The sequence below is a fragment of the Abramis brama genome (genome assembly GCF_963993115.1).
Source record: "Abramis brama genome assembly, chromosome: 22".
Lineage (NCBI taxonomy): Eukaryota > Metazoa > Chordata > Actinopteri > Cypriniformes > Leuciscidae > Abramis > Abramis brama.
Genome location: NC_139984.1, coordinates 27,932,595 through 28,462,768, shown reverse-complemented (window position 1 = coordinate 28,462,768; position 530,174 = coordinate 27,932,595). Strand labels below are relative to the sequence as shown.

Below are 530,174 nucleotides of genomic sequence, written 5' to 3'. Positions count from 1 at the left end.
TGGTCTCTTCTGTTTTCTAGGTCACTGTTAATTCTTTCTCTCTTTTTTCTCTGGTACTCTGTTTCTTTTTCTTTGCTCCTCCACTGACAGGTTTTGTCTAGCCATGTCTGCCTACAGTACAGATAAAAACAATACTTTTTATTTAAGTTATTATTTGTCATTTGGGTATATATTTTAAGTCAATCAACATGTATACTTAGATCATATTTTCATGTTATGTAGTTGTTATACATTATTTAATGAGTATTTGGGAGCACTTTTACACTCAGAGTTGACGTCTGACGGAGTTGACAAAACAATGTTTTTTCAACTTAATCATGTCTTTTAAATGGTAGCCATTTTGATTTTCCTCAGTTGCCAGCTGCCACTAAACTAAACCAAACCAAACCGCCCTCTTACCGGTAGGCGTGGCTTGGGAGTGGCCTCGTAGGGCAGCGAAGCAAGTGCATTCTGGGAATTGTTGTCTTTCATCCACATGAGCCAAAAATACATTTTCTGGCTTTTCTCAGTCTAGAAGGCACCAACTTCTAAAATAATTTCACATTTCTACTACATAAAAAAAAAAACATTTTAAATACACATTCATCTTTCTAGAGGTGAAGTATCCATTTAAGTACATACACAAATTACACGAATCTAGGAATTCATTCACGTGAAGAGTCTCTGCACTAACAATACATAATAGTAGATCTCGTTAAACGACCAGTTAAACCCAATGCAATGTACTATTGAAATTTATTTTTGGACATCATAATGTTATTTTTTCTGAAAATTGTTATTGTAGGCTACTATATTGTAAATACATCTGATTTAGCAATCCCCACTCCCCTCCCCACACACACACACACCTGTCCAACCCACTTTTTAAAACAAAGTTACGCCACTGGAATTACATACAGCAGATAATACTGTCTGGAAGGTATAGTCGCTTTAAACTTTAATAACATGTTATCGCCCTGTGGCGGTTTGTGGTTTTGCTGAATAATTTAGCGTCAGGAGCAACAGCGGGCTAGACTGGGTAAACACCGGCGATTTGATTCCGCCCTACAGCTCAGGCTGGAAACCTGTACATTCTTCTATCCTGCTTCCATTACAAATCTGCGTGGACCAATCACAAACTGGCTTATCCACCTGGCGCTCTATTGGCGGGTTTAATCCAATCCAATTCCTTTTAACCTCTCGACAATGCTCAATGGCTTCTTTAGTTTAGCAAACAAATCGCTGCACAACTTGCAAAAATCGCTCAATGCCATTGCTGCTTCTGCAAACCGCTGATCAACGCTCCAAACCAACACGTTTGTTGACACATTTCCTGCCTGGAGTTTTCCCTGCAAAGTACATTACCCAGATTGTTGGTCTGATTGGTTGAAGGACTATCCAATTACATACAGAGTCATTTGAACTCTGCCCGTTGATCTCTTGTGCAGTAGAAAATACAGAGCAGACTCCCCAGACTAATGTTCAAAAGATTGAATCTTAAAAGATTTAGCTTGGCCTGGTGATAGCCAGGCTAACAGCAGGCCACATCGCTAAAGGTCTAAAAGCCCGCTGGCCTCCTTTTCCTCTAATTTAACAGTATTCCGGCTCCCGGTATATTAATGGCGGTGTGCCTTTGCCTCTCTTCTGAATAAGTGATTCTGTGTCTCGCTGACAACCTGTTTAGATAAAAGCAGAAAGTGCTGCACATCATACACTTGAAGAGACAGACGGAAAGATGCACTTGATCTGGATTTCTCATCCTGAGGTCTGAAGCCTAAAGCGTGCTTCTTCCTCTTTCTTCTCCTCCGTCTCGTGTAGAAAGCAAAGTGACAGTGCAATAAATGTGATGTGAGCTTTAGCATTCTCCGATGAACATCACAGCGGCTCCATGTCAGATGAAGACAGTAGCGTTTTCTGTAGTTTGGAAGTCTGTCGTGTGATGCTTAATCTTAAAATGATTTTAATAATTCACGCCGTCTGAAAAATGTATGCAGTGGATTATAATTACGGACTGCAGACAATATATATTTAAAGGTTTCAATGAACCGCTAAATGAAATCCTTTGTGTATGATAAATGTTTAAAAACGTGTTTGAGTCGAGTCATATTAATGGCTTCTGAAAGAAAACGTTCGTTTTAATAAATGTTTCTATTCTCAATGCATTAAAGATACACAAGCTGGCAACCTAGGAAATATTCTGATTTATCAAAATTTTATGATTTCATATCCAATATATGCAGGGACCTTTTAACATTCATCATTAAAACACCAAGTCTCGTTATTGTAATGCACACCGCCCAATGCTACCTCCATTATAAGCACTTAAAATACAAAAATAAGCATTATGTGACTATGACGGAGCCCCGGCCTAAAGGGACATGATGATGGGATTTTTTGATTTATTATAATTTTTATTTTATTCCCTCGCAAAATGTTTCCATTCGCCCAAGAAACTTTGTGTTCACTTGAATTTGTGCCAATTTTGCATATGAATAAGCCTCAATTATATTTCAGACTTCACAAGACATGACACATTATTACACAAATTAAAAATATCTAGTTCAGTCATGAAACTCTACAGGACACAGGCTGATAGGTCCTTTACATGCAATCTGCAAGCGATTACATCATTACAGCATGGCACAAGCTGATTGGCCTCTGCTGATCCTGCAGCCAATGAGAATGCTTGCTAAACATTTAAATAGTCTGGTTCATTGTTCCTCTGAACCCCTCCAACTCCCCCAGCTCCACCTGTCTAGATCTGCTACAGGATTCATGTATGTCTTAACATGTTTACAGCAGCGAGTGTATATATAAGTCCATATTGCTCTGCAGCAGCATCAGTGTATCAGATCTAGTCCACCGAGACCAAATACATTGCCATATTCAATAACATGCTAAAACTATTCAGAGAGTTGTCACATGATAGACTACTTTTATGATGCTTGTGTGGTGCATTTTGTCCTTCTGAGAGCCTGATCACTGCAAACTCTCACTGCATGGAAAAGAGCAGCGTGAACATCTCTTTAAGTGCTTTACTGAAGAAATGAAGTCATACTTCTGTGCATCCACATTTACCAAAGCTCACTGTACACCATTTATTAAACAGCAGATGACAGTTCATTATCAGTTTGACAAGAGACCATACAACACGTTGGGAAATTCTCAGGATCAATCCTGCTGTGTTTTTAGGATTGAATTCAACATTTACATGAACAGGTTCAGATTTACATAAACTCTCAGGTCCAAAAAAGCTTGTCAGTTCTCCAACGATATTTACATCTGTACATGAGAATGCAAACAGCGTACAGGCCAAAAAAAACCCCACATGAAACATGATCACATTCAGTTCAGAAGTTCATTGACTCAGAGTTTCAGTTGCATAGGTCTTCCTTTAAAACCAAAGAGGGTAAAAGAAGAAGCAGTTCAGCTAAACCAGACAAAGCATCCTGACTAGCGAACAGAGGAAAACTGATCTAAAAACGGATAGAAGTAAGCCATGCGCAAATCGTCTTTAAGCACTGACGTGTGTGTGTTTGCGGTGACCTAGTAAAAACAGCCTTTTATCGAACCATTTTAAACAGCTTAGCTTTCTCGCTACCGAAATCCGTGCGAGAGAGCTGCCTTATTAATACACAAGCGTCAATATGAATTTATCAGCGATTGTACATATTTCATGAGACCTATTTTTCAAACAATGCAGGGCTGAAATCAATATTTCAAAAATGAGATGTTCCATAACTTTTACTTGTCAAGTAAATTATTGTCAGGTGTAAATTATTAACTAAAGTGTAACACGAGAGCGCTGAGAGAGCCGACTAAGACGTGTGTCTGCTGAACGAGACGGGCCCTATTTTAGTGGATCTCCAGCTCATATTTATGCTATGACCTGTACATGTTTAAAGAAAAATCAAGGCAAATCACCACTTACATAAAGAGTGCATTAGTGGCCACACACTTTTTTAGAGGCGTTGGTTCCAGAAGTTTTTTTTCCATTCATTTCTCCAATAGGGATTTAAAAAAAGTCTTTGTTAAAGCGTTATAAGCCATGAACCAATCCAACCAGCTATGAGGTGAATCACAACATTACAAACCTTGATTTGAAGCAAAAAAAGTATTTGAAAATCAGACAAAAATACAAAGGTACAAGACTGTGTTTAGTGAGGGAAAGAACTACAATCCCATGAAACACTGCAAACAGCATAATCGAATTAAGAAATTGGAGAAATATAAAACTACTCATTTACAAATGTTGTCTTTATATTTATATATATATATATATATATATATATATATATATATATATTTTAATTTAATGCAATAAAATATGCACATATACACAAATATTTAAGTATTCTGAGAGATAAAACGGATTCTCGATTACGCCACTCGCAGTGCTTCATGGGAGTGGGCGGAGCTAAAGAGCTCTTTTGGCAAAATTTGATTGTGCGACTCTGATTGGTGTAATTTTCTGTACAGCATCTAATGTAGTTTTCACCACAAATTCCACTGTTAAACACGATTATTTTAAGAATAAGTTAAAATAATGCAGGCTGACGGCTTCAACAGAAGCAAATACTATCGATTAGCAACCTCGTCGTTCACAGTAGGGCTGTCTTGAATAAGTTATTTTTTTAAATTTCCCTATAGGGAAAATGAATGGAGTTTTTACTTCTGGTGCCTGACTGTTGCAATTTATTACACACAAAAAAAGGGTTTAGGGTTAAAGGTGGGGTATGTGATTCTCTTTTTTGTCAATTTTTTCAAAATCACTTGAAATCCTATTCCTAACCCACTTACAGCCACTGAGTTAGAAGCACTGAAATGAAAATTAAGCAATTTAATCATCTGTGGAACGGGCAGGACTCGAAAAACTCCAGCCAATCATTTCCAAGACCACCTAGAATCATTGGACAGTAAGTTCGTCAATCAAACGGTCGTACCATACCCCCCTCCCCCCATCCCCCTCCCTCCACATGAATGGGTGGAGTCAGGGCCAGCGTTGGAGGAGTTGTGTATTTTCAAAATCTGCCGGCCGTTTTGCAAATCCCATACCCTACCTTTAAAAAACTTTAGGGTTCTTTGCTCAATTTTAAAGGACCATTTACTGTATGCCAAAAAGGAGAAATGTCTTAAATGATTGCACAATTGTGTGATGCAGGGATGACGCCAAAACCCGGAAGATCAATTCGCCATGGTTCCCTCGAGATTTGCCAGTGGGGTTTTATAATGTTTTTTTTTTTTTAATTCATGAGTCAAATAAAGCCTGTGGTAAACATACAGTAACTTGACAATACTTTGACCTTTTGTTCTATAACGTAAACTGCACACACTTACACCCCAAGCTGCCTAATCTAGTTACTTATTAGAAACATATTCAAAATGAAACATAACTGCTTCAAAATTCATGTTTTTGGTATGGGTGTGTGTAATATACATTGTAGAACAAAATGTCAAAATATCATTAAGTTTTGTTTACCACAGGCTTTATTTTACTCATAAATAATAAAAAAGCTCATTAAAGGTTCTATACAGTATATGACGGAACCCTTAAACGTTCTATATAGAACCTTTTCTTCTAAGAGTGCAGGTTGTAATCGAAACATTTCTGTAATTTATGGAATTTTTAAAACATTGACAAATGTTTTTCAGCATTTCTTTTCTTCACTTACCACTCAGCAAGGATTTATATAGTTATCAGAAGTGAAGAAAAGGTGAGACTTTAAACTTTAAAGTGCTCTCATTGGGGAGAGAAACAAGATTACAGGCGTAATTCAGTGTAGTTAACTTAAACATAAAAGTCATTTTCGGTAATTAAATTTTTTTTTAAAACTAAACTTAGAAAGGTTACTTATTCAGGCATATAACTGATATATATTTAAGTTGATTTAAGCTCAAGTAATTACAAACTAAATCTGAAATAAAATAAAATTAAACCCATATAGAAATATAAAAAAATGACAAGTTCAAACTAGTTCAAGTTCAAACTTGTAAAAATACAAGCTAATTCAAAATATTTATAAATAATACAACAATCTATAAATAATATACTAAAATAACCGTGAAATAATTTGATAAGATATTGTTTTAAATCAAGTGAGCAGATTGTGTCTTTTTCACAATGCGAGAGCAGAAAAACACTGGTTAATGCTGGGTATAAAAGTCTGAGACCACATTAAAAATCTGAGATTTAAGCCTGAAATAAATAATAGATTTATTAAGATGAAGATGAGCTTGTATCTTACGACGTAAGCACTGTGTGTGTGGCTGGACGAGTGTAAAAACTGAGCGAGTGACTTACATAAGACCGCCTGCTCCTCTAAAACACTGACATACTAGTATTTGGCAGGTCCATATAAAATTCTCTTTGTCCGGATTGTGCTCATTGGCTCCTTTCAGCACTTATTGCTTTTGAACGCTCACTCTCTCTTTGTTCCCATTTAGTGTCTCTTTCTGTTTTGCATTCGTTCCATTTCCTCAATGTTTTCCTCCTCGACCCGCCGTGTCTCGTTCGATTCAGCCGTTTCGTCCTCTTTTCTCGTTTCTGTCTCACTCTCTGTCTTGTTCATTTCCTCTTCCTGGTGATCACCGTTTAACAAATCACCCTCGTGCTTTCTGTTGTCCTCTTTTTCCTTCGCTCGTTCCCTGAAAATATCAAACAGCTTGTCAAACTTGGGTCCCCATTCCTCAAATCTGTCTTTCTGTCCCTCTGCATCTTTTTCGGCGTCGCTTTCGAGCGAGCTGAGAGACGTCGCCTGAGAGCCGCCCCCCTCCAATCCGTACGTCTGCAGCGAGTCGTATGGCGGCTGCATGGGGTCAAAGGTCACCAGGGCAAGCCGATGTTGCAGGAAGTCGCCCATTCTGTTAGTCAACGAATCGCCGCTTGTCTTTTCCGAGTTCGCTTGTCCAACCTTCCCATTCCCCAAGCCCCACCCCCTTTCATACAGCCCCGCCCCTCCTGGGAGGGGCATCACTAGGTGTGGCACATAGTTCTGCCCGCCCACCCCGTACAAGCCCATTAGTCCAACAGCTTCTGGGTAGAGAAGCGTGGTCCCGCCCCTCAGAAGAGTACCTTCCATCGTTCTGAAGGGCATCTCCGTCGTGACGAGGCTGGCGGTGCTCTGGCTGGTGCTGATGGGAGTGACGTCTCCGTTCTTGTCCAGAGCCGAGGCGGGGGCGGAGTCGTCCGTGGTGATGGTGGAAATGGAGGCTCGCGTGGTCAAGCAGTGAGGGGACGACTCCGGTTTATGGCCCACTGAAGAGCTGGAAGCCTCCGAGTAGGAACTGGAGCCCTTCACGAACAGAACCTGGTCTGAATGAACAGACTGAGGAAAAAAACAATAGAAAATGGTGAGGAACATTAAGCCATTTTAATAGCTTCATATTTATATATGCTCTATCATTGAACAGTTTGTGGTTTGTAAGATTTTTTATGTTTTTGATTTCTTCTGCTCACCAAGGATGCATTTATTTGATCAAAAATACAGTTAAGACAGTAATATTGTAATAATATTATAATAATATTATAATTTTCAGCATCATTACTCCAGTCTTCAGTGTCACATGATCCTTCAGAAATCATTCTAATATCTGCTCAAGAAGATCATTTTTATTATCAATGTTGGACACAGTTGTGTTGCTTCATATTTTTGTGAAAACATTTTTTTTCAGGATTCTTTGATGAACAGAACATTCAAAAGAACAGCATTTATATGAAATATAAATCTTTTGTAACATTGTAAATGTCTTTGCTGTCACTTTTGAACAATTTAATATGTTCTTGCTGAAGAATTAATTTATGAAGTATTAATTTCTTACTAACCCTCAACTTTTAACTTTAACTTTTTTTTGGTGGATGTCTCTTCAGGATTATGGGTAGTTTAATTCTTCAAAGAAAATGTGTCAATTTGATCTTAAATCACACTGATTTGTGGCTTTAAAAGAAGCACATCTCATAGCTAACCAACTCCAGAGCTCATCATAGGTCTGTTTAGGTAAGTTTATAAATCTAAATTAAAATCTAAAAATTCTATTAGTTGTGCTCTATAGGATTGCAATGTGATAATATCAGTTTACCTGATCCTGGCTGAGTGTGTGGCTCTCAGAGATGACCTCACTTCCTGTCTCGCTCTCCTTCGGAATGCTGTCGGTGGATCCGTCTGCTCCTTTACATTCTGATCCATCCCTGATTTTGTCAATGAACACAGAACCGGATTCTAAAGGGCCGCGGGACTGGCCTTGGCTGGCGGGGAGAACGTATGGCAGTTTGGCGAGGTCGAGGCCGAGTCTGTTTCTCGGGGCTGGAAGGGTCTGGATGGTGTAACAGTACCGTCCGTAGAGGGGTGCAGAGACGGGACGCCGTGGGTCCAAACCCAAACTCTGACTCAAGCTGAAGGTTCTGATGCTGTCCAGGTTATCCTGAGAATACCTGTTGTAATAAAATAGACATTAAAAATCTAAAATGGTTTAATTATTATAGCAGTTAAGTATGGAAGCCCATTTCTGCCACGTACGGAAAAAAAATCATGCTTTGTTAAACCATAATTATGAAGTCGACAGTATGACCTTAAAAGAAATTATAATTATGACATAAATTTTTTTGACTCATACTTATGACTTAGTATGTCATAATTTCAAAGTTTTCATCAGAATTATTACTTGGCCTGTCCATTTCAACTTTCTCATCATTTTATCTAATTGTGACAGTTTGACTTCTCATAATTATAACTCTTTGTCAATTTCAACTTTATATCAAAATTATGACGGCATCTTACAACTTTGGCTTTTTATCTCATAATTATGGCATGGTATCTCATAATTTCGACTTTTAATGTCAAAAATATGACATAAAATAAATAAGATACATCATAACTGAGATAAAATGCCAACTTTTTAACTCCTAATTATGACTTTGTATGTCATAATTTTCATAATTTCGACTTGTACCTAATATTTTGACTTATCATAATTATAACTGTCAGTTTCAACTTATATCTCATAATTTCGAATTTTTATATAATTTTTATAAAATTACAACATGCTATCTTATATTTTGACTTGTCATAATTATAACTGTCAATTTCAACTTTATCTCAAAATTATGACTTACAATTTTGCCTTTTTATCTCAAAATTATGACATAGTATCTCATATTTTAGACTTTTTATGTCGAAAATAGACAAAAATAAGAACTCATAACAGATAAAGTTTCAACTTTTTAACTCTTAATTGTGACTTAGTCTAATATTTTGACTTGTCATAATTATAACTTTTTGTCAATTTCAACTTTATCTCAACATTATAACAGTATCTTACAGTTTTGACTTTTTATCTCATAATTTCAATTTTTTTTCTCTTATGTGGCAGAAATGGGCTTCCATAGTTAAGCCATTGGGCTAGTTATGCAAATATTGCATAACCCCTATGTTTAATTGGGTAATACATCACCAAATTCAAGAAAACTGTACATCTCTAAGCTTTTAATGGGGCTTTTAAAGGAAAACTGCATTCCAACTATTTCACCAAAACCAGATGCTTCTGAGTTACCAGTAAGTTTTGTGTTAATCAAAAGATCTGTTTGTAGTCCCAGTTGTGACTCCTGATGCAACGATTCAAAAACTGTCAGTTGTATCTTTAAAAATATTTGCATGTGAAGTACTTTCGTCAACCTGCCCAGGAGTATTACAATGACATCTAACAGGAATATGATGGATAGAGGACACCGTGTGGGTTTCAAGCATAAATATTAACTAGATGAACTTTGCACTGAAACAGCTGTCAATTTGCATGCGAAGGCTCATTAAATCACACACACACACACACACACACACACACACCCCTGAGTACAGAGCCGTCATTAATCAGATAAGCAGTTAACATCATTTAGGGCGACTGAACGTATTTCGAGTAACCAGAGATTCCAGAGAAAGATACATAAATTTGTGTTTGTTGTGAATGTCAGCTGAATGATTCACATGGGCTAATAATATAATATGGCATTTCTAGACCAAATGTCAAGAAATGACATGTGATTTGAAAGATCAGATAGTGGCAGCATTAAATCAAGGCGATTCGAACAATGAAATGAGACGCAAACACACTCACATATTGTTGTTGTCTCGAAGGCGTTGTGCCCTGCGCATGCTCTGGGGGGCGCTCTTCAGGGTCGCGATATCGAACGCGGCCGTGTCCGCCTCCCCGCCTCCCTCGTCATCATACGTGATGATGTTCTCCCTGATCTCATCGTCTTCCACAGGGGACTGAGTGTCCCGTTTCTGCCTTCGCAACGATAGCGAAAGCGCAGCCACCACTATCGGACAAAAGACAGCGAGAAAAAAACGAGAGGAAGTTACAGCCACTTTCCTCAGATACATGTACAATCAATACACAGATACATTCCATTTAAGCTTTTGACTGACACTTTTGATCCAAAGCGACTTGCACTGAATTCATGCCATACATTTATTTTTCCAATTAATGCATTCCCTGCGAATTGAACCCATGACCCTGATGTTGCTAGGCACCATTCTCCACTGTTTGTATGGTGCAAAATAGACAATTTCTCGTTTCCTTTGTAAATAATCTATAACAAAAGCTGTGTAACCTTCATAAATTGTTCAGTCAACTTAAGTAAGTTAAACATCTTATTATAGATAGCTAATTAGTTTTCACTATAAGTAATGTGTGCAAGTGTGCATTGTGTTCTAACAGTGGCATATTTTTCCCTTTAATTTTCAGACATAAAATAGCTTTAATAACAGATACAATAAGGAAACATTGCCATATGGCAACTCCGTAGCACAATGTTTCTTCAAAATGATTAATATAAATGATTCAACCTTTAAAAGGGAAACCTGCATCTAGTGCACCAACCACTGCCTTCAGTCAGAACAAATATACAACATCAGGTACTTCAAAGTTACCATGATTTATTTTAGTTTCAGTGCTAACTTCTGATGCAATGATTCATAACTGTCAGTTTAAAAATAGCTCTAATAACAAAAATGTATTCAAAGATATTTAAGGGAAAAAATGGGGGAAACATTGGCATAAGGCAAGGGAAAATGGTTTAAAAACTATTCTTAAACCTTTCTTAAACGTATTCTTATTCTTAAAAATAGTTTTATCTTAAAAATGATTTATAATGTACTAAATTGAAATTTCTTTTAAACTAAAATTGAGTGAATCATTCTCAAGGTTTCTTCCATGTTGTTCCTAAAAAATTTTCACTGTTCATTTTTCATTTTTGGCACAAAAAAACCCCCCAACTAAATACAAATGAAAATTGTTATTTCTGCAGAAATGCAATTATATCATGGTAAACACTTCCAAGAAAATGTAATAACAATATCTATAAAATTCCCAATGAGAAAATACATTAGAGCGGTTCCAATTTCAAGCAATTTTTCCATTATGTACATATTATATTACATATATAATATGTTAATATATATATATTATAGTACATATTTTCCAAATTTTCTGTAAAATTGTTAACAACTGTTAACTGTTGTTAACAACAGCAACTAAATAACTTGATGAAAGTAGTGATTTACTACAAGCAACATATCAAAATGTGTTTAATAAAGCAATTTGTGGAGGATTTCAGCAAAAAGAGTTTGAAGGAGTAATGGGGTTTAAAAACAGTATATTATTGGTTACTTAAAAGACTGCCACTTTTTTTTGCACAGTGAAGGAAAATTATATGTTGTCATATGGCTACACTGTAAGACATCAAAGTGTATTTGTAGAAAATGCCTATTCCACCTCTCACTTACTTACTTAGTGAGTGTTCAATGTCATTTGGGGAACCTTGAGGGAGGGAAAGTGTTGTTCCGCAATCTCAAAATGCCATATGATGCCGTCAGCACTCATCAAATGCTATTTATTATGACTGACTTAGAGCAGAAATCAAACCCAAACATGTTCATTAGCAAGCCTAACTGACAAACAGAGCAGAAAAAATGAGGCAGCTTGGCGGAAAGTTCGAACGACCCACAAAAACATACATATATGGAAGAAAAGCAGCAGTTTAAAAGACACACCAGGAGGCAATGGTGGATGAAGACAGGGAGTGATGGACAGATGTAGCAACAACACATCATTATACCAGCCGGTTATAGAGGCGGAGCGAAGGGCGAGTAGCAAACAATAATCTGATGAAATGGACTGAAAATCAAAACTGACCCAGAAAAGTTGACGCACAGGCCAGGATCGCCAACATGGCGGCCGAGCTGATTCCCAGCAGCGAGGAGTTTGACGGTACAGGCAAACACGCCGCTTGCCTCTCCCAGTCCGGCAAAGATGGTTTATCCTTCTCATCCGTTTCTGGTTTTTGTTCCTCTACCCACATGCCTCCGTTTTGGCACGGACACACCGTAACGGTAATCGTTCCTGTGCTCCTGAGGTCTGAAGCACCGTCATGGAGCATTATGGGTATTTTTAGAGTTGGTAAAGGGGAAGAATGAGGAAAAGCCTTCAGGGATGACAAAAGCACCAGACTCGCTGTGTGGTCTGGAAGCAAAAGAACATAAACAATCATCAGTCATGTGACTCATTATGAAAAATTAAATGAAAAGGATTAAAAAAAAGAATAATATATATATAGTATATATATATATGTATATATGTATATTTATATATACACTAATTATATTTGTTATTTATGTTAATTATTATATTATTATCATATTATACCATTTTATATAATATATAATACAGATATTTTCCTTACACCAGATTTCTCACATTTCTCCCTTTGTGTTCCACAGCAAAAAATAACAGCATACAGGTTTAGAGAGAAATGAATGATGAATAATTTTTTATTCTGGGGTGCAAATTAGAAACCAGCAGATTGAAGCGGAGAGCAGGATAATGAAAAAAAGGATTGCTGGAGCACAGAGAAGGGAGTTTGCTGTGTTCATCTGAGCAGAATGTGACAAAAAAGATAAATGGATGAGCGTAATGAAGGAGGATATATGTCTGGACAGAGACCGGGAGGGAGATGAGGAAAACTGATGGGGAAGAGAAGACGGATGGATGACAGAAGATGTCTGGAGAGCGCACCTCCTCGCTCTCTGACGGAGAAGTTGAGCGCACTGCTGGATTCTGCGGGAATACTGAAGTGGATGGGAGAGTTGGAGCTGCTTTGGTCTTTATCTATGGCTCGAATCACCTGCACCACCTGAAACGCAAATGGAGAAAGACTGAGAAGTCAGGGTTTTTTTTTTTGCCACTGAACAGCAAGGATTTGCAGTCTAATGTAATCCCTCTGGTTCTATTCTCCCAGCTCGGAGTGGGATTCAAACCAGCATTAACAAGGACACTTAAGACCACAGCCTCTAGTGTCAGTCGCTAATTCGTCATCCTAAAAATTCGTCACGCATAGAAACCTTGTACACTGAGTCCGATGAGTATTAATTAATCTGTTTTGAAAATATTCGCAAAGTCTTCAAGCATTGAGGATGATTTTGTTGTCCTCTCTCTTCTTAACAAGATAAAAAGAATGAGGAAATATTGGGTCTATCCAACAATCCTGAGGCTACGTTTACACGTGGCCGGCTATTTTCATAAACGGACATTTCACCCTCTCCGTTTTCAAAAATAACATTGTGCACACCTGTCAGTTTTCAGAAAAGTGTTCGTCTACACGAAACCGTGTATATATGCCGTCAAGAGCATGCCAGACCTGTAGGTGGCAGTGTAACGAGAAGCTCAAGCCCACGTTAGCCAATCAGAATCCCGAAAATAGCAACAACAGCAACGAATCACTTCCTCTTTCTCTTTTGAACAAGGTCGCACTTTTGACACGGGTGCAAGTTCTGTCGCATACTGTGACGTCGGCTGCCTAAAACTCAGTTTACATGTTTTTCTCAGTTTACATGCAAACGAAGTTTTCCAAAATCTCCACTCTGGCCGGAGTTTTTAGAAAGAATCGTTTTCAGAGGAGAATTCTCCGTTTGCGTGTAAACGAAGGGAAATGTCTCCGTTTTTCAAAATAACCATGTACGTGTAAACGGGGCCTGAGATTGCGTAGAGAGAAAGTTCCACCTCCCTATCAAAGAGCTGCGGGATTATCCCGAGCAATTCAAAGTTTACTTTAGGATGTCAGTGGCTCAGTTTGATGCTTTGCTAGCGATACTGAAGCCTCATATTATAATGAAGACCATCAATTTCTGTGAACCAATTGATCCTGAACAGTTCTGGATTTTGGCGTTCGCTTGTACGGTGGCTCTGAAGTGTCAAAACCCCACTCAAAATGCTTGCTACGGATGTGACTTTTTTTTTTATGATGGACGGACGTTTCGGAGGCAGTGTGTGATTGACACAACTTGAGGTCGTATTTGATTTTTAACGTGCAAAAATTTCAAACAAGAATTTCGGACTCAGTGTGCAAGGACCTTAACACTAATAGACCCCCTGAACCTCTCTCCCATCCAGGTCACGGCACCAATGTGACCCATTCGGTTCTACTTGCATCGAGCGAGCAAGGGATGGGGCGAGCTAACAAGGACGCTAAAGGCCGCAGCCCTTGTTACACTAACACTCCACGTATAACAGACCTGTTTGGTCGAAACTGTCACAGTTTGTTTTCATTAGTCACATGTTTTCCTTTGTTCAGTTTTCCCGCCACACCTTTGTTACCATGGTCATTTCATTTGGTTCAGCTGTGTTTGATTAATCATCCTCATTTGCTGTATAAATTGGTCCCTCACACCCATTCTCTGTCCGATCACTGTTATGTTAAGTGTGTGTGGATCAACCTGTTTGCCTATCTTCTAGATTGTAATTAAAACTTTGTATTTGAAATGATCGTCTTCTTCGTCTGCCTTCCTGCAACCCACCATGACAGAAATGTTGCACTGTTTATATTGGAGCTGCAATTAAAATTTTCCAGTGTTCATGATTTGCACAAATAAGTCCGTTTTTTTTGCCACTGAACAGCAAGGCTTAGCAGTTTAACAGCACGTCATGATTAGGCTGACTCACTGTGCACTGGCATCATTAATAACATCAGTCGGTTAAATCAAAATGCTGCTGTTCTGAAATGCCTTTGTTAATCGAATCTCTTTGCAAGAATGCATAGGGTTAGTTTTACCATACTAGTTTGGTCAGATATAGAAAGTATTATAAATAAAAGACAATGTGCAGTCAGCTGATCATTATTGCTAAATAAACCCTGACAGGGTGATCAGAAATAGGTCTCACCCTAAAGGGATTTATTTTGTGTTCATTATTTCAATATGCGAGAAGGAACAGACACAACAAACATAAAGCTGGCACAGCTATTGTAGGAAATCTGTTGCCTGGGGCAGCGAATAATTACCCAATAATAGGTTAATGCAGAATGCTGCTACTGACCAATCAGAATCAAGCATCTCAGATATTCAGTTATGTTACTTGGCAGAATAACTGTTTATTCCAATTTATTGAACACTGGTGTATATTAAGTTAAGTTAAGCACTTTTTTAATCCCACAAGGGGCGATTACATTGGGGCAGTGGCATCACATCACAAACTAAAAACATTAAAAACAATCATAATCCACATACACATATCTATTTTATCATATTGCTTTGCCACCATTTTCTAAAGCCAATATGACAAGAGACGACATGCATTAGTAATTTTAACATTGTTAACAGGTGTTGTGAGGCAACAATTTATATTATTTATTTCATTTTGTTTTAGATCTTTATGTTTCTGGTTGTTTTACAAGTCGTTCCTTATAAGTGGGTGCTTCTTGACAAGAATAATCTTCTCATAGCAGGCTTCATCGGGTCACTGACCTGTCCGGCAGCGCTGGAGTCGCACACGGCAGTGTTGTACTGTCGGTCCAGCTCAGGGGCGTTGTCATTGATGTCCAGTGTCTCTATGGAAACCGCTACCCTGGTAACTTGGTTGGGGCTGTCTAAGAAAGAGAAAAGAACAGCATGATGGGAAATTCTCAGAAGTGCACTATATAAAAAAGCAAGGAAGTCAGAAATCAAAAGCTTTTAAGCCCCAAGTAGGTCAGCTAAATCTTACTGACCATGAAAACAGAAGCTAACTCCAATCTGTCTGGTTTACTGTTCTCCATACGCTCCATGCTCTTTTGGGACATAACGTTACATCACGACCAGAAGTGGCCCGAACGTCATCGTTCGCTCATCTGATGTTCAGAACATGACATTATATAAAGACATAACAGAGCCACACTTATCGCACTCTAATATGAAAGTAATGACTGAATATAGGCTGAACAAAACCACTCCATTCTCCGAGTTACTTCTGAGGATGCAAGATAGTGTTTTATGAGGGCCAACGGGGAGCGCAAAAGGGCGACCTTGAGCTTGTGTGGACCAGACTCAAAAGCAATTTGAGTTTTCGTTCTATTATTCTTTTCTCTTCCTTTTCTGTTTGCGTGTGTCTCTACCATGAGCTTTCATGTTCACAGCCGCTGCAGAAGTAATAGCTTTCCTGTGGACCGATTTCAAGCTGCTACCTGTGTGAAATTAAGAGTGAAGGCGAGGAGTTCTGGTACCTCTCTGTGTGGCGATGACAGTAATGTTATGCCATTGCTCCTGTTCCCGATCCAATTCCACAGCCGTGGTGATGAGTCCATTGTCAGAGGCGATACGGAACAGCGCCTCGGGGTCTGACTCGGGATCAATTGAGTACCTGAGAAGAAATGGACAGGAATAAAAGAAGGAGGGCAGACAGATTAGAAGATATAAAGGAGCCAGTGCATAAATAACCGGGTTTAGCAAGTGAAAAGGAGCAGGTTGAAAACAGCCCACATAGTTCCTGTGGAAGACAGAAACATGATGCAATATTTATATCTGTGTGCTGGATGGGCAAAACCCACAAGAACCTGTCAAGAACATGTCCGGGTGATATTTCAACTCAAAATCTACAGGAAGAAAACTCTACAATCTCATTCTCATTACTGTAATGCAAAACAAAAACCCACATCATGCATCTGTGGGCACTTTGTCCTTGTGGACTTGTAGAAAATAAACACTTTTACACTCCCACTTACTTTTTCCTTTCTCTGTGGACAGTGCATATACAAGCATCACAGGAGAATTGTCACATTTTATCTTAGACATCATTTTTCAGAGCCAAGAAATGTCATTTCCATCACATCTCAATATTTAGCATTCTATGGTGGGAATACATTTTTGGCGGGGGGGAATAATATACTCCTTTATTTTGATTAGGCTAATAACATTGTATCCTGAAATAAACACAAATAAATAATACAATTGTGTCCAGACCATATTTAACATAAATGGTTCATACAGCATTATTTCCTGTTTTTTTTTATTGGTTTTCTCAAAGTGATAGCATGCACGTATATGATGAGAAGAAACTTAAAACGCTTTATAACCTCCATATATTCACCTCTGACACATCGGTTTAATACTGTAAATGTGGTTTGATGTGGGACGATCACCAAACAGCAAAGTATAGTCTGAGTGAAGAGACTCGCTTAGTTGCTTTGGTAAAGACAAACTGTTTTGTGTTTAGTGAAAACCTGCACCTTGAATTCATTCAGTCGTGTTCGACAATCACTAAATCACTAAACTTTTGCCATGAAAACATTCTGCTTGATTGATAAATTAATTTGTGGAAATTCTTAATCTAAGAAATCTGAAACAAAAACACAAATCTCAAACACAACCTGGAAATGACTCGAATCAAATTCAATACTTTTCCAAATGGCGTTGGAACCCTGTAAATAATATTTTTTTTTACACTTTTTGCATAATTTGATAATTACAGCTTAATTGAAAATAATACACAATACAATTATTCTGTTTAAAAGATTTTATCTTTGTCACAACCTTTTTTCACAAACCCTTTTTGTGGCAATAGTGGAAATGCGAAAATAATGCATAGCAATTTTTACGCATAGTAGTCATGATTTATAATGAAATGGCTCTTATTTTAGAACTAGTTTTAAAAAATACAAATTCATTTTTGTATAATTAATTTTCATATTTGGGTAAAAAAAAAAAAAAAAAAAAAAAAAAAACCATACATGCAATTAATTTGAAAACTAGCACAAATAAATGGTGAAAATATTCCAAAATAGCTTTAATGTGGCCTTCATATAAAAATAAGAAAACATTTTAATCTGCTAATTTTAATATAAATACAATGTCCATGGGACATAAAAGTATAATTGAAGAAACTCAGTCATAAATACAAATACTTGTGTATGCTGATGAATTTTAAGAAAAAATGTAATTATTATTATTTTATTTTTTTAAATAAAAGTCATTAAAATCATAAAAAAGCACACACTCAAAAACTCAAAAAGTTACATTTATGGACACATTAGGTAATGAGAATCTAGGGAAAATGTGCTTAATTGTCATGAAAATAATGTCTATGTATACAAAACGTAATATTCCTAAATGTCCTAATTTTCTTTATGCAAAATATTTGCATTTTGCATTGATTTTGAGGTGAAACGTGACCTACATGTGTTCTTGTGAGATTCACCTATTTACAGTACATGTATGACTACAGTAGATAAAAGCAAACCATACTGAGGTAAAAAGAGTGTGTTTACTTTATGTTGTTACTGAGGCCTGTGTCCGGGTCCACGGCGGCCACTCTCCCCACCACACATGCCGGAGGACAGTTTTCCGACACATCGAGCCGGTAGCGAGAGCGGGAGAACCTCGGCGGCTCGTCTGCATTCAGAACCGTGATGCGCACCATAGCACGGTCCTTAAACGGACCTCGCCTGAGGAACCGCGAGTCCACGTTTGGGTTTTGCACCTCCACTGTGAAAGAGTAGGTGCTCCGCCTCTCATAGTCCACGGCCTGGTGTTGAAGATAAAAACACATCCTCATAAAACACAATTTATTGATACTCACATATGCCATCATTCTTTATACTGTGTTTTGGCACCAGAAGGCGCTACAAAATATCTTTTCATTTCAGTGAGATGTTGAAACTCCCACATACACTTCTTTTTCATTTCTGCACCCCTGTAGAAAAAAAAAAAAAACTATATAGATAGTAAAAAAAAAAAAAAAAAAAGCTATGTGTTTGGGTTTCAGCATTTCATAACTTAAACGACTGCAGGGCTTGTTCTGCTGGTATTAGGATGGAAGGAAGTCATGGATGTGGTTATATTAACATCCATGACTGCTTCAGAACTGTATTAGGGGTTATGGATGCACTTGTGACGCTGGACACGATGAGATTGGAGAACCGTAGGAGTCCACCTTCTAAGTCTCAGAAGATGCAAGCAATGTAAATTAATAAGACACATATTAAAAGCCTGTCAAGAAAGTAAACGGGGTCTATTTTGATGTCATGTTGACTTTAAAGGAGGCGTCAAGTAAAACGGGAGTGACATGAGCACACATGACCAACCATATTTACATAACATAAAGAGAATTTAAAGGTGCAGTGGGGAACGCTTCTGGCTACCGAAGCTCAATTTCATGCATTGTTGCATTCTGAAACGTAAGCATGAAAAGCACTGGCTAAGAGTTTACATCTGCATTTGCATATTTAGCGTAGTTTCTGACCAAAAGAATCAAAGAGAAAGTGGAAAATAGTCATGAAAAACTAAATAGACAAATAGATAGATAGATAGATAGATAGATAGATAGATAGATAGATAGATAGATAGATAGATAGATAGATAGATAGATAGATAGATAGATAGATAGATAGATAGATAGATGGATAGATAGATGGAGAGATAGATGGACAGACAGACAGATAGACGGACGGACGGACGGACGGACGGACAGACAGACAGATAGATAGATAGATAGATAGATAGATAGATAGATAGACAGACAGACAGACAGATAGATAGATAGATAGATAGATAGATAGATAGACAGACAGACAGACATAGATGGACGGACGGACGGACAGACAGACAGACAAACAGATGGACAGATAGATAGATAGATAGATAGATAGATAGATAGATAGATAGATAGATAGATAGATAGATAGATAGATAGATAGATAGATAGATAGACAGACAGACAGACGGAGACAAAATAACTTTATCATATACTGTCGTGATACAAGATTTGGGTCACAACACCCACTCATAACTAAGAGTATAAGTGGACTTCATGGGAAAAATAAAACATTGCAAATGTGTAGAATGTAGCGTGTGGTGACACACTGAAAGACTGTATCTAATGTGTAGTGGTGTCGCTGTACTGGAGCAGTGGGCATGAGGAGTGCTGGGAGCCACTAACACACACACACACACACACACACACACAAAACAAGCTCTGTCACTTGAACTACAGCCGTCTGTTAATCAACATCTCCACTCGCTTCCTCTCCCTTGTTACTCAGCAGCATTAGTCTCCCTTCACTCTCCCTCTATCTAATTTGCTTTTCGTATGCACTCTTTTTTCCTCATCCCCCCATGTCTCTGATTCATCTTGTTCCTCACAACCTGCTCTTTCCTGTTTTTCTTTTTATCTGCTCCTCTCCTCGTTCTGTTTGTTCTGGCTGTGTCTTTAACTAGCACACATACCTGTCATTGAAGTATTGAGTTGAGGATCAGATGGGTAAGGATCACTCACTCACTCACTCTCACACACACACAATCACACTTTTTCTCTCTCACACACACACGCGCACACGTACACGTCTTTATAAGCACTTACCAGGGCAGAAAATAGCTTGCTTTTCATTATCCAGCTTGCTTATTTTGATTCGGCAAAAAAGGTGGAATCTCTTCACTTTTCAATTAGTTACGCGTGACTTGGCACCACACAAAGTCCTTTTATGTGAAATGCACATTTTCAATCCTTGCAAAGTTTGTATTTAAATAAATGGCTCCCTGTGTGTGCTGTGATGAGGTCTCTCACTCTCACGCCGCAGGTTACATTCTCTTTCCACCAGCACTAATATGCATGTTCGCTGGCAGACGTTTGTGGTGCAGATTATCCTCATTTACATTTGAACTCAGAGTCAATTTAACTAATTTGTGATTCATTCTTCTGTACCTTCTTTCTTTGTTAAATGCTTTGCTTTTCCCTCTGCCCTCTCACTATTTAAAATAAATACAACAAAAATACAATTAAAGTTTTTAATTTTCTGAAGAAACTACAAAGCCAGTGCCAAAAGTCATTACCACAATGCTGAGGTGTTGTGGGTGGTTGCCTGGGTGTTGCTATGCAGTTGCTTAGGTGATCTGAGTGTTTTTTCATTTGTTGCTATGTGGTTGCTAGGGTGTTGCTATGCAGTTGCTAATATATTCTTAGGATTTTCAGCACACTTCTAGTGCACTAAATGGTTGCTAGAATGTTCCTATGTGGTAGTTAGGGTGTTCTGGGCGGTTGCCAGGGTGTTGCTGTGCAGTTGCTAAGATGTTGTTGCTAAGTCGTTGAAAGTGTTTTCAAGTGTTGCTTTGAGGTGGTTAAGGTTTTCAGCACATTTTTAGTGCACTAAATGGTTGCTAGAATGTTGCTATGTGGTTTCTAGGGTGTTCTGAGTGTTTTTGTTTAATGTACTGCTATGTGGTTGCTAGGGTGCTCTGGGTAGATACCAGGGTGTTGCTTTGCAGTTGCTAAGATGATTTGAGTGTTTTCAGCATGCTTCTTTGAGGTTGTTAGGGTTTTCAGCACATTGTTAGTGGACTAAATTGTTGATAGAATGTTGCTATGTGGTAGCTAGGGTGTTATGGGCAGTTGCCAGGGTGTTGCTATCTGGCTGCAAAGTTGTTCTGCATGGATTTAGAACATTGCTATGCTAGGGTGTTTTGAGCATTTTTAGCACATTGCTGTGTGGTTGCTAGTGTTTTCTGGGTGGTTTAGACTAAAGCTTTGCTAAGCAGTTGCTAGGGTGTTCTGAGTGTTTTTTTTTTGTTGTTGTTTTTTTTTAATGTTTTGCTATTTGGCGCTAGGGTGTTTTGGGTGGATGCCAGGGTGTTGCTATGCAGCTGCTAAGGTGTTCTGCATGGGTTTAGAACATTGCTATGCAAGGGTGTTTGGGTTCCCTTTCATTCGGTCACTCCAACATATGTCTCCGTTCCCTCCTTCAGAGAACAAGGGTTACCATGTATAACCGAGACGTTTTCAGCACATTTTTAGTGCACTAAATGGCTGCTAGAATGTTCCTATGTGGTAGCTAGGGTGTTCTGGGCGGTTGCCAGGGTGTTGCTATAGGGCTGCTAAGTTGTTCTGCATGGATTTAGAACATTGCCATGCTAGAGTGTTTTGATCATTTTAGCGCGTTGCTGTGTGTTTGCTAGGATTTTCCGCATTTTTACATTGTTATGTGGTTGCTTGGTGTTCTGAGTGTTTTTAATGTGTTGCTATGCAGTTGCATAGGTGTTCTGGTTGGATTAACATATTGCTAATAAAAGCTAATTCAAAATATTAATAAATACTACAGTATATAAAATATAAATAATACTAAAATAACACCGGTTGCTATGCAGTTGCTAGGGAGTGTTAAGTAGTTGCTCACTAGCCACACTCAAAAGAGCCCACCCCAATATGGCTTTTCTAACACTGTATATTTACCACACTCAACCGTTGGGATTGACTATTTGCACTGTCATTTTGCAAGTAATGAAATCGAATCCATTTGTCCAGACAGTTAATGTAATCCATATCTGGTGCAGCAACATTGGTTGCCATACTAATGTAAGCATTATGATGCCAAAAGACGTAAGAGAATGTCTGTGGAGAAAAAGAGGACAAAAAAATGGGAACGTTTGCAATCATCTTTGCTCATATGCATATTTATACATATGGTGTGTCTGAACCCACTCACTCATTCACTATTCATGCAGTTTTCACTGTTAAGACTACAAACTACTAACAGTTTTGAGTCAGATAAACCATAAAATTGGATTTAGTTCTGATTTGGGAAGCATGGAAGAAAACAGCATTACTGTAGGTATTTCTGTTTCACCACTCCCACCTTGTTTAACAAAATCACTGCCTCTTGGTTCAATCCAGTTATGTTGAAAGTGTCCCCTGCCTCTCCGTCCACGATCGTAAAGTCCATCCGTGCGTTTTCACCCAGGTCTGCATCTGTTGCTGAGAGCCGACCGATCTCCACCCCGGGGACGGCCAACTCAGACACCGAAAACGACCACATACCTAAAGGAGACAGAGATCGAGAGGGTGAAGTAAATAATCAGGCAAAACATGCCGATAACATAAAATTAGAACATCATCATTAATCTCATCAGATACGCAAGGCAAGCCCCCTACAGCCATCCAACAGCTTTTCAAATCCATTTGACCTCTACCCAAAATTAGACTTCCATAAAAAGACACTGCAAAAAAAACTTGCCTTTTGTTCACATAGAGATTTTTTCTGCAGTTTAATAACTGGCTCTACAGTCTTTGTATGCAGCGGCTATATCATGGGCCAAAAATGAAAGAAGAAAAAACCTGCCTGAGTCTGTTTAAACCTAATTAGAGACAGCAAATAACACAGGCAATCTACTGCATTCCATAACAGAATGAAAAGTGTTTCTCATCTCACACTAGAGACACACATCATATCTTATACCATGATCAATCACAGTAATAAAAACAAATGTGTTGCCAAAGGGTTCTGAGTTAACTTTTATTTGGATATTAGGGGGTTTTGGGTGGTTGCTTACCGGATCAAGTCAAAGAAGTGATATTCTGGACCCAAAATATGGTTTGGGTGCCGCTACAATGCATGTCTGAATTTTTCCATCCGTTTTATCATCCACAAGGCAAAAGTCATACTGTATGTCTGACTGCTGACAAAAGTAACAGTGCACCTCTCCTCAACAAGACATACGGGGTCATTTGCCCATAGCACAAACATATGAGTTATGCTCCTTAAATTTATTTTACTTAGTTCTTTAATTTAGATTGGTTTCTTAGTTTAGTTATTTTAATTGAATCAATCTCTAATTTTCAAATATGAGTAACAATAACTGTGATGTAAGCGCCACTATGGATGGATGGATGGATGGATGGATGGATGGATGGATGGATGGATGGATGGATGGATAGATAGATAAATAGATAGATCACTCCAGTACTGCTACACAAACACTAAAATGATGAATTCCACAAATTCCAAACATGCTTTTGGAAAGAGAATTTCAAAGAGACAGGATTGAAAAGGTCCAAGAAGAGAGTGTGATAGAAATATAAAGCAGGACACTGATGATTCCTTGCTTCTTTTAAGAGCCAAATTTGCTCCAGAACAGAAAATGAATCATGCAAACAACAAAGGCTGAGACAGTGTGATTCACCAGAGGCAGTTTGTGCCAGCTAATAACTCCTAACATTCATTAAAGCTGAGTGCAGCCAAGAGAAGATGATCACAGAAACACACTGTGGGAATACAATATGGCTTCTTTGCACAGTGTATTATCACTGTGTATTATTCTGAGGAGGAGAAAGGGATGAGGAGAGATTAGGGGAGAGATAGAAAGAAACAAAAGAGGGAACAGCAGCAGGAGAGCCGGCAAACGAACGGAAAAGGAGGCAGAAAGAGTGTATTCATGTAGGAGGGAGAGGGAGGAAGATGTATTGTTGGTCTCCAAGCTGTATCTTTTAGCTGTGATTTTGCTGCGTACTGATGCAGAAAGCTCTGAACTTTAAATGAAATATTAATCGCGTGGATTTTGAAGAGAGAATCCATCGGGAAGGCGGATAGTCCCTGCACTCCACAGACAGACCGAAGCCCTCTGAAAGAAACGTAACACAGATTAACATTATCTCTGGAACGCTGATAATAGTCAAGAGCATCATCAGCACCGTAATCCACTTTATAATTATGATAAGCACTATATACCGTAATCGTTTCTCAGAGGGCCAACAACAGGCAATCGTCGTAGCGTTCGCCATCAAAGATCATTGTTGTGTTTGGAATAAATATCACTAATCATTGGCTATTATACTGTTTGAGTATACTTTAGGGCACATCACTAGCCCCAAGGATGAGTCGCATTATTTAATATTACACAACATTACTGTCTTTACGGTATTTTTGATCAAATAAATGCTGCCTTGGTGAGCAGAAGAGACATTAAAAACTCTTGAACGGTGTGGTTTACAGTGTTTAAATAAAACTGTGTTATCTGGTTAAGCCTAATGTCATAGATAATGTATATGTTAAAAAGTTTAAGGTCTGTAAGATTTCTGTAATGTTTTTGAAAGTCTCTTCTGTTCACCAAGTCTGCCACAAATCAAAATACAGTAAAAACAGTAACATTGTAAAGTATTATTACAATTTAAAACAACTGTTTTCTGTGTGAATGTATTGCAAAATGTATTTACTGTATTCCTGTGAATTTTCAGCATCATTACTCCAGTCTTCAGTGTCACATGATCCTCCAGGAATCATTCTACTATAATGATTTGCTGCTCAAGACACATTTATTATTATTATCAATGTTGAAAACTGAAACTGATACATTTTTTCAGGATTCTTTAATGAATAGAAAGTTCAAAAGAACAACATTTATTTAAAATAGAAATATTTTCCAACATTATAAATGTCACTTTTGATTTAGATTATTGTAAACACTTTATATAATGGATTTTATACTTTAAGATTAAAAGTCTAGGCCTGGGACCAGGGTAATACAATAAAATCAACATATAAAAGTCATTTGAAAGGCAGCAAAAATAAATTATGAAGGTATGGTCAAGTTTCCAAGACAATATTTTTGAAATCATTTTTTTTTTTTTTTAATCAATCCCTGCGACATTAAAGTGCCTGAAACTGAAGAAACACCCACATATGACAAGTTTAAAGATTAAAGGTCACTCTACAATTTGCTTCTTGCTAGTCAGCAGTGGTATTAGAGGTCTATTTTTCCAGAAGAGACAGAAACAGAGCATTTTAAACACAAACATCTGCTAAATGTGTATTTCGTGTAGCTACACTAGTCTAAAAGCTAACAAGCACACATTAAAAGACACAAAACTCTAATTCTGAGTTCACGGGGTCAACATCTTTGTTGTTGTAAACAATGCTGCTTGCTTCCTTGTTTCAGACTAACGAGGTGGAAAACGAGCAAGCGAGCAGCGATCCGGAACCAAACCCGGCAAATGCAACAAACACAAGCATTTTAATCTTTTCTGTAAACTTCAGAAAGTTTAGACAAACCCGAAAAAGTATGCTGGGAATCACTCAAAAACTAGAAGGGAAAAACAGTTTGTTGGCGTCTGTATTTTTTAACAGGGAAGAAGAAAAAAAAAATTTCTTTACACTTTTAGAAGCATAACAGTTCTTTATTGGCATCTATGATTCCATTAAGAACCTTCAATATCCCTGGAATATTTCCATTCCAAAAAAGGTTCTTTATAATGGAAAAAGAAGGGGTGGGCAATATGACCAAAATCTTATTTCACGATAACGATATATATCACGATATACTGTACTTACTTTTTTGCTTTAAATAAGGTTTTTATGATATAAAAATATTTGATTCCATTCATATTTCATCATTCTTGTCACCATTTTCAATATCACAAAAAACTAATACTAGGCTAAGAAAAAAAACCTCTCAAGCTTACTGAAGACAAGTAAACAGTGATAAAGAAAGAGCAAAGAAAACAAAGACACAAATTAAATAGACTTACCTGAACAACTTCAAGCACTAGAAATAAGAAATACTACATAAATTGTTTTAAATTGTACTCCATAAATAAGTTTTTATATATCAAATATATAAAGAAGCATAGCATAGTCTTCACTGTGTAAATTAAATATACATGTATTCTTATTAAAGTTATAAAGTGATTCCAGTCAAGAAAAGAGAGATTTTCAAATTTTTTGTTGTTTGATTAACATTAATTACGACAGCAGGTATATTAGGCTGCTGTCACTTTAAGACCGACTGCAAGGATCCAATATACTTATACATTTTCTTTCTCAACTGTTTACATTCACTTAAGACATTAATGACTGTGTTTACTTGCAAAGACATGGTCACTTCGACACATAAGTATGTGTATTTAACCGTTCAAGCCCAATAATTTGGCAAAAAGCTCTCACGCTCTATGACAGTGCTGAGAAACAGTCTCTCAGAGAACGCGTACATATAGCGAAATAAGTTGTCTGACGCTGCTAACTGAGCTTCAATGGTTTAAATTCACTTGTATTTAAACCGCAATACTTAAAACACATGCAAACGATAAGCTTTTGTGACTGCGTATCAATGCATTAGATTATTAAAAATGTTCTTCACACTAAGAAAAATAATGGTTCTTTTAAGAAATGTTCACTGAAAGGTTCCTCAATAGCCGCGTTTCCATTACCCTTCAAATTTTGCAAATTGAAATTGAAAATACACCCAATGGAAACACGTCACTTTCGCAAAAACTCCCATATATCGCAAAAAAGGTTTTATGCCCGCATGCGGTGGTTTTTCAGGCAATTCGAAAAAGGATTAGGCCACTTAACACAGATGGCGCGGTATGTTTAGACAGAAGATGAGACAGAGTTCTTTATTAAAGGTGCTCTAAGCAATGTTGGGTGGCGTCGCTTCTTGTTGACGTTCGAAGTATTGTCAAACAAAACGGAGGCTAGCTCGACCCTCCCTCCTCCTCCTCCTCATCCCGTCCCCTCCCCCTCCCTTCTGTGCTTCCTGAAACAGGCTTTTCCGGTGTAAATTCTGGTTTTTGCTTTTTCCTTCTCCTTTTCCCTCTTCTTTGCTATTTGTTCATTGGAACGTCGTCTCTTTGGTCGTGTGTCGGCCATATGAAAATTCAAGAGAATATAATTCTAACGTTAGTCTAGACCCCCCAACCCCCACCCCCAAATCATTCTTGTCGGTTATTGGCCGGAACACTGTTTGTTATGTTTCGTGGTCCAGGCTGGGCCAGCTTGTTTTTGTTGCCATTTGTAGAGCCTGGGCTGTCTACAGAGACCGCGTTTCTTTACAGTGTGTTCAGGGGACAGGCAGCTAGCGGATAGTGAGGAGATGTTTGCTGTCTGTGACAAAAAATGTTTCAGCCTAAATAGACCTTTAAACAAAAGTATTACAGGAATACTGGATTCTAACAAATAAATGCCACAATTACAGTATGAGGGAGAAACACCTCGTATGTGCCGCTCCAAGTATAAGGGCCTTTCCTTGCCATTAATGCTTGAATAACATGCATACGTCTTCTTTGATTAAAAATAATGGCTAGTGCGGTGGCTGGGATATACATAAACCTACCAACATCCGTCGCCATGATTTTTGGAATGACTTATCGCAAGAGGAAAAAATTACGTTTTAGTCGCATAACATCGGTTAATGGAAACACCGTCATTTCACAATCGTTTTTTATCAACATTTCGAAAATATCGCTAGTTTTGCTAAGTTTTACGCAAATCTGTAATGGAAACGCGGCTAATGGCACAGAAATGGTTCTTCTAAGGCATCGCTGCAAAAGACCCTATTTGGAACCTTTATTATCAAGAGTTTTTGCGGGTGTTTTACAGAAGCTTTGAGCTGTTCTGGATGGTGATTTATATCGCCAAAATGAGCAGAACTGTTGAACTTGGAGGGCCGCTTTGAGTTACGAGTCTCAGACTCGCGCCAACTCGCCGGACCTCTCTTGCTCAGAGGTGACTCAGATGCTGTGAATGGCTTCAGGCTTTGTTTACTCACTCGCACACGCATTTATTAAAGTCGACAGATATGGACTGACAGAAACCCATAAGCCTTATCAAATCCACAGTCACTCAAACTCACCTCTCAAATTTTGATATCTCACACACACAGCACATACCGCAAGCGTCCTATTTACAGACAACATCAAATACTTCATCCACATGTACACACAGATGCTTCCCACCCCCACGACACCTAACCACACTTTCATATCTCTCCTTCAAACACCCAGCGCTGAGGTTTTTAGCACTTCGAGAAAGCTGCACGGAGAATGAAAGCAGTCATCACGGGTCAGTGGGCACAAGGCTTGTTTGAGAGATTCAGCAACACTTTTCACAATACTGTGAATCAGTTCCTGCTGAGAGACGGGATTCAATCCACACACCAGAAAACAACGTCCGTAACACACAGGCCAGACCTGGAAATAAAGCACAGCTTCCCGAGAGACGTGCAGGATAAGGTTAAGATGCTCAGTGACTTCACTCTGTGATCATTGTCAGATCCTGTAGGATCATCACACACAATCACTGGCGCAAAAATACACAGTTCAGATGGCTTCCTAATCTCATGCACCTGATTTAACTCACTGGAAAAGCCTAAAAGATCAGATTTTTTTCCTTTAAAGCAAATTTAATCAGGGATCATACTCATAAGGCTATTTTCAATCATGCAAGTACAGCTATCTATTTCAATGGAGAAACACCAACATTTGCATACTTATTTAATTATTTAAAATCTGGAATGAAATCTGACAACGATGGCATCTTTTTTAGCTTAAATCACACACAAAAATCAGTATTTTTCATGCTGGTCTATGGGCATGCACATTCTAGAGTAAACAAACAGGCGACTGTCTCTTTTAATCGTAAAACTTAATACTCAATATAAATTCAGTTTACACTACACCATTCAAAAGTTTGGAATCTGTTTTTGTAAGAAGTATCTTGTGCTCACTACGGCTGCATTTGTGACCCGTGCTGGCAAAATGAGTCGGAATGAGCACATTTTCAAAAATGAGTTTTTGTTATTTTCACATTCTCTATTAAAAAACCTTCAAAATGATGTATGGTTTGTTGGAATCAAAAAAATATTACTGAGCTACACCTGTTTGAAGTCGATACAGTCAGCAAACTCAATTTTGAGAAAAATCGAGTTAAAGGTTCCAAAACAAAATCACCAAGCAACCATATCTTAAATCCCTGGTAATATCACCAAATTTGGCACACACCAAGTCAAAACCAAATATCTATAGGAAAAATATATATTCAACTTCCTTTCCATGAGACCAACAGACAGTCCGACCTACTGTACAGCACGGATCATGTAATATAATGTTTTACATCAGATGTTTTTCCCCAACAGTTAACCCAACGTTCACTTAAGACATAACAGATAATGTTTGCGTAAATACTCACTAGACAGATATTTTGAAATACTGTAATTCTGTGTATATGTGTAAATCGGGATCGCTTTGAAAGATCGTTTTGTTTAAATAAGAAAATTAGTTCTCATTAGACTCATGCCATTGAGAAATTACTATGAATATTCACAAAGTTGAAATGCTGCGCTTTACAACAATACCAAACTTGTGCTGAGAGGAAAATTTGATTTACCACTTTTTAAACATTTTTTAACGTGTGTCCCCACATCTTATTTATAGCCCTTTTTGTCATTTATTATATTGGACAGTGGAGGAATAGAGAGAAAGAAGAGGAACAGGATCAGAAATAAATCATGCAGGCCGTATTTGAACCAGTATTTCTGTGATCATGCAGTTCAGTTCTCATATGTGCAAATGAGCACATCAGCTGAACTCAGAATATCATACTCTTATGATCTATCCCGTATCTGTATATGCCAGAAATAGTAACCGCAGTAGTATGCTCTCTATCCATTGTATATCACTGTGTGACATTATAACTGATTAATTCTCTTCTGTGCAACGAAAGAGTGGGTGTCTCTTTAAAGCCGACAGATGATTACAAATTTAATTGACTTAATTACATGATATGCTACTTTAAATGATTTGATGTATTCATTAAACAAATTAATTTCATTAAATGCATATCCCTTATTTTACGGGTGCATAAACGCATCCTTATTTTGTTTATGTCGCCAAGTTTCGGTAAAGCAGTGTACTAAAAGCAAATAACAAATAGCGCAAAACAAAATGGTCAGTTTAGTCTGGAAAATCCACCGTCACACTCATTTAGAAGAATCAAGTTGTCATGAAACTGCTCAGAGACACGAAGGGAGAGATCCAAGTGCAGCTTTTATTGAAGGGGTAATCCAAAGGCGTAATCAAAAGTACTGGCAAAGGGTCAAAACACAGGTAGGCAGTCCAAACAAACAAATAAAGAAACAAACTAACAAAACAGGCAGGGACCAGAGGCAAGAGAGTAATCCAGGGACCAGGGCGAGAAATTCAAAAACCAGACAAGAAACCAGGGAAAATGCTCGGAAATGCAGACTAACAGTACAACAAGACTTCGCAGTGAGTGAATGAATGAACATGGTATAAATAGACAGACTAACAGGATGAGACAGGTGAATGCAATCAGGGAATGAGGTACAGGTGAATGTGATCAGTGATGAGTCCAGGCAGTGAGTTATGGGAACTGTAGTTTGTGAGTGAATAGGAGAGTCTTATGTGGAGTGCCCTCTGGTGGCTCTCAAGGGCACTCCAGCTGGTGATCGTTACACAAGTCAGTCAAGTTAAATGCTAACACAAAATATTAAACAAAGCTCATTTGTACAATATTTCTACAATGTGACCAGTTTAGTTCGATTAGAGAACAAATGGCTGATATATACCGGTTTGTTTTTTTGTAAATCAAATACATAGTAATTCTAATCAATCACAGTATTCTGATTCCTGAACGAATATGACACAGTTCTTTGTAGCAAATCAAATACATACAGCGGCAGCACAACCATGCTACTCCGATTGCCAAATGAATGACTCTAATGAGTTGGTTCTTTTAGGTGAAACAAAACTATAGAGTGCGATCAATGTGTTACCCAAAACGAATGACTCTTACGAGACGGTTCTTTTAATGAATAGTTCAAAAAGACAATTAACTGGTTTGTTATCAGTGCTAAGAGACCCCCAAGAATTAACAAAAAAATTTAACACTTTTTTTTTTTTTTACTTGGAGGGTCCAGTACTGCTTCTTTTAATTATAAATCCAGGAAAGGGGGGGGGGGAAATATCTCAATTTAATGCTCTGGCATGTTTTTTTTAATTATCTAATTTTTTAATTGGCCTTATAGGCTGTAATTTTTAAGCATGGACTAGTGGGTCATGCACAGTTTTAATATTTTAATATTTAATATTAGTTGAGCAGTATTGGGTGTTAATGAAGTTTTTATTTTATGATTTTTACTTGATATGCTACATTAAAGCAAACTTTATTTTTCATATTACAAACTTTATAAACTTTTTTTTTTTTTAACTGGGTAACCAGCGGCAGTGAATTATGCATAATTTAATGTTTTTAAAATGTGCAAAATCCATCAACAACCACAACCAATCTTAGACCAGCCTCCTTTTTGTGTCACCTCATTAATCAAAACAGCCATAAGTGCTGATTAGTCTATGGAAGACCCTTTTTACTTCCCATAACATGAAGTCAGTGTGAATTGTATTACAAACACGATAACATAAATGCATTACCATTTCATCTTCAGATGCAAATATCTTCTTCATATTCATGACAGCAAATTCCCTATAAATTTGAGAGATGGTGCTCTCTCATAGTAATTGGATGCAGTGGTTGCAGATTCAGGATTACACTCAGATGGTAAGATGAGACAAATTCATCACTCCATTAGGTTTTAAACTGCTGTTGGCTTTAAATCACAAACCTATGGGGCTAATATAGAGTTTAAAGTATGAATAGCTAGCACAGTAAAAAAATAAATTATTTAATGCATTTTGAAATTTCTGTATTGCCGTTATTGATGCTCAAGAAGGCAACATGCCATATTAAACAACCAAGTGTATGTAAAACTTATAAACAAGATATTTATGTGAATATTTATGTCTTCTATATACATCTTTTCAGGGCAGAACAGGACATTTTTGTGAAAGAAACAAACAACAGTTGGTTTAAACGCTTGTGATTAGAGAGATTGATTCAGGGAGCCGATGAACACGAGTAAATCTATAATTGAAGCACATCAAATATGATACGCCGCAAAATTCAACTAATAGTATTACACATTTCAAGGGAAATAATCTATTTCGCAAAATTCTGACTGGGGATACGATTTATGCGGCTAAGTAATTGTGTACGTCATGACTCTCTAGTGTACGACTGATAAGATCGCATCCCAATCAGACAGAATATAATACAGCAGACGCAAGTCAGTCCCTCATGTCTTGACATCACACCCACAGTCTCCAAACCACCACTCACGTCTTTGAGCTGTCAATCAATTACAGCAATAAGACCACATCCGCAGCATGAATAGTATGCGTGTAATAAGCTTGCTGCGGCTAACAAGTGGACAGAAGTGCAGTCAGGAAAATAGGACAGAGAGACTTAAAGCAGAAGAGAAATAATGCATGAATCCATTTCAAAAGGTTACATCATGTCACACACAAATCTGAACGCCCACATGTCTTCTCTTCCTGCTGGTTAGTCTAACCGCGGACGTGGAAACAGCGCTTGTGATGTTAGCAAACAGTGCACTGTGTGTCATTACCAGCTAATGGACAGCGTACAGCGTACATGCTGATAGGGATATGAAAAGCCCACACCACAACTCCTTGATCTTTAACAAAATATCTACTGAATTCTGAGTTCATATTCTCAGAAACTAAATTAGACTAGAACAGACCAAAACAGACTGGAACAGAACAGAGAACACTAGGTGAGACTGAGAGCAGAATATGATAGACTAGACTAGAACATAATATATATATATAAAAATATAAAAAATAACGACTTTATTCAACTATTGATTTTCTTCTGTGTGGGCCTCTGACTGAGTTCACGAGAGCGCTACGACACATGCGCGAGGACTGAGAAGATGACGCTCACGATCATTTGATGGGAAAGTGTGAGGATATTTTGTGGCATTGGTAAGGCACTTTTACGTTTTCTCGTTGGTTTCTCACGATTCGGACATCCAGGAAATGCACACTTTAGAACCATTTTAAACACTACATCGAGACCCATCTATGTCATCTTCTTCTTTTCTTTTGTTTTTGCGCACAAAAAGTATTCTCTTCGCTTGATAAACTTAAGGTTTATCACTTAAGGTAGTCACTTGGACTATTTTAACGATGTTTTTACTAACTTTTCTGGACCGGCAGAATGAAACTGCCTAGAAGCTTATGAAGTAGTGAGACAGCTCTCAGATTTCATCAAAAATATCTTAATTTGTGTTCCGAAGATGAACGAAAGTCTTACGGGGCTGGAACAACATGAGGGTGAGTAATTACTGACAGAATTTTCATTTTTGGGTGAACTAACCCTTTAAATTTACTAGTCTAGATAGACCAGACATGCTAGACTAGAACATAATACAATAAAATTAAATAGAGTAACCAAGTATAGCAGATTAGATTATCAGAATAGAATAGAATAGAATAGAATAGAATAGAATAGAATAGAATAGAATAGAATAGAATAGAATAGAATAGAGCAGTGTAGTGGAGTAGAGCATATATGATCCTTCATAGAATGGAATAGAACAGTAAAGTGAAGTAGATTAAAGCAGATAGACTAGACTAGAATATAACAGAGTACACTAGACTGGACTAGAATAGACCAGACCAAAGTAGACTAAAACTAGAATAAAACAAAGCTTAGTCAATTACACTTGACTAGACTATGACAGATGACAATAAACTTAAATAGCGTAATAAAGTACAGCAGATTAGATTACAACAGAATAGAATATCTTAAATAGAACATAATGGAATAGAACAGTAAAGTGGAATTGATTTACAAGTCTACAACATAGACTACAACAGAGTAAACCAGACTAGACTAGACCAGATTAGACAACTAGACAGATTACTACAAATTAAATAGAGTAATAAAAGTACAGCAGATTAAATTACAACAGAACAAAACAGAATAGAATAGAATAGAATAGAATAGAATAGAACATAATTTAATAGAATAGAATAGAATAGAATAGAATAGAATAGAATAGAATAGAAAGGTGGAGTTGAGCATATATGATCCTTCATAGAATGGAATAGAACAGTAAAGTGAAGTAGATTAAAGCAGATAGACTAGACTAGAACAGAGTACACTAGACTGGACTAGAATAGACCAGACCAAAGTAGAATAAAACTAGAATAAAACAAAGCTTAGTCAATTACACTAGACTAGACTTTGACTAGACTATGAATAGAACAGAACAGAACAGAACAGAATAGAACAGAATATAATAGAATAGAATAGAACAGAATAGAACAGAAGAGTGAAGTGGATTACAGTAGACAGACGTGTTTGGAGGTTCTGGAGCAGAGCTGGTTGTGTGACTCACTTTGAGTGAAGCGCGGTGGGTTGTCATTGACGTCACTGAGGTGCACAGTGATAGTGGTGGTCCCTGTCAGACCCCCCTGATGGCCGCCCATGTCTCTTGCCTGGAGCACCACATGGTACTGCGCCTGAGCTTCTCTGTCCATATCTGGGACCGCCGTGCGAACTATACCTGCAGAGACACAGAGAGAGAGACAGGAGCAGATCACACACAGTCACAGCATACCTCACTTTGGCAATACTGAGCAATTTTCATGCCAGTGAGTTAATTAGGTTAAACTGAAGTGAATTAAAAGGAATCACATTGAACATCCTACACCATCACACTGCTGGGAAGGATACAGATCTGACTACTTGACTAATGGGTCAAACTAATCTTACAGTGGATGGAACAGTCACTGCGTTTTGAATTTGGGGTCGGTATGATTTTGTTTAATGTTTTTAAAAGAAGTGTCTTTTGCTCACCAAAGCTGCATTAATTTGATCAAAATAACAGTAAAAACAGTGACACTGTAAAATATTATTTATGCCATGACAACTCTCTGAGTGTTTGGCAGGGTAAAGAATGTGACAATGTTGATATGTTTGGTTGTGACAATGTTGATATATTTTGCACTTCCTGCTCAGCTACTGTTCGGACGCTCTTGCTTACTGCTCCGCGCGTTGCTCTATCGCTTTTACATTTTATCTCCTATTTTTTTATATTTTATTTCCTTTATTTTATTTCCTTTTATCACCTAATTTTAACTTCAGCAAATCAGCACAGTGCTTATCTGCAGACTCTGTTGATTTTCTCCTTGATTCCTTTAACTCAAAAGTTAAAACTGTAATTGATGATATTGCTCCTGTTAAAGTCAGGAAGAAGAGTGGCAGACAAAAAGCACCTTGGAGAAACTCAACAGCAGTGCAAAATATGAAAAGACAATGCAGAAAAGTAGAGCGCATGTGGCGGAAGACAAAACTTGTAGTCCATTATAACATCTACAAAGACTGCATCCATGCTTTTAATATGGAACTAGGCAAAGCTAGACAGACTTTCTTCTCAAATATTATAAACAGTAATTTAAACAACACACGCACTCTTTTTGCTACTGTAGAGAGACTGACAAACCCCCCAAGCCAGATTCCCAGTGAAATGCTCTCAGACAACAAGTGCAGTGAGTTTGCTTCTTTCTTCTCTGAGAAAATCAATAATATCAGAAAGGTGATCAGCACATCCTTGAGTTGCCCTGGGGTTAGACAGATCAGACCACCTGAGAAAGTAGTTACTATGTCTGACTTCAAAGAAATTGATGGCAAAATTTTGGAAGAAACCGTACAGCACCTTAAAACATCAACCTGCGCCCTTGACACACTTCCCACATCTTTTTTCAAAAGTGTGTTAAACAGTTTAGAAGCAGATCTTCTAGAAGTGGTAAATGCCTCACTTCTCTCTGGGAGTTTTCCAAACTCCCTGAAAACTGCAGTTGTCAAGCCCCTCCTGAAAAAGAACAATCTGGATAAGACCATATTAAGCAACTATAGACCGATCTCAAATCTTCCTTTCATAGGCAAGATCATTGAAAAAGTTGTCTTCAATCAGCTGAACAAATTCTTATGCTCGAATGGATACTTTGACAATTTTCAATCTGGTTTCCGACCGCACCGCACCACAGCACAGAGACAGTGCTCATAAAGATAATAAACGATATTCGCTTAAATACTGATTCAGGCAAATTATCAGTGCTCGTACTACTCGACCTCAGTGCTGCATTTGACACTGTCGATCATAACATACTTCTTGACAGGCTGGAAAACTGGGTGGGGCTTTCTGGGATAGTCCTAAAATGGTTCAGGTCATACTTAGATGGGAGAGGTTATTATGTGAGTATAGGAGACCATAAGTCTGAGTGGACATCCATGACATGCGGAGTCCCTCAAGGCTCAATTCTTGCGCCACTCCTGTTCAACCTGTATATGCTCCCAATGAGCCAAATAATGAGAAAGAACCAAATTGCATACCACAGCTATGCAGACGATACACAGATCTACTTAGCCCTATCGCCTAACGATTACAGCCCCATTGACTCCCTGTGCCAATGCATTGACGAAGTCAACAGTTGGATGTGTCAAAACTTTCTTCAGTTAAACAAAGACAAAACTGAAGTTATTGCATTTGGAAACAAAGATGAAGTTCTCAAGGTGAACGCATACCTTCACTCTAGGGGTCAAACAACTAAACATCAAGTCAGGAATCTTGGTGTGACACTAGAGTCAGACCTTAGTTTTAGTAGTCATGTCAAAGCAATAACTAAATCAGCATACTATCATCTAAAAAATATTGCAAGAATTAGATGCTTTGTTTCCAGACAAGACTTAGGCAAGGCAAGGCAAGGCAAGGCAAGTTTATTTATATAGCACATTTCATACACAGTGGCAATTCAAAGTGCTTTACATAGAAGAAATTAAAATAATAAAAAGAAATAAGAATAATTACAACAGTTTATAAAAATAAAAATAAAATACAGTACAGTACAAACAGTCGGACGAACATTGGCACAGTGCTCATTCTTTAAATGCATAGCTACCCAGCTGGCATTTTAACGTAGAGTCAGCGTTGAATCAACGTCAGGTGTCAGTGTTGGATAACCGTTGGATTTTGTTTAGATTTTGCAAATCTAATCAACGTTGAAATAGCAACGTCATTCCAACGTCAATCTAATCAACGTTGAAATAGAAACGTCATTCCAACGTCAATCTAATCAACGTTGAAATAGCAACGTCATTCCAACGTCAATCTAATCAACGTTGAAATAGAAACGTCATTCCAACGTCAATCTAATCAACGTTGAAATAGCAACGTCATTCCAACGTCAATCTAATCAACGTTGAAATAGCAACGTCATTCCAACGTCAATCTAATCAACGTTGAAATAGCAACGTCATTCCAACGTCAATCTAATCAATGTTGAAATAGCAACGTCATTCCAACGTCAATCTAATCAACGTTGAAATAGAAACGTCATTCCAACGTCAATCTAATCAACGTTGAAATAGCAACGTCATTCCAACGTCAATCTAATCAACGTTGAAATAGCAATGTCATTCCAACGTCACGTTTCTCAACATAGGTGAATTCGCCAACGTTGAATCAATATTGATTTTAGTTTAGATTTTGCAAATCTAATCAACGTTGAAATAGCAACGTCATTACAACGTCACGTTTCTCAACATAGGTGAATTTGCCAACGTTGAATCAATATTGATTTTAGTTTAGATTTTGCAAATCTAATCAACGTTGAAATAGCAATGTCATTACAACGTCAATCTAATCAACGTTGAACAGTCAGCTAGGAAGAAGCCAATTGGTCAAAGCAAGACCAGGAAGAAGATTAATAAAGACATTTCACTGACGTAAGAAACATGCTTTATTGCATGGCTGCAAGTGTGCCAACATTTCACACAACATCATTTTACACGTGTCCAACTTTAACCTTTAGAAAAACGGCCCAAACATTGGGCAACATTGAACACGGCTGGTTAAATCTTCCCTTCTTGTTACTTCTTTCTGCCACCGCCACCTATCCTCTCTGGTGCATATTTCAAGTATTTGGCCATGTATTCATCTGCTTTTGTTGTAGTTGTATCAAATGAGCTCAAGACAGCGTCTGATGAGGGGGGGAAAAACAGATCAGTATTAGCAAACGTTAACCTCTCAAATTAAAATATTTTGCAAATATCAACTTTTGTGGAATTACCAATGTTTCAAGTATATAAATTAGTATTGATCAATGTGCAAGGTCATTGATAATCATGTGCTTGGGCAAGCAACAAAAGGCAGTTGGTAGTAACCAGTGCTGCCGGTAGAGAAGTTAGTCTAGAGCCCAGAATGGAGTACTGTATATAATATTTGAGCATGCTCTGTAGAGTCCTCCAACTAAAATGATTTCTTCATTTCTTATGAATTATTATTCTGCTTACTATATTCAATTATTTAAAACACTGTTACAAAACTACTATGTTAAAGCAAACTCACCACAGATTATCTTGTAGAGACGGGTCTTCATGAAGGCAACCTTCCCACTTCTTCCTCTGAGGCTCATTATGGCCATCATTTTGTTTGTCATAGTTCTGCCATGGTTAAACAGATTTATATTAGAATATTATATTGCAATCAAGTTCATTATGAAAATGTAGCAGAGAGTGAGTAAGTGGGTGTGTGGGGGGAGTGCATGACAGTATATGACAGGGAACATCACTGTAAACTAATGCAAAAAAGGAACATAAAGTTACTTACACAGCCATTGACTTCTTCACATGGTCTGCAGCATCAACGCCTCCCAACATCTTCAGATGTTTACTCGGAAAAGAACAAGAAACAAGAAATTAAAATTATAACCAGAAAATGTGGTCAGAGTCAGACCTCCACAAAGCAGGCACATGATGAGGACGAGGAGTTTGTAGTGGTCACCAAAGTGAACAAGCCAATTGTCATAATGAAACTTTGCCAGCACTTTACAAGATTAATTATTTAAAACTTAGCCTACCAGTTCTACTCCCTCATTCTTGTCCTCCAAGCGATTCTCTAAAGCTTCAAGCTCTTCTTCAGTGTTTGCCGGCTTCACTTCATAACTTGTTCCAGCAGAGCTCTTTTCCCGCTGTCTTCCCGTATAGTATTTTCCTATAAAATATCCCGAAAAATGAAAATTTCAACATTCATCTTTCTGTTGCTATCCCTCTGCTGACAGCAAAAATTCGTACTACAAAACTGCAGCATTAACTATGCGAGTTGTGAAGCTAGGTCTAACGTGACTTTGCTTACAGATTGGCATGAAATCGTGCTCTCACAACAACCACGCTGTTATCTTAAAAAGGCCAATATCACGCTAAGGTTGACTTCAAGTAAGCAAAACGATGCTTTGAAAACATCTGTTTCGCTGGAAGGGCAAGGGGGTAGAAACAGGACAACAGTGCAGAGACTGACAGGTCCGATGGAAGGGCTAACATTAATGTTATGAGAGTAAGGTATTAAAATACGGGATATTTTACAGGAAAATTTGTCCACATACTGGTCCCTGGTTTCCCCATTTAACGTATCCCGGTAAATTCCACATCCTTTTCGGGATTCTAGCATCTTTTTTCTTTCTTTTCTTCTCCCTACTCTGTTTCTCCTCGTTCGACTTGCTGTATGTTTACATTCGCGAGGCCATCAACATGGCCGCCACGCCAAGTATGACGCCACGACGCCCATATTAATATATGTGACAGAGTCAGGCACACACAACATTTATTTAGGAATTTTCTAGTTATAAAATGTGACTTCAAAAACTTTGCTTACCGTTTGAGATGTTACCACCAAATTCATTCCGAACCCGTCCAGGTCAGAATCTGCCTGACGATGACGACACAGACCCACTTCGCGCATGCGCAATCGGGTGTTGTCTGGAACCGTCAGAGCCAATAGAATCACAGTTGTGGGATGGACAACCGCCGTCCTCCAATCAAGCTCTTGTATTGAACGATATTCCAAAATGATCAATCAGACTGGAGTTGCTCTCAAAGTATGCCAGGAGATGTAGAAATCGTCTCAATTCTCTTTTGGCTGATGTGTATTTATTTTTATTTTTTATTCCTTATGAAAACATGAATTGTATCTAAATGATGTATTACAAGATCAATTTCTTTTTTCGGCAAATTGTAACAAATGTGTTATGCAATAAAAAAAATAAAAATAAAAGATGTAACGTTAGAAAGCGCTTTTATCACGACTCAACAAACGTTTAATTCAGAGTTGATCTTTCAACGTTGTATCATTATTCATGTATCAACACTTTTTCAACAGTTAATTGATCAGCATTGTTTGGATGTTGGAACGTTATTTTTCTATTGATATATTTCAACAAAATGTTTAAAAGTCATGGTTGTAAAAAAATAATGTTGATTTGACGTACAACTAAAAAATTTATTTTTATTTCTATGTTGAATCCGTAGAGAGTTAACAACACCACTTCAACCATTTAGTGTTCAACGTTGTTTTGACGTTGAATTAATGTTACTTAACAAACGTTTAATTCAGAGTTGATCTTTCAACGTTGTATCATTATTCATGTATCAACACTTTTTCAACAGTTAATTGATCAGCATTGTTTGGATGTTGGAACAACGTTATTTTTCTACTGATATATTTCAACAAAATGTTTAAAAGTCATGGTTGTAAAAATAATGTTGATTTGACGTACAACTCAAATTTTATTTATATTTCTATGTTGAATCCACAGTGAGTTAACAACACCATTTCAACCATTTGGTGTTCAACATTGTTTTGACGTTGAATTAATGTTTTTCCATAAACTGACATTATTTCAACCACATTTAAACGTTTAAGGTCAGTTGAATGCCAGCTGGGTAAACAGATGTGTTTTGAGTCTGGATTTGAATGTGACTACTGTAGGAGCACGTCTGATCTCCTCTGGAAGCTGGTTCCAGCTGCGGCTGGCATAATAGCTAAAAGCGGACTCACCATGCTTAGAGTGAACCCTTGGTATTTCTAGCTGATATGATCCTAGTGATCTGAGTGATCTGTTGGGTTTATATTCAGTGAGCATATCTGCAATGTATTGAGGTCCTAGGCCATTGAATGATTTATATACCAGTAATAATACTTTAAAAACAATCCTAAATTTAACTGGGAGCCAGTGTAAAGACCTGAGGACTGGTGTAATATGTTCATATTTTCTGGTTCTGCTCAGAATCCTGGCGGCAGCGTTCTGTATGAGCTGCATCTGTCTTATGGTCTTTTTGGGAAGGCCAGTGAGGAGTCCTTTACAATAATCCACCCTGCTGGTGATGAAAGCATGAACAAGTTTCTCTAAGTCTTGTCTGGAAACAAAGTATCTAATTCTTGCAATATTTTTTAGATGATAGTATGCTGATTTAGTTATTGCTTTGATATGACTACTGAAACTAAGGTCTGACTCTAGTGTCACACCAAGATTCCTGACTTGATGTTTAGTTGTTTGACCCCTAGAGTGAAGGTATGCGTTCACCTTGAGAACTTCATCTTTGTTTCCAAATGCAATAACTTCAGTTTTGTCTTTGTTTAACTGAAGAAAGTTTTTACACATCCAACTGTTGACTTCGTCAATGCATTGGCACAGGGAGTCAATGGGGCTGTAATCGTTAGGCGATAGGGCTAAGTAGATCTGTGTGTCGTCTGCATAGCTGTGGTAAGCAATTTGGTTCTTTCTCATTATTTGGCTCATTGGGAGCATATACAGGTTGAACAGGAGTGGCGCAAGAATTGAGCCTTGAGGAACTCCGCATGTCATGGATGTCCACTCAGACTTATGGTCTCCTATACTCACATAATAACCTCTCCCATCTAAGTATGACCTGAACCATTTTAGGACTATCCCAGAAAGCCCCACCCAGTTTTCCAGCCTGTCAAGAAGTATGTTATGATCGACAGTGTCAAATGCAGCACTGAGGTCGAGTAGTACGAGCACTGATAATTTGCCTGAATCAGTATTTAAGCGAATATCGTTTATTATCTTTATGAGCGCTGTCTCTGTGCTGTGATGTGGTCGGAAACCAGATTGAAGACTTAGAGAAACTTGTTCATGCTTTCATCACCAGCAGGGTGGATTATTGTAATGGACTCCTCACTGGCCTTCCCAAAAAGACCATAAGACAGTTGCAGCTCATACAGAACGCTGCCGCCAGGATTCTGAGCAGAACCAGAAAATATGAACATATCACACCAGTCCTCAGGTCTTTACACTGGCTCCCAGTTAGATTTAGGATTGATTTTAAAGTATTATTACTGGTATATAAATCATTTAATGGCCTAGGACCTCAATACATTGCAGATATGCTCACAGAATATAAACCCAACAGATCACTCAGATCACTAGGATCATATCAGCTAGAAATACCAAGGGTTCACTCTAAGCATGGCGAGTCTGCTTTTAGCTATTATGCCAGCCGCAGCTGGAACCAGCTTCCAGAGGAGATCAGACGTGCTCCTACAGTAGTCACATTCAAATCCAGACTCAAAACACATCTGTTTAGCTATGCATTTAATGAATGAGCACTGTGCCAATGTTCGTCCGACTGTTTGTACTGTACTGTATTTTATTTTTTATTTTTTTTCTAAACTGTTTTAATTATTCTTATTTCTTTTTATTTTAATTTCTTCTATGTAAAGCACTTTGAATTGCCACTGTGTATGAAATGTGCTATATAAATAAACTTGCCTTGCCTTGCCTTGCCTTGGTCTTGGCGTAATAGATCTGCTACACTACTGCTGCTGTTAATACATACAAGACACGCTGCTGCTGTACAATACACATGAATTACCCGAATCAGATCTGTACAGGTGGAGCTGGGGAAGGTGGAGGGTTTCTGAAAGTGCACTGCAACTGCTACAGCAAATGCTGACCAGTATTTGAAGGTTGAGCTGCTCATTGGCTACTGATACAGCAGGAACCAATCAGCTGGGACCTATAGAATGATGTGATTGTACACAGATTGAGTTAAGGACCTATCAGCCTGCACTAGTGTTGTCAAAAGTACAGACTCTGGTACCAAGAAATGTAAAAAATGTGAGCGGAATCTTAAACACCTCTGATTGGCCATTGTGTTCATGCGCTCATCAAACATGTCTGTGATTGACTAAAATGATCAGTGCTTCAAAAACATGTTGTAAATAAACATCAATGATGCTTTTCACTGAGGCGTTACACAGATACACACAGGAGCGTTTGAAAGCAGTCATCTATCAGCGGACTGGTCAGCATCATTACTCCAGTCTTCAGTGTCACATGGTCCTTCAGAAATCATTCTGATATGCTGATTTGCTGCTTTATATTTTTAGAAAGTTCAAAAGAACAACATTTATAGAAAGATATTATAATTCTCTTTACAGTCACTTTAGATCAAATGAATGCATCCTAATAACAGGGTTCCCACACTTTGGTTAACTTCAAATTCAAGAACCTTTCAAGGACTTTCCAGGTCCAATACCCTCAAATTTAAGGACTTAATATGGGGACACATTTGTTGTGTTCAACAACAAACGTTGAGGTTCCATCGTAGTAGTATCGTGCGCGCGTGAACGTCATGGCAACGTACAACACAAAGTACCTCACGTGGGAAACACTTAACGTAACGCGTAAATGCGCATAACTAAAGTAAATCAAGCAAGCTAGTGCGCATAGGCCACGAAGTGTTGGTGAAATAACACTTTCATCCGACCGGAGGGAATAATATGGAATTTTTTCTAGAAAACTTCTTGCACAAAATAAATTAAAGCACTTTCAAGGACCTGTATCTATGTATGTTAATTTTCCAAAACTTTCCAGGGCTTTGATTTTTTTTTTTCAGTTTAACAAACTTTCAAGGATTTCAAGGACCCGTGGGAACCCTGTAATAAATTTATTTCTATTAAATACCAAAACCGGAGTCAGACAAAGATGTAGAGACTCAAAGCAGAAGTGACAACATGTAGGCAACATTTCTGAATGGTTAGTTGATGAATTTATGTAGCTTATGTGTAGTTATCTTTAAGTCATTGATTAGCATATTCTGTCATGATAATCTATAAATCGTGTTCAGGGGGCGGGGTTTATGTAAATTCTAGGGTTAGTGATGTCACTAACCCGGGAGGAATGTCGTGTAGTCTCTACCAGCCGTTTGTTGTAGTCCTTAAAAAGTGATTTCTTTAAAAGCAAATATCTCCCTTTGCTTTAAACTTTGAGCGTCGTCGACTTTGCAAATGTTGTTTACACACTACACACTACTTAAAGTTAAAAAAGTGCAATTGTAATCAACCACCCCTTTAATTTCTGGTCTTTTTATGATAATTTTTGACTATTCAAAATCATGATGACTTTTCAGGATTACATTACTTCCTACTGCCTGAGTCTTTTCATTCAGAGGTGTGAAGAGCACCTGAAAACCACACTCAAGTAAAAGTAAAAATAGCAAAAATTACTCCATTACAAGTTCACCAATTCCAATACCACATGAGTAAAAGTATCTGATTTTATCAGTGCTTAAGTATTTTACTTGTATTGAACGTAGGCTCAAAGATGCACTAGTTCTCCACACCTAAGAGACATGCCAGTGAAAATAAGAAACTGATTTGTGAGGAAAGCAATCACATATTTATTTTCTAAAGTCAAAATAAAACTGAACGCCTCAATATTGCACTAAATCAAGGTCGACATCACATCCCCTTAAGCGTCTACAAACACTCAAGTTGTAAATAAGCTCAAGCGCTCAAAAAGGGCATAAGTAAACCAATATCACTCAAAAAGGTTTCTTCAATATAACGATAAATAAAATAGTGTTACGTGAAATTAAATAGTCAACGTCAACTTGCACCGGACGTGTTGGTTTCGATCTCATCACCGACTGCAGTCATGTCCTCATCTCATATATAAAACACTTGCGATTCACAACTACCTGCTAATGCACTCACATACTTAAAGTAGCCATGCTGACAAGTTTGGGAGAGTGAGAGCGAAACACACAATATATAGTACCTTCAATGCCCTGTAGATGGCGATATCGCTTCTTTTGTAGCAGAAATAAACTGCTGCAGAAAAAGTTAGGTGCCATGCAAAACGTAATGATTTAATAAATTACTCTTTATAAAAAAAGGGAAAAAAGTCGGCTCACCATGGCTCCAAAATGTTTTTTTTTTATAAATTACTCTTTACAAATGTATTGGAGTAAAGTGTACATATACTTCAAAAATGTAGTCAAGTAGAGAATGCAAGACAAAAGTAGCCAAAAAGATACTTGAGTACAGTAACTAATTACATGTACTCAAATACTACAAAGTTCTGTACACTTGTATAATGGGAGGTGTTCACTTGCTCACTGCAATGGCCATGCCCGACTGAGCTGTGGTGATTTTGAACATCACTCAGCTTTATTCTTGCACTACAAATGAGTACGCTTACATGCACAATCATAATGCGATTATAATGGGATTTTGGCAATGTTGCGATTAAACTTTACCTCATGTAAACATAATATCAGGCACGTGCACAGGTAGGGCTCAACCTGTGCAGAGCACATGCCCTTTTTGCCCTTACACTCAGAAGTGCCCTTTTTTTGGTGGTGTTTTTTTTTTTTTTTGGTCACCCTTTACGTCTGTCTGTCTGTCTGTTTTACAAATATTTAGCCAATGAAAGTTCTTAAAACGAGCTTGTGTATCTTATTCGATCCTCAAGCTGTCAGTAAGCTGATAACTCCGCCCCCTCTATATTCACTGAATAAACTGAAGTTCCACAGCAGCCACACAGTATCAGCAGCTGAACGAAGTTTTGCAAAGGGTAAATAAATATCTTGTTGTTAGAATAAGTACTACTAAACACTATGTCTATAAAGGCTCATATTTTATTTATTTGATGTCTGACTCACTGACTGAGAGGACGTCGCCTGAGAGAGAGAGATCTAGGCTAGCATTTGCCATCTAACGTTAGACATCATAGTCAATACATAGCATACACTTAAATAGCCTGTGCATGCATACAGTAGCATTTCATCTTTTATAAAATGCGATTTTGGCCAAATGTATTTTACAACAGGAAAAACTGAGCCTATATAGCTACAACACACTAGTTTGTAACCTGTTGATGAAAATGTAATGTGATGCCGGCAGGCACCGGCGAGTTTTAATGATGGACAAAAAAAAAATGCACATTTGCACACATTCGCTGGTCAAAAACTATATATTGATAAGTAATACAACAACATAATTTATTTTTACCATCGGAAAATCATAACAGGTGCGCCCCCGCGCTGTTTCGTACTGGAACTTACACAAAGCGACGAGTGATCCTCGTCAACTACATATATTTCTAAGAAATTTCTTTGATTTATGATTGCTGATACACTTAATTTATTAACATTTAGGCTAATCATGTTATAGTAATAATATAAAATTATGGTTAATTCAAGGCTGTTAATATGCACGTATTCGCTGATCTAGCTAATTTTTTTAATCTATTCTATACTCTCCGCTCGTCCTCACATGTATGAAATGTAGTAAAACATGGTTTTACTACAGTAATGTTGTAGTAGTAACTATTTTTATTTATTTTTTTTACAGAAGATCACTGTGAAATCTTTATATTTTATCATGCAGAATGTAATTTATGATTTAATTCATTCCAAAGCTTCATTTATTTGATCCAAAATACAGCGAAAACAGTAATATTGTGAAATATTTTTACAATTTAAAATAACTGTTTTCTATTTGAATATATTTTAAAATGTAATTTATTTCTGTGATCAAAGCTGAATTTTCAGCATCATTACTCCAGTTCAGTACTCTTCAGTGTCACGTGATCCTTCAGAAATGATTTTCACTGCAACTGTACTTTTCACACAATTTTTTTATTTTATTTTTTATTGCTGGCTTATTTTAGGGAAAGTGTAGTGAATAAGAGACCCTCAAGAGACCAACATCCCTGGTCCTCCACAGTATCAAATTTTTGCCAGGTAGGCAGATACATGTTGGATATGCTATAGTAACGCTATGGCTATAGTTTCTTATAATCTGGAATTGAGTTGGACATAATTACTTAAATTATATTTCAAAATAGTTTGTCAAAAATACTTGACTCATTGCTCTACCTTCCCCTCTTCTAAATGTCATACATAATCATGTTAACCAAATAATACAAATTAGCTTATAAAACCAAACAGAATAGTTAAAAAAGAGAGAAATCTGTCTCTGCTCCTTATCTTACAATTACAATGTTTACAGTGGCATCACGGCGCAGATAATATCCAATATGTCCATATGTAACTGGTCCTACTCGACCCGCTCCGAGCGGGATTCAAATCGGGGTTGTCTGCATGAGAACCGGGCATGCTAACAAGGATGCTAAAGACCGCAGCCCATGCCGGCGACCCTGGTTCGAATAGGACCGGTTACATTTGGTGCCGTGACCCAGATGGGAGTGAGGTTTAGGGGGTGAGTGTAAAGTAGACCAGTAAGAGCTTTGTGTGTAAACCACACTTATTCAAATCTCAAGAGGCACACTAGCAACTGCAGTTGTTAACGTCCTTGTTAGAGCACCCGCCTCCCTCGCCGGAGACGTAGGTTCGAATCCCGCTCAGGTGCATTTCCCGTACAACGACAAAACTCGCTGCTTAACTACCATAGTACGATGCATCGTTGAAGATATCAACTAGCTAGTCCCGAAACCGTATTGTCGTAAAGTGGTCGTTCAATCACGTTGGTTAATGATGTCAAGCAGGTTTTGGAGTAATAACTTCTTTTAATGAATCTGTTTGAGATCGAATTAATGATAGATGTTTTGCTATAAATTTTGCTTTATTTCCAGATTCAATCACAGGCTCGTTCTCACGTACTAGAGCACGTTAGCACATGTGCACTCTTCAAAATCGGTGCTTTAAATCTCTTGACAAACTAAAAGACATAAATGACATTTGTATGTACTCTAAATAAAAGACACAGATCGTACTGAATGTCAGCTTGCTTATTTTGCAAAACAAGAAGCTATGGTTCTAAGCACAGGTCGAGAGCTGTCGTTCCAACCACACAACTTTGCAATGCTGCTTGCGAATGTTCGTTGAACTATGCTAACGACGTAACTTGTGAACATAGTTGGCTAACGATGCTTTTGGGAAACGCACCCCAGAGCATGTCGAGTAGGACCGGTTCCACATAGAAATGTGTTTTGCACTTGATGAAAGTGGATTACAACAGTGGCCAGTATGTGAGTTCATCATTTGTGCTGTGCATATGTGAATAATGGTGTTAAAAATAACCACACTTCTTAGCATATTCAGAATAATGAAAATAGCATGTTAACAGGAGTGAAGAGGGTTGCTCGTGTCATGTTAACATCTCTCTGCGATTAAGTCCTTACTCTGATTATTAGAAAACATTGTTGGTGCACATTTAACCATAGTCATTTGTTAAGAGCTGAGTGCATGTGTTTAATGAGGTTTTTGGACCACAGCCCAAAAGTCAATAATCCTTCACTTAAAAATAAGAAACATTACATCTTACAGAATCTAACAGAACACACACCTGACTGCGGGTCCACAGTGAAGTACTGCTGGCCTTGAATCACTGAATACACCAGTTTGGCACTGCTCCCATACGTTGGGTCATCAGCATCTGTGGCTGTCACTTGAATAACCGATGTGCCTAGGGAAAGAGAGAGACGAAATAAGAGATATTTTGACAAAGTCAAGGTTCATTAAGCATGTGACCCTCCATCTTTTCTTCCAAACACAGCTCAATGACAGCAGTCAGAGGACATCCGAGCGCAGTACCGATGTTGGCCATCTCAGGCACGGTGGCGCTGTACAGATCGCCCTGGAACACAGGTGAGTTATCGTTGATGTCTTGCACGCGGATGATGAACTGGGAGGACGGCTCCAGGGCTCGGCCGGTCTGTCGGTCTGTTGCCGTGGCGATAAGGCGGTACTGGTCCTTCTCCTCGCGGTCTAGGGGTTTGGTGACGTGGATATTCCCCGTCCTGCTGTCAATGACGAACACCGAGCCGGCCCCTTCACCTTTTAAAATGTATTTTGTGCGTCCATCACCCCTGTCCACACTCGAATGAAGCTGAAGGAATGAATAAAAGGTAGAAAAACACAAAATATGTTAAGAAAAATCACAAAATAATTCCCAAATTCCATTTCTATGAAGCCTGTATATACAGTATGAAAGGGAATTGTAATATGATCTGTATTGTAATACAATATATATTTTGTATATTTTTGTTTGCAAATAATTTGTTTGAAGACTTCAGCTAATCAAAATATTTTAGCTCAAATGATTTATGTAAAACACAAAGATGAAAAGAGGAAAATTATTCAATAATATAATTATGTATTAAAGGAAGGCTTTATAAGGCTTTTATGTGTGGTCTCATTTGCTATTAAGGGTGATTGTTTCATTCTGTAAATGCAATATTATGCTCAAGTCTTTCTAAATCTAAGAAATTTTTGTTCTTGCTGTTGAAATAAATTAATACTTTTCAGCAAGGACGCATTAAATTGATCAAAAGTGACATTAAAGACTCAATAAATTAGAACTTTCTATTCATCAAATAATCCTGAAAAAATGAATCACAATATCCAAAAACGTATGACAGTACAAACTGCACAACATTGATAATAATCAGAAATGTTTTTTTGAGCATCAAATCATCATATTAGAATGATTTCTGAAGGATCATGTGACACTGAAGACTGGAGTAATGATGATGAAATATTCAGCTTTGATCACAGGAATAAAGTATATTGCATACCAGAAAAGCAGCATGTAGATCTGAAGTAGAAGAACTACTTCCCCTAAATTTATAATGCATTTTATACAGTACACAGGCACAACAGAAGGTGTTACCTAAATCTAATGCTATTTTCTCACTTGGATAATACTCTTTTCTAAAAAACATCCCGTGAAAATAATGACTTCAGAGACCGTCTGGTTCCTTGTGAATAAATAACTCCATGAGGTAATGAGATGTGTTTGTTGTTTTCAGTAACTGAGATCCTCAACGGCTAAAACCACACAAATGTAATATCCGGGTATAAAAAAATGACTTAAGGGAAAAACGGTCCGTAATAAACATACAGCTTTATTAATAAAAAGGCATTTCCCTTTTTAATACTTTCTGACAAAGTCATAATTGCTATGTTTGAGCTCTGGGCAGGCAGACTAATCCAGGATCACTGTGAAAGGGCACCTTTCACCAGGGGCTAAAAAAGACCTCTGTGTCCAGATATCCAGTGTGTGTGATACGAGGAGCACCAGGTGTTTTTGGACTGATACGGGGCTGATGATTGGCTGGGCAGAAAATTCATTAGCTCAGTCGACCAATAAGGTCACAGGGGATCTGTGAGAAACGGAACATAAATGTGCCAAATAAGCCTGTGAAGCCAAACATGCTTTGGCTATGAAGAAGCAATAGAATAGTGTTCACTGCGTATTGCCTTTCTATTTTTAAAAAAAATGTAAACAACACAGCCTGTCATTATTGCGAAAAAATAAAACCTTTTTAATCCAGTATGTGTGAAAATGTTTAAAAACTCATAGCAAATAATGATTAAAAAAAAAAAAATCACATGTTGATAATATTTTGTGTCTGAAATTGTTTTGAATTCCATAAATGCTGCACTATCAAGTGTCAAACATTTTGTAGTATTGTCTGAATTCTGAGCAAAATTTCATTCACATTTCACTTCAATAACACAATTACACATTTCAAATCCACAAAAAAAAAAAAAAAAATCTGAATTGAACTGTCCCATAAATGTTGTTTCTTATGCTCAAACAGCGTTAAAAAGTATATTTTTCAGGCTAGACCAGCCAATGCGCATGTGCAGTCCTGAGCACGAGTCTCAGGAACCAGGGGCCTCATTTATAACAAAACATGCCCTTAAAGAGGCGTACGCCACTTCCGACGCATCCGTTGTGATTTATAAAAACAAACTTGACGGGAAAAATTTGCGCACCTGCACGCAAACTTGGACCCATGCGTACGAACATTCTGTAGACGGAGCGGTTTGGCGACACCGCTGGTGAGCTGAGGGACTGACGGCAGATTAAGGAAAACCACTTTAAATCTTCATTATGAGTCCTAATCATAAATGCAGTGCATGCTCACAACAAGAACAGTTTAAATAAATAAAATAATTTAAAAATACTATTTGGCCAGTGGAAAAGATTGAGAAAACATTCTCTGAATTGTGTTTTATACTATTTGATTAATTTATTCAAAAACAAGGCGAGGATTGGCTACTAAATGATTTTTAGCAATGTAATGTGACGGCATATCCGTATCTCATATTCTCCTAATGTCTTGTACCGTTGAACATGGTATCACGTGGATGAATATGCATATGCAAATGATATGCAGATGAGGATATGCATAGTAAAACTAGGCGTTGTCAGAGCCATATATGGTTATTTCGGGGAGGAGACGCATGTGCGCACAATCTTCCGCTGACTGGGATTTATTAAGGGAATTTTGCGCAGGTTCTGGCGGTTTTATAAATCTGAATATTTTTTGGCGTACACCATTTTTGGCTTTCGGGCGCACGTACACTTTTAGTAAGGATCCTACGCACAGTTTTATAAATGAGACCCCTGAGTTTCAAACAGCGGCTGTAGTGATGCAATGACTTTACAAATCAGTGATTGGCTCTTTTATTTAGAAGGCGGGACATTTCTATAACCATTCATAGTAATATGAGTGCACCGTCTCTGCAATAAAGCACTCTACTAAAAAATGCTGGGTTGTTTCAACCCATGTTTGGGTGTTGGTTTACATATTTTTAATTCAATTTTAAACCCAACAGTTGGGTTTGCCCATATTTGACCCAAACATGGTTTGAAACATCCCAGCATTTTTTAGAGTGTACAATCAATATGTACGGTCACCGTGATTTTGCCAAGTAAGACATGTTCCTGGATCAACATATTTTGTTGATCCTGGAATAACATTCCTGTCCCAAAATTTAGTCCTTACCCTATCCCCACCCCTAAACCTAACCCTACCCATAACTTTTCCCTAAAATCAGAGGGAAATGATAGGTGAATAACACTGTTGTTGAAGCACCTCACCCTGGGTCTAAGCCTAAACTTGACATAAACTGTAAACTTGTCCCTCAAATCTGATTGGTTGATTGGAAAGCTGTTCCAAAGATGTTGATCCAGGAACATGTGGTACTTGGTAAAATCACGTTCACCCAATAGGTCCACTGACTGATACTATTTTGCCCATAATCCATTGTGAAAAGGAAAAGGAAGACCTAAAATGCTCCTCAGGGACTCAAATTGGTTAATCAAGCTAACTATGAAACTGTAGCAGAAGTGTTTTACAAAATATTGCACTACAAATAAGAAGATCTAAACTCAATAAGGAGTCCACTCACACAACATGGACGTGAATCAGTGAATTATTTAGCGAATAGGTTCATTTGCATTAACTGTACAAACGAACCAATTCCCTAAAGTGAATCAGACTTTTCGAAGCTACAGTTCGCAATCAATAGGACTTTAAAAGCAGTATAGCATTAAAATAAATAAACTATAAATCACCCACTTAAAACTATCATTGTAATTTTAGGTTATGATGACTGAATGGTTAATGGAAAATGTCCTTGTATGTGGTTTCTAGCTGGACCTTATTGCATGGTTCGAGCTGGAGCTGGCTTCCAAACATTTAAATTAAATAAATAAATGATTTAATCTATGAATAACCCACTTATTTTCTAATTTTTTTATTTTACTTTATTATTTTTCAGTGATGACTGAATGGTCAATTAGAAAAAAAATATTGATTTAAAATGTAATTACCATTTATGCTTCTAGCTGGACCATTTATGGTAATTACCTAGTTCAAGCTGGCTTCCGATAAAGTCAAAAATAAATAAATGCTATATTACACAGCTGAATTACTGTCACACAACTGAACAAATAAAATCGTGCTGCTACTTCCCAGACACTGCAGGCTACTAACAAAAAGTAGTAAACTGTTGTACATTGAAGCTACTTATACAGTGGCAACATCTCTTTATCCACACACTGCAGATGTAGAATGAGCAGTGTGTTATTATGACATAACAATTCTCTGGATTTTCCCCTCTCACCTACACACACACACACACACGCATGCACAATAGTGGTCTACACGTCCATCTGTGTTGTCCTCATCTCTCAGCTGTTTGCCTCTCACCCTCTTAGTCCATCTGTTTCACTCTCTCCCTTTCTCTCTCTCTTTCTGTTTGTCCATCTGTTTAACCCTCATCTAACACCTCTCTGTCATGTTTATCCATCCTTCACGTTTCCGACAGCTAATATTCTGCCTTTGTCTGCCTCTGTAAGTGTGTGTGTGTGAGGGAGGAGAGGAGAGTTTAATGGGAATTAAGTTATTATTTCTATAAGCTGGGTCAGGGTGAGAGAGAGAGTGAGCTGACGGCCAGCTAGAGGGAGCTGAAGGGATTATTCATCCTTCACTCGGGTCTCTTTCTCCGTCTTATCTTTGTCTTGTTCTCACAGCTTTTTGGAGTAGTGCTTTAGTACAGAAGGAGTGTGTGTGTGTGGTCAGAAGAAGGCTTTACAGTGGTTTTCCCATCCTGTGATCACACTAAAGCTTGGCATGCTGGGAAACTGAAGTGGGTTGAGGGAGCTTGTGATTAAAGGAGCTCTTAGCTTCTTCCTCCTCTCTTCTCTCGCATCTCTTCCCCCTGCTTTTAGTCTTAAAACAGTGACAACTTTCCATCTTTTTCATTTGTTTGAGTCTCTCCCAACCAATTTTTCAGTACTTTTTAGACTTTCAGACTATTTTTAGACTCAATTACCAAGATGTCAAACACACACCCACATCCCCAGCACAAATATCCAGTGAGTGCACACACACAACCTGTGCTCTAGATATACATATATATATAGATATACATACTTCAGATTATTCTGGTTCAGAACTGCTCAGAATCAATCACAGATCATATTGTTTAAGGGCAGGATTATCTAAACTATTATGCATCCTAACATAGAAATAACGTGGTAATAATTGCACGGCAGTCTCAAACTAAACTCTAAATATATTTTCATATTGATGATATTAACCTTGCAAACCTTGGCAAATACAGTGATTGTTTTGCGCAACAATTTTGCATATTTTTAAATGTCAGTACTTTTTATGTAAAAAAAAAAAATGTTAAAAAGCAAAAATGTAAAAAAAAAACTTTTTAAAAATAAAATAAAAACAGATAATAATGATAATGATAATTATTAATAAAACAGTGCACATTGCACACACCAATGCTTTGTTTTTTTTAAACAATGTATATTGCTTTTTAGCTAAAATATTACAATATAAAATAAATAGAAAGTTTAAATAATATAATAAAAACAATAATGAAGTGCAAAAATGTTTTGGCTTATTCAAAATATACCACAAGATAGTCTAGATCAGCTGGATGAACAACATGTAAAAGCATGTTAAAAAGCAAAAATGCTAAAATGAAAACAATAATTAAAATAATATAAAATAATAAAACAAATAATTGAATAATCATAAACGTGTATAGTTGGACTAGCAGCTCGCGAACTGGTTTTTGATCAACTTACATTAGCAAAAAACATCTTAAATTACTTACATTTCGATCCGTTCATCACACAGAGCTTCAAAAGACTTGGAATATAGCGCTCAAGTTTTATGAACTCTTATGGTGCTTTTTGTCACTTTTAGCTGAATTCTTAAAATATATTCTATTCGATTATTATTTATTCAATAAGCTGTGTGTTTCTACATACATATAAATAAATACATAGATGGACCGGAGCTCTGCAGTTCTGTCAAGACGTTCTGGATTAATGGATCTGCGCATTGATCATCCCTCATTACCATGTCTCCTCTCCACACAAACCCCAGCACTGCACCGCTGTGCATCTGACAGCATGGGATATTTAAATCTACAAATTAGCACGGAAAGTACCTTACAAACACACACACACAAATGCATTTGCATACGTCAGACCGGAGATGTAAATTCAGACATGGCAGCGCTCAGCCGTAGCAAAACTCGAGTGCACAAGCTGTCAGAGTGTTTTAAATAAGTGAGGTAAGAACATGGATTCATAATCTTATATTAACACTCATCCTTCTATGGAGAAAAGCCCTGCATTTGCTACACAGACAGATGCTTAGAATGATGTTTGGAATGGAATACTAATACTAATTATTGCATACTATTAAAAAAACAAAAAAAAAAACAATGAGAACATTAAGATAAGTCAGCTCAGAATGGGGAAAGACCAAAATTAGTCAAGTTTGGTTTCATATATTGTGCTTGTTTAGCTCAAATTACAGAATTAAACATCTATTTTAACTGTAAGGAAGGACTGTCAGTAGGAAATGGTAACTCTGCATTTTTAAATGATTATGATTATTTAAATGGTCATTTTGTTCAAAAGATTACTTAAAGGAAATGTTAAAAATTTATGTTTGAAACTGTTTCCAGTTCAAGCTACAATCTATTGTATGCAAAGCAATTAAATTGCGTGATCAAGTTTTTTCCAGGTTCCAGCATAGAAAGTTCGAAAGAAAAGTACAGTGCAAGAACATTCACTTGAAACAGAAATCTTTTGTAACATTGCAGTGTCTGTACTAGGGGTAGACCGATATGTGATTTTCAGGGCCGATGCCGATACCGATTATTACAGATCAAGTAGACCGATAGCTGATATTTTGAACCGATATATAGCCTATGTCAAGTGTAAAAATGTAAATTAATGTCAAAATTAAGAATAACAAAGGGTTTTGACAAATACTTTCTTTAAATGCTTTTAAACATATCTTTAAATCTGAGAACTGTTAATAATAACATTAATAATAATAATAATAATAATAACTTAAAAAGTGCAGGGAGCACTCTGTAAACATTTTGTAAAACTTAAAGACTCTATTTTAATGGTTAATAGTAATCAAAAAGCATTTCTAATTAATTGAAATCATCAAACTTATTTACTTTATTTACAGTTTAACAAAAATTACATTTCAGGGCCCTATGAAAAACCGAACTTTTTATTTTGACGGGTTGCCGTGGAGATCTTTGCGTTTCAGTGTGTTTATGATAACGATAGCTTTTCTCAGTTGAAGCGTTAAAAAGCTCATGAAGTGACTCAAAGCGGCTCTGGAGATGATGTTTATGCAATCATGTCCTCATATAATGATGCGGCTGAGGCTGAAAACAGCGCAAGCGTCACCTTAAGCCTTAACTTTGAGAGACGACTGAAGCTTGATCAGTGAAGCAGCTCCAGTCAGCAAGTGCTTTCGGTGTGAGAGTGCAAAACTTTCAGTACCTTCAGCTTTCCGCGCTGATTGGCCGGACTCGTGACTCCCAAAAAATCAGATTGGCGGGGACATTGGTCTAGTCTACAGAGTGGTGAGTTTGACAGAGGTGGCTGCGTCATAGCCAAATATAGCGCATTTCAAAATTAAATTATTTTATCGGCAAATCGGTTTTGAAAATGTCCGATACCGTTAACCATAAAATTTTTTAATATTGGCGCCGATAATCGGTCGACCCCTACTCTGTACTGTCATTTTTAATCAATAAATGCTAAATAAAAGTATTAACTTATTTAAAAATCTTATTAAAGGTCCCGTTCTTCGTGATCTCATGTTTCAAACTTTAGTTAGTGTGTAATGTTGTTGTTAGAGTATAAATAATATCTGTAAAATTATAAAGCTCAAAGTTCAATGCCAAGCGAGATATTTTATTTAACAGAAGTCGCCTACATCGAACGGCCCGTTTGGACTACATCCCTCTACTTCCTTCTTTAATGACGTCACTAGAACCGTTTTTTGACTAACCTCCGCCCACAGGAATGCTCCTTCAACTCTACCGAAATTCGCTTATGTACTTGCGCACTTCTTATAACTTACTGTGTTTACTCAGCTCTTACGGTGATTTTCTGAAGTAAAACTGACGCTTCATCTTTTGTGTGATGTACAATAAACTTTATTAAACTCATCAGTATATGTTTGATCATCATTCAGACAGCAGATGTGTAGGCTATTAATAAATAATGGATACATACAAGCAGATGACAAATACGTTATAATAACCGTAATTAAACTACTAAACTATACCTGTTCCATCTCTATACAGCACTCTGACTCTGTAGGCATTATTGTCCGACTCGAAATGAACACCGTTACTGAGAGTTTCTGATATTATCATCATTCCGTGAGATGAAATTGTCCTGAGAGACTGAGCGCGAGCTCATGAAGCTCCGCCCCCTGGGCCGCCCAGCAGCAGCTTATTTGCATTTAAAGGGCACACACTAAAACAGCGCGTTTTTCTGAGCCCCAAAAAATGACAATTTAAACATGCTGTAAAAAATGATCTGTTGGGTATTTTGAGCTGAAACTTCACATACACACTCTGGGGACATCAGAGACTTATTTTACATCTTGTGAAAAGGGGCATAATACGGGACCTTTAACGCCAGACTTTTAAAAAGCTATTATTTTTCCAGCACAAAAACAATTGCATGCACGAACAGTTCCTAATTAGGGCGACAGCATCAAAATTCAACAGTTCAATTTACACTAAAAACAACCAAAAAGTCCCCAAAACAACCAGATATACAGTAATTATAACAGTCAAAAAATGGATGATTTAAGGGATTTCAGCACCAACTCATTGCATTGTTTTTAACTTAATTTACATTAACTAAGCAATTTGCTAAACTAAATTTCCTAAAGTCACTTGAGAGGGAGATTTGAAGGAGAGTGTGTTTCATTAACTCGCTCATCTGTAAAGCTGCATGCACAATACAATACAATACACAATACAATAAAAACAGCTATGCAGCATTTTGACATGCTAAACTACTAGATTAGAAAAGTAGCTTGTTATTGGCTAGTATTTACATTTTTAAAACCGCTGAAGCTCAAACAGTAGAGCGTTGGTGCTTGCAACGTCAAGGTCATGGGTTCGATTCCCAGGAAAAGCAAGAACTGATAAGAGTGTAAATGTGTACCTTGAAATGCAATGTAAGTCACTTTGGATAAAAGCATCTGCCAAATGCATAAATGTAAATTATACTGAACAAATGTGTTTAAGCTTATGTAGCGTCACTACTTTTAGAGTTAGCTGCTCCACAACACTGCATGGTAGTGTGCTTTTACAAGCACAGCCCGAGAAACTTGTACAATATGGTTGGTTCAAATTTTGAGAGGCATGAAGGCTTTTGATCATAATAAGAGCTCTGATGTACTTTTCTTTAGTGCACTCTGAAGCCATTTGTAGTCGGAGAGACAGGATGTATGTGTGACAGTAAGAGACAGAGGAGGAGTTGCTCTTCTGAAAGAAAGAAACAAAGAAAGAAAGACACAGAACAAAGCGTCAAGTAGATCTCAGAATAAGCTCTAATAGATATTAGCACCAGAGCAGCCAGACCCGACAGATCTGAGGGCCGTGACAGACAAACACGTTTATTCTGAAATCAGAGAGAGGATGGACATGATCAGCAGGTCTGCAATTACTCAGAGATAATCACATAGAGATACTGAAGAAGAATACACTACTGATTTTGAATGGCCGGAAAAGGAGAAAGAGTGTAGGTCGTGTGGCATCCAGAATTGATCATTCCTCTTGAATTCTTTGAGTCTGTGCTTGAATTGGGGAAAACAAGTCGCGGTCAGAGTACCAGCAACAAGCTAGAAGTGCCGGTACTCAAGAAAAAGTGAGGGTATGCTACAGATTAAAATATAGAAGTGCCAGTATTGCGTACCGGTGCGTACCGGCCCGCTTCGAGCACCGATCTCAGTTCTTGCGTTTGAACTGAATCTGAATTGAGGAAGCAAGCAGGATGCAGAATTGCAAAAAAGGAAGTAGAGTTACGATCAACTGGGATGGATGGATGGATGGATGGATGGATGGATGGATGGATAGATAGATAGATAGATAGATAGACAGACACACAGATAGATAGATAGATAGATGCATTTTCTAATTCGTTTCTTTTTGTATGCAGACGAAATGTTGCCAAAATTAGTCAAAATCTTCCTTGAGTTTTTGTTGTACAATTTCACATTTCAACGAGGATGTCAGAGCATGACATGATTGAAGACACTGTGTAAACACTGTCAAACGTGACCAGTCGTAAAACATTAATCATCAAGACCATCATAAAAGACGTACAGTGACGTTGCACAGCCTACCTTGGCTTATAACCAAAATCTCATCATATAACACAATCTGACAAGTAACAGCCGCAACGGACAGAAAACAACCACACACTCCTCCGTGTTTCATTCCAGCATCCCTCTGTAATATATTTACAAACCCGCTGACAGCGGTCCCGAACCCGACAAACTGACAAATGTTCTCTGAAATACAGGAAATTCATCCTTGAATTCCTAAGAGCCCAAAGACAAAGTCAAATTCAGCCCCGAGTGATGAGAAGTGGGAGAGATTTACACTTCCTGCAGTCAGAGAGACTTCCTGTCCTGAGGGGGTCACAGAGCACGCTTGCTTGGTTTTGGGGAGTAATAAAGCAAACATTGCTGTGTGTCAGACAAGGAAAGAAGCAAGGCATCAAAGTGCAGCTTAGAGGAGTCTCTCTCTCTCTCTCTCCCTCTCTCTCTCTGCCCCTCTCCCTCTCTCTCTCTCTCTCTCTCTCTCTCTCTCTCTCTCTCTCTCTCCCCCACTCTCTCTCTCTCGTGAGCTACATGAAGCCCCGGGCTGAGCAGTCTGCGTTCACGCATGTGTGAGTTCCAGAAAACAGCATGACCATGATGTCAAAGCACATTCACTGCCTATTACTCTAACCAGTCAAAACACACACACACACTAACACAGATGTACACGTATTTAAAGCAAACATGCACACCTACTTACTTCTGTGATTCACATTACCGGTTCGGTGTTGTTGTGTTGTGCACAACTTGTCAAAAATCTCCACCCTACATTTTTCCACCCTGCTGAATATCCCATATTCCATTCCAGAATAATATCACATTACACAAGTAAAAAGGGGATGCAAATTAAGCGTATGGTTTTCCAAATGAAATGCAAAAATAATGACCGTTTTCAAACAGGTAATCTCATCCCAAAGTCACGTGATTGGTTGAATCATCTCGGATTACAGATTTCACATTTAATGCAACACACTCTTTCAATTACAATGTGAAATTTCAAAGTGTCAACACAAATAACAGAAACAACAACAGAAAAAAAGATGGCAGTGATGGTGGTAAAAATAAAATTATATAATATTAACAATAAATTATAGCTAATATTTACAAATAAACTAAAAATACAATATACTTTAATTATTTTAATTATTGAATAATCACTCAGTAATTGAAATATTTATAGCATTTTATAGTATTTAATTTTTTCGAAAGTTAATTAACCAATTACTTTTTAAATAGTTAAAATCAAGTGATTTATTAATTCATTTTTTTTTTATTTAAATGTATTTCTCTATTCTCTAGTATTGCTAAATCATCAACACAAATAACAGAAACAACTGAAAATAAAACGATTTGACTTTTTATTTTATTTTATTATTAAACAAATTTTATTATTAAACAAACAGCAAAAAAAGTTCCCATGATATGAATTAAAAATTAATAAAATAAACGATTAATGCAAAAATGCACACACATGAATTTTCACAGTAAACATCAACACAAACACACTAAGAGCCCACATTGTGCAGGGACTGTCTCACGCTGCTCACAGAGTGTGTCGAATCTGACCAGATGCTAAGAGGGGCTTCAGCCGCGCTCATGGTCCAGTGATGGGCAGGTTTACCGCCTACATTTAAACTAAGACCCTGAGCTTAACAGACACACACAGCACAGAGCTGCCAAAAGCTTCCAAAAGTGCCAACCCTAAAAAAACAGGCCGAGATAAACCCACCACTGCTAGCTCAGGAACGCCAGAACCATCTTTAGCGTTCTCTCCTCAATAAACGGTGACAATTGGACGCCCTTAAACCTGCCAATTAACAGCAGGCTGACAGAACACACACTGCCTCCTTTAGCTCTAGCATTCAGTGTTTTAACCGGTTCGGAATTGCTCTTACTATTTTCTGAATTCATAGAACGATGACCTATTTCCACATCCAAAAAGGTCATAAGGTACGTCCCAATTCACATACTTATGCACTATTCTATGCCATTTTGTTGTATACTGTAGTGATGTGTTCACACTGAAAATACCAAAGTGCACTTTAAATAGTCAGATGATGCACTTACTTAACCGAAAAAATGACTTGTGCATATTCATGCAATCAATCATGCGACTCTGATGTTGAATGACAAAACAACCATATAAAATTCCCACATTACACGATTGAGTAGACGTGTAGATCTAGTGCGTCATTTGGGATACAAATATAGCCACCTCGCGGAGAATGCACACACTGCGACTAGTCAGACTGAATAACTGCAATGACCACCAACCAATGAAACTGCGAGAAAACGAAAGAGCGCAAGAGAAGGCCAAGACAGTGGGAAGTGTGAGAGAAATGAAACATCACACACTTTTGCACACGTCTCCTCAACCACTGTCTCGTCCATATTTAGCCATTCTGTGCAATTCAGTGCAAAAACGACAACAAGCTCTTATTCTTTGTTGCTCATTGACATGTTGTCAGCGGTGAGACTTTACCACGGCTACAGGGTGTTATTAGGCACAACGTGAAGCAGTGGCAACAGCAATTTGATGAAAGATGCCAAAGTGCACTAGAAGTGAAATTTAATGGAATAAACAACTCTACACCAAATAATATACTGCATCTAATCGTGGGCTGTTCGCGACTGCCATTAATACAGAATGTGTATCACAAGTAGAGCATGAATTTAGTCATTACACATTTTAAAATGTGTCAGAATTTATAATACATATCACATATATTAATTGAGATAAAATACATATCTTGCTTAAAATGGCCATCTTGACAGGGTAAAATTGGTGTGTCAAAACATGTTGTTGCAAATGCAATGAAATCCTCGTGCCATGTTATGTGGTTAGTAATTATCAAACACTATTGATGACAAGAAGAAAAAAACTGGAAAAAACTGGAATAGCTATCTATCTAGCTGGAATATTTAGTAGCATTAATAAACAACCATATATGAGTTAGGCCTAATGTAAAAACAAACTAAATGTAGTATTTTGTACAATATGCAACTAAAAACTAAACTTACATTGAATAACATATAAATAAAAATATTAGATGCAAAAACTTGAATAAAAACTACTGAAGTAAAATAAGTTGAAGCACTAAAATTACAAAAATTTAATAAAAATAAAATGAAAGCTGAACAAAAATTAATAACTAATTAAACTAATAAAAATGACTAAAACAAACTAAATTTAAAAAGAGCTCTTTTAAAATATGAATAAATACTATAATAGTATATAAATTAGCACGTGTAGCAAATCACTGAACAGACAAAAACATTTGTTTTTGCTCTTCGTAAAAAATGAACAGTGATGACGAGTTTAAAAGGATAAAAAGATGCAACTGTGCAAAAGATGAGAAAGTATGTTTATTATGCAAATTCTACAAAATAGCCTAGTCTTTACATCCTTAACCACATCCTTAATTTTAATGTACTGTATCTATATGTCATCCGCCTACCATATCTGGTGTGCGACTGCCTTACAAATACAGGAACTTAATAAATTGTTAACAAGGTAATGCTGCATAATCAAATAAAGCCATTTTTCCTCAGTTTGTAGGGCAGAATAGAGAATCTCTAGAACAGCAGAAGCATGTGATTTGAGACACCATCTTTATCCTCAATATGTATTTCCGCATCCCATTTTTCTGTTTTTTTTCCACCTCCTCTCAAATCTGTTATATAAATCTCCTAATCATCTGCACTCGGATTTGTGCTTTAATTGCTCTACTGCAGTCATCTGTACACCAAGATGTTTCACTGTGGGAATTAAATGAATCCAATCCGTAAAAAACAAAACAAATTTAGAGACAGGAAAAAAAAGAATGAAATTTGGGAAATGATCTCTGATGAGTTTCCCAGCAAGAAAAGCCCCTCCCCGCTTCTCGTTTTCTTTCATTGTACACTCTTCTCCTTGATCTATCCGATTTTTCCTCTTTTTGATTTTGTGTCCAAATTTGCTCTTTCAGATACACCACACGCACTTCTCTCGAGTCCTATGCGTGATTCCTCCACTAATGGGTTCAAAGGAGGCAAAATGCACACATCACATAAATACCTAAACACATGCTTGCACAAATGTGCACACTCAACTTCTCAATAATAAATACAGACCTAGAGGTCCTTGGGAAAATAAAATACTGAATAGATGCTTCTAATATGCATCTCTGACTACTCTTGAAGAATACTGTAAATGGACCTAAGTGGCCTCTTTGTGTTTGTAGAGCAAAGGCAGTGATGGGTATGATGAATCTCTCAGAGGTGAAGTGTGTTATTCTCTGCACAGCTTGTATAGATTGGACAAAACAGATAGCGGCAAACTCACACAACTGATGATATGTACAATACCATTAATAAAAATTGTAGATAATAATAATAATGCTTAATATGTTTGTGGAAATTTTCCCCTCAGAAATCTCTTGTGAACAGAAACAGCCTTCGTTTGAAATAGAAATCTTTTGTAACATTATAAATGCCTTTACTGTCACTTGCTGAATAAGAGTCTTAATTTACAAAACTTTTACAGATCCAATTGGAAAAATCCTAGTTCATCCAACAAAGTCAGTGCTTGTGTCTCGACTCTTAGCAGTGGAATGGTCAACTTCAGTTTGTTCTCTGAGACAGCTGCCCTCCGTTCAGCTAGAACTGATCCACAATGCAGTTCTCTGGATCGTACACAGGTGAACGGTTGCACCGTGATGAACAACAACAGTGACAACAGCGTGTCCTGGCCCATCGGATAAACATTTACTAGGATACAGTGTCAGGCAGAGAAGCGGATGCAACATTTATGAGGTGCGCTCTCTTGATCTCGTGTTGGTTTAGCGCCAGGCTCTTTAAAGCCTTGTGTTCTGTATAAGCAACTGGCAAACTTACTCAGAGTGAATCGCAGCTAATGCGACCTATACAGCGAAGCTCATTACCGCAGAGCGTGTGCGAGCATCTGTGTTTTTCAGTGCATGTGTGTCTGTGCATGTGTTACTAAATGTGACCACTGAGCATGTAATTGCGTTTTGCAGTTTTTTTTTCTGGTGACATCTAATAATTACTGTCAAAATCCTGCGTTTAACAAACTCTGCAATTGCCTTGATTTATTTATAAAAGAACCTCCCAAATCGACCTGCTTAGCAACAAGGATGGTGTTATCATGTTTGCAAAATTAAAACGTCTTGAAAAATATCGACAGAACCTTAAAGGGATGAGAATTGTGTCATCATTTACCAACCGTCGAGTCGTTCCCAAAACCTACATGCACTGGCCACAATTTTCTTTGAAAACACGTTTGGACAATAAAATAAATTTTTCAAAATATCTTCTTAGGCTTGGAACAACATAAGGATGTCCAGAAATTAAAATTTTGAGTGAACTATGCATTTGTAATACTTCCTATCACAATTTCTACCTAAACCTCTTATGAAAAGACTTTTCTCTTTGGCTTATGCCACCAAGCGCTTTTATTTTTCACATTGAATACCATGTTTCACTCAATATGTTGCATTGAAGAAGTAAAATTAGTTGCAAACACCGTTTCATCAAAAATTAAGTTCATGCAAGCATAACAATCAAATGTTCACCTTACCCGTCCAATCAGCACCGGTTCTGGTCCACTATATTCCTCTATCACAAAAAACTGGTTCCATATCCAGCTTCTCCGGCTCCGGGATTGTGGGGGCATCGCATCCAGATTTGGTCCAGTAAAGGTCCTGTGGAAATCACCACTGCTCTCTGCTTCTTGGCTGCCAATCATTATAGTTTGCACTTCCTGTCTGCTGTTTTTTAACCCAGAAGGAGGCTTCAGCCGGATCACGCTGGCGTCTGATAGAGTAGATCTGTCAGGTCCTTTTCCCCCAGGTTCAGTTTCAGTTTCCTCTACTGCAGGAGTTAGATCAGCGGGAACAAAGCGATCTGGAGATATTTTGGAGTTCTGGTCAAGATATTTTTTTGGGATATCTTTGGAACTGGGATCAAATTTATTCAGAATATGTGGAGTAGAATCTGTGTTCACACTTGCATCAGACAACAAAACTGGAGTCAATGTGATTTCAAATCCAGTTTTTGCAATTTCTTCAATCTGTGTGTGATTCAATCCTGATACAGAGTCGATAGCGTCTTTGTTGCTTTTTGGCAAATTATCCTCATTTTTATTTGCTAATGTCAAGCTTGGTGTTTCTGCTTTGCTGGCAAACGACATCTCACTTTGCCCTTCCTCCACGTCTAGACTCTCTACCCGACTGTCTTTCCTTGCAGTTTGCAAATGCTCCTCACTTTTCCATTTTCTCAGACGGGCACTACTTTCCCCGAGCTCCAAGCACATGCACAGAAAGAGCAACGCAGCCCAGATTCTGCCACTCATCTTGCCTCACTTCGTTATTAGTCACAATGTTTGCCACGGGGGGAAGAACAATAAGATCGACCTTCACTCACGCTCTGTCTCGCTGAGTGGGCGGCAGCTTCATTCATCTCCTCTTCCCAATTCCCTTATTCTTCATGAGGCTCAGTGGTCATTTAGCATCTTATCCGTTTTTGTGGATTACATTTCTCTCTTTGGGTCGGGTTAAACACAGAGGGCAATTCCCATGGTTTGGGTTTGATTGGGCAAACCTGTTCAAAGAGATAAGAGGATGAGAATCAGTGCTGATCACGAGTAAAGTTAATTGGGATTTGCTGTTGGGATTACTGTAAAACTAGCACAGTTTCAATTAGGTGACAGTTTTAGTTCTCTGCAGGATCATCATGGGTACAGAAATGTGCATGACTAGCCAAGGTTCATAAAACTTTCAATCTCTTAAAATCTGGGACTGCTCCAAAGAAGCCTTTCAAAGCACACAATAAATACAGAAGCTGAGCGGTTAGTTTCCATTACTTCCCCAAAATGAGGTTGAGTTGAGGATTTTTTAAAGTCTTTTAGAGCATTCAAATTGAGAAAATATGTGATTGACAAATGTGATTCATTATTTGTTATAATTTTTTATAATATCCAATACTTGATATCCAATACTTGATTTAAGGATATGCCATGCTATTAAAAGGAAAAAGGAAAAAAGCAGACAGCTTCTCTAGTCTAAACATGTCCAAACTAAATTACAATCATGCATCTTTTATGCAGCAGTTTTTATAAGCAAAAACCAATATTGCAACATTCCTTAAACTGCCCTTGGCCATCTCACAAACTTTATGCTTGTGAAATGTAATTACTGGCTTGCTTTTTAGGTGGCTAAGCACTTTGAAACAGTCAATCACTTGGTTCATGAAAACGTGTTGAATTGCATGATTGTGCATTTTACAGGGCTGTTTCTAACTGTCCGGACGAGGTTATTTCCATCCACATTAACACTCAACCATTTCAAATTCTGGCACCAAACCATGTCCTCATTCACTTTTATGCGGCACATTTTTAGAGGCACATGGAGGCTCTAAACTGCACTACAGCTCGACTATTTCAACAAGCAATACCGACTATCTTTATACAAGGCTATTTGTCACTAACTGTCCTTTTAAAATATCAAAGCGTAAAACTGACTCAAGTATTTTATAATAATCAAGCTGTACAGCAGCTGTCTTTGACTACAACTGAATATTCTAGCTTTACCACCCTTGTGAATAAGAAGTGCACTTTAGCATACTTTTAAAAAGAACACTTACTACAGAAAAAAATTCTCTAAAAGAATACTCTTAAGTGCAAATGTAATGTCATTTTTTCACACACTTATGGGAACGTTTACAAGATAACGATATGCTTAAAACGGACAAGATTTTCCTTTGAGTTCTTTGTCAAAACGATCCCCATTCACACGGATCCGCGAAAACGATTAAAAACGCTGTATTCTGCCGCCAGGCCATTAGATGGCGATGAAACACTAAGACTGAACACGTAATACGCATGTGCATGATGTCATCGTCTTCACTAGGGCTGCACAATATATTCTTTTTTTACTCTAAATCAAATATATTCGAAATTATCGAAATATCGCAAATGTATATATCGCAATATGCATATCGCAACAGCTTGCAATAACTGGGATCATGAACAAAAGACAAGAGAAAATCACTCACTGCTCTTGGCTGAATAACTTTTGTAGCTTTAATAAGAATCAGTATAGCCTTTATTTAATTCATACAGTGATAACTAAGCAGTGCTTATTTTTACATTTGATTATTCAGTTTCTATTGTTAAATAAACCTGATGTAGGCCTACCTGAAACCCTAAACCCCGTTGTTTACACTGATGTTAAAATAACACTTCTTATGCTACAGTAAAACACTGCTGTTCACTTTCAGAAGCTGTAGGGATGTTTTCTTGTCACAAAAAGAATGTGAAACACATATGTAGGTTATATAATAGATAATTTAAGTTTACTTTACACACTTTTTAAGCATTATCGTATTGCATATCGCATTATTTAATGAGTTATCGCATATCGCATTTTTCTTCAATATCGTGCAGCCCTAGTCTTCAGAGATTTGAGTTTTTGTTGATTACACAAAGACCGTTTTCAAAAACTTGCACTTTGAAACCTGTTTTCAAAAGTTAGCGTTTTCAGGCACTCAAAACGCCGGTGTTGTGTAAACGCACGGCAAAAACGCATACAAAGTGTTACGTTTTTAGTTGAAAACGTTGTTGTGTAAACAGGCTCTTAATTGCACGTAAATTTAAATGAAATGAAAATGTATTATAATGCAATTTCATATTTATTTCTATTATCTTTGAAATATAGTTAGCATTTATGGTAAACTCTAATACATATTTTAAATGTCATTTCTACTGAAACGTGCATGTCATGTATTTAAAAATACCAGACATTTCTAATGAAGAAGCAGCAATTTAGTACATTTACAATATATTAACTTTCAATGTAATATCAAATAACACACTAGCTAAAATACTTTACATGTGCTTTCGTCATCAACACATCAAAATAATTGCACAACAGAAGGTTTATACAACAGTGATTTAAAATGTACTTTAAAGTAAAAAAACACATTGACATTATTACAAAGTTAACGTCTTAAAAGTGTGTAAAGAAACATCATAGTCATGAAATTGAACTCTCTTTAAGTAGGCCTACTCTCAACTGGCCTTTGATTTCATTAATATCATATTATCTGCAATTTTATTAATATATAAATTTAAGATTTGAAATACACTACAGGTACACATTAAGGGCACTTTTTAACATATACATCTATTCTAGCTTTACTGCATCTAATGTATTTTACCCGTGTTGGCAATTGTAATTTTTTTCTCTTTCTCTCAAATCCTGCTGCTGTCTTAACATTCAGACAGCTTTCCATAAACAGATTAAAAGCAGGAGAGAAATGGCCATGTCCTGAACCAGTCAACCCTGTAGCTCTTCCTCACACATTTACACATCCAACAACTCGGGTTTCCTGCGAGACAGAAGATAAGAGCACACTTTCAGCAAATGTAATCATATGGCCATGGCACTGGATCAAAATTTAAGAGCCGTTATTTTTCCCTTTTCTCTGATTGTCTAATGAGTCTCATTACAAAACCAAAAAAAAGGAAAGAAAAGAAAAGAGGCTAAATCCATCTTCAAATGCCTTGCTTTAGCGTGTCTCAGAAAAACAATACGGTCATGTTGAACTCGGCACGTCTCTCAGGAGACCACGGCGGTGGAAGTAATCTCTGATCAATGATTCAGACGGAAACCACAAATGTCAGCTTTCACAATCTGGACTGTCTCTGAGCTCAGGCTATGGTTTGAAAGCTGAGACTCAGGCTACATCCAAACTTTCAATTATCAGAGTTGTGTGACTTGTGAACCTCGATGTTAGCACAGAAGTGACATTTTGTAATTGTGTTTCTTTACAACCGGGAGCTACCCATAGAAAAGTCAAGAGAGGAAACTTTGAAAAAACTAGATTTGAACATTTACTGAATAAAATGTGTGGTGCTTGTCTGTGCAAAATATTTATATATATATTGCTGATTTGGTGCTCATTAAACATTTATTACTATTATCAATGTTGAACAGTTGTGCTGCTTCAGTTTTTTGTGGAACCAGTGATTTTTTTTCAAAATTCTTTGATGAATAGAAAAAAAAGCATTTATTTAAAAATAGAAATATTCTGCAACATTATAAATGCTTTTACTGTCACTTTTGATCAATTTAATGTGCCCTTGCTGAATGAAAGTATTTTTTCAATCCATAAAGTTTTGAATGGTAGTGTTTCACAGTTTCCAGAAAAATATTAAGCAGCAAAAACTGTGGACTACAGAGCCCTACACATGACATGCAGGAAAAAAATATCGTGGCCACAAATTAACAATTTGTTCCCACAACTTACCAAAACATCAGCACATTTTACTAATTCGTTTTCATGTTTCAGGTAAATTGTGCACATGATATAATTAATTCATTACCTCATTTTACTAAATCGTGCGCACGATTTAATAATTTGTTCCCTTTTAGTTAAATCGAGGGAACAAATTATTATATTGTGCACATGATTTACTAAAACATGAGAAGAAATTTTAAATTTGTGGAACGATATATATATTTGTCCATGTGCAGGGCTCCGTAACATTGTTCAAAATAATAAATGTTTCTTGAGCATCAAATCATCATTAGAATGATTTCTGAAGGATCATGTGACACTGAAGACTGGAGTAATGATGCTGAAAATTCAGCTTTGATCAAAGAAATAATATATATTTTAAAATATACTAAATTAGAAAACAGTTCTTTTAAAACTGTAATAATATTTCACAATATTACTGTTTTTAATGAATTTTTTATTTTTTCAACAAAAAAAAAAATGTACCCCAATATTGGACCAGTAGTGCACGGTTAGGGGTTTGTTCAAGTGACTAACCCTAAGTATAAGCAATAATAATAATAATGATTCTTACATTATAGATTTTCTGATTTAGGACAGTCATGTCTCGAGCTCAACTCAAAACCTTTTTACAGATTCTTCTCAGGAAGAATATAAAGACAGAACCTGGTGCAGGACAAGCGCATTAGACCTTGACTAAGATTGGTTTTCGATCGCAGTGAATTGCCATTTAGCAGAAACTCTGCAATGTCCGAGACGAGAAAACCTTTTGCACCGAGCCGCAGCATTCACACTAGAGTCCATGACACCCCATAGTACATTAACTTTAATTTATTCTGAAGAACTCCCATGCCCAGACTGAATAAAACATGTGCGATATGTACAGTACAAATCCCCGTGACAGTCTTCTTGCCCTGGGTCTTTGTTCACCTCGTAAGAGCTTGTACCATCGGCCATGAAACGCATCATTAATAGAAAGCAATAAAGTGTCTGTTCAGGCCGCCGCCTCCCCGGCTGTGGATCAATATTGTTTCCACACATCAGCGACGGTGACAGCAACTGTATCGCGGGGGAAAGTGATAGAGACAGGTGGAAGTGGGTGGGCTGAACATGGCTGTAATGGAGCGCCAAGGCCAAACTTATGCAACAGAATCCAATTAATCAGCAGACTTTGATGGACGTGATGGCAAACAAACAAATAAAGATCAGAACAAACTCATCCGTGTGTTTTTCCTTGTCACTGTGTGTTGAGTTGATGCTGAGAAATAAGGGGTTGTGTGTTAGGCCTGCAATATTTTTGCTTCATTACATCTGATGCATTTTAGCATATTAGCATATTCCAGCTCTACTAAATCCAGCATTTTACATCAATTTAGCTCTAACACATCAAGCATTTTACCATATTTCTGCTTTAATACACTGTATGTCAAGAATATTTCCAATCATGTTGCATCTTACATCTTGAGCATCTTAGCATATGTTAGCTTTGCTATCCTACCATAATATTTTACCATTTATAGCTTCACCACATCTCCATGTATCTCTGTATTACAATATTTCTGCTTTGCTACATCTCAAGTATTTTACCATCTTCCAGCTTTACAAGTATTTTACTGTTTCAGATTTATTACATTTACCATAATCCAGTTTTGCATGTTACGTAACAATCACATTTGAAATATATTTTACCATATTCAAGCTTTACATGTTAAGTATTTTACTATATTTCAGATTTATTATTTCAAACATTTTACCATATTCCAGTTTTACTACATCAAGTACATCTTAAGTATTTTACCATAATCCAGATATACCACATCATATTTTATATTAAGCTTTACCCCATCGTAAGTATTTTCCATATTTCTTTTTCACTATCGCATTCAAGTTTTACTACTATAAGCATTTTTACAATATTTTAGCTTTTCTATATTTTAAGTACTTTACCATATTCAAGATTTACCACATATCAAGGCTGCGTTTCCCGATTACGTTGTCTCTTAGCGTGCTACGAAGACTCTAAAGGTATAACTTAACTAAATGAATACCATTTCTAGGCGTGTTCCCTGAACCATACCTTAGGAAGTTCACTTCAGAAATAGTGGAAATGGCATTTATTAGGATTAATGGGATATTATAAAAAATATAGCCTAGCCTACATATTTTAAAACTGTATCATATATTGCTGCCACAATAACGGCCCATTACACATGTTTACGTGCTTTCTTCTTTCTCCTTTTTGTTGGCTGAGGTGGAGCTGTGATGAAATATTGTTCTTGTAAATACTTTCCAGCACTTCAGTAGCCTAATAAAAGTGTATACACTTAGATACTTAGACACATCTTATGTACGGTGCTCGGCAGTGATCAAGGATTTAAACAGTGAAGTTTGAAGTGATCTCTTCTTGTAAACTTAAGAGATGTGGATTCGGACAGCAGTTAAATCACCCCACGACCTTGGCGTTCGTCAAAAAACAGTAGCCTAGGTAATTTGGCCATAGATTTATACACGGGTTGGGTGAGAAAAACATTGACATTCTGGATTCGGACGGCACTAAAATCACCGACTAACCCCTGTAAATGTTGAAAATACTGTACGACCCCATGAGAAACAATTAGTGTCTGAATAGGGCTTAACTGCGTATGCTTTCACTGGCCTTTGAAAGCGCACCGCGGACGGCGCCGTCTTTCATTTAGCACAACTATTCGCTGTATCGCTGCCATAGATTGAGCAATCATTCACAATCATTCCCTTTAAATAGACTCCTACGCCTTTACTGCCTAATGGTTTGCCAGCTGATGCAATATAATTAAAAAGCTAACAACAATCAGTATAATTACAATTTTATTCTGAGCATGAAAACACTTGAAATAGCCTAATTGAATACTGTGTGTATTCACTTCAGAATTATATACGTATACTGAAATGTGAAGACGTTTGTTTTTTTTTTTTGCAGTGTTGGCCACCTGTTAACAGTGATAAGGTAAAGCTAAGAGTGGTCCAGACCAACCTTCCCGAACGTATGACTTACAGAAGGTATACTTAACGTTTAGGGAAACACATATATTAACAATAAGGTACAGCTTAAGGTGTAACTTAAGAACGACGTAGCGTTAAGAAGATTTCGGGAAACGCAGCCCAAGTATTTTACCACATCAAGCACTTTACCACATACCAGCAATACATCTTAAATATTTAACAATAACTGCAGTATTTTACCGTATTTCCACTTTACTCATCTATTTTATCACATTCTGGCTTTATTATTTGACCACATTCTTGCTTTACGTCATTTTAAGTAGCCTATTTAACCGTATTCAAGCTTTCCAACATCAAATATTTCGCCATATTCAATCCTTACTGCATTTCAAAAATTTCAAAATATTCAAGCTTTACTATAACAAAAGTATTTAGCCATGTTGAAGTCGAACTATAGCTACAGTACTTTCTTTTACAAAGCCTTACTTGCGTAACTAAGAGGAATTAATCAACAGCCTCAGATGGAAGTGCCAGAACAAATGAATAAAGCTTGTGACAAACTATGTTTTTCCTTGTCAGTGTTTCCAGTTAATGCTCGCTGAGCAATAGGGAATTGTGTCAGTCCCTCTGAGCTGATAATATTGTTTCTGACTGTCAGAGGTTGCTTTGTATTCATGAGCGCTACACCGGCTATAAGGCCTTTTTACGTGCCATCGAATTCTTTATATGAGCTAGCATTTTCTATGATTAACATGAGACCTGATTTTGAATCACATTTCCCCCCGTGAAGCCCAAAACACAGCAGAATCCGCAGTAACTTCAAGATTCTTCCTCTAAATTGTTGCTCTACTGGGCCGAGAATTCAATGCGGTTCTTGTCATGGGTCCAAATTGGATCTACTGACTTAGGACCCCTCGAGCTAAGCATCTCTAGGAGTGCGAACTATCAGAAATATCTCCCTGAGCTGATAAATTGAAGCCATAAATGGCATAATTAATTCCTGTGTTCTGCACCCATACATTTAACGATCTGGCGTTCGTTAGCATTAGAGTCAGGTCCCAGCCATTGATCTTAAGAGCCCCAAAGCATGATGGAGCCTGTCACCAACATAACGAGACTTAAGAACTATAATTACCAGACATTTCTCTTCCTCAATCCTCCTTCCCATCTCCCTCATCCATCCATCATTCTCCCACAATTACGCTCTTAAAGGTGATATTCAGAAAATACACGGCCATTTCAAAGTTTGGGGTCAGTAAGAATGTTTTTTAAGAAATTTATAATTTTACTCAGCAAGGATGCATTAAATTGAGCAAAATCAAATCAAATCAAGTATATTTGTATAGCGCTTTTCACAATACAGATTGTATCAAAGCAGCTTCACAGTATTAAATTAAAAAAAAATAATACAACAAGGTTTGTTTCTAGTGGAATTTATTGATTGATAAAATAAAATTAAATATCCCCAAAATATCCCCAACTGAGCAAGCCAAAGGCAACAGTGGCAAGGAACCGGAAAAACTCCATCAAGTGACCTAATGGTGTCCTAAAACTCCATCAGGTGACCTAATGGAGAAAAAAAAACCTTGGGAGAACCCAGGCTCAGTCGGGGGCCAGTTCTCCTCTGGCATTTATGAACTAGAGGCCGGATTGTAGTTTGAACTGTAAGATTAAAAATATTATTTGAATGCCTGGCCGAAAAGATGCGTCTTTAATCTAGTTTTAAACTGGGAGAGCGAGTCCGAGCAACGAACAGTATCAGGAAGGCTATTCCAGAGTTTCGGAGCCAAATGTGAAAATGCTCTCCCTCCTTTGGTTGATCTGGATATCCTAGGAATGACCAAAAGCCTCGAATTTATTGATCTTAAAGAGCACGATGGATTACAGGGCGATAGAAGATCCGTTAAATAGACTGGAGCTAAGCCGTTTAGGGCTTTATAAGTCAGTAGCAATACCTTGTAATTAATACGGAACTTTATAGGTAATCAATGCAGTGATGATAAAATCGGTGTTATATGATCATATTTTCTTGATCTAGTAAGAACTCTAGCGGCTGCATTTTGGACTAACTGTAGCTTGTTTATTGAGGATGCAGGACAACCGGCTAATAAAGCATTACAGTAATCTAGTCTCGAGGTCATGAATGCATGAACTAACTTTTCTGCATCAGAAACTGATAGCATATTACGTAGCTTAGCAATGTTTCTAAGGTTTTTCAAAAGACAGGTTACAATCTAGTATAACACCCAGGTCTTTTACTGTAGAGGATAAAGTGACAGTAAAGACTTTTATAATTTTACAAAAGATTTCTATTTCAAATAAATGCCGTTCTCTTTCTATTCACCAAAGAATCCTGAAAAAATGTAACACGGTTTCACATAGGATATACACAGCTTCCCTGCTGAGTAAGACCTTCAAAAGCATCTTTTGATTATGACTTCAAGATGATGTGAATTTTTTTTATGCTAAAATTCTTCTTAACATGCAAAGTGCACTTATTCTTAAGTTGATTTCCCTGAAAAGTTCAACACACACACACACAAAAAATGTATCTCACTTATTGAGCATCCCGAATTCTGGCGGGCGGGACTCTCTGTCCAATGGCAGACGGGAGTGACATTTTTAATTTTTTCTCCATTGACAGCCACTCATAATCAGCTGTGTATTCTGATACATTTTTACAAGAAACATTGGAAAATATATAAAATATGCCCACAACTAAGGCAAGCCATCTGATTATCCAGATTTAAATCACTGTAATATGATAATATGATGCTAACAGTGCCATGTAGAAATACTATAAATATATAGGATAAATATATGAAAGTCATGTTTGCATGCAGTTTTTGCTTTGGTGCCTCTACTTTCTAATATAAAACCTCCACACACTGGTTTAGATGTCACATATTTTAAAGTATTTGTATTTATACCTACACTAAAGAAAATCCCACCATTGAACCTCTGAAATACAGATGCACACCGCACTTTTACAAATCCTTTTTAGCATCCGACACTTTCGCAGGTCTCTATACACCACAACACAATTATAACTTGCTCACTAAGCCTCATTCATTAAAATGGAAATGAGGAACGGGCCGGCCCTCTGAGTGTGTACAGCTGCTTTTTATTGATCCAAACTGGAGTGTTTACCTAAGAGATAAAAAAGACAACAACAGAATTATTCTATAATTCACAGCGTTGCTCTGTGTCATATGGGAGCGCAGTAAGTGTTTTGAGCTTCTGATCATAAAACTTTGACTTGCTATGGCTCAATCTGTGTTTTTTATTCTTTTCCTCTTTCTCGTCCCATTTTTCAAGCCCCTCTCAAATGTAAAAAATGGGGGATAATGTCATCTCTGCTAGAGCTGCTTTTAGGATCACATTAACACTTGCTCATCAATATTAACATCAAACTTGCTTCTCCAAATGCATCTTTCCTTTTCATCTCATCGCATGCCCCTTTCTGATACACTTCAGTTTCGCTGAGGCCTAAACCCCTTTCCCCAACCCATTAAACGTACTTTGGCTCTTGCTATCTTTGGAAGAGAAAACTACCATGCTAATCGTACTATTCCTGTGGTATATAATTTTGTAGTGTGCAAAGCAAACTGCCTGAATGCACTGCATTCCCAGATGACCTACTACATTTGCCAACATGTGCATTAAAACTAGAATACACTTAAAATGCAATGCATCTTCTTTCTTTACATTAAATTATACAGTTTGCACAATAACTGGGACCCAGAGACCAGAATATCATAGAGACTTGAGACTCGAGATGGCTCTTTTGACTTCAACCAGCAATCACATAGCAACCACCCAGAACACCCTAGTAACCGCATAGCAACAAGTGAAAAAATCAACACTCACAACATGCTTTGAAATTATAATGGTCACTTTTGCATAGGCAAGATCACTCTTAAAGGGGTCCTATTATGCTTTTCCACTTTTTCAACTTTAGTTAGTGTGTAATGTTGCTGTTTGAGAGCATTAAAAAAATCAGCAAAGTCACAAAGCTCAAAGTCCCCTCCAAAGGGAGATATTTTCTTAAACAGAATCCACTTTCCAAGAACTACAACAAACGGCTCATTTGGATTATAACGTGTTTTTTCCGGGCTTTGTGAAGTCATAAGGTAAATCATTAATAAACCTCGCCCACAGAATCTGCAAAAAAGGGGACGAGGCCTGGTTGAGCTGCTGATACGTCAAAGAGATGCTGTTTTTTCCAAAACTCATTTGTTTGACCTTCCTAAGACTGATGAACTTAGAGTGGTAAAAGTGTATTTTAAACACGGTTCCTGAACATTAAAACTCAAACGTTTATCTGTGTGCTGCACATTTTATGGAGAACAGATTGTTTTCTATTGCTTTTGTAAGCTCTCGTTTTTTGTAAGACTGTTCACCGCTCCTTAGGAAAATTAACAATGGTTTTGTGATCGATTAATGTTTGTATTACCTTAGTTTTCCAACAAATATCACGATTAAATGATGGATAACATCATTTTGAGTTTATGGCAGTCTTAATTTATGCCGTTTCACGATTGGCTGGATTCACCGCATGACAACGATCACGTGTGTTTCGGGTTCATTCGAACACCTTCAGTTCCACTAATGCTCACAGATCAGCATTTTTATTACAGTAAAATCTCTTTTCATGTAGTCACAATATTATATTGTGTCATGTTTATCAAAATAAAACTGATAAAAAACCGTAGACCCCCACTACATTGATATTTAAATAGTATAGGCTTATGTTGAACAAACAAATATTCAATAAATAAATATTCAATATTGTACAAACAGACGCTGTATTAAGCATGGAAATGTATCTGAAACGTCTGTGCATTTGACAAATATTGCATTTATTTCACTTCAGCTGTGGTAAAGTATGCAAACACCACGTGCGGTCACTACGGGAAGCAGAAAGTGTCCGACTTCACATCTCAGTTTTCAGCTCCTCCCGCCTGCCGATCGGTTACATCCAGCCGCAGCCGATGCCGATTTTCCTTAGGCTTAGTCCCTGGGTTGCTTCCATAGCTGTGTTCGAGGCGCCTCTCAAACAAGCCTAATAGTGCCCTATTTAAGGGTATGGAGGCAATTTTCAGACACAGCACATATTTATCTCCATAGCTACTAATCACTTACACCTGTTCCTTGTTACATCCCTTGTTAGCTTGTGTATTTAAACCCCAGTGTTCTGCTATGTTATTTGTCTGTTGTTTTCCTTGATGAATGTTACATGTGCATTTGTTTTAGTTCTGGTTCTGGTTTTACTTTTGCTGTTTTTCTTTAAATAACTGTTTCTGCCGCACTTGGGTCCAAATAGCTGTCGTTTCTGAAATAGCCACATTATAAATGCACAATTTTAAACTTTAAACGGTGAAAGAGAGAGGCTTGCTTTGGAATTGCTTAGCTTACAAAGTGTGAAGTAAATCATTTAGCACTACCTCAAAACATAAATTTTAACTGACTGTCAGTATGAATACTATGCCGTCTTCAGGCCAAACGATCAAAAACAAACTCTGCATTATGGAGAGCAGATATTAGAGCTCTGTTCATTAGGGAGACACACAGCTTCTCCGGCGCATAAGAACTTCTAAAAAAGTCTTTTGATTTAGATTTAATCTGTAATAGGAAAAATGTGTTTAAAGCAAGTGAAAACAGCTGCTGCAAGTAAAGGTTAAAAAGAAACTTAACAGAACAAAATAAGCATAATTTTGAATAATTAAAATTTGTAGGTTGATTCCCTGTAAAAACCTATTTAAATAATGGCAGAAAAGAAAGATATTGGGGCATAAAATATTTTATTCATTTATTTTGTGATTTGAAAATGAATGCATCAGCTTGTTGGATTTAAAAATAAAATAATAAATAATAAAAAATCATAATATAATATTAAATAAGAGTATTAAATATTAAAAAAGAGAGCTATGGAAGTGGCCAAAAAATAAAACCGAATAAATGTTAGAGTGCATGTGAGAGGTAGGTTTATAAATATTTTTGATTCATGCAGGCTCGAAAGGGTAACGATGAATGGTCACTGCATCTCAAATGGCAAATCGCTGTTCCAGTCTCACTTCACTGGACTCAAACACAGCCGCCAGTAAAAATAACCCACGAGCTTGTCAGATTCGCACAGGATTATGACAGGAGACGCACACATATTGCATGTGTGAGATTCAGAGAATGTTAAAGTCTTAAATGGCTGACCCCACAAAGGCACTGGATATGAAACTCACTTGAGTATCTCATGCAGATCTGAGCTGAATGTCAGATTCCATCCTTAACAGGCAGTCCGGGACTGATAATTCGCAGAACATTTGTTGAACAAATTTGTTCTTAATGAACAAGCTGGAGCAAACGCACACACGTATAGGCCTACACACCCTGACCGCGTGAGAATTTAATTACAGTGAGTTGTTGCAGTAATCTTGCTCACACTGATGCATAGAATCCATTAAGAGAGACAAACTAGAAATCAGGGAGAAGGCAAAACACCTCCCTATTAATGCCAGTTTGCCAGTGTCACGAATTTGCTGTTCAGGAGATCCATGACGCAGGAAATCAATAGAGATACTTTTATTAAACGGAGAATACAAGGGAACAAACACGCTTACATCACACGAGAACTGAAGGGATTGAACAGAACAGGGAGTATTTACACACCGAGTTAACTAAATGAACAACAGGTGAACATAATCAGTAACTAAGGAAACTAAATAGGGCACAATGAAGACTAAACTGAAAGGGTAAACATGGAACCATATGAACAAAAGCACAACTACTGTACATAACCCTGACAGCCAGCTTTGAGCTGTCATAAAGATCATTATTTTCTTGCAACATGTACTGAAACCAAGTTAGATTCTACTCACACACAATATCACAAAGTTCCTTCTTATAATAACATGGTATGAATACAGTAATTTTACAGTACTGTGGAAATTATTTGATGGTTTAACGTTTGAAATGAAGAAATTAAGACTCCATTATTAATATAATTTTACAGTTGTAATGTAAAATAAAATAATTATTATTATAAAATACTCATTTTTTATTTTAGAGTGAAATATTAAAAGAGTAATATTTCTTGTTTTGTTTGTATTTATTTTTAATTATAGTAAATACTAATATAAAAATGTGTATCATTATTATTTTATAGCCATATTGATATATAATCATAAAGTTTTCAACAAACTGTGCAGCCCTACAAAAAAGCACACCAAACCTGGAATTCATTTTTTTAAATCATTCAATTGCGATAACAGTTGTTGTTTTTTTGTTTTTTTTGTAAGAAAAATTGCAATTTGATTTTCTCCCACAAATCATGCAGCTCTAACTTTACTATACTGCCACATTTTATAAGGGTTTAAACAAAGGCTCTGTTTTAAAACATAGTGAGCTACCTTGCTGTCTGCTGCCTGTAGATGAAATGAAATGGAGCCTCATAAGTGACCATTTAGGCAGCATTTAAAGTATATCAAATCTTTTTTTATCAATACTTTTCAGTACTGAATCAATTTGAATGAAATTCAATTTCACTTGAGGCTGAATGAAACTTAGTATATTGCTTACATATATGTATATATAAATGCAGAAATGTTAAACTACTCACTCTTTCTTCCATCTTGGAATTTACTCACAATGCATTGAATACCTTCTTTGCAAATGAGATGCAATGCTTGCTTCAAAAAATTCTCAAAAGAAGGTATTTTTGGGAAAAGACTTCACGTCTGGAACATTCTTATGATGCGACCCACGTATGCAGCTTGCCAGGGACGTGCAGAGAGATTCTCAGGGGCCCCGGGGCTCAAATGTAAAAACGGGAATATATATGTATATATATATACATATATATATATATATATACATATATATATATATATATATATATATATATATATATATATATATATATATATATATATGCATCACACACACACACACACACACACACACACACACACACATATATATATATATATATATATATATATATATACAGCTTTGCATCACAGAAATAAATTATATTTTTTAAAGTATATTAACATAGAAAACCATTATTTTAAATTGTAATCTTTTTTTTTCGGTATTTTTGATCAAATAAATGCAGGCTTGATGCGCATAAGGGACTAAAATAATAAAGTCACCATTTCGCGTGTTGTTGACAGCCTACACTTCACATAATAGGCCTGTAGGCCTGGGCTTCATTTCACAAACTATGATAGTTTCATCAAATGGTAAACGGTGTATCAATATAGACTAATTACAAGTGACTTGAATACTATGCTTACCATTAATGCTACTTTTGGTGCTGGTCTTGAGCAGTGCGTTGTAGTCAATTAATATCTATTAGTTAAACGACGCAGATTCAGATAGCTTCATAAATGTAAATTCGTCTGTCCATGAAATGACCGGAAAATTACCGCTCCACTTCACATTGTCCAATGAAATTTGAACTTGTTGTGCCAGATGACGATTGGTCGGTGTATTATACATGACAAACAGGCTTCAGTGAATTATGTAATATTTTAAAATATGTTATATGTGGATTTTTAATTGAATCGACACACAATCTTTTATTATTGGAAAAAAAAAATAGTTTAAAAATTGTTTGGTTTATTTTTTCCCTGCCGTCGAACATATAGCCTACTCACCGAAAGAACCATATTTGGCTCGAGAGCATCGGTTCCCGAGCAAACTGTGGGATACCTACGTTTACACTAGTGCATTTTCATTTTAAAACGTATAACTTTTGCTACGGTTATGCCTGCCGTCCACACACCCTACTCCGGAGTTTTAGACCCTCGAAAACGGAGACTGACCCCGTCAGTCAAGACCAAAGCAAGAAGACACACGCAACTTGACGCAAGTGACGCAACCCAGACGGACAGAAACGTAAAAATAAACGTGGAATTTGGCTATTTTACTTTTGTACACATTGTCATGTTAATTATAATCAAATGCATTCTGTTTTATTGACCACAATATTATCATTGATATTTGTTTGAGAAGGGCACTTTTGATGAATTAATTAATTAAATAGGGCAGGGGCTCGAGCACCCAAAGCACGTGCCTGCAGCTTGCTAGGTTTTTGGAACAGAGCCCTAGACTTCTGATTGGCCTCCCATAAACTTAAATTGTTCTCACATGATCAGGCAATTTATAATCACTACAAACATATCTTTAAACTTTACAGACATTTTTGGATTCCTCACAAGTAGGAGAGAACAGGTCTATATAGTTGCATGAGGAAGTTGTCACAAGGTCTATATTTAAATAACATAAGATTTTGAGTCAAAAGTCCAATTACACAAATGCTTGCTTTCCCTGTAGTGATTTTATCTATCTATCTGTCTATCTGTCTATCTAGGTGTGACAACTTGCCCCGGTGTCTCCTATAGCGAACGCGCACACAGCTGTTAACTACAATAACTGAGCCAGTTTGAGCAGATGCTGAGGTTGTAGGTTCAAACCCCAGAAGGCTTGATGAACTATCCACTGTATTGTTCATGAACCGGTTCATGAATCACAAACTACAACGTGCCTTCGATCAAGACAGCTGACCTCAGGTTATTAAAACAGGACTGAACCCGTAATAACTGACCCAAAGACACTACGATTGGAGCACTAATTAGTAAACGAGCAGCCTATAGTGCGCTGCGATTCCGTGCGCTCCGGTAACCGGTCACCAGCGCGCGCTGCGCGTCTCCATCTGTCAGAAATTCAGCATGAGCGAAAGCAAAAGGTGTATTTTCCCCCCCAAATGTATCCACATGAGACACATCCAGCCAGCCAGAACACATCAGCAAGGATCTGTCGTTTTCCACAGTCACAGCACGTCTATGGACTCAGCATGTGCCTGTAGATATCCAGACATTCAGCGCATGTTTCCGCTTTTAATAAGTTTGAAATGCTGATGACACGAAACGCATGTTATACATACAACTTGCCGCTTATAAAAGGTATCAGGTCTTACCTACAAGAGGCTGATTTTACATGACAGCTGGAGAGTCTTGACTTGAGTCTTGTGTTGGTGAAGGTCTGACAGACAGACACGCGCACAAAGAGGAGCGCGTACTCGTACTCTCTCTCTCTCTCTCTCTCTCTCTCTCTCAGCATCATCCCTATACAGCGCTCAAATCTGCGCGCGCACTCAAAATAAAAATACGCAATTTTTTCCAAAATTTACGAGATGTCACAAACATAAGGCTACTTGAGGCATTTTGTGCATTATGTTTTTTAACAATTCATGTAGCCTATATGCTCGAGTACGTCGGTCATAATCAGAAATAGATAAGTTTGGCCGGCTGACAGTACATATTCTGCTTATTGCACGGCTATTAGTTAATAAATGTATGTATACGAATATATTGATTCGCTGAAACTAAAGCCTACAATATAAATCAATAGGCATATTAATATGCGATTTTTTTATCCAGTTCTTTTGTGCCTCTTACCGGTTCGTTTTTTGTTTTCTCAATCGTTTAATTTTTTTACACAAAATATTTTGCCACAAGTCAGACAACTGTTAGAACCGTTAGATGGCGCCAATTAGCTATTCAAACTTCTGACGTATTCCACGTTCTTCCTTTTATAAAGAGAGCGCGCGGAATGATATGAGGGATGAGCGGTGATTGTTCAGAAATATTTGACCGATGAATGCGCCAATGAAAAAAATAAAAATAAAAAATTAAGCATGCCAGGAAATCTTTTAATAAAATTACACATTGCTGATTATGTCAAATATTTGAACTATTAGATTATGTTGTAAGTAACCGTAAAATGTCCTGATAACAACACAAATAGATCCTGGCCTTCCAGCAACCGAGGTAAGAACACACAGCACGAAAATATTGTGCTGAATATTACTAATAATTAATAATATTAAGATGCAACATAAATCCAGTGTAAAATGTAAAAATGTGACGATCATTTTAACAATATTTTATTGGTCACACAGCACCAGAATTAATTTGTTAAATATAACAGGCTGCACATTTTCTTTGTAAATTTTAAGGTAATTAATGATGTCATCCAAATGACTTTGACCTGTTTGATGATAAAACCAAACAATTCCACATATTACAGTAGCAACCTGAATATAGGTTGGACATTTTTGACTTGGCCCACTATAAGCATCACCCAAAACACCTTAGCAACCGCATAACAATTCCCCGGCAACCACCCACAGTTGGGATGGGTTTTTTGTAAAGCACCACTCACATTTTCTTGAGAAGAACACATGACGTCTACTTATTAATGATCCTCAAATTACCTGCATGCAACAGTATTTTACACACACAAACTCGTTTTATTCCAATAGGAGAACAGAAATGGATATAATAATTCATCTTAATGTTGCTCTTTTTCTATTTTGCCAAATTGAGTTTCATTGCCTTGAAATTTAAAGTCTACTGAACACACACACACAAGGATATTTTATATACCACTGCATCGTAAAATCATATTCTTGTTATCATAACTGTTCCATGTATCACCTGCCTGTAATGTTCACTGAATTATTCTCAACTGTAACTTAAACACAAGAAAGAAATCTTTCTTCTAACTCAAAAACTATTTGCAGATGTAATGCAGCCATGCATGTTTAATATGCTTGCATAATCTTGAGATTAATGCTGCTCTGTTTTGTCGAGGATTCATTGCTTTGAAGTTTAAATTCTGCTATTAATGCTCAGATTTATACACATACACAGAGTTTTATATACCACCTTAACATAAAGCCTCATCCTAATTATCATTATTGTTCCACAAATAATGCTTATTGAATGATTCTCAATTTAAACAGAAAGTTTGTTCTATTTGGGGAGCCATAAATGTTTAATATTGTGCACGCATACTCTTGATGTTGCTCTTTTTCTGTTCAAAATCCAAAATCGAAGCGTAATTGTCTTTTAATTGCCCTGTAGTTTATAGTCTGTCACTGAGGATATTGCTTGGGAGTTTTGGTGCAGTACATCTAGAACTTTACGCTGAAAAGTTGCGAGTATAAGTATCTATCGCCTAATAATCTACATGCAATCCCCTTGACGATGAATGATGAATGTGTGCCATGCAAACTGTGACCTAGGTTTGCAAATGGGGTCTCACATGACATTGTCAGCTCATTTCCCTGCGAGTGTAATTTCAGCAGGAATCCAGCTCCAATATGTTTATTTCTAATTTTACCATATACATATAACAATGACTGGGAGAATATTTGCCTTGCATGTAGCCCCAATAACTGGAGAAGATGAATGTGTTGCATAGTACTTTCATTCTGCGAGTCTGTGTGTGCGTTCATTACAACGCCCCAGTTTAGCTGCCTCCTCTCCTCCGCCGTTGATGGTATCTTATTGTTACCAGGTGGCTGCCAGTGACAGGAGCCTTGAAAAACTGCTGACAATAAGCCACGGCTCAAAGGAAAACGTGAAAAAGGAGGACAAGCGAGCAGTGCGGTTCTTCCTCGTGCCGGCGTAGGGGATGAGGAAACCATGTTAGGAACGAGATCCCTGGGGAAACGTTCCAGCGAGTTCCTGTGCTTCAGATGATGGTTCATAAACTACCATCATCCTCGAGGGCCTGGGAGCCAACACTGAAGTAGTTCAGAAGTGCCAATGAATGAAAAAGTGGGAATTAGAGGGAAGTTTGCTGAGCAGAAGGGTGAAATGGAGACCGATGGTGCATGGGAAAGAAACCCTCCTGTGGAAGGAGAGAGGTCTCGTGTGAAAGATGTCTGTCATTCACACTGAGAGGGTTTATGTGCCGTCGTACTAACAGCTGTGGAAAATGAGCACTCATTGATTTCATGCATATGGTTCTCAGACATGTAAACACACACACTGAAACACAGCCATCCTAGCGTAACAAAGCCACAGGGAATAACGCATTCTTTTCCGTTCTAATTTAAGAACTTCTCTCATTTAATGCCGTGCATTTGCACGCATCAACTGATTATCTCTGCATCACAACAAAAAGACACTGAGAAGAGTTATTTGATCCTCTATGAAACAGCATTCCTTTGAGCACAGATGTGACAAAGAACATCCAGCGACGTGAGATTGTACAGTGTAATACGGGAAGAACAAGGCCTGCAGATGGGCTGTAGTGAACACGCTGTTACTTAAGCAAAATCCTGCAGGCGTGCAGTGTGAATATCATGTTTTAGGATAGGCACGGATCTGTTTATTACTGTACTGCCTGCTATAATTGAGATTAATGCATGTCCGGTGAGCATAACAGGAAAGATGCCAACTTTATACTCTGATCCTCTGTGCCAGGTCCTGAGTATTTAATCACAGTTTTAAGAGAAAAATGTTTGATTGTAAGCAGAACTACAATCGGAAGTGGTCTTAACCCACTTGCAACAAATAAAAATAGATTCCTTTTCTAGTTTAATTAGTTGGTTATGTAGACAGATTTACTGCTAATCCCTAAGGGACAAGCTTCTGTTTCAACTCTTCTTCTTTTTTAACACAATTGTGCCATCTAGTGACAACGTCTTGAAAATAAAGCATAACACAAAATGGATGCATATGATTAATAAGTCTCAGCAGCAAGATAACTCCAGACATGTGAAATCAAATGCTTTTACAAATCATCCTTTCACAACTAAATGTTTTATCTTAACCGATAAAAAAATATTTTACAAAAAGTCTTGTGGTACAATGGTACTGAATTACAGGGCTGCCAACTCTCACGCATTGAGCGTGAGACTCACGCAATTGACACTTTTCACACGCTCTCACGCCACACATCCATTTTCTCACGCACAGAAAAATTGTGGAGCAAAGAGGTACTTTTAATATTAAACTAATTCTCAGCTCTTAGATTCCGTCAATTTTATTACGAAATTCAGACAAAAATACGTTTGGCGCTTGTAAATGTGACGTGACAGATCGCTGAGCGCCTCAGTTCAAGTGCACGTGAACCGATCACCTGTTACTTTTTTATTTAAAGATGCAGTACAACTTACCGAAAGTATACATAATATCGACCAATTAGTGTTTTTCAACCACGGAAAGAGGTCAATATAACAGCAGGAGAACAATTATGTCACATAACGTTACATTTACCTCAGGAAAGCCATTTAACGACCAAAGCATGTTAATTGAATAGAAAAAAATAGCTAGAGAGGAGATTTTGCTGAGCACTATATTACATATTTATTATATTTTTACTTATGTCATTAAATAATTGTTATTATAACAAAAACTGCATTATATTTAATTTAATGTTATTTTTAACCTTTAATAATACCAGCAGATTGGGCCCTCTATGTTTACAGCTTTAGGTGAGATTATTTTTTTAAATAAAATTTAAAATAAACTTGTATCCAAATTAGTCAATATTGAATCAAAATCGGAATCAAATCACAAGAATGGAATTGAAATCTTGAAATTTGTGTCAAGCAATAATAAAAACTGTATCCTACCAGTCATTGTACAATGTAAACATTGTAACATGTTGTCACTAAACTTCATAAAATTCTATTTAGTTACCAAATGTTTTGACAATCACAATTACACTTATTGTGATGCAATATTTGTTTTTACATCCCCCCCCCTCCCCCCCCCCTCCCCCTCCCCCCCCCTACCCCCCCCCCCTCCCCCTCCCCCCCCCTCCCCCCCCCCCCTCGACAAAAAAAAAAAAATCTCACTCCAAGCTAAACTCAAAAGTTGGCAGCCCTGTGAATTAGATGGTAATCTACTATATGGTTACCCTATTAATGTAGCTGCCATAGTATTAAAATGGTGCTCCAAAGTATGCCATGGTATATGTTGTGCATGTCCAAAATGCATGCAGTATCATATATTAAAATAACTCGATGACAGGCCCCAATTCCGTCTGTCAACAATCTAGCCTACTAACCTGCAAAACTAATAAAACTATATTGTTAGATAAGGTAAACTATTATACAAATGGCCGATTTGTAACTCTTAAGTTGATGAATGATGGAAGTACTATAATACTTTCTGGTAGGCCAACAATAGTATTTTTTTAATGCTTTGTCGAGATATTGTTATGTACCAAATACTATAATTATGTAAAAATGCTTAAGTGGCAAAACCTTCTATGCTGGGTCTCATGATGATACGGATCCGTTCACGTTCATGTAATGTTTCTCAGCGATTTAAAACACTACTAAAACTGAAGTTCATGGTATATGAGAGTCGTATTTTTGATGGTTCTGCGCACGTTATGCGCAGAGCGGATGCGCACGAACACGCATCAGCCGCTCTTGTTATCACAGAGCAGCCGTGAAAACATTATTGTGTTCATCTGCGTCGAACAAATTCTAGCGTTACCGATCAATTTACGTCAATAAACGAACAATGATCGGTCATCCGGTGACTAGCAGATGAGCCAAATCTGATCATCGCTGAAAGAAACAGGCGAAATTTCGGATATTTTGTCAGGTGAGTAATCTGAAAGACATTAACGTTAGACAACACGCAGCAAAATCAGCAGAAATCGAAACGCATATTCAAGCAACCCAACCGATGATGAAGATTTGTCACTTTACATGTTTGTAGCTTATAATTTGATCATTGTGAAGGGTTCAGGTGTTGTGGTTTGATGTGAAATAAGGCTGTTCTTGCTGTGTTTTGGTCAGGGGTGTTGTCTTGTGTACAGGCCTCAATCTGATCCATCAATGATCTCTCCTCAACATCAGCACAATCAAAGCCTCAGAAATCTTTCATTAAGTATGTGGAGTAAGATCATTTGCTAATATAATAGCTAAATGTATTAATGGATCGATTTCTGTTTCGTGTTTGAGTTGGTGAGGGATTTGGGCCTGTGATGCTATTTAAAAACACAATGATCAGTCAAACGCAGTTGATTTTTTATTAGAATATACACATTTGTACATTTATATTGTTTTATAAATAATATTTTTTCAATCTATCTTACTTTTTTAGCTTATGTTAATATACCGCATTTTACTGTTTAAATGCTATTTATTTTTTAAAGTTTTGTGTTCTTTTAAATCAGACAGCCTTGCTGACATTTTATTTCAACTTTTGTTAATAAGCATATGTTACATGTAACTAATTCTTTATGGCTGACATTTATTTAAATGTTTGCTTATAAATAATTAACTAATTATTTTACTAATATTATTACCAATTTTCCCTCATTTTAGCTTTTGTTAGTAAATGTAACATTTTACTGATTTATAATTTATAAATTATAAATTGATTATTTAAATTAAATTTTTAAACACTTATTTTTATTATTACCATTATTAATAATAGTTTTAAACATCTAGTCAGCCTAGTTGACATGTTATTGTAACTTTTGTTAACAAATATAGCCTACACATGCAAATGATTATTTATAGCTGATATTTATTGTAAATGTTTGCATAGAAATATTATATTTTGCTACTTATAATTTATTTGATCAGTTTGTGCCTTTTGCATTCTAGCTGTTTCCTGCTTATAAACCTAACCTAAAATGAATGTCTGATATTCTAGTATATTCCGCTAGTTAGCATCATAAAATGTCCCGTAAATGGTTTGCCTGTAAGGATTTGGGTCATGATATATTTAGATCATTTCTGCATCAGATTTGGGCCGGCTGCTATTATGAGCATGTTACACGGGTTGTCTTATCAAGATTCAAGCCTAACGGTTTATGTTAGAGTCAGTAGAAATGTTTTCAAGAAAGCATTAAAGTGTAGGCTAGTCGTTACATGTGCTTCCAGATATTAACAGTTCTTTTCACTTGATGTGTTTTTTTTTAATGTACAGATACTACATGAATGGCGCTCTTTTTCTTATATAAGTGGAGTAATACTTATCAGATGAGAGAGTAGAATTGCAAAAGCTTTAATTATACAGAGCCACAATGAACAAAGAACTCAGGCAAGCCTCTGTTTACTCGTGACTTTTGTCGACTTGGGCAACATAGTTTGGTAAACAGTGCCTTGTTTGTAACATCTACGTACGTACCGCTGACATTATCTTGCGTAGGCAGCCCATTTCTCCCTGATCTGCGTGTGAATTGATTGTATTTTTGTTTTCTTCACAGTATGGCTAGTTGCGGCGAGGTTAACCTTTCCATGGACTCCCTGACTTCGGGGAAGAAGGTGAGTGGGGAGTCTGTGACTGAGGGAAGTCCGTCACCGTCGTCTCCTTCCCTGCCCGTCCCAGAGTGCGCGATCTGCCTCCAGAGCTGCGTCCACCCCGTACGCCTGCCCTGCCGCCATGTTTTCTGCTTCCTCTGCGTGAAAGGAGCTTCGTGGCACAGCAAACGCTGTGCACTTTGCAGACAAGAAGTGCCTGAGGATTTCCTTGAGCGTCCCACTTTGCTCTCGCCCGATGAGCTGAAGGCTTCGGCGACGGGTGGACGCGGCGCGGGGACCGGTGGGCACGCGTGGTACTACGAGGGGCGTAACGGATGGTGGCAGTATGACGAGAGGACTAGCCGAGAGCTAGAGGATGCTTTCAACAAGGGCAAAAAGAGCGCCGAGATGCTAATCGCCGGATTCCTCTACGTGGCCGATCTGGAGAACATGGTGCAGTACAGGAGGAACGAACACGGGCGTAGGCGGAGGATGAAGAGGGATGTGATGGACATCCCTAAAAAAGGCGTAGCCGGGCTAAGACTCGATCCGGATCCTAATGTAACGGCGGGAACGGTTCCCGTTGCAGCGCCCGCCGTCGCGGATTTAAACGTGAGTGTGGATGGAGCCACGGCGGAGCGAGAGAGCTCTGCGGATGGAGCGGACACTGGGATCAGCGGAGGACGTCCTCAAGGAGTCTTTGCTCCGGCTCCCGTAAGGCCACCGACTGTCTTAGGAGGTCACCTGACCAGCCCTGCTTCCTCAAGCGACATTCAGCTCGTACACGCTCTCGGCCAACTCAATATGAACCCCGCCGAGCCTGAAGAGGAAGACGCCGAGAACGAAGAGGATTCGGCCGCTCCGGACGCCTCGGGGTACGAGTCCGAGTCTGGCACGAGTGAGGAGGAGGATGATGAGCAGGTTGCTGAGGAAAGCGACGACGAGCAAACGGAGGGCTCTCAGGGTAGCAGGCATAGACTGCAGCACTTGGACAGACCGCCCCCTGGTGGCGGGCCAGCGAGTAGCGGCGATCGGTCTGGGTGTCCCGACGGTCAGTGCACTGTTACGAAGGTCTGACCTCAGCACAACTACAGAACTCCTACCCAACTACCACAACCGCTGGGTATTTCTAACCAATCTCTGAAACGCAAAAAAATTTACGAATTATTCAAATCGCAGAGACTCGGTCTTGGATGAGGGTGGAGGCTGGGAATGGTTTTGGTGTAAGAATAGTGCTTGTCTTTCTCTATCAGTCTTTTAGAGGACTGTACCAGGGCTGTACTCTTTAATGGAAATTACAGGCAAAACTACAATAAAACTTGCTTTTTACCATGCCTAGAATTCTTATGATTCGGTCCAACCATTTCTTTTTCTTTTTCATTCATTTAACAAAACAAAAACGACCTTTCACAATAAAACTGTGTGATGGAAAAACCACTTTTCACCCTAAAATGAAAAGGAAAAAAAGTGCAGAATTATATTTTGCACAAGGCAAAATATTTTAAATGCATAAAAAATAAATTTAAAAAAATTAAGATTTTTGCATTTTCAGAACAGTTAAGTACATTTGAACCTAAATTCTCATTATGCATTAATGAGATGTACAGTAATGAGAATTTCAGATGAAAATGTGCTTTGATTATGCATAATTTCACAGTGCAAAAATACGTTCGTGATCCTAAACACAGCATTCATTTCATCTTTATGTATAAAACTAATCTTTTATTTATTTTTTCTTTTGATTTTGGGGTGAAATATGACCTGAACATGTTCTTGACAAGTTTTGTGAGATTCACCCATTTTCTAATCACGAGATTTCATTACATCTAGCATGGCTCAACACCATTATCCAGTGTTTATAGAGTAGTACAATAATAAATTAATGTTCTGTGTTGTAATGCGTCATATCAGTTTTTACCCTTAGCATTCTGCCATCAGAAAATAACTGGAACGTCTTGCACTGTTTTAGGAATGAAAAATGTAATTGCATCTTTTGGTTGGAAACCTGTACAGGTTGGATCTTTATTGTTTTGAATATGACAGTTATGCTGTATATCAAATTATTTATTTTGCTATTATCATTTTCATGGAAACCACCTGGTACAGATCCTTCTAAATCTGCAACAAGTGTTAAGAATGTTGTATTTTTTTTTTGGTGAAATGACAAGCATTAGATGCAATACCAGCATAATTTCAAATGCAGAAACTAATGAGAATTTATTGTAGTTTTGCCAAGGATTCCTCTTTAAGCTCTAATCATTAGAAAACCATCAGTCACCTTACATTTACTACTTCTAGTGTTTCATAATGTGAGGTTTAAAAATCTTTAACTGTGTGTGTGTGTGTGTGCATTTGCTTTTATTTTTACGCAACTTGTCTTTATTCTCGTCTCATCTTGTGTGCTTTATCTGTTTCATGGATTTGCATGTGTTGCTGTGAGTGATGATGGAGCCCTGGACTAGGGCGCTTTGAACTCTGGGAAAGGCGAGTTTTATCAGATGTCATAAGTTGTAGTTGTAAAGTAGTCCTCAGACTGAGTGAGCGAGTGGTTTTCCAGCATTGGTGTCCGATTTGAAGTTTTTTGAAAATTTGAATCCGTTATTTTTCCACCCTGCTAATTCTCATCTCCATTTGTTCAGGTTCTTTGTTGTCGGCAAAACGAAATGAAAACTAAAATTGAGAATAACTTCTTTTTGATGTATTTCTGTTTTAAATGTGTTTTGTTACAAGATTTATCTGAGAAATAAAGTGTTGTCTGTTAACTGTCCTGAAACTGTCCTTATGTATTTCTCAATATAAGAAGGTTTACTTTACTCTAAAGAATTTTCGTTATTCTGTGTTTTTAATCCAAACATGTTGAAACCAGAATTAGCCACCAATACAAAATTTCAAAAATCAGCAGCAAGACTTTCTACTCTTCAAGACTTCAAAAATCATTATAACGGACAGTTGAAAGAACAGATTTATCTTCTGAATCTCATCTTCTGAGCCTGTTTTTGCTAATAAGGTTTAAACTAGAGGCCTTAAAATTGTTTCACAGGCAAAGTTTAAGATAATCCCAGACTAAAATGCAAGTTTGAGCTGGTTTACCTGAAAGGAACTTGCACTTATATATCTTAAAATATGTCAGTGCCATTGTTTTGTCTCGAGATGCACACCAGTAATGTTTTATTTTTCGAAGGCACTTAAAAACCCTGATTAAACTAAGGCCTAATCCTGGCTTAATCTAAGCCCTGTCTGTGAAACCAGGCCTTAAAGTTCTTAGTAGATCTTCCTGAAAAGTGCTCACTGTCGTCTTAATGACTTTTTTTTTGCAGCTGAACCGATTTAAATCTTGTGCACACGGACTTCTAGAAATTGCTCCTCTTCCCATTTTTCTGTGCAATATGCAGATGATACTGAAACTAGCTTGAGGCAATCAACAATCTGGGTAAGATGGATACAAAAACTTTAAACTCAAGTTTTATTATTATTCCAATACTGTATCTTAAGATGTAAGACTTGCACCTTAAGATACAGTATTGGAATAATAATAAATGGCCATAAACTTCCATGTACTCTTATGTATGTGTAAAATAAGTTTCCAGCAAAAAAAAAAGTCATCTGGCTTGAATTTAATATGTTTGCAATTATTGTTATTAATATTAACCTTCAGTTATGCTGATGTCTACGCACTTTGGCTGCGTCTGAAAACGCACACTCTTAATTATACTTATTTTGAATAAGCAATTATGTAAGACAGCTAAAAAAAGATGTTTTATTTAGCATGAATGTAATCTGGACGTACTACATGTTGTCATTATCATGTGACCTATCAGCGTCAGTTACATCCCGTGGCCTCATGGGACAGTAAAGTGTCCATCGTATGCACACAGAATCTCACCAGAAGTAGTAGGTCATCCTGGTACATTTTGCCTAGACTTTTATGAGTACTGTGAATTCAGACATACTACTTTTGTCACATACTGTTTTTCGCCACCTATATAGTAGGAAATTATGTGATTTCGGATGCAGCCTTTGACTTTTATCATACATGGGTTTCTGTGTACAGCAGATCACAAGTTTTAGGCTGAATTCCCCAACTCAGCAAAGTTTAGATAACCCTGATTGCAACATAAGTTGCAATTTCTTTGTTATATACTATTATCCTAAACATTATTGCTCGGTTTCACAGACAAAGCTTGAGCCTAGTCCTAGACTAAAATGCATGTTTGAGTTGTTTTAACTGAAAGCAACTTTTTTTTTTCTTCTTCTTCAAAATGAATACAAGTAATGACTTTTTTTTTCCTAAGGCACGTTTATAAAAGCTACTTAAATGTCCTGATTGAACTAAGGCCTAATCCTGGCTTAATTCCCTGTCTGTGAAACCAGGCCTAAGTGTGCATCTAGTAAAATCTTATTGTGTACTTTTAAAGTGATGTGATTTTTGGTACTTTTAGACCACATTTGTTTGCTTCGGCCTCCTCTTATATTTTATTTTATTTATTTATTTATCCTTTATTTTACCAGGATAGTCCCATTGAGATATAAAATCTCTTCTTCCAGGGAGTCCTGGCCAAAATGGCAACACATAAAGTTTCACATAAACAACATACAAACATAAAACTTAGAGTCTTTCATAAAATGTTGTCCAGCACTCAAAATAACAACACAAGCTACTTAACCAAACATACACACGTTTCCCTTAAGTTGGTCAATAAGAGATTTTTAAAAACTTTTAAAGAGGGGAGTGCTTCTATCATTATTATACTCTGCAGCTCATTCCATAACCAGGGAGCATATGAAGAGAAGGCAGTTTTACCAAGCTCTGAACGTACTCTTGGAACCTTTAAAAGCAATTTAGCACTAGATCTAGTGCTATAAGTACAGGTGTAATACGATAAAAGACGACAGATATAAATTGGTAGTTTTCCTAACAATGCCTTAGCAATAAACATCAACATGTGTATTTTTCTCCTTTGAAACAAAGAAGTCCAACCCACCAATTCATACAAGGTACAATGATGAGTGCGTGAAGAGGCACTCGTCACAAAGCGCAGGGCAGCATGGTATACACAATCTAGCTTTTTTAGAGAAGATGACCTTGCATGCATATAAATCACATCACCGTAATCTAATACGGAGAGGAAACAACTTTGAATAATTCTCTTTCTTGCTTCAAAAGGAAAACATTTGCATTTAAAATAGAAATTCGTCAGTCTTGTTTTCAGTGTCAAGCGATTTCATATGTTCTTTAAATGCACACTACCATATACAATAGATTATCCTCAAAGCTAACAGACATGGACTAAAAACCACCAACAAAGTCTTTAAACAAACCAGTTAAAATTTGCGTAACTGATGCAATAGGACATCATGCTATTTGTGTGTGCATGACTGTCTGTACAGTATAAGGATGAGTGTGATTGTGACAGATATAGTGACAGATATAGTGATCAGTGTCATGGTGAGGGTTATATGCTCGTCTTCAGACAGAGTGGAGTCCGGGGTTCATGAAACTGAGCATCTCCCAGGACAGACCCCTGTGGCACTCCAGTAAACTCGTTAAACTCAGTCTGCGATGACCCTAATGGCACACCCTTCCTCTTGTCCGCCAGACAGACATCCGTCATTGTATCTCTATCCCTCCACTACAGGGGGGATGGATTGACTGATCTGCAGTAGCATCTCGCTCCTGGAATAGCAATGGGAATGTTTGTATAGTCTCTGTTCACCTTCCTAGCTTCAACCAAACTTGGCAACTTGATATTCCAGGACATGCTTAGGCGTACATGTTCTTTCTCTGGGAATCGAAAATGTTTTTATTGTGCATGTGAGTGTGTATTTAAGGACAATGTCGTGTCTCTGGCTGACGCTATGTGCCCAATATGTTGGCACTGCATCTGAGATGATCTCATTCTGTAATGTCTGTAATCATTAATAACTTTCATATGACACCTCACTGATGACATCTCAGCTCATTTTCTGCTGTGCTCTAGTCACGGCGCCGGCAAGTATGCATGGGTCATTCCCTGGGATCAGATCACAGTCGGCTTTTTAACCAGTCAACGATTTTAAAGGCACGATATACTGGGAATAAGGCCGCCTGTATGCTAGAGTTTGAATATGTTGGTTTGAATGGCTGTATCCCTACTGTAAACCACATCTTTACTCAGTGGTGTTTAGGTGCCTGAAGTTCTTTCACTGGGTGAAATAATTACCTTAAAAGAGTGCAATTTATGTGCCAGTAGCGTCACTAAATAGAATAATAATCATTGTATTCAAACAGGTTTCCCCAACAGTTCTCCTGACTGCTATTGTTTGGACAAACAGGTAATTTCTTCCTAAACTCACGCATTCAGTTGAGTCAATGTTGTTGTGTCGGGCTGGTTTAGAAAAACAGTCATGTGATTTCTTGTGTTTTATAGCGAGCTGATTTTTAATAGTTATCAGCTTTTATTGCACATGTAAGCGTGAGTAATTTTACATGATTATGCTTAAACCGCCAATGTGTTTTTTGTCAGGGAAAGGGCATAAATAGTTCAAGCAAAAACTGATTTATGCTTTTTAGAGGGATTATAGGCTTTTGGGACCCCTTCTTCTACAATTTGTCAGCTTATCGAATCTGTTAATTTGACAGCCACACAAGTCCATGTTGATTTGACACAAAAATGACCCATTATTTGTGTTGATTGTGATGTTTGTTTTGGATCATTGTCCTGATGGAAGATCCAACCACGGCCCATTATAAGATTTCTAGCAGAGGGTGTTTTGATTATTATTTTTTTTAATCTGTTGTTTTTTTGATAGAATCCATGATGCCATGTATCTGAACAAGATACATGTTCAGTTCCTCCGGCAGAAAAATAGGCCCACAACAATAAGATCCAGCAGTATATTGGGTGATTTTAAAGGGGAACTATGCAGTTTTTTTTGCATAATTTACCTTACCTGAACAGCTTCGGAGTCATTGGAATGGTTATATGAATTTTTTCGGGTTGAATGGTGGCCGTCTCGCTTCCCCCTAGCACCTGTGAGCAGAAAAACACCCTTGCAACTTTGGGCCGGCGGGCCTCAGCGTCAGGAAGTATTGCATGATATCAGGTCTCGTGATGTAACAAATTGCTTTATGGCACTGCACACATACCCGTTTATATGCTAGCCTTCTGTGTATCATACATGCCTCAGTGGACATTGCTCCGTGCGTTCGCCGGCTTCTTTGAAAACAAATGCACATGACCAGAGGGAGAAGATGGGAGGGGGGAGAGTCGCCAATGAGTTTTTACGACAGTGTTGTCAAATATCTATTCCGAAGCTGTAGGGGGAACTCTATAGAGAAACCTGCGAAGAAATTGCCAGAACTGCATAGCGCCACTTTAACATTCACGTGGATACTGCCAGTAACCCACTCACAAGGGATTTCAATTCTTGCTTAGACAGTTTTGGTCTTCAGCAATATGTGGACTTTCCAACTCACTCAAAAGGCCACACTTTGGACTTGTCTGCTGTTCAGGTGTTACACCTCTGGACTGTACTGCAGATGTTATACCCATATCTGATCATAAATTGCTTTCTTTTAATGCTAATGTTACACTCTCTAAATCCAAACAACAAAGAATATAAAAAAGATTGACCCCTCAGTTTTGACTGCTGCGATTACTGATCTTCCACTCAGTGACCATCTCACTTCTCCTGACAGTTTGGTCTCCTTTTATAACTTTGAACTACAGCAGCTCCTTGACACTCTTAAAACTCGGACTGTATCATTCACTCACTCTGCTCCCTGGTTTACTCCTGAACTTCGCCAGCTCAAAACCAGAGGCCGGCGATTGGAACGCCTTTATAAACTGGACTTATGATATAGAGAGCTGTATAGTGAACATGTTCATCTTTATAAAGATGTTCTTTATGCTGCCAAAAATGTTTTTTATTCACATTTAATTGAGTCTGGAGATGGTAATACTAAAGCACTGTTCTCAGCTGTAAATCGTATTCTGAAACCTCCTGACACACTCCCCCGCACGCCTGTACTGCACTGCTCAATGTGATAAATGTATGTCTTTCTTCAATGACAAAATAACTACCATCCACCAACAATTGGGCTCTTTGGCTACCCCTTACTGTAGTTCGCCACACAGCGTCTCAATTAATTTTCCCCTCTCCTTCCTTTCTTCTTTCAACTTGCCATCCGAAAAAGAAATTTCTCAGTTAATTTACAAATCTAATTCTTCCACATGTTTACTTGATCCTGTACCAACTCATCTGGTAAAGGCCTGTTTTTTTCCTTCTCTTTCTTCTGTTATAACTCATATTATTCACACTTCTTTTAGCTGTAACACACACACACACACACACACACATATACAGGCCTAATAAATATCTAAATATATTTTTCCATCATCTTTTAAAATAGCTGCCATAACCCCAGTTCTTAAGAAACTTGGTGCAGACCCTAACTATCTAGATAATTTCCGTCCCATCTCAAATCTTCCATTTATTAAAAAAATTCTTGAAAAAGCACAGGTTCATGCTCACCTTAGTAATAATAACTTGTATGAGTGTTTTCAGTCAGGGTTTCGTTCTAAGCATAGCACGGAAACTGCCCTAGTGAGAGTAACTAATGATCTGTTAATGGCTGCTGATGGCGGGTTCTTATCTATTCTTGTTTTACTTGACTTGAGTGCAGCTTTCGACACAATTTCACACAATATTCTCTTGAGACGTTTATCCGATATTGCTATCACTGGTATTGCTTATGCCTGGTTCACTTCATACCTTTCAAACCGTACACAGTTTGTACAACTAAAAAAATTTCAATTCATGAATAAATTACTGTATTTTAGTTTGTTTTTTTAATTTTATGGTACTTAATTATCAAATTTGAGCTTGATATCTAAAAAAAATTGCTTTCAGTTAGATTTTTGACTGCGAGGAGCTCAAGTGTGACTATTTTTTTCAGGACCATTTAATCTTTTCGAATCATGTCCATGATTTTTATATATATATATATATAGACATTTCTTTTCATTAAGGTACACTCACCGCTAAAGCTTTGGAAACTATCTAAAAGTATAACCCCTTTTTTTAAGCAAAAATGTGAATGAGACATTCAGTCAGTTTGCTGCTGTAAGGAGGTTGTGGTTGCTGTTGCTGGTCTGAGGGACAGTATAGAGATCAGGTGATAATCTTCTCTCTGACAGCAGCTGTTGGTGGAGTTCACATTCCCACATGTCAGACTGACTGAGAGTGTGATTTTCTCACCCTCTTGAGCTGCTCTATTCTTCACTGTCTCAGGCGCCGAGCAAACGAGTCAGGACTGCTTTTACACTCAATAGAACTTTAGTCTTCTGTCTATACTTCAATCCATGTGATGTTTAGTGCTTATAAGTAAAAGACTTTTGTAACTATCACTTTTTGTTGCAAGGCCTTTATATGTGTATTAATATATATGTATTTGCTGTCAAATCAGTTAATCACATCTAACATCAAATTTTGTGTTTATATAATATATGTGACCCTGGATCACAAAACAAGTCGCACGGGTATATTTGTGGCAAAAGCCGACTATACATTGTATGGGTCAAAATTATAGATTTTTCTTTTATGCCAAAAATCATTAGGATATTAAGTAAAGAACATATTCCATGAAGATATTTTGTAAATTTCCTACCGTAAATATATAAAACATTTATTTTTGTGAGTGATTGCAGCACAATCGCGAACATAACTGAACAACTTTAAAGGCGATTTTCTCAATGTTTCGATTTTTTTGCACCCTCAGATTCCAGATTTTCAAATAGTTGTTTCTCTGCCAAATATTGTCCTATCCTAGCAAACCATACATCAATGGAAAGCTCATTTATTCAGCTTTCAGATGATGTATAAATCTCAATTTAAAATAAGTGACCCATGTGACTAGTTTTGTGGTCCAGGGTCACATATGTGTGTGTGTACATAATATTGTATTTAGAGATATATTAAGCCTATTAATGTATATGTGCGTGTGTGTGTGTATACATGCATTCATACACACACATAGACATACACATATGTGTGTCTGTGTATGTATAAATACACACACACACACACACACACACACATATACATATATAGGCCTAATATATATCTAAATATAATATAATCCCATATTTAGTATTACAAAAGGACCTAATTTTATGCAATTATTTAACAGTTGTTTAAGATTTGGCCCTTTTGTGATGCATTGTATGACAAACACATCATATTGAGTTTTTATCGGGGTTGGAGCTAAACTCTGCAGGACAGTGACCCTCCAGGACCAAAGTTGCCCATCTCTGGTCTAAACCTATCAGAGCATGTCTTTCCAATAATCCAGTTGTCAGCACAGACCATCAGGACTGACTGTCAGGTCTGTATTTTACACAGGACTGAGCTATATCTGATGTGAAGACAGTTCTCTGGATATAACCGAGCCATTAGCAGCAACCTCTTTTAACCTGTCTGCAGTATATAGCGCTAAATGGAAGTGTCTAGCTCTAGAACATCTGTCATTGGAGTTGGAGAGGGTTTTTTTAACTGACAGCTGTCTCTCTTAACAGTCAAGGTCAAGCTGTGTTTTTTATGTGCAATGCCATGCTGCCCTTGTTTACCTTCTAAAGCTGAGTTCACATGACTCTAGACAGCATGAGCTCGATACACAGCATGTCATTTACCACAGAAACTCATTTCAGACCAGGTTATGTAAACAAGCACAATTGTGTGCACTACTGTACACTACCGTTCAAAAGTTTGAGGTCGATAAGATTTTCTTTGTTTTTGAAAGAAGTCTCTCCTGCTCACCAAGGCTGCATTTATTTGATTGAAAATACAATCATATTGTGAAATGTAACTACAATTATTACAATTTTAAGATGATAAAAATATTTTTTATTTGAATATATAGTCAAATGTAATGTATTCCTGTGATCAAAGCTGAATTTTCAGCATCATTGCTCCAGTCTTCAGTGTCACATGATCCTTCAGAAATCATTCTAATTTGCTGCTCAGGAAACATTTCCTATCCATGTTGAAAACGTTGTGCCGCTTCATATTTTTGTGGAAACTATGATTTCTTTTCCAGCATTCTTAGAAAATTTGTAACATTATGATTGTCTTTGCATTTCTTGAACGCGCGTTTGAGATTAATATTTTGTAAATAAAGTGGTTAATAATGTTTTGGGTTTTTTTTGCACAAAGAAAGCACTCACATCGTAACATGGATTACTTTTATGATGTCTTTACTACTTTTCTGAGGCTTACGGGTTTAGAACGACATGAGGGTGTGAAATTAATGAGAGAATTTTCATTTTTGGGTAAACTAACCCTTTAATCTACAATTGTTTAACTAATTGTAATTATACGACTGCTTTCTCTCATGCAGGTATTTATTTCCCTCAGTTATCTCAAGTGTTTCCTACTGGCATTACTGCAGTACAAGTGTCAGGTCAGTAATCTGAGGAATGAATGTGGAAAATGATTGGCTCAGGGAGTTTTTGGTTCTCTACTGTGCACATGCTGTCGTCACTGAGAGACATTCAGTCTAGGGGTTTTGTTATGTAATAGTTTATTTCACAATATTTAACACTGGACTAAATTATTGATTTTGGGGAAATGAAAATGCTTTTCATTTCAGGGTAATATTCTTGTTTTTAACTGTTGTAAGTGGTGAAATACATTAAGGTACAGTACTAGAATCAAGATACAAAGGTCTTAAAGGGTTAGTTCACCCAAAAATGAAAATTCTGTCAGTAATTACTCACCCTCATGTTGTTCCAACCCCGTAAGACTTTCGTTCATCTTCAGAACACAAATTAAGATATTTTTGATGAAATCTGAGAGCTGTCTGACTCCTTCATAGGCTTCTATGGGATCAAAACTTGACGGTCCAGAAAAGTTAGTAAAGACATCGTTAAAATAGTCCAAGTGACTACAGTGGCTCAACCTTAAGTTTATCAAGTGACGAGAATACTTTTTGTGCGCAAAAAAACAAACAAAAATAACGACTTTATTCAACTATTCATTTTCTTCTGTGTGGGCCTCTGAGTGAGTTCACGTAGTGTAACAGCGCAGTGCTTCTGGGTTGTATGTCCGAACGACGCTGGTCATGTGTGTGATGCTGGCCAATAGTGAGCCTACGTTCTGACATACAACCCAGAAGCGCTGCACTATTACACTACATGAACTCACTCAGAGAAACACAGAAGAAAATTAATAGTTGAATAAAGTCGTTATTTTGAGCCACTTGTAGTCACTTGGACTATTTTAACAATGTTTTTACTAACTTTTCTGGGCCGTCAAGTTTCGATCTAGTTAGATCAGATAGTTAGATCACTATGGAGTGATCCAGCTCTCAGATTTAATAAAAAACATCTTAACTTGTGTTCTGAAGATGAACGAAAGTCTTACGGGGTTGGAACAACATGAGGGAGAGTAATTACTAACAGAATTTTCATTTTTGGGTGAACTAACCCTTTAATTCTAATGCTAATAACATTTTAAAAATGTGAGAGAAATAAGGGGTGTTTATTCATTAAAAATAAGTTTGATATGAAACATAAATTTGAATTCTCACTGTTGCCACAAGGAGTGCTATAGCGTACATTAGCATAAACTGTCGTCTTATATGGTCATGTTATTAACATACCCTTATTTACCACCAGACTAATGCAAGAACAGCAAGTGTGCTTCTGCAGGAAGGCTGCGTCCAGTAAGGCTGCATATGTCGGCTGCCACGTCATCATGCGCCACCGTCTCAATAAAGGATCCTTATTTCAAGACAACAAATATTCTCTATGCAAGCATGTAAATGAAGAAACTCACTGCGCCTTAAAATTGTCCAAATGAGGTGCGTAGAACAAAAACACCAATTAGGCAAACACTTCAAAAAGCAGCACACTCTAACAATGAAGGGGAACCACCAATTGCAAAAAAAACCCCATTGCTTTAATGAAAAAGTGGCAAACGTTTTGGTCCCCTCATGTGACCTTTCTCAATGCCTATTCAATTCACATTTATTTGTATTGCACTTTTCACAATACAGCTTTACAGAAAATGCATGTCTGCATTACATTTTAGAGTGATCTGTAATCAGAGGTGACTGTGTCCAAGTAATGGATTTCAGAAATGTAAATCACGTTGTTAGCTAATATCATGTATTAATTTAAGGCAGAAACAATGAGCTCACTGAAGTAATTATTCCAAGTTGTGAACATAATGATTACAGTATAAAGAAAATTTAGCATTGGTGCATGTTGATTCAGAGCCTGTGTCATCTGAAGTCATAGTTGAAATCATCTCTTCACATGTGTTGGGCATCTGAAGTCTTCGTAAGAGGCTGGATCCAAACTGGAGCTGAAGTAATCTCTAGTTACCTCAGGATGGGCATCCCGAGATAAAACAGAAAAGCAAATGGAAAATAATGAGTGTAGCTGCTGTTCATAACATTTCAAGCTTATATAACTGGAGTACAAGGTTATGAGATGCATTATGTGAATGCTTGTCTAAAGAGATGTGTCATTAATCTAGATTTAAACTGGGAGTGAGTCTGAGCCCAGAACATTATCAGGAAGGCTATTCCAGAGTTTAGGAGCCAAATGTGAAAACGCTCTCTCTCCTTTTAGTGGACTTAGATAGGTACAACAAAAAGCCCAGAGTTTTGTGATCTTAAAGAGCGTGATGGATAGTAGGGCGATAGAATATTGGTTAAATACACAGGAGCTAAACCATTTAGGGACTTATAGGTCAGTAGCAATACTTATACTTCAATATAATTGATACAAACCTAATAGGTAACCAGTGTAAAGATGTTAAGAGTGTGCAGGCTTTTTTTTAAGTGTTTCTCAACATGTAAATGAAGACACAAATGTTTGGCCAAGGCACGGCATGTGCATGTTTTCTGTGGTACATACTTAGTATGCATTCTTGTGTTACTGTGTTGGTTACAAATCTCTGTACACTCAAGGGGATCATAGAGCTACCATGTAATGTCTGATTTGACTCGAATTGAGTGGAGGTGAGGAGCCGTAAAGGAGTTTGTAAAATTCTCTTCAAACTGTTGCTCCATCATAACAATAGAGAAAGCGGTTTGGAGAATGTGCCCTCTATAACGCCCCTTTTGATAAAAAGTGAGAATGCACAAAGTAGTACTTGACTACTTGCATTATGATTTGTGCTTCATGATGCATCAAAAATCAAACTTGCATAGTTAGAAGCATTTGATTTTAGAAGCCACTATTGTATCTAATCATTTGCTTGCATAATCATACATCTCTCTTTCTCTTTTTATGTAGTGTACTGCAGCAGGAGACACATGGCAAGACATCTGAAGGGCTCCTTACTGGTTGTCTTTCCTCGCTGACATCACAGATGTGTTACTGGGCAACTCTTACACATTCAATCGGTTCCCCATACACTTCTACAACAGCAGGTGACACTGGCCGAGATGATCTGAGATCAGCGTTCACTTACAGAGCTTTATATAGCCAAGTTGTCTGTGTTCTGCTGTCCAGGATTAGACATTGGTAATTCACCAATTGCACAGAGACGTCTTTGCCACGTCATATCATTCCTTTAGTCATTTGCTAAGGCATCGCCTTTGCTATTACTTCAGTTTACAGCTTACCTCGGAATATATAAAAGATTTAGCTATTTGGTCTGCAAGTAACTACTCAGCAATGCCCTAGCTGAAGAAACACCTTTGCAACCACTTGACAAACATCCTGGCAAAGAGTTTTGTATGGGTAAGCAAAGCACCACTCACACAAACATCAGGTTTTCAAGGATGAAAAGGTGGTGGTTAAGGGGTTAAGGCTCAGGGCTGGTAACCAGAACGATGCTGGTTTGAACTCAGCAAGAAATGTGCAATGCATTTAATCCCAGGTTACTCCTGAGTCCTGTCCTATAATCACAAGTTCATGTGGCGTGCTATGAAGACCTCACATGTAAGTTGTGAACATCTATCTATATCTAAAGACCTCATTAAGATACTGCTCTGTGCTTCCAGGGTGGTGTTATGATGAAGGGAAGCCTTTATTGCTCATTTACAGATTCAGAGTGAGACGAGCGAGAGATGCCCCCTGAACATCACACGTCCCCGTTAGCACTGACACGTCTAAGATTTCTGGCACCAAAACAACGTCACGCTTCATATTTCAGGCACAGGTGCAACATTTCAGCAGCGGGTCGAGTAACCGGGAGAGCAGGGCTCAAAGAGAGAGAGCAAAGCTCTGTAAGAGTAGGCTACATTAGGACCCTGAATGAGGAACAGGACACTTCCTAATAGCTTTTAGTAATGTAGGATAAGAGCAATGTTAATACTGTTTAACAAGGAGATAATTAAAGAGGGTTCAATGTTGGCATGAAGCGTCTTTTGCTTTTTAGGAAAATGAGTGATGTAAGAAGAAAATTGTACTCTGTTGCCATATTCTCAGGAAACTATACTAGATTTTTACATTTCTGAACAAGCCCTTGGACAAGTTGCTGAGATGCTACTAGGATATTATTGGTGGTTGCAAGTTTGTTGCTATGTAATTATTAGGGTGCTCAGGGTGGTTGTTAACACATTGCTATGTGGTTGCTTACTGGCTAAAAGTCAAAAGAACCCACTCCTAAGTCCCTAGATGATTTGGGTTGACCCATAAGTTGCCTGTTTTAATGTCTTCCAGGTGAAAATCAGCTAGCCAGATCACAAGGGAATGTAATAGCACGCTGATCAGAAAAGGAATATTAGTGCTAATATTAGCAATCGCCACTAAAAACAAAAACAATGAAGTGTACAGAGTCTTAAGTTCAAGCGTTTCACTGACTCGTCAAAGCACTTGCGTTTATTATACAGAGAAAGAAAAAAAAGACAAAAAGCATCCCGTTTTTGTAAGGATCATATCACAACATTAAATAAACATTCCGAAGCATTTCTTCATTATAATATGGTCAAAAGACATAATATACTTTTCACAGATGTTGAACTTAAAGGATTTTTTTTACAAGGTTGGAGAATGCAGACATGTTCCCACAGAAAGGTGCCATGCACCGCGTGGTTACAGCCCACGTCAGGCGCAGTCAAATAAGGCTTAAAAACGATTATGAGCCCATTACGACCTCTGTATGTCAATATTATGAAGCACTAATGCAGCACTGAAATGGACTTTGACAGAACATCAAAACATTTGCACACGCCTTTACAGATAATGCATAATAGATAAGGCTCAATAACTCCATGTTGTCATGTATGCTTAAATATGTTATGCGTGTTGCATACATGCTTATATGGTTACAAAAAATGCCCTACATGGCACCCAAAGAACTGAACCATACACAAAGCACTCAGGAAAATAGAAAAAAATTGTGAAATAATACAAAATGTAATGAGAATGACAGAAAGAAATGAAGAGAAAAAGGCAATGAAAGGTTCATAGGCACAGAAGTTCACCAGGTCAGAGAATTTCCACTCGAGTTTCTTTCCAAAGCACTTCAAACAGCATAGAGTTGAATGAAAACAGTATCCTTTTGAAGTTATTTAATGAAAATATCATAGGCCATCCTAGCAGGCTGCAGTAATGTACTTTGAAGTTGTGGTGGTTATATACAAAAAAGTAGATCATGTTCTACAAAAGGTCAAAGGTTCGTCTATTCCCTTGGTGAAAATGTCCTTTTACGTGTCCATTCAATGTTGTTCTACCCTGGTCACATGATCACCGTTTCTGTGTGCCGGGAATATGAATTCAAGAACTGTTTGGCTTTAAGGCCAGGGCTTGATGGGCAGGATGTGTGGGCGATTTTGCTTGAGGGGGTATGCTTTGCCCACCTGGATGGACGGCGTTGATTGGCTGGTCTAGCAGGACGGGAAAAATTGCTACTGTTGGGGGCAGCAGATGACTCGTGGTTGACCTGGAGGGGAAACATTTTTAATGTAAATATATTTGTGCATAAATGATCAATACTTGGGTGTATATTCTTGCATTTTATGTACCAATATGTTGTCTTTAATTGGCAGGTTAGAGGAAACAGAAAAGGTTAGTGTAGAAAGTAGTGTAAGGGAGAGAGGGGAGCATGGGATCGGGAGCACTACAGCTCAGAGCAGGGTTCCTCATTCCTTGTCCTGGAGAACCACTTTCCTGCAGAGTTTAGTTTCAACTTTATTTAAACATGACTGAAGTAACTAATCGAGGTGTTTGGGTTTACCTGAATTTAATTTCATTTAAAAATAACCGGAATTACCCAATCGTGTTGGAGCAGAGTTGGAACTAAACTCTTCAAGAAAGTGGCTCTCCAGACCCAGGAATGAGGAACACTGGCCGAGAGCATGAGCACTACCATTGCACCATTAGTCAGACAAGGATGAATACTGCATTGTAATTTAGTGTGTGTGCAGATCACATTTGAATACCCTCTTCACCTGAATGGTGTCCAGTTGCTGGGTGAATGTGGCCTTCTGACTTCTGTTGTTCTCTATTTCCATCATTTCTAGAAGTTGCTCCAAGTTGTCATTTCCCTGTCTCATCTTATCAACACCAAGACCTCTGTGTATCTTACTGAAGTTTTGAGTTCCTGCTGCCAGAATCCTCTCCACCATCTGGTAGTCAGACAATAGGTCCTCACCCTGGAAGCCTGCTTTGTGGGCTTTTGGCCCTGGAGGCGCCTTGTGATTCTTCGATTTAAGGTGAGACTGTGATGGGCTTAAGTTATATGCCAAACCATACTGTTCAAGAGTACTACCACCCCTCCCACTGTCTCTGTCTCCATTCAGGAGGTGTCTAGAAGGACCAGCTGCCCAAGGCTCCTGGCTGGACTCCAGTTCTGTTACCAGTATGTCACAGTTTGCAAGGCATTTCTGGACGGGCGCACGTGTGGATGCCCGCTTGGCGTCAAACTTGCTCTGGCAAATAGGAGTGCTGGTGTGCCTCGGAGGTTCAGTGGAGACAACGGTGGTCACAAGACCATCCTCTATCAGGGTTTTCCCCTCGTTCTCCTGCAACATGGCACCAAACTTACGTAACACTGATGGGCTGCCAGATTTCCTGTCAAGCAAGAGGCACTTTCTGTCAGGTTGTTGTGATGAATCATGGTAAGTGGAACGAGGGGTTACAGGAGAAGCATCTCTCTGTCTGACTGCCAGTTTGGAAGCTGCATTTTTAGGGGGAAGCTCGTTTGATGAAACTGGTTCTTTCCAGCTAACATGGCGGGCTTGGGAGTCATCCCAACTTGATTTCTTATTCTTGTTATTCTCAGCCTCCTCAAACTCATCCAGAACTACACATGAGGCAGTCCTGGAGTAAAAAAACATATCAACCAAAATCAATCAAAAGTAGTCACAAAAGGGAATTGGGCAAACACTTATAATTGGTCAATCATCCAACAAGAAACATGCATGATGATAAGACAAACAATAGGATTCATTCTGATGAATTGAGATAGGAAAGGCTTTACCTGTTTGTCACCAGGCTAGTCTTCATGCTATCTTGATAACTGTGTGTAACTGGATATACCTTGGGGTTCTGATAGCAAAAAGAGGGAGATATTGGATTTAAGAGGGATATCAAAGGTACCAAAACCTTGGGGTTTAAGAGTCTAGATGAAGGATAGATTGATAAATAGTGTGAGATACTCACGGCATTTGGATTTCCAAGATTCCCTACGTTCTTTCCAAAATGCGGGCCCTGTTGGAGATATCCATTGAGGATATCTAGGGTGGCATCTTGCCTTTCAAGATCATGACAACTGGCAGGATAATGGCTGCCGTTGCTCAGGGAATTAAGTGTGTAATTGTTGGAGCCATTATAGTAATCACTGGGGTGATGAAACCCAAGGCTTTGCATAACTGAACGATCTGCTCGTACTTCATTGCACTGACGAATTGGGAGGTTGTTGTTGGGGTGACCATGGGGTTCATGATAACCATTGGCCTGGTGTCTATACTGAGAGTTGACAGGAAGCAAAGTAATGTCCAGGCTTTTGTTGTTTGTGACATTGCTTGTGCTGCTTTCGCTGGCTTCTCTTCGTGCTTTGACCTCGTTGTACAACTGAAAAACATATAATGATATTAGAGACAAACTAAGCAGCTGCAAAGCATGATTTTTGTTTTTTTTTGCCTACATGAAAGCAAATGTTTCAAATGCACAAGTCAGCAAATACTACTGGTATAATGTCTAGCCATGCAATCTTTGCTTAAAAAAACAGCATGAGGTTTCTTCAGAAAGGGGTCAGTGAGAAAGGTTATTTGCTTAAAGGTTAATCAATCTACCAATAACAACATACTCACTTGAGAGAGAGAGAGAGAGAGAGAGAGAGAGAGAGAGAGAGAGAGAGAGAGAGAGAGAGAGAGAGAGAGAGAGAGAGAGAGAGAAAATGTTTTTGGGTTGTCTGTTACTCCTATCCCTTTGGGTTTAATAAACTTGTTTACATCTGTCAAAGTCATGGACCAGATGGAGGGCGAAACACCTATTATTATATCCAAGAGATGCAGCCAACTTTGGCAACAGGAGGTCAAGGCCCTTCCAGCCAATCACAATCCTAGTTAGTGGCCACTATCAAAACATAAACAACTTCATGGACTCTAGTAAATGCAGGATTGCAGTGCTACTGGATCTTTTGGCATTGTTTATAGTCAAATCAGAGTATCATATTTTTAATGTTTATTTACATCTTTAAATAAGGATCGGGATGAGTTTCTCTCTCTCTCTCTAGATATGGAGATGGATTCTGTCACACTGACTGGCGTCGCTGCAGTTGAAAGTTTTTATCACCTCTTCAATCTTCCTCTGCATGTCCTGTAGCTGATCTTCCCATTCCTGCATCTCGGAGTCAAAACTATCAGGCAGGTCAGCTCTCTCTCCACCCCACACACAACTCCTGGGCTCCGGCCCACAGTGCAATTCCAATGCGGCCATTCTTTTGCGCTTGCTTGTCTGTGCTCAGAATATTATGCTGCAATTCCTGAAAGGTCACTGGAGTGACCACATTGGCAAGTCCACCAATACCTCTATGAAGACAAAAAAGATATTCATCATTGAGAAACAGCCTATTGATTAGTTAGAGTACTCTTAAGTTAGTAGAGTAGTTAAATATCTAAAGTAAATAAATGAATTCTACTGTGTCAACTGTGGATTGCTTTTCAGTTCAAAGGTGTTATGAGTCTAAACATTAGTGAAGTCTTCCTGATTGTTTTGCATTCAAGTAGACTTATAAAAGGAAACAAAATCCCAGCTATTTGCTCTGGACACCTGCTTTAAAACTTTGACTCATTTCTATATGCATTCCCTGTCCTTCAAACCAGCCCTTAACTGTCAAAATTGTCAGCACGTTCTTTACACACCAACTTCATTAGACATGCTCAAGTTACCTAAAGGGACTTCAGGGATTCTGAAGTCAGTTTTATAACATGGACAGTCTCCCTAGGATAACCTGATCACTCTTGATCAAGGGCACAATAGTAAAGGGTAATTGGTTGCCCCTTACAAAATAGGAACCTACACCTTACAGCCAGCTTAAATCTTACACCACTTCTTTCGGGATAGGGATGAGGTCAAAGTTCCAAGCAAGTGAAGAACCCTTTACCCGCTTGGATGAGCTCAGAATAGTTGCATCCTTTCCGTGGTAACGTCACTGAGTTATTCTGTAACACAGCTTTGATTTACGGCAGTGATTTAAGGATGGACTTTTCTGCCATCAAGGAACATGACACCCAGTTTAACTCATGAAATTGCCAGAATGTACCGCCATATGACGTAGGCATTGAGGGATATTTATACCCTTTGCAATTATGCGTCATAAAACTAAAAAGACATAGAGAGTAAGTGTGTACCGGTTTATATTACAACATGCATGTACACTTACTATACGTAAATCTAACTGATCACAATAGTCATACTACTAATACTGTATTTACAGACAGTTCCAAAAAATATTTACATATTAGCAAGTACATGCACTTACGTATGTAAATACAGTAATGTAAATACTTTTAGTGTAAAGAGTGACCAGTGTGGCTGCAAGGTTCTTAATGTTGTATAACATTGTCAGTCCAAGGGAAAGATCACAGAAAAGTTAAAAAGCTTCTAAGGAGTTAAAAGTAGTAGTAATAATTTCATACTTTAAATGCTTTAAAAAACTGTTCCGTTCTTGTCTACAAGCTTTCTTAATCCTTACCAGTTAAAATTATTGGTTCCTCTGGTAATTCCCTCTCATGAGCTTGTGATGAACTGATGCTCCAGAATATGAGTATGTTGCTCAAGTAAAGGTTTGTCTCTTAAATCAAGATCACTCGTTTCAGTGCCACCTCTTCTTTGAAAGCTCCTGCACTCGAACAGCATGTAACAGCGCAAAAGACCCCGGAGTCAGATGCCCCACGGCGTGACGTAAAAGTCCTGCGTATAGGATCTTAAATGTTTCCTCTGTCCGGAGCTCAGGGGTAAACAACTGTAGTCCTGAGGGGGCCCCGGGGCTTTATAGTGACTCTAAGTATTTACCCCTGCGACGTCAGACCCACTAGGTATCCGGTGTCATAATGTCAGATTTATTCCAGCATTTGTGGTCTCCATGCAAGAGACTGTCGTCACCGACATTCTAGGTTAAAATTACAAAGGCAGAGGGAGAGTGTTTACATGGCTATTTTAAAATGCCCAGTTCTACCCCACCTCTGTGAAACTGTTGCTAGTCTGCTTTTAGGACTTGGCAGATTGCAGTCTTATGACTCCTATTCCAGTTGTTTCGATTTCTACTAATCCTAACAGGCAACTGGGCTATTTGTGACTCTCAAAACACTCTGTCCATTTTATTTTTAAGATACCACCGTACAGAATTAGCGGATACTAAGTGTGCTGTCCGCGGTTCTTAATGGGCGCCTCACGCTTGTATTTATTTGACACATGTAGCTGTTGTGCAATAAACAGTCAGCCGACAGTTCAGCCCTAATATTGGCCGCTGACTCAAATAGTTTCCAGGCACAATAATGCAGAAAGGAAAACAACAAAGCAAAAACCTCGGAGAATGAAGACACCGTAAAACTGTCAAAACCGGAGATGTATGTTTGACTGTTTTTCACTAATGTTACTTTCAGCTGGCAGGAAAATGAGAAGCAATTTCCAAATTCCAAAAAGAGACTCATTCTAGAAAACAGATGAGTTGCTGTTCTCTAAGTTTAATTGTCTTGTAGACCCATCTAAACCAAAACAAAACAAATTTGTTTTTTTTTGTGATCCAAATAAATTGTGAACCCAATGCTTCCATAGTTTTTGTTTTTAGCAAGGGATATTTCACCCCAAAATGAAAATTCTGTCATTAATTACACACCCTCATGTAATTTCAAATCCGTAAGACTTTCGTTCATCTTTGGAACACAAATGAAGATCTTTTTGATGAAATCTGAGAGCTTTCTGTCCCTCCATTGACAGCTGCGCAACTACCACTTTGATGCTTCAAAAACTTAAAAAAGAGATCGTAAAACAAATCCATATGAATTGAGCGGTTTAGTCCTAATTTTCTGAAGAGGCTAAATCGCTTTATATGATGAACAGGTTTAATTTAGGCTTCTATACACAAACATTGATCAGCAAACATAAACAGAAGCTCAACCGAACCTGCTTGACGTGCGAGAACAAACCTCATTGGTTCTTGCAGAAGCTCAAACGTGCTGCGTAACACGACAATGAACCTCATTGGTTCTCGCACGTCAAGCAAACATGCTTGAGCTTACGTTTACCACAACTGATGTGCGAGTTGATCAATGTTTAAATGTGAATAAAAGCCTAAATTCAATGAATAAAGGCCTGTTCATCATATAAAGCGATCATGTCTCTCTGAAAATTTTGGACTAAACCGCTTAATTCATATGGATTACTTTTACGATCTCTTTATGAACTTTTTGAAGCTTCAAAGTGGTAGTTGCTTAGCTGTCAACGGAGGGACAGAAATAGCTCATATTTAATAAAAAAAGATCTTCATTTGTGCTCAGAAGATGAACATGCTCAGAAAGTCTTACGTGCTTGGAAAGACATGAGGGAGAGTAATTAATGACAGAATTTTCATTTTTGGGAGAAATATCCCTTTAAATACTAAGGAACTTACTAAGGAACTACTGCCGAAGACTTGAGAAGATTCGGGTCCGTCAACAGAGATTAAAACTGGAGATGCCAACAAGCTAAATAAACTCATAAAGAAAGCAAGCTCTGATGTTCAAACTGCTGATGAGTAACGCCTCCATAATAGACTTGCTGGAATGAGGAGCACGTTCAGCAAGAGACTGATCCTGCTCTGGTGCAACAGAAGGGGCTTTTTGCATACTGCTATCATATACATAAGCACTTTCCCACAGCCAAGCCACAGCTGTTATTTAGCATATCACATGAAACGTGTTATGCAACATTTGTGCTACAATTTCCTCAGGTTCTTATTAAAAAAAACCTTCTTTTTTTCTATCCATCTAAACTGTTGTTCTTGTCACGCAAATTACACGTGCAAACAGATGATTCCTAGTTCCAACTTGTCATTTATTGTCTATCCTTCCATGTGTATGCATGTCCTCTCTGACCGTACAATTGAATACCATGTTCTTACTCACCTTTGCATGCTTCTAACAGGTAATCATTCCAGCTGATGTATCTTAAGAGTGCAGTGGCTGGCATTCTGGCCAATGTGGTCATGTGCTCCTCAATGGTAAATGCAGTTGCATATTTCATTGCAAGTCTTTGGTGGCAAAGCAAGTGTCAATGTGCCAGATAGCCTCAATGAAAGAAATGTCTTCTGGTTAATGTAGTTTCCAGTGCCTCAATAATATTTATGTCTTCAATTTGACAAATGCATGTAATGTTTTTCATGATGTATAAAAGTCTTTATTTGCAAAAAAATTCATCTCGATGATGTGCCTTCCAATGGCAGCCGTATGTCTGTAATTTGGGTAAAACAGCCTCCAGCGTTTTGGAAATTAAGGTTTTGCAGACTTCTGTGCTTAAGCGTGCTGTCTGTGCTTGGAAAGTGACTGTCCTGTGATTCTCCAACCATGGTGACATACACAACATTGACAAACAAACGAAACAAAGGGCGAGACTATGCTAATGAGTGGACGGATGGAGATCACAGGACAAAAAAGAGGGTAAAAAGAAATACAAGTTTAAAAATGGTGGCATAGGAGAGTGAGGAGAACAACACTAGAATGAGGATGAATAAAATGATGGGCTGAAACATCTGGATGAATAACCGACAGGATTGACGAACATGCATTAAAAAACAGGGGTGTGTGGGAAGACAGGATCAGAGAAAGAGAGAAAGGTTAAGATATTATAGCCATTAACATTTTCTATTTGCATAGTTTACAAAAATCTTGGCAAATCACAAAACTATGCTTTGATATTTTGCTAAATGTTAAAAGCAGTCAGGCAATGGACTCTCTTTTAGCCAATAGTTCACGCCAAAAAAAAAAAATTGTCATAATTTACTCACCCTGCGATTCTCTCTAGTTGAAGAGATTTTAGTACTACAACTTAAACTTTCATCATGAGTTTTTCATCTAATATTTATGCTTTATTTAATTTAAACCTTAATTCAACTAACAAAAATGCTCTGCTGTAAATCATATCTCATTTGTGTTTGCGTACATTTCAGTTAAGTTTTACATCAGTAACATAAAATGTCATTGGTTCTGGCAAGCCGCTTTTCCACTGTCGGCCCAGTAGCTCCGCAAGCGCTACCCTAAAACCAGCCCTTAACACGCCTCCATAGAACGACGTTACACAACCCCACCATTTCATCAAAATGGTATTTACCATTTCACATAAAAAGAGAACACACACCTATTCAGTTGCACCTGCTTCCATTTATTTGCGATCACAGGAATGCACAAAACAACTCCATTAAGGCTTGTAAGTCCAAAGGCTTACACATTTAGGAAAATATTTATAAAACGTCACATTTCTTTAGAGAGAGTGAGCATTTCTATTAATTTTCCATGAAATGATGCGCTCTGAGGAGGTTTGAGCGATCTCTCTCTCTCTCTCTCTCTCTCTCTCACTATCCTGTTATCCTTTCAGCCAGAGCAACAGAGGGAGCTCACGAGAAGAAAGCAGGAGTTATTAGTTATGCGAGTTAACCGGAGTGCATGTTTTTAATGACATATGCGGATGTATTAGTGCGGTCTCAACAAAGGCACAGGGAAGAGAAAGATAAAACATTAAACCAAATAAACACACGGTTATATATGATTTGTCTGCATTCTTCAAGCAGTCTCTGGTATTTTCCATAAACGTATTTATTATCGAATGGTTAGCATAAGTAGACTTTAGCATCGCATATAAATATATTTCTGCCTCATACGGTGATCAGAATCCCCATCAGATCACAAGAAAGTTATTTCAAACACTCTGAAAGTGAGTTTTAAGCTGGAAATAGTTTAAAATGTCTTAAAGGGGTCATATAATGGTACATGCACTTTTACAAGTTGATTGTACTGAAATGTGTGTTGGCAGTGCCTGTACACAACCATCATAAAATGATAAAAATCCATCCAGTGTTTTTTTTTAATCTCCTTATATGTTTTCCCCCATCTCAAATCAAGCCGTTCGACCTAGTGACGTCACACGGTCGGACGCCCCCCCCACGATTGTTGATTGACAGCAGCGTTTCAACACAGACCCGCCCTCGCTCGTGAGCAAGCTGTCTGTCATCATAGTCCGCGCGTCATTGTTGATACACTGGAGCACTGTCTATGAGCAGAATGGCGTCTAAGCGATTGTGGTGTTCTGTTCTTGGGTGTAATAAGGAACACAGCAGTCATTTTGATGTCTCCTAAACTCCGCCTTTGTCATGACCACTCCTCAAGCCCCAGTTGGCCAGCTTTGGACCAAAAAACCCTGGCCGTTGGCCCCAAGGAAGCCCGATCAAGCCTTGGAAGTGACCGTGGAAACGTGACTATTTATATGCCACGCACTAGCACACCCGCTTTTGGCCCGACAGTGGAAATATGGCCATTGATGTCAAACTTAGTGTCATGCATCTTGACGCAAATGATTTTCAGTGAATAAAGTCCTTAACTTTTTATCTATTCCTCAACTCAAAGGTATTACTGTATATGGCTTTAGAATACTTAGAGCAAGATTTACACAGACTACTTTTATTATGCTTTTTTGTCCTTTTAGGAGCTTGACAGCCCCTAGTAACTGTTCCACCGAAAAAAGAGAATCATGAGGGTGAGTAAATGACAGAATTGAACTGAACTATACCGTTACAATGTGGTAAACATTCTTATTGTGCTTCACATAGACACACAGACTCTTGCCAGACTCACAGATAATGGTTCTTCTGAATCTCTTTCCTCTGGTTTTGGGACTTCAAGTCGGTCTATAAACCCCTGTAGCTCCTTCCTGAAGGCCTTCATTTGAGCGTTGATGCGGTAGAGAAGCTCGTGCTCCCTGATCCGGCCACCGTCCTCATCATCTTCCATACGGCTGAAAAGATCCCCGTTAGATACGAACACCCGTGCCTCTGCAATGATGGTACTGGTGTCGGCTATGAGCCGATCAATGGTTCGTCCCAATCGCTCTGCTTCGGCACGGATGTCAATCATCTGTTGTCTGTCCCGAATGGAGCGCGAGAGGAGGCGGGCGGATTCAGGAGAATAGAGAGAGCGAGTTGGCGTGAGGCACCGAGCGTTGCGGACTTCGTCAGAGTCGCTTTCTCCTCCAACAGGACCCTCGCGTTTGCGATGGGGAGGAAGACGAGAGGAAGACGAGTCTTCATCGCTACCTCTACGCCCTCCGACTCCAAGACCAGTGTCGCTCTCTGCGTCACTGTCCCGTGGCGTGACGGCTAGGTGAGCTGATAGATCATACCTTTGCATGTTGGAAAGCAGCACACGGTTCTCGTACTGCAGCTGCATCACTTTCCCACTCAGTTCATTGATCTGCTTCCTCGCTGCCTTCAGCTCCTCCTGCAAGGCCTCGGCTTTGGAGCTGTCTCCTGCTAAATTGGCGGCACTCATTGCATTACCAGCCGAGGCATGCCTCGTACCCTCTTTAAAGCGCAGTTTGTTCAGCTCACATGTCACTCTCTTATTCTGTTCCTCTACATCCGCCAGGTTCCTCCGCAGAAGCTCCGCCTCATCCTCCACCAACTGCAGTTGTTGCCTCAGCTCTGACAGCTCCGACCCCTGCTCGCGCCCCATTCCTCCCTCCGCTCCGGACAAGCCCCCATTGGACGAATCTTCCCCTCGAAGATCATCCAACTCCGCCCTCAGGCCACGGTTCTCAACCTCCAATTCGACAATTTTACGTCCCAGGATGTTGGCCTCCTCTTCCACCAATCGCAAGCGGAGTTTCAGCTCTGATTCCCTTGTTGTGGGTGGGCCACCAGCTTCACCCTTTGGATGAGGGCTGTCCAGATCTCCATAGAAGGAACGATACTTATGTAGTTCTTGTTCCAAACGGTCCTTTTCCTTGTCAATCTTGGCCATTTTCTTTCTCATTAAAGTAGCCTCCTCTTTAATGAAGGCCAGCTGGCATTTCAGGTCCTCATTGTCCTCCTGTGGACAGAAGTGTTGCGTTAAGGTGTGGGACCATTAGTGAAATTTCGACAAGATTTTGCGGACAAAAAAAGGTCTGTTGTCAATAGTGTAGCGATGTATGAATCATTTCAAAAGGAAATTTGTGTGGATAATTTTTGGACTCTCACGTAAAACTCCTGATTGCACTGAAATGTTTCTACTGTACATTCTACTGAAATGTCTGAATTTCGCCCATGACATTTTGAAGAGTAATGGTAAATGTGACCATACCTCTTTACATGTTATGGTTTAAAAAATGTTTTCTGTGTATGCCATCTTTTCATTCTCTCTATACTGTACAGTGCACTTCATTTCTTTGCAAAAGAACAGTCTTATTTGACCCAATACTTGTTGACAGCGGTGTTTTGTCCTCACCTCTGTAGGAGTCTGAGTCTTCCTCTCAGGCTTTTGTGCATCTTTGCTTCCTCTTCGTTTCTGAGACTGGACACAACAAATTTATACGAATGCGATGAAATTAATATGTATTTAAACCTATTTAGATGTGCTGTGTTAACTTGTGTTTGTATTCCTACTTCTTTGGCTTTGTCCAGCTCATTTTGCAGGGCCTGTTTGGTGACTTCCACCTCAATAAGTTTCTGTCTCAATCGCTCGTTTTCTTCTTCTGTCTTTGTTCGTTTCTCCTCCACATTCTCCAGCTCGTGGTGGAGTCTCACAGACACATCCTTGGCAACCTGTCAGAATGGTGGTGGTGTGGCTTAGTGGTTGCTTTGGATAGAAGCATCAACTAAATGACAAGTTAATAATCAGATAGAAATTGTGCAAACAAGTCATTGGGGATGGGTAATTTATCATAGACCTTCTCTGCATGCCCTTAAAGATATCAACATAGGTACTTGCCTTTAAATCTTGCTCTAAGCTCCTTAGGAGGTCCTCGTCAATTTCTCCAGTTTGTGCATAGCGAAGTCGTTTGCGTTCAGCCTTGCGGAGTCTGTATTGAAGGATGCGGCAGTTCTTATTCGCTCGCTCGAGCTCACGCCGCATGTCTTGTAACTGACAGGTGTCCTCCTCATAAAAGGTGTCGCGCATCTCCTCCATCTCTGTCCGCATCTCCTCAATCTCATTCTGTGAAAACCAGTGTGCTCATTAGAGCTTTCTGCTCTCCAATTACTGCAGTTGCATTATTTTAATAAGCTGTACATTATTTCCACAAATTACATGTTTAATGAGTCTCTTGGTTGAACATGCAAATTATTGGGGGCATATTTTGAATAAAACCAAGGCTGTTTTCATAACTGTATTTAGCTTTGTTCTAACACAGGCTAAATTGGAACATTGTTGCATTTCTCTCATTGTTCTGTTCATTTTTAGAAGGCAACATTTTTTAAATAGACCAAAATTCGATGATAATAAGACACATAAGCAAACTGGGTCATCGGTCATAATGTTTATGTCCTGTTTATGTAGAGCTACAGTATTTCCGATTTCAAGATGGATGGACAACATCTCTGCAGGCTTATCATTGCTTTCTTTCTGTTAATCACCAGAATTCCTATTTATCAGGTTGAGCAGGAATCAAGATTGTGTTTGGAAAACAATATTGCCATGAACCTGCTGAGCAGAGGAGTCATTAAAAAGCAATCAGTCATCAAAAAATGTACATGCAAACCCAATGATTTCAGGTATGCTCAGTTACCAACATCAACAACATGTATCATTTATCAACTTTGCTAATGGTTATCAACATATGTATTGTTTATCAAATGAATGTGTAAATCTACATTTATGCAGGTATATATTCATATCTATCTATCTATCTATCTATCTATCTATCTAAGAACTCCCTCCATCAATCTTCCTCTGACCATCCATCTATCTATCTATCTATCTATCTATCTATCTATCTATCTATCTATCTCTATTTAATAACTCTGTATGTCTATCCATCTTCCTCTATCTATCTATCTATCTATCTATCTATCTATCTATCTATCTATCTAATAAATCTGTATGACCATCCATCTTCCTCTATCTATCTATCTATCTATCTATCTATCTATCTATCTATCTATCTATCTGTCTGTCTGTCTGTCTGTCTGTCTGTCTGTCTATCTATCTATCTATCTATCTATCTATCTATCATGTTTTCATTCATCCATATATATGCATGATTAGTGTATCATACATTTTCTCATGTATAACAAACAAACCTTAAGGTCTTCGTTTTCATCCTCCAACCTCTCGATCTCGTCCTGCAGGGCTTCATTCTGCTGTGTCACGGGCTCGTCTGCGGCGCTCGTGGCCTGTGCGGCGGGTCCCGGTCCCGGTTGCGTCTCGACCGACGCTGTGCGCTGCATCCTGCCGCTTTTCTTCAAGCGCTTGTTAATGTGAAACTGGATGAGCTCTGACTGCAGACAGCCTCCGCCCCAGAAGGCCGGTCCGCAGCCCACGTACTCTCCTCCCGCAGCGGCCTCTCTTTCCCTCTCTTCCCCCCTCACAACACCACCGTACGAGCCGTCAGGCTGCGTAGCGGACGAGTCTCTGTTGACGCACGGTAAACGCAGCGCGCGGCGCGTGTCCGGTGGTGGAGGGCGATCAATCCGCTCCTCGGTTTCCCAAACCGCCTCAGTTTCAGCACCACGAACAGCTGCCGCACCTCGCACCCTCACTTCACGCGCCTCTTCTTGAGCCGCCTGCTCTCCCTCGCGTCCTTTAACGCCTGTAACGCCTTTTCCTCCGAGCTTCGACGCAGCGGGTGATGAGGAACGGCTGGCGCTGGGTTTTGAGGCCGGTTTGACGGGGTTTTGTCCGGGAGACGGTCTCCTCCTCCCTTCGGTACTGTCCGCTGATGGTGGAAAATCCGCAGCGCCACTTGCGGCAGAGCTCATCATTTCATATCGCAGACCTCCAACAACACTTTTATCAATTTTATGACATTTAAGAGGGAAACAACGAAATATTACACTTTGTTAGTGCAGAATACAACTAGATTCATCATTACAGTAGGCCTATACATATTTATGGTTATAAGTGTGTGTGTGTGCATATCATTTAATTAATAAATAAAATCCATAATATAAACCAATATGCAATATAATCGAATTAGAACAGCAATTTTCTACACAAACAAATGCTGAGTTGTGTTTCAACTGATATTTGGGTAAAATAAAACACAATAATAATAATAAAAAAACAATAGTTGGTTGGGTTTAAAATTGTAAATAAATTTAACCAACAGTTGGGTTTAAAAATGTAAACAATGTTAAACAACCGTTGGGTTTGTCCATATGTGACCCAAACATGGGATGAAACAACCCAGTATTTTTAGAGGAAAGGAGGACAAAAAATATGAATTAATGTCATATACAGATCGACCTAGGTGAGTTCTATGTACATACATATTCATTTCAAACACATATATGTAGCTACATGTATTTGACAGTAAAGTTTTTTTACATCCGTCGCAGTAGACTTCCTTTCCTATAGCCTAAAATGTTTTCTCTACTTTGCAAGTGTATAACTTGTCCAAATAAGCATACAGGCTACTATAATGGTTACATATTTGGTGCAGTCCTAATTTGCGTTATTCTTCAAGAACATTAAATATCGCGATGTTTTCTTACCTGTTTATGAACTGTGCTCATTTGTTTCCTGAGTGAGCGGGACAGTTCCCTTCAGCTCGAGGGTACCAGGCACTGCTTAGGCTCGCGAGACACTGACGTTTAATATTCATGAGGTGACGTAACATAAGGAAGTGTGAGAACCTTTTCTCAAAATACTTTGTTTTATGTAAATATAAACATTGGCCTATTTATAAACACACGGTAAAACCTTAGTTTAGGGCTCAATTCCCACTTTATTTATTAGCATGCATTAGGATATTGATTATTAATAGGCTTATAAAGGCCAACATATGCATGACCATATTCTTCATCTAGGTCTATGTACACAGTTGTGCTGTCCCTTTAAAACCTAAGGATGAGGAAGACTGGATGCTGCTGGAGTTTGCTGCTTTACAGATAAGCTGAAAGTGCAGCGTCATCCCACCGACCTATTCTACAAGAATAGATTCAAAAGGTCAGTCTGCAGTTTGTGCCACAGTCAGTCCAGTAGTCGAACTACAACAGAAAATATCCTCAGCAGCGAAGGCACAACAAATATTTAGAGCATGTGCTGTTTAAAATGTTTTTTTTGTTGTTGTTGTAGTTTTTTTTTTTTCTGTTTTCACACTTTCTCAGGGCCCTTAGTCTTGGTTAATCACTAGACTTGGTCTGAGATTTAAATAAATCTCTCTCTCATATACAGTTAGCACTTTAACTATCACTTTAAATGAAATGCTCTTAATTGCACTGTTTAAATATCAGTGAGTCACAAGTGAGTCTCTGGTCATTTGCATTGTGATATCAGTTTGTAATACTACCTGTGAACACTAGAGAGCGCCTTCTGTCTATCTGTATTTAACTGAAATAAGTTGTGAATGCTGTTTTAAATTCAGTGGTGAATTACAATATCTATCCATCCCTATGCTCACCAATTGCATTGTACGTATGTCTCACAGACAGTATCCTACAATGATCTCAAAAGAATAGTACATGGAGATGTGTACCATTTAGAAATGTTAGAGTGTTGCACTTGCGTTATTGTGTATAGTCCATGATAGGTGGCTTTTTGTGTAGACAGACACAAAGAGGAGCCAATTATCTAGTGGAACAGGTTGAGAGAAAGGTGAAACCACTTTCTGTTAATAGGGCCAGTGGAAATCTCTGGCCTATTTGCAATCCGCTTACTGACAAACATCCTTGTTTAGATGAGAGAGAGAGAGAGAGAGAGAGAGAGAGAGAGAGAGAGAGAGAGAGAGAGAGAAATTGTACAATGGGTTTGGATAATAAAAATTTAAAGATGCTAGTATGAGTTAAACAAATGCATTTTCTCTAAACTAATAGATTATCCAGCACAGTTAACTTGTAGAGCAAAATGTGCAAAAAGTACAAATTATGTTTTATGTACTTGGGTTAGAGTATGCCTGTTCTGTATCAAAATAATACAGTATCTGGAGTAAAAATCTAAATGTTTCAATGTATTTTGCACTCAACTATTAAAGCTTCTGAAACAGGCAGAGGAGATTTTCCCATGGAAGCCTGTCCATAATTAACAATGATTATAATTAAAATACACAATTTAAAGAAATTTGCTTAAAATCAAAGATTTTTATTTTTACATTTACATTTTTACATTTTTCATTGACATGGATTCTGTTGGTTGTTTTAAATAAATGTTAAATCGCATAATTTAAAATATGCAATAATTTGAAATGCTTGTTCCCTTAGTAAGATTTTTTTTTAAATTAAATTAATAATAAGATCACTTGTGAAATACAAATTAGAAATTTTAAGGAATAAAAAGTTGCTTTTCCTTGAAAAAGTAATTAAGAGAACAAGTTTTCTCAGATTAAAAAGCATTTGCTTCTTTTTTTCCTGCATAATGGACATTTATTTTATTTTCTGGCTCACTCACAACATATCTAGCTTTCAGGTGGATATATGCCAGTGAAATATTGCTTTTGTCATGTCTAAATGTCATATTTATTGCATCCATCCGGTCTGTTTAATAGTTTTAGTTTGATACCAGTGTATGTTTCTCCTGCAGTGACCCGAATAACGCTACAAGCTCTGACGTGGATATAAGCTCTTTTATAGCGAAAGCCAATTTACGGCCTGATTAGACCAGATCTGTCTGCCCAACCCCTCAAAGCTCTGGCCTGGGAGCTCCAGCAGCCGAAAGGACACTTAATTAGAAGTCCAGGAAGGAGAGAGACAGAGGCAGAGTATCTGTGAACAACTAAGATGAATGTGACTGGGGCCAGACCTGTCATCCTGTCCTCCAATTAAAAGTTATTAGGATTTTCTTTCTAATCACTTGGAAAAGGGAACATCACATCTCTCCTAACATACTGCAAGATTTGATGTGTCATTTAAGTTTATAGCAAAATTGTTACATTCCCGTTCCTATGAAGAACTATTGCGATATTAAAGGGATAGTTCACCCAAAAATGACAATTCTGTCTTTAATTACTCACCCTCGTGTCATTCCAAACCCCTTTTGTTCATCTTCGTAACACATGGGGCCCTATCTTACACCCAGCGCAATGCAGTGCCAAGCGCGACGCAAGTGTTTTTTGCTAGTTTCAGCCCGACGCAATTGTCATTTTCATGTCCTGGCCACGTTGTTTAAATAGCAAATGCATTTGCACCCATGGGCGTGCTGGTCTGAAAGGCGCATTATTGGCGCGTTTCTATTTTGAGGCAACAGAAATAGACTGCGCCATTGACCAACTGAAACCTGGTCTAAGTCAATGGCACAATATTTATTGTTTTTGTTATTTAAAGAGTGCGTTAGTAATGTGCGCCTATAGGCGAGTCCACAACGCGCGTACATTCTGCTTATTAGATGCACAGCAGCACACAAACATGCTAAATATAAAAATTAAAAGGATTACAATGTAAAAGATTATTATCATGTACATAAAGATATGGTGGAATCCGGCTTGTCCCGTAGATGTTCTGCTTGCGCACGAGCAGATCCGTTTGCGCTCTGGTGATGCGTTCGGTCTTTCCACTGTCAAATTCCGTCATGTAAATAGTGAATCTGCCATGGCGCGAGCGCAATTGGCATTTAAAGGAAATGGGAGATGAGACTCTGATTGGTTTAATGCACGTAAATCCCAAAGCACACCCATTACTCATTAAGAGAATAGGGACAACCCTTTTAGACCATGCGCCTGGCGCGTTAAACTAGCAAAAGTTGATTCGGACACGCCCTAAGTGAACTTGCGTCTTGCACTTTAGACCATGAGCTTAAATCATTAAAATATAGGGCCCATGGAGATCTTTTTAATAAAATCTGAGAGCTTTCTGTCCCACCATTGACAGCTACGCAACTACCACTTTGATGCTTCGAAAAGTTCATAAAGAGGTCGTAAAATTAATCCATTTTGAGCGGTTTAGTCAAAATTTTCTAAAGAGACACAATCAGTTTGGTTCTTGCTGAAGTTCAAACGTGCTGCGTAACACAAGAATGAACCTCATTGATTCTTGCTGAAGCTCAAACGTGCTGCGTAACACGAGAATGAACCTCATTGGTTCTTGCTGAACTTCAAACGTGTTTCGTAACATGAGAATGAACCTCATTGGTTCTTGCTGAAGCTCAAACGTGTTTCGTAACATGAGAATGAACCTCATTGGTTCTTGCTGAAGCTCAAACGTGCTGCGTAACACGAGAATGAACCTCATTGGTTCTTGCTGAAGCTCAAACGTGCTGCGTAACACGAGAATGAACCTCATTGGTTCTTGCTGAAGCTCAAACGTGCTGCGTAACACGAGAATGAACCTCATTGGTTCTTGCTGAACTTCAAACGTGTTTTGTAACACGAGAATGAACCTCATTGGTTCTTGCTGAAGCTCAAACGTGCTGCGTAACACGAGAATGAACCTCATTGGTTCTTGCTGAAGCTCAAACGTGCTCCGTAACACGAGAATGAACCTCATTGGTTCTTGCTGAAGCTCAAACGTGCTGCGTAACACGAGAATGAACCTCATTGGTTCTTGCTGAAGCTCAAACGTGCTGCGTAACACGAGAATGAACCTCATTGGTTCTTGCTGAAGCTCAAACGTGATGCGTAACACGAGAATGAACCTCATTGGTTCTTGCTGAACTTCAAACGTGTTTCGTAACATGAGAATGAACCTCATTGGTTCTTGCTGAAGCTCAAACGTGCTGCGTAACACGAGAATGAACCTCATTGGTTCTTGCTGAAGCTCAAACGTGCTGCGTAACACGAGAATGAACCTCATTGGTTCTTGCTGAACTTCAAACGTGTTTCGTATCAGGAGAATGAACCTCATTGGTTCTTGCTGAAGCTCAAACGTGCTGCGTAACACGAGAATGAACCTCATTGGTTCTTGCTGAAGCTCAAACGTGCTGCGTAACACGAGAATGAACCTCATTGGTTCTTGCTGAAGCTCAAACGTGCTGCGTAACACGAGAATGAACCTCATTGGTTCTTGCTGAAGCTCAAACATGCTGCGTAACACGAGAATGAACCTCATTGGTTCTTGCTGAAGCTCAAACGTGCTCCGTAACACGAGAATGAACCTCATTGGTTCTTGCTGAAGCTCAAACGTGCTGCGTAACACGAGAATGAACCTCATTGGTTCTTGCTGAAGCTCAAACGTGCTGCGTAACACGAGAATGAACCTCATTGGTTCTTGCTGAAGCTCAAACGTGCTGCGTAACACGAGAATGAACCTCATTGGTTCTTGCTGAAGCTCAAACGTGATGCGTAACACCAGAATGAACCTCATTGGTTCTTGCTGAAGCTCAAACGTGATGCGTAACACCAGAATGAACCTCATTGGTTCTTCCTGAAGCTCAAACGCGATGCGTAACACAAGAATGAACCTCAATGGTTCTTGCTGAAGCTCAAACGTGCTGCGTAACACGAGAATGAACCTCATTGGTTCTTGCTGAAGCTCAAACGTGCTGCGTAACACGAGAATGAACCTCATTGGTTCTTGCTGAAGCTCAAACGTGATGCGTAACACCAGAATGAACCTCATTGGTTCTTGCTGAAGCTCAAACGTGATGCGTAACACCAGAATGAACCTCATTGGTTCTTCCTGAAGCTCAAACGCGATGCGTAACACAAGAATGAACCTCATTGGTTCTTGCTGAAGCTCAAACGTGCTGCGTAACACGAGAATGAACCTCATTGGTTCTTGCTGAAGCTCAAACGTGCTGCGTAACACGAGAATGAACCTCATTGGTTCTTGCTGAAGCTCAAACGTGATGCGTAACACCAGAATGAACCTCATTGGTTCTTGCTGAAGCTCAAACGTGATGCGTAACACCAGAATGAACCTCATTGGTTCTTCCTGAAGCTCAAACGCGATGCGTAACACAAGAATGAACCTCAATGGTTCTCGCACATCAAGCGAACATGCTTGAGCTTCCGTTCACCACAACTGATGTGCAAGTTGATGAATGTTTATATGTGAATAAAAGCCTAAATTCAATCTGTTCATCATATAAAGCTATTCATTCATATGGATTAGTTTTACAATCTCTTAATGACATTTTCTTCAAACTTCAAAGTGGTAGTTGCGTAGCTGTCAATTGAGGGACAGAAATCTCTCAGATTTCATAAAAAAAGATCTTCATTTGTGTTGCGAAAATGAACGAACGTCTTACGGGTTTGGAACGACATGAGGGTGAGTCTAATATCCCTTTAGTGTCCACAACACCAACGTACGATAATGTTCTGTTTATTATAATCGTGTGCTGCTGTAATGTTGTCTGTCATTTGCTCTAGCTCGTTAAATAGGGTTGATTCTGATTGGCTGTCAATGTTTTATCGTTTTCAAAGTGACTCCAACGTTCCTTTTGTGTCATTAATAGTTATAGCTCGTTATCTTTATAGTAGCTATCCAAACTTTATCGTTATAGTTATCATCCTTAGTGTAATTTGCACTTAATGCTTAAAATTGAGGCGTGAACTAATAATAGAGCTCCTTTTAAGAGGAGTAATTTGTAAGTAATTGAGTAGTAGGCCAACATATATACATGAGAGAGAGAGAGTGAGACAAGACTGAAAATGAGGTTGATATCCTGTTTATTTCATTCACTTTTGTATCAATTGGTATAATCGTTTATTATAAGAGGAACATTGAAGCTGTACACGATGAACATTCACCAAGTACAACATTATCCTGGATCAACTGTCTTTGCTGATCTCGGAACAACATTTCAATCAACCAATCAGATTTGAAGGAAAAGTTTAGGCTTACAACCAGGGTTAGGTGCTTCTACATCAGTGTTATCCACCTATAATTTCCCTCTGATTTTAGGGAGAGGTTATGGGTAGAGTTAGGACTACATTTTCGGAGAGGAATGTCTTAAAATCACAATATGCAGATCACAAACAGCCTGAGTACTTCTCGTGTGAACTTAAGAGTATTCATTCATACAGAAAATCTACCGCATAAATAGCACGTTTCGAGAGTTGTCTACCTGTTCTTTTTAATTGTGGGATTTTATTAATAGGGAATTTTGTTTATAAAAGGGAACAAAAAGTAGAATTAGTGTAATTGTAATGCAATATGACTTTTGCAAAAACTTAATACAAAGCTACATGCACAAAGCAATAGATATTAAGGACACGTGTGTGTGTGTGTGTGTGTGTGTGTGTGTGTGTGTGTGTGTGTGTGTGTGTGTGTGCGCGTGCATGCAGTATATGCGTCTAAATTTACATGTGAACAAAAACATGTAAAACTACCTGAGTATAAAGCCATGATACCATCATTACTGCATGCATCCTCAGGAACTGCAAGAGTATAAACCCACCAAATATAAAGTGATTTTCTTTGGTAGAATTGTGTTGGCCCTTTAAAAATCGGCTATTTGTAATAACGGTCACCAGAGTCCTTAAACACCACTGTTTCACTACAAATAAAGATTCAAAAAGACAATTATTATAGCTATTAAAAAATAAAAAAAAAATAAAAAATAATAGATTGTGGAATTTGCGTGATTATTCGCATGTGTTATGATTCAGTCTTGCCTCTTGAATGACTCCATATCACTTGTTTCAGCATTCAAGAGTGTGAAGAAAACTGGCTGCCACTGAGACCAGATGAAGGACATGTGAAGCATCCAGATGAGCCATTTATGTGAGAATCTTTCATCAGCTGCTTATATATGAGATCAAAACTAAGAGAATCAGCTGAGTTTGTTTCAGTGGAAAAGCATATGTATCTGTCATTCTGTGATGAGAAATGAACATCTCAAAGTAGTTTGCCGTTCAGATTCAGCATGCCACAATGGACATTTTAGATTATAACATTTTCACAAGTAGCCTAAACATCAGGAGATGAAAGTGAAAAGAAAGTGACATCACACAGAATTGGTTGCGTTGTCCCTAGTTTGAAAGACAATGAGCAAGTTAACCAAAACAAAGACCAATTTCATTTTTACAATTACTAAACAGTCTGTAATGGTTGAGATTACATGGGCATTTTTGAACCCCATGAGACCCAGTGTTTCCGTGTTTCTTTTCAGTCATGTTTTCCTTTTCCTTTCTTTTGTTTCTTTCCGTTTTCCGTGACCTCCGGTGCCTTACTGATGCCATTGGTTGCCGTGGAGACGCCGTTGACGGCAGATTTGGCGGGCTTGAGCCGTGGCTGGCGGCGGTAGGTCTGGTAGTAGAAGTTGGCGAACAGAATGATGAACGTGACGGCGTAGCCAATCAGAGCCCACTGCATCCAGGCCGGGAACGGGCAGTCCGTGTAGAGCGAGTGTGTGGCATGGCCAATGGTGACGTGGAACTGGATCTAAACACACAACAAACAGGTGTGTAACAGAAATCTGCAACTGTGAAGACTTTGATTGCTTCAAGTAGCCTAGAAGAGCTTTGAGGTGTCAAATGACAATTTGTACTCACCAAGAGATGTTCTGTTTGGTTAATGGTATTTTACCACTTTAGTTTGAACACAATCACTATATTCACCTTATTTTGCAACGTGGAAATAAGCTATTATCTGAGAATGTGCGATAGGCTACTTTTGATTTATTAGCAGCTATAAGTAAATTAATAACTAGAAGAAAAACATGTGCAGTAATCGGTAAAACTATTTGCACGTCAAATCAGTGTGCTTATGATTGCGATGATTAATTAAAAAATGTATAGTCCCCCTGTGGTGAAAATCAAGCTTTTAAGTTGTTTATATGTGTATGTGGTGTTTTTAATATGCTTTTAGACAAACCAAAATATGTAAGTCAATTAAAAACAGTCTCAAAAACACAGTTTGAAATCGCTGGTGTTTCTGACGTCACAAACTACCTTGTAACCAATCAGATCAACGTGTGATCGTCAACGAGTGGATCTCTGAGCTGAGTGAGTGAGTGGAGGCGGGGCTCATTTGCATATTCATAGAACCGCGTATACTAAATGAGGCAATGGTGTAGAGTTACAATCAAGCTATTTTAAGGCATGGCGATTTTTTTTTTTTTCAAGGAAAAAACTTTTAAATATGTAATTTTGGTGATCAAAGATGAGTTTTAAGGGATAAAATTATTGACTACAGGGGGACTTTAAAATCCAGCTTATTTACCAAAATAGATCTGAAATTTAAACATTTGAATTGTGTATCTTGAGCTGTGAAAACTAATAGCAGGACAAATCAGTTGAGTCCATGCACAGTTGTATTTCAGCCAATCAAATTATTGTCCTTTAATATTGCAATTTGAGGAGCTAAGAGGGATGTGGAGTGTGTATTTACCATCTGAATAATAGTGAGGTATTTCTTCCACCACAGGTACTTCTGGATCTTTGGTCCGAACGCTGCCAAGCCGTAGTAGCCGTACATCAGCACATGAATGCCTGCGTTAATTGTAGCTCCAAAGAAAGCTGTGAAGAAGAAAGGAGATTTATAACATCAAAATATATGTTGGTCCAACAAAATATACGTTTCAGGATTATGATACAGTAAGATGGTATATTTTTTGGGACATTGAGGCTCTTTCATGGATCATGAACAAAATTAATTTTTAATTTTTAATTCAATTTTTGATCCACAGAAATCCATTCTGATCGAGTTTCATGAATGAGGTAAATTGCTTCAAGATGCATGAGGAGCCACATACTTTTATATTGCTTAAGTTAACATCAAGCGCTGATTATCAAATATTCTGGAAATGTCACCAGCATTTGTTGAGACACAAGATTACAACATGCAATCATCTAAACGCAATCCTCAGATCATTAACCTTTGTTCACCCTTTCCTCCGTATTACCCTCTGACCATCTGTACTCCCTTCCACACCTCCTAAGCTCTCTTAACCTTTCCTCCCATTTTCTCAAATCTCCTCTTCCTTCCTCTTGATCAAGCCCCAAAAAGCACATAAAAAGCCAAGAATTTTCTGTAAATGGTTCTCATGCAAATCAACCGTTATCATTTCAGATGATCCACCTTTCTGATCTACAACTTACTTTTATATTAAGTTAATCTATTAAGTTAATTTATTAAGTTAGAGTATAATCAAATAAATGTTCACAAACATATAGGTATCTTTGTGAGGACCAGTTTGAGTTTTAGACCAGCGGAGTGAGGACAAAGTGACTAAAGTAAGGTCATTTGGGCCAATCCTCAATTTCTGAGATAATTTTAAAGGCCTGTTTGAGGGCTAAGCCTTGGTTTTTAGGGATAAGGTTATTATCATTAGGTTAAAGGTAGGTTTAGGGTAAGTGTTCGGGTTTGACTCTTAGTTGTGATGGATGTGAATGTGATTAGTTGAATGTCTTCACAAAGAGAGCTGTACAAGATAGAGAGCGAGAGAGAGAGATAGAGTGTGTGTGTGTGTGTGTGTGTGTGCGTGCATGCATGCATGTGTGTGTATCACCATATTTAGCCATAAAATGTTTGTGTCCTCAAAAGTTAGAAAAACAGAAAAACAACTGTCCAAAATTGCAAGTGACAAAAGCTTTATAAAGAGACTATCATATCTTTGTTAAATTATACAACGTATTTTGGCTTCATTTTAGGTTTAGGCTTAATATAGGCTCAGCTAAGTCTATAATAATCACAATTGGCTTAATTTAACAACAATAGAAGCAATTTAGTTATTTAGGTACATTCAGGTCTGCTTAGTGAATAATGTAACTCACACTGTCCGCCGGGGACCCACTTGATGCCGATCCACCACAGGATGAACATGGTGCAGTGGTGATAGACGTGCAGGAAGCTGACCTGGTTAAACTTCTTCCTCATGATGAAGAACACTGTGTCCAGAAACTCCACTCCCTTAGAGATGTAGTACCACCACAGAGCCGACGCTATCTGCAGGAACACCACTAGTCTCAGTGACACTAAACATCTGTCATCCAGCAATGAACATTAAAAACACATCAACATCCATTCAGACAAAGTTAACAATATAACGAAGGCAGATTGTAACTGAAGCTTGAACCGTGTTCATCTATCCATCTATCTATCTATCTATCTATCTATCTATCTATCTATCTATCTATCTATCTATCTGGTAAACAAATGTTTGTATGAGTAAACACAAGGGGTGATCCATAATTACCATAACCATTTTGATCAAGTCACATGACCTAAGCTTATTCCAGTGTGACTGTTCGCCTAATGAGTGTCTTAAAGTCACTTTAGATCAGTGGTTCTCAATTCCAGTCCTCGGGACCCGCTGCTCTGCACATTTTGTATGTCTCCCTTATTTAACACACCTGAACCAGATCATCAGCTCATTAGGAGAGACTCCATGAACTGAACTGAGTGTGTCAGATAAGAGAGACATAGAAAATGTGCAGAGCAAGGGGTCCCGAGGACTGGAATTGAGAACCACTGCTTTAGATAAAGGTATAAAATGACTCATTTGAATGAATTTGCTCTTTAGTTACACTGTTAGCAAGAGCCCTGAAGATGGAGGAGTGGCCTACAGGTGGAGGAACTCCTGACCTCATCTCTGTCCTCACGTCACCAGGGAAACCAAGCTTGCCAATGAGTGTGATGATGAATGCCAAGATAACAGCATGAGGAAACTCTAACCGACGTCAGTGACAGTGGTATCCTGGGATTCTGCATTCCTCCTCAACTTTCTCCCTTTTCCTTACAGCTGTAAAATACCCTCTAGTGCTAAAGGTCTACAAGATCTTAGCTTCAATCTGGAAATTTTTTTTTTTTTTTTGATTGGGTTAGTCATAGCTTTCTATATAAACAATAGCAGTATATGGTATGTGGGCATTTAGTAAGGCATGCCAGAGTATGTCTTACCCTGACTTCATTAACATCATTGGAGTAGTTGACGGGCTGGCAGAGGTAGCTGTATCCGGCCGCTCTGGAGCCCAAGAGCAGCTAGACAGAAAAACATCAACATTATTCATTATTTTTAATATGTGCTCAAGGAAAGGTTAAAGGTGAAGTCTGTATGTGATGGACTGGTTGATTTGCCACAGTTTTTTCCTTTTGCTTTTAATGCAGATAAGTGCATGTCTGTGTCCTTTCATTGCTTATTTTTTGTTTGTTGCAGAAAACTTACGAAACAAGCAACTCTGTGTGAGAAGTCAAATATGTCACAATTTATTTTTGATCTAGTGCCAAAACGCCTGACCTGTCTGTGGTCTGTCTGTACACTATTGCACTATTGTTGGGCTGAAATCACTGCAGTACTATTTATTTTTTCACTTTTCAACACTTTATGTGTGAATATAAAATCCTAATGAACACCCCCAGGATTGTTGCATATACTGTAGGTGGGAAGTTGACATTTCTTATATTATATTATATTATATTATATTATATTATATTATATTATATTATATTATATTATATTATATTATATTATATTACATTATGAATAGCATTTTTTTTTCATAATTTTTTTACAAATAAACATTTGTATTTATTTTCTTATATTTTTATATATTTTTTATATACAGTAGTGGACAAAAGTGATGTCTGGCCTTTGGAGATTGACATCTTCACCCTTTATTCAAATATTATTTAAAATTTGTTAAAGATTTTGTCAGCATATTGGCTAGTTGTTCTTGGAGTCAGTTGTTTTACATTTACATTTAATCATTTAGCAGACGCCTTTATCCAAATGAGGAGAGCAAACGAAGCAATCAAACCAACAATAGGGCGACAATATGCAAGTTTATTTGTGATAATAATGCAATGAAACATTACAAATTGTGCAGACATAATTTCTGGCCAGGCTGACATACAGAGAAATTATGAACTAATGCAAAAACGTGAGAGAACCAAGAAAATTTGAACAACTGATTATGTTGTTTCTATGCATTTTTAAATGCATTTTTCACTTATTTTCCTTTCATTTTCAGCTGTAGTTTGCCTTTTTTGCCAAATAATTTTGTCAGATAAATACCTTAACCAAGTTTAGTGTTTTGTTCTTCCCTCATATTTAAAACAATATAAAATATGTTCCTCAACTTTTTATGGTTTAATCAAACTTGTAGGGTAATAATTAACAAATATCACTTTAGGCCACGACTGTAAATCTATTTTATATCAGTATACATTATATATGTGTGCAATTCTTCACTTTTCATGCAAAATCAATTTCATTAGCAATTTTTTTAAGCATAAATGTATGAGGTGTATCCTTAAAACAATTATTGGCCAAAAAACTTCAAATATTCAATTCAATAATATATTATCTGAAAACACTATATTTATCTTGTTTTAAGGATGTTTAAGTATCTTTTGATGAAGAAAATCATTTTTTGTCACAGTATAGATGTAAAGTTGCCTTCCACCCAGAATGCATGCATGACAAGAAGGAGCTGAACAGACCTCTTTGCAGATGTAGAAGTTTAGCAGCACCATGCTGAAGTTGTACACGATGAGGGTTTTTCGGAGCTGGAAAGGCTCGCGGTTCTGCATGTAAAGGGGTCCGGCCCACAGGAACAGCAGGTAGAGAACGCTGATCCCCAGGGTGGGGAGCGGCGATGACATCATCGGCCATTTCTCCACGCGCTTGTCTGAGAATTAAACACATAAAACAACCTTCAGTTCAGGAATTCATATTCCGTTTGCCGGTTTTTAATATTCTCATATATTGCTATCTCAGAATATTCTCACCTGCTATGGTAAGGCTCCATTTATAAAACTCTACAGAGTCATTCATGAAGTGAACGACTGTCTCCATGGCTCTAGTTCTAAGACGATTATCCTGTGAAGGAACAAACAGAACAGAGGCAGTTTAAAAGTGATTTTCCTTGCACAATATGACATGAATTCCTTCAGGACAGCGAGTCATACAAAGATCATTTCACAAGACTAAATATTGGATTTTGATTGCTGATCACATTGTGCCACATAAATGTGCTGTAATAAGATTCTGATCTAAAATGTATAATGGGTAATAGTCAGTGTTATTTTAGTATCTTGAGATACTATTATAGTTTTTATTCATATTTTGAATTGGTTTTTAGTTTTAGTTTTTACGTTTTTAGTTTTAAAACAAATTCAGTTTTAAAGTTTTTTTTCTTTTAAATATGTCTAGTTTTTATTAATTTAGTTTTAGTTTTAGTTATTTCAGTGCTTCAAGTTAAAGTAAATGAAAACGTTTTTATAGATTATTTTATTTCAAGCAACAAAAAATATTTTGGTAACACTTTATTTAAAGCCTGTTGTGTATAATGCATAATGTACGCATTATATCTTTTCATAAATAATTTTAACCAAAGTTAAAAGGCATTATAATATTTGCAGATTTCGTGTTACATCTGAATGCATTATACTTTCTAATGGCGTAACATACTGTAATAATGTATTTTACTTATAAATGTGGTTACAATTATTCATGCATTATATATAAAGGTTTTAGGAAAAGTGTTACGATGATTTTAACTTTAACAACCGTGGTAATAGCATGCTAAAATATAAATAATTATGTGTTTGTGTTTTTTATGGATTTTTTTCCAGATTGAAAGACATAAAGATATACAGAGAAGTGGGTGTCACTGTTTTTTCAAGGCTGTATTTAAATCAAGTCAAAACTAAATCATATTCCACACCTGAGTGCCAGGTAAGCAGAATAAATGTGGGTCACAGTTCACCAGTGTCGTTACATAATCAGCCCGTCTCCCATGCTTTATTTAGCAGCCCTATCGTTTTACACCGAGACAAACCGAAGGAAAACAGGACAGCTGTATACGGTAGGCCTACTGCTCCCAAATTTAATATAACACAAAAGAAAACTATGCCAGCAAAACAGTGTAATAAGCTGAATAGGCTGTGGTAAAAATACTTGTGGTTACAGAATATCAATTTAAACTTGTTTGTTTTCATTTTGTTTTGTTTTTTCCATAAGAGAATAGTTACACAAATTAAAGAAACAATACCTATTCCTGCACATATATATGATATACAAAACATGAGACTCAAGTCATGCCTAAAATGTCTGAATGTCAATGCATTTGATGGAAAATATTCAAATCAAGTGTTGCTGAAATGCTGCAGGATCTTTTCTCTTCACTTTTTTTTCATCATTTTTGCTCAATGTCTTCGAATCAGCCAGTGTTTTGACTATTTTTAGTGGATGTATGAAGTCTGTTCTCCTCGGATTCACACAGGTGTGCTAGCAGAGTCACATTAATTATGAACATGTTTCACAAACAAACTCAGTCACACAATACTTAACTCTTCATTTTCAGGGAAGACCATGCAGGGATAGTTGTCACACACAAGGCCTTTATCTCAGTAACTGACAGACAAAAGTCTAGTTACACAAATGTGTGTTTTGTCTGTGGTTTTACATCATGGTTAATACTGTAGTTTAACTCTTGAATTAGGATATTGTTTGTGATTCTATCCTCCAAACTAAAGTTGAGTAAACATAACATAAAAACACATCAGCATGCATTCAGACAAGAGTTAACTATGAAGGCAGATTTTAACTGAAGGTTGAACCGTGTTTTCAGAACAAATGTAGTTCAGGTCGTATGTGTGTTTTATGTTGTCTTCTTATACAATTTATTGTCATTTCTGTTTCCCAAAAAGTTGGTTTGATATTTTATACAATTTTGCTGTTTTAAGAATTGTTTTGTGTTTTCTACAGTTGAAAAGTAAAATAAAAATGGAAATGTTCAATATCCCCCCAATATTTGTGTTTGATATAATTTGTGCATTTGTGTTATGTACTGTTTTGCATGTGAAAAGACGGATGCGGCAGGGGTTTATGTAAATTTTAGGGTTAGTGATGTCACTAACCAGGGAGGAATGTTGTGTAGTCCCTACCAGCATTTGTTATAGCCTAGTCCTTAAAAAACGATTTCTTTAAAAGCAAATATCTTCATTTGCTTTGAACTTTGTGCGTTGTAACTTTGCAGATGTTATTTATGCTCAAACAGCAACATTACACACTAACTAATGTTAGAAAAGTGAAATCATAATCAACCACCCCTTTAGGGCCCATTTACGCCAAAAACGATAAGCGGATGCGTGCTTGACTGTCACTTTAAATGCTCGAGCTCTGAAAACCGGATTGATTCTGATTGGCTGTCAATGTTTTTATCGTTCATCAGCCTGGAAAAAAGTTCTGAAAGTGATTCCAACTATATCGTTTCTCTATGCCGTTATCGTTATAGCTATTCTTTAATACTGAGAACGGTTTTTAGAACTATATCTTTATCGTTATCTTTAGTTATCGTCCTTGGTGTGAACGGGCCTTAACGGGATAGTTCACCCAAAAATGGTGCTCATGTCATGTTGTAAAATATGTTTGAGGCCACTTGGCAATGATGATTTTGCAACTATGATTCCACACAACGCGATTTTTGCATTCCACTGTGCTACTTTTCAATTATTTTTCTATGCGTTTGACCATTGGGCTCGCGTCTTGCGTCTTTTGCGGCGTCTCGCGCACAATAAAATAGCCTAGGTTAAGACGCGTATCGAGAACTTGCGGTTTAACCCATTCCGCTGCCCGCGTCTCACGTTTTTTAACCCAAAAACGCGATCTGTGTGAACCAGCCCTGAAACGGAAGAGACGGTGCTCTGTTAAAATAAACATGTCACCGGACAGTGCAAAGTTCCCGTCAGTCCCTAGTGAAGACAAAAGCCTCCGTGCGCGTGTGTCAGCAGGTTTCACGAGCATTTGTCAGTCAGGCTTTAATTCCTTTTGATCTACGAGCTTAATTGCCCAGCGACCCACATCTGAGGCCGCAGCTCTCAAAGGGATGATCACTATGAAGGTTATTATCACCAGCAGATGCTTCAAATACAAGCTATACTGAGAGGTCTACAACTTTAACAGAAACGAAGAAACCATAAGTTGCAGCAGTCAGCTGTAGCCAACAGTCTGGTCATTATAACTGATATGAGCAAACGAAGTGAGCATATGAAATGATCCGAACGTGCGCAGAAATAAAGAAATATCCACAGAATAAAATAAAGGTTCTTCAATGTGTTTTTTTTTTTTTTTTTTGCAGTTAGATTCACCATGTACACATGTATTGTCAAATAACCTAAACATGTGGAAAATTAACTGGTCAAAGTCAGATTTATTAGTTATTTGTCAATAACTAACAATTAACTTAATCAATCTGAGTGCATTAGGTCAATGAAAGTCGGTTTATGAGTTCAGATCAGGCAGAAATGGCTATAGGTAACACTGATTACTATACATGGTTCTTTTGAGATAGAAAAAGAAGTGGTTACACTTTATTTTAAGGTGTCAGTATTACGTTGTAATTACACATTACACACACCGAGTAGACTAATACTAATTAACTAGGCTACATGTAGCTTACTTACTAGGTTAGGATGAGGGTTTGGTTTAGGGTTAGTTGCATGTAATTATGCATAATTTATAGTTATTACATGTAACACCTGTAACAATAACACTGTAAAATAAAGTGTACCCTTTATTTTAAGGTGTCAATATTACAGTGTAATTATACATTTAAGTACTGAGTAATAATAATTAACTACATGTACTTACTATAGGATTAGGGTTTGGTTTAGGGTTAATTGCATGTAATTATGCATAATATAGTTATTAGCCTACTACTGTAACTACATGTACCGTGTAGGCTAATAATGACACTGAGTAAAGTGTTCCCAAAGAAGTTATTCGCGTTCATTATAGGTTCCTCGGTGATTCTGGGTTCTTTAAAGCATTAGTGCAAGATGGTATTCTCAAGAACTAGAAAATGAAAAGCTGTTTGTGGAACTTTTAAATATTCGTCTGTGATATCAAGCTTAAAGGCCCCTTAAACGAGCCACTGAATGACTCCAGGGAACTAATCTCCATTAAAGCGATTTAACTGGATTTGACATTTTGCAGTGAACGCATTTGCATTTAACTGCATGCAAATGTACAATACAAGTAGCCTACGTAGATCTAGATTGAAATCAGGAGCTGATGCAGAAAATGCACTTGCCACACACAGTCTTACCTTGCGAGCGCGTGCCTATGCCGACATCAGGTGCAGTGCAGCCCAGGTGGAATATGAGAGTGAATAAATGTCTGGATTTAAATCTACAGTGTGCGTTTAAACACATCAACCCCGCAGATTTGGCAATAATAACGCGAAGGCAAACGGAATGTAACTAACGGGACCGGAGCATATGAGGCAAACGCATCTGATCAGTGTAAGCAGACACTGACTGGACACCGGTCTGTCCGGCACTGAGCATGCGCAGTCGCGCCATGTGGGGCTCATGCCGGTGCGCTCGGATAACTCCTTTGTTTAGGCGTTAAGCTTTGTCTCATCTGGGGGAGGTTAATCAATGCATCAGCAGCGCTTGTCTTAACTTAAATCTTATATATTTGCGTTAAGCAAAAATATTTCGAATATATGGCTATAGTTTTTTTTATTTTTATAAACGTAATTGTAGTTTTAATAAAATAGCCTACATCCAGGTTTGATCATTACTTTGTACTCAATTTGTTTAAATATAATTGTTTTCATATTTAATGATTTCATCTAATAATTATAAGTTCTACATCATATTGGCATGCAGTGATGTTTAGGCTACTTATTGTTATACCTACTGTATAATGTGTTTTAACAATAATGTTCCACTGACAGGCGTAATTTGTATTCAATAAAAGTTTTTTATTATTATTTCATTGATTTAATAATTTAATTTATATATTATATTATATTATATTATATTAAATTATATTAAATTATAGTGTTATCATTTAGTTCTACATGGTATTGTATACATTATACATTGGCATGCTGTGAAGTTTATTATATGTTATGTGAGAGGTTCAACCAGGCGCTCAGGTAGAGTCAGAGGAGTTTAAGATAGTTGCTCTTGGGGTAGGGAAAAAAATCCAAAGGAAAACAAAAGCAGGTCCCAGGCACTCAGTCAAAATAACAGGAGAAGGATCAGGTTAAAAAACCTTTAATGAATGTGGCTTAAGTCATTTTAGAAATATATATATGCACCAACGTGTTTCGACCAACAAAATGGTCTGGACTGCCCTGATGAAGACCATTTTGTTGGTCGAAACATGTTGGTGCATATATATATTTCTAAAATGACTTAAGCCACATTCATTAAAGGCTTTTTAACCTGATCCTTCTCCTGTTATTTTGACTGAGTGCCTGGGACCTGCTTTTGTTTTCCTTTATTATATGTTATATTGTATAAGGTAATGGTAATTTTTACACTGACAGACCCTCTGAATGCAATTCCTAAATCCATACATGTTGAGGAGTAACCTGTTGCTGAAAATATTTTGTCCCAATGTGAAGACACAATCTAGACACAAGGTGGCAGCAAACCCTAGAAAAAACTTTTTTCCCCTTATTCTTGTAAGTTCAATGAGTTCAATGAATTTAGAAAAAAGAATTTGCAGAAAAAATGCATACACTTTGCCTGATCCCATAATATGGAAGGCATTTTCTGCCAAATTTAAATAAATAAATTAAATGATTAAAATGAAAATTAAAACCAGATTAACGATTTCATTACAGAAAACTGTATGCAAAAAATGTGACAAAATTGAGAATGAAATTAAATGATTTAATTTTCACAGCATTATCCCTGTCAAATTGAAAAATAAAATGCAATTGGTGATTTCACATTTCATTTTCACTACAGTCTCGAGGCAAGACTGCCAATATTAAAATGAAAAGCCAAACGTGAAAAAGAAACTACAAATACAGTTTTTACAATGCTCTTTAGTAATGCTCACGCAATAATAGTGACACAATTCAAATACAAATGTAAATTTTCGTTTTCATTTTAATTCCTCTTTTATTTCAGTTTTCATTTTCGTTTTCATTTTCAAAGACAACCTGCATGCAAATTCTATGTTAATGAGTGGGTGTGGCTTATTCTAGTAACGGCGCTGAGACACGCCTTCTGTAAAGCTAGAATTCATAACCTAGTTATGATGTTAGACTCAGGCTAGACCATAATCGACGATGAGGTTCATTCATGTATTAGGCTGTTTTGGAAATTCAACAATTTGGGTGTACAGAAGTCTTAGTAACACAATTTCTACAACAATTATAGCCAGACATTAATACCCACTGGCTTTAACCGAGAACCTCGGCCAATGTTTCATATTCGCGTCGTGCCTAACAACGCCCTTCAGCCGTGACTTATTCAGATACAGCACTAGCCTAGATACCTTATTGCTTTTATAAAACGGTTACCACGCAATACAAATATTAATCCCGAAACATATGTATCTATGCAACTTTCATGAAGTAAAATGAATCACTAAAAGCCAATTCCTTCCACTGGAGAAAAAAAAATAGTCCCTGACCATGAAGCAACAGAAGATGTTACATTATTTCTCCATTAGATGGAGACAAAGACTGTCTTAATGAGTCAGTCAGTCAGTCAGTAGAGAAGACTTTTGAAATGACTCAAACTTGTGATCACGGAGAAGAAAGAGCAACTGACATGACTATAGGCACGGACAACCCCTATTAACTGTTAAAAGTACAAGATATCACACCGGACATTCAAACGGATTTTTTATTATGAATATAGCACTGACCTGAAGGAAAATGCTATTTCTAGCCTACTGTAAATGCAGGTACACTCGCTTTCTCGATCTCATCCAGAAGTTGTTACTGGAAATGAAAATCAGCATTGTGATTCTTTTTGTACACAAACTTAAAATAACCAAAAGACACGTAACAGTTAAACAGCGACAGATACAGGCTAGTGCTGTATCTGAATAAGTCACGGCTGAAGGGCGTTGTTAGGTAGCCTGGCTCCGCCCTCCTACGTACTTCCGCTCAATTTCATTTTCCTTCAGTAACTCCGTCTGGGATTGTGGTGTATTCTTTGGTTTTCTCCGATCAATTTTTAACCGGTCCAATCAGCGAACAGGGGGAGTGGCTGAGAACGATGACGTTGAGATCGTGCGCTAGTTTGAGTTGACATAACAGGCTTGTTCGACTTCATGCAGCTCTGCGCAGACCGATCGGCGGCTGACTTAAAGCAGTGCATGCCGGTTAAAAATTTTGTCCGACTTGATACAGCGCCGGCGCCACGTGACTGTGACATATGCCATCAAAGTACCGCGAGAGCGATTCGAGAGTAGCCGGAGAACTCAGCCAGCGCAGCTTCTCAAGAGCGGCTGCACTGGGCTGCAGGAGGGCTGATGACGACACAGCTGTTCCACGATTGGCCGGATTCACCGCATGACAACGATCACGTGTGTTTCGTGTTTATTCGAACACCTTTAGTTCCTCTAAAGCTCTCAAATCAGTTTATTATAACAGTGAACACTCTTTTCATGTCGTTGCAATGTTATATTGTGTCATGTTTATCCAATTAAAACTGATTAAAAAACGTAGACTCCACTGCATTGATAGTATCTTATGTTGAACTTTATTCTTGTTCAAACAGACTCCGTATGAAGCAATACATAAAGTATTGAATGAAAATGTCTCTGAAACATCTGTGTATTATTTGGCAAATATTGCATTGATTTATTTCACTTAAGCTGTGGTAAAGTATGCAAACACCACGTGAGCGGTCACTACGGGAACCAGAAAGTGTCCGACTTCACGTCTCCGTTTGCAGCTCCTCCCCGCCTGCACGCGGCTACTCTCGCCGATCGGTTGCATCCAGCCGCAGCCGATGTCGAACACACCTAACGTCACGACCAAACGTTAGCAATTGGTTATGGCAGATCCAGAGTGACTCTGGTCAGATCCAATAGTTTTAAACTTCAACAGAGTACCCGCCTACAAGGAAGTTAACGCTTGTCAATGGAGAGAGGCCAGACTCTCTGTACAAATGAAATGTACGAGAGTCTGGTAGAACCAGGCTAGTTGTTAGGCACGACGCGAATATGAAACATTGGCCGAGGTTCTCAGTTAAAGCTAGCGGGTATTAATGTCTGGCTATAATTGTTGTAGAAACTGTGTCACTAAGACTTCTGTACACCCAAATAGTTGAATTTCCAAAACAGCCTAATACATGAATGAACCTCATCGTCGATTATGGTCTAGTCTGAGTCTAACATCATAACTAACATGGTCAGGCTGGTTGTTTCCATGTTCTAATGCTGCAGCAGCTTCCCGCAAAAGCTCACTAACAGATTTCGCCATATCTCGTCGTCTCGATTACAATATAATCACATTTAAATAATTTCGTTTCACACATTCAACTCATGCACACGGGACGTCGACGACTTCACTTTACAGAAGGCGTGTCTCAGCGCCGTTACTAGAATAAGCCACACCCACTCATTAACATAGAATTTGCATGCAGGTTGTCTTTGAAAATGAAAACGAAAATGAAAACTGTGAAATAAAAGAGGAATTAAAATGAAAACGAAAATGAATTGTGTCACTATTATTGCGTGAGCTTTACTAAAGAGCATTGTAAAAACTGTATTTGTAGTTTCTTTTTCACGTTTGGCTTTTCATTTTAATATTGGCAGTCTTGCCTCGAGACTGTAGTGAAAATGAAATGTGAAATCACCAATTGCATTTTATTTTTCAATTTGACGGGGATAATGCTGTGAAAATTAAATCATTTAATTTCATTCTCAATTTTGTCACATATTTTGCGTACTGTTTTCTGTAATGAAATCGTTAATCTGGTTTTAATTTTAATTTTAATCATTTAATTTATTTATTTCAATTTGGCAGAAAATGCTTTCCATACTATATGAGACAGAGCTGAAGTAATAATGTATTTTTATAAATATATGTGAATTGGTGTGGTCTTAGCTGGTCTTTCAGCCTGGTCTGGTTTCAAAGGCTGGTTTTAGACTGGGAGACGAGCTGAACACCAGCTTGATCAGGCTGAGATCAGCTAAAACCAGCTAAGACCAGCTGGTTTTAGCAGGGGTTTTTTTTTTTTTTTTTTTTAGCAGGATCATGTTTGTTGTCAGCATGTCGCATGTTTAATTCAGCTAGCGAAGTCCAGAAAGTTATTTTGCATTTATAATCCTTTTTTTTATTTATTTATTTTTTTTCTAATAATGGGTCAAGAAAGAGATGTTGACTAAAGTTAGTTCAGGGCTAATCGCATGACTGATTCTCTGTGTGTTTCTGTGTCTCACAGGTGTTCTGTTAACAGCGTGATCACTCACAGCAGGAGCAGATGTGCAGTGTGTGAGAGTTCAAATCAGTCTAACACATCATCTCACCTGTGTGTCACACTGACAGCTGACAACTATACAGGACAACACAACACACTACAGGTTTGCTTTTTTTCCTGCGTAGAAGATTTGTCCTTCCTTTCTTCCACAACACAATTCTTCCTCACTTATTTATGTTTATCTGTTTGCACATTACAGTTACAATAGTTCATAAGTAAAAAGTTACTTTTAAAAGTAATGTGTTACAATATTGCGCTAGGCTATTCCCTAAAAAAACAACTAAAAGTAACTAATGGAAAGTAAAATTCTTCTTTCTCACCTGGGCTGGACTCGGGCTTGCTTGTTCTATATTAACTAAATAAGAAATTCTATATTTGGCCAATGTAAAGGCCATTTTACACCATAAGTGAAATGAATAAGCCTCAGGCTGACAGAAATGCAAATTTACGGCTGTACAGTAGAGGGGGCGCAGCTCAAACAAACCTTACAGCTGTGCTGCCATTCTGGACACTATAAACAAACAAAAAAATAAAATAAATGAAACACAAATGTGATGTTTAATGTTAAAAGTCATTTTAGATTATTAGTATGGTTGAATTGGATCATCTAAAGACATTGGTTAATAAAGTGAGATTAAATACATAAAGTATATTTGTGTTATTTAACATATTTAATCATTGCAGGTTTGCATATTATTCTGACTTTGCATTTGACTGTTTTACTGAATCTGTTTTTGTGCAAGTGAGATGAGTAAATGCATGTTCACATTAGTCTAGAACTACAATAACCATCATGTTCACACACAAAGCCTCTGAACTTACGAGACAAGAGAGCTGTCAGTCAATACAGGGGAAAACTAAGTCATTTGTTTAACTTATTTGAAAATGTAAGTCAGATATTTTGTGTAAATTTAAAAGCAATGTGTTTCTTTACTAGTTACTTGAAAAAAGTAATCTGATTACGTAACTCTCATTACTTGTAATGTATTACCCTCAACACTGGTTACAAAAGATTTCTATTTCAAATAAACGCTGTTCCTCTTAAACTTTCTATTCATCGAATAATCCTGACAGCCAAAGGGTTTCCACAAAAATATGAAGCAGCACAACTGTTTTCAACATTGATAATAATAAATGTTTCTTGAGCAGCAAATCATCATGATTTCTGAAGGATCATGTGACACTGAAGACTGGAGTAATGATGCTGAAAATTCAGATTTGCATCACAAGAATAAATTAAAATAAAAAAGGGTTATTTTAAAATGTAATAATATTTCACCGTATTACTGTTTTTACTGTATTTTTGAGCATATAAATGCAGCCTTGGTGAGAATAAGAGCAAATACAAAGCAAAATTTCTTTCTTTCTTTCTTTCTTTCTTTCTTTCTTTCTTTCTTTCTTTCTTTCTTTCTTTCTTTCTTTCTTTCTCAGATTCATTTGTTGTAGTAAAAGTCAATAGCTGTTTCTCACTTTATGTGTCTGTTGAGATTCGCTTGAGCATTTCCAGGAGACGTTCAGCATCTGTGCTTTCTGAGTCATGTACAACTCTAACTTGTTCACTTACATTGGGACAGAAATGCATTCCGAATCATAAACTCATGAATTAAGGCTGCACATGTGTTTATGGAAGGAATGCAGGAAAAGCGATGTTTTGTTCCAATCCTGTTACATGCAAAGTTACATTTCAATTAAAGCAGCACAACTGTTTTCAATCAAATTGTTTCTTGTTCACCAAATCAGCATATTGGAATGATTTCTGAAGGATCATGTGACACTGAAGATTGATGCTGAAAAATCAGCTTTGATCACAGGAATAAATTATATTTTATAATACATTCAAATAGAAAACAGATATTTTAAATTGTAATAATATAACTGTTTTTACTGTATTTTGATCAATTAAATAAGTCAAGCAAATAAAGTAATGAAGTTCAGTATCCTGATAATTATCTCAATAAGTCATAAAGCAAGTTTCCTCCGAATGACCTGAATTTACCTGCGGGTTATTTTGAAGACACTATTACATGTGAAAAGTTTATATTTTGTAAGTTAATCCAGACACATATCCAGATGGATAGTCTCTCCTGAATGTGAGTTGAGGTCCGTTTGTCTGCTGTCTAGTTTTCATTCACAAACTGATCTAATTTAGTGTCGCTTAGGGCTTTTCACTCTCCATTTTATAAAGCTTAGCCGAGATCATCCAAACAAACCGAAGGAGTCTCACGTTTCGGCTCATGGGAGTGTGTGTTGTTTTGAAGTGAGATGAAAAAGATAGAAGGGCTGTTTTGATTATACAGTGCAGACGTGATTATGAGTCTGTATGTTGATTTGTTTAGTATGTGCGCTCCATTAAATAGAAGCTGGTCTGTTTGTGTCCTCCTCCGGCTTTTACTCCGACGCTCAAGGGCTGATGGTCGGACACGTGGAAACGGAAAGAACCCCTGGATGGCACGAGGGAAGGAAAGAAGCACAGACAGAGCGATAATGAGTTTCATTGTGAGAGTGAACAGTCTGGTGATGACACTGGATCCATTTCTAGCCACTCAAAAAACAGTTTATCTAGATTATTATATGTTTATATATGCATGTGTAGATAAAAAATCTAATTTAGTGATGCAAAGCTGAATCTTCAGCATCATTACTCCAGTCTTCAGTGTCACATGATCCTTCAGAAATATGATGATTTGCTGGTCAAGAAACATTTATGATTATTATCAATGTTGAGAACAGCTGTTTCATATTTTTGTGGAAAGAATGATGCATTTTATTTTTCAGGATTCTTTGATGAATAGAAAGTTCAATAACCAGACATGATTAATCATAATAAATGTTTATTGAGCAGCAAATCATCATGATTTCTGAAGGATCATGTGACACTGAAAATTCAGATTTGATCACAAAAATAAATTACATAAAAACAATATTCAAATAGAAAACAGTTCGCTTAAATTGTAATAATATTTCACAATATTACTGTATTTTTGATGTAATAAATGCAGCCTTGGTGAGGATATTAAGTTAAACATCACAAAACATTGAAAAACTTTACTGACCCCAAACGTTTAAATGGTAGTGATGGATACAAGAAAATTTACAGCATAACAGTAATATCCCAGCTGTGTGTTTGTGTAAATCACAGTGAAGTTTGGACTGAGTGTGTGTTGTGCCTATACAGAAGTGAAGAAGCCATGTGTGCATGTGATGTTTAACTCAGTCAAGATGTGAATCCTTCTCACTCACACACTGTTGGGAAAGCACAGCATGCTGGGAGACGCTCACACGGGACAACGTGTTTCACTTGTGTCTCACATGCTTTGTTTTACCTGTGTGAGTGTGTGTCTGTGAGAAAGAAGGAGAAACATTTGCTTTTATTCGTTAGTAGAGCTTTTATAAAAATCTATTTGCCCAATATCACAGTTTGTACTGTCTGCGTTAGACGAAAAGTTTGTAAGTGAATGTTAGTGAATGCATGCATCCCGATCTGATTGGACAAAGACGTTGTGGCTTTCAGCTCATTGTTATTTCAGCTGGAACTAGGGCTCTTTTTTCCAGAGGTTTTTAGCGGTTGTAAAAGCACATTAGTGTGTGTAAGGGAGTGAATGCACTGAATAAGGGTGCAACTGGTGTTGAACACATGCAGAAAACCGCTCGAGTCCTTAAATGAACTCAGAAAAGGACACACCCTCAGACACAGACTGCCATTGTGGACGAGAGACACTCTCTCTCTCTCTCTCTCTCTCTCTCTCTTTTTCTTTCTCTCTGTAATCTCAGTTTCAATTGCTGTTGCTTTATTAGCATGACAAAAAACATAAAAATTTGTATTGCCAAAGTCTTTACAATGAGATAAAATGCAGCATACAATGAGAAATGAAATACAAGCACTATAGTCAGAATGCAGCAAACAACTACAGTAATATTAAAAAGTAAATATATTGAAAAATAAATGAGAAATTTTAAAAAGGCAAAGGTCTATGGTATAAAAATGGAGTAAACTAAAATGAGAAAATAAAGTCAAATGCAAAATAACATCAGTAAAAATGCAATGTAGGATACACGTAATATTAGCAAACAAACAAAATAACACAAAGTGAAGTAACCATTAAGTCATTGAAAGTAATGTATTAAAATGAGTTATATTCCAAATGGAACAGAATAAGTGAAATAAAGTAAACACATGCAGTGCAGTAAACAAATAATTCTAACAAATAAACAAAATAATGTAAATAAAATAACTTAATAAGAAAGTAATCATTAATTTAATGAATGTTAATACAATCCTTCCTAGGCTTATTAAGAGTCTCTCTTTCTTTCTATGATCTGAATATGTTGTGCGTCTGTGGTGGTCACATGTTGTCTGGCAGACAGCGCAACTTCGCCCTCGCCTTCGTAACACATTCTCAGAAACGAATTATTGTATTCATGAAAGTAAGACCTGGCTGTAAAGGTCGTTGCCGTGTGGACGGGCGAGACGGCATAATCTAGAGGAGGCGTGTTGACCTTTTTGTTTCGTGTAAAGTGATCCAGCATGGAATAAGCATGGAGTTATCGTTCGATCACGGCCCAGTTTATCAGACGTCGGGCTAATCAGCCTAATGCGTCCTGAGGCTGAGGGAGAGTGGAACAAACTGATGCGACCCCTCCGGCTCCACACCGTATGAACCAGTAAATCATACCTGAGCCTTCTCTGATCCTCCCGTGAATACGCTTCTGTCAAAATAAGCTGTCAAGAGTGGTTTTGCCGCGAAAGCGTAATGCATAATACACCTGGTCAGTTGTTTCACTTGGATTTTTAGGTGTGTTTCAGTAATGAGAAAAATGTTTGTCACATGCATATGAAAGTGTTAGTGTAATGCACTTAAAGGGATGGTTCGGAGTAAAATCAACCTAGGGTCCTTTGCACCATGACCTCGAGCCAAACACCCCCCCAGAAGCTTTTTTTCCCTTGGTCGAACATTATTAAAGTTAGAGCTTATTTAGAGATATCAGCCGGATGGCTTAGTGCAGCCACTAATGGATCCAAGGCTGTATCTCGTAAATTACCGCACTAATAATGCCCAGAATGGTACCAAACTTCTACAGTAGTACAAATAGGTTCTGTACTCATAAAACGAGGCATTGGAAAGTTTGTAAGTACATCAGGAGTTTATTTAAATAACACTTGTCTGATGGCTCATGCTACTGCTAACCCGCACGTCGACGTCACTTCCGTTATTTGGGAAAAGCCCGTAAAAGTCCTGGCAGAAAGCGAAATAAGAAATAAGAAATTATTAGTTAACACTAAGTTGTCAACACTTCGGAAAACTAATAATTCGTCGTTACACTACATCCTCATGCATCGCTTTCTGCCAGGACTTTTACGGGCTTTTCCCAAACGAGCCCAACTGACAATGGAAGGCAACGAGTCTTACACAGTTGATGAGTTGATTTGTCGATATTATAATATGCCTCTGCTCATGAGCTTTTTAAATGGATGGATGGATGACAAGGCTTTTTATGTCGGGGAATCTGCAATCTCTGACCCAGTTTGTTTGATGGCTTCCATTGATGCAATAGGTTGTGTTTTCCGCCAACTGGCAACCTGGGGTGTCGAAATACTATTGGGTAAATTGGCAGTGGGCGGGATCACACAGATCAAAACCAAAACATTCTGACACAGAATGCAGATTCCACATTAAGAATAACAAGCTGTAGCAGTGTTTTTGAGAGAAACAAGTATGTGAACTTTGCATGTTTCCTAAATATCTGCAAACATATTATAGTGTTTTTATGCTTTAGTACAGTCTAAATAATTACATACAGCACCTTTAAAGACCAGATGACTTTGAACGAACATTCTATTGACATTAGTCAATGTGGCGAGCAGGACGAGGCCGAAGGCCGTGAGAGAGCGGCACGAGGCCGGTGGCGTGATTACTGATGAGCAACACCTGCGCGACGCACCGGTCTCGTAGCTCTCACGGAGGAGCGGAAGCATAAAGGGGGAACGACGACAGTGAAGAGCGAGAGAGGACAGGCCTGAACTTGTGTTGTGTTTTACCCATAATTTCCACCAACTGCGGAATGGCTGCGGATCCGCTCCGGAACGGCGGCGGAGTCAGTAGGTTTCCATTAAAGTCAATGTGTGTATTTTCACTGACTGCGGAACGGCTGCGTTCCGACTCCGGCGTTCCGCAGCCCTCCGGAGCAGATTCGCAGAGCTTCTATTTTTGCCGGATGCCGGAGAGCTCCGCAGCAATTCAGCACTTATATTGCGCGATCATACGTGAATTCGCGAGATCTCGTGGGTCCTTGTGACTTCAGCCGTCAGTCACGGCCGCAGCCGTTCCGCAACAAATCCGGACCTGGTGGGTATTGAAGGACGACGGAGCACGAAGCCGTTCCGCAGCCGTTCCGCAGTTGGTGGAAATCCGGGGTTATTGTGACAGCAGTCGTCCGTGAGGGGCTGCTGTCTTTTACTTTCGTTTTGTATTTGTTTTATTTTTATCATTAAAATGTGTCATGAATGTTCGCCAGTTCCCGCCTCCTTCTTCCCATAACATCTGAACTTCGTTACAGTCAAGTCAAGTCACCTTCATTTATTAAGTTATTGTCCAGCTAAACTTAGTTTTGATTGATTCACTTCAGTCACAACGATCATTAGTTATTAACTTAGGGGCTGCTAACACGACACCGTTCCAACAGAAAAACCCTTAAGTTCTCTCTGCGCAAACTTTAAAAACGCGAACCTGTGAGAACGCTGATGGCGTGCACATGCGTATAACGTGTTTAGTATTGGTATCAAATAAAGAGCACACCCAGGTTCCTAACCGTCGATGAGGACTTGACAGAGCTGCCATCAAGTGTTAGACAGTATTCTAGGTTATTACCAAGCGGCAACATTCTAATCTGAAAAATGAAGCCTACCCGGAAGTGCGAAAAACTGCAATACATCAAAAATCCGCTAGAGGGAGGTCCCAAAAGGGAGCAAATGTCCATAGACCCCATGTTAAAATGTCCATTTTCACAGCATAAATTCATGTTTTTACAGGTTGGTCCCATGGACTTTTATTGTATTTTTCGATAGCTTCCGAGTGCCTGACAACTGTGAGGGGGGTGAATTTTTTTCTAATTCGTTAGTTTAGATCGTATTTAGATATAAAATGTATGACAAATAAGGGCGTGGTTAACTTTGATTGACAGCTTGATTGACAGCTTAGGCTGCGTCAAGGAGAATGACAACATAAGAAGCGCCATTTTTTAACACAGTTGAAAGATAATACTACTGTTTCTGTATCATGAAATGTAGTTTTAAGAGTTTTTCAGGCGAGAATGTAGTTGTTTAAAGCTCAAATCTGTGGTTTATTTAAAGATTTATGAAAATTTTATCCAGTTGTGAGATCCAGCGATGACCGGGCGCTCAGCGTTCATGTACCCCGCCTGGAACAGCCTTTCCTCGGCTAGTCGTTCGGACGTTTGCCGCTGACTCTGGCGTCTCTGTAGTGGTAAACTACATGAGATATAATTCGTCTTGTGTATATCTAATGGCGATTTTTGGTCTCGTGAATTTATAATTTGTTCCCTGGGCAATCGTTTTGGCTGAGGGGAAGTTTCACAACTTTATAAGCTATTTAACTTTACCTTTGTATGGTTAGACTAGAGCGCTGACTTTGTATGTTTGACTGAATTGTTTGCTTTATTTGTATAGCTTCTTATACCTTTTACTTATACTTTTATAATGGCTAATATTGATAAAACTGAAAATTAACAAAAAGAGACTGGGTTGAGTTTTGTCATTTTAAATTTTAATACAACGAAGATGATCTGTAATGTTGTTTACTGCAAAATCTGTTGTTTAGTACAAATGCACATATTGCCTGGACCATATTAAAATGTTCCGAAAAGAGGCAGGTTTGTGTTTTATATTTTGTTTTTTTTATAAATAGGCAAACGTTATGTGCAGTGAATATAATCAATACGGATGTTTGTTCATAACTTTGAGAGAACGTTAGCCAAAGTTCTGAGAACGTTCCCTGTTAACTGGGCATTCACTGATAATCTTGCCCTCTCTAAAGCAGATTTAAAAAATGTTGCAGTGCAATTTTTAACTACACATACTGAAGCAGTGCCTTTTTGGCATCAGTCTACTGTAATGGCCATGCTTGGTAAAAACAGAGCCGAAAAGAACTTTATGTAAAGGACACCTCATAAAAGTAGTTTATGGTTGCTTGTAATATATTTATTGTTGTGTTCTGGACATGATGTTGTGTGTATGTGGGTAGACGCTCTCAAACTGAGTTTTGTCAAGCCAGATCGAACAGTACAATTAATTCTGCATTGTGTGTATAAAAGTATAAAAGCTCTGGAAGAAACAGGGTTCTGGCGTTTTTCCCAAACGCTGAGATGGCGTGTCCTTTTTCCCATAATGGACTCCAACGGCAAGCGGACTTCCAGGGTAAAACTGGAGCCAAGCAGACCTGCCAGCATCCTTCGCCCAGAGAGTGATGTTTTGTTGGGAAATTTTCCTGCTACTTGAGCCTTGAGGACTGTCATGGCTGGAGGGTCTTTTTCGGGAAAGTCTGTGAGTTTTTCTTCTGTGTATGGTTACAGTTAAGACAAAAACAATGGTGCATTGAGGTCAGATTGTTGTACCATGAGAGAATGAATTATGCAACAATCACGCACAGGCAGAAAAGACCAGATTAAACCAGCCTGATGTGGTCTGCAGGTCTTAGGTGTTCAGCAGGTTTGGCAAGCTAGCAACTGACCAAACCATCAAAAACCCAAGTTTCAACAGCCTGAAGTCCAGAAAAATGCCCTATAGGTTCATTGAAGCTTTTGTTGTTTTGCAGGGTTTACACAAACAAACTGGCTGCCAAGTAATTTTGATGTATCTTTTCTTTTTATAGATTTTGCCGCATGGAGACACAGGCCGAGGTGCACAGTGACGGACTAGCAGAAACTGGTATGGTGCCCTTTCTTACTTCCACACCACACACCCCCAAAACTCCCACAATCCTCCTCTGATCTTTAGAGTCTTCAGGGATCAAGTCTGTATCCTCAAAGGCTTACTGAGAAATTGAAAAATTGTAAATAATTGAAAAATCCACCAGCAAGCTGCAAGGCTTTGTGCCGTGACTCAGTATTTCCAACCTTTTTTCTGTATGTGTGTGTGTGTGTGTGTGTGTTACCAGTTTAGATGTTCAAACTGTTCCTGAATTTAAAAGAGATTCAATTAAATTGTACAAACTTATAAAGTCTAAAAGTTGTATTGCAAAATATCTTTTTTTATTAATAATATTATTATTAATAATATATTATTATTATACTCATTTTTACAGTGAAAAGTACAATAATAATATTTCTGAATAATTATAATAAAATATTAGCATTATTAATAAATCATACATTTTTTGTCCAAATTGTTTTTCAGTGGTTTAACATAAAGAAATTAAGTACTGTATTAGAAAATATAAAATATAAAATAATTCAAATATTAGATTTGTATTTTTACAGTTGTTATGTAAAATAAAATAATAATAATAATAATAATATTTATTATTATTATTGTAATACTCATTTTTATTTTACAGTGAAATAGTACAATAGTAATATTTGGTTTAGGTTCTGTTTGGAATTTGCAAACAACTTTTATATATTTTAACTTATTACTAAAATTGGTGTTAAAACACAAACCAACCAATTATTATTATTGATATATGATTTAATGGCCAAATTGGGTTTAATGAAAATTAAGAAATTAAGACAGCCACAAATTAAAATATAACATTTCTTTTCTTAAATACTATTTTTGCAGCAAAATATTACAATTTGTGGCCAAATTGTGCAGCCCTACAAACAAGCACAGCAAACCCGGGCATTTTTTTTAATAATCACAATGGCAATTTTCATTCGATTTTTCCCCCCAAATTGTGCAGCCCACAGTAAGGTTACGTTAGGTTAGACTCTAGGTTTCATCAGCATGGGATGGGTATGGTGTCTCAGGGGGCGGAGTCGTGTATTCTGACATCTTGGCTGACGGGCGGCTCAGGTAATCAGCTCTGCTGGGATTCTAGAGTTCTAATCGGCTGAACTCCGTCATTCTGTGTTAGAGCTAAACCTTCAGAGAGCCCTGCACCAGTAACCCTGTGCACTCGCCCATACCTCCCCTCACATCCAGGGCCAGCGTCCACGTCAGTGTGGGTCACATTAGCGCCAAGCCAACAGGTGCTTCTGATGACGGGGCAGCGCAGGAAGGCAAAGAAAGGAAAGTATTTGTCAAATGACGTGAGAAATTGTGGGTGCGTCTCAATCAGCTCCCGAGCTAGTGAATCAGTTACTTACTTATCAGTTATCAGTTGATTACTCAATTTCCGGTGACATGACTACATATAATGTCAAAATACAACATTAACACTGCACTCAAAAAAGTGCTCAAGGCAATTCATTGGATGACCATAAATCACTCTTTTTAGATCAATTAAAATAATATACATTTATAAGCAGATGTATTTTTGTTTTTTTGAAGAAATGTAAATTGCCTAGGTTGTACATGTAATGAGAGTGAATTTACTTGGATTAATGACTGAAATTGAATGGTATTAATCAACAAAAGGCAGGGCCTATGTCTTTTTGATATTATTATTTAAACACATTGTTCTGTTACATATCCTTACAACATTTCAGCCAAATATAATTATAAATGTAAACAAGGTGTGTTCACTGTCTAGCCATGTGATAAAATAAAGAAAAACTGTTTGTCTTTTTAAATCTATCACGTGCCATATTTACTGAGTTGGCTCGTGCGTTTTGTGTTTCTTTCTTCAGAAATGTGACGTAATTTCTGGTAAGTGAGCAGAGTGAGCATTGATGCTTCCTGGTTTTTGCAGTGCATTGTGGGATTTTTCAGGGAGCGAACGTTCCAGTGCACTGGAAGAATTTTGCGATTGAGACAGATCTTATAATAGCCGACCCCCGCAGTGTCCTGACTACTGAACTAGGGAGCTGGTTGAGACGCACCCATAGCGAGCATTGATGCTTCCTGGATTTTGCAGGATTGAGACGCACCCTGTGTCTGTGCATTGCAAAGATAAAGCGTCCTGAGAAGATTATTCATCCGTACGACACAAGCCAACAAATCCATCACAGGGGCCGTTTTTATGTCAAATTAGATCACTCAGAAATGTGTTTATGAACTCGCTTAAATTATTCCAGATAAATGAACCGAGCAACGTTTCCGAAAATGAATTAGAAGCTGTTAGTTGCTCAATACTTTTATGCTGTCACACAACTAAAGGAACTTATAACCATAAAGACGACTTACATTTTCATTAAAATGCATCATAATTACTCCATTTCTTATGCTGATTATAGTTATTAAGGATATATAGAAGCTACAGGAATTAAAGGATTCGGCCCTTTTTGTGATTTGTGGCACATTTTCCACCAAGTCAGAGCCTGTGCAAGCAGCGTTTCAGCCAAAACAGCCGGAAAAATACATATTTCTTACAGCCACAGAGTCAAAAGCCATGCTAAACAATATCTATGGCCTCAATATTCCCATGCTGAACTGGAAATAAAACAGAAAAACTCATTTTGTGAGGAGTGTTTGGTCTGTCATATGAGCTGAATTATAAACACACTTAAAGAGGGAGATTCTTCTCATAATGTGATACGGAGATCTGATGCAGAGATGTGGAGCAGCACACAAAGCACATAACATAAATATCACTGCAAATAAAATGTGTATATGACAAAAAGTAAATTAAGATTGTAGGCCTGTCACAAAGTCACCGCAATTAAGACTTGTCATGCAGGAGAAATATTTTCACAGAATATTGACAGAAAGACGAAAGGCTTAATATGCATTGTAAGTGCAAAGTGCCCTGGTTTAGCTGGTTATTTTGGTGTGTTTGTGTGTGTGTGTTACTTTTTGTTTTCATGCAAGCATGCAAGTATAGTGAGTCATAATTTATGAGAGAAACATCTTAGAGGTTTTGGATTTTTCTGTTCAATGTGGAGTGCCACTAAACTGACTGTGAACTAAATTACAAACACACACACACAAGGTTTCTGCATGATTTGTTTCTGGGTACACTTACTGTAAATGCAAATATAGGGAACAAACACTTCCTGTTAGATTGAATGGCAATTGAATTACAAGCTGAATAAAATGATATGGTGAGACATGAAAACACAAATAAAGTGATGCCAGACAGGATTTCGGGTCTGTTTGTGCATGCATATATATGAAACACAGATATCATTTTAGCCTTTCTTCTAGAAATATCTCTTTCTGACCTTGTTTTAGAGAAAATCCTTGATTCTGTTCAGATATTATCACATAGATAAATGAATAATATGGTTAGATGGTTTTATGGAAGTATGAATTACCTTAGTTTAATTGTTGTTTTTAGTTCTGTTCAAAAGATTGGGGTCGGTAAGATTTTTTATGTTTTTGAAAGAAGCCTCTTATGCTCACAGAGGCTGCATTTATTTGATCAAAAATACAGAAATATTATTATAATTTAACATGAATGTATTTTAAAATGTATTCTATTCCTGTGATCAAAGCTGAATTTTCAGCATCATTACTCCAGTCTTCAGTGTCACATGATCCTTCAGAAATCATTCTAATATGATGATTTGATGCTCAAGAAACATTTATGATTATTATCAATGTTGTGCTGCTTCATTTTTGTGGAAACAGTGATACATTTTTCAGGATTCTTTAATGAATAGAAAGTTAAAAACAGAAAAAAACAAATATGAATCCTTTGTAACATTATATAAATGTCTTTACTGTCACTTTTGATCAGCTTAATGCATCCTTGCTGAATAGAAGAATTAATTTCTATTAAAACAATCGTACTGACTGACCCCAAATTAATGATACACACACACACACACACGCACGCACACACACACACACACACACACGCAGGCTGGATTTGTGTTGTCAGGTCTCACCATATCATTTTATTCATCTGGTCAGTCTAACAGGAAGTGCTCTTGAGTTCATTCTCTGTATTTGCAGTTACAGTTTGTATTTTATGTGATATTTTGTTAAATATGACATTCAGGTGTTTTTTTTTTGGACTTCATGTTGAACAGACAAATCCAGAACCAGGTTCCTCTCATAAATTATGACTCACTAGCTCACATGACTATAAAACTATTCTTTCAAACACAAACACACTCTACCGTCATGGACAGATGGACGGTAAATCAAATGTTTTTGTCTCATCCTTCTTCATTTTCATGTTTTCTTTTTTTGGAAACACAATCCACTTTAAAAAAAAGTCAACTTTATAAAATAAACATGCTTTGAGAGTAATACTAATTGGCCAAATACTTATTCATATCTTTTTGGGCTTTTTGCCTGTTTTTATAGGACAGTAGAGTGTAGACAGAAAGTAGGGGTGAGAGAGAGGGAGTGGGGTTGGGATATGACCCGGGACATGTGCACAGTCTGAGATCATCTGTGAGTTTAAACCCCAGGCATGGGTCAAAATACTTCACTTGTCATCCAACAACCAATCTGGAAAAACCAATCAACCAATCTTTTTGCGACATTCCTTTATCTATCTTCACTATCTTACAGTATGTTATGCTATAGCTTTTAGATCATTTGCACAGTAAAAACTTATCCGAAAAGTTGCATCTGCTGTGAGCTGCTATACGGGAAAAGTGCATGACCCAAGTTGTCAGAGACATGAGAATGCTTTATATTCAGCGCTTCAACAAAAGCATAAGCGGTTCTTGCGGCTGGCTTTGACAGATGCTTTTGAGATGTGTTTTCCTCAGTGCATAATTAGCATTTTACTTTTATATCCTTACCTCTAAATGTTATAAAGTCTTGTGAGTATTTCCATTTTGCATCAAGCGAGTCTCCGTTAAACTTAACAGACTTCGATGAACGAGCGCCGGTGCGCATGTGTCAAACAGATGAAGTGCAGTAGAACAGGAGCACAAGAAGTCTTGTCTGACTAAAATATACAGTACATTTTACACCATATACACTTACCGGCCACTTTATTAGGTACACCTTGCTAGTATCGGGTTGGACCCCATTTTGCCTTCAGAACTGCCTTAATTCTTCACAGCACAGATTCAACAAGGTGCTGGGAACATTCCTCAGAGATTTTGATTCATACTGACAGATTTATCAGCTGCACATCTATAATGCGATTCTCCCGCTCCTCCACATCCCAAATCTGCTCTATTGGATTGAGATCTGGAGACTGTGGAGGTTTGAGTTTAGTGAAATCACTGTCATGATCAAGAAACCAGTTTGAGATGATTTGAGATGATCATCAGAAGATGACACTGTCGTCATAAAGGGATGGACATGATCAGCAACAATAGGCTCAGGCTGTGGAGTTTAATCAATGATCAATTGGCACAAAGAGACCAAAAGTGTGCAAGAAAATATCCCACCATCATTACACCACCAGCAGCCTGAAGCGCTGATACAAGGCAGGATGGATTCATGCTTTCATGTTGTTTACGCCGAATTCTGACCGACCATCTGAACGCTGAAGCAGAAATGGAGACTCATCAGACCAGACAACGTTCTTCCAATCTTCTATTGTCCAGTTTTGTTGAGCCGTGTGAATTATAGCCTCAGTTTCTGCTCTCATCTGACAGGAGTTTCACCGGTGTGTGTCTTCTGCTGCTGGAGCTCGTCTTCTTCAAGGTTTGATGTGTTGTGTGTTCAGAGATGCTCTTCTACTTCAAGGTTTGATGTGTTGAGTGTTCAGAGATGCTCTTCTGCTTCAAGGTTTGATGTGTTGAGTGTTCAGAGATGCTCTTCTGCTTCAAGGTTTGATGTGTTGAGTGTTCAGAGATGCTCTTCTGCTTCAAGGTTTGATGTGTTGTGTGTTCAGAGATGCTCTTCTGGAGACCTCGGTTGTAATGAGTGTACATCTGAGTTACTGTTGTCTTTCTATCAGCTGAACCAGTCTGGTCATTCTCCTCTGACATCAACAAGGCATTTTCTCCCACAGATCTGACGCTCTGGATATTTTCTCTTTTTCAGATAATTCTCTGTAAACCCTAGAGATGGTTGTGCGTGAAAATCCCAGTAGATCAGCAGTTTCTGAAATATTCAGACCAGCCCGTCTGGCACCAACAACCATGACACATTCAAAGTCACTAAAATCAACTTTCTTCCTTGTTCTGATGCTCAGCTTGAACTTCAGCAGATCGTCTTGATCATGTCTACATTCCTAAATGCTTTCACTGCCATGTGATTGGCTGATTAGAAATGTGTGTTAACGAGCAGTTGAACTGGTGTACCTAATAAAGTGACCGGTTAGTGTATATGTATATATGTTTTGCTTTTGTACTGTATGGCTGTCAAAGGACAAACATTGTCCTGGAGTCATCAAAAATAAAATGAGGCACTGCTGAAATGCTATAATTTTCTGTGATTTAATGACCCTTTTTTGATTTAATATGGAATAGTGATCAAAGGAGAAACATATTTTTGTTGGTTACTTAGTTTTTACCCACTTACTGTTGTATTTACAGCATCGCCCAGCAGAGGCTAACTTCTACAGCGAACCAGCCAAACCTTGACCCCCCTCATTAGAACATAAGCCTTTTTCTCCTGGTCTTTTCCAGTTCAGAGCCAATGATTCTCACAGCGCTGTCCTGCCCTTCTTCTCTTTGTAATCTGCACCGTCTGCCCGTCCTGTTTGTGAGGATACGCCTTTGGTCTGCAGAGCAGTTGTGTCCCCCTTAGCAAACACACAAATAAGATCCAGTCTACTTTTCTTTAATCCCGTCCTTCAGAGCAGGAATGCCTTTGATGTGAGTAAGTCATTCCTTGTGGTTCTTCCGGACTGGGCTGGGGTCATCGGGACTGAGCGCTGGTGTCCGTTTGCACTCAGCAGTGTTGATTATGGCTTGTGATTTACAGCTGTTGTGAGGGCTCATTGTGTGCTTTAGCCTTCCTGATTTCAGGTTTGCAGCAGTCAGTTATACTTACAATCAAATACAGGGAGTTGGGCAGGAAACACCCAGTGCAGACTGATAGATGACTCAAATGCATGTGTTTGCTTTTATACTGTAAGTATATCTGTGAGTTTGCTGTGGGAGGTATGGCCAAACACTTTTATCACAGTCATTTATTATATCGTGACATTGCATTTTTTTTTTTTTTTTTTTGCTGGGAATTCAATTTAAATAAGTAACACAATTTTAATAAAAATGTTTTTTTATTTTGTATTTTATGGCAGCAAACCACAAGAGAATATATTCAATAGCTCAAAATTAAAGACTTAAAACAATAAATAAATATTTAAGTATATATATATATATATATATATATATATATATATATATATATATATATATATATATATATAGATTGTTTTAAGTATTTTATTTGTATGTGTGGTATATATATATATATATATATATATATATAATACCTACAGAATTAAGAATAAAATATAAAATGAAAAGAATAAAAAAAAATATTAAATACAGTATAAATATAAAAAATGCATACAGTACTTATTCAAAAGCTAAAAATAAAAGACTCAAAAAAAAAATATATGAAGTCTGTATGCTATATTTGTATAATGTACATAATGATGTACAAATGATAAAAATTGCTTTCATGCTTTGCGTGATTATGTTGGTAGCAAGATTAGTAACAGTCTAACTAGCCATGACCAGCATAGACTTTCAGCAGGGTTTGTATCTTTTGGCCTGTATTCTTTGTATTTTCTCTCATGAAAATAATATTATATTTTGGCTGTACTGTAAATCCAGTTAATGAAATATAAAGAAGATTCATTTTCACAAATAGCCTGAAGATTAAAGCAGCAAATCATTCTTCTGGCTATACCTTGACAGCAGTTTATGTGCATGTAAGTATTTTCATCATTTTTACCTGTCTACATCTCTGAATAATTTAGTCACACAGTGTCTACAGTACAAATATGTTTGCGAATATAACAGGGAGAATTAAAGCACAGGAGAGGGAATGTTTATCCGTGTGATGGTGCAGGTTTCAGTCTCTATCCCTGCAGACGCTGTCAGTATGGCATTGGAGCCAGTCTGATCACTGCTTTGAGACTGCTTTGCGTGTCTTGGTAGAATTTTACTTTGCTTTTCTACAGATTTCAGGAGCGTATTGTGTGTTTGAGTCCTCAGAATACCAATTGAAGCCAGTTAACGTTTCACTGTTGGCCCAAAGAAAGTTGCATGCCTCAGTTTCTAAAGTGATCATTACAAAAATACAGCGAATTTAATACTGCTATTGAGCTCGGCTCAAATCCCGTTGAAATTATCCTCTATTTATTATTTCCGCCGCAGTGGTCGAGGATCTGCAGAAACTCATAATGGCACATGCTAGGCTGCAGGTGTCCCAGCTTTCCATGAGATGAGATTATTTTCAGGTTGCATATAATGTTAGTATTGTGTTTAATATAATATTTATACAGTGCCGTTTAAAAGTTTAGAATCATTACAATTTTAGCTTTTGAAAGAAGTCTCTTATGCTCATCAAGGCTGCGTTTATTTGTTTAAAACATACAGTAAAAACTGTTTGAATTTATTTTAAAATGTAATTTCAATGTTGAAATAAGTTTTTGCTGATATATTTTTGTGGAAACACTGATGCATGTTTTCAGGATTCTTTGGTAACTTTATAAATACCTTTACTGTCATGCCTTTTGATCAATTTAATGTCGTCTTGTTGAATAAAAGTATTCATTTCTTTAGAAAAATCTTAGTGAAGTTTTCAACATCAGCAAATCAGCATATTGGAATGATTTCTGAAGGATCATGTTACACTGAAGACTGCTGAACATTCAGCTTTGCATCACAGGAAGAAATTACATTTTAAAATATATTACAATAGAAAACCATTATTTTGCATTGTAATAATATTTCAAATTATATATCTTTGACACTTATGTAGAACAAGGATTCTGCAACAACAGCCAGGGTTGTCCTTTAGCATTCACATTATTTTCTCAATTTATCTCTGAAAGTTTTGAAATATGCCACTCAGTTTTTCAGCCAAATACCATTTGTCTCTGGATTTGCCGGAAAATGATGTCATAATGATGCTGATTGGCTGATGGCACCACAAGAACTAGTTCCCTTGACGAAAATTATGAGCTATGACATCAAAGGCAAAAAGACAGTCTGTTCCACATTTTAAGAGCCTTTAAAAAATAATAAACATCTTGCTTTCAGAACATTTTATTTAGTCCTAATTAATTTTGATCATCCAGATGATGTAATTTCGTTGAGAGATGTGTCTTAAGCCCTATTCGACGGCATTAGTTTAACAAGGGTAGATGGAGTAATATAATTTAACCACAGGATGTCTGTAATATTAATGGCCAATTCGCACGGGACAAGATATCTCAGTAAAACTAGCAGAAGTGGGAGGAGTAACTCGATTCACCGCCATCACCCTCATGCCATCATGTGTGTATTATGTTGCTTATGTTGTGCGCAAACACATATAACCTATATTTTTAATATATAAAAGTCATGTCCGGTCGAACAATGTTTTAATTAAATTCAGATTGGATTATGTTGGTAATAGGCACTTAACACAAAAAGAAGTTTCTTGCCTCTAATAGCCTATAAGTGCTTTCAACCTTCTCTTTGATCTGAATGGCATGTGGAAAACACTTGAGTTTTGCCACAGATTTGTCCCAGCGTCTAGAACGCAACTGAATGCTTTTTCAAGCACCTCCATACTAGAAAAAAAAATTGAAACAGGAAATGCCGGACTATTTACATATTTACAGCGGGTCTATTCGCTTTAACACTTTAACCTCGCGCACGAGCAGTTCCGTTTGCGCTCTGGAGAAGCGTTCGGTCTTTCCACTATCAAATTCTGTCATGTAAATAGTGAATCCGCCATGGCGCGAGCGCAACTGACATTTAAATGGAATGGGAGATGAGACTCTGATTGGTTTAATGCACGTAAATCCCAAAACACACCCATTACTCATTAAGAGAATAGGGACAACCCTTTTAGACCATGAGCCTGGCGCGCCAACCATTTTTCCGTCGTTAAACTAGCAAAAGTGGATTCAGACTTAAGTGAACTTGTGCCGTGCGCTTTAGACCATGCGTTTAGATTGTTAAAATAGGGCCCATTGTCCATAATGATTACTGAGATGGCAAATTCAGACGGGACTAAATTCACTGGTAATAATTACTTTACCCCACCTCTCCATGTTAAACTAGTCCCGTCTGAATAGGGCTTTGCAATGATCTGCCGCTGACAAGAATGTAGAGAAATGGTTGAGTTGACTGAGTTGACGGCTTATATCCAGACACTAATTGAGATTAATGATATTTGGGAAGTGGTCTGGAGCTCTTATGACTCATGCTACAGGGTCTTATTCCAGGGTCCAGGAGTTCATGCTCCAGGGTCTTATTCCCTAAAAGATGTTTAGAGTTCTCCTGCCCACTTCTTTCAAATGCCATTTGACTACAGTATGAAAAGTTGGTGGACCCATTGTGTCATGTTTTATTTGTAAGTTGTCGCTGTTCTGAAAATACGTGGTCTTGTTCTGCGTGTCCATCAGCAAGTGTGTTCGCTGCAGGTTTTATGTTGTTCTGTTGTGCAGGGTGGGGTTTTGTTTGCTACCAAGGAGGCAACTCCCATATGACCATTATCCTCACCTTCAGGGAGGCCACATCATTCATAACATTGCATTAAGAAGAGAGGGTCAATGCCAGAAAATCCCTTATGAAAACAACTGCAACTGAAACAGTTTCAAAAGACATAGAGGTCCAGTTGCATTCAATTAAGCTCTGCTAGATGTTTGAGAATGACCTGGATGTTGGGAAACATGCACCGATCTAACGTCTTTCTTCTTTTGACCAGCTGTACGACAATGTGGCTTACATATTATTCTTTGTGCTTGTGGTTGAAATATTAAAAACACAAAGTCATAACTAATTCTGCAAACTTTTCGTACTGCCGTGTTAAAGTCGAAGTGACTGTATTTGCTTGATTAATATGTGTTCCTTGTCTTATTGTGAGCGATTCATCATGTTATATAGAATTGTTTGTCGCTCTGCCCTCTTATTTTTGCAACATCTCTGCTCAAAATCTGACGATTCCCATTGGAATAAATCATGTCCCGCTAAACGTTTGTTTTCTGTTGAATGTCTGATTTTAGTTGGCAGTCACACTACTGAAATTGCAATGAAATTTTGTGTGCACAATAAGGTCCATTGTTTATTGTCAATAGTGTAGCTTACAGAGAAATCACTTTCAAACCAAGCAGCTTTCTGTCGTACGTTGCATTTATCTTGCTGTTGATATGTTTGGTCCTGGCAGAATAGATCTGCTACACTGCTGCTGCAGAGTGAGAACAGGACTTGCTACTGCCAATACATATAAGACACGCTGCTGCTGCACAATATACATGAATTACCCATATCAGATCTGTACAGGTGGAGCTGGGGAAGGTGGAGGGTTTCTGAAAGTGCACTGCAACTGCTACAGCAAATGCTGACCAGTATTAAAGGTTGAGCAGCGAGTTAATTGGCTACTGATACAGCAGGAACCAATCAGCTGTGCCCTATAGAGAATGATGTTATTATAAGCAGATTGAGTTAAGGACCAATCAGCCTGCGCCATCTAGACTTTCATGACAGAACTTTTATATTTATATACTTTTGCATTTATATGCTATTATAGTAATTATTTATATTTAGAATTAGCATTTATTTGTACATTTTCAGTTTTCATTTTAGTTTGTTTTAGTAATTTTATGTGTTTGTTATTTTTATGCTTTTTTTATTTATATATATATATATATATATATATATATATATATATATATATATATATATATATATATATATATATATATATATATATATATTTCGGATATTCAACAGTGCATGTTAAATAGAATTGTTTGTCACTTCGCCCTCTTATTTTTCAACTTCTCTCCTCAAAATTTGATGATTCCCATCAGATAAAACCAATTCCCGCTCCAAACCAAGCAGCTTTCTGTTGGTCAAAGTGACGAATCCATGTGAGCAACTTGAACCTGTTGTGAAATCTGTGAGGGAAATCTTTCACAACACCCAATTTTCCACGAAACTTGCCAAACAAAGGTAAATAAGAATGCGCATTTACAGAAGTAAAATGGATTAGGTTGTGAATTAACTTAATTTATCAGAAATTATTGATGTGCAATGAATTGTGATGATTAATTAGCGTATCGTGTAATTCATTTGCTCAAAATATTTAGCCTGAATAAAATTCGGTAAATTATGTGCTTATAATTACTAGTCTAGTCTAATTTAGTGATACGGAAAGGGTCCATATGAATATTTCATTGCAAAAAAACAAGGACAGAGACAGAGACACTGCAGAGAGACCGCTGGAGGTTCTGCTAATGGGCCCCAAAAATATGTTCAAAGGACATAAAGCTGTCTCGTCTTGCTCAGTCACTCCAACCACTAACAAGGTCCACCATGAGTCACTGCTTCTCTCATGTGGTGCGTCAGCACTCTGTTTCGCTCAGCTTTACTCTGTGGTGTAAGTGTATCTCGCTGATGAGCAGAGAGTTTGATCTTTTATACAGGCTTCTTCTGTCCTTCAGGGATGCTTTGCAATTTAGATTCTGCTTTGAGAAACCAGTAGAGGCTTATGTGTATGTAGTTTTTTGTAAGCGCGCATTTCAGGTGTTTTGTCCCTGACTTTGTTGGCAAGTCCACAGATCGCTTACGATCATTTGATGTGTAGTTCACACAGGCTTTTGAGCATGTTCGAGGAAGAACTTAGTCACTGGAGGTTTGTGCAATTGTTATGGAATCTTTGGATGATGTTTAAGGACACTTTACTCCAAAATGAAAAGTGTCATTTTCTTGCCCTCATGTCGTTATAAATCTTTATTTATTCTGTTAAACACAAAGACAATCCCTTTAACAGTGTGGTTTTTAGACACTCATTTACATTTATGCATTTAGCAGCTGCTTTTAACCAAAGTAACTTACATTAGAAGAACATAATACGTATTTAGAAAGATATTTTTGAGCACCTTTTTTTTCTCGTATATTAAATACATTTTATTGGATTTACTCGTCTCTAAAAATTGCATGATTTGCATGATTTTTGTCTACATCTGTGATGTCTAAAATACCTGGGTAAAGCTATCTAAATCTGCCTTCTTTGCTCATGGATCATGAATGATCAGTTCTGAGCATTTAAAGCAACACTAAGGAACTTTTGTCAAATTTGTAGTTTTCTTATGTCTCATTCGAACTACAGAAACGCGACCCGGTTTGGCAAACTTGCATAGTGTGGTTACAGCAGATATAGGGCTGCAAAGCGAATCCAGAAGTGCCTTTCACCCTGTTACGACTTGATGAACCACTGATACGATTTTGAAAACATTATTTTAAGGTAAAAAATGTTCCTTAGTGTTGCTTTAAGGTTTTGACCCAATCACCTGAGATATAAATGTCATGTGACTAATACCTCTATAGGTGCAGGAAAATTGTCAAAATATGTCACTGGCAAAAATTCTACTTTTATACATGTAATATTTGTCATATTTATGTTGCATTTATCTGTTGCATGCAAAAAAAAAAAAAGAGTTAGAATAAATGTCTATTTTGAATGCCTGTTCCCGGCAGTGTTATTTTACTATTTAAATATTATTATAGAATTTATTAATTTTCAGTTTTAACTTTAGTTTAAGTTTAAGTCATTTTTATTGTTTTAAATTTTTCCATTTAGCTTTATTTTATTTTAGTTTTAGCAATTTTACTTAAACCTATTCCATTTCAAGTTTTTCATCTAATATTTATATTTTATTTCAGCTTTATTTCAATCAAAATATTAGAATAAGATGCATTGTGTGCCTTATGTTATGCCAGTGAGTCTGAGCGCATAAAACTATGGAGTTGTTTGTGCTCAAAATAACTACATGGGTTCAAGAGAGGACCGGATATAACAGAACATACAGTTTACAGCTGCAGACGGCTCAATATGACTCATAAGTCTCAAAAACTCATTATATTAAGCATGGTTATTTTATTTCAGTAGCCTTTCAGTCTGTTCAGATTTGGTTTTACAAAACCCAGTCCAGCCCTGTTGTCGCCAAAGAGCAAATGAACCAGATGGATTATATTCAGACGGCTCCAGTAAATGGGTCCTCTGGAGAACGGCTGCATACTTTCATTTGATGCTTTTTCATATGAGGATTTTCTGATATATAAATATTTATGTCGTTGTGTACCATGCAGTCAATCCAGGTCAAAATCCTAACTCCATTGCCTTGCTCTCCTCTCACACTTGAAGACTAGTTAAACTCGCTAGATTCAAACCAGTTTGATTTACCACAGCATCTGCAGAGTTGCACACTGAAACACAAACAGTGTTTTTGTTCCCTCTGTGTCCCAGAGAGGATTTGGTTAGGGCTGTGATAGTGAAAGTTCTAGAAAACTGAGATGTTTACAGAGATGTCATATTTCTAGTTTGTTTACTTCAGAAAAACAACGACTCAAGTAGGCTACTTGACATGGCTGAAAAAACAAAACAAAAAAAAACAAAAAAAACAATATCAGTGTACTTAGTATGTATTGAAGTAGGGTGGGATGCACATCATTGCAATCTTTCCAAATAAACACAAAACATAACAAAGTAATAAAGTGTTTTTCTCATCATTTACACTTAGCATCACATATGCGTATTCAGATTTTTTTTTAAATAATTATTCAATGACAAAAGTTACAACAACTATTCTTCTTAGCTTGGCTGAATTCTACAATGCCGGTTCTCCATGAACTATTTTAGCTTGATTCGATTGGACCCTTCAACTTTATAAATAGGCTACTCTTTTTCGGCTAAAAGACAATGATGGCAGCAGGGATCACGGATCTTGTTTTGTCTCCCTCAATCTCTCAGTCTTTTCCTTTCTCTTTCCTGTTTCCTATCCCTCGCTCTATCTCTCCTCTCCATTTGTTCTCTCACTTTCTGCAATGATCGTTGTCTGTGTCCTGATTGTTTAATTTGGATGTCACTTGGCTCTGTGGTAATGGATTTAAAACTGTAACATCTCATAACCTTTGAATGCCTGTTTTCTTTTCTTTCTTTTTTTTTAATTAAACAAAGCAGGATATTGTTCAGGCTTAATCTTATGTTGAACATACTCATTAATGCGAGTCCTTTAGTGTTTTTCCCACAGCTGAGAAAGATTTCTCTCTACACCCCACCGTCCACCGCTTGCTGCACGTGTCCTTCAGTTTCCTGAGCCGAGTGGATTATACTTTTCTTTTTTTAAATCATATCTGGCATATAAAAGGCTACAAAATAGGGTTCCTAAACTCTAAAAAATATATTTAAATATCTATTTTTCAAAAAACAATTGAAAGATTTTTTTATATATAAATATATATTCCATGTTCATTGTCAACCGCAGAAGATCAAACTAAATATCTAAATATTTGCACATTTCTATTTATAAATTATAACCTTCCTACAGTATATAAGAGAGATTTATATGTACATGTTTTCTTGACTTTCTGGGGATGACAAACATAACGGACAGATGGATGGATGGATGAATGGATGGATGGATGGATGGATGGATAGACCGACCGATGGATGGATGGACCAACAGATGGATGGATGGATGAATGGATGGATGGACCGACGGATGGATGGATGGATGAATGGATGGACCGACAGATAGATGGATGGATGGATGGATGGATGGATGGATGGATGGATGAATGGATGAATGAATGAATGGATGGACCGACAGATAAATGGATGGACCGACGGATGGATGGATGGATGAATGTATGGATGGATGAATGTATGGATGGATGGATGGATGGATGGATGGATGGATGGATGGATGGATGGATGGATGGATGGATGGATGGATGGACCGACCGATAGATGGATGGACCAACCGATGGATGGATGGATGGATAGATGGATAGCATAACATCCATGAGATCACGTTGTTGTTTCATCATAAACAGGCGACGTGGTTGCACATGGATCTGCTTTGGGAAAGCACTCTACACATCCTGCATCATATGAGAAACATATGAATTACGGGACAAGTCATAAAATCGAGCGAAATCAAAAGCATTCGGTCGAGCCCTTTCAGCATCTCAGGGACTGAAGCGTATCCTCAGTGCACAAACAGAATAAACAGCGATCAGATGAATTCAAAGAGTTTAGAGGTTGAAATTCCCCTGTGAGTGAAGCCATGCAGATAAAGCTGCTCTCAGCCCTGTGCTTTACGTGTGTCTGAGCTTTTGAAGGTCAAGCTTGTGGTTAGAGCAGAAAATGCCCGGTATGTGCAATGTTGCCATGCTTAAATATGGCACAGCTGTGAATGAAGCTATACTTCAACTTCATTTACCCAACATTAACATGCTGGTCAGCATGGCACAACCTGTGAATGGGCGATGTCTGGGCCAGTGCAGGCGATGATTTCCAGAAAGTGTTGAAAATACTTTTTTCAGTTGTACTTTTATTGGAATATTTTTTATGTTGTGTAATAGGGCCAGGAACAACAGAAAGAAGAACCAGGAACAAGAGTATTAGAGCAGTCAGTCTAACTTCAATGAAGACCATATGTCTAATAGCGTCTCTACAGCTCTGAATATATACCTGGGTCACATCCCAGAGGAATGGTTAATGTCTCGGAGGTTGCTCTTTGAGACTTAATGGACTTCTTGAACATGGACAATTAAAGGGTTAGTTCACCCAAAAATGAAAATTCAGTAATTACTCACCCTCATGTTGTTCCAACCCCGTAAGACTGTCGTTCATCTTCGGAACACAAATTAAGATATTTTTGATGAAATCTGAGAGCTGTCTGCTAGGTAATCAATATCTGCCATCCCAGAAACGTTAGAAAAGACATCGTTAAAATAGTCCAAGTGACTACAGTGGCTCAACCTTAAGTTTATCAAGCGATGAGAATTCTTTTTGTGCGTAGGCTCAGAACGTAGGCTCACTATTGGCCGAAGTTGGTCATGTGTGTGATGCTGGCCAATAGTGAGTCTACGTTCTGACGTACAACCCAGAAGCGCTGCGCTGTTACACTACGTGAACTCACTCAGAGGCCCACACAGAAGAAAATGAATAGCTGAATAAAGTCATTATTATTGTTTGTTTTTTTGCACACAAAATGTATTCTCGTCGCTTGATAAACTTAAGGTTGAGCCACTGTAGTCACTTGGACTATTTTAACTACTTCTTTACTAACTTTTCTGGGATGGCAGATATCAATTACCTAGCAGCCTATCGGAGTCAGACAGCTCTCAGATTTCATCAAAAATATCTTAATTTGTGTTCCGAAGATGAACGGAAGTCTTACGGGGTTGGAACAACATGAGGGAGAGTAATTACTGACAGAATTTTCATTTTTGGGTGAACTAACCCTTTAATTATGTCTCAAATGTTCCTACTAAAAGTCGTAAAGGAGCCCCTAGAACACAAACAGAGACAATTGTTGACATTCAGCAAGAGTATAGAGCTATAAAAATGAATGTGGAGAGCAGATCAGATCATATGCTCTTGTTGGAGTTCATATTGAGGTCTCTGACTTTTGATTGTAGATTTTAGGATCTTGGTACAGTCTGAGACAGCTCAGATCTCTTTTGAAACTCTAGATTCTCACGTGAGAATGCTTTTTTGTGAAGAAAGTCTCATTTTGCTCTGTGAATTTGCAACTGTGAAATGAAACATCTCATTTGTGATTAATAGAATCTTTAGAATGCATATTTGCCCATTTCGGTCTCTTTTTGTCTTAGTGTATGTGCTCACGTTTGTTCCTCCCCGTCTGCAGTGTTTCCGAGGCCAGACTGTGGTCACTACGCAGCTGGTTTGTGCCTGAGAATCGAGATTCACTGGAGATTTCATAAAAATATATTCTGTTCCTAATTTATCTCTTCTGAGCACATCTGAATCACATCAAGTACTAAACTAAACCGAAGGTTATGCTTTCATCATAAATGCCCATTTAAGTCATTGTTTTCAACTTTTTTTAAAGTTTAGCATACCAGACAGACAGACAGACAGATAGATAGATAGATAGATAGATAGATAGATAGATAGATAGATAGATAGATAGATAGATATAAAGTTAGACAGACAGATAGATAGATAGATAGATAGATAGATAGATAGATAGATAGATAGATCAACAAAAACAATGATGGATAGATTAACAGATGAATGGATGGATGGATGGATGGATGGATGGATGGATGGATGGATACAGACGTATACAGTATAATGTATATTTTATATAACAAAAATAATGACGATAGATCAACGTATGGATAGATAGACAGACAGACAGACATACAGATAGATACTGTAGATGGATAGATGGATAGATAGATAGATAGATAGATAGATAGATAGATAGATAGATAGATAGATAGATAGATAGATAGATAGATAGATAGATAGATAGATAGATAGATAGATAGATAGATAGATCAACAAAAACAATGATGGATAGATTAACAGATGAATGGATGGATGGATGGATGGATGGATGGATGGATGGATGGATGGATACAGACGTATACAGTATAATGTATATTTTATATAACAAAAATAATGACGATAGATCAACGTATGGATAGATAGACAGACAGACATACAGATAGATACTGTATATAGATAGATACAGACGTATACAGTATAATGTATATTTTGTTTATCATAAAGCAAGTTGTCTTGTAAACACTCTCTGTCTGCCATTGGTCAGACAAAATAAGGTAGTCCCGCCCCAAACCCGTGTCATTGAACTTGAAATGTTGCCCCCAAGGGGTCAAAGTTTGGTTGGTTAGCATTGTTCCCTGCTGGTAGTGTTACTACGCCACCAGAACCCAAAAAGCCTCTTTCTCCATTGACAGCCATTTAAAATAAACACTGACAAATTACTTTTCACTCACATGTTGGCATTTGTTTCGAATGGCCACTTGAGAATGAAGTATACTGGCAGCTGCTATGGGAAGCGATTATGGAAAAATTCCTGTAAATTCGGAGCAAGATTCAATTAAGCTCAAATTAACTTACGTTTCTGTCTTGGTGATTTAAGAGAGAGAAAGAGATGCAGGAAGTTGTTTTTGATTTGTACCAGATTTTCCATTTTTAACAAGTCCCTATCGATATAGTCAAAAACCTTTGTCAGCAAACATTACACAACAGCGACAACACCAAAAACCCCTTTTTGATGGCACAAAACAATGGCAACAAAACAGCTTTGCTGCATTATATTTATAACTGGAAAAAACGCTGTGTTTTGGGATTCAGACTTGGTAGTGTTTGTGTCAGGGTAATTTGTTCTATTAGTCAGTGAAAATCTCCTAAAAATGGAGATTGTAATTACATTGTAAAACATTCAATGCTCCTTTTTTTTTTTTTTTTTTGGTAAGTTTTAAAAAGGTGCAATTATCCATTTTCTGCTATTCCAGGTTTCAGGCATGTGTCTTTCTTCTTATATTCAGTTATTATTGTCAATCATCACTATTAATATTGTTTTTCTGAACCCTTAATCCCAAAAAATGATACTTTCTTGATACACGTCCACAAAAACTTAAATCCATTGTAATTTTTATTAGTGTCCTGTGGATAAAACCTTTCCAGCTCTAAACCCTTTGTTGTATTCCCAATTTGATGTTCTCCAGAGCAAGAGTGATTACACCATGTCTATGTTTTATAGATGGCTAATGTTTATGACATGTTATGATTACCGCATCTGAATGTTATCTCCACTTGCTCTGAGATCCAAGCAACATCTTCTGGATCTGTTCTGTTCTCTTAATTGTTTTGTGTTTACAGTGTGAAGCTGTTCAACCATCTTGTGAAAACTTTGAATATAAAACCACCAAATCCATCCGGAACTGTGACCATCCATGTGAACTGTGGACGACAACCAGATTACACAAGCTTAACAAAAATCTGATTTTGTCTTTAATCAGCAGGTTCAGAGAAATGCAAATAAGCACGATCACATACACTGATGAACAAACAAACACACTTCAGATGTCATAATCACTATTGGCTATTATAATGTAGTTGATCAGTCCATGTTTATGTAGGCCTAATGATTAGATTGAGATTGATAGATTTAGAAAACAGGGTGTTGTTGCATGAAGCAAGAGGAGTTCTGCTGTATCTCAAGTCTATGACCGTATCTACGCTGTCAAACAATCACCATTTATTTCACTGATTTCTGGCACAAATCAGATCTTGAACCAAAGGACAGAGAAACGCATTGAGATTGGGGTTATTCAGGTTTAAAGTTGAATGGACAATATTGCAAACACTGCAATAAAAATCTTAATGACTATTATTTTTTTGTCTTATTGTCCATGTTAACATATGAAACAAAAGAAATCTAGTTGTATCTGTATCTTTAATATGACTGTATTTGTCCTACCACACTGGCTTTTTTAATAATTAAAATAAGTGAACAATTTAAAACAAGTTAATATACATATGTACGGGATAATAGCGAATACAACCCCGACAGGACTTCTTGAATCAGCCTGAAGGGGTTGTATTCGCTATAACAACCTCCTCGCTCTACATTATCCCGCTTATTACATGGCTACCTACCAAATAAATCAATAATTTGACACAAAAATATTGATTTAAAAAGGAGTTTATTGATTTAAAATTGATTGTATTGCTTCCGCTAAAGAAAATAGTCCGTTCCGTCTCTACGGTTAGAATCCTGCGTCCATAGCAACGCTCTGTTTTTCATGGCAACGGTGTGTTATCGTTAGCACTTAGCAGCGGTCTGTTATCAAGAAATAACATTAGAATTCAACCAAGCCATGTAATAAATAAACGTAATATATTACAACCGTATAAACATAAATTATATATATATATAAATTACAGTTTAATGTGTCATACATTGTTGCATATCAGAAAGCTTAATCTTGTTTTAAGGGTTTTTTATATATATTTTTACTGTAAAAAGAGGGGATTTTCTTTCTGTTTAAGCGTCAATACACACAATAATGCATCAAATTAATGCATTTGATATTTTATGCTTAGCACATCATTAGTGCAGCATGCTCTTGAATTAATATATTTATTCATAGAGATTTTAATAAAAAGCTGTACAAAGTTTCAGACTTATTTTTTTGACCATTGTCAAATTTGTGAGGGGAAAAAATATATATATATATTTTATATTGCAGGTGTTTTTGAGCTGTCAGACCTAAAGAATGATTGCAGAAATGATCTTTCTCTACTGGAATTGTCAAAAAAAGATACAAGACTGTTTCTGTTTGGCATAACAGGCATTTTTCTTGGCGTAGCTGCATAGAGACGCTAACAAAACCGACAGCGCTGATGATCTAAATGGGAAGTCCGGCTCTCTTTTGTGAATAAAAATAAAAATATCCTCATATAGAAGCCTCTATAACCTCTGATAATCAATATTTTATAGTTGTAATTGCCTGCCAAAATAAAGCAAAGCTAATCCAAGCCATCCATCTTTTCCGACTTCTTAGCAGGGATGTGTTGCCGTCTGTTATTTGTGGCTAGCCCAAGAAAAAGAAAAACCTCTTTGTTGCATTAAAAGTCCATTTGTGTTCAGGGCTGAGTGAACTGAGTTTAAAAGTCCAACAGCATTAAAGCAGAAACAGGAGTTGTCCTGAATGAAGCTCATGAGCAGCTCAAACAGTAGAGCGTTGGCGTTTGCAACATCAAGGTCATGGGTTTGATTCCCAGGGAAAGCAAGAACTGATAAGAATGTATAAATGTGTATCTTGAAATGCAATGTAAGTCGCTTTGGATAAAAGCATCTGCCAAATGCATAAATGTAATTGTCATGACAGCAAACGCAGAGCGGTCACTGTGAAGACACCAGAACAGCTGCATCTAATACTGTCCTACAGTAACATTAAGAAAGAGAGCAGGAGATCTGCTTCGTTCTGCATAACAAGTCTGGGCTAAATAACAGCTGTCGTGAAACCGAGGTCGCCTCATCTGTCTGTTTTTACGGGACACCCAAGGACACGTTCACAACTACAAGTCATCAGCGCCTTCAGTGATGCTTCAGCCCGGCTAATCAAAACCATTACATATCCTGTCTCCTCAAAATGTACACAAATTAAATCACATGTGTTGGGACAGCTGGTTGGTGAGGCAATAGTGAGACGCTTATTGGTGTCAGAGGTTCTGATACACACCAGCAGGCAGTCAAAACGCGGCTCAACAACACCGTTTCACCTCATTTCACCTGTCACCACGTTTATGATCAGTTTTTAACCATTATACGTATACAGAAATGTTTTTGAAAGGAAAGCCTGCATTTATTTGATCAAAAAGTAAAAACAGTAATGTTGTGAAATGTTATTACAATTTAAAATATGTGTTTTTTTCTATTTGAACATTTTCCAAAATGTAATTTATGATGCAAAGCTGAATTTCAATTTTCAACATCATTACTCCAGTCTTCAGTGTCACATGATCCTTCAGAAATCATCGATTTGGTGAAACATTTCTGATTATTATCAATGTTGGAAACAGTTGTTAAAAACCGTAATGCATAGAAAGTTCAAAAGAACAGCATTTATTTGAAATAGAATTTTTTTGTAACATTAAAAATGACTTTACTATCATTTTTGCTAAATTTATTACATACTTGCTGTATAAAAGTATTAATATCTTTCAAGGGCAAGGCACATATGAGGTATAACTAAAGTCTTGTGTTGTTTGTTATTGCCAAACAGCATAAAATACGGTTCAAATTTCAGTTTGAAAATCAAGTTTCTGTCTGTTCTGTTTTTGCTCTCAAATTTCATATTTGGGTTTTGGTAATAGTTTCAGAGGGTTTGTTTTGGCTTTCTGGATGGCAGTTTTTCATATTCTTCAGCTTTTTTAACTTTTGTGCTCATGGTTGAGATTATTCTCAATATGATGTTTGGCAAACATTGGCATGCTTAAAACTGTAAGAGTGAAATAAATTATTATTATGAATTTATTAAATTCAGTTGTTTACTTGAGGAATATTGGTAGCACTTTATTTTACAGTCCTTTTCCACATGCACATATATGTACTTATTATAGTAATTACAATAACTGGGTAATAACTAGGTACTACCCCTAAACCTAACCTTAACCCATAGTTACCTCATATTAACCAGTACTTTCTTAGATAAGTACACTGTGAGTACACATAAGTGCATGTACTGTAAAATAAAGGAAAATGCAACCGGAATATTGAAGTCATTCACCAAACAATATCTTGCAGTGTCTTGAAGCCGGTTTTAAAGTGTGTGTTTAAGCTGGAAGGTGCACTTTGGTCTGTTTTTGATGATGCACTTTTTTTCTGAATCTGAATAAAACTTTTATGGAACAAAATGCTCAGACATGAACATGCTCAGATGTGAGATTTCACATGCATTTCTTGTTATCTTATTACTGAATAGCTTGTATTCACTGCAGGCTTCAATACTCATCTGGTGGGTGAAATAAAAATAAATAAATAAATAAAAACATTCTAAAGCGTTTAAAAAATGAAATGAAAAACATGCCTTTTTTTGGGCAGTTTTGCATTTCACCAGCCAGATGAGTAGAATAGTGAATATTTCTCAACAAGCCATTGTGACAAGTTTCAAAATTCCAAAAAATGCCTGTGAGGTGTCACATTTGAACATGCATGTGTGCAGATTTTGCAGGGAACATTTCAAAAAGGTACATGATGTCAAAAAGGTTAGCAACCTCTCGTGTAGAAAATGGGACAAATGAGAGATCGCAAAAGAGTAAAAACTACCCACAGGCCTTAGCCCTAGATGAAAATACCTCTTTAGAATGAATGTCCATACCAAATAAATCTAGTTTGTGCAGGTTATTGTGTTAATCTTGCTGGTTAAGCCAGTTAAAGGGACAGTTCACCCAAAAATGAAAATTCTGTCATTCAGGCACCAATGGAAGTCAATGGTGCCACACAACTGTTTGGTTACTCATATTCTTCAAAATATATATATATATATATATTTATTTATTTTTCTTCAGCAGAACAAAGAAATTCATACAGGTTTGAAACAACATGAGGGAGAGTAAATGATGACAGAATTAAAATTTTGAAGAAACTTGGAGGGAACGTGAGCACACTAGTCCAAAACACTAAATCTGCTGGTGATCATATGTAATGGTCCTTTCAGGGCAATTTAGTTTGATTAAAACTCACATGAGAACCTTTAAGCTTTTCTTAATTAAAGTTTGGTTCAGAACATAATCGCTGATCTGCTAAAGCTTGACAAATAAAAGCATGTTTACATGAGCTGCAGGCGCCTGTTGACAACGACCTCTTCTCTTTAGTAGGCTATTATATTTATAACTAACCCATTTGAAGTCTTTTGGTTAACTGGTTTCTTTGGGCTCTGGCTGGTTGACAATAGCAGCTGGTGAGTCATCGGCTCACGGCAGAGTGTTCCTGATGCGGTCCGGGCCAGAGCGAGTTGGATCTCACATCTGGTTCTGATGTTCCCGTCTACTTCACCCTGCAGACAGACCCGAATCTGGCTCTGGGGATGAAGAACGGCCAGGGGAGCCCATTACAATCCTTGCTGAACGTCAAACTCATTTTTAGTCTTCAGAACCACGGCCTTTGCTTTCTCCTCTCCCACATTCTCAGCTCAAGAAACAGTTGCACTGCGAAAATCCTCCAAATCCTTGAGAATCGGTCCAAAACCTGGTCCAGTGCAGGATAATTGGCCGGTTTTCATTTTTCCCCGTCTTTCCCTAAAACATCTAGTTCACTGTTTTTTCTATTCTGTCAATTCCAATTTCTCAATGAGCATGTCAGTTTAATGCAAAGCATCTTACAGGACATTGTCCAATTAGCTAAAGACAGATTTTGCTGTGAAATAGAGCGGGAAAAATGACCTTGGCGTTGCAAGCGCCAACGCTCTACTGTTTGAGCTACAGGAAAGCACCTTTTAAAAGTATCCAGTTTCCATTGTTTTTTTAATCTGAAAAGGAATTGCATGAATTATTTTGATATAAACTAAACATTTCGGTTATTGTTAGGCTTCTGGATGTTCAAATATTGTCCATTAACATACTGTATTTTAACACCCAGACTGACGTTCTGAACTTTAATGAGATGAAATTTTGCCACAAATGAATCATGATTATATAAGCTGTTGGGAAACCCAAACACTAAAACAAAGTACAATGCTATTTGGCTCTAAAAAGACATTACAGCATGACAGACTGTTGGTTGACGATGAAAGGACAAACTGTGAATCACCTTCATGAGTTCAGCAGAGAAAGGATGAGCAAAAGGATCCAGTGGGACCGAACTCAAAACCACACGAGCGCTCAATGTGTCCTGAGCAAACACTAACCGTTGGGCCGTAGCATTCATCATTCTAACTAAACATATATACCACAAAACTGAACATTTGACATTGAAAAATGACCTACATGGTAAAAAAAAAAAAAATGTTGCTGCCTTAAATTTTTAAGTACAATCAACTTGGATGTTTAAGTCACTTTAACATAAATTAGATTAAACTGACTTTAAAAATGAGTTGAATCTTGTATAACATAAAGTTTAAAATTGCTTAACTTATTTTGATGAGTTAAAGCAATGTAAAAACAATAATTTATTGATCACATAATTTTTTTTACAGTGTTAGTCTGTACTGTATGTCTATGACAAAGTCTGTCTTATCAAGCATTACTTACTATTCAGTTAAGTTATTATTATTATTACTATTTTTTATTGTTACAGTTTTATTTGATTTATTTTGACTGTGTACTGCCGGAAATGCTTTGATGCAAATGTACATTATTTATCATGCCACTTACAGTAAACAAACTAAACTGAAATTGACAGAGAGAACAAATCTGCGTCTGAGGACGAAACGTGAAACGAACAACAAATGTGGTGTTAAATGTAAAACAGCTGTGCTAAACAGCTGGAAAATATGAAGATAAAAGACAGAAATACTAAAAGAGAGTATAATAAATAATATGCAATAGGATTCTCTAATAAGCAAAGTACTGTACATTGTAATATTGAAATGTTTTTAGGATTAACACTACTTCTCAAAAGTTTGGGGTTGGTAAGATTATTTAATGTTTTTCAATGTAGCCTTTTCTGCTCACTAAGGCTGCATTTATGTGATAAAAATACAGTAAAAACTGTAACATTGTGAACTATTTTTACAATTTACAAGAACTGTTTTGTATTTGAATATATTGCAAAATATAATTTATTCCTGTGATCCTCCAGTCTTCAGTGTCACATGATCCTTCAGAAATCATTCTAATATGATGATTTGATGATCAAGAAACATTTGTTATTATTATCAGTGTTGAAAACAGTTGTGCTGCTTCATATTTTTGTGGAAACTGATACTTTTTCAAGATTCTTTAATGAATAAAATTTTTAATTATACATAATTTGCAACATTGTAAATGTCTACACTCACTTTTGATCAATGTAACAAATCCTTGCTGAATATAAGATTTAATTTCTTCTCTTTAAAAAAATTAAAATAAAATTCTTGTATGATTTACTTGTTTTAGCCAAAATTTCATAAATCCTTCAAAGTGAAGGAAATCCCAGAATGCATTGCAACAAGCTCAGTGGAGGAAAAAATCCAAGATGGCAGACAAAGTAAGAGAAATGACTTTTAAATAAATGCAATCAATTGATCTGTGTAATTTCCCATATCTATTATGTTACTGACCCCCAGTTTCACAGACAAGGATTAAGATAGACCCAGACTAAAATTGATGTTTGAACTGTTTTCTGTCTCTTGCAGAGACATTTCTTAAAATATGTCAGTGCCATTGTTTTGTCTCAAGATGCAAACCAGGAATGTGTTTTCTAAGGCACATGAACTACTGAACTAAAGCCTAATCCTTGCTTAATTTAAGCCCTGTCTGTGGAAGCAGGCCTTGGAGTATTACAGCTTTAGCTTTGCAGCAGGTCGATACCAAACTCCATTAAAATCAAGTGCAAGTCCAGTCTCTTGGGCAGGTGCTGTTTGTAGCTTGTGCAGGTTTCCAAATGGATCACTTATGAGTTATGTAAGCAGTGTAGTAGCAGCTCACAAAGTTTTGAAACAGTTTTTGTCCAAGCAGCGTGTAAAAAAAGACTCAGTTTTGGCCCACACATCTGACAGTCAGTAATAATGAAGTGAATGTGAGAAATGTGCGCAGTCGTGGGTGTGAAGTGACTATATGATTTGTTAATGTTTAATGTTTCTACTGTCTGAGGCTCGGTGTGGTGCTATGAGAGTGTGAGAGGCCGAATTTACAGCATCTCTTTCTGGCAAAGAAGAAACGGATTAATGAATATTTCTTCCTTCCCCTTCAGCTGCTCGAGGACTTGAGATTTACAGACAGAAAGAGAGAAACAGACCTGAGGAGGAAAATGGCATGAGAAAAGGGAGTCAATGAAGGATAAAAAAGTTCAATTTCGCAATAAGAGAAAAGTAAAGTAGTCTCTTTCTTTATCTTTTAGTTCATATCTTGTTGCCTGTATGATATCCTACTGTCCACTTTATTAATAGACATTCCTGGTCTTATTGTGAACTAGTTCAGAGAAATCTTTTGTCAAAATATAGTAACTATATTTATAACTCCACTTATGAAAAGACTTTCCTTGTTGGCCACTATCTGGTCACTGTAAACGTTACTGACTGAAATTGTTGAGTACGATCAACTTGGATATCTAAGTCATTTCAATTTAAATTACATTAAACTGACTTGAAAAGTTGAATCTTGTACAACTTTTTATATTTTACATATATAATGTATATACATAATATATATGAAAATTGCTTAAAAACAAAACTTATTTTGACAAGTTAAAGCAATGTATACATTTTTATAAAAACATGTTGTCATAACTTATTAATCATATAATTTTTTACAGTGTATGAAACGCCCACTTTTTATGGCCCAATCACCCAGTTATCCGTTTCTAATAATGATTTATGGATAATCAGGTAAACCAGTATGAGTTAATTTTAAAATATCATTAACGATTTTAAAGTTTTTCTTATGTTTACTTTATAAAAATCTGTAAAGATTTCACTGCAAACATACTTGTGTACCACGACCTGAAGATGGGAGTCTATAGAATAACATAAAAACATTGCTAAATGTTTTAGTTTAAAGATAGTTTAAAGTATAAACTATCAATCAGGCGACATAAGGCATGTAATAGATTGTGTGCAACAGGTTTTTCAGCCGTTTTGATCATGTTGATTGATTAGAGGCCTAAGAAATTAACATGTCAAATATGATACAGTAGGCTTTTTAGGGTTAATGCACATTCAAATATTATTCATATTTTTTGAATGTACATGAGCTACTAATATTTTCATCAATATATAATGTTTGTGTGATACATTTGCAAGTTATTTCCTGTACGTTATGACAGATCCACCGTCACATCACTCAAATTCTCCAGAGCCAGATACATTTTCATTATACCTGATGCTTAAAGCTATACTTGCCTCAGAACAGGTGTGTGTTCAGGCCGAGCAGGTGTTTGCACACTGTTTTGTGGGTGTGATAAAGACTATGATTTGCGACAGATGAGACTAGCCTCAGGAGAACTAAAATGGGTGAAGAAATTGCAAGAGAAAGCAAGAAATCTAGAAAGAGGATCTGTTTCCACTACTGAGTCTTGGGGAATGTTTATATGCATGTTTATATGCATAATTACAACCATACAGTGTGTGTGTGTGTGTGTGTGTGTGTGTGTGTGTGTGTGTGTGTGTGTGTGTGTTTGTGTGTGTGTGTGTGTGTGTGTGTGTGTGTGTGTGTGTGTGTGTGTGTGTGTGTGTGTGTGTGTGTGTGTGTGTGTGAGAGAGAGAGATAATCTTTACAAGCTTTTAACTAACTCATTGTGAAAAGAGTGACAAAACAGTTAATTTGCAAACATCCAGATGTGATTGTACATTCTGTCATATGATTTGATAATAAATGTAAGGTTATATATATAAACTTGAAGAGAGGGCAACTCTCTGAGAGAACAAAGGAAATTAACATTTGAACTCACTCTTGTGCACCATTCGAGACGCAAGTCTCAACTCAGAATCATCCTAATCTACATCTCTTTCCCTCTTTCCCCATTCCTTCTCTCTCATGCTGAGATCACCAAAATTCACCCATGAATCTATATGGTTTAATGTGAATAATTATCATACAGTATTACACATGTTTGGTATCATTTGAAATGTCTCAGTGCAACTAGTACAAATGTCTCATTCCCAAAGAAGTAAACCAAAAGGTAATAAGGGATTTAAGAGTTTAGAGATATCTTGTTAACTGCTGGGGTGTGCCCCCACGTAAATAAACTTCTGTCCCCAGTTGGTCTGGGACGGTGATTAATGCAAAATCCCACTGTGAACTCATATTTACATTTGAGAAGAGGTTTTTGCCTTGGTCTGAGTATTTAGTGAGATGCTGAAGAAGGCTTGTGGCGATTTGTAACTCAAATTAGCCCGTGATGCAGTGCCGAGTGTTTGCAGGCACATGTATTTTATATTGTCAGGTTTACATCTTCTCTCTTTATTCCAGAGCATTTGGTGTTTTGTATTTATTATCTTCGAACTGATTATGAGGTACATTTACCTGACATAATAAATAGTAAACATTTTATTTTATTCTGACTGACTCTGAAATTGTTTTTCCAAGTAGATTAAACAGATTCATATGCAGAGGTGGACGAAGTACACAACTTCCTTACTTGAGTGAAAGTATAGATACTACTGGTCAAATATTACTCCGTTACAAGTAAAAGTTGTAAAGACCTATTTTTACTTAAGTAAAAGTACAGAAGTACTCGATTTTAAAAGTACTTAAGTATCAAAAGTAAAAAGTAAATGCCAATGCATTGTTTTGTTGCATTGTTGTATGTAAGTAGGCTACCGTATGCCTCTGAATCTATGCCTGCATACCTAACCTCATATCAATATCAAATTTATTTCTAGAACACAGTTCCAGTAGTGGGATTGAATGTGAGACTGAATAAGTGCACTCAATAACGTCCAAAATGGTTTCGGATACCCAAATGGCTGTTCCCTCAAATATTGCCCTATTTAAAGTTTTTTGGCTTTTAGTATGAATATGTTAGCTTTACTGTTGTCTATAAGCAAGGGTGCTCCAAAAAAGTGACAAAATTCGCATTTAGAAAACCAAACCCAACGTTGAAAATGAAAATCAGGTTTATGTCAGAATCCAATGTCAGATTGACGTTGATCTCCAACGTTGGACAGACGTTGTATTGTGGTTGAAAATGAAAATCGGGTTGACGTCAGAAACCAACATCAGTCGGGTTCTGACGTCAACCCGACTTTCATTTCCAACCAAAATGCAACCCCTGCAACCAAAATCATGCCCTGACTGATGTTACTTTCTACTCAAGGACCTTGACAGAATTGTAGTGGAGTAAAAAGTACGATATTTATCTTTCAAATGTAGTGAAGTTAAAGTAAAAAGTTTCCAGAAAAAATAATACTCAAGTAAAGTACAGATACTCAAAAAGTGTACTTAAGTACAGTACTCAAGTAAATGTACTTTGTTACTGTCCACCTCTGTTCATATGTTACCGCAAGTTTTGCGTCAGATTAGTGACGACTAATATTTGGTATCAATTCAAGTGTACTTGGTTTGCAAAGACAAGAAGTGAATTTCCGTTTAGAACAGCAAATGCTGCTTGACCAATCTCTGTTTTAATTTAAAGTTACTTTCGATCAGTGTACGTGGGAAACCACGGCATGGCCAATCCAAAGTTATTATAAGAGAAGTAATGTTTGTCAGCTTATATCTGTAATAGTGGCCATACCTCTACTGAAGTAAACGTTAAGTTAAATTCAAGTGAATGCAATTCCATGGAGGCTATACCAAAGTATCTTTGATTGTGGACTTTAGCGTACAATACTAGTCCCCATTCGTCGACTGGCTTCACTCCCTTTTTCCTCACGCATGGTAGAGAAGCCAGATTGCCGACTAACCTGCTCTTGCCAAATTGTGTATCGCATTCTCCATCCAATTCACCATCAGATTATGCTGTTAACCTGATGTGTAAACTTCAAGATGCATTCGCTACTGCACCCCAAAACAGGGAACATGCATATCATCAGCAAAAGCGACACTATGATAAGGGTCTGAAGTTTACTCCTTATCAACGGGGAGACCTCGTGTGGCTGCATGACCCTACCGCCAGCAGGCAGAAACTTGCTCCTCGTTGGAAAGGACCGTTTGAAGTTGTGGACTGTTTGGAGTCAGAGGGTGATGTGGGTGTCACTTACAGAATACATTATCTATAAGATAATATATATAATATAATATTTATATATATATATATATATATATGCAGAAACTTGCTCCTCATTGGAAATTATCACTTGCTCCTCATGCTCCTCACTTGCTCCTCATATAAATTATATATTACATGATATATATAAATGGGAGACAGTAGGTTAAAGTCTGGAATCTGTGTTCTGGTTCAAAAACCTTGATTTACTTCATTGTTCATCTTTTGTGTTTTCTGATTGGCTGTATTGCAAGTTGGTGTTGTTTTTCTCAGTGCTGAGCGGAAGAGTGAGTAAAATGACACGACTGTTCACAAGCTGCTTCTCTCCGGTGATTTATTTTATCCTTTTGAGTGTGTGTCACGCAAAGTTAACGAATACTTTACATGAGTTTTATGAGGAACATCTGCTATCTCAACAGTGGATTGCACACAATCTATCTATCTATCTATCTATCTATCTATCTATCTATCTATCTATCTATCTATCTATCTATCTATCTATCTATCTATCTATCTATCTATCTATCTATCTATCTATCTATCTTTCTGTCTGTCCATCCGTTTGCCTATTCATGCACATTATCATAACGTCTATTCATAACATTATAATTTTTTGGTGCATTAAAGGTCCCATTGCATGAATATGTCACTTTATGAGGTTTTTTAACCTTAATATGAGTTTCCCTAGCCTGCCTATGGTCCCCCAGTGGCTAGACGTTTTGATGGGTGTAAACCAAGCCCTGGGTATTTTTGAGAAAATGAAAGCTCATACGGGCAAATCTAGAAATCTTAGAAAGGTTTCCTCTCCTTTCTCTTCTTTGCCCGCAAAAAGAATTTGGCCCGTCCATGAGAAAATGAGCTGCGCAAGCGCGATATTGTTTTTTCCTCAAGAGACATCATGGCTTGCAAACGAGCGAGGCATGGCAGTTGCTCAGTGTTTGGATGTACAAATGAACACAAAAGTATTTTTTTAGTTCCTTCATTCGAGCCTCTGAAGAACCAGTGGGTTATGTGAATTTCTGATGTGTAATTGTTCAAGATCAGACAGATAATCTTTCTCTCAAAGTCATTGTTTATGCATCAGTAAATCAAGCCAGTGACTAAACAATCAACTTCACGTCGTTTCTCTTCGTAGGATGAAAATAATCTTACTTAAACTGTGATATATATACAGAAAGCGATCAAAGAACAATCCCTTTCCAATCGCCCAAGCTGTCAATCACACAGTGCGAGTTTATCTGGACACTTGCCAAAACTCGTTATGAAATCAATGACGCTGTTACACTGCACAACCAAGCTCTTACTGTACTTACCTCATGTTTGCGTTGGTGAAATCATTAGTGAGAGTGCAGAAACTGTTGCAATGATAAGATCTTCATTCACGCGATCAACAGGCTGCTCAATGCTCATCACTGCAACCTTTTATGTGATGGGAATAGATCTAAATACTTAAAAAACTTCTCACGATTTGTTAATCTCGATAGCTGTAATAGTAAAAATGTATAATAGCTGTAATAGTAAAAATTTTCGAGAGAGTTCCACATGTAATGCTAGATATTTCATATGCAAACATGTCAGCCAATCACAGCAGTGGGTGATTACACTGAAGTCTCACAGCAGACACGCCCCTTCAAACAGAGCGTTCAAATCTTTTGATCTAAAAAACATACTAACATTATAAGGGCACCCCAGGAAACATTCTAAAATAATAAAATAATCCATGCAATGGGACCTTTAAGGGATTGTTCACGCAAAAATGCATATTCTGCCATCATTTACTCAGCCTGTCATTTCATACACGTTTTTTTCATTTTTCTGAAGATATGCAGTAGCTTTGTGGGAGAAACAGACCAAAATTATATTGTTATTCACTGAAAATATTATTTTAAAGATAATAATTAATTGGCTTTTCTGAAGACTTTGAAAGTAGCACATGAGTCAGATAGACTTTTATAATATTTGTAATCATACTTTATTTGGAGTAGGTAGCTAGGTCACTATTCACATTCATTATACAGGTTGAGGGTGAATAAATTACAGAATTACAATTTTTGGATGAACTGTCTCTTTAAATCACAATTAAGCTGTGTGAATGTCATTAGATAACAAAACATGAAGCCAAGTGTCATTGGCAAACAAATGTTTCTAGATCTTTTTTGTGATTTGGAAGTGTCCAAGTACTTTCTGATCCCCTGTATATTCATTATCACACTATACTTTTCAGTCTTTTTCTGTCCTATCAGCGATCCGTCTCAGTGCACCGTAAGGCCACATGAATGTGGCTTTAAGTTCTGTGAAGTTTATCTTTGACACCTCACATAATCCTTGAATAAATCAGTTTTGGGGATACAAGTGAGGTCTCCTCTGAGGAGCGAGGTGAAGATTTGTGACAAATCTTAGACGTTTTAACCGTTTTAAGGTACTCTCCATCGCTGTTTCCTGTCCAGCTGCTCCAGATGTTCCCCTCCATCAAAGGCCTGCACATCTGCAGCATGAAGGAGAAAGACTCCAGCTCTACAGACAGGCTCTCAGAAAAATTGCTACAGGGCAGTTGTAGCATGGAGACGTCTGTTCTGGAGTTATGGAGACTAATATATCACCGGTGAGGATGCAAACGGACAGAGTTATAGATCCATACTCACACACTCAGTGAAGGAAGTTTCAAAAGGAGGATAATTCAGGTATTCACATGCCTGATTTAAAGTCATTCATGTCTAGAACTATCCATCTATCTGTCTGCAAAGATAAGTGTATATATATATTTTTCCCTCATTTTGGCTCTGTATGCCACCAGAATAAAATGAAACAATCAAGATGAAGTGCATACTTACAGCTTTAATTAAAGGGGTTGAACAAAAACATCATGTGAACTGTTGAGGAATACACAGTCCTCCTATTTTCAGGGGCTCAAATGTTATTAGACAAATATAATCATACATAAAATTAAAATTTTTAACATTTTGTTGAGAATCTTTTGCAGGTCTGGAACGCATGGACATCGCCAAATTTCCTCCTTTGTGATGCTTTGCCAGGGGGGCGGGGGCTTGGGCAAAGTATGATCTGGCCTTTCTATTCTTGAGGCTTATAAATGGTTTGAACCCTCCTCAGACAGCAACATACGTTCGGCCCAGATCCGGCCTACACCTGGTACACGTGGATTCCACTCGGTCCATATGTGGGCCGGATCTGGGCCGACACTATGTTGCTGTCTGTATCTGCTCTCGTGAAGTCTTCTCTTGATTGTGGACTTTGACTATGACACGTCTTCTTACTGGAGAGTGTTCTTCACTTGGCTGGATGTTTTGAAGGGGTTTATGATCCCGCGATCATCCATCACCGTTGTCTTCCGTGGACGTCCAGGACTTTTTTATGTTGCTGAACTCACCAGTGCATTTTTTTTCTTTTTTTTTCTCAGAATGTCCCAAGCTGCTGATTTGGCCACTCCCAATGTTCCTGCTGTTTCTGATGGATTTGTTTTGTTGGAGAGCTCCTCTGACCTCATGATGTGGGTTCACAGCATCAGCTCCCAAACGCAAACGCCACTGAGAATCAACCGCAGACCTTTACCTGCTGAACTGATCTGGGAATATCCCACACCTGTCCGTCAAACAGCTTTGAGTCAATCGACCAGTTACTTATAGTCCCTTGAAAAAAAAAAAAAGGGGGGGGGGGGATAGATATTAAACAGCTGTAATACTTAAACACTTAAACACGCCAATTTGGATGTGAATCCATCCATCTATCTATCCATCCATCCATCCATCCATTATTTCTATCTATCAAATATTGTTCTATCGTTCCTTCCATCCATCATTCTTTTTATCTATTGCTCTGTCATTCTATTGTTCTATCTATCGTTCTTTCTATCTATCATTCTATCGTTCCGTCTATCTTTGTCTTTGTCATCATCTAATTATTATCTTTTTTTTTTTACTTTTGTCCAAATTTTTATAAAAAATGTGCCTTTTTAATTTTATTTATTATTTTATTTTTCTGTATTTTTTTTTTTATACAAAAATTCTAATCAAAATCAAGAACTGGTTTGGAATTTAAAAGGCATTCTTAATTTGCTTCTGAATGGTGCACAGTCTCTGTTTGTAGATCCCACTTTGTTTTAAATTTTCAAAAAATCTTTACGTGTGGCTTTATTAGCCACCACATTAGGGTACATGCATTTATGCACATCTTTTCAGGTGTGTTTTCTACAGATTAATCAAGAATGCTTCTTTGATAACCCTGAGTTTACTTATTGTTCTGATCCCTCTGCATGCTCCCATAATGACATTCTCAGACAGGAATATGGCTGTGCGCGGAGGAGCCGTGGCTTTTGCCAGATTTGCACTCGGCTTGTCCCGTTTATCAGCAGATTTATAGATGGTGTGGAAAAGCCCCCTCATTCCTAAGCAGAAGTCTGGCCAATCATCACCATAATACTTTCATCTCACATTACTCCGCCATGGTGTCTGCTGCCACAGATGCCCACCCGCTGCGTAGGCAAGTACATGCGCTCGTGTTATTATTGAGCAGAATGAAAATGCCAGTCAATGTGGGCACTGAATATTACTTTCAGCATGCACTAACAACTAGCTACCGGAATAGCATCTCCCGCTCCTTTTCAAGGCCTTCATTTGCCTGTGTTTATATTGCCTGGTCAGCGTTAACACTGAGAAAACGTTTGCTTGTTTGGGTGTCTCGGAGGGAGGCAGTTAAAGCAGATTTAGTTTTGCAAACTGAGACGTAAGATTAGCGTTTGGAGATTTATAATATTTACATAACTATCAAGTCATTTTAACTTTTGGATGGGATGTTTGAATGACAGAAGGTTTTTGGAGCTTTAAACTGTAGATTGCATTATCGCTGCTGGCTCAAGCGTTTATGATTCTGTGAAACCCTACTCCCCCTCCCTTTTTTTCCGACCTCTCTCACTATCGCACACAGACATAGAGCGTTATCCTCGTCTGGAATATTCTTCATTGGTCTGATGAGAATCCAACCGACAAGATCCGTAAGGAGTCAAAGGTCATTGTCTCACGCAGGGAGAAATCCAAACAACTGCTCCGTTAGAAAGAGGGGGAACCAGGGGACATACTCTCAGTTTCTCAGTGACATACAACACCAGGATCTGTAGTTTTCATGGTTTACATCACTGACAGATCGTTTTTCTGAAAACATGACTTTTTAAATGGCCATATATGGATGTGTGCAATATAAAACAGTCAAGTAAACACGTCGTAATACAAGTAATGTCACAGTTTGGCCAGAAGCATACGTTACGTTACTGTGGTGGTCAGACCTCAGTTATTGAATGTGGTGATCAAATATCATTAAAAGAAATATATTATAAGATCTAGCCAAATATATAAGTCAGCCTGGTTCACAGATGTAATAATGGCATCTGCTGCAGGAATGAGTCCAAAAAGCCATAAATAAGTTTGTGCTTCCATTTCCATCATCCTGAAGTCAGTGGGTTTTTTGAATGGGTTTTAGGTTAAATGCTTGAAATAAGATCTGTGGCTAACACAAGCACAGGATATTTTCACATTTTCACACCCACTTGTGATTTTTTGTAAAGCTTTTTACGTGTTTGGAACAAGGTGGTTAATAAATGAGACTGTCAGGTACATTAAACGTCATCAGCCGAACAGATAAACTCATCTCACTAGTCGCTTTCACGGCCTCATTGTGTTTATAATCATTCTCAGACTATTATAACTCAAACTTTCCAATTGATAGATTTTACATAAAGACTGAAATAGTTGTCGGCAGCTTAGTGTCATTGAAGTTATGGCATCGTGGTCTAGTTCGACTTTAGCTTTTTACTTCTGCCGTTTGCATTTAAGCATCAATTTTCATAAAAAGTTGTGTTCACTTTTCAAGATTGTTTGACGAACAAAACGTGTAAGAATCATAAACTTTTGTTGATCACAGAGGTTTTTGTTGTTGTTTTTTTGCAATAATCCAAAAGCCAATTGGGAAGCCCAAAGAGAAGAACCAGGGTGATGATAATGTCAGGGTTGGTCAACAAAAATATTTTATCCCTGCAGCCCAATTATTAACGGCTGCTCAAAAGTAACCATATGTTCTGACAGAACTATTTGCAATCATATTGCTAATATTTCATCTGGACTAAACCCGGAGAAAGTTCTAGGCTAAGATGCTTTCAAAAACTGCTGTACAACCATTTCTGTAAGCAATCAATCAAACATCTCTGATTTGGCATGCACTAGTTTAAAAGCCATTTAACAATATTCAGTGGGCCTTGTAATTCTTATGGATTTGATTTAAATCAGTTTATCTGTTGAAGTATTTTTCCATGGCTCATTGAGGATGCACTACATCATTTTTGTCACAAGAAGGCACTCCAGATAGAACAAAGACAGATGGTGGGACTGTTGGTTTCAATTCTCTCAAAATAGCCCATGAAGAGCCAGTTCATAATGGGAAGGGAACACTTAGCATGAGGAACTGCATACAAATGGTAGAAATGAATAATTAAAAGCAGATCATCAGATTAATTAGCATGTCACATGGTTAGCTCGAGGCTAGGTCAGTGGGCGAATTGTGTAGGATTGCAGCTTAGTAGAGCAAGCTTTTGTTTGCTCTGTCTCAAGGCATGAGAAGGAGGTGAACTGGGAAAACGAAGAACCGTTTTCATCCTCTCTCTTTTTCTATCTGTATCTTCATCTCGACAAAATTCAGTGCACACTGACCAACCAGTCTAATTTAATGCTAAGGGAGGGCACTCTCACCCTGGTGAATGTGTTACAGTGCAATACTCATAAACCTAAGGGCTATAACTACCCAAGACTGTTGAGCACATGGCTATTAAGCAGTTAATCAGATTAGGGAAGATGGGTTAATATCCCTCTCATGGAGCGCTAAATATAGTATATTTGAAGTGCTGCTTAACGAGAGGATAATGTTAGCACTGCCTATACGTTAACACACCCTCAGACCCAATTATTTATCCAGTCAGACCCGGAGGGCAAGCTGAACTAGCGCACGTATGCCAAAAGTGGGAGCTAAGCTATTAAAGCATCTATTAATGTGGGTGTTAGCTAAGTTAGCTCCCAATGCCACATAGTTAGGCTAACATTCAGTGTTTGCTTTCAAGCATTTTGGGAGAAACCCCATGACCTTGTCATGTGGCCATACTTCACCATTTAAACTACAGGAACTCTCTTAGCAGCATTTGTTTGACAAATGACTCATCTCAATGTTTTTGGGCAAGAATCATATTTTGCTTCATGAGAGAGACGAATTTTACTTTCCAACAAAAGCAGAGGGAATATTATTACTTTGTCTCACAAGGTCATGCCGTGATAAAAAGTCTAAAAATGAAATGTCTGATAATAAAGTGATCAGTTTGCATTGCATTGTCCAGTTTAAACCAGCTGCTGATCTCCCAAAATTCCTTTTAAATTCTAATTTAAGTTTGAGTTGAGGTAGCAAACAGAATGCAGAATAGCAATTCAAGTTTAAATGTATTGCATTTGCAATGCATTGTCTGTGTTGACTTTCTTTGAATTGCATAGACAGAAACTTCCTCTTCTTGCCATTCCAGTTCAACTTTTGAATACAAAGGGAGTAAATTATTTAGCTCTAAATCTTACAAAACCATGAGACTAGTTAAATATAAGCAAGCAAACTTAGGCTGGTTTAATCTGTATTTTGTTTCACCAGCAGGCCTCCTAACAGATATATGGACAGTGGGAGGAAGATGAAAAAAAAGTGTGAGAGACTCAACCTGAAAATAGCAGCACAAATCAAAAGGTAGAAAATAGTGCTGTTAATTCGATCAATCGCATCTAACATGCAATTATGAATATATGTATGAATTGTGTATATATATATGAAGAGTTCAGATGCAAAAGCCTCTAAGTGCCATCTAAAATTTTCCTCTAGAATGATCATTTTTTATCAAGCTCGTATATTTAATTTCAATCATTTCACTTAAATGGCAATGGAAATTACCTATTAATTATCATTTAAGTGAAATTATTGAACTTAAATATGCAAGCTTGATAAAAATGATCGTTCTAGAAGAAAATTTCACTTAGAGGCTTTTGCATCTGAACTCTTCATATATATATGTGTGTGTGTGTGGGATATATATATATATATACACACAAACTTTTATGTTAGATGCAATTATTTGCGATTAATCGATTTGACAGTACTATTAGAAAATCTATATCCGAAAGTTTCGTAGCCAAGTCAATGGTGCTATAGCAGCAATTCCTATTGAGAAAGGGGATAAACATAAATGAGGGAGAGTTAAGGACAGGCCGAGCGATATCCAGTATATGCCAACATGACGCAGGCTACAATAAATCTACTTACCCTGTGTGCTGCTTAGCTAACAGTTACAGGTCTGTTGAGAGACATACAGTTGCCAAAGTACATTAAAAGCACAAGATTATATAGAAATCGTTAAACAGGTAGATTGGTGCTTCGTTTAGCCAACAGTGATGTACTCTAAACAGACTAACCATCTGCTACTGTAAGCATAAGAGACTAACAGTCTCTGTAGGACTGCTAAAAACAATGTTGGGTTTTAATGTGGTGCATTTGCAAGTGTTAATGTGATGCATTTGCAGAATCTAGATGTTTTTAACACATCTGGAAACACCATCTTATACCACCATGGATTTCTATATTAGTCAATTCTTGTTTATGCTAGTAAGTGCTAGTGTTGATCTAGCACACAGGGGTGTCCAAACTCGGTCTTGGAGGGCCACTGTCCTGCAGAGTTCAGCTCCAACTTGCCTCGACACTGCCTGGAAGTTTCTAGTACGCCTAGTAAGACCTTGTTGATTATAGCTGGTTCAGGTGTGTTTAATTGGTGCTGGAGCTAAACTCTGCAGGACAGGGCCCTCCAGGACTGAGCATGGACACTCCTGGTCTAGCATGATTTTTACCTGCAAAAACGTCCTAAATGCATTGTAGTGCCCATTGGGGCTTTCTGAATACCATGCTGTCTGTTAGTTTTGTTGAAACCACACAACAGGAAGAGATAATCTATGGGCCAACAAGAGATCAGGGTCAAATTGTGATTTGTGTGTTTTTTTTATTGCTAACAAACATCACTGAGTCGATGTATGTTTTAAAATCACCATTTAATGAGTCATTCACGTTTGCAAATACATGATGCATTGCGATATCGACACTCAAAATTTCACGTCTGAATTCACATACACGTTTAATTTAGAAGATAAGACACACATACACAGGGACATTCACACTTGTGTGGGCATCCAACCGTGATGACTCAGTATGAAAATTTACACCAACGCTTGTTGAGAATTTGCTGCACTAATGCTCGGCCAAGACAACAGTACTCTTCACAGCATTAGAGTAAGGTCCTAACCAAGACCTTTTCATAAACATCACCAATGTACAAAAATAGAAGAATCAGTAGAAAAATAAGAGATATGATGATAATGTGAGGGAGCGTATGAGAGGAAAGTGTCCATCTCTGTATGATCAGGCGAATTTATCCATAAGCGCAAGCGACAAACTTAGGCCCTGTCCCAACTTGCAATCCTGCAGACTCGTGACAGCCATTGCATGCATGTAACCGCATGGTGTCCCATTTTTGGATTCTGAAGGTTGCTCATGAGTGCACCCATTTTGGCAAGCCCACACCTTTGGACTACTACCATACAGTCTATGCAGCATTGCGTCACCAAAGTGTAGACTGAGGAGGACCACAAGGGCTTAGGGGAGCATTTGGGACAAGGCTTTAACAGTATGCATCTGAGCTTTTTGATTCAGACTTTATGGAATAATTCAAATGGGGTTCCAACAGCATGTAGATGCTCTTACGTCAAGTATTGTTGCTTCACAATCTTGAGGAACATTAAGAATATCTTTGGTATTTGTTGAACTTCCCTTAATTGTGCTTCTGCTTCTCACTGCTGTATCTCTGCTGGTCTTAATCCCCCAGGTTATGCAGGTCAGATGTGTCAAAGGTATAATCTCTGGATTTGGTAGCTGTGTGATAATTAGGCCTGCTGAAAGACGCCAGGTAACCTGGATGTAACAACAACAATTTGGTCTTAAACAACTTTCATTAATTCTCTTCCTGTTCAGCCTCAAACTGTTTTACCTCTCTGCCTTAGATGTAATGGCATTGCCCTGGACATTTTAATCTGAGCTAAGCCAGCGCTGAGCCAACAGTATATTGAGGTCAGTTTAGATGAGACAAGAAGCTGTGAAAAACTCATACGTACATGCCTCAGGTGGAAATATGCAACACTTTCATATAGGCCCCCTTATTCTCACTATTGTGGTGCCAAATTAATACATTATAAGAATTAGGTGATGCAACTATTGGTTGGAAATTCATGATCAAGTGGCTTTCAAAATTCATAACCCATTACTACTGTACACTACCCACAGTTATATGTGACTCCAAAAAGATGTACTTTAGAGTCATTAACAGAGTGACTTTCATTTTTCAGTTTAAGGCACTTAGTTGATAATCTGTTTTGGGTATCTGGTATCTACGAGAATATCCTTGGCTTGAGAAAAGTGTCCATTGATTTCAGTTCGTTATTTCTGATAGCATGAGTAATGAGCATTAAAAAAACAAACAAAAAAACACTTCCCTTGCTAATCTTTCCGCCCTTTGCGCAATATGCAGGATCTCTTCGATTCTTCAAGTATGTCTATCACACATACGTACACACACACAAAAAAAAAGACAGTCCCTTTTGTGTCTGTGTAACTCAGATGCTGTTCATAATGTGTCCATGGTGTTTCCTCTCAGCCAGTGTTGTGCTTCTTTAGGCCTGGCACTTAGCCATGGAAAGCCTAGGTAGAACATGCTGCCAAATGGGAACAAATCCAAGTTACCTCACTCTTCTTCTCTTTTTCCCATCAGACGCGCTCGTAGCTTCCCCTTGCAGCGAGCTAGCAACCGCCAATTGGGTTGCCAAGTCTTGGGTTTTCCTTACATTGTTGAGCACACAAATACAAACTTCTCAACTTGTCATTGGGCGGGTGCTCTAAATGGACATGTTGGACCAGATGTGAGTTAACACATTTTGGTCAGTTGCAGGGCAACCATGGCGAGAATGTGTGAGTGGGTTGGCAGGTGTAGACTGGCTGCACCTGAGCAATGTAGTAATTGCTAAAGTTGCCGTCCGCAATGTACGGCGCAGGCTGGTAAAAGCAAGTGACGTTAGCCACATTGGGAATTACATTCTGCTCTGCCAACACGCGTACTGCCAACATGGTGATAAGGCTCAGAGTCTGTCGCCTTTCATGTCCCATCAAGCATACTGTACTTTCATTGACGACACTGTGTAGGGTGGTCAGGTACTCATACTTCCGGTCCTCTAGTCCCACAAAGTGATTCTGCAGATAGGACTCGAGCTTGCGCCTTTGTTCTGCCACATCCGAGAAGTCGATGAAGAACCGGGAGCACATGTAGCGTTCGAGAAGCTTCATCTCGGCTTCCGAAGCGGCACGGAAACCTCGCACCAACAGGTGGCAGTACTTCAGCAAGCCGCCGCCCCGGATCTCTTCTGGATTTCGTGTGCAAATCAGTTTCCGTTGCAGGTGGTCCAAGGCTACGCTGAAGTCTCCGTAAACGCTCTCTCCCACAATGGAGGGATGGAACGTCTCAGCCATGGGGTTCTCCGAGCACTCGTAGAAGAGGAGGAGGGAGTCCAGGCGGATCTGAAAAGAGTCGACACTGAATTCAAACTGTCGCCGCAGGGAATCCACGAACTTCAATTCGACGTTCTTCCCGCTGTTGTTGGAGAGGGAGATTAGACTCCAACGGTCTGAATCATTACACACTTTCACCATCTTCTGCACATAAGCCTCCTGAGGAAAGAGAAAGAATGGTTGGGATGAGGACAGTGTTTTCTTGAAATAGTCCAATATATAATGTTCAATGAAAAATGTATGTATGTTGAAAGATGGAGATGCACAAAACTGTATGTGGGTGTTAAAGCAGACAAATAATTATTTAAATCATTGCTAAGTTCTCTGCATTATTGAAATGTGTGCAAGAAAAGTTAAATATGTCTACAATAAGCATTTTGTCAATAGTAGAAGACTGCAGATGCATAATTTTGACATTGTAAAGTCACTTTGCATATCCAGTAAAGGCATTACATTGCATTGCTATAGCTATAAATTGTATCAGCCTAATTTGCATACATGAAAACGCTGTGTGCTTTTGCATACGGTAGAGAGAGGTGAAAGCGGATCCATTGTAAATTGGTTTAGAGAAATCCTCTTTGTAGTAGAAACCAACGTTTTTACAACCAGTGACCTTATCTTATTGCAGCTTAAATCTAATAGACACTAGAGGCATGTCTAGTCCAGTCAGTGTCAAATTATAACATGTCATGCACTTCCCCTTTACTTAACACATGAAACATGGAATTATGTCATTGTATTTAGCTGAATCTTGCTTATCCAAAGTGACAGTAGCTACACTTAGAATAAGGGCAGTCCTGATGGGATAGAGGTTAAGTGCCTTGCTCAAGGGTGCAATGGCAATGATGAATCGATAAACCCCTGCAAGGTTTCAATTACTAGCTTGGATTTTTAGCTACCTTGCTTTAAAAAACAAACATATTAAGCCATTCTAAGCAGGTTTCTTTATCTGGTTTAGCTGGTCTCCCAGTCTGACCAGCTGAAAAGTGCCCAAAACCCCTGTAAAACCAGAAAAAAAACACAGAAAAAAACAGAAAAAAAAAAACAGTTTGGGCTGGTTTAAGCTAAGCAGGACACTGGTTTACAATACAAATGAAGACAAATGAAAGTAACTAACAAATAATACGCTCACTAAATGTTTACCTTTAATGTCACTGGAGTAATTTTCTCTTTATTCACTCCTTCAGGCAGAAAATCCAGGAGGGAGTCGAGAACGATATCCTTGACGGTCTGAAACGCCACTTCTCCTTTCAGATCCGCGCAAAATATGAGATCCAGATCCTTGTAGCCCAAACCACTGTCCTCGTGGAGAACGTGACTGGCCGCGGAACCGTTCAACCGGACCTCCCGGACGTGGATCTTGCGCTCTTCCATGCGGCACCGCACCACTTTGACAATATCCCGAGGTTTCATCTCCAAAGTGGGGAAGTTCCATTTGCCGTGAATAGGAATGGATTCGGTCAGGATGACATCCAGACGTTTCACCTGCTCCCAGTTCAGCACGCTCAAGTTACTCAGATTCTCTTCCATGGCGAGTGATTAGAGATCGGTTTGTTATAGAGTCCTAGAATCAGGTCTGTAATTTTATATCGCTTTAGCCATGTCCAACGAAACGATAAGCGGTTGTAAGGAAAATGCTATAATGTCATGAATTTATTCTAGAGAAGAGTCAGTCAGGTGAGAGTTTATATGCACGTCTATGCATTAGTTTTGCATGCAGCGCACCGCTGCTGCGCCTCACCACTGTGCGTAAAAGCTCGCCAGATGTCCCGTTTGCGCACAGCGCTGAAGTTCGTGGCGACGGCGGTGGACGCGGGTTCTCACGGCTCTCGGGGAGCCGTGAGAATCAAAATGATTGCTGCATGATTGCGATGAGTTTTCAGGTCGGACAAAGAAAAAAGGGCACGCCTTTCCAAGAAAACGAGTATCAAGTGGCAAAAGACTCTGTCCCTCTTCTCTTTTAAAGTGAAACCTGGACGCTTTGAGCCTTTACATGTTGTTTTATTCTGTGGAAAATAAACGTATAAATCAATAAATCAATAAGCTGCAAGCCCGATTAATACATAAATTGCGCACTGAATGAATATAGATGCGCATAATCAATAATATGTGTTGAACGGATTACATACCTGTATGATCACATTGTCAGCTGTTCTGTCAAACTGCTGGCTGCTCATGTCATCTCGGTTGCACAGTGAGGATGCATAGAGATTAACCCGTAAACTAAAGCAGGAGTGACGGTGAATTTGAGTGACAGCTGCGCAAACCAATCCAGACACACGCTTCTCGCCTACAGTAATATTATACACAGTTATACCCCTTTACGACCTGTTAAAGAAAATCAGAGATATTTATAATAAAGTATAGCTTAATAATTTTTGCTGAACTTTTTTATTTTTATTTAGGCTATTTATCAATTCTGTTTCTGTAGCCCCAAGAATCGACGTGGTATACATGTCTCAGAAAATTATTTTTATAATTTCTAAAAGACATTAGTGTAAAGGAATACGCAGCCTATATAATAAATGAACCAATTAAAACTGACTACCAAAAAAACATCCCTTCTGCCTTTATAGATAGCTGGGAATGTCAATGCTGCCCTCTAGAGAAAGTCATCAGATCTTAAACTTGAGATGCACCTTTATACAGGTGAGTAATTAGAACTATATTTTAGGGACAAATTTGCAGAAAAATGTGCCTATATTGTATCTGACAAAGGGGCGTCTTCATAAGGAAATGGTTCTTTAAGACTCTAATGTCTTTAATGGCTTTTAAAAGTGCTGCATGTTTTATTTTAGGGGGGGGGGGGGGGGGGGGGGGGGGTAGGTAGGTTTAGTCTGTAGTCATTATAATTAGCTTAATTTAAGGGCAAATGAAGTCTAAGGGAAGTCAAGTCCCTGTTTAGATGGCTATGCAAACGGAGAGGGAGGGAGACGGTGTGTGTGTTTGTGTGTGTGTGTGTGTGTGTGTGTGTGTGTGTGTGTCATGTAAGATAGAAAGAGACTAGCTGGTAACTGTGTGTAGGTATGTGTATAAATGTCAGGCTGTCACCCAGATTCTATCAGGGGGAGCGGACCTGCGTCACAGCGGTAACAGCCAATAAAGCAGGATTATTCTAGATTACCCCCTACACCATCTTTGGCGCACTTCTGTGTCTGTGTGTGTGTGTGTGTGTGTGTGTGTGTGTGTGAGGAAGGAAGAGAAGGCAAAACTTGTGTTTAGTGCTTGAATCCGAAACAGTATGAATTTACCTGCACAATGCATGAAAAAAACTTTTTTAATTTTTATTTTGTTGTTTTAATACAGCAAAAGAACGTCAAGAACATGTTGCAGTCATTAAATCTCAAAATCTAATTTTAGACACATTGCATTGTCTGTAAAGCTGCTTTGAAACGATAAATAGGATATTATGTAGGCAATATATAATATACTGCATTTATGTATATATTTATTCGTTATTTTTTACATTATTACTTAATTAAATTAATTTGAACATAAATACTATATTTAAAGACACTTTATACTATAGTATAAAGACAATACTATAAATAAATATATTTTATACAATGATAGAAATAATAACAAAATAATAATAAAATGCAATGCAAAAGTCTTTTAATATACTTGAAATCAAAGGAAATCGAATATTTTGCTCGATGAAAATGAAGACTGTTGTGATATGTAGGCTATTTATTGATTTATTTATTTTTGCATTTGTGCACTTTGACATTATCACTTTTTTAAATTGAACATTTATATGCATTGATAGAAATAATTATATAAACATTAATTGCTATGAAATGCAATGCAAAAAGACTAGTCCTTAAAATGCTTCGTTTTCTTAATGCTTTTTATTTTCGGATGATATGTGACCTGGATCTGATTCCTGGGGAGGAGTTGCATCGACATTCTCTGGTTGCATTCAAAGGGTCAGTTGAAGCGGTCAGGCATTTCCGGTCTCTCTCTCTCTCTCTCTCTCTCTCTCTCTCTCTCTCTCTCTCTCTCTCTCTCCACACATGGAGTCATAAACTTTATCACACTGTTTTTCGTTTATTTGCCCGGATGCTTTCTCTTTAGCTCAGGCTAAAGTATATGTTACGTGTGAACATACTACATTAGGCTACAGTGTCTTGTCTTTCTAGTCAGGTAGACATTGTCGAGGTAAGACAGATTGGCACCTGACCTGACCCCTGCAATGAGATCAGAAGAGGCTTTATCCAATCCAGCACCCCAACTGAGACAGTTACACACTTTCTCTCGCTGTCTCTACTAAACCCCTGTGAGTCGGGAGAAGGCTAGCCTCAAACTGACGGTATCATTATATCCATAAACCATACGTTTTTATTTGCATATTTGCGGTGTCAGTGTCATTGATTAGATGAAAGCAGCAACTCTATATCATTGTGCTTCGTCGTATTATATATTGCCCTGGCCTGTAGGACTACTTCACGACTCTTCGGACTTTTCGCTGCCGTTAGACGCTCAGGGTTTCGTTCCAGTCCAAAACTGACATGCCCTTCACTCGCTAACTTCCCTCCGTTTCGTTCACTCGGATGTAGGGTACGTCATAGCTTACGTTGCATGAGTGCCCACTACTGGCGGAACCTTTGCAATGGGCTGAATTCGAATTGGAACGTCCTAAGCCCTTGATCACTTGGAATCAGCTATGGAGTTGATTTATTTAATTTTTGTTATTCCTTTAAGAATTTGTTTAATGCAGCATCCAGATGTATATAGGTATGTTTGGGTTGTTTAAAAAAAAAAAAAAAAAAAAAAAAAAAAATATATATATATATATATATATATATATATATATATATATATATATATATATATATATATATATATAATATATCAAAGAGTTGTTTGTTGTGGTGGTGATTAGACGATATCTGCGGTGACGTCACAATCGTACTGCATTGTGGGACATACAGGTGCCTGAAATGTACATATGAAGTATACTCGCTCCCTCGGTCAAAATCGATGGAACGAGGGTCTGTCCATATAAACTTCTCTCGTCCACTTCACAATGGCAGCAAGGATTCACCCGAGGGGAAGTGCTTAGGGAAGTTTCTATTTTCTTCTTTTTTTATTGCAAAAAAGGGTACAAATCACATAGTTGACTAACCAAAATATACTTAACAACATACAAAATTAGTACATAAACAGAAAACAATACAATATTGCCAGGGGAAGCTTATGGGCCATTACAAAGAGAAAGAGGACCATATGTTGACAGTTTTAACTGCCTTTTTGTTGTTGGAGCCAGAAATCAGATTAATATAAAGTACAACTTCATGGAGAAAAATTACAAAATTAGTTTTTTTTAGTGCTGAATTTACACTTATGAATGTGACATTTTGGCAAAAGAATTAATACATTTATAATGAAGTACATCTTTTCTTTACTTTGACTTCTACTCGGTCACTTCTGACCAAAAAATTTTCTGTTTTGAATTTTTAAAAATCACAGCTTCATCGGAAGGTTATGATACTTGGTGACTTTTATGGCATTAGGTATGTGAATACAAAAAAAAATTGAGGTCATGATCCGAGCATGCTAAGTGGTCGTAAAAAAAAATAGTCACACTCAGTGTCTTCGGTCAAAAATGACCGACCCATAGGAAATGAATGGGAAATTTACAAAAACACAGAAATTCTCTGAATTTTTGTCTGTACAATCTACAAATCGGCCACGATTCTAAAAAAAAGTACACCGCAGTAAAGGGGTGACACTCTACAACATCAAGAGTGCAAAAAATTCACACCCACCCACCCACACACACATACAAACACACTTTTATACACATACACACCAATAAATTCAGATTACAAAAAATCTGTATTGAATTTTTAAAAATCACAGCTTCATCGGAATGTTACGAAACTTGGTGACTTTTCTGGCATTAGGGTATGTGAGCACAAAAAAAAATTGAGTTCATGATCCGAGCATGCTAAGTGGTCATAAAAAAAATAGGAAATGAATGGGAAATTGACAAAAACACAAAAATTCTCTACAAATCGGCCACGATGCAGAAAAAAAGTGCTCAGCAATGAAGGGGTGAAACTCTAAAACATCAAGAGTGAAAAACATAACATAATTAATAATTATAATTAATATATATATATATATATATATATAATTAATATAATAATTATTAAAATTATTAAAATAATAATTAATAAAATGTTATAAACCTTGGCAAAAAGTATTATTTGAGAATTTCTAAAAAAATACATTCAATCCACATCTTAAAAGTAAGTAATTTGGTCCAAAAACAACTAGAATTCACAACCATCTCCATTTAGAGCTATACAGGCATCTAGTGGTAAACCCATGCAATAACATGATTTATTTCATTTTATGTTTAATAAATTGATTTATTTATTTTTATTAAATTTTTTTTCTGAAAGCCTAGTCTCTATTTTAACCGAAAATACTGTATAAAAAAAAATGTTTAAAAAAAAAAAAAAATCATTATTTTCAATGGCAAAAAATGGACTATAAATAATGCATAAATATTAATAAGTTCAATCAAATTGTCTCAAAATACTAAATTAAAAAGAATAAATATTATAGAACAAAAATAAATTGCATTGGTTTTTACTGGGATGGAGGAAGTTTCATTTTTAGGTGTCCGGTCACTTCTGACCGGGAAGGCACTGAGTGTGACTGCTAAACGAAGACTCTCTGAGGGTTAAAGCAAAATACAACATTCATCCACAATAAGGTGAAGTCTTTATAAATATGGTCAATGATGAATCTGCTGAAGTTTTGCCAAAATGTTCTGGTGTGTGAGCAAAACCAAAAGGGGTGCAAAACAGTTTCTGGGTGGTCTTCACAAAAAGAACAGTTTGTATTGATGTCTCTTTTAAATTTAACCTTGTAATGATTAGCAGGGTAATATCTGTGAATTATTCTGAACGACACTTCTTTGAGGAATCATCCAAACCTTTTTCCAGTCAATGTTATTTACAAATCGGTTCCAATAAAAAGTAACATTTGGAATAGAAACAATTTCTTTCTGAAATAATGCACGAATGTTCTTATTATTTTGAGGAAGTTGGGAAAAACAGATTTTTCCAACTGGTGATTCAGCCACATCGGGGAGGGAGACAGAAGTAAGTGGAAGTCTGACAGTATACCAAAAGCATGATTGTGCCTGATGGAATGGCGTCAAACACAATTGCAAATTCTCTTGGCGTAACTGGAATGTTATATGGTGATAAAAACTCTCTATAGGAGAAAAGTCGCCCCTCTCCATTAAATGGCTGGTCCACCGGCAGAATCTGAATAAGTACCCAATTCTCAAAAAAGAGTGACTTGTTCTTATATAAAAAATCCCTGTTATTCCAAATTAGATGCCTGTGAGGTGAGAAGTTATGCTTATGAGACCAAGCTGAAAGGACCTGCTTGTGAAAAGTGGACAGTTTTACAGGGAGTTTGTCCACATTGCAGTTACAGTTCAAAATAAAGCCCAGACCACCAAAGCGAGAGAATATAGTGGGGAATAAAATTCTATATCGAGACAGGGTTTTTAAGAAAATGCTTAGCCCAATTAATCTTAAAGGTATTATTTAGGGTATTGAAGTCCAAAAAGTTGAACCCACCAGATTCATAATTATTCATAACAACACTTTTTTTAATATAATGGCTACGATTGTTCCAGATGAAGTCAAAAAGCATTCTATCAATGTCTTTACAGATTTTACTGTCCATGTAAAGAGAGAGCTGTATGTAAGCCGGGATATCCCTTCAGCCTTGGTAAGCAACACTCTGCCTTTTAGAGATACGTCCCTTTGCAACCACTGGTTCAATTTGTTTTTATAATTTGATTGGAGAGAAATTTAATGGACATCTCATTTTCTGATCTTTAGAGATAATAATACCTAAGGACGTAACTTCTTCCTTGATTGGAATGTTGCAAATAGTTTGTATATTACAATCTTTTAAAGGCAACAGTTCACATTTATTAATATTTAGTATAGGCTATAGACCAGAGGCCTCTGAAAACTGGTTAATTACTTGAATGGCGACAGGTATCTGGCTAGCATTTTTTTAAAAGATTGTGGTGTTGTCAGCAAGCTGACTGATGATGATGATATCCCTATGCACGCAATAGAAATTCCTTGTATAGCACTGTTACCAACATGAGTTGTGAGAATTTGTGTACAAAGTAAAAACAGATAAGGGGAAATCAGGCATCCCTGACGAATTCCCCGTTCCAGATTAAATCTAGGGGAAGTTCCATTTATCAGTTTGATAGAGCTATTGCCAGTAACATATAAGGTTTTAATAGTCCCCAAAACCAAATTTCTCTAAAGATAGAAAAATATAAATTGATGGGGAAGTTCCTATCCACCTTATTTTGCAATGCGGAAGTAAATACGATGACGTACTTCCTTCTAATGTGTTAGACTTCTGTTTCGCTAGCCGGTAGGTAAGAAGCCATGTTGTGGGAGCACGCACAAAACACTATTAAACACTGTGCATGGTTGATGTTTATCACACCCGTGGTGTATAACACAGTGGGGTGATGAAATGAAGAAGTGTGGCCTAGACGGGTCTTCGATGCGCGTCTCAGCAGCTCGTTTAACAAATGGCATCTCTGCATATGTTGTAAATTTGGGTTGCTTTTGACGTTCATATGGGAATGCAATGTGCGTTATGAAATAACATATAAATATATAAATAAAATAACAAAGACAAATTTTTTTTTATTCGTTGTTATTAACAATATGAGAATCAATGAATTATGAATAATTTTCTGCCATTGTAAGAATGAACATGTAATCATGTAATCAATAAGAAGTAGCCTAACTGTAGTCTGATTACCAGTATTTTAAAACGTAATATAATATACAAGTAGACCTACTTATTTTTTGGAATCTGATTATGTAATCCAGAGATTACATGTAATCAGTTACCCGTTTCCATCACCCTGTTTTTATGCACATTTTGAAGTATCACATCAGTGATGGAAACGGCAAATTTCAGAAAAAATATCCCTTAATTCGCAAAAAAGTTTTTACGCATGCTTGAGGTGGTTTTTGACTTGTGCGAATAAATGCGAACAACGGGAGATGGAAACGCATTTGCTGAATAAACGTAGCGAACATTAAACCCATGTGACTAATCGGCTTTTTCCGCTGATGGAGTTTTTTTTTTACAGTTGGTTACCAGTACCACCATCATCCGCTCGAACAGCTTGATGGAAACGCATCTAATTCGCATTTGTTTTTTTATTTTTATTTTTTATTTTTTTTAGCTCACTAAATGTTGTTTTAATTGAAATAGAAACATCACCTTCATGACTGGCAATACTAATGGCAATAATAAGAAAAATAAATAAATAATCGAAAACTATTTTAAAGCCACAAAACCTCACATTGATACGTAGATGTTTTGAACGTTTTTTAATGTGTTGCTGTGTGGTTGCAAGGGTGTTTGCAAAGTGGCTGCTTACATGCACAAATAAGCCGAAACACCTGCCTTGCAAGAAAAGCATATCAAATCCTAAGAGAGTTGTATGCTTGCTTTTTCACTATTAATAACATACAAAATTTACAACATGCATTTTTTTTATTGATGCTACAGCAAGTAAGTGCAATATTATTTTACACTTGTTTTCATTTTATCTGTCTCCATCTGTTTGACATCCTTCAGAGATCTCGATAGCTTGTTTTGTTTGTTCTTGAAATTAACCTCAATTGGTTTGTGGTTAGTTGTAGCTTGGAGTGTACTTGTTCTGTCTCTGTGTGAAGTATGTGTTAAATGTGGTAAAATAAAAAGAGGTGTTGCAATATAGCACAACATGGATGTTTAATTTCTAACATCGTTTTTTATTTATTTATTATAAAACAGACATAAAGCAAAGAGTTTAACCATGTTTTTGATTTTTATTTTTATTTTATTTTTTAATGACAGTTATTCAATATGATTCATAAGGAGACCTGCCATTAGCTGTTGTTGTTTTTTATAGGCATTGGACCAGCAGCTGCTTTGACCCATTTGATCGTCGTCCTGCATGGGGAAGTGTGTCTTCCTCTTACTAAGTTTGATTTTTTTTGTTTTTCTTCCGAGGAATTGTTTCAAAACAAGTCTTAAGCAACCAGCCAAGAAAAACATATATATAAACTTGAGGTTTTTACTTGCTTCACATTTTAGGATGTACTTTGTTCAACATACAGTAAAATACAGTAAAGCTATTTCTTTGTTGATCTGAGTCTTAAAATTTTATACATGCAATGAGTGTGATTTGCCGAATATTTAATGTAGTTAATTAATGTTTTACCTTGTGTAATGTTGTTCATGTATTGTGAGGATGAGTGGATGCCACACAACCTGCCATGTCAGTGTCTATTTAAATTTAGTGAGCTTCTAGCAACCCGAATTACTGTGGTTTTTAAAAGTTGCTAAGCCTATTTTCTTTATCATACCAATGCATGACTAAATGGTTAGTTGCAATGTATTAGTTATTTATTTAGCATATTATTTAGCATCCATGATATTCTAGAATTTGGATATCTTAACCCTAACCCAAATTAGAATACTATTCTTTTGGATTATGAGCAGTCACAGGTGAAGTGAATACATTTAGATAGTAAAACATTAGTTAAGCAAACAAACAGTTCTTGTAATCAACATGTTGGATGCAGGAGAAATGGGCCTGAATAAAGAACGACTTTGACTAGGGCCATAATGTTACAGTATGTCAAGGCGACTGGGTCAGACCGATCCGAGTGCCTATATGACGCCTGTCCACCATCGAAAACGCTTCAGTAGGCAGTGAAAGAAGTTTGCCTGGTCTAATGAGTCCCATTTTCTTTTACATCACGTGGACAGCCGTGTGTGTATATAGGTGTGCATATGTAGGTGTGGGTGTGGGTGTGTTGATGTATGTATACATAGGTTTATATATAAGATCATAACCCTACAGTCAGTGTTAGAACAAGTGATAATCAATACTATTCTTTTGGAATATATATAATGCTGTTCTAATTCTCTTGAGAGGAAGTGAAATGGCTGTGGCAGATCTGCTGAAATAGCACGTTCTCACCGGTTTCCTGGTGGTGTGTGGTTTCAGAGCACACACTCACACATGTACATGCTTCATATTTTTGTGCTTTGTATACTCATGCTTTCTCTCTTACACAAAACACACTGGGAACTCATTCCAGATGTGGTTTCTTTATAGCACAGTATATTTGTAGCCTGTTTGTTTATATGTTGATTATTTACTGGACATGTGCACTATATATATATATATATATATATATATATATATATATATATTACTCTCTTCTTAAATATATTTGACAATATAAATACTACTATGGTTCACTTTGGCAAACACCTGCCCCCTATTGGAAAGATTTTTGTTGACTGCAAAGATGCAAACCTGAACAAAGCTGCCTTCAATAAGGCATGTCCAAATTGAATGATTGCATAACATTCTATGCTAGATGTCTTTATCTGGTCGATGCATGCATTTCGGCGGTTGGTTGAAAGGATAAAAATGTCATCTGAGGGAGCGGTTGTTTTTATAATAATAACAGTTTTTATAATAAATAAACACTGTGGTCCTTAAATTAGTAGTCAACAATGGGACAGCAGGTTTCAGAGACAGGCGTGATCTCAAGCAAGAAGGACTGATGGTTCAGAAGCTCATTAAAGCCCTCTTTTGGCCACTGCTGATATTGCATCTAACCATACAGCACCTTTATGTTCTCTGAGAAACACAACTTATAAATTGTAGTATAAATATTTGCTTAGTTAATATGGACATATGCATTGTAGGAACAGATGTAGCCTATAAACCATCATAAGTCACCTTTAGCTCTTTTTACAATACAGATTGTATCAAAGCAGCTTCACAGTGATAACATGAAAATAATACAACAAAGTTTGTTTCTAGAAGAAAATTGCATCATCTTCCACCCTAAGCAATAATATTGTTGAATATTAAATGTCCCCAACTAAGCAAGCCAAAAGCCAAGGCAACAGTGTCAAGGAACCAAAACTCCATCAGGAAACAGAATGGAGAAAAAAAACCTTGGGAGAAACCCAGACTCAGTCGGGGGCCAGTTCTCCTGTGGCCAACGAACGAACAGTGTATGATTATGATTATGATTATGATTATTGATGTCAGTAATTGAAAGAAAAGTAATACTGTGTGTGTGTGTGTGTGTGTGTGTGTGTGTGTGTGTGTGTGTGTGTGTGTGTGTGTGTGTGTGTGTGTGTGTGACAATTCTTTGCACATTAACCTCACTTATTTTGTTATATTTATGTTTAAAAGAAGAAAAAGCAATTTTCCACTTTTCCTGTTTAAGGATGTTTAGGTATTTTCACTTGAAGAAGACAAACATACTTTTTTTTTATTATTGTTAGTTGGTTGAGAGAAGCCAGCTTGCTGAAATCTAGACAGAGAGCAGCAAATTTGAAATATACATTATATACATACACACACACACACACACACACATACATACACAATTAATATAGATGGATGGATGGATGGATGGATGGATGGATAGATAGATAGATAGATAGATAGATAGATAGATAGATAGATAGATAGATAGATAGATAGATAGATAGATAGATAGATAGATAGATAGATGTTTATACTGTATTTTTGATCAATTTATTGTGTCCTTGCTAATTTATTCATTTCTTTCTAATGGTTTTGAACACACACACACATGTATAAATGATAATTTTCTTCACAAATATTTTAAAATAGGGAATTTGGTGTCGCTGTTTGAGAAGCTGAGACGTTGAGTTCAGTCAGAATTATGTATGAGATCCTGTTCTGACCTAATTAGTGCCATTAGTATCCAGACTGAAACATTTAAGAGATTCAGTGGCATTAAATCTGTAATCCTCCTTGCTGTCCAAACTGTAACAACATAATTTACTTTTCATGCTTCAAAGTACAAGAACTACCCGAAGGAGGAGACACAAATGAGCTTGCATGTCCAGTAAGTCTGCTTTCAGTATTGTTTGATAGCTCCCCCAAAGATGAAAATACTGTCATCATATCATGTCATTGCAAATATCACTTAGTTTCTTCTGGGTGAACAAGTGTTGTATAGTTTTGCCCACTGAATATGCAAAATTAGGGCTTTTACAAAAATGCCATGCAGGGTCAAGTTACATGGGAAAGTGATCTGGTCTGATAATTAGTCGTTCACTGGGAAAATCAGATGCGCATTCAGAAGCAAATGGAGATTTAAACATGCAGGATGATTGTGCCTAATAACTAATTGAGTTAATTGAGGCCAGACCAAAAAATCAGGGAAGATTAGATTTATAATTCATACACAACACTTGCCCCTCAATTAATTGATAATTTACTCAAATTCATAAACTGATCATAAATTAGGCTATATATGCAATAAGGAAATAGAGGTTGGGCGAATCATTTAAGTGATGGCATGATCGCCAAACCCAGCATTAACACTGGGTGTTTTGTCCGGTTGTGCTCAGATTATTTTCTTTGACGATTATGATGCATATTACAGTTAAGTCCTCACCCTAATCCTTTATTTTTTGTGATTTATTTTTTGATGACAGTTATGAAATGCAGAAGGAAACCGTTTAAACCTGTGGTGTGTCTGTTTGTGTCTAAAGACTTGCAGAAAGGATCTGGGTGTGTAAATTGCTTCACTGAGACACTTTTGGTCGAACTGAATTTTTCCTAACATCAAAATTATTATAAAATTATATAGTTTTAGATGAAGTTAAGCAAGTCACACACCGTGAAGTACGAAACATTTACTAATGTATTTAATAGCGGTCTCATAACAGTCTTGAAAAGTTCTTATTTTACTCCCTGTGAAATATAAAATTAGCACATGATTTCTCTCAAATTGTTAATTAATATTAACATTCAAAAAGGTCTTATAAGTAAATGCATAGAATTATAAAAAGAAATTATGCTGACATGAATTTCTGGAGGATTAGGGAAAAAGGTAATTTTCTTAATTACATTTTTCATCTAATATTTCAGGAAAAATGTCTAAGCATCCTTAATGTAATAATTCTTTGCACATTAACCTCACTTACTTTTGTTAGATTTATGCTTAAACGAAAAGAAGAAAAAGCTATTTTCTTGTTTAAGGATATTTAGGTATTTTTTACTGGAAGACAAGACAAACATACTTTTTTTAATTATGTTTAGTTGGTTGAGAGAAGCCAGCTTGTTGAAATCTAGAGGGCTGCGAATTTGATGAGTGTTCAATTTGTTTATAATTCTAATACTTTATACAGTATTTTATTACAGTGTAAAACAGAGAATGAGGTGTGTCAAAACTCCATCACAAATGTATAGGATAATCCATGCATAAATGTGCTTATGTGCTCCTGTATGCTGGAATTGCTCCATTAAAATTTAATTATGCTTCTACCAATTAGCCTACTATCAGAGCAATTATAGCCTACTATCAGAGCAATTATACTAAACCGTAAATTTGCACATTTGTTTTTTCGAATTAACCTGTGTGATTCATCTCCAATCCTTCCTTCCCTCCCTCCCATGAGACAATGAAACACTGTAGGCACTTCAGTTACTCATGTGAATGGGCTGGGAATGGAGATGTGAATATATATACCAGACTACAGTGGAGAGAAGTGTCACAGCGCAAGAAGCCGTGGTTCCAGACAGACTTACTTTACTTCAGTAATTTGAGTTCAATAAGAACTGTTACTCTCTTCAGATTCAACATCACTCCAGAGAACGAACCGGAAACATGTAAGTAATCAACTAAAAAATGAGCAAATATCCTATTCAGTGCATCTTTATATAGCTATGGTGAAAAATAAATATGTTTGCATTAGTATACTTGCAGCCAGACTAATTTAGCACTTCAGGTGTGTAATTGATTAGTTAACTTGAAGTGTGCTATTTTGAAACAACTCAGTTTCAAAGTATAGTATATTTTAGTTGTAATTAAATTGTAGTAAAGCATAACTTTAGGTATATTTAGTGTACTTTTGTGTGCTGAATTGGAACAACTTCAAGTATACTTAGTTAAAAATTGTTAGTAGCCTATATATTTGCAAAGTACTATTGAAAAAGGGAATATATTTCAAATTCAATAAAGTATACTTTTTTTCACTATAGGGTTTTCTGTTGAAATTTAGAGATGGAGTCCTTGAAAGATGTTATAGGCCTACAGTACATGAATGTTTAACCATTTAGGTGACAACATCACTCTCCTTCTTCTTTTTCTGCACTTCTTCACAGCATGTCTTTCTATAGGTGGGGCCAGACCAACAACTTCTGCAACATCGGCCGTTTCCCAGCCGTAACACTCGGACAACACTGCGCGCCGGTGTACCAGAACCCTTGTGTGGACCCTTGGGTGAAGCCTTTGGTCACTCCTTGTGTGGACCCTTGCGTGAAGCCTTTGGTCCCTCCTTGTGTGAAACCTGTGATCAAACCTTGCGTGGTTCCTTTTGTGAATCCTTGTGTCAACCCGTGCGGCAACCCGTGCGCCAACCCTTGTGCGATCCCTTGCGACTACGTGAGACCTCACTGTGACTATGACTGCAAGCAAGTCTTCCACAATGAGTGTGCTGATGAATGTGTGCGTACCTGTGAAGGTAAGACCTGGTCTGTTTTTGTGAAACGTGTTTATTAACCCTTTGGTGCTGTTCGGTCATTTTTTAGCGAAAACTTTTACGTTGCGAAACTTGGCAAAGGTTTTGGCAATTGCTGTGTGAACAAACAAAAAAGAAGAAAAAAAAAATCATGGACATTGTTCGAAAAGATTAAATGGTCCTGAAAAAAAAAAAAGTCACACTTTGTATTGTTCGCAGTCAAAAATGAGTGCATTGGAATGGGAGACGAATTTCATCTAGTGGAAACGTTTGGTACTGCACCCAAACAAAATCTTACTCTAAGCAAATTTTTTGAGATATCAACTTCAAATTTGGAACACAGCTTGTTTAGATTTATGGCTTTGATTTTCCCACAGTTTTAGAGTAAAACGTGTTTTTGGAAAATATATATTTCATATAGAAACTGAAAATGGTATTTTTGTGCATTTTTCATGACAATTTTTTTTATTTTTTTACTTTTTTCACTTTATTTTTATTTTTTTACTTATTTTTTTACTTTAGCAATAATCTGCCAAGTTTCATCTTTAAAAAAGAGACCAAACTGAAGTCTGTGCTCTAAAGCATTAAAGATTTATGAGCGTTTAAACTGGAAATTTAATTTTCAGGTACATGCTCAAAAAGTGAATAAATGGATTATAAATACTGCATAAATACAGTTTAGTATCATAAAATCTCATAAAAATACAAAATACTAAATAAAAGAATACAAAAAGTTCATTAAAAAAAATCATTCATTTTTGACCAACACGCGAACAGTACAAGTACAGCTCCTGATTGATTTCTTCTGCTTGGTTTTCCTCAGATTTGGTTCTGCAGGTGCGTTGTGTTGACCTGATGAAATCCTGGAAGTGTCAGAATCGTCTGGAGCATCACACCAATTGTTATCATAGTGATAACCTCATTGTCCGTAGAGGACAGTGTTTCCAGATGTGGGTTGAGCTGTCCCGGCCGTTCAATCCGAAATGTGACAAACTTCACCTGGAGCTGAGACTTGGTTGGTTAAGTCAGCTTGAGTTTTTTTTTTTTTTTTTTACTTTTAGTTAATGATAATAACCCTGGTTATTTCTTGCTGTTTGTATTTTACAGGTAATGCTCCATCAATATGCAATGGCACTCTGGTGATTGTTCCATTAGTGGACGAATTCAAAAAATCTCGCTGGGAGGCCAAGATTGTCGAAAGTGTGCAAAACCGAGTCAAACTGTGTGTGTACTCCCTTCCGACTGCTTGTATTGGACGATACAGCCTCACCGTTGTGACTTGCGGCCCAAGAGGCAGAGCCACGTCATCATGCAACCCTTGCAATGACATTTACATGCTGTTCAACCCCTGGTGTAAAGGTATGTACAGTATGAAGAGAAGACTGTAAAGATGTGTGGGAAAAAAGGCTAAAGTCTTAATATTAATTAATTTTTAATACAGGACTGTAGCTCTGATAAATCTTGCAAACAAAAACATGCCACACTTATTAATTTGCAAGATATATAAATATATTATATAAACCTACTAGAAATGTTTTCAATACAGGCTGTATTTGTATATTTCTACAAATGTCTTTGTAAAGAATGGGACTGGATGTTAATCGAGCATCTACCGATAGAAGGAACATTGATTATTATAGTCGGTAAATGGTTGTAAAACTGAATCAAGAGAAAACAAATGAAACCATTATCGAGACTACAGTATATGAAGCTTCTCAGTTTAAATGTCAGCACTCTCTTTCTTTACTAGATGACTCTGTGTACCTGGATGAGGAGGCTCAGAGAGTCGAGTATGTGCTGAATGACACGGGCAGAATCTTCTATGGAACTAAATGTCAGATCGCATCCAGAACCTGGAACTTTGGTCAGGTAAGAGACAAACTTTTCATTAATATATGTCAAAATGTTTGCAATGGAATATATTTGATCTGAAGTGCTGGAATACAAGCATAGCATAAACCACAGCAATTTCACACTGCATGGAAAGCATCTTAACTTTTAATTTCTCTGATTCTTAGTTTGATGAAGGAGTCCTGGCTGCGTGTTTGTTTGTGTTGGAGAAGAGTGGTGGACCTTGCTCAGGATGGGGCGACCCTGTTAACGTGGCCAGAGTGGTGTCTGCTATGGTAAGTCTTCATTTTCCTCATGAAGCCTAACGAACCTCCTGATGGGTTCTATGCTTCATCTGAATGATGCAATCATGACTTGATGATGTTTAGAAAGAGAACAGATAATAATGTAGCACTCTTCACTCTTTCACAGATTAATGCCAACGATGACTGTGGTGTGTTGGTGGGTAACTGGTCAAACTGCTATGGAGACGGAACTTCTCCTACATCCTGGTGCGGAAGCAGTGCCATCCTGAAACAATACCACAAATGTGGAGGAAAACCTGTCAAATATGGACAGAGCTTGGCCTTCGCTGGAGTCACCAACACACGTAAGAGTTCAGGCAGAATGGACAAGGAGAAAATAAGGGTTGAGAAAGGGATTGAAGATGTAATGCACTTCTTCTTCTTCTCTATCTCGTAGTGTTGAGATGTTTGGGCATTCCCACTCGTCCGGTCACAAACTTCTGTTCTGCTCATGACACTGATGTGTCTATGACAGTAGATATTTATCTTGATGAGAACTGCTGTCTGATCGATAACCTGAACCGTGATTCAATCTGGTAAGATTCTGTACAAACCTCTTTCATTATCAGCAACAGTGTCAACTATAGTATCATTAAGCAGTATTATCTAAATTGATTTTTGATTCCATTGATTTGACATTTTCACTACATATTTACAAAAGTAGTTGATTATAAAGATACCAAGTAGGAATTGAGACTATATCTTTACAATGGCTTGCATACTGCAAAGCTGAATATGCAGTTTGGCGATAGCAGCTTTGATGAGCACCGCCTATTGGTGAGAAAATGTAAATGCATTGAATATAAATTGAATATTTATATATCTAATTGTGATCACCTAAACTATGCAATGTTCTAGACAAAGCACAAAGTGATGAATTTGCATTGCAATCTTTTCTTGTGTCCTCTTGCATTGCATTATATTTCTGTCTCCTCTGCTGTGATGTGAATCCTTCTCCTTCTCTTCTTCTAGGAACTACCACGTGTGGAATGAGGCCTGGATGGCTCGTCCTGACCTGCCATGTGGTTTTGGAGGTTGGCAGGTGGTTGATTCCACTCCTCAGGAGACCAGCCAGGGCATCTTCCGCTGCGGCCCAACATCTGTTGCTGCGATCCGCAGTGGACAGGTCTTCCTTAAATATGACACTCCCTTCGTTTTTGCTGAGGTACGAGCATGCCTTGTAATTGGAGCATTAAGCACAGGTTTTGATGCAATTATTCCAGAACATGTGAATCTCTTTGTAGCGTGCACACTATGTTATGGTAATATATTAAAGTGGTAGTGTTTTGCAGTAATATTCAGTAATATTATTGATTTGACTGCACTGACACTATCAGATGAGAACAAAACCTGAACTGAATTGAGCTAATGACTGCTTTACAGCAACATTTGAATTTGCCTCATATTTGATGAAGCTTGCATCATTGATTCTGTTATTTTCCTGTTTTATTACATTTTCTTGCTGTAGGTGAACAGTGATGTAGTCTTCTGGCAGAGAACTGCATGTGGAACCTTCGCTGTGGTCCACGTTGACAAGAACGCAGTGGGTCACTGCATCAGCACCAAGGCTGTCGGCTCAGACAAACGTGTGGATATCACACACCACTACAAACACCCAGAAGGTGAAAAGTCACACACATCACTTAAAGACTCTTTCACTCTGAATAGTTGTAATAGCTTCCCTCCCCACATCCTTCAGGTTCAGAGGAGGAGCGTTGTGCTGTGGAGACAGCCCTTCGTCACGGCTCCAGGAGATGCACATACCCACTGCCCTGCGCTGAGGATGTTGTCTGTGATGTCAGCATGAAGGGTGATGGACCATGTGTGGGCAAGGATGCCGTGATCTGCATCGCTCTGAAGAACAAATGCAGCTCACCTCGTAGTGTCACCCTCCACAGCCATCTGTCGGCCACATACTACACCGGAGTCCAAAAATCCTTGGTGAAGAAGGACCAGACCTGCTTTGAGCTCAAGGCCAGTGAATGTAAGAAATGAAAGAGCTTAGCTAAAGCTGAGAATGTAAAAATCCGTTCATGTTCTTCACTGCTGAATGGATTTTTAGCATTATTGTATAACACAAAAAATATATATAGTGCCTAGAAAAATATAAATCCCACAACTACTCGAGTTTGCAAAAATCACAAAAATAACAAATATTTCAGTCAACAGAAGCATTGATGCAAAGACCTTAAATCTACAAGCAGCTCTACAGAAGGCAATAGTGTCTTTATTCAGTTGATTCAGTCGAAGATTCATCAATTGTGAAACTTAGAGACTAAAATCAAATCAAGTCTAATATGAATTGGTCTGATATGATGGGGATGAGGATTTTACTGTTACTTTCAACAGAAGCATTAGTATTTATCATTGTTTATCTCTTGTTCCTCTTTAGCCAAGGTTCTGGAGTGGGCCCTGCGATATGAGGATTACAAGACTCACCTTGTGGATCATTCAGCCATGATGCTCACTGTCGCTGGACGGGTCACTCAAACTAAGCAGGTTGTGGCCAAACGCTTCAACTTCAGGATGTGCACACCAGATCTGGTTATTTCTGTGAGTTTGAATAACTTGAAATCTATACTTCACCTGCTGGACATAATGTGTGTTTGTTGATGAAACTATACATTTTATAAGCCTGTCTTATGGCTAGAAGTAAAATCAAGAACTACTGATGATTATTAGCTGGGTGGAAAATGGAGTCTTTTGCATGACTGTCCTGTAATCTGTAGTGTGGTGTTAATTTGGATTGTGGATTTTCAGCCTGGATGTGATTGTGTGGTGGGCAAAGAAGTGCCGATCCAAATCACTTTCAAGAACCCACTGCCCTGCGTGCTGAAGAACGCCATATTCCGTATCGAGGGACTGGGACTGAAGCACTGCAGATCCATTAACTATGGGTAGGAAATGAATCGTGTTAAACTATACAAAAGAATGGGACATTTAACATGCTACTATTCATTTTTATTGGTATATAAATAAATTCTTACTTTTTTGTCTGTTTATCAGTGACATTGCAAGCCATGCCACAGTGAACCTGACGGAGAAATTTATTCCCAAGTGTCACGGCCCTCACAAACTTCTGGCCTCCCTGGATTGTCCTCAACTCACTCAGGTTCATGGATGCTCTAACATCGTTGTCAAAGAAAAGTGAACAAGCACTCAAATAACCGGAGGACCAGAAAGCTTTCAGCATGCTTTTCACGTGGATTGATTTGCAGAGTTAAAAAAAAATGGTATTTTAGTTATGTAATCTCCAGTGAAAATGGTAAACCAAAGGGTGCATTTAATCTCGGGATCTTGCTTTTAAAGGGATGATTTATGGCTGACATTGTTTTTTTGTGGGTGTTATATTTTGGATTATGTGATGTAGTTTCACATATCATAAGAAAGATTGCAAATATTCAATCATTCTAGTCATTTGCTTTCTTTTGCTATGTAGTCAACCTAAACAACTGACAATTTGTGGTTGTGTTCTATGATTTATTTTCTTCTTGTAGCTGCACTGATAATCTGTCCTCAATGTTGCATCAATAAAAGTCATTAACTTGCAGTAAACGTGTGTTTGTGATGAGTAATAATGAATCTGTAGATCAAATGACCATGATATTATACAACAAGCAATGGCACTAATGGGTTATTGAAACAAGCAGCTAGTGTATGAGCGTTAGAACATTACAGTGTACACTCCTGGGCAAAAAAAAAAAAAAATTATAATTGGGCCAAACCCAAAATGGCTCAACTTTAAGCTTTTAATTGTCTTAAACAAATTATTGGTCAGGAAATTAGCAAAATGTAAGAAAATGCACCACTTAAAAAGCTATTGCGGTCTCAGAAAACCTTTCAAAGACAGAATGACGTTTTTGGCAGAATATGGTAAATTGTGTGTGGATTGATGAATCACAAAAAACACGAGTTGCATGGAGATGCTCCAAGTCAAGTCAACTTCATTTATATAGCGCTTTTAACAATATGGACTGTTTCAAAGCAGGTTTACAGTGATAATAGGAAATTAAAGTAACAGAGATTGTTTTGGCTTTACAGCAGCTCTAGGATAAAGTTATTGTCCAGCGAAAGTTAGTTTTGATCGATTCACTTCCGTCATAACGATCATTAGTTATTAACTTATGGGCTGCTAACAGGACACCGTTCTAACAGACAACCGACAATGCCTGATGAGTTTGGAGAACACCTGACAAGAGATCAGAGACCATTCCTCCATACAGAATCTCTCCAGATCCTTCAGATTCCCAGATCCATGTTGATGCTTCTTGTCTTCAGTTCAACCCACTCATTATCTATAGGGTTCAGGTCAGAGACTGGGATGGCCATTGCAGATGCTTGGTTTTGTGCTCAGTGACCCATTTTTGTTTAGATTTTGATGTTTGATTTTGGATCACTGTCCTGTTGGAAGATCCAAACATGGCCCGTTATAAGATTTCTAGCACAGGCTGTCAGGTTTAGATTTTTTATCTGTTGGTATTTGATCGAATCCATGATGCCATGTATCTGAACAAGATGTCAGGACCTCTGGCAGAAAATTAGGCCCACAGCATTAAAGATACAGCAGAGTATTTAATTTTACACATGGGGTACTTTTTTTCTCCTGTATATGAACCAAACCCATATTAAGTGTTTGCTGCCAAAAAGCTATTTTTTTGTTTGTTTCATCTGTCCATAGAACATTTGAAAAGTAACCGACACTACTGGAACTTCAAACGGGACGGGTTCTACGGTCAGATGAAACAAAACAAAAAAATAGCTTTTTTGTACCACCTGACTGCTGCAGTTTCATTTCAGCATTGATAGTGTTGCCACTGAATCGCATACTGTAAATTCGTATCACAAACTGCTCTGAGTATCCTATAACATCACCGGTTTCCATCTCTTCCAAATTACAGTAGTTATGGCATGAACGCAGCATAAGCTTGTGTGTTTTGGTTCAGGAGGAACTTTAAAGATGGCTACTGTTTCGGTTGCGGTGCTCGCTGACTGACGACTGTCTAACTCGTAGCATGAAACGTGATGATGCATGGAGGTATGGAAATAAATACACATGTTGACAGGCAAGTAGGAAATCGCACCATTGCACATCGTACCTACGCCTTCCACAGATGATATATATGTATATATATATATATATATATATATATATATATATATATATATATATATATATATATAGTTTTAGACCATTTAACTTAGTGATTGCTATCAGGATGTGAAGAGACTTTCAACCAGCATAACAAAACAAAAACAATTCTGGAACAAATCACCTACCCTGCTTTTAAATAGTGAAGAACAGACCAAGTAAAAAAATAAAATAAAAAATATGGCTATGTAGTGCATACCAAAATGGTCCTGTAGAGTTAATTGAATGGCTTTTTTAAAGGTAAATGTATGTGACATGACATTGACATGACAATACATAAGACATGACGCATTTCGGTAAGTTGTAGGCTATCTTTCAACATACCTTCAAGTTCATTCATATTTATTTCATTACTATAACTAGTAAAATAGAAAAAGAGATGATCAGAGCACAGTCTGCACATGCTGCTTGTTGAATTAGCCAGGCGGCTAAGACAGCGATTTATCACAACACATTAAAGAGCGCCAAATGGTATTTATGGTTTAATTTCTTTATAAATTTTGACAGAACTATACAACTGAGGCTTCAAATCTAAAGTAAAATGCACAATGGTTATTGCGATTTTTTTTCCAATTCCGCTTGGTGCCGCTAGTGGCGCTGAAATTATATACTTCACCTTTAAAATCCTGTCAGTTGCAGCAAGCAAAAGAAGACTGTGCCAGACCTGTCTATGTGCCAGACAAGTTGAATTTAAGGTAGTATACGAGCTTCCAATCAGCTGAAAACGTTCCTAACCTATTACACGAGGAGAGGGTTTAATCTCCAAATGTTATCATTTGTGAGCAGAATACGTTACAAAACTGACACGAGCTGCGCGCGCACCGCGACTTGGCTGATAAGAGAGGCGGGATTTTCAAAGGTGTGACAATTTTATTTAATGTCAAATTATAGTGATTTTTTGAAATTTATGAGAATATAAAAATAACGAAATAACATTTTCTCCACCACTGATGACAACTTTCATCGAATAACAATTTACCACAAATTGTACAATTGTCAGTCAGCTAGCGTGATGTGTAAAAGTTATGAAAAGCAATTCCATATACACTGTGAATGTGTTTATCTCATAATACTAATAATTGTAATAATAATTATACTTATATTGATCATTTAAATGTGTTTGTCTCTATCTGTTCCAATAATCTAAAAGAAAATAGATGCTACCTGTGTAAGAACATTACATTTTATGATGATGCTATATATTTATAATAAATCAGAATTTCACATCATAAACAGACATGATCCATTTAAAATATGTTTTATTAATGCTGCGACTGCACAGAGACAAGATTAACAATAAAGTGATTAAGAGAAAATAAGCCACAAGTTTCAAAGGTTTTCATTGACATTATTAGCATAAGGAAAAAAAAGCTTTTTTCATAATTCATTCATTTCAATTAGACATAATCATAATCTGCATTAGAAGGTATTACTAATCCCATATCCCAATACATAACTTAAAGAAGGGCAATCAGGATGTAAATCACAATATTTAGAAAACAAGTTCCAAGACCACAATCAATCTGTAACATTTGTCTTTAGTAGATGAAGTGAAACAGTGTTTGCAAATTATGTGAAACACACATTGGAAAATTTTACTGAAGCATTTAGTCATCAACACTTTCTTTTCCAATCAAAATTTCCTCTCTTTCGGTTATTCGATTGGTTTAACAGTGCTGTTTGACCTCAAGGTTGGTGAATCCATGCACCTGAGTGAGCTGAGGACAGTCGAATGAAGCCAGAAGTTTCTGGTGGCCGTGACACTTGGGAACAAACTTCTCTGTCAGGCACACAGTGGCATGTCCTGCGATGTCACTGAGAAAGAAAAAGGATTATTTAATATCACTATAATTTATATATTTTAAAATAATTGTATAGAATTAATTGGAGAATGCAAGAACAGAATAATGCAAAGAGTATTTATTATTTAATCGACCAATTCATTAAATTAATTATACCCATAGTTAACAACTCTGGGGTGCTTCAGTCCAAGTCCCACAAAGCGGAATACACTGTTCTTGAGGACACAAGGCAGTGGATTCTGGAAGGTGATTTTGACCGGCACTTCTTGACCCAGGACAGCATCACATATAGGCTGAGAAGAACCACAAACAAGACACAATTTAGCACTAAATTATTTCAGCTGATCAACAGAATAAGTTGAATACTTTAAACTCACAGCGAGAACTAGATCTGGAGTGCGCAGTCTGAAGCTGTACTGGGTGGCCAGAATCTGCTTAGTCTGAGCGACGTGTCCAAAGAGGTTGAGCATCAGTGGGGCGTGATCCACCAGGTGTTCCTTATACTCGTCATAACTCAGGGTCCATTCCATAGGTTTGCCTATTGTGGGAAAAGTGATATGCTTTCATTACAAATCTCTATTTTAAATAACTAACAGATTGTGTGCTAATTTGCATTATTAACTTTACACATAAGCTGCACCAGTAACTGTGTGGTCTCATGTATTTTAAATCAAACTTGATAATTTCTCACATTCAGAGGCCTTGAGCTCGATGCATGTCTGGTCTCTCTTCAGGAAGGCCTTCCTGACTCCAGTGTAGTACATGGCTGCGGCATGGCTGTGGAGGGTGACGCTACGAGGTGAGCTGCATTTGTTTTTTAGATTGATGCAAAGCACGGCATCTTTTCCCACACACAGTTTATCGTCCTTCAGGCTGACTTCACAGACAACATCCTCAGTGCAGGGCAGTGGGTATGTGCATCTCCTGGAGCCGTGACGAAGGGCTGTCTCCAAAGCAGCACACTTCTCTGAAGAACCTGATCAACGGAGGCAGGAGGAGGTGAATGTACAATTAAAATGATTGATTCTTGCTCCACTTTTACTATCCAGGTGTTTCTTTTTTTGGCCTTTCACCTCTTTATGAGAAAGACATGATAAGGAGTGTTATTGACTCAAACCTGATCCTCATAAGCACAATGGCTTAATGTGTCTGGAGCATGGGTTGCACCACATCGCTTACCAATTCAAATGTAAGTATTTTGTGGCATATGTATGGATTCTTACCCAGTGGGTGTTTGTAGAGGTTTGTGATATCTACACGTTGATCTGAGCCGACGGCCTTGGTGCTGATGCAGTGACCTACTACATCCTTCTCAACGTGGACGATACCAAATGTTCCATTACTTTCCCTCTGCCAGTAAACTTTATCACTGTTCACCTAGAACACAAGGAGACAAACAGGAATTATAAGTCATTGTATGTCAGTCTCTGTATGACAGAATGCTATATTAAAGGAATTAACGCACTTCTGCGAAAAGGAAGGGCACGTCATGCTTCAGGAAGGTCTGTCCACTGCGGATCGCAGCAACAGATGTTGGGCCGCAGCGGAAGAAGCCCTGGCTGGTCATTTGAGGAGTGGAATCAACCACCTGCCAACCTCCAAAACCAGATGGCAGGTCGGGACGAGCCATCCAGGCCTCATTCCACACGTGGTAGTTCCTACACGAAGAGAAGAAGAAAGACATTCACTTCATGCACTTTTAGAGGAACTTTAGGTGACATCACAAATGTTCACGATACTTACCAGATTGAATCACGGTTCATGTGATCAATCAGCTGAAATTTCTCATCCAAATAAACTTCACTTGTCAAACGAACGTCAGTATCATGAGCAGAACAGAAGTTTGAGACCGGACGAGTGGGAATGCCCAAACATCTCAACACTACGAGAAAGAGAAGAAGAATAAGTGCATTACATCTTCAATCCCTTTCTCAACCCTTATTTTCTCCTTGTCCATTCTGCCTGAACTCTTACGTGTGTTGGTGACTCCAGCGAAGGTCAAGCTCTGTCCATATTTGACAGGTACTCCTCCACATTTGTGGAACTGTTTCAGGATGGCACTGCTTCCGCACCAGGATGTAGGAGAAGTTCCGTCTCCATAGCAGTTTGACCAGTTACCCATCAACACACCACAGTCTTTGTTGGCAATAACCTTTTAAGTAGAGACGATTACATATGTACCATTTTTAGAACAGAGCAAATCAGACCGTTTTGTTTGGCTTTCCAACATAGATAGAAAGAAAATGAATACTCACCATGTCAGACACCCCTCTGGAAATGTTGATGGGACTTCCCCATCCTGTGCAAGGGGTACAACTCTTCTCCAGCACATATAAGCATGCAGCCAAGACTCCCTCCTCAAACTAAGATTCAGATGGCAGTTTGTAAATTGTGAAACATCTGGAATGCTATCTTTTGTAATGTTTTTTCTTGTAACACACAGTCCCCTTTGAAATCAATGGTTAGAGTCTCCCTGACATACCGTAAACTTGTGTGTAGGCACTTTTAACTCTCAAGTTTAACACTTACTTGGCCAAAGTTCCATGTCCTGCAGCCAATCTGCTGTTTAGTTCCATAGTAGATTCTGCCCATGTCGTTCAGCACATACTCGACTCTCTCCGTCTCTTCATGCAGGTACACGCAGTCATCTGAGAACAGAGAATATTCATAATGTTTTAATCGTGCTTTCTTTCTTTCCGCATTCAATTTAATCTTCATATAATCAGGTTTCAGTGTAATGAAACACGTACCTTTACACCAGGGGTTGAACAGCATGTAAATGTCATTTTCAGGAACACATGGTGTAGTGAATCTTCCTCCTGTAGAGTGAGTCACGACACTGAATTGGTATCGTCCAACGCAAGCAGTCGGAAGAGAGTGCACACACAGTTTGAGTCGGTTTTGGCTCTTTTCGACAATCTTTGCTCCCCAGCAGTCTTTCTTGAATTCTTCCACTATTGGAACGACCACATGAGTGCCGTCTCGGATGGATGCGATATGACCTGTAAAGCACACAGAAGAACAAGTGATTCCAGTGAGGGTAGAAATGCATGTTCCTCCTCAACATATATGGTATCTGCATGTCCTATATTGTCACCCACGCACAGGTCATACAGTAACTAACCAAGTTTCAGCTCCAGGTGGAGTTTGTCACAACTTGGATTGAAAGGACGGCACAGATCAACCCACATATTGAAGCACTGTCCTCTGCGGACGATGAGGTGATCATCAAGGAAACAATGTGTGTGATGCTCCTGACGATTCTGTCCGGTCCTGCACTTGATAAGATCGACTTTACTCACCCGGAGGAGAGTTTCTGAGAAAACGAAAAAAGCAGAAGACAGTTCATTAAATATCAAACAGATCATTCATTGTGTTATTACAACAACACATTTCCCATCATGCATTGCAGGACAACGATCTACGACTCTTACGATCACCTCCACCTTCTCGCTTGATTGTGCAATCTTCCACACACTCCTTGATGACAACTTCCTTAGTCTCATAATCACGGCATGGAGTGATAGTTGCAATGTTTAGTGTATGGAGTAGCGCAAGGGTTAACACATGGGTTCACCTATGGCTTTACACAAGGATTTGTGCATGGGTTCACGTATGTATTTACGCATGGATTCACATGAACATTTGCGCATGAGTTTACACAGAGATTTGTGCAACTGTTAGCATAAGGGTTTGCACATGGGTTAACACTACGGTTGGTGTAGACCGGTGCGCAGCATGCACCTTTACAGCTGTCATCCTCCTGCAGTTTGAACTCTGGGAAACGGCCGAGGGTGCAGAGGTTTTGGCATTGGTTGTTTGCAAACGGCATCCTGTCAGAAAAAAAACAATGATTGTGAAGAATGAATTAAAAGATAGATTAAGATTAAGATCATCACTTGTTTGCACAAGTCCAGGTGGATCATTCATAACTAACGTCTGTTGAATCCTTTCTGATGTATTCACCTAAATATTAAATCTATGAGCATTCAAATCATCAAGTCATGTTTCTAGAACTCAAGCTGCATTTACTAGACAGCAAGGTAAATCATCTTAACCTTTTACTTTTGGTGGGTTATTAAGGGTCCAGAAAACAATTAATAAGTACAAAATAAAATCAGATAAGAAGCCTGAAGTGAAGTCAAAGTTGATTACTTACATGTTTTAGTCCTTGTCCTTGTTTAAGAGAAACTGAACCGGGAACTTGGTTTACTGAAGCAAGTGAACAGTGAGTCCTGCTTTAACCAGCTCTTCTTTCCACTGCAGCTCTGGATATATATACTTCATGTCCATCTCCACCCATTCCACATCTCTTGTGATAAAGAAGATAGGATTTTGGGTGAGTGACATGATAATTTGAATGTTTTTTTTGCAGGGATTTAAGTCCAATTAATATCTTAGTTTAATTGTTCTGTACTGATAGAGATCAAGAAATCCTAGAGTAAGGAGAAAATGCTCATTTATAATGACCAAATGCCAATGCCAAACTAGTCATGGCAAGGTTACAGGTGTGATTACCAGATCATGCATTAGTTTTACTTATATTTTAAATGATAAAATGTTTAAAAATGTAATTAACCAGAATTTAAGTAGTTTATTATTTCTGTATATTTCTTTCTTAAAGGGATAGTTCACTTTGAAATTAAATTTTGGTATGTTTTAGCTTACCTCAAGGGCATCCAAGATGTAGGTGTCTTTGTTTCCGCAGTAGTTTCAATTTTGATATTTTTAGGTCAAACCGTTCTTGTCTGTCAGTCATATAATGCAGGTCTATGGTCACCACCTCAAAGAGCATGCACAGAGAAGTCCAAATTAAACAATTCCCCATCGTAAGTACACATTGATGGCCTAAGACACGAAATGAGCGGTTTGTGTGAGAAAACAAACAGTATTTATATCGTTTTTACCTCTTGTACACAGCCACGTCCAAGTGATCTGAGGGCGCGGCGCTTGCGCAGACTAAGCCAGAACGCGTGCACACGTCACACACCAGGAAGCGCGCGCGCCCTCTGATCACTTGGACGTGGCTGTAAATACTGTACGATATAAATACTGTTTTCTCACACAAACCGCTCGTTTCATGTCTTAGGCCATCAATGTGTACTTATGATGGGGAATTGTTTAATTTGGACTTCTCTGTGCATGCTCTTTGAGGTGGTGACCATAGACCTGCATTATATGACTGACAGACAAGAACGGTTTGACCTAAAAATATCAAAATTGAAACTACTGTGGAAACAAAGACACCTACATCTTGGATGCCCTTGAGGTAAGCTAAAACATACCAAAATTTAATTTCAAAGTGAACTATGCCTTTAATTAACATTCTCTCAGATATGTTTTGTGGAAATTAAATTAAATGAAATTGAATTGTCTGACACTGATTACAGAACCAAAGCTAAGTAAAATTTTGTTGTTATTTTTAAATTATATACAATTTAGGTAAAAATAGACATGTCGTTGTTGGAAAATATTCTCTTTGATTCTAACTACAGAAACAGCTGCTACCTGAAGTTATAATATTTATATTTGTTTTGCAAAACAGTCATAGCCATTTCACACCTAGTTTTACTAGGGCACATTGTACATTGCTTTGCAATTGTCATAGAGTTTATGTGTTTCTAACATAAACAAAACTGCATAGCAATGATAATAATTAAATATGACACATTTGTGTTGTATGTGGCATTAATTAGGGCAGTAAAACCATGTCAATGCTAACTGAACATATAAGTCATCACATTGTGCTTTAAATTGTGCATCTTCGTTTTTAAAATCACTTCATGTAAAATAGTTAATGTTCATTTACTTTATTCTTGTGAACAAGTATAACAGGTTCTGATGTCAACAGCTACATAACAAGGAGATTTTGTGATAATACTGGTGCTTAGTTGTTTGAGTATATGAGAATAATACGATAATGCACATAAGTAAAAAGATATTCAGTGAAAAAGAATAACTGGTTCCTAAGTAATTAAATAAGGATGTAGGTGATGGATTCAATTCTGTGAACAGATACAGAGATTAAAATTCTCTCATCATGCAGATCTGTAAAGTAAGCACACTACAATTAGGGGTGTGAGTTATACAAAACCAGTGTTCTTGATGGAGAGCAGGAAGTATATTTTCCCAGCACATAATAGATTTGCAGATCAGCTTGTGATTAATACATTAACATAACCATGTCTTTACCCAAAAGAGAGTAATATTTTCCCATCAGACAGCTACCTCTACCTTTATAAGCATTCATTTTTTTATGTCTTAAAAAGCCAAAGGTTAGGCTTTTGATCAGTAGAGAGTAGAGCGTGTTTTTTTGTAGATGAGTATTTGCTAAAGTTTGCTTTATATTTAATTTGTTGTTATTACTTTAAGTTGGGTCACTAGTGAAAATGCTTCAATTTAAGATTGTTCTCATTAAACGTAGATATTTTCATTGCAAATGATATGATCAGTAAAAGTTGAATAAAATTAGAACTGGAAAAGAAAATGTTTACACAGAATGTACACATAATCACGTACACATAATCACTCTTTGACGGTGTGATTACAACGTTCAGTGAGTCACTGATAATGCAGACATGCTGGTGCTGAGCCAGAGACGGACATGCTCAATGCTTTTCGTATATCACAACTATTCAGTGTTTTTAACCACATAATATTTATATTAGGTTTCAGACATTTAAATAGACATTTATAGTTTGTTACAAATTCCATAAACTGATGGAAGCTACAATAATAATCCTTTCAATTATAATTTGACAAAGTGTTTTATTCATATCAGATATGCATTGTGTATAAAACTAAAAAGTTTACTCTATTTTTCTTCCATTTCAAATCACCGGCCACTAATGTATTTCAGGAGAAATGGATGAATTTACGTGATGTAAATCCGACAAATGCACTTCTCTGAATTGTAGTGCAAATTAACATGGCGGCACCCACTGCATGTCATAGATCAAGTGTTTAAATGACAAAACACATTCACTTCCACATATTTCATAATTGGAATATATTATAATAGTTCATGATATAATTAACAAATGTGTGAAAAAAAAACTAAATAAAAGCGATGTTCCAATATAATGTTCTAAAATAAAAATAAAAACTCACACTGGGGGCTCATCTAGAATATAGAGCCAATAGAATATATATCATCTGAAACACTTGGATACATGTATGTGAATGACTCAAATTTGGATGCCTACACTCAAGTAAACTTGCACACACCTATAGTCCAACCCACTGATTATACACACCCGCTGCAAATGACACGTGGAGATGGGTGTGTTTATATATACATATACATTTATTATAATCTGAATGTTATTGCTACACACAATAGGCATAGCTTTCATAATGGATGTTTGACAATTCAACAACTCCATTTTGAATGTTGGTCCAGATTATTATTATTACCCAGAAGTACTACAGACTTATCATAATCACACATCAAAGTGAATAAATTATCGACATTGTTCTTAATGCTGAGGCAGCACATAATTAACAAAATGGATAATAATAATTAAGGAAATATTCACCATAACAACAACCAAAAATATACAAGTTTTTAAAGGTTTTTATTCAGAATTAATTTTTTTATTTTTCATGACAAGATGAAAAAATGTCAGGCATAAAACACCCTGAGTGCAATCTCCTCTGAGATCATGATCAACAAGTTTACAGTTCAAAGAAATAACCATATCTTCTCTTTAGTTGATTGAAGTACTTTTTCACTGTTTAACAGTAATGTTGGCAACACCATGCACTTGATTGAGTTGAGGACAGTCGAGGGACGCCAGTAGTTTCTGTGCGCCATGTCGCACTGGAATAAATGTCTCTGTCAGGTTCACTGTGGCCAGGCTTGCAATATCACTGAGAAAAAGAGAATTATTACATACTAAAACTATATAGCAACACATATTACATCTCCTAATACAATTGTATCATAACAATAAAAAAATTTAATATAATTAATCCAACACAAGCTCCTGGCAATTCACAACTATTTTATATTTTGGCAAATTGATGGCTAATTCGTTCTGTCTTGTATATCAAGATATGTTTAAGAGTTTTTTTAATGTGTACTTTTTTCTAACACCACACAAATTCATATTAAATCATCACCTTGTAAAGTAGTTGTTTTCCTCTGAGATTGGGTTAAATTTATCTTACCCATAGCTAACAATTCTGGAATGCTGCAGTCCCAGACCCTCAATACGGAATATCACATTCTTTAGGACACAAGGCAGTGGATTCTGGAATGTGATTTTGACTGGCACTTCTTGACCCAGGACAGCATCACATACAGGCTTAAAGGTAAACAATTTATTGAATGTATTTTAAGTTTATGAACCATAAAATTTACATTAAGACATTCATGTAAAATCCATGGCGAGTTCCCACCAATAATCATGTAACCCTTATCTTCTAGGCCATCACCAACCCATAAAGAAATAAAAAACAGAGAATCTGCTGGACTCACAGTTATAACTAGATCTGGAGTGCGCAGTCTGAAGTGGAACTGCGTGGCCAGAATCTGCTTGGTCTGAGCGACGTGTCCAAAGAGATGGAGCATCAAGGCCGCCTGATCCACCAGGTGTTCCTTATACTCGTCATATCGCAGGGTCCACGGTAGAGTCTGGACTATAGAATGAAAAGAGATAAACAAGTCTCCTTTTAAAAAAGTTGCATGCTACATCTACATACAATCTAGATACATTTGAAAACGGCGTTTTCGTTTCAAGACACCACACTAAACGTTTCCATCCACACTAGCATTTTAAGTGTTCCAAAAGTTTCTTGTCCTCACTGAAATTTTAAAGGAATAATTCCCTTCAAAATGAAAATTCTGTCATCATTTACTCCCCCTCAAGTTTCTTTCTTCTGCTGAACACAAAAGAAGATATTTTGAAGAATGTTGGTAACCAAACAGTTGATGTACCCCATTGTACCCATCCAAAAAATTTGATGGAAGTCAATGGGGTACATCAACTGTTTGGTCACCGACATTCTTCAAAATATCTTCTTTTGTGTTCAGCGGAAGAAAGAAATTCAAACAGGTTTGGAACAACTTGAGGGTGAGTAAATGATGACAGAATTTTCATTTTGAAGTGAACTATTCTTTTAAATCATATTACTATGTATGCGTAAAATGTAATAAAAACTAGCTGAGATGATACCGAGAGACCAGACATAATTGAGTTCTCACACTATTCTTCTGGCACCATCATTTTAGTACTATCCCAACAGTAAGAGGTGCATCCAGGTCGCATTCAGTCGCCATTCCATGTGTGGTTTATAGCAATTGTGAGTAAATCTTCTGTCATCTTTGCAGGAATGTAATATAAAGAACATTTATCTTTAGCAACACTGTGCATGTTGCCATCACTTTATCTATTTTGGAGAGCGTCTTCATGAAGCTCAGTACAGAAACGCTGTCTCAGTGTGGACGGAACACCAAAACAGAGAGAAAAAGATGTGTTTTCAAATGAATCTGTATTAGTGTTGTCAAAAGTACCGACTTCGGTACCTAGTCGGTACTGAAATTAAAAAAATGTGACGCTTTGAGCGCTGTTGAGCGGAAACGTAACTGGAATCGTACAGCTGATCATTGTAGCCAATCACAGACATATCCAATGAGCGCCCGAGTACAATGGCCAATCAGAGGTGTTTACGATTCCACTCAACAGTGCTCAAAGCATCACAATTTTCAAATTTCAGTACCGACTTGGTAACAAAGTCGGTACTTTTGACAACACTAATCTGTATTAATGTAGAAGTATCTGCAATCTTTCTCATATAATACAGGGTTGATTTCAATCTTTTATCACTGACCTTCACTGGCCTTCAGCTCAATGTTCACTTGGCTCTTCCTCACTAAAGCATTATGGACTCCGGTGTAGTATGTGGCTGCCTCTTGACTGTAGAGGGTGATGGTACGAGGCGAGTTGCATTTATTCTGCAAAATGATGGAAAGCACAGCGTCCTTGCCTACACATGGTCCTTCCCCATGCATGCTGACTTTGACGGTCACATCTTCCGCGCAGGGCAATTGGTATGTACATCGCTTGGATCCATGACGAATAGCTGTTTCTATAGCAGTATGCTCTTCATCCGAACCTGATAAATGTTAATAAAGTCGACATTTAACTTCAAGACATTTCCCAAGTGTGACTGTTACCATACTGAGATGTGTTTTCACCTCGTGGATGTTTGTAGAGGTGAGTGATATCAAAGCGTTTGTCTGAGCCGACGGCCTTGGTGCTGATGCAGTGACCCACAGCACTTTTCTCAACGTGGACAACACTAAAGGTCCCATCACATCTCCGCTGCCAGTATACTCTATCATTGTTCACCTAGAACATGAGAAACATTACTAATGTAGCATATATTGCATTTATGTGAGAGAGAACCATTTAAAGCGTTTATGTTAGAATGTAAAGGAATTAACACACTTCTGCGAAAATGAAGGGCACGTCATGCTTCAGGAAGGTCTGTCCACTGCGGATCGCAGCAACAGATGTTGGGCCGCAGCGGAAGAAGCCCTGGCTGGTCATTTGAGGAGTGGAATCAACCACCTGCCAACCTCCAAAACCAGATGGCAGGTCGGGACGAGCCATCCAGGCCTCATTCCACACGTGGTAGTTCCTACACGAAGAGAAGAAGAAAGACATTCACTTCATGCACTTTCAGAGGAACTTTAGGTGACATCACAAATGTTCTCGATACTTACCAGATTGAATCACGGTTCATGTGATCAATCAGCTGAAATTTCTCATCAAAATAAACGTCACTTGTCAAACGAACATCAGTATCATGAGCAGAACAAAAGTTTGAGACCGGACGAACAGGAATGCCTAAACATCTCAACACTACGAGAAAGAGAAGAAGAATAAGTGCATTACATCTTCAATCCCTTTCTCAACCCTTATTTTCTCCTTGTCCATTCTGCCTGAACTCTTACGTGTGTTGGTGACTCCAGCGAAGGTCAAGCTCTGTCCATATTTCACAGGTATTCCTCCACATTTGTGGAACTGTTTCAGGATGGCACTGCTTCCGCACCAGGATGTAGGAGAAGTTCCGTCTCCATAGCAGTTTGACCAGTTACCCATCAACACACCACAGTCTTTGTTGGCAATAACCTGTTAAGGAGAGACGATTGAAAATGTTGTGTTTTTTGCAAAACAGAGCACATCAGACAGTTTGTTAAGCTTTCCAGCTACAAATGGGAAAGAAAATGAATACTCACCATGTCTGACACCACTCTGGAGATGTTGATGGGGCTTCTCCATCCTGAGCAAGGGGTACAACTCTTCTCCAGCACAAACATACATGCAGCTAAGACTCCCTCCTCAAACTACATAACACAGATCAGAGAGAAAAAAAATTGAGATTGAGAAACATTTCATCCAGTTAACCAGTTATTCTGGTAATAGTTTACAAAATCTCAGGCTTTCTACACAAATCTCAGGCTTGAGTTTTGTAATACTGTATATGAATTAAAGTTTAACTCTTACTTGACCAAAGTTCCATGTCCTGCAGCCAATCTGCTGTTTAGTCCCATAGTAGATTCTGCCCATGTCATTCAGCACATGCTCAACTCTCTCCGAGTCGTTATCCAAGTACACATAGTCATCTGATAAAGTGAGAAGAGAAAGTTTAATTTTAACTGAAGAGTTACACCATGTCTACACTGGAAGTGAACGGTGCGATGTGACGCAACTAAAGACAATATAACCCATTTTAATCAGTGGTGTTGTCTACACTGGATGCGACCGACTCAACAAATCCCGACAGTAAACTGATGCCTTGTTCTATATATGACGTACTCCATCACTCATGATACTTCTCATAGAAGGGAAAAATTTGCAATAGTCGCTTTGTCACGTCCAGTGTAGACAGTTTTTAGCTGTTGCGACGCGATGCAACACGGTGTTACAGTATATTTAAAAGTGCTTTCTATTTGTACTTCTCTGCTTAAAAGCTTGTCAGCATACGTGTGTTTGAGTTTCAGATGTGTAATAAAACGCGTACCTTTACACCAGGGGTTGAACAGCATGTAAATGTCATTTTCAGGAACACATGGTGTAGTGAATCTTCCTCCTGTAGAGTGAGTCACGACACTGAGTTGGTATCGTCCAATGCAAGCAGTCGGAACAGAGTGCACACACAGTTTGATTCGGTTTTGGCCCTTTTCGACAATCTTTGCCCCCCAGCAGTCTTTCTTGAATTCTTCCACTATTGGAACAATCACATAAGTGCCGTCCCGGATGGATGGGATATGACCTGTAAAGCACACAGAAGAACAGGTGATTCCAGTGAGCGTAGAAATAATAAACTTTTTGTCATGTGGTTGTTGAAGAAGGCTATAACTGACCAAGTATCAGCTCCAGATGAAGTTTGTCTCTATTCGGAATAAAAGCTCGTGTCAGCTCAACCCATATCTGGAAACACTGTCCTCTACGGATGATGAGGTGATCACTCTCATAATAATTTGTGCGATGCTCCAGTCGATTTTGTCCTTTTCTGCCTTTAAGGAGGTCAATAGAGCACACCTGCAGCACTGCATCTGAGAACAAGCAAGAGCAAAAAACAATCAGATAAAGAAAAATAAAATTAGAAATTTCATTCCCAGTAGCAGTGCAGTCAGAAGAGTTTGAAGCGCTCACCATGACTTCCACATGCTTGTATGCCTTTGGAATCACCGCACTGGCTGATATTGCAAACTGACTGGCTGCGTTCCCCTTCCCGCTTTTCCAATTCCAGTTTGGTTCCAGTGCAAATATTTTCACAAGACATACTTCAAAGGTGAGAGAGCGAATGGACACATTATAAAACAAAGCTGTCATCTTAGATGGTTAATCGTTCAAAATAAATGGCTTCTACAATTGTTTGTTTTTTTTTAGAAGATGGCAGTCTTATTCTATGAGAATATAGAATAAAAATCTGAAAAATAAAGTATAACTTTTGACTGGTACTTTATTCCTTTTCTTACCTGATCTTATATAAAATGCTAGTTTTCTAAATGCAATGATTATATACTAAATAAAACCAGGTCCCAATCTTAAAATAATGTGTTGATACTTACATGTTAGAAGTCCTTGTCTATGAATGTGACTTGTATCTCTTTATTTACAGAGTAATCAGAATAATTGTTCTCGGAGAGCTCAGGATGTGAAAGTAAGTCTTTCTGGGATGAACTACTGTTGCTTCAATGTGTTTCTCTGCTACACACTGGTATATAATGACCTACGCTCCACCCGAACTGCCTATAGTGTGTGAAAAAAAATTATCTTCATGGTGAGTCACACTTTTTTTTTCTTAAAATCTATCTTTTACAAGAGTCTTTTCTAAATCTTATCTCTTTTTTTTTTCAGACCAAGCAGATAATTACGCAATTTTCACATACAAAGTTAATACAGGTAATGTGGGACACTATTTTGTCAGTGGCATTGTTTTTAAAAATATGATCCAAATGGCTACATTAAATATCACGTCATAGTAGTTTAGGATAAACTTAATGCTGCTTTTTAGTAATGAAAGAATCTACACATACTGTACTGATTGAGATTAAGTGACCTACTTGTATTCGCCCTACTGTACCGTAGGAGGCACCTAATACCTACTTTTTCCACCCGTAATTTATATTGGTCAGATGAAAAGCCTTAAGATTAAAACTTGGTGACTGATACTACATTTAATCACGTGCAAATATTCGTTTATTCTCTCAGAGATTGCAGTCTGGTTCATTCTGTTGCACAGTAAAACCACAAATTGCAATGTTGCTACTAAATTCTGCTTCTCAAACTACCACTAAAATATAAAATTAACGAAAATTATAATTTTTTACAATATTTTAATGCCAGCTATGCAAGATTATGAATCAAATCAAATCAAATCAAGTATATTTGTATAGCGCTTTTCACAATACAGATTGTATCAAAGCAGCTTCACAGTATTAAATTAAAATAATACAACAAAGTTTGTTTCTAGTGGAATTTATTGATTGATAGAATAAAATTAAATATCCCCAAAATATCCCCAACTGAGCAAGCCAAAAGCCAAAGGCAGAATATGGACACCAAACTAAAGGAGTTGCCTTTTTCACAAGCTGTGAAAGACTTAACATTTGTGTCAATCTCTGAGCTGTGTTTTTAAATTTTTAATTGATGTCAATTATATAAACCATGTCAATTATTTTTTTAATAAAAAAATGATTGACCATTTGTTGCAAAGTCCCACTTGAGGGCTCAGCCAATCATCATATAGAGAAGACAGGCATAATATATTATGTTACAACACTGTTTTGTATTGTGTTATTTTCTACCAAATACATCAACTTTGAAGGACAAAACAGGTGAAAATGAGGCTGTGAGGGATAGACTTACAGTCTTTACAATGGCACACACTGTATAGAGATCCTAGATCACATCATTTTCGCAACTTTTAAAACTAGAGGGGGGGGGGATGGGGGGGGGGGGCAATAAGGTCTATTGAACAGGAGTTTTTGTGTGATGTCAAAGCAGACCTGGTGATAACAAAGTTGATGTACATACTAAAGCTATAAATGAATAGCCCTGAGATCCTTTTAGAAAAAAATCCCAACACTGTGCGCATCTAAACTTTAAGGTATGATGTAGGACACAGTATGAAAACAAGTGCAAATAGTAAATGGATAAATGAACAGGCATAATATAGATCTGAAATTAGTTCATTATGCTTTCAAAACAAAGGTTGCACAAAATAATGAACATCATGCATGCACACAGCTCGTATATATGTACATGCATGCAGCTGTCTAAAGGGAAAGCTCATCAAGAGATAGTGTTCTTGAAGGGTTAACATTTTTCCATAATAAATTGCTATGCCTTTAAATTAGTGATAGATTAGAAGAGATGAAGCACAGAAACAAAAGTTCACAGTTAAAAATCCAATGCTGGTCAATTAATACTGTATTACTTTCAATTGTAGCAATATATTAAACACTCTCACACACACACCAATATGTGCAAACTGCACCAAACAGTAGATGAACTTGAGACTGATGTATCAACCAACAGTGATGCTTTAATATTGTGTCACTGCACTAATGAAGCCTTAAAGTGAAAGTGAAATTTGAAAATGTACTTAAGCACTTAATTCCTCACAATATTTAAGAGATTTGAATCTCTGAGAAGTGATTGAGAGTGACACCAGATCATAGCATGCAAATTCTCAAGGTTTCTGTGATGTAACAAAGTAGAAAGGAGAGGAGAAAATATCCAAACCTTTCCAAATGCATGTCCAGCACAAATCCAGTGAGCATCAACACTGTCCTGTGTGTTTCCAGCTGTCATGATGTTCATGATTGATAGACTGGGACTGCAGAATACCAGAATGTTTAATTATGGGTATGACTGACTAAAGCATTATAATGATTGAATGCTATTATAATACATAAGTCATTTAAGAGATTATACAATTCCTTACAGTTGACAATCCTTTCAGGGCAACACTGTTTTTTAGAAGTTCATTGTTGAAATCTCATTAAGCACTCCTTGAGTTTTGTTTATCTACTGTGCCACACCTCCCCATATTACATTGATTTCACTGATTAACTAAATTGTTGTCGTCTGGTGAACACAATGAAATGGGAGACGCTTTATGTGTTGCCGTGTAATTTTAGTGATCATACAATAATTATCTCATTCTTTCTCACTGTTTTTCAGTGACATTTCAAGCCTGACCACAGTGAGCCTGACATTTATTTCCAAAATGCCACTTGAACTCGCATCACTTGACTTTCCTCAATTTACTCATGTGCTTTTATTGCCGATGAATGGATGGATGGATTAAAAGAAAGAAAGAATACTGTCCTTTTATTGTTTTCTGTCAAGTCTGACCAGAATTTATAGATAGACTACAGTTATGCCATATCAATTTGCTAAAGCCCTTGTAGTGTCATTGTTCTAGTAATAAATAGCTAAATTGCTGAGGTATTGATGTTTTTGGGTCATTTTGACTTACTGTAATTGGTCTTATTAAAGACTATTTCTCATAGTTTTCCCAGACGCCTTCTGGGTGGAGCATGAGCTTCAGGTTGGGGATGGTGATCAGATAATGTTTCTATAGTCTATAGTCTCAGAAAAGGACTAAATTAATCCTTGCTTGACACGGTCTTCTATAACATAGTTCATAAATCTAAGAGCACATACTGATTTTAAGTTATGACATCAGATCCTTATTCCACTTGTCAAGTAAGAGACGTTTCTTCCTTTATCACTGCAGGGGCCAGTTTTTGATAGGGTCTGGAGCAACACTTCACCCTCTGTCAGTAAAAAGGGGAAAAAAAGAATTAAGAATAAAACATGGAAATAAAACAACATATTCATTTATAAATTCTCTTGCATGTGAATTTTCATTCTCATATTTTCTCCTCCTTCCAATTTCGTGAGTCGTTCTATTTAATAACTCACTAAAAGTCAATAATCAAAGAGTCGTCCTTGTTCCGACGATCATCAGAGATAAATGTAAGAGTAATTGACAATTAACTGTGCTGCAATTTAACTTAATATAACCATGCAATATTACTGTGTCTGAGACAATTTTGCCTTCAAATCCCTGATCTAATCTCTTTGTTGAAGGGAACTTCATTTCTTCATATGTACATAAAAGAAATGATTTTATTCTATTACACGGCTCTTTGATTCTGACCAATCACGCCATTGCATAAAATGCATAAATCATTATACTACTCACTACTCTCTTAAACAATGTAAAAAAGATTAACAAACAGGGTCAGTAAGAAATATGCCGACTTTGCTTACAGAATGTTTCTAATACCTTTAATATATAGGAATAAATAAAGGATATATTCATCATTTTTATGACCAAAGTCAGCGTATTAAATGAACAGACCTGCTCTGTCAGGAAAATGACTGTAAAACAACTCTGCCTATAGTTTAAGTTCGGAACAATTAAACTAAGATGCTAATTTGTCCTATTAATTCATTAAAATGAACAAAGACTTAAAGACTTAAAATGTCTCAAAACTCAAAATCCTTTGATCCCTTTCTTAAGAGAACAGTTCTCCACATTCCAGTGCTATGAGCTGTGGATGGGGTGGAGATGGGGATGAAGTATAAAAAGCCTGTCTACTGTGGAGACAAACTATGAGCTGGTTAAAGTAGTTACTGTTCACTGCAATACATCAAGTTCTCGGTTCAGTTACTCTTAAACAAGTGCAAGGACTAAAAACATGTAAGTAAACAACTTTGACTTTATTTGAAACTTATTATCTGTTTTTATTGTGCACATTAGAAAACTAGAATTATCTAGAATTCATAGGCTGTTTTGATCAAGATTCCTTTAGCAGCAGCAACATCTTTAACAGGTTATTATTTCTAAAGTCTTTTCTGGTATTGTGAAAGTACATGTAAGTTAAAAATATTGGTCTGATCATTTTGAAAACAGCCTAATGAACAGATCTATTTATGAGAACAAAAGCATCCAAGAGACCATATTTATGAATTGCTAACCATGTAATGACCAATTACTTATCACACTTCTTTTTTTTGTCCAGCATGCCTTTTGTATACAACCCATACAAAAACCTCTGCACCGTCGGCCGTTTCCCAGCCATTAAGCTGCAAGCGGACGACTGGGGGAAATCAACATGCCACCCACCGGCTCATCATTATCCTTGCTTTAACCCTTATGTGGACCCTTGTGCTAAAACTTATGTTAACCCTTATGCAACCCCTTGCTCTTTCCCTTATCCTTACCCTTACCCTTACCCATGCACCAAACCTTACGTTAACCCTTGCATTAACCCTTGTGTTAACCCATGTGCTACTCCATACCCCAATCCTTGCAACTATGTCACTCCATGCCATGATTATGAGACTAAGGAAGTTGTCATCAAGGAAGATTGCACAGTCAAGCGAGTCTGTGGAAATGATGGTGAGAGTTGTAGATCTTTGCCCTGTGATGCATGATGGGAAATTTGTTATTGTAATAACGCAATGAATGGTTTGATATCTTCTGCTTTTTCGTTTTCTCAGAAACTCTCCTCCGGGTGAGTAAAGTCGATCTTATCAAGTGCAGGACCGGACAGAATCGTCAGGAGCATCACACACATTGTTTCCCTGATGATCACCTCATCGTCCGCAGAGGACAGTGCTTCAATATGTGGGTTGATCTGTGCCGTCCTTTCAATCCCAGTTGTGACAAACTCCACCTGGAGCTGAAACTTGGTTAGTTACTGTATGACCTGTGCGTGGGTGACAATATAGGACATGCAGATACCATATATGTTGAGGAGGAACATGCATTTCTACCCTCACTGGAATCACTTGTTCTTCTGTGTGGTTTACAGGTCATATCGCATCCATCCGGGACGGCACTCATGTGGTCATTCCAATAGTGGAAGAATTCAAGAAAGACTGCTGGGGAGCAAAGATTGTCGAAAAGGGCCAAAACCGATTCAAACTGTGTGTGCACTCTCTTCCGACTGCTTGCGTTGGACGATACCAATTCAGTGTCGTGACTCACTCTACAGGAGGAAGATTCACTACACCATGTGTTCCTGAAAATGACATTTACATGCTGTTCAACCCCTGGTGTAAAGGTACGTGTTTCATTACACTGAAACCTGATTATATGAAGATTAAATTGAATGCGGAAAGAAAGAAAGCACGATTAAAACATTATGAATATTCTCTGTTCTCAGATGACTGCGTGTACCTGCATGAAGAGACGGAGAGAGTCGAGTATGTGCTGAACGACATGGGCAGAATCTACTATGGAACTAAACAGCAGATTGGCTGCAGGACATGGAACTTTGGCCAAGTAAGTGTTAAACATTCATTACTAGAGTTTACCACATATCAGAGACTGATGTTAATCCAATTGATTTCAATGGGGATGTTGAGAAACCCCAACTGTTTGTAAAACTGAAAACAGTAAAATCCTGCAAATCACTTTCAACATTTTGGTTTAGCCTATAATGTTACAAAGTAGTTCTCTAAAATGATTATTAAACTTTAGCGTAATATATTCTACGAACTGGAAGTTGATGACATATAATTTCCTCACTCTGTTGTCTGAATCTTAGTTTGAGGAGGGAGTTCTGGCTGCATCTTTGTTTGTGCTGGAGAAGAGTTGTACCCCTTGCTCAGGATGGAGAAGCCCCATCAACATCTCCAGAGTGGTGTCAGACATGGTGAGTATTCATTTTCTTTCCCATTTGAAGCTGGAAAGCTTAACAAACTGTCTGATGTGCTCTGTTTTGCAAAAAACACAACATTTTCAATCGTCTCTCCTTAACAGGTTATTGCCAACAAAGACTGTGGTGTGTTGATGGGTAACTGGTCAAACTGCTATGGAGACGGAACTTCTCCTACATCCTGGTGCGGAAGCAGTGCCATCCTGAAACAGTTCCACAAATGTGGAGGAGTACCTGTCAAATATGGACAGAGCTTGACCTTCGCTGGAGTCACCAACACACGTAAGAGTTCAGGCAGAATGGACAAGGAGAAATAAAGGGTTGAGAAAGGGATTGAAGATGTAATGCACTTATTCTTCTTCTCTTTCTCGTAGTGTTGAGATGTTTGGGCATTCCTGTTCGTCCGGTCTCAAACTTCTGTTCTGCTCATGACACTGATGTTTGTTTGACAAGGGACGTCTATTTTGATGAGAAATTTCAGCTGATTGATCACATGAACCGTGATTCAATCTGGTAAGTATCGAGAACATTTGTGATGTCACCTAAAGTTCCTCTGAATGTGCATGAAGTGAATGTCTTTCTTCTTCTCTTCGTGTAGGAACTACCACGTGTGGAATGAGGCCTGGATGGCTCGTCCCGACCTGCCATCTGGTTTTGGAGGTTGGCAGGTGGTTGATTCCACTCCTCAAATGACCAGCCAGGGCTTCTTCCGCTGCGGCCCAACATCTGTTGCTGCGATCCGCAGTGGACAGACCTTCCTGAAGCATGACGTGCCCTTCCTTTTCGCAGAAGTGCGTTAATTCCTTTAATATAGCATTCTGTCATACAGAGACTGACATACAATGACTTATAATTCCTGTTTGTCTCCTTGTGTTCTAGGTGAACAGTGATAAAGTTTACTGGCAGCGTAAATGCGATGGGACATTTGCTGTTGTCCACGTTGAGAAGGATGTAGTAGGTCACTGCATCAGCACCAAGGCCATCGGCTCAGATCAGCGTGTAGATATCACAAACCTCTACAAACACCCAATCGGTAAAAACCACATGCATGTCTCTTAAAACATCTGGTTAAGATTCATGGTCTAACCTGTGACATCTCCTCCTGCCTCCGTTGATCAGGTTCTTCTGAGAAGTGTGCTGCTTTGGAGACAGCCCTTCGTCACGGCTCCAGGAGATGCACATACCCACTGCCCTGCGCTGAGGATGTTGTCTGTGAAGTCAGCCTGAAGGACGATAAACTGTGTGTGGGAAAAGATGCCGTGCTTTGCATCAATCTAAAAAACAAATGCAGCTCACCTCGTAGCGTCACCCTCCACAGCCATGCCGCAGCCATGTACTACACTGGAGTCAGGAAGGCCTTCCTGAAGAGAGATCAGACATGCATCGAGCTCAAGGCCTCTGAATGTGAGAAATTATCAAGTTTGAGTTAAAATACATGAGACCACACAGTTACTGGTGCAGCTTATGTGTAAAGTTAATAATGCAAATTAGCACACAATCTGTAAAATAGAGATTTGTAATGAAAGCATATCACTTTTCCCACTATAGGCAAACCTATGGAATGGACCCTGAGTTATGACGAGTATAAGGAACACCTGGTGGATCACGCCCCGCTGATGCTCAACCTCTTTGGACACGTCGCTCAGACTAAGCAGATTCTGGCCACCCAGTACAGCTTCAGACTGCGCACTCCAGATCTAGTTCTCGCTGTGAGTTTAAAGTATTCAACTTATTCTGTTGATCAGCTGAAATAATTTAGTGCTAAACTGTGTCTTGTATGTGGTTCTTCTCAGCCTGTATGTGATGCTGTCCTGGGTCAAGAAGTGCCGGTCAAAATCACCTTCCAGAATCCACTGCCTTGTGTCCTCAAGAACAGTGTATTCCGCTTTGTGGGACTTGGACTGCAGCACCCCAGAATTGTTAACTATGGGTAAGACACTATAATATTTAATTTATATTAAATTCATTTTCACTATATCAAATTGATTGATGAACACTCTTTCTGTGTTGCTATTCAGTTTTAGATGATTTAATCTAATAAAACACATTAAAGATAAAAAGTATAGTTGCTAAAGATCTTATTTAATCTAAAAATTGTATTTAATTATAATATAATTCTATATTGTAATATTATATAATATTGTTTTGTGAATATTTAATCTAACAAAAATAATGATTAAGAGATAATTAATATATAAAAGAGATATATTAAATAATAATGTGTTGCAATATAGTTTTAATAATTTAATCTATAAAATGAAATGATTAAAAAAATAATTAAAATATAAATATATATAGTAATATTAAATAATAGTATATTTTTCAACACAGTTTACTATTTAAGTAAAAAAAAAACTATTAAAATATAAATATATACATGATAGGAATATTATATTATGTGTTGAAATACAGTTTGTGAATATTTAATCTAACAAAAATGATTTAAAAAATACTAAATTTTCTTCTTATTTTCTTCCTCAGTGACATCGCAGGACATGCCACTGTGTGCCTGACGGAGAAGTTTGTTCCCGGGTGTCACGGCCACCAGAAACTTCTGGCTTCATTCGACTGTCCTCAGCTCACTCAGGTGCATGGATTCACCAACCTTGTGGTCAAACAGCACTGTTAAACCAATCGAATAACCAACAGAGATTAAACGGCAAGGAACTCAATAGAAAGCACTCACATTTGCAGAGTAAAATAGCATCTATTAGTTTCACTTTACCTACAATCTGTAAACCTTAAACCTCTCATGATGCATTTAATCACGATCTAGGAGGCTTTATGCCAGACACTGTTGACTCCTTATCTTAATCATATTTTACTCTCTTATTTAGTAGTATTTTCGGGGATGGAATTTATGGGCTTTACCTGGTTTACAAATGTTATACTGAATAATCATTGATCATAATCAAGTTTTTCCTTTTCACTTTTGATTGTTTGTTTTTTCCTCGTTCTTTTGAAAACTCAAATAATTGTTTCATGGTGATGGTTACTCTGTCCTGTGTAGCTTCAGCATCAAATAAAATATTCCCAGCAAACTAAACTGTGTCCGTTTGTGATGAGGCTTTATTCCTCTTGTCATTTGTCAAATAAGTGATACATTCTTGACTTATATCCTTTCCAGAACAAATAATTTTATATTTCACATAAATCCAGACTTTTGCAGACTGCTTGTCATCACTGGTTTCTAAAACCTCAAAAACATTGATAGTTCGCTGGTATTAAAAGATAATATAAAACACAATTCAAGTCAAATAATCAAAAACAGAACAGAACTGATGCCAAGTTTAGTGTTAAAATATATATACTGTATATATAAAATTGTCTGAAATCTGAATCTACGGTCCAGTAACAGCTGATTAAGTCCATCCAGTTATCCAGGTGAATGAAAAGCATTCAGTGCATTGTACTGAATCCCTGAGAACGAGACTGCGGTCTTGGTCTGATTCTGAATAAGCATCTATTCTGCACAAACACGTCTGAATCCAGTTCAGGTCGCATTTGTAGAAAGATTAACAAAACTTTGTGCATCTCCTCAAGCAAAAATCTTCATGTTAAGCAAGTAGGGAAAACATCATGTAGGGTCTGATTTTCAACAAGGCATTGATTCATGAGTAAGACTTCAGTGAGGGCGCAGTTCAAGAGCAGGTCAGTCAGGATTGGTCTGATGGTAATATGACGCGCTGCTCATCTATTCGTTTGGCCTGTGAGCGAAGGATGAGGCTGAAGAAGTCGTCGTCTGGGACCGTAGGGCCTCTGGTGGGGGGAGGAGGAGCAGCACACCTCTGATCATCCAGTCTGGATCCCTGTGCAAGTCAAAAACAGACACATGAACACATGCTTTCAAATGACTGTGAAATGTAATATTTAAAGAGGATCTATTATGCTTTTTTACATTTTCAGCTTTCTTTAGTGTGTACTGTTGCTGTTTGAGCATGAAAAAGGCACAATGTCACTTCAGCGGGAGTAATTCTCTGTATCAGCGTCACTGTTTCTGAACTCCCTGAAACTCCTCCATTGTAATCTTGAGTTTACTTCCAGGAACGAACACGTCACACTATTCCTCATTTAAATAATTCCAAAGTAAAGGGGCGGGGCCTGGTTGAGTTAGTTAATAGTATGTTATGGTAAGGGGCGGGACATTTCCCAAACACGCTCGGAGCGCTTGACCAATCAGAACACAGTGATCCAGCCAAACAAATCAGAGCACAGTGCACGTTCCAGAAGAAGGGGCTTCATAGACACTAAACAGAGTGTTACTGAGAGACTGGGGCTGTATCCTTAGATAGGGCACTATTTGAGGGGACGGCCATTTGTAGTGGTGTCCGAAACCATAGTGGACGTTGAGTGCACTCATTCAATCCCACAATGCACCGCAATAACAAGTGTACAACCAATGTAAACTTAACGGTTGCAGAATACCCATAATGCACTGTGACCCAAACCACTGGTCCAATGTGGCTACAGCGTAATATCATACAGGTATAAATTCCTTTTTAATTGATTACTAAATTGTTTAATTAAGGATTATACATAGTTTCCATGACAGTGTTCAAGATAAATCTTTGTATTATGACTTGAGCTGCCAGTTAGCCAAGTTTCAGATAATTATTAAACAGCACAAACTATGCAAAAGCTGCAGAACCTCCGGCACACTCAGAGTCTGAATTCACTCACTCGTTCTCATTCACTCCCTCAACTGAACTATATTAGTGGAGTAATGAAGGGAATAATGAATGAGGGAATAAGGGGCGGAACAGCCAGGAACTAAACAGAGCGTTACTGACAGACTGGAAGAGAGGAGCTGCAACAATGGAGAAAATGTGGGGTTTTTTTAACATTCAAGCATGATAATCTATTCTAGTAGAGCCCAAAAACACAAACAAGACTTGTAAAAGGACATAATACGGCTTCTTTAATTTACATTTACATTTATGCATTTGGCAGACGCTTTTATCCAAAGCGACTTACATTGCATTTCAAGGTACACATTTACATTCAGTACACAGAAACATTATCAGTTCTCGCTTTCCCTGGGAATCGAGCTACAGGAAAGCAGCTTTAATGATGCAGCCTAATAATAGACAACATTTACCTGGCTCTTAATCAGCATGTCGAAGAAGTCTTCATCTGGTTCTTTGCTATCGGCCGTGGCCATGAGTTTGCTGAGAACGTCCTGGCTGTGGCGCTGTTCCAGCCGGAGACCCGGGAGATTGCTGACACTGACCCGCTGCTCGTCCAGTCGACGGCTCTGTGAGCTGGCCAGCAGATCTAGGAAATGGCCAGGCTGTCCAGAGGCCTCCGCTTCGGACACGGAAGTAGCTGAAGGTTATAAACATTACAGTGTAGTTCAGTTAAATACTGCTGTATAAATACTTTTCTTATAGTACACTACAAAAGTTCGGGAGAAGTAAGATTTTTTTAATAGAAATTAATTATTTTATTCAGCAAGGACACATTAAATTGATCAAAAGTGACATTTAAAGCATTTATACAAATTTCTATTTCAAATAAATACTGTTCTTTTGAACTTTATATTCACCATCAAGGCATCACAGTTTCCACAACAAGATTCCTTGAGCAGCAAATCATCATTAGAATGATTTCTGAAGGATCATGTGACTTGATCACAGGAATACATTACATTTTAAAATATATGTAAATAGAAAACAGTTTTTTAAAATTGTAATATAATATTTCTGTTTTTACTGTATTTTTGATCAAATAAATGCAGCCTTGGTAAGTATATGAAACTTCTTTCAAAAACATTAAACTTACCACAAACTTTTTTATGACTACTTAAAAAAAAAATATGTATTTTACACTTTTTAATTATGATATCTTGATATATTTCTAAAGGTTAACACCATGTCTTAACCGGGAATGATGAGCAAAAGTGACGAGCAATATCTTCATTAAACAAAGTATCTTCTGATTGGCTGCAATTTTCTCATGTGACACAGTGCTGATCAATGTGGACAAATAAATCACTTGTCACTGTATACACTGCTAGAATTGTGACACACTAAAGGAGCATTCACACTGAAATTCTACTGTTAGTTGCTATTAGGTGCATAAAGTTTTACGCTCACATTGTTTCTGTACATCATGCCATTCCAAATCACTCCCACTTAAAATTAATGACTTTCTTTAGGTTTTGCTGCATTAAAACCTGCCAACTGATCCTCCCTTATCTGGCTTATGCTACTCTGAGCAATGCCTTAACTTTGTATTTTGAGCACTTCTTGCGTTGTTTTTGCCTCTTCACGATGACTTGCTTAATCTAGTCCTAATTTGTAAGTCGCTTTGGACAAAAGCGTCTGCTAAATGACTAAATGTAAATGTAAATGAAATTGCTTTCAGTGTGAATGCACCATAAGTGATTTTACTGCACATTCATATAGTTGAAGTATAGTTAGCACAGGTCAGTACAGCGAGGGAGGAAGGGTGGACTCACGTTTCCTCAAGGCTACGGACGGGGTTTCGTGGGGAAAGGAAGGGGCGGGAACACGGCTAATGCCGTCCTCTAATGAGCACCTTTGATCATCCATACGGCTGCCCTGGAAGCGCGTCAGAAGGTCAAAAAAGCCGTCGTCACCCAGAGTGTCTGGAGCGTACTGTGGAAAAACCCAGTTACAATAAAAACAATAAATATTTCAGATTTTATTTGTAGAATTTATAATTTCAAACGGCAACTTAAAAACTCAAAAAGCTAGTTTATTACTTTGCATGCACTCTTTACAATCTAAATTATAAAATTGATTGCATGTTTTTTGAGACCCAACACTGCTAATTAAAGTCACCATGAAATCATAAATGACAATGTGTAATTTTAATGGAATATTGCCATATTTATTATAAATGATTTATCCATGCACAGCATCGTTTTTTATTTTATTTTTATTCATGTGGGAACTATATTCTCAGAAGGCGAAGCACTGCTACTTCTGCGGAGTGATTTGCTCGCAGCACCTGAGAAGCCCCGTGGTGAGGAGCAGAGAGTTCGCTCAGAGTGTTGCGCTAATCACTCCACAGAAGTAGCAGTGCTTTGCCTTCTGAGAATATAGTTCCCAGTATGTATACGGTTAGAAGATGGCTGTCTCATGTGACCTTGTTATTTGTACACGCTGTGACTATACAAATCACAACATGTAAATAGGAAAATGTTGGCATTATTTTGTCACTTATTGGGAGCAGTATGCTAGCTGGAGCCGTTTACCTACAGTCTTTGTGCTAAGCTAGGCTAGCGGTGGGTGCGTCAGACAGAGTTACGGCACGCACGGAGATGAGAAGGGTATGTATGGACTTATCTAACTCTGGGGGATACGGTGAATAAGCTAAAGTCCCAAAAAGTCAACGTGTTCCTTTAAAGGGGTGTTTTAAGCACCTGTGTGTCCGGATGGGCTGAAGTTGGGCTGCTGCTGCTGCTGTGGTTCTCAGCTGGTGGACTGGAGTTTGAACCATTCAACCTGTGCTTTTTGCTCCTGAAGCGATTGATGAAGAAAAGTTTAGAAGATGTCTTGGCTATGGATGTTTTGGTTGGTGATTTGGTTTGCTGAGGGGTTGTGGTCTCCTCACAGGCCTGCCCCTAGGTAGATGAGGCATAAAGACTTTAAGCACACTTTTGTTATGCAAATTATTTGATATGCAAAACATGAACACCTTGAAATGTAAGTAACAAAATGTATATGCGATGCATGCAAGTCCTAGTCTCTTGTAAGGGTTCACTTACAAGACAAATTCACATAAAGAATGGATCTAATTAGTGAATCAAAAGCACTTTGGTCATTCAGTTGTTTTAATGCAAGACTAAACAATATGGATTTTCCCAAATTAAATTAAATTTAAATGGGGGAAAAAAATTGGAAAGTCATTTCAGAGGAACAGCAAGTTATTTATTACATTTTGATAAGCGATTTCAGTGGAATAACAAACACTGATGAATCATTCACAATAAAATCAGAATTGTGCAATAAGAAAATAAATGTTTAATTAAAAGTGTAAAAGTGCATGTTGTACAACCTATAATTGATGGTGATTTAAATTAAATAATTGTATAACAGTAATTAGAATAAAAAAAAAAAAAACGTTAAGTAATACAAATTATTTTGTAATGAGCAATTAATGAGAAATTATTTTGATTTTTGGCTTGATTTCTTCTTTATATTTTTTCTTTTCTGTGAAGCTAAATATACTTAAGGTATTTCGTAAAATAAAAATAAAAATAATTTTTTTTGTTAATCTCACTAAATGTCTAGTCGTCGATTATTTCGTATGTGATAATCTGAATGCGTTTAATGTCTCACCATATTTTTGTCAGAGGTCAGTTTCATGAGCTCCATGTTCTCCATGCTGTGTCTCCGGCTTCCTTTGGATCTTCCATCTACACAAGCAGAAAGAAGGATATGAGAGTAGATCTCATTCTGTAGATCAGCTGTGCAATGAATACACACACCCTGACGTCAGCTTCACAATTTACTAATATTGTAGCTACCAAGCATATTAGAGTTGGACAAAGTAATTTTAAATGCTTAAAATGTTGTTTTAATGGTTAATATAAATGATTTTACCAAAAAAAATTAAGCATGCAACAAAAAATTAAAGGAGGATATTCAAGCGATTTTTTACAAGTACATATTTATCCAAAATGTACAACTTTTAACCAGTAGATGGCACTATCACCAAACTCCTAACACCAAAAAAAAAAAAAAAAAAAAGTGTGTTTACATGTTTAGGGAATGAAATTAAAACATTTTAACACTTTTAATGCAATTCTTTTAATCTGATTTTTTTTTTGTTATTTGATAATATTCAATATTCTAAGACAGATGATTTTTTTTCTCAGAACAAATAATTTTTTTTAATTGCTTTGTGGTTTGTACATTTTAGTGCTTTTACTTTCATGTGCTTATCCAACTATTTATTTTTTTTTGTTTTGTTTTTTCTCCCAAGTATAAAATCATAAAAATGGATTTAAAAAACAACTTTGTGTATTTCATAGGATGCTTGGTTTTAACGTTTGAGGAAAGTAGTGTGTGCTGTTACCAGGCGGACTGCTGTCACCGGACGGACTCTCGATGAAGGCAGAGCTGTTAGTGTTTGTATTGTTTTGCTTCAGACCCAAAACTAACTGCAGATCGGATACGTTCATCCTAGCCGTCAGCTCCCCACTGCGGTCTCCAATCTGAGGAGCGCACACATACAGGAAGGAAAAAACATTACTGGAAGTGCTAGCCCAGTTCAGTTCAATCATCAACAAGCACACTGGAGCAGAATCTCATGAAGTCACATTACACCCCAAAATCTAAAGAAAGAAGACATTTTATTTTGCTTTGCACTCACATTGTTTTTATGACAATTAAGCAGAAGAATTAGTCTTCTTTTCTGAATTTTCACCAATTCTAATTACATAAATGGGGGGGGGGAGAGCTATATTGTAATTGTCATAAAAATAATGTCATGATCAGAGTTATTTTCATTTACTAAAACTAAAAACCATTAAAAAAAACATTTTCATTACTTAAAATAAAATAAACATTAACTGAAATAATACAACGCAACCAAATACAGAAACGCTCTGCAAATATCACAACGCAACCAAAAACAGGTTTCATATACTCACAACGCAACCAAATACAGAAACACGCTCTGCAAAGAGCATGGAAACGTTTCAAGGGGACCCCAACAAGTGACGAACCTGGTTGGGACATGCTTATTATTAAATGTCCACTCGTCAGTGGTGTTGTCGATGACCTGAAAGGTGAGTTTTTTGTTTATTTTAACATCCTGATCGTATGAGCACTGTGAGTATTTGCAGCGGGCTTCTGTTTTTGATTGTGTTTCAAGTATTTGCAGCACAATATGCTTTCTTAATTTGTGTTCTTCATTTGCTCTTGAGTTGAGCTCTCTCGGCTACCATATATAATACAGTAGTCAACATTTGAAGTGGATCAAATAAGTTCATCAAACTAGTCCTAAGACAAGAACGGGTATTGTTCAAAATTCATGTATAACATTGATGAAAGGTTTTGATCCACTTCAAATGTTGACTAGTGTAGTATGGTAAGCTTTTAATTTTGTAAAAAAAAAAAAGATTCTTTCTTTTAATTTTTCTTTTCATTGAGATTCACCCATGGCTTTTCCTGCCAGCAGGAAGTCTTTTAGTGTTATCTCACTGAGCCAAACACACACACACACACACACACACACACACACACACACACACACACACACACACACACACACACACACACACACACACACACACACACACACACACACACACACACACACACACACACACACACACACACACACACACACACACACACACACACACACACACACACACACACACACCTCTTTTGAGATCTCCAGATGTTTGTCAGCAAAGCTCATGGCCTGCTCGTGGTTTCCCAGAGCGGTGTGTGCGTTCCCTAAACTCCAGCACGCCCTCCCTTCTCCAATCCTACACACAGTGACAGGAGGATCAGACCTCATAAACAGCAGCACAGACGAGAAGTGTCACCAACAGCCTACCTGTCCTTGAGGTCCTGAGCTATGATGAGATGTTTGAGGTGATAGTCTATGGCTCTCTCGTAGTCCTGCAGAAGCGTGTAGGTGTTTCCCAGACTGTAACAGGCCTGAGCTTCCACAGCCCTGTCCTTCAGCTGCCGCGCCAACTGCAGTGTCCGCCTGCGGGATAGACATCATCATCATCATCATTACTGATTTGACTTCACAAGAACAAAGCTTGAAATGAACTGAGCTGAATAACGACACTATTGTCTCCTGTAGAGCTGAATCAAATGAATTTCATATACTAGCAAACTGACTTGTAATGCTCAGCTGCAACTTCAAACTGCCCAAGGAATATGTACGCATTTCCAAGGTTGCAATATGCTCTCCGCTCTGCGGCTCTGTCTCCAAACTCCTTCGCAATGAGGAGACGCTGTAAAGAGAAGACAGCATTATTCATATTTACATCATGAAACATGCACATACGCATTTACAAACTTCTTTATTATTATTGTATATGTAGTGATGTAGTTAATTATCATTACAACAAGTACAGTGTTATACAAATATTATTATAATAACTTTCTGTACACTAATCCATAATTTCTTCCAGCTTGTGCATTGTTTCGATTACTCTTATTACACATTCAGTTTGTGCATTTGAATAGAAACCACAAGTACATTTAGATTTAAAACTACCAGCTTATTTAAGAAACTCTCAGTGTGAAATACCTGCTCGTGGGCAAGAACAGCATCCTGGAAGTTTCCGAGCAAATAGTGCGAGTTGCCAAGGTTGCCGTAAGTCCTGCCCTGTGCCGCTCTGTCCCCCAGCTCCTTCACGATGGCCAGATTCGCTCTTCAAACCGAGACAAACAGCAGAAGATACAGTAGGGGAGATAAAACAATAGAACGTTTAGCATGCTTTTGGAAAACATTACTGCCCTTGAGGCCAAACAAATCTCTTTCAGAAATGAAATATTTGGTCTTTTAGCACGTGTGTGTGTCGTCTACACTCTAGTTTTTGCCAATTCAAAAGAATGAAAACAACAAATGTTGGCTCGCTCACTCATAGTACTCGGTTGCTTTCTTTAGAGCGATGCGTGCCTCCTCGGGAAATTCTCCAGGGTCCATACCGCTCCAACATATGTTCTTCCCCTTGGCGTGGTACACATTCCCATAATTATACAGCGCTCGAGCCTGCCCCACCTAACAAAACCACATCCAGATAACACACACAACCAGCACTGATTACACACCTAAAACAGATCGACAGCTTGCACTTAAACTGTGTTTATGGTCTGCTGAAATAGATCAAGCCGTGTCTTTGGATAACAGGACAAATGTGACTTCAAAAAACATCTGAGGCAAACTTTGCCATTCAAGTGGATTTTAAAGGAATAGAAATATTCTGTCATCATTTACTCACACTTAGACATGGGAGATATGGGCAAAGCATATCACAGTAATCTTAAAAAAGTTTGGTTGATAACAATATATAATCAAGACACTTTGAAAAGTGTTTAAAAACTGAAAAAGCTTATGGCCTTATGACAACTTATTTATTATAGTTGATCAGTTAGTTATTTCTATTTTATCAATACAAATGAATACATTCTGTTTTATTTATGCATGTTTTGCATGTTTATATTTATTATTTGCATCCCTAAATAAATATTATCAGTCAATTTATTTTTTATTTAATTTATAGACCATTTAAACTTTTTATTGGCGTGGAAGATATTGGAAGATTGGTTGATGATAAAATCTAATAAAGATGGCAATATTATAATATGTTTATAGGAAATTTAATAAAAAATGAATGAAAGACCATTTCAAATGTAATCCTATTACTGTTTATGTGTATTTATTTGAACAGACAGTTTTATATTTATTGTAGCAATTAAATTAATAAAACTATTTTATAGAGTCAGTTTTATTTTTTCAATAAATAAATACTCTTTTATGTATTTATTTACTTGTTTACATCATGAAATAAATATTATCACTCAATAATCACATTTAAACAGCTTTTTATTTTTATCTTCTCGCCATCATTTGTGTCCCAAACAGTTAGGCTTGTTTTTAAGCTGAACGTTTTCTTTGGTTCTGCAAGCGTATGACGACCAGGAGCTTCAAGCTCCAAAAAAGGACAAGAAGTGCCTTAAAAAACAATCAGTCCTATTCAATATGTGATATTCCCAGTCTGATGATGCCATATGATAGCTTGCACCGAGGCTGTGACATCTTATTCACACATACACAATCGCACATAAGTACACTGTGCCTTGACATGCCAGGTTTGACATCAGTACAGAACGGCATTGATTCGTGTATATTCTTATATATCTTATATATCTTATTTTATGTGTTTCGACAGAAGAAAGAAACCTCATAGGTTTTGAAAGATAGAAAGAGTAAATGATGACAGAAACTTTTCCATTAAAAAGCCTTTAGTTTCATTTACAGGGTTTGTAGATACTGTAAAATGAAACCAAGACTTTTCAAGCACTACTTTTTTGGTTTTCAAGGACTACAATCACTTATCAAATCTATATTATCTTTCAAATTCTAAAAAGTTAATGAATAAAAATAAACCAATAAAACAAAATGGTACAAATAATGTGCAGCACATGCAATGACTGTGGTAACTTGAACCATTGAAACGATACTATGACAAATGACCTTATTCAAACTGATTTTCACCTCATGAATATATGATTGACCTGAAGAATGAAAGCTGTATCATATACTTGGATATTTATATAAGCAATATTACACTCATAGCCATGCGAAATGGCTCTATGTCTATATCAAACGGGCTGCAGCGTTAATTTTGCGTGAAAACATAAATTCAAGCACTTTTCAAGTACCTTTTCATAAATATGGCTGTTTTCAAGGGTTTTCCAGGACTTATATTTCAAGTTCAAGTACTTCAAGCACTTTGTACGAACCCTGCATTTAACACCTCACCATATCATGGAGCATCCTGGAAATATCCAGGTGTCTTTGGCAACAAACTGCTGCTTCGTCATAGCGTCCCAAAACTTTCAACGTGTTTCCAAGGTTCCCACTGGCTTTAGCTTCTCCCATTTGATCTCCAATAGATCTAGAGGAGCCATAATAACAAAACTTGTTATTTTAGATAAGGATATAATCCTACCGGCTTTAAAACAGTGACATAACATTCCAGATTCAGACCTGGTGAGCGTCAGGTCATGCCGATGGTATTCCAGCGCCTTGTTGTAGTCGTGCAGGTGGAAGTATGCGTTGCCCAGCTGACTGTAGATGGCGCTCAAAATCTGCAGGTCTTCTGTGCCCACCTGGATGGCAGACTCAAAAAATGAGACGCCGGCACGGTAATCTCCCACTTTACACAGACGCTCACCTTCCAGAGCCAGTTCCAGACACGAGGCCTCCATCCTGCAGGGGGCAGCAGAGAGGTGAGCAAGAGCATGAGTAGGAAGAAATGGGTTTACGAGGAAGTGTTCAGTGATTACTGAATGAGTTTATGACGCAACTGACGCTGGTGGGTCACATGATAATGACAACATGGCGGATATAGTACGTCCAGATTAGGGCTGGGTAAAAAATATCGATTTCAACTTATCGAAATCCGTATCATGTCACATGGAATCGCTCAATCAGTGTTTCAACCGTGAAAAGACGTCAGTAAAACAGCTTGTAAACAATGTCATGTAACGTCACATTTACCTCAGAAAAACCATATCCAGTGACCATAAACTCATTAGTCAGTTAGAAAAATTTACTCTAGAGAGGAGCATTTTGCTAAATATATGCACCATATTACATATTCATTATAATTTTTAATGTTCTTCAATATTTAATGCATGTTTGAATAAATCTGGCAAGTTTTTATTACAGCCACCATTTAAATTTTATATTTCATATAACTTTATTATTATAAAAATAAATAAAAGTGTAATTTAAGTGTTTGTATACAAATCAGTAAATTTTTACCTTCAATTATAGTAGGCTAATGAAGCCTATAGGCTACAAAAGACTCCCATAGTTTGCAGCATTAGTTAAGAGATTAATTTGTTTTCCTTGAAAATTTGTCATGTATTGTGCCTGATATCCAAAATAATCAATATTGAATCGAATCGGAATCGAATCGAATTGCAAGCTTGTGAATTGAAATCGAATCGAATTGTGAAATTTGTGTCAATACCCAGCCCTAGTCCAGATTACATTTATCCTACACACATTTATACTATATAGAACACACTTTTTAGCACTCACAAAGTACAAACTCATTCAAAACAAGCACCTACTCACGAGAGTATGCCATTTTGGACGCAGCTGTAGAGAGCATTATTTATGAGATCAGAGACCAAAAAATGTATTTTGGTAATAAATAAATAAATAAATAAATAGGTAGGTAAATAAGTAAATAAATATTAGTGCGGTCAAATAAAAAAATTCATTGATTTGACAGCACTAATAAATATATAAAAATGTAAAAAAAAAAAAAATACATAGATACATATTTTATTGGTGTATAACTAAATGTCTATTGATGCGCATAAAGATAGAAGCAAAGTAAAGGGAGTAAAATATTTCAGTTTGATATGCATTTTGACAAGACTATTAAAAGAAAGGAGCAACTAAAGGTTTTTAAACCTAATGATCAGTCCAGTATTTGTGTTTAAGCATATTTAACCGTAGAGGCTTTACATTTGAGGAACAATAGACTAGACTCCATTACAGCTTTGCGCAAACCTTTTGAGATATTTTCTAAATGTAGATCAAAAACACTATTGTGAAATGACGGCGTTTCCATTAACTGATGTTATGCAACTAAAACGTAATTCTTTTACTGTAAATGCATTTCCCATTCTTTTATACACACTAAGGGTTTATCATATGTGCCAATCAAAAGCATTCCCCAGATATTGTAGAAAAATCTAGAAAGAATTACTACAATATCAACATCATTAGGTCTGCGTGACTGCGTCTACACAAGTTCTTGAGAACGTCTTGCCAGCTGACATACAAATATGAATGACTCCCATATTAAGAGTTAAAATGGTGTCAAAGAATGACTAATAACCTCAGCTTCCAAGAATCAAGCAGAACACTGATCTGAATGCCTGTAAACCTTTTAAAGTATCACAGAATGTATGAAAAATATAAACACACATGTTGTATTTGCATACAAGGACTTCTGTTTGTGCGTCCATGAGTATGTTATGTTTTTGTCTGACAAACGTACACTTTTAGTCCTCATCAAATGTGAAAGCGCTGAGTGGAGAGATGAAATCAGTCAATCACAACATATCTGATGTTTAAAATAGAGCAATATTTGAAGAATTAACAAAAGTAAGAAATTATCTAGATACTACACAACATGTAAACACTGTCAATACTGAAAAAAAAAACAAAAAAAACAAAAAACTTCATCACTATCACGTCATCAAAAACAACGGAAAACTATTTAACTTTAAATACATAAAATACCATTAACAAGTTTGGGGTCTGTAAGTCTCTTATTCTTACCAAGGCTGCATTTATTTGATCAAACTTCAATAATATTGAAATATTATTTCAATTTAAAATGAAATCTGTTTTTTTTATTTTAATATATTGTAAAATGTAATTTATTCTTTAATTTTCAAAGCTGAATTTTCAGCATCATTACTCCAGTCTTCAGTGTCACATGATCCTTCAGAAATCATTCTAATATGATGATTTGCTGCTCAAGAAACATTTCTGATTATTATCAATGTTGAAAGGTTGTTGCTTCATATTTTTGTGGAAACCAAAATACATTTTTTCAGGATTCTAATAGAAAGTTCAAAAGAGCAGTGTTTATTTGAAATGCAAATCTTTTGTAGCATTATAAAATATCTTTACTTTCACTTTTGATCAATTGAATGTGCCCTTGCTGAATAAAGACAGTAAGCACCTTGTAACCACCAAGAACACCATAGCAACAACCTAACAACCCCTTAGCAACCACACAGCAATGCCCTGGCAACCACACATGACAATTGTGTACAGAAAAACTCACCCCACCTTTTATCCTTTCTCTTTTTATAAAATTCAGTGCACCGTCCAAACATCTCCATCTTTTTGATGATTTTTCCTCCTCCAATGTGATAGACACGTTTAATTCTCCATGGGGCGAAGCATGAGCCCCACAGCTTCAACCCTCTCAGACACATCACAAAACTGATTTACCTCTTCCAAAAGACACCAAATTCCAGGATAACCCCCTCTGTGAGACCTTTCCCAACCCTCTACCCCTGGTAAGAAGCCTGAGCATAACCAGACGAGGCTTTAGCATCTAAAATGGTTTGTTGTTGGCATGCAGTGACGGGTTGCGCTGGGTCTCGCACACATGAAGGGTCAGCGGTAAGCCTTCAGATAACAGATGCAACTGTACGACATGCCCAAGTCATCTACGGACACCCGAAGGCAAGCGTCAATTCCAATTATCAGTGAGACGACACATGGGGATTATCACGCATAAAGGCCAAAACAGAGTAAGTCTAATGTGCTTAGCTCCTAAACCAGTTATTCCAGTGGGTTGGGTCGGGGGGGGGGGAAACTATGCAGATTTTAGATATTAATTTTTAATTTTTTTTGTTACACTCATAAAAAAATAAAGGTTCTTTATTGGCATCTACAGTTCCATGATGAACCTGCAAACGGAGACGTGAAGTCGGACACTTTCTGGTTCCCCTAGTGACCGCTCACGTGGTGTTTGCATACTTTACCACAGCTGAAGTGAAATAAATGCAATATTTGCCAAATAATACACAGATGTTTCAGAGACATTTTCATTCAATACTTTATGTGCTGCTTCATACAGCGTCTGTTTGAACAAGAATAAAGTTCAACTTAAGCTATTATCAATGAAGTGGTCATTTTTTAAATCAGTTTTAATTTGATAAACATGACACAATATACCATCTCAACTACATGAAAAGAGTGTTTACTGTTATAAAAAACTGATTTGTGAGCTTTAGAGGAACTAAAGGTGTTGGAATAAACACGAAACACACGTGATCGTTGTCATGCGGTGAATCCGGCCAATCGTGGAACAGCTGTGTCGTCATCAGCCCAGTGCAGCCGCTCTTGAGAAGCTGCGCTGGCTGAGTTCTCCGGCTACTCTCGAATCGCTCTCGCGGTACTTTGATGGCATACGTCACAGTCACGTGGCGTCGGCGCTGTATCAAGTCGGACAAAATTTCTAACCGGCATGCACTGCTTCAAGTCAGCTGCCGATCGGTCTGCGCAGAGCTGCATGAAGTCGAACAAGCCTTTTAACATCCATTTAAAACAATTACCAGGTGTTCACACTTGCAGTTCAGTTCTCTTGAGCCCGGAAAATACACGGATTCCGGAAAATACACGGATAAAGTGACCGGGGATTTGACCCGGGTTTGTTTGATTTTGGTTCATTCACACTGCCAGTGATTTTCCGGAATCAGAGAGTGCGTTCACACACAAGCCGTAAAAATCCCGTAAAGACACGTGACATCGACGTGACATGTAATGTCTCAGCAGCGTCTTAAGTTTGCTTATGAGCTGCGATCTCTCTCTCGAGAAACCACGCTTGTGCATTTTTTTCTCTGATTCGAACATAAACTAGCGCATTAAGCCTATGTACCATTTCACAGCTGGCGAACGATCCCGGCTTCAGCGTCATCATTACGACACGTCATTGATGATGGCTTTTGTTCACACAGCGCGCGTTCTGGGACTGAACACGGCAATGTTACTATGTCCCCAACCCGGCATTGATGCCGGCATCAATCCCGGGTTGTGTTTGCGTTCACACGGAAGGTGTTCTGGCAATTTCCCGGCAATTTGCCGGGATCATCGCGCTGTGTGAAAGGGGCTTTGGTTTTTGGTCCGGAACGAAAAAGAAAATGATACATTTATTCCTGATTTGCTTAGCGTTCACACTGTCATATTAAACACCAAACCTAAAGATAGGAAACAAAAAAAAGTTTTTTATGGCATATATATTTTGCGACGGAACTCGTCGAACATCCAAAACAATGCTGCGAGGAGACGTGGTTCTGATGCCTGTACAACATCGCGACTATGATGAGAAAAAACAGGTGTGCTTGAGCATTCTGTGCTTTTTAGGGTCGCATCTTGTGACATGTCTGTTTTTGGTTTGTTTCGATTGTCTTTGGTCTGTGCTGCATTCATATTTCAGTCAAACCGCACTAGAGTTCGTTTGGAAGTGGACCGAGACGCATCTTGTTTGGTGCGCACCAGGGTTAGGATGGCAGCGTTCGCACTTATTCTAATGAACCGCACTAACAGAGCAATCGCTCCAGAGTTCATTTTAATTGAACCAAACCTGACAAGTGTGAACAAACCCTAAGTAAAAAAGGTTTTTTTAAAGAACTGTTCACTGAAAGGTTTTTTGGGGAAACAAAAATGGTTATTGTACACTAATAAAAATAAACGTTTTATTGATATTTATGGTTCCATGAAGAACCTTTAAAATCCACGAAACCTTTCTATTGCATGAAAGGTTTTTTTATACTGGAAAAGGGTTCTTTAGATTTTTAATATATTCTTCACTTCACACCAAGAAAAAAGTATATATTTTAAAAGGAACACACCACTTTTTTTGGAAATAGGCTAATTTTCCAACTCCCCCAGAGTTAAACAGTTGAGTTTTACCGTTTTCGAATCCATTCAGCCGATATCCGGGTCTGACGGGAGCACTTTTAGCATAGCTTAGCATAAATCATTGAATCTAATTAGACCGTTAGCATCTCTCTCAAAAAAAATGACCAAAAAGTTTCGATATTTTTCCTATTTAAAACTTGACTCTTCTGCAGTTACATCGTGTACTAAGACCGAAACTAATAACTAAAAATATCGAAACTCTTTGATCATTTTTTTGAGAGAGATGCTAACGGTCTAATTAGATTCAATGAACTTTTTCTTTTTACTTTGTTAAAGCTTAGAGGTTTGTTAATCCTTAATCTTGAGTATGAGCAATTGTAATAGCTATGCTTGACATGGCAAGCAAAACTAAGTAATTAAACTTCTTCTGCAACATTTGTGCAACAGAGAGTGATCAGTGTTCAGAATTACAATTTAGAAAATAAAACCAGCCAAAAATACATGAACTTAAAGTAAATTGACCGTGGGACCTGAGAAATAACTAGTCTTTGGCGTCTAGTCACGTTTGGCTCAAACCAGTAAGCAAAAAGCATATTTTGCACTGGAAAGTGCACAATTCTCTTTAGAATATGTATAGCCACTCTTGCCATTATTAATAAGAGTTAGCAAGAGGAAGCATGGCGGCTTTAGAACTGTGTCAAGGAACAAAGCAACCCAAGAAAACCTCCCTGAATCAATTAATCTTCTGCTGAAGTAGAGCGAGATGTCGTGAAGAACGAATCGAGTCCAGCCAGAGGAACAGTCAGGTAACCAAGGCCATGCAGGGAAAATCCATTAGACCAAATTAAATCCCACGCTTTGCCCAGAGTGTCCTCAGCGGAAGGCTTGCGGCCTTCACATGCTCTAATTTCTTTATCCTCAGCGAGGTGGGACGTGGGCCGAGCGGCTGACACGATTTCTCCACTGACCGATGCAAATGACTAATTCGCACCATATATCAACTCATACTTCTCATGAAGTAATGAATTTCACTGATTCTTACTGAAACACCAGGCATATGTTGCTGATTATTTCTGTTCATTTCTAAAACTCGGACATTAAAAGGAAGTAAGTTCAGTCAAATTTAAATTCAGTCATTAATTCTTCACCCTCATATCGTTCTGTGAGTTCTTTGAAACTCAAAAGGAGTAAGTTTAGTCTCTTTTCATTTGTTTCATTCAGATGTTACAATAAAATAATAATAAACAGATTATGACTGAACACAACATGGCCGTTCAAATGTGCAGAATGGAGAAATATGTCTGAAAGCTTATTAGGAAAATATACTGGTGGGAAATATAGGCTACTCATTGAATAGCAACATTTTCACCACAAAATATTAGAAAAGTCACCATATGGCTTTAGAAGATTGGAATAGCCTACATGAATACAATGGACTACTGTCATGCTGGAGCTTTTTGTCCTTTCTGGAGCTCGACAACACCTGATATGCTTTCATTCTATGGAAAGGAGTAGCGTGAACATCCTTTTAAACAACTCCTTTTTTTGTTTTACAAAAGAAAGAAAATCGTATAGGTTTGGAATGATGTGAAGGTACACCAAAACTTGTGACGAAATGACAACATTTACATGATTGGGGGAAACATCCCAACCCAAACAGGGTTGCCAAGATTGTGTAACAAAACCAGCCCAATCCCATAGAATTTCAACATATTGGGGGAAGTGGTTGAGAAGAGATGAAAAGATTACATTGGTTACAAATGCCCCTCAACCCCACCCACACAACATGTATACATGTGATAGAAAACGAGAACAAAGAACTTGTGATTGTGGGTTGCCCGGTAAAATTAGTCTGCTGGGATGTCAAAATTGCATTTTGTGGGGAGGGGTTAAACTAAAAAAAAAAAAAAAAAAAACTACGGCAACAGTGTAAAAGTAGCCCAATTCCACAGGAAAATCGCAGACTTGGCAACACTGATCCCAACTTCAGGACCTTGTTGAAGCCATGACATTGTGGTTTGCACATGTACTCCAAAAGATGCTGAGCCGAATTCGATCCCATTCCCATTCTCACCAATTATTTCCTGTAAGTGTTTCATCCATGTGTGGAAAAAACACTCCCTGAAATAAAACATAGGCCCTTGACTCATCTTTCAGCTTCAGTGTGAAATGGTCCTGCAGTATTTCAGGATGTACGACAGCAACCGAGACAAAACAGTGCCAACAAGTGATGACCCTCCATTTTAATTATTAAACACGGCTATTAAAAATGCACACACAAGAGATCTCTCGACCAACCTGAGCCCATTTTTACTCGCCTCCACCCGCAGCACTGTATTACATTTCAAACCCCATTTATCTGATGGAAAAACAAGTGCACGTCAATGGAAAGATAGACAGGTCTTTTGGTATTTACAGCAAGATCTGCTGCGCAAAACACTCCATAATCGGCAAAAACATGATGAGTTAATAGAGAATGAAGGCACATCAAAAAATGTGCTGTAGTTTTGTGTATCGTAAGGCAAGACAAGTCTTTTCTCCTACCTGGAACGGACGTGAAACGCTTGATCCTCATCTTTTGTGATCGCATCCATTTAGATTCATAGTAAAAGTCCAAGTTTAAAACAAAACTGCAACAGCAAACATGAAGATGGAGCGAAGATGTCCATGTTTTCACCGTGTCTGAACCATGGACCATCTGACAGGCGAGCGACACACTAAAGAAAGAGTCTAAAGAAATATGATCCTCTCTCTCCCACACACACATACACACACTGAGGTGTAAGCAGCTAATGATTTCACTAAGAAAACAGTCATTGACTGATTAATGACAACACGCTTCCACCCTACAAACTCAATAACATCTCATGTGGAAGGCTGAACATGAGGAAGTGACTTCCTCGTGAGCAACCATCTGATCATCAAAAGACACTTTTTCCAGGATGAAAAGTTGATGTTGTTGTATTACAGTAGCTATGCGTCCATTCAAGGTTGTGAATTTAACTTTTGCGCAAAATTGGAATATCTCAAAGCGTTTGCGAATAAAGCAACAAAATCACCACTTCCTGGGAAATTGGCACAAAATATTTGTAGTAAAAATGGAAGTTGCTGTAATCACAAGCCACTGTGGCTCTTTTTTCCGTACATTATAACTTGACTTGCACCTCACAGATGAAACGCATTAAACTGTTACAGTATCTTGTGTTTGGGAATGCAAAATGTGTGAAAACAGTTCTGGGAGGCAATAAAAACAAATCATTTTAATGACTGACTTTGGCATTTCAGAATGATCAAACCAACTGGTTAGTCCAGTTATCCAATCATATCCTCTGTTGAGTACAACTTTTTGTTTTTGTTTTTGTTTTGTTTTTCGCATCAAGGGATTTATTCGGCAAATGAGTTTCCATCGTAGTTTATGCGCATGTCTTCTTATCGGATAAAAAAATCATCCACCTCAATTGAGCACATACATTTTTTTAATTAGAATGTGAGCATCTTGATGTTTCCATCCAGAATTTTTTATGCAATATCCCAAAATTTTTCAAAATATATTCTTTTGTGTTCAGCAGAAGAAAGAAATTCATACAGGTTTTGAACAACTTGAAAGTGAGTAAATGATGACAGAATTTTCATTTCTGGGTGAACTATCCCTTTAAGAATCCCTTCACCATCAATAATCTTGAATGATTTCATTTGAAGGGATGGTGACACATTAGATATCGCTTACTCACCCTCACACTGATCCAAACCCACCCGTGTGACAAGATTTCTTCCAAGAAACACAAAAGAAGATGTTTTGAAAAGAAGATTACAGTGGCCAGAACCGGTCAAGCTACAAAACTGACAATAAAGCACCATAAAAAAAGTCTTTGCATGCATGAATAAAAGCCCAAGATTCAATGTCATTTGGCATTTTTTATATCAAACCTGCATGGCGTGATGCTTCTTTATGCAATGTTTGAATATAAACATGAAAATGAGATTTGAGAGCTATTGTGAAAGGGGATGATATATTAGAAAATAGCAACTTAAATTCCTTACACAAAGTTATCATATAACTTCAGAGGACTTGAGCTTGATGTGCATGACCTTTAATGTCATTTTGGAGATTGTCATCTTTAAAATTTCTCTCCTTTTGCATTCCACAGAAGCTGTCACGGTTTAAAACTAAAACTAAAACTATTAAACTATTGTTAACTAAAAAAATATTAGATGAAAAACAAACTTAAATTAGAAATGCTCCCTTGCCAACTAACTTTAAATAAGTTAGTTACTGAAATAAAAATAAATTAAACCTAAATAGAGATAAAAAATAAAAACCTAATACAAATGATACTAAAATAACAGTGCACATAAGAAAGTCTTGGGTTTGGAAAACAAGAGGGTGAGACAACATTTTCATCTTTGAATTGAACAAAAATCGTGCAAGCATGGGAAAATGCGTCAGAAATCATATTTGTTTGTACTTCAGGAATTCCTTGTATTGATTAGAAAACTGAAAGCATTGTTCATTTTCAGAACTGGCTAATCTGACAATCTAGATACTCAGGAAAGGGCTGTGACCTTCATCTAGAGCAAAAAAAAAAAAAAAGTGTATTTGATTACGGCCAAACATAGTGGTTTTGTGGCTCCTTTCCTAAAGGCATGAGCCAGTTGGTCCAGCAAAACCTCAGGCCATGTCCAACTGCAAGTTTACTCAAGCGTGCGATTAAGACACACTGTATGCATTTTCCTTTTTGTTTGACATTTCATCTTCCTTGCCAGTGTGTTTTCACGCCAGGAATATTCAACCACTCACACACTGGTCTGCACCATCATTTCAGTTCAAGTTTTATTTATGGCAACAGTTCCAAAAACATTGAGCCACTCATTCAACTGCCCTATAATGGTGACAGCAGCTTTGTGAGCAGTAATAGGCCAGCTTAGTCAGTCTTTTCAGTAGAATAAAACACAAGGTACAGCCTGTAAACAGCTGTGATTCATTAAAAGATTCATAAACCGCAGCGCAGCCTGTGCAGACACAAGAGCTGCTGTGTCCGTTCTGTCAGCCGGAGCCTGTCCAGGTGTTTCTCATTTAATCCCATGGGAGGGAACTTTGGGGAACTGCTTACAATGAGTCTCACGGTCATATTTCAGCCCGAAATTAAAAGAAAATATATTTTGCATAAAGAAAATGACACCTATTATTGTGCAATTAAATTTTTTTTATCTACATATTTTAATGAGAATTAGCAACTGGCGTATTTTTCATTTTAATGGAAACCACGTGTTTTTCTTTTGTATTTCTTACTTGTAATTCTCATTACATTGCGTAACACGAGAATGAACCTCATTGGTTCTTGCTGAAGCTCAAACGTGCTGCGTAACACGAGAATGAACCTCATTGGTTCTTGCTGAAGCTCAAACATGCTGCGTAACAAACGAGAATTAACCTCATTGGTTCTTGCCGAAGCTCAAACGTGATGCGTAACATAAGAATGAACTTCATTGGTTCTTGCCGAAGCTCAAACGTGCTTGGTTCTTGCCGAAGCTCAAACGTGCTGCGTAACACGAGAATGAACCTCATTGGTTCTTGCCGAAGCTCAAACGTGCTGCGTAACACGAGAATGAACCTCATTGGTTCTTGCTGAAGCTCAAACATGCTGCGTAACACAAGAATGAACCTCATTATTTCTAGTACGTCAAGCGAACATGATTAAGCTTCCGTTTACTACAACTAATGTGCAAGTTGATGAATGTTTATATGTGAATAAAAGCCTGAATTCAATCTGTTCACCATATAAAGCGATCCTGTCTCTTTATATGACAATTTGGACAAAACCACTCAATTCATATGGATTCGTTTTACTCTCAGATTCATCAAAAAGAGCTTTATTTGTGTTCCGAAGATGAACAAAAGTCTTACGGGTTTGGAACGAAATGAGGTTGAGTATGAAAGAATTTTAATTTTTGCGTGAACTAAACCTTTAATACACTTTTTTATATAAACATTTTTATATTAATTGTTTAATACAATTCTATAGACCAATATTAATATAAACACAGTACAATTTAAATAATATATCACTATTTTTCAGGGATTATAATAATGGCAATGATATTTTATGAGAATTTAGGGAAATGTGCTTATGTTACAAAGCAGCCCTTTTGTTTTCATGCTATTTTTCATTTTATTTTAATTTTTCACCCATTTTTATTTCAATATAACGTCGTATTAGTGGAGGAATGAACACTATGTTTTGACAGAACCGGTCTGGGTCATCATTTACTCATATGTTGTCATGGTCAGAAACATATTGACGTGCCATGGAGATAAACTGTAAAGATCATTTTGACAAGTAGTTCGGGTTTTTTGTACAAAACCGTCATAGAAGCAACAATAAATAGATTCAAGACGTTGCTCAAGAAAGACAAGTCAAGGAAGTACTTAATATGCAACACATTACAAAGAAAAAGCTCAGTGGAGAAGCTGTTAAAGCACAACTAAACTAACGTTAAATCCGAAAGAGAAAAGAAATCAAACTCCTACCTCAGACACTTTGAGATCTGTACTTTAAAGAGTGTAATCGCGCTACATGTCCCGTAGTGGAAAAGTTTCTCCCTTTTTCAAGAAGCATCGAAAAAGTTTCTTTCTCTTACTCCGCCATGTTTTCTCAAGATACTTTCCTTTCCTAAATTTTTTTCGGAAAAAAGGAAAGCGTCTTTTGCTTTGGCACGCCAATCATTACACAGGAGTTTGTAAACGCCACGCCTCGCCATCAAAATGCTTCAGTGCTGAAGTAACCCGGCCTCGTGAATGAATCGTTCTTTTAAACAGACTCTTTTGAATGATTCAGGCGAATCCATTCGCCAATCGATTCACAAATCGCAAATAGTAAATCTCTGAAGACTAATATTGTGAACTTATTACTAGTAATTGGCATTGTTATTTAATATGCTGAGCCGATTCTTCTGAATGTTTTGGTCGAACCCATTCACAAAGTGTTTGTACGGACTTTGTTTTAGACTAAAACTTTAAGGAATGTTGTTAAAAGTATTGAGGAAAATGTATACAGGTAATAATTAACATCACCAATTGATATTATTAGGAGACTAATAAGAAAAAAGAAGTTATTTTGAAGAATGTCAGGTAACCAAACAGTTGATGGGCCCCATTGACGTCCAATGGGGGGAAAATACAAACATTCTTTAAAATATCTTCTTTTGTGTTCAGCATTGTCCCTTTAAACTCGCAGTGAATCGGTTCACTGAACTGACCATCTGAAAGAATCAATTCAGCCTTGTACGGATTTATTTCTGTCGGCTCCTCAATTTGGTTATAACTTTTTGTATGTATATATATATATATAAAAGGAAGACTTCATTATATATAAAAACACCCCCTAAGGACTATAAAAAAATTAACTAAACTTCAAACTTCTTAAAAAAATAACTCAGGTGAGTAAATAGTAGTGTGATGTATTGACCAGCAGAGGTCACTGTTTATTACTGACGGACAAATCGAGCTGTCATTTACAGTTTTTCTCGATTGTTTACACACATTTTCTGGTACTTGAGACACAATGACCACAACATGTAACTCATTCACCAACCGCCTGAACCAATTCTGCTAAACTACAAGCACAATTCCTGCTTTACACTCAAATTGCAGTTCTAAAACACACTTTTTTCAAAACACTACACACAATTCTCTTCTTTTGGCACAATTTTCATGCAGAAAATCTCTTGTTTTCACAAGGAACACACAGCCATTCAGATATGCACACTGACTCATCACATGGGCAAACACCCGTCACACAGTTTTACAATTAGCAATCAGAGCTTTAGCATAAAAGAGCAACAGGTGAGCTCTTCAATGGTACAATGGATGCCAACATTGGATTTTTTTTTTTTACTGTAACTGTATACAGTCAATTCTTCTGTTGTTTTGTATGTAGACCACTGTATGTACAACTTTGTGTTGGTTGGGATGTACACTGTGTACATTGTTTTTGTGGGAAAAATAAAATATATTTGTTACCGTGTATTTGTGTGTTCTGAGTATAAAAACAATATTCTCAAATATTTTACAACACACTTATGTATGTACTGTCTGTAGTAAGTGTAACACTGAACAAAAAAAAGGCCTAAGTCATTATGATGAATGGAGAAGAAGTGTTTTGCATTCATCATAGTGTTTTACATTGAGCACATCAGTGTTCAACTGGTTCTTATAAATGTCTATTCATATGATGGTTTGTGTGTGTCATTTGAAAACAAAATACCATTTTGAGAAGAAATAACATTGTTTTGAATGTAAAGTTTCATTTTGCAGGAGAATTGAGGGGTTTTGCCCATTGTGTGTGTTTTTTTGGTTTTGTGTTTAGAGTTCTGAGAATATGAGGCATGCTTTCAGAAAATGTGTGTAAACAATCGAGAAAAATTGTAATGATCTCTGAAGGACATGAAGTCATTTATGTATGTTTTTCATGTTTTAATACAAAGTAAGTATATGTCAGACATTAAAGCAAAAGATCAATAGCACTTGAGCTCAAAAATAGCTACATGTACTCATTATGCCAGCTTGCTTACGCACATATACACAAACATAAGCACATGTATAAGGACATCAGCTTAACTGCACTATTAAAGCAACAACAAAAAAAAAAAAAAAAATCCATTACACAGGTAAAGCATCATAAAATTGGGTGATATTTCCATCTCTGTAATGCACTCTGATGATTTGATGCATTAATACACTTAAGGCCACTCAAAAACGTGAAAACAAAATACTGCATTACAGCTGGACATACATACATCATAGATACATCATATTTATAGACATACATAATATTTATGCAAAATACGTTTACATATTATTATTATTTTAATAGCTGTTTATAGGCAACAAAGTATAAATGCACATTTGGTGAGAAGAGAAGAGACCAGACAAGACCGAGAAGTGAAAAGAAGAAACGAGCAGAGGTGAGAGGAGACGAGCAGTGAAGAGACGAGACAAGAAGAAATGAGCAGAGACGAGTAGAAACAAGCAGAGAAGAGACAAGAAGAGAAAAAACGACAACAGAAGTAAGACAAGCAGAGACTAGAAGAGATGAGAAGAGACAAGAAGAGAAAAGAAGACAAGAAAGGAGACAAGCAGAGACTAGAAGAGACGAGAAGAGAGGAGACAAGAAGAGAAAAGACGAGAAGAAAGGAGACAAGCAGAGACGAGACAAGAAGAGAAAAGATGAGAAGAAAGGAGACAAGCAGAGACTAGAAGAGACGAGAAGAGAGGAGACAAGAAGAGAAAAGACGAGAAGAAAGGAGACAAGCAGAGACGAGACAAGAAGAGAAAAGAAGACAAGAAAGGAGACAAGCAGAGACTAGAAGAGACGAGAAGAGAGGAGACAAGAAGAGAAAAGACGAGAAGAAAGGAGACAAGCAGAGACGAGACAAGAAGAGAAAAGACGAGAAGAAAGGAGACAAGCAGAGACTAGAAGAGACTAGAAGAGAGGAGACAAGAAGAGAAAAGATGAGAAGAAAGGAGACAAGCAGAGACAAGAAGAGACGAGAAGAGAGGAGACAAGAGAAAAGATGAGAAGAAAGGAGACAAGCAGAGACGAGAAGAGACGAGAAGAGAGGAGACAAGAGAAAAGATGAGAAGAAAGGAGACAAGCAGAGACGAGAAGAGACGAGAAGAGAGGAGACAAGAAGAGAAAAGACGAGAAGAAAGGAGACAAGCAGAGACAAGAAGAGAGGAGACGAGAAGAGAAAAGACGAGAAGAAAGGAGACAAGCAGAGACAAGAAGAGACGAGAAGAGAGGAGACGAGAGAAAAGATGAGAAGAAAGGAGACAAGCAGAGACGAGAAGAGACGAGAAGAGAGGAGACAAGAAGAGAAAAGACGAGAAGAAAGGAGACAAGAAGAGACGAGAAGAGAGGAGACAAGAGAAAAGATGAGAAGAAAGGAGACAAGCAGAGACGAGAAGAGACGAGAAGAGAGGAGACAAGAAGAGAAAAGACGAGAAGAAAGGAGACAAGCAGAGACTAGAAGAGACGAGAAGAGATTAGACAAGAGAAAAGATGAGAAGAAAGGAGACAAGCAGAGACGAGGAGAGACGAGAAGAGAGGAGACAAGAAGAGAAAAGACGAGAAGAAAGGAGACAAGCAGAGACAAGAAGAGAGGAGACGAGAAGAGAAAAGACGAGAAGAAAGGAGACAAGCAGAGACAAGAAGAGACGAGAAGAGAGGAGACGAGAGAAAAGATGAGAAGAAAGGAGACAAGCAGAGACGAGAAGAGACGAGAAGAGAGGAGACAAGAAGAGAAAAGACGAGAAGAAAGGAGACAAGAAGAGAAAAGAAGAGAAAAGAAGACAAGAAAGGAGACAAGCAGAGACTAGAAGAGACAAGAAGAGAAAAGACGAGAACACCACATCTGCAAATGCTCTATTCTGCAGAGACTATTTCTGCTCTCAGCTGACACAACATTTCCAGTTTTGAGTGACCAAGAAAGAATCAACCAGCAGAATAGAAAAAGAAAACAGGGCTAGTCCTTACACTTTTAGCTCAAATTAATATTTCCAAGTCAATGTCTGTAGACACATATCAGTCTTTGCTACAAATGCCTTTGAATAGTTGAACTATTACAGAAAAAAAGATTGTTTCTTAAACATATATTGCACAAATTGCATGACATGTTGTTATTTGTCACAATGGGAAGGATTGAACGGGATTTTCAGCTAAATTTAAACAGTAATGCAATTATGAAACACAAAACAACCCATTAAATAAAATTAAAAAGGTAACAAAAATATCAAACCACTGTTTTGGCCAGCAGAAATTGTTATCAAAAACATGTGACAACTTGCCCAGGTTTCCATACATCTCACTCAGAAATCCACGGGTCTATCAATTATACAAATGTTTAATACTATACTAAACACACACACACACACACTAGTGGCCTAAAGTGATGTCCTGAGGTGAAATTTGTTTTTAATGACCCTACAAGTTCGATTAAACCATCAAAATATGCGGAAAATACTTTAAAGATTAGGAATAAAACACTAATCATATGAAAAGGTAAACTATACAGCTACAGGTTCTATTTTACTGTGTAAAAAAATGCATAGAAAAACAAAAATCTCACAAAAGCATACACTTACTACAACATCATCAGTTTTAATAATACCCTGGGTTCTCTCTTGTTTTTGCATGTATGACAGCCTGGCCAAAAATGATTTACCGAACATTTTGGCATGTTTCATTGCGTTATCAAAATAAAACAATTGCTTACAATACAATACAATGTACAACACAACACACAATATGCTTACAAAATCTTTAAAAGTATTTGAATAAAGGGTGAAGATGTCAATTACCCAAGACCAGACATCACTTTTGGCCACTGCTATTTGACAGCGGTTCTGTAATGATAAATTCCAGTATGCTCTCTAATGAATAGTTTTGAGTGTGTGTAATTCAGCCCAAATGTTCAGTATTTGAACACTTAAGCCACTATTAAAAGTGTCAGAATCCTTTTGGTGTCACTGTAATTTGCAGGTTGATGGCGATGATCTCACTTTAAGCCATTTGTTCTCATGTAAACAGAGCAATACAATTTGCAAACAGTGATTTATTCAGATGTGAGTGTTTTCTGAAGGCACTGATGAGTTTAAGTCTAGAACCGAGTGTCCATTTGACTTCCTTTGGCTCCAACAGGGACGACAACGTAACTCCCCTCTCGATATCGAATCCACCGTGAGCGTATTTCATTCTGAACCTGACAAACAAACACATATATGATATATAATCACAAAAACCCAGGAGAGACTTCGCTCAAAACCTAACCTAACTTAGATGATAAAGACTTCTATTTTATTAAGTTTAAACTAAAACCCTACAACCACAACACTGTCTGTAGCCTAAAATATAATTAGTCATATAATTAGTTTTGTTAGAAATGAGTTTCATTAAATGCAAGAAGCTCAGCTTTACCGTATAGCACAGGCTCAAATGCAATGCATTTTTATTATTCATCCTTAATTGCTTATTGGCCTTTGAGCAGACCTCTTTTAATTCCCCAATCTGTTTCTTAATCAGATTAATAAAGACTGGCAAACATGTTTGTCAAGGATTTTGAGTACAAATGTTGTTTAGTCCTCTGAGAATGCTGATTATCTCCATTCAAACACAAAACTGACTTGCATGCACTTTACAGTTTGTAAACGAATAAGGGCTTTCAGCACATCATTTTGAATTTTGGTGCATATTTTGTGTGTTTATGGTGTGTGAGGGCTATCAATCAAGAATCACTCACCTCCTGGTTCAGGAAACAGTAGAGAACCGCCACAATAAGGCCCTTAAGAAAATCAATGAAAAAGAGAAAGTCAGTGCAAATTGCAGAAAATGTTCCTCAGATCAAACATCCACAAATATTATAAATCCATCTCTCTTCCTCTCCCTTTCATCTTATATTGAGAGCTTTGAGAAAATGACATGCTTTTTACATAATTTCTGCAGGCCCATATACTTATGCATGATCATGGATGAATATCTGTGTGTTGTGAGGCAGCCGGATCAAATCTTAATCCATCAGAGTGTCCATAAGATTAAAATGCAAGACGGTCCAGCGCTAAATATTCATCCGCAGAGAGACATTGACTGGCAATGTGTTCATATTTTTATTTGCATAGCCTACTAATGACATCGAACAGCTAACATGTTTTACAAGTGTGACTCTGAATGTAAAGATGATAGAAATCGTTCATGAATTTGCATGCTGTTAATTGTTCCGTAGAATCCAAAAGGGTAAATTCAGAAGAATGCACATACAAACTCTTTACCATATAATAACTGTTCATCAAAAACCTCACTGGAAGTCATTCCTTAAACTGGCTCTTTTCAGTGAATCAAAAACACACAACTGTGTAGCGCGATTCATCAATGAATGACTCCTCTAAACGGGCTCTTTTTAGTGAATCAAAAACACACAACCGTGTTCATTCATCAATGAATGACTCCTTTAAACGGGCTCTTTTTAGTGAATCAAAAACATGCAGCGCAAACAGTTTAGTCCAATACATGAACAAATGGTTCTTTTCAGTGAATCAAAAACACAATGTTAAACTGTGTAGCACGATTCACCAACGAATGACACCGTTTTTTTGTTTTGTTTTTGTGAATCAAAAACATGCAGCGCTAACTCAAATTCATGAACAAATGACTCTTTTCAAATGTTTCTTTTTAGTGAATCAAAAACATACAGAGCAACCAGTGTAGTCTGATTCACAAACAACTGACTCTCTTAATTAAACTGGTTGTTTTTAGTGAATCAAAGACATATAACACAACAAATGAAATCCGATTCATAAAATAATGACTCTTTTAAGCCAGTTTTTTTTTTTTAAATAAATCAAAAACATACAGCACAAACAATGTTGTATATGATTCACGAACTAATGAATTTTATGAGTCTATGACTTACAAATACTATTTATACTACAGACTATATACTATAGACTATAGACTTAATACTAATAAATATAATTAATTAATTAAAATTAATATAATACTATAGACTTTCTATACTATTTAATGGTAGTTTTGAATAGTTTATAATTTTAGAATAATTTTACAGATTGATATAATCAGTGTTTTACAGAAGAAATTCAGGTTACACTTTTATTTGAAGGTTTCTTTGTTACACTGTAATTATACATTTTAGTAATAATTCTTTAGTAACTACATGTTCTTACTTTAGGGTTAGGATTAGGGTTTGGTTTGGTTTAGGGTTAGTTGCATGTAATTATGCATAATTTTATAGCTATTACTATAGTAACTACATGTAACATATGACACTAAAAAAAGTGTTACCGAAATTAAATTTAAAGATGTAGGACATATCAGCTTTTGGCTGTGTTGATTCCTTAAATAAACAGAAATCAAACTGCATAGTTTCGCTCTGTTGTTAGTTTATCAATATTTTTGTCATGTATCAAGTACCAAGGTTTCCTTTATCAATTACAGCATTGCCTGAGATAAATATTTCATATAAAAGTATAAAACACATTATAAAAGATAATAAATTATTATAAATGAAATTGAGATTTGAGAAGCTGAATAAATAAGCTTTCCATTGATGTATGGTTTGTTAGGACAGGACAATATTTGGCAGAGAAACAACTATTTGAAAATCTGGAATCTGAGGGTGCAAAAAAATCGAAACATTGAGAAAATTATGAAAGTACGAAAATCTCCTTTAAAGTTGTCCATTTATGTTCGCGTTTGTTCTGCATTCACTCACAAAAATAAATGTTTTATATATTTACAGTAGGAAATTTACAAAATATCTTCATGGAACATGATCTTTACTTAATATCCTAATGATTTTTGGCATAAAAGAAAAATCGATAATTTTGACCCATACAATGTATTGTTGGCTATTGCCACAAATATACCCGTGCGACTTGTGACTGGTTTTGTGATCCAGGGTCACATATATATAGAGAGAGAACCCTAAAATAGATGTCTTGAGATATTAATCAATCTGAAAACCGCCCGCACGATTCAATCATTTTCACTTTCGGTTGAGCTGACATGTCACTGTCTGACTAGTCAAGACAAAGAAAGAACACAGTCTTACTTCAATGTTAGCCTTCAAAGAAAGTAATTAGCACTAAAAACCGCACATCACGGACATCATATTATGACTTAAATAAACTTTTACAAGAGGGTTACAGCCTTCCTCAAACTCCTGCATGGAATTAATTTTCAAAATTAGTTACCAGCCCTTCAAGAAACTCAATTAGCGTCCTGGCTAACTCAGTAATATCTCTAAAACCCCAATGTCCATCTTCTGTCTCAACAGATCGAAGGTGAGTATGAGGTCTGCTCTGAGGTGGTGTTGATCAGAGCTCATCGACTGATCCGAGGGGAGCATTTCTAAAGACTGGAATATAACACAAGACTTCGGGAACAGATTTTAAAACATACACTTGCCGACTTGTAAGTGGTCATAGAGAAAAAGAGGGCATCAAATCCCAGTCCCAGACTAAAATGCATGTTTGAGTTGTTTTAACTGAAAGTAACTTGCAGTGACATATCTTAAATAATGTCAGAGACATTATTTTGTCTCAAGATGCACACCAGTAATGTTTTTTTCTTCTAAGGCACGTTTATAAAAGCTACTTAAATGTCCTAAATCTAATCCTGGCTTAATCTAAACCCTGTCTGTGAAACCAGGCCTAAATGTCTAAAGGATCAGACACTAGACTTAAAGGGCAATGTTTTTCACGAACACATTTTGTTATACTGCTTGAAACTCTTCACATCCTGATCAATAATAGAGGTGGTCAAAATATTAATAAATGTACATATATTTTCTGTGGCAGTCTCAGGACGACACAATGTTCGCCCAATTATTGCATTCAATCCGAAGTGGTTTAAAAGAGTCATTTGTTTCTGAATCAGACTACACGGTTTGCGCTGCATGTTTTTGATTCAATAAAAAGAACTGGTTTAGAAGAAGCATTTGTTCATGAATCAGACTTTGGCGTTTGAAATCTTAGCCGGTCGACTTGTTGTCTCGCTGCCTTATCAGGCAATGACATTTTGTAGGCAGAGTCTGCACAAGAAGGTTCCTCACGAAGCTGATTTCGGACAGACAACACAACGGTTTAATGATCTACAGCAAAATAGAGCAAGCTTCGGCGATAACCAAGTGCATACGCACTTTCTCGCTAGAAATGACATTAGAAGTGAAAAACGTCGGTCAAAAATGTACATTTACACACAAACTGACCACCAATCGCACTTTTCAGTTCTTTCAGCTTAACTGTCACAGAATGGAAAGCACAGGATTGTGGGGTATCAAAGGCAGCGAAGGATACATCAAAGCTGCCTTCAAAAATCGATCAGATGAAGGTATCTCAGGATACAAAAGTGAAGGCAACATTGGATTTCGCATGTGCTTTGATGCCTTCTGGAATGCAGCCTCCGAACGCAGCCGCTGTTTGAGTTTTCTGTTTTTGATTCATTAAAAAGATTTATAAGAATCAATTGTTGGTTAATCAGACTTGCCCTGCATGCTTTTGATTCACTAAAAAGAACCGCTTCAAACGAGTCATTCGTTCGTTAATTGAACTTTACTGTTTGGTATGCTTTTGTTTTGCTAATGAAAACGATAGCCTATGTGTTCTAATGTGTTCTGTTTGATATGATCAGACCGGATAGAATCACTGTTTGAAGCTTAAAAGAAAAAGAAAAAATCAGAGCCTGTGCCCATCATACACAACATGACTTTCTGAAAATCTGGGTGCGTCTCAATCAGATCCCTAGCTCGCGAATCAGTATGTGGTGTAGGCCTACATTAATTCAGGCACTGGTAAAGACCTGGCTCACTACACACTGGGACACTGATGACTCTGTTTCCGGCGATGTGACAACGTCCTCATTGTACAACATCACTACTGGTACAGTATTTATGAACAACAGCTGATATCTTTCTGACATTATTTTATAATGTTAGGCTACTTGTTATATATACGTGCAACCTTTCCGCCGTACATAAATGATAAATGTTAGCTAGATTATGTTCATTACCCATCTAACGATGTATGTTTAAGCTGAAATATAATTAAATAATGGTTTGAATTTTTAAAAACATCTATCGCGTGTCGTTATGTGTAGTGAGTTGGCTCACATGATTTAAGTTTCGAGCTTCAGAACTTCCATTAAAGTCCCCCTGTATTCAATAACTGTCTCCCTTAAAACTCATCTTTGATCACCAAAATGACATATTTAAACGTTTTATCCTTGAAAAAAAATTCTTCATGCCTTAAAATAGCTTGAATATAACTCGACACCCTTGCCTCATTTAGTATACGGTTCTATGAATATGCAAATAAGCCCCGCCTCCACTCACTCACACAGCTCAGAGATCCACTCGTTGACAATCACACGTTGATCTGATTGGTTACAAGGTAGTTTGTGATGTCAAAAACACCAGCGATTTCAAACCGTGTTTTTGAGACTGTCTTTTTGGTTCCCTGCAGCTTTAAGGAGAAAATACTCGGCAATGGTGTTCTCAGCAAACGTTTCAGTGCCCTAGAAGGATTTTGCGATTGAGACAGCCCTTAAAATGTCCGAGTCCCTGATCAGTGCCCCGACTAATGAACTAGGGATGTACTCTGACTACTGAAAATCTGCAACTATTGGCAACTAATGTTAGCATTGATGCGTCCAGACTAAAATCGGGGCGAAAATCTGAGCAAAAATCGAGTAGCCTATTCCAGCCTTAGTAAGTCTTAGTTCAGTAGTTTTACTCCCGCTGAGGTTTGGGTTTAAGCTGTGTTGTGCTGATAGCGGGCTGGATAACCTGGAAGGAGCCTAGACACAGCTCGATGCAAAGCCGCAGGCTCACACTGAAGTAGTCTGGGAGAAAGCTGAAGACCATGTAATGAGTGCCGAAGAGAGGGATGAGGAGGAGGGTGGACTTGGTCAGTCGCCTGAGGGAAGGAGAGATAAAGCATTGAGAGGAGGAAGGATAAAAGGTTATTGGGTAGAGCTGGGTGCTTCCAGAAAGCATCATTATAAAAGAAACATGAAAGTAATCTGTATGACTTGTAGGCTATTGAGACCCACAAGAGAGATTTGTGTGAAAGAAATCTAACGTGTCACTTTAGGTCATGATATATATGAGAGAAACCATGTCGGTTTGGTATCAATGTTTGTAGCATTTCATTTTCATTGTTTTCTAAAAAAAAATAACAATAGCATACTGGTGGTGAGAAAATAATGACAACATTTTTATTTTAGGGTGAACTATTCCTTTAATAGTCACAGGTTTCCTCTGCATATGCACATTGATGTAAATATTGTGCATTATAAATACTGTTAGAAATGTATTTATAGCTCTTATTTGTATTTTTCTTCATTTGTAAATCAGATAAAAGCATTTGCCTAATAAATATACAAGAATGAAAACATGTGCAAACAGTGCAATGATAATAATTGCTCTGCTAATTTATAAAACACAAATGTAAAATGTATTATTTACAGAAAAATTAAACCATCATTCTGAGCTTAAAGTGACAGTTCACCCAAAAATAAAAATGTATCTACTCACACTCTTTCATGAAATACTGTAGAAAAGAGAAGTTTAGTAGTCCAAGAAAAGTAGTCCATATGCAATATATTAAACGTTTTTTGAAGCCATACAATAGCTTTGTGTGAAATTGAAAGTTTCTTTACTAAAATATAATGGCATTTTTGAATAGTGATTGAACTATTCAACTTGAACTATAAATGTAGATGAGGTCCCTCAGTCCCAAACATTAAAATTTCACTCACGGATCAATGAATCCGTGTTGTTTTACTATGATAGCACCACTGCACACAGTGAAATGTGTTTTAATGCAAAACTGTCAAGTAGTCTGGCAGAAACACTTAAAACCACAGATTCTGGAGAGCAGAGCTGTCATTCACAGGCTTGTGTGAAATCTGCATATTCAACAGCAGCACACACTCATTTATGGCAAAACAGACAGAGTCTCTTCATGATAACAGCATTAACAGGAGACACACACACACACACATCTCTCCAGATAATCAGGTCAGTGCTCTTAAACATGCATGAGTAGAAATTTCGTGGAAATTACCCTGATACGTGGATATAAAAACAGTAGAATTTTGATTATGTTGCTTGGCAACAGCCTGCATTTTGGCCAATTAACTATATGACTTGACAAAATAATTGTTTGTGATTATTGTTAATGTTTCAATTGATTTACCATTATCATATACCAAGGTACTTCAAAGAACACCACAGTAATACAAGCCCAAAAAACACGTTACTACCATAGTTACATTTCCCAAAAGATGTACCATGTTTCTATTTTATTTTATTGTCAATACTTAAAAACTACCAAAAAGTATAGTATTTTGGACATTGTGAGCTATACGAGGTTGTTAATCGATAGTATTTGCTTTTGTTGAAGCTGTCAGCCCGCATTATTTTAGCTTTTTTTTTTTATAATCGTGTTTAACAGCGGAACTCCTAGTGAAAAACTACATTACCCATGATGCTGTATAGAAAATTACACCAATCAGAGAGTCGATAAAAGCAACACACCCCAAAAGATCTCGTGAGCTCCGCCCACTCCCATGAAGCACTGCGAATACCGTAATAGAGTGATCTCTCAACGCTTCCAAAATACTTTATATTTTATGTTTATTGCAAAATATGCGTACATATCACCTCATAGCTGGTTGGCTTTGTTCATGGCTTAAAACTCTTTAACAAAGACTTTTTAAAAATCCCTATGGGAGAAATGAATGGAGAAAAAAATACTTTATACGGTTATACGCCACTGATGGTATTACCATGATAATATAACAACACATTATGGTAATGCCATATTTTTTTTAGTGAATGCACCATACAGCATTTTTACACATACCATGGTGTTTATGGGTACAACACAAGGTATTCAAAATAATACCATGGTATTAAGATGGTATTTTTGTATGTCCAAAATACACGGTAATGAAATTTGGTTGGTAAACAGTCTCTTGTGGGCAAGTGTTGTTATTGTGAAATAAAAAGTAAAACTATAACTATTAAAACTTGTTTTCATTAATTGAAATAAAGCTGAAATAAAATACAATTAGATGAAAAACTTAATCTAAATGTTTTTTGAAATGTTGAAGTACTACAACTAAAACTAAAATGATTTAAGAATTAAAATCAAATCAATTTTAGCACATAACATAATTACTAAAACTTAAACTAAAATGAAAACTGAAAGTTTTGAATAGTGAATAACTGAATAGTATACAAATAATCCCCAAATATATCTGCCTGTGTGTTATCTATTAAAATACCTAAAACTGCTAAAGCTATTGTATTGCGTTGACTGTTCTCATGCTATATGCCGGTCTCTACAGGGGAAGTACAGTACAGTTGCTGTAGAGGCTGAAAGAACAAAGGCACAGCGCTTCAAACCCTCGAAGGATCCTAGCAGTGAGGATGATGCCGTTCTGGGAACACGATTCTATTTCCTGTCAGCCTGTGAGGTTTGTTTCAGCTTTACGTCTGTAGTGCTTATCCAAGGATCTCAAAGTCTCGCTCCATGCATTTCATTAGCACATCCCTGGAGTTCCTGTGTGTTTACGGGATTTAAAAGAGCAACTTTTGCGAAACATCCGGTCTACTAAGACAGACTCGTCTGGATCATATTTCACTATAGTATCCTCCACTGCCTATAATATCCCACAATCCTGTGCATTATTGCTACATACAATTTTTGCAGCATTTATTAATCTAGGTTAAAATTAACATCCAAAAATACTGCTTCATAAGTGATGCGTGTTAACTAAAAATAAACTATTAAAAACCATTAGCAGTAATTGAAATAAAGCTGAAATAAAATATCAATATTACATGAAAACTTTCTAAAAAAAAATTCTGGAAATGAATAATAGAAATGTTGCCTTGGCAACTGTAAGTAATTAGAAAATGCCGGACAGTCTGGTTGAAGAATGACCAGACCCTGAGAGGACAAAGGACCTCTCTGGAAATTTGAAGTCCTCCTCGTGCACTATCGAGACGAAAGTCTCACCTCAGAGTCATCCTAATCTACCTTTCATTCCCTCTTCCCTCACCCCTCTCTCTCATGCTCAGATCACCTGAATTCACCCAAGAAAATATATAGTTTAATGTGAATGATTATCACCGAGTATTAGATATGTTTAGTATCATTTGAAATGTCTCAGTGCGACTGGTACAAATGTCTCATTTCCAAATAAGTAAAACAAAAGGTAATAAGGTTTTTAAGAGTTTAGGGATAACTGGCACACAAAGGAAGGTGGTCTCCTGGCAAATGGTCTCACACCCCCAAAAGATGCAACCTCTGAATGCAAATATCCATTGTTAGAAGATGTTTCCATGTGAAAGAGGTTCTGTCTATATAATGGAATGTAGTTATAGTCCAGTCATTTTAAGCCAAAATGGGGGTCAACCTTGAACAAATTGCAACAGAAGAAAACTCAACTGATTTTGTATCCTCAATATGTCCTGAGTAAGGGAAAAAAAGCACCCGAAGAATCCCATTAGGGGAAAGTTTCGAAAAAGACCCAAATATAGCCTATTCATACACCTATTCATTCTTTTTCTCACGTGAATAGGGTAAAAATTTTAACCTTTAGATATCACCATGAAAATTACTGAGTTGATTACTTACATCAAGACAAACAAAAAATGTATTACAAGTTTTTTGAAATTGTTAGTTAACATGGACAAACGGTGCATAATATAATTACGCATGTGCTAATTTGCATAAATACCACAACAGATCTAATCATTGGGTTTAGCCAGGTGAAAATGTCTTGTTGAATCTTGTTGACACATATCAGTAAAATACCTAATGTTAAGGTCTGAATGGAACCCATTTAGGCTACCCATGAGCATTAATACAAAGAGACAGGAAGAAGTACTTTAGAAACCAGCCTTTATTAATTTTTAAGAGATGGGGTTTGGGGCTGGGTCCGTGGGACTGTTTCTGGGGATAAATATTATAAGTATTTATTAAACAGAAATCTGTTGAAAATGTCTTCAATGTCACTTTTGATCAATTTAATGCATCCTTGATGAATAAAAACATTAATTTCTCTCTCTTTTTATCTTACCACAAATGTTTGAATGGTATCATTGTTTCCACAAAAATATTGAGCAGCACAACTGTTCATAACATTGACAATTGCCAGAAATGTTTCTTAAGCAGCAAATCAGCATATTAGAATGATTTCTGAAGGATCATAAATGCTTTTAGTTCATAATACCAAATGCATTTACTAAAGTTGTTGTATAGAACCTTGTAAATTGTTAAGCTTATTGTAAAGCTCTCACTGATATCAATCCCACAATCCCCCACGCAAACCTGCCGCTCATCTCCCATAGAGAATGAATTGAAAACACCCACTCATCTCTCCACACATGCAGCTAGTGTCCCTTCAGTATGTGTGTGTGTGTGTGTGTGTGTTTTCTGTTACAGTCGGCATGTACCTGTACTGAGACGAATTGTTGAACTGGATCAAGCGAGGGTTCAGTTTCTGCACCAGAATCCTGATAATGTTCATGAAGAGAAGGAAGTTCACCTGGTTGGGCAAGAAACAGACATGAAAACAACTGTGTGTGAGTCCATTGTGAACTCCCTGTAATTCCCCTTGTTGGATGATTCACTACTCTCATCATGTCCCCTAAATGACAGCTCCTGCCGGCCAAGCAAGGATGTGACATCAATAAGGCGGTTTAGGAAGGCCCTGTTTTGTTTGACTGTTTCATTATGTTTAGCCACTTGAATGCGAGCACCTTCATTGATTGCATGCTCAACCCTGGTCCTGCCCATGCAACTTAATCTTGCACATGCACTCACATGTTCATTGCTCTTTTCATGTCTTTTATATGCCCTGTCAAAGTTATTCAGATCTCCAAACCCCACCTTTGACCAAACAACACATCCGTGAGATGGTTTCATCAAGAGGCATGGCCAGCAGTACATTTTATTTGTCACAGCACTTCCAATCAGCCAGCTAACTTTGTCATACCAGTAGAACTGAAATTTTTTTTCCTATTTTTTGCACTAAATCAATCTTAGGTGTTGATCTGCCCTGCTGTTTAATTCCTCGTAAGGAACACTTTCAAATGGCTTCGCCAAAATCAGGTCGACAATATTAGCACTGTCTGCCATCGTGTGCAGTTTCACCCCTACGACGCTAGCCTAGCCTACTATATGAATGAATGAATGAATGAATGAATGAATGAATGAATGAATGAATGAATGAATGAATGAATGAATGAATGAATGAATGAATCAACGATCTAAAAAAATACATTAAACTCTGTAAAACTGAAACAAGGAATGTGGTGTATAATTGTGTGAAATGTATAGTGACCGTCTAGTTTCGAAGCACTGAAAAAAACTGTTCAAAGCAGCCCCATTGAAGTCAATGGACACTGGGCTTCAATAGGGAAATGCACTGTGACGCTACGGGAATGTATGAGAAGGAAATCGAGTCAGCCGACCTGCTGTATGTAACTGATTCTGAACGAACTCGTCTTTGAGATGAACGTTTTCTGACGCATTTTTAGTCAATAAAATGTTAATACAATAGTTGACCATTCATTTTTTTTGACATTATAGGGGAAGCCGAGCTTCCCTTGCAGTCTTAAAGAAATCCCCACTGGTCCATTCATTCATCTATCTATGTCCTCATGCATTATCTTACCCCTATTGATACTACAATGGGACCCTTGATGATCCACCAATAAGGAGAATCTTCATTTATGTCCCAGCACCTAAAAAAAAAAAAAAAAAACACAGGTTCCTAAATAGACAACTTCAATGTCTTAACCAGGTAAGATGCAATGAAGCAAATGATAAAAGCCATTGCTTTGTAATATATAGAAGTATAGATATAAATACATATAGAAGAGTGTTGCTCGGGTGGCAATCTGTGACTGATTGAAAAGCTTTGATGCGATGAGACTGAGTCTTAAAGTGAAGGGGTTTGTTCAAATCCCTCACAAGAACCACTACTTAAAGGTAGAGAACAAACGTGCAATTACTCTGTGTCCTCAAAATACACTCTGGAGCAGATCCAGAGGACGATGGAGACCAGAGGAACACCTGCGAGAAAAGATGAAAGAGAGACAAAACGATTATGGTGTAGGTAAAAGGGAATCTTACAGAGTGTTCAATGCAACGCTGTAAAAAGCATGTAAAAAAGCATATTTAAATAGAGAATTTCTCTGGATTTAAACATTGTTGGAAACATTTGAGATCATATACACAAGTGAACTCAATATAACACTGTGCATATATAACATACAGTGTGCTAATGGTTTTTGGATATTTGAATGCAAAATTTGTCCATATTGTGCCTTTAAAGGAAGATTCACAGCTATTCTGTTTGAAATATTAAGTGCCCTTTAGTTAAATTACCAAAAGTTAGCGTAATCCCAAAATTAATAATTTAAGCAATTATGAAAATGTTTATGGAAATTAGACAGCATTCATGAAGTATTAAACATATTTGCACAAGAAAAAGGCCATTTTCAAGAGCTCTCCATATTTCTAAAACAGAAAATTAGCAGATCTCCTAAATATCACCATTTAACTTTCCTAATGTGATGCAAAACAGGATATTAAATGAGAGGGAGATAAAAAGTTGGACTGGACTTGATTTAATATCATTCGCAATCGCATATCATCAATCGCAATAAGACCAGTAACGTGTATAAGAGCGAGAACATGGATTTGTACATGTAGTTATATTCACTCTATGCATTTTTACTGCTTCTACAATGTCATTTAAAGGCACACTGTGAAACTTTTCAGCCTTCATAATATATTTCCAAGACCCTTGTGATGGTACATCGACTTACAATAGGTTGAATGACACGTCTGGCATAGCCTGACGGGGTCTGTATCGCTTTTACTGGCACTATGTAACTTCGGGGTTCGGGTAGTAACCCAAGCACAAAAAGAACTACAAAATTCGACTGCTTTACGGCATACGTCACTTCCCCCACCACTTCGTCAAATTTGGACGTGAGAGGCCAACCAGCGTTTGTTTTCGGCTTTCGTGCGTATGTTTTTGTCATGGGGCTGTTCACACCTGGCCACTTCATGCGTTTTCTCAGATGGGATAGCTATCCGATCGTGAAAAGACCAGGTGTAAATGCCCTCCGAAATGCATTCGAGACGGATTTGAATCCGATCGCTCAAACCACTTCAGGAGGAGGTCTATGCCGCATTCCAGACGAAACTGGACAAGTGTAAATGCATCTGGTTGTTGAAACCACATGTAAATTGTACTCCTCTCAAAAATGCTAAAAATAAAAACGAGTGAGAGCGTGTTATACTGTAGGCTATATGTTATAGACAGATATGACGACGCTACTGGAACACGCATCACCGCAGATGAGCAACTGAGCATAGGCTATTCATCAAGAGAACGTGCAAACTATCGCAAATCAAAGTGAAAGTAAGTCGCAGATGCTTAACACACAGTCATCATCATTAAAAGTAAAGAAATGAAATGATCTTACCAGGGCTGTTACTGCTCTCTCTTATTGCGGTCTTTGATTTTGAAATTTTAGCTGATGATCAATAAAATGCTGTTCATATCTGTTGCTTTCGGTGACGTGCACTCCATTAAATCTGCATACAGCGCGGGAATTGAAGATCGGATTTAAATCCGTTTCGCAAAAACACATTTATGTGACCAGGTGTAAATTGAATTGTTTTGATAAATCAGATGGCTATCCGATCTGAGAAAACGCATGAAGTGGCCAGTAAATAAATCTCTTATTTGTAAACTTGTTTGCATTCTATGTTGTATGTTGTTGCGCTTGCTTGTAGTATGTTTTTTTTATATGCTGTTCATTCATTTATTGCTGATAATTAGACCAGTCCAATAATTTCCACATATGTCTAGCTAGCTTTCGATTATCAGAGCTGTTAACAGACTTGCTAAAAAAACACTAGTTTCTCTTACGTGTTTTTTGCGTTATGTTTTATTGCCTAGCTTGCCTCACGAACTAGTTTGCCAGCTGACCTCAGGTGTTGTGAGGTGTATTTATCACGTAGTCCTGAGGGATATCAGACGACGCTGTTGATTCTTGCGATTATCATGAGAACAGTTTTTAATATCTCACATAATTATCAGGACATAAATAAGCCTAACGTAGAGGTTGTAAATAGTGTAAACGAGCACAATTTGCAAACTATTATGATAAATTGCAATAATCATGTCTTCAGAGTCTATCTGTGCCTATTCCATGCCCGATGCAGGTACCGGTGTACAGGGTGGGAGGTGGGGGGGTGGAGGGGTATTTACGACAGTGCAAGTATTCCATAGCGACTCTAGGGGTCGCTGTTTGACAAAAACACAATTCCTTCACAGTGTGCCTTTAAACTGTTTGTTCATTCAATTGTCTGCTGAAATCGAAGACGACGGAGGTGCCAATCATGAGAGTTGTTCTGACACTTCTCTGCCCTCCCAGGGTCCCACACACCAGAGGAGAGCGAGACAGACAGAATATAAATGGAAATTGAGAAATAGAACAACAGAAGGATCATGCTGTACTTCACTGATTGGAGCCGCTGAGAATATAATGGCTGCAAACATGAGAAAAATAATAGACTTCAGAACCATAAATGATGATAGATCAGAGTAAGTGGCCAGGAAATAAGGATCATAATGTACAGGTCATTACTGCAAAAAAAATACATTTTTCCAAATATATTCTTTAGAACTCTTTGAACTCTTTGAACTCTTTTCCACCGATGAAAGACAGACATTCTTCCTAAACGCTTTGAAGCCTCAAGAGCTTTGGGTGAATGGACTTTCAATGGAGCAACAGAATTGATTGGAAACAAATTACATTGGAATTTCATTGGAAATATCTTCATTTGTGTTCTGAAAATGAATGAAAGTCTTACAGGTTTGGAATGACATGAAGCTGTGTAAATGATGACAGAATTTTCATTTTTGGGTTAAGAATTACTTCATATTAAAGTGTTAAAACAATATCTAGACAAACCTAACCTTAATTTCTCCGTTTCCCTTCTGTTCCTTTAATAACTCACATAGTCAACACTATAAGATACAACTCATCTGCGATGGCCAGAAGGAGTGTGTGAGAGGACAGGGACAGAGATATGAGAGTCTCACCCCAGCCCAGCAGAGCGAAACTCCACAGACAACGGCGGCTGCGCGGGAAAGCAGAGACCAGCAGTGAGTTCAGATACACAGCTTCAACCAGCAGCCAGAAGAAATTAGTCAAGACGCAAAAATGACAAAACACCACAGACGCCTTGCAGGCCGCCTGCAGAGAGAGAGAGAGAGGACAACGAGAGAGAGACACTCTGAGAATGATCAAAACGGCATGAAGGCAAAAAACTGGAGAGGAAGGAGATAAGCAGAGGGAGAAAGTATGAACTCAGCAGGAAATAGAGGAATATTAATATATCTAATTAAAAAAAAAAATAATGCAGCTTTGGAGGACTCTGGAAGAAATCAAGGAATTTTCCATGAATAAAGTACAAAACAGGGTCTAAAACTCTTATAAAACTTGAAATTATTTCATCGTTCTTTTTAGCATAAAAGGTGCTTCAGTAAGAAGATTTTTTTTTTTTTGGACAATAGAATGTGTTTATTCAATAAGGATGCATTCAATTGGACAAAAGTGAGAGTAAAGACATTAATAATGTTACAAAAATTTCTATTTCAAATAAAAGCTGTTCTTTTGAACTTTCTATTCATTAAAGAATCCTGAAAAAAAGTATCACAGTTTCCACAAAAATGTGAAGCAGCACAACTGTTTTCAACATGGATAATAATCAGAAATGTTTTGCAGCAAATCAGCATATTAGAATGATTTCTGAAGGATCATGTGATCCAAAGTTACTAGCCACTCAGCATTTTCCCTGGCCACAATTTTGACATTGATACCATGGAGAAAAACTGCCATATGGATATTTTTAATATTATCTCATAATTTGGCAGCAGGAATATTAGGCTGCTGTCACTTTAAGACCTGACGCACTGATCCATTATACTGTTACACATGCGTTTCTTTCTCAACTGTTTACATTCACTCAAAACATAACTGACTGTGTTTGCGTGCAATACTCGCATTTTTCATTATTTTGTGTGTATTTGACTGTTTAAGTGCAATAAGCAGCAAACAAGTACTTGATTTAGTACTGAGAGGAGGATTTATGTACCGAACTTTGAGTGTGAGCACAAAATCTGTGGGAATTAGTCAAATTATGCACAATCACATGCTGAAATTCAAGCCCTGTAACACCACAATATTCATCCAGAGCAAATGAAATGAGTGAGTGAGGAGAGGAGGATTTGTGTGTAACTTGTCGGAGAGATGAGAGAGAGAGAAAGCGCAGCTGATATCTTGTATCTACTATTCTGTAGAAAATCAGTATTGGAAGCGTTTCAGATATTTCAGTATCGATATGCATCGAAAAATCTATATTTTTGACAACACTACATTGCACTTAGTTTGTTATTTCAGATGCCTTTTTAAAAGACTAAAATTAAAACATGTATGTAGAGTATTATACATAAAATTCAACCCGCCAAAGTGGCTAATATGAGTAACTGCGTTACACGCCACTGCTGAAATACACCGCATTTGGTGAGTGTTAATGTGTTCTTTCCTGAATATATACTGTATAAAAGTATATAAAATACTTTAAATATACTATAAAAAGTGGTGTGTGTGAAGTCGGTCAGGTTTGTACTTTTCACAGGAAACAGCATTGATGGTGTGACAGACTCACCGTCGAGAGTGTGCAGTGATCCGTGTCGTCACTGGAGAACAGCGTAGCATCTTTGATAAAAACAGCCACGGATTTTAGGATGAAGGTGAAAAACAGCTGCATGTGGATGTAGTTTCGAGCACAGTGTAATCGCCTAGAACACAAACAACATTATTTTAAATATATCATTGTAAAGAATACAACCTTCTTCTAATGTTGCAGTAACTACTTTGAGACTAGTTTCCAAGCTACAGGCTGATTTAAAGTTGTAAAGACAACTTTATGTGGAAAAAGTAGCTAGATATATTCTAAAAGTTACTCACAAGAGACTATCTATATTAAAGCAATATTTTTACAGGACTAACTAATCAGTGGCAGGGTTTGAGCTTTTTTTAGTCCACCAAGCACAGTACCTGAAGAGCAGCAGTATTAGCACAGCAACAGAGAGAGAGAGCAGCGACGCTCCGTAACCAACAGTGTAGATCAGTTTCACAGTGGCAAAATACAACTCCTACGGGACAAATGAGCACAAATCAATTACATCTACATGTATTTTCAACTAAATTACATTTTCAGTTTACAGAGTCTGTTTAAATTGAATGAATGAATGAATGAATGAATGAATGAATGAATGAATGAATGAATGAATGGATGAATGAATGAATGAATGAATGAATGATCTGAATTATCAGTTAAGACAGACACATAAGTGGGAAAGCCTAAAGCCTGTTTATTCTGAAAAATTAAACTAAATGTACTAAAATGTAATATATATTGTATACATACATTGTGTATGTATGTGTGTGTGTGTATGTGTTTGTGTGGGCTCACACTCACCGGCCACTTTATTAGGTACACCTTGCTAGTATTGGGTTGGACCCCATTTTGCCTTCAGAACTGCCTTAATTCTTCACAGCACAGATTCAACAAGGTGCTGGAAACATCCCAAATCTGCTCTATTGGATTGAGTTTTAGAGACTGTGGAGGTTTGAGTTTAGTGAACTCGCTGTCATGATCAAGAAACCAGTTTGAGATGATTTGAACTTTATGATATGGTGTGTTATCCTGCTAGAAGTATCCATCAGAAGAAGATACTGTGATCATAAAGGCATGGACATGATCAGCATCAATACTCAGGCTGTGGAGTTTAATCGATAAACAATTGGCACTAAGAGACCCAAAGTGTGCAAGAAAATATCCCACCATCATTACACCACCAGCAGCCTGAAGCGCTGATACAAGGCAGGATGGATCCATGCTTTCATGTTGTTTACGCCGAATTCTGACCGACCATCTGAACGCTGAAGCAGAAATGGAGACTCATCAGACCAGACAACGTTCTTCCAATCTTCTATTGTCCAGTTTTGTTGAGCCGTGTGAATTATAGCCTCAGTTTCTGTTCTCATCTGACAGGAGTTTCACCGGTGTGTGTCTTCTGCTGCTGGAGCTCGTCTTGATGTGTTTTGTGTGTTCAGAGATGCTCTTCTGCTTCAAGGATTGATGTGCTGAGTGTTCAGAGATGCTCTTCTGCACCTCGGTTGTAACAAGTTACTGTTGTCTTTCTATCAGCTGAACCAGTCTGGTCATTCTCCTCTGATCTTTGACATCAACAAGGCATTTTCTCCAACAGAACTGACACTTACTGGATACTTTCTCTCTGATAATTCTCTGTAAACCCTAGAGATGGTTGTGCGTGAAAATCCCAGTAGATCAGCAGTTTCTGAAATACTCAGACCAGCCGGTCTGGCACCAACAACCATGACACATTCAAAGTCACTAAAATCAACTTTCTTCCTCGTTCTGATGCTCAGCTTGAACTTCAGCAGATCGTCTTGATCATGTCAACATGCCTAAATGCATTGAGTTGCTGCCATGTGATTGGACTGCAATTGATTGCAATTGAACTGGTTTAATAAAGTGGCCAGTGAGTGTGTGTATAGTGTATATACTGTATATGGTTGTTGACCGACATTAAGAGTATAGAGCTATTAAAAGTTCATGTTAACAGCAGATCTTTTGGATCTTCGAGGAATTTGATGAAGAATGTTTGAGTTCACACTGAGACAAATCTGAAACTTTATTGAGATCTCTTCAGTGATTAGAAGAGAGTATGAATAAATGGAAAATGTTTATCAAATACAAGTGAGTATGAATTGCAGAACATGTCAGTGACCTCTGGGATGTCGTCCTCAACACTGCAGGCCTCATGATATGGAGGGAACGGCTGTGACCAGCCTCCAGCGCTGCAGTTACGACTCACTATACCTAGAGTAAATAAATCAAGGTCAAAGGTCAATGACAATCATGCAAGGCAATCTCTGCAAGCTTTTAAAAAAAACATTTAAATCTGCTTATACATTCACTGGCAACTTTGAAGTCATTTCATGTGGATTTCATTGAGGTTTTTTTTTTTGTCTTTTTCTCTGGAGACAAGATGCAATGCATGTAATTAGTTTGTGCTAAAGCTGAATGTGAAATGAGGTCTGAATCTTTTTCTACACAAGTCAGCGACGGAGTGACACTTTACTCGTCGTCAGATGAAACTGCAGCAGCACAATATTATTTGTGGTCTTTCAGATTTGACTGTAGTGTTGGTTGGCTGGTTTAGACTGGGTTTTAGACGTCTTAGACTTTGAGACATTATTGCAGTGGCAAATATGAAAACCTGCCTTTTTTTGTTCAAGCTTATGAAGCCTTGAAATTGGGGCCATGTATTTTACAATTTGAGTTTTCAGCGTATATTCTCAAGGTAGATGTGTCTATTGTTAAAGCCCACAGAGTGAAACCAACGCGTTTGCTTCATGGTTTGTTTGCAGAAGCTGTTAATATGGAAATGCATGTGTGATCCAAGGCTGGGCAAACTCAGAGCTCTTTTAATTCATTAGACAGAAACATTTTCTGTTTCTCGAGTCAAAAGAGCAAAGTCTCTTTGGTATTCTAATACACACATTTTGTGGTACTACATTAATGCCTGGCCCTAATACATCAATTTGCATAATAACTTATTCTTATAACTTATTCTGGTTATTAAAGTGTCCCTATTATACTTTTTCAAATATTTCCTTTCATGTAGTGTGTAATACAGCTACTTGTGAAAGTAAAGGACTGCAAAGTTTCAAAGATCAAAGTGTGTCTCAGTGTCCCAGTCTCAATTCCTGCACAAACCTACATAGGCTTATAACAAACTTTCATGATGCCAACCTATGGTCTTCATTGAAGTCTACTTTGACCCTTGAATAGAGGGTAGCTGAACTGTAGTTGTAGCTGAGACTGGAAGAGTTTGGTTTGTGTGTCGACAAAACGCTGTTTTCTGCAAAAGCAAATCCCTTTTGCTGCATTTTCAAAGGACAAGTACTCGGGCTCAAATTAATACGGTAAAACCGACGCCATCTTTACCGTTCGTATCACTGTGCATCAAGTGCTGAGGAAGATCCACAGCTGAAATTCAGATATGGTAATGAGCGTTTGGTTTCCGACGTACGCTGACAGCGGTCGACCAATCAAACAGACTGAGCCATCTGACCAATCAGAGCAGAGTAGCTCTCGGAAAGGAGGAGTTTAGAGAGACTAAATTCAAACACTGTGAGAAAAGAGATGATGCTGCAATGGATATTATGAGAAAATGTGCTTTTTGAGCCTGGATGCATATAAACCTGTTGTAGAAGACAATTAGAAACCTTTAAAATAACATAATAAGGGCACTTTAAAATAATAATAATGTTTAACATTTTAATTTATCTAGTAATATTTGTACATCAATTTCTTTGTATTTCATTCCTATTTAACTATATACTTCTGTCAATTTACTGTAAATTCAAATGTAATGATTCACAGTTTATGCATCTTGTTTTCCATCTGCACAACCCTGAAGTGGACGTAGTGTTTGTGTGTCATACCTGTGTTGTTCTTGAAGAGAGAGAAAACAGCCGGACAGGGAGTGTGGACGGTCTCACCCAATGCAGCTCTGGGCCAACACACTACAGAGTCCCATACTGGTGGGCAACCTTCACACACATATACACACATATATATATAAATAGCATGACCTTATAACTACTCATGCACTCAAGCACCAAACACCAAGAAAACAAAGTTGCTGAAAGGCTTTCTGTGGCACATCACAGCTAGAATTACTCTATTACAGTCCAGTTTTCTGTGTTGGATCAGCACAAGAACATCTGTGAATTTCCAGCAAAGCCACTGCAAAGCATGCTGGGAAATGCAAACGCAAGGCGCTGCATTACAATGAGTGTGATCTCGTATTAACCTCTGTCTCTGAATGTCACCACTGACCGCTTATGGCAGTGTAAAATGCTGTGCAGATGTGATTCATTTTAAATGTCATCTAATGGGTTTGTGACCTGTTTTTGTATGTCATTTTAAAGTCATTAAAAGTCATTTTAAAAGTTGAAATGCTTGACAGGAGACATTATTGATATGTTATGGCTACAGTACAAATATATTTTTTTAAAGTAGCAGCACAATATTTTCTAATGTTCTCTCTTTTATGTAGAATAAATTAATATTTTATTTCTAAAATGTGAATAGTATACACAACCATTCAAAAGTGTAGAGTCAGGAAGATTTTATTTTGAAATTAATAAATATTATTATTCAGCAATGATGCATTAAAATGATCAAAAGTTAAAAATGTTACAAAAGATTTCTATTTTAAAAAATCATAAAAATATGAAGCAGCACAACTATTTTTTGTTTTTTTGAGTATCAAATCAGCATATAAGAATGATTTCTGAAGGATCATGTGACGCTGAAGACTGGAGTAATGATGCTGAAAATTCAGCTTTGATCACAGGAATAAATTACATTTTACACTATATTCAAAGAAGAAAACATATATTTCCCAATATTACAGTTTTTACTGTATTATTTTTATGATGGTTGGGTGTCGTTTGAATTTTAGTAATTCAGATTCTGCTTATCGATTCTGATTCTTATTGATTACCAGTTTCGATTTCAGTAGTCAAACATTTCGTCATTTCAAAAGTCAAACATTTAGATATCAAACTTTTGATACACTTTTGCAAAACATTTAGTTGCAGCTGAACACCATGAACAAAAATCAGCAGCCTTAAGAACGACTAACTAAAAAACTAGACCAGCATAAATTTCAAACATTATTAAAGACAAGTATACACTCAGTAATTAAATAAGAACAAAAAGCAAATTAGCAATAGCACAAATAAATACAAATCAAGTATAAAATAACACTGCATAGTTTTCTTTTTATAAATAAAATATAGATTAATCTTTTTTAAAGTAACAAAAGTTATTCAGTCAAGATCAGTGAGTGATTTTCTTTTATTAACAGTAATGACACAGACGGCAGAAGGTTTATTAGGCTGCTGTCACTTTAAGACTTAATCCACAGGTCACATGCATAATGTTGTTACACATGAGTTTTCTTTCTCAACTGTTTACATTCAATTAAGACATAACCGACTGTGTTTACGAGGATATTTTGACATAATTTTCTGTGTGTTTGTCCGTTCAAGTGCAAGAAGACGTATACGAGAACTCAATCAGGTATTTGGGCACTATAAGTGAGGCGGCTTTTTGTGCGCATCTTCATTCGCTTGAATGGTTTAAAACCACAATAAAATGTGCACACAGGAATCAATAAGCGAAATCAAGATCTTAATTTTATAACAAGTATCCGATTCCAGAATTGGAATTGATTTTCGATTCCTAACCCTAATTATTGATTTTAAAAAATGCAGCGTTGGTGAGCAGAAGAGACTTCTTTCAAAATCATTAATAGCCTAAGGCCCGGTTTCACAGACAGGGTTTAGATTAAGCCAGGATTAAACCTTAGTTCAATTAGGACATTTAAGTAGCTTTTATAAACGTGCCTTAGAAAATTTCATTGCTGATGTGCATCTTGAGACAAAACAATGACTCTGACATATTGTAAGATACATCAGTGTAAGTTACTTTCAGTTAAAACAGCATTTTAGTCAAAGACTGTGAAACCGGGGGATAATCTTACCAACCCTGAATTTTGAACGGTAGTATTGCTCATATAATTTAGTCTTGAGTACAGTTCATATTGAGATCTCAGACTTTTGATTGCAGACTTTGGTGTCTCAGTAATTCAGAGTGCAGTTTGAGACTCGCACATGAGTACTAGGATCTTTTTCTGAAGAGAAAAATCTGAGATGCAGGATGCCTAAGAAAAGGTCTCAGCTTGATCTCAATGTAATCTCAGTGTTTAGCGTGCCTCTCATGTCCTGTGGACGACAAACCCCTTCAACATCCCATCAGGAGCTTCGGTTTATTTCTACCTGAGGAGCTGCTGAGGTTCCCAGGCTCTGCGATCTCTCGCAGACACCGCTGTTCATCTCTTGCCAACTGAAAAATATATTCACACTCAGGATGCAAACTGCACAACACCTGCAGAGAGAGAGAACATTTAATGAGTCAGTGATGCATAGAAATGCAGGTCTCATTTATAACACAACTTCAGACACAAAAATTACAATCAGTTGTGGATGCTGTCCTGACCCACTTTACAGACAGAGAGAGCATGTGCATATGTGTGCATGCTGAAATACAAGGAGAAATGTTATACTAATACCAGCACAGAAAAATATGACTTCAGATTGCATTAGCACAAAGGTGATGTTTCTTCTTTTTCAATGGACAGTAATTATGCCAAATTGTGGCTATTGAAAACGGACGCTGATTAAGAATTCATTGCCATTTTAAATGTTCAACTCTGTGTTTCTTCTGGCTGTTAATGAAGTAGCAGCTGTCAAGAACCATTTAAACATATGTATGCACACAAATATGTATATATGCATGCAAGAGCATTTAAAATGTTAATTATGTGCATGTAATCAAAGTGCCGTTTCAGAGTGATTATCTCCAATCAAACATTTTAGTCTGACTGCGTCTCTGCCGTTTAAAAGTCAAGAAATTATTATGAGCTGTAGCAGCTTTTGAAATCATTGCATTCACAGTCCCATTGGATATTCTCTGGAAACACTCCCTAATACTCAGGGACATTTTTATTATTGTTCAAAAAAGTAAAAAAAAAAAAAACCAACTATTTCTCCAGCTCAGGATCAAATTAACAGGACCAGATATTAGAACCAGCATAGGGACATACCCAAATATTCATATTATTATTTAGCAAATGTAGGTGTTTATGATATTTTCAATGTCCCTTTCTTAGAATATATAATATCCTAATAGTAAACATGTGGTATATATATACTGTTAATAATTTGGGCTCAGAAAGATTTTTTTATATTTTTGAAAGAAGTTTCTTCTGCTCACCAAGGCTGCATTTATTTGATCAAAAATACATTAAAAACAGTAATATTGTGAAATGATACTGGAATTTAAAATAACTGTTTTCTATTTTCATATAGTGCCATTTATTCCTGTGATCAAAGCTGAATTTTCAGCATCATTACTCCTTCAGTCTCACATGCTGACATACCTGATACATAGCCCAATTAATCAATATCTAATCGAATTGGAATTTAATTGAATCACAAGCTAGTGAATCAAAATCGAATGGTAAAATTAGTTTTTTTGCCAATAATGTTTTGAAAAGTTAAAAAAGAGAAGAGTTCAAATAAGTTCAAAAATATTCTTCACAGTGTTTGTACGTGCTCAAGTCAGTCTTTTAAGGTAAATATAATCTCCAAAGCAGTCACGTCTCTCTGCTACAAGGGGGAGCTTTCACCGAATGAAAAATACAGGTCAGAGCTGAGTCAAGGTTTTGTTCATTAAAAGATCTTCAAAAACACTGAGCCATAAGCAAGTCTAAGAGAAGGCAGGCTCTGCGTGATGCTCTGTAGTCTCATATAGCAGCTCTATCTCGCAGTAACCATCTCATACTGTATGTACTAGTTCTTCTCTCCGTTTATCTCTCTCTATCTATTTCTTTTAAACCATCCAAGTCTTAGAGACGCACAAAAGAGTTTTGCCAGCTGATATTATCACTTGTCATTTTCAGTGTCTATAAAGCACAGAGGAGACAGACTAGAAAGAAGAAATATTGAGCTAACACAAACTAACAATGAATATACTATTTTTACAGTGTTGGGTGTAATTCATTACTAAGTAATTAGTTACTGTAATAATTTATACTTTTCCCTTGAAAACGTAAAGTAAGGGATTGCTCTATTTAATTTACAGTTACTTCTGATGTAATTGCATTAAATACTGTATAGAGTCTAGACTACAAAACAATTCTATATAAAACAATGGTGGATTCAACATTTAACTTCTTATGTTAAAATATGTTTTTATTTTAACCTTCTCCCTTTAAATACTTTGGTCAGTTCAAGTTATGCTATTTTACATTATTTATTTGACAGAATTAAAAGACAAGTTTCATGTGTATGAACTGCTCATTGGGTTTAGAAAGTTATTAGTAAGAAGTAAGAACATGAATTTTGGAGCAATTTTGAGCAGATTTTGTGCATTGTGACATTATGTTCATTTATTTTAAACAAACAAACAAATAAATAATTTGATAAGTAATGATGCTGAAAATTCAGCTTTGAATACAGGAATGAATTATTTTATTTTAGAAGTTATTTTAAATTGTAATAAAATTAAAAAATATATATGTTTTTTACTGTATTTTTAATCAAATATATGCAATTTTGGTGGGCATAAAATACTTTCAAAACATTTGACTGCTAGTGTACTGGTGCGTCTCAAAATATTTGAATATCGTGGAAAAGTTCTTTTTTTTGTATTTTAAAGGTGCTATAAGCGATCTCGGTTGGGTAACCTCTTGTTGATGTTTGAATTATTATCAAACAAAATACAAAACCCTCCCTCCTCCTCATCCGCGCAATAACCCCCGAACTCCACCCCAACATCATTCTTGTCGGTTATTGGCTGGAACAGTTTGTTATGTTTCGTGCTGCGGGTTGCTCTGTTTGTTGCTCAGTTTGTTTTTGCTGCAGTTTGTGGAGCGTGGGCTGTCTGCAGAGACCGTGTTTTTTTACAGTGTGTTCAGGGGACAGGCAGCTAGCGGATAGTGAGGAGATGTTTGCGGTATGTGAAAAAAAATGTTTTGGCCTAAAAAACGTGTGAGATCGCTTATAGCCCCTTTAATTCAAAAGGTAAAACTTTCATATATTCTAGATTCATTTGACATAAAGTAAAATATATCAAGCCTTTTTTATGATTATGGCTTACAGCTGATGAAAATAAAAATCCAGCATCTCAGATTATTAAAATATTTCGTAAAATAAAAATAAAATTTACAACGTATTTACAACGTACAAAAAAGATTTAAAAGCTCTGAAAAGTATATGTTCATTTATGCACTCAGTATTTGGTTGGGGCTCCTTTAGCAGGAATTATGACTCAATGTTGCGTGGCATTAAACTGATGCAAGTTAACATAGATAGATCCATAAGCATTTTTAAGCCATTACATCAACACCTCTCATAATGGGAGTGGGGGAACGGATTCCGACAGCTGTTTTGTTGCCATCGGATTCTGTTCCCCCTATGTTGATGTAAGAATTGATAAATTAGGAAATTCCAGGCAGTCTGTTTTTGGGGGTGACCAGGCCCTGAGAGGACAAAAGGACCTCTCTGGGAATTACCATTTGAACTGGCCCTTGTGCACCATTGAGACGAAAGTCTCACCTCTGAGTCATCCTAACACATCTCTTTCCCTCTCCCCTCACCCCCCTCTCCCCTCACCCCCCTCCCCTCACCCCCCTCTCTCATACTCAGATGATCACCTGGTTTCTCCCAAGAGAATGTATAGTTTAATGTTGAATTATTATCACAGAGTATTTCATGTTTGGTATCGTTTAAAATGTCACAGTGCGACTGGTACAAATGTCTAATTTCAGAATAAGTAAAACACAAGGTAATAAAGTTTTAAGAGTTTATGGATAGCTGACTTACAAAGGAAGGTGGTCTCTCAAGACAAATGGTCTCCCACCCCCATGAAGGTGTGATCTCTGAATGCAAATTTACCATTGGTTACATGTGAAAGAGGTCTGACTATTTAATGGAATTCAGCAGGGAGTTCGGGGCCTTTTCTGTACTCCAGATCGGTCCGTGAGGTTGAGAGCGTGAGCTCTCAGCCTCATGTATTGCTTAATGTTGGGTATGCATCTCTTTTCTTTATTCCAGAGAATTTGATGTTTTGTATCGATTATCTTTGAATTGATTATGAAATTGGCATGATACATTTACCTGACATAATAAATTGTTACATTTGATTATTCTAACTGACTTTGATATTATTTTTCATTGAAGAGTTAAACGGAATAGTCAAACATTCACTCACTTTTAGTGAGGCACAGATATTATTAAAACCTTTCATTTATGGAGTCAGATGAATTAACGAGAGAATACATAACTAAATGTATTGTAAATTTAACCAACCAATACTTTGCACGAGTAAGGACAGAACACGTGATAACCTTCCCTGTGTATTGGCGGACCGGCATATTGGACCAATTTCACGGGCCTTACATTGATTACACAATAAGGTTCTAATATATGTCAAATTGCTTGACTCAATAGCCTAGTGGTCAGTGCCCTGACAATTTGTTTTTTAGCTTTGGGCGACCCGAGTTCAAGTCCCGGGTCGTCAAACTTTCTTGATACTATACTTTCCTATCATAATAAAAGCCAAAAAAAGATATTCTTTAAACTGATGCAAGTTAAGCTCAATTCATCAGCATTTTTTAAGCCATTACATCAACACCTCTCATAATGGGATTGGGATTTCTGACACACTGAGGTTCTAATATTTATCAAATTGATGCTTTTTAAGCTCCATCCACTCACAGAATAGAATAAGCATATTTTAAGCCGATACATCAACATCTCTCATAATTGGGGTGGGGGAACGGATTTCGACAGCTGAACTATTTGCTGTCGGATTCTGTTCCCCCTATGTTGATTACACAATAAGGTTCTAATAAATGCAAAAATGTTATACTCAATAGCCTAGTGGTCAGTACCCAGACATTTTTTCTTTAGCTTTGGGCGACCCGAGTTCAAGTCCCGGGTCGTCGAACTTTCTTGATACTATACTTTCCTATCATAATAAAAGGCAAAAAAAAAAATTCTTTAAACTGATGCAAGTTAAGCTCCATCCACACACACAAAAAAATCAGCATTTTTTAAGCTGTTACATCAACACCTCTCATAATGGGAGTGGGGGAACGGATTCCGACAGCTGTTTTTTTGCCGTCAGATTCTGTTCCCCCCATATTTCTGACACACTGAGGTTCTAATATTTATCAAATTGATGCTGTTTAAGCTCCATCCACACACAGAATAGAAAAAGCATATTTTAAGCCGATACATCAACATCTCTCATCATTGGGGTGGGGGAACGGATTTCGACAGCTGAACTATTTGCCGTCGGATTCTGTTCCCCCTATGTTGATTACACAATAAGGTTCTAATATATGTAAAATTGGTATACTCAATAGCCTAGTGGTCAGTGCCCTGTTCATTTTTTTTTTAGCTTTGGGCGACCCGAGTACAAGTCTCGGGTTGTCAAACTTTCTTGATACTATACTTTCCCATCATAATAAAAGGCAAAAAAATATATTCTTTAAACTGATGCAAGTTAAGCTCCATCCACACACAAAAATAAAATCAGCATTTTTTAAGCCATTACATCAACACCTCTCATAATGGGAGTGGGGGAACGGATTCCGACAGCTGTTTTTTTGCCGTCGGATTCTGTTCCCCCTATGTTGATTACACAATAAGGTTCTAATATATGTCAAATTGATAGGCTCAATAGCCTAGTGGTCAGTACCCAGACAATTTTTCTTTAGCTTTGGGCGACCCGAGTTTAAGTCCCGGGTCGTCGAACTTTCTTGATACTATACTTTCCTATCATAATAAAAGGCAAAAAAAAAATATTCTTTAAACTGATGCAAGTTAAGCTCAATCCATCAGCATTTTTTAAGCCATTACATCAACACCTCTCATAATGGGAGTGGGGGAACGGATTCCGACAGCTGTTTTTTTGCCGTTGGATTCTGTTCCCCCTATGTTGATTACACAATAAGGTTCAACTTGCAGCAAATTACTTGATTCAATAGCCTAGTGGTCAGTACCCTGACAATTTTTCTTTAGCTTTGGGCGACCCGAGTTAAAGTCCCGGGTCGTCGAACTTTCTTGATACTATACTTTCCTATAATAATAAAAGGCAAAAAAATATATTCTTTAAACTGATGCAAGTTAAGCTCCATCCACACACAAAAATAAAATCAGCATTTTTTAAGCCATTACATCAACACCTCTCATAATGGGATTGGGGGAACGGATTCCGACAGCTGTTTTTTTGCCGTCAGATTCTGTTCCCCCTATGTTGATTACACAATAAGGTTCTAATATATGTCAAATTGATAGGCTCAATAGCCTAGTGGTCAGTACCCAGGCAATTTTTCTTTAGCTTTGGGCGACCCGAGTTTAAGTCCCGGGTCGTCGAACTTTCTTGATACTATACTTTCCTATCATAATAAAAGGCAAAAAAAAAAATTCTTTAAACTGATGCAAGTTAAGCTCAATCCATCAGCATTTTTTAAGCCATTACATCAACACCTCTCATAATGGGAGTGGGGGAACGGATTCCGACAGCTGTTTTTCTGCCATCGGATTCTGTTCCCCCTATGTTGATTACACAATAAGGTTCTAATATATGACAAATTGCTTGACTCAATAGCCTAGTGGTCAGTACCCTGACAATTTGTTTTTAGCTTTGGGCGACCCAAGTTCAAGTCCCGGGTCGTCAAACTTTCTTGCTACTATACTTTCCTATCATAATAAAAGCCAAAAAAAGATATTCTTTAAACTGATGCGTTAAGCTCCATCCACACTCACAAAAAAATCAGCATTTTTTAAGCTGTTACATCAACACCTCTCATTATGGGAGTGGGGGAACGGATTCCGACAGCTGTTTTTTTGCCGTCGGATTCTGTTCCCCCCATATTTTTGACACACTGAGGTTCTAATATTTATCAAATTGATGCTGTTTAAGCTCCATCCACACACAGAATAGAAAAAGCATATTTTAAGCCGATACATCAACATCTCTCATCATTGGGGTGGGGGAACGGATTTCGACAGCTGAACTATTTGCCGTCGGATTCTGTTCCCCCTATGTTGATTACACAATAAGGTTCTAATATATGTAAAATTGGTATACTCAATAGCCTAGTGGTCAGTGCCCTGTTCATTTTTTTTTAGCTTTGGGCGACCCGAGTACAAGTCCCGGGTCGTCGAACTTTCTTGATACTATACTTTCCTATCATAATAAAAGGCAAAAAAAAAATTCTTTAAACTGATTCAAGTTAAGCTCAATCCATCAGCATTTTTTAAGCCATTACATCAACACCTCTCATAATGGGAGTGGGGGAACGGATTCCGACAGCTGTTTTTTTGCCGTCGGATTCTGTTCCCCCTATGTTGATTACACAATAAGGTTCTGATATATGTCAAATTGTTAGACTCAATAGCCTAGTGGTCAGTTCCCTGACAATTTGTTTTTTAGCTTTGGGCGACCCAAGTTCAAGTCCCGGGTCGTCAAACTTTCTTGCTACTATACTTTCCTATCATAATAAAAGCCAAAAAAAGATATTCTTTAAACTGATGCGTTAAGCTCCATCCACACTCACAAAAAAATCAGCATTTTTTAAGCTGTTACATCAACACCTCTCATAATGGGAGTGGGGGAATGGATTCCGACAGCTGTTTTTTTGCCGTCGGATTCTGTTCCCCCCATATTTCTGACACACTGAGGTTCTAATATTTATCAAATTGATGCTGTTTAAGCTCCATCCACACACAGAATAGAAAAAGCATATTTTAAGCCGATACATCAACATCTCTCATCATTGGGGTGGGGGAACGGATTTCGACAGCTGAACTATTTGCCGTCGGATTCTGTTCCCCCTATGTTGATTACACAATAAGGTTCTAATATATGTAAAATTGGTATACTCAATAGCCTAGTGGTCAGTGCCCTGTTCATTTTTTTTTAGCTTTGGGCGACCCGAGTACAAGTCCCGGGTCGTCGAACTTTCTTGATACTATACTTTCCTATCATAATAAAAGGCAAAAAAAAAATTCTTTAAACTGATTCAAGTTAAGCTCAATCCATCAGCATTTTTTAAGCCATTACATCAACACCTCTCATAATGGGAGTGGGGGAACGGATTCCGACAGCTGTTTTTTTGCCGTCGGATTCTGTTCCCCCTATGTTGATTACACAATAAGGTTCTAATATATGTCAAATTGGTAGATTCAATAGCCTAGTGGTCAGTGCCCTGACCTTTTGTTTTTTAGCTTTGGGCGACCCGAGTTCAAGTCCCGGGTCGTCAAACTTTCTTGCTACTATACTTTCCTATCATAATAAAAGCCAAAAAAAGATATTCTTTAAACTGATGCAAGTTAAGCTCCATCCACACACAAAAAAAATCAGCATTTTTTAAGCTGTTACATCAACACCTCTCATAATGGGAGTGGGGGAACGGATTCCGACAGCTGTTTTTTTGCCGTCGGATTCTGTTCCCCCCATATTTCTGACACACTGAGGCTCTAATATTTATCAAATTGATGCTGTTTAAGCTCCATCCACACACAGAATAGAAAAAGCATATTTTAAGCCGATACATCAACATCTCTCATCATTGGGGTGGGGGAACGGATTTCGACAGCTGAATTATTTGCCGTCGGATTCTGTTCCCCCTATGTTGATTACACAATAAGGTTCTAATATATGTAAAATTGGTATACTCAATAGCCTAGTGGTCAGTGCCCTGTTCATTTTTTTTTTTTGCTTTGGGCGACCCGAGTACAAGTCCCGGGTCGTCAAACTTTCTTGATACTATACTTTCCTATCATAATAAAAGGCAAAAAAATATATTCTTTAAACTGATGCAAGTTAATCTCCATCCACACACAAAAATAAAATCAGCATTTTTTAAGCCATTACATCAACACCTCTCATAATGGGATTGGGGGAACGGATTCCGACAGCTGTTTTTTTGCCGTTGGATTCTGTTCCCCCCATATTTCTGACACACTGAGGTTCTAATATTTATCAAATTGATGATTTTTAAGCTCCATCCACACACAGAATAGAAGAAGCATATTTTAAGCCGATACATCAACATCTCTCATCATTGGGGTGGGGGAACGGATTTCGACAGCTGAACTATTTGCCGTCGGCTTCTGTTCCCCCTATGTTGATTACACAATAAGGTTCTAATGTATGTAGAATTGCTAGGCTCAGTAGCCTAGTGGTCAGTTCCCTGACAATTTTTTTTTTAGCTTTGGCCTACCCGAGTTCAAGTCCCGGGTCGTCAAACTTTCTTGATACTATACTTTCCTATCATAATAAAAGGCAAAAAAATATATTCTTTAAACTGATGCAAGTTAATCTCCATCCACACACAAAAATAAAATCAGCATTTTTTAAGCCATTACATCAACACCTCTCATAATGGGATTGGGGGAACGGATTCCGACAGCTGTTTTTTTGCCGTTGGATTCTGTTCCCCCCATATTTCTGACACACTGAGGTTCTAATATTTATCAAATTGATGATTTTTAAGCTCCATCCACACACAGAATAGAAGAAGCATATTTTAAGCCGATACATCAACATCTCTCATCATTGGGGTGGGGGAACGGATTTCGACAGCTGAACTATTTGCCGTCAGATTCTGTTCCCCCTATGTTGATTACACAATAAGGTTCTAATGTATGTAAAATTGTTATACTCAATAGCCTAGTGGTCAGTACCCTGACAAATTTTCTTTAGCTTTGGGCGACCCGAGTTCAAGTCCCGGGTAGTCGAACTTTCTTGATACTATACTTTCCTATCATAATAAAAGGCAAAAAAAAAATTCTTTAAACTGATTCAAGTTAAGCTCAATCCATCAGCATTTTTTAAGCCATTACATCAACACCTCTCATAATGGGAGTGGGGGAACGGATTCCGACAGCTGTTTTTTTGCCGTCGGATTCTGTTCCCCCTATGTTGATTACACAATAAGGTTCTAATATATGTTAATTTGCTAGACTTAATAGCCTAGTGGTAAGTGCCCTGACAGTTTGTTTTTTATCTTTGGGCGACCCGAGTTCAAGTCCCGGGTCATCAAACTTTCTTAATACTATACTTTCCTATCATAATAAAAGGCAAAAAAATATATTCTTTAAACTGATGCAAGTTAAGCTCAATTCATCAGCATTTTTTAAGCCATTACATCAACACCTCTCATAATGGGAGTGGGGGAACGGATTCCGACAGCTGTTTTTTTGCCGTCAGATTCTGTTCCCCCTATGTTGATTACACAATAAGGTTCTAATATACTTTAAACTGTTAAACTCAATAGCCTAGTGGTCAGTTCCCTGACATTTTTTTTTTTTAGCTTTGGCCTACCCGAGTTCAAGTCCCGGGTCGTCAAACTTTCTTGATACTATACTTTCCTATCATAATAAAAGGCAAAAAAATATATTCTTTAAACTGATGCAAGTTAATCTCCATCCACACACAAAAATAAAATCAGCATTTTTTAAGCCATTACATCAACACCTCTCATAATGGGATTGGGGGAACGGATTCCGACAGCTATTTTTTTGCCGTCGGATTCTGTTTCCCCCATATTTCTGACATACTGAGGTTCTAATATTTATCAAATTGATGCTTTTTAAGCTCCATCCACACACAGAATAGAAGAAGCATATTTTAAGCCGATACATCAACACCTCTCATAATTGGGGTGGGGGAACGGATTTCGACAGCTGAACTATTTGCCGTCGGATTCTGTTCCCCCTATGTTGATTACACAATAAGGTTCTAATGTATGCAAAATTATTATATTCAATAGCCTAGTGGTCAGTACCCTGACAAATTTTCTTTAGCTTTGGGCGACCCGAGTTCAAGTCCCGGGTAGTCGAACTTTCTTGATACTATACTTTCCTATCATAAAAAAAGGCAAAAAAAAATTTCTTTAAACTGATTCAAGGTAAGCTCAATCCATCAGCATTTTTTAAGCCATTGCATCAACACCTCTCATAATGGGACTGGGGGAACGGATTCCGACAGCTGTTTTTTTGCCGTCAGATTCTGTTCCCCCTATGTTGATTACACAATAAGGTTCTAATATATGTCAAATCGCTAGACTCAATAGCCTAGTGGTCAGTGCCTTGACAGTTTGTTTTTTAACTTTGGGCGACCTGAGTTCAAGTCCCGGGTCATCGAACTTTCTTGATACTATACTTTCCTATCACAATAAAAGCCAAAAAAAGATATTCTTTAAACTGATGCAAGTTAATCTCCATCCACACAAAAAAATAAAACAGCATTTTTTAAGCTGTTACATCAACACCTCTCATAATGGGAGTGGGGGAACGGATTCCGACAGCTGTTTTTTTTGCCGTCAGATTCTGTTCCCCCTATGTTGATTACACAATAAGGTTCTAATATATATTGGATTGTTAGACTCAATAGCCTAGTGGTCAGTTCCCTGACAATTTTTTTTTTTAGCTTTGGGCGACCCGAGTTCAAGTCCCGGGTCGTCAAACTTTCTTGATACTATACTTTCCTATCATAATAAAAGGCAAAAAAATATATTCTTTAAACTGATGCAAGTTAAGCTCAATTCATCAGCATTTTTTAAGCCATTACATCAACACCTCTCATAATGGGAGTGGGGGAACGGATTCCGACAGCTGTTTTTTTGCCGTCAGATTCTGTTCCCCCTATGTTGATTACACAATAAGGTTCTAATATACTTCAAACTGTTAAACTCAATAGCCTAGTGGTCAGTTCCCTGACATTTTTTTTTTTATCTTTGGCCTACCCGAGTTCAAGTCCCGGGTCGTCAAACTTTCTTGATACTATACTTTCCTATCATAATAAAAGGCAAAAAAATATATTCTTTAAACTGATGCAAGTTAATCTCCATCCACACACAAAAATAAAATCAGCATTTTTTAAGCCATTACATCAACACCTCTCATAATGGGATTGGGGGAACGGATTCCGACAGCTGTTTTTTTGCCGTCGGATTCTGTTTCCCCCATATTTTTGACACACTGAGGTTCTAATATTTATCAAATTGATGCTTTTTAAGCTCCATCCACACACAGAATAGAAGAAGCATATTTTAAGCCGATACATCAACATCTCTCATCATTGGGGTGGGGGAACGGATTTCGACAGCTGAACTATTTGCCGTCGGATTCTGTTCCCCCTATGTTGATTACACAATAAGGTTCTAATGTATGCAAAATTGCTATACTCAATAGCCTAGTGGTCAGTACCCTGACAAGTTTTCTTTAGCTTTGGGCGACCCGAGTTCAAGTCCCGGGTAGTCGAACTTTCTTGATACTATACTTTCCTATCATAATAAAAGGCAAAAAAAAAATTCTTTAAACTGATTCAAGTTAAGCTCAATCCATCAGCATTTTTTAAGCCATTACATCAACACCTCTCATAATGGGAGTGGGGGAACGGATTCCGACAGCTGTTTTTTTGCCGTCGGATTCTGTTCCCCCTATGTTGATTACACAATAAGGTTCTAATATATGTCAAATTGCTAGATTCAATAGCCTAGTGGTCAGTGCCTTGACATTTAGTTTTTTAGCTTTGGGCGACCCGAGTTCAAGTCCCGGGTCGTCAAACTTTCTTGCTACTATACTTTCCTATCATAATAAAAGCCAAAAAAAGATATTCTTTAAACTGATGCAAGTTAAGCTCCATCCACACACAAAAAAAATCAGCATTTTTTAAGCTGTTACATCAACACCTCTCATAATGGGAGTGGGGGAACGGATTCCGACAGCTGTTTTTTTGCCGTCGGATTCTGTTCCCCCCATATTTCTGACACACTGAGGTTCTAATATTTATCAAATTGATGCTGTTTAAGCTCCATCCACACAGAATAGAAAAAGCATATTTTAAGCCATTACATCAACACCTCTCATAATTGGGGTGGGGGAACGGATTTCGACAGCTGAACTATTTGACGTCGGATTCTGTTCCCCCTATGTTGATTACACAATAAGGTTCTAATGTATGGAAAATTGTTATACTCAATAGCTTAGTGGACAGTACCTTGACAATTTTTCTTTAGCTTTGGGCGACCCGAGTTCTAGTCCCGGGTCGTCGAGCATTCTTGATACTATACTTTCCTATCATAATAAAAGGCAAAAAAAAAAAATCTTTAAACTGATGCAAGTTAAGCTCAATCCATCAGCATTTTTTAAGCCATTACATCAACACCTCTCATAATGGGAGTGGGGGAACGGATTCCGACAGCTTTTTTTTTGCCGTCGGATTCCGTTCCCCCTATGTTGATTACACAATAAGGTTCAACTTGCAGCAAATTACTTGATTCAATAGCCTAGTGGTCAGTACTTGACAATTTTTCTTTAGCTTTGGGCGACCCGAGTTCAAGTCCCGGGTCGTCAAACTTTCTTGATACTATACTTTCCTATCATAATAAAAGGCAAAAAAATATATTCTTTAAACTGATGCAAGTTAAGTATATTTTAAGCCGATACATAAACATCTCTCATCATTGGGTTGGGGGAACAGATTCCGACAGCTGATTTTTTGCCGTCGGATTCTGTTCCCCCCATATTTCTGACACACTGAGGTTCTAATATTTATCAAATTGATGCTGTTTAAGCTCCATCCACACACAGAATAGAATAAGCATATTTTATATTTAAGCCGATACATCAACATCTCTCATCATTGGGGTGGGGGAACGGATTTCGACAGCTGAACTATGCCGTCGGATTCTGTTCCCCCTATGTTGATTACACAATAAGGTTCTAATATATATAAAATTGCAGCAAATTATTTGACTCAATAGCCTAGTGGTCAGTGCCCTGACAAGGCAAAAAAAATATTCTTTAAACTGATGCAAGTTAAGCTCAATTCATCAGCATTTTTTAAGCCATTACATCAACACCTCTCATAATGTGATTGGGGGAACGGATTCCGACAGCTGTTTTTTTGCCGTCGGATTCGGATTCTGTTTGACGATTCAAGAAAGTCGTCAAACTTTCTTGATACTATACTGTCCTATCATAATAAAAGGCAAAAAAATATATTCTTTAATGCGTTCTGTGGCCCTGCTGAGGCGTTATTGAAGCCCATGGTGCATCAAGCTCATCTGTATTGTTGGGTCGGGTGTTTCTCATCTTCCTCCTGATTCTCTATGGGGTTCAGGTCAGGCGAGTTGGCTGGCCAATCAACCACAGTAATATCGTGGCGAGCAAACCAGTCAGTGGAAGTTTTGGCACTGTGGGCAGGTGCTAGATCCAGCTGGAGAAGGAAATCGGCATCAGCTTGTCAGCAGATGGAAGCAGGAAGTTCTCTAAAATCTCCTGGTAGACGACTGCGTTGACTTCGGACTTGATGAAACACAGTGGACCAACACCAGCAGATGACATGGCACCCCAAATCATCACTGTGGAAACTTCGCACTGGACTTCAAGCAAGTTGGATTCTGTGCCTCTCCACTCTTCCTCCAGACTCTGGGACCTTGATTTCAAAAATGAAATGACGTGAAAGAGAGCTCAGTTTGGTAGTCGGGCACTGTCTGATGCGGCTGGTTGGGCTGTTTGGGCACACAAAACTTTCCACACAGCGAAATGAGGTCCCTTTCACGTCATCTTGTTAAGGTTTAAACTTTGGTGACGATGAAGCGCTGGCCCATCAATTGTCCCGAGCTTCATTCACGTTTGTTCTCGTTCATGCATTGTTAGAATTCATACAAATGTTACCGGTCAACTGGTGAGTGACACAGTTTCATACACTCGCCAAAGTCTATTTTTACTCGCATTTGGGGCTTGGCGAGTGTTAATTTTAGGCCCTGTATATATACTGTATATTGTGAACAAGAGAGGCAGTGAAATTGTGAACTGACGAAAATGATTATAAAAATGAAATGAAGCAATCGGAGGAAGAGCCTTCCTGATTGGTCTTCCAGAGATGACAGCTTTGGAGAGCTGTTGAACAGTGACTTTCCAGCACAAGTTCATTCTGTCCCACTTTAAACCAAAGTACCAGCACTTAGGATAAGAAAAAACCCTTCCAGGAACACTCTTTACAAGGCTGCCCTATAACTACAGTACGTCACGGGCTAATAAATCGAATTCTTTTATTCATATCTTATGATGAAAAACTACAGAGAGCCCTTCAAAACGATTCAAACCAGAGCGAGATTAACTCAATCCTTCAAGATCTGAAGAGATTTGTCTTCAAAGAAGCTCAGCCAACCTGTATTAGCCACTGCTAAACAATAGCATTAACGAAACTGTAAAACAAGTTTGATTTGTCTCATCATATATGAAATACCTCTGTAAAGGCTGTGAGATGTCTACCAGCCCCCAAATCTCATGATGCAATGCCATTAAATAAAATAAAATATAATCAATGTAAATCAAAACCTATAGAGGACAGTATTTTTGTAGACTTTTAACCAAAAACCTATTTAAAAAACCCATTGAGTTCAGGACGATGGAAGCGGAAGTGTAAAATGCGAACTCATTTGCAGGTTTTTGGTCTACAAAATATGTCATCCCTGCAGCGTAAGATAACATTAAACAACAATGCATAAACTTCTTTCAATGCCAGTTTTTGCCTGAAGAACATCGCTGTCGCCGCCTTCATGATCCAAAAACCCAAATGAAAATATGCAACACATCTTCAGAATAACCTGCCGTCAGCATCCGCATGTTTCTGGGCTGGCATCTGAATGGCTCTGTTGCTCTGAGTCTCATAGAAATACTCAATCATTTGAGTCATCTTCTGGGGTGTAACATCACCGGATATTTTCTGCTAGTAGAAAGGAAAGGTGATGTATCATTAATGAAAGCAGGTCAAGCTGAACTCACTATCCACCCAGCATCACCTCTTTAGTTTCACTAAGCTGCCAAAAGAGCCCAAACTCTCATCTGATAGCAGTAATCCAGATAGAGCTCTGTTACCATTATACGTTTTACTCTATTTTTAGAAAGTAAGACTAGGAAGATCCCAAAATGCCCTGGACTAGAATTGAGTTTGTTAGACAGGCCTCCCCTGGGTGTTTTCATATGAGAGTTACTTCGAGTTGTTGCTTCAAGGTTACATTATCCATCGGGAAACCTCAGAATTAGGTTATTTACTATCTGGGTAAATCTCATGAAAACTGTTTGGGTCATACTTCACCTGAAAATCAAAAGAAAAAACAATACATGGTATTTTATGTTATGAAAATGAATCCTAATTTTGGACCACTTGTGCATGTTTATATTTATATAAATTCTGAAATAATTAATAATCTATCTATCTATCAATCATTTATATATATATATATATATATATATATATATATATATATATATATATATATATATATATATATATATATATATATATATATATATATATATATATATTATTAATACATATTAATTGTTATTTTATGTTTGTTTTTTTGTTGTTGTTGTTTTTATGTAGAAATCGTTCTGCTCATGTTTCATAAATAATCTTTCCAGGTTGATTTCTAATATTGTATTATAATTATCAGAATAATAATCAAGCGTAGCGTTAGTTCTGGCAGGTCACGTTAGTCATGCTCTTTATATTTACATATATATACATATCATTCTTTATATTTCAATGGCGATAACCGATACATATATAAATCTAAATCTAAATTTTTATATAATTTTTGAGAGCCTGAAGGAAATAAATAAAATGAAATGTTGTTATCGGGCCGATAACGTTAACGTTAACGTTAAAAATGAACATAACGATCGACCTATATATCGTGCATCCCTACAGATTTTATGTTCTTATTATTTGCTTTTGATTTGGAGTAAAATGTGACTGTGTCATTTCTTTATAAGAGTCATTTATCTATTATCATGCTGTTTAAACTGATGCAATTAATGGATTGAGAGTCAGATTTGCTAAATATGGCAGCTCACTGCTCCGTGTGTGTGTTTGTTTGTTTGTTTGTTTGTTTGTGTTTGTGTGTGTGTGTGTGTGTGTGTGTGTGTGTGTGTGTGTGTGTGTGTGTGTGTGCATTACACAAAAGAAATACCACTACCACCATGTTCCACAATCATTTACATCTTATATTGGCAGTCGCTAAGCTTGACCCGTACGCTTTGACATGTTCAGAGCCGCAATCGGTTTGATTAGAGTAAAAATGAAAGAGGAGAGCCAGTGCTTTTGTCACTAAAGCTTTTGTTTCTCTAGACATGAAATAAAAAGAGAGTCCATAATGCATTCATGCCATTACTAAGACATCACTCACAACTGGATTCAGTAGATTTCAGAGCTGCACGCTGCGGATGTTTGACCCAACATGTTCTTCTGTCCCTGCTTTTATTTCTCCTGCTATTCAAGCATGTGTTTCAAATAAAGCAATTAAATACTATTAGTGGCATTTACTTTCCGTATATTTCTGTACTTTTGATGCCGAGCTGCTTAACTGTGAGTACTCTAATGTAGACAGCAACAATTCATAGTACATACGTCCATAAGAGCGACATGTTTTCACCTAATAATTATTCACTTGAAGAGATTTTTACATCTTTGGAAAAAAATGTAAGTTATAGTATAGCTTAAAGTTGCTGTGGTTCCTTCTTCAATGTACATTTCCGTTCACCAGTTTGCGTTTGGTTTTTAAAAGAAGTATCTTATGATTACCAAAGCTGCATTCATTTGATAAAAAAATACAGAAAAAAACTGTAATATTGTGAAATATTATTATGATTTAAAATAGCTCTTTTCTATTTGAATCTGTTTTAAAATGTAATTTATTACTGTGATGCAAAGCTTAACTTTTATCACCATTCCTCCAGTCTTAGGTGTCACATGATCCTTCAGAAATCATTCTAATATGATGATTTGCTGCTCAAGTAACATTTCTTATTACGAAGGTCTAAAATAATGGTGCTGCTTCATATTTTGATGGAAATCGGGATGCATTTTTTTCAGGATTCTTTGATTAATAAAGATCTCTTCTCTTCTCTGATGACGTGTTTACTGGAGTGAGGGCGGGGCAACCTGTCACTCACATGAGATCATAGGAATAGCATTCCACAACCATCCAATCAATTCCCCATGGAGAAAATCAAGCCCCGCCCCACATTTTCTCTTGTTCAAAAGGCCCTATCACTTGGATATACATCACAATAGAGAAGAAAAGACTAATCGCAACTTCCGTTTCATGCCGAATTCAATCCATCCTCGCAGAATAAAAAAACACTTCCAGACTCTTTCTTCAGTCTGCACCTTGCATTATGAATGCAACAACTAATCTAAAAACGACACGCCAACCGAACCACTGATTCCACTGATGAATTCCAAAGGGCTGAAATGTTAATGTACTTCTGCGAAGAACATGCTTACTCGTATGGGCACTTAGAAACGAACACCTGCGCCATATCAAACCACCTGTCTCGCTTACACAGAGACCATTATTCTGCTCATCCTCCCTGGAGAACATTAATCTCCATTCTACAGGATAGCACACAGATCCATTAACTGCCCTGTTTCCAAGAAGGGTCCCCCCAAGTTCAGCTGGCAGATGGCACTTTTGCATCCACATTTACTTCATATAGACGGGTTTCGGTGCAGTTGCCAAGGAAATGGGCACACAAATGCACAAACAATCACACCAGAGGAAAGTTGAGAGCGCACTTATTTTTGATGCCGAGATCATTTCTCTTCATTCTGAGACAAAATCCTCATATACACCTGCATTTTTACCAGCCACAGGGGACGCAATGGATGGTTTAAAAACTAAAAGTCATTTTGACACGAGCCAAAATCTCCAACACACAGAAAGATGAGCTGACAACCTTCTTTGAGAGAAAGTTATTAGGTAAAATTAGACACATGTCCAAATAGGCCTATATCTGTATCTGAAGCCATTTACACTTGCTCTTGAATCCACATTGACAAAGGAGAATTTAACACTCCACAAAAGAGTTTTTTTCTCTTTCTTAGATACAGCAAATTGCACACTCATCTCGACCTCATACAGCAACCTTGACATCAGAAGTGTTGCAATTTCTGTTTTCCATCAGTGCTGGAGTTTAGAGTGGCTAAAACACAGAGATGTTGGTGACGGAGGAAGAACATTAGTTGCCAGCAGTGGGAAACAAGCATATTCTGACCATTATAAGCACCTCAAAAACACACTTAACAATGATCCTTTGCAAGAACTGATTACATCTCCCTAAATAAAATCCAAGTCTTGTTTCTTATTTTTGAGGTGCTGATTCCAAAAATAGTGTCTGTTTTGCTCCAGCACTTCACTTTCTCACAACATATGATGTGCATTTCAGCATTTTTGCTTTCGACAACCATTTGTAAGAAGTCTTGTCCTTTAATTACCAGAATAACAGCCACAAAGGTCAGGTTACAACTCTCTGTTCAATTCTCAGCCGTTTTCCGTATGACATTATTTATTGCCTTTGTCTGATTTCAAGGTTAGAATTATAGTCAGTGCCAAAAGAAAATGCAAACATTACCTTTTCTGCTACATATGTGGGTGTTTTACTACATCAAAACATTAAATTAATTAGGCTAGGTTAACTAAAATGTGCAGTATATTATAAAGAGAGTCCTGCACTGGAAACTGGGATGTTTGGCCTACAATAAATAGTACGCGATATAAATGTTATAGCCTACTGTGCAGTATGTAGGCTACCAACGAGACGCTTTATAATTTAACATAGCGCGAGCCTCATGACAGGAGCTCTATTTAATTCACACAAAAATGTATTATTACTATTTATTAAGATCATATTCTCAAACAATATATATTATAGGCTATACATATATACCCGCCCCTGTATAGGCTATATAAAATATAATCAAATAAAATATCTAAAATGATTGACAGGTAAAAAGATTATTTCTTCCTGTCCAGGTATTTTAATTGGCCCCGACTCTTTTTCACGGAGTCTAGTGAGCCAGAAGTGAAAAATCGCCCTTTCCAACGCTATCTCACGACCAATTCGTACGAATTCGTACGAATGATAAAAAGATGGCTAATTCGTACGACCTCACTCGTACGAATTTGTACGATTTATCTAAACCCACGTGATGGGTAGGTTTAGGGGCGGGGTTAGGGGTAGGTCATTGGGGAATTGGGCAATTCGTAAAATATGTACGATTTTGCAAAAATCGTACGAATTCGTACGAGTGAGGTCGTATGAATTCGTACGAATTAGCCACCTCGTAGAATTTGTACGTTTTCCCGATCAAGCAGCGCCTAACGAGCAATCATGAATTGAATGCACATTGCTTGCGATCACATTCTCGCGGAGCCAAAAACAATATTTAGTAAATGCCTAGTTAAGCTAATACAGGAGATACAGATAAAACACAATAGGCCTACAAGAGCGTGGATTAATTTAATTAGCTTGGCTGGACCTCAAACTACACAAATGAAAGTCTTTCCTTATAAAGATGCATGCGTCTAACACAAATGTGCAATGTAAAAAAAAGTAGGCTACATATGCAAGCATAAAAAACAATGCAGTGAGTTTTTAAATGAAATGCATCCCATTAGTTGCATGTAGGCTATTATGTGTAGCATTACTATCAACTTCAGTTTTCCTTATAAAGCACAATGGTGAATAGATTAGGTTGTGCATACTCACAGTTGTTAGTGATGTAAAGCACAGGATCCCACGAACACACGAACGCATGACTCCAGCCGTGTCCATGTCCACAGCGCGCGCTGACAGCTGTAGTTGAATCAAATGCTTTATAGACCGGGTCTGACCAATGGGAAGAGAGAGAGAGTAAGAGAGGAGAGGAGAGGAGAGGAGAGGAGGGGAGATGCTTTCATCATTCATTCATAGGACTGCACGGGCGCCGTGAAAACCTTTGCGTCTCTACTGCAGGGAATTGCAACGAATGCTCTTTTTACAGCTCAGTTTACTTTCCTCAAACCAGATAAGTATGAACCTGTTTTTGAATTACTGTATTGATATTCCTCAAACACTAGCGTTTGTTCCACATATCTAAAACTGCTTAATGTGCATGTGCAGACTCAGCTCAAATTTCTTGTGGAGATAATTTCAGTTTTAGTTGCACTACAGCATCCATTTAATCTATGTATTTGTGTAAATGCACTTTTTGAAAACACTTAGGCTTACATGTATTTTTCTGGCAATTAAAGGCACACTATGTAACTTTTGGTCCCGGTTAAAAAACAAAACTATGCATTTTGCAGAAGAACGTTATTTTGGTTGTGCTTCGGCTCTGCATGACTGTGTTCAGCGAAACCATCCCGGCAGGTCTTTCGGGTCTTAAATATACTTAAAATAGGCTTACCATAGTAAATCAGGGTAAGACAAAAACGTGGGAAGAAGGAGTGATGTATTGACTCATTTAAATGAACAAAAAAAGAAGTGTTGCTTTACAAATGTATTACAGTAAGTACACTTACATGAGATGAAGTCATATCACTCTTCCAGAAAAAGCTGTTTTATTCTACATAAAGAAGGTCACCCCCACATGACCATCAATGTCATGTCAACCACCAAGTTACTAGCAGAAGGATGGGTCACACACCACACAGTGGCATTCAGTGGTGCTCTGAAATGAGGAGGCAAAGTCCTCCGTTTTAGTTTTTTGTTAATAAAGCAAATGTAAATTAATTTCCCAGTTACACTTCATGTTGTCACGTGACAATTTTTTTTTATTTTTTTGTAAATGGAACCTCAGCTGTTCTTTATAACAGTCAATTTATTTTAGGATTTCCAGTCATCAAGCTCGGGAAACACAGGTCACAGACACAAAAATGTACCTTTAATTTCCCCAAGCTGATTGCTCACTAAACCACATCATATTTTCAGGCCATTTCAAGTTTAATTTTGATGTGACAAAGCGTGGTATCTAAGTGGCTGAGCTGTTTACCTACTTTTAATTAGACTTCCCATCAGCCATCATTTTGTTCATTCAGACTGATTTGCGAACACAAGACAAATGAAATCAAGAGGCGGGATTTATCACACGAAACAATCATAACCAATCATATCCAGTCATAGCGTGATGAAGGAACTGCCTCCTCTCACGTGACATTTCCCCATTCATTCTCAATTACCCCCCACTAAACCCAGCACAAGATTTAGGGGGTCTGTTAAAAGTCAATGGGCTCAGGGGAGGAAAGAGAAATGCAGACTCCCGCTGTAACTTTACCAGCTGGTGTCACTGTGTCGACTGTTACTTTAGAAGAGTGAGTGATTTATACACCTTTTAATTCACATTTTGTAACATTTGCATTTGCGTCTTATTTTTGGAATATGGATTATTTTCTAAACCAATTTTTTGAGGAGGCACTGCCTACCCTTGCCTCCTGAAAGGAAACGCACATAATGTCAATACAGACGAAACAAGCTCATTTAGTCCAAAGATAAACTAAAGACGGTTTATCATCACATGCACGCATGCATATATACAAATGCATGTGTTATACAAAAAACTTTTGCACTGGTGCTGAACAGATAAAACTTTATTACATTTAAAGGGTTCTGCGAATTGTAAACTTTGCACAGTGATTGCATAGATTCACAAATACCATAATTAAAATCAGTGACATTCATGAATTATTCACAATTTCCTGAACAATGGCTTTTAAAAAGTACTTCAAAATAACCAATTTATTTAAAATACCATTCCTCTTGTAAAAGAACAAGATCTATTAAGAAAATATTTAGAATTGCACATAGTTCAAAAAGGAGCTTGAGATGTAATATAAATATATAAACAAATCTTCTTAAAAGCAGCAGTCTATTTAGCTTTGTCACCAGGATAATTATACGTGAACCTTACACCTGGATAAATGTGAGTGTCTTGCATATTCGCTTTCTAAGTCATTTTTAAAAAGCGAGACAGTTCATTGAATGCACATTTAACACCCTTAGTGTTCATATTCCTAATGTTCGATGACCAATCAGGATGATGATTCAGAAATACATATTTGAGTAAACAGAAAGGAACATGTGAGTTCCATGTTCCAACAAAAACCATGTGAGTATCAGTGAACCAATATAATTAGATTAAACAACGGACAGCCTTATATTTGCAGAGATATACTCTGTGCAAGTGCTAAATCAGTACAAAGTATGTGCCATTTCATTCAATGTATTCTGCAGAGTTGACTAATAAAAAAGTGCCATACTTGAATGTACTTGTATGCATTGTGCATATATAATATTATGGTATTTTTTATAGTAGTTAAATAGTTCAATTGCTGTCATACCAGTGACAATTTGACCTACTGTAGTTGGTGGGGTCTACAAAATGAAGTGAAACTGATATACTTTTAAAGGGCTCTGTCATGACACAACATCTTATATTATCCAGCTTTGAGTAAAAAAGGCCTGTCAGCTGGACATATAAGACACTTATTGCTTTTTTCTTCTCCCATACAGTTTCACCCTGTATGAAATTCTCATAATGGTTTCAAATTGTTATAAAGAGACTTTCTAAAAAAAATATGACAAAACATTTTTGTGTGTACTTGGTAAACTCAAGAGCATATAGTACCATGTATTGGACATCTGTAATGGAAGTGCCGTGATATCTTTGCAAACAGCAGCCATTTTTGGATACCTCTAAGTCTTATATCCCAAAAATAAGGAGAAATTCTCACATTGCTTTAATAAGCAGCTAGAAATGAAAATGACTTCTCTGAATTGGCCATTTTTAAAGCTGTATTTTTGAGTTATTATTATCTTTGCATGTTTATCGATGTGTGCTTCAACTGAGGGTATCACTGATGCTTTGAATTCATCTGTAGTGTTTGTAAAATCATTTTAAAATACTGAATGCACAAGTAAAATAAAACACAAAAAAGATGCATCCCCAGCAAATAATCCTCTTCCCAATGAGTACATGTGCTTTTGAAACCCACCCATAACACTAAACACAGGCGACAATAGATAACCTCTGTGCTATCAGCGGTAAAACATACTATACTAACCCATAAAACTCAAATCAGAAACCCTTGGCACACAGGAACAGGTCTGAAATGATTAAGGATAAAAAATAAAACGCTAACAGTTCACACGAGGACGCCACACACCAGTCACTTTTAAGGGAAGTCGCTTCCATCATAGATGATTGGATTCTCGATGGTTAGTTGGTAGTTGACCTTTTTGGAGAGAAATCTGTTGAAAAGAAAACAGAGGGGAAACAGCAATTGCTTCACTAAAAACAATAACTAAAGATATCACTAATGAAACAATATGATATCTTCATATGTAGCAACTTGACAAATATTTAATTATAATATTAATAATAATAGTGGAATGTTGCTACGCTAATCACACACACACACACACACAAAAAACATTAAACAAACTAACTTTTGAACAATAGTGTATATATAGTTGATATTTCTCCCAACTCTTTTATCTTTGATTATTGTTTATACTGAGATTGTTGCAATGCATTCTGTCTTATCTGATACATGCAATGCCTTCGAATTTTGTCCAAATAGCATATCTTAGTAGGCAGCATAATATTACCACCTTTGTGTCAATGGTGTGCCTATGATGCGTTAAAGGTATTGTAGGTAGGATTTTTATAAAAAACTTCTTTTCCAAATTTGTTTAAACTTTATTTATATATCAAAACATAATGAAAATGTAAGTACTCTGAAAAAGAAAGTATAAAAATCGAGTGTCTGTAGACCTCTCACGACTGTTTTAAAGACAGCTCATTATTTCCATTCACTCCACCCCCTCCCTTCTGGGCTCCTTCCAAAGCCACGCCCCCAAAACACATGAACGCGCGACGCCGACCGCTGAGCTGAAGACGCATTATTTACCTGAGACGAGCGGAGAGGAAGGAGCGCAGTGCATGTAGTGACATCATGTCAGAATCACATGTAATAAAAAAAATCTAACTTTATCATTATGAAGATAAACAAATAAGATGTATTTTAGTACTCACTATCAAGCTAGCATATTGATATTGGTAAAGTTTAAAATATATATTTTTTGATTCGCTAACGAGCTAGTTATCTATAAGGCAAAGCTAAAAACAGGTTGCATGATACACGTTTTTCCATTACCATCATTTACACTGTGATGAAGATGAATTTCGTGTAAGATTCATAACATATATGGTGTTCTGCATGTAAGAGTTTCCATGATGAAAGCATTGTTGACTCTGATGAGGACTACACTCCAGAGACAAGTACCGCATCGTCAGCTCGAGGACAGGTCCGGGGTCGAGGGCGAAACAGAGGAGGTCGTGCAAGAGGCCGTGCAACTAGGGTCCGAGGATATTGACACGCGTTTTATTCAAAGACTTTTTGTTCATTACCTTTTCTAGTACTGTCTTCCTTTTTTGCCTTGTTTGCCTTCGCTAACTGCATATGCCGGTAATGTGAATTTTTGATTGCTCTTTCTCTGCCATTGTTTTGCTATTCCTAGGTTGCGCGCGCATATGGGCATATCCTGTGTGGCAAAAGGGTGGTTGCCATGGTTGCGAGAGAGTGACAGTCGCCCAAGCCAATCCTTTGTTTCGTCCCGAATGGAAATAATGAGCTGTGTTTAATACAGATTAAACGGTCTAGAGTCACTCGATTTTTATACTCTTTTTATCAGAGTACTTACATTTTAATTATGCATTGATATATATAAAAAGTTTAAACAAATTTGGAAAAAAAGTTTTTTATAACAATCCTACCTACACTACCTTTAAAACAAGGTCTAGCTAGGCAACATATATGGGCAGCATATGAAATGCAGAAAATCACAAAAATGCATTGCACAGAGGTAAATAAAATAATCAGTTTGACACTGTAATAAACATCAGCAAAATCATATCAGTTAAAGTCCCCCTGTGGTGAGAATCAAGCTTTTAATGTTGTTTATATGTGGTGTATGTTTAAGACAAACCATGTGTAAATTCATGACAACATCATTGAGTATTTTTTCTTTAGAAACTGCAGTGAACCAAAGACTACGGTGGCCGAGAGAGCTCAACGCGCTGCAACTGAAGAAAACACATGCAAATAGAAAAAACACCCGCAAATTAAGAAAACATCTTCATCAGATTCACAACACATGTGTGCTCCAAATACTCACAACACAACCAAATACAGAAACGCGCTGCAAAAGTTCACAACACAAACAAATACAGAAACGCGCTGCAAATAGGACAGAACACAACGGAAATGTTTCCGGGGAACCCAATAAGTGACGGACGGACGGCTGGGACGTGCTTATTGCTCGTGAGCTTTACCTATGCCCTACTCTCTTAAAAGGGCAGACGGCAGAGCCCTTGAATTGGGCACTTTGGAGGGAGCGGGGCACTTGTGTGCCATTATGTTGATGAAGGGAGCAACCAGAGAATGTCTAAGCAACGAAAGACAACGTAATTTCCTCATTATTTTCACCTGGGATGTTCCCATGACAACGCAGCGCCTGTCCATCAGCTGAATAGCTGTCTTACCAGAAATATAGTATTATTGCTGTTAACATAACTGTTGCAAATAAATATACATTTTATACAACAAAGTTTTTAAAATATGTGTTATATCTGTGTGTGAGTGTCTCAACTTTAAAACTTGCCGTCTCATATTTGGACCCTAGCTGCATTCCAACATTTCTTATGAAACTTATTTTAACATAACATGACAAAACGTGTACAGTGTAACTGATGTATAGATTAATGTCTTTCCCTCATGTTCTTTTTCTCTATCTTTATTTATTTATTTTAGTCTTAAGCTCATTGTTCTTTTTAGTATTCTTATGACATTGAACATATTGTAAATACATTTTGTATATTGTATACAAAGTTGTATGTCATAAACGTGTCATCTCTGTATGTTTTGCAACAAAAAAAAAATAATAATAAAAGTAGACAGCTGTAAGCACGTCCCAGCCGGGTCCGTCACTTATTGGGTTCCCCGGAAACATTTCCGTTGTGTTCTGTCCTATTTGCAGCGCGTTTCTGTATTTGTTTGTGTTGTGAACTTTTGCAGCGCGTTTCTGTATTTGGTTGTGTTGTGAGTATTTGGAGCACACATGTGTTGTGAAACTGATGAAGATGTTTTCTTAATTTGCAGGTGTTTTTCTATTTGCATGTGTTTTCTTCAGTTGCAGCGTGTTGAGCTCTCTCGGCCACCATAAAAGACAGCCTCAAAAACATAGTTTGAAACCACTGGTGATTCTGACGTCACAATCAGGTCAACGTGTGGATCTCTGAGCTGCTGTGAGTGAGTGGAGGCGTGGCTCATTTGCATATTCATAGAACCGCCTATACTAAATGAGGTAAGGGTGTAGACTTACATTCAAGATATTTTAAGGCATGAAGAATTTTTTTCAAGAAAAAAAATATAGACTGTAAAAAAAATATGGATGTAGTGTCCATGACGTCACCCGTAGGTTTCTGAAGAGCATTTTTGAAGTCCAAAGTGGGCGGAGCTGGCCGTCGCCATCTTGGTAGCGCGTCACCACGCGTCACTCCCAGATAACCGAAAATGGGCAAAGAGGCAGCAGACAAACGGCTAGCAGTGAAATCAGCGGCAATCCACCTGTCACTCAAGTGGCCACGCCCTTAATTATGCAGAACTTTAAGGCTTAATATAATTTTAACGGATTAGTTATGAAAACCCTCACAGTTGTTATGAAGGGCAAAATTAGCTGTATAGACCAAAACCACTTTTAGTACCAGACTGTAAACATTTTTTTTTCTGCTGTAAATTTGGGCATTTTTACATGTGGAGTCTATGGGATTGACTCTCTTTTGGAGCCTGTCTCTAGCAGCCAGTTGATGAATTGCAGATTAAGTAATTTACGTGTTGGATTCAAGAGAGAAACCGGAAGGTTGCCGCTTGGAAAAACACTTAAATGTCATTTTGGTGATCAAAGATGAGTAATAAGGGATACAATTATGGACTGCAGGGGGACTTTAAAAGAATAGATTTTTCTGAGAAGCACAAGCTCTGAAAGGTTTCCCGGAGTGTGCAAATGTCACCTGTGTGTTACTGTACCTGGAAAATGAGTTATCAAAGATGAGTGTGTAGACTCCTGGGTTGCGGACTTTGAGTTGTCCCTGTATGGTCTCTTTGTGCGAGTTACAGCGTGTGAGAGGAATCAGAACCTGAACCACAGGAACACAAAGATTTAGCACCGTAGCCTAGAGAGATCAGGCGCAGATCAATATCGGCCGATAACAGCTTTATACATTTTGATCGGTGGTCTCTATAGAGAATGTGAAGCTGACATCACGCTATGTTGAGTTCTGGGCAGTTGTCTTGTATAGACGCTATATTAGAAGGATCTAATATGCCTTTCTGCTTGTGAATTTAATGCAGTGTTTTGATTTTCTGTTGTGATAGTTAAAAATTATCATTCATTCTGTATTTGTATATATATAATAAAACAAAAACTAATAAATTACTAAAACTTAAAATTTAATTAAAATGAAAACTGAAAATATAAAAAATGAAAGCTAATTCACAATATTAATAAATAATATAACAGTATATAAATAATACTAAAATAACACAGACCGTAAGTTATCGAACAAAAAACAGCTAACTTCGTTCATGCTATTTAATCAGGCAATATTGTTCTCGCAGATTTAATATTGTAATATATATTATTATTTAACTTACAGAAAAACAATAAACATCTCAATCATGGTGAAATCATCAAGCATGCAGACATGAATTACAACTAAATCCAACTAAATAATAATAATAATAATAATAATAATAAAAACACCATAATAATTTTAATTAACTATTTAAAAACATAGCCATAAACAACTATATTTAACTAGTATAATAATAAAGACAATGCACAATGTCTTCTGAGAACACAAATTTTCGTCTTTTCCATTTAAAATGTCCTTCTTTTCCACAGAAGTAAGTCAGAGTAAATAATAACAATTATAATATTAGAATATTTCTTCTAATTTATTTGTTATTCCCCAACACTAAAAGTGAGGCAATATTTAGAGTTATGATCTGAGCTTTGATAAATCACACACAAAGACACCTATTACCAAATTATACCTGTAATGAGACTCTTTGCTCGTACAACAGCATTTTTTCATGAACTATTAGAGCATCTCACTGACTAGGCCATATTTCACAGCAAGCAACTTTAGTGATGGTGGATCTTTGCAAGCTGTTGAAGCGCATGTATGTGTGTGTTTGTTACCTTGGCCTGCTCAATAGGTGTGTCAAGTGTCTCTCTGTACACCACCGTGAAGGAGATGCTCTTTGGCTCGGAGGAGAAAACCCAGGTGATGATGGGCCCGTGGTCGCCCACGGTGATGGGAATGGCGCTATAGCAACTGGACTTAACAAAGAGCTCTCGGGAACCATCACCGAAATGAGAAATCTCATCTATATCCAGAGGCACAGAGGTACTAGAGAAAGACATGCACGGAATCAACAGTAATAATAATAATAGCGGAGCAGGATGAGTGTGTGTGTGTGTGTGTGTGTTTACTAACGTGAGTTCTCCTGACTTGAGGAGGGTGATTTCTGCATCCTGTAAAGTAGAGATCATCTCTTCCTGTTCATCAGGCGTCACATCACTTGATATGCTACTGTAAAAGACAATAATCACAATAAACCATAAATTGAGGGGACATTTTTTGAAGGTTTTTTTTAAGAATGTTCTGATCTTTAGATATGACTTACATCTATGGGATATTTTCACCCATTTTATTGTATAAATCATAATCATATCATCTGAAACAGTGATATTTAACTATGATTGATATACTATTATAGTTTTTGTTAATGTTTTGAATTAGATTTTATTTTTCTGTTTTCACTTAAGTTTTCAATTATTTTTTTTGTAATATTTATTTTTTCAAATGTTTCTATATAGTATTTAATCATTTTCATTCATTAGATTTAGTTATTTTAGTACTATTTTAGTGCTTTGACAGCTATCTGAAACAAAATATGTTTAAAGTTGTTTATATTTTATTTCAGTTAAATAATATTTCAAGCAACACAAATGTTTTTAATTAATGGTTTGGTTAACTATAATAACACTGGTCTGAAGCACAAATAGTGCGAAAATTTTCTTTGTTCAAATCTTTAACCCCAGTAGCTAAATTTGTGTACTAAAGCTAGAGGCTTATTTATTTAGACATTTTGTCGGCTTTTAAAATCAATCAAGCAATTGAGTTTCTTCTTTAGTCTAACCTGTCTAAAACTGCATAATGAAAAATTTAACTATCCTTGATTTTTTTTAAATAACAGTTCACTGTACAATAAAAACCTACAGTCACTTTCAGATCTCAAAACTTCCCAATACAAAAACTAAGCTGCAAAAATAATAATAAACAATAATAGTCTGGAACTTGTGCAATATAATTATACAGATGAATACATTTGAACACATTTACACTAAAGTTCAAAAGTTTGGGGTCACTTATGCTCACCAAGGCTGCATAAAAAATACTGTATAAGACAGTAATATTGTGAAATATTATTATAATTTATAATATGTTTTCTATTTTAATACTTTAATGAATTATTATTTATTCCTGTGATCAAAGCTGAATTTACTCCAGTCTTCAGTGTCACATGATCCTTCAGAAATCATTCTAATATGCTAATTTGATACTGATTATTATCAGTGTTGAAAACAGTTGTGTATGGCCTAATGAGATCACAAATATAATCTGGGGCCGAACTATGTAGGGCCTTGTATGCAAAAATAAGGATTTTAAAGGACAATTCCGGTGAAAAATGAACCTGGGGTAATTAACACATGGTTACCGAGTCGATTGTTCCCTGGGATGCGTTTTCATGAAAATCTAATGTAAAGAGTTTTATCTCTAAAAACAGATTGGCTTATAACGCTAGTATATGGGGCACAGAGTAAGTAAAAGTAAATCGCTAGTTAATGCCACTAACAAGGCTCAAAATAGCCTCACACTAACACGGTAGCATAATGAGGGTCCCTACATGCAAACCGAAGCATTGAGAACTTTGTAAGTGTACAGACAGTTTAATAAGAAGAGACTTTATAAAGACAGTACATTACGCGTTTACAGGCAGGCGTCATCTTGGAAAACGGCGTTCGTGACTCGATTAGTCGAGACTGTTTTCCAAGATGATGCCTGTAAACGCGTAATGTTCTGTCTTTATAAAGTCTCTTCTTATTAAACTGTCTGTACACTTGCAAAGTTCTCAATGCTTCGGTTTGCATGTAGGGACCCTAATTATGCTACCGTGTTAGTGTGAGGCTATTTTGAGCCTTGTTAGTGGCATTAACTAGCGATTTACTTTTACTTACTCTGTGCCCCATATACTAGCGTTATAAGCTAATCTGTTTTTAGAGATGAAACTCTTTACATTAGATTTTCATGAAAACGCATCCCAGGGAACAATCGACTCGGTAACCATGTGTTAATTACCCCTAGGTTCATTTTTCACTGGAATTGTCCTTTAAAGTCAACTCTAAATTGTATTGGTAGCCAATGCAATGAGGCAAGAACAGGGGAGATGTGATCCCTTTTCTTAGTTCTTGTTAGCAATCTGGCTGCTGAATTTTGAACCATTTGTAACCGAGACAGTGTAGTTTGAGGTAGGCCAACGTACAGAGAATTGCAGTAGTCCAATCGAGAGGAAATTATCGCATGAATCACACTTTCAAGGTCTTTACTAGATAAAAAAGTTTTTCACTTTTGCTATAGATCGTAGTTGAAAAAAGCTACTCTTTACAACTGCATTTACATACAACTGCATTTACATGCTTGTCAAATTGGAGAAGAGGGTCAAAATAGACTCCAAGATTTTTTGCATGATTGTGTAAGTTGTTACTTAAGGGACCTAACTGTGTTTTAATGGAGTTGTTGGTAGCAGCATCTTTATATAAATTGGTCACAATCTAACGCAGCATTGCAGAGACTGTTACTGAAGGACCCGAAAACCATTAAACCACCTGCAAGAACCATTAATTATTTAACATGCGAAAAAGATGTATACATTAAGCTCTTAAAAGCACAGCGGCAAAAGAAAAAAAGCGGATTAATGTGCATACATATTCCGATATGTTTGACGCAAAAAAAACAACTTTGATAGACATAAAATAAATGCTAAAAAAAATTTAATTAATAAATCACAAACAAAATGTTGTTCCATCAAAACTCTCTCCTTTCCTGGAGAGTGCGTTTGTAATTACGGAAACTCGCTCACCCACAGGAGGCTTTGGGGCTGCTAGTGAAATTATATGCCAGGCAGGTGCTCATCTCAGAGTGACAAATGTTAGAAAATGTGCCCAAGATGGAATGAAATGCATAAATTGACAGTCATCATCCCTTTCACAATCAATCTCCCGGCAGGGCTTCCTGTCTGTCTGTAACACTTATTTAGGGACGCATCACAGCACAATCTTCTAAACAGAGACCCGGTGATGCAGCCGGGACAATCTTGATAATTCTGCTACAAATTGGACCATTTGGAGTGTGGTTGTGAGTACATGGGAATGTTTTAGCGCATCCATTGTCTCTACTTCGTTTGTGCACACTTCCTATGAACAATTCTGATTCAGATTTCACTTCATGAATGTGGTTCCTCAATGATTCCTTTAATAATTGTGAAGTTAAAAGAATAAAAACTGTCTTGAAATGAAAACGTGCATCTAGCATCACCTCTCACTTTGCAATAAGTCTAAAAGCTAAAAGCTTCACATCTTTCTTGAGTAGCATTTACCACAAAAGTATGCTTTCACACAGACTTGTGTGTTGCATAAATGTATTTCTATTTACATTTACATTTATTCATTTGGCAGACAGCAGAAGGCAGAAGGACCATCACAAGCACTTTATTATAAGAGCCAACAATATTTGCAGGGTACCATGCCAGGTTTTTTTTACTATATTATAAAATGTAATTTATTCCTGTGATCAAAGCTGAATTTTTATCATAATTCCTCCAATCTTCAGTGTCACATGATCCTTAAGAAATCATTATAATATGCTGATTTGCAGCACAAGAAACATTTATTATTATCAATGCTGAATACTCTGATGAATAGAAAGCATTCATTTGAAATAGAAACCTTGTGTAACATTATAAATGTCTCTACTGTCACTTTTGACCAATTTAAAGCCTCCTTGGTGAATAAAAGTATGAATTCCTGGGGGAAAAAACTGACCCCAAACTTTTGAACGGTAGCGTATTTATAGGTGGTGTTGTCTTCAATTATTTGTGTGTGTTTGTGTGTTTACAATCTTACATGTCTCCAGTTTGCCCTCCTTCTCCTTCTTCCTGTGATCCAGTGGTGGTACGCGAGTCGCTGTCATAGACCCCGTTCACTTCCTCCTCCGTTATGATGTCAAACACCCCATCATCTGGCTTCTCACCAGGATCTGTAACTGCATGTCAGGACACAGGAAGTCATCAACTTTGACATCAACCCATAAGAAATGTAAAAAGTGAGTAGAAAGACAATTAGCATGAAGCAAAGTTCCTTAAAAACGGGCAGGACTTAAAAATAACAACACTAGATCCATCATATGTTAACAACTTAAACAGCTTAAAAGGGTGGTATAATGCCCTTTTCACAAGAAGTTAAATAAATCTCTGATGTCCCCAGAGTGTGTATGTGAAGTTTTAGCTCAAAATACCCCACAGATATTTTATATAGCATGTTAAAATTGTCACTTTTTGAGGGTGAGCAAAAACGCAGTTTTTGTCTGTCCCTTTAAATGCAAATGAGCTGCTGCTCCCGGCACAGAGGGCGGAGCTTCAACAGCTCGTGTCCTTTTACCTCACACAGACATGCACTGAAAATTTAAAAAACATTTAGCTTTTTATGTTCAAACCGGAGTCAGAAAGATGGAGAGACTCAAGAAGTGAAAACATGTAGACAACATTTCTGAATGGTTAGTTGGTGAATTTATGCAGCTTATGTGTAGTTATCTTCTAGTCATTGATTAGCATATTCTGTCATGATAATCTATAAATCGTGTTCAGGGGAGGGGTTTATGTAAATTTTAGGGTTGGTGATGTCACTAACCCGGGAGGAATGTCCTGTAGTCCCTACCAGCCGTTTGTTGTAGTCCTTAAAAAGTGATTTCTTTAAAAGCAAATATCTCCCTTTGCCTTGAACTTTGAGTGTTGTAACTTTGCAGATGTTGTTTATGCTCAAACAGCAACATTACACACTAACTAAAGATAGAAAAGTGAAATCATAATCAACCACCCCTTTAAGTAAAATTAAATGTAAAAACGAATAAATAAAATTACAGATTAAACTAAAAACAAATTAAAGCTAAACAGAACTATTTTAAAAAAATAACAAAAGAACACAACAAAATGACAAAAAAAAAACATAGAAATAAAAGCTAATTTAAAATATTAATAAGTAGTGTTGTAGTACCTTGAGTACTATTTAACTACTACCCTATATTACTAGTAACTACAGTACTATTTCAAGACCAGTCAAGACCTGCAGGGATACAACCTGGACTTGGTTTAGGTAATCTTGACTACAACACTATTGATAAGTACTATAATAGTATATAAATAATACTAAAATAACACTGTATAGATCTAAATTCTTCTTCTTTTTTTTTTTTTTCTTTTTTTTTTAAAGTATCGTTTCTGAATTGTTTGTAAGTTTGTAAGTTTCTTCATTATTCAAGTGTAAATTACTGATAATGCATTGATGGTAATGTCACATGGTATGTGTTACTTTTCTCAGCGAAGGCCAGAATGGACCAATCACAGTCTGTGATGACTCTATATAATTTGACTTGCGTGTCAGGAATCTTAATTTAAACAAATTGCAATTTTTTGTGTAAAAATATCTGCAATAGAATAAAAAATCCTGACATATGAGCATGCCTGATGAAGTATCTGGTTTTTGAGCCATCAAGCGCCCCCTTGAAGAAGATAATTTGTGTATGTCATAATGGAAACCTTTATAACAAGCAATATTTGCTATACAATCAATGATAGGACTGCCTGTGAAGACCAATTCATCAGTCAATTACAATGACACATGTTATACAAAGTGCTCTGTAACAAAATCCTGATCCTTTAGCATTCTACAATGGGCTTCTTGGCAATTCAGTTTATTCATAAAGACAATCTTCAGACACAAAAGATGAATGCCAGGCAAAACAATGTATTCAAGCACTTGAAGGTTCTCTCAATTCATAAATGCCACTGTATTCACATACTCAAAATGAAAAACGCTGACAACACCTTTCTTTTTTAGCCCTTATTTGGAGAGATTATAGGAAAGAAAAATGAACTTTGATGCATGCTAAGTAAGTTTTAGGGTGCTCTTAATGGAAAAAAGTTGCCAGAATTTAAAACTCGCTTTAAAAAATAACAACTCAAACCACCTGGGAAGTTCCTACATACAAGACAGACACTACGATATAATAAAGAATAAAATGGCCAATTTTACGCATATTATGCTTTTTTGCTATGAGGAGGCAGAAAGCTTTTTAGCACTAATGCAACACAATGAAGAGCAAAGGATGCAAATTCGGTGTGTTTTTCATACTCTCAAAGGGAATGATGTGAAATGCGAGATGATTGCACAAGTCTGGCCTCATGAATCAGCTAAAAAAGTAATGTTTTCTAGCTATTCTTCATGAACAAAATGCATACAAACTAAACTGCACGGTTAAAACAATTACAAGTTTAGCAATCAACTTATGAATACAATCATTCCAACATGACATGAAGGGTGTGTTTTCTGCTGTGTGTATCTGTACCTGTAACTCTTGGTGTGGGTATATAGGGTGGTGGTGGTGGTGGTGGTGATTGACCGGCAGCGTTTGTCTGGGGTGGTGGATGGTTTTCTGAAGAGCTGTTGAGTTCAGCCTTCGTAAATCTTTCCACCACGGCGCCGTGCTGCGTGTAGCACTCTCGACAGCAGCGCTCCTTCTTTGCGGTTTTTGTCATTACGTAATTGTTGCTGCAGTAGTAACAGAAGATATGGCCACACAACCTGCCAGGAAACACAGAATAACCATAAGTCCCAATATTCGGCACAACCAAACCAAACAAAGCACCATACATAAAGTTCTTTATATTGAGTCTGAAATACTTCAGTGTATTCACATTCGGTTCTCTTGGTTCTTTTTCTTCAAAAAAAGAAATTGATACATTTAGTCCTGATTTGCTTTTGATTTCTAAGACAAAGCCTAAATATACAAAATAAAAAAACAGCTATTATGACATATATTTAAAACAATGTTGTGTGCTGGGATAAATGCACTCACTGTATGTGAGTACATATGATGGTATATGATGGATTTGAAAACTCGTGAATAAAAATTTCCTACACCTGTACTGAACTGTAATGGGCAATGTAGCTCCTATGATAAGAAAAAACAGGTTTGCTTGAGCATTCTGTCCTTTTTAGGGTCACATCCCATAACATCACATCCTGTTTTTGGTTCGTTTAGATGTCTTTGGTCCATGTAGCATTCATATTTCAGTCGAACCACACCAGAGTTCGTTTGGAAGCGGACAAAGACCCATCTTTTTTCCGCTCTCGGTCCACTTGTTTGGTTCACACCAGGGTTCAGATGGCAGCGTTCACACTTATTCAAATGAACCACACTAACAGAGCAATAGCACCAGGGTTCGCTTTAATCGAACCAAACCTGACAAGGGTGAACACTGAATCATTGACAAGGGTAGTGACTAATTCATTCAGGCACCAAACATGTTTTGTTGAGTTTGTTGCAAAAAAACTGTTGTCAGATAATTCAACAGGTCTTAAAATATCATAAAAAAGTAATATAATCATAAGTCCTGAAAACAGAGCACTATTTAATGTACCCAAATAATTGCTATAAAAACTCAGTATGTGTCTAAAAGTCTTGAGGGGAGGACTGACTAAAACCAAATTGTGCCAGTGACAGTTGTTTATTTGCAAGCGTTATTAGTCCAGTCATTTTATGAAAAAAGGTTGAACAAATTGCAACAGAAGAAAACTCAACTGATTTTGTATCCTCAATATGTCCTGAGTAAGGAAAAAAAAGTCCAGAAGAATCCCATTAGGGGAAAGTTTAGAAAAAGACCCAAATATAGCCTATTCATACGCCTATTCATTATTTTTCTCACATGAATAGGGTAAAATTTTAACCTTTAGATATCACCATGAAAATTACTGAATTGATTACTTACATCAAGACAAACAAAAAATGTATTACAAGTTTTTTGAAGTTGCTTGTTAACATGGACAAACGGTGCATAATCTAATTACTTATGTGATAATTTGCATAAATACCACAACAGATCTAAACATTGGGTTTAGCCCGGACCCATCTCATAAAAATGAATAAAGGCTGGTTTCTAAAGTACTTCTTCCTGTCTCTATGTATTAATGCTCATGGGTAGCCTAAATGGGTTCCATTCAGACCTTAACATTAAGTATTTTACTGTTATGTGTCAACAAGATTCAACAAGACATTTTCACCTGGCTAGACCCAATGATTAGATCTGTTGTGGTATTTATGCAAATTAGCACATGCGTCATTAGATTATGCACCGTTTGTCCATGTTAACTAACAATTTAAAAAAACTTGTAATACATTTTTGTTTGTCTTGATGCAAGTAATCAACTCTAATCTAAAGGTTACAATTTTTACCCTATTCACGTAAGAAAAAGAATGAATAGGCATATGAATAGGCTATATTTGGTTCTTTTTCGAAACTTTCCCCTAATGGGATTCTTCTGGGCTTTTTTTTCCCTTACTCAGGACATATTGAGGATACAAAATCAGTTGAGTTTGCTTCTGTTGCAATGTTTTTCAAGGTTGACCCCCATTTTGGCTTAAAATGACTGGACTATATCTGAATTGTTTCAGCCAGATTTACAAAAGTACTTATGCAGATCAGGAAACAAGGCAAACAGTCGAAAAATGTGTTGTGTTGGCTGAGAAAAGAATGACAATGTGCCCAGGGCTAAACCTGCGCATACAGATGAAACAAAAAATTAGTTGAACACTTAAATCTCACTTAAATAATTTTTTTTGAATATATTTGCATTATTTTACAATATATTTAAATCAATATTAATGTGTATAGAGCTTTTCACAGCACATATAGTTCCAAATGATGTGAAGAGAAGAAATAATAGCACTTTTCCAGTTTTTACTAACGTGGCGGGGCTGCTTTTTCTTTTAGAGCCTTTCTTCAACAAATGTGTACAATACTTTAAAGGTGCAGTAAGCAATTTCTGACAAACACTATTGAAAATCAACACCAAATCAAACAAATTGTGAATATTTGCTAATGTCTGTTCTGTGTGTGTGCTGAAAAAAAAAAAAAGTGTTTGTATGTAGTCCTGGACCGATCAGACCGAGCACCACAACAATCTTGAAGCCAATCAGCAGTAGGGGGCGTGTCCTCTTATGATGGGGGAGGAGAGAGAGTGAGCAAGCCGGACATTTGTAGAAAGATTGTAGAAAGAGAGATGGCTGAGATATTACCAAAGAGGAAAAGTTCTGAGGAATATTATTGGACGAAGAAGAGTTACAATCAGGCAAGAGCTAGGACCCGCGTTAATACTGGAAAAGCTTTTCAGCACTGGAGAGACGTTAGAGATGCCAAGGTTGCTTTGTTTCTGCTCGATACGTAAGTAACATTGGTTTCACAGAAAAAAGATATGCTATTGTTGTAATTTTAGCTATAGTAACATGACAGTTTTGAGTGTTATTGTTTGCCTGCAGCTGGTGTGCTCGCGACTAACATCGAAGTCTTGCTTGTTTGTTCATTTGCATTATTATTGTGCTTGCCCGTCAGCTATGATAAAGACACATGCATTTCCACGCTTTATAAGCTTAGAATGTTTAACGCCAGCTGTTAGTCATTGCCTGTGTTGCATAGCAAGTTCATTATTTTGGGGGCAGAGCAATAAAGGGAGCCGTGTGTTTGTTTGGGTGTTGATTTCAAATATCAAGAGTGTTTCTCAGAAAACGCTTACCTCACATTGAAATTACCGTATCTTCTTATTATAAGTTATTTATATATATATATATAATTAATAGTAACCTAAATTACTTAGCTTTTTAAAATTCATAAATCAATTTTCTGCTGTTCTTTTGCATTTCACTCCACCTCTACCTTGAGATCAGAGCAGGTGTTCGCTAGATTGCCCACCTGCAGTGATGCCGTCGCAGCCACCACGTGAACTGGCCCTGGCAGCCCAGGCAGTGTGTAGCCTCTTTATCCACCAGCCACCACTTCTCCTCCGCTCTCAGCTTCTGCTCGAACTCAAGAGCATCCGATTTCTGCCACAGAGCATCCTTATCCCTAAAAAACAGAGATGAGGAGATGAGAATTGAAGGAAGACTCCAAGGTTCTCTTGTGTCTCTTGGTGTCCTTAACGTCTAAAAGCGCTTTTCATGGTCAGCCATTTCATTTCCATTTCACGTCGAGAGGAAACTTTTATCACATCTGCAGCTGTTTGATTATATCATTTTATCCACACCAAACTGCAGATTTTATCAAACAGGTGTTTATGCACATCCAGAATATCTTTGTGGCAGCAGCACCCTTATATCTTTTTGCTCAGCATTCTGGCTCAGTAGATATTTGAGCTTTAATTTTGTTTTGCTTAGAGAATTACTGGTACCTTACAAACCATAAGAATATAATAATCTACAAAGGGACTGAATTAAACAGAGATATACAGCAACAGCAATCTGAAAGGCAGGTGAGAACAAGCTCTTGATCTGCTTTTATGTGTGCTTCTTTGATATAAAAACATTTCACGCTCCCATTATCAGTTTTCTTGACATTTCATTGAGAATTCGAGTAGCTTCATCTGTTAAAATCCTTTTTTTTTTTTTTTTTTTTACTTTCTCTTTCTATCCCCTGGTGTGTGTATGTATATATATATATATATATATATATATATATATATATATATATATATATATATACAGTCGTGGTCAAAATTGATGGCACCCCTGATAAATATGATAAAAAATGGCTGTAAAAAATAAATCTGCATTGTTTATCCTTTTGATCTTTCATTCAAAAAATTCACAAAAATCTAACCTTTCATTGAAGTAAAATAATTGAAAGTGGGGGGTAAATCACATTATGAAATAAATGTTTTTCTCCAAAACACGCTGGCCATAATTGTTGGCACCCCTAGAATTTTTTATGAGAAAAATATATATATATATATATACATTTCTGTAAAGCTGCTTTGAAACGATATGTACTGTGAAAAGTGCTTTACAAATAAATGTGAATTGAATTGAGTATATATATATATTATTATTCATTTAATATGCTTTATAATTTAAAACAGAGAACATTTATTATTATATATTAATTATTATTATAAGAATGAGCAAAGCAGGTAAAGGCCTATTGACAACAAAAGAAAGCAGACAAAGCTAAATTAATTTCCGACCAAAAGCGTCCAATAATTTTCACTACAAGAATTTTGAAACAACAACAAAAAACTAAAATATTCCAATTATTTTCAAATATATAAAAAAACTATTTACAACTATTTAAAGGATTTTCAAAATGACAAAGTAAAATGAATCATCCAAAACTATTTACACAAAGATTGAAATTAATCATTCTGAGTGTGAGATAGTCCACAAGAATGCACTGAATCTTTTATCAGGAAAAATGTGTGTTTGATGGGCAAAAAGCCTTACATGTTAGAAAAACTTAACCTTAAAACCTAACCCTGACCTATAACAATGAAAACAAATTGACTTATTATTAACAACGAAATAACCCAGATTTTAGGTTAGGAAAGAGATGCTAACCCTGAAGTTCTAGGCGATATACAGACCTAATAAGTTCAATGAGCCGTTCCTCCAGGTTTACTTTGGTTTGGCTCAGATCCTCCAGCTCAGCAGACATCTGGAGATGCTGGTTCTGAGTCTCTGTCAACACCTGATCCAGTTTCTGCTTCAATTCTTCCCTCTCCTTCTGTACGTCACTAAGAGCCTCTTTGGTGCTAAGGCAGTCAGAAAAAGCAAAAAGAATTTAATAATATTGCATACAAATATAACCTAAACAATAATTACTAAAACCGAATCTCTTCAAGGGTCCAAGAAATCCTTAACATGAGGATCCATTTGGAAATCCATTAGTGATGGCTTTTATTCATGCAGATCCATTATCTGTGCTGCATTAACCCTTGTATAATGCTTTTGAATGCGCTCACCTTGATACACTTCCTTGCAGTTGTTGCGTCTCACACTCTCTCTCACGTATCAGAGTCTCACAATCAGTGATGTAAGAATCCTTCTCCTCAATCAGACGAGAGTATTCTATCTTCACTCCCTAAATATAAACACACAAACAAACAGCCAAATGCATGAATGCAATCTGGACACACAAACATTCACATACATTGACAATGTTCTGTACAGTTATTTTGTCTCATTTTGTTTTATTTTATCTTGATTTTCATCTTATCCAAGGAACAAAAAAAGTGCTGATTTGATTACCTCGTACTGTAATATTGAAACAACAGCATTTAATCCTTTAGCATTAACAAAAACGTACAATAACTAACCCTAACTATCTTTTTGGACATGTACGATGGCAACACTTACAAAAAACATACTATGGTACTATCATGGTTGTTTAGACATAGTAGTACCACAGTATTACCACAGTATTTTCGACATGTACCATGGCAGTATTATGGTATTTCACTTCCATGTTCTACAAGTACCACAGTATTACAATCTGATATCACTATTATACTATGGTACTGCCAAAGGAATGCCATGTTTTGTTGTATTCTTTAAAGTATATTGAGTACCATGTAAATACCATGGTGCATGAATATGGCATAATTCAACACCATGGTATAACCATCAAATACCGTCACTGTACCATTGTACTGCCACAATACCATTTTCCAAGGGTAATTGTAAATATATATTTTAACTCAATAGCTATGCAAAAAAGAGAGAAAAAACAACAACAGCATAGGTTTTATTGTTGCAAAAAGCTGAACAATTTTAAGAATATTATTATAGAAGATAATTACAGTGGCACTTGTACTCTAATTGACAAATATCTGCTAGAAACCTTATGCACTGTTCCTAATTATAGACTTAATGAGAAGCAAATTATTCATCACTGTCTGGCAATTAGCCCCAATCTCTTGTCGTCTATTTCACCGTCTCGCACAGTGGGTCTCCAATGAACAAGAAAAAAAGGAGCAGTAAGAGATCAGACATTCATCACCTACTAATGTCAGTGTTATCAGCCAACAGAGATGAATAATAATGATTCACATGCTGGTATGCAAAAAGTATCTGATGATCATGAAGATCATTAAAATGAAAGTATTAGTCAGTCCTCACTCAGAGTCACACCTGGCTCAAAACATTTACATACCTCTGACTCTGATAATTTGGCCTCCAGCTCAGATGTCTTCTTCAACTCCAAGTCTAGCTGAGTTTTCAAACCCTCGATCTCTTCATTAAGACTCTAGTTTGAAAAGTAATAATTATATAAATAAATAATACATAAAGTACTAGAAAATATTAAAAATGATTTGAATACTAAAATATAATTTTACATAAAATGTGCTTGGATTTATGTCAATCACTAAGTAAATCAAATAAAACCACTAAAGTGGCATTCAAAGAAAATGCATTCATGTCATGTCAGAATTACTGTAATTACGGGTTTCTGACTTGCAGTGCGAGTTCACACTGCTCAGCTTAAATTATTTTTCTCACTTAACTGCTGTGACATGTAAAAACAACCAAAAAGGCTGCAAGAGGTACATGTATATGTACGGAACATGCTTTTATTGATATTCCTTTTCTAATTTTACTATTAGTAATTAACAATACTGTAAAAACTAATAAATAACAACAAAAAACACTGCATTTATAAAATGCACATCAACAGCAAAGTGCAATACATTTGATACATTTTGGCATTACGAGATTTGCCACAGAAACAAATTATTTCAGAGAGCTGTCATCTTGTAATTGCTATAATTTTCCAATGACATGAACTGGATTTAAAGTGATAATGAAGATTCTGGGATAATTTTACCTTTATCTGGTTCTTGAAAGTCATGCTCTCCGTGCTCATCTGAAATTTCCCCGCAGCGATCTCTTCTCGCGCAGCGTCCCGCTCGCCCTCTGTCTTGTCCAGCAGATCTTTTAGTTCCAGCACAGTTTCTGAAAGCTTCTCCGTCTGCTGGAGCTCTTCACATAGACTAGAGTTTTCTTGGTGAAGAGCCACCAGGCTGGCATTGAGCCGCTCAGTTTCCTTCACTCCTTGCTGTTGCAGTTCTTGTATCCGAGCTGCTTCGGCAGCCCATCGTTCCCGGGCCTCTTCCCGCTCTGCGGTGAGTTGGCAAATTGTTATTCCCAGCTCCGCCATTTCTGTGTTGACTCGGTGGAGACACTCTCTGGTCTCAGCATTCTCCAGGACCAGCCGTTCATTCTGGGACTTGAGCTCTGCCAGCTCCTCTTGGGCTGAAGCAATCTCAGCAGTTGTTTTCTGATGTGCAGATGTCTCCTGGTTCAGTTGCGACGTTAAGGCTTCAACACGTTCACTAGACTGCAGGAGCTCATTCACATGCAGTCGATTCTGCTCCTCCGCCTGCTTCTTCAATTGCTCAGTCAAGATCCGCAGTTCTGCACAGGAAGCCTCAGTGACATCCAGCTTTGCTTGAGTCTTGTCCTTCTCTTCTATAGCACTGTGAAGTTTAGCCCTTAATTCGAGCACTTCCTCTTGAAGCCTAGAAACTTCTTTCACACTTAATCCCATCTGATCTTCCAGGAGAGTCACTTTTAAAGCAATCTCTTGGGTTTCTTTAGCCTGACATGCGCTCTGCTCAAGTTGGACCTTCTCTGCAACCTTTCTCTTGGCCTCAAGACTATTAATCATCTCTGTTTGTTTAACGAAAGCTCTTTCTGCCTTTGTCTTCTCCATTTCCAAATCCCTCTCCCGACCTTCAAGTTCTTCCACCCTTCCCTGGAGCTCCTCACAGAGCTTCTCCCGGTCCTCCAGTTTGGAATCCTTATCTTTAAGCTGAGCGGTCAGGTTTGCCTCATTGCATTTCGCAGCTCCAAGACTCTTCTCAAGTTCAGCAATCTGGCTGTTGATGTTGCGTATCTCCTCCTGCATAGCTGTGAGGGCCGCTTTAAGAGTGACCTGAACCTCCATGAGGTCCTTGTTCTCCAGCTCCCGTTGGCGAACTGAACTCTTGGATTCCTCCAACTGCATGTTGGCCTTATGCAGCCTCTCATCCAGACTCCTGTTCTCCTCTCTCATTCGCTGCTCTCGTTCATCCACTGTCACTTTCCCGTCATCAATTTGCGCTCGCAACTGCTTCTCTGAGGCCCTCAATCCGGCCAGCTCACTCTCCAGGGAGGATTTGTTTTTAAGCAACTCCTTCTTTGTGTCCTCAGTCTTGTTCATCATCTGGAGGAGCTCACTGTTTTGCTCCATAAGCATGGCACAGCTATCTTTGTATTCATCAATCTTCTTGGCCTGCACTTTGGTGCTGTTCTCCAGTTCAGATACGGTTACCATCAGATTCTGTTTCTCCCTGTTAAGCTTTTCTGATTCCTTCTCCAGAAACTGGACTGTCTTGGTACTGGAGAGAAGATCAGATTCTTTAGCCTTTAGCTTTGTCCGCAATCCTCGCAGATGCCCTTCCAGACCACTCATCTTCTTCTCAAGCTCTTCTTTATCCTCTTGCATTCCCTTCCTCTCCACCTTCGCCTGTTTTTCCATAGTTTCCAGAGAGTTCTGGAGATCTAGCAGTTGCCTCTGAAGGTTGCTGGTCTCTTTATCTCGCACTGCAAGAGCCCCTTGGAGTTTGTCCATGATATTACGGTGCTCTTCTGCTCTGGTTTGTAGTTGTTTACCCTTCTCCATCCAAGCAGCCATTTTCACCTCAGCCTCTTTGAGTGCCTCATCCTTCATTCGGACTTTCTCAGCTAGTTGTTCAGCCTGCCTTCTCCTCTCTTCTCCTTCTGCAAGAGCATCTATTCTCCCCTTCTCAGCATCTTTCAATTCATTTAACAACTCGTGAATCTTCTGGGCAGAGTTGAAGTCACTGGTCGCTTTCTGGCCTTTCTCATCCAATACTCCATCTAGCCTTGCCATCAAATCCTCATTTTTACGCTCTGCTGCTGCCAACATGTCCTGGAGGTCCTTGTGGGAGGCCTCTCGGTTGATCTCACGTCTCCTCAAGACCTCCAGCTCATGGGATAGGGCTCGTTCGCTCTCAGCTAGCATCTCCAGGTTCTGCTGGAGCTCCTGATGGTTACCTTGGGCAGCTAAAGAGACATCCAGCTGCCTTTGAAGCTCTACCACAACCCCACGAAGTTCACCCGCCTCGGCGCCTAACCGCTGCACCTGGTCGAGGAACTCTCTTTGCTTTAATTCAGACTGGTCCAGCTCCAGGCGGAGATCGTCTATAGCACTGATGGAAGAATCATTCAGTCCACTGGAGTTTAGCACAGACATGTCTGGACTCCCAGGGAACTCGTGTGCCTGCTGTAAGGTTTGTGAGAAAGACAGAAAATAAACTCAGAGAGGAGATACACATAATCAGTAAGATAAAGAGAGATTGCTTCAAGTTGAATAGATCTGAGAAAGTTGAAACTGAGTAGATTTGAGACATTTTTAGACAAACAATGCCATCTACTGGATATAAAACAGTGGTGTGAATGATACATGAAATATAATAAATATGTAATACATGTAATATACTTAATTTTAATAAATATTTGTAAATGGTTACACTTTATTTTAAGGTATCATTGTTACAGTTTAATTATAAATTTAAATACTGAGTAATATTAATTAACAACATGTACTTACTATTAGGGTTTGGTTGAGGGTTAGTTGCATGTAATTATGCATAATTTACTGTTTTACTATGGTAAATACATGTAACATGTAACAATGACACTGTAAAATAAAGTGTTATCTTTGAAATTATAATAGTAATAATAAGTATAAATATTAATTAATTACTAATATAAATAATACTTGTAATTAATACAATTAATATATTTGTTTAATGCATGAATTTGAACTTTTATTTTACTTAAAGCTACAGGGACATACTATTGATGTGCTGGTACCTGTGAGTATGTGCTGGCCAGACTGTTGATGCTGGAACTACGACTCGGTGGTTTCCACATGTGACTGGGAGAGCTAGTCATTCCCAGTGTCCTCCTGTGACACATTTTTTAGTCAACTTTAAATGAACTAAAATGAACATCAATCAGATTATTAAAACACATTCACACACATACTATTTCCAGTCATGGCAAATGGACAGTAACAGTAGCATTATATGTTTGCCAGTGTGTTTGTGTTAGTCTACTGTTGATATTATATTTATATAATAAATTGCAAAATTACAGCGTGCTCTTACCTTGCAAAAGTGGGCCATTCTGAATCAAGGTCATGACCCCTGGATGCCACATCAAATTGAACATCATTGAGCTCATAGAGGTAATTAATTATGTCCACACTGAGATGGGGTTTGAGAAATGGACTCCGGGAATTATACCAGTCACTGCAGAAAAACACCATTTTAAAAAAGGCTTTCATGTCCAACTCAAGTCTAACATACTAAATGGCATGAGCAATAAGAATTATGGTATTCCAAATCATATTACATTGGAAATAGAAAGATGCTTGGATGGTTCACTATTCAAAGTAGATTTCAGAATGCACATTCCTGTATGTACAGTGAGGAAAATAAGTATTTGAACACCCTGCTATTTTGCAAGTTCTCCCACTTGGAAATCATGGAGGGGTCTGAAATTGTCATCGTAGGTGCATGTCCACTGTGAGAGACATAATCGGAAAAAAAAATCCGGAAATCACAATATATGATTTTTTAACTATTTATTTGTATGATACAGCTGCAAATAAGTATTTGAACACCTGTCTATCAGCTAGAATTCTGACCCTCAAAGACCTGTTAGTCTGCCTTTAAAATGTCCACCTCCACTCCATTTATTATCCTAAATTAGATGCACCTGTTTGAGGTCGTTAGCTGCATAAAGACACCTGTCCACCCCATACAATCAGTAAGAATCCAACTACTAACATGGCCAAGACCAAAGAGCTGTCCAAAGACACTAGAGACAAAATTGTACACCTCCACAAGGCTGGAAAGGGCTACGGGGAAATTGCCAAGCAGCTTGGTGAAAAAAGGTCCACTGTTGGAGCAATCATTAGAAAATGGAAGAAGCTAAACATGACTGTCAATCTCCCTCGGACTGGGGCTCCATGCAAGATCTCACCTCGTGGGGTCTCAATGATCCTAAGAAAGGTGAGAAATCAGCCCAGAACTACACGGGAGGAGCTGGTCAATGACCTGAAAAGAGCTGGGACCACCGTTTCCAAGGTTACTGTTGGTAATACACTAAGACGTCATGGTTTGAAATCATGCATGGCACGGAAGGTTCCCCTGCTTAAACCAGCACATGTCAAGGCCCGTCTTAAGTTTGCCAATGACCATTTGGATGATCCAGAGGAGTCATGGGAGAAAGTCATGTGGTCAGATGAGACCAAAATAGAACTTTTTGGTCATAATTCCACTAAACGTGTTTGGAGGAAGAAGAATGATGAGTACCATCCCAAGAACACCATCCCTACTGTGAAGCATGGGGGTGGTAGCATCATGCTTTGGGGGTGTTTTTCTGCACATGGGACAGGGCGACTGCACTGTATTAAGGAGAGGATGTTTTTTCCTCACTGTATTTATAGCTATTACCCACAACAACCTCTTGCACAACAGATGCATAATAGATTATGACAGTTCTCAGTTTACTTTTTGCTAAATCTTAGTACCTGACGTGCAAATGCAAACAAATAAGTGTACAAATAACGTCAAAGTGTCTGTTTGAAAAATGAAAAAATTTGTTTAAAAAATTAACGTTGTCATATAAAGTATGCCTAATAAAGTATGTATCACCAGCATAGTACATACTTTTAAGTGCAAAGTAGACACATTTGAACAGGAATGCAGCCTTAATCATAGATCCTCAAGGAGGAATGCATTGGAAATAAGTCTGTCACAATATCTTACAGGTTTAGTGCAAACTTTTAAGCTAGCAAAAATTACATTGTACTGGCCATATTAATTCAGTCAGGCCATGGGCTATCGTGCCATTTGCTTATCACAAATGCTGCATAGTCTGAAAATGAATCAATCTGTACTAGAAATAAGGAAGCTCACATAAGCAGGCATACACATGTACAGAACACACCCAATAACCCAGAGAAACTGTAATATTGTTTCTTAAAACAGGGAAGCTAATTTTAAGAAGTAAAACTATGTGGGAAGCATTTTCAGTATTGTTTCTACTGAATTAATCTGTGTGATGTAAATGTTACTTGTAACTAGAACAAGCGGAAATTAGTTTTTGCCTTTTTTGGTTTAGATTGTGAACCTGCCATATTTAACTATTCATACCTCTACACTGAAGCCACAACAAATTTTTCCATAATCACTAAAATTCAGCATGAAAACTCAATTTTAGCATACACATGTTTGATATGGGCAGCTGAATTCTGGACAATTAAGGCCATTTGGTTATATTTTTAAACTTCCATACAAAATATAAATTTTCAAATGACCATTTTAATGAATTACAAAGTAACAGATTTAATTTACTATACATTGAATTAATTACTATATATTAACAATGTGCATAAACATTTAAGTATTTTTATTTATTACATGCTTATGTATGTCATTAGTTTATAATGTTTGTATTATTAAGATTGCTTTTACTATTTTAAGCAATCTGATGTACTTTTAATGTCGCAGTATAAAATAAAGGCTATTATTAATTATTAGTTTATTATTTATTATTTATTATTATTATTATTATTAATATGAAAAAAATAAACTTGATAAAATAAAATAATCTGTAAAATAAACAGATTTATTCTTTTAAGAAGACTGCAACTTCTTAATTCTGTAATCCTATTATATAATATTTTACACAAATAAAGAAATTGTTAAAAATATGAATAAAAAGGAAGTAAATCCCGCAACAGTGCAATCTGTGTGCACCAGGGAAGTGGTAGTGCTAATAGGTAGTGCTAATTTTACATACAATACACTACGAACATGACATGAATACGACATAGCGGCCAACTTGATATAAGTGCACCATAGTTTGAAATCAAGGATTTCAAGTTTGTTGATTGTGTGTGTCCAGTGACAGCTCAGCACAGCTTACACACATTTTTAAACAGGCTACAAATGCACTCTTCATAAGATCTAACAACAACATTCACCAAAATTTGTGAGGTTTGTGAAACTAAATGTTTATTAGATATTTGTTTGAATTATATAAATGCATTCTCGCTGAATGCTGGTGGTAGATAAAGTTGTATAACAATAGTTTTTCGCATAATAATTCATTAGACAACTGTTAAACAGAGACAGTAAGCTAATGGGAGCTCAGATGCTCCAGCGCTGACGTTCTCAGTGTTTTTTTTAAATAAAAGTCCTGCTTTTGACACATCAAGCCAAACAGAAAAACGTATTGGCCGATAACACTGGTCTGCAGCCAAAATGCTTCTGAAATAAGTGTAGGCAAACTTTACTAATTCTGGGTCACTGAGCATGAAAATAGTACTCAAAATTGTTGATTGGCTCTATTTTTTAAGCTATGCTATTGGGTCAGTATAGGACCTTTGACATGGGAATGGCGTGAGAATAAGTGAGTAATAAAGGGAGGGGATCTCAATTTAAACCAGAAATGACTTAAATACATTAATGAATGGGTTTGGACCAAGACAATGAATGTTGCAATCTGATGCTGGTAATGCGTCATACATGATATTAATTGCATCATATTATTTCTAGAAGTCATGCATGATACAATCATAACAAAATTGCCCTACGTCAGCTCTAGAAATCATACAGCAGGGGTGCAAAACTCAATTCCTGGACGGCCACAGCCCTGTAGAGTTTATTTCCAACCCTGCTCCAACACACACACCTGAAAGACTTGATGAGCTGGATCAGGTGTGTATAATTAGGGTTGAAGCTAAACTCTGCAGGGCTGTGGCCCTCCAGGAACTGAGTTTGACACCCCGTCATACAGTGTCATGCTCTCTTACTTGTTCGATTTTGCAAAGGGACAAATTTCTGTTTTGCCAAAGTGAACAGAAATGCCTCGTACTTGTGTGAACAGTGCAGATAACTTCAAATGGAGCAAATCATTGCTGGACAGTGACAAGAGATGCTCCATTTACAAGCCGAGAAGCAATGAGTAGACACTGAATAGGACTAAACTATGTACATAATAGCTTTTTACATTTTGTTTCATATAAAATTGTATTTATATAACCCTTTCTAAGCAGGACAGGTGAAAGGTACACAATATACATAGAATATGTAAATATATTGGAAACAGTAGCCAATCAGTTGTTTTAATTGTCATATTTGAATTCAGCACATCAAAATACATAATAAATAGCACATTTTGGGCCAGATTTATTAACAGCTTGTGCCAGCACAAACTCTCTTTTGGCATTAAAAAATTACAGTCAAGATTTACTAAAGACACGCAGAGAAAGATTTGGACATTGTTATTTTTGCGGCTGACCTTATTGCATACGCACTTGTAGGAGTTTCCCTTTCAGACTCAAAAGTTATGGGAGGAGAGTTTTTAAATAAAAAATTTATATAAAATTTAAATGAGTAAATCTGGCCCTTTATCTCTGAGGCAGACGACTTCTAAAAATATATTGGTCGACCACTATAAACTATAGGCCTATATTCATATTTTTTCATACACCTACATGTAGAAATACTGCATGGAGACAATGCGTTTAATTTTCTTCAGGAAAGAAAAAACGAAACATTTCAAAACAAAACCAAAATAATTTGATAATATCAAAAGGACATTTCAATGTAAGATTTGCAGCTCAAAGGATTGATTAAGGCCCTGTTTACCCTATTGCGTTTACGTTTTAACACGGCGTTATAAACTGAAAACGATCCTCGTCCATACTGGCGTTTCCACTGCGTTTCAGAAAAGATCTCCGTCCACACTACACGACCGAAAACGCATGTCACATGACCATTCATACACACTGGGCATGTGTGTAGTGTAACGATTGCTCTAATAATAGCTTGCCTCTTGCGCATGTAGGCAGCTGCAGTATTATAAAATGCAGAGTTTAACTGCACAATGGCTGCTATAAAGGACAGCAAAGTCAGCAAAGCTCCATGTTATTGTGTTTACACGGTTGTCGAAGCTGGTCTGTTACAGAGAGAGTCTACTCTGGTCTGTTATTATTGTCGGGTTAGTAGAAAAAGAAAAAGCAGATACTTTTGGGTGTGTAGCAGAAGAGTAGACAAGCTTTGGGACATACTATCACGTCATACAACTGCGTCTTTAACAGTTGCTCTCTGTCGCATCCTGTCACCGTAAACTGGCCTGTCAATCATCTTGTCACAGTTAAAATCCTCCACATTTCATTTCATTTCATTTCCTACCGTATCGGAGAGAAACGCAGAAGCATGTTGATCTGCAGTCGCAGGTCTTTCACGCGGAGACTCACCTCATATTAATGCATAATGATGCATTTAAAAGTTAAAGGGATATTTTACCACTGGAAAGATGAATGTGTATTTAAATTGGGTCATTTATGTAGTAGAAATGTGAAATTATTTCAGAAGTTGGTGCCCTCTAGACTGAGAAAAGACAGAAAATTTATTTTTGGCTCATGTGGATAAAAGTCCCAGAATGCACTTGCTTCGCTGCCCTACGAGGACACTCCCAAGCCAACATGAGGGAGGGAAGCACAGTCATTCGAAAATACTGCCGGGTTTCTACTGATACAAAGCTTAATGCTAATCGGTAAAAGTATCCCTTTAATGGCCAAACGGATCTTTATAAAAGTCCACATTGTTATTGCAGATGGAATATAACACGAATAACATTAAATAAATATATATTTTTATCAAGTTAAGCTTTAAATCAAACCGTTATCTAAACCTCTGTTGGATTACATTTTTATTAAATGTTTAATTTAGTTAGTATATAAACTGAGAAAGTGATTACTGAGTTTACAGCAAGATATTCCTGCCCGACCTGGTTTTCGTTTGTTCTCTAAATGAGTCAATTCCTGAGACTCTCACCCTCACCCTTTGCCCTTATGCATTTCCTGCCCAGTAAGCTCAATGTACAGCTGTGCTTTTGTCTCTGTGATCATGTGAAGATATGGGTGATACCGTCAGGCTGATTGGATCATTTGAGTGGTTATGCTGATTGGATTGAGACTGCCGGTCTGGGGGGGGGTTCCTTAACCTGTATACTCATTTACATGCTTTGTTCAGAGTCTCCACCTCTATGTAATCCCTCCCCCTTGGAATGTATATAACTACAATGCATACTGTATTAGAGTTAGATCATGTTGGAAGTTTCTACAGCCGCGTACAGAGGAGTTCTCAATAAAGAATAACTTCTGTTGAACGCGATCCCGACTGTCTCACTGGTCTCTGCTTCGAACAAAGAAAACTTTACAACAGATGGTGCCGTGAGCCGGATGGAGAAAAAGGAAACTCAAAGAACTGAATCTTGAAACTTCAAGCTTTCCAGCTTCCTCCAGATTGAAAACTTCAAGCTCAAAGATCTCATCAAAGCTGACTGAGTCCCAGACTGAATCTTGAAACTTCAAGCTCAAAGATCTCAACAAAGCTGACTGAGTTCCAGACGAATGTTTTCTGTACAACCAAAGACTCGGTGAGTTTCAATCCATTCAAAGAACCAATGCAGACCAGTACAAATGTTTTCCTCTGCGCCGTTCAGAGAAGTAGTTAACAAACAGCTGTAGAGTTTGGTTAACTAAAGATGAGCCTCTAAAAAAGTTTTTCTTTTAGAGATGAAATTTACCCCCTGTTGTTGGCAGGGAAGATTAACAGTTACATGTTAATATTGTGTGTATGCTCTTGCTAGAGAAGACCTATCTGTAAGCTAGAGAATTAGCTTTAGAATTAGATTTAGCCTCATGTGCTAATAAGATTGTACCCTCTGTTTGCAAGACAGTAGAGAGAAGTTTTTTTTTTAGTGTTTTGTTTGTGGTAACAGAAATTCACAAAATGTTTAGGAAAAGTACTAGACAGATTACACCTTTTTGGACAGATAGTGAATTTAAGTCTTTGTTATCAGAGCACATGGACTCAATCGTGACTGAGGAAGTCAGATTGAATTTAACAAAGAAATTTAGCATTGATCCAGGCAAAGTTTGGTCAATCGAAGATTGTAAAAAGGTACTAGGAGAAAGTATTCGCAAGAACAGTGTCAAAGGCATTATCTTCTGTCACAGAGAATTCGGTTTAACCCTAGCTACAGAACAGTCTAAGCGCAACTCTGAGCTAGAGAAACAGATCAAAGAGCTCCATGCTAGAATATCTTCGTTGACTAAGAAAGTAAACTGCAACAAAGATGCAGAAAAAACTGATGTGGAAGAAGTTAGTCAGCCTGATAACAATTATCCTGACTTAAAAGCTTTCGTTGAAACAAATGTAGCCATCCAATCAGTAACTGATCAGCCTGTAGATTCAGTGCAGGTTTGTGGGGCTAGGAGAAGATCTCAGGGAACTGAAAGTGTTACTCCGAACTCTTCTGTTGTCCAAATACAAACGGTTGCCAAAACATCTTTAGGTCCTAAGGATATAGATAGACTCTCCCAGAGTTTACCCTCAGCACGTACAAATTTTTCTGAATTTAGAAGAGCATTGTTCAGCAAAATGCATCTTTACGACATGTCGTTGCCGGAAGTCACACAGCTGATGTCACAAATTCTAACTGAATCTGAATTCAACAATTTTGAGTCTGCTGTTACTTCCGAACTGCAACATGTCAGTAAAGGCGATTTGAGAGAAGGTGTTTTGAAAATCCTAAAGAATATCTTAGGACCCAAAATCGATTGGTCGAGAGTTACTAGCTGTGTACAAGAGAAAGAAGAAACTGTGAGTGAATATACTGAGAGGTTCTGTCAGGTAGCGGTAACGTACAGTGGAATAGTGGATGATTCCGAAAGTGTGTTAGCTGACAAAGGAGCTCTAATCCGAATTTGGGCAGATGGTCTTGTAGCTGAGTACAGAACAGCCTTGCCATTCCTAGATATTACGTGGGCTAAAAGAACTCTCAGAAGTAACCTAGAAAGTTTAGCTATTTGGGAAAGAAATTCTGATGTCAAAGAGAGAGTAAGAATTGCAGCAGCATCCATTAAGGTCAACTCAGAGAAGCCAAAGAAACGCAAAAGTCCTAGAGAAGCCAGTTGTTCTTACTGTGGCAAGCACGGACATTTTGGAAATGAGTGTAGGAAAAGCAAAAAGAACTTTAAAGATGTAAATAAGGTTACTCAGCTTCTGCTTAGCCTGCTTGATATTCTGAAGCAGCCTCTCCCCTCCTCGTTAAACTCGTGGGGCAACTTGATACGGTGTTAACCATTTAGGCTGTGAGTGCTTAATTTCCCCAGTAACTCACAACAAAGATGAAAGACTTATTTTTGTTTAATAGAACAAAAGGAAAGTGACTGTCACAGCCTTTGTTTGGGGGACATTCAGAAAACTCACAGCCTTAAATGTTATGCCATAGAATATTGCAGTCAGACAACCATCCTCTGTTAATGATGTCTAGTAGGACTGATGTTTCACTGGAGAATGGAAATGTGCCAATTTTCTCACACACTGTACAGTGTGTACACAACACAGGGACAGAATAGGACACGGACAAGTGAGGTGCCCTGGAAAGAACTGACGCAACAGGCGTCGGGGGCCAATCCAGGGTGAAGACAACCTCATAGGCCTTTCCCCATTTAGTCCATCCTTACCTCACTGGTCCATAGGTGTCAAATAAATTAAGAAATAGGGAAAGAATGAAACAACAACAGCAGACTCTGAATACTGCTACAACCCTAGTGTTTGGACAAATACTGCTCTCTGTTTTTCTGTTTTCTGTCTTACAGTGTGCAGATAAAACTTGATGTCTTTTTCGAGATCCATATGCAACGACTGTCTCATCTGCGTATGAAGCCCCAACCTCAAGAAGACAACCAGACCCACTGCTGAACGAACTATCACAAGAGAAAATGAAAAATACACAACGCAGAAAATTCACGGACCCTAATCGCATGTTCGTTTCTGTGTCAACATGCAATTACAGAAAATCAACACAGAACATGTGCGACTTATGGAAGAATGAAGTCCATGCATGAATACTGCTGGTCTGCCGTTTCTTTGTTTTATTGTGTTACAGGTATGTGTGTATGCCATGATGTCTTCACAAGCAGCATCCTGGTATAAAACATCACCTCAGATTTCCATGAACAAACCTCATGAGGGACGAGTCATCAGAGCGACTCTACGTGACAAATGGACTCTACAGGAAACAGACTTCACAGCTATTCAGGCGCCATGGACTTTCAAGACTTCCACTCTTATGCTACATGGTTTTCTGTGTAATCATGTAGTTTATATGACATTTTACACCCTGCGTCGCAGGTGTCAACAGTTATGGTTTTGAGAAGAACTATGACACTCATGTAAATCAAGGACACAACACAGAATAAGTTATACGTGCCTGTAACTTACACAAGTTACAAGAATTAACTTTTAAGTGTATAAATTTGTATTTTTGTGAGAGTTATTAGAACTCTCAAAGGGGGAAGTGTTGGATTACATTTTTATTAAATGTTTAATTTAGTTTTTCCACTGCAATAGTATATAAACTGATTAAGTTTAGTAGACTGATTTCAGGTGATTATTGAGTCTCCAGCAAGAGTCTCCATTCCTGCCAGACCGGTTTTCTCTATTGTGTTTTAAATGAGTCAGATCACTTGATTCTCACCTTTCGGAGCCCAGACGTTGAATCGTTAGGTTGATTGACTTTCACCTTTTGTCTTTAATGGCTATGGGATGGCTCTTGGAATTGGAGTTCCTTGCCAGTATCAGCATGTGAATAGTTATGCTGATTCAATTGGACTCAGAGTAGGGTGTGTTCCTACTTCATTTACATGCTTTGTCCAGAGTCTCCACCTCTATGTAATCCCCCCCCCTTGGAATGTATATAACTACAATGCATACTGTATTAGATTAGATCATGTTGGACGTTTCTACAGCCGCGTACAGAGGAGTTCTCAATAAAGAATAACTTCTGTTGAACGCGATCCCAACTGTCTCACTGGTCTCTGCTTCGAACAAAGAAAACTTTACAACACCTCTCACCGTCGGTCACACATATCCACCATGTTTTGTAGTTTTTTAACACTTTTTACTCGTGTTTGTAGTTCTGAGCTTGATCCTCCTCCGAAGCGCAATGGGTTGTGGGCAATATTAGCTGTTATAGTGAGCACGGATACACACTTCGAAAATCCACCGGAAATAGTAGGCCATCCGGGGACTTCTGGCATATGCTCTGTTCAACAAACTATACTTTGGGACACACTTATTTTAATCTCACATACTATTTAGGATGGATAGTATGGACATTGAGACGCAGGGCATGTTTGTGAAGAAAGATGACAGGTGAGGTGACAGTGAAGTGTTACCTGGTGACCCTGAGGTTCATGAGGCACTGCTGGAGTGTGTCAGCCAGCCGCTGATGCACGAGTGAGTAACGGATAAATGCTCTGCCTTTACCCAGAGATGTCTTCAACTGAGACAGAGAAAGAACAAAAGAACAAAGCATTCACCATCACTCAAGTATCAAGTGGCCCAAAAACATATTTGACATAATTAGAGTGGACTTTTTTACATTTCCTGAAGAAAACATCAGTGATGTTGCCCATACCAAACTCACAATTATGATGCAAGGATGTTCTGAGTGGTTGCCAAGAGTTTGCTACGATGTTTTGGGTGATTTCGAGGTGATTGCTGCTAATATTTAAGGCATTAATTGTTGTTTTTGAATGACAGTATTTTCATCACTTGAACTGATGGATGTTTGTCTTTCTGTGTAGCACTATTAAATATTATAACATGCAACCACACAGACTATAACCAGTAACTTCTTGGACAAAGCTGAATAATTCACCCACTTACTGTTACATCGAATCTGAGTCTGAATATTTAGCTATTCTGCGAACGAAACTAGCTACAACACAAGAGGAAGAAGCTGGTCGACTCTGTGGCTGAGTTCAGTGTTAAGACAATACAGGTGAATCTGATTGAGGACAATATCAGTCAGCAGTTACACGGAAGTGGTACTATTATAAAGAACATGGCATTTGGATCAGCATAACATACGGGCAAACAAAGAAGAACCTAATCAATAGCATCACTAAAATCTTTTATATTTCGATGAGAAAACGGAACTGTACAAAGCCGATAGGAAGGTTTGTTTAAACAAAAGGTGTGTTTCTACAGGTATACTTCTACAACACATAATAATAAAGGCGCATATAAAAAGTGTATATTTTAGATGTTATAAAGTTAATCACTTTTTTGTGTGAACTGAATCAACTGAATCACTTTCAGCTGACTACAAAAAGTCATATGGTGTGACAAATTATTTAGTCTCTCAATTAATTTGAGATTACATTAATTTGTGATTATTTTATTCTAATTATAAATGAGTAATTATTATTTAATAATTAACACATTTTTATATATATAATAATAGTAATAAAAATAAATAAAATTAATAGTAATTATTATTATTATTATTGCTGTTGTTGTCAATAGTGATGTTAATTCAATAATTACAGAATAATAACAGAAATTATATAAAAAAAAATGTAGATGCAATATAGCATATCACGCAGATTAATGCTGCTCAAATGCTTGTCAGAAGTGAATGAGACAGATGTTTACTGTTTACCTCTGGAATTGATTTAACAAAGCGGATTCCATCATTTGCTCCTTTGATTTTGGCCAGGCAGTCGCTGAAATAGTCCCAGTAGTCTTTTCTGGACCCCAGAAATGTTGTTTTCTCCTTCTGGTCAAACTGAGCAAGATAAAAATAGCAAAGCACTTCAGATAAATGACAGAGACACACCTTAAAAACTGACTCAAAGAAGTTTAAATGGAAAAATGTCATCTGAGATCTCATCTAGCTGGAGTAGGGCCTTTGAGTATATCCATATGGGCCGCTTCATACCTGGGATTAAAGGATTAGTTCACTTTAAAATGAAAATTCTGTCATCATATACTCACCCTCATGTTGTTTCAAACCTGTATGAATTTCTTTCTTCTGCTGAACACAAAGGAAAATATTTAGAAGAATGTCAGTAACCAGACAGTTTTTGGGTCCCATTGACTTCCATAGTAGGAAAAAAATATGCTATGGAAGTCAATGGGACCCAAAAACTGTCTGGATACTGACATTCTTCTAAATATTTTCCTTTGTGTTCAGCAGAAGAAAGAAATTCATACAGGTTTGAAACAACATGAGGGTGAGTAAATGATGACAGAATTTTCATTTTAAAGTGAACTAATCCTTTAACATCGGTTGTGGGTGATCAGATCCCAATTGATCAGGAGAAACAATTGCTATATCCACCTGATATTAACATGCATCACCTGTGATCACTGTGTTTGGGTTTAATCAAAGTAAGAGTTAATACAGTCTGTCACTGCATGTTGCTCCCGAAAGTCAGACCTTTGGTGCCAACTTGACTTCAATCTCACTACAAAAGCATAATTTCAGTGCACAATTCTGCAAACTGTAAAAAAATATATTTTTTTTAAATCCACACATACCAGTAAAGTTCTAAACCCTTATTTGAGCACAATGATTGATTGACAGGTGAGTATGTGGTCATTTTTTGTTGATCAGACAAAACTTGAACTGATTTGACCTGAATTTGACCTGATTTGACCTGAATGATGACACCACTGTTTTTTGCAGAGCAAATTTGACAAATTTTGCAACATCGACACTTACTGAATGGAATCAACATTGAACTGACTCATGACTAACGGCACTTTTGTCTTCTGTAAAGGCTGCTTTTAGCTGAATTGTACTTGTTTCATAACTGATGACCTTCACACATTTATGGAACTTAAAGGAACAGTTCATCCAAAAATTAAAATGATCCCATAATTTATTGGTGTTTGCGCCATTATTTAAAGCCCAAAAAAAGACGCTAATTTGCGCTGCTCTTTGAAGATTGCCATCCTAAATCTATATGACTTTCTTCTTTTTTTCCCGGTAAAAATCACAATCATAGTAGTATTAAATAATATCCTGGCTCTTCCCAGCTTTATAATGGCATTGGATAGTTTTTGAAGCTCCAACAAGCGCATCCATCCTTCTTGAAAGTTTTCAATACAACTCCAGTGGGTTAATAAAGGCCTTCTGAAGTGAAGCGATGCGTTACTATAAGATAAATATCCATATTTAAAACTTTATAAACTATAATCACAGGCTTCCGGCAATGGATGCACGCGCGTTCAAGAGAGAGTTGAGTTCCAGTGGAAGGGTGACCTCTGACCTGACGCATGACGTTCATGTGGTTTGGCATTGTTATTTTCCAACATCCAACATTTTTTGATGTTTTTGTACTGTATTGAACTGTCGACCTAAAATATATTTTTGATGAAAAGGATGAGGATGAAAGAGGAACGGAAGGAGATGGCTGGATGACAGGATTTTTTGTTTGTATAAGAAATTAATGTATAAAATCCAAATTTTATTATATACAGATCCTTTCCAAAAAATTTGAATATCATGGAAAAGTTTATTTATTTCCATAATTCCATTCAAAACGTTAAACTTCCATAGATTATAGATTCAGGGCTCACAACTTAAACGATTTCAAGTATTTAGTTGTTTATTTGTACATAATTTGGGCTTCCAGCTCATAAAACCCACAAAAACAGGATTTCAAAAAATTTGAATATTATATGAAATCACACAGTAATTACACAGTGATACCATGGTCATTGAACCAGGTTTTGGTTCTTTTGGCAGTGTGGGCAGGTGCAAATCCCGCTGGAAAATGAAGGAAGCATGAAGTGCTCTGAAAATGTCCTGGTAGACGGCTGCGTTGAGTGGACAGCACAGTGGACCAACACCAGCCGATGACATGGCTCCCCAAACCAACACACACTGTGGAAACTTCACACTGGACTTCAAGCATCTTGGATTGTGTGCCTCTCCATTCTTCCTCCAGACTCTGGGACCTTGGTTTCCAAATGAGATGCAAAATTTGCTCTCATCAGAAAAGAGGACTTTGGTCCACTGTGCTTTATTAAATCCAGAGTCAACGCAGCCGTCTACCAGGACATTTTCAAAACACTTCATGCTTCCTTCATTTTCCAGCAGGATTTGCACCTGCCCATGCTGCCAAAAGAACCAAAACCTGGTTCAATGACCATGGTATCACTGTGTAATTACTGTGTGATTTCAAGTAATATTCTAATTTTTTGAAATCCTGTTTTCGTGGGTTTTATGAGCTGGAAGCCCAAATTATGTACAAATAAACAACTAAATACTTGAAATCGTTTAAGTTGTGAGCCCTGAATCTATAATCTATGGAAGTTTAACGTTTTGAATGGAATTATGGAAATAAATAAACTTTTCCATGATATTCTAATTTTTTGGAAAGGGTCTGTGTATATATATATAGCTGTGACGTAGTTAATCTGGTTTATTTATTTAATATTTTTGGAAATCCAAATTTTATTTTATATATATATATATATATATATATATATATATATATATATATATATATATATATATATATATATAGACTTGACTTGATCAAGAGGATGCATGAGAATTTAGACAACAAAGGCCAGATTTAAGCCAAATAAGCAAATGGTTTTAAGACATGCTTTTTTTGGCCAGTAAATAATGGTGTAGATACCAGTAAACTGACGAGCGCAAACCTTAGTAAATCAACTTTCAGGATTCATTTAAATACTCTCCTTCCATGAATTCTGCATCTGAAAGGGAAACTCCTACAAATGAATATAAAATATGGTCAGCAAAAATAACTGTCCACACTGTGTTCACTGTTCACTGTGTGTCTTTAGTAAATCCTGACAGTTTCTTAACAACAAAAGAGTGTTTGCGCTGGCGCAAGCTGTTCGTAAATCTGGCCCCAAACGCAATGTGGCCCTATACGGACTACTTGGAGCGATCGGTTAGGGAGCTCGTTTACACTTGTTTGCTGCGTCTATATGTCTCTGACCTGAAGCAGGTACTCCAGTTTGTAGGAAAACTTGTGCAGGTTGGAGCTGTCATCTGTAATGGGCTCGCCATTCTCTTTATACTCCTTTGCCAGTTCTGACACAGCATCTATAAGAAAAGACCATTTAACAAGTATGACCACCAAAATTACATAAAGAAATTTTAAAACAATTACAGAGCAATACACTGTAGTTAACAATGATCACAAACAACAAAACCCCCATTTTATAGTAATTTTACAAAGGTTGAAGAAGAGTTTTTTTCTCCTTCTTAAGTCCCTTTTGGTTATAATTACTCCACGCGCCTTTCATCCACCTCAGGAACTGAAACGGCACACATGAGGGATGAACTCTGATACGCAGGTCTCTCTCGTTTTGCATTTCTCTGCCCGTGTTGAAAGCCAGCGCCCTGTAAATGGCAATTGCACGTGCTCCACCATGGACCACCGCTTTACTCTCTAAACAATAGCTCTGCCTCTTTCATGAAGGCAAACACACATCCGTACCGTGCAGATCTCTGATAATCCTTTGGATCTGACCCTCCCCGACTGCAGCACCAGCGGCCATGGTCTGACTCTGACTAGCTTCCTGACAACGGGTTCAAGAGGTCATCTGTAGTCTGCTGAGTAAAAGAGTCACAGTGACAAAGGATAACTAGCATTTGACATGTACGTTATATTTATTTAAGCATGATATATCAGCCATATCAGTGGTGTTTGCGAAGTCAAGCATCACTACTAGTGCTCATACTGGCCAAAGCTGTAGAATACACATAATTATTGTTAATGCCAAAATTCCTCTTATTAAAATTAAGAAATGTACAATATCGTGAAGAGTGATAGCAATAAAAAGGTGTGTGTCTACAGGTATGCTTCTACAACACATAATAAAAAAGGCACAGTTAACCAATGACATTGACATTTACCACTTAAAACAAAAACATTTTTATGCATATGCAACTAAAAGTGTGTATTTTAGATGTTATAAAGTTAATCACCTTTTTTGTGTGAACTGAATCAACTGAATCACTTTCAGTTGACTACAAAAAGTAATATGGTGTGACAAATTATTTATTAAAAGTACAAATATTTAATGTAGTCTCTCAATTCATTTGAGATTACATTAATTTGAGATTATTTTATTCTAATTATAAATGAGTAATTATTAAATGTACAATATCGTGAAGAGTCAAGAACTTTACTATAAACGCTTAGGCTAAATACAGAGGCATCTATCAGCTCTCCTGAATATAAAGTACTGTATATGGTAAACTTTAACGATATAAAATATAAAAAAGGTCAAGTTTGTCATACAAAGCTTTTCAATAAAGGAACTACTACAAGCTAGTAAGAACAGCTTAAACCAACTTCTCTAATCTATATATTAACAGCTGATTAAACAGTAATTTGGTTGAAGATTCTGAGAAACAAAATAATAAGAATAACAGCAATTACCAAACTTTCCATGCATTTATAATTAGACAGCGTGTGTGTGTGTGTGGTTGTATACTACAGTATATGACAACCCAGAATTATAAATATCAAGTTATCATCACACAAGACATTTAATCCCTCCGAGTGGATTAGATAAAAGACCTTCGAGAGGAACAATAACATGTAAGTTAACGTTAAGCCTATATTTACTATACACTACAGCATTGTGCGATTATACAATAACAACAACACTAGAAACTGCTTTTGGAATGTAAATAAGCATCAGTGTTCGCGTTCTTTCACACGTTCCTTTAACTTAAACTGTATTGTTTTAATTCAAATCAAAGAGTTCTTTGGAACAGCGTCTGTTGTTGCCATAGAAACTAGACATATAAAAGAAGAACTAACAGAAGTTTCAATAGTTCAGTCAACAATTCCAAGGCGTCAACAGCCAGTCACGCGCAGTAGCCTATAATGTCAGAACATTTATTCCGAATAAAGGCTGCTTCAGACTGAAGTCAACCTGTATGTGTTACAGCTGGAAGTTTGGTAAATCTGTGATGAAAGTCTTGAAAGTGATAAAAGAAGCTGACATACTTTGACTTTTGTGAGAATCCGGGAAGATCATTTCACTTGTTGTTATTATAATACAACCTTGCTAGTATTTTGATTGACAGAACTTTCCGCCACTGAGGACGGGATTCAGAGCCAAGGTCATTTTTTATTGGACCACCGACTATAGCCCCGCCCACAGGTTTGGTTACGCGAAAAAGAGCTGTTCGTCGTAGAAATGTGCTTTTTAAAACTAAAACTAAAAACAGATTAATTATAATATGTTTAAACAAGCACATTTCCACAACGAACAACTCTCTCTCAACATCTCTCTCTCTCTCTCTCTCTCTCTCTCTCTCTCTCTCTCTCTATATATATATATATAGTCTAGTCAGTGGTCCAAGTTTGGTTAGCGAAAAAGAGCTGTTCGTCTTAGAAATGTGCTTTTTAAAACTAAAAACAGGTTAATTATAATATATATAAACATATTAATTATTATATATAATTTATCTGTTTTTGATCTGACGAACAGCTCTCTCTCTCTTGAGTGACTATTTAAGTGAAAACAAATTCTATAGGCTACTATTTGAGTACTAGTATAGGCCTACTATTAGAAAGAGGAAGAGTCTCCCCATCCGGTTACCTATAAATTCAGAAAAGTTCACACCTTTTCAACATTTGATCTGCTCAGCTGTCTTGACAATATACTCAACACAAAAAATAAAGGGGGCAATGCTTTTATTTCCTATCAAATAAGTTTGATTCCATTTAGTTAGAGAAGAGACAGTGGAAAGAGCAGGTAAGGACTAAATGTCAGGCTGTATTTAGTATTTTCTCACTGGAATAAATATAGCTAAATTGATTCATATGATTTTCTTCTGTTCTTTTGTCCTAATGAAAAGACACTAATGTTTGAGTGTATTTTCCACAGAAAACAGTAAAGAACTGAACCTGGACAAATCTAATCTGACTGAAGTAGTTTGTGATGTTGCAGAACAACATGACTGAAGAGGAAACATTGTATCCTGACTACTATGATAGTGACTATGAAGACGAGATGTGTCACAAAGATGAAGTGGTGAAAGTTGGATCCATTCTCATTCCGCTCTTCTTCTCATTAGTGGTTGTGTTAAGCTGCATTGGTAACATCCTTGTTCTGGTCATTCTGGCACTTTATGAGAGTCTCAAATCCCTGACCAACGTGTTCATCCTCAATTTGGCTCTGTCAGATCTGCTGTTCACTTTTGGACTTCCATTCTGGGCCTCGTACTTCATCTGGGGTTGGACATTTGGAGATATTGGCTGTAAAGCGGTGAAGTTTCTGTTTTATGTTGGCTTTTACAGCAGCGTGTTGTTCTTAACTCTCATGACCATTCAGCGTTACATGGCAGTGGTTCATCCTCTGTCTGACTGGGAGAAATGCAGAGGCTTTTCAGTCGCTCCCTTTATCGTTTGGATCCTGAGCGGAACGGTTTCACTGCTCGGATCATGTAATAGCAAAGTTATACCACATTTAAATAGTACATACTGTGAATATGACAGTGTTGAAATGAAATCTGGAATTGCTTATTTTCAAAATGCTTTTTTCTTCTTTGCATTTCTTATCATGGGTTTTTGCTATGGCAGAATGCTTCAAACAATTACAAAATCACGGACCAATAAGAGACACAAGACCGTTAGACTAATATTCTGCATTGCACTGGTGTTTTTTATTGGTTGGGCTCCATATAACATTGTTATGTTCTTAAAATCTTTGACCGATCATAAAATCCATCCATTTACAGTCTGTGCAGTAAGCATTGGACTCGACTATGCATATTATGCTAGCAGAATGTTAGCTTTTACACACTGTTGCTTGAACCCTGTGTTTTATGTTTTTATTGGCGTAAAGTTCAGGAATCATCTAAAACTGATTCTGCAGAAGATCTTTAAAAAAAAAAAAAAACTCAATTTCAGTCAAACCAGATTGGCAAAAAATATATCGCAGGGTTCAATGTACTAAGAGAAAACACAAGTACTTTTAGCGAATGCTCTGAACCAACAATGAATTCTAAGATGATGTGAATGTGTGAATGATGTACATGCACTCTTAAAAATAAAGGTTCCAACACAGATGCCATAGAAGAACCATTTTTGGTTCCCCAAAATACCTTTCTGTGATCAGTCAGTACTTACAAGAACCTTTTTCTCTTAGTGTGAAGAATGTTTTAGTAACCTAAAGAACCCTTTTCCATTATAAAGGAAAGGTTCCATTGATGTTAAAGGTTCTTAATGGAACCGATAAAAAAATAATAATAATTTTAAGAGTGTAAAGATTCATTGCACAGCTACGGCCAACATCATTACAATTGTTTAATATGCACGATTAAAATTCAAAAAATGAATTAAATGTTGCCACTTGGCAGGAAAATTCCTCTCTCTATCAAGCAGCAAAAGCCTTCAGTTTTGAGAAAATCATGTTTTAAATTCTATGTTCTTCCTTTTTGTGGTTGAAGTTTTCATTTCATTCAAGCTCATATAAAAATATAACTTGAAGTATGTAATGGAAGAACCAATGACAAATGTTACATTTTCCTTCAAGTGTCGTCATTAAAGCAGAAATTATTTTCATATGAAATTAAATTATATCTATATACCTTTTATTTACTGTAAGTGTTTACATATTTTTTTTTTACTGTATTTGTGTTTACATTACATTATTTCATGTTTTTGTTTTATGGTATAAATTAAATGAATAATGTACAGTAAAAGTACAGAATGAGCACGTCACACAATACAAAGGTACACCAGCAAGCAGTGGCGGAGCTAGGGGGTGGCCAGGGGTGGCCATGGCCACCCTTGGTCTAAGCTTGGCCACCCCTCTCACAACTGCTGTTTCTGTCTCTTTTTTTATTGACAAAAATCGCGTTTTTTAAAACGCTGAACCGTCTCTTTAAGACCACAAAAAACGTGTGACTTTTCAGACGCACACTCCAACTTCACCTCAGCGCCAGGCGCAAGTCAAACGAGTGCGGAAATGTGCAAGTGCTGAATGAGCTTCAGCAGAACATCAGACAGTGATATGCACATAGTAAATATAGAGTCAATCTCAACTGGTGGGTTGCAAGACCGTTTTGAGGAAGTCGAATAGTGTGCAGTCTTCTCTTTTTTTCTGATGCTACTTTTATTTTAGAAAATGTGTGTGAAAGCTTGTGACACTTCTGTCAGATGCTGAGAAAAGCGCGTTGTCCTTATTCAGTTGGCTATCTTCGGTAAGATGAGATGTTGTCAGGCCAAATGTCAGTAAAACTAACTAACTTTCCTGTCATACGGCTGACAGCCGTTGTACTGTGCTTGCGGTACGCACATCACGCGCAAATGCGGCGTGCTGTAGCCGTAGTTGTCGTCAATTAACTCATGAATCAAAAAGGCGATTAAAGCTGTCAAAACTGCATGCATGTATTTGTTATACATGTGTCACATGTGTCTGGATTAAAATATTCTGCTATGTGAGATCACAATATAAGGCACAAATGGATATGTAATGTTTTAATGTCCAAATAAATGTGAGCACTGTGCATTTGTACTAGAAGATAGGCATTCATTTTGCGTTAATTTGTAGCCTAAAGGACAAACAAAAATGGATAATTTTTAAATCCATAAAATAACTTAATTTTACATTCTGGCAACATTACATTATGAAAAACATAACATTTTACATTATGTGCTGTTGACTTCCGCCTTGTTCACATTCTTGCACATGGGGATTCAAAAGAGAACTTTTGTTTTCCTTTTTAATTTAGGTATGATAGAACTGTTGCAATAATTTATTTTGACAACTAATATAGAAAGTTACACTTTTTTTTTGACAAACTCAGAATTGGTTGAAGAGTTCATTGATTATATAAAACGCATTGAAGGTTCAATAATCTTTGGACTACAGTATTTATCTGCATGTTATCTCATCCATGAAGATGCAACAATGTAGAACAAGCTATTAGAGATTTTGAGAACCAGAACCAAGCTGAGCAAGTTGAACTTTAGCTATAGTGTGTGCCCTTTTATTACTATTTAATTAATTTTAATATGAGGTGGTGGGTAATAATAAAAAATATATAAAATTCACTCAGTATTCCATGATTCCTAATTCACTACTATCTCAATTACAATTAAGTACAAATTAACTTTATTCAGTTGTGTAGGCACTAAAACAGTCCAATACATTATAGTCAAATTATTTTTTATGATAAAATAATTAAGATTTCTGTGCCACCCCAGACTGGTTGCTGTTGCTGGCCCTTGCATGGCCACCCCTATGAAAAAATCCTGGCTCCGCCACTGTATATTCATATTCATCATTCAAAAAGAGAAACCGACGCTGCCGGCTGCAGATAACAGTTAAGTTACACAAACTGTAAACAAAGCAGTGCGTGCTTACCGTTTTGAATATCAATCCTGCTAAACACTTTCTTTATTCCACTCCGCTCATGTTAATATTGAAATATTCGCCAAGGAACACTCAGGTAACATGACGTAACATTAGAACAGCCTTCTATCTGTGTCGTTTTGACTTCTTTGCTCGCTGTTTTGCTATTATTATCGTGCACTGACTTGTTCACTAACCAGATAATTATTTTATAATAATTTATATAATTATTATAATTGTCCATGGATGACAAGAGGAAGTAAAGAAAAGGTGGAGCTGAAAGGTTACGTGTTAAAAAAAGCATTAGAGGTAGATGCTGTGAAATGCTTCAAATTAACATATTATAGGCCTACATTTGGCGCGAAGAGTAGTTCAGCAGGCTCTGACAGCTCTAGCTCCCCCTGACTAGCTGATATTCTGTCTTGATAGTTTTATATTGTTGTGTGTCTTAATGTTCTTCTGTTTGTTTCCCTTTGTTTTACAAATGTGACCTAATATATGTTGTTACTTAAAATTAATGTTTAAATAGCATTTATTTTTGTATTGTGTTATATTGTTATGCCATAAGTGGTGTTAAAAATTATTCTGCACATTATTATGCCAATGTGTTATGATGTGGGATGTGGTGGGCTGCTGCGGGCCAGAAAGTCCAGGGCCACTTTTTGGTCCCAGTCTGCCCCTGTCTTTATTTACAAACTTGGACACCACACGCGGCTATTGACTGACGAACAGGTAATAACTTACTTGCATTTTTCATTCATTAATGTCTCGCGGTCTTGCTGTTTTTCCCCCCGTTTTTTTTTTTTTTTTTGAACAATTAAATTTTGGGCTAAAACTGTGTTGTAACGCAAGCGTTACTGAACATGTACCGAGTAAAATATTACTGAAAATTGATTAGTAATGTCTTACACTACTGCGTTACAGCAAAAAGTAACATGTTACTGTAATGCACAGAGGCGGACAGAGTAGCCTACACACCCAGCCAGCAATGACATGTGGGGCCCAGATGAGGGCTTCATGGGCGGCAAATGTGGGCCCCATTATGGGCTTGCACCCGGGATCCACATTGGGGCAAGCCGTGGAAGCCCAGACATACTAAAAGTGGGACCTGTAAGGGTACTGCATGGGTCTTAATTGGGCAATTCATGTCAGACCCATTTGGGCCCCACCTGCCCAAATGGGTCTAAAGTGGGCTTGCACCCGGGATCCAACCATGGCTACCCAGATGGGCTTTAAATGGGCTCTGTAAGAGTCTTATGTGGGTCCTAACTGGGCAATTCATGCCAGACCCATTGGGGCCCCACCTACCCAAAGGGGTTTAAAGTGGGTTTGCACCCAGGATCCAGCCGTGGATGCCCAGATGGGCTTTAAAAGGGATCTATAAGGGTGTTATGTGGGATCTTAACCGGGCAATTCATGACAGACCCATTTGGGCCCCACCTGCTTAAAGGACGTTTAAAATGGGCTTGCACCCGGGATCCACACGGGGGCCAGCCGTGGATGCCCAGATGGGTTTTAAGTGGGACCTGTAATGGTCTTATGTGGGTCTTAACTGGGTAATTCATGTCAGACCCATTTGGGCCCCACCTGCCTAAATGGGTTTAAAGTGGGCTTGCACCAAGATTCAACCGTGAATGCCCCTATGTGCTTAAAGTGGGCTCTGTAAGGATCTTATGTGGGTCCTAACTGGGCAATTCATGCAAGGCCTATCTAAGCCCAACCATGCCAAGTGGTTTAAGGAAACAATCTAAGAAAAACTAAAAATGAGGAATGAATATAAGTCCAAGATAAATACAAGACACTTGACGCTTTGAACTGCAAGAAATATATTGTTAAATTGAACAACAAAAATGATCTTTAAAAAACAATTTAAATGTCACAATGTAACAGGTACCGTAGCAACGGCACCGTGGATAACAGATTAATTCCTGTAAAACAGGAGAGAAACGAGGAGACAGTGTTATCAGTTTCGAGCTCTCTGCAGTAATTTATTTTCTGAATTTTCTTCAGCAATCACATCTCTATTGTTAAGTATCATTGTATGTTTCACATATTATATGTTCAGTGTCTTTTTAACATTACAATGAATTTTCAGTGTCCATGTCAATGCAAAATCCATATTAAAATAAACCTCTTTCCACCAAATGCATGTTCACTTACTCTTCATGCATGTATTTTATACTATTTATCAAAATGAAATGTAAAGACAATGGTAATATTCACCAGCTTTTTTTTAGATACTTAGAATCTTCCATTCACAGTATTTTATCAGTATCATGTTAATACAGTACTGCAAAATCATGCTCAGAACTCATAAAGTGATTAAAGTGTAACTTTTAACCTCGTTTTAAACTGTAAACATTTTTGTATAAACTCATTGAGCAAAAAAACATTTCCAACAGATGGTGGGAATAAACATGAGCTAATACAGTGAGCTAAACATATCTGTTAACATTACAAGCTCAAAAAAATATCTTCATGTACATACATATACACGAGGAAAGTGTGTGTTGAGCTGACTTGCTCTCTAGTAATGTCTCTCGACCGTTACTCTGTTGGACTTTGCCCTCTCGTTTCAACTCATTTCAAACTAAATCAAAAACAGACCCTAACGAAACTCATTTCACTAAAAACAGTTCACTCATATCTCACATACATTTCAGCATAGACAAATGCTACTTCTGAGGTGTTTTTATACAATTACCCACCTGTAAAACAGGAGAGAAACGAGGAGAAAGTGTTATCAGTTTCGAGCTCTCTGCAGTAATGAAAAACCCGCGCAACTCACGCAGCTACAGTAACTCGTCACTCTACACTGCCCCTACTGGCCTGGAGCAAACACTACACAATTCACTTTAAGTCAGGAAAATTCACATTAAAAATAAAACAATTGGGATAAGTTACTTGTTTAAAAAAAAACAAAAAAACAATCACTTGTTTCAAATAAAAGACAATAATTGTGAATATTCTTAAAACACAAATACAACACTTTTGTGGTCGTCACAACAACATACCGGTAAACAAATCAAAAATATATTTTAATTTAAAAAAAATCTCTGAAAAAAAACATCTCTCCAAAAAATACATTAATACAAAATTATTACATCGAACAACAAACATAATCTTTAAAAAACAATTTAAATGTCACAACATACTGGTAAATAAATCAAAAATATATTTTTATATATATTATCCCAGTTCAAACCCATGCCCACTTTGCCCATAAATGTACCATGCAGGACCCATATATGTGTTCCCAGTTCAAACCCATGGCCACTTTGCCCATAAATGTACCATGCAGGACCCATATATGTGTTCCCAGTTCAAACCCATGGCCACTTGGCCCATAAAAATTCTATGCAGGACCCATATATGTGTTCCCAGATCAAATCCATGCCCACTTGGCCCATAAATAAACCATGCAGGACCCATATATGTGTTCCCAGTTCAAACCCATGCCCACTTGGCTCATAAAAATTATATGCAGGACCCATATATGCATTCCCAGTTCAAACCCATGCCCACTCGGCCCATAAATATGCCATTCAAGACCCATATATGTGTTCCCAGATCAAACCCATGCCCACTTGGCCCATAAATATGCCATTCAAGACCCATATATGTGTTCCCAGATCAAACCCATGCCCACTTGGCCCATAAATATGTCATGCAAGACCCATATATGTGTTCCCAGTTCAAACCCATGCCCACTTGGCCCATAAAAATTCTATGCAGGACCCATATGTGCATTCCCAGTTCAAACCCATGCCCACTTGGCCCATAAATATGCCATTCAAGGCCCATATATGTGTTCCCAGATCAAACCCATGCCCACTTGGCCCATAAATATGTCATGCAAGACCCATATATGTGTTCCCAGTTCAAACCCATGCCCACTTGGCCCATAAAAATTCTATGCAGGACCCATATGTGCATTCCCAGTTCAAACCCATGCCCACTTGGCCCATAAATATGCCATTCAAGACCCATATATGTGTTCCCAGATCAAAACCATGCCCACTTGGCCCATAAATATGTCATGCAAGACCCATATATGTGTTCCCAGTTCAAACCCATGCCCACTTGGCCCATAGAAATTCTATGCAGGACCCATATGTGCATTCCCAGTTCAAACCCATGCCCACTTGGCCCATAAATATGTCATGCAAGACCCATATATGTGTTCCCAGTTCAAACCCATGCCCACTTGGCCCATAAAAATTCTATGCAGGACCCATATGTGCATTCCCAGTTCAAACCCATGCCCACTTGGCCCATAAATATGTCATGCAAGACCCATATATGTGTTCCCAGTTCAAACCCATGCCCACTTGGCCCATGCCTGTCCCTTATGGGGCCCATGCCTGTCCCTTATGGGGCCCATGTAATCAGCTCATATGGGCTTCCTATGTGGGACTCGTACTACAAAACCTACATGGGACCCGCTGATTTCACCCAGCCAAAGCCCATGCCCACACAGTACCCATGGAACCCGTAGTTAACCCATCTGGGCCCCACGTGTCATTGCTGGCTGGGCAGCTTCATTACTTGAGTAAAAGTACAGATACCCCTTGCTAAATTTTACTCAAGTACAAGTAAAAGTAGGCTACTAGTCAGATGTCTACTTAAGTAAAAGTACTAAAGTAGCCTACATGTTTTTAAAAGTACTTGAGTATCAAGAGTACAAGAGTACATTTTCTAAATATTGCATTACTACTGCCACAGTGCTTACATTGGTAAACACAGCAAAGCGAAAACTATCATTAACTTGTTCAGAAAATTGAAATAGTCTGGCGAGGTGGGGCCATGGGCACATTCCCGGGATGTGATTTTTTTTTTCCCCAGGATGGTAGGGGAAGACTCATGAATATTCATTAGGGAAGTCATCCCTGATTGGTCTGATGACCTACCCCTAACCCCGCCCCTAAACCTACCCGTCACTGGGGTTAAGACCAATCAGGGATGACTTCCCTAATGAATATTCATCAGTCTTCCCGTACCATCCTGGAAAAAAATATATCGCTCCCGGGATGGACCTGCTGCGTCTTCATCCATTGTTTAGTCCATGGTTTCGTCTCTTATCTAAATCTGACCATGGAGTTGACTTTGGCGGAAAGCTGAAGGTGATTGCTGATAGGCTGTCCCAATCAGTGGCGCCTGCATAATCCAATCACATTTGAGAGGGAAACAACAAATTGAGGGTTTCCAAGATGTTTCTTTTTTCCTTTTTTTAATTTTTTTTTTTAGAAGAAGTAACGGGTACTCACGGTTATGGATAGAAATGTAGTGGAGTAAAGAGTACAATATTTGCCTCTCAAATGTACTTGAGTAAAGTCATGAGTACTCCCCAAAAATGATACTCGAGTAAAGTACAGATCCCTCAAAATTGTACTTAAGTACTGTACTCAAGTAAATGTACTCCGTTACTGTCCGGCTCTGGTAATGCATTACTTATGTAACGCGTTACTCCCAACATTAACCCCTCAGAGTGAATTAGATAAAAGACCTTTGAGAGGAACAATAACATGTATATTTACTATACAGCATTGTGCGATTATACAATAACAACAACACTAGAAACAACTGCTTTTGAAATGTAAACAAGCATCAGTGTTCGCGTTCTTTCACACGTTCCTTTAACTTTTAAACTGTATTGTTTTAATTCAAATCAAAGAGTTCTTAGGAACAGCGTCTGTTGTTGCCCTAGACATTAAAAAAAAAAGAACTAACAGAAGTTTCAATAGTTCAGTCAACAATTCCAAGGCGTCAACAGCCAGTCACGCGCAGTAGCCTATAATGTCAGAACATTTATTCCGAATAAAGGCTGCTTCAGACTGAAGTCAACCTGTATGTGTTACAGCTGGAAGTTTAGTAAATCTGTGATGAAAGTCTTGAAAGTGCTAAAAGAAGCTGACATGCTTGGGCTTTTGTGAGAATCCGGGAAGATCATTTCCACTTGTTGTTATTACCGTATAACCTCAAATAATAGCCGAGTCCCAGACACCTGTCTCTTTTACACGCCTGGTGTGGCTACAGGTTTGGATAAATAAATGCCCGTCTCAAATAGAAGCCCGGTCTGTTTTTTAGTTTCGGGTTGTATTTAATCTTCTAAAAGCCGTCAGATCGTCTGTTTAAGCTAGTTCTTACGGAGCAGTTTGCGCACGCAAGAGAGCCCTGCACATCTGGGCGGGAGCTGTTATAGCGCAAGCAAGGCAGGCAGAGTTCTGTTTCTGGCAACTATTCATAGGCTCGATGGATATTACCGGTAACTTGTATTGTTCAGCCCATGGCTGTCACATCGTTTCGGTTTTTTTATGCTGCCAATAATCTAAAGGGGGTCGCTCGCACACCGGACGAGAAGCGCAGCGCCGTACGTGTCGCGTCTATGACAACTCGAGGTATCGCACACCGGACGCGCACTTTGTCAGTTTATGGCCAGCAATATAGTTATGTTTAAGGATATTATGGAATTAAGATCATGTCTGTACTATGTTATGATTGTACTGTACAATTAAATACAATCGTTGCTTAGTCTGCAGTCTCTGAATTCACTTTACCTCAGAGCGTCCGTTAACTGAATGAATTGAGAATATCACCTGAAAGTCCGATAACATCAGCAGTTTGCATTCAAGCAGCTGATTTCTGTAAATGAATGTAAAACTTAATGTATATTGCAGCACAGGGTGAAGTCAGTATATACATTAACGACGATTTGAGACAATGTACACTCATAGAGAATAATGTGTTCGGATTTTAAAGACGTGCCGCTGCGCTTCTCGTCTGGTGTGCGAATCAGGCACGGCGTCATGGGTGGGCCTGACGGGCCTAGGCCCACCCACTTTTCAACAGGCCCACCCAAAAAATAACTAAAAAATAATAATTAATATATTCTAATTTTGTCAAGAATTATAAAGCTGGCTATGTCTATTTTGATGTTTCTGCGCAAGTTCAGCAGACAGTTCGGGTTTGTTCCGATCACAGCTCGTGAGCGGAGAGCGCATTTCTGAATATTCCGCTCCGCTCGTTCATTCCGCAGGGTCGCTCTCTCAACCCAGAATGGCCTGCTGTTTCGAAAATATGTGGAATAAGGGCTGCCTCCGACAAAAAAAAAATTCTAGTCGACTAGTAATTGTTCATTTAAGCCATTCGTGGACAAATCGCCGCTTTATATTAATTTAATTACTTAAATAGGCTGGTACAGGATAATAAGCGTTATGACCGCACGCATAAAGCTTGCCACAAAGAACCGGTTAAAGTAATGATTATGAATGCATCTAAATTAGCAAGGAGACATTTAATTGTTTAGTAATAAACTGGTGTTTTCTGTGTCGCTGCAAAGATGAAGTTGACGATGCGGACTCGCCATGAACGCCAGAGAGAAATGCACATTTCATATGCATTATAATCAGAGAGTAGCCTATAGCCTATTTATTTTGGTTTTAATATTTTCGTTTAAAAGTAGACATTTCAAGCTTTCTGTAATATATAGCCTATATTTCTCAAATCTGTGAGGCACAAGCTGAGTTTCGGCGCCTTCCAGTTCACATGCAATGCAAGTGATCGTGTCGGCGCCTTATTACATTGTCTTATTTATTAAATACGGGCAATTGATTGATAAAACATTGATCAAAATTAAGATACAATTTATACAAAACGAAAATCTTTTAAAAAGAGTTTTCTATAAAACAAAACTTATTGAAGTCGTCAAAATCATGTTTTACCAAAAACAGCGCCGTTGCTAGGAGGGCGCCAGCGCCTCTGCCTCTCAGCGGCTCTGCCTCTCAGCGCCTCTGCATCGTGAGTGGATGATAGCCCTGAAGACGCTTGATATACCTTTAGTGGTAGTATACCTTTAGTTAAGTTATACCTTAAGAGTATTCGTAGCGCGCTATAGAGACAATGTTATCGGAAAATGCAGCCCAGGTATGATGCGTAATGGAGATTCTAATTCCTTCTTTGGTCAGAACCATGGAGAGCGATCGCGGATAGGTCTGTCCTATGCACCGAAACTTTTAACAATGCAACAAAATATTTAAAGAGCATCAAGTTATTAAAATCTATATTATGTATACGCACAGATAATATAACAGTAGGCTATATTAGTCAATATTTTTTATTAGGTTATAAGCATTGATTGGATAACGTTTTTTTTTATTTTATTTTTTTATTTAACGTTTTTAATTTAAGGCCCACCCACAATTGGTCTGGCCCATCCAAAACTGGAATCCTGGCGCCGTGCCTGGTGCGAATCCCTTTAGACATACGGAAATATAGTAGGGTAATTCTGACATTAACTGATCTGTTAAAAACAAACACAGATTTGGTAACCTCCTACTGTCATGCTTTCCGTCTATCAGCCTATGCTATTTGGATCTTTATCTCTAGGCCTACACTCAATGAACAACATCTCAACACTAAATCTTTTTAGGTATTAATATATCTTAACACTAAATCTTTTTAGGTATTAATATATCTCAACACTAAATTAAAGGCCTGTCTCATATAGGAGCCTGTCTCAAATACAAACCGGTTCAGTTCGGCGATTTGGGAAAATAAAAGCCCGGGCTATTATTTGAAGTTTTACGGTATAATACAACCTTGCTAGTATTTTGATTGACAGATCTTTCTGCCACTGAGGACGGGATTCAGAGCCAAGATAATTTTTTATTGGACCACTGACTATAGCCCCGCCCACAGGTTTGGTTACGCGAAAAAGAGCTGTTTTCTCTCTCTGAAAAAGATGTGCTCTCTCTCTTTCTCTCTCTCTCTCTCTCTCTCTCTCTAGTCTATAGTCAGTGGTCCTATATATAATTTAATTTTTTTTTTGGTTTTGGACCACTGACTAGACCCGCCCACAAGTTTGGTTAAGCGAAAAAGAGCTGTTCGTCGTAGAAATGTGCTTTTTAAAACTAAAACTAAAAACAGATTAATTATAATATATATAAACAGATCAATTATTATATATGTTATAATGAATCTGTTTTTGATTTTAAACAAGCACATTTCCACGACAAACAGCTATCTCTCTCTGTTGAGTGACAATTTGAGTAAAAAAAAAAAAAAATCTGTACTGTTTCAGTACTATATGAGTATAGGCCTACTATTAGAAAGAGGAAGAGTCTCCCCATCCAGTTACCTATAAATTCAGAAAAGTAAACACCTCTTCCACATTTGATCTGCTCAGCTGTCTTGACAATATAGGCTACTCAACGAAAAAAATAAAGGGGGCAATGCTTTTATTTCCTATCAAATAAGTTTGATTCCATTTAGTTAGAGAAGAGACAGTGGAAAGAGCAGGTAAGGACTAAATGTCAGGCTGTATTTAGTATTTTCTCACTGGAATAAATATAGCTAAATTGATTCATATGATTTTCTTCTGTTCTTTTGTCCTAATGAAAAGACATATTTTATTAATGTTTGAGTGTATTTCCACAGAAAACAGTAAAGAACTGAACCTGGACAAATCTAATCTGACTGAAGTAGTTTGTGATGTTGCAGAACAACATGACTGAAGAGGAAACATTGCCTCCTCCTGACTACTATGATGATGACTATGAAGACGAGATGTGTCGCAAAGATGAAGTGGTGAAAGTTGGATCCATTCTCATTCCGCTCTTCTTCTCATTAGTGGTTGTGTTAAGCTGCATTGGTAACATCCTTGTTCTGGTCATTCTGGCACTTTATGAGAATCTCAAATCCCTGACCAACGTGTTCATCCTCAATTTGGCTCTGTCAGATCTGCTGTTCACTTTTGGACTTCCATTCTGGGCCTCGTACTTCATCTGGGGTTGGACATTTGGAGATATTGGCTGTAAAGCGGTGAAGTTTCTGTTTTATGTTGGCTTTTACAGCAGCGTGTTGTTCTTAACTCTCATGACCATTCAGCGTTACATGGCAGTGGTTCATCCTCTGTCTGACTGGGAGAAATGCAGAGGCTTTTCAGTCGCTCCCTTTATCGTTTGGATCCTGAGTGGAGGGGTTTCACTGCTCGGATCATGTAATAGCAAGGTTATACCACATTTAAATAGTACATACTGTGAATATGACAGTGTTGAAATGAAATCTGGAATTACTTATTTTCAAAATGCTTTTTTCTTCTTCGCATTTCTTATCATGGGTTTTTGCTATGGCAGAATGCTTCAAACAATTACAAAATCTCGGACCAATAAGAGACACAAGACCGTTAGACTAATATTCTGCATTGCACTGGTGTTTTTTATTGGTTGGGCTCCATATAACATTGTTATGTTCTTAAAATCTTTGACCGATCATAAAATCCATCCATTTACAGTCTGTGCAGTAAGCATTAGACTCGACTATGTATATTATGCTAGCAGAATGTTAGCTTTTACACACTGTTGCTTGAACCCTGTGTTTTACGTTTTTCTTGGCGTAAAGTTCAGGAATCATCTAAAACAGATTCTGCAGAAAATCTTTAAAAAAAAAAAAAACTCGATTTCAGTCAAACCAGATTGGCAAAAAATATATCGCAGGGTTCAATGTACTAAGAGAAAACTCAAGTACTTTTAGCGAATGCTCTGAACCAACAATGAGTTCTAAGATGATGTGAATGTGTGAATGATGTACATGCACTCTTAAAAATAAAGGTTCCAACACAGATGCCATAGAAGAACCATTTTTGGTTCCCCAAAATACCTTTCTGTGATCAGTCAGTACTTACAAGAACCTTTTTCTCTTAGTGTGAAGAATGTTTTAGTAACCTAAAGAACCCTTTTCCATTATAAAGGAAAGGTTCCATTGATGTTAAAGGTTCTTCATGGAACCGATAAAAAAAACAAAAATTTTTAAGAGTGTAAAGATTCGTTGCACAGCTACTGCCAACATCATTACAATTGTTTAATATGCACGATTAAAATTCAAAAAATGAATTAAATGTTGCCACTTGGCTGGAAAATTCCTCTCTCTATCAAGCAGCAAAAGCCTTCAGTTTTGAGAAAATCATGTTTTAAATTCTATGTTCTTCCTTTTTGTGGTTGAAGTTTTCATTTCATTCAAGGTCATATAAAAATATAACTGGAAGTACGTAATGGAAGAACCAATGACAAATGTTACATTTTCCTTTAAGTGTCGTCATTAAAACAGAAATTATTTTCATATGAAATTAAATTATATCTATATACCTTTTATTTACTATAAGTGTTTACATATTTTTTTACTGTATTTGTGTTTACATTATTTCTTTCATGTTTTTGTCACTGCTTGTTTGGTATAAATTAAATGAATAATGTACAGTAAAAGTACAGAATGAGCATAAAGCATGAGTCCAGTTTGTGAAGCATCTGCCCCTCACTCTTAAAAATAAAGGTCCTTTATTGGCATCTATAGTGACATGAAACCTTTCCATTACACAAAAGGTTCTTTATAGTGGAAACACTTTTTTAGACTTTTAAAATGTTCTTAACACTGTGAAAAAATGGTCCAAGAACTGTTCACTGAATTACTATCATATTATGCACAGCAAATAATATGCAACAGGTTTCACATCCACTCTCAGGTTCATTACCTCAAATTCTGTTTACTGAACATGTTGTTTCTTTTCTCTAGCAAAGAAATAATAGGAAAAATGTCTCTAAAATCTAAAATAAAGCATGCAGTCAGTGTCACGGGTTGGTTCCACAATGAGACTGGGAGGAAGAGTCCACAGGGGAATGGGAGGAAGAGTCCACAGGGGAATGGGAGGAAGAGTCCACAGGGGAATGGGAGGAAGAGTCCATGGGGGATGGGTGGAAGAGTCCACGGGGGAATGGGAGGAAGAGTCCATGGGGGAATGGCAAGAAGAGTCCACGGGGGAATGGGAGGAAGAGTCCACGGGAGAATGGGAGGAAGAGTCCACGGGGGAATGGGAGGAAGAGTCCACGGGGGAATGGGAGGAAGAGTCCATGGGGGATGGGTGGAAGAGTCCACGGGGGAATGGGAGGAAGAGTCCACAGGGGAATGGGAGGAAGAGTCCACAGGGGAATGGGAGGAAGAGTCCATGGGGGATGGGAGGAAGAGTCCATGGGGGATGGGTGGAAGAGTCCACGGGGGAATGGGAGGAAGAGTCCATGGGGGAATGGCAAGAAGAGTCCACGGGGGAATGGGAGGAAGAGTCCATTGGTGAATGGGAGGAAGAGTCCACAGGAGAATGGGAGGAAGAGTCCACGGGGGAATGGGAGGAAGAGTCCACGGGGGAATGGGAGGAAGAGTCCACAGGGGAATGGGAGGAAGAGTCCACAGGGGAATGGGAGGAAGAGTCCATGGGGGATGGGTGGAAGAGTCCACGGGGGAATGGGAGGAAGAGTCCATGGGGGAATGGCAAGAAGAGTCCACGGGGGAATGGGAGGAAGAGTCCATTGGTGAATGGGAGGAAGAGTCCACAGGAGAATGGGAGGAAGAGTCCACGGGGGAATGGGAGGAAGAGTCCATTGGTGAATGGGAGGAAGAGTCCATGGGGGAATGGCAAGAAGAGTCCACGGGGGAATGGGAGGAAGAGTCCATTGGTGAATGGGAGGAAGAGTCCACAGGAGAATGGGAGGAAGAGTCCATGGGGGATGGGAGGAAGAGTCCATGGGGGAATGGCAAGAAGAGTCCACGGGGGAATGGGAGGAAGAGTCCATTGGTGAATGGGAGGAAGAGTCCATTGGTGAATGGGAGAATGAGTCCATGGGGCAATGGGAGGAAGAGTCCACGGGGGAATGGGAGGAAGAGTCCATTGGTGAATGGGAGGAAGAGTCCATTGGTGAATGGGAGGAAGAGTCCACGGGGGAATGGGAGGAAGAGTCCATTGGTGAATGGGAGGAAGAGTCCATTGGTGAATGGGAGAATGAGTCCATGAGGGAATGACAAGAAGAGTCCACAGGAGAATGGGAGGAAGAGTCCATTGGTGAATGGGAGAATGAGTCCATGGGGCAATGGGAGGAAGAGTCCACAGGCCCAACGCCCAACATAAAACCAAAACACCAAAAGTTCAGGAGGGTGGTGGAGTGGAGGCGGTCTTGGGGAGGGATGGAGCGCCAGGCCCGTGAATGAATGAATGAATGAATGAATGAATGAATGAATGACATGTTGGGCCTGGGCCGTGGAGTGTGGGTGGCACTAGCAGTGCAGGGGGCCATGGTGGATCGGCCTCCGCTGCCCCGCCCAGGGAGTGGCAGCGGACATCAGAGTGCTCTGGCGTGGCGGCTGCCAACAGTGGCAACAGGAAACAATCCTTGACAAAGACACATGGCAAACATGAGGACTTAAATACACACAAGACTAATGCCTGAAGAAGACACACCTGTGCACAATGAACCAATGACAACATGACAGCACAGAACACATGGCAGGATCACATGAGGGCCAGGGAATCACATGACAAGACCTGAAACATGACTGACATGAAACGTGAATCAAAAACCAAAACAACCTGTGACAATAAGTATAAATATCTTAAATAATCTCATATTATTTTAAAGTTTGTTTATGAGCTGTGTAATAAAAAAAACTTAATCAAAACATAAAATAATTTAAACAAATGAATTAATTAATACATCCATAAAATGATCCCATGATGGGAACTCCTAAAAGGTTTACAGTTTTTTACGATTGTTTACACACTAAAATAAAAATTTCCACACAATTTGCAAAATTCTACTCCAAGGAGCAAAACACCTCCACAGATTTGCACAACATTACACACAATGTCTGCTTCACCCTTTTTGCAAAACATTACACACAGTGATTTGTAAAACTCTACACACATTTTCACACCTTAGAGTCACACACCCACAGTTAAGGATTGTGAGGTTACTTCCTTGTCATTACAAAGCCCCGGATTGCCAATGACAACACTAATGAACGAATTGGATAAACACAACCACCAGGTGTGGAAGCACACATGTGCTAATTTGAAAACGCAGCACTCAGGTGTGCTATAAAAGGCAGCAGGTGAGTTCACCTGTCTTCAACAAAAATGGAAGGAGCTAGAAGAAAAAGAAGAAGAGTGAGAATGAGAGGGGGAGCTCAAAGAGGAGATGAAGGAGGTAGAGGAAGAGGAGAAGGAGGAGATAGAGGAAGAGGAGAAGGAGGTAGAGGAAGAGGCCCAGGTAGAGGAAGAGGAGAAGGAGATAGAGGAAGAGGAGAAGGAGATAGAGGAAGAGGCCTAGGTAGAGGAAGAGGAGAAGGAGGTAGAGGAAGAGGTAGGGAAGGACTTATGCCATTGAAGACATAGCCTGTGATGTGGATGAAATCTTATGGCCTGATCCAGCCAGACGGAGAGATGATGAATAGTTACAGTATTCTTGTTGCTTTTACAGTAGTTTTTCTTCAGAGTCAAAGTGTATGTACTTCATGCAGTAATTTTTATTTGTCTACAGATTTTATTTGTTTCACTGATTTCATTGTTGGTTGATTACTGTAACTGATTATGGTAAGAAATACTGTGTAAGTATTGAAATAAATACTTGAAATATTCAGTCTACAGCATCCGTGTTGTGCAGTGCTTTGTAAGTTTATAGTAGGCCTATTTGTGTACATTCTCCCTATATCTCAAACTAATCATGAAGAATGTTGTGGGTATGTCACTATTTTTTTTTTTGTCATCTAAATTATCCCTTACATAACAATGTCTGGCCAAAAATCTAGCACATGCTATTTCCTAAAATTAGTTTTTTTACAAATGTGTTTTATATTTATCACAGCTGTGTGTAACTGGCTGCAATAGTGTCTGATCATTGAGGACTGTGTTGGTTAAATGAAAACTAATAGCATTTTCACAAATATGTGTATATGTTTTGACTGAAGTGTGTCATTTTGCAAACAATCTAGGAATTATGCAAATTGAGTGTGGTGTTTGGATAATTGTGATTCTGTTTTGAAAAAAAGAACCCGGTTTTCAAAATTGTGTGTAAACAATTGAAAAAAACTGTAATATACTTTATGAAGCACCTGACAGAAGCCTGCTTTTCTTCTGAGTGTATTATATTTGTTGTATGCCTGTAATTACGTATGGGTTAAAGATGAACGGTTACTTCAGTCGTAAAGATCTCAAAGCCACTTCAGCTTCCTCTGTATATATGAGATGAAAGGATCTAGAGGCTGAGGTTTGAGGGAGGATGCATGTCAACAGAACAATCATGTTTGCTCTTTTTAATACACTGATAAGATACATTCTTCTAACTTGGTTATTTTAGGTGATCTAAGAAATATTTTACATCACAATCATCACATGATGATATGTACGTCTTGAGACTTACTGCTTCATGTGACCATGGATGTACAAAGTTCATGAAATTTCAGTTAATTTTATACTAGATATTGTTGTGGTAATGTGCTGTTCTGATCATCATTGTGCATTACAAGATCCATATCATCAAGAATTCAGGTAAGTCATGCGTTGTTTAGCATTTGACTAGGTTACTCGAGTTAAACTCACTTGTATAACTTCTCTTTTTCCTCTTATGAAAACGCAGAGATTGCATTAATGACTCTTCATACACATCCTCTACTGTAAAAAAAGAAAAGAAATTCAGTGTAACACCATTTCTTTGTAATTATTTCAAAAATGTACATGCAGTTTCTTAGTAAAAATAGTTTCCAAGTAATTTTATTTATTTTTTAGCATACAACGAGCAAAAAAATGAACCTTGACAAATTGGATCTTGTCAGTTTGTGATTGCAGGACGAACATGACTGATGAGAATACAACGGACAGTGACTACTATGACTTGTACTATGAAGACCAGATGTGTAAAAAAGATGAAGTGGTGAAAGTTGGATCCATTCTCATTCCGCTCTTCTTCGCATTAGTAGTTGTGTTAAGCTGCATTGGTAACATCCTTGTTCTGGTCATTCTGGCACTTTATGAGAATCTCAAATCCCTGACCAACGTGTTCATCCTCAATTTGGCTCTATCAAATCTGCTGTTCACTTTTGGACTTCCATTCTGGGCCTCGTACTTCATCTGGGGTTGGACATTTGGAGATATTGGCTGTAAAGCGGTGAAGTTTCTGTTTTATGTTGGCTTTTACAGCAGCGTGTTGTTCTTAACTCTCATGACCATTCAGCGTTACATGGCAGTGGTTCATCCTCCGTCTGACTGGGAGAAATGCAGAGGCTTTTCAGTCGCTGCTGTTATCATTTGGATCCTGAGTGGAGCGGTTTCACTTCTTGGTTCACTTCATAGCAAAGTTATACCACATTTTAATAATGCATACTGTGAATATGGCAGTGTTGAAATGAAATCTGGCATTGCTTATTTTCAAAATGCTTTCTTCTGCATTGCATTTCTAATCATGGGTTTTTGCTATGGCAGAATGCTTCAGACAATAACAAAAAAACAGAACAATAAGAGATGCAAGACTGTTAGACTAACATTTGTTATTGTGCTCGTGTTTTTTATTGGTTGGGCTCCATATAACATTGTTATGTTCTTGAAATCTTTGACTGATCAGAATATACATCCGTTCACAGACTGTACAGTAAGCATTAGACTCGACTATGCATATTATGCTAGCAGAATGTTAGCTTTTACACACTGTTGCTTAAACCCAGCCTTTTTAGTTTTTGTAAATGCAAGGTTCCGTAATAACTTGCGAGCAATTCCAAGGAGGGTCTTATGTAAAGATTTAAGTCTATGAATAATGTGCTTTGTTTTACTTGGCAAGATAATAATTGAGAGTTGTCAGAAAACAAGCATTGAAGAAGATTGAAGAATCTGGCTGCAGATTGGATCAAATCATCATTATCGTTATGAAACATTAAACAAAACCTTGCTATTTTTTTTTGTGTAAAAGCATGTTTTGAGTTCATGCCAGCTTGAATACACAAAAGAAAAATATGTTCTGAATAAAGTGTTTGTGAATTTCTCAAACATTCCCACGTGAAATTACTGTAAAAGAAAACTCATGAGAACTGTATGTGAAAATGCAGATTACGCAGTTTTGTTTTTGTGCAATGAAATGACCAAAATGTAGTTATGACTGGAAAATGACATTTTCTTCTTTCACGTGACAAAGATCAAATCAGTGTGGTCTGTGGAAGGAAGCACAGCATCATCACTGACCTACATAAACAGGAAAATGGAAGATTTGAGGTCATAAACTCATTTTTTATGCATTTACTTTTTTATGTTCATAACAAAACAATATTGCAGCCTATACACTGTACATGAGATCCCTGCAACCATAATCATCTTCATAAAAACAACATACTTCTACAACTTTTTAATTTAACATAATCATGACATAAATGCATGATTTGAAAAACAATTACAAAAAAGCAGCTGTCAAGCATTTTATCAACTATTTACTGACATTAGGGTGTCAACACAGACGCGCAGCGCAAAAACACTACGTGAACCAACTAGAGGCCCAGAGAGAAGGAAATGAATAGTGGAATAAAGTCGTTATTTTTGTTTGTTTTTGCGCACAAAAAGTATTCTCGTCGCTTGATATACTTAAGATTGAGCCACTGTAGTCACTTGGACTATATTAACGATCTCTTTAATAACTTTTCTGGGCCAGCAAGTTTCGGTCACCTAGCAGCCTATGGAGAAGTGATCAGCACTCAGATTTCATCAAAAATATCTTAATTTATGTTCCGAAGATGAACGAAGGTCTTACGCGGTTGGAACAACATGAGGGTGAGTAATTACTGACGGAATTTTCATTTTTGGGTGAACTAACCCTTTAATCATGCAAATTCAGTCCTGTTGTTGATTGAAAAGCAAGAGCTAGTGTGGCCTTTGAATTATGCCGTTTTACTTCTTAACATGGAAATAAAGTGAATAAAACGAACACCATTATAAACCAACAGTTTCGAAACGCCCATTAACTGGCAACTACCCTAAAATGTGTTACTAAGGAATTGCTGCAACACTGAAAAAAGCAACAATTAACTTTCATTGTGTAAGTGATACTTTCGTTTCATGTTTGAGGTAAAAGGGAATGGCTGAGTTTTTCGGTAGAAACACATTTAACCCTCCCATTCATCATAATAATGCTCAAATATCCCCGTTCAGTTAGCCAGGAGTCTTTAGTACTAACAGGACTGAAATTAAGGTAAGAAATATTATTATAATAAGATAAGATTATTCTTTATTATATCTTGTATCGTTTTTTATTAAGTAAACAACTACAATGAATTCTAACAACAAAATTAAAATTATCAAACAGAGAACATCATGACTGAAGACTATACACATACTGAGTATGATCCAGAAGACCAACTATGTCACAAAGAGGAGGTAGTGAAAGTCGGATCCATTGTTATTCCAGTTTTTTTCACTCTTCTGGTTGTGTTTAGTTGCATTGGTAACCTGCTGGTTCTGGTCATCCTGGTGCTGTACGAGAAGTTTAGATCCATGATAAACATCCTGATCCTCAATTTGGCTCTGTCAGATCTGCTGTTCACTTTTGGACTTCCATTCTGGGCCTCGTACTTCATCTGGGGTTGGACGTTTGGAGAGATTGGCTGTAAAGCGGTGAAGTTTCTGTTTTATGTTGGCTTTTACAGCAGCGTGTTGTTCTTAACTCTCATGACCATTCAGCGTTACATGGCAGTGGTTCATCCTCTGTCTGACTGGGAGAAATGCAGAGGCTTTTCAGTCGCTCCCTTCATCATTTGGATCCTCAGCGGAACGGCTGCACTGTTAGTCTCACTCCGAAGCAAAATCTTGGAACACGATAATAATATTTACTGTGAATTTGACAGTATTAGAGTAAAACATGTCGCTGTTTATTTACAAAGCATTTTTTTCTTGATTGCATTTTGCATCATGGGATTTTGCCATTTCAGAATGTTTATGACAATTGCACAGTCCCGAACAAGGCTACGAAACAAGTCTATCAAACTAATATTCTGCATCAGCCTGATGTTCTTCATCGGATGGGCTCCGTACAACATTGTGATGCTCTTGAGAATTTTCCAGGATTATGGTTTAACTCCATTTACAGTCTGTAGGGTATCCATTCATCTTGATTATGCATTTTACGCTTGCCGACTGTTGGCTTTTTCACACTGCTGCTTAAACCCAGTGCTTTATGCTTTAATTGGAGAAAAATTCCAAAAACATTTACGGATGATACTGAAGAAAATGTGTCCAAAATAAAGCAATTCTGCTCTACCCTGGCAATAATTTCTTATTTATTTTCTGTTTATTGTGTTTGTTAAAAGCAAGAATTCTAACAATGTACATTACATCTTACACTACAGTTCAAAAGTTCCAAAAGATCAAGGCAATTAATTATTTTATTCATCAAGGACACATTAAACATATCAAAAGTGACAGTAAAGAAAGACATTTATAAAGTTACAAAATACTTCGGCTTCAAATAAGGACTGTTTTTTTTTTTTTTTTTTTTTTTACTCAAAGAATCCTGAACAAATGTCCACAAAAACATCAAGCAGCTGTTTTCAACATTTCTGAAGGATATTAGAATGAGGTTACACTTTATTTCAATGGTCCACTTTAGACATTTTATTGACTATAAGTAACTTTGCAACTACATGTCAACTAACTCTAGGTGTTAGGATTCAGGTTAGTAAAATATGTTGACACGCAGTTGCAAAATTACTTGAGTCAGTAGAATGTCTTTTCAGCGACGATCAAAACTAGATGTAGCCTACCGCATGGCGGTACAAAATATGACCGCCGCTCAGGCCTGCACTGGCTTTCCACAAAAATAAATGACGTGGAGCAATTTGGCTGTATTGCGTGTTTATGTATATACCTAAAAAAAGTAGTAGTATGTGCATGTCTGTCTGTGTGTGTGTGTATGTGTTTGTGTATGTGTGTGTGTCTGTGCGTGTATGTATGCGTGCGTACATGTGTGTGCGCGTGTGTGTTTGTGTATGGGTGTGTGTCTGTGCGTGTGGATGTCAGTGTGTGTGCATGCTTGCGTTTGTTTGTATTCCTGCATGTGTGTGTGACAGTATCATCCTAAACCAGCAACCCTTCGCTCAACACCACCATCTACAGGCCGATGAGTGTACAGTCACTAAATGTGCACATAAATGAATTTATTTTATACCCCCCCATGGATGAAATTCTACGAAACTTAGCATACCCCCAGAGGATGTCAAGTTAATCATACACATGAAATATGGTGCAGTTCTGAACATCTCAACTGAAGATAGGGGCGATTAAAGCAGAATAATATTGCATTTTCATTTTTTATGGGAGGGGCGCAAATCACAAATGAGTGATTATGGGCTAGGTTGATGTGGGCCCTTAAGACCAACATACCATAAAAAATTTTTCATCCTCGGTGCCACGGTTCAGGTAGTTATTTAGGAAAAACTGCATTTTTTGGGTTTGGGGGGGCCCAGCGCGGGGGGGGAGTGGCCCCCGGGGACCAAACGAAATTTTTCCGTAAAAGTCTAGTGGGGCTACATGCCCACCAAATTTCATGTTCCCCGGTGTTTCGGTGTCCCTGGTATCGTTGACGAAAAATTCAGTAGATGACGAAAAAAAAAAAAAAAAAAACCTTTGACAATCCCTATATGACCGCTTTCGCTAGCTACGCTTTCGCTAGCTACGTCGGAAACCGAAGCTTCCCCGGGGGCCGCCATTGATTAGCGGACCCCCACCTGCTGTTAGCATCCATTGACTCCCATTCATTTTGGTGTCACTTTGATAGCAAACAACTTTACATCTGAGGCGTTTAAAGACTCCATTCGTCCATCATTTATTTCTAAAGAAACACGAAAATGTATAAAAGGTTTAGAAATGCTATTCTAAAGGCCCTGTAGAAGCAGTTTTTGTAAAAATAGGCTAACGATTGCGTCATAACCACGCGACTCTCTGTCGCACAGTAGAGAAATTACCGTATAGACAGGAGGAGAAGTTTGCGGGCAGTCGGGGGGACGTGGAGGCAAAATGACAAAATTATTAATCAGAATACTTAGCAAAAGTTTCTCCTGCTCCTAGCTCATGGACAGCTCCTACTCACACTCTCCGTCTCTGCAAGTTTCGGAAGGGAATGATTCAGATTTCTCTTGGCACAGCTACTAGAAGACAGACGGGTTGCTCACGTCACATCTACGTCGTCAAGCTCAGTTTGAGTCTGCGCAGTACGCTCAGCCATCAGGAAGTGAATGCTTCTAATTGACTTCACTTTTTCTCCGTTGAAGTCTATTGGGTCGCTGTGTCCATTTCTTTTACTTTCTATGATAAGAATCCAGTGCAACTTTTAACGCACCCTCAAAGGCAGCTGAGATATAGCGCCTCCAAATGGGCCAACAATGCAAATTCTCCTTTAACCCTCACCCTTCCCCAACTCATCTTTTAATTTCTTATTTATTTAATGTTCATCAGAGGGGGCCAAGACCCTAGGACTTTTGTCGCACTTGAACTGGTTGAAATTTAATAAAGTAACAAATCCTTCTCTCACGGGTCAATTTGACCCCCATAGGAATTAATCGAATGCGAGGAATGCTTCAGTACACAGAAAAAACTAAAAATGCTCAAAATTCTAAAAAAAAAAAGCTAAAACTTAACCAAAAATTATTTTAGAATGTCTACATGTCTATCTGAATGCATACTGAAGAAAAACTGACTTTAGGACCCAGCGGAAACGCTCATTTGCTCCAAACAGACTAGAGCTATAAGGCCATCTAGTGGCAAGAGTCATGAAATATCATGTTATATGAGCCGGGCTCTTGCAATTCAATAGCATCAGCATTCAGCAGAGTAGCGACGGCACTCCTAACTCCCCGTCCCTATACTCTCTCCCCGCACCTACTATTTATCTATCTTCTATCGAACACACACACACACACTCATACAAAAATTATATATTTTTTTGTCAAATAAAGACAGTCACTCACATATACAAAAACAAAGAATTTAATGATCCAATGACTGACTTTTTTTTTTATGTTCCAATCAGCAACTGCACACACGCGCCACTTTAAAGTTAAATCAAAGTGCTACTGCAAGGTTTGCTGATGCTTCCAAACAAAACATGTTTGCAGCATATGCTACCTGAACCTCAGTGGCATTTCATCAGTTCATTCTGAAGCAGCACGATGGCAAAGAGGTTTAGTGCAGCAGAGACCCTGGATCTTAATAGGTTAAATTCGTTATAACAATGGTTTATATAGTTTAGCCTATTTGCAGCCATTGAGTACTACATCCATCTAGTGGCTATTGATATTATTGCTTTATTTGTTATTTTTATACCAACATATGTCACCACATTTTTAGGTTTTTGCTGTCTGAATGGAAGGAAGAGTGCATGGGGAAATGGGAGGAAGAGTCCACAAGAGAATGGGAGAAAGAGTCCATGGGGAAATGTGAGGAAGAGTCCATGGGGAAATGGGAGGAAGTGTCCACTGGGTGATGTGATCCCCAACCCCCACCCCCAAATCATTCTTGTCGGTTATTGGCTGGAACACTGTTTGTTATGTTTCGTGGTCCAGGCTGGGCCAGTTTGTTTTTGTTGCCGTTTGTGGAGCCTGCGCTGTCTACAGAGACCGTGTTTCTTTACAGTGTGTTCAGGGGACAGGCAGCTAGCGGATAGTGAGGAGATGTTTGCTGTATGCGACAAAAAAAATGTGGTCTAAAAAACGTGTGACATCGCTTAGAGCATCTTTAATGTTTCAGTTGATTCTCACAGAAAACATCTACAAACAGTAAAGAACTGAAACTGGACAAATCTGATCTCTAACTGAAGTTTGTGATGTTGAACATGACTGATGAGGAAACATTGAATCCGGTCTAGAATGAAAACTCTGACAACTATGACTCAGAATACGACGAGTTGTTGTGTCACAAAGATGAAGTGGTGAAAGTTGGATCCATTCTCAGTCCGCTCTTTTTCTCATTAGTGGTTGCTTTAAGCTGCATCCGTAACGGCCTTGTTGTTCTTAACTCTCATGACCATTCAGCGTTACATGGCAGTGGTTCATCCTCTGTCTGACTGGGAGAAATGCTGAGGCTTTTCAGTCGCTCCCTTTATCGTTTGGATCCTGAGCGGAACGGTTTCACTGCTCGTTTCACTTCATAGCAAAAAATGAAATATTCCACATCATTGATCTGTAGTATGTTATTTGATAGCCACTGAAAATTTCCAGATACCCGTTTGGGGGCATTTTTACATGTTTATCTTAACCTCAGAGATCATCAGCTTCACACTGGCAACATATAAAACACTGGTGGATCTAAACATCACATTGTTCCACATGCAAAAGTTTAATCTAGGCCAGCAAAATGTCAGAATCATACAACCACAGCCCTAATTTACTGTGACAACTTAATTTGTAACACTAGGAACACAAAGCAGTCTTAAGTCATTTCCAGATAAAAAGTTTTATTGATTTTCATAATTTGTACATGCATATAGATCGACTTGGTAGGGAGAAAACGCTTCAGTTCTTTAAAGTGGTACTCAGTGCTGTTGATTAGGTCTAGGGCACATGGGTGCTTTATGAGAAGTGCTCTATAAATAATAAGTCTTCACTGAGAAACAAGTTGTGCTTGTTTTAAACCTTCACCCACCATTCTGCTAACAGATTTTGTGCAACATTCATGTATACTTTTTTAGTGTTTGCATATCAAGATTTACAGTTTCTTCATTTCAAAATATTTAATTGATCCCTGCTGCTTCTTTTTTTTTTTTTTTTTGCATGGTGTCCACTGACCATCCACTGATACTGATCACAACAAAAACAGAGATAGTCTTTTGTTGCTTACAAGAGAAATCGCTTCATAATATGTCCTACATAGGATACTTGGTTTTCCATGAGCCCTATGACATATTGATTATTTGCATCTCATAGGGCTGGGATGGAAACAGCTACATGATGCAGCAGCACTTACAGGGCTGTACCGACAGCATGTGTTACGAGCCTATTGATGAACAGAGGATTTTTCAAAATAAAACTAAAACAAATCAGCCCTTTAACAACAGCTCTACAAACAAATCCTCAAAACTTCACTTCATCTGATAAGGCAGAGGAAAGACATAGGTAGCAGCATTTCAGATTTATTTATTACGTTATGATTACATTCGAAAGATCTCTTGATTTTAAAGATTAGCTTGTATGGGTTCTACCGATTAAATAGACGTAACCTCTCATATACGCGTAAGTCTCTATATTACAAGTTGCTTTCGGGTGTCTGTGATTAATGCTAAACAAAACAACATGGCGAGCAAACCATCAGCTGGGTGAATCTCACAAAAACACACCCAGGTCACATTTCAACCTAAAATCTAATGGGGAGGGAAAGTAATACAATTTGTTTCATTTAAATCAGTATTGATTAAAGGCAGTAAAACAGTTGCAATGGTATATAAATACTTCACAATTTACAAATGTTTTGCATTATTACTATAATGAGAAATTGTGAGGATGTGCTTAATTTTAACGAAATGTGGAAAAAAAGACTTTTTTTTCCATTTAATTTTAAGTTAAATATATCATGGATATGTTCCTGATAAGTTGCATGAGATTCAAAATCACCCAACCACATTAGGAAGAAAATAAAGATCAAGTATGAAAGCTCTGCTTCGCTCGGACTGCGCAGAGGGCCGTACGTTGGAGTGGAATGAGACGTAATTCAAGAGGCAAAAATCTGTTCAAGCTTTACAAAGAGGGCAGAAAATAAGTTCTCTTCATTTGAACATTAATTATAAAACTAAGCGGAGAGTTCAGCCACTCAATTGCTGGCATAACGAGAGCAAAACTACGAGGTTTCGCCATAAATCTACCCAAACACAACAAACATCATTCTCTCGTCACACATTCCTTATGCTTAGCACTTCACAGGAGCTTCCACGACAGCGACGACACTTCTCTTCAAGTACTAAATGTGCCTTCACAGTCACCACGACTCCCCAAATGACAGAAGATGTGGTTCCTGGAGCGTACCACTTCAGTTTGGGGAAGTGGAGGAGCTGATTACAGGAAGGAGAAGCCAAGAGATCGGTCTCAGCTGCGAGGACACGTTTCGTTTTTGCCATTTTAGGTGTCTAAGTGTCAGATGAAGGGAAGTACAGTGAGGGGTCTCCCTCGGACTCTATTTCCTGTGTTGCAGGTTGCACATAACATTATAAATGTTCATATGTATAAATGGGAGGAAAAAATCTAAATAAGGTAAAGGGGACATGGTATGTCATCCAAAACAAAACAAAAATCAGTGTTGTGTCCAGACTGACTGACCTGAGAGAAGTGTTTACTGTGCCGGGTCCTCCTCCAGTCCACTCACGTTATGCGTGCTGCCATTCTCTCCAAAAGCCAAAATGGGAACCTTCCTCTTCTCCTCCTCTTCCTCATTTTCCACGTCCTCTCATCTCCATCCTGACGGGATAGTTTGTTCGCCATGGGAAGCTCTATATGACCTCCTCGAAGGCTTCTGTGACACCACCGTTTTCTCTGAATTGGGCAGTCACGCTTGCAGTGAAGAAAAAGTCACAGATTACAAAGGGTTTTTTTTTATAGATCAAGTTCAAGTTTCTCTGATTAAGCATATTGTTGAATTAACTGCTTCTGCTTGTATTATTATTTGTAAGTAGCTTTGGATAAGTGTTTACTTAATGAATAAATGCAAACCGTTTTCATACTGTCTGTTAATGAATTATCAAAAGCTTATAAAAAGTAAAGTTGCACTTCCTCCTGTCACCAGTAGAGGACAGGAGAGTTGCAGATCAAAATTAGTGTCAGGCCATTTTCTACATTAAACATTCATTTCCAGTACTAAATACAGGGGGTTGTTGGGGCATGCACCTCTGGAAGATTTTCTTTTAAAATAACCCCATGACTTCTGTCCAGTTTTGTGGATAGAAATGGACATTTTGAGACATAAAAATATAACATACCATCAACAGATTCAAGGCATGATTATTGCAGTACGTACCTTGAACTGGTCACAAACAGAAACCTTTATTTATTCACCTAGAAATAAAGGAGAATTTTTTTCACTGAATTTTTTTTTTTTCAGTTTATTTTTTTTTTTTTTTTCACTGTAAAATTTCAGTATTCGGTACCAATACCAGTGAAAATCCACAGTTCTCGGTACCAGTTTCGCAGTTCGAACTGCTTTCTCCTTTCCACAAGCGCTTGCTCTCCCATGGCGTCTGTCGTTGCTATGCAACTATGAACAGAGACGTGCCTGGAATAACCAAGGGGGTAATCCATCGCCCGAAAAGCGTACCACCCCCGAGGGCCACCATTGGCTAACAAGCCATCACCTGCTGTTAGCATCCATTGACTCCCATTCATTTTGGCGTCACTTTGACAGTGAATAACTTTACATCTGAGGCGTTTAAAAACTCTATTTGTCCATTGTTTATTTCTAAAGAAACACGACAATGTATAAAAGGCTCCATTACCTTGTATCTTACGTTATGGCCCCATAGAAGCAGTTTTTGTAAAAATAGGCTAACGATTGCGTCATAACCACGTGACTCTCTGGAAATTACCGTATAGACAGGAAGAGAAGTTCGCAGTCAATCGGGGGGACGTGGAGGCATAAAGTCTGATGAAGTCAAGGGAGAAGCCCAGGCATAGATTCTAGCTCATGGACAGCTCCTACTCACGCTCTCCATCTCTGCAAGGTTCGGAAGGGAATGATTCATATTTCTCTTGGCACAGCTACTAGACGACTTACAACTGTCAGACAGGTTGCTCACGTCACATCTACGTCGTCAAGCTCAGTTTGAGTCTGCGCAGTACGCTCAAAACTTAAACTGTATTGTTTTAATTCAAATCAAAGAGTTCTAAGGGACAGCGTCTTTTGTTGCCATAGAAACTAGAGACATAAAAAAAGAACGAACAGAAGTTTCAAAAATTCAGTCAACAATTCCAAGGCGTCAACAGCCAGTCACGCGCAGTATAATATGTCAGAACATTTATTCCGAATAAAGGCTGCTTCAGACTGAAGTCCACCTGTATGTGTTACAGCTGGAAGTTTGGTAAATCTGTGATGAAAGTCTTGAAAGTGATAAAAGAAGCTGACATACTTGGACTTTTGTGAGTATCCGCAGAGCCCGTCTACGGGCTCTTAATAGCCCTATTAAGTCCTATTGTACCGAATTTTGGTTGTAGTTCCACCAGAGTTCCACTGGGGGCGATCGTCCACGAGTGCAAAACGAATGGGAGTCTATGGGGCTAGATGGCTAAATTTGTCTCTTTCACCCGATTTCCGTTGAGAATTCTCAGATTTGATTCTAGGTTTTGCAAGTTCAACATGGGTTATAGGTCGAAAGTTGAATGAACGAGTACTTATGTCCTTTCGATTTCTTACAGGTTGAGTTGTTGTTGCCCATAACACGCTAGCATTCTGCTAATGAACGCTGATTGGTCAGTGAAGGACTGATTACGACCAGAGATACCTCTTGATGGCATCGTGGCATCCGAAGCGGGACCAGAAACAAACAAAACAAAAACTCTTCTAGCACGTGTATTTACCTGTGTCAGCTGTGTTGCCGATGCCTCGAGAGAGAAAAGAAAGTGCAGAGCGCGAAAGCACCAGAGTGACTGAAGGATTGCCGTAAAGCAGTATCTCTGGTCGTACGATGCACTCAAAAAAATAATCTGTTCAATGAACTTAATTAAATTAAGGAAAGGTTTTCCACGAAATTGAATTACATTTTTCCAACAAAATCGAATTAGTTTGAAATAATTTGTTGTAATCTTGTTGAATGAATTTAAATTAATTTAGTTATTCCTGCTAGATAAAGTTTTGTCAGGTTAACTACATTTAGTTTTTGTCCTGCCTTGAATCACCAACATTATAAATTTAGTTGATATGACTCTACGGTCACCTCTAATGATAGACACTACTAGTGTTCAATTGAATTAAAACCATTTTTTATATAGTAATTTATTACTTGTGCAGGTCTGCGAGTGTGGTTTACACATACGTATACTGAGTGCCCACAGCCTGAACACAAGGTTTAATGCACATATAGCGTAATACTGAGCCCACAGCCTAAACACAGTCGCCACTCTTCTGCATAATGGTAAGCACAAAATTCAAAAACATTACAGAAAGTCCTCTAAGTTTCTAACATAACTGAACATTAAACACTAACATTAACTAACAACATCTTTCCATTTACTGAAAAACACATAAAATAACACTTTTTCCCTAAATTGACCCTCTTAATGCAGTCCCTTGCAAAGCATGCTGGGAACTACAGATCCACTGCCCAATTAGATGTCAACAACAATGATTCATGTAGTTTTCACACAAATTAATTAGGTTGATTGAACACAATTAAATTAAGTTGTGACAATATTAAACAATCGTGTTACTTTTGCTTATTTTAATTAATTATTTTAACAAGAGGCCAAAATTAATTTTTTGAGTGACATCCGGTTAAGACGAACGAAAAATATTCATGTTGACTCAATAAAAAAAAATGTGGTAAACCAATTTTTTTTTTAAATTAAATTGATTACATTTAATGAAATTAAGCTGGAATCATTTCTATGAAGGGTTGTGTCGTATATGCTCATTATAATTAATGAAATTGAACAAAGAGCTAAAATCATTTTTTTGAGTGTGTGTATGACGTCATTGATACTTTAAAAGACTTTTTAAAGCAAATAAGTGACTCTAAAAAATCTAACACCCAGCGATGTGTAATTTCTTTGCATCTCCTTTCGAATACAACATTCAAATTACTAGACAAAAAATTATATCCTGAGAAAAGTGGATTTTGATGTGTATAGCGCCATAGACCTCCACTCATTCTGCACTCGTCCTGTGAGCGCCCTCATATGGAATCAGAGTGGAACTGCAACCAGTTCAGAAGCCGGAAGTGTACTGAGAGTGAAACTTCTCGCCTTATTAGACATTCTCTGGTATCCGGGAAGCGATATTTTTTTCCCCAGGATGGTAGGGGAAGACTCATGAATATTAATTAGGGAAGTCATCCCTGATTGGTCTGATGACCTACCCCTAACCCCACCCCTAAACCTACCCGCCACTGGGGGTCTGATGACCTACCCCTAACCCCACCCTAAACCACTGGGGTTAAGACCAATCAGGGATGACTTCCCTAATTAATATCCATGAGTCTTCCCCTACCATCCTGGGAAAAAAAATATCGCATCCGGGAAGATCATTTCCACTTGTTGTTATTATAATACAACCTTGCTAGTATTTTGATTGACAGAACTTTCCGCCACTGAGGACGGGATTCAGAACCAAGATCATTTTTTATTGGACCACCGACTATAGCCCCGCCCACAGGTTTGGTTACGCGAAAAAGAGCTGTTCGTCGTAGAAATATGCTTTTTAAAACTAAAACTAAAAACAATTAAAGGAGCTGTATGTAAGATTGTGGCCAAAACTGGTACTGCAATTACTTTCAAATTACTTGTAGAGCGGTGTATCCCCTCCCCCTACCCCCTGACTCGAGGTTGCCAGATATGCTGCAGGATCCAGCAGGAATGTAGGCTGCTACAAGGAGCTGCAGCTGTGCTAACTAGAGCAGAGCTGGCAACCCGGATGCCGAAACCCTACTGACTTCGTGATTGGTAGATAGGTGGAGGGTGGCGCTTCAGGCCAAAACACAAGATGACAACAACAACATCAGTTGAGGGCTGCAACTTCACTTTTTAAATGACAATATCCTGGCCGTACTACTATTGTCAGTGATATAAGTATTTGAAATGAACATGATTTCTTAATGTCTAGTGACATATCAGGGCCATTTTATGATTAATTGAAATACATTTCTTACATACAGCTCCTTTAATTATAATATATGTTATAATTAATCTGTTTTTGATTTTAAACAAGCACATTTCCACGACGAACAGCTCTTACTCTCTCTCTCTCTCTCTCTCTCTCTCTCTCTCTCTCTCTCTCTCTCTCTCTCACTCTCTCTCTCTCTCTCTCTTGAGTGACAATTTGAGTGAAAAAAAATTCTGTACTATTTGAGTATTAGAAAGAGGAAGAGTCTCCCCATCCGGTTACCTATAAATTCAGAAAAGTAAACACCTCTTCCACATTTGATCTGCTCAGCTGTCTTGACAATATACTCAACGAAAAAAATAAAGGGGGCAATGCTTTTATTTCCTATCAAATAAGTTTGATTCCATTTAGTTAGAGAAGAGACAGTGGAAAGAGCAGGTAAGGACTAAATGTCAGGCTGTATTTAGTATTTTCTCACTGGAATAAATTTAGCTAAATTGATTCATATGATTTTCTTCTGTTCTTTTGTCCTAATGAAAAGACACTAATGTTTGAGTGTATTTTCCACAGAAAACAGTAAAGAACTGAACCTGGACAAATCTAATCTGACTGAAGTAGTTTGTGATGTTGCAGAACAACATGACTGAAGAGGAAACATTGCCTCCTGACTACTATGATGATGACTATGAAGACGAGATGTGTCACAAAGATGAAGTGGTGAAAGTTGGATCCATTCTCATTCCAGTCTTTTTTTCATTAGTGGTTGTGTTAAGCTGCATTGGTAACATCCTTGTTCTGGTCATTCTGGCACTTTATGAGAGTCTCAAATCCCTGACCAACGTGTTCATCCTCAATTTGGCTCTGTCAGATCTGCTGTTCACTTTTGGACTTCCATTCTGGGCCTCGTACTTCATCTGGGGTTGGACATTTGGAGATATTGGCTGTAAAGCGATGGAGTTTCTGTTCTATGTTGGCTTTTACAGCAGCGTGTTGTTCTTAACTCTCATGACCATTCAGCGTTACATGGCAGTGATTCATCCTCTGTCTGACTGGAAATGCAGAGGCTTTTCAGTCGCTCCCTTTATCGTTTGGATCCTGAGCGGAACGGTTTCACTGCTCGGATCATGTAATAGCAAGGTTATAACACATTTAAATAGTACATACTGTGAATATGACAGTGTTGAAATGAAATCTAGATTTGCTTATTTTCAAAATGCTTTTTTCTTCTTTGCATTTCTTATCATGGGTTTTTGCTATGGCAGAATGCTTCAAACAATTACAAAATCTCGGACCAATAAGAGACACAAGACCGTTAGACTAATATTCTGCATTGCACTGGTGTTTTTTATTAGTTGGGCTCCATATAACATTGTTATGTTCTTAAAATCTTTGACTGATCATAAAATCCATCCATTCACAGTCTGTGCAGTAAGGATTAGACTCGACTATGCATATTATGCTAGCAGAATGTTAGCTTTTACACACTGTTGCTTGAACCCTGTGTTTTACGTTTTTATTGGCGTAAAGTTCAGGAATCATCTAAAACAGCGTTTCCCAACCGGGGTGCCTTCTGGCGAGAGCAGGGGTGCCGTGTAAAAACTCCATCAAACATTTAAAAATTGCTAAAATGTGTTAATTTTTTTTTTTTTTTTACCAATCAATCTCGGTTTGCGCTTGCGCGTGATTTTATTCCCGTGCCTCATTCCCAGCAAACACAGAACGTTGGCGCAACGTACCCGACCTTCTAACAACGTTTTAACAACATGGCCAAAAGGTTGCTATAACTACGTTGTGTGGTGAAGGTTGTTACAGCGTTGTCACAATGTTGACATTAAACCACCGTTCAGGGCCATTGCTTAAGGTTGTGCCTAGTAGTCCTTGGGCCAAGACCCAAAATTTCACGTATTGGTACCATCTGGGTGGGCAAATTCTAGTTGCGATTTTTTACATCATATGCATCCCTAGATAATGTTTTGACATGATAACCCTTGCCAACTGGCAGCTTAGTAGTGGTTATGACCGCTTGAAGTGACTGACCCCTGTAAGTGGAAAAAATGGCAAAAGTACCTTCCATGGAAATAATCTGGTTCATGCAGTTGATAATTCATCAAGTGGTTCATTCATCACAAATAAAGTAGGTTCCAAATTAGTGAAATAATGAGATAAAGGCAATAATTCCAAAATAAATTGCTAAAAATTGGTAAATTTGGGAGTTTTAGCATGTCAAACCATAATACCCCAATGTCATGAAATAGTCTAGTAGCCAACTAGGTGAACCCGGAAATGTTGACTACACCAAAGTTTTATTGCAGAAATGTGAAGTATGGGTCCCCAGCATACAGAAACTGCCGGATGCTAATTTGCATAATTATGTTGAGCAATTTGCATGATTAGCATAATTAGCATTATTAGCTTAATCATTCATTTTCACCAGATATTTTGCACTGTATGGTCAATTTCTGCAATATGTGAGTGGTTTTAGAGGATGCTGATTTCATTTCTGGCATTTTCAGATTTCAAAGAGCTAATTTTATGACATATTTTGATTTATTTAGGTAAATTATGATTCAGGCATAATTTTAGGTTATTTTTATGGTAAACAAAATAATTTTACATTTCACAATCATGAGTGCTCTTGTGAATGTTGATGCATTGTTTTCAGGGTGTAGTGAGGCTGAATCACATCCTGACACTTTTAAAAATTCTAAATTGCTTTTTGGATAAACGATGAATCTTTGTTAGGCTGAATGTTATGCATTTCTGGAGGAAAAATCAATGCGGGTATTTAACATAACTTGGATCCTGCCACTGTACGATACATATTAATGGGGTAGGTCTTTAAGACACCCATTGAGATAACATCACCTAAACCCATCACCATGTGTGATCAACGAACTATGTACAAATATACACTATGCCATACAAGACAGGCCCCGCAAGTCGCTAGGGCAACGCCCGAATGGCAAAAGGGCTGCCCAGGTTGGTCCGCAAGTCGCAAGATCCAACGAGGACCCAGTTAAAACTCTGTAGGACACAAGAGTTAAAACTGAGTCTGGGCAACCCGGGTCAGCCCACCAGACGCAAGGCTAACCAAGAGGGCCTCACCTCCACACCACAAAAAGCACACACTGGCTACCACCTTCAGGCAAACTGCTATGCCTCACAATAAAATGAACAAACGGCAGCCTCATCATATTCACTGTTCGTCTGTTCTGTCATCATCTTCTCCAGACCCTTCATCCCTCTCTTTGTGTTCTTGGTGTTGTGTAAGTATGTTGCAGCATATACCATCATTGCCTTTGCAGGAACAGGTCTATAATAGTTATTATGTTGATGTTGTTTTTTTTGGTTCAAATGTTTGAGGTCAGGGTAGATTTTTACTAAGCAAGGCTGCATTTTACCAAAATTTTAATTTTAAATAAATAAATAATTTGATAAAAGGTTTTGAATTTAGATTTTTTTATATATATTATTAATTAAAGTGAGTTAAAAGTTTCTGTCGCAATATCAAGTTCTTCTAAGCTATCTGGGATGCTGAAATGATGAAATTGATCAGGAAGATTATTAATAAAGCAATCTTTAGTGGCAGAAGTGATAGGTCTAACATATTTGTAACACGGAGTCGACTTTGCAGCCTTGGCTAAATGAAGTTTACACGAGACTAGATAATGATCTGAGATGTCATCGCTCTGCTGCAGAATTTCAACGCCATCAACATTGATTCCATGTGATAGTATTAGATGTATTATTATTAGTAGTAGTATTAGTATGATTACGACAATGAGTAGGTCCTGACATGTGTTGTCTAACTCCAATAGAGTTAAGAATATCTTTAAATGCCAATCCCAATGCATCTTTTTTGTTATCTACATGTTTATTAAAATCACCAACAATTAGGATTTTATCTGCAGCCAGTACTAACTCTGATAGAAAGTCTGCAAATTCTTTGATAAAGTCTGTATGGTGCCCTGGTGGCCTGTATACAGTAGCCAGCACAAATTCAAACGTGATTTATCATTTACACTCGATGTTGTTACATTAAGCACCAACACTTCAAAATAATTATATTTGAAACTAGACTTCTTAGTAATTTTGAAAGTATTACTATAAATTACCTCCCTCTTTGCCTTTCAGATGAGGCTCATGTTTATAACAGTAATCTTGGGGGGTGGACTCATTTAAAGTAATGTAATTGTTTGGTTTTAGCCAGGTTTCTGTCAAACACAGCACATCTAGGTTATAGTCTGTAATCATATCATTAACAATAAGTGCTTTTGAAGTAAGGGATCGAATATTCAGCAATATTCGAATATTCAGCAAACTGAGCTTTATCATTTGCTCAATTGTATTATATCTGTGTTTTTTTTATTTGTTGAACATCAATAAAAATTTTACTCTTAGATGGGTTTGGGAGTTTTTTGTATTTCCTAATTCGGGGAACAGACACAGTCTCTATATGATGATTTCTAGGTGAAATAGTCTCTATGTGATGGGATTTATCTGATCTTGGTGACGTGAGACAGCTAGCAGACGGTCGGTTTAGCCAGTCTGTCTGCTTCCTGATTTAAGCCCCAGATTGTAATGTTTGAGCTCTAAGACTATGTGCCATATTACTAGAGAGAAGAGCAGCACCATCCCAGGAGGGATGAATATACCATCTCTTTTCAACAAGTCAGACTTGCCCCAAAAACTTTTCCAATTGTCTATGAACTCTATATTATTTTGCGGACACCATTTAGACAGCCAGCCTTTGAGTGATGACAATCTGCTAACTATCTCATCACTCCTGCGAACAGGAAGGGGGCCAGAGCAAATTACAGTACCTGACATCGTACTTGCGAGTTCACACACCTCTTTAACGTTAATTTTGGTGATCTCCGACTGGCGGAGTCGAACATCATTAGTGCCGACGTGAATAATAATTTTAGAAAATGTACGATTAGCATAAGCAGCACTTTTAAATTTGCATTGATGTCAGGTGCTCTGGCTCCAGGCAAACATGTGACTATGGTGGCTGGTGTCTCTATTTTCACGTTCCGTGAAAATTGTACACATCAAAGACAACATCTATTCGCTGGCTCTTCCCCCCTTCGTGCAGCTCTTTGTCCAGAGCTGAGACAGCCAACTGCGCAAAGGAATTGTCTTGGTCCTTCAGTTTCTGTAACAGGCTCATTCCATCAATGGCGGTTGTTGATGGCTCTGGGATTTCCTCAGCTGGGGACATGCTCTTCTCCAACTCTCTGGCCAAAGCTGCCTTCTTGGTCTTGCGTAGAGACCCATCCTTGTTAGCTAGGGCCCAAGGCAGAGGTCCCAGAGGATGAGCCAAGACGTCACTCATGTGTAGTTGTCGGCTCTGTGCCACCAAGATCATGTGACCAAAGAGGTTTCTTTCGGCCTACAATACTACCTGCTTGGCTTGCTCCTGGCTGTGTTGCTTCTTCTTGATCTCTGAGAATGTTTTTAATTTTTTTCTTGTTGTAGAAAAGTATCACTCTTGTTTCCAGATATTCTGTCTTGAAATTTTGGTAAACCTCTTCTCCAATCTTCTTGGCCTCAAGTAGTTAATTTGCCACATCAGGTGGGGCTACAGTTACAATTGACAGACTGACAAACTCTTCTTGTTTTGGACTGAACGGATTCTCCCAGCAATTTTCCAGGAGATCAAAGATGGACTGGACAATCTGCCTCATCTCTTCTGAACCTGGGCGGCTGTAGTTCTGGATGATTCAGCTGAGAATCACCCCAACCGACCATCTCTCTCAGCTTTCTTAGGTATGCGTTGCGGTACTCTGCTGTCAGGTAGTACTTCGGGAAGCCCTTTGTTCCTCCTGCTGTCTGTTTGTCCTTGTTGATGGTCTCCTCAATGGTCTGGTTGACTGCATCCACTGGAAGAAACAACTTAACGTAGCATCACAAAATATGCAAGTGTAGGTGAAGGCCTGTCGGTGTGCAAGTTTGTGCACAAAGCTGAAATATCACAATGGATCCAATGTCCGCGACTGTTTGCCGAATGACCGCGAGCTGTCCGTAGTTAATCTTTTAGATTGACATCGGAGCTGTTTATTTTGTGTTTAGAAAACGGCATAATATAATAGCAATGAAGGTTGTGACCAAGATAAACACCGATTTTGGAATAAAATGGGGTTTCTGGGCATACAGTGGGTATGGAAAGTATTCATACCCCCGGTGATCAAAAATGACTGTAAAAAAATAAATCTTTCATTCAAAAATTTTGATCTTTCATTCAAAAAATTGGCAAAAATCTAAAAAAACTTTCATTGAAGTAAAAGAATTCAAATTGGGGGGAAATCACATTATGAAATAAATGTTTTTCTCCAAAACACGTTGGCCACAATTATTCATACCCCTAGAATGTTTTATGAATAAAATATCTCTGAAGTATATTCCCATTAATATTTACCTTTTTTAGCACACCAGGGGGACTAGGAACTGAAATTGTCCAGCTATGACTTCTTGTTTCACAGGATTTTAAATATGAGGAAACACAAAGGCCAAATTCCCTTAATCATCTATCATAATGAGTAAAACCAAATAATATAGTTCTGATTTGCAGCAAAAGATTGTTGAGCGTCACAAAATAGAAAGTGGCTGTAAGAAAATAGCTAAATAATTGAAAATCCCCATTTTGACCATCAGGGCAATAATTAAGAAGTTATAATCAAGTAAAAATGTTACAAATCTGCCAGGAAGAGGACGTGTGTCTATATTATCTTAATGCACAGTGAGGAGGATGGTTTGAGTGGCCAAAGACTCTTCAAGGATCAAAGATGGAGAATTGCAGAGATTAGTTGAGTCTTGGGGTCAGAAAGAATCTGAAGAAAAAAAAAATCAACCCCTACATCCCCACATGTTGTTTGGAAGGGTTTCAAGAAAAATGCTCCTCGCTCATTTAAAAACAAACTCCAGCATATTCAGTGGTCAGACACGACTGGATCTTCAAACGGCACAGGGTTCTGTGGTCAGATGAAACTAAAAAAAGAGCTTTTTGGCAGCAAACACGCTAGATGGGTTTGGTGCACACAAGGATAAAAAGTACTCCATGTGTACAATTTACTGGATCTTTAATTTTGTGGGCATATTTTTCTGCTGGAGGTCCTGGACATCTTATTCAGATACATGGCATCGTGGATTCTATCAAATATCAACAGATAAAAAATCCAAACCTGACGCCTTCTGCTAGAAATCTTATAATGGGCCGTGGTTGGATCTTCCATCAGGACAACGATCCAAAACAAACATCAAAATCAACACAAAAATGTGTTTCGGAGCACAAAAAGCATCTGCCATGAGCGTCCCAGTTCCCTGACCTGATGAGTGGACTGAACTGAAGAGAAGAAGCACCAACATGGATCTGGGAATCTGAAGGATCTGGAGAGATTCTGTATGGAGGAATGATCGCTGATCTCTTGTCAGGTGTTCTCCAAACTCATCAGGCATTATAGGAGAAGACTCAGAGCTGTTATTTTGGCAAAAGGAGGTTGCAAAAAGGTATTTACTAAATAATTGTGGCCAACGTGTTTTGGAGAAAAACATTTATTTCATAATGTGATTTCCCCCCCAATTTGAATTATTTTACTTTAATGAAAGGTTAGAATTTTGCCAATTTTTTGAATGAAAGATCAATTTTTTGAATGAAAGATTTATTTTTTACAGCCATTTTTGATCATATTTACCGGGGGTATGAATACTTTCCGTACCCACTGTATGTGTTAATATATACCTGAAATTCAACGTTTCTTATTTTCTTGTGTTACAAAGCTGTTACCTAATACATTCCACATGAACCTGAAAACAAAATTGAAATATATTATACAAAAATTAAGAACAAATCGTATGTACATTTTATGACTTTCCAATGGTAGACAATAAAGTCGACAATACATGTGTTATTTTTCTTTTCTTTTATATTTTTTACAACTCAAAACAACAAAATATCAGTGTGAATTCAAAGATATCGACTTTATTATGCCTGTTAATATTTACAAATACTTTAGTTTGCTTGGTATTAATATTAGATCACTGTTATTGTGGTTTTGGACGTTTGTGTATTTTTCAAAAATAATTCTAATACATAAAAGTAGGAAAATTACCAGTTCTAAAAAAAAAGTATAAAAAGCTGGGACTGTGGAAAGGTTATCACATTAAAATGAACTTATATTAACCCCATAAACAATTTAGTACAGGTAAGGTTTTGCCCACCCAGATGGTACCAATATCTGGTCTGGCCCATGGACTATAGGGTGTCTGGACAACCACTGGACTACATAATGTACTCGTCACTGCCCTGAAGCGGGAAAATCAGACTTTTGAATCCCAACCACCTGTTGGGCTCATTGTGTTGTCTTGTTCTTCATCGAGCAGCAAGGATACGTGAGTACTGCGTTTAATTTAGCCTACCTCAGCTATCAAACTCAACCTACAACTTTAATTTTTAATGTGATTAATGTAGCCTAGCTTGCACTGTTTAGTTTTTCATTCGATTTTTCCGCTATTTAGTCTCATTCGTTTGCTCCTCTGTATCGTCCGGCTTTCGGCTACTGTCTGCCATACAGACCCGGTTTTGTTCATTAAATGTTCTGATCTACCTTTGCTTTTTATGTTTTATTTATTATACTTAAAATAAATTTTGTATATTAGTTTATTTCGGGGTTTTTTTCCACAAATGTATTAGCCTACTTTTGGAAGTGCAATTTGATGGAGTTTTAATAAAGTTGAATTAACGAAACCTTCTGTCATTTTTACTCTTCAAAGTGTACACTTGCAGGTGTTGATAGCCCCATTAAATAATAATATAGATAAACAATAAACGATAAAAAGTATATAATTATCTTACAAAATGCTAAATGGGGGGATATAGCAGCATATAAAAATATTGTCAGAACGTCGTCTCTCAGTTGCTGAATGTCGCGCAACAACGTTGCTACAGCCCTGTCGCGTCTTACAATTCTACGTTGTTACAATGTTGCAAGCACGTAGACAGCGACGTTGCCATAGCAGAAATGCAACGTGCCAGAGACGTTGCCACAACGTAAATGTGTTTGCTGGGTTCCCAGTGCGTAAAGCTGGGAATGTTTTTTCCACATAAAGCTGCCTATTTTTCATTGTTGCGCTTACGGTCAAATACACACGAAAACATTTTTTACAACGCCCGTCTTGCCGCGTATTCACATAAACACATCGGTAGTATCAAAGTAGTATTGTGACAACACGTAGGGTGCCACACATTTTTTTTAAATTGACTGAAAAAAGGTTGGGAATCACTGATCTAAAACTGATTCTGCAGAAGTTCTTTAAAAACAAAAACAAACAAAAAACTCGATTTCAGTCAAACCAGATTGGCAAAAAAATATATCGCAGGGTTCAATGTACTAAGAGAAAACTCAAGTACTTTTAATGAATGTTCTGAACCAACAATCAATTCTAAGATGATGTGAATGTGTGAATGATGTACATGCACTCTTAAAAATAAAGGTTCCAACAGTAGGTTTTTGCACAGATGCCATAGAAGAACCATGTTTGGTTCCCCAAAATACCTTTCTGTGATCAGTCAGTACTTACAAGAACCTTTTTCTCTTAGTGTGAAGAATGTTTTAGTAACCTAAAGAACCTTTTTCCATTATAAAGGAAAGGTTCCATTGATGTTAAAGGTTCTTCATGGAACCAATAAAAAAAACTATTTTTTTAAGAGTGTAAAGATTCATTGCACAGCTACTGCCAACATCATTACAATTGTTTAATATGCACAATTAAAATTAAAAAAATGAATTAAATGTTGCCACTTGGCAGGAAAATTCCTCTCTCTATCAAGCAGCAAAAGCCTTCAGTTTTGAGAAAATCATGTTTTAAATTCTATGTTCTTCCTTTTTGTGGTTGAAGTTTTCATTTCATTCAAGGTCATATAAAAATATAACTGGAAGTACGTAATGAATGAACCAATGACAAATGTTACATTTTCCTTTAAGTGTCGTCATTAAAGCAGAAATTATTATCATATTTTTACTGTATTTGTGCTTACATTACATAATTTCTTTCATGTTTTTGTCACTGCTTGATTGGTATAAATTAAATGAATAATGTACAGTAAAAGTACAGAATGAGCATAAAGCATGAGTCCAGTTTGTGAAGCATCTGCCCCTCACTCTTAAAAATAAAGGTCCTTTATTGGCATCTATAGTGACATGAAACCTTTCCATTACACAAAAGGTTCTTTATAGTGGAAACACTTTTTTTAGACTTTTAAAATGTTCTTAACACTGTGAAAAAATGGTCCAAGAACTGTTCACTGAATTACTATCATATTATGCACAGCAAATAATATGCAACAGGTTTCACATCCACACTCAGGTTCATTACCTCAAATTCTGTTTACTGAACATGTTGTTTCTTTTGTCCAGCAAAGAAATAATAGGAAAAATGTGTCTAAAATCTAAAATAAAGCATGCAGTCAGTGTCACGGGTTGGTTCTACAATGAGGCAAGTAGTGGATCTGTTAGCAGCAGTCTTACTTTCATCTAAATAAAAATAAAACAAAACAAAACACTCTGGCACAGAAGAACTATACAAAAGCAACACATACCAACCTTAACATTGAAGATGCATTGAATTTATTGAATGCCTATTATGCTTGCCGAATGTTAGCTTTTACACACTGTTGCTTAAACCCAGCCTTTTTAGTTTTTGTAAATGCTTAAATGCTTAAGGTTCCGTAATAACTTGCGAGCAATTCCAAGGAGGGTCTTATGTAAAGATTTAAGTCTATGAATAATGTGCTTTGTTTTACTTGGCAAGATAATACTTGAGAGTCGTCAGAAAACAAGCATTGAAGAAGATTGAAGAATCTGGCTGCAGATTGGATCAAATCATCATTATCGTTATGAAACATTAAACAAAACCTTGCTATTTTTTTGTGTAAAAGCATGTTTTGAGTTCATGCCAGCTTGAATACACAAAAGGAAAATTACATTTTCTTCTTTCACATGACAAAGATTAAATCAATGTGGTCTGTGGAAGGAAGCACAGCATCATCATTGACCTACATAAACAGGAAAAGGAAGATTTGAGATCATAAACTTTTTAAAAAATTGTATGCATTTACTTATTTGTTCATAACAAAACAATATTGCAGCCTATAACCTGTACATGATATCCCTGCAACTATAATCATCTTCATAAAAACAACATCTTTAACTTTTTAAATTAACATAATCATGACATAAATGCATGATTTGAAAAAAATTACCAAAAAGCAGCTGTCAAGCATTTTTATCAACTATTTACTGACATTATTCATGCAAATTCAATCCTGCTGTTGATTCAAAAGCAAGAGCTAGAACCATGCGGCCTTTGAATTATGCCATTTTACTTAACATGGAAATAAAGTGAATAATACGAACACCATTATAAACCAAGAGTTTCGAAATGCCCATTAACTGGCAACTACCCTAAAATGTGTTACCAAGACTATACACATACTGAGTATGATACACCAGAAGACCAGCTATGTCGCAAAGAGGAAGTAGTGAAAGTCAGATCCATTGCTATTCCAGTTTTTTCCACTCTTCTGTTTGTGTTTAGTTGCATTGGTAACCTGCTGGTTCTGGTCATCCATGGGGCAATGGGAGGAAGAGTACATGGGGGAATGTGAGGAAGAGTCCTTGGGGCAATGGGAGGAAGAGTACACGAGAGAATGGGAGAAAGAGTCCATGGGGGAATGTGAGGAAGAGTCCATGGGAAAATGTGAGGAAGAGTCCATGGGGAAATGGGAGGAAGAGTCCATGGGGGGGAATGTGAGGAAGAGTACACAGGGGAATGGGAGGAATAGTCCATGAGGGGAATGTGAGGAAGAGTCCATGGGGGAATGGAAGGAAGAGTACACGAGGGAATGGGAGAAAGAGTCCATGGGGAAATGGGAGGAAGATTACACAGGGGAATTGGAGGAATAGTCCATGAGGGGAATGGGAGGAAGAGTCCATGGGGCAATGGGAGGAAGAGTACACAAGGGAATGTGAGGAAGAGTCCATGGGGCAATGGGAGGAAGAGTACACAAGGGAATGGGAGAAAGCGTCCATGGGGGAATGACAGAAAGAGTCCATGAGGGAATGGAAGGAAGAGTACACAGGGGAAGGAATAGTCCATGAGGGAATGGAAGGAAGAGTACACAGGGGAAGGAATAGTCCATGAGGGGAATGGGAGGAAGAGTCCTTGGGGCAATGGGAGGAAGAGTCCATGGGGCATTGGGAGGAAGAGTACATGAGGGAATGGGAGAAAGATTCCATGGGGCAATGGGAGGAAGAGTACACAAGGGAATGGGAGAAAGAGTCCATGAGGGAATGGGAGGAAGAGTCCATGAGGGGAATAGGAGAAAGATTCCATGAGGGAATGGGAGGAAGAGTACACAAGGGAATGGGAGAAATCGTCCATGGGGGAATGGCAGAAAGAGTCCATGAGGGAATGGAAGGAAGAGTACACAGGGGAATGGGAGGAATAGTCCATGGGGCATTGGGAGGAAGAGTACACGAGGGAATGGGAGAAAGATTCCATGGGGCAATGGACGGAAGAGTACACGGGGGAATGGGAGGAAGAGTCCATGAGGGGAATAGGAGGAAGAGTCCTTGGGGCAATGGGAGGAAGTGTACACAAGGGAATGGGAGAAAGAGTCCATGGGGCAATGGGAGGAAGACCAACGTGGGACCAAGGTGGAGAAGAGGGCAGACTAGGGCGAAGCCAGTGGGAGTGAGGACAATGGTGGAAGTGTTTTAGTTGAATTAGGTGGAAATATTTTAGTGTACATCACTAAAACAGTAATTTACCTTTCACTCTTAGAAAACTGTTTCAGTGGAGTTCTATTGAAGTTAGACATTTTTTTTGCAAGTTCTGTCAGGTCCATTAAGTCAAGAACACAGACAATAAAAATAATTAAAGAATTTTTATTGAATAGATTGCAAACAAGTTGATGTTCCTGAATTGAAATTTGGCGGTATGGCTCTGTTCAGGGAGTCCTCTGACCTTTCATGAGCACCATGACATAGCAGAGAGTCAGAGGACAGCAGCAGCAGCAGCATTAGGGAACGCTCACACAGTTTAGGACTGTGAGAGCTAAAAAATATCCCCCCTGTGAACAGAGCAGGCAACATGACATAAAGCAAATGCCACGTTATGCATAAGGAGGAGCTGGGGAGGTGGCGGGCAGCAGAAGCGAGCAGCAAGCATGTATGAGCACACTGAATGTGCTTTAAATAGGGCGCCTTGTTTGAGCTTGGCCATTGAGCAGCGAGGGGAGTTAACCAGCTAATGCAGCTCAGCTGAAGCAGATTAGCTGAGGGGACAGTGTTGTTAGCAAACAGCATTAGCAGCGTCTTGACTACCTGGCCTGCCAGAACTGACGCTCAATTTATGCAAAAAAGGTCCTACACTCTTAGAAGAAAAGGTTCTATATAGAACCTTAAAGGGTTCTGTCAGACGCTTCATATAGAACCATTTAGTGGTTCCCATCATGGGATCATTTTATGGAAATAGTTTTAATTACTTAATTAATATAGTTTTTTATCATTATAATTATTATTATTATTCATTTAATTTTAATTAAATTTTCTGAATTAACCAGCTTGTGCATTATACCATTAAACATGAAAGTATTATGCAATAATTTAAGACATTTGTCCTTATATATAACCTTTTTGGCATAAAATAAAAATATATATAGAATCACAATGACCCTAGTGCACATAAGCATAAATATCTTAAACAATCTCATAATATTTTAAAGTTTGTTTATGAGCTGTGCAATAAATAAAACTTATTCAAAACATAAAATAAATTAAAACAAATGAATGAATTCAAACTACAGTCATAAAATTATTCCATGATGGGAACTCCTAAAAGGTTTTATATATGAAGCACCTGACAGAAGCCTGCTTTTCTTCTGAGTGTATTATATTTGTTGCATGCCTGTAATTACAAATGGGTTTAAGTGGAACAGTTACTTCATTTGTAAAGATCTCAAAGCCACTTCAGCGTCCTCTTTGCATGTGAGATGAAAGGACTGAGGTTTGAGGGAGGATACATGTCAAATACCCATCATACAAACATCACTCACAATCATACTGCTCTTTTAACACATTGATAATATTCAATGTTCTGTCAGGACCACTACCGTCAAATATGATTGACAATTAGCATACAGTTTGGATTGGCGGAATGGTTCCGTTCTGGGCGAGAACTCCCTGCGCATCCATGCAGCCTAGCATGGATAAGAGCAGGGAGAGCAGCAATAATCCCCCTTGGGGTAAACAGAACAGAACCAACATGAAAATTTGCAAATATATTTAATTCAAGATTAAAATACAACATTATTCGATAATTATTCTGCTTCAAGGGGAATCAGAATGTCAAATCCTGACTGGGCGAGAGGAGGAGCTGGGGATGGAGGAGGGTAATTTGCTCCTGAGAAACGCGATAGCTGCTGATAATACTGAAGGAGCTTATATATGTACACGGTGATAGGTGTCGTATTCCGATAGGTAGATGTGGATCAGCTGAGGGTCAGCTGATGCGAGCTTGACTAACGTGACCTGCCAGAACTAACGCTATGCTTGATTTTAAACTTAGTTATTCTAGCTAGTTGATCGAAGTGATCCAAGTCTGTTCTGATCACAATTGTGCTGTTCAAGGAAAATATCATCAATAATTTAGGCAAGTTGTGTACTGTTTTAGCAAAGTTCTACATGTCACGTAGCAGGCAGATAAAAATTGGAAGAGTTGGATCTTGTTGCAGCGTTAATACTTTAATTATATTAAGGACTAAATATATTTATATATTTTCAAATATAGTATTCAAATATAGAGAAAGAATGATTTTTTTAAAGGTGCTCTAAGCGATGTTGGGTGAAGTCACTTCTTGTTGACGTCATAGACTGTAAAAAAATAGGTTGACGTTCAAAGTATTGTCAAACAAAACGGAGGCTAGCTCGACCCTCCCTCCTCCTCATCCTGTCCCCTCCCCCTCCCTTTTGTGCTTCCTGAAAGTCATGAACTATTTAGAGAAACCAAACTGGATTTACCCGCCTGTCCAGTGAAAACAGAGCCACCTGAATTTCGGATTGGAAGCCCTTCTGCCGGCGGAGTTCTCGCCACCTTTTGCTTTTCCGATATAAATTCGGGACTTTGCGCATTCCCTCTCCTTTTCCCTCTTCTTTGTTATTTGTCCATCGGAACGTCATCTCTTTGGTCGTGTGTCGGCCATATCAAAATTCTCAAGAATATATATTTTTAATGTTCGTCGTTGTTGTCTAGACTCTAGGACATCTCTTCTCTAGCTAACTTCCCTCTTCATTCTTCTCTCTCCTACACTCCACACACACACCCCTTTCATGTGCATGTGCACTAACTCCCAAACCCCCACCCCCAAATCATTCTTGTTGGTTATTGGCTGGAACACTGTTTGTTATGTTTCGTGGTCCAGGCTGGGCCAGTTTGTTTTTGTTGCCATTTGTGGAGCCTGCGCTGTCTACAGAGATCGCGTGTCTTTACAGTGTGTTCAGGGGACAAGCAGATAGCGGATAGTGAGGAGATGTTTGCTGTATGTGACAAAAAATGTTTTGGCCTAAAAAACGCATGACATCGCTTAGAGCACCTTTAATGTTTCAGTTGGTTCTCCACAGAAAACATCTACAAATAGTAAAGAACTGAAACTGGACAAATCTGATCTCTAACTGAAGTTTGTGATGTTGCAGACCAACATGACTGATGAGGAAACACTGAATCCGGTCTACAATGAAAACTCTGACAACTATGACTCAGAATACAACGAGTTGTTGTGTCGCAAAGATGAAGTGGTGAAAGTTGGATCCATTCTCAGTCCGCTCTTTTTCTCATTAGTGGTTGTGTTAAAGCTGCCGTCGGCAACATTTTTTTGATCATATTCAGTGAAATCGACACTATAATCAGACAGAACAACATAAATAAGGTGGTTTTAGAAAAAAACCCGAGCTTCTAACTCCACCTGGAGCGTGTTATTTGTTTTGCAAAAATCCACTGCTCCCGGATCATCGGGTCCAATCAGCGCAGGGGGGTGTGAGATCTGACTGTCAATCACAGGTCGTGCACACGCCACAGATCCCCCCCTCCCTTGCGCATGTTACAATAGAGAGCCTAAGTCCCTCCCCTTCCGGTCGACCACCATGGGACCTTATTTCGGAAAAATATTGTATGGTAGTCAATGGCGAGAGACAACAAATATTTTGATCTCGTTTGAATTGTGCCCTGATTTACACATATGATGTTTGTCAATTTAAAATATACATTTTAAAGTCAAGTAAGTCGCAGCTTGATGTAAAACTGCTGAGGTATAAGACTGTGAAAATACGTAATTACAAAGACTACAAACCCAGAAGGGGCACATGGGACGTCATACCTTTTCTCTCAATGAATGAAGCTAACTTTACTGAAGCTAACGTCTGTCATTTTTTCTATAGTCTTACATTATAATCGTAACGTAACGCCGTCATGCCTGAGTGTTTTGAGCCAGAATACACACATACGAGCAACGGATCTTGTGACGTACATAGTGCGAGACGAGAGATGTAGTTCATTGAGCGATTTTCACATAAAACTAAACGTTACTCTTCTGTTTTATGACAAACTGCGATTTTCTTGACTTTCATAATTATCTTTTAAATTGACAAACATCATATGTGTAGTTCAGGGCACAGTTCAGACGGAATAAAAAGATAAGTTGTCTCTCGCCATTGACTTCCATACATATTTTTTTCGAAATAAGGTCCCATGAGCCGGAAGCGGAGGGGCGGGACTTAGGCTCTCTATATCACATGCACACGACACGCCTGAAGTTCGCCTGAAGATTGTACGAAGCGTGATGGCGGAGAGAAAATCTACTAACAAGCTTCCAATTCCTCGGTTATTGCTATCTATGGGTAGATTAGCCAGGGCAGCCTACCTCCGAGTCCATGGTGTTGATCGATGCTGAAGAGACGGACGCGTTCACAGAAAATCTGGTGCACACGCACTGACGAGCACGACCTCGATGGGAGGGTGCTCGCTGTTAGTGGGGGAGGGGCATGGGAGTTGTAAACATTAAAAATTTTGGCTAAGTCGACCCAATCTGCCAGACTTGCCGACTTTTAGAAAACGTTGACTTAGCCTGAAAATTTGAACAAGCACAGCTTACAGGTCACTCCCCCTTGCTCTCTGCTGCACTACAGCCCTCCCTCCACAGCTCCTCCCCCACCACAACAGAGCCTGCCGTGAACGCGCAGGCTAGTAAACATGCAGGGTCACTGATGACGGCGGATAAACAGTTATCGCACATTCACTGGTAGGGAGGAAACATCAACAATATGCTTTACATTGACTATGGCCTGCCCATACTTTGACTACAAACTTGGTCCTCAAATCATTACGTATTTTGCAATACATGTAATGTAACTTCATAACGTTGCACTCTTTCTCTGATTGGTTGTTTCTGACCGGGAGCGGTGTATTTCTGCAAATGGCAATAGGACCACTGGGAGGAGCCAGAGGAGCTTGATTTTTTCACAGATTATCTGTCTCATATTCTACTGTGAGGACATAATGACAGTTTTAACAAATATATAAAAAATACATTTTCAAGTTACCTACTGCAGCTTTAAGATGCATCCGTAACGGCCTTGTTGTTTTTAACACTCATGACCATTCAGCGTTACATGGCAGTGGTTCATCCTCTGTCTAACTGGGAGAAATGCTGAGGCTTTTCAGTCGCTCCCTTTATCGTTTGGATCCTGAGCGGAACGGTTTCACTGCTCGTTTCACTTCATAGCAAAAAATGAAATATTCCACATTGACATCATCTGTTGTATGTTATTTGATAGCCACTGAAAATTTGGGGGCATGTTTACATGTTTATCTAAACCTCAGAGATCATCAGCTTCACACTAGCACCATATTAAACACTGGTGGATCTAAACATCACATTGTTCCACATGCAAAAGTTTAATCTAGGCCAGCAAAATGTCAGAATCATACAACCACAGCCCTAATTTACTGTGACAACTTAATTTGTAACACTAGGAACACAAAGCAGTCTTAAGTCATTTCCAGATAAAAAGTTTTATTGATTTTCATAATTTGTACATGCATATAGATCGACTTGGTAGGGAGAAAACGCTTCAGTTCTTTAAAGTGGTACTCAGTGCTGTTGATTAGGTCTAGGGCACATGGGTGCTTTATGAGAAGTGCTCTATAAATAATAAGTCTTCACTGAGAAACAAGTTGTGCTTGTTTTAAACCTTCACCCACCATTCTGCTAACAGATTTTGTGCAACATTCATGTATACTTTTTTAGTGTTTGCATATCAAGATTTACAGTTTCTTCATTTCAAGATATTTAATTGATCCCTGCTGCTTCTTTTTTTTTTTTTTGCATGGTGTCCACTGACCATCCACTGATACTGATCACAACAAAAACAGAGATAGTCTTTTGTTGTTTACAAGAGAAATCGCTTCATAATATGTCCTACATAGGATACTTAGTTTTCCATGAGCCCTATGACATATTGATTATTTGCATCTCATAGGGCTGGGATGGAAACAGCTACATGATGCAGCAGCACTTACAGGGCTGTACCGACAGCATGTGTTACGAGCCTATTGATGAACAGAGGATTTTTCAAAATAAAACTAAAACAAATCAGCCCTTTAACAACAGCTCTACAAACAAATCCTCAAAACTTCACTTCATCTGATAAGGCAGAGGAAAGACATAGGTAGCAGCATTTCAGATTTATTTATTACGTTATGATTACATTCGAAAGATCTCTTGATTTTAAAGATTAGCTTGTATGGGTTCTACCGATTAAATAGACGTAACCTCTCATATACGCGTAAGTCTCTATATTACAAGTTGCTTTCGGGTGTCTGTGATTAATGCTAAACAAAACAACATGGCGAGCAAACCATCAGCTGGGTGAATCTCACAAAAACACACCCAGGTCACATTTCAACCTAAAATCTAATGGGGAGGGAAAGTAATACAATTTGTTTTATTTAAATCAGTATTGATTAAAGGCAGTAAAACAGTTGCAATGGTATATAAATACTTAACAATTTACAAATGTTTTGCATTATTACTATAATGAGAAATTGTGAGGATGTGCTTAATTTTAACGAAATGTGAAAAAAAAAGACTTTTTTTTCCATTTAATTTTAAGTTAAATATATCATGGATATGTTCCTGATAAGTTGCATGAGATTCAAAATCACCCAACCACATTAGGAAGAAAATAAAGATCAAGTATGAAAGCTCTGCTTCGCTCGGACTGCGCAGAGGGCCGTACGTTGGAGTGGAATGAGACGTAATTCAAGAGGCAAAAATCTGTTCAAGCTTTACAAAGAGGGCAGAAAATAAGTTCTCTTCATTTGAACATTAATTATAAAACTAAGCGGAGAGTTCAGCCACTCAATTGCTGGCATAACGAGAGCAAAACTACGAGGTTTCGCCATAAATCTACCCAAACACAACAAACATCATTCTCTCGTCACACATTCCTTATGCTTAGCACTTCACAGGAGCTTCCACGACAGCGACGACACTTTTCTTCAAGTACTAAATGTGCCTTCACAGTCACCACGACTCCCCAAATGACGGAAGATGTGGTTCCTGGAGCGTACCACTTCAGTTTGGGGAGACAGGAGCTGATTACAGGAAGGAGAAGCCAAGAGATCGGTCTCAGCTGCGAGGACACGTTTCGTTTTTGCCATTTTAGGTGTCTAAGTGTCAGATGAAGGGAAGTACAGTGAGGGGTCTCCCTCGGACTCTATTTCCTGTGTTGCAGGTTGCACTTCCACAATTATAAATGTTCATATATCTATAATGGGGGGGAAAAATCAAAATAAGGTAAAGGGGACATGGTATGTCGCCCAAAAAAATAAAAAATAAAATCAGTGTTGTGTCCAGACTGACTGACCTGAGAGAAGCGTTTACTGTGCCGGGTCCTCCTCCAGTCCACTCACGTTATGCGTGCTGCCATTCTCTCTGAAAGCCAAAATGGGAACCTTCCTCTTCTCCTCCTCTTCCTCATTTTCCACTTCCTCTCCATCTCCATCTTGACGGGATAGTTTGTTCACCATAGGAAGCTCTATGACCTCCTCGAAGGCTTCTGTGACACCACCGTTTTCTCTGAGTTGGGCAGTCACGCTTGCAGTGAAGAAAAAGTCACAGATTACAAACTGTTTTTTGTTTTTTTTTATAGATCAAGTTCAAGTTTCTCTGATTAAGCATATTGTTGAATTAACTGCTTCTGCTTGTATTCTCATTTGTAAGTAGCTTTGGATAAAAGTGTTTACTTAATCAATAAATGCAAACCGTTTTCATACTGTCTGTTAATGAATTATCAAAAGCTTATAAAAAATAAAGTTGTACTTCCTCCTGTCACCAGTAGAGGACAGGAGAGTTGCAGATCAAAATTAGTGTCAGGCCATTTTCTACATTAAACATTCATTTAGAAGAAAATTTTCCAAAGTGACTTTGAAATGAGGACAATTCAAAGCAATTTCAATAGTAAACTAGAATAGCACATACCTAATGTACAGTAAGCATCGCAATGTGGGATTTTTCTATTGCTTTCTTAATATAAAGACAAATGAAGGTGTTTATTTAAGATAGATAGATAGATAGATAGATAGATAGATAGATATTATTTTAATAAACTATTGTATTAATAATTAATAAAAAAAAAAAAATATTCATTATTATTATTATTGTTATTAATTAACTAACTATCTATTATTATTATTATTATTATTAAAGCTGCAGTCGGCAAGTCTGGCAGATTGGGTCGACTTAGCCAAAAATTTTAATGTTTACAACTCTCATGCCCCTCCCCCACTACCAGCGAGCACCCTCCCATCGAGGTCGTGCTCGTCAGTGCGTGTGCACCAGATTTTCTGTGAACGCGTCCGTCTCTTCAGCATCGATCAATGGACTCGGAGGGAGGCTGCCCTGGCTAATCTACCCATAGATAGCAATAACCGAGGAATTGGAAGCTTGTTAGTAGATTTTCTCTCCGCCATCACGCTTCATGCAATCTTCAGGCGAACTTAAGGCATATGATATTGTAACGTGCGCGAGGGAGGTGGGATCTGTGGCGTGTGCACGACCTGTGATTGACAGTCAGATCTCACACCCCCCCTGCGCTGATTGGACCCGATGATCCGGGAGCAGTGGATTTTTGCAAAACAAATAACACGCTCCAGGTGGAGTTAGAAGCTCGGGTTTTTTTCTAAAACCACCTTATTTATGTTGTTCTGTCGGATTATAGTGTTAATTTCACTGAATATGATCAAAAAAATGTTGCCGACGGCAGCTTTAATAAAGACATATAATTTATTTTTTAAATTATGTTTTGTTTATTAAATTTTTGGACAGAATGGGAAATTATGCAAGTTGGAATCAAACTGAATGTGTGTTTCAAATCACGTTAACTACCAGGCCTCGGCTTTTCACATTTGTTATTATGAATAATTGTGAAAGAAATCTCACCTGTGACCTGATGTGGGCAGTATGGGTGTGATGAAGCTGGGGTCCGAGTGTCCGTTACTGTCACTGCGTCCGGTCTCCGAGGTCTCTGGAGCCTGAGGGGTCGACACACTCACTGAGGGACTGCTGGATATTGAAATCACTAACAGACAAGAGAGAGGGACATTAATGATGTTAGATTAAGAGGAAAAGGTATTAAGGTCAGGGAGGAAACACTATGGTGCACATGTACATGTAAAAATCACAGCTCACCTGAATCCTGTCCGCTCTGCTGGCTGACATCGCCATTTCTCTGTGGGGTGGCTTTCTTCAAAACACAAGATGTGTAAAACAGAAAGTGTGTTAGAGAAAAAGCCAGCACTTCGAATGAAAGACAACAATGCCGAAAAAGCAGCAGCAATTGCTTTACATCTTTACCTGATCAGATCGGCGTGTGCGTTTCATAATTTCCTCAAGGCGCTGTGACAGACAAGAACACAATCAGGTAACTGTAAAATCCTGTAATTACCTTTAAAATCACTCAATAAAACGAACTTGTTTACCTTCTTCCTCTCCATTCTCTCAGCCTCCTCTTTCTGGAAGTGTTTCTCTCTCTCCAGGCGCAAACGCTCTGCCTCTTCTCTCTGGCGAGCCTCTTCTTCTTCTTTCTGAACATACAGAGCCACACAAAACACACTGGCATTTGAAACTGTACGTACAGTATATGCATTATTCAGCATGCATTAACTTTAGGGCTGTCAAACTTAACATGTTTTTGAGATTAATTAAGTGAAAAATGTTGGTTAGTTCACATATTACAAAAAAGTGGCTTTAGAAAGTGCCAATATATTGTTTGTACAAATTTAATTTGACTATATTCATATTCATATGCATTCAAATAATACATATTATGCATTATATATTTATTTTATTTTATATAAAAAAATATTAGAGGCAAATTATATACATATATACACTACTTTTCAAATGTTTGTGGTCGGTAAGTTCCACAATCAAAAACAACAGTAATATTATGAAATATTATTACAAATTAAAATAACTCTTTTCTATGTGAATATATTGTAAAATGTAATTTAATCCTGTGATGATTCAGGATCATTACTCCAGTCTTCAGTGTCACACAATCCTTCAGAAATCATTATATGATGATGATTTGACGCTCAAGAAATATTTCTGGCCATTTTTTTGTTGTACATTTTTATTTTAAGATTCTTTGATTAACAGAAAGTTCAAAAGAAAATTGAGAATTAATGTGTTTTTTATATTTAAAGCAAAAAAAAAAAAAAAAAACATTAATTTGAAACAAATGCATTCACTGTTACTTCTGGTCAATTTAATGCATTTAAAAAAAAGAAAGAAATCTTATTGGCCAGCAACTTTTGAACAGTAGTGTACATAAATAAATAAATTCCACCAAAATCAATCAATGTTGAATTATCTATTTACAGCCCTAATGTTGATACGTTATCTAAATAAAGCACATATTGAGTGTTGTGCATTTATTTATCGGTTTGGTGTGATTAATGAATGAGATTGTTGTGTGTATATGTTTGTGTACCTGTCTCTGCAGGCGTTCAGCTTCCTCTCTCTCCCTCTGAGCCTTCTCCTCCTCTAATCGCTTCTCCTCCTCCTCCTCTCGTCTCTTCTTCTCTTCTGCCTGCCGCTGCGCCTCCTCCTCTCTCTTGGCTCGCTCCTCTGCCTTCCTCCGGGCCATCTCCTCCCTGCTGCGCCTGTTAATTTAAAAGATTCTTTCAAAGTAAACGAATGTATAGTGCTTTGGTAACGTTCAGTGTACATTTAGACAACACTGTAGATTTCACAACCCTGCAACATATTTGCTGAACGAATTATTACTAAAGTTTTGCTGTAGCACATCACAGTTTCCCCCAAAATATGATGCATTTCATAGCATTTTTGATTTCAACATCCATTTGTAAGGTGAAGAAGAAAAACTGCCACAGATACATGATTCTTCTCTTCCTCTGAGCCAGGTTACAACTATCTGATTTTCTCATGTATGACATTATTTTATGCCTAATCCTGATTTCCTGACCCAGATGTTTCCTGCTATATCTGTGGGTGAATTAAAACTGATACATATGTATCATATCATATTGTGTGTGTGTGTGTGTGTGTGTGTTTGTGATGGTAAGTTTTTATTGATGTTTTTTTATTTTTGAACTCAGCATCATAAAATTAGGTAATACGATCAGGCTTTTTTGTTGGTGCAAATCAGCAGAAATATTTGTCAAAATGCAGGGCTGTTATTGCAACTAGTTTTAGAGTAGCTTCCCCAACAGTGGATATAATAACAGTGCTCATGAAAATCTGTCACACGCACCTTTCAGCCTCTTCCTGCTGTCTCTTCTCCTCCTCTTCTCTTTCTCTCTGTTCTCTGGCCTGCCGTCGTTTCTCAGCCAGCAGACGAGATGCCTCCTCGGGATCTGTTGTGCCTGCAGAGGGCCGTGCTGTTGGAGAACCTCCAGAACCTTCTACAAAGAGAAAGAGCCACAGGAATATAATATATAATGCTAGTTCAATCAAACTTGATGGTTCATGTATGGTTGCGCAGTATTACAGACCAGCAGAAGGCTCTGGTTTAGTTGCAGGAGCCTCTGGTTCAATTTTAGGAGGTTCAACGTCCTCTTTTTTGCCCCCCTCTCGTTCTGGGGTAACTCTCGGGCTCTCTGATGTCACTCTGTTGGGCCTGAGATTGCCTGGCAGTAAGGAGGGGTTACTAGGAGACAGTGGAATTGATGCTGGGGGAGGAGGAGACCTGGACTTTTTGGGGTTAAACGTCTTCTGAGAGGGTTTAGGAGTGGAGCCCCTGAGGAACAGACAAAAAAATAATAATAATAATTAATCAGTGAAGGAAAAGTTTTAGTCCTTTTCATTCTGTCCAGCAAAACTCACAGCAAAGTTGACGTCACAAATGTATATTTATACTACTATATATATATATATATATATATATATATATATATATATATATATATATATATATACATACATACATATATATATACAGTGAGGAAAATAAGTATTTGAACACCCTGCTATTTTGCAAGTTCTCCCACTTGGAAATCATGGAGGGGTCTGAATTGTCATCGTAGCTGCATGTCCACTGTGAGAGACATAATCTAAAAAAAAAAATCCAGAATCACAATGTATGATTTTTTAACTATTTATTTGTATGATACAGCTGCAAATAAGTATTTGAACACCTGTCTATCAGCTAGAATTCTGACCCTCAAAGACCTGTTAGTCTGCCTTTAAAATGTCCACCTCCACTCCATGTATTATCCTAAATTAGATGCACCTGTTTGAGGTCGTTATCTGCATAAAGACACCTGTCCACCCCATACAATCAGTAAGAATCCAACTACTAACATGGCCAAGACCAAAGAGCTGTCCAAAGACACTAGAGACAAAATTGTACACCTCCACAAGGCTGGAAAGGGCTACGGGGAAATTGCCAAGCAGCTTGGTGAAAAAAGGTCCACTGTTGGAGCAATCATTAGAAAATGGAAGAAGCTAAACATGACTGTCAATCTCCCTCGGACTGGGGCTCCATGCAAGATCTCACCTCGTGGGGTCTCAATGATCCTAAGAAAGGTGAGAAATCAGTGCAGAACTACACGGGAGGAGCTGGTCAATGACCTGAAAAGAGCTGGGACCACCGTTTCCAAGGTTACTGTTGGTAATACACTAAGACGTCATGGTTTGAAATCATGCATGGCACGGAAGGTTCCCCTGCTTAAACCAGCACATGTCAAGGCCCGTCTTAAGTTTGCCAATGACCATTTGGATGATCCAGAGGAGTCATGGGAGAAAGTCATGTGGTCAGATGAGACCAAAATAGAACTTTTTGGTCATAATTCCACTAAACGTGTTTGGAGGAAGAAGAATGATGAGTACCATCCCAAGAACACCATCCCTACTGTGAAGCATGGGGGTGGTAGCATCATGCTTTGGGGGTGTTTTTCTGCACATGGGACAGGGCAACTGCACTGTATTAAGGAGAGGATGACCGGGGCCATGTATTGCGAGATTTTGGGGAACAACCTCCTTCCCTCAGTTAGAGCATTGAAGATGGGTCGAGGCTGGGTCTTCCAACATGACAATGACCCGAAGCACACAGCCAGGATAACCAAGGAGTGGCTCTGTAAGAAGCATATCAAGGTTCTGGCGTGGCCTAGCCAGTCTCCAGACCTAAACCCAATAGAGAATCTTTGGAGGGAGCTCAAACTCCGTGTTTCTCAGCGACAGCCCAGAAACCTGACTGATCTAGAGAAGATCTGTGTGGAGGAGTGGGCCAAAATCCCTCCTGCAGTGTGTGCAAACCTGGTGAAAAACTACAGGAAACGTTTGACCTCTGTAATTGCAAACAAAGGCTACTGTACCAAATATTAACATTGATTTTCTCAGGTGTTCAAATACTTATTTGCAGCTGTATCATATAAATAAATAGTTAAAAAATCATACATTGTGATTTCTGGATTTTTTTTTTTGATTATGTCTCTCACAGTGGACATGCACCTACGATGACAATTTCAGACCCCTCCATGATTTCTAAGTGGGAGAACTTGCAAAATAGCAGGGTGTTCAAATACTTATTTTCCTCACTGTGTGTGTGTGAATATAAATATATATAAATATATATAAATAAATATAATAATATATATATATATATATATATATATATATATATATATATATTTTTTTTTTTTTTTATATTTTATTGATATATATTTGAAGAATATTATAGCATAAGCTTTAGTAATTATACTTTAAATGAGTTGAGAAATTTCCAGAATTATTTACTTGCTTATAAATAAAATAAGCATGATCTCTGAGCCAGCAAGAGGATCTCTAACATCAAGATTGCTAAATACTGAATTGGTAAATGAAAAGTGTTTTATCCATTTTTTCAATTTTATCCAATAAAACTTTGTATATACAACTGATATATATGTTTGTAATGATAGCAATCAGAGATTGGTTCTAACATAGGATGATTATGAAGTTTTGTAATTATTTTTGTTTTTAATTTACTAACCCTGGTTAACCGTTTACCCAACAAAACAAAAAAATAAAGACAAATTGTGCAAATATTTCCACGAATTATCAGTATAAAACCCCCTCTTGGTTGTGAAAATTAGATACACCTTCAGACAGAATGACATACTGAATATACTCTTATTCCTCATCTTATAAAAGGTGCTTATACCTGTTGGGGGATGGATTGGTCACCCTGCTGCGATCACTGACAGGAGAGGGAGATCTCTTGGGTGTGAACAGGCTCAGACTGGGAGTGGGATATGACAGGTTACTCCATGACTTCCTCACATAGTCCTTATCCTTCCTGTCAATCTATACACAGAGGGACAAATCTATACACAGTACTTCCATACTACATTATACAAAGATCAACACGTTGCAATTGCCCTACACAGACTCTTAAGTACATATTTACACCAATACCATACCAAGATATTCTGGGTGGTCTTTCTGCGAGAGCTGCCGTCCGAAGGGATGAGCCCTGCTCTGATTGGTCTCTCAAAATGAAGGCCTGCTTTGATTGGTCGCTCGGCGCTGCGTGACTGGATGGACTTGAAGGACATGGTGCTCATTGGGTGACAGGAGGCTGAGCGAGGACAAACGGGGGTCACTGTACCACGATCAAGTTTAACCAACCAGGGTATATTATGAAAAAATTAAATTGATCCATTATGGACAAGAGGAGTGACAGCAAGTAGGGTGTGCAAAAGAAAAAGGTTAAAAAAGGGATGAATGAGTGGTGGAAAAGTGGAAAGGGAAGAAGAAGAAAGTGTGTATTAGTATCTACAAAGCTCTAGAGTCTAGACAGAAATTAGGCAATGCTGATCATCACTGATGGAGGACAATCTGAGAGCATGTTCGTAATGGCATACTACCATACAGTTTTTGCAGTATGTATTATGTATACTGTTTAATTTGTACATTTACTGTATGCAAAGCATTGCATTTGTCTAAATGTGAACTTAAATTGGAATAAAACTGCAAAATAACATTTTTAATTCCTAAACAAAAACTGGACGTCTCACAAATTATTAGGTTGACAACAACGTAGCATACTTTTTCTTTTTGCACTGTGTGAAGTGTTTCACACACTATTATAAAAACAGCAGGCAGTGAAAAGTATGGCACAGCATGCAGTAGGGTAGTATTTCATTCTGAATGCAGACAATTCAATTCCTCATAGTCAAATAATGATGCATTTGCCCATTTTAGAAGCCTTTAATTTAATCAGTTGATAACAGAATCCCCAAACAGAAGAAAAAAAACCGCAAACAATTAGCAAGAAAAAGACAGAACATATAAATACACACAAGAGATTAGCATCAGCTCTATTTGTGCACGCACACACACACACATCCGTTTTAGATGCAGAGGGCAGTAAATGGGCAAAGCTGTCTGTCTAAAAGAGGTGTTTTGTTTTAAGACAGGGGCCTTGCCAGAAACTTGCTTACAGTTCTCCAATACTCTTTCTCTGCTCTCTTTCTTTGTAAAAGTGTTTTCACACTGAACATCTTGAAGTTCAGCTATTGTACAAGTAAAAGCTACTTTGAAAATGCATCTTGTCAAGCTATGAGCTTCTCATACTTTCTAGCTATTCTACAAGTTACTATCAAAAAGTTTAGTTAATACGACTGAAGTACGTAGTTATATACGTTTTTTTTAGAAGCATAACAGTAACTCAGATGTTTAAAAAAAAAAATAGTATAGCTTTTATATGACAAAAAAACAATGTATTTTATAATATTTTTTTCTCTCTTCTAGTCACACCTCATTGAAACTTCTCAGAAGATGGCTTGAAAAGCTATAGTATTTTTAAAACATCTGAGTTACTGTTATACTTCTGAAAAACATGGTTAAATAAGAAACAGTTGTACCGCAACACTGGTCAGGTCTGACAGAACGCTTCACAGGCTAGAGTGTAAAATTAACACTTGCCACCAGACAAATGCAGGCACTTGTTGTGCAATGTCAGGTCATTTTGCTTATGTACCGACCAATGTGGCAGGAAACCGGTAAGATGTCTCTTAGCTTAACATTTAACAAGAATTTAAAGCAACACATGCACAATTCAATTTCAGGTTTGTAGCATGTTATTTTATACATTTGAATTGAATAAAAAATTGAAAAGGTTGCTGGTTAAATTGGCCATTCACCAGCTGATAGGCAAAAAAGTTAATTTCCCACCCTATCTGTGACCAAAATTAACATTAAAGGTCCTGTATTATGCCCCTTTTCACAAGATGTAAAATAAGTCTCTGATGTCCCCAGAGTGTGTATGTGAAGTTTCAGCTCAAAATATCCAACAGATCATTTTTTACAGCATGTTTAAATTGTCATTTTTTTGGGGCTCAGAAAAACGCGCTGTTTTAGTGTGTGCCCTTTAAATGCAAATAAGCTGCTGCTGGACGACCCAGGGGGCGGAGCTTCATGAGCTCGTGCTCAGTCTCTCAGGACAATTTCATCTCACGGAATGATGATAATATCAGAAACTCTCAGTAACGGATGCCTACAGAGTCAGAGTGCTGTATAGAGATGAAACAGGTATAGTTTAGTAGTTTAATTACGGTTATTATAACGTATTTGTCATCTGCTTGTATGTATCCATTATTTATTAATAGCCTACAAGTCTGCTGTCTGAATGATGATCAAACATATACTGATGAGTTTAATAAAGTTTATTGTACATCACACAAAAGATGAAGCATCAGTTTTACTTCAGAAAATCACCGTAAGAGCTGAGTAAACACAGTAAGTTATAAGAAGTGCGCAAGTACATAAACGAATTTCGGTAGAGTTGAGGGAGCATTCCTGTGGGCGGAGGTTAGTCAAAAAACGGTTCTAGTGACGTCATTAAAGAAGGAAGTAGAGGGATGTAGTCCAAACGGACCGTTCGATGTAGGCGACTTCTGTTAAATAAAATATCTCGCTTGGCATTGAACTTTGAGTTTTATAATTTTACAGATATTATTTATGCTCTAACAGCAACATTACATACTAACTAAAGTTTGAAACATGGGATCACGAAGAACGGGACCTTTAAAAAAGTGTATTAGATTGTTTCATGCTGTGCATGTGTTTGTGTTCTACCTGCTTCTCCAGACAAAGACATGGCGCTGCGACTCCTGGCCAGGTAGGAGTGTGTTGGTGTCTGTAGTCGAGTGATCATTGTATTCTCCCATGGGGTAAGAGGCATGCGACGCGTACCTGGACAACACACGCATGCACATTCTCAACAAAAGTCCTAAATAAGCAGGTTAAACATCCAAAAGTAAAGCACTTGACACACATAAATCCCATCACATGCATTCATAACTTCATATGCCCAGAATAGGTTACCCATTTGCATCATCTGCTGGTGACAGTGAATCATGCATGATTTAAAATGTTTTGAGTTAAGAATTGAGTTAAGAGTTAAAAAAACAGAGTTAGTAACCCTAAACATAACCACCAGTAGAAAGACAACATGAAACTGCCCATTTAATGTCTAAATGAAATAATATTTCAGGGTGGGACTTCATTTTATCCATCATGATTTGACTGGATTATGAAAATTTTGACCAACGCACATGGCCATTCGCGCAGCAAAACACTAAAATCAGTTACTACATTAAATTCCTGAAAACAAATGGGTTCTTTAAAATAACATGCACTGATTAATTGTACACAATAACATTTAAAAAAAAGTAAATAAATGTTTTGTTTTCATGTCGTCTTTAAAAAAAGGTGGCCAACTGCTGTAGGGAAAAAAACATGCAAAAACCAAATATAAAAAACAATATAGTCAAATGCCAGTGAAGCCCTCAAATAAAGCATGCAACAATGCACACACAGTACAACTTTTCCCCACTATTTTTATAGCTTAACGATTATTCGCTAATGTATAAACCCTTCAGAACTTACACAAAATTTAACATGCAATAATGCTGGAAGAGACTGCATGACTCAGGGCTCAAGACTAAACACGACAAATTACAGAACTGCATGATTATAGATTTGCTATTATTTAGTTTAGAAGCACTTGGTGCATGCAATAAAGTGCAACATGTTGAGTATAAACTCGAACATTTTCTCCATATGGAAATAGATTTTTATTTGAACGATAACTTAAACATTTAAAGACAGACTTATTGTGAGTTCAGAGGTTATTAATCAATGTTATATGCTTTTGTTAATAGCATACACATTCATATTTTTCAGTACACTTAAATTATATTGTTTCTGTAGGTATAATCAACAACTTTGAATATTATCTAGATCTCATCATTACTTTCAATTTGATTATGTTATTTGCAATGCTCTATGGGATTAAAGTTATTTCCCTCATTAAAGCCGTTAAGTACACAGTGTTCTCTTTGCCGTTTTGTCCGAATATCAAATACTTTTTTGCTACAAATTAAAGTTTGTAATGTTATGATTCGCCTCATAGCTGGTTGGTTTGATTCATAGCTTATAACACTTTAAATACCAATACCAAAAAAATCTATAAAATAAAAAAATACTCCAGAACCAATGCCACTGAAAAATGGGCACTATAGCACTCTATGGTAGTGCCTAGATTGAAACAGAATTAACATATGTTTAATTGAAGTCACATATCAAAACAAAGGTTCTGTAATTTGTCGTTAATGATCTTCTATTTTTAACTGTTCATTCATGCTTGTTACTTCATTTAGTCTGAAGCCCTGGGTAGCACTGGTTTGAACCAAGTAAAAGAGCAAAAAAGACTTCTGGATTTCTAAAATCCACCTGCTGGTTTGTCCTGAGGGATCTTCTCTCTGGATATATGGGATTTAGATAGCGTTTTTTTAATCAAGCAAGATGACGAGAGAGATGTCCGCTTCTGTAAGGCTTGGACGGTACAGCAAAGTCACACAAAAACACACACACAAAAAATATCAATTATGGGTAAATTCAAAAAGGGGATCCTTGGTAAATTATTCATCTAAAAAGGGACTTGTTTGGCTATGAGATTGTGTAAAGATTTTTTACCTCTATCTGGGGAATTCAGCAAGGTGGCCGAGGAAGATGACAGGCGTTTGGAAATGACTGGATCTGTGTGTTTGGACAGATTCATAGTGGAGACTGACCTTCTGTCAGCATCTACAAACACACACACACACAAATACAACATGAGATGCAAAACTTCATACAACTTAAAGGCGTAATACAGAAAATGCACTGAAGAAAAGACTAAAGAAAGACAGAAAATGGGGAAGAGGGCATAAGAGGCTTTAGTGAGACCTTTTCTACTGTGTGTATGCTTGAAGCAGCTAATGGATGCTAATTTGTAAAAGTTAGGCTAGATCTGAGGAAAAGTGCTTAGCTACATGTATTAAAGACTACTGAGGATGACGGCACTATCTCAACCTGCCTTCCAAAATGGACAGACACATTGACAACTTTAAAACTAACAGGACATCTGTGATCTAATATCACCTATATAGATATTACCTGATTTTAAAGGGGTCATATCATGGAAAATAGGATGTTTTTTGCTCAAAGACTTAAAACTACTTTTGATGTACTGAACTAGTCAAAACTTTGGACACACCTGAAATGTTCCTCACAATATATATATTAAAAAAAAAGTGATCTAAAGGCTTAAGCTTTAATACTTGAAGTTTGTTTTGTACACAAAATCTTAAAGGTGTAAAAGCAAAAAAAGCTGTTGGTGCAAAAAAGTGGACTATAAGCAAAAAATGTGACAAAGAGATACATGTCCCCTTTAAAACAGAAACTACAAAATGGCTATGAGTCATCTAACTGTTAACCAGTTTGTTTATGTTTCTGGCTCCATGCTAACTGCTTACGGGAAAGGAAACTAATCATTTATAGGTGATGCTACAAGTTCTAGCTAATGGTGCTAGTCGGCTGCTCTACACTGCCGGTTATATTCACATTGAGAGCGAAACTGCTGCTGATGTGTTAAGCTGAAAACACCATGATAGTGCTCCAGCCCAGCTAGATCCAATGGAAAGAGAGCAGAATCATCAAAACCTGAGAGAGAGAGAGAGAGAGAGAGAGAGAGAGAGAGAGAGAGAGAGAGAGAGAGAGAGAGAGAGAGAGAGAGAGAAGCAGTGAAAGGAAGAGGGAAGAAGAGAAATGCAGAACCATACACAGAGAGAGTGAGAGAGATATTGATGGAGCAGAAAATAAAGCAAACAAAGGGGGTGTGCAGTGAGCTCATGGCTCTGAGTCAGCAAATGTGAGCAGAGAATAAAATAGAAGTGTTGTTCTGCATACATAAACCTATTCAATTTATATTTAAACACTATAAAAGGCACTAATATTAGAACTTCAAATCCTGAAAACCAGGCTAAAGTGAGCTTGTATCAGGGAACCACAATTAATCGTAGTAGGTTTTCTACACACCCTGAATAATTCTGTGCACATGTGTGTTTACCGCTGTTGTGTGACGTGCTAGCAGAGATCGTTCCACCCCAGCTCCAGCGGTTCGACTTCGGCCTGGCTTTCTGACCCCTCTCCATGGTCCTCCTGATAACAGCCTCATACCGTGCCTGAAACACACAAGGACATTATCTTTCCAGAGAGCATTTTATTGGATAAACGCAAATGTCCCGCCCTTCCATAACTGTGAGTTATTTAAATGAGTAACATTGTGACTTAAAGCCCGGAAAAAACACGTTGTAGTTCTTGAAAAGTGGATTCTGTTAAATAAAATATCTCCCTTTGGAGTGGACTATGAGCTTTGTAACCTTGCAGATCTTTTTTATGCTCAAACAGCAATATTACACACTAACTAAAGTTGAAAAAGTGGAAAAGCATAATAAAGATAAAAATGTTATTAAAAAAAAAGAAGTTAAGTTTATTTTTATTACAAAAGAAGTACCAGAGGGGCTTAGAGATACTGTAAGACGGCCTTCAAATATAGTCGTGGTCAAACAGGGGCTTGGAGTCTTGCAGTCAAAACTGTTGAGAACCACTGATGTAATTTTGCTTTAATAATGACTGATGAGAAATATGAAGATAAATAATGAAAACTAAACGTATAGGGTGTGAATATATACAAACAGCTGAATAAATTCAACTCCAGAGAAGGGTTTTTCCCGACGTCCTCACCTTCTCCTCCTCCAGTTTCTGCCGTCGTTTCTCCTCCACAGCAGCTCGTCTCCTCTCCTCCTTCACCCGCTGCTCCTCCATCCTTTTCCTGCGCTCCTCCAGCTGTCTCTCATGAAACTGTCGGGCTCTCTCCTCTCTCTCCAACCACTTGGACCCCCGTGCAGCTGCGCACACACACACACACAATCAATTCCCTTAGTCAAGTCGTATGCATAGTGTATCCCTTAGTATGCATAGTGATTTGTTTATAATTTCAACTCTAACACAACTTTTCCAGTGTAACTTAAGGAGGTCCGGAAATCACAATTTTTAACATTGTCATGACTACTGGAACACTGAAGGAAGGAAGGAAAGAGGATAGATAATATTATTCCTAAATAGCCCAGCTGGTATCTAGATGTGGGAATGCCCTACCAAATATGTTCTGTTCCTGGATGAGGATCCCAAAATGAAAGAGGGATCCCTGATAATGTAAGTTCAACCAGTCATATTTAAGATTTGCAAAGAGGCTGTCATTGAAGGACAGGGCAACACAACTACATTGGAACTCAAAACCTGTAAGAATTGTGACTAATTTCACAGAGATTAGCAGATTATAACAAGTCTTTAAAGGGATATTTACCCCAAAAATTGAAATCTGTTATCATTTAATCTTGCTGCAGTAGTCGGTCAGCATCCGGTGACATTGGCAATACCGGTGTTGTCTCAAGTTTATATACTGGTGTGAAAATATATCTTTGAAACACAAATTAAGATATTTTTAAAGTCTTATGGGTTTGGAACGACAAGATGGTGAGTAAATGATGACAGAATTTTTATTTCTGGGTGAACTATCCCTTTAAATATAAAGTGTAATGCTAAAGCTATAAGAGAATATGTAATAAATAATAAGAAAGGCAGAAGTTAAAAGTCAACATTGTGGATTATCAATTTTATTTGCAACCAAGCACTCCAGTAATTGAAAGCGAGCAAAATTAATCCGCCAATCTCTCTCTGGCCTCTCTGTCTGTGCCTATAACCCCTTACATAAAACTGGGTGTCCTGGTAACAACCTTGCCAAGAGTTTACAAAACAACTGCACCTCGCCACAGCAACCTGCCCCTTCAAGTTAGTCATGCAGTTACAAACAAGGAAAACAGACAGACACAAGAAACAGCAAAATGTGTAAAAAAAGGCAAGATCAGGAAAAAGTGCAAGAAGTGTAACCCTGAGCTTTACATGGTGAAGAAGGTTTGATTTGACAAATTCCCATGATTGACACATTCCAGCAACTCAGAAATAACAAGAACAACACATGAACATGTAACTGCTTCTTATACTAAACTGATAATTCATTATGACTCTCATTAGGACTGAGTGAGTCTCTGATCAAAGGTCAGTTCAACAGTATCTGTGTGTTTGCATAGTAAACCACTGACACTCCACCATGAAATCAAAACTGAACCCATGTACATCTTAATAACCGGCCCGTTCTTAAGATGCATTCGAGTCAAGTCAGCAAATGTAATACCTCTGTTAAAGAATATGTAACAAAAGCGAATTGATATTATTCATAATTTTAGCAGATTGTTTTTGTTTTTTTTTACATTTTGTGTACTGGAACTGTGGATGAAGCTTGCTAGAAAGCACTACTCATTTATATTATTTATGAGATGACAGTCTTGCATGACTAAACTACATTTCCCATAATTCTCTGATGCAAAACAAGAATTATAAAAATCAAAGCATCACTTACAGTACATACTAAATATGCATCCTTTGTCATTTGTATCTGTTTTGTATGTAGTACCTCAAAGAAAATGTGTCTTTGTTAAAGGGATGGTTCAGAGTAAAATCAACCTAGGCTCCTTTGCACCATGACCTCGAGCCAAACACCCCCCCAGAAGCCTTTTCTCCCTTGGTCGAACATTATTAAAGTTAGAGCTTATTTAGAGATATCAGCCGAATGGCTTAGTGCAGGCGCTAATGGATCTAAGGTTGTATCTCATAAATTACCCCACTAATAATGCCCAGAATGGTACCAAACTTCTACAGTAGTACAAATAGGTTCTGTACTCATAAAACGAGGCATTGGAAAGTTTGTAAGTACAAAAAAGTTGTCAAAAAACTAATAACAGTAAACAAAGCTTAACATTCAAATGCCAATCAAATCATGGTAAAAAGTGATTAAAATAATTTTTTTTAAAAAGTCCCGTCCACCCAATTGTACATTGAATATACTGCTTCATTCTGAAATGTGTCACGTTATGGAAGTTAAATGTGTTGCAAAGGCACTCTGACATTGTCTTTAATAACAATGTGTGTGTTTGTCCTACCATTCTGCTTCTCCAGCTCCTCCCTCCGTTCACGTGCGAGTCTCTGCCTTTCATCGATCTTCTGCATGAGAGGCTCTGCAAACACAAGCACACATGCTGGATGAGTTCAGGCAGTAAAGCTGGGAGGTGATGTTTGCATATATACAGCTAACAGTAGTGCACAGGCTGTGTGTGTGTGTGACCTGGTCTGGTAATGATGTGCGTCTCTGTAGGGCTGGGAATGGTGTAGGTGTACTGTCCCGAGACAGATGAGTCCGGGTGACTCCATGATGACGACTTTTCATCTGCTCTGAGAAGGTAGTCAGAGCCTGAATAACACAGATAGAGGGAAGGGGGAAACTGTTAATTCTTCAGAGAATTGAAAATACAAAGTGCTTTAATTATTTTGGAAACATCTAGGTATATCGCTGTCAACTGTATTGGTGCTCTTAAGACATCATATCATTTAAAAAGGGGATATAATATAAAAATGTAATTAATATTAAATATTACACAAAATATATATTTTTTTATATTAATAATAATCTTAATGAATATTAAATTAATTTAAATTTTAAAATATTAAAAATATTTATATTGTTTTTAGATTTAAAATTATTAAACAAAAAATATTAAATTATCATTAAAAATAATATAATTGTATTAAAATAACACAATATTGAGAGTTCAGATGCAAAAGCCTCTAAGTGCCATCTGACATTTTCTTCTAGAATGATAATTTTTATCAAGCTCGTATATTTAAGTTCAATAATTTCACTTAAATGGCAATGCAAATTACCTATTAATTGTCATTTAAGTGAAATTACTGAACTTAAATATACAAGCTTTATAAAAATGATCATTCTAGAAGAAAATTTCAGATGGCACTTAGAGGCTTTTGCATCTGAACTTTGATATATATCAAATATTTTTAAATACTAAATATTTATGATATATATTAAAACAGTAAATTATAACCAAGAAATGTTTTTACAACTTTCACAAACTGTAAACATACTTTGATTTCATAAAGTTAACATGCCAACCATGGAGAGATATCCAATATTTATACAGGTGTAAACAAACACATACTAGTCTCATATTGTACATCAAATGTATTTTTTATTTGCACAGTGATATACACAAGACATAGTGTTAAAGAAGCTGCAAAAAGTCAAAGTTGTTTGCTCTACATCATGTTGATTTACTTAACCTGAGATCATTCCCCCTCAGATCTCAGCCTGAAAATTAAACAATTCATTGAAAACAGATGCCAAATAGGCTTATGAATTCATGGGTAAACATAAAATATATGGCTTGAGATGTTTAACCATCCACAGACAGAAAGTGTATTTGTAGTGTTCCTATAATCAGGTCTCAACATCTGCAAGTATCCTGTGACCAGTGACAGATACTGAAGCAAACAGCACATCAGAATCAGCAATCTGGTTAAACTGTTATTGATTCCTGCACTAAAACCAATCAGTCTCCCGCTGTGTGCGTCATCTCACACACCAATCAATAATAGGCCTAGTTATGTTTTCTTGTTATACATTATGCTCGTTTAATCCAAACTTATAATACAGAAATTGCAGGCACAATGTTCCTCAGTTCCGTTGAGGTTAGGCATCTGACATATCCCAAATTATGCTTTTGGAAATGAGGCACATTTCTGTAGCAATCGTGAGATTAAAAAGTCATCGGACTGCTGTAAAAGAAGTAGGGCTGCACAATATATCGAAATTATTGAAATATCGCAAATGTTGCGTTATGCATATCGCAACAGCTTGCAATAATATGGGTCATGAACAAAAGACAGAGAAAATCACTCACTGCTCTTGGCTGAATAACTTTTGTAGCTTTAATAAGAATCAGTATATATTTAATACATACAGTGAAAACTAAGCAGTGTTTTATTTTTACATTTGATTAATCAGTTTCTGTTGTTAAATAACCCTAATGTAGGCCTTCCTGAAACCCTAAACCCTGTGGTTTACACTGATGTTAAAATAACACTTCTAATGCTACAGTAAAACACGGATGTTCACTTTCAGAAGTTGTAGGGATGTTTTCTTGTCAAAAAAAGAATGTGAAACACATGTAGGTTATATAATTTTAAATATATTTTAAAGATAATTTAAGTTTATTTTACACACTTTAAGCATTAATCGTATTGCGTATCAAATATCGCATTATTTAATTAGTTATCGCATATCGCATTTTTCTTCAATATCGTGCAGCCCTAAAAGGAAGATTCAATGGCAAAAAAGAAAAGTATTGCCATCCTTTACATGACATCACCCACATAATAGCATGTATTATGGCTCCCACAAATACTGATCTTTAAAGAGTGCTACCCATAATTCCACTGTGGGGGAGGAGGGGATAAACAAGCTATGGGCAGATGGTGCGTCTAGACGAGGGGGGAATGGATAAAGGACAAAAACAATCACAACAAGCAAAGACATAAGTGCATTTTAGCAAAAGTCATTGACGACCATTGGCCAAAAACAAAAACACCCTATTCTACATAATACACGAAATACACAGGAAAACATGAAGAGTTCATTGACAAAAATGGAATTTACTGTAGAATGCGGAATGTCACAGAATTTTGCATATTTTGGATGAATAAATTAAAAGTAGGGCTGAACAATTAATCGAATCGTGATCTGTGAATATTAAACTGCAAAAAGCTATTTAAAAATGAATGTTCGGTAGGGGTGCAACGAACAGGACTCAGGGTTCGGCACGCATGCGATTCGCGGATTAACTGCTAAATTTAACCATCATAGAGTGAAACTCTATCATCTGGACGTGTTTTTTTCTTGCCAATTTACACATTCAAACGATTTTAAATACAGAAGAAGAGGCAAAAATCGGGACTGTAATCTCTGCGCACAGCCGCACACACTCGAAGCGCGCGCACACAGAGATAGAGATGCGTTTCAGACAGCGCTCGAACACCGAATTGATTCCTCTTTCACGTTTATTCGCGCTTAAACGGACACAAAATTATGTCAAAATACCCGTCTCGACAAGTATTCTCTCTGTCATGTCATAAGTGAACAGTAGAGAAAGAAACCGGATGTGTGTCAGTATATTCAGTCCGTGCATTCGGTCTTAAAGTGACAACAGCCTAATATTCCTGCTGTTGTCTGTGTCATTAATGTTAATCAAATAAAATAATACAGCTTTAACAAAGATGAACCTATATTTAATTTCTACAGTAAAACAAAGTGTGTTATTTTCCATTTAGGCCTAACTATTAATTTCTGTACCTGAATACTACTGTTAGTAACTTTTTGTATTTGTTCTTTAAGTATTTGTATTTGTAAGTGAACTTTAAGTAATAAATTAAAAGAAAAGTTACCCCCCCCCCCCTTTTTTTTTTTTGCTGATCCAAAAAATGATTTGATCCATAACTCAAAAACCATAAAAATGATCAGAACTGTGAGTTTTGTGATCCGTTGCACACTAATGTTCAGTGTGTCTCTGAATTCATGAACTGCCTACACAGGCAGCTTGTTATGCGTTGGAGCAGAGCCATTGTGATATTATTCAATCTATTTCCGTGTGCGATCCCTGAGGAGGCGACGGCCGGCACTTGCTCTAGATTTCAGGACAATGTTGCTCCTGATTTATCCCAGGCCAAACTCCATCCGACCCAATTTACCCACTTACCGAAAACGCAGGATATCACCTTTCTGAGACAAACAATGGGCAAGGTCTCAAATGATTACTGAGGGCAATTTCTGAAATCATTATATTCCAGAAAAAGGGACATTGATGAAATTCTTCATTGTTTCATATTTCAGTCAGTCAGAATACCCTCAGTTTCTGCAGGCACACACAGACTTCAATACTACAGTTATACAATCTAATCTAGAGTCATCAGTTCTCTACTGAGACTTATTAAAACGCAGAATACAGGTTTATAAATCCCTAAGAGAATGTAAAGCCAAAAAATGAGTCTCTCTGTCTCTGTGTGTGTGTGTGTGTGTGTGTGTGTGTGTGTGTGTGTGTGTGTGTGTGTGTGTGTGTGTGTGTGTGTGTGTGTGTGTGTGTGTGTGTGGCTGCAGCCCATTACTTATCGGTGAGGGAGACCCAGTGGTGTTTAACCCAGAAAATACCTGACAGTGAATCATAAGCCCAGATGCCCAAGTGATATGGACACTTCATGCTCCAACATATTGTGCTGTGCTACTTGCAAAAGACAATCCTAAACACATACATCACTGCACCTTAAATGGTTTCTTTGTGATCTTTGTTGAATGCCTCTAACGGAAGCCAAACGAGACTGAAATCATCTGATATGTGCACCATCTAAACAAACCTCAGGCTATTGTGGTGGTGAAACTTTAACATGACACCTGTGGGGTGTGTTTGTGTGAACAGCTGATTTTGCCTTGATGTAGCTCGCTGGTAAAGGCTTTTCACTTGACACATAGCATTTACTCAAATGCCCAAGGGGTGCAAAAACAATCAAATCTCAGAACGAAGTCAATGTTATCTAGTCTATACATTCTTTTGAGATGACAAAAGATAGGCTACATAGTTACAATCACATCTTTCCTCTCGAGATTAGACACAAAATGCCTGAACTGAGCCCTTTCGAGCAGGTTTTGGACTTTCCTTTTAGCATTTTCTCTCCATTCCTGCACAGAACATACCAGCTCATGAAACTTTGGTCTGAGGCCCATGCCTGATTAGCTTACTAATCTGTGTCCTGAATGCAGGGCTGAACAGGCTGGTTAAGTATATAGTGACGGCAGAACAGAACAAACAGAAAGATCCACAGACACCAACCATCTACAGAGCAAAACAGCATTAATGAAATCATCATCTTGAGGTAGTTGCACAAACTTTAGAACGATTGTCTAGACAACAAATACACAGAATGCTAACAATGAACAGGGCTCAAGATATGACGGCATACAGGCTTTTAGGGGTGGTATATTTACATACCGTAACATGCAAAATCTCTAATGAGAGTCAGGGTTAGACCCATAGAGTTAGGGTAACCCTAACCTAACCCTAGACTCTAACCCATAGAGTCAATGTGCGCTAACAACACTTCTTGGACTTTGACTTACAGGCTTTGTTTAGCTAGTTAGTATCTCATAGGTTTGACGATATACTGTATATATACAAAGTAACAGCCAAATTAATCACTTTTTTCTTCTTTTTTTATAATTCACACAAAAAAAAAAAAAAAGTCCATAGTGTGCCGAAATGTAGACTATGTAGTTGTAGTCTGCGCTCTCTGATAATCAAATAAGAACAAACAGACAGATATGCAAACTAAAACACAAATACAGGAACACATCCGGTGTGACACTCTAGCAATAGTCTTGTTTTCTACTCGTCAAGGTTGTTCATCTTGGCTCCTCTGTGAACGGTTTCCATGCCAGTGTGTGTAGCGAAGCAGAACTGCTGGAGTCAGAGTGAAGCTGAGGTCCGAAGACAAAGCATCAGATAAATACTATGTAAATCAGGAGACTGCTTTATACACAAGATAATATATGAAGGGAGGAAGAGAAAGAAATACCTGTTAAAACCAAACGCTTGTTTACCAGCTTACTAGACAATGTTGAATGTGTTGCAAAATGAGATGGAAAACATCCCAATTTGCACACAATCCATCCGAAATAATATCTGAGATTAGGATTAATGCATCACAAATAACAGTGTGCTGAACGTAGCATTGCAAAGGAATATGGTGTCCAGGAGAGTCTCCCAGGTGCTAGATGATACGACTTTAAGGGCAAAGGTCAGAGTTGAGCCTAGTGTCGCTGAATTTGTGTTCACTAGTTTGTGAGCAGACTCTGAAATCAAATGCAACCAATATAATATTTTACTTAAATATTACTAATTTTCTAATTATATCATATATAAATATAGCTGCAAGCAGCAATTACCGGGGCCAAGCAGAATAAGACGACAAGACATGCCAACATGTCTGAAAGTGTCAGACCAACTGCAACAATGAGCAATTAAAGACATTTAAAGAGGATTTTAGGCGAAATGGCTGAAAAATCATGTAAAAAGTGATTCAAAATATGATTTAATGGATTGTCACTTTTGACCAAAAGGTGGCGCTGTTACGAAATTGATGTGGTGTGGTCAGAGTAAGGAGACAGTGACACATACAAAGTTTTGTGTCAATATGTCGAGGCATTGCAGATATAAAGCCTGAATAGTCATTTTGGCATCATGCCTCAACTTTGCTGCTGTGCTATACAAAAACGGTTTCATCAATCGACACGAAATCCATAACTTTTTGTCGGCACAGTCTGGAGATGATACGATTCGATTTTGGTGAAAATCGGACAAACGGTCTAGGAGGAGTTCGAAAAAGTAGGTTTTGAATGAAAATCAAGATGGCGGACAGGAAGTTTGGCCAAATAAGGAAAACTTGGTATCTATGTTCTCGGCTTGACCCAAGGAATCTATTAAGACCCGTGGCATTTCAATAGCCAGATTTATTCAAAAGTTATTAGCCTTTTTGGAAATTTTGTTATAACTTTTGACCACTAGGTGGCGCTGTCTTGAAATATTTTGGTTGCCTTCAGGGGATGGTGCTGATGACACAATCTGAGTTTCGTAATATTACACCAATGCATTTGTTTAGTATAGCATTTTATTTCACAAAACTGTATTGAAGTCAATGGGAATTTCATATTTTGTTCAATTATAGCGCCACCAAGAGGCTCAGTCCCACAATTTTTTTTACGTGTCCTCAGAGTGAGCCCATACATATGTGTGTCAATTTTGGTGAAAATATCTCAATTCGCTTCGGAGTTATAGACATTTATATGAAAAAACACGAAAAAAATGACTGACACATGACTTTGATTGGAAATTAGTACCCCTAAACATCAATATTTTCGCATTTGGGCATTGGCGTATAGCTATCGACCTATGTTTCCAAACTTCTGACGGTGGTTTCGTCTCGATCGGACTAGCGGTTTCAAAGATATAGCCAAATGTTTTTTAAGCGCTAAATCACAACGCTACACAAACCGTAAGGCGAAACCTAGCATGTTTGGTATCGTAGGACTCGGCAACGATTCAGGAGTCTAAAAAGATGAGTTTCGTGAAAATAAGTCGACCACACCCAAAGTTATAAGCATTTGAAAAAAAAAATTCACCACTAGGTGGCGCTGTTTCGAAACTTCTCAGGCTCATTCAGGGCATTGTGCTGATGACCCATACCACATTTCGTAACAATCCGTTCATGCGTTGTTAAAATACAGCATTTTAGCACAAAATTCAAAATGGCCGACAGTCAAAATGGCCGATATGGCAAAATTGGATATCAGTCGACTCGGCATGACGCCCTGAATCTATCAAGACCAATTTTATGATTTTTGGACAAACTGTTCAGAAGTTATAAGCAAAAATAGCCATTTTTCATATCTCCGGACCTGTAGGTGGCGCTGTGCCGAAACGCAGCATGTAGCCTCAGGTCATGCTTGTGAGTACATGTACCAAGTTTGGTCTGAATACGATAAACCGTTGCGGAGATACAGCCTTACGACTGTTTTTGCAAGCGCTACGTAAAATTTGTTCGAGCGTTTATCGAAAACGGTTTGACGAATCAACAAGATTTTAATAACTTTTTGTCACCCCTGCCTGAAGATGATCCGATTCAATTTTCGTGCAAATCGGACAAACCGTCTAGGACGAGTTCGAAAAAGTACCTTTTTAGGAAAATTCAAAATGGCGGCCATGTTTTTATGACGGAAAATGACGATATAGGGTGCAATCGAATCGTCATGAGCTCAGGAATCAGAGGAAAAAAGGATTTCGCTGATTGGCCTTACGGTTCAAAAGTTATTAGCAAAGTAAAAGTGAAACTTTGGACAGGTGGTGGCGCTAGAGGGAATGACTTAGACACACCAAAATTGGTGTACTTAATGTTGGGACTGTCCCCTATCAGAATGTCAAACCAAAACAACTTTCCTGCAATCGGTTCTATGGGCTGCCATAGACTCCCATGGCGGAAGAAGAAGAATAATAAATATAGCTGCAAGCAGCAATTACCGGGGCCAAGCAGAATAAGACGACAAGACATGCCAACATGTCTGAAAGTGTCAGACCAACTGCAACAATGAGCAATTAAATACATTTAAAGAGGATTTTAGGCGAAATGGCTGAAAAATCATGTAAAAAGTGATTCAAAATATGATTTAATGGATTGTCACTTTTGACCAAAAGGTGGCGCTGTTACGAAATTGATGTGGTGTGGTCAGAGTAAGGAGACAGTGACACATACAAAGTTTTGTGTCAATATGTCGAGGCATTGCAGATATAAAGCCTGAATAGTCATTTTGGCATCATGCCTCAACTTTGCTGCTGTGCTATACGAAAACGGTTTCATCAATCGACACGAAATCCATAACTTTTTGTCGGCACAGTCTGGAGATGATACGATTCGATTTTGGTGAAAATCGGACAAACGGTCTAGGAGGAGTTCGAAAAAGTAGGTTTTGAATGAAAATCAAGATGGCGGACAGGAAGTTTGGCCAAATAAGGAAAACTTGGTATCTATGTTCTCGGCTTGACCCAAGGAATCTATTAAGACCCGTGGCATTTCAATAGCCAGATTTATTCAAAAGTTATTAGCCTTTTTGGAAATTTTGTTATAACTTTTGACCACTAGGTGGCGCTGTCTTGAAATATTTTGGTTGCCTTCAGGGGATGGTGCTGATGACACAATCTGAGTTTCGTAATATTACACCAATGCATTTGTTTAGTATAGCATTTTATTTCACAAAACTGTATTGAAGTCAATGGGAATTTCATATTTTGTTCAATTATAGCGCCACCAAGAGGCTCAGTCCCACAATTTTTTTTACGTGTCCTCAGAGTGAGCCCATACATATGTGTGTCAATTTTGGTGAAAATATCTCTATTCGCTTCGGAGTTATAGACATTTATATGAAAAAACACGAAAAAAATGGCTGACACATGACTTTGATTGGAAATTAGTACCCCTAAACATCAATATTTTCGCATTTGGGCATTGGCGTATAGCTATCGACCTATGTTTTCAAACTTCTGACGGTGGTTTCGTCTCGATCGGACTAGCGGTTTCAAAGATATAGCCAAATGTTTTTTAAGCGCTAAATCACAACGCTACACAAACCGTAAGGCGAAACCTAGTATGTTTGGTATCGTAGGACTCGGCAACGATTCAGGAGTCTAAAAAGATGAGTTTCGTGAAAATAAGTCAACCACACCCAAAGTTATAAGCATTTGAAAAAAAAAATTCACCACTAGGTGGCGCTGTTTCGAAACTTCTCAGGCTCATTCAGGGCATTGTGCTGATGACCCATACCACGTTTCGTAACAATCCGTTCATGCGTTCATAAAATACAGAATTTTAGCACAAAATTCAAAATGGCCGACAGCCAAAATGACTGATATGGTCAAATTGGATATCAGTCGACTCGGCATGTTGCCCTGAATCTAACGAGACCAATTTTATGATTTTTGGACAAACTGTTCAGAAGTTATAAGCAAAAATAGCCATTTTTCATATCTCCGGACCAGTAGGTGGCGCTGCGCCGAAACACAGCATGTAGCCTCAGGTCATGCTTGTGAGTACAAGTACCAAGTTTGGTCTGAATACGATAAACCGTTGCGGAGATACGGCCTTACGACTGTTTTTGCTAGCGCTACGTAAAATGTATTCGTGCGTTTATCGAAAACGGTTTGACGAATCAATTTGAATTCCATAACTTTTTGTCAGCACTACCTGAAGATGATCTGGTTCAATTTTCGTGCAAATCGGACAAACCGTCTAGGACGAGTTCGAAAAAGTAGCTTTTTTTGAAAATTCAAGATGGCGGCCATATTTTTATGACGGAAAATGACGTCATAGGGTGCAATCGAATCGCCATGAGCTCAGGAATCAGAGGAAAAAATAATTTTGTTGATTGGCCTTACGGTTCAAAAGTTATTAGCAAAGTAAAAGTGAAATTTTGGACAGGTGGTGGCGCTAGAGGGAATGACTTAGAAACACCAAAATTGGTGTATTTAATGTTGGGACTGTCCTCTATCAGAATGTCAAACCAAAACAACTTTCCCGCAATCGGTTCTATGGGCTGCCATAGACTCCCAGAGCGGAAGAATAATAATAATAATAATAATAATAATAATAAATATAGCTGCAAGCAGCAATTACCGGGGCCAAGCAGAATAAGACGACAAGACATGCCAACATGTCTGAAAGTGTCAGACCAACTGCAACAATGAGCAATTAAAGACATTTAAAGAGGATTTTAGGCGAAATGGCTGAAAAATCATGTAAAAAGTGATTCAAAATATGATTTAATGGATTGTCACTTTTGACCAAAAGGTGGCGCTGTTACGAAATTGATGTGGTGTGGTCAGAGTAAGGAGACAGTGACACATACAAAGTTTTGTGTCAATATGTCGAGGCATTGCAGATATAAAGCCTGAATAGTCATTTTGGCATCATGCCTCAACTTTGCTGCTGTGCTATACGAAAACGGTTTCATCAATCGACACGAAATCCATAACTTTTTGTCGGCACAGTCTGGAGATGATACGATTCGATTTTGGTGAAAATCGGACAAACGGTCTAGGAGGAGTTCGAAAAAGTAGGTTTTGAATGAAAATCAAGATGGCGGACAGGAAGTTTGGCCAAATAAGGAAAACTTGGTATCTATGTTCTCGGCTTGACCCAAGGAATCTATTAAGACCCGTGCCATTTCAATAGCCAGATTTATTCAAAAGTTATTAGCCTTTTTGGAAATTTTGTTATAACTTTTGACCACTAGGTGGCGCTGTCTTGAAATATTTTGGTTGCCTTCAGGGGATGGTGCTGATGACACAATCTGAGTTTCGTAATATTACACCAATGCATTTGTTTAGTATAGCATTTTATTTCACAAAACTGTATTGAAGTCAATGGGAATTTCATATTTTGTTCAATTATAGCGCCACCAAGAGGCTCAGTCCCACAATTTTTTTTACGTGTCCTCAGAGTGAGCCCATACATATGTGTGTCAATTTTGGTGAAAATATCTCAATTCGCTTCGGAGTTATAGACATTTATATGAAAAAACACGAAAAAAATGACTGACACATGACTTTGATTGGAAATTAGTACCCCTAAACATCAATATTTTCGCATTTGGGCATTGGCGTATAGCTATCGACCTATGTTTCCAAACTTCTGACGGTGGTTTCGTCTCGATCGGACTAGCGGTTTCAAAGATATAGCCAAATGTTTTTTAAGCGCTAAATCACAACGCTACACAAACCGTAAGGCGAAACCTAGCATGTTTGGTATCGTAGGACTCGGCAACGATTCAGGAGTCTAAAAAGATGAGTTTCGTGAAAATAAGTCGACCACACCCAAAGTTATAAGCATTTGAAAAAAAAAATTCACCACTAGGTGGCGCTGTTTCGAAACTTCTCAGGCTCATTCAGGGCATTGTGCTGATGACCCATACCACATTTCGTAACAATCCGTTCATGCGTTCATAAAATACAGAATTTTAGCACAAAATTCAAAATGGCCGACAGCCAAAATGACCGATATGGTCAAATTGGATATCAGTCGACTCGGCATGTTGCCCTGAATCTAACGAGACCAATTGTATGATTTTTGGACAAACTGTTCAGAAGTTATAAGCAAAAATAGCCATTTTTCATATCTCCGGACCAGTAGGTGGCGCTGCGCCGAAACACAGCATGTAGCCTCAGGTCATGCTTGTGAGTACAAGTACCAAGTTTGGTCTGAATACGATAAACCGTTGCGGAGATACGGCCTTACGACTGTTTTTGCTAGCGCTACGTAAAATGTATTTGTGCGTTTATTGAAAACGGTTTGACGAATCCATTTGAATTCCATAACTTTTTGTCAGCACTACCTGAAGATGATCTGGTTCAATTTTCGTGCAAATCGGACAAACCGTCTAGGACGAGTTCGAAAAAGTAGCTTTTTTTGAAAATTCAAGATGGCGGCCATATTTTTATGACGGCAAATGACGTCATAGGGTGCAATCGAATCGCCATGAGCTCAGGAATCAGAGGAAAAAAGAATTTCGCTGATTGGCCTTACGGTTCAAAAGTTATTAGCAAAATAAAAGTGAAACTTTGGACAGGTGGTGGCGCTAGAGGGAATGACTTAGAAACACCAAAATTGGTGTATTTAATGTTGAGACGGTCCTCTATCAGAATGTCAAACCAAAACAACTTTCCCGCAATCGGTTCTATGGGCTGCCATAGACTCCCATGGCGGAAGAATAATAATAATAAATATAGCTGCAAGCAGCAATTACCGGGGCCAAGCAGAATAAGACGACAAGACATGCCAACATGTCTGAAACAATGAGCAATTAAAGACATTTAAAGAGGATTTTAGGCGAAATGGCTGAAAAATCATGTAAAAAGTGATTCAAAATATGATTTAATGGATTGTCACTTTTGACCAAAAGGTGGCGCTGTTACGAAATTGATGTGGTGTGGTCAGAGTAAGGAGACAGTGACACATACAAAGTTTTGTGTCAATATGTCGAGGCATTGCAGATATAAAGCCTGAATAGTCATTTTGGCATCATGCCTCAACTTTTCTGCTGTGCTATACGAAAACGGTTTCATAAATCGACACGAAATCCATAACTTTTTGTCGGCACAGTCTGGAGATGATACGATTCGATTTTGGTGAAAATCGGACAAACGGTCTAGGAGGAGTTCGAAAAAGTAGGTTTTGAATGAAAATCAAGATGGCGGACAGGAAGTTTGGCCAAATAAGGAAAACTTGGTATCTATGTTCTCGGCTTGACCCAAGGAATCTATTAAGACCCGTGGCATTTCAATAGCCAGATTTATTCAAAAGTTATTAGCCTTTTTGGAAATTTTGTTATAACTTTTGACCACTAGGTGGCGCTGTCTTGAAATATTTTGGTTGCCTTCAGGGGATGGTGCTGATGACACAATCTGAGTTTCGTAATATTACACCAATGCATTTGTTTAGTATAGCATTTTATTTCACAAAACTGTATTGAAGTCAATGGGAATTTCATATTTTGTTCAATTATAGCGCCACCAAGAGGCTCAGTCCCACAATTTTTTTTACGTGTCCTCAGAGTGAGCCCATACATATGTGTGTCAATTTTGGTGAAAATATCTCAATTCGCTTCGGAGTTATAGACATTTATATGAAAAAACACGAAAAAAATGACTGACACATGACTTTGATTGGAAATTAGTACCCCTAAACATCAATATTTTCGCATTTGGGCATTGGCGTATAGCTATCGACCTATGTTTCCAAACTTCTGACGGTGGTTTCGTCTCGATCGGACTAGCGGTTTCAAAGATATAGCCAAATGTTTTTTAAGCGCTAAATCACAACGCTACACAAACCGTAAGGCGAAACCTAGCATGTTTGGTATCGTAGGACTCGGCAACGAATCAGGAGTCTAAAAAGATGAGTTTCGTGAAAATAAGTCGACCACACCCAAAGTTATAAGCATTTGAAAAAAAAAATTCACCACTAGGTGGCGCTGTTTCGAAACTTCTCAGGCTCATTCAGGGCATTGTGCTGATGACCCATACCACATTTCGTAACAATCCGTTCATGCGTTCATAAAATACAGAATTTTAGCACAAAATTCAAAATGGCCGACAGCCAAAATGACCGATATGGTCAAATTGGATATCAGTCGACTCGGCATGTTGCCCTGAATCTAACGAGACCAATTGTATGATTTTTGGACAAACTGTTCAGAAGTTATAAGCAAAAATAGCCATTTTTCATATCTCCGGACCAGTAGGTGGCGCTGCGCCGAAACACAGCATGTAGCCTCAGGTCATGCTTGTGAGTACAAGTACCAAGTTTGGTCTGAATACGATAAACCGTTGCGGAGATACGGCCTTACGACTGTTTTTGCTAGCGCTACGTAAAATGTATTTGTGCGTTTATTGAAAACGGTTTGACGAATCCATTTGAATTCCATAACTTTTTGTCAGCACTACCTGAAGATGATCTGGTTCAATTTTCGTGCAAATCGGACAAACCGTCTAGGACGAGTTCGAAAAAGTAGCTTTTTTTGAAAATTCAAGATGGCGGCCATATTTTTATGACGGCAAATGACGTCATAGGGTGCAATCGAATCGCCATGAGCTCAGGAATCAGAGGAAAAAAGAATTTCGCTGATTGGCCTTACGGTTCAAAAGTTATTAGCAAAATAAAAGTGAAACTTTGGACAGGTGGTGGCGCTAGAGGGAATGACTTAGAAACACCAAAATTGGTGTATTTAATGTTGAGACGGTCCTCTATCAGAATGTCAAACCAAAACAACTTTCCCGCAATCGGTTCTATGGGCTGCCATAGACTCCCATGGCGGAAGAATAATAATAATAATAATAATAATAATAATAAATATAGCTGCAAGCAGCAATTACCGGGGCCAAGCAGAATAAGACGACAAGACATGCCAACATGTCTGAAAGTGTCAGACCAACTGCAACAATGAGCAATTAAAGACATTTAAAGAGGATTTTAGGCGAAATGGCTGAAAAATCATGTAAAAAGTGATTCAAAATATGATTTAATGGATTGTCACTTTTGACCAAAAGGTGGCGCTGTTACGAAATTGATGTGGTGTGGTCAGAGTAAGTAGACAGTGACACATACAAAGTTTTGTGTCAATATGTCGAGGCATTGCAGATATAAAGCCTGAATAGTCATTTTGGCATCATGCCTCAACTTTGCTGCTGCGCTATACGAAAACGGTTTCATCAATCGACACGAAATCCATAACTTTTTGTCGGCACAGTCTGGAGATGATACGATTCGATTTTGGTGAAAATCGGACAAACGGTCTAGGAGGAGTTAGAAAAAGTAGGTTTTGAATGAAAATCAAGATGGCGGACAGGAAGTTTGGCCAAATAAGGAAAACTTGGTATCTATGTTCTCGGCTTGACCCAAGGAATCTATTAAGAGCCGTGGAATTTCAATAGCCAGATTTATTCAAAAGTTATTAGCCTTTTTGGAAATTTTTTTATAACTTTTGACCACTAGGTGGCGCTGTCTTGAAATATTTTGGTTGCCTTCAGGGGATGGTGCTGACGACACAATCTGAGTTTCGTAATATTACACCAATGCATTTGTTTAGTATAGCATTTTATTTCACAAAACTGTATTGAAGTCAATGGGAATTTCATATTTTGTTCAATTATAGCGCCACCAAGAGGCTCAGTCCCACAATTTTTTTTACGTGTCCTCAGAGTGAGCCCATACATATGTGTGTCAATTTTGGTGAAAATATCTCAATTCGCTTCGGAGTTATAGACATTTATATGAAAAAACACGAAAAAAATGACTGACACATGACTTTGATTGGAAATTAGTACCCCTAAACATCAATATTGTCGCATTTGGGCATTGGCGTATAGCTATCGACCTATGTTTCCAAACTTCTGACGGTGGTTTCGTCTCGATCGGACTAGCGGTTTCAAAGATATAGCCAAATGTTTTTTAAGCGCTAAATCACAACGCTACACAAACCGTAAGGCGAAACCTAGCATGTTTGGTATCGTAGGACTCGGCAACGATTCAGGAGTCTAAAAAGATGAGTTTCGTGAAAATAAGTCGACCACACCCAAAGTTATAAGCATTTGAAAAAAAAAATTCACCACTAGGTGGCGCTGTTTCGAAACTTCTCAGGCTCATTCAGGGCATCGTGCTGATGACCCATACCACGTTTCGTAACAATCCGTTCATGCGTTCATAAAATACAGAATTTTAGCACAAAATTCAAAATGGCCGACAGCCAAAATGACCGATATGGTCAAATTGGATATCAGTCGACTCGGCATGTTGCCCTGAATCTAACGAGACCAATTGTATGATTTTTGGACAAACTGTTCAGAAGTTATAAGCAAAAATAGCCATTTTTCATATCTCCGGACCAGTAGGTGGCGCTGCGCCGAAACACAGCATGTAGCCTCAGGTCATGCTTGTGAGTACAAGTACCAAGTTTGGTCTGAATACGATAAACCGTTGCGGAGATACGGCCTTACGACTGTTTTTGCTAGCGCTACGTAAAATGTATTTGTGCGTTTATCGAAAACGGTTTGACGAATCCATTTGAATTCCATAACTTTTTGTCAGCACTACCTGAAGATGATCTGGTTCAATTTTCGTGCAAATCGGACAAACCGTCTAGGACGAGTTCGAAAAAGTAGCTTTTTTTGAAAATTCAAGATGGTGGCCATATTTTTATGACGGCAAATGACGTCATAGGGTGCAATCGAATCGCCATGAGCTCAGGAATCAGAGGAAAAAAGAATTTCGCTGATTGGCCTTACGGTTCAAAAGTTATTAGCAAAATAAAAGTGAAACTTTGGACAGGTGGTGGCGCTAGAGGGAATGACTTAGAAACACCAAAATTGGTGTATTTAATGTTGAGACGGTCCTCTATCAGAATGTCAAACCAAAACAACTTTCCCGCAATCGGTTCTATGGGCTGCCATAGACTCCCATGGCGGAAGAATAATAATAATAAATATAGCTGCAAGCAGCAATTACCGGGGCCAAGCAGAATAAGACGACAAGACATGCCAAAATGTCTGAAAGTGTCAGACCAACTGCAACAATGAGCAATTAAAGACATTTAAAGAGGATTTTAGGCGAAATGGCTGAAAAATCATGTAAAAAGTGATTCAAAATATGATTTAATGGATTGTCACTTTTGACCAAAAGGTGGCGCTGTTACGAAATTGATGTGGTGTGGTCAGAGTAAGTAGACAGTGACACATACAAAGTTTTGTGTCAATATGTCGAGGCATTGCAGATATAAAGCCTGAATAGTCATTTTGGCATCATGCCTCAACTTTGCTGCTGTGCTATACGAAAACGGTTTCATCAATCGACACGAAATCCATAACTTTTTGTCGGCACAGTCTGGAGATGATACGATTCGATTTTGGTGAAAATCGGACAAACGGTCTAGGAGGAGTTCAAAAAAGTAGGTTTTGAATGAAAATCAAGATGGCGGACAGGAAGTTTGGCCAAATAAGGAAAACTTGGTATCTATGTTCTCGGCTTGACCCAAGGAATCGATTAAGAACCGTGGAATTTCAATAGCCAGATTTATTCAAAAGTTATTAGCCTTTTTGGAAATTTTGTTATAACTTTTGACCACTAGGTGGCGCTGTCTTGAAATATTTTGGTTGCCTTCAGGGGATGGTGCTGATGACACAATCTGAGTTTCGTAATATTACACCAATGCATTTGTTTAGTATAGCATTTTATTTCACAAAACTGTATTGAAGTCAATGGGAATTTCATATTTTGTTCAATTATAGCGCCACCAAGAGGCTCAGTCCCACAATTTTTTTTACGTGTCCTCAGAGTGAGCCCATACATATGTGTGTCAATTTTGGTGAAAATATCTCAATTCGCTTCGGAGTTATAGACATTTATATGAAAAAACACGAAAAAAATGACTGACACATGACTTTGATTGGAAATTAGTACCCCTAAACATCAATATTTTCGCATTTGGGCATTGGCGTATAGCTATCGACCTATGTTTCCAAACTTCTGACGGTGGTTTCGTCTCGATCGGACTAGCGGTTTCAAAGATATAGCCAAATGTTTTTTAAGCGCTAAATCACAACGCTACACAAACCGTAAGGCGAAACCTAGCATGTTTGGTATCGTAGGACTCGGCAACGATTCAGGAGTCTAAAAAGATGAGTTTCGTGAAAATAAGTCGACCACACCCAAAGTTATAAGCATTTGAAAAAAAAAATTAACCACTAGGTGGCGCTGTTTCGAAACTTCTCAGGCTCATTCAGGGCATCGTGCTGATGACCCATACCACGTTTCGTAACAATCCGTTCATGCGTTCATAAAATACAGAATTTTAGCACAAAATTCAAAATGGCCGACAGCCAAAATGACCGATATGGTAAAATTGGATATCAGTCAACTCGGCATGTTGCCCTGAATCTAACGAGACCAATTTTATGATTTTTGGACAAACTGTTCAGAAGTTATAAGCAAAAATAGCCATTTTTCATATCTCCGGACCAGTAGGTGGCGCTGCGCCGAAACACAGCATGTAGCCTCAGGTCATGCTTGTGAGTACAAGTACCAAGTTTGGTCTGAATACGATAAACCGTTGCGGAGATACGGCCTTACGACTGATTTTGCTAGCGCTACGTAAAATGTATTTGTGCGTTTATCGAAAACGGTTTGACGAATCAATTTGAATTCCATAACTTTTTGTCAGCACTACCTGAAGATGATCTGGTTCAATTTTCGTGCAAATCGGACAAACCGTCTAGGACGAGTTCGAAAAAGTAGCTTTTTTTGAACATTCAAGATGGCGGCCATATTTTTATGACGGAAAATGACGTCATAGGGTGCAATCGAATCGCCATGAGCTCAGGAATCAGAGGGAAAAAGAATTTCGTTGATTGGCCTTACGGTTCAAAAGTTATTAGCAAAGTAAAAGTGAAACTTTGGACAGGTGGTGGCGCTACAGGGAATGACTTAGAAACACCAAAATTGGTGTATTTAATGTTGGGACTGTCCTCTATCAGAATGTCAAACCAAAACAACTTTCCCGCAATCGGTTCTATGGGCTGCCATAGACTCCAAGAGCGGAAGAAGAAGAAGAAGAATAATAATAAGAACGGGAACAGATACAATAGGTGCCTCCGCACCTTCGGTGCTTGGCCCCTAAATATAGCTGCAAGCAGCAATTACCGGGGCCAAGCAGAATAAGACGACAAGACATGCCAACATGTCTGAAAGTGTCAGACCAACTGCAACAATGAGCAATTAAAGACATTTAAAGAGGATTTTAGGCGAAATGGCTGAAAAATCATGTAAAAAGTGATTCAAAATATGATTTAATGGATTGTCACTTTTGACCAAAAGGTGGCGCTGTTACGAAATTGATGTGGTGTGGTCAGAGTAAGGAGACAGTGACACATACAAAGTTTTGTGTCAATATGTCGAGGCATTGCAGATATAAAGCCTGAATAGTCATTTTGGCATCATGCCTCAACTTTGCTGCTGTGCTATACAAAAACGGTTTCATCAATCGACACGAAATCCATAACTTTTTGTCGGCACAGTCTGGAGATGATACGATTCGATTTTGGTGAAAATCGGACAAACGGTCTAGGAGGAGTTAGAAAAAGTAGGTTTTGAATGAAAATCAAGATGGCGGACAGGAAGTTTGGCCAAATAAGGAAAACTTGGTATCTATGTTCTCGGCTTGACCCAAGGAATCTATTAAGACCCGTGGCATTTCAATAGCCAGATTTATTCAAAAGTTATTAGCCTTTTTGGAAATTTTGTTATAACTTTTGACCACTAGGTGGCGCTGTCTTGAAATATTTTGGTTGCCTTCAGGGGATGGTGCTGATGACACAATCTGAGTTTCGTAATATTACACCAATGCATTTGTTTAGTATAGCATTTTATTTCACAAAACTGTATTGAAGTCAATGGGAATTTCATATTTTGTTCAATTATAGCGCCACCAAGAGGCTCAGTCCCACAATTTTTTTTACGTGTCCTCAGAGTGAGCCCATACATATGTGTGTCAATTTTGGTGAAAATATCTCAATTCGCTTCGGAGTTATAGACATTTATATGAAAAAACACGAAAAAAATGACTGACACATGACTTTGATTGGAAATTAGTACCCCTAAACATCAATATTTTCGCATTTGGGCATTGGCATATAGCTATCGACCTATGTTTCCAAACTTCTGACGGTGGTTTCGTCTCGATCGGACTAGCGGTTTCAAAGATATAGCCAAATGTTTTTTAAGCGCTAAATCACAACGCTACACAAACCGTAAGGCGAAACCTAGCATGTTTGGTATCGTAGGACTCGGCAACGATTCAGGAGTCTAAAAAGATGAGTTTCGTGAAAATAAGTCGACCACACCCAAAGTTATAAGCATTTGAAAAAAAAAATTCACCACTAGGTGGCGCTGTTTCGAAACTTCTCAGGCTCATTCAGGGCATTGTGCTGATGACCCATACCACATTTCGTAACAATCCGTTCATGCGTTCATAAAATACAGAATTTTAGCACAAAATTCAAAATGGCCGACAGCCAAAATGACCGATATGGTCAAATTGGATATCAGTCGACTCGGCATGTTGCCCTGAATCTAACGAGACCAATTGTATGATTTTTGGACAAACTGTTCAGAAGTTATAAGCAAAAATAGCCATTTTTCATATCTCCGGACCAGTAGGTGGCGCTGCGCCGAAACACAGCATGTAGCCTCAGGTCATGCTTGTGAGTACAAGTACCAAGTTTGGTCTGAATACGATAAACCGTTGCGGAGATACGGCCTTACGACTGTTTTTGCTAGCGCTACGTAAAATGTATTTGTGCGTTTATTGAAAACGGTTTGACGAATCCATTTGAATTCCATAACTTTTTGTCAGCACTACCTGAAGATGATCTGGTTCAATTTTCGTGCAAATCGGACAAACCGTCTAGGACGAGTTCGAAAAAGTAGCTTTTTTTGAAAATTCAAGATGGCGGCCATATTTTTATGACGGCAAATGACGTCATAGGGTGCAATCGAATCGCCATGAGCTCAGGAATCAGAGGAAAAAAGAATTTCGCTGATTGGCCTTACGGTTCAAAAGTTATTAGCAAAATAAAAGTGAAACTTTGGACAGGTGGTGGCGCTAGAGGGAATGACTTAGAAACACCAAAATTGGTGTATTTAATGTTGAGACGGTCCTCTATCAGAATGTCAAACCAAAACAACTTTCCCGCAATCGGTTCTATGGGCTGCCATAGACTCCCATGGCGGAAGAATAATAATAATAAATATAGCTGCAAGCAGCCATTACCGGGGCCAAGCAGAATAAGACGACAAGACATGCCGACATGTCTGAAAGTGTCAGACCAACTGCAACAATGAGCAATTAAAGACATTTAAAGAGGATTTTAGGCAAAATGCCTGAAAAATCATAGAAACAATAATTAAAAATATGATTTGATGGATTATCACTTTCGACCAATAGGTGGCGCAGTTACAAAACTGATGTGATGTGGTCAGAGTGAAGTTACAATGACACATACAAAGTTTGGTGTCAATATGTCAAGGCATTGCAGAGATAAAGCCTTAATTAATGCTATTAGCATCATGCCTCAACTTTGCTGCTGCGCTATACGAAAACGGTTTCGTCTATCGACACGAAATCCATAACTTTTAGTCGGCACGGTCTGGAGATGATACGATTCGATTTTGGTGAAAATCGGACAAACGGTCTAGGAGGAGTTCGAAAAAGTAGGTTTTGAATGAAAATCAAGATGGCGGACAAGAAGTTTGACCAAATAAGGAAAATTTGGTATCTATGTTCTCGGCTTGACCCAAGGAATCTATTAAGACCAGTGGCATTTACATAGGCCGATGTATTCAAAAGTTATTAGCAGTTTTGTAAATGTTGTTATAACTTTTGACCACTAGGTGGCGCTGTCTCTAAATATTTTGGGTACCTTCAGGGGATGGTGCTGATGGCACATTCTGAGTTTCGTAATATTACACCAATGCATTTGTTTAGTATAGCATTTTATTTCACAAAACTGCATTGAAGTCAATGGGAATTTCATGTTTTGTTCTATTATAGCGCCACCAAGAGGCTCAGTCCCACCATTTTTTTTATGTGTCCTCAGAGTGAGCCCATACATATATGTGTCGATTTTGGTGCAAAAATCTCAATTTGCTTCGGAGTTATAGACATTTATATGAAAAAACACGAAAAAAATGACTGACACATGACTTTGATTGAATATTACTACCCCTAAACATCGATATTTTCGCATTTGGGCATTGGCGTATAGCTATCAACCTATGTTTCCAAACTTCTGACGGTGGTTTCGTCTCGATCGGACAAGCGGTTTCGAAGATATAGCCAAATGTTTTTTAAGCACTAAATCACAACGCTACACAAACCGTAAGGCGAAACCTAGCATGTTTGGTATCGTAGGACTCGGCAAGGTTTCAGGAGACTAATTAGACTAGTCTCGTGAAAATAAGTCGACCACACCCAAAGTTATAAGCGTTTGAAAAAAAAAATTCACCACTAGGTGGCGCTGTTTTGAAACTTCTCAGGCTCATTCAGGGCATTGTGCTGATGACCCATACCACGTTTCGTAACAATCCGTTCATGCGTTCATAAAATACAGAATTTTAGCACAAAATTCAAAATGGCCGACAGCCAAAATGACCGATATGGTAAAATTGTATATCAGTCAACTCGGCATGTTGCCCTGAATCTAACGAGACCAATTTTATGATTTTTGGACAAACTGTTCAGAAGTTATAAGCAAAAATAGCCATTTTTCATATCTCCGGACCAGTAGGTGGCGCTGCGCCGAAACACAGCATGTAGCCTCAGGTCATGCTTGTGAGTACAAGTACCAAGTTTGGTCTGAATACGATAAACCGTTGTGGAGATACGGCCTTACGACTGATTTTGCTAGCGCTATGTAAAATGTATTCGTGCGTTTATCGAAAACGGTTTGACGAATCAATTTGAATTCCATAACTTTTTGTCAGCACTACCTGAAGATGATCTGGTTCAATTTTCGTGCAAATCGGACAAACCGTCTAGGACGAGTTCGAAAAAGTAGCTTTTTTTGAACATTCAAGATGGCGGCCATATTTTTATGACGGAAAATGACGTCATAGGGTGCAATCGAATCGCCATGAGCTCAGGAATCAGAGGGAAAAAGAATTTTGTTGATTGGCCTTACGGTTCAAAAGTTATTAGCAAAGTAAAAGTGAAATTTTGGACAGGTGGTGGCGCTACAGGGAATGACTTAGAAACACCAAAATTGGTGTATTTAATGTTGGGACTGTCCTCTATCAGAATGTCAAACCAAAACAACTTTCCCGCAATCGGTTCTATGGGCTGCCATAGACTCCAAGAGCGGAAGAAGAAGAAGAAGAATAATAATAAGAACGGGAACAGATACAATAGGTGCCTCCGCACCTTCGGTGCTTGGCCCCTAAATATAGCTGCAAGCAGCAATTACCGGGGCCAAGCACAATCAGATGACAAGACATGCCAACATTGCTGAAAGTGTCAGACCAATGAGCAATTAAAGACATTAAAGAGGATTTTAGGCAAAATGCCTGAAAAATCATAGAAACAGTGAAGAAAAATATGATTTAATGGACTATCACTTTCGACCAATAGGTGGCGCAGTTACAAAACTGATGTGATGTGGTCAGAGTGAAGTGCCAATGACACATACAAAGTTTGGTGTTAATATGTCAAGGCATTGCAGAGATAAAGCCTGAATAGTGCTATTAGCATCATGCCTCAACTTTGCTGCTGCGCTATACGAAAACGGTTTCGTCTATCGACACGAAATCCATAACTTTTAGTCGGCACGGTCTGGAGATGATACGATTCGATTTTGGTGAAAATCGGACAAACGGTCTAGGAGGAGTTCGAAAAAGTAGGTTTTGACTGAAAATCAAGATGGCGGACAGGAAGTTCGGCCAAATAAGGAAAACTTGGTATCTATGTTCTCGGCTTGACCCAAGGACTCTATTAAGACCAGTGGCATTTCAATAGCCAGATTTATTCAAAAGTTATTAGCCTTTTTGGAAAATTTGTTATAACTTTTGACCACTAGGTGGCGCTGTTTCGAAATATTTTGAATACCTTCAGGGGATGGTGCTGAAGGAACATTCTGAGTTTCGTAATATTACACCAATGCATTTGTTTAGTATAGCATTTTATTTCACAAAACTGTATTGAAATCAATGGGAATTTCATGTTTTGTTCTATTATAGCGCCACCAAGAGGCTCAGTCCCACCATTTTTTTTATGTGTCATCAGAGTGAGCCCATACATATATGTGTCGATTTTGGTGCAAAAATCTCAATTTGCTTCGGAGTTATAGACATTTATATGAAAAAACACGTAAAAAATGACTGACACATGACTTTGATTGAATATTACTACCCCTAAACATCAATATTTTCGCATTTGGGCATTGGCGTATAGCTATCGACCTATGTTTCCAAACTTCTGACGGTGGTTTCGTCTCGATCGGACAAGCGGTTTCGAAGATATAGCCTAATGTTTTTTAAGCGCTAAATCACAACGCTACACAAACCGTTAGGCGAAACCTAACATGTTTGGTATCGTTGGACTCGGCAACGATTCAGGAGTCCAATGAGATGAGTTTCGTGAAAATAAGTCGATCACACCCAAAGTTATAAGCATTTGGAAAAAAAAATTCACCACTAGGTGGCGCTGTTACGAAACTTCTCACACTCCTTCAGGACATCGTGTTGATGACCCATACCAAGTTTCGTAACAATCCGTTCATGCGTTGTTAAAATACAGCATTTTAGCACAAAATTCAAAATGGCCGACAGTCAAAATGGCCGATATGGCAAAATTGGATATCAGTCGACTCGGCATGTCGTCCTGAATCTATCAAGACCAATTTTATGATTTTTGGACAAACTGTTCAGAAGTTATAAGCAAAAATAGCCATTTTTCATATCTCCGGACCAGTAGGTGGCGCTGCGCCGAAACGCAGCATGTAGCCTCAGGTCATGCTTGTGAGTATATGTACCAAGTTTGGTCTGAATACGATAAACCGTTGCGGAGATACAGCCTTACGACTGTTTTTGCTAGGGCTACGTAAAATGTATTCGTGCGTTTATCGAAAACGGTTTGACGAATCAATTTGAATTCCATAACTTTTGGTCAGCACTGCCTGAAGATGATCTGGTTCAATTTTCGTGCAAATCGGACAAACCGTCTAGGACGAGTTCGAAAAAGTAGCTTTTTCAGAAAATTCAAAATGGCGGCCATATTTATATGACGGAAAATGACGTCATAGGGTGCAATCGAATCTGCATGAGCTCAGGAATCAGAGGAAAAAAGAATTTTGTTGATTGGCCTTACGGTTCAAAAGTTATTAGCAAAATAAAAGTGAAACTTTGGACAGGTGGTGGCGCTAGAGGGAATGACTTAGAAACACAAAAATTGGTGTATTTAATGTTGGGACTGTCCTCTATCAGAATGTCAAACCAAAACAACTTTCCCGCAATCGGTTCTATGGGCTGCCATAGACTCCCATGGCGGAAGAAGAAGAAGAAGAAGAAGAAGAATAATAAATATAGCTGCAAGCAGCCATTACCGGGGCCAAGCAGAATTAGACGACAAGACATTTCGACATGTCTGAAAGTGTCAGACCAACTGCAACAATGAGCAATTAAAGACGTTTGAAGAGGATTTTAGGCAAAATGCCTGAAAAATCATAGACACAATAATTAAAAATATGATTTAATGGATTATCACTTTCGACCAATAGGTGGCGCAGTTAACAAAACTGATGTGATGTGGTCAGAGTGAAGTGACAATGACACGTACAAAGTTTGGTGTCAATATCTCAAGGCATTGCAGAGATAAAGCCTGAATAATGCTTTGAGCATCATGCCTCAACTTTGCTGCTGCGCTATACGAAAACGGTTTCGTCAATTGACACGAAATCCATAACTTTTAGTCGGCACAGTCTGGAGATGATACAATTCGATTTTGGTGAAAATCGGACAAACGGTGTGGGAGGAGTTCGAAAAAGTAGATTTTGAATGAAAATAGCATTTTATATCACAAAACTGTATTGAAGTCAATGGGAATTTCATGTTTTGTTCTATTATAGCGCCACCAAGAGGCTCAGTCCCACAATTTTTTTTACGTGTCCTCAGAGTGAGCCCATACATATGTGTGTCAGTTTTGGTGAAAATATCTCAATTTGCTTTAGAGTTATAGACATTTATATGAAAAATCACGTAAAAAATGACTGACACAAGACTTTGTTTGAATTTTACTACCCCTAAACATCAATATTTTCGCATTTGGGCATTGGCGTATAGCTATCGACCTATGTTTCCAAACTTCTGACGGAGGTTTCGTCTCGATCGGACAATCGGTTTCGAAGATATAGCCAAATGTTTTTTAAGCGCTAAATCACAACGCTACACAAATCGTAAGGCGAAACCTAGCATGTTTGGTATCGTAGGACTCGGCAAGGTTTCAGGATACTAATTAGATGAGTCTCGTGAAAATAAGTCGACCACACCCAAAGTTATAAGCGTTTGAAAAAAAAAATTCACCACAAGGTGGCGCTGTTTCGAAACTTCTCACGCTCCTTCAGGACATTGTGCTGATGACCCATACCAAGTTTCGTAACAATCCGTTCATGCGTTCTTAAAATACAGCATTTTAGCACAAAATTCAAAATGGCCGACAGTCAAAATGGCCGATATGGTAAAATTGGATATCAGTCGACTCGGCATGTTGCTCTGAATCTAACAAGACCAATTTTATGATTTTTGGACAAATTGTTCAGAAGTTATAAGCAAAAATAGCCATTTTTCATATCTCCGGACCAGTAGGTGGCGCTGCGACGAAACGCAGCATGTTGCCTCAGGTCATGCTTGGGATTACATGTACCAAGTTTGGTCTGAATACGATAAACCGTTGCGGAGATACAGCCTTACGACTGTTTTTGCAAGCACTACGTAAAATTTGTTTGTGCGTTTATCGAAAACGGTTTGACGAATCAATTTGAATTCCATAACTTTTTGTCAGCACTGCCTGAAGATGATCTGGTTCAATTTTCGTGCAAATCGGACAAACCGTCTAGGACGAGTTCGAAAAAGTAGGTTTCTCGAATGATTCAAAATGGCGGCCCTATTTTACTACGGAAAATGAAGTCATAGGATGCAATCGAATCGGCATGAGCTCAGGAATCAGAGGAAAAAATAATTTTGTTGATTGGCCTTACATTTCAAAAGTTATTAGCAAAATAAAAGTGAAACTTTGGACAGTTGGTGGCGCTAGAGGGAATGACTTAGAAACACCAAAATTGGTGTATTTAATGTTGGGACTGTCCTCTATCAGAATGTCAAACCAAAACAACTTTCCCGCAATCGGTACTATGGGCTGCCATAGACGCCAAGTCGGAAGAAAAAAAAGAAGAATAATAATAAATATAGCTGCAAGCAGCAATTATCGGGGCCAAGCGCAAGCAGACGACAGGATATGCCAACATGGCTGAAGGTGTCAGACCAACTGCAACAATGAGCAATTAAATACATTTAAAGAGGATTTTAGGCGAAATGGCTGAAAAATCATATAAAAAGTCATTCGAAATATGATTTAATGGATTATCACTTTCGACCAATCTGTGGCGCAGTTACAAAACTGATGTGATGTGGTCAGAGTGAAGTGACAATGACACATACAAAGTTTGGTGTCAATATGTCAAGGCATTGCAGAGATAAAGCCTGAATAGTGCTTTTAGCATCATGCCTCAACTTTGCTGCTACGCTATACGAAAACGGTTTCGTCTATAGACACGAAATCCATAACTTTTAGTCAGCACAGTCTGGAGATGATACGATTCGATTTTGGTGAAAATCGGACAAACGGTCTAGGAGGAGTTCGAAAAAGTAGGTTTTGACTGAAAATCAAGATGGCGGACAGGAAGCTAGGCCAAATAAGGAAACCTTGGTATCTATGTTCTCGTCTTGACCCAAGGAATCTATTAAGACCAGTTGCATTACAATAGGCCAACTTATTCAAAAGTTATTAGCAGTTTTGTAAATTTTGTTATAACTTTTGACCACTAGGTGGCACTGTCTCGAAATATTTTGGGTACCTTCAGGGGATGGTGCTGATGGCACATTTTGAGTTTCGTAATATTACACCAATGCATTTGTTTAGTATAGCATTTTATTTCACAAAACTGCATTGAAGTCAATGGGAATTTCATGTTTTGTTCTATTATAGCGCCACCAAGAGGCTGAGTCCCACCATCTTTTTTACATGTCCTCAGAGTGAGCTCATACATATGTGTGTCGATTTTGGTGAAAATATCTCAATTCGCTTCGGAGTTATAGACATTTATATGAAAAAACATGTAAAAAATGACTGACACATGACTTTGTTTGGAATTTACTACCCCTAAACATCAATATTTTCGCATTTGGGCATTGGCGTATAGCTATCGACCTATGTTTCCAAACTTCTGACGGTGGTTTCATCTCGATCGGACTAGCGGTTTCAAAGATATAGCCAAATGTTTTTTAAGCGCTAAATCACAACGCTACACAAACCGTAAGGCGAAACCTAGCATGTTTGGTATCATAGGACTCGGCAACGATTCAGGAGTCTAAAAAGATGAGTTTCGTGAAAATAAGTCGACCACACCCAAAGTTATAAGCATTTGAAAAAAAAAATTCACCACTAGGTGGCGCTGTTTCGAAACTTCTCAGGCTCATTCAGGGCATTGTGCTGATGACCCATACCACGTTTCGTAACAATCTGTTCATGCGTTCTTAAAATACAGCATTTTAGCACAAAATTCAAAATGGCCGACAGTCAAAATGGCCGATATGGTAATATTGGATATCAGTCGACTCGGCATGTTACCCTGAATCTAACGAGACCAATTTTATGATTTTTGGACAAACTGTTCAGAAGTTATAAGCAAAAATAGCCATTTTTCATATCTCCGGACCAGTAGGTGGCGCTGCGCCGAAACACAGCATGTAGCCTCAGGTCATGCTTGTGATGACATGTACCAAGTTTGGTCTGAATCCGATAAAGCGTTGCGGAGATACGGCCTTACATCTGTTTTCGCAAGCGCTACGTAAAATGTATTCGTGGGTTTATCGAAAACTGTTAAGCGAATCAACTTGAATTCCATAACTTTTTGTCAGCATGGTCTGTAGATGATCTGGTTCAATTTTCGTGCAAATCGGACAAACCGTCTAGGACGAGTTCGAAAAAGTAGCTTTTTAGATAAATTCAAAATGGCGGCCATATTGTTATGACAGAAATGATGTCATAGGGTGCAATCGAATTGGCATGAGCTCAGGAATCAGAGAGAAAAATAATTGTGTTGATTGGCCTTACGGTTCAAAAGTTATTAGCAAAATAAAAGTGAAACTTTGGACAGGTGGTGGCGCTAGAGGGAATGACTTAGACACACCAAAATTGGTGTATTTAATGTTGGGACTGTCCTCTATCAGAATGTCAAACCAAAACAACTTTCCCGCATTCGGTTCTATGGGCTGCCATAGACTCCCAGTTGGAAGAAGGAAGAATAATAATAATAAGAACGGGAACAGATACAATAGGTGCCTACGCACCTTCGGTGCTTGGCCCCTAATAAGAACGGGAACAGATACAATAGGTGCCTACGCACCTTCGGTGCTTGGCCCCTAATAAATATAGCTGCAAGCAGCAATTACCGGGGCCAAGCAGAATAAGACGACAAGACATGCCAACATGTCTGAAAGTGTCAGACCAACTGCGGCAATGAGCAATTAAAGACATTAAAGAGGATTTTAGGCAAAATGCCTGAAAAATCATAGAAACAGTAAATAAAAATATGATTTAATGGATTATCACTTTTGACCAATAGGTGGCGCAGTTACAAAACTGATGTGATGTGGTCAGAGTGAAGTGACAATGACACATACAAAGTTTGGTGTCAATATGACAAGGCATTGCAGAGATAAAGCCTGAATAATGCTTTTAGCATCATGCCTCAACTTTGCTGCTGCGCTATACGAAAACGGTTTCGTCAATCGACACGAAATCCATAGCTTTTAGTCGGCACAGTCTGGAGATGATATGATTCGATTTTGGTGAAAATCGGACAAACGGTGTGGGAGGAGTTCGAAAAAGTAGATTGTGAATGAAAATAGCATTTTATTTCACAAAACTGTATTGAAGTCAATGGGAATTTAATGTTTTGTTCTGTTATAGCGCCACCAAGAGGCTAAGTCCCACAATTTTTTTTACGTGTCCTCAGAGTGAGCCCATGCATATGTGTGTCAGTTTTGGTGAAAATATCTCAATTCGCTTTAGAGTTATAGACATTTATATGAAAAAACATGTAAAAAATGACTGACACATGACTTTGTTTGAATTTTACTACCCCTAAACATCAATATTTTCACATTTGGGCATTGGCGTATAGCTATCGACCTATGTTTCCAAACTTCTGACGGAGGTTTCGTCTCGATCGGACAATCGGTTTCGAAGATATAGCCAAATGTTTTTTAAGCGCTAAATCACAACGCTACACAAACCGTAAGGCAAAACCTAGCATGTTTGGTATCGTAGGACTCGGCAAGGTTTCAGGAGACTAATTAGACTAGTCTCGTGAAAATAAGTCGACCACACCCAAAGTTATAAGCGTTTGAAAAAAAAAATTCACCACTAGGTGGCGCTGTTTCGAAACTTCTCAGGCTCATTCAGGGCATTGTGCTGATGACCCATACCACGTTTCGTAACAATCCGTTCATGCGTTCATAAAATACAGAATTTTAGCACAAAATTCAAAATGGCCGACAGCCAAAATGACCGATATGGTAAAATTGGATATCAGTCAACTCGGCATGTTGCCCTGAATCTAACGAGACCAATTTTATGATTTTTGGACAAACTGTTCAGAAGTTATAAGCAAAAATAGCCATTTTTCATATCTCCGGACCAGTAGGTGGCGCTGCGCCGAAACACAGCATGTAGCCTCAGGTCATGCTTGTGAGTACAAGTACCAAGTTTGGTCTGAATACGATAAACCGTTGCGGAGATACGGCCTTACGACTGATTTTGCTAGCGCTATGTAAAATGTATTCGTGCGTTTATCGAAAACGGTTTGACGAATCAATTTGAATTCCATAACTTTTTGTCAGCACTACCTGAAGATGATCTGGTTCAATTTTCGTGCAAATCGGACAAACCGTCTAGGACGAGTTCGAAAAAGTAGCTTTTTTTGAACATTCAAGATGGCGGCCATATTTTTATGACGGAAAATGACGTCATAGGGTGCAATCGAATCGCCATGAGCTCAGGAATCAGAGGGAAAAAGAATTTTGTTGATTGGCCTTACGGTTCAAAAGTTATTAGCAAAGTAAAAGTGAAACTTTGGACAGGTGGTGGCGCTACAGGGAATGACTTAGAAACACCAAAATTGGTGTATTTAATGTTGGGACTGTCCTCTATCAGAATGTCAAACCAAAACAACTTTCCCGCAATCGGTTCTATGGGCTGCCATAGACTCCAAGAGCGGAAGAAGAAGAAGAAGAATAATAATAAGAACGGGAACAGATACAATAGGTGCCTCCGCACCTTCGGTGCTTGGCCCCTAAATATAGCTGCAAGCAGCAATTACCGGGGCCAAGCAGAATAAGACGACAAGACATGCCAACATGTCTGAAAGTGTCAGACCAACTGCAACAATGAGCAATTAAAGACATTTAAAGAGGATTTTAGGCGAAATGGCTGAAAAATCATGTAAAAAGTGATTCAAAATATGATTTAATGGATTGTCACTTTTGACCAAAAGGTGGCGCTGTTACGAAATTGATGTGGTGTGGTCAGAGTAAGGAGACAGTGACACATACAAAGTTTTGTGTCAATATGTCGAGGCATTGCAGATATAAAGCCTGAATAGTCATTTTGGCATCATGCCTCAACTTTGCTGCTGTGCTATACGAAAACGGTTTCATAAATCGACACGAAATCCATAACTTTTTGTCGGCACAGTCTGGAGATGATACGATTCGATTTTGGTGAAAATCGGACAAACGGTCTAGGAGGAGTTCGAAAAAGTAGGTTTTGAATGAAAATCAAGATGGCGGACAGGAAGTTTGGCCAAATAAGGAAAACTTGGTATCTATGTTCTCGGCTTGACCCAAGGAATCTATTAAGACCCGTGGCATTTCAATAGCCAGATTTATTCAAAAGTTATTAGCCTTTTTGGAAATTTTGTTATAACTTTTGACCACTAGGTGGCGCTGTCTTGAAATATTTTGGTTGCCTTCAGGGGATGGTGCTGATGACACAATCTGAGTTTCGTAATATTACACCAATGCATTTGTTTAGTATAGCATTTTATTTCACAAAACTGTATTGAAGTCAATGGGAATTTCATATTTTGTTCAATTATAGCGCCACCAAGAGGCTCAGTCCCACAATTTTTTTTTACGTGTCCTCAGAGTGAGCCCATACATATGTGTGTCAATTTTGGTGAAAATATCTCAATTCGCTTCGGAGTTATAGACATTTATATGAAAAAACACGAAAAAAATGACTGACACATGACTTTGATTGGAAATTAGTACCCCTAAACATCAATATTTTCGCATTTGGGCATTGGCGTATAGCTATCGACCTATGTTTCCAAACTTCTGACGGTGGTTTCGTCTCGATCGGACAAATGGTTTCGAAGATATAGCCAAATGTTTTTTAAGCGCTAAATCACAACGTTACACAAACCGTAAGGCGAAACCTAGCATGTTTGATATCGTTGGACTCGGCAAGGATTCAGTAGTCTAATGAGATGAGTTTGGTGAAAATAAGTCGACCACACCCAAAGTTATAAGCATTTGAAAAAAAAAATTCACCACTAGGTGGCGCTGTTTCGAAACTTCTCAGGCTCCTTCAGAACATCGTGTTGATGACCCATACCAAGTTTCGTAACAATCCGTTCATGCGTTCTTAAAATACAGCATTTTAGCACAAAATTCAAAATGGCCGACAGTCAAAATGGCCGATATGGTAAAATTGGATATCAGTCGACTCGGCATGTTGCCCTGAATCTAACGAGACCAATTTTATGATTTTTGGACAAATTGTTCAGAAGTTATAAGCAAAAATAGCCATTTTTCATATCTCCGGACCAGTAGGTGGCGCTGCGCCGAAACGCAGCATGTAGCCTCAGGTCATGCTTGTGAGTACAAGTACCAAGTTTGGTCTGAATACGATAAACCGTTGCGGAGATACGGCCTTACGACTGTTTTTGCTAGCGCTACGTAAAATGTATTTGTGCGTTTATTGAAAACGGTTTGACGAATCCATTTGAATTCCATAACTTTTTGTCAGCACTACCTGAAGATGATCTGGTTCAATTTTCGTGCAAATCGGACAAACCGTCTAGGACGAGTTCGAAAAAGTAGCTTTTTTTGAAAATTCAAGATGGCGGCCATATTTTTATGACGGCAAATGACGTCATAGGGTGCAATCGAATCGCCATGAGCTCAGGAATCAGAGGAAAAAAGAATTTCGCTGATTGGCCTTACGGTTCAAAAGTTATTAGCAAAATAAAAGTGAAACTTTGGACAGGTGGTGGCGCTAGAGGGAATGACTTAGAAACACCAAAATTGGTGTATTTAATGTTGAGACGGTCCTCTATCAGAATGTCAAACCAAAACAACTTTCCCGCAATCGGTTCTATGGGCTGCCATAGACTCCCATGGCGGAAGAATAATAATAATAATAATAATAAATATAGCTGCAAGCAGCAATTACCGGGGCCAAGCAGAATAAGACGACAAGACATGCCAACATGTCTGAAAGTGTCAGACCAACTGCAACAATGAGCAATTAAAGACATTTAAAGAGGATTTTAGGCGAAATGGCTGAAAAATCATGTAAAAAGTGATTCAAAATATGATTTAATGGATTGTCACTTTTGACCAAAAGGTGGCGCTGTTACGAAATTGATGTGGTGTGGTCAGAGTAAGGAGACAGTGACACATACAAAGTTTTGTGTCAATATGTCGAGGCATTGCAGATATAAAGCCTGAATAGTCATTTTGGCATCATGCCTCAACTTTGCTGCTGTGCTATACGAAAACGGTTTCATCAATCGACACGAAATCCATAACTTTTTGTCGGCACAGTCTGGAGATGATACGATTCGATTTTGGTGAAAATCGGACAAACGGTCTAGGAGGAGTTCGAAAAAGTAGGTTTTGAATGAAAATCAAGATGGCGGACAGGAAGTTTGGCCAAATAAGGAAAACTTGGTATCTATGTTCTCGGCTTGACCCAAGGAATCTATTAAGACCAGTGGCATTTCAATAGCCAGATGTATTCAAAAGTTATTAGCCTTTTTGGAAATTTTGTTATAACTTTTGACCACTAGGTGGCGCTGTCTTGAAATATTTTGGTTGCCTTCAGGGGATGGTGCTGATGACACAATCTGAGTTTCGTAATATTACACCAATGCATTTGTTTAGTATAGCATTTTATTTCACAAAACTGTATTGAAGTCAATGGGAATTTCATATTTTGTTCAATTATAGCGCCACCAAGAGGCTCAGTCCCACAATTTTTTTTACGTGTCCTCAGAGTGAGCCCATACATATGTGTGTCAATTTTGGTGAAAATATCTCAATTCGCTTCGGAGTTATAGACATTTATATGAAAAAACACGAAAAAAATGACTGACACATGACTTTGATTGGAAATTAGTACCCCTAAACATCAATATTTTCGCATTTGGGCATTGGCGTATAGCTATCGACCTATGTTTCCAAACTTCTGACGGTGGTTTCGTCTCGATCGGACTAGCGGTTTCAAAGATATAGCCAAATGTTTTTTAAGCGCTAAATCACAACGCTACACAAACCGTAAGGCGAAACCTAGCATGTTTGGTATCGTAGGACTCGGCAACGATTCAGGAGTCTACAAAGATGAGTTTCGTGAAAATAAGTCGACCACACCCAAAGTTATAAGCATTTGAAAAAAAAAATTCACCACTAGGTGGCGCTGTTTCGAAACTTCTCAGGCTCATTCAGGGCATCGTGCTGATGACCCATACCACGTTTCGTAACAATCCGTTCATGCGTTCATAAAATACAGAATTTTAGCACAAAATTCAAAATGGCCGACAGCCAAAATGACCGATATGGCAAAATTGGATATCAGTCGACTCGGCATGTTGCCCTGAATCTAACGAGACCAATTGTATGATTTTTGGACAAACTGTTCAGAAGTTATAAGCAAAAATAGCCATTTTTCATATCTCCGGACCAGTAGGTGGCGCTGCGCCGAAACACAGCATGTAGCCTCAGGTCATGCTTGTGAGTACAAGTACCAAGTTTGGTCTGAATACGATAAACCGTTGCGGAGATACGGCCTTACGACTGTTTTTGCTAGCGCTACGTAAAATGTATTCGTGCGTTTATCGAAAACGGTTTGACGAATCCATTTGAATTCCATAACTTTTTGTCAGCACTACCTGAAGATGATCTGGTTCAATTTTCGTGCAAATCGGACAAACCGTCTAGGACGAGTTCGAAAAAGTAGCTTTTTTTGAAAATTCAAGATGGTGGCCATATTTTTATGACGGCAAATGACGTCATAGGGTGCAATCGAATCGCCATGAGCTCAGGAATCAGAGGAAAAAAGAATTTCGCTGATTGGCCTTACGGTTCAAATGTTATTAGCAAAATAAAAGTGAAACTTTGGACAGGTGGTGGCGCTAGAGGGAATGACTTAGAAACACCAAAATTGGTGTATTTAATGTTGAGACGGTCCTCTATCAGAATGTCAAACCAAAACAACTTTCCCGCAATCGGTTCTATGGGCTGCCATAGACTCCCATGGCGGAAGAATAATAATAATAATAATAATAATAATAATAATAATAAGAAACGGAACAGATACAATAGGTGCCTCCGCACCTTCGGTGCTTGGCCCCTAATAATAAGAACGGGAACAGATACAATAGGTGCCTCCGCACCTTCGGTGCTTGGCCCCTAAATATAGCTGCAAGCAGCAATTACCGGGGCCAAGCAGAATAAGACGACAAGACATGCCAACATGTCTGAAAGTGTCAGACCAACTGCAACAATGAGCAATTAAAGACATTTAAAGAGGATTTTAGGCGAAATGGCTGAAAAATCATGTAAAAAGTGATTCAAAATATGATTTAATGGATTGTCACTTTTGACCAAAAGGTGGCGCTGTTACGAAATTGATGTGGTGTGGTCAGAGTAAGGAGACAGTGACACATACAAAGTTTTGTGTCAATATGTCGAGGCATTGCAGATATAAAGCCTGAATAGTCATTTTGGCATCATGCCTCAACTTTTCTGCTGTGCTATACGAAAACGGTTTCATCAATCGACACGAAATCCATAACTTTTTGTCGGCACAGTCTGGAGATGATACGATTCGATTTTGGTGAAAATCGGACAAACGGTCTAGGAGGAGTTCGAAAAAGTAGGTTTTGAATGAAAATCAAGATGGCGGACAGGAAGTTTGGCCAAATAAGGAAAACTTGGTATCTATGTTCTCGGCTTGACCCAAGGAATCTATTAAGACCCGTGCCATTTCAATAGCCAGATTTATTCAAAAGTTATTAGCCTTTTTGGAAATTTTGTTATAACTTTTGACCACTAGGTGGCGCTGTCTTGAAATATTTTGGTTGCCTTCAGGGGATGGTGCTGATGACACAATCTGAGTTTCGTAATATTACACCAATGCATTTGTTTAGTATAGCATTTTATTTCACAAAACTGTATTGAAGTCAATGGGAATTTCATATTTTGTTCAATTATAGCGCCACCAAGAGGCTCAGTCCCACAATTTTTTTTACGTGTCCTCAGAGTGAGCCCATACATATGTGTGTCAATTTTGGTGAAAATATCTCAATTCGCTTCGGAGTTATAGACATTTATATGAAAAAACACGAAAAAAATGACTGACACATGACTTTGATTGGAAATTAGTACCCCTAAACATCAATATTTTCGCATTTGGGCATTGGCGTATAGCTATCGACCTATGTTTCCAAACTTCTGACGGTGGTTTCGTCTCGATCGGACTAGCGGTTTCAAAGATATAGCCAAATGTTTTTTAAGCGCTAAATCACAACGCTACACAAACCGTAAGGCGAAACCTAGCATGTTTGGTATCGTAGGACTCGGCAACGATTCAGGAGTCTAAAAAGATGAGTTTCGTGAAAATAAGTCGACCACACCCAAAGTTATAAGCATTTGGAAAAAAAAATTCACCACTAGGTGGCGCTGTTTCGAAACTTCTCAGGCTCATTCAGGGCATCGTGCTGATGACCCATACCACGTTTCGTAACAATCCGTTCATGCGTTCATAAAATACAGAATTTTAGCACAAAATTCAAAATGGCCGACAGCCAAAATGACCGATATGGCAAAATTGGATATCAGTCGACTCGGCATGTTGCCCTGAATCTAACGAGACCAATTGTATGATTTTTGGACAAACTGTTCAGAAGTTATAAGCAAAAATAGCCATTTTTCATATCTCCGGACCAGTAGGTGGCGCTGCGCCGAAACACAGCATGTAGCCTCAGGTCATGCTTGTGAGTACAAGTACCAAGTTTGGTCTGAATACGATAAACCGTTGCGGAGATACGGCCTTACGACTGTTTTTGCTAGCGCTACGTAAAATGTATTTGTGCGTTTATTGAAAACGGTTTGACGAATCCATTTGAATTCCATAACTTTTTGTCAGCACTACCTGAAGATGATCTGGTTCAATTTTCGTGCAAATCGGACAAACCGTCTAGGACGAGTTCGAAAAAGTAGCTTTTTTTGAAAATTCAAGATGACGGCCATATTTTTATGACGGCAAATGACGTCATAGGGTGCAATCGAATCGCCATGAGCTCAGGAATCAGAGGAAAAAAGAATTTCGCTGATTGGCCTTACGGTTCAAAAGTTATTAGCAAAATAAAAGTGAAACTTTGGACAGGTGGTGGCGCTAGAGGGAATGACTTAGAAACACCAAAATTGGTGTATTTAATGTTGAGACGGTCCTCTATCAGAATGTCAAACCAAAACAACTTTCCCGCAATCGGTTCTATGGGCTGCCATAGACTCCCATGGCGGAAGAATAATAATAATAATAATAATAATAATAATAATAAGAAACGGAACAGATACAATAGGTGCCTCCGCACCTTCGGTGCTTGGCCCCTAAATATAGCTGCAAGCAGCAATTACCGGGGCCAAGCAGAATAAGACGACAAGACATGCCAACATGTCTGAAAGTGTCAGACCAACTGCGGCAATGAGCAATTAAAGACATTAAAGAGGATTTTAGGCAAAATGCCTGAAAAATCATAGAAACAGTAAATAAAAATATGATTTAATGGATTATCACTTTTGACCAATAGGTGGCGCAGTTACAAAACTGATGTGATGTGGTCAGAGTGAAGTGACAATGACACATACAAAGTTTGGTGTCAATATGACAAGGCATTGCAGAGATAAAGCCTGAATAATGCTTTTAGCATCATGCCTCAACTTTGCTGCTGCGCTATACGAAAACGGTTTCGTCAATCGACACGAAATCCATAGCTTTTAGTCGGCACAGTCTGGAGATGATATGATTCGATTTTGGTGAAAATCGGACAAACGGTGTGGGAGGAGTTCGAAAAAGTAGATTGTGAATGAAAATAGCATTTTATTTCACAAAACTGTATTGAAGTCAATGGGAATTTAATGTTTTGTTCTGTTATAGCGCCACCAAGAGGCTAAGTCCCACAATTTTTTTTACGTGTCCTCAGAGTGAGCCCATGCATATGTGTGTCAGTTTTGGTGAAAATATCTCAATTCGCTTTAGAGTTATAGACATTTATATGAAAAAACATGTAAAAAATGACTGACACATGACTTTGTTTGAATTTTACTACCCCTAAACATCAATATTTTCACATTTGGGCATTGGCGTGTAGCTATCGACCTATGTTTCCAAACTTCTGACGGAGGTTTCGTCTCGATCGGACAATCGGTTTCGAAGATATAGCCAAATGTTTTTTAAGCGCTAAATCACAACGCTACACAAACCGTAAGGCAAAACCTAGCATGTTTGGTATCGTAGGACTCGGCAAGGTTTCAGGAGACTAATTAGACTAGTCTCGTGAAAATAAGTCGACCACACCCAAAGTTATAAGCGTTTGAAAAAAAAAATTCACCACTAGGTGGCGCTGTTTCGAAACTTCTCAGGCTCATTCAGGGCATTGTGCTGATGACCCATACCACGTTTCGTAACAATCCGTTCATGCGTTCATAAAATACAGAATTTTAGCACAAAATTCAAAATGGCCGACAGCCAAAATGACCGATATGGTAAAATTGGATATCAGTCAACTCGGCATGTTGCCCTGAATCTAACGAGACCAATTTTATGATTTTTGGACAAACTGTTCAGAAGTTATAAGCAAAAATAGCCATTTTTCATATCTCCGGACCAGTAGGTGGCGCTGCGCCGAAACACAGCATGTAGCCTCAGGTCATGCTTGTGAGTACAAGTACCAAGTTTGGTCTGAATACGATAAACCGTTGCGGAGATACGGCCTTACGACTGATTTTGCTAGCGCTATGTAAAATGTATTCGTGCGTTTATCGAAAACGGTTTGACGAATCAATTTGAATTCCATAACTTTTTGTCAGCACTACCTGAAGATGATCTGGTTCAATTTTCGTGCAAATCGGACAAACCGTCTAGGACGAGTTCGAAAAAGTAGCTTTTTTTGAACATTCAAGATGGCGGCCATATTTTTATGACGGAAAATGACGTCATAGGGTGCAATCGAATCGGCATGAGCTCAGGAATCAGAGGGAAAAAGAATTTTGTTGATTGGCCTTACGGTTCAAAAGTTATTAGCAAAGTAAAAGTGAAACTTTGGACAGGTGGTGGCGCTACAGGGAATGACTTAGAAACACCAAAATTGGTGTATTTAATGTTGGGACTGTCCTCTATCAGAATGTCAAACCAAAACAACTTTCCCGCAATCGGTTCTATGGGCTGCCATAGACTCCAAGAGCGGAAGAAGAAGAAGAAGAATAATAATAAGAACGGGAACAGATACAATAGGTGCCTCCGCACCTTCGGTGCTTGGCCCCTAATAATAATAATAAGAAACGGAACAGATACAATAGGTGCCTCCGCACCTTCGGTGCTTGGCCCCTAATAATAATAATAAGAAACGGAACAGATACAATAGGTGCCTCCGCACCTTCGGTGCTTGGCCCCTAATAATAATAAGAAACGGAACAGATACAATAGGTGCCTCCGCACCTTCGGTGCTTGGCCCCTAATAAATATAGCTGCAAGCAGCCATTACCGGGGCCAAGCAGAATAAGACGACAAGACATGCCAACATGTCTGAAAGTGTCAGACCAACTGCAACAATGAGCAATTAAAGACATTTAAAGAGGATTTTAGGCGAAATGGCTGAAAAATCATGTAAAAAGTGATTCAAAATATGATTTAATGGATTGTCACTTTTGACCAAAAGGTGGCGCTGTTACGAAATTGATGTGGTGTGGTCAGAGTAAGGAGACAGTGACACATACAAAGTTTTGTGTCAATATGTCGAGGCATTGCAGATATAAAGCCTGAATAGTCATTTTGGCATCATGCCTCAACTTTGCTGCTGTGCTATACGAAAACGGTTTCATCAATCGACACGAAATCCATAACTTTTTGTCGGCACAGTCTGGAGATGATACGATTCGATTTTGGTGAAAATCGGACAAACGGTCTAGGAGGAGTTCGAAAAAGTAGGTTTTGAATGAAAATCAAGATGGCGGACAGGAAGTTTGGCCAAATAAGGAAAACGTGGTATCTATGTTCTCGGCTTGACCTAAGGAATCTATTAAGACCAGTGGCATTTCAATAGCCAGATGTATTCAAAAGTTATTAGCCTTTTTGGAAATTTTGTTATAACTTTTGACCACCAGGTGGCGCTGTCTTGAAATATTTTGGTTGCCTTCAGGGGATGGTGCTGATGACACAATCTGAGTTTCGTAATATTACACCAATGCATTTGTTTAGTATAGCATTTTATTTCACAAAACTGTATTGAAGTCAATGGGAATTTCATATTTTGTTCAATTATAGCGCCACCAAGAGGCTCAGTCCCACAATTTTTTTTACGTGTCCTCAGAGTGAGCCCATACATATGTGTGTCAATTTTGGTGAAAATATCTCAATTCGCTTCGGAGTTATAGACACTTATATGAAAAAACACGAAAAAAATGACTGACACATGACTTTGATTGGAAATTAGTACCCCTAAACATCAATATTTTCGCATTTGGGCATTGGCGTATAGCTATCGACCTATGTTTTCAAACTTCTGACGGTGGTTTCGTCTCGATCGGATTAGCGGTTTCGAAGATATAGCCAAATGTTTTTTAAGCGCTAAATCACAACGCTACACAAACCGTAAGGCAAAACCTAGCATGTTTGGTATCGTAGGACTCGGCAACGATTCAGGAGTCTAAAAAGATGAGTTTCGTGAAAATAAGTCGACCACACCCAAATTTATAAGCGTTTGAAAAAAAAAATTAACCACTAGGTGGCGCTGTTTCGAAACTTCTCACACTTCTTCAGGACATCGTGCTGATGACCCATACCAAGTTTCGTAACAATCCGTTCATGCGTTCTTAAAATACAGCATTTTAGCACAAAATTCAAAATGGCCGACAGTCAAAATGGCCGATGTGGTAAAATTGGATATCAGTCGACTCGGCATGTTGCCCTGAATCTAACGAGACCAATTTTATGATTTTTGGACAAACTGTTCCTAGGTTATAAGCAAAAATAGCCATTTTTCATATCTCCGGACCAGTAGGTGGCGCTGTGCCAAAACGCAGCATGTAGCCTCAGGTCATGCTTATGATGACATGTACCAAGTTTGGTCTGAATACGATAAACCGTTGCGGAGATACGGCCTTACGACTGTTTTTGCAGGAGCTACGTAAAATTTGTTCGAGCGTTTATCGAAAACGGTTTGACGAATCAATTTGAATTCCATAACTTTTGGTAAGCACTGCCTGAAGATGATCTGGTTCAATTTTCGTGCAAATCGGACAAACCGTCTAGGACGAGTTCGAAAAAGTAGCTTTTAAGATTAAATCAAAATGGCGGACATATTTTAATGACGAAAAATGACGGCATATGGTGCAATCGAATCGGCATGAGCTCAGGAATCAGAGGAAAAAAGAATTTCGCTGATTGGCCTTACAGTTCAAAAGTTATTAGCAAAATAAAAGTGAAATTTTGGACAGGTGGTGGCGCTAGAGGGAATGACTTAGAAACACAAAAATTGGTGTATTTAATGTTGGGACTGTCCTCTATCAGAATGTCAAACCAAAACAACTTTCCCGCAATCGGTTCTATGGGCTGCCATAGACGCCCAGTCGGAAGAAGAATAATAATAAATATAGCTGCAAGCAGCAATTACCGGGGCCAAGCACAATCAGATGACAAGACATGCCAACATTGCTGAAAGTGTCAGACCAATGAGCAATTAAAGACATTAAAGAGGATTTTAGGCAAAATGCCTGAAAAATCATAGAAACAGTGAAGAAAAATATGATTTAATGGACTATCACTTTCGACCAATAGGTGGCGCAGTTACAAAACTGATGTGATGTGGTCAGAGTGAAGTGACAATGACACATACAAAGTTTGGTGTTAATATGTCAAGGCATTGCAGAGATAAAGCCTGAATAGTCATTTTGGCATCATGCCTCAGCTTTGCTGCTGTGCTATACGAAAACGGTTTCATCAATCGACATGAAATCCATAACTTTTTGTCGGCACAGTCTGGAGATGATACGATTCGATTTTGGTGAAAATCGGACAAACTGTCTAGGAGGAGTTCGAAAAAGTAGGTTTTGAATGAAAATCAAGATGGCGGACAGGAAGTTTGGCCAAATAAGGAAAACTTGGTATCTATGTTCTCGGCTTGACCCAAGGAATCTATTAAGAACCGTGGAATTTCAATAGCCAGATTTATTCAAAAGTTATTAGCCTTTTTGGAAATTTTGTTATAACTTTTGACCACTAGGTGGCGCTGTCTTGAAATATTTTGGTTGCCTTCAGGGGATGGTGCTGATGACACAATCTGAGTTTCGTAATATTACACCAATGCATTTGTTTAGTATAGCATTTTATTTCACAAAACTGTATTGAAGTCAATGGGAATTTCATATTTTGTTCAATTATAGCGCCACCAAGAGGCTCAGTCCCACAATTTTTTTTACGTGTCCTCAGAGTGAGCCCATACATATGTGTGTCAATTTTGGTGAAAATATCTCAATTCGCTTCGGAGTTATAGACATTTATATGAAAAAACACGAAAAAAATGACTGACACATGACTTTGATTGGAAATTAGTACCCCTAAACATCAATATTTTCGCATTTGGGCATTGGCGTATAGCTATCGACCTATGTTTCCAAACTTCTGACGGTGGTTTCGTCTCGATCGGACTAGCGGTTTCAAAGATATAGCCAAATGTTTTTTAAGCACTAAATCACAACGCTACACAAACCGTAAGGCGAAACCTAGCATGTTTGGTATCGTAGGACTCGGCAACGATTCAGAAGTCTAAAAAGATGAGTTTCGTGAAAATAAGTCGACCACACCCAAAGTTATAAGCATTTGAAAAAAAAAATTCACCACTAGGTGGCGCTGTTTCGAAACTTCTCAGGCTCATTCAGGGCATTGTGCTGATGACCCATACCACGTTTCGTAACAATCCGTTCATGCGTTCATAAAATACAGAATTTTAGCACAAAATTCAAAATGGCCGACAGCCAAAATGACCGATATGGTCAAATTGGATATCAGTCGACTCGGCATGTTGCCCTGAATCTAACGAGACCAATTTTATGATTTTTGGACAAACTGTTCAGAAGTTATAAGCAAAAATAGCCATTTTTCATATCTCCGGACCAGTAGGTGGCGCTGCGCCGAAACACAGCATGTAGCCTCAGGTCATGCTTGTGAGTACAAGTACCAAGTTTGGTCTGAATACGATAAACCGTTGCGGAGATACGGCCTTACGACTGTTTTTGCTAGCGCTACGTAAAATGTATTTGTGCGTTTATCGAAAACGGTTTGACGAATCCATTTGAATTCCATAACTTTTTGTCAGCACTACCTGAAGATGATCTGGTTCAATTTTCGTGCAAATCGGACAAACCGTCTAGGACGAGTTCGAAAAAGTAGCTTTTTTTGAAAATTCAAGATGGCGGCCATATTTTTATGACGGAAAATGACGTCATAGGGTGCAATCGAATCGCCATGAGCTCAGGAATCAGAGGAAAAAATAATTTTGTTGATTGGCCTTACGGTTCAAAAGTTATTAGCAAAGTAAAAGTGAAACTTTGGACAGGTGGTGGCGCTAGAGGGAATGACTTAGAAACACCAAAATTGGTGTATTTAATGTTGGGACTGTCCTCTATCAGAATGTCAAACCAAAACAACTTTCCCGCAATCGGTTCTATGGGCTGCCATAGACTCCCAGAGCGGAAGAATAATAATAATAATAATAATAATAATAATAAATATAGCTGCAAGCAGCAATTACCGGGGCCAAGCAGAATAAGACGACAAGACATGCCAACATGTCTGAAAGTGTCAGACCAACTGCAACAATGAGCAATTAAAGACATTTAAAGAGGATTTTAGGCGAAATGGCTGAAAAATCATGTAAAAAGTGATTCAAAATATGATTTAATGGATTGTCACTTTTGACCAAAAGGTGGCGCTGTTACGAAATTGATGTGGTGTGGTCAGAGTAAGGAGACAGTGACACATACAAAGTTTTGTGTCAATATGTCGAGGCATTGCAGATATAAAGCCTGAATAGTCATTTTGGCATCATGCCTCAACTTTGCTGCTGTGCTATACGAAAACGGTTTCATCAATCGACACGAAATCCATAACTTTTTGTCGGCACAGTCTGGAGATGATACGATTCGATTTTGGTGAAAATCGGACAAACGGTCTAGGAGGAGTTCGAAAAAGTAGGTTTTGAATGAAAATCAAGATGACGGACAGGAAGTTTGGCCAAATAAGGAAAACTTGGTATCTATGTTCTCGGCTTGACCCAAGGAATCTATTAAGACCCGTGGCATTTCAATAGCCAGATTTATTCAAAAGTTATTAGCCTTTTTGGAAATTTTGTTATAACTTTTGACCACTAGGTGGCGCTGTCTTGAAATATTTTGGTTGCCTTCAGGGGATGGTGCTGATGACACAATCTGAGTTTCGTAATATTACACCAATGCATTTGTTTAGTATAGCATTTTATTTCACAAAACTGTATTGAAGTCAATGGGAATTTCATATTTTGTTCAATTATAGCGCCACCAAGAGGCTCAGTCCCACAATTTTTTTTACGTGTCCTCAGAGTGAGCCCATACATATGTGTGTCAATTTTGGTGAAAATATCTCAATTCGCTTCGGAGTTATAGACATTTATATGAAAAAACACGAAAAAAATGACTGACACATGACTTTGATTGGAAATTAGTACCCCTAAACATCAATATTTTCGCATTTGGGCATTGGCGTATAGCTATCGACCTATGTTTCCAAACTTCTGACGGTGGTTTCGTCTCGATCGGACTAGCGGTTTCAAAGATATAGCCAAATGTTTTTTAAGCGCTAAATCACAACGTTACACAAACCGTAAGGCAAAACCTAGCATGTTTGGTATCGTAGGACTCGGCAACGATTCAGGAGTCTAAAAAGATGAGTTTCGTGAAAATAAGTCGACCACACCCAAAGTTATAAGCATTTGAAAAAAAAAATTCACCACTAGGTGGCGCTGTTTCGAAACTTCTCAGGCTCATTCAGGGCATTGTGCTGATGACCCATACCACGTTTCGTAACAATCCGTTCATGCGTTCATAAAATACAGAATTTTAGCACAAAATTCAAAATGGCCGACAGCCAAAATGACCGATATGGTCAAATTGGATATCAGTCGACTCGGCATGTTGCCCTGAATCTAACGAGACCAATTGTATGATTTTTGGACAAACTGTTCAGAAGTTATAAGCAAAAATAGCCATTTTTCATATCTCCGGACCAGTAGGTGGCGCTGCGCCGAAACACAGCATGTAGCCTCAGGTCATGCTTGTGAGTACAAGTACCAAGTTTGGTCTGAATACGATAAACCGTTGCGGAGATACGGCCTTACGACTGTTTTTGCTAGCGCTACGTAAAATGTATTTGTGCGTTTATCGAAAACGGTTTGACGAATCCATTTGAATTCCATAACTTTTTGTCAGCACTACCTGAAGATGATCTGGTTCAATTTTCGTGCAAATCGGACAAACCGTCTAGGACGAGTTCGAAAAAGTAGCTTTTTTTGAAAATTCAAGATGGCGGCCATATTTTTATGACGGAAAATGACGTCATAGGGTGCAATCGAATCGCCATGAGCTCAGGAATCAGAGAAAAAAAGAATTTCGCTGATTGGCCTTACGGTTCAAAAGTTATTAGCAAAGTAAAAGTGAAACTTTGGACAGGTGGTGGCGCTAGAGGGAATGACTTAGAAACACCAAAATTGGTGTATTTAATGTTGAGACGGTCCTCTATCAGAATGTCAAACCAAAACAACTTTCCCGCAATCGGTTCTATGGGCTGCCATAGACTCCCATGGCGGAAGAATAATAATAATAATAATAATAATAATAATAATAATAAATATAGCTGCAAGCAGCAATTACCGGGGCCAAGCAGAATAAGACGACAAGACATGCCAACATGTCTGAAAGTGTCAGACCAACTGCAACAATGAGCAATTAAAGACATTTAAAGAGGATTTTAGGCGAAATGGCTGAAAAATCATGTAAAAAGTGATTCAAAATATGATTTAATGGATTGTCACTTTTGACCAAAAGGTGGCGCTGTTACGAAATTGATGTGGTGTGGTCAGAGTAAGTAGACAGTGACACATACAAAGTTTTGTGTCAATATGTCGAGGCATTGCAGATATAAAGCCTGAATAGTCATTTTGGCATCATGCCTCAACTTTGCTGCTGCGCTATACGAAAACGGTTTCATCAATCGACACGAAATCCATAACTTTTTGTCGGCACAGTCTGGAGATGATACGATTCGATTTTGGTGAAAATCGGACAAACGGTCTAGGAGGAGTTCGAAAAAGTAGGTTTTGAATGAAAATCAAGATGGCGGACAGGAAGTTTGGCCAAATAAGGAAAACTTGGTATCTATGTTCTCGGCTTGACCCAAGGAATCTATTAAGAACCGTGGAATTTCAATAGCCAGATTTATTCAAAAGTTATTAGCCTTTTTGGAAATTTTTTTATAACTTTTGACCACTAGGTGGCGCTGTCTTGAAATATTTTGGTTGCCTTCAGGGGATGGTGCTGATGACACAATCTGAGTTTCGTAATATTACACCAATGCATTTGTTTAGTATAGCATTTTATTTCACAAAACTGTATTGAAGTCAATGGGAATTTCATATTTTGTTCAATTATAGCGCCACCAAGAGGCTCAGTCCCACAATTTTTTTTACGTGTCCTCAGAGTGAGCCCATACATATGTGTGTCAATTTTGGTGAAAATATCTCAATTCGCTTCGGAGTTATAGACATTTATATGAAAAAACACGAAAAAAATGACTGACACATGACTTTGATTGGAAATTAGTACCCCTAAACATCAATATTTTCGCATTTGGGCATTGGCGTATAGCTATCGACCTATGTTTCCAAACTTCTGACGGTGGTTTCGTCTCGATCGGACTAGCGGTTTCAAAGATATAGCCAAATGTTTTTTAAGCGCTAAATCACAACGCTACACAAACCGTAAGGCGAAACCTAGCATGTTTGGTATCGTAGGACTCGGCAACGATTCAGGAGTCTAAAAAGATGAGTTTCGTGAAAATAAGTCGACCACACCCAAAGTTATAAGCATTTGAAAAAAAAAATTCACCACTAGGTGGCGCTGTTTCGAAACTTCTCAGGCTCATTCAGGGCATTGTGCTGATGACCCATACCACGTTTCGTAACAATCCGTTCATGCGTTCATAAAATACAGAATTTTAGCACAAAATTCAAAATGGCCGACAGCCAAAATGACCGATATGGTCAAATTGGATATCAGTCGACTCGGCATGTTGCCCTGAATCTAACGAGACCAATTTTATGATTTTTGGACAAACTGTTCAGAAGTTATAAGCAAAAATAGCCATTTTTCATATCTCCGGACCAGTAGGTGGCGCTGCGCCGAAACACAGCATGTAGCCTCAGGTCATGCTTGTGAGTACAAGTACCAAGTTTGGTCTGAATACGATAAACCGTTGCGGAGATACGGCCTTACGACTGTTTTTGCTAGCGCTACGTAAAATGTATTTGTGCGTTTATCGAAAACGGTTTGACGAATCCATTTGAATTCCATAACTTTTTGTCAGCACTACCTGAAGATGATCTGGTTCAATTTTCGTGCAAATCGGACAAACCGTCTAGGACGAGTTCGAAAAAGTAGCTTTTTTTGAAAATTCAAGATGGCGGCCATATTTTTATGACGGAAAATGACGTCATAGGGTGCAATCGAATCGCCATGAGCTCAGGAATCAGAGGAAAAAAGAATTTCGCTGATTGGCCTTACGGTTCAAAAGTTATTAGCAAAATAAAAGTGAAACTTTGGACAGGTGGTGGCGCTAGAGGGAATGACTTAGAAACACCAAAATTGGTGTATTTAATGTTGAGACGGTCCTCTATCAGAATGTCAAACCAAAACAACTTTCCCGCAATCGGTTCTATGGGCTGCCATAGACTCCCATGGCGGAAGAATAATAATAATAATAAATATAGCTGCAAGCAGCAATTACCGGGGCCAAGCAGAATAAGACGACAAGACATGCCAACATGTCTGAAAGTGTCAGACCAACTGCAACAATGAGCAATTAAAGACATTTAAAGAGGATTTTAGGCGAAATGGCTGAAAAATCATGTAAAAAGTGATTCAAAATATGATTTAATGGATTGTCACTTTTGACCAAAAGGTGGCGCTGTTACAAAATTGATGTGGTGTGGTCAGAGTAAGGAGACAGTGACACATACAAAGTTTTGTGTCAATATGTCGAGGCATTGCAGATATAAAGCCTGAATAGTCATTTTGGCATCATGCCTCAACTTTACTGCTGTGCTATACGAAAACGGTTTCATCAATCGACACGAAATCCATAACTTTTTGTCGGCACAGTCTGGAGATGATACGATTCGATTTTGGTGAAAATCGGACAAACGGTCTAGGAGGAGTTCGAAAAAGTAGGTTTTGAATGAAAATCAAGATGGCGGACAGGAAGTTTGGCCAAATAAGGAAAACTTGGTATCTATGTTCTCGGCTTGACCCAAGGAATCTATTAAGACCCGTGGCATTTCAATAGCCAGATTTATTCAAAAGTTATTAGCCTTTTTGGAAATTTTGTTATAACTTTTGACCACTAGGTGGCGCTGTCTTGAAATATTTTGGTTGCCTTCAGGGGATGGTGCTGATGACACATTCTGAGTTTGGTAATATTACACCAATGCATTTGTTTAGTATAGCATTTTATTTCACAAAACTGTATTGAAGTCAATGGGAATTCCATGTTTTGTTCTATTATAGCGCCACCAAGAGGCTCAGTCCCACCATTTTTTTTATGTGTCCTCAGAGTGAGCCCATACATATATGTGTCGATTTTGGTGCAAAAATCTCAATTTGCTTCGGAGTTATAGACATTTATATGAAAAAACACGTAAAAAATGACTGACACATGACTTTGATTGAATATTACTACTCCTAAACATCAATATTTTCGCATTTGGGCATTGGCGTATAGCTATCGACCTATGTTTCCAAACTTCTGACGGTGGTTTCGTCTCGATCGGACAAGCGGTTTCGAAGATATAGCCTAATGTTTTTTAAGCGCTAAATCACAACGCTACACAAACCGTTAGGCGAAACCTAACATGTTTGGTATCGTTGGACTCGGCAACGATTCAGGAGTCCAATGAGATGAGTTTCGTGAAAATAAGTCGATCACACCCAAAGTTATAAGCATTTGGAAAAAAAAATTCACCACTAGGTGGCGCTGTTACGAAACTTCTCACACTCCTTCAGGACATCGTGTTGATGACCCATACCAAGTTTCGTAACAATCCGTTCATGCGTTGTTAAAATACAGCATTTTAGCACAAAATTCAAAATGGCCGACAGTCAAAATGGCCGATATGGCAAAATTGGATATCAGTCGACTCGGCATGTCGTCCTGAATCTATCAAGACCAATTTTATGATTTTTGGACAAACTGTTCAGAAGTTATAAGCAAAAATAGCCATTTTTCATATCTCCGGACCAGTAGGTGGCGCTGCGCCGAAACGCAGCATGTTGCCTCAGGTCATGCTTGTGAGTACATGTACCAAGTTTGGTCTGAATACGATAAACCGTTGCGGAGATACAGCCTTACGACTGTTTTTGCAGGCGCTACGTAAAATTAGTTTGAGCGTTTATCGAAAACGGTTTGACGAATCAATTTGAATTCCATAACTTTTGGTCAGCACTACCTGAAGATGATCTGGTTAAATTTTCATGCAAATCGGACAAACCGTCTAGGACGAGTTCGAAAAAGTAGGTTTTACAAAAAAATCAAAATGGCGGACATATTTTTATGACGCAAAATGACGTCATAGGGTGCAATCGAATTGCCATGAGCTCAGGAATCAGAAGAAAAAAGAATTTTGTTGATTGGCTTTACGGTTCAAAAGTTATTAGCAAAATAAAAGTGAAACTTTGGACAGTTGGTGGCGCTAGAGGGAATGACTTAGACACACCAAAATTGGTGAATTTAATGTTGGGACTGTCCTCTATCAGAATGTCAAACCAAAACAACTTTCCCGCAATCGGTTCTATGGGCTGCCATAGACTCCCAGAGCGGAAGAATAATAATAATAATAATAATAATAATAATAATAAGAAACGGAACAGATACAATAGGTGCCTCCGCACCTTCGGTGCTTGGCCCCTAATAATAATAATAATAAGAAACGGAACAGATACAATAGGTGCCTCCGCACCTTCGGTGCTTGGCCCCTAAATATAGCTGCAAGCAGCAATTACCGGGGCCAAGCAGAATAAGACGACAAGACATGCCAACATGTCTGAAAGTGTCAGACCAACTGCAACAATGAGCAATTAAAGACATTTAAAGAGGATTTTAGGCGAAATGGCTGAAAAATCATGTAAAAAGTGATTCAAAATATGATTTAATGGATTGTCACTTTTGACCAAAAGGTGGCGCTGTTACGAAATTGATGTGGTGTGGTCAGAGTAAGGAGACAGTGACACATACAAAGTTTTGTGTCAATATGTCGAGGCATTGCAGATATAAAGCCTGAATAGTCATTTTGGCATCATGCCTCAACTTTGCTGCTGTGCTATACGAAAACGGTTTCATCAATCGACACGAAATCCATAACTTTTTGTCGGCACAGTCTGGAGATGATACGATTCGATTTTGGTGAAAATCGGACAAACGGTCTAGGAGGAGTTCGAAAAAGTAGGTTTTGAATGAAAATCAAGATGGCGGACAGGAAGTTTGGCCAAATAAGGAAAACTTGGTATCTATGTTCTCGGCTTGACCCAAGGAATCTATTAAGAACCGTGGAATTTCAATAGCCAGATTTATTCAAAAGTTATTAGCCTTTTTGGAAATTTTGTTATAACTTTTGACCACTAGGTGGCGCTGTCTTGAAATATTTTGGTTGCCTTCAGGGGATGGTGCTGATGACACAATCTGAGTTTCGTAATATTACACCAATGCATTTGTTTAGTATAGCATTTTATTTCACAAAACTGTATTGAAGTCAATGGGAATTTCATATTTTGTTCAATTATAGCGCCACCAAGAGGCTCAGTCCCACAATTTTTTTACGTGTCCTCAGAGTGAGCCCATACATATGTGTGTCAATTTTGGTGAAAATATCTCAATTCGCTTCGGAGTTATAGACATTTATATGAAAAAACACGAAAAAAATGACTGACACATGACTTTGATTGGAAATTAGTACCCCTAAACATCAATATTTTCGCATTTGGGCATTGGTGTATAGCTATCGACCTATGTTTCCAAACTTCTGACGGTGGTTTCGTCTCGATCGGACTAGCGGTTTCAAAGATATAGCCAAATGTTTTTTAAGCGCTAAATCACAACGCTACACAAACCGTAAGGCGAAACCTAGCATGTTTGGTATCGTAGGACTCGGCAACGATTCAGGAGTCTAAAAAGATGAGTTTCGTGAAAATAAGTCGACCACACCCAAAGTTATAAGCATTTGAAAAAAAAAATTCACCACTAGGTGGCGCTGTTTCGAAACTTCTCAGGCTCATTCAGGGCATTGTGCTGATGACCCATACCACGTTTCGTAACAATCCGTTCATGCGTTCATAAAATACAGAATTTTAGCACAAAATTCAAAATGGCCGACAGCCAAAATGACCGATATGGTCAAATTGGATATCAGTCGACTCGGCATGTTGCCCTGAATCTAACGAGACCAATTGTATGATTTTTGGACAAACTGTTCAGAAGTTATAAGCAAAAATAGCCATTTTTCATATCTCCGGACCAGTAGGTGGCGCTGCGCCGAAACACAGCATGTAGCCTCAGGTCATGCTTGTGAGTACAAGTACCAAGTTTGGTCTGAATACGATAAACCGTTGCGGAGATACGGCCTTACGACTGTTTTTGCTAGCGCTACGTAAAATGTATTTGTGCGTTTATTGAAAACGGTTTGACGAATCCATTTGAATTCCATAACTTTTTGTCAGCACTACCTGAAGATGATCTGGTTCAATTTTCGTGCAAATCGGACAAACCGTCTAGGACGAGTTCGAAAAAGTAGCTTTTTTTGAAAATTCAAGATGGCGGCCATATTTTTATGACGGCAAATGACGTCATAGGGTGCAATCGAATCGCCATGAGCTCAGGAATCAGAGGAAAAAAGAATTTCGCTGATTGGCCTTTTGGTTCAAAAGTTATTAGCAAAATAAAAGTGAAACTTTGGACAGGTGGTGGCGCTAGAGGGAATGACTTAGAAACACCAAAATTGGTGTATTTAATGTTGAGACGGTCCTCTATCAGAATGTCAAACCAAAACAACTTTCCCGCAATCGGTTCTATGGGCTGCCATAGACTCCCATGGCGGAAGAATAATAATAATAATAATAAATATAGCTGCAAGCAGCAATTACCGGGGCCAAGCAGAATAAGACGACAAGACATGCCAACATGTCTGAAAGTGTCAGACCAACTGCAACAATGAGCAATTAAAGACATTTAAAGAGGATTTTAGGCGAAATGGCTGAAAAATCATGTAAAAAGTGATTCAAAATATGATTTAATGGATTGTCACTTTTGACCAAAAGGTGGCGCTGTTACGAAATTGATGTGGTGTGGTCAGAGTAAGGAGACAGTGACACATACAAAGTTTTGTGTCAATATGTCGAGGCATTGCAGATATAAAGCCTGAATAGTCATTTTGGCATCATGCCTCAAATTTGCTGCTGTGCTATACGAAAACGGTTTCATCAATCGACACGAAATCCATAACTTTTTGTCGGCACAGTCTGGAGATGATACGATTCGATTTTGGTGAAAATCGGACAAACGGTCTAGGAGGAGTTCGAAAAAGTAGGTTTTGAATGAAAATCAAGATGGCGGACAGGAAGTTTGGCCAAATAAGGAAAACTTGGTATCTATGTTCTCGGCTTGACCCAAGGAATCTATTAAGACCCGTGGCATTTCAATAGCCAGATTTATTCAAAAGTTATTAGCCTTTTTGGAAATTTTGTTATAACTTTTGACCACTAGGTGGCGCTGTCTTGAAATATTTTGGTTGCCTTCAGGGGATGGTGCTGATGACACAATCTGAGTTTCGTAATATTACACCAATGCATTTGTTTAGTATAGCATTTTATTTCACAAAACTGTATTGAAGTCAATGGGAATTTCATATTTTGTTCAATTATAGCGCCACCAAGAGGCTCAGTCCCACAATTTTTTTTACGTGTCCTCAGAGTGAGCCCATACATATGTGTGTCAATTTTGGTGAAAATATCTCAATTCGCTTCGGAGTTATAGACATTTATATGAAAAAACACGAAAAAAATGACTGACACATGACTTTGATTGGAAATTAGTACCCCTAAACATCAATATTTTCGCATTTGGGCATTGGTGTATAGCTATCGACCTATGTTTCCAAACTTCTGACGGTGGTTTCGTCTCGATCGGACTAGCGGTTTCAAAGATATAGCCAAATGTTTTTTAAGCGCTAAATCACAACGCTACACAAACCGTAAGGCAAAACCTAGCATGTTTGGTATCGTAGGACTCGGCAACGATTCAGGAGTCTAAAAAGATGAGTTTCGTGAAAATAAGTCGACCACACCCAAAGTTATAAGCATTTGAAAAAAAAAATTCACTACTAGGTGGCGCTGTTTCGAAACTTCTCAGGCTCATTCAGGGCATCGTGCTGATGACCCATACCACGTTTCGTAACAATCCGTTCATGCGTTCATAAAATACAGAATTTTAGCACAAAATTCAAAATGGCCGACAGCCAAAATGACCGATATGGTCAAATTGGATATCAGTCGACTCGGCATGTTGCCCTGAATCTAACGAGACCAATTGTATGATTTTTGGACAAACTGTTCAGAAGTTATAAGCAAAAATAGCCATTTTTCATATCTCCGGACCAGTAGGTGGCGCTGCGCCGAAACACAGCATGTAGCCTCAGGTCATGCTTGTGAGTACAAGTACCAAGTTTGGTCTGAATACGATAAACCGTTGCGGAGATACGGCCTTACGACTGTTTTTGCTAGCGCTACGTAAAATGTATTCGTGCGTTTATCGAAAACGGTTTGACGAATCCATTTGAATTCCATAACTTTTTGTCAGCACTACCTGAAGATGATCTGGTTCAATTTTCGTGCAAATCGGACAAACCGTCTAGGACGAGTTCGAAAAAGTAGCTTTTTTTGAAAATTCAAGATGGCGGCCATATTTTTATGACGGCAAATGACGTCATAGGGTGCAATCGAATCGCCATGAGCTCAGGAATCAGAGGGAAAAATAATTTCGCTGATTGGCCTTACGGTTCAAAAGTTATTAGCAAAATAAAAGTGAAACTTTGGACAGGTGGTGGCGCTAGAGGGAATGACTTAGAAACACCAAAATTGGTGTATTTAATGTTGAGACGGTCCTCTATCAGAATGTCAAACCAAAACAACTTTCCCGCAATCGGTTCTATGGGCTGCCATAGACTCCCATGGCGGAAGAAGAAGAAGAAGAAGAAGAAGAAATATAGCTGCAAGCAGCAATTACCGGGGCCAAGCAGAATAAGACGACAAGACATGCCAACATGTCTGAAAGTGTCAGACCAACTGCAACAATGAGCAATTAAAGACATTTAAAGAGGATTTTAGGCGAAATGGCTGAAAAATCATGTAAAAAGTGATTCAAAATATGATTTAATGGATTGTCACTTTTGACCAAAAGGTGGCGCTGTTACGAAATTGATGTGGTGTGGTCAGAGTAAGGAGACAGTGACACATACAAAGTTTTGTGTCAATATGTCGAGGCATTGCAGATATAAAGCCTGAATAGTCATTTTGGCATCATGCCTCAACTTTGCTGCTGTGCTATACGAAAACGGTTTCATCAATCGACACGAAATCCATAACTTTTTGTCGGCACAGTCTGGAGATGATACGATTCGATTTTGGTGAAAATCGGACAAACGGTCTAGGAGGAGTTCGAAAAAGTAGGTTTTGAATGAAAATCAAGATGGCGGACAGGAAGTTTGGCCAAATAAGGAAAACTTGGTATCTATGTTCTCGGCTTGACCCAAGGAATCTATTAAGACCCGTGGCATTTCAATAGCCAGATTTATTCAAAAGTTATTAGCCTTTTTGGAAATTTTGTTATAACTTTTGACCACTAGGTGGCGCTGTCTTGAAATATTTTGGTTGCCTTCAGGGGATGGTGCTGATGACACAATCTGAGTTTCGTAATATTACACCAATGCATTTGTTTAGTATAGCATTTTATTTCACAAAACTGTATTGAAGTCAATGGGAATTTCATATTTTGTTCAATTATAGCGCCACCAAGAGGCTCAGTCCCACAATTTTTTTTACGTGTCCTCAGAGTGAGCCCATACATATGTGTGTCAATTTTGGTGAAAATATCTCAATTCGCTTCGGAGTTATAGACATTTATATGAAAAAACACGAAAAAAATGACTGACACATGACTTTGATTGGAAATTAGTACCCCTAAACATCAATATTTTCGCATTTGGGCATTGGCGTATAGCTATCGACCTATGTTTCCAAACTTCTGACGGTGGTTTCGTCTCGATCGGACTAGCGGTTTCAAATATATAGCCAAATGTTTTTTAAGCGCTAAATCACAACGCTACACAAACCGTAAGGCGAAACCTAGCATGTTTGGTATCGTAGGACTCGGCAAGGTTTCAGGAGACTAACTAGATGAGTCTCGTGAAAATAAGTCGACCACACCCAAAGTTATAAGCGTTTGAAAAAAAAAAATCACCACTAGGTGGCGCTGTTTCGAAACTTCTCACGCTCCTTCAGGACATTGTGCTGATGACCCATACCAAGTTTCATAACAATCCGTTCATGCGTTCTTAAAATACAGCATTTTAGCACAAAATTCAAAATGGCCGACAGTCAAAATGGCCGATATGGTAAAATTGGATATCAGTCAACTCGGCATGCCGCCCTGAATCTAACGAGACCAATTTTATGATTTTTGGACAAACCATTCAGAAGTTATAAGCAAAAATAGCCATTTTTCATATCTCCGGACCAGTAGGTGGCGCTGCGCCGAAACGCAGCATGTTGCCTCAGGTCATGCTTGTGAGTACATGTACCAAGTTTGGTCTGAATACGATAAACCGTTGCGGAGATACAGCCTTACAACTGTTTTTCCTAGCGCTACGTAAAATTTGTTTGTGCGTTTATTGAAAATGGTTAAGCGAATCAACTTGAATTCCATAACTTTTGGTCAGCACGGCCTGAAGATGATCTGGTTCAATTTTCATGCAAATCGGACAAACCGTCTAGGACGAGTTCGAAAAAGTAGGTTTTTCGAAAACTTCAAAATGGCAGCCATATTTTTATGACGGAAAATGACTTCATAGGGTGCAATCGAATCGTTATGAGCTCAGGAATAAGAGTAAAAAAGGATTTTACTGATTGGCCTTACGGTTCAAAAGTTATTAGCAAAATGAAAGTGAAATTTTGGACAGGTGGTGGCGCTAGAGGGAATGACTTAGAAACACCAAAATTGGTGTATTTAATGTTGGCACTGTCCTCTATCAGAATGTCAAATCAAAACAACTTTCCCGCAATCGGCTCTATGGGCTGCCATAGACGCCAAGTCGGAAGAAAAAGAAGAATAATAAATATAGCTGCAAGCAGCAATTACCGGGGCCAAGCAGAATAAGACGACAAGACATGCCAACATGTCTGAAAGTGTCAGACCAACTGCAACAATGAGCAATTAAAGACATTTAAAGAGGATTTTAGGCGAAATGGCTGAAAAATCATGTAAAAAGTGATTCAAAATATGATTTAATGGATTGTCACTTTTGACCAAAAGGTGGCGCTGTTACGAAATTGATGTGGTGTGGTCAGAGTAAGGAGACAGTGACACATACAAAGTTTTGTGTCAATATGTCGAGGCATTGCAGATATAAAGCCTGAATAGTCATTTTGGCATCATGCCTCAACTTTGCTGCTGTGCTATACGAAAACGGTTTCATCAATCGACACGAAATCCATAACTTTTTGTCGGCACAGTCTGGAGATGATACGATTCGATTTTGGTGAAAATCGGACAAACGGTCTAGGAGGAGTTCGAAAAAGTAGGTTTTGAATGAAAATCAAGATGGCGGACAGGAAGTTTGGCCAAATAAGGAAAACTTGGTATCTATGTTCTCGGCTTGACCCAAGGAATCTATTAAGACCAGTGGCATTTCAATAGCCAGATGTATTCAAAAGTTATTAGCCTTTTTGGAAATTTTATTATAACTTTTGACCACTAGGTGGCGCTGTCTTGAAATATTTTGGTTGCCTTCAGGGGATGGTGCTGATGACACAATCTGAGTTTCGTAATATTACACCAATGCATTTGTTTAGTATAGCATTTTATTTCACAAAACTGTATTGAAGTCAATGGGAATTTCATATTTTGTTCAATTATAGCGCCACCAAGAGGCTCAGTCCCACAATTTTTTTTACGTGTCCTCAGAGTGAGCCCATACATATGTGTGTCAATTTTGGTGAAAATATCTCAATTCGCTTCGGAGTTATAGACATTTATATGAAAAAACACGAAAAAAATGACTGACACATGACTTTGATTGGAAATTAGTACCCCTAAACATCAATATTTTCGCATTTGGGCATTGGTGTATAGCTATCGACCTATGTTTCCAAACTTCTGACGGTGGTTTCGTCTCGATCGGACTAGCGGTTTCAAAGATATAGCCAAATGTTTTTTAAGCGCTAAATCACAACGCTACACAAACCGTAAGGCGAAACCTAGCATGTTTGGTATCGTAGGACTCGGCAACGATTCAGGAGTCTACAAAGATGAGTTTCGTGAAAATAAGTCGACCACACCCAAAGTTATAAGCATTTGAAAAAAAAAATTCACCACTAGGTGGCGCTGTTTCGAAACTTCTCAGGCTCATTCAGGGCATCGTGCTGATGACCCATACCACGTTTCGTAACAATCCGTTCATGCGTTCATAAAATACAGAATTTTAGCACAAAATTCAAAATGGCCGACAGCCAAAATGACCGATATGGCAAAATTGGATATCAGTCGACTCGGCATGTTGCTCTGAATCTAACGAGACCAATTGTATGATTTTTGGACAAACTGTTCAGAAGTTATAAGCAAAAATAGCCATTTTTCATATCTCCGGACCAGTAGGTGGCGCTGCGCCGAAACACAGCATGTAGCCTCAGGTCATGCTTGTGAGTACAAGTACCAAGTTTGGTCTGAATACGATAAACCGTTGCGGAGATACGGCCTTACGACTGTTTTTGCTAGCGCTACGTAAAATGTATTCGTGCGTTTATCGAAAACGGTTTGACGAATCCATTTGAATTCCATAACTTTTTGTCAGCACTACCTGAAGATGATCTGGTTCAATTTTCGTGCAAATCGGACAAACCGTCTAGGACGAGTTCGAAAAAGTAGCTTTTTTTGAAAATTCAAGATGGTGGCCATATTTGTATGACGGCAAATGACGTCATAGGGTGCAATCGAATCGCCATGAGCTCAGGAATCAGAGGAAAAAAGAATTTCGCTGATTGGCCTTACGGTTCAAAAGTTATTAGCAAAATAAAAGTGAAACTTTGGACAGGTGGTGGCGCTAGAGGGAATGACTTAGAAACACCAAAATTGGTGTATTTAATGTTGAGACGGTCCTCTATCAGAATGTCAAACCAAAACAACTTTCCCGCAATCGGTTCTATGGGCTGCCATAGACTCCCATGGCGGAAGAAGAAGAAGAAGAAGAAGAAGAAGAAGAATAATAATAAGAACGGGAACAGATACAATAGGTGCCTCCGCACCTTCGGTGCTTGGCCCCTAATAATAATAAGAACGGGAACAGATACAATAGGTGCCTCCGCACCTTCGGTGCTTGGCCCCTAAATATAGCTGCAAGCAGCAATTACCGGGGCCAAGCAGAATAAGACGACAAGACATGCCAACATGTCTGAAAGTGTCAGACCAACTGCAACAATGAGCAATTAAAGACATTTAAAGAGGATTTTAGGCGAAATGGCTGAAAAATCATGTAAAAAGTGATTCAAAATATGATTTAATGGATTGTCACTTTTGACCAAAAGGTGGCGCTGTTACGAAATTGATGTGGTGTGGTCAGAGTAAGGAGACAGTGACACATACAAAGTTTTGTGTCAATATGTCGAGGCATTGCAGATATAAAGCCTGAATAGTCATTTTGGCATCATGCCTCAACTTTGCTGCTGTGCTATACGAAAACGGTTTCATCAATCGACACGAAATCCATAACTTTTTGTCGGCACAGTCTGGAGATGATACGATTCGATTTTGGTGAAAATCGGACAAACGGTCTAGGAGGAGTTCGAAAAAGTAGGTTTTGAATGAAAATCAAGATGGCGGACAGGAAGTTTGGCCAAATAAGGAAAACTTGGTATCTATGTTCTCGGCTTGACCCAAGGAATCTATTAAGACCAGTGGCATTTCAATAGCCAGATGTATTCAAAAGTTATTAGCCTTTTTGGAAATTTTGTTATAACTTTTGACCACTAGGTGGCGCTGTCTTGAAATATTTTGGTTGCCTTCAGGGGATGGTGCTGATGACACAATCTGAGTTTCGTAATATTACACCAATGCATTTGTTTAGTATAGCATTTTATTTCACAAAACTGTATTGAAGTCAATGGGAATTTCATATTTTGTTCAATTATAGCGCCACCAAGAGGCTCAGTCCCACAATTTTTTTTACGTGTCCTCAGAGTGAGCCCATACATATGTGTGTCAATTTTGGTGAAAATATCTCAATTCGCTTCGGAGTTATAGACATTTATATGAAAAAACACGAAAAAAATGACTGACACATGACTTTGATTGGAAATTAGTACCCCTAAACATCAATATTTTCGCATTTGGGCATTGGCGTATAGCTATCGACCTATGTTTCCAAACTTCTGACGGTGGTTTCGTCTCGATCGGACTAGCGGTTTCAAAGATATAGCCAAATGTTTTTTAAGCGCTAAATCACAACGCTACACAAACCGTAAGGCGAAACCTAGCATGTTTGGTATCGTAGGACTCGGCAACGATTCAGGAGTCTACAAAGATGAGTTTCGTGAAAATAAGTCGACCACACCCAAAGTTATAAGCATTTGAAAAAAAAAATTCACCACTAGGTGGCGCTGTTTCGAAACTTCTCAGGCTCATTCAGGGCATCGTGCTGATGACCCATACCACGTTTCGTAACAATCCGTTCATGCGTTCATAAAATACAGAATTTTAGCACAAAATTCAAAATGGCCGACAGCCAAAATGACCGATATGGCAAAATTGGATATCAGTCGACTCGGCATGTTGCCCTGAATCTAACGAGACCAATTGTATGATTTTTGGACAAACTGTTCAGAAGTTATAAGCAAAAATAGCCATTTTTCATATCTCCGGACCAGTAGGTGGCGCTGCGCCGAAACACAGCATGTAGCCTCAGGTCATGCTTGTGAGTACAAGTACCAAGTTTGGTCTGAATACGATAAACCGTTGCGGAGATACGGCCTTACGACTGTTTTTTCTAGCGCTACGTAAAATGTATTCGTGCGTTTATCGAAAACGGTTTGACGAATCCATTTGAATTCCATAACTTTTTGTCAGCACTACCTGAAGATGATCTGGTTCAATTTTCGTGCAAATCGGACAAACCGTCTAGGACGAGTTCGAAAAAGTAGCTTTTTTTGAAAATTCAAGATGGTGGCCATATTTTTATGACGGCAAATGACGTCATAGGGTGCAATCGAATCGCCATGAGCTCAGGAATCAGAGGAAAAAAGAATTTCGCTGATTGGCCTTACGGTTCAAAAGTTATTAGCAAAATAAAAGTGAAACTTTGGACAGGTGGTGGCGCTAGAGGGAATGACTTAGAAACACCAAAATTGGTGTATTTAATGTTGAGACGGTCCTCTATCAGAATGTCAAACCAAAACAACTTTCCCGCAATCGGTTCTATGGGCTGCCATAGACTCCCATGGCGGAAGAATAATAATAATAAATATAGCTGCAAGCAGCAATTACCGGGGCCAAGCAGAATAAGACGACAAGACATGCCAACATGTCTGAAAGTGTCAGACCAACTGCAACAATGAGCAATTATAGACTTTAAAGAGGATTTTATGCAAAATGCCTGAAAAATCATAGAAACAATAATTAAAAATATGATTTTATGGATTATCACTTTCGACCAATAGGTGGCGCAGTTACAAAACTGATGTGATGTGGTCAGAGTGAAGTGACAATGACACATACAAAGTTTGGTGTCAATATGTCAAGGCATTGCAGAGATAAAGCCTGAATAGTGCTATTAGCATCATGCCTCAACTTTGCTGCTGCGCTATACGAAAACGGTTTCGTCTATCGACACGAAATCCATAACTTTTAGTCGGCACGGTCTGGAGATGATACGATTCGATTTTGGTGAAAATCGGACAAACGGTCTAGGAGGAGTTCGAAAAAGTAGGTTTTGACTGAACATCAAGATGGCGGACAGGAAGTTCGGCCAAATAAGGAAAACTTGGTATCTATGTTCTCGGCTTGACCCAAGGAATCTATTAAGACCAGTGGCATTTCAATAGATAGATTTATTCAAAAGTTATTAGCCTTTTTGGAAATTTTGTTATAACTTTTGACCACTAGGTGGCGCTGTTTCGAAATATTTTGAGTACCTTCAGGGGATGGTGCTGAAGGCACATTCTGAGTTTCGTAATATTACACCAATGCATTTGTTTAGTATAGCATTTTATTTCACAAAACTCTATTGAAATCAATGGGAATTTCATGTTTTGTTCTATTATAGCGCCACCAAGAGGCTCAGTCCCACCATTTTTTTTATGTGTCATCAGAGTGAGCCCATACATATATGTGTCGATTTTGGTGCAAAAATCTCAATTTGCTTCGGAGTTATAGACATTTATATGAAAAAACACGTAAAAAATTACTGACACATGACTTTGATTGAATATTACTACCCCTAAACATCAATATTTTCACATTTGGGCATTAGCATATAGTTAACAAGCTATGATTCCAAACTTCTGACGGTGGTTTCGTCTCAATCGGACAAACGGTTTCGAAGATATAGCCTAATGTTTTTTAAGCGCTAAATCACAATGCTACACAAACCGTTAGGCGAAACCTAACATGTTTGGTATCGTTGGACTCGGCAACGATTCAGGAGTCCAATGAGATGAGTTTCGTGAAAATAAGTCGATCACACCCAAAGTTATAAGCATTTGAAAAAAAAAATTCACCACTAGGTGGCGCTGTTTCGAAACTTCTCACACTCCTTCAGGACATCGTGCTGATGACCCATACCAAGTTTCGTAACAATCCGTTCATGCGTTGTTAAAATACAGCATTTTAGCACAAAATTCAAAATGGCCGACAGTCAAATTGGCCGATATGGCAAAATTGGATATCAGTCGACTCGGCATGACGCCCTGAATCTATCAAGACCAATTTTATGATTTTTGGACAAACTGTTCAGAAGTTATAAGCAAAAATAGCCATTTTTCATATCTCCGGACCTGTAGGTGGCGCTGTGCCGAAACGCAGCATGTAGCCTCAGGTCATGCTTGTGAGTACATGTACCAAGTTTGGTCTGAATACGATAAACCGTTGCGGAGATACAGCCTTACGACTGTTTTTGCAAGCGCTACGTAAAATTTGTTCGAGCGTTTATCGAAAACGGTTTGACGAATCAACAAGATTTTAATAACTTTTTGTCAACCCTGCCTGAAGATGATCCGATTCAATTTTCGTGCAAATCGGACAAACCGTCTAGGACGAGTTCGAAAAAGTACCTTTTTAGGAAAATTCAAAATGGCGGCCATGTTTTTATGACGGAAAATGACGATATAGGGTGCAATCGAATCGTCATGAGCTCAGGAATCAGAGGAAAAAAGGATTTCGCTGATTGGCCTTACGGTTCAAAAGTTATTAGCAAAGTAAAAGTGAAACTTTGGACAGGTGGTGGCGCTAGAGGGAATGACTTAGACACACCAAAATTGGTGTACTTAATGTTGGGACTGTCCTCTATCAGAATGTCAAACCAAAACAACTTTCCCGCAATCGGTTCTATGGGCTGCCATAGACTCCCATGGCGGAAGAAGAAGAATAATAATAATAAGAACGGGAACAGATACAATAGGTGCCTCCGCACCTTCGGTGCTTGGCCCCTAATAATAATAATAATAAGAAACGGAACAGATACAATAGGTGCCTCCGCACCTTCGGTGCTTGGCCCCTAAATATAGCTGCAAGCAGCCATTACCGGGGCCAAGCAGAATAAGACGACAAGACATGCCAACATGTCTGAAAGTGTCAGACCAACTGCAACAATGAGCAATTAAAGACATTTAAAGAGGATTTTAGGCGAAATGGCTGAAAAATCATGTAAAAAGTGATTCAAAATATGATTTAATGGATTGTCACTTTTGACCAAAAGGTGGCGCTGTTACGAAATTGATGTGGTGTGGTCAGAGTAAGGAGACAGTGACACATACAAAGTTTTGTGTCAATATGTCGAGGCATTGCAGATATAAAGCCTGAATAGTCATTTTGGCATCATGCCTCAACTTTGCTGCTGTGCTATACGAAAACGGTTTCATCAATCGACACGAAATCCATAACTTTTTGTCGGCACAGTCTGGAGATGATACGATTCGATTTTGGTGAAAATCGGACAAACGGTCTAGGAGGAGTTCGAAAAAGTAGGTTTTGAATGAAAATCAAGATGGCGGACAGGAAGTTTGGCCAAATAAGGAAAACTTGGTATCTATGTTCTCGGCTTGACCCAAGGAATCTATTAAGACCCGTGGCATTTCAATAGCCAGATTTATTCAAAAGTTATTAGCCTTTTTGGAAATTTTGTTATAACTTTTGACCACTAGGTGGCGCTGTCTTGAAATATTTTGGTTGCCTTCAGGGGATGGTGCTGATGACACAATCTGAGTTTCGTAATATTACACCAATGCATTTGTTTAGTATAGCATTTTATTTCACAAAACTGTATTGAAGTCAATGGGAATTTCATATTTTGTTCAATTATAGCGCCACCAAGAGGCTCAGTCCCACAATTTTTTTTACGTGTCCTCAGAGTGAGCCCATACATATGTGTGTCAATTTTGGTGAAAATATCTCAATTCGCTTCGGAGTTATAGACATTTATATGAAAAAACACGAAAAAAATGACTGACACATGACTTTGATTGGAAATTAGTACCCCTAAACATCAATATTTTCGCATTTGGGCATTGGCATTTAGCTATCGACCTATGTTTCCAAACTTCTGACGGTGGTTTCGTCTCGATCGGACTAGCGGTTTCAAAGATATAGCCAAATGTTTTTTAAGCACTAAATCACAACGCTACACAAACCGTAAGGCGAAACCTAGCATGTTTGGTATCGTAGGACTCGGCAACGATTCAGGAGTCTAAAAAGATGAGTTTCGTGAAAATAAGTCGACCACACCCAAAGTTATAAGCATTTGAAAAAAAAAATTCACCACTAGGTGGCGCTGTTTCGAAACTTCTCAGGCTCATTCAGGGCATTGTGCTGATGACCCATACCACGTTTCGTAACAATCCGTTCATGCGTTCATAAAATACAGAATTTTAGCACAAAATTCAAAATGGCCGACAGCCAAAATGACCGATATGGTCAAATTGGATATCAGTCGACTCGGCATGTTGCCCTGAATCTAACGAGACCAATTTTATGATTTTTGGACAAACTGTTCAGAAGTTATAAGCAAAAATAGCCATTTTTCATATCTCCGGACCAGTAGGTGGCGCTGCGCCGAAACACAGCATGTAGCCTCAGGTCATGCTTGTGAGTACAAGTACCAAGTTTGGTCTGAATACGATAAACCGTTGCGGAGATACGGCCTTACGACTGTTTTTGCTAGCGCTACGTAAAATGTATTTGTGCGTTTATCGAAAACGGTTTGACGAATCCATTTGAATTCCATAACTTTTTGTCAGCACTACCTGAAGATGATCTGGTTCAATTTTCGTGCAAATCGGACAAACCGTCTAGGACGAGTTCGAAAAAGTAGCTTTTTTTGAAAATTCAAGATGGCGGCCATATTTTTATGACGGAAAATGACGTCATAGGGTGCAATCGAATCGGCATGAGCTCAGGAATCAGAGGAAAAAATAATTTTGTTGATTGGCCTTACGGTTCAAAAGTTATTAGCAAAGTAAAAGTGAAACTTTGGACAGTTGGTGGCGCTAGAGGGAATGACTTAGAAACACCAAAATTGGTGTATTTAATGTTGGGACTGTCCTCTATCAGAATGTCAAACCAAAACAACTTTCCCGCAATCGGTACTATGGGCTGCCATAGACGCCAAGTCGGAAGAAAAAAAAGAAGAATAATAATAATAAGAACGGGAACAGATACAATAGGTGCCTCCGCACCTTCGGTGCTTGGCCCCTAAATATAGCTGCAAGCAGCAATTACCGGGGCCAAGCAGAATAAGACGACAAGACATGCCAACATGTCTGAAAGTGTCAGACCAACTGCAACAATGAGCAATTAAAGACATTTAAAGAGGATTTTAGGCGAAATGGCTGAAAAATCATGTAAAAAGTGATTCAAAATATGATTTAATGGATTGTCACTTTTGACCAAAAGGTGGCGCTGTTACGAAATTGATGTGGTGTGGTCAGAGTAAGTAGACAGTGACACATACAAAGTTTTGTGTCAATATGTCGAGGCATTGCAGATATAAAGCCTGAATAGTCATTTTGGCATCATGCCTCAACTTTGCTGCTGTGCTATACAAAAACGGTTTCATCAATCGACACGAAATCCATAACTTTTTGTCGGCACAGTCTGGAGATGATACGATTCGATTTTGGTGAAAATCGGACAAACGGTCTAGGAGGAGTTCGAAAAAGTAGGTTTTGAATGAAAATCAAGATGGCGGACAGGAAGTTTGGCCAAATAAGGAAAACTTGGTATCTATGTTCTCGGCTTGACCCAAGGAATCTATTAAGAACCGTGGCATTTCAATAGCCAGATTTATTCAAAAGTTATTAGCAGTTTTGGAAATGTTGTTATAACTTTTGACCACTAGGTGGCGCTGTCTCGAAATATTTTGGTTGCCTTCAGGGGATGGTGCTGATGGCACATTCTGAGTTTCGTAATATTACACCAATGCATTTGTTTAGTATAGCATTTTATTTCACAAAACTGCATTGAAGTCAATGGGAATTTCATGTTTTGTTCTATTATAGCGCCACCAAGAGGCTCAGTCCCACCATTTTTTTTATGTGTCCTCAGAGTGAGCCCATACATATATGTGTCGATTTTGGTGCAAAAATCTCAATTTGCTTCGGAGTTATAGACATTTATATGAAAAAACACGAAAAAAATGACTGACACATGACTTTGATTGAATATTACTACCCCTAAACATCAATATTTTCGCATTTGGGCATTGGCGTATAGCTATCGACCTATGTTTCCAAACTTCTGACGGTGGTTTCGTCTCGATCGGACAAGCGGTTTCGAAGATATAGCCAAATGTTTTTTAAGCGCTAAATCACAACGCTACACAAACCGTTAGGCGAAACCTAACATGTTTGGTATCGTTGGACTCGGCAACGATTCAGGAGTCCAATGAGATGAGTTTCGTGAAAATAAGTCGATCACACCCAAAGTTATAAGCTTTTGAAAAAAAAAATTCACCACTAGGTGGTGCTGTTACGAAACTTCTCACACTCCTTCAGGACATCGTGTTGATGACCCATACCAAGTTTCGTAACAATCCGTTCATGCGTTGTTAAAATACAGCATTTTAGCACAAAATTCAAAATGGCCGACAGTCAAAATGGCCGATATGGCAAAATTGGATATCAGTCGACTCGGCATGTCGTCCTGAATCTATCAAGACCAATTTTATGATTTTTGGACAAACTGTTCAGAAGTTATAAGCAAAAATAGCCATTTTTCATATCTCCGGACCAGTAGGTGGCGCTGCGCCGAAACGCAGCATGTAGCCTCAGGTCATGCTTGTGAGTACATGTACCAAGTTTGGTCTGAATACGATAAACCGTTGCGGAGATACAGCCTTACGACTGTTTTTGCAGGCGCTACGTAAAATTAGTTTGAGCGTTTATCGAAAACGGTTTGACGAATCAATTTGAATTCCATAACTTTTGGTCAGCACTACCTGAAGATGATCTGGTTCAATTTTCATGCAAATCGGACAAACCGTCTAGGACGAGTTCGAAAAAGTAGGTTTTACAAAAAATTCAAAATGGCGGACATATTTTTATGACGCAAAATGACGTCATAGGGTGCAATCGAATTGCCATGAGCTCAGGAATCAGAAGAAAAAAGAATTTTGTTGATTGGCCTTACGGTTCAAAAGTTATTAGCAAAATAAAAGTGAAACTTTGGACAGTTGGTGGCGCTAGAGGGAATGACTTAGACACACCAAAATTGGTGAATTTAATGTTGGGACTGTCCTCTATCAGAATGTCAAACCAAAACAACTTTCCCGCAATCGGTTCTATGGGCTGCCATAGACTCCCAGAGCGGAAGAATAATAATAATAAATATAGCTGCAAGCAGCAATTACCGGGGCCAAGCAGAATAAGACGACAAGACATGCCAACATGTCTGAAAGTGTCAGACCAACTGCAACAATGAGCAATTAAAGACATTTAAAGAGGATTTTAGGCGAAATGGCTGAAAAATCATGTAAAAAGTGATTCAAAATATGATTTAATGGATTGTCACTTTTGACCAAAAGGTGGCGCTGTTACGAAATTGATGTGGTGTGGTCAGAGTAAGGAGACAGTGACACATACAAAGTTTTGTGTCAATATGTCGAGGCATTGCAGATATAAAGCCTGAATAGTCATTTTGGCATCATGCCTCAACTTTGCTGCTGTGCTATACGAAAACGGTTTCATCAATCGACACGAAATCCATAACTTTTTGTCGGCACAGTCTGGAGATGATACGATTCGATTTTGGTGAAAATCGGACAAACGGTCTAGGAGGAGTTCGAAAAAGTAGGTTTTGAATGAAAATCAAGATGGCGGACAGGAAGTTTGGCCAAATAAGGAAAACTTGGTATCTATGTTCTCGGCTTGACCCAAGGAATCTATTAAGACCAGTGGCATTTCAATAGCCAGATGTATTCAAAAGTTATTAGCCTTTTTGGAAATTTTGTTATAACTTTTGACCACTAGGTGGCGCTGTCTTGAAATATTTTGGTTGCCTTCAGGGGATGGTGCTGATGACACAATCTGAGTTTCGTAATATTACACCAATGCATTTGTTTAGTATAGCATTTTATTTCACAAAACTGTATTGAAGTCAATGGGAATTTCATATTTTGTTCAATTATAGCGCCACCAAGAGGCTCAGTCCCACAATTTTTTTTACGTGTCCTCAGAGTGAGCCCATACATATGTGTGTCAATTTTGGTGAAAATATCTCAATTCGCTTCGGAGTTATAGACATTTATATGAAAAAACACGAAAAAAATGACTGACACATGACTTTGATTGGAAATTAGTACCCCTAAACATCAATATTTTCGCATTTGGGCATTGGCGTATAGCTATCGACCTATGTTTCCAAACTTCTGACGGTGGTTTCGTCTCGATCGGACTAGCGGTTTCAAAGATATAGCCAAATGTTTTTTAAGCGCTAAATCACAACGCTACACAAACCGTAAGGCGAAACCTAGCATGTTTGGTATCGTAGGACTCGGCAACGATTCAGGAGTCTAAAAAGATGAGTTTCGTGAAAATAAGTCGACCACACCCAAAGTTATAAGCATTTGAATAAAAAAATTCACCACTAGGTGGCGCTGTTTCGAAACTTCTCAGGCTCATTCAGGGCATCGTGCTGATGACCCATACCACGTTTCGTAACAATCCGTTCATGCGTTCATAAAATACAGAATTTTAGCACAAAATTCAAAATGGCCGACAGCCAAAATGACCGATATGGCAAAATTGGATATCAGTCGACTCGGCATGTTGCCCTGAATCTAACGAGACCAATTGTATGATTTTTGGACAAACTGTTCAGAAGTTATAAGCAAAAATAGCCATTTTTCATATCTCCGGACCAGTAGGTGGCGCTGCGCCGAAACACAGCATGTAGCCTCAGGTCATGCTTGTGAGTACAAGTACCAAGTTTGGTCTGAATACGATAAACCGTTGCGGAGATACGGCCTTACGACTGTTTTTGCTAGCGCTACGTAAAATGTATTCGTGCGTTTATCGAAAACGGTTTGACGAATCCATTTGAATTCCATAACTTTTTGTCAGCACTACCTGAAGATGATCTGGTTCAATTTTCGTGCAAATCGGACAAACCGTCTAGGACGAGTTCGAAAAAGTAGCTTTTTTTGAAAATTCAAGATGGTGGCCATATTTTTATGACGGCAAATGACGTCATAGGGTGCAATCGAATCGCCATGAGCTCAGGAATCAGAGGAAAAAAGAATTTCGCTGATTGGCCTTACGGTTCAAAAGTTATTAGCAAAATAAAAGTGAAACTTTGGACAGGTGGTGGCGCTAGAGGGAATGACTTAGAAACACCAAAATTGGTGTATTTAATGTTGAGACGGTCCTCTATCAGAATGTCAAACCAAAACAACTTTCCCGCAATCGGTTCTATGGGCTGCCATAGACTCCCATGGCGGAAGAAGAAGAAGAAGAAGAAGAAGAAGAAGAATAATAATAAGAACGGGAACAGATACAATAGGTGCCTCCGCACCTTCGGTGCTTGGCCCCTAAATATAGCTGCAAGCAGCAATTACCGGGGCCAAGCAGAATAAGACGACAAGACATGCCAACATGTCTGAAAGTGTCAGACCAACTGCAACAATGAGCAATTAAAGACATTTAAAGAGGATTTTAGGCGAAATGGCTGAAAAATCATGTAAAAAGTGATTCAAAATATGATTTAATGGATTGTCACTTTTGACCAAAAGGTGGCGCTGTTACGAAATTGATGTGGTGTGGTCAGAGTAAGGAGACAGTGACACATACAAAGTTTTGTGTCAATATGTCGAGGCATTGCAGATATAAAGCCTGAATAGTCATTTTGGCATCATGCCTCAACTTTGCTGCTGTGCTATACAAAAACGGTTTCATCAATCGACACGAAATCCATAACTTTTTGTCGGCACAGTCTGGAGATGATACGATTCGATTTTGGTGAAAATCGGACAAACGGTCTAGGAGGAGTTAGAAAAAGTAGGTTTTGAATGAAAATCAAGATGGCGGACAGGAAGTTTGGCCAAATAAGGAAAACTTGGTATCTATGTTCTCGGCTTGACCCAAGGAATCTATTAAGACCCGTGGCATTTCAATAGCCAGATTTATTCAAAAGTTATTAGCCTTTTTGGAAATTTTGTTATAACTTTTGACCACTAGGTGGCGCTGTCTTGAAATATTTTGGTTGCCTTCAGGGGATGGTGCTGATGACACAATCTGAGTTTCGTAATATTACACCAATGCATTTGTTTAGTATAGCATTTTATTTCACAAAACTGTATTGAAGTCAATGGGAATTTCATATTTTGTTCAATTATAGCGCCACCAAGAGGCTCAGTCCCACAATTTTTTTTACGTGTCCTCAGAGTGAGCCCATACATATGTGTGTCAATTTTGGTGAAAATATCTCAATTCGCTTCGGAGTTATAGACATTTATATGAAAAAACACGAAAAAAATGACTGACACATGACTTTGATTGGAAATTAGTACCCCTAAACATCAATATTTTCGCATTTGGGCATTGGCGTATAGCTATCGACCTATGTTTCCAAACTTCTGACGGTGGTTTCGTCTCGATCGGACTAGCGGTTTCAAAGATATAGCCAAATGTTTTTTAAGCGCTAAATCACAACTCTACACAAACCGTAAGGCGAAACCTAGCATGTTTGGTATCGTAGGACTCGGCAACGATTCAGGAGTCTAAAAAGATGAGTTTCGTGAAAATAAGTCGACCACACCCAAAGTTATAAGCATTTGAAAAAAAAAATTCACCACTAGGTGGCGCTGTTTCGAAACTTCTCAGGCTCATTCAGGGCATCGTGCTGATGACCCATACCACGTTTCGTAACAATCCGTTCATGCGTTCATAAAATACAGAATTTTAGCACAAAATTCAAAATGGCCGACAGCCAAAATGACTGATATGGCAAAATTGGATATCAGTCGACTCGGCATGTTGCCCTGAATCTAACGAGACCACTTTTATGATTTTTGGACAAACTGTTCAGAAGTTATAAGCAAAAATAGCCATTTTTCATATCTCCGGACCAGTAGGTGGCGCTGCGCCGAAACACAGCATGTAGCCTCAGGTCATGCTTGTGAGTACAAGTACCAAGTTTGGTCTGAATACGATAAACCGTTGCGGAGATACGGCCTTACGACTGTTTTTGCTAGCGCTACGTAAAATGTATTCGTGCGTTTATCGAAAACGGTTTGACGAATCCATTTGAATTCCATAACTTTTTGTCAGCACTACCTGAAGATGATCTGGTTCAATTTTCGTGCAAATCGGACAAACCGTCTAGGACGAGTTCGAAAAAGTAGCTTTTTTTGAAAATTCAAGATGGCGGCCATATTTTTATGACGGCAAATGACGTCATAGGGTGCAATCGAATCGCCATGAGCTCAGGAATCAGAGGAAAAAAGAATTTCGCTGATTGGCCTTACGGTTCAAAAGTTATTAGCAAAATAAAAGTGAAAATTTGGACAGGTGGTGGCGCTAGAGGGAATGACTTAGAAACACCAAAATTGGTGTATTTAATGTTGAGACGGTCCTCTATCAGAATGTCAAACCAAAACAACTTTCCCGCAATCGGTTCTATGGGCTGCCATAGACTCCCATGGCGGAAGAAGAAGAAGAAGAAGAAGAAGAAGAAGAATAATAATAAGAACGGGAACAGATACAATAGGTGCCTCCGCACCTTCGGTGCTTGGCCCCTAATAATAATAATAATAATAATAAGAAACGGAACAGATACAATAGGTGCCTCCGCACCTTCGGTGCTTGGCCCCTAAATATAGCTGCAAGCAGCAATTACCGGGGCCAAGCAGAATAAGACGACAAGACATGCCAACATGTCTGAAAGTGTCAGACCAACTGCAACAATGAGCAATTAAAGACATTTAAAGAGGATTTTAGGCGAAATGGCTGAAAAATCATGTAAAAAGTGATTCAAAATATGATTTAATGGATTGTCACTTTTGACCAAAAGGTGGCGCTGTTACGAAATTGATGTGGTGTGGTCAGAGTAAGGAGACAGTGACACATACAAAGTTTTGTGTCAATATGTCGAGGCATTGCAGATATAAAGCCTGAATAGTCATTTTGGCATCATGCCTCAACTTTACAGCTGTGCTATACGAAAACGGTTTCATCAATCGACACGAAATCCATAACTTTTTGTCGGCACAGTCTGGAGATGATACGATTCGATTTTGGTGAAAATCGGACAAACGGTCTAGGAGGAGTTCGAAAAAGTAGGTTTTGAATGAAAATCAAGATGGCGGACAGGAAGTTTGGCCAAATAAGGAAAACTTGGTATCTATGTTCTCGGCTTGACCCAAGGAATCTATTAAGACCCGTGGCATTTCAATAGCCAGATTTATTCAAAAGTTATTAGCCTTTTTGGAAATTTTGTTATAACTTTTGACCACTAGGTGGCGCTGTCTTGAAATATTTTGGTTGCCTTCAGGGGATGGTGCTGATGACACATTCTGAGTTTGGTAATATTACACCAATGCATTTGTTTAGTATAGCATTTTATTTCACAAAACTGTATTGAAGTCAATGGGAATTCCATGTTTTGTTCTATTATAGCGCCACCAAGAGGCTCAGTCCCACCATTTTTTTTACGTGTCCTCAGAGTGAGCCCATACATATATGTGTCGATTTTGGTGCAAAAATCTCAATTTGCTTCGGAGTTATAGACATTTATATGAAAAAACACGTAAAAAATGACTGACACATGACTTTGATTGAATATTACTACTCCTAAACATCAATATTTTCGCATTTGGGCATTGGCGTATAGCTATCGACCTATGTTTCCAAACTTCTGACGGTGGTTTCGTCTCGATCGGACAAGCGGTTTCGAAGATATAGCCTAATGTTTTTTAAGCGCTAAATCACAACGCTACACAAACCGTTAGGCGAAACCTAACATGTTTGGTATCGTTGGACTCGGCAACGATTCAGGAGTCCAATGAGATGAGTTTCGTGAAAATAAGTCGATCACACCCAAAGTTATAAGCATTTGAAAAAAAAAATTCACCACTAGGTGGCGCTGTTACGAAACTTCTCACACTCCTTCAGGACATCGTGTTGATGACCCATACCAAGTTTCGTAACAATCCGTTCATGCGTTGTTAAAATACAGCATTTTAGCACAAAATTCAAAATGGCCGACAGTCAAAATGGCCGATATGGCAAAATTGGATATCAGTCGACTCGGCATGACGCCCTGAATCTATCAAGACCAATTTTATGATTTTTGGACAAACTGTTCAGAAGTTATAAGCAAAAATAGCCATTTTTCATATCTCCGGACCTGTAGGTGGCGCTGTGCCGAAACGCAGCATGTAGCCTCAGGTCATGCTTGTGAGTACATGTACCAAGTTTGGTCTGAATACGATAAACCGTTGCGGAGATACAGCCTTACGACTGTTTTTGCAAGCGCTACGTAAAATTTGTTCGAGCGTTTATCGAAAACGGTTTGACGAATCAACAAGATTTTAATAACTTTTTGTCACCCCTGCCTGAAGATGATCCGATTCAATTTTCGTGCAAATCGGACAAACCGTCTAGGACGAGTTCGAAAAAGTACCTTTTTAGGAAAATTCAAAATGGCGGCCATGTTTTTATGACGGAAAATGACGATATAGGGTGCAATCGAATCGTCATGAGCTCAGGAATCAGAGGAAAAAAGGATTTCGCTGATTGGCCTTACGGTTCAAAAGTTATTAGCAAAGTAAAAGTGAAACTTTGGACAGGTGGTGGCGCTAGAGGGAATGACTTAGACACACCAAAATTGGTGTACTTAATGTTGGGACTGTCCTCTATCAGAATGTCAAACCAAAACAACTTTCCCGCAATCGATTCTATGGGCTGCCATAGACTCCCATGGCGGAAGAAGAAGAATAATAATAATAAGAACGGGAACAGATACAATAGGTGCCTCCGCACCTTCGGTGCTTGGCCCCTAATAAATATAGCTGCAAGCAGCAATTACCGGGGCCAAGCAGAATAAGACGACAAGACATGCCAACATGTCTGAAAGTGTCAGACCAACTGCGGCAATGAGCAATTAAAGACTTTAAAGAGGATTTTATGCAAAATGCCTGAAAAATCATAGAAACAATAATTAAAAATATGATTTTATGGATTATCACTTTCGACCAATAGGTGGCGCAGTTACAAAACTGATGTGATGTGGTCAGAGTGAAGTGACAATGACACATACAAAGTTTGGTGTCAATATGTCAAGGCATTGCAGAGATAAAGCCTGAATAGTGCTATTAGCATCATGCCTCAACTTTGCTGCTGCGCTATACGAAAACGGTTTCGTCTATCGACACGAAATCCATAACTTTTAGTCGGCACGGTCTGGAGATGATACGATTCGATTTTGGTGAAAATCGGACAAACGGTCTAGGAGGAGTTCGAAAAAGTAGGTTTTGACTGAACATCAAGATGGCGGACAGGAAGTTCGGCCAAATAAGGAAAACTTGGTATCTATGTTCTCGGCTTGACCCAAGGAATCTATTAAGACCAGTGGCATTTCAATAGATAGATTTATTCAAAAGTTATTAGCCTTTTTGGAAATTTTGTTATAACTTTTGACCACTAGGTGGCGCTGTTTCGAAATATTTTGAGTACCTTCAGGGGATGGTGCTGAAGGCACATTCTGAGTTTCGTAATATTACACCAATGCATTTGTTTAGTATAGCATTTTATTTCACAAAACTCTATTGAAATCAATGGGAATTTCATGTTTTGTTCTATTATAGCGCCACCAAGAGGCTCAGTCCCACCATTTTTTTTATGTGTCATCAGAGTGAGCCCATACATATATGTGTCGATTTTGGTGCAAAAATCTCAATTTGCTTCGGAGTTATAGACATTTATATGAAAAAACACGTAAAAAATTACTGACACATGACTTTGATTGAATATTACTACCCCTAAACATCAATATTTTCACATTTGGGCATTAGCGTATAGTTAACAAGCTATGATTCCAAACTTCTGACGGTGGTTTCGTCTCAATCGGACAAACGGTTTCGAAGATATAGCCTAATGTTTTTTAAGCGCTAAATCACAATGCTACACAAACCGTTAGGCGAAACCTAACATGTTTGGTATCGTTGGACTCGGCAACGATTCAGGAGTCCAATGAGATGAGTTTCGTGAAAATAAGTCGATCACACCCAAAGTTATAAGCATTTGAAAAAAAAAATTCACCACTAGGTGGCGCTGTTTTGAAACTTCTCACACTCCTTCAGGACATCGTGCTGATGACCCATACCAAGTTTCGTAACAATCCGTTCATGCGTTGTTAAAATACAGCATTTTAGCACAAAATTCAAAATGGCCGACAGTCAAATTGGCCGATATGGCAAAATTGGATATCAGTCGACTCGGCATGACGCCCTGAATCTATCAAGACCAATTTTATGATTTTTGGACAAACTGTTCAGAAGTTATAAGCAAAAATAGCCATTTTTCATATCTCCGGACCTGTAGGTGGCGCTGTGCCGAAACGCAGCATGTAGCCTCAGGTCATGCTTGTGAGTACATGTACCAAGTTTGGTCTGAATACGATAAGCCGTTGCGGAGATACAGCCTTACGACTGTTTTTGCAAGCGCTACGTAAAATTTGTTCGAGCGTTTATCGAAAACGGTTTGACGAATCAACAAGATTTTAATAACTTTTTGTCAACCCTGCCTGAAGATGATCCGATTCAATTTTCGTGCAAATCGGACAAACCGTCTAGGACGAGTTCGAAAAAGTACCTTTTTAGGAAAATTCAAAATGGCGGCCATGTTTTTATGACGGAAAATGACGATATAGGGTGCAATCGAATCGTCATGAGCTCAGGAATCAGAGGAAAAAAGGATTTCGCTGATTGGCCTTACGGTTCAAAAGTTATTAGCAAAGTAAAAGTGAAACTTTGGACAGGTGGTGGCGCTAGAGGGAATGACTTAGACACACCAAAATTGGTGTACTTAATGTTGGGACTGTCCTCTATCAGAATGTCAAACCAAAACAACTTTCCCGCAATCGGTTCTATGGGCTGCCATAGACTCCCATGGCGGAAGAAGAAGAATAATAATAAATATAGCTGCAAGCAGCAATTACCGGGGCCAAGCAGAATAAGACGACAAGACATGCCAACATGTCTGAAAGTGTCAGACCAACTGCAACAATGAGCAATTAAAGACATTTAAAGAGGATTTTAGGCGAAATGGCTGAAAAATCATGTAAAAAGTGATTCAAAATATGATTTAATGGATTGTCACTTTTGACCAAAAGGTGGCGCTGTTACGAAATTGATGTGGTGTGGTCAGAGTAAGGAGACAGTGACACATACAAAGTTTTGTGTCAATATGTCGAGGCATTGCAGATATAAAGCCTGAATAGTCATTTTGGCATCATGCCTCAACTTTGCTGCTGTGCTATACAAAAACGGTTTCATCAATCGACACGAAATCCATAACTTTTTGTCGGCACAGTCTGGAGATGATACGATTCGATTTTGGTGAAAATCGGACAAACGGTCTAGGAGGAGTTAGAAAAAGTAGGTTTTGAATGAAAATCAAGATGGCGGACAGGAAGTTTGGCCAAATAAGGAAAACTTGGTATCTATGTTCTCGGCTTGACCCAAGGAATCTATTAAGACCCGTGGCATTTCAATAGCCAGATTTATTCAAAAGTTATTAGCCTTTTTGGAAATTTTGTTATAACTTTTGACCACTAGGTGGCGCTGTCTTGAAATATTTTGGTTGCCTTCAGGGGATGGTGCTGATGACACAATCTGAGTTTCGTAATATTACACCAATGCATTTGTTTAGTATAGCATTTTATTTCACAAAACTGTATTGAAGTCAATGGGAATTTCATATTTTGTTCAATTATAGCGCCACCAAGAGGCTCAGTCCCACAATTTTTTTTACGTGTCCTCAGAGTGAGCCCATACATATGTGTGTCAATTTTGGTGAAAATATCTCAATTCGCTTCGGAGTTATAGACATTTATATGAAAAAACACGAAAAAAATGACTGACACATGACTTTGATTGGAAATTAGTACCCCTAAACATCAATATTTTCGCATTTGGGCATTGGCGTATAGCTATCGACCTATGTTTCCAAACTTCTGACGGTGGTTTCGTCTCGATCGGACTAGCGGTTTCAAAGATATAGCCAAATGTTTTTTAAGCGCTAAATCACAACGCTACACAAACCGTAAGGCGAAACCTAGCATGTTTGGTATCGTAGGACTCGGCAACGATTCAGGAGTCTAAAAAGATGAGTTTCGTGAAAATAAGTCGACCACACCCAAAGTTATAAGCATTTGAAAAAAAAAATTCACCACTAGGTGGCGCTGTTTCGAAACTTCTCAGGCTCATTCAGGGCATTGTGCTGATGACCCATACCACATTTCGTAACAATCCGTTCATGCGTTCATAAAATACAGAATTTTAGCACAAAATTCAAAATGGCCGACAGCCAAAATGACCGATATGGTCAAATTGGATATCAGTCGACTCGGCATGTTGCCCTGAATCTAACGAGACCAATTGTATGATTTTTGGACAAACTGTTCAGAAGTTATAAGCAAAAATAGCCATTTTTCATATCTCCGGACCAGTAGGTGGCGCTGCGCCGAAACACAGCATGTAGCCTCAGGTCATGCTTGTGAGTACAAGTACCAAGTTTGGTCTGAATACGATAAACCGTTGCGGAGATACGGCCTTACGACTGTTTTTGCTAGCGCTACGTAAAATGTATTTGTGCGTTTATTGAAAACGGTTTGACGAATCCATTTGAATTCCATAACTTTTTGTCAGCACTACCTGAAGATGATCTGGTTCAATTTTCGTGCAAATCGGACAAACCGTCTAGGACGAGTTCGAAAAAGTAGCTTTTTTTGAAAATTCAAGATGGCGGCCATATTTTTATGACGGCAAATGACGTCATAGGGTGCAATCGAATCGCCATGAGCTCAAGAATCAGAGGAAAAAAGAATTTCGCTGATTGGCCTTACGGTTCAAAAGTTATTAGCAAAATAAAAGTGAAACTTTGGACAGGTGGTGGCGCTAGAGGGAATGACTTAGAAACACCAAAATTGGTGTATTTAATGTTGAGACGGTCCTCTATCAGAATGTCAAACCAAAACAACTTTCCCGCAATCGGTTCTATGGGCTGCCATAGACTCCCATGGCGGAAGAATAATAATAATAAATATAGCTGCAAGCAGCAATTACCGGGGCCAAGCAGAATAAGACGACAAGACATGCCAACATGTCTGAAAGTGTCAGACCAACTGCAACAATGAGCAATTAAAGACATTTAAAGAGGATTTTAGGCGAAATGGCTGAAAAATCATGTAAAAAGTGATTCAAAATATGATTTAATGGATTGTCACTTTTGACCAAAAGGTGGCGCTGTTACGAAATTGATGTGGTGTGGTCAGAGTAAGGAGACAGTGACACATACAAAGTTTTGTGTCAATATGTCGAGGCATTGCAGATATAAAGCCTGAATAGTCATTTTGGCATCATGCCTCAACTTTGCTGCTGTGCTATACGAAAACGGTTTCATCAATCGACACGAAATCCATAACTTTTTGTCGGCACAGTCTGGAGATGATACGATTCGATTTTGGTGAAAATCGGACAAACGGTCTAGGAGGAGTTCGAAAAAGTAGGTTTTGAATGAAAATCAAGATGGCGGACAGGAATTTTGGCCAAATAAGGAAAACTTGGTATCTATGTTCTCGGCTTGACCCAAGGAATCTATTAAGACCCGTGGCATTTCAATAGCCAGATTTATTCAAAAGTTATTAGCCTTTTTGGAAATTTTGTTATAACTTTTGACCACTAGGTGGCGCTGTCTTGAAATATTTTGGTTGCCTTCAGGGGATGGTGCTGATGACACAATCTGAGTTTCGTAATATTACACCAATGCATTTGTTTAGTATAGCATTTTATTTCACAAAACTGTATTGAAGTCAATGGGAATTTCATATTTTGTTCAATTATAGCGCCACCAAGAGGCTCAGTCCCACAATTTTTTTTACGTGTCCTCAGAGTGAGCCCATACATATGTGTGTCAATTTTGGTGAAAATATCTCAATTCGCTTCGGAGTTATAGACATTTATATGAAAAAACACGAAAAAAATGGCTGACACATGACTTTGATTGGAAATTAGTACCCCTAAACATCAATATTTTCGCATTTGGGCATTGGCGTATAGCTATCGACCTATGTTTCCAAACTTCTGACGGTGGTTTCGTCTCGATCGGACTAGCGGTTTCAAAGATATAGCCAAATGTTTTTTAAGCGCTAAATCACAACGCTACACAAACCGTAAGGCGAAACCTAGCATGTTTGGTATCGTAGGACTCGGCAACGATTCAGGAGTCTAAAAAGATGAGTTTCGTGAAAATAAGTCAACCACACCCAAAGTTATAAGCATTTGAAAAAAAAAATTCACCACTAGGTGGCGCTGTTTCGAAACTTCTCAGGCTCATTCAGGGCATTGTGCTGATGACCCATACCACGTTTCGTAACAATCCGTTCATGCGTTCATAAAATACAGAATTTTAGCACAAAATTCAAAATGGCCGACAGCCAAAATGACTGATATGGTCAAATTGGATATCAGTCGACTTGGCATGTTGCCCTGAATCTAACGAGACCAATTTTATGATTTTTGGACAAACTGTTCAGAAGTTATAAGCAAAAATAGCCATTTTTCATATCTCCGGACCAGTAGGTGGCGCTGCGCCGAAACACAGCATGTAGCCTCAGGTCATGCTTGTGAGTACAAGTACCAAGTTTGGTTGTCAAATCGGACAAACCGTCTAGGACGAGTTCGAAAAAGTAGCTTTTTTTGAAAATTCAAGATGGCGGCCATATTTTTATGACGGAAAATGACGTCATAGGGTGCAATCGAATCGCCATGAGCTCAGGAATCAGAGGAAAAAATAATTTTGTTGATTGGCCTTACGGTTCAAAAGTTATTAGCAAAGTAAAAGTGAAATTTTGGACAGGTGGTGGCGCTAGAGGGAATGACTTAGAAACACCAAAATTGGTGTATTTAATGTTGGGACTGTCCTCTATCAGAATGTCAAACCAAAACAACTTTCCCGCAATCGGTTCTATGGGCTGCCATAGACTCCCAGAGCGGAAGAATAATAATAATAATAATAATAATAATAATAATAATAATAATAATAATAAGAAACGGAACAGATACAATAGGTGCCTCCGCACCTTCGGTGCTTGGCCCCTAATAAGAACGGGAACAGATACAATAGGTGCCTCCGCACCTTCGGTGCTTGGCCCCTAATAAGAACGGGAACAGATACAATAGGTGCCTCCGCACCTTCGGTGCTTGGCCCCTAATTATAGGGCTGGCCGATACGGCCAAAAAATCATATCTCTATTTTTTTGGTTGAATGGCGGTATATCTGTATTTTCTAAATTTTTCTACTTGGATTAAAAGAAAATATCTGTATTTATTTTTTTAGTTCACATCCTGCCCAGTGTTGTCCTACAAACAATGTTCATATTGAAGGCTGTGAAAACAAATATAGTAAACCATGTAGGCTCTGGTATATTATGTGCAAAAATCACATTGCATTCTAACATTCTAACATTCTAACATTGTTTTATTTTTAAATTCACTACACTAAAAATAAAAATACAAAATCAAAAGCACAGACTAATTAACCTACATTTGATTACCCCAATACAATAGTCACCTTAGAGTTACTGCTATCATAGAAATACACTTACTTGTAGGTTTAAAATTCAACATATGGCACATTTATTGTCCAACAACAAATATTTTAGCAATATGTATATTTTAGTCAGAATTATTTTGCTCCTATTCTATTGCGCTCCGTCGGTTTGGCGCGCACATGTATCTGTCAGAGCATCTGACGGGGCAAGCCGCTTAAACTATACGCGTTATATCTTACCAGTTATTTTAAAGCCCTTAATATAAAGCATGGCTCATGTTTAGGACAAATTGGATGATGCACTTTCCCACATCAGCTATTTTTTCAGATGCGCTGTGTGGTAAGGACACAATTTAACAAAACAGTATATAAATGCAAAATTAGAATTCATGAATATGTAACGGTATTCACGGTATAGCAAAATCCATATCATGGCACAACATAATACCGGTAGTCATGTTTATACCGATATAGCGCCCACCCCTATATAATCATATTAAGAGGCATAATTTCAGTAAGGGGGAAAAAAGCTTTCGGCTTGTCTCCTGAGGCCACAAAGAGGGTGCAATGAGCAAAATATTAATGCACCGCATTAAACAGTTCATTCAAAGTGGCTGCAACTAATGATTATTTTGATAATCGATCAGTTGGCCGATCATTTCTTTGATTTTTATAGTTAACCTTTTACTTTATGTCTTTAGAGTATCGCAGTAATATATTATTGTGAGTTCACTATCGTGATATGTATCGAATTGTGACATGAGTGTATCGTACACCCCTACTGGCAACCCTTCACCTGGAGCCTTAATGAAGAGAGAGAAGAGTTCAGAAGAGACTGGAAGGAGAGTGCAAGGTATCCAAACTGAACAGCTACTGTTGGTGGAGTTATTTAATAAGGAAGTTTAAATTATACACACCTTGTAACCAAGCCTTTAAACAATCATGTCTACAAACACAATCCTGACTACAACAGGACTGAGGCACCTTCTGTTTGATTAACTTTAGCAACCAACTCAACTAAACAGTTAAACTTGAACACTTACATGTTTCATTTTTATGAGAAACATACTGCTTCGTTTAGTGCTAGAAAGCTCAACTTTAATAACTTCTGTTGACCTTCATGACCTATACAAGACCAAAGAATCAGTTTACTTCTTTAGCACAGGGGTTTTCAAAGAGGACCTCAAGGTTTAGGGGGTCCACAGAAAACTTAAATTATTTTTTTAATGCACTTTAACAGCAAAAAAATAACCAAAATATGCATATTCTAAATGAAAAGCATTACAAAAATGTTTTTCAGAAATTATATTGTGAAATTAAAATGTATATATATATATATATATATATATATATATATATATATATATATATATATATATATATATATATATATATATATATATTTTTTTTTTTTTTTTTTTTTTAATAATAATTTTCACAATTACAAAAAATAGTCAATTGATGTTTATGCTTACGATTTGTCCACACACAATATAAATGGGTCTGTATGCATTAATATAGCCTAGCCTTTATATTTTAGATACATTTACATAATTGGGGGATCTTGGCATTAAAAAGCTTAAACCCCTGCTCTAAGAAATGGTGAACTGCACATCACTGACAGCTCTTACCTTGAATTTCACTCATGGTTTTGGAGAATTTTGGAAAACCCCATGCAAAACTCGTCTACATTGCCAAAGAAGAAATCCTAATCCAATACATCAGACCCAAGCCTCACGCATACACAAAAGTCCAAAGGACGAGACATCCATCACAGGCTGACGAAAATGTGTGTGCTGATTCATTGACAAATAAAAGAGAGGAATATGTGATGGAGACATGGATGAGACTTTCACCACACCCCTTCAATCTGAGACTGATCGAGAGGAGACAGTAGATCCCCGCTTTGAGCATGTAAAAGTCAGATTACAAATCACAATTGTGTGTGATTGCTGTGTGTGCGGTGCACAAAAAAAAGCAAGATTATAGAGAGAGAGAGAGAGAGAGAGAGAGAGAGAGAGAGAGAGAGAGATCAGCGATTAGTGCAATTCTCCACATGGCACAAGGATAAGTGTGTATGTATGTGTGTGAGTGTGTGTGTGTGTGTGTTTGAGTGTATTGGAGCGGGAAGGCTCAGAGATCTGAGCAGCTTAGCAGTGGCTAATGCTAAGCTCACAGAGAGAGGAAGAGAGAGCATTACCCTCACCAACCAGTACAAGACAATTCAGAAAAAGCGCAATTTAACACTATGGGCCCTATTTTAACGATCTAAGCGCATGGTGCAGGTTCACTTAGGGCGTGTCCGAATCCACTTTTGCTAGTTTAACAACAGGAAAAATGGTTGGCGCGCCAGGCGCATGGTCTAAAAGGGTTGTCCCTATTCTCTTAATGAGTAATGGGTGTGTTTTGGGATTTACGTGCGTTAAACCAATCAGAGTCTCATCTCCCATTCCCTTTAAATGTCAGTTGCACTCGTGCCATGGCAGATTCACTATTTATGTGACGGAATTTGATACAAGACCGAACGAGTCTCCAGAGCGCAAACGGAACTGCTCGTGCGCGAGGTTAAAGCGCGCAAGTAGACCATCTACGGGACAAGCTGGATTCCACCATATCTTTATGTACACCATAATAATTTTTTACATTGTAATCCTTTTCATTTCAATATTTGGCATGTTTGTGTGCTGCTGTGCGTCCCTGTGTGTTTAATAAGCAGAGTGTACACGTGTTGTGGACCCGCCTATAGGCGCACATTAATAACGTGCTCTTTAAATAACAAAAATAATAATAATTTGCACCATTGACTTTAGACCAGGTTTCAGTTGGTCAGCGCAGTCTATTTCTGTACCTCAAAATAGCAACCCTCCAACAATGCGCCCGAACACACCTCGTTTTCAGACCAGCACGCCCATGGGCGCACAAATGGGCGCAAATGCATTTGCTATTTAAACAACGTGGGGCAGGACGTGAAAATGATAATTGCGTCAGGCTGAAACTAGCAAAAAACACTTGCGTCGTGCTTGGCGCTGCATTGCGCCGGGTGTAAGATAGGGCCCTATTCGTCATTCCAGAGCGTGTGTGACAACATCTGCAGGATTTTAAGCCACCAAATATTCAGGCCTCTCAGTTATGACTCATCAAAACAATGTGAAATGACAGTCATTTTGAGTTGGATTTTGACATGGGGATCAATAAAGTAGACCTATCTTTTTGTCTGTAACATTTGAATCTTATGTTGAATGCAGTTTTTCTCTCAGCAAGTGATCAATGACCAGCTTAGACACATTTAGTGCACTGACTAAAATTACTCCCCTGCTAAACAACAGGGTGCTAGTTTATCCAGTGAACTGAACACTTTGGGAACTGAACAAGAGAGAAACCGTAGCACACTAACACAGAATAACAGTACAGAATAAGGCTATGTTAACATTCAGTATTTGGGGTTGACAACTACATACTAACAAGCGTGATTCTAGAAATGTCCTGTTCAACAACAGCTAACAGAAGTAGCTCAAATACCTGTCCTTTCTCAATTATTGAAAAACTAGCTAAAGCTGCACGATTTGGGGAAAGTTTATTAAATTATTAAATAGAAATAAAAACAAATATTATGAAAAAATAAACTATTTTATTTTACTATTTTACTGTAAAATATTTAAGTATTTAAGAAAAATAAAATAAAAATAAATGTATTTTACAGTGGAACAATACTAATATTTAGGCCTATGCCTTAATTTAGGCCTACATTTCTTCATTTTCAAATATTACACAATTAATCTTTTATTTTGGCAGAAAACCACTAGCTTCTCTCTTGTTGACAAAAGCTGGTTTACACGTGCTTCTCATTAGACGTTTTGGAAGATGGTTGGAACATGTGTTCTCAAATGCACATTATAAGTGACCCAAAGTCACAGCACATGCAGAGAAGAGTTCATGTGGAGTACTTTAACTGCATAATGAGCCACTCTAGGACTTTTCACATTGCACTTAACCCCAGGTTATCGTCGTTCTAAACACCGCTTTTAATCCCAGGTAAAGGAATGTTTCACACTTAGCAATGTTTAGCAATGCTTTTTCACCGAAACGATGCGGTGTCAGAATGTTACAGCTAGCAACAGACAAACAATCGCGTACTCATATTTGCGTGCTATGGACAGTCACGTAAACACTGCATTTGTAGGCCATATAAACAGTAAATTCAGCATTTGAGAAAAAAAACTAAAAAGTCAAATGCTGACTGACACTGTGAAAATTTGAGTGAAGAAGAGACCGTTTCATTCTTATCTTTATATTCCGAAATGCCCATTCAATATAAACCTCGACAATACTAGGATGCGCAATGCTATAACTTTTATGCAAACAGCACATTGATTTCTGTGCTGCAATCAATGACACTGACACCGCAAATAAGCAAATAAGAACAATAACCCAGGGTTTAGGAATGTATAGTGTGAAACGTCAGCTTACGAATATCCAGGATTAATTATTAACCCCAGGTAAATTATGAACATTGTGAAACGTGAGGCAGGATAACCCAGGATTTCATTTACCTGGGGTTTAGAATGACCCAGGGTTAACTGAGACACTGGAAACAAAAACAAACAAAGCCACGCTTCACTCTATACGCAGCACATGCAGGCTATTAATTTAATGCACATTGTAGCCTTTGTGATTTGTTAATCACATATCAAAATTTCAGTTTTATTTAGCCTAATTGTAAGTGTTTGTAATGTCTAGAGCCGGGGGCCGGGGTCCACTAGGGGGCCTAGTGGAAAAACTAGCAAGGGGGCCTCAAAATGACATAAAATACTACACCTAAAAATCAATTTCTTATTTTTATCCACCCCGTCAACAACTGTCTTGTTTTGTTTTTACTTTTCAGAACCAGGGTTCCCACTGTCTTGAAAAACCTTGATAAATGAGGTAGGCAAATTTTAAACGTGATTTCCATAGACCTGGAAAAGTCAAGTTAATTAGTAAAATCGTATAACTTGGCTTTCTTTTTTTTTTGTGAATTTACTATACATTTGACTAATTTTACTAGGTTTTAATATCTATAATTTTTTTTTACAAATTTAAACATCCTTATCCAGTAAATCACAAATAACCGGAAAACTCATGTTGCCTTCAAATATTATTGTGGACAATGGAGACAAAAGGGTTGAGAGTCACTCACTCGAGCAACAGAAGCATTAGCTCCAGTGAGGCAGCAGCGTTTTGAGATCTGAGGGATTTTTGACCCAGCTGAGCCACACTGCACAGTCTTGTGACCAAAATCAGAGCATGTGAAGAGTCATTCCTCATAGGTTGAAGAGCTAACATCCACATGCACTTGTGTTTGATTTACATTTTAAATGTGAGGTGGTTTAGGCTAATTGTCATTAGAAAGCTTACGTGATTCTTCTATAAAAAGAGATCTGTCTGAATCTCAGAAATTTACTGGCATTAATCTACATCCATAATTCATACTTTTAGTCTGAAAAGCATCCACCTTTATGTTGAGCCTTCCAGTCAGCTAACCAAGCTACTGTTTACATTCCTCCTACCGGTGGTCATGTGACCCACCCACAGCCTAGGACATCCAGTCCAACTTGACAGTCATCTGCCACTGTGGCGACAATGGGTGGGGCAAAACAGCCACACCTAACAAAACAAAAAGAGAGCAAAAATCTTTTCCTAATCAGTCAAAGTGGTGCTGAAACACTAGACACTCAAGATGGATAAATGTGTTTTTCTCACCTGTATTTAGTGTAATAGATATGATGTTAACGCTCACCATAGACTGACATCATTTTCTGTACTCTGTACTCACAAAACTAACAATGATATTTGTGTTTGTGCACAGATACTAGCAGAAATTAGCTTACAAGGATACTAAAAAACCTAATATTAACTAAGTAAAAAAAAAACATTTTAATATAAACAAAGCATTTTTATATTTAGGTCAAACGCATGAGTGGTTAAGAGCAAAGGGTGCCTCAATCTCAAAGCCTTGTGAGCCGCCTAACTAGATTGCCATTTTAAGCTTCACATCTTTGATGTCCACAACTGCTGTCTCGGCTGGTAGCTCACTTAGTTTTGACACACAGCCATAGACTAAAAGAAATGCCAATGCAGACAGACACAAAACATTAGCAAATGAGTATTAAAGGCCACACTTTCATTACGCACATTATTCAGGGCTCTAAAATGAGGTTGTCCTGAATTCTCAAGAGATTTTGAATTGTATGCACTTTGTATGGTTTTCATCAAGACTAAAATTTATAGAGATTATTTAGATGATGTAACTATTCACGGTTTCAAAGTTTCACCATTTTAAATCACCTTTTTAGTTTTTTTGCACTTTTACAATAGTGACAAGTAAATTTAAAAGATATATTCCATGTAGTCTCTCAAAATAACAAACAAATGTACTAATTATATATAACTTATCATCATAAGTTTAAGCATAATAAAATATAATAAATATTCACACATCTTTAACCCTGCACTTCTATGCCGTTATCTGATCCTACCAACCAGTTCAAAGTCAAACATACAAACTTTTAACAACAAAAGCTGATACCAAAACATGCAATCAAACCATCTTAATAGGCCAATTATTAGCTTAGCACCCCTGAGAGCAAAACCCCAGAGAGACTTGTATCAGCTTTTTTAATCTTTCCTATCCTGACCTCCCACATACCTCCTCCTTTCCTGCGTCTCTTGCGACTGCGCTGTCCCTCCTCTTCCTCAGCGATGGTGGAGAGAGACGGGATAGCCGACCTACAAGCCCCCCTTCTCATCCTGAGGGGGGCCGGCATTCTCCCCTCTTCTCCTCTCTCTCTCAGTACTCAGTGCTGCTAACAGCTAACACCCCACACATCTCCTCTGAATCTTCTCGGATAATACAGCATGCAGTGGGAAGAGTGACAGACACAGTAAAAGCTGCAAGATGCGGCAAGACAGATTGAAAGGAAAGAGAGAGATGAGCCAAAACTCTTCCAGTGCAGCCCAGCTTACTGACGCTCCTGTAATCCACAGAAACGGCCGGCTCTCTTTCTCCTTAAGCCTGAGAGACACGACTGCTCCAGTTGCTGATGCTGATGCTGACACTGTCTCTCTACAGGTCTGTCTCGCCCTCTCTCTCTCTCTCTCTCGCTCTCTCTCAGGCCCTTGTAGAGAAAGTAACACAGACTGACAAATACACTGAAACACTGCCTTACACACGCACACAGCTCTCTGTTTCCTACTGAAATATTCAGTATGAAGACCAGCAAGGTGATCCAGCCGATTAACGGACACCATGACAGCTATGGCACAGAGAATAGTAAAGGTGCTCCGAACGGGATTTCTGGGTCCAATCAATGATTACCGATCACTGAAAGCAGTATTGGCCGATATCGATCACCAAAATAAATAATAGGCCAACTATTCTTAACACCAACGTAGAAATAAGAGATTATCATGAATTGCCAACTCTTTATTTATTGGCAAGCAACATGTGTATAATATATTCCATTCCCTTTCTTTGAGGTGATTATACAGCTTAGAGTTTAACAAATATAGCATTGCTGTAAAATTATTATTAATAATAATGATAATAATAACAGAACAGACTTTTTCAACAGACAGTAATCAAATGTAAAACAACACTGCATAGTCTTCACTGTAAAAAGTAAATATAGATTAACCCTCTTAAATAGCAGTGAATGATTTTTTTTCTTTGGCTACGTTCAGACTATCAGTCAAAATCCGATTTTTGTGCATATCCGATTGAAATCCGATCAGAATTAGCTAATGTGAACAGCAAAGAAAAAATAAATAAAAATGACATGAAATGTAAAAATCTGTTTCAAGCTACATCCATATGTGGTTTGAAATCCTATTCAAATCGTAATACTGGAAATCCGTTTCGGATTTCGTGTGGTTTGTGTGACTTTCTCACGCCACGCAAAATGTAAACGTCAGACTTTGTTATAGTAAACATGCTGAAAGTCGCTGGCGAAACAATGCTGTGTCGTTGCAAAATGCCAGACGAGCAGAAAATGACAATATAACGGAGACCTATTTTAAAACCGGCGGAGACGACAGCGTGGAAAAAAGCTGTGCATACCAGCCTCCGGTTCTGCCGCTGCGTCAGAAGACGCACAGTCCAGTGCACGGCTACACATTATCATGTTGTAAAATTTAAATAAGACAACATCTCAATTGCAAACCCCTCCATGTTCAGTTGTTGTTGTTTTTGCCGTATGCCTACCATGTGACTTCTGCGGTGTGATTTGCTCGCAGCACCTGAGAAGCCCCGTGGTGAGGAGCAGAGAGTTCGCTCAGAGTTGGAGTAAATCACTCCGCAGAAGTAGCAGTGCTTCGCCTTCTGAGAATATAGTTCCCAGTATGTATACGGTTAGAAGATGGCTGTCTCATGTGACCTTGTTATTTGTACACGCTGTGACTATACAAATCACAACATGTAAATAGGAAAATGTTGGCGTTATTTTGTCACGTATTGGGAGCAGTATGCTAGCTGGAGCCATTTACCTCCAGTCTTTGTGCTAAGCTAGGCTAGCGGTGGGTGCGTCAGACAGAGTTACGGCACGCACAGAGATGAGAAGGGTATGTATGGACTTATCTAACTCTGGGGGATACGGTGAATAAGCTAAAGCCCCAAAAAGTCGACGTGTCGAAGGCTGAATGCGCAGATCCAATCCAATTCAAAGAGAACAGTCACTACAATTAAAAAACTGAACATGTCTGCTTAATAAATCGTGAGCTGAACGAGAGTTGAAGCACAGATCAGCAGCATGAGTCAGATTTCATTTATCACGAGAGCGAGGAGCTGACTGACGAGATAATGGCGGGATATTTGGTGTCAAAGCGATATGTAAAAGCGCCTATTTAAGCGAATTTGTCATTGTACTGTGTACACAACTTGTTGTTGTGTTATTCATTAAGAATAATAGGCTAATGATGAACTCACCATTCAAGCAATCCGCCCCCAAATTGGCGCTAATTTGAAAGTGAAACTAAAATGCGCAAGGCCGCACGTGTCCACGGGTGCGGAGCGAGCAGAACAGAACTGAAAACGCTCGCTCTGCTCCACACCATTATGAATTAATGCGCATTTAATGCATTACCTGCGCATTTAACTTTCGCCTTCAAATTACTAGCGATTTAAAAGCCCCCAGTGTTCTCACACGTTGATTAACCGGTGGGAAAATATCCTCACCATCACATCCCTAATACTCACCAAGATGGGAATTTTGACATATTTCTGTGTGCATGCATTTAATAGTTTAGGCAAGAAGAGAACCCGAAGATCAAAGCTCACTTCGCACGCACAGAAAGCCGCTTGAGGAACAGTTTCACTTTCACGGCTTAATGCAATGTCGATCCGCTCTCTCCGCAAAGTATGTTGCAAATTTCTTGTCATTTTCAGACACTTGGTAAAACTGCCAGATCCCTGAATATAGTGAAGCGATTTTAGCTGTGCATTGAAAAACTGTCTCACGAGTTCTGCGTCATCTGATCTGCCTTTACAGAGACCACAAATCAAACTATATAAAGCTATTATCGGCCATGCGGTCGGTGCCCAATCAATCGGAGCACCCTTACAGAGTAGTGGGATCAAATGGACTGGAAAGAGATGAATTATTGCCCACTGAAATGATAATGACCCACAGAAATCAAACAACGGTAAATCCAACCACACCATAAGACAGTCGTCCCACCTCAGACATTTCAACACTAGCTCACAAATGTTCACAAACAAATACACAGACCAACGGAAAGTGACTTCTTTGTGAGCTGTGCTTCATACAATGGACCTTTTTGTCAGCAAAAGTTTGCCAATATGCCGCTATAAATGTGACCGCACCTTTAGCAGTGAGAAGAAGTGTGTTTTACATTGTACTTTAAACACTAGATGCGGCTCACATATGCCCTCAAACAAATGATGCTCAAACTAGGGATGGGTCGGGATGATCGCCTAGTCATCTAACAGTGTGTTTGAACATCAAAAGAGCTGTGAGTTTGCTCAAATTGAATGTGATGAGTCAAAAGGATTGGGTACGACAACGTCCTTCCATTGTGTTGTATTTGCTGGCTGCATGCAAATCCAAAACAGTCTGATTCACAAACAAACGACTAATGAGCCAGTTCTTTTTGTTTGTTTGTTTATTAGATGGGGACAAAGCATGTTAATGAACATTTGTATAAAATACCAATTTTAATGCATTGGAAAAGTTATGTTTTTTGAATCAGTCTAAAAAATACTGAATCCATCAGACAAGTTATTGCTCGTGTCCCACTGTTTACTGCCAGTGGATAAGGGCATGTGTGTTTATGAATGAGAAACAGCTGATCAGTTTACAGCCAACAGGTGAATGACACGTAAAGATCATCAACCTACGACCTACTGCAAACTGAAAGCATCATATATGACTAACACACAAACACAAAAACTGCAGTAATGAAATACGGTAATCTGATCATTTTTTTTCCCACACACTTAACAGTGCGCAGTCGAATACACTTTAAATCGCTAATGTAAATCCTCCTTCTAATTTAATCCACTATACCACCAATATAAATAAGGCTATTATAAGTAAATTATACGCACAATTATTCCCACATATTCTGTTAAGAAACTCATGTGTGATATATTATGGTATTTAACATATCTACCTGTATAGGAGATAGGCACTATAGCACTAATCTTCAATGCATGTTGCACGAATAAGCCAATACCTGCTAAACATATGTGTACCGAATCCATAAAACTGCATAAGCAAACAGATTCGTGTAATGATTGCCATCCACCTTTACTGGCAAACATTAAATACAGTAGCCTATTCAAACGCTGAAAGTGAGATTAACAGCTTTTGAACTGCGTGGCCATTTCAGATTAGATCTGGTAACACTGAATGCATTTATACTCATGTGTCATTTATTCACATTGCTTACTGTCCTGAGCCAATAAATGGAAAGAAATTTGCATTAAGCACTCAGAAATGGAAAGGTCTGATTCATTTAGATGCTAACTCATTCAAATATTCAGAGAGGGGGGGATACAATTAGCATAGCTACAATGAAGCCGACATCAGAGCTTCTCATAGAAAAGGATGCAGCATCATCTACACCTCATGTTTCAGTCATATTACAAAAACAATTGATTCCATTATGCCCTAATACACAATACTTACTAGAAATTTACTTAAAAACATTGGAAACTATAAATTGTATACACAAGGGATAGTTAAAGTGTTAGTTCACCTCAAAATGAAAATGATCATCATTTACTCACCCTCAAGCCATCCTAGGAGTATATTACTTTCACCAAACACAATCTGAGTTATATTAAGTAATATACTGGCTTTTCCTAGCTTTATAATGGGAGTGAATGGTAAAAAAAAAAAAATTAAGCCCAAAAAAGCACATCCATCCATCATAAAAGTAATCCATAAGGCGCACAGGTTAATAAATAGCCTGGTAATACCAAACTCTGCTACTTCGCTTTGCTTCGTAGACAGAGTCTGGCATGGCATAATTGAAAAGCGTTTTCTTTCTCGCGGGGGGGCGCTTGTCTGAAGTTTAAAATCATTGGTTACCCGTAAGCCAATCACATAACATTTGGTTATGGCGTGTGTTATGCGCATGCTCAGCCGCATCTATCTTCCACTGTAAACACATGTATGATGCGAAAACAAAACCATCGAGCAAAATACTGAAGTGAACATGGCTATGAACGACTTTTGCAGATTATGTGAAGTAAATCTACGCATCCACGGTACAATCAGCGTCTACGTCACGGCTCTCAGCCCGCCCTCTGTTCGTTGATTGGCCGGCTGTTTTCAGGCCGGAGGAAAACGGAAAGCTCTGACGCTGTCTCAGACTGAGTACAGAAGCAAACTGAAATTGAGCGGAAGTACGAAGTCTGACGTAGTCAGGCTAGTTAATAAAGGCCTTCTGAATTGAAGCAATCCATTTTTGTAAAAAATAAAAAAATCCATATTTATAACTTTAGAAACTATAATCACTGGCCGTACACAAGTCTAGTTCAGGCGGAAGAGTGACCTCTGACACAACGTATCATTTACTCCCATTATAAAGCTTGGAAGAGTCAGGATATTTTTAATATCACTTTGATTGTGTTTGGCTGAAAGAAGAATGTCATATACACCTAGGATGGCTTGAGGGTGAGTAAATGATGGGATATTTTTGGGTGAACTAACCCTTTAATGCTTATATTGATCAGCAAAGCAAGTAGGGTTATGAGCTGATGTTGATAATATGAAAAGAGTCAAATATCTTTAGATTTAGCACATTAATCTATATATCTATGAAACACTATCATGCAACTACTCTATCACTCGATTTATGTGTGTCATTCATAACAGAGAATGAGGTGGCACAGGAATCTAATCTTTGCCCCTCCAGCCCCAGTAACAGACAGTAACCTTACACTTTAACTAGTAACACTGTTGTTGTCTGTGCCTACAATCAACTGAGAAAAAACCCTGTGAGGTAGAGTTTGGAGCCAGAAAGGGAAAGTAATATCTCTGTTAATAGACAAAATTGGGTAAGGTTCATCTAGGTATGGACAGATATCTACCTGACCAAACTATCAGTCTAACTTTATTCATCATAATCTGATATGGTTTACTGACTTGATGCAAAAACAAAACTAGTCCGAAACAAACCATGTCATATCATACAAGCCATAACATTTTTTGATGTTGCCAAAGTTGCCTTAGCTCATATATATTTTCAATAGTTTTTCGAAGTGATATGGGTTGGATCAGACATATTTAGACACCAGGATTAAGACGAATAAGACAATTTTATAGTAGATAATAAGAGGGGAATGAAGATTACGCGGGCGGGGTAATTACATTTACAGACGTGATTCACTCAACACTCAACAAACAAAACCCATTAAGATAGTATGATAACACCTAGCTATTTTGAGCTGGTTTCGCGGTATTTATTTTACTGTACAAATAACACAACAACAACACAAGTAACAGAGATAAAACATCAGATGTGATCGCGTAGGACACGCGCGCGCGCACGTAACAGGTGCTCCGCTCAAAACTGCTTCAACGGCATTTTAACGCGTTTAAACTAATTATACAGAGCCAGTGTCATATAAAAACATAAACCAATGGTGATTTCTGCGTGAACACTGATGTAAACACCAACTGGAAGTGCTTTGGCTCAGCTTTAGGCTGATTTACTGATTTAATCCCTTTCCTCTGACCGGCTCGCGCTGCTTCTGAGGTTAAAAAAAGTGTTATTTCGTGACAAGTTTAACCAACCAGCTTTAAACATAGAGGAGAGTTTGGTACACTCGTTTGGAAGCGGGATAGTACTTTAGGACAAACTTTACACTATATAAATAAACTCACCTTGGCTGGAACTCTGACAGACGTCGCTTCCATCCCGATCCGCCATTTCACCGACGTCACATGAGAGGATTAGATTAGAGAGCGCGCTTAGTTCAAAAGCCTCTAGCGGACAGGTGCAGAATATAACAAACAGCGTCTGTCTATCAATCTTGTCCGTCTGCAAGAGCTTTTTGCTAAAGTTCAATTTCATTCATTATTTTTATTAGTTGTAATAAATTGTATTAAATACAAGTATATGTTTTTTGTTTATTTTTTAAATGTTAAATACATTTTAAATTATTTATTTTATTTTGTATTGTATTGTATAAAATGTGTTTAATGCTTTAATGATAATATTTTCTGATTTTCTGATTATTCCATCGTTTATATTCATTATATTATAATTGTTATTTATTTATTTATTTATTATAATAAGTATTTTGACTAAGGCTATTTTAATAAAACATTTGAATACCTACAAATATATTAAATATTTTTAATTAAGACACTTTTTTTGGTTATTTGTGAAATGTTAAATGAATTTAATTTTAAATTATTTATTTTATTTTGTATTGTATTGTATAAAATGTGTTTAATGCTTTAATTATAATATTTTCTGATTTTCTGATTATTCCATCGTTTATATTTATTATATTATAATTGTTATTTATTTATTTATTTATTATAGTAAGTATTTTGACTAAGGCTATTTTAATAAAACATTTGAATACCTACAAATATATTAAATATTTTTAATTAAGACAATTTTTTGGTTATTTGTGAAATGTTAAATGAATTTAATTTTAAAGTATTTATTTTATTTTGTATTGTATAAAATGTGTTTAATGCTTTAATTATAATATTTTCTGATTTTCTGATTATTCCATCGTTTATATTTATTATATTATAATTGTTATTTATTTATTTATTTATTATAGTAAGTATTTTGACTAAGGCTATTTTAATAAAACATTTGAATACCTACAAATATATTAAATATTTTTAATTAAGACAATTTTTTGGTTATTTGTGAAATGTTAAATGAATTTAATTTTAAAGTATTTATTTTATTTTGTATTGTATTGTATAAAATGTGTTTAATGCTTTAATTATAATATTTTCATATTTTCTGATTATTCCATCGTTTATATTTATTATATTATAATTGTTATTTATTTATTTATTTATTATAATAAGTATTTTGACTAAGGCTTTTTTAATAAAACATTTGAATACCTACAAATATATTAAATATTTTTAATTAAGACAATTTTTTGGTTATTTGTGAAATGTTAAATGAATTTAATTTTAAATTATTTATTTTATTTTGTATTGTATAAAATGTGTTTAATGCTTTAATTATAATATTTTCTGATTTTCTGATTATTCCATCGTTTATATTTATTATATTATAATTGTTATTTATTTATTTATTTATTATAGTAAGTATTTTGACTAAGGCTATTTTAATAAAACATTTGAATACCTACAAATATATTAAATATTTTTAATTAAGACAATTTTTTGGTTATTTGTGAAATGTTAAATGAATTTAATTTTAAAGTATTTATTTTATTTTGTATTGTATTGTATAAAATGTGTTTAATGCTTTAATTATAATATTTTCATATTTTCTGATTATTCCATCGTTTATATTTATTATATTATAATTGTTATTTATTTATTTATTTATTATAATAAGTATTTTGACTAAGGCTTTTTTAATAAAACATTTGAATACCTACAAATATATTAAATATTTTTAATTAAGACAATTTTTTGGTTATTTGTGAAATGTTAAATGAATTTAATTTTAAATGATTTATTTTATTTTGTATTGTATAAAATGTGTTTAATGCTTTAATTATAATATTTTCATATTTTCTGATTATTCCATCGTTTATATTTATTATATTATAATTGTTATTTATTTATTATAATAAGTATTTTGACTAAGGCTATTTTAATAAAACATTTGAATACCTACAAATATATGAAATATTTTTAATTAAGACACTTTTTTGGTTATTTGTGAAATGTTAAATGAATTTAATTTTAAATTATTTCTTTTATTTTGTATTGTATAAAATGTGTTTAATGCTTTAATTATAATGTTTTCATATTTTCTAATTATTCCATCGTTTATATTTATTATATTATAATTGTTATTTATTTATTATAATAAGTATTATGACTAAGGCTATTTTAATAAAAACATTTGAATCTACAAATACATTAAATATTTTTAATTAACACACTTAGCATGCACTTACGTGAATGAGTTGCCATCTAGGGATATTGTACCTTTATGTTATTTGTTGGTAAATCAAATTCTGCTCTCCTTAGACACCAAAGCTTTGGGAAATGTGAGATATAAAAGTCTTGTTGTATGGGCTCTTTAATTTGTAAATACTGCGTAACACCATGGGAGATAGCCACATTTTAATTTAGGATTTTATTCTTGCATTCATTGCTCAATTCACTGTGCTTACTGGCCTTTTTAGTAGTCTACTGTAGCCTTGAACGACCTAAATTTTTAATGTTACAAGAGTTGTGTTTTCCATGTAATATTATGACATATCCAGAAGGTGGCACCAATTTACAGTACATTTTCACAACTATGTAAAGGGTATATGTCCCATCTGGGCCTCCATGATCTGAACATGACTGTTTAAAAAACGGCTTCTGTGAGAATTATAGGTTTAGGTTTAGGGTTATTAATATATATCTCAGTATAATAAAAATATAAGTCAATGACTGCATAGTGCACCATGATCTCTCTGTGTGTGTGTGTGTGTGTGTGTGTGTGTGTGTGTGTGTGTGTGTGTGTGTGTGTGTGTGTGTGTGTGAATTTTTGCGCTGAGCCAGTTGTTATTTTTGGGCGTGACATCATTTGACATCTCTCTATTACACAAACAAATGCATAAAATGTCAGAAAAAAACTACTTCTAAGAATTGTTCTGATCAGCTTAATGCAGAACGTACAAAAACAGCACAATAAGCCGTGTATTTTTGGATTGGATGATTTAATATTGAATATCCCCACATAACCTCTAATCCACATACACACACACACCATGCATTTTGTCTACCAATCCATCATCCTGGCAGCTCACACACAACATGCATCCCACTTGATTATTAGGAAGCATTATAAAGTAGATAAATGAGAACATGGTGGTACTAAATCTCTCCCTCAGTCTCTCTTGTTCTCTTTCTAGAGCAGCACTGCTGTTTTGGGATTGGGCCATCTCATTAGTGAGAGTTTCATTACGTTACATAAACCCTGATCACTTTCTCTCCTCTCTGTGCTCTCTATCCCACCTCAGCTCCCATCTAACATAGTACAAACATCTGGATCAACATAAAAGAAAGATAACACAGGCAACTCTTTCTCTGAGTTAGGTGACAATATGCATTTGATTTATGTCAACGAGGACCAGTTTAGCAAGAATCCTGTGTGTGTGTGTGTGTCCCAGATAGTGACATGTTTGACCTGTTTTGACCTGTTTTCCTTTGTTTTACTTATACTCCACCTGTGTACGTGTATTGTATTCTGCAGTATAATTTTTAGTATTGCATATATTGTATCAAAGTACAATGGTCTCCATATATGTATCATTATATCATGTATCATTATGAAGTAAAATATCAAACCAGTATCAAACTTTTTTAAAGAATGAGTGTAAATGCAATTTCCATCCAAAAAGAAATCTGTGTACCGCATATTACATTTTATACTGTACGCTATTTTACTGTATTGTATTCTGTATTGCTTTTATTATGTATTGCATTGTATATTGTTGTGGATGGATGGATGGATGTATATGGACAGATAGATAGATAGATAGATAGATAGATAGATAGATAGATAGATAGATAGATAGATAGATAGATAGATAGACGAATACATAGGCTACATACATACATAGGCTACATTGTACATGGTAGCCTCTATGAATATGCTAATAATTTAATACCATGGTAGCTGTCAAACTATCCATCTGATACTGTCCAACCAGCGCAGAGGGATTCCCGTTTCACCAATACTGTGCGCGTTCTGGCACTCACAGCGTTAACGCGAACGCGCACATTGGCTAGCCATTCCCCTCCCACGCACCGGGTGTCCTTTAAATGCTCGCGCTGCGCTTTAAATAGCAGGTGTGAGAAACTGTGTCCTGCAACATACACTCCTCAGACACCACCATCATCATCCTCCTCCTCATCGCCACCATCACCGACGCTATGTCCACCGCCACCGCTGAGACGAGCGCACAGCTTCCCCCGGCCGCGGCCAGGGTGTTCTTCCAGCCCGGCGTGGCTGGCGTGGGTTGCGCCGGTTCCGGACCGATGCCACGCGATGACCCGGTGCAGAAAAAGCAGGGCAAAGTGACGGTGAAGTACGACAGAAAGGAGCTGAGGAAGAGACTCATCCTGGAGGAATGGATCATTGAACAGCTGAGCGAACTTTACGACTGTGAGGTAAGACTGCACCAGAACCGGAACTTCATAAAAAGAGCTCGACTTTAATTTAGATAGCCTAATTATTGATAATTAGAATTTTATGTAATGATATTTTAGTTTAGTTTATTGTAACGTTACATATATAGTTTCATTTTGATAATTAGATTTTGTTTTTTGTATTATTTCTTTCTAAAAAAATATGTTGTAATTCAGATTTTAATAGTAAATTAAACAGTAAATTAAATAAATGTAGCCTAAATAGTAACATAAATTAATTTTTATATATTGAATAATATAATTGTATTGATTTTGATTAGCATTTATGCAAAGCATCTTACAGTACAGTCAAGTAATTTGACCTTTTTACTGTTTACAGTTATTTTTTTTTACTGTATTTTATAATAATTTACATTTTGCATTTTTACTCTTTTGTGTGAATGCTATCTTTTAGAAACACAACAGCAGTATGGATATTTATACCAACATATCACTTATCAGCTAGGCAAAAAGATTGGTTATTTTCAGCTTTTGTTTTACAGTATTACTGGTTCAGTCTTCTTGGAGTAACTTGAGGTTAAATGTCTTGATAAAGGGTACAGTGAATGTGAATCTGCTCTTGTGGGGTTCTGACCTGAAAGGTCACAAAGCAAGATTTTTAATCTCAAAGCTACAGTTCACCACCCCCTTGGGTTTATACGTTGATAAATTGTGTTTGTCTTTGTGTGACCTATATTTGTCTTCTTTAAAGCAGCAATGTAATGCATGGCACTATACAGCTAGGAATCTTTAAAGCGTGGCATCCTTTAGCATCGGTCTTCATTTCAAGATGACAAAATGTCATTCTGCTGACCTCTGTGAGGTGTCTTATTGCTCTTATCCTCTTTTGTTCTCTCTATCTGTCTCCCTCGGTGTTTCTGTTCTGCGGCAGCTTGCTTTTTTTCTGCTGATGCTGTGTTGGCCTTAGAGAGACAAGAAAGAGAGAAACCGCTAGTTTGACTTGTGAGGCAGAATAACGTTGACAAAAGCTGGATTCTGTGAGTTTTCCAAACTCTGAGTAAAAATAAGGGAATTGATATTTACAGGAGCACAGATTCTTGAGTAGTTGAGAAAAATAGGACACAAACCTGAGAAAAGCTCTTATACAAATTATATATATTTTGGATTCATTCAGTTTTAATCATTCTAATTAGTGGTCTCAAATCGATTAATCGTGATTAATCACATCTAACATAAAAGTTTGTGTATGTATGTATGTATAAATGTAGTTTTTTTACTGTATTTTATATTAATTTACCTTTTGGATATAAATGTATGCATATATACACACATATAAACCAACTTTTATGTTAGATGCGATTGATCGATTTGACTGCACTAATTAGAATTAAATAATATATCTGTTTAACATGTTCAGAGGTATTCACCCTTTCATTCAAAAATGTGTTAATCTTAACATCGTCAAATACAAAAATAGTGTTAAATACTTTTTATATTTGAATGAAATGTTTTAGATTAAAAACAGTTACATTTCTGTATTTATTAGGTTTCTATTTTAATATATAAAACGTGTATTGAGTTTTGGTCTGGGGGAAGTTGGTTTAAGGGAAGTGATTATAGGATTAATGTAATGCTGTGTTGTTGTTTTTTGCATGTATCTTCCTCAAAGTAAGCAGACATGCACATATGGTAAATTAACCTTTGACATGGTCTCTCTAGACTTTACACACAATCCCAGCAGCATCTTGTGGGTCTTTAGAGTCGAACATCTTATGGCAGCAGTGAGTTACCATTTGTGCCAAAAAAAAGCATTTTATTTGTGGTGTTAATCATAACATCAAATATGATGCTGTTTACAAGATAAAGCAACTAATTAGGTTAAGGATGTGAGCTAATAAAGATGTGTTTACTCAGGTGTACTTTAATGACCTGTCACATTTGCACTATAAACGAGAAGGAAGTCACACATAGTCAATAACCATTCACAGCTCAATGTCTGGCCACCCATTAATAGCAGGTTGCAATGAAAGGCAAAAGACTAAACAAAAGCATTCTGAATTAGACTATAGCGCATGTCAGCTGCACTAATAAACACTGTGAGAAATAATCTTCAGCAGTGTACTTGGAGCTTTATTAAAAGAGTAAGAGTGAGCCATTTTGATATTTGCATGCTTGCTTGTTTGATATTATTTAAATATGTCTCTCTCACACAGCTAAATGAGTTAAGGGAAAGTGTTTAGCAACAGGTTTAGCTGATTGGATTTGCGTGCAACTCACTAACAACATCTCCATTGTACAATATGGCCGTTAGGGTTAGTGTAAGGTGATGACCTGTTATAGACCTACTTAAGGAAGAGTAGGTCAGCATGGGATTACTTGCTGACAGTGAAGGTTTTCTATATCTAGAGAAGTTTGACAGAATTCAACCAAAGCCCTGAGGCCTGAAACTGATCCTCTAGTACATGAATTCACATGTTTTTTGCAGTTGCTTCTAGCAATGCAGACTTGATTGCATGCATCGTTGCATTCAGGGTTCGAATTATGATTTCATCTAGTGGGGGTCTCTTTAAAAAAAGAAGAAAAAAAAAGTAGCCTATGAGCAGGCGCGGTAGCTTAATAATGTAATATGAAAATATAAAAATTTGTAAATATAATACAAATTTAATAAAAAAGCGTTGGTAACACAATTCAATTTAAATAGTACATTAAAGGAGCTGTATGTAAGAAATGTATTTCAATTAATCATAAAATGGCCCTGATATGTCACTAGACATTAAGAAATCATGTTCATTTCAAATACTTATATCACTGACAACAGTAGTCCGGCCAGGATATTGTCATTAAAAAAGTGGACTTGCAGCCCTCAACTGATGTTGATGTTGTCATTTTGTGTTTTGGCCTGAATCCCCACCCTCCACCTATCTACCAATCACAAAGTCAGTAGTGTTTCGGCATCCGGGTTGCCAGCTCTGCTCTAGTTACAGCTGCGTAGCAGCCTACATTCCTGCTGGATCCTGCAGCTTATCTGGCAACCTCGAGTCAGGGGGGAGGGGGAGGGGATACACCGCTCTACAGTCATTTGAAAGTAATTGCAGTACCAGTTTTGGCCACAATCTTACATACAGCTCCTTTAAGATTTAATTTGTCGTTTAATGAGGTCTAATATATGCTGGTAGTTATGAGAATTTTCACGTGAGTAAATAGATAGACCCGACAGATTCGACCGTATACTTAAGTGGTTAAGTGGTGGTAGAACATTTGCCAAACATGTTGGAGGTTCTGGGTTCGAATCCGCACTCATATAAGTTTTTTATGCACGTTTGTGTGCATTTTGTTTTGTAATTTTACTGGAACGAATAGAGAGTCTCCACAACGGATTGAAGCGCGCCCGAGTGAAGACTGTGCGCGAGCCACAAACAAACACAGTATCCGCGCCAATGATCGCAGCGGCACTTTTATCACTTGATTTAAGCATAAGGATGTACCGTAGTGTGATGACGATCCGAGATCCCGCGAGATCCATGTGTTTGGCATCTTGTCCTATCTTTTAAGTCATGCTACAGTAGTCTGAAGGAAAAAGTGCTTTATTTGTAATTTAAAATAATGGTGCTGATGATTTTTAGAGACCCCCACAGGTGTATGATTTTACTGCTTTCATGGGAGCTCATCCTCTCTCTATGGGAGCTCAGCTCCCACTGGCTCCCACGTAATTCGAACCATGGTTGCATTCCCAAATATGCCAAAATACAATTCATGATGCAATGAAAATTTCATCATGCATCCTTTCGGCTGCGAGAGGAACTGCATGTTTTGGTGAAAACTACCTTCTAGAGTCATTGTTCTACTTTAATAGCAAACTTAGTTTATAGCTAACTACCTGAACAATAACATTTAGTTTAATAGTGCACCCATTTGAAGGCTGCTCTATCACCCCATTGAGTGCAATCCAAGAATGCTTTAAGCATTTACAGTGCTTGCAATGCATAGATCTAATATTTGAGCTTGGCGCAGCGTCAGATCTCACACTTTAAAGCATCACTTGACTGACATCACAGGCTTTCAGTCACAGAGCTGATCTTTGACCCCAACTGATCAGAATGAGTGACAGCACAGCGTGGATTAGATGAACTTGGTGGTCATACAGTGAGTGAATGTATCCAACAGAGCGAAAGCGAGAAAAAGGATGAGCAAGAAAAAAATGGTGGAACGTTATTAGGATATTTGGAGGTTAATTTCTGTGACTTCTGGGAGAAGAGGATTGGGGAAAAGGAATTAGAACAGAAATTAGAACGGAAGATGAGAGGAAAGTAATGGAAAAGCAGTAAGGAAGAACACAATAGAATTAGAATTGGATCCGTTTAATGGACGGTAAAACAAAGAAAAATAAGGCAATTTTGGTCTTGGAATTGAATCAATTTCATGCCTCGAGTAAAACAGCATGTCATCTCATGCACACACTAACAACCCTCTGAGAAACACTAAA

The 530,174-nt window shown here is 37.8% G+C and overlaps 19 protein-coding genes, 3 long non-coding RNA genes and 1 pseudogene across 51 annotated transcripts in view; 12 read left to right on the top strand and 11 right to left on the bottom strand.

Annotated features, from left to right (window-relative positions):
- Window positions 1-3,048: 3,048 nt before the first annotated feature.
- On the bottom strand, window positions 3,049-83,158 carry cdh24a (cadherin 24, type 2a). The gene is made up of 14 exons (XM_084098960.1): window positions 83,051-83,158; window positions 65,372-66,393; window positions 49,397-49,691; window positions 49,149-49,268; window positions 35,094-35,261; window positions 22,898-23,079; window positions 18,542-18,798; window positions 16,502-16,638; window positions 15,768-15,889; window positions 13,045-13,162; window positions 12,166-12,492; window positions 10,084-10,288; window positions 8,056-8,407; window positions 3,049-7,304 (listed from the first exon to the last, which is right to left on the bottom strand). The coding sequence occupies exons 2-14, from the start codon at window positions 66,143-66,145 to the stop codon at window positions 6,420-6,422; spliced, it is 3,942 nt and encodes a 1,313-aa protein (XP_083955086.1). The 5' UTR covers window positions 66,146-66,393; window positions 83,051-83,158; the 3' UTR covers window positions 3,049-6,419.
- A 5,120-nt stretch (window positions 83,159-88,278) lies between these two features.
- rnf146 (ring finger protein 146) lies at window positions 88,279-92,909 on the top strand. Its single transcript, XM_084099300.1, has 2 exons — window positions 88,279-88,490; window positions 90,109-92,909. Exon 2 carries the CDS (start codon window positions 90,110-90,112, stop codon window positions 91,217-91,219), a length of 1,110 nt encoding a protein of 369 aa, XP_083955426.1. The 5' UTR covers window positions 88,279-88,490; window position 90,109; the 3' UTR covers window positions 91,220-92,909.
- Window positions 92,910-105,912: 13,003 nt separating this feature from the next.
- On the bottom strand, window positions 105,913-113,830 carry LOC311072899 (uncharacterized protein). 3 transcript variants are annotated; one of them, XM_084098254.1, is made up of 6 exons: window positions 113,691-113,830; window positions 109,879-110,114; window positions 108,745-109,155; window positions 108,563-108,630; window positions 107,523-108,402; window positions 105,913-107,023 (listed from the first exon to the last, which is right to left on the bottom strand). In XM_084098254.1, the coding sequence occupies exons 2-6, from the start codon at window positions 110,020-110,022 to the stop codon at window positions 106,820-106,822; spliced, it is 1,707 nt and encodes a 568-aa protein (XP_083954380.1). In that variant the 5' UTR covers window positions 110,023-110,114; window positions 113,691-113,830; the 3' UTR covers window positions 105,913-106,819. The 3 variants fall into 3 exon arrangements, with proteins under 3 accessions (XP_083954380.1, XP_083954381.1, XP_083954379.1); XM_084098255.1 differs by lacking the exon at window positions 113,691-113,830 and adding an exon at window positions 111,281-111,718 and having other exon boundaries at window positions 107,532-108,402; XM_084098253.1 differs by lacking the exon at window positions 113,691-113,830 and adding an exon at window positions 111,281-111,552.
- On the bottom strand, window positions 113,811-121,319 carry mtcl3b (MTCL family member 3b). 2 transcript variants are annotated; one of them, XM_084098244.1, is made up of 7 exons: window positions 121,244-121,319; window positions 119,831-120,536; window positions 118,521-118,745; window positions 118,196-118,354; window positions 118,038-118,103; window positions 116,409-117,641; window positions 113,811-114,180 (listed from the first exon to the last, which is right to left on the bottom strand). In XM_084098244.1, the coding sequence occupies exons 2-7, from the start codon at window positions 120,509-120,511 to the stop codon at window positions 113,962-113,964; spliced, it is 2,583 nt and encodes an 860-aa protein (XP_083954370.1). In that variant the 5' UTR covers window positions 120,512-120,536; window positions 121,244-121,319; the 3' UTR covers window positions 113,811-113,961. The 2 variants fall into 2 exon arrangements, with proteins under 2 accessions (XP_083954370.1, XP_083954371.1); XM_084098245.1 differs by having other exon boundaries at window positions 114,078-114,313.
- Window positions 121,320-127,270: 5,951 nt separating this feature from the next.
- Window positions 127,271-138,871, bottom strand: elovl4b (ELOVL fatty acid elongase 4b). The gene is made up of 7 exons (XM_084098256.1): window positions 138,616-138,871; window positions 134,294-134,384; window positions 134,006-134,193; window positions 132,464-132,544; window positions 131,338-131,509; window positions 129,953-130,080; window positions 127,271-129,004 (listed from the first exon to the last, which is right to left on the bottom strand). Exons 2-7 carry the CDS (start codon window positions 134,358-134,360, stop codon window positions 128,729-128,731), a joined length of 912 nt encoding a protein of 303 aa, XP_083954382.1. The 5' UTR covers window positions 134,361-134,384; window positions 138,616-138,871; the 3' UTR covers window positions 127,271-128,728.
- LOC311072901 lies at window positions 129,989-132,682 on the top strand. Its single transcript, XR_014604080.1, has 3 exons — window positions 129,989-130,158; window positions 130,251-130,281; window positions 132,087-132,682. It is a non-coding gene; the product is annotated as an uncharacterized lncRNA (long non-coding RNA).
- A 4,847-nt stretch (window positions 138,872-143,718) lies between the features above and the next one.
- LOC311072902 lies at window positions 143,719-172,696 on the top strand. Its single transcript, XR_014604081.1, has 3 exons — window positions 143,719-143,858; window positions 152,641-152,696; window positions 172,572-172,696. It is a non-coding gene; the product is annotated as an uncharacterized lncRNA (long non-coding RNA).
- A 20,448-nt stretch (window positions 172,697-193,144) lies between these two features.
- On the bottom strand, window positions 193,145-198,269 carry tent5ab (terminal nucleotidyltransferase 5Ab). The gene is made up of 3 exons (XM_084099401.1): window positions 197,853-198,269; window positions 196,867-197,729; window positions 193,145-195,882 (listed from the first exon to the last, which is right to left on the bottom strand). Exons 2-3 carry the CDS (start codon window positions 197,251-197,253, stop codon window positions 195,100-195,102), a joined length of 1,170 nt encoding a protein of 389 aa, XP_083955527.1. The 5' UTR covers window positions 197,254-197,729; window positions 197,853-198,269; the 3' UTR covers window positions 193,145-195,099.
- A 6,940-nt stretch (window positions 198,270-205,209) lies between these two features.
- LOC311073713 lies at window positions 205,210-205,941 on the top strand. The gene is made up of 2 exons (XR_014604203.1): window positions 205,210-205,323; window positions 205,706-205,941. It is a non-coding gene; the product is annotated as an uncharacterized lncRNA (long non-coding RNA).
- Window positions 205,942-210,281: 4,340 nt separating this feature from the next.
- On the top strand, window positions 210,282-217,019 carry tgm1l3 (transglutaminase 1 like 3). 2 transcript variants are annotated; one of them, XM_084100032.1, is made up of 14 exons: window positions 210,282-210,478; window positions 210,989-211,332; window positions 212,153-212,344; window positions 212,437-212,688; window positions 213,080-213,198; window positions 213,348-213,455; window positions 213,592-213,769; window positions 213,862-214,000; window positions 214,437-214,629; window positions 214,933-215,086; window positions 215,164-215,448; window positions 215,857-216,017; window positions 216,225-216,361; window positions 216,471-217,019. In XM_084100032.1, coding segments are annotated over exons 1-14 (2,409 nt in total). In that variant the 5' UTR covers window positions 210,282-210,476; the 3' UTR covers window positions 216,616-217,019. The 2 variants fall into 2 exon arrangements, with proteins under 2 accessions (XP_083956158.1, XP_083956157.1); XM_084100031.1 differs by having other exon boundaries at window positions 210,284-210,478; window positions 210,974-211,332.
- Window positions 217,020-219,848: 2,829 nt separating this feature from the next.
- On the bottom strand, window positions 219,849-224,666 carry LOC311073378 (protein-glutamine gamma-glutamyltransferase K-like). The gene is made up of 14 exons (XM_084099098.1): window positions 224,575-224,666; window positions 224,160-224,248; window positions 223,540-223,731; window positions 223,166-223,417; window positions 222,945-223,063; window positions 222,671-222,778; window positions 222,390-222,567; window positions 222,159-222,297; window positions 221,881-222,073; window positions 221,639-221,792; window positions 221,107-221,391; window positions 220,793-220,953; window positions 220,572-220,708; window positions 219,849-220,428 (listed from the first exon to the last, which is right to left on the bottom strand). Coding segments are annotated over exons 1-14 (2,157 nt in total). The 5' UTR covers window positions 224,577-224,666; the 3' UTR covers window positions 219,849-220,280.
- Window positions 224,667-227,995: 3,329 nt separating this feature from the next.
- Window positions 227,996-234,841, bottom strand: LOC311072725 (protein-glutamine gamma-glutamyltransferase K-like). Its single transcript, XM_084097914.1, has 13 exons — window positions 233,084-234,841; window positions 232,792-232,983; window positions 232,449-232,700; window positions 231,932-232,050; window positions 231,664-231,771; window positions 231,379-231,556; window positions 231,148-231,286; window positions 230,870-231,062; window positions 230,617-230,770; window positions 230,250-230,534; window positions 228,898-229,058; window positions 228,588-228,724; window positions 227,996-228,287 (listed from the first exon to the last, which is right to left on the bottom strand). Exons 1-13 carry the CDS (start codon window positions 233,211-233,213, stop codon window positions 228,146-228,148), a joined length of 2,190 nt encoding a protein of 729 aa, XP_083954040.1. The 5' UTR covers window positions 233,214-234,841; the 3' UTR covers window positions 227,996-228,145.
- Window positions 234,842-237,565: 2,724 nt separating this feature from the next.
- Window positions 237,566-242,662, top strand: LOC311072896 (protein-glutamine gamma-glutamyltransferase K-like). Its single transcript, XM_084098247.1, has 14 exons — window positions 237,566-237,653; window positions 237,976-238,355; window positions 238,457-238,648; window positions 238,771-239,022; window positions 239,125-239,243; window positions 239,509-239,616; window positions 239,724-239,901; window positions 239,994-240,132; window positions 240,218-240,410; window positions 240,499-240,652; window positions 240,739-241,023; window positions 241,168-241,328; window positions 241,413-241,549; window positions 242,101-242,662. Exons 2-14 carry the CDS (start codon window positions 237,977-237,979, stop codon window positions 242,246-242,248), a joined length of 2,445 nt encoding a protein of 814 aa, XP_083954373.1. The 5' UTR covers window positions 237,566-237,653; window position 237,976; the 3' UTR covers window positions 242,249-242,662.
- Window positions 242,663-242,670: 8 nt separating this feature from the next.
- Window positions 242,671-265,535, bottom strand: gpsm2l (G protein signaling modulator 2, like; the record flags this gene model as incomplete). 3 transcript variants are annotated; one of them, XM_084098249.1, is made up of 14 exons in its annotated part: window positions 242,671-243,428; window positions 244,718-244,944; window positions 246,080-246,239; window positions 247,010-247,210; window positions 247,929-248,005; window positions 248,668-248,806; window positions 249,982-250,090; window positions 250,162-250,317; window positions 250,458-250,573; window positions 250,873-250,996; window positions 251,207-251,346; window positions 253,111-253,246; window positions 253,339-253,560; window positions 265,289-265,535. In XM_084098249.1, the coding sequence occupies 13 exons, from the start codon at window positions 253,557-253,559 to the stop codon at window positions 243,276-243,278; spliced, it is 1,959 nt and encodes a 652-aa protein (XP_083954375.1). In that variant the 3' UTR covers window positions 242,671-243,275. The 3 variants fall into 3 exon arrangements, with proteins under 3 accessions (XP_083954375.1, XP_083954376.1, XP_083954374.1); XM_084098250.1 differs by lacking the exon at window positions 265,289-265,535 and adding an exon at window positions 256,177-256,328 and having other exon boundaries at window positions 246,160-246,239; XM_084098248.1 differs by lacking the exon at window positions 265,289-265,535 and adding an exon at window positions 256,177-256,325.
- A 4,320-nt stretch (window positions 265,536-269,855) lies between these two features.
- ghrhrl (growth hormone releasing hormone receptor, like) lies at window positions 269,856-313,870 on the bottom strand. Its single transcript, XM_084099544.1, has 13 exons — window positions 313,759-313,870; window positions 293,386-293,494; window positions 290,980-291,087; window positions 289,257-289,348; window positions 287,497-287,594; window positions 287,105-287,237; window positions 285,477-285,630; window positions 282,364-282,424; window positions 282,024-282,093; window positions 280,801-280,892; window positions 276,115-276,244; window positions 271,057-271,098; window positions 269,856-270,519 (listed from the first exon to the last, which is right to left on the bottom strand). Exons 1-13 carry the CDS (start codon window positions 313,822-313,824, stop codon window positions 270,418-270,420), a joined length of 1,257 nt encoding a protein of 418 aa, XP_083955670.1. The 5' UTR covers window positions 313,825-313,870; the 3' UTR covers window positions 269,856-270,417.
- Window positions 313,871-315,599: 1,729 nt separating this feature from the next.
- On the bottom strand, window positions 315,600-356,363 carry fyco1a (FYVE and coiled-coil domain autophagy adaptor 1a). Of its 2 annotated transcripts, none has more exons than XM_084099078.1 (18): window positions 356,277-356,363; window positions 354,753-354,868; window positions 354,249-354,355; window positions 350,927-351,052; window positions 349,656-349,762; window positions 339,493-339,636; window positions 339,197-339,290; window positions 336,141-338,603; window positions 335,469-335,561; window positions 334,279-334,397; window positions 333,901-334,068; window positions 332,238-332,390; window positions 328,838-329,073; window positions 326,341-326,479; window positions 322,592-322,687; window positions 322,294-322,504; window positions 321,117-321,226; window positions 315,600-317,277 (listed from the first exon to the last, which is right to left on the bottom strand). In XM_084099078.1, the coding sequence occupies exons 2-18, from the start codon at window positions 354,811-354,813 to the stop codon at window positions 317,202-317,204; spliced, it is 4,503 nt and encodes a 1,500-aa protein (XP_083955204.1). In that variant the 5' UTR covers window positions 354,814-354,868; window positions 356,277-356,363; the 3' UTR covers window positions 315,600-317,201. The 2 variants fall into 2 exon arrangements, with proteins under 2 accessions (XP_083955204.1, XP_083955205.1); XM_084099079.1 differs by having other exon boundaries at window positions 354,753-354,865; window positions 356,277-356,344.
- LOC311073365 (chemokine XC receptor 1-like) lies at window positions 355,833-359,794 on the top strand. 2 transcript variants are annotated; one of them, XM_084099081.1, is made up of 2 exons: window positions 355,833-355,862; window positions 357,163-359,794. In XM_084099081.1, the coding sequence occupies exon 2, from the start codon at window positions 357,217-357,219 to the stop codon at window positions 358,231-358,233; it is 1,017 nt and encodes a 338-aa protein (XP_083955207.1). In that variant the 5' UTR covers window positions 355,833-355,862; window positions 357,163-357,216; the 3' UTR covers window positions 358,234-359,794. The 2 variants fall into 2 exon arrangements, with proteins under 2 accessions (XP_083955207.1, XP_083955206.1); XM_084099080.1 differs by lacking the exon at window positions 355,833-355,862 and adding an exon at window positions 356,917-357,030.
- Window positions 359,795-369,613: 9,819 nt separating this feature from the next.
- LOC311073141 (chemokine XC receptor 1-like) lies at window positions 369,614-371,956 on the top strand (annotated as a pseudogene). The gene is made up of 2 exons (XR_014609538.1): window positions 369,614-369,933; window positions 370,072-371,956. The product of XR_014609538.1 is annotated as a chemokine XC receptor 1-like (transcript).
- Window positions 371,957-375,938: 3,982 nt separating this feature from the next.
- Window positions 375,939-377,777, top strand: LOC311072884 (chemokine XC receptor 1-like). Its single transcript, XM_084098237.1, has 2 exons — window positions 375,939-376,000; window positions 376,285-377,777. The coding sequence occupies exon 2, from the start codon at window positions 376,305-376,307 to the stop codon at window positions 377,253-377,255; it is 951 nt and encodes a 316-aa protein (XP_083954363.1). The 5' UTR covers window positions 375,939-376,000; window positions 376,285-376,304; the 3' UTR covers window positions 377,256-377,777.
- Window positions 377,778-378,520: 743 nt separating this feature from the next.
- LOC311072885 (chemokine XC receptor 1-like) lies at window positions 378,521-380,004 on the top strand. The gene is made up of 2 exons (XM_084098238.1): window positions 378,521-378,677; window positions 378,792-380,004. Exon 2 carries the CDS (start codon window positions 378,800-378,802, stop codon window positions 379,724-379,726), a length of 927 nt encoding a protein of 308 aa, XP_083954364.1. The 5' UTR covers window positions 378,521-378,677; window positions 378,792-378,799; the 3' UTR covers window positions 379,727-380,004.
- Window positions 380,005-383,913: 3,909 nt separating this feature from the next.
- On the bottom strand, window positions 383,914-521,325 carry map7b (microtubule-associated protein 7b). Of its 18 annotated transcripts, none has more exons than XR_014604065.1 (20): window positions 514,549-515,647; window positions 426,460-426,585; window positions 426,278-426,352; window positions 423,963-424,126; window positions 423,286-423,400; window positions 422,781-422,879; window positions 421,872-421,982; window positions 421,629-421,730; window positions 419,970-420,086; window positions 417,311-417,492; window positions 417,052-417,194; window positions 414,404-414,648; window positions 414,163-414,313; window positions 413,380-413,551; window positions 412,364-412,468; window positions 412,239-412,280; window positions 412,074-412,128; window positions 411,825-411,963; window positions 385,783-386,013; window positions 383,914-385,592 (listed from the first exon to the last, which is right to left on the bottom strand). XR_014604065.1 is itself a non-coding variant. In XM_084098214.1 (20 exons), the coding sequence occupies exons 1-19, from the start codon at window positions 521,295-521,297 to the stop codon at window positions 410,264-410,266; spliced, it is 2,406 nt and encodes an 801-aa protein (XP_083954340.1). In that variant the 5' UTR covers window positions 521,298-521,325; the 3' UTR covers window positions 408,379-410,151; window positions 410,251-410,263. The 18 variants fall into 18 exon arrangements, 17 of the variants coding, with proteins under 17 accessions (XP_083954346.1, XP_083954340.1, XP_083954330.1 ...); XM_084098214.1 differs by lacking the exons at window positions 383,914-385,592; window positions 385,783-386,013; window positions 514,549-515,647 and adding exons at window positions 408,379-410,151; window positions 410,251-410,480; window positions 521,252-521,325; XM_084098204.1 differs by lacking the exons at window positions 383,914-385,592; window positions 385,783-386,013 and adding exons at window positions 408,379-410,151; window positions 410,251-410,480.
- LOC311072883 (chemokine XC receptor 1-like) lies at window positions 390,594-393,784 on the top strand. 2 transcript variants are annotated; one of them, XM_084098236.1, is made up of 2 exons: window positions 390,594-390,706; window positions 390,887-393,784. In XM_084098236.1, the coding sequence occupies exon 2, from the start codon at window positions 390,893-390,895 to the stop codon at window positions 391,862-391,864; it is 972 nt and encodes a 323-aa protein (XP_083954362.1). In that variant the 5' UTR covers window positions 390,594-390,706; window positions 390,887-390,892; the 3' UTR covers window positions 391,865-393,784. The 2 variants fall into 2 exon arrangements, with proteins under 2 accessions (XP_083954362.1, XP_083954361.1); XM_084098235.1 differs by having other exon boundaries at window positions 390,839-393,784.
- A 3,937-nt stretch (window positions 521,326-525,262) lies between the features above and the next one.
- The window catches only part of ppp1r14c (protein phosphatase 1, regulatory (inhibitor) subunit 14C), a 15,626-nt gene continuing 10,714 nt past the window's right edge, over window positions 525,263-530,174 (top strand). For 2 of the 3 annotated variants that reach the window (XR_014604066.1, XR_014604067.1), the window contains exon 1: window positions 525,357-525,712. Coding sequence is in view for 1 of the 3 variants with exons in the window: in XM_084098242.1 (XP_083954368.1) it covers window positions 525,476-525,712 (237 nt within the window). In the remaining 2 variants the exon portion in view is untranslated. Of the gene's footprint in view, window positions 525,713-530,174 lie in introns of all 3 variants that reach the window. The other variant, XM_084098242.1, reaches the window with a different exon arrangement.

Excerpts from the sequence above, each read along its gene's own strand:
- cdh24a (XM_084098960.1), bottom strand. The coding sequence starts at position 66,145 with ATGAGTGGCAGAATCTGGGCTGCGTTGCTCTTTCTGTGCATGTGCTTG. Across the intron at positions 13,163-15,767 it reads ACTCCAGCGCTGCCGGACAG|GTGGTGCAGGTGATTCGAGC; the intron begins GTCAGTGACCCG and ends TTTGCGTTTCAG. Across the intron at positions 8,408-10,083 it reads CTTCGAGACAACAACAATAT|GTATTCTCAGGATAACCTGG; the intron begins GTGAGTGTGTTT and ends TTATTACAACAG.
- rnf146 (XM_084099300.1), top strand. The coding sequence starts at position 90,110 with ATGGCTAGTTGCGGCGAGGTTAACCTTTCCATGGACTCCCTGACTTCG.
- LOC311072899 (XM_084098254.1), bottom strand. The coding sequence starts at position 110,022 with ATGGCCGCATTGGAATTGCACTGTGGGCCGGAGCCCAGGAGTTGTGTG. Across the intron at positions 108,403-108,562 it reads ACTAGCCTGGTGACAAACAG|GACTGCCTCATGTGTAGTTC; the intron begins GTAAAGCCTTTC and ends TTTTTACTCCAG. Across the intron at positions 107,024-107,522 it reads ACACCATTCAGGTGAAGAGG|GTCAACCACGAGTCATCTGC; the intron begins GTATTCAAATGT and ends TTTCCCCTCCAG.
- mtcl3b (XM_084098244.1), bottom strand. The coding sequence starts at position 120,511 with ATGATGAGCTCTGCCGCAAGTGGCGCTGCGGATTTTCCACCATCAGCG. Across the intron at positions 118,355-118,520 it reads GCTTAGAGCAAGATTTAAAG|GTTGCCAAGGATGTGTCTGT; the intron begins GCAAGTACCTAT and ends CCATTCTGACAG. Across the intron at positions 117,642-118,037 it reads AGACTCAGACTCCTACAGAG|GAGGACAATGAGGACCTGAA; the intron begins GTGAGGACAAAA and ends TTCTGTCCACAG.
- elovl4b (XM_084098256.1), bottom strand. The coding sequence starts at position 134,360 with ATGGAGACAGTCGTTCACTTCATGAATGACTCTGTAGAGTTTTATAAA. Across the intron at positions 134,194-134,293 it reads ATGGAGCCTTACCATAGCAG|ACAAGCGCGTGGAGAAATGG; the intron begins GTGAGAATATTC and ends TTTAATTCTCAG. Across the intron at positions 131,510-132,463 it reads ATGATGTTAATGAAGTCAGG|ATAGCGTCGGCTCTGTGGTG; the intron begins GTAAGACATACT and ends GTGTTCCTGCAG.
- tent5ab (XM_084099401.1), bottom strand. The coding sequence starts at position 197,253 with ATGGAAGAGAATCTGAGTAACTTGAGCGTGCTGAACTGGGAGCAGGTG. Across the intron at positions 195,883-196,866 it reads TTACTCCAGTGACATTAAAG|GAGGCTTATGTGCAGAAGAT; the intron begins GTAAACATTTAG and ends CTCTTTCCTCAG.
- tgm1l3 (XM_084100031.1), top strand. The coding sequence starts at position 210,975 with ATGTCTTTCTATAGGTGGGGCCAGACCAACAACTTCTGCAACATCGGC. Across the intron at positions 214,001-214,436 it reads CTGAACCGTGATTCAATCTG|GAACTACCACGTGTGGAATG; the intron begins GTAAGATTCTGT and ends CTCTTCTTCTAG. Across the intron at positions 215,449-215,856 it reads TGAGCTCAAGGCCAGTGAAT|CCAAGGTTCTGGAGTGGGCC; the intron begins GTAAGAAATGAA and ends GTTCCTCTTTAG.
- LOC311073378 (XM_084099098.1), bottom strand. Across the intron at positions 220,954-221,106 it reads CGAGCTCAAGGCCTCTGAAT|GCAAACCTATGGAATGGACC; the intron begins GTGAGAAATTAT and ends TTCCCACAATAG. Across the intron at positions 220,429-220,571 it reads CCCAGAGTTGTTAACTATGG|TGACATCGCAGGACATGCCA; the intron begins GTATAATTAATT and ends TTTCTTTCTCAG.
- LOC311072725 (XM_084097914.1), bottom strand. The coding sequence starts at position 233,213 with ATGTCTTGTGAAAATATTTGCACTGGAACCAAACTGGAATTGGAAAAG. Across the intron at positions 232,701-232,791 it reads TCATCTGGAGCTGATACTTG|GTCATATCCCATCCATCCGG; the intron begins GTCAGTTATAGC and ends TGTGCTTTACAG. Across the intron at positions 232,051-232,448 it reads GTTCAACCCCTGGTGTAAAG|ATGACTATGTGTACTTGGAT; the intron begins GTACGCGTTTTA and ends TCACTTTATCAG.
- LOC311072896 (XM_084098247.1), top strand. The coding sequence starts at position 237,977 with ATGCCTTTTGTATACAACCCATACAAAAACCTCTGCACCGTCGGCCGT. Across the intron at positions 238,649-238,770 it reads CCACCTGGAGCTGAAACTTG|GTCATATCGCATCCATCCGG; the intron begins GTTAGTTACTGT and ends TGTGGTTTACAG. Across the intron at positions 241,550-242,100 it reads CCCAGAATTGTTAACTATGG|TGACATCGCAGGACATGCCA; the intron begins GTAAGACACTAT and ends TTTCTTCCTCAG.
- ghrhrl (XM_084099544.1), bottom strand. The coding sequence starts at position 313,824 with ATGGACACGGCTGGAGTCATGCGTTCGTGTGTTCGTGGGATCCTGTGC. Across the intron at positions 289,349-290,979 it reads TCTCTTCAAGAACAACACAG|GTATAGTGAGTCGTAACTGC; the intron begins GTATGACACACA and ends TATTTACTCTAG. Across the intron at positions 287,238-287,496 it reads CTAATACTGCTGCTCTTCAG|GCGATTACACTGTGCTCGAA; the intron begins GTACTGTGCTTG and ends TTTGTGTTCTAG.
- fyco1a (XM_084099078.1), bottom strand. The coding sequence starts at position 354,813 with ATGGCCGCTGGTGCTGCAGTCGGGGAGGGTCAGATCCAAAGGATTATC. Across the intron at positions 326,480-328,837 it reads ACCCACACCAAGAGTTACAG|TTACAGATCCTGGTGAGAAG; the intron begins GTACAGATACAC and ends CCTGACATGCAG. Across the intron at positions 322,688-326,340 it reads GGAGGGCAAACTGGAGACAT|TAGCATATCAAGTGATGTGA; the intron begins GTAAGATTGTAA and ends TGTCTTTTACAG.
- LOC311073365 (XM_084099081.1), top strand. The coding sequence starts at position 357,217 with ATGTTGCAGAACAACATGACTGAAGAGGAAACATTGTATCCTGACTAC.
- LOC311072884 (XM_084098237.1), top strand. The coding sequence starts at position 376,305 with ATGACTGATGAGAATACAACGGACAGTGACTACTATGACTTGTACTAT.
- LOC311072885 (XM_084098238.1), top strand. The coding sequence starts at position 378,800 with ATGACTGAAGACTATACACATACTGAGTATGATCCAGAAGACCAACTA.
- LOC311072883 (XM_084098236.1), top strand. The coding sequence starts at position 390,893 with ATGTTGCAGAACAACATGACTGAAGAGGAAACATTGCCTCCTGACTAC.
- map7b (XM_084098204.1), bottom strand. The coding sequence starts at position 514,666 with ATGCCGGCCCCCCTCAGGATGAGAAGGGGGGCTTGTAGGTCGGCTATC. Across the intron at positions 420,087-421,628 it reads CCCTCAGGACAAACCAGCAG|GTACGCGTCGCATGCCTCTT; the intron begins GTGGATTTTAGA and ends TGTGTTGTCCAG. Across the intron at positions 411,964-412,073 it reads GCAGAGCGGACAGGATTCAG|TGATTTCAATATCCAGCAGT; the intron begins GTGAGCTGTGAT and ends CTTGTCTGTTAG.